This window comes from Pezoporus occidentalis, unplaced genomic scaffold, assembly GCF_034315485.1.
Source record: "Pezoporus occidentalis ecotype Australia unplaced genomic scaffold, CSIRO_AGI_Poc_V1 ctg4, whole genome shotgun sequence".
NCBI classification, from domain to species: Eukaryota; Metazoa; Chordata; class Aves; order Psittaciformes; family Psittacidae; genus Pezoporus; species Pezoporus occidentalis.
In genome coordinates this window covers 26,811,380-27,388,095 of record NW_026915724.1, presented here as the reverse complement: position 1 = coordinate 27,388,095, position 576,716 = coordinate 26,811,380, and the positions used below count along the sequence as shown (strand labels likewise).

General features: G+C 37.4%; 4 protein-coding genes and 2 long non-coding RNA genes across 9 annotated transcripts; 2 read left to right on the top strand and 4 right to left on the bottom strand.

Annotated features, from left to right (window-relative positions):
• Window positions 1–42,939: 42,939 nt before the first annotated feature.
• LOC134171168 (uncharacterized) lies at window positions 42,940–62,276 on the bottom strand. Its single transcript, XR_009967528.1, has 3 exons — window positions 61,493–62,276; window positions 43,764–44,065; window positions 42,940–43,013 (listed from the first exon to the last, which is right to left on the bottom strand). It is a non-coding gene; the product is annotated as an uncharacterized LOC134171168 (long non-coding RNA).
• Window positions 62,277–65,104: 2,828 nt separating this feature from the next.
• Window positions 65,105–70,202, bottom strand: LOC134171095 (uncharacterized). The gene is made up of 3 exons (XR_009967476.1): window positions 68,847–70,202; window positions 67,888–68,246; window positions 65,105–65,222 (listed from the first exon to the last, which is right to left on the bottom strand). It is a non-coding gene; the product is annotated as an uncharacterized LOC134171095 (long non-coding RNA).
• A 38,657-nt stretch (window positions 70,203–108,859) lies between these two features.
• SOCS6 (suppressor of cytokine signaling 6) lies at window positions 108,860–138,518 on the bottom strand. 2 transcript variants are annotated; one of them, XM_062633079.1, is made up of 2 exons: window positions 138,307–138,518; window positions 108,860–114,849 (listed from the first exon to the last, which is right to left on the bottom strand). In XM_062633079.1, the coding sequence occupies exon 2, from the start codon at window positions 114,723–114,725 to the stop codon at window positions 113,121–113,123; it is 1,605 nt and encodes a 534-aa protein (XP_062489063.1). In that variant the 5' UTR covers window positions 114,726–114,849; window positions 138,307–138,518; the 3' UTR covers window positions 108,860–113,120. The 2 variants fall into 2 exon arrangements, with proteins under 2 accessions (XP_062489063.1, XP_062489065.1); XM_062633081.1 differs by lacking the exon at window positions 138,307–138,518 and adding an exon at window positions 129,022–129,387.
• Window positions 138,519–177,790: 39,272 nt separating this feature from the next.
• On the top strand, window positions 177,791–265,351 carry RTTN (rotatin). 3 transcript variants are annotated; one of them, XM_062633077.1, is made up of 49 exons: window positions 177,791–177,936; window positions 178,726–178,913; window positions 180,297–180,489; window positions 182,265–182,354; window positions 183,461–183,539; window positions 184,768–184,882; window positions 187,103–187,253; window positions 188,195–188,360; window positions 192,539–192,720; window positions 196,834–196,949; window positions 198,498–198,581; window positions 199,731–199,943; window positions 201,185–201,297; window positions 202,694–202,820; window positions 204,688–204,813; window positions 206,887–207,003; window positions 209,396–209,535; window positions 209,780–209,951; window positions 211,004–211,103; window positions 212,144–212,232; window positions 214,120–214,237; window positions 214,507–214,603; window positions 215,400–215,468; window positions 215,858–216,046; window positions 217,097–217,336; window positions 219,819–219,963; window positions 221,552–221,706; window positions 222,866–223,085; window positions 224,946–225,074; window positions 226,153–226,260; window positions 226,896–227,054; window positions 228,323–228,394; window positions 230,983–231,175; window positions 233,387–233,469; window positions 239,756–239,867; window positions 240,639–240,837; window positions 241,719–241,809; window positions 242,806–242,959; window positions 243,141–243,278; window positions 244,240–244,451; window positions 249,437–249,542; window positions 252,895–252,989; window positions 256,407–256,484; window positions 258,003–258,129; window positions 259,229–259,431; window positions 261,295–261,562; window positions 262,750–262,853; window positions 263,194–263,263; window positions 264,913–265,351. In XM_062633077.1, exons 1-49 carry the CDS (start codon window positions 177,906–177,908, stop codon window positions 264,993–264,995), a joined length of 6,609 nt encoding a protein of 2,202 aa, XP_062489061.1. In that variant the 5' UTR covers window positions 177,791–177,905; the 3' UTR covers window positions 264,996–265,351. The 3 variants fall into 3 exon arrangements, with proteins under 3 accessions (XP_062489061.1, XP_062489060.1, XP_062489062.1); XM_062633076.1 differs by having other exon boundaries at window positions 198,498–198,668; XM_062633078.1 differs by lacking the exons at window positions 177,791–177,936; window positions 178,726–178,913; window positions 180,297–180,489; ... (11 more) ...; window positions 204,688–204,813; window positions 206,887–207,003 and adding exons at window positions 208,556–208,674; window positions 209,249–209,283.
• A 17,906-nt stretch (window positions 265,352–283,257) lies between these two features.
• Window positions 283,258–309,856, top strand: CD226 (CD226 molecule). The gene is given in 7 exon segments (XM_062633146.1): window positions 283,258–284,185; window positions 285,422–285,495; window positions 299,680–299,992; window positions 303,836–303,994; window positions 307,405–307,513; window positions 307,758–307,833; window positions 309,692–309,856. Coding segments are annotated over 7 exon segments (1,242 nt in total). The 5' UTR covers window positions 283,258–283,839.
• A 10,489-nt stretch (window positions 309,857–320,345) lies between these two features.
• Window positions 320,346–565,060, bottom strand: DOK6 (docking protein 6). Its single transcript, XM_062633085.1, has 8 exons — window positions 564,871–565,060; window positions 471,991–472,098; window positions 452,989–453,103; window positions 421,081–421,200; window positions 411,133–411,322; window positions 384,930–385,068; window positions 364,068–364,185; window positions 320,346–320,683 (listed from the first exon to the last, which is right to left on the bottom strand). Exons 1-8 carry the CDS (start codon window positions 564,934–564,936, stop codon window positions 320,544–320,546), a joined length of 996 nt encoding a protein of 331 aa, XP_062489069.1. The 5' UTR covers window positions 564,937–565,060; the 3' UTR covers window positions 320,346–320,543.
• Window positions 565,061–576,716: the final 11,656 nt, after the last annotated feature.

Below are 576,716 nucleotides of genomic sequence, written 5' to 3'. Positions count from 1 at the left end.
TAGGTTAACCCAAATAGAAGATCAAAAGCCAAACAGATCATTTGCATATTATATTACTGACATTTATAGATGACCATTTGGTATTTCTATGGGAAATATCATAACACAGTCTGATTGTTTTTATATTCACTAGTGTTGCAAAGAAAGCAACATTGCTCACCTCTAATATTCTAGTGGCACAGTTTATTTATAATTTTCTATGAATGCAAATTATAACTGCCTAAGAAAAAAAATAAGCCTTAGGATGATATGCGAAAGAAAATATATTAATTGATGAAGAAACAATATTCTACCTCACCTAAAAATTTAGGTTAAAATACCTGCATTGCATAAATCTCCAGGGATTAAGCAATGTGCCCTAGGTGGGTCAAAGGCAATAAAAAGAGGCAATTCATTTTAAGAACACAAGGTCATAAAAACACAGGGCCAGAGGGAGCTCAGGAAGCTCCCTTTAATTATACAATAGTTACAGATTGTAGAACCAAACCACACATGCAATCATTGTATAACAAAGTATACAAACATTGTATTGGTTATGCAATCATTGTATAACCAAATGCTAAAATGCAGATTATAAACTTTTTACATACATTATTATAACATTGGACCTAATTTTACAGTCGTGGGACCAGAAGATTGAGAAACTCAGTTCTCTTCATATTCCTTTCCTCTGTAAGAGAACAAGCTGTAGTAAATTCTGCCTTACCATACTTCCATACCACTTGTTTATTAGTTCAGTGAGCTTCCCACTGTGTGGAAAAGAGAAGGAAACAAAATATCTTTTTTTCTGTGTCGTGGTTTAAACCCAGTCAGGTAATTCGTTCGCTCACTTCCCCCCCTTTTCTTGCCCTCCCCCTGCTCTCGGAGGGACGGAGAGGAAAATCGAAAAGAATGCAACTCCCACAGGTCGAGATAAGAACAGTTTAGTAACTAAGGTATAACACAAATCACTGCTGCTACCACCAATGATAATAATGATACAGGAAATAACAAGGGAAGAGAATACATCATCTCACCACCAGCCGACCGATAACTCGCCCCCCCAGCCCGACCAAGCTCTGACCGATACCTCCTCCAACCCTGCAGTCTCCCAGCCCTTCCGGCTCACTCCCAGTTACCTCCTGGGCATGACGTGCTGTGGTATGGAATACCTCTTTGGTCGGTTTGGGTCAGGTGTCCTGTCTCTGCTTCCTCCCGGCTTCCCCTCCTCCCTGGCAGAGCATGAGGCTCACAAAGTCCTTGGCCAAACCAAAACATCCTTGTTATCAGCTCTGTTCCCGAGCTGAAAGTCAAAACACTGCACTACACCAGCTACCAAGGAGGAGAAAAATGACTGCTACTGCTGAACCCAGGACATTCTGCTCTATTCCTTTCTTTCTCTAAAGATGGTGTGAACTGGTCACAGGCGTCTCATTTCCTTGAAAATACTCCTTTAGCTGTAATCAGTGTTGTTATAGATAAATTAAAAGGAATGTATGGGTTTTCTCTCAGGGTAAAGTCAACATTCAGTCTTGGACTAACTTCAGGATGATTCTGAATGCAAATTTAATATTCATCTCTTGTATATTACACTACATTATTCCATACAGAATTACTCAACTGTATGCAAGCTAAAACTAAGTGTTACATGTAAAGGGTTTTTAACATAGTAAGACAGTCATGTTGCCAGCCCACCACCAGGTCTGGCTATCTCTGTCCAGTCCTCCTAGGGCCTCCCAAGCCTCATAAATTTATATGTATGCCTATGCATATGTTTGGCATGTTCCCTCTATAACCATGAAATGTAACTGCATCTGGAAGCTTAGCAGTGAATGGAACTGAGTTATTTTTTCTCATTATGGATATTGCAAAACGTATTATAGATTTTTTTATCAAAGGAAGGTTAATTGCAAACATTGTCATTACTACATTCTTTAAGTGCATTGTATTTGCCACTAAACTACACCATGCCTCAGAAAATCACCTGCATATTCATAGATATAAATTCTATGCTTATTAAACTGTGCTGAATTCAACTGCAGTCTGTAACACAGTATGCTTGGGCATCAATTCTAACATGTTATTGTGCTCCTCATCTATGCTTCCTTCCTACAGGAAAATGATAGGAAATAAGGAGCAGGTATCTCTCTGTTTCCTGCCTAGGACAGCACCTTATATTATTCTTTTATGCCTTTTCTTTTTTTTTTTTTTTTTGCTTAGATCTTTGCTGAGATTTTTCACTGCAAGTACATGAATAAAACAAGGTATATATAATTTCTCATTATATAATGAGAAAGTGCAGTTGGATATAAACTAGACACACCCAAAAAAGAAGATATAAACTAATGATCCAAGCAGCAGATTAACTAGATGATCTTAAGGTCCTTTCCAACCCTAGCCATTCTATGATTCTATGATTCTATGGTTAATGTGTTGAATAAGTAGATCCCAGATTCCTGTGTTGAATTAACTGTTGTACTAATGGTTAATTGTTGCACATTCAGTACATGCCATGCATTGTGCTGCCTGTTCCCAGATGCTGATACACTAAGGATGAGTAAGCAAAACCCTGCTTTCCTTGTTCTTCCACTGTTTAATATATAGTCCTTAAGCTTTGCAGAAATTGTCATGGAAAACACAAGTACATAAATACAAAGAAGTCTGACTAAATCACAGAGGACATGATCTCTTACACTTACTGTTTGTATAATTTTGAACTGATTACATGGCAGCTGAACTTGTCCTTTGTAAAGTGATACACTGTTTGATAGCTATACTTATACCAATCTATTGGTTTCTAATTTTCTAATTAGCTGTCTTCATACATTTAAAAATAAATGCTTACTGGAGAAATTTATACTTAGGTTACTTCAAATCTAAGAACTTGTTCTCACTCATATTGATATTTTAGTGATTATAGATGCATTTTTTAGATGTCAGTTTAAGACCTGGACCCAAGAGGTTAAGTTAGCAAAGTGGATTAGTAAAAAAGGGATTTACATATTTCACTTTCTATACAGTCTGACTTTATTTCCAATTAAGTTCTGCCTTTGCTGTATGTCTTAAGCTACAGGGATCTCTAATAATGGTGTCTGAATGTTGAACATTGACATACTCAAATGTGGATTATCATTGAAACTGCCATCCTTGTCTCAGTATCAAGAATTTTATAGTTGAACCCTGCTTCCAAACAGGTGTCCCCTGCGAAGTACAGCCTAATATAGTATGTGCAAGGCTATGTTTCTGATACGCAATTAGTAACCATGGTATAGAATTTAGCATTGCCTATCATATTGCTGTCAAAAGAAGAAGATAAGGAAAACACTGTGAAAACTACTGAGAATTTCATTATGATTTCAAAATTGAGGCCCTACACTGTGTTTATAAAATGCAGCTGCTTAGATAATTGCCATTTGTTATTTTTTACTCTGCTGTCATACACAAGGGACATCTGCAGTACATAATAGTATATTTATGCATCTTTGGATGCTACATCAACTGAAGTTTTGAAAACATGGTCATATAAACAAATTATCCTCCTGAAGGATGAGTTAGTATAATTTATATCAACATGCACCAAAGTACATATACTGTTTTCCTGTGCAAGTGGAGTAAGTGAATGATTTTCTTGTATTTGTCATGTCTGTGCTCTGCTTTACAGCAGTATAACTCATCCCAGTCAAAACTGAACCAGTAAAAGTTTGTTCCACTACCAGTATAAATAAAATTTTATTTTACTAATCCTTACAAAATAAACACCATTTATCTAGTACCTTCACTTGGCAAGATATTTAGAAAAAAAAAGAATCAAAACGAAAACAAAACCAACTCAAAACCTTGCCACGCAAGCCTAATATACTTTTCTGTCACAGTTCAGATCATTTATAGTTCCATACTTCTGCAATGAAAGTTGGAATTTGGTGGAAAGCTAGGCAGGGGAAGAAAATGTTGATACTGCATAAGGGGACAGGGGAGAATAAAAATTCCATTAACGTAGATTCTGCTGTTTAATAGTGAAAAAGTCTGCATCTACAAATTACCTTCTCATGGCATTAGTGTTTCAGTAGGTTTTATTTAAAATGTATTTTTTTTTGCTCTGAGCATATAATTTAATTTTGTGTTCATAACTCTAACTCTGTGTGTAAAACTTTTATCTAAATAAAAATGATACATAAAGTATAATACGTAAAGGTCCAGTATGGCATAAAAGAGAAATCTTTAGCTGGGAAGCTGTAGACACAAACATTTCACTGCTGCAGTTCCCTCATTAATACACCAGAAAAAGTTGCCTAGATCAAATGAATGTACCCCACAAAATATATATGTCAGATGTGTCAGTATTTTTTTACAGTCTCCTTCTACCCAAAGTAAGGTGCAACCCTTCAGTACCTTTCAGTGTTTGTGATTTCACTTCATCAAAATCAAAGCTGTGCTTTCCAAATTTGCTAGTTGCACTGAAAAATCTTTTAACCCCACGTTTAATGTGGCTCATGAAACAGTATATTGTCATGTGGATAACTTTCATAAAAGTCCATATATATGTTAGATATATATATATTTAATTACATTGTATTTTCAGTTTTACAGAGCACTCTTAAGATAATTCCAGTCTTTATCTCTAAGACTGCATACATATCTCAGGAGCCCAGAATGCCCACAGGTAAGTGACTGTACACACCTTCACCACTAACTTCTCAAGACCGTGAAAGGTAGACTTTAGTAGTGACCAAATCACCTCCTGTTGAATTCTAAAACTATATAATATGTTATATGGTTGTTTTCTGAAATAACCTTCTGTGTCATAACTGTTTTATACACACTATAGCCCCACTACAGCACATTATTACTAGTACCCACCAAAATCTGGCCATTACATCTTAGGGAAATGATCCTTGTATTCCACTTTGAGCTACCAGTCTTCTCTAATAAATTTATTTCCTTTTCTTTGTAGGTCTCAAGGACAGCCGTTGTAGACCAATTTCTCCTGTTTAATAAATTGATTAATGAAAGAAAACATTTTCTTTTTTTTCTCATCTCATTTTTTTCCTTACCCTTCTCACAATAGATATTGAACTGAATTCTGTCATTCCGATCAGGAACCTACTGTATAGGCATTATTCAGACAAGTCTTTTGAAGTCCACCTATGTGATGACTTTCTTATCAGAACATTGCTGAACCTCACATATTCTCTCCTTCTCTGTATTTCCACATTCATTTCCATAATGACTAATTTCCAGTGCAAAGCCAAAATATTTTTAATAATTCTACTCTTTATTGGTAGCTTCATTTTACAACTGGAAAATGTAGTTGTTTACAGTCAGGAAAGCAGAGGATGAAGAAAAAATATATCGTCCCTTTTTGATGAGTTGACAGAAAAGAATATTTTTTTTCAAGTGGCAGGAATATATTCACAGATATCATAGAATTGAATCATATAATCATAGAATTGAATCATATAATCATAGAATAGTTAGGGTTGGAAAGGACTTTAAGATCATCTAGTTCCAACACCCCTGCCATGGGCAGGGACACCTCACAATAAAACCATCTCACCCAAGGCTTCGTCCAACCTGGTCTTGAACACTGCCAGGGACAGAGCATTCACAGCCTCCCTTGGCAACCCATTCCAGTGCCTCACCACCCTAACAGGAAAGAATTTCCTCCTTATATCCAATCTAAACTTCCCCTGTTTAAGTTTTAACCTGTTACCCCTTGTCCTATCACTACAGTCTCTAATGAAGAGTCCCTCCCCAGCACCCCTATAGGCCCCCTTCAGATACTGGAAGGCACCTATGAGGTCTCCACGCAGCCTTCTCTTCTCCAGGCTAAACAGCCCCAACTTCCTCAGCCTGTCTTCATACAGGAGGTGCTCCAGCCCCCTGATCATCCTCGTGGCACTTCTCCGGACTTGTTCCAACAGTTCCATGTCCTTTTTATGTTGAGGACACCAGAACTGCACACAATACTGCAGGTGAGGTCTCACGAGAGCAAAGGGGCAGGATCACCTCCTTCGACCTGCTGGTCACGCTCCTTTTGATGCAGCCCAGGATGCGCTTGGCTTTCTGGGCTTCAAGTGCACGCTGCCGGCTCATGTTCATTTTCTCATCAACCAACACCCCCAAGTCCTTCTCCACAGGGCTGCTCTGAATCTCTTCTCTGCCCAACCAGTAGCTGTGCCTGGGATTGCTCTGACCCAGGTGTAGGACCTTGCACTTCTCATGGTTAAACTTCATGAGGCTGGCATCAGCCCACCTCACAAGCATGTCAAGGTCCCTCTGGATGGCATTCCTTCCCTCCAGGTATCAACCGAACCACACAGCTTGGTGTCATCGGCAAACTTGTCGAGGGCGCACTCAATCCCACTGTCCATGTCACCAATGAAGATGTTAAACAAGACCAGTCTCACCACTGATAAGCTACTGTATAGCTACACATGTTTTACAACCATTGGTATGTACTAAAAGACAGAGAAGAATGAGAAACTTGGGTAAGAGTAGCATAGTGATTCTGGATTTCTGGAGAGTCCTGGTTTCAGGAAACTACATTCATTTCTTCCTTCCTGCTACAAACTAAACAACCTCAATTTATTAGATTTCTCTTTGTACATCGCATTTTTTAGTGCTCTGGCTATTCTCACTGGCTGAACAGGACAAAGCACTCAAGCTCAGGCATTGCCAATGCTTCCTAGAGCATAGGATTTTGCGTTTCAGGGAGGGGTTTTTCCTTCTCTGCAACAGTGTGTCCTGGGTTCAGCAGTAGCAGTTATTTTTCTCCTTCGTGGTAGCTGGTGCAGCACTGTGTTTTGACTTCCAGCCTGGGAACAGTGCTGGTGATACCGATGTTTTTGGTTGTTGCTAAGTGATGTTTACCCTGACCAAGGACTTTGTGAGGCTCATGCTCTGCCAGGGAGGAGGGGAAGCTGGGAGGAAGCAGAGACTGGGCGCCTGACCCAGGCTAGCCAAGGAGGCATTCCATACCACAGCACGTCATGCCCGGGGTGAGGGGTAACTGGGGGCTACCCGGAAGGACACGGGCTTCTGGGTCAGACTCGTTTCTTGGCCGGTGGTCTTGTATTCTCTTCCCTTGTTATTTTCTCTTATCATTGCTGTCGTTGGTGGTAGCGGTGGTGATTTGTGTTGTACATTGCTTGCTGGACTGTTCTTGTCTCAACAGTAGGAGCTGCACTCTTTCTATCCTCCTCCCCGTTCCTCCGGGAGCGGGGAAGGGGAGAGCCCCGGGAGGGAGGGGCCCCTCGATTGCTGTCATCCCGGCACCACTCACTGAACAAGTTGCCTGACTGGGTTTAAACCATGACACGGTGTCATGAGTCAAGTTTTAGATTGCCATCCAGTATAGCCTCCCTACTGTTTTCTGAAGAACAGATTCTTAACATGCTGCTGCCTTTTTCACTTAATTCAGGGATGGCATAAGTCTTCAGTAGCTATCTAGGGAACCTAGGACAGGGGACGCCAATGCTACAATGGTAACATGACTTTTCAGGATAAAAATTCAGGTTGTTAATCTCACCTGATTAGGTGCATTCACCTTGGGAAAATTCTTTTCCACTACCAGGGCATGACAAATATCCATTATGGTTGAGGTCTAGAGAGTATTCATGTTTGTTTACTTATTTTCAACTCAACATGTAAAGCTATCCTTACTCAAAGCAAGAGTCAATGACAATTAAATTCTTGACTAGGCCACCAATAGCACCTGTAATAACTATGACATTTTGAAACCTTTGTGACTGTAATAAAATCCTTAGGTCATATTCACTGCTCTCTTCACAAAGAGAAATAGAACTGAAATAAGAAATAAGTGGAAATATTAAAGAGGATTTGGGAAAAACATGAAGAAGTCATGAAAACTGAATAGCTTTGGTAATTAGCAACTGGTTGTAAAATTAGGGAAAAAAGTTCTCAACATATTTCTTCTAAGGACTGCTTAAATACTAAGTATCTTTACTCAAAATACAATGCTTTCAGTCACCCCGTAAAAATTCCAATATGATATAATACAATTTATGCTAATCATAAGAGTAAAAACAGAATCATTTTTGCAATACCCAGAATGACACAGCAAACAGCAGTATTTCTGTAAATTTTAAATAGAGACAAAATAATTTTGGAAGAAAACATAAAGGTACAAGGCAGGAGCAAACTGCAATTTAAGATATTTTTTTTCTGTCGAATTGGTGTAACCACAAAACTCATCATTAGAAATTGTCAGTAGCAGGTCTTTCAATTTCAAAATTAATTTCTCATTCATTGCTGCAAGTGAATGTATCTGACCATACACTGCAGGTTTATAATCACTGGCAAAGCAAATGTCTGTCAAGCTCTATTACCAGAAAACCTACCTTTTCAGTGAGCAACTAATTGTCTGCAAACATTGTACTTTAGTCACCCCAAGGCAAATTTCTCAGGAAACCCTTCTTTTAGCCTCAGGGGATCCTGGTGACACCAGTCACTTCTGTCAATCAGCTCTGCAAACAGAAATTGCTTGGTGCATGAAGTCTTTCCAATCCTGTATCTGGACACTAGCCATTATGGCCCATGAACTCTAAAGATGGCTATGATGCCTAGTCGGGGGGGGGGATATAAAATAAAAAGGGGACAGGGGTATTGCAGAAAAAGGAAAAATATGCCATAAGATTCTTGAAAATCTGGACTCACAATATGTGATTAGCTTTTGAATGCAGAAACTAGCCTTCATTTCTAGATCATGAAAGTCTTATAAGTGTCTGGAGGGAAGGATTTCCTGCTAAGTGAGGCTTAGAAGGAACTCAGAAATAGTACTATGCAGAAGTAACAAACCACAGCTAGAATCACTGTTTATTCACTGTCCACATACAGAAAGAACAGTTCACTTGTTGAATCAATAAATACCCTGGTTATTTTCAGACTCAAAAGCATTGTTTGAGCTCAAATGACATTGCATAGAAATTCACACAATGGATTAGCTAATGAATAAACCAGCACTAAGATAAAACACTAAGATAAAAATGACAGACAAAATGACATTTCTAACTCCATGGAAATAAGAGTTCAAGTTACTCTAAATCTTTAAAGTACAGACTTGTCAAGTGGATAAGAATAAATGTCAAATGGGGCAAGGTGATATTCTGAAGAAAAAAAAATCTAAAAATATTCATAATTTTTCTTTCCCTATATTAACAAATTTCTCACATTAATATATCTCCAAAATTTCAATAGGAATTTTTGATACTTATTTATGAACATGTAATTATTTAAGTATGTATATCATTATGACAAAAAGGCAGAAAGACTGGAGATGATCAGTAATATCCACAGATGTCCAGACACAAAAGAAACAGCATGCTCCCTTTGTAGCAGTGGCAGGTAGCTGGAAGAGACCCTGAATAGATAATTTCAGCAGAAGAATTAGAACTGTTCTATGTGAAGTTACTGTTCATCATTTAAAGATGTCAAAATAACCTTTTCACATATAAAAATTGGAAGAAATTAATGAATTATTTTCATATAAGCTACAAAGATGACATAAAATTAACATAAAATGAAAAACATGACAGAGTAAAACAAGGACATAAATATGAATTAAGGTTAAATTAAACTACAAAAATTCAAAAGTACAATCACTGTTATAATTTGAAGTTGTAAGGTTATTGTGTCTTCAGTATTGTCTTTCTTTTTGTAATATTTTAAAATTTATATTAAAGCATTTATCCTTTTTACTCTTACTTCATCTGAACATCTCTATCCTTGGATTGTAAGTGTTGCAAACATTTTGTCTAAAAACAGCTCCAGCTTGTTGCACTAGGATCACCTCAGTACATTTTGGTTTGATAGGTGCTTCTGATATAGTCATTATCTTTGAGAACATAGTCATTATATTTGAGAACAAAAATGATTTGATACTGTTTAATCTTCCTTATATGTAATTATAGCAACCTAAATATGTTACAGAATGACTGGTTATTTTACTTTGAGTGAAATGCTATGGAACAAATCCTATCTTTAGACAAGTAGTCAGGGCTTTTCACATCACAAGAAGACACATATTCATATCCAAGGTAGAATCTTCCTATTCTTTTTGCAATAATGTCAAGGTTTTTTACAAGTCCTCCAGAAAATAATTTTACATGAATACAGCCATATTTTCAATATTAAATTAAAATTCCTATAAAGATCTTTCTTTTTCATGTGTAAGATTTAAAATACGAAATGGCTGTCACACATGAAACTTCAAGCAACTTATGATGTCATTCAATTTCCAGACTATAGCTTGTGTATTTTCTTAAAATAGCTAGAATCTATGTGCATGAGGCCTGAAAACAAATGCTAACAAATTTTTAATACAACTGCACCAGGAAAACCAGAAAGGTTAGAATGGCATTTTTCACTTTTTCTTCTGTTTTTCTTTTTTGGTTTTTTTTTTTTTTTGGGGGGAGGGGTGTGTGTTTTGTTTTAGTTTTTTTTCTATAATGGTAACAGCAAAGCTGAAAACATGCCTGTATTCTCTAAGGAAATATTTCTGTAGGTGGAAAAGTAACGGTTGATTGCTCTCTTAACTTCCTTTTTCTTTGGGGAAGGGAGGATTTCAGTGTATATTTCCAGACTCCTAAGTGTTTCTCCTTTCTGAAATACAAACAGATGATATAACTTACACCAGTCAAAATTTACTAGAATAATTTTTAAATTTATTTTGCATTCCTACCTCTCTTCTTGAAATCTCTACTATTTGAGATCATCTTATTTAACTTTTTCTACTCATTTTTACTCCAAAAATATCAGGATGTCATGTTAGCTTTTAACTAGCTTATACAAAGGACTTTAGCTAAGACTCAGTAGAATGAATCATTTAGTCTCCTACTTCCTTTAAAAGAGAAATAAAAACTTCTAACTCAGAATTTTTCTCTAAGAGTTATCTCAGTAAGTGCTATTGGTGGAAAATAAGTAAAACGTTTACCAGTAATTCAAATTTCAGATGTCCTTTTCCAAAGGATGATTTGGAAGAAAGTAACAGTACAGGTGCTCTTTCTTCTGCTTTGAGGTTTGGGTTTGGGATTTTTTTCAGATTTAGTGTATGTTTTTTAAGAAAAGGGAAACAACTAGCATATAACTTTCAAGATGAAGCCTTACTGAGTATTTATACTCAGACAGGCTTTCTGCTTTGCTACCTATTGCTTTCTGAATCTCTAACTTGTTTTTACTTTTATAGCCATTCTTTAGCCAGTGGTTATATGATGATGATGGCTTGGCTTCACGAGAGAAGATTTGGGAAGGGCTTTAACCACGCTTACTACAAGCACAGTGACCAAGGGCATGTGGGATATGCAAATCTGGTTGGAAAAGGGTGCTTAGGCAATCAGGGAGTGTCTGACCGGGACTGTCACCTCCTGAATGATCTCGAGCTACCCAGTGCTGGTCCACCCTCATGCAAGGTTGGATCTGCAGCTTCCCATGCACCTTGTCACATACCATTTAGACCCTCGCCCGTCCATACAGACAAGGGAGAGTAAGCCCTTCCAGCCTGCATAGTGGATTTTTAGGTGAGGCGCAGCTTGCGCAGAACTGGTCCCCCCCTTTACACCTGAGGTTTAACTGCCACGGCCTCACGAGCTAAGATGGTGACAGCAAAGTCTGCAGGTCGTAGGTTTTGTAAGAGTGTCCTTCTCTTAGATGGAAGACCACACAAGGCCAGACGAGCTCCATCAGCCCAGGTTTGAAGATAGGAGTTTTCCTTCTCCTATGAGGAAGGCCTGTCTTTGCCAACAAGGGTTCAGGAAGGGCTTTAACCCACACATTCTGAGCAAGACTGTCACTTCTTGCGTCAATCTTGAGCGACCTCTATCGCAAGCCCACTGAGGCCCTGGCAGCACTGCAGGATTGCTATGTCTAGGTGGGATTCTGACTTAGAGGCGTTCAGTCATTGTCCTGGGTGTGGTGCAGCTGCTGTGCTTGGAGCTGGGAAGCCGTGCTGTCTGTTGCAGTCAAAGTTTGAGCAGCTGCTGTACTTGCCACTGGGGTAGCTGCACTGGTCATTGCAGCCAAAGTTTGAGTAGCGACTGTACTTGTCGCGGGGTGGTGAAGCTGCTGTGCCTGGAGCTGGAGTAGCTGCGCTGACTGTTGCTTTCCCCTCAGATACACCAACACTGTTTTACTTTTGAAGGTGCTTGATAGTGCTGAACAAGGCCCTGTAAGCATAGGCCAAGCCCCAGCACGTTGCCATGATTTGTCCATCTCTGGTATGGCCAGAATGACCACACACCTCATTTAAGTGTTTTACTAATTCTTCTGGATTTTGCAGTTGTTCGGTGGTGAAATTCCAAAGTACTGGAGGGGCTCCCTGACCTAGATACTTGCCCATACTATCCCACACACCCTGCCACTCATGGCTGTCCAGCCTCAGGGAAAATCTCTCGGTCCTCCTACATCGTCGTTTGACCCCAGACAAGACCCAAACCTGACTCTGCTTAACTTCTGAAATCAGTCATGGGCAAAACACACTCTGTATGCGTGCCAGCGTGGTGATTCCCATCACCATCAGCAAACAAGTCTCAACAGCATTAAAAGGCCATTCAAAAACTTCAAAACTCTCAAACGTAAATGGTCTGGGGGGAGGACTGGGAGGGTAAAAGAATGTCTCCTTCACAGGTTGAGCACCTGAGAAGGAGAAAAAAGATGTGCAATTGCTAAGCACTTCTATTATATACCTCACAAAGTATAAAGGTGGTGATCACACTGGGAACATAAGCCAGATCAGTTTCATGATCAATGATTCTATTGTATTACAAGTCGTTACCATAAAGTACAATGAGACAAAAACCTTAACCCTAGCCCCACACTTGAAAAGCACTGATACAGCAAATACCGGATGGAAGTAAGATACGATATACTGAAGCTGTGAGATCAAGAAGAACAACCTTGAGAGCCAATAAATCAGCATTGTGACAAGTGACTATTAATCCAGTCAGATCTGTCGTTATCTCAACCCCTCATGCCCCACGTTGGATGCCAAAAAGAACTGTCGTGGTTTAAACCCTAGCCAGACAGCTTGTTCACTCACTCCCAGTGAGTGATGCCGGCTTGACAGCAATCGAGGCCCCTCCCCCCCGGGGCTCTCCCCTTCCCCGCTCCCGGAGGAACGGGGAGGAGGATCAAAAGAGTGCAACTCCCACGGGTTGACACAAGAACAGTCCAGCAACCAATGTACAACACAAATCACCACCGCTACCACCAACGACAACAGTGATAAGAGAAAATAACAAGGGAGGAGAATACAATACCACCTGCCGAGAAACAAGTCTGACCCAGAAGCCTGTGTCCTTCCGGGTAACTCCCAGTTACCCCCCACCCCGGGCATGACGTGCTGTGGTATGGAATGCCTCCTTGGCTAGCCCGGGTCAGGCGCCCCATCTCTGCTTCCTCCCGGCTTTCCCTCCTCCCTGGCAGAGCATGAGCCTCACAAAGTCCTTGGTCAGGGTAAACATCACTTAGCAACAACCAAAAACATCGGTATCACCAACATGTTCCCAGGCTGGAAGTCAAAACACAGCGCTGCATCAGCTACCAAGAAGGAGAAAAATTGACTGCTACTGCTAAACCCAGGACAGTCATAAGCCCGCAGATGGTAGCCTCGCGCCAGTGGCTCCTCAGCCAAGCACAAGCACCAGGGGTCTGGACCTGCGGTTCCTCTCGTACTTAGCAGGATTACTATTGCAAAAACACGCCATCAGTAGGGTAAAACCAACCTGCCTCATGACAGTCTAAACCCAGCTCACATTCCCTATTAGTGGGTGAACAATCCAGTGCTTGGTGAATTCTGCTTCACAATGATAGGAAGAGCTGACATTGAAGGATCAGAAAGCAAAGTTGCTGTGAACACTTGGCCGCTACAGGCCAGTTATCCCTGTGGTAACTTTTCTGACACCTCCTGCTTAAAACCCAGAAAGCCAGAAGGATAGTGCGGCCCCGCTTTTACAGTCTGTATTCGTACTGAAAATCAAGATCAAGTGAGCTTTTGACCTTCTGCTCCACAGGAGGATAACACCAGGATCACCATTGCATTCATAAAGGTAGAACTGGAGGTGGGGGGAGGTTTCCCCTACCTGTATTATTTTACCATTTTGTATGTTGACTTTTAAATTCCATACTACCACCCAGTCATTTAGTTGTAGAATACTTCTGTAATCTGTCACAGCCAGTTTTACTGAATATGAATATGAATGCTATACTGAATAGCTTGGTATCATCAATAAATTGTGTCATACATCTGTTTGGAGGGGGGGGTGTTCAGCTTATTTATGAATATGTACATTATTTTGTAAATATAAGTTGATAGTGTGTAGCTCAGGAAATGTTTGCTAAGCTTTGTCACACAGCCAGAAAAAAAAGTGGGGTTTCATCCATTATATTTGTCATGATGAAGGTAACCTGTAACTTCATACTAAATGTTTTTTGTGGTATGTATGATCATAGATATTTTTGGAAAAACAGTCTATGAAGAATCAATATATATCATCTGCATTATTTAAAATGTTTTTGGCTTTAATAGTGTCTGAAGTTCTGCAAGACTACTTAGAAAATAAATATCTTGATTTGTAAATAATAATATAAAACATGACTTTTTGTGTTTGAAACATTGCTCTAGAACACAGAAGTCAGCAGAAAAGGAATGAAAAAAAAAAAGTCTAGATTCATTAGATTTCTAGGTGATATTATGAAATGAGAGAGTAGAAAAATCTTTCTACTAGAAAAGATAGAAAGTAGGAAAGCCTTTCTCTGCTTTATGTATGTCTACAGAAATCTGATTTAAAACAATGATTTCTTGCTGATGGATTCTTTTTTTCTTTAATCTCAGCAATTTCCCTTCCCCCGGTTGTTTGTTTCTTTTTTTAATAATGGTCATCACAGAGCAGTTGAACATAGGAGAGTGAATAATACACTCAGCTCTTCTCTTTTTGAAGGCTGAACATCTCAAGTAAAGAAATCATCAATATTTCAAGTCTTCAACAGTCAACATGGGCTTGATAGTTTGTTTCTCCCATTTTTCCTGCTTATAAATGAAAGTCAATTGCAACTCATGGAATAAATGAATGATCTATAAACACTACTTTTTCCTGGTTGACAGGAGGACTTTTCAAAAAATGAGTGACAGTAAGAGTAGGTATTTAGATCTCTGGATGGGTAAGCAATGGGCCATTTCAGTGCAGGTGTGACTGATGGAGTTCATCAACACTGTAACTTTACACCACTTTATTGTTTTACTGAAAATTGAATTCAGCTCCTGGCATAAAATTAATGCTTCTCTCAGGTAAAGTGATTGAATCTATTTCTGCTAACCACAGTTCAATCCAATTTGGTTTGAAGGCCTGAAAGCTCAACTGTTTAGTTAATATCTCATTAGCCACTTAGTCAAAATAAACCAGTTGGACAAAAACATATTGTTTAAACTGATAACACATATTGTTAAGCATGCTGTTTAACTCATAAACAAATTCATTGTGGCTGAAATGAACTAGAGAACAGCTCAACTGGTAGACTACACTGCATGGATATCTCCAGCAAGAAGATCATTAAGAGAAGTGCATTGAAATTTCTTCAGCTTTGAAAGCCCCTCCGCCCTTGAAGAGGGATTGTGAACACATCCTTACAGACTGCGTAGACTGTGATAGATCAGCGTATAGAAATATTCCTCCAGAAAATCTACATGTACATCTTTTTCCTGTCACTTTTGTAAGAAACTTTTCACTATTTCTTTGCTACTTCTTGACTACTGCTCCCCAGAATTTCATTTGAAATAGGTTAAGGCATTTTCTATAGAAAAGTCAGCAGGACTTCCTACAATTACTATGCCAGTTTAACTTTGGACAAAGAGAACAAACAGGTGGTCTAGTGATGTAATTCATTGTTAGAAGCAGTAAAAATTATTTACTGTAAAAGTTTTACCATCAGAAAAAAATATTTTTTAGATTCATTTTCCCATTGAAAACAGATTTTCAATAATATTATGATTTTCAATAATATTATGATTTTCCAAAAATTATGTTTTGAAACTGATGTGTAAGTGAATTGATCACTTCCCTACTTCCCAAAACATTGCTTATGTCAGCATAGGAAAGATTGTTGATAACTTACTTAATTGAATTAGTCAACAGATATTTTCGAAGTCTCATAGGATTGCTCCCTGCAGCTAAGAGTAACATTTACCCATCTTTCAAATTACACAGAAGTATGTAGCACCACTTTCTGAAGTTCCTGTCCTATAAGAGGATCTTGACTGTGGCAGAAGGAAGCAACAGGATGCTGTGGATGGAGAACAATGGGAACAATGGATGACCATTGCAAGGGAGCTCCCTCAACTAGCTCTCAGGTCTACCTCCTTCAGTCCCTAGCTGTGACAGTACTACAACTGTGAGGCCTGACATCTATCCAAAGCCAACACTGAAGAGTCCAAACGATTCCTGGAAGATGAGACAAGCTTCAGTGTGTAGAAAGTGCAGGTGGACTGACGTACTTATGCAGGCCAAGCAAGCCAAATTCAACTTGCAGCTTTTAAGAGCAACAGCTTGTTGAACAGAGTTATTTCTTTTCCAATGGCTTTACCAGATATACATACTCCTTGAAACTGAAAAGGCTGGCTGTCTTTTCTTACATCATTTCTATGGTTAACCTTGTGAAAGAACATTGTGGATATTGGGTGATTTCTTTTGTTTCAAAGGTTCATAGGTGTTAGGAAATTATGATGCTCTGAGATAGTACCAGGAATATCTGCCTGGGAAGATGAACTGTGATTTTCTTACATTCTTGTGCTTTTATTATTTGCAAATTCCATGCCAATGATTAATATTATTGAACTGAACATTCTTAATGAAACAGAATTTTTGTTTCCCAAGTGCTGAAAGATGACTTAAAAGAAAAAGCCTCATCTTAAGAGACATCTTTAAAACCCAGTATTTAATTTGGAAGCACCCATATTAAAAATTATCATAAACTAAGTCTTCAGACTTCTCAACACTCATAAGCAAAAAAGTTCAGCAAGTCTGATGGGCTTTCAGACACTATTAGTAACATTCACAGACTGAAAAGAAGTCTCTTTTCAACAAAGCCGTGAGCACCCTATTTTGGTACATGAATCCTCTGTAGTGTCTTTGTTTCTCCCTACTCCTGTGAGAAACTGCAGGAAAAAACTGCTAGGATTCACCATAGAATCAATAGTCAGTACATTAAAACCTAAGCATACCTCAATGTAGATGCTGAAGTTCTAATTTCTGTCACTAGCCCAGTGTGTTTCTTGAGTACGTAGAAGAGATTTCAATAAGTATTTTATGGATCTCTTCAAAGGCTTATCTATTTCACTATTGCCATCTTGTGTTTTATGACCCCCTCCTTTTAGCAAAGGGTACAATAGTAACATGGATGAAGACTATCATATTTTTAAGGATATTTTTTTGAGGTTCTGTAGCTCGACACTACCTCCTTAATAAAGTTCCTTTTATTATTATTTTTCCTGAAAATAAGTATTCAGATATTTTCAACTGAAACTCTCTGGTTTTAGGGTTTATTTTTCCTTGCCCTTAATTACCAGTAACACCTCTTTGAACTATCCCTCTAGTAGTTTTAATATTGAAGACTCTTTTTTAAGCTGCAGTTGTGATTGTGGTGGGAATTAACATACCACTGTAAGAATTATTCTGTTAAATTCCTCATTAAATTCTTGTTTTATTTGAACAACTCTAGGAGAAACTCAATAACCTGAATTTGTCTAGAGTTTCTATCAAGGTTTTCACTTTATATTTCACGACAATTCCCTTCCCACACTTTGCTCTGAGACAGACGAAACAAATAAAAGAATTAGTTCTTCCCTCACCACCACCTTCATAAACTTAGAAATAATTTGCCTCACAAAACCCAAAGTTCCCTGAGTACTAATGAGCAAATGTTTAAGACTTTATTGCTGCAGTGCACAGATTTTGCCTTTTTATTTTGAACAACTTACACTGCAGTTAATAAACTTGCATCTGAAGAAAACGTGGGCAAGCTTAGTGAAGTGGGGTTTGGTGTCATTTTGGAAACTTGAAATTTATTTTAGTTCCTATCATTCATTTCTTGGTTGTTAATAAAAATTGCCTGTTTGTGTTGTAAGTGTTACATTTTTAAAGAAGGCAAGGCAAAAGAAGCACATGCAAACACAATTACTTAAGCACCGAACATCCAATTAGAGACCTGGATAGTGTATTACTGCAATGAGTGAGGCAAATTTTAATGTTGATTTTTTTTTTCCTGCTCCTGCTTTACTTTTCCTCAGCTTTATTTGCAGAGCAGACACAAACTCTGCCTCATCCCCTTCATCCAAGCTCTCCTGATCCAATAGTTTACCTAATTAGGTCCTGGATTTTGATTAAGTTTCTGTATATTTTCCTATCACTTGTGTCTCTTTCTGTTTGGTTTTTTTTTGTTATCCTCTTCCCCAACCCCCCCTTTTTTTTACCCCAAGGTGAGTTTGCTTGTATCTACAGGTCCTCAATATCCTGGAGTAAAATATGGAATAAAATATGGGGGGGGGGGGGGGGGGAAGGGAGTAAAATATAGAATAAAATAGAATATATGGAGTAAAATAAAAGTCACAATAAACAGCTCCATCCAGTGGTTCTCCTTGTCACCATGTTTCCCATCTCACTGTTCATTTTGAGCAAATAGTTGAGATTAATTTTTTGGAAAACGTGTGCAAAGAATATGAACATCAATAAGAAATAGAGAGTCATGCTCAGAATTTTCATTTTTCTCCCATAGATGTATTATTTTCTTTTTTTTTTTTTTTTTTTTTTTGTCTTCTGCAACACCACTTTTCCTTTCATAATTAGGAGAAGCAACTGCAAACTGCTTGAATCCTAACGTTAACAGGTTATTTTATTTTAAAGTGCATGGTATGTCAGATACTGCTCACAGTGATAGAAAAGGCACTTCACAAATACAGATTTTCTGCTTTTAACTTGAAAAGTTAACAGCAAAAGTATTTTAGCTTTTCTTTGTTCCTTTGTGAGTCTAAAGGATTTATTTATTTATTTGCTTATTTATTAATCTAAAGGAAAGCAATAGCTACTGTGTTAGAAAAGAGTAGGCAATATTTTTATTGCCATAGTCAATTGCATGAGCCTGTGTAACCTTTTCCAGCTATTATATCCTTCATATCTTTCTGTAGTAATGTTACCAGTACAGAAAAAAATTCAGAACATCATGGAAGAGTTAGAAAGGGAGGCAGCTGGCATTACTTAGAGTCTAATCTGAAATGACCAGACTTCTAATTTATAAAACTGGGACAGCACGTGCCAGAGAAACATCAGCAGGGGCTTTGGGAAGATACAACTCTAGCCACACCCTTTTGTCAGATGCATCTTTGTTTACTGAAAAATTCAAAGGACTGCTTGAGGAGAGGACCTGTGAAACAGCTAATTGAAAATGAAAGGGTAATACCAGCTTTTTGAAAACTTACCAATACCTTTGAAAGCTTTGTATATATCAATTCTGTTATGCTAAATATTTTCTTTTGGAAAGGATACATAACTTCAAGGAATTAAATGTATGCAAACAGATATGCACATTATTGTGAGGCTGCTAGCCCATCTTCTTTTCAGGTTAAATATGTTTAAACATTCTTTTCTGTAAGTTTGAATTCCAAGCTAGGAACAAATTAATGATACCTTAGCTTTAACAATTATTTTGTGAAATAATCTTCCAAGTAATGTCTTCATTCTTGAAGAACTGGATTTTGACTGCTGAAATACTCCTCAAAGATGTGAGCTTATGCATCTTCACAAACTCTCTAATTGCTCTTAGGCTGCAGTTTATACTGTTTATCTGTCCTCAAGTTTTATACCTGCTGCTATGTACTCACATGCATTTATTTCTTTTCTTAACAAAAAGGACTTGAATATCAAGCTTTTCTGATAGTCACTCTTGGACACATTATTATTCTTTAATAATAAACTGGGCATAAGTATTCATTATGCATAGAGTTAAATACAATATTTATAAAAATAAACATGATAATAATAATCTACTTTTCACAAAATTTTTCTCTGCAGTATAACAAGTAAAATTAGAGAAGCAAATACAAAACTGTATCTTTATAAATATCTTCCTCTGATCAACCAGGGAAATTCCCTTATTAAAAAAAAAAAAAAGAAAAGAAAAAAGCAAGAAGTAATAAGTTGTTTCATCTTATTTCCACATTTTTCATGTACTGTTACCATTGAAAAGAGTACTGAATCACTCAGTATAAGATACCAAAGTCAGTTGCATTGAAATACCTGAAAGGAGATTGTAGTGAGGTGGGTGTTGGGGATTGGTCTCTTCTCCCAGGTAACAAGTAATAAGACAAGAGGTAATGGTCTCAAGCTAGACCAGGAAAGGTTTAGACTGGATATTAGAATCATAGAATCATAGAATAGTTAGGGTTGGAAAGGACCTTAAGATCGTCTAGTTCCAACCCTCCTGCCATGGGCAGTGACACCTCACACTAAACCATGCCACCCAAGGCTTTGTCCAACGTGGCCTTGAACACTGCCAGGGATGGAGCATTCACAACCTCCCTGGGCAACCCATTCCAGTGCCTCACCACCCTAACAGGAAAGAATTTCTTCCTTGTATCCAATCTAAACTTTCCTTGTATAAGTTTTAATCCATTATCCCTTGTCCTGTCACTACAGTCCCTACTAGTCCATCCCCTGCACCCCTATAGCCCCCCTTCAGGAAAGGTTTCTTCACTGAAATGGTGAGCAGGCATTGTAACAGGCTGTCCAGGGATGGGATGGAATTACCGTTCCTGGAAGCATTCAAAAAACATGTAGATGGGGCCCTTAGTGACATGGCTTAGTGGTGGACTTGACAGTCCCGGGGTGACAGTTGGGCTTGACGATCCTTCTTAAAGGTCATTTCCAACCTAGTTGATTCTCTGAAATAGAATTTAAAGTGTAAGAGTAGTGTAATATTGGAACTGACAATGACAGCACACACTGTTATTCCAACACAAAGATTGGGCTGAAATACAAGAAAAATATGAAAAAACATGTATGTAGTCCAGCCTACCTGTTATTATATGAGTAATACATTCTCCAAACAGTGCAGTACACCACTGAAGATGGATGAGGTAGTCTGGGATCTGATATTTAATATTTAACTTTTTCTGTTGTTGTTGTCATTATTTGAGAAGTTCCTCTGCCATAATTTGTTTCCATTTCTGAACAGCATGTATATAGTGCTAAAACAACTGTTGTGCATCTAAATCATGAAGCTAATGAAATAAAATATAACTCAACTTAGAATGAGAAGGCAGCAGTACTTTCCAACAGAGGAGCAATGTAAATCCATGACAAAGCAATAAGTCAAAAGACAGCAGCTGGTAGATTTAATTACATCTTACACAAGCAAGGGAGCTTCCCTTGTTTTAGATCAGAATTTTCATAATTCAGGAGTAACACATATAAAGTCATATATACCTGTACAGAGTTACTCAACAAGAGGTAATAAGAATTTTGTCATCAAAAGAGCAAAAATCTGCGAGGTATTCATAATACATATACCATTAAATAAAAGTTAATAAGTTTAACATTTCATAGCTTTATTTAAAGATGAAAAAAAGTCCCACAGACTTCTGACTTTGTACTTCCACTTGTAGTATCTAAGAATTTTTTATGGCTGGACCTGTTCACATCTGAAAGATTCATCTTTTAGAAAGCAGACAATATAGCTATAGTCAGTTATGTGAGTGTATGTAAGTTTTTCGTCTTACTGGGATAGAATCAGTAGGCCAAATACTGATTCTCAGTTTTACATGAATGCAAATCAGACTAAATAGCAGTGTCAAAACAATGTTTGAGAGAGAGAAGCCTGACATGGCTACATGCCATCATACCCATCATAACAGCCAGGTTATGCCCCTTTGGAGGATTTAAGAAACCAAACTTTCACCACAGTGCTATTTAGAAAATAAGTGCTGATAGCATACTGTAAAGAAATACAGTTTCTTGCCAGAGAGGTTTTTGATGAGGGATTTGACTTTTGCTTCAGAATATGCATATCAGCTGAAGTACTCAAAGTACTGCTTATAGCTACTAAATATCAAGGATTATATTGAACTTTGTATTCGTATTTGAATTCCACAATTTCCTCACATTTTATTTGGGTGACATTCTTATTTAAAAATAGAAAGTGATTTTAGCTTTGAGTCCTTGAAACAGGAAAAAAAAACAACAAAAAAAAACAACAAAAAAATCCCCAGAAAATAAGGAATCCCATTGCTTGGTCACAGACTTTTAGCAGTTCAAAAAATGGACAAACAACGATTATATTGAAGATACATTACTTTCCATGATGAATGCCAACCTGGGAATTGTCAGCTGAACCATAATATGCAATTTCCCAGAGCTGTCCCTTCAGGAAAAAGCCACACCTCAGTATAGAAAAAAATGCAAACAAACTGCAGGAAATGAATGTATTACATACGCAATTTTTATTTGCAGACTTTGGAATGGTGCAGGGGAAAAGGAGAACTACAAAGGAGCTCACCTATTTTTTGATGCATATTAAAGTACATTGAAATGTAAGGAAATGTTCTTACTACTCTACCAAGAAGAAAAACTGTACCTGGTAAGATGAGCTTTAAAGAGTTAGAAGTATTACTTTTGACTTCTTCAGCTCCTGCTTCTTTCAGACACAGACTCCGTTAGAGATGTGATTAAGATGTTTATCCCAAAGACAAAGCATCTTTTTTCTGCCCGCTATGGTCTAGTGTAATGCAGAGAATGCTCCTGATTCACTTCCAGGGAGTGTTAATGTAGAATGACCACATTATAAGTGTGTTACCTAGACCTCCTAATGAATTAACAGAGCTTCTCTTTTGCTTTCACAGCCACAGACTATTGATTTAGTGAAATATATGAAGAAGTTAGTCTTTGCTATAAATGGACTTGGTTTACTGGATTAAATTTTGTTCAATTGGCATCAGTTTTACAAATGAAGGATGTAAATTCTGTATAACCCCCCTATTCCTGTATTTTATTTGCTTTATATCTTGTTGCAACAGATCAGGGGTGGAAATTATCAGACAATTTTTCACAGTTTTTACAAAAATAAAATATGGGTCACAGAAATTCTTTAAAAGTAACTTTCAAAGCTTAGTTTTTCATATCTTAGAGCATAAGTCAAAGAGCTGCTGAAGAGTTCTGTTACTCAGAGAAAGTGGGGTTTTTATAGGTGTCCTGGGTTTCTAATTTTGGTAATGCTTGTGTGGAAAATATTTTATAGTGCCTCTGGTTATCCTAAAATCCAGACAACTTTCCTGAAAGTCTACTATATTCCCAATTTTGCAGTTGTCTTCTTCAACTCTTTTTGCTTTGCAGCTAGATGACCAGCTCATCCTCTCTAGGAACTTTTCTCAAACACTGCAAATAAAACAATTAGAAAATAAAATTATCAGGATTTTATAATGTTTCAGAGAGGTGAAGATAATGGGATACACTTTATGATGCACAACATATCTTATCTTCTAAACCAACATTAGAAAACATTGTGCTTCAGCTCAAGACTGCAATGTCTTTCAAGCCTGCATTTGCAGTTGCCAGGCAGTGCATTAGACACTCACAGCCAAACCACACAGACTGCATCTTGGGTCATTTCAGGTATTTTTTCAATAGCTCAGCTACCAGTGGTTTGACTAAAAATAGTACAGTTATGGGTAAAATATTTCAATTATGCTAATGGATAGGGAGGAGCATGCCTCCTCACCAGACTTGTGACATGGATGATGGCTTTCTCTTTGTCCTTGCACAGGTTTTATCTAGTGCCACTCCAATGCTTTTACACTTTTAGTAAAAGGAGTGATTGCTCCATTTCCCAGATGGAGACTGCCAAATTTGTTCAAAGTTATTGATAGAGCTGTAGAAAAAATCTAAAACATATGACACATAGAAACAATTTCATAAGACAAAACTCAGCTCATTGAGAATCGAGAGAGCCATTCTGTCCATCTCAAATATTCTAAGTCTTCTAAAAACTTACATAGCTGGAAACTTTTACGCCTAAAAAGTCTGTTCAAAATTATTTCTTTTACATGATGCTATTTTTATTGATTATGTTTTAATCATTGTGTTTTTAACAGTAGTTCATGTTTCTCTTCATTAAACTTTATAATTATTAACTTCAGGAAACAAAAGCATTTTCCTGTGCCTTAGGTGACCAACTGTACAATTAGAAGCTTGTTTAGGAAACTGTGTTCCACATTCTGAGAATGCATACTTGTAGGGTATAACATTGTCCAGTGGAAAATTTTTGTATGAAGTAAGTGATGAAGCAGACATATTGGTGTCAAAGTAAAACTGGATTCTGTAGAATGTAAGAGAACATAACAGTATTTTGCATTCTTTACATATAAAATCAATATTCTATGTAAGAGAAACAGAAGAGAAATAGGGTGCCTTAAATGCATATTATATTACCATTTGAAGACCTTTTCCATAAAAGAAAGCAGGACTGAAGCAGACAAAATTCATATTACTCACTGAAAATAATCTGACTAGTTCTGTCTCATGCTTGCCCCAGGTACTCCATAAGGCAAATAAGTGTCAAAGTGAATAAACTATTCAAAGCTAAAACTTCACAGCCTGAGGTGACATAAACACAGTAGAGAGGAAGCTGCAGAGACTTGTACAGCCATTACCTGCATAGAACTGGACTCCATTCACCTGTATTATCGATACAGTATGTCTCCTTTAACACTGCATTTAAAAATGAGTATTGCCTTTCTTCCTCCACTTCATGATTTGGAATAATAATAGTAATGTTCTAACAGAAATATAATTTTTCTTCCAATCTTTTCTTATTTCACATTACTTAATGTTTTTTCAATATCGAGGTTTATTACAAATATTAGCTTATTTTTGAAAAATAAAAGTGACTTATGCCCTCCTAGCTATTCTGATAGTTCTACCCAGAAGCTTACTTAAAATTGAGTCCCCAGTTTTATACAGAAAGTAAACTGATCAAACACATGGCCACTGACTACATAAACAGCACTTCCTCTTTGAAATTATAATCATAAATGGAATAAATTGATAAATCTCAGAAAAAAACCTTTTGAAAATAATAGAAACAAAACTATCTTACATAGTGACTTAGAAACACAAATAAACTAGAAAACTATGTATCAAGGGAAAAAGTACACTTTTTGTAATGAATTAGTACCTGGATATTGTTCCTCACATACAATGTGTAAGCTTATGCAGTTTAGACAGAGGCAGAATCAGTAGAAAGCAGTCTGCAGCCAGCAATTAATTCATTAAAACATGTAATAGCGATGTTAATATTAAAAGGAGAGGAGAGAGAAGAAATATAATGCCTCAACAAACAATGTGAAGTCCTAGCATCAAATCATAAAATATTTGACTCATAGAAAATGAAAGGAAAGAAGAGACTAACGCATCCTGAAAGGATAGAAATCCTCTAGGCATCTGCACTGTGTGACTCTGGACAGCTGGAGGTGAAAAGACATACTCTTGTCTAATGTTTGCTACTACACAGGGTGTGGAGGCTTGATACTGTACCTTGTAAGCTGAAAGTTTAATGTAGGCAAGGAAAATCCTTGTACTTGAGTATAACTTATACTGGCTTTTTAATATTTTTTTGTATCTTTGCTCCATTATTGCAAAGCATGCACTTTCATATAAATTTATTCTTCTGCACTCGTGGTAGAACTAACTCTATAAAAGGAAACAATATGCAACCCTTAAAACTAAGACTCTGGTAATCTGCACCCTATTTAACAAAATGTATCAGAGTACCTCTGACCTGTATTTTGAAATGATCTAGAAATCAATTTAGAAACACGCAAGTCTGTGCAGACTAGGTGAGCTCCAGTGACCAGCATTTACACAGAAAACTGCAACGTTCAGTAAATAGTCGGATAAGCGTTCAATTTGGAAATTAGTTTACTGGCAGTCAGTAAACACCAATAATTATATAAACAGTCATCATAGAATCATAGAATGGTTTGGGTTGGAAAAAACCTTAAAGACCATCTAGTTCCAAGCCCCTGCCACAGCCAGGGACACCTTCTACTAGATCAGGTTAATCAAACAATTATTAGAAATCAAGATGTTGTCAATATTAACTGTTGAAATTAATAGAATAGCTTAATGTTGAAAATAATGCCTTTTTATATTATCATCTTTTCTAAGTATCTGCCATAATAAACACAACTTTGCCTACAAGGGATTTGCAATGTCTTGGTTGAAACAGAATATTGTTTTTACTTTTGTATTATATTTCAGTAAGGATTCAATGTTTCTAAACACAGCTTCAGAAAATAATTTTCTTCTACAAAAGAGTTTTTTAACCATTCTTTCAGCTAATTTAAAATAAGAATCTTAAAAATGCATAGTTTCTGGTCCGTGGGAATTTCTCTAATGTCTGTTCAACACTTGCTTGCTCTATGATTTTTCAGAAGTAAACCCTATGTTCAAGATGGCTTTGTGATACCAGTTTCCCTGCAGTCACTCCAAAATAGCTTAACAAAAAGGTTTTACAATATTTTGACACAAATAGCTGAATTTTTTTTCTTTAAAATTAGGAATCTGATCTGGCTGCTGCAGAAGAAAGTCTAATGAGGTTTGGACAAAAGAAATATGTTTAAGAACATTAATTTATCAGATTTAGGAATAAAATAATAAACACCTTTAAACTGAAGTAGTCAAATAGGGGGCAAAATCATGCCATGCTGACCTGGTTTCTTAAACTACAGCCAAACCCTAAGTTAGATCTTGACTATCAACCCCTCAGTTCATCCTCCTTCTCACATTCCTTTTGAAAGTGCTTTCCATCACCCCTTTCAGTCCCCAGCTAAGTGAAATGAATATTTATCTGTTCATGTCAGTGTGGCAATGATGGCCATGCAGTCTTTCTGGTTTAAGTATTAAAAACTTCAAATGGTCTTTCAGCAAGCAAGAAGGAATATTTTGCTGCTCTTTTTATTACATAAAAAATATGGACAAATCTGTCAATTGTAGAGTTAAAAAAACCTGCAACCTCCAGATTCTGAAATAGCACTTCATTTTTCAGACACTAAAACTGTTTCTCTCTGAAGAGCCTTTTGTGACACAAACACGCAGAAAGCCTCCTGGCTGTTTTATTATCTTACAGAGCTGTGTGTTCTTTTGCAGAGGCACCATGCCTGCTGCAGCAGCAGCACCATAAATAAACAGCACACTGCCGTGCTGGAAAGGATGAGTCCTCTCAACCGACCTCCACAGAGAAATGCGTCTCGGGGCTGCTGTTGCTTGTGAAAGAAGACTGTGATGAGAAGCAGGAGTGGGGCAGGCATGGACAGCTCCTTAGGTGAACGCTGGCTGGAAAATGTCTTTAATTTATCCAGTTCCCCAGGCAATTGTCCTGAAGATATCAGACTTCTGCAAGTCGATGGCCTTTTCCTCCAGCCCTTCCCCTCTTCATCTGCCTCCTCCTCTCAGAGGCACACATGCATCACTGAGAAAGAGCTTGAAAACTACATGGAGCCAAACCTGGATAGCCCGCAATCTACAGAAAATCACAAGTGAAGGCTAGCATCAGGGGTGGCAACGTGCCCTTTTGGAAGGCTTACAAAGGTATAATGTACGCTCTTTGTGTAAGGATGTCTATCTTTTCATTGCTAAACACTGAGCATCTTCTGCTTGCTTGAACAACAGATGTATTTTTGTTTGGTCTGGTGGCAAGACTCTTGGCTATTTAGACCAAAAAAGCTCTGAACTGCTGTCCTACTAAGCAGCTGTATCTCCACACTGTCAATGAGAGAGGGCTTTATGAAGTGCCTACACCTGCAGAAGTGGCATTTGCATCCTTCAGCATGTCTCAGGAGCAGCTGAGGTCATCTGCCTGCTCCACTGCTTAGTCAATACCAAAAGGTATTTGGACATGCTGGTACTTCACTCAAAGGGAGCCAGCCTGGGCTCTGAAAGGTACCATGTCAGCTGACACAGGAAACACTGAGCTTCTGTAATGCTGAATAAGTTCTGGTCATCTTCAGCAGTGAATCTGTCTCAAGAAGATTTTCATTAGCCCCACAAATACAGTCATTCGTGAGCACATTACAGGGTCCCTGAGTAGCCTGGTGACATGAATTCTATGTAGGGCACAGCTGGTATCCCTGAAGCTGTACACAGCAGCTCCTGCAGCTTCTGCCTTTCATAAAAGTGTCTTACTGGTCTGATGTAGTGAATCCTTTTACTAAAATAATTTAGCAATTTTCTATACATATTTAGGACGTAAACTAAATATTTGCTTGATATTCTGTATGGATGTCTAAGAATATTCCCTTGCCAGAGAGTTGATACTCTTTGCAGACCTTAAGAACTGAAGAAACTAATATTTGACACAGCCTTTCTGAGAGGGCCGGCTGTCTTCCCTCCAGGGTACCAGTCTTACCTTCAACCTTATTTCTCTGAGACAAAGAGTATGGTTGCAGTGATACTGTATATGGTGAAAGCTGTACAAGAGATCGATTTTAAAAATCAAAAATAGATCCACCTCAGCAAGTAAGCTATCACTGAGTAGAGCTAAAAAAGAGATATGCTTCCCAGGCAAGTAATCAATGAATGGCTTTTGCAGTATTACTGGTCATCTTTTCAGAACTCACTAGCAATTACTATTCAGCTAGAAACTTTTCAGAGCTACAATTTACTACAGAAAAAACAGGCCTTCTATGTGTTCCTTTTTTTTCTTTCAAAACAGTAAAAATATTTATGCATTCAAAACACAGCAGCCCTCCTAATTTTCTTGGGAAAAAAAAGTGTGTGTTCAGATAGCCAACCAAAAATGAAGACAGCAGAAAACCTGTACTGTGTGATAACTAATAGAGCAATTACAGCAGCTGAAAGGAAATTCGAAGAACAAATAGCCAAATCACTACTTCACTCAGCAACTGAAAATTGGAAGAGAAATAAGGGAACCATTAAGAAGTAAACATACTTTACATATAAACTAAATAGTGTCTTACCATCAGTTAAGTCAGTAGAGTCCATAGTTTAGTAACAACTATATATTGAAAAGGTGATGCTAAAAAGTAAAATAAAATAGGAGGCTGTTTGACAATTTCAAAATATATTTATGCTTGCTAGATCTACTTTGCTCAAATTTTATCTTGCAACTAATGAGGACAATGTACTCTGAGGGAAAGGAAAAAAGATAACTAAAACTAAAACAGACTACAGTAAAGGAGAAAAAGCACACTTTTTGTTTTCTTAGAATGGAGATCAAATTCTAAGACTTACAGATTTGTAAAAAGAATCATAGAGCTAGCTGGATGGGTCTTCTGACAGAACTGAGTCTAAAATACCTAAAATCTTTGGTTTGTGATACCTTCAAAATTGGTCTGCTGTCTGTTGTTCCCTCAGAGGTGTAAAACATGACAAGTCCCTGTTAAAATGTTATTCTTTTTATTATAGTTAACGACTAAAGTTTTAATGAATTTCCTTGCCTGTTAAACATCTTTCCATTACACTGTGAATTGTTCTTGAAGATCTGAATAAGGAAAAATGTTTCTTCAACCTCCTACAGGTTTTGCTGAGAAAAAAGAGTTGAGTTGGATTTCTAAGGTCCTCTTTAAACTTGATTTCACTGCTGAAGAAAGGTTACAGTTAAATTAGGAGCTTCAACAAGTTTCTAAAGCTTATATAAAATCCTGCCTTACGGACTTATCTCTCTGTGAAGTTTTAGTTTTCAAATGGCATAGTATGTGTTATTTAAAACTGTTCTTACTTTATCTTTCAAAGTTTATTATGGAGTAATATAGCTATGGCAGCAAATCCAAGTATTTTTCATACCCGCTATTCCAGAAAAAAATCACCAAATACTACAGTACTTTTGTGGTTTGATAATGAATAAAGTATTGTGAATGCTTCTGTTATTGCTCCAGATAAAATAGGTACTATTTAGTTATTTGCTAATGCTTTAGTCATTTGAGATTAGAATTTGTGTAACCTCTAATTTCTCTGGTGAATAAATTCTTCCTCTTCTCCTGTACATGAGAATAATCAGTAACTGATGATGTCTATGCAATTAATGACTTGATGAACATTCCAAACTCTATTTCTAGGCACAGCTGTCATTTTTGGAATGCCACCAGGCTGAACTAATCCAAACAAAGAGGAGAAAGTAGAATTTTGGAACAGGTGGGATCTACCTTCTACTCTAGAAACAGGACTGATGTCTGTTTGTCCGAGCTTCAGTTGATTTTCTGACTTTCCTTGTAGCAGGAGTTATTTTGATTTATTATCTCATAATTTTCAACAGCTCTCAAATTGTTGCTATCAAGGGAATCATTTCCAAAACACATTTCAGCAGTGGTTCTTATGTAAGTACTTCCTATTCATCAGGAAGCAGCCTGCAACTGAAAAATCTAACATCTTTGTTGCCTGTATCCTCTGAGGGAAGATCCAAAAGACTTGAATACTGAGCAGTTCTTATGTTCCTAACAGCCGATTCCTAGGAAACCTGTGTTATATATGACAAATAATATCTGGGACTCAATCCCAAGCTTACAGCAACCCTACCAGCTACTGCTGTTTTCAGATTTGTATCTTGCAGCTGGTTATCTTCTTAAATAATGAAATTTTCTTTTTTAATTTTCAAAAGCTTCTGAAACTTCTGAAAAACTTTAAAAACCCTCTAAAAACTCTAAAATATTTTTCCAATCTTTTTCTCATCTTAAATTCTGGGCAAGATGGTGATAAATATACAGGCTTAGATTTGTAATTCTCACTTTTTTTTTCACCTTCCAGTTTAAATCAGTCAGTGATGTTGTCCTACTGAATAAAGCTTCTTGCCAGTGTCACTACACAGGTTGATAAAGGATTCTCTGGAGTAGATTACAGGCAAGGCATGATATATAGCAGTGTCTGGTGCAAACTGTTTGTGGGTTTTATTTAACCTCTTTGTGCTTTTGCCTCTGGATGAAGACAGGCAAGAAAGAAGCAACAGAACCCCAGGAGGGAGGGAGTGATAAAAGTTGAGATTGGAGAAGAGATCAGGGGATGGCACCTGGTGGGAGAAAGGGCAGAGAAGATATGTCAGTATCAAGCTTTATTCCAGAGAGGTTCAGAAACAATGGCTCAGAGATGCATCACAAATCCTGAGAAAATAAGGTGTTTCAACAAAGACCACTAACATCTGTTCAGAATTTTGCACATGGAAATATTACAATATAAATATTGATAAAATAATCCCTACTTTCAGGAGAAATTAGAATTACAGATTATTTTATGGCCTGGGGCATAAGATTGTGTGCCTACTACTCAGGTTTTTTATATTACTCTTTTTTTATGGTTATAATTGTCTATGATAAAGTCCACTTGCAATGTAAGAGATTTGTTTGTCTTTAGCATCTGTTCTACATACTTAGTAAGGAATACTGAAGTGAAAATTTATTTTCTCCCTTTTCATTGGCTCTGCTCTCTATGAATAAATAATGCTGGCCATTTATTAAATATTTGTTGTCTCACAATTTCTTGTACCTCACATAATTAAAAAATGTCTATACTAAAGTACTAATCTCATGACAACCTTAGCATCAGTCTTCACCTTTGATTCTCTGTTCCACTGCTTAGTCTCAACAGTCTCCTTCTTATCTGATGTTTAAAACTTTTCTAAGCTTCATTTTGACCATAGATTATTCATGGTTTTCCCTTGATGCAGTAATATTGGTCTTTTTAATTCTTCTCTCTCTATTTTCAAGTACCATTTTCAATCTCTGAAGCATGGCCACTTTCTTTCTTGTGTGTGTTTTTTTTACTTCTTACCACTGCCTCTGTCACCTCTTGTGTAGGTTAACAGTTCTTTTTTTGATATTTACTATTTTTGTTTTCCCTTTTATGTGACCGCCTCCAACTTTAACATCATATTTCAGCATAGTTTGGTCTCCCAGACCTGTCACTGGTTTATTTCCTATTTCAGCATTACTGAGGCTGATTTTTGTGTTAATCAATGTTAAACTAAGAGCTGCTCATTTCTGTAGATTTCAATATTTCTAGTAACATAGTTTTGCATTTTATTATATTTACTACATTCACAAGAAAAATCTGAACCAGTCTTTCCACTTAAGAGATCACAGTTTATGCCTAACAATTTTATCTCACTATAACAATCCTGCTACAATAGAAAGCTATTGATCTGAAGGCAGCTGTATGGTATCGTGTAACTTTTCTACATGTGTCATGAACTCATACCTTCTCAAATCCAAGCTAAGAACTAATAAGGTAAGACAGGGGAGGAGTAACAGTGGTCTTTTCTTCAGCCACCTAAAGAATCAGGACAGCATCAAGGATCAACCTACTTTCTTAAGCTGCACTGTGTCATACGCCAAGGATCAACATAACAGCTACAGATGTAGCCTGCCCCCCTGGAAGACCCTCCTCCTCTGGGTGCAGGATGGCTCTCACAGAATGCCACAGCATTACCCTCCAGTTTCATTACCTAATCCTGAGAGAGCTGGAGGCACCTCTGACATAGGGAGTACAGTTTGACAGCCCTAAAGTATCTCACATGAAACGGCCACACGCAACACCCAAAAGCTGGTCTGTAATTTTGCACAACTTGCTTTGGCACCAAAGTCACCCTTTCTCACTTCAGATGAGCTGAAATTCCAAGTTAGATTATAACAACATTTTTGAAAGACGTCCTCTGCATAATCTTTTAATTGTGGAACCATTGCAGTGACAAGAAACTTGACAAACCATAAACAAATCTGCATGCACTAATTGAGCTGAAATCCATGGAAGACACAACTAGCTGACTCTTTTGCAAAGTCAAGGCACTTATAAAGCTTGTGAGGTCTTTTCAGAAGGTTTTGATATATTTATTCCCTAACTGACTTTGGGAAGAGAAAGGAGGAGAGAACTTTCACCTCACAGGAAAAAATTACATCACTAAAAGGGTGAATTATCAGGTATTTGGGAATAAAATGCTTTCCAAATATTTTTTAAGTGGATGTGATTTTCTAGGTTTCATAGTTATATTATTAAAGGGGTAACAAATTGACCCCACAGATACTATTCTCCCACACATGTTCCAGAGGTTACCTGTGCTCATGTTTATAGCTTCCACTTTTAAACTATAATACTTCCTTTACATTCCCATTAATTCTTCCAAGGTTTCATGCCACTATTTACAATTTCTTATTTAATGGATTTGAGGTTTAAGACCTAGCAGCCTCCAGGCAACAGCAGTGCTGAGCAGGCAGCATAACAATGAAGTTTAACTGCTCTTGAATAAAAATAAATCATCACAATTAGGGGGAAGATCTATGTGGGAAAGCATCATGCAGTTCAGTAGAAGGGGCCTGTCAGGTACTGCAGGTGTTCTGTTTCAAAATTCCTAATTAGTTTGTTTTCTCCCATAGAATATTTGTTTGGGTTGTACCCACCCTGATCAGAATACAAAGTTTTCCCTTTCAACTCATTTCTTCAGGGAATTTCTAGGTCATTTCACTAGCTATCTTCTGACCTACAAGGGAAAGGGGCTGAACATAAGCCTTTTGTCTTTTTAGAAAAACTTCAGTGGGATTCTAGCCACTGCTTGCTGAAATGGTATTTGTAAATCTCTGTTACAGGCCCAGCTGGAACATTTGCAGTTATGCTAATTTCAGTGTACGGCTCTGCTGGTGTGACAAGCGAGGCTGTAGAATTCAAGTATTGGCAAAGGTCTAAAATGTGAATATTTATGTCAAGTTTTTCAATTGTCAAGCAATAGGTACTGTATATTTGCAAGTCTTTGAAAGGTGATTATGTGATTGAGAAGATAACTTTCAGGAAGCTTCATCTCTACATATACATTCAGGCTCCCAATTAACTTCTGCAAGAATGGAGCAGTCTAAACAACCCATTTATGTACACACATAAAGATCCACAAACCCTTATTGCTATGATACTGTATTTGGTTTCAATTTGTTAAGACTTACCACTGCTATGATTAGTGAAAATCTGATACACCAAAAAAACAAGGGGCAAGAAAGAATAAATTTTATTCTTATGGGGATGAGGCAACTGATTCCATACAAACAGTAAAGACAGATTTCATTTTTTATATATTTCTACATACATAAACACACACATATGTAAGCAATGAAAACATCTAGGAAGATTTCTCCCCAACTGGCTTTTCTCCCTGTCTCAGTTATGAGCCAATTTGAAATGCCACTAAAGTTGACAGAGGGGCTCCTGCTATCTTCAGTGAATACTTAGTCAAACCCAGAATTACCTGCACAAACATCATTAGCTTAAACAGCACACAGAATGGCAGCACTGAAATCTTCCCAAGCCTCAGGCTGCTCTAATTCATTTGCTCAATCAGTATCTACTCCTCTTTGACTTTATCAGCTGAACATATAACAGATATTTCTTTGAGACCTGTGCTAAATGTGAAACATTGACATACCTGGAGGCTCATAAAAGCTCAGTCTAACAACCTGGGATTTTTATTATTTCACTCCCCACTCCCCAAGGCAGAACATTGCAAATCATTCAGCATTATACCTTTGCAGAACAGCATAGTGACACATCACTTAAAAGAGAAATCTGAAAGTTCCATTGCAGTCTTTGTATTGGTACATAAAATGTATTAAATGAGAAGAGGCCAAGTAAAACAAAACCAACAAAATCTGACTACTGTTTCACACTCCAGTGAGATTGTAAATGATGGCTATGTGCAATGCAGAAGTATATGTACTCTCTGACCTCTGCTCTTAGGGCCATAAACCCTTTCTACTTATAATGACAAATGCCCCAAATACTATTCTATTTGAGACAAACACTATCTGCAAGATGTTTTGAGTCATCTTTTATTTATGCCTCTTACTGATTTTCTTCAGAATAGAATGGCATGACTAGAAAGCTCTCCTACCAGCAACAGGCAAGCAAACAGGTTGACAAAAATAAAAGCAGCTTAAGAATAGCCACTTAACAACTGTGCGCTGATTGAATATGGCAAAGACCAGTGTCATCTAAACTTTTTCACGGAGAAAGAATTTCAATACACCCTATGTGTTTAAAATAACAGCATTATATCATCAGCTTTGCAGAAATCAATTTTTTTTTCTGTTACATAGTCTGCATTAAAATCTATTTGACTAGCTCTCAGTAAAGCAAGTATCAAGTGAAGTCAATGGAGTGTAACCTTGCAAGAGTAGATAGAGCTCCATATTTCAAGGTTTCAATTTATAATTCTTGCAGCAACAAAATCACACTCGCTCTGAAATTTGCCTATTCTCTTCTTAAACACAAAGGCATGCTTGCCATGTGTCCCTGCAGAGGAGAAAACCACTTTAGCTCAGATAACTCACCTGAACCTGCATGCTCTTTTCCTCACAGTAGCCCATGTTTTTTACTGATTGTAACATAATTGGACCTGACTGGACTAGTTATTCTTGCTACAGTATTATTTCTATTATACCAGCAGTGTAAATTAAAATAAAATAAAATAAATAAAATTTAAAAAAGAAAGCAATTTGCTTACATTTATTGCATTGTGGTATTTGAGGTTATGTTATACTTATTTTCAGTTTCCCAAAAGACATGTATGGGCTGCCTAACCGTGCTAACAAATCTCAGCTTACATTATGCTTTGTAACGATTCACTGTATTCCATCATAATTCCAGCATGCAATATTTCATCAGCAAATGAAAGTTGAATTGGAATCTCTTTTCAGTTTTAATTTCTTTCAAGTGCTTAAGATTTGACAATAAACAAATAACAAAACAGTAAAAAATTTAGCTTTTTTATGTAAATTGTATTTCAGTTATCATATTATATCTGTATAGCATGCAATATACCATAACTGCTTTACTGTGGGTAGCACAGGTAAGTTTTACACTTGTAAAGATATTCTGAAACAAGCTGAGGCTTATGTAAAATAATGATTAATTAAGAAAGCTATTAATTTCAAAAAACACACTTTCTATTCCAAGAACTTCAACTGTGGTCCTGGCTGTGTTTGCTATTAATCAATCCCTAGGTGGTCTCACTGTAATGAACCTTCTGAGAAGTCTGGACAGGGAACCCCTGGTAAGCAATCACAGGTATTACCTCCAGAGCTAAACCAGCTGAAGTTTATTACCCCTTCTGGAACTGTGAGCTCCTCTATGTTTTCTAGAGAAGGATATGACAACTGAGAGTTGTATTACTTTAATGGATTCTGAGTTGTATCTTGATCATTCAGAAAGATTCTTCCTATTAATCACTCAGGCTGTTACTTTTTTTTTTTCATTTTCTTCTCCTGTTGAATACTTTTTATTAGCGCTGTTTTTCCCACAAAAAGATATGAGGGAATTCCTGCATCTGTCTTTTATAAGGTGTCCCCATGCCCTAGCATCTTCACGAAGTGTGACATTAACAAACTAAACCAGGCTATGACTTAGGAAAGTTCAGAGATAATTCAGGCAGTGAAATCACAGTGATGGAGTGTCTTATGTTTTCTTCTGCACTATAAAGGAAAACATTCTCTTTGAACTCAGCAAGGACATTGTAGGACAGGAGGACTATTTGAACCAATTTTCAGCATACTCTTCTCAAACTGTTCTGTGTGTTGGAGGAACCCTGCAGATCTCTTGGATGTAAATTGCAAATTGTTTCCCCTAGTCAAATAAAGGACACACACAAGGTTCTCCTTGTATTTATGTGTCTAGTGGTACTTGAGTCTGTGGCAAACACTTAGTCAATAAGAGCAAACATCAATAGCAATAAAAAAGGCTTGTCTTTCCTTTTCCTGCAAAGTCAATGGAATCTGTCTCATGTGATTTACTTGCTCACTTTTGCAGGTAAAATGGTCCCAGGGCTGGAACAATTCTGTTTGATAGGCACATTTTACAACTGTTTAAATGGCTGCCAATATCATCATCCATCTTCTGCTATCAGAAGTGTTGTCTTACTAATGTTTTCTTGTTTATCACACCTGAATTACCTACATGTAATGCATAGAAGGGCTTTGTAGATACCACCTTATTTTCTGTACTTCAGAAATTGAATAGCAATTTAGATGTCGTTAAAACCAGCCTAGCATATTTCTAAGATCAACCAGTAAGGATAAACAATCTTCAAGAATATGATTGCCGTTTATTCAATACAGAACTGGTTTCTGTAACTTAAGTTTATTCACTTTAAAAGGATGACTGTCTGGTAACATTAAATGATTAACGAAAACATAGAATCGCAGAATACCAGGTTGGAAAGGACCTCAAGGGTCACCTGGCCCAAACTTTCTTGGTAAAAGCACAGTCTAGAAAAGATAGCCCAGCACCCTGTCCAGCTGAATCTTAAAAGTGTCCATCACTGGGGAATCCACCACTTCTCTGGGGAGATTATTCCAGTGGCTGATTGATTGTTCTCATTGTGAAAAATTTTACTCTTGTGTTCAATCAGAATCTCACTGGAAGTAATCTGCACCCATTACTCCTCATGTTTTCCACATGACTCCTTGTAAAAAAAATTTCATCTTTGTAAACACCCTTCAAATACTGGAACATTGTGATAAGGTCTCCCTTAAGCCTTCTTTTCTTAAGGCTGAACAAACCCATTTCTCTCAGCTTTTCCTCATAGAACTTCCCTATGCTTTGAGCATCTCTTTGTGGTCCCTCTCTGGACTCTCTCCAACCTATCCATGTATTTTTTGTGTAGAGAGCAGAACTGAACACAGTATTCCAGGTCTGGCCTGAAAAGCACTAAGTGGAGCTGTATCAGATGTCATTTCTTCAAATTGGATGAGACTTTGAGCAACCTGACGTAGTGGAAGGTGTCCCTGCCCATGGCAGAGGGTTGGAACTGGGTGATCTTTAAGATCCCTTCTAACTCAAACCGTTCTACAATTCTATGAAATAGAAGAGAACAAAGGGCAGTTAGATCAATTTCTGTTTGATTTTTCAAAAAATATAAAGGCTATTATCCTGTGCTACCTTAGACTGAACCTTGTTCCTAATGACCACTATACCTTCACACAACTGGATGTCTCAAAAAGAATTCCTTAAAGGAAATTTGTTAAATAGAGCTTTGAAGAACTAAATGAACTTTGGTAGCAGTTGTGTGCATATCCTAAGCATTAGCAATTGTTTACTCTGGATTTTGAGTAGTTCTCTGTGCTAAATTTAAGAACTCAAAAATAGCTTTAAAAGAGAAGACTCATTTAGTAATATGATGACTCACAAACTAAGAATGTGATTGATATCTATTACATTAATTGTATTGAATTTTGGATGTGTGTGGAAGTACAGACACAATTTTGTAGGTGCATATAGCAATAACACCCACACAAAATTTTGTTCCAAACTACTTCTTAAAAATTGATCTTATTACATTGTACTAGGGTGATCAGGTATTGGAACAGGCGTCCCAGGGAAGTGGTGGAGTCACCATCCCTGAAAGCGTTCAAAAACCATGTAGATGAGGCCTTTAGTTATATGGTTTAGTGCTGGACTTCACTGTCCTGGGCTAAAGGTTGGACTTGATGATCTTTAAGTTCTTTGCCAACTTAGTTGATTGTATGATTCTAAATACATTAACATTAAATGTTACGCCTTTTTAAGTAAGGAGCTGAAGGTAAAACTCTCAGTGACTACGTTCATCTACTTTTCCTGTTTCATAACAAACACATCCCATTTGTCACATGCAGTCTGACCTCAGTGAAAGTTTTTCACTTCCATCATCTTTACTAATACAACTGTTCAAGACTATTCGAAGGGCTGCCTTCCCCTTCTGGAATGCGTGTCAGTATGATTTTTTTAACCTATTATACGCACCATTATACACAGGAATCTCAACAAGTCAGGAATTTTCTTCAACCTGTGCAACTGCAAAGCTTGATTTCCTGCAATGTATCTCAGATATTGTCTCCAGTTTGTCCATAGAACTGGAAATAAATTCTGATGTATTTTAAAGGACATGAGAATAAAGCCAAAAAGTATGGCTTATGATTTCTTAGCCTGTCTCAACTACAAAGTAAAATGACAGTAAGCTACTGTGACAGTGACTGTTCTGTATCCTGTCCAGGGCATAAGATAGGATTTTACGCTTGCTTTACAGTGGGAGAAATAGAGACAATGAAATTACTAAGATACATGGAGAATATTGAGGTATTCTTACATTGCAGTAAAGCTTAAAATCAATTAAAAATCAGTCTTTTAGAAAAAAAAAAAAAAATTGTGGGCTTATTGCCAGATACTATAAACTCCCTATAAGTGTGAATTTAATTGATGCTTCTTTCCAACATCAACAGATGCTGTGAAAGTTCAACAGCATGCCAAAAAGAACTCTGAAGAATCTCTGAGAGTACAGCTAAGCCTTGAAATTTAGAGAATAACACATTAGAGCAAGAAGCTCAACCCTAGTAAGCAGGTTTACAACATTTTATTGGTTAAAGATTATTTTTCACAAAGAAAATGATAAGGGCTTCTTATTTAAAACAAAAGCTGGCATTGTGCTTTATAGTTATATATCCCCAAGGAGAGGGGAACATCTGCACATCCCAAATAAGCTGAGTGTGTTGATGTGGACTGCACCTGCACTCATATATTATGAAAAAACAGGACATTAGTACCTGCCTACAGAGGGAAAAAAGGTCCTGGCTTATTAATGTGCTTAGTTAAGTCAATGCCTCTTCACTTAAAGATGTATAACTACACAAAAATCAGTAGCAATAATGGACCCACACTTCAATAGCTTATGAAATTTGTGTCTATCATCTAACCAGACAATTTTTACATATTTTAATTATGAGAATTTTATTTTTTCTAATTGTAAGTTTTGTTACATTAGCTTCATGTCTGACAGAATTGAATAAAGCAGAGTAATGACTTACAGTAATAATGATGTTTGCTTCTCAAAAATAGAATGCAGAATGTATAGAGTATATACATATATGCATATATATTCTTGTCCAGCAAAAAAATTATTAGAACCAATATGATGTTTAGTATCAATGATAATCCTAAAAAGCAATTTGGTTTGGAAAAACTGTGTATTTCTGTGCAGTCCTCCCAGTCTCAGTTTTATGTCCTGCAGAAAACAGTGTCTAGATAACACAATGCCAGCCAATGTAATAATGATGCTCAAAACAGCAGTGCATTTCCTTTAAAACATGTCTGGATGCACAGTAGGACGCAGAAACACACTATGCAATTACAATTGTAATTACAATTTTACTGACAGTAAGCTGTAACCTTTAAGAGTCATAGGATCTTATTTGCTGATTTATCTGAAACAGCTGCAATGTGTCAGCAGTTACAACTTTCACCATCAAAATTCCAGCTTTACATGTCAGATCTCAAAAGCGGTCAGTTCCAGTTCTTAGCTTATTGTTGCATAAGAACCGTTCTTTAAATTTTACTCACTGTGTGCTAAAAACATACAGGCTGGCAGACATTTGCAAAATATATACACAAAGGATTCGAGTGGAGACTCCATTCTGACACAGTTCAGTGTGTTTTCTTCTACTTTTTGTCTGAACTAGTTCATAGTCTAATATAAATTGAAATGTCAATACCTTGTATGACATTTACCTTGGCCTAGCAGGGGATCAAGAATAAAATAACAAATGGATTTTTTCCCAGTTCAGCCAGATTCTGCAATCAAGCTCTTAAGAATAGGTCTGATGTACTGGAGTGACCTGACCAATATGCAGAAATACCTAAGGGAGGGTGTAAAGAAGACAGAGCAAGGCTTTTCTCAGTGGTGCCCACTGACAGGACTGAAACAGAGAGCGTTGCCTTTGAACATCAGAAAATGCTTTATCACTGTAAGGGTGACCGAGAAATGGCACAGTTGCCCAGGAAAGTTGTGGAGTCTTCCACTTTGGAGATATTCAAAAGTCATCTGGACATGGTCTTGAAAAACCAGCTCTAAGTGACCCTGCTCAAGCACAGAGGGGCTGGATCAGATGACCTTGGGCACCTCTCTGATGCAATGAGGAGGCAAGGAAGGCCGGCTCCCCCTGGTGACAGCAGAGGCATTGCCTCTCACCTCTGTGAGGCAGCCAGCATCCCGGACAGCATGGCTGTACCGAGGGATTCTGAGCCCTTTCTATAGCCCTGAAGGACAGGAGGAGGTATTTGGTTAAAAGAAACCCCTTCTGAAGGAAACAAGAAGTAAGGGCTGCTGCAGGCAGCTGGTGCTCTGCTTGGGGACCAGACACAGCAGTGGGCTTGGCAGTGTTAGGTTTACAGTTGGATTCAACTATCTTAAAGGTCTTTCCAGATTGAATGATTCTATAACCTCCAGAAGTCGCTTCTCACCTCAACACTTCGATGATTCCATGATTCTTTGAAATCTGTCAAGACGGGCATCCAAAACAAGCACAACAAGACATCCAAACCAGAACAACAAACTCAAGGTGCTTTATAGAGCCTTTACCTGTAGACCTAAACATCCTTGCCTGTGTGTGTGAAAGAAAAGAAGATGAGAAAAAAAAGAGGAAAAAAATAAACTCACTGTTTTCTTAAGTTACAGTGGAAAAAAAATATTGTACTGAAACAACCAGTAACTTCAGTAATTAGAATAATACAATATTTTACAATATTATAAAAATATTTTTCAGGTCAGATATTTTTCCTGTAATAAACAGACATCAGCTGATACTAGGAATGAGATTCTATGACTTTCAAGGATAAAATAGAGTTGCACTTACAGAGGAATGAATAGCAATAAGAAAAAGTGCAAGCACTAAGACTGTCTGCAGTTTTGTGTTTAATGTTCTGGATGTCTTCATTAGAACTACATTTAAATTTTCATGTCTCAAAAATACTTTTTCCTTTTTTTTTTTTTATTACCTAGATGATAATTCATTATTATAACATCCTACTAATGATGGAGGATATGTCCTCTGTTTATCCATATCCCTTTGTTAACAATTCCTATGAAATGCTGCATTTCATCATTTTCATTATATTCAAAACCTACTTACATAAATTGAAGCTATGTAAGGCCCCAGAAGAGCAACCCTGCCTAACTGAAAGCTTGCAGTTGCAGCCACAGATGACACTATGCACACGACTCAATTACACTGAACAGCACCTCTTCCTCCTCAGTACACTGCTGGAAAACTTATTCTACAGGTTAGGGCAAACAAAGCATGTAAGGATGGTTTCAGAGGGTGTCCTGTGTGCCAGAGTTGATAAACAGTGAATTACTTTACCTGATAATATTTCATTCCTGATCTGTATTGTCTGTAATCCTCTCCTGGTAAATGTGAAGCTTTTCGACTCTCTAGACAATCTGTCTGCTGCTAAGACCTGCGAACTCACATTTTTCTTGACAATAGGCAAGCAAATCTCTGTGAGTAAAAGCATATATTCCCCCATCTTTCAGGTAGGGCTACAAACACTTTAGAAGGTCCACAGAACTTTCCAAGGCATTTTATTTTTAAAACCATTTAGGAGGTCTGGACTGGGGAGGGGGAGAGAGGGAGGGAGGGAAGAAGGGAGTAGAAGCAGTGGAACAACCAAGCAGAAAATAATAGCTTTTTGATGCGTATCAGCATTACAGAAGTATACAGATGCAAGATTATGGTGTGTATTAGGCTAAATTATGAATAAAAATGCTATCTTAAAGATATATTTGCTATAGAGCATTCTACTAAATAATTTTAAATTTTGCTAATATCTATAGTCACTACTATCATAGAGTGTATTTTTTCTTATTACTCAGTGGTTGAATTTTTTTTACTCATTCTCCTATTCTAAAATATATATCTTGCTATAGATAAGGCAAACAGAGCTAATAGATTCCAGTCTCAGAGCAGATTTTCAAATGATCTGTACGCGCAGCTTTGAAAATTGGGAAGCGAAATTACTGTCAGTACGCAGTGCCCTCTAGTGCTCAGCTCAGGGAAATGGTGGAAATAGTACACTGCTTTTTCAGACTAGATGTGTCTTGATGCTTAACGAAAGACGGAAAGAGAAGAAAAAATGATGGTGGCAACGACGACTTGCAAGAGTCTTCAATTCTACTTTTAGACACCACATCATTCCATTCTGAAACATATGCAAAAAAAGCAGCAGAAAAACACAGGCAATTAGGTCAGACTGTGTACCAGAAAACCATAATGGCAAAACACACCTGGTAACATGAGCCACCAGCCTGTAATGTCAAACCTCGTTTTTTCCTGTCCTTTAAGAAGCATTAATACAGAAGGAAGCACTGAAAACACAGAACCTAATGCTTTTTAGTACCAGTTTTCAGTTTTATTTAATTATGTATTTGTGAAAAATACAGATTTTTCTACAGCTATCCAAAATCTATTAAGATATTGCCTTATTATGTTCTAATAATCATTATTCTTGATAAATCTGATTAATCGATAGGTGACAGACACATTCTCACGCTCATGTTTATTATAACACAAAAAGGATTTTTTACCATGAAATAATAAATGGGACATGATAGTCTAAGGGAAAGTTAGCAGAAAAAAGCTTCAGGCACTGATCTGCATCAGCAGGGCAAGGCTACCTTCAGGGATGGGATAGGCAAGGCAAGGGCAAAGAGCCTGGTGGCTGAAACCAGGCATCTGGTAAAAGCATTGCTTGGGTTTTGTGGCTTATCAGAAGCTCTTCTTTAACCTCAGTTTGTTGTGAAACAGAGAAAACGGTTCAGGCACAGCTCTGGATCATTACTCAAATTAATGAGACAGACCCATAACTTAAAAATGCATAAATACACAAAAAGGCCATTTATTTCAAACTAATAAATCCATTCAAATTAAATCCTGGTAAGACTCTACTTACATGTCAGCTGCAAACTCCCTGACTGGGAAGGAAAAGGTGTTCTCAGGAACACATCACATCCTCATCTGTGCAGGGACCTCTTGAAATCAGCCTCATTTAGGGACTTCTTTAAACAAGATAAAGCAGAAGAGACAAGACCACTCCAGTTTTCAAAAAGTCTCACACAAACCATGCTCTTCCTTCTCCTCTGGTGAGAGAAGCTTATTTCTGGTTCAGCTGTATTTAGATCTACTTTGTTCAGCGACATCAGTGGTGAACTCTGAAGGGATTCAGCTCCAATAACCACACTTTCTGCCTTCATGCTGACGTGAGCAAAACAGCAAACAAATGGAAAATATACTCAGCTTTTCAAAGGGAGTTGAATCTTTCTGTCACAGGAAGGGAAAAAAAAAGTGAAAAAAAAACAAACAAACTAACCCAAATTAATTCATCCTGCACTGGGTGTGCAGAATTAAAAGGAAAAACTGAACAGCCTGCCTGAAAAGCTCTACCGAGTCCCTTTCTGCATGTTTTGCTGGTTCACACTGTTTCTCCTGTTATCTCTGCTTTAACTGCATATATTGCCCTGAATTGCTAACAAAAAGCAGTACCGAACTGTAAACTAGGCACTCATTTCATGAGAGAGAAGGGCTATAGAGCTATATAGGACATCCCAGAGTTATGCATGGCCTGTTTTGAAAAGCCCTGCTCTCAGTTACCACAGGCAGAATTTGTCACCATCATGCATTGGTAAGATCCATTACTGCCAGCAGAATTCAGGCACCTGCACATCTCCATTTAGACAAGCAGCTTTGGTATTCAAGTAAGGAGAAACCCAGGAGTCTTCCCATTGCTACACCCACAGCAGTCACCAGCACTTTGCAAACTGGGATTGATCTGAAGACTGCTGCTTCATGCAGAGAACAAGGTACTCTAGCCACAATCTTCCTAGAGGCCGTGTGAAATACCAGTAGCACAAAATCAGACACAACTCATAGTTGTTTTAGATAGTAAAGTTTTATTGAACAGATTAAATGCCTGTTTGAAAAAGTAAATTTCGCCATCATTCCTCACTTTGTTGTCACATTTATTACACATATGAACCAGTGTAGTGTCCTCAAAAAATGCAAATTCTACAGTGTCGTGTTGTATCAACCACTGAATAATTTAGAGTAAGAGTATGCATGAGGACTTATAATAAGGACAAGTTTATGAAACTTAATATTTATATTGCTGTTACAGGACAAAAAGGAAATGTCACAGTTATGATTGCTTAACTGCAATAGAAATTTCATTCAAGCAATATGTCTGGATGTGTTGATCTTTTTAAAATATTTATGCCAGATCCTACAAATATTTTACAATACTTTTTACAGTGACATATATTTTTAAAGATAAAAGTAATACTTTATATGAGTTAACGAACTTATAAAGTCTGGTATATCATAAGCCTCAAAACTGAAAAAGCATCCTGAAAGCACTTTATATACTTCACTTTCCTGAACGTATTTTTAGGTTTATTTAAATTTAAAGATGAGAAGTCTAGGTTTTCAAATATAGCTCATATGTTTGGTACATTGCATCATTCTTGCACATCCATGCATCTTTTCCCATCATCTTACAATTTTCATCATTAATTTGAGTGAAAATACAAGTCCACTCCTGTTACATTTATTATGAATAACTACTCTGTTGTGTAATTTTCCCTTATGCTACTTCTCTCTTTAGGAAGATGCTTAAAGAGGACGTTCCTCTTAGAGTTTAGTCTGGAGACTTCAGCAGCTGGATATGGTGAGTTTACCCAGCAAATTACCAAAAAAGCTGTAATACATTGCACAGTATGACAAAGATACTAAACTCTGAAAGACCATTCAGCTTATAATTAAAACTATAAAGTTTTAACTTATAAAGCTTTAACTTTTAAGTGCCAGTGTTAATTGATACAACTATTAATGAGGTATGGATGTCAATTTCTCCTGCAAAGACTTGAAGATGTTGGATGTATTAACAAATATTTGTTATCTTCTGAGGTGGATTTCATCAGCTACACAAATTTGCTAACTATGGATGCTGGCTTCCTTAAGAACTGAGCATTCTCAAAAAGGCATTGACAGCAACCCAGGAAATCATCAAGAGATCAGATGCAATCCCTATAATTCACAAGAAGTTAGGGAAAACTATCAAAGGCATCTCTGTATTCCCCTAACCATTAGAAATGTTGTCTGTACAATCTGTTTTTTCAATATGTGTTCACAATGAACGTAAAGAAACACAGACTTACAGACTCACAGAAAACACATTCATTTCACTGTCCTTTTCAAAACTCATATTCACTCCAGAGAGACAAAAGAAGACCACTGTAAAAGCACATTTTTTCACCCCTAACAGATCCTGCTAAGTAAGACAATCAAGCATGGGCCTTACAGATAACTTCTGTCTGAGGAAAATAAGACACACCTGATGATATTTCCTGACAAAACCCGACCGCATTTCTTTATTACAGTTAATGGACTGCCAGAAAAAGAGATGCCTATATTAATTGCAACTTTCACATTGGGAATGTATCTAAGTGACTGAGACTATGTAGAAGATACCAACAGATTCTTGCTAATACAATTTATTGAGTTACAGTCCCTGATTTTTACATCTGCTTCCCCATGAAAACTCCAGTCTTGTGCTGTGGAGTCGACTGAAGCAAATGATTTCTTGCATGCCCTAGCATGGGCCCAATTTGCATTTAAACTTAACACAGTGATAAGGTGATGATGTTTGTTTATTTCTGCTTTGTATTATAACAAAACAGAGTAGAACATTTTGGAAATTATTTTCGATCTGAAGCCAAACAAATTCAAAATCTGACAGGCAATTATTTTTAGGGAAAAGAGTAAACAAAGAAACAGGAATGTGTCATACTTTGTTACACATCTTTAAGGACAATAATTTGCAGTATAATATGTTACTTAAAATCTTTCTTTGACTAAACCATTTTTTGTTCCCACTACTAGCTTAACTCCTGCTGAACTGGCTACTTTGCACAGGCTACTTTTTATGTATGAACAGAAATTCAGTCAGATACAAAAAGTCTTCTGGAAGATGTGTTCAATAACCCAGCAATATTTCACGGAGTTCCAAATCAGAGCCGATTATATTCTGTATCAGCACAGTTGCGCAGGCATACAGTGGATTCCAGAGGGCTAGTACATGAGATGGAATCTTGACACTGTTCTAGATACTGACGTCTTCAAGCAGATACACTATATTTTTTATTTCACCCGTCACAGGAAAGAGTTAAGGTACATAAAAATGGAGATAAATCTTTCTTTCTTTCACATCAATGTATTAGAAGATAGTATAAGAATAAATACATTATTTATGTGACTGGCATTTCTCTGGGCTGAAATATACAACTTACTTTACGCTTTGAGTGAGGTTCATAAAACCAGATATTTCTATCATTTGTAAAACTAAGACTCTCTAAGCCCAAAAGTATAAACAGACTGGCCCGGGGTACCCTAAAAATGAGAGAGAATGATCATTATAATAGTGTTGAGCATGTCTGGTGTAGTCAGATTTTCACAAAAACCTCTGCCATGCCACTAAGCAGTCAGAAGCAAAATGTGCCATCTGCTGCTACCACTTTTTTCTCATTGTTTCCAAAAGCTAAGAGAAATCTAGCCAAAACGATGAATTGTCCAAACTTAAAAGAGTTTAAAAGTAACAAAAACCAGGCAGCCTGAGGCTGCAGAGTGTGTGTGCAGAAGAAGGGTCAGATAAGAAATACATATTCAGGCTTGGGTGGCTTCCCATCAATAAACCAAACCTGTTGCCACTTTGCCATGGGTGTGTCAAGAGTACAGCATCTTCAGACATCTTTAGCCTATGTAAACAGAAGAAATAATGTAAAGCAAACTTAAGAGATTATGCCTTATTAGGTACACTGATCTCAGCAAGATTACATTTCAGTGTGCATTTTGGTGAAATGGTTACCATACGGGCAGGGCTTAAGCGCTTTCTTCTCCAAATCTTGAAATTTGGAATGCCACCTTACAAAGCTTTGCTCAGAGGGATTTATTTTTTTTTAATATATGGATATATATATTTTTTAGCTAGGAAAAAAAAAACAAAACAGTTAAAAGAGAAATGTGGTATGAGAGAGGAAAAGAGTTATGACCAATTCAAAATCAGCCATCTTTAGACAACTGGATATTTTCTTTAAAGATACTCTTTTTCTTACCATAGAAAAAATTTTGATCAGGGGAATTCTTTAAGAGTTATAATTCTGGACTATTGCAGTTGGTGCTTGGTGTCAATATAGCTGTACTGGATAAAATCTCAGGGCTCTGTCTTTCCAAATAGAAATACAGACAATAATACAATTTGCTTTCTGCTTCCTTTTTCCTCAGCTGTGAAAACTACTTTTCCTTCAAACGTTATTGGTCAAATTCTGAAGTCAGCATGATTTCTAAGGTAGTGATAAACATAATTCAGTCCAGCGGGTTCCCACATAGGCAGCTCAGGCGGGTACTGTACGATAATTTTAGAAATTACTAAAAATGTGTGGGAAAAAAAGGTAAAATTAATGAGACTAGATCATTTGACACAAGATTAGTTCCATGTAGCAAAGATTTATGGGACTACCTGCTGTTACATTTCAAAGGGGCATCACTCAGGAGTTGCAGAAATGCTACTGCTGGTAGACAATCACCTGTGCTTTTGGCATATCACAGCATACTTCTTAACTGACTGCATTATAGCCCATGTACACATTCACATGAAGAAAGACTTGATTTCTGACAAGTGTTTTGATAAAGATTTTCACATGATAATGGTGAAAAAGTGTTTCCATCATTCCAGTTAACGGAAGCATCTTGGTTTAGACACTGGATCAGATAGCAGTTTGATTCATTCAAATGTCATTTTATCAATGATCTATCATTAACAATCTCCAAATCAATTTCAAGTCAATGCAGTGATTAAATGCACTCATTACATATTCTCTTTTTCCAGACAGAAATGTTATATCTTACTGCTAGAAATGTAGCTCCTTTCAGCATCTTCAGAAGCAACCTGGGGAGAAAATAATACAAGGCATCTTTTTCCTTCACAGTTTGCTTAGGTATTTTAGGTGTGATGCTCAAGTGTTACTTATGACTGAGAATTTTTTCTATGTGTAGTGTTACGTACCACCACTGTCTGAACCCAGGACAGAGGTATAATTTAAATAACAATGGACCCAGAAGAAGAACAACACACCCAGTCAGTTGCCAGCACCTATAATAAATGCTCGGAGCAATGCAGAGATATTCCAGCCACTCCAGCCAATGAGCTGGCTTCATTTGGAGCTCAGCCCAGATGCCTCTGTACAAACACCGGTAGCATGGGGAACAAACAAGAGAAATTCGAGATGTTTGCATGTCTATGGGGATATGATATAATAGGCATTGCAGAAATATGGTGAGATGGCTCCTATGACGGGAGTGTTGCAATGGAAGGTTACAGGCTCTTTAGAAAAGACAGACCCGGCAGGCAGGGAGGGGGAGTTGCCCTTTATGTTAGGGATAGGCTGGAGAGTATGGAACTCTGTACTGCAGGACAAGGGGTAACGGGTGAAAACTTAAACAGGGGAAGTTTAGATTGGATATAAGGAGGAAATTCTTTCCTGTTAGGGTGGTGAGGCACTGGAATGGGTTGCCAAGGGAGGTTGTGAATGCTCCGTCCCTGGCAGTGTTCAAGACCAGGTTGGATGAAGCCTTGGGCGAGATGGTTTAGTCTGAGGTGTCCCTGCCCATTGCAGGGGGTTTGGAACTTGATGATCTTAAGGACCTTTCCAAACCTAACTGTTCTATGATTCTATGATCTTTGTTGGTGACATGGACAGTGGGATTGGGTGCGCCCTCAGCAAGTTTGCAGATGACACCAAGCTGTGTGGTTCGGTTGATACACTGGAGGGAAGGAATGCCATCCAGAGGGACCTTGACACGCTTGTGAGGTGGGCTGATGCCAACCTCATGAAGTTTAACCATGCCAAGTGCAAGGTCCTACACCTGGGCCAGAGCAATCCCAGGCACAGCTACAAGCTGGGCAGAGAAGAGATTCAGAGCAGCCCTGCGGAGAAGGACTTGGGGGTGTTGGTTGATGAGAAAATGAACATGAGCAGGCAGTGTGCACTTGAAGCCCAGAAAGCCAACCGTATCCTGGGCTGCATCAAAAGGAGCATGACCAGCAGGTCCAAGGAGGTGATCCTGCCCCTTTACTCTGCTCTTGTGAGACCTCACTTGCAGTATAGTGTACAGTTTGGTGTCCTCAACATAAAAAGGACATGGAAGTGTTGGAACAAGTCCAGAGAAGGGCAACGAGGATGATCAGGGGGCTGGAGAACCTCCTATATGAAGATAGGCTGAGAAAGCTGGGGCTGTTGAGCCTGGAGAAAAGAAGGCTGCATGGAGACCTCATAGCAGCCTTCCAGTATCTGAAGGGGGCCTATAGGGATGCTGGGGAGGACTCTTCATTAGAGACTGCAGTGATAGGACAAGGGGTAACAGGTTAAAACTTAAACAGGGGAAGTTTAGATTGGATATAAGGAAGAAATTCTTTCCTGTTAGGGTGGTGAGGCACTGGAATGGGTTGCCAAGGGAGGTTGTGAATGCTCCATCCCTGGCAGTGTTCAAGGCCAGGTTGGACGAAGCCTTGGGTGGCATGATTTAGTGTGAGTATCCCTGCCCATGGCAGGGGGTTTGGAACTAGATGATCTTAAGGTCCTTTCTAACCCTAACTATTCTATGATTCTATGATTCTAAGGATGATTTCAAACTGGGCCCTGAGCAGCAACAAGCTCTTAAACAAATTAAAAGAGAGATAGTTCCTGCAGTAACACTTGTACCAGTCCAAACTGGGCCAGATGTAAAAAATGTGCTCTACACCACAGCTGGGGAGAACAGTCCTACCTGGAGCCACTGGCAGAAAGCTCCAGGGGAGACTTGAGGTTGACCCCTCGGCTTTTGGAGTCGGGGATGCAAAGGATCTGTGGCCAGCTATACCCCAACTGAGAAAGAGATACTGGCAGCCTATGAAGGGGTTCGAGCTGCTTCGGAAGTGATTGGCACTGAAGCACAGCTCCTCCTGGCACCCCGGTTGTCTGTGCTGGGCTGGATGTTCAAAGGGAGGGTCTCCTCTACACATCATGCAACTGATGCTGCATGGAGTAAATGGGCTGCACTAATTACACAACAAGCTCAAACAGGAAATCCCAATTGTCCAGGCATTCTGGAAGTCAGCATGGACTGGCCAGAGGGCTAAGATTTTGGAATGTCACCAGAGGAGGAGGTGATGCGTGCTGAAGAGGCCCCACCATATAATAAACTGTCAGAAAGTGAAAAGCAGTATGCCTTGTTTACTGATGGCTCTTGCCGTATTGTGGGAAAGCATTGGAGATGGAAGGCAGCTGTATGGAGTCCTGGACAACAAGTTGCAGAAACTGCTGAAGGAGAAGGTGAATCAAGTCAGTTTGCCAAGGTGAAAGCCATCCAGCTGGCCCTGGACATTGCTGAACGAGAAAAGTGGCCAGTACTTTATCTCTATACTGACTCATGGATGGTGGCAAATGCCCTGTGGGGGTGGTTGAAGCAATGGAAGCAGAGCAACTAGCAACACAGAGGTAAACCCATCTGGGCTGCTGCACTGTGGAAAGATATCACTGCCCGGGTGCAGAGCCTGGTGGTGAAGGTACGTCATGTAGATGCCCATGTACCCAACAGTCGGGCCACTGAGGAACACCAGAACAACCAACAAGTGGATAAAGCGGCTAAGATTGAAGTGGCTCAGACGGACTTAGATTGGCAACATAAAGGTGAATTATTTTTGGCCCGGTGGGCCCATGACACTTCAGGCCATCAGGGCAGAGATGCAACATACAGATGGGCCCATGATCGAGGGGTGGACTTAACAATGGACACTATTGCCCAGGTTATTCATGAGTGTGAAACATGTGCTGCAATTAAACAAGCCAAGCGGTTAAAGCCTCTTTGGTATGGAGGACGATGGTTGAAGTATAAATATGGGGAGGCCTGGCAGATTGACTATATCACACTGCCACCAACCCACCAAGGCAAGCACCTTGTGCTTACCATGGTGGAAGCAACCACAGGATGGCTGGAAACACATGCTGTGCCCCATGCCACTGCCCGGAACACTATCCTGGGCCTTGAGAAACAGATTTTGTGGTGACACGGCACCCCAGAGAGAATTGAGTCAGACAATGGGACTCATTTCCGGAATAACCTTACAGACACTTGGGCCAAAGAGCATGGCATTGAGTGGGTGTATCGCATCCCCTACCATGCACCAGCCTCTGGGAAAATCGAACGGTACAATGGGCTGTTAAAAACTACACTGAGAGCAATGGGTGGGGGAACTTTCAAGCATTGGGATACACACTTACCAAAGGCCACCTGGTTGGTCAACACCAGAGGATCTGCCAACAGTTGGCCCAGCCCAGTCAGAACTTTTACATATTGTAGAATGGGACAAAGTTCCTGTGGTGCACATAATTTGCTGGGGAAGACAGTCTGGGTTATTCCTGCTTCAGGTAAAGGCAAACCCACTCGTGGGATTGCTTTTGCTCAGGGACCCAGGTATACTTGGTGGGTAATGTGGGAAGATGGGGAAGTCTGATATGTACCTCAAGGGGATTTGATTTTAGGGGAAAACAGCCAGTGAACTCAATTGTATGCTGTTGCCTGCTATGTAGCACTCCTATAGCCCATCAACTAGATGCCTTCAGGTCACCAGTGATTGGTCCTGACTTCTTTCCGACCATCATCCCAACAGAGAATGAACTTTGACAAAACCAGACGAGCTCAGGAGTGACCAGAGGAGTTCCACAGTGTCATCAGCAGGCAACAATCCAGCACTGCACGCAGCCTCTCCTGCTCTGAAAGACTGTTACTAGAGATAGAACCCGACATCATGGACCGGATGAACTCATCACCTTTATAGGGACTGGTCCATGCACTAAGGAATGATATCTCTCTCTTTGTGGGTGGGTGGATGTGTATATACATATATATATATATATGAGACAAGAGTGATGGTATATTGAAAAATATGGGTTCTGAGCATGACGTGAATGGTATGGAATAAGGGGTGGATACTGTCCTGGGTTCAGCAGTAGCAGTCATTTTTCTCCTTCTTAGTAGCTGGTGCAGTGCTGTGGTTTTGACTTTTGGCCTGGGAACAGTGCTGATAACACCAATGGTTTTAGTTGCTGCTCAGTAATGTTTACTCTGACCAAGGACTTTCTGAGTCTCATGCTCTGCCAGGGAGGAGGGGAAGCCGGGAGGAAGCAGAGACAGGACACGTGACCCAAACTAACCAAAGAGGTATTCCATACCACAGCACATCATGCCCGGTATAGAAACTGGGGGCAGTTACCCAGAAGGGCTAGGTCGCTGCTCAGGTCGGGTTGGGTATTGGTCAGCGGGTGGTGAGTGGTTCTATTCTCTCCCCTTGTTATTTCCCTTATCATTATTATTATCAGTGGTAGCAGTAGTGATTTGTGTTATACCTTAGTTACTGGACTGTTCTTATCTCAACCCATGGGAGTTACATTCTTTCAATTCTCCCCATCCCTCCAGGAGCAGGGCAAGGAAGGGGGGGAGTGAGTGAGCGGCTGCTTGGTTCTGAGTTACTGGCTGACCTCAAACCATGACAACCTTATTTGCTGACAATTTGAACATTCACAGTGATGATTCAGACATTCATCTGAGCTTCCTTCAGGAGGCAGAAAATCACAGGCGAGCACAGTTGCACAGAAGAGGGTTGCAAAAGCATCAGCCTGCAAAGGTGAGTCTCTGCCTGTCACACTTGTAGCAGCATATAATGGCACAGAGGTAATGGTGCTTAAAGTCATTTTGAGCTCTACAGCTAATGGGATTTGTCATAATACATTTCATCAGAAATTTCAGAATGTGATGCTGTTGTATTGACTGCATTTTAACCACTAAGGCCAAACAAAGTAATGACTACAATACCACTGGTGAACCAGTTTCAACCAGCTGATCACAGGAAGCAAATTTCAGCATTTATTGGACATAATCCCGCTAGTTATTTTTAGCCATTCATTCCACACTCACTATGCTACAAAGTCTGAAGTGTGCATTTCTTATTTTCAACAGACTGAAGATGTATGTTTGTGTATTTGGTTTGTGTGGCAAGGTATTGGTAGTGGCAGGGGGTGTGCTACAAGAGTGGCTCCTCTGTGAAGCTGCCAGCAGCTTCCCCCACGTTCGATATAGCCAACGCCATTTGATTCCACTAGCAAAGGCTGAACCCATCAGCGATGGTGGTAGTGTCTCTGGGATAACAGATTTAAGAAGGGGCAGAAAAGCACTACTATGAAACAGAACCCAGGAGAGGGTGAGTATATGTGAGAAAAAGGGCACTGCAGACACCAAGGTCAGCGCAGAAAGAGGGCAAGAGGTGCTCCAAGTACCAGAGCAGAGATTTCCCTGCAGCCTGTGGTGGCAGGCTCCTGTGGCCCTGTGCAAGGGAAGCCTATGCTGGAGCAGGTTTGCTGGCAGGACTTTGTGACCCAGTGGGGACCCACACTGTAACAGTCTGTTGCTGAAGGGCTGCACCCTATGGAAGGGACCCGCACTTGCACAGTTCATGAAGAGCTGCAGCCCGTGGGAAGGAGTCATGTTGGAGAAGTTCACATTGGAGAAGTTCATGGATGACTGTCTCCTGTGGCAGGGACTCCACGCTAGAGCAGGGGAAGGGTGTGAGAAGTCTTCCCCCTTAGGAAGAAGGAATAGCAGAGACAACATGTGATGAATTGACCAGAACCACCATTCCCTGTCCTGCTGCACCACTGAGAGGGGAGGAGGTAGAGAAAATTAAGAGACAAGCCCAGGAAGAAGGGAGGCATGGTGTTTTTAATTTTGCTTTATTTCTTATTATCCTTCTCTGATTTGATTGGTAATAAATTAAACTAATTTCTCCCAGCCACGCCTGTTTTGCCATGGTTGTAACTGGTGAATAACCTCTCCCTGTGCTTATCTAAACCCACAAGCCTTTCGTTATATTTTCTCTTCCCTGTTCAATTGCGTAGGAGAAGTGATAGAGCAGCTTTGGTGGGCACCTAGTGTCCAGCCAGGATCAACTCACCACAGTAAGTCAAATATTCACTGAGGTACTAATTCACTATGGTTTTTAAACCACTGGATTTCTTCATGACTCACCCATTTTATTTCCTGTTAATTTTGATTATTCAATTCATATTATATTATTTTTAATACACTGGAAGAATACCAGAGGTTTTTTATGAATTGCCTGTTTTCTCAGGCATTGTAGCACTTCTGTGAGGAAAAACTGTGATGAGCAAATAAAAATACTCATACCACTAAGCCTGAAGTTTTATACCTCTCACAGAGTTCCAAAATCATTTTCGGTGTACAGTGAGAAGCATTTACAATGAAATGAGAGAATTTAAAAACACAGTCTATAAAATAGGTCTCCTTCATTAAACAACATAAAGGACCTAAAATACAAAACAATTTTGAGAGCTCAGACTCCTGTTATGAAAGAGGCATGACAGCATGAGGAAAGAGAGACTGCCTGAAACACAGAAACATGTAACCTGTCCTATAGAACAGGTGAAGGGACATTGATTTTCACTTCCATGTGACCTAACTTATATGCAGTCCGAGACTGGCACCACTACTTAAGCACTACCAAAACATAACAGTAGTTTTATCATAAAATCATATCTGTCTGGCTGCAGGCTACACTATTAAAGGAAATAAGAGGTGGTAGAAAAATAGATACTTCTCAATCATATATCCATTTTTACTTCTTAAAAACAACAGTTCTTTTCCAACAATTTGGAAAGATTTTTTGTTTCATTTTCAGATTGCTTTAACTGAGTGTCACTTCGTTTTGTAAAAAAAAACATTGAAGGACAAATGCCAGTTTCCATCTTGCTCCCATCACATGCATTAGTACAAGCAAAATTCAATTCCTTTATAGCTCAGAATATGTGGATCACTGAAAAATACTTAAAATGTCTGCATCACCAAACTGTATAACTGGAAGTTAACAATCCAGTGAGCAAGGGATTTTCCACTAACAGCTTTTACCTGCAATGTCTGATTAACATTTTTGAGAAATCTATGCAATAAAGTTAGCTATTCTAAACAACTGAAATTGTTATGTGCCTGATATCCGAGACGTATCTAAACTTTTTTAGTGTACAATGAGCAGTTACCTCTATTTTTTTTTCAATTACAGCGCTTCCTTTAATCTATTTTCTCTAGCACTAAGATATGCTGTCTGTTCTGTAATTGCTTCAAATCAATTAATTTGGCAAATCCTTGTTTTCATATGACTATCTAAAATTCTGATAGGAAATACTGTATTTTGGCACCATAAAAATCATGTGTTCCTAAGATTAAGCAAATGTTACGAGATAGCTTTAGTGCAACCATAGCTTTAATGCTCACCGCCCCACTTGAGCAGAAGCAAAAGGACTGTTATGTCTAAGTTCTCTTCTAAGATATACAGTTTTTCATTTAAGAAAACTTATTTCTTCTATCCCAAGTTTAAAAAGATGTGTGTTGGTTAGATACCAGAATTTTATGAACATGAAGTAGAAGAAAAAAAAAAGTATAAGAAGAAAGAATGTGGTAAGGTAGAAGAGATACTTTAGATGAAGGAATAGACAGATGTCGAACAGTACCCTTGGTTTTTTAATTATGCAACGATACAGATGAGGGCATATTCAAGATAAGGCTGGACAGAGCTCTGAGCAACCTCACCTAGTTGAGGGTGTCCCTGCTTATTGCCTGAGGATTAGCCTAGATGATTTTTAATGGTCCATTCCAACCCAAACCGTTTTATAATTCTATGATTCTATATAAAATTGTATGATTGATAAACAATAATGTGGACCAACCCCATTGCAAATCTGATAAAGAAGGAGGGTATTACCTTACCTAGGTCAGAAATGAAAGTCAGTATTTTAGGTTAGTCAATGTTTTAGGTTACCCAAAGAAGTGGCTAATGCTCCACCCCTGGCAGCGTTCAAAGACAGGTTAGGTGGAGCCCTGGGTGACATTTTCTAGGATGAAGTGTCCCTGCCCATGGCAGAGGGGTTGGAACTAGGTGATCTTAAGGTCCTTTCGAACCCTAACTGTTCTGTGATTCTGTGATTTTCTCCTCTTTGATGCTTTCTACTCTGTTGTATTCGTGGCCTTTTCTTTTGTAATTCATATTTCTAACAGACCAGAGTTCAAGCAATTAAAACTATTAAAATAAGTCTTGTGGGTCAGGTTCCCTGTAAATGTTTAATGTTTTTCCCAAACCTCTTTTTTCCTGTGATGCTCTAGGCCATTCGTAGACCCATCATTAGTGAACTTCCTGAGTGATAACCATAAAGTATTCTTCTCCATTTTGAGACTTTATTAATATCTTGAGAGAAGAATAGAGCCTTTAGTTAATCGGTTGTGTTTTGGTTTTGGGAGAGAGGAACTAATGAAAAAATGCTAAGGTCTGGTGCAAGATTTTTTGTAGAAACCAAACAGCAGAGGAGCAAAGGGCAGGAGGGGTTGTCATCTGTAGCACTGACACATGACAGATTGACATTACACATATACTTGATACTTCAGGCCTGATTGATAGGCTTCTTTGCTTACTGCTATATGTTCAAAGGGGACACAGATGGGTTTCAGCTGGGATATGTGACAATCACTAAGTGGTCTCAACTCTCAGTTATTAAAGTGTCCCAAATAATACTGGTGTCATCTCACTGCTGTTTATAATCAGTCTTTTTCAGCATTAAACCAACCAGATTAATTTTTTAATAAGACAACCAACCTGGAAAAGAGATTGGCTAATGTAAATAACTTTATAATGCTATTCAGGTCAGAACCACCTCAAATTGAAGGCAATAGATACTCACCCTTTCCTTTCTCTTTTATTGCACCAGTGGGAGAATTTCAGTTATACCAAGAAACCAATCCTTTATTTCAGAAAAGAAATGCTGATAACAGTGGAAGCATAGCCTCCTGCTGCTAGCACTATGGGGAAATCAAGGATTTGCTGGAGGAAAGGAAGCATGCTTTAAAAATGCAGAGTTCAGGAGACTGAAGTTTCCAGTTTATTTCCTTGTGAAACTACAGAAAAACTGAAGTTGTAAGAGATCACTTCAACAAAAACACCCTACAAAGCAGAAGAGGCCACCTCCTGGAAGTGTCATTTCTTTTCTCATGTCTATACAGCACAAGAACCATGTGTATTTTAGCATTATCCTAGCATTGCTTCTTGAAAACAGCTTCTTTTCTCCTTGGACCCACATAGATCTGCATAAGTTCCTGAACTTAAGTCTGCACAGAATTAGGTATTTGTTAACCCCCATTACTGCTGCTGGCACTATTAATGGCATATTTCCATTAGTGACTGTTGTGCTTCCTTCCATGAGCTTACATTCACAATTAAACTGGAAATATCCATTAATTTTTCACAAGGAACTAAAAATGATAATTGGATTTTATTAAAATAAATCAGTGACAGCTTTTAATGCAAATGCATGGGTAACATCAAAGACACTGAAGAGCTGCTGAAAGAAATAATAATAAAACAGTGGATCAGTCTCACAAGATTCAGCTGGCAACTTTTCCCCAGCCAGAGGGCCTGTTCTATTAAAACACGGCAAGTACTTAGCAGAAAAAGAATAAAGAGAATTTTCAAGAAGTGATTGCCAGATCAATACCACAAGAAGTTACTGAGTTTGATAAAGAAATGAGACATCAAGTGTGGAGGGATTACACAGTTCACTGTCCTCTGTAATTATCAGAGAGGACAAAACATGCTACAGGGGGATACAAACCAGGGTAGCTTGCAGGCAGAGGAGTGCTGCGGTTGCAGTTTAACGTTCAGATCCTCACGTTATACCCAGAGTAAGATATCCTAATATCCCACATGATGAACAGAAAAGTCTACAAAATAATGAAAGGAAGGATAAAGGAGATAAAATATCAGAAAGCTGCAGGTAAAGACCAAGCCCCCAGAGAGATGTTAAACATTTCTGATGATGAGCTTATCATACAAGACTCACGAGTATAAGCCAATGCCAGCTGACATTTACTGGTATTTACATGCTTTACTGAGCTTTCTGATCTCAGACTCCAAAATCTAATTCTTTGCACACTTTGTGTCTTTCATCTTTTCTTATTTTTCTATTTCTCTTTTCTAGTGATTCCCATTCTACCCAGTAACTAATCCATTTTATAAACCTGCATAAAGTATAGATAGGTACTTAAAGAAGAATAAAAGAGAAAACAAAATAAAAAAGACGTGGATATTGTGCACTTTGATTTCAGAAAGGCTTTTGACATTACCTCTCATAAGATTCCTGTAAAGAAGTTGATGGTGCATGCTCAGGACCACCAAAGGCTGCCACTTTTAGAAAGCCAGATGAATGGTCAGGTTCAGAGAGAAGGTGTTTGGTAATCAGTGGCACAAATTCTAGTTGGAGCGAAGTAACCAGCAGTGTGCCCCATGAGTCAGTACTGGGTCCAGTCCTATTCAATTAATGATATAAAGGGTGGGGGAGAGTTTATCCTCAGCAAAAACACAAGGGATAAAAACATCAGGACTAGCAAGCTTTACAAGTTCAGATTAGGGACAGTGAGGAGGACTGAAAACTAGCTGAATTGTTTGTCTTAAAGGGTTGGGATCACAAGCACAAAATCTACCTGGAGGCCAGTTACTAGTGGTGTACCCTGGGGATCAATACTGAGCCAATAACTGATTCACAAATTACCTGAATGATGGGGCAGAATGTACCCTCAGCAACTGCGCAGATGACACAAAACTAGGAGGAGTGGCTGATGTACCCATAAGTAATGTTGCCATTCAGAGGGACCTCAACATGGTGATGAAATGGGGTGACAGGAAACTCATGAAGTCCAACAAAGGGAAACATCGAGTCCTGCACCTGGTTAGGAGTAACCTCATACACCAGGACAGGTTGGGTGCTGACCAGCAGCAGTGGGTCCTTCCTGATCATGCGCTGACCACCAGTCAGTGTTGCACACTTTCAACAAAGAAGGCAAGAAATGTCCTTAGCTCCAGTAGGAATAATATTCCCAGCAGATCAAGGGAGGTAACCTTCCTCTCTACTCAGCTCTGACAAGACAGCATCGGGAGTGCTGAATCCAGTTCTAGGCTCCCCAGTCCAAGACAGACATGGACATATTGGAGAGAGTCTAGTGAAGTGCCACAAAAATTATTAAGAGAAGGCCCCAGTGTTCTTACCTGTATGTGTATATATAAATGTGTGCACATATATATATAAAAAGTGTGTGTGTGTGTATATATATATGTGATGGGAGGGAATGAAGAAGAGGAATTCAGACTCTTCTTGGGTGTGCCCAGTGACAGGACAATGGCCATAAATACATACAGAAAATTCCTTTTAGACATAACAAAAAGCTTTTTCACCATGAGGGTTTTGGAGCATTGGCACACCTTAGTCAGAAAGGTTGTGAAGTCTTCATCCTTGGAGATATTCAAAACCCAAAACCCAGGCAAAGCCCTTAGTAAATACCTTTAGTTAATCCTGCTTTGAGCAAAAACGTTGGACTAGACCATACCCAAAGTCTCTTCCAACCTCAGTGATTCTGTGACTCAAAAGATAAACACTGCACACTGATTTTCAGAACTAGGAAATTTTCATGTGATGTAAAGCACAAAGAGATGAAGGTGACTTCCACATTGCTCTTACTTACATAATACTCATAAACATTTGCTTTGATAAACTATTTTAAAACTCAGGATTACCTATTTATACTGTGTTGCAACTACTCTTGTTTTAGCCCATCAATACTGTTTTTCAATTTTCAGTTTGTTTGGAACTTCAAAAGCAGAGAACATTCTGCTTATTTCAGACCTGCTCAGATAAGTATATATCACTATTACCAGGGAACTCTATGAAAATAAAGAAATAGTCCTGTGGCTAAAAAGAGATTGTATGTTTTTTCCAACAAACACCCTTATAAGCTTGCCCTGCAGTTAAACTGCTATAGCAAACAGTAATAGTCTATTCACATCTATTATAAAAGGAGTATCACCTGCGGTTTTATTGACTGTCAGAAAACAGGTCTTATTTTGTGAAACAATAAAAATCAAATATAGTGTAAAATCTCCCAAGGTTGTAGCCTGTAACCTTGTAACATCAGAAATGACAGTAGTCAGCTTTTCTTTTTTTTTTTTTTGCCTTTTTTATTTCATACTCCAAAAAAAATAGGGATTATATTCCAGAGCAGGGAGTGTTGCACCCGTCAACATACTATCATCCAGAGATACAGCAAAGGTATCAGAAAATGCCTTCAATTTGTGTCTTTTCTGGATAAAAAGTCATGAGATACTTTTCAGAGGTAAAGGATCTGTTAGGAGGGCAGTGACTTTCAGCTGTGCCTCACAGCATGTCTGCTGCAGGAAATACAAGAATAAACTCTGTGGTCTTAGAAAAGAGGCAGCTTCTTCCAGCCAGGTCCTTTTCCTCAGCACTTGGAAAAGGAGTTGTCCATGGACTATGTGGGATAATGCATATATTAGGTACCTATATCCAGTTTCAGCGACTGCATCATTCTTCAGTTTTTGGGCAGAGGCAAAACTCACACTGAGATCATGCTCTTCAGGAACGTTTTCCACCAATGTCTTCATTAAGACAACTTTAAAAATGTGCTACCCACCTTTGCCTTCAAACTCCAGTTTTCACTGAAGGGAAATTCATGTGGATAGGCTGCATAGAGATGGGCCTTTCTATCAGTCTTTCTAGGTATCCTTACTCAGTTGCCTGATGTGAATATCTGAAAGTCTTTTTCAATGTTTAAAGAGAAGAAATCATAGAATAAATCTTAGGCTGCGCCAATACACAAGCATGTGAACCAGAATATATTTGTCAGCTTTTTTTGTTGAAGATATTTTCACCTGAGAAACAAAGGATGCTGAAAGATTTTCAAAAATAGCCTGTACTCAGACATCTAAGTGGCCTAATATTTCACACTAAGTACTTGGTAGCTCCATTCATTTCAACTCTCAACTTTACATGCATGCTGAAGTTACATAAAAGCTCCCTAAAATTCTGAAGTAAACAACACGCAGTAAGGCACATTAGTAGATCATTTTCTGGTATCATACGTAGCCATGCTTCAAGGACCTTTTGAAAATAGGAAATTGCATGCATCATGTAAGAAAGAAAGTTACATTAGAAAAAAATGGGTTGTATTTACTTTGCTGATCTACTGCTTTGTGTTTTTAAAGAGACTGAGAATCTTATCAGTAAAGGAAGGATTACTTAAAAAAGGAATGCCAACTCAGAATCAAATATTTAACAAATAGCTAACTTGATTTGTTAACAAATAATGTACCTGAAGTTAGACTAACACTGACATTTGGAATAGGCTTCACAGACTTCACACTGCTGATTGGAAGATAAGAATTTGTACATGAAAACATACACACAAAACATTCCTAGGCTTCACCAAACACAGGTGAAGGAACAACAGGGGAATAAAAATTCAGACTCTCCATATGCTTTCCTTCAGTGTCCATTCTGGAACAGGAATAAGCCTACTTTTCCCTCATTCAATACAGTGTTGGACTCAGAACATTTTAAGATGCAGTAGAAGTTTGACTCTGAATTAGTTTAAATATGGGTTGATGATTTAAACACGTAGTCAAGGTCACTTAGCTAGTCCAAAAATGCCCATCAGGAGCTCTTGTGTGCTTTTCAGAACAGGCATGTTCCACTGCAGGCCTCCTGTCAAGCCCCAGTAAGAGCTGCAAGGGACCTTGGCCAGGAAACCAAATGAACATAACTTGAAGACACATTCACTTGATTCAAGCTGTGGGTAAAGAAGGCTATTCAGTTTCAGGTCTGTCCAATTATCAGTTTGGGTATTCTTTTTCAGCCCAGTATGAGTTCAGATTTGAGTCTCAGTCAAGTAAATAGCTGCCTCAAAGAGCAGCAGAACAAGGTATCTTCATTAAAACTTAGCTAGATAGTTTGAGTGCTTGGCAAGAAAAAAAATGAAAGCAGGGAAAGTAAATGAGGAGCTCAGTCTAAGAGCTCACTTTCATCTAGCCAATGTAATGTAAATCTTTTCTATTGTGCACTTTAAGATGTAAATTGGATTCAAGTTGATGTCCACCTGTCTTGAACCAGCAGGGATATCTTCCTGCCTCTATCAAAGCATCTTTCTGCCAATTATTGCTTGCTGTGACAGTTGGAGATTTTTCATGTATGTGCAGACAAACTCATTAATATTAGCTCTTTCACCTTCTGATTCCAAGAAAAAATGTAATTTTGGAAACTATCAGGACTCAAGTGATCTGTATCATCTAATTGCAACCTAAAAGATCTAGATGATTATGAGAAAGAAGGCTTATTTTCTTGGTATTTTCTATTTTTAAAAATGTGCTATTTTTAACAGGAGAAACAATTATGTTAATACAGAAAGATACTTTTATTGTTTACTCACTGGAAACAGACAGATAGCTCACTATTCATTAAAGCAGATTTTATTTAATAGCAGCAAGCTGAGACTTCCTGATTCATTTAAGTAAGTTCTCTGCCACTCCACAGAAAAATAGACATTCATTAGAAAAACTTTACAGAGCTCACATACTAGAATTCATTGCATCATTAAAAAAAGTTCAGATCAAGTTGCTGCAATCTCTGAGTTGTTTAAAAACCCAAACTTTCATTTCAGTGATCACAAAACAAATGATAAAACTACCATTTGTTTAACAGTGAGAAGGAAAAAAAGGAAACCTTTTTCTTTTTTTCTTTTGTCTTTTTCTTGTGGGCCTAAGGAATTTTGCAGCAGTTCAGCTTTAAAAGTTGCACTTATTTTTCATTTCTCCACAGGTTAAATTATTCTTTTGAAAAATCTTGGTATGAGCAACATTCATGCCAATTTTTGGCTAATGTTCTGTGTCTAACTCAATCACTAGGGATGGGCACAAGACACAACTTTGGCTACCAAGGTCTCAGAAACAGTTTTCCAATGTGTTTACGTAGACACATTGGGTGCATGTGCAATACGTGTATGACATAATAGTTATATTTATGATGAATTTCAGCTGTTACCTTAATTTTTTTCCCTCAGTAGCAATGAACACATTGCCTGATATATTGATTTGCTATAGATTATGCGTAAATTTTTTAAGTGCTCACCACCTCTGAAAAAATTCCAGAGAGACCACAAGTAAAAGCCACCCTTTTGAACTCTTTCAGGAGAAAATATATGTCTGAAAACTGTTGACAGGCCGGAAAAGGTGCAAGTATTAAGGAAAACCTGAGGGAGTTGTTGGTACTTGTAAGCATGAAAGTTGAAGAGGAACGGTTTTCAGGGTCTAGAATGCCTCTCTCTGGGTTTACACCATGATGAGTGGTACATACATGTTTATTTAAGGAGAGAAGTGATTTAGAAAACCTCCTCAGAAAGTACAGCACTTCCTCCTTATTTAATTTGGCCTTGCAATTCAAATAGTGCAATATGATGCCCCCAAAATATTTGGAAACAGCAGACAACACGCAAAACATACTTGTCAGAAAAACATGTAGAGTGATCTTTCTACCCTCTTTATATTTGAGTTGCTTGCACCCATGGTTTTTTTACATTGTTTATGTTTGGGGTGTTGGGGGTTTGGTTTCAGGACATGTTTTTCTCTCTCAAAACATAAAAAATGGCTACCAGATCACTAGAAATTACTATTGTAGATAAATTTTTGTGAAGATGAAAAGTTGCCAATAATGACGTTGACAAGCATATCAGGCACATTTCAAGTTCCCGGCACATCTTGGCACCCACCACGTGCCCCCTTGTCATAGCACCTCGACCTTGCTCCTTAGAGTATTTCTGTAGTTTCTTTCTCACCATGGACTTCCACTGGATCATGAAATAAAAGGTTCTCTGCAAAACATTAAGAATGATGGAAGGAAGCCTTGGTGGCTCAGGAAGAGTCACCATGAGATGTGCCTCTCCACAGAGAAGCAGTACCACCCACAGGCTGGCATACCTGGAGCTGGGAGCCAGGCTCAGAAGAATCAAAAGCACTGGCAGACCACTGTAGGGGAGCAAGCAAACAGAAAACAAAACAGGCGTGATCCAGGAACCACCACTTTTCCATCTCTAAGGATCTGGACAGCCTAGTTTCTTGGACCGTATTATCAACTACATCATCAACTGCATCATGCTCATGTGGAGGCCATACCCAGGGCAGGACTATTCTGTAAATGAACTCATTCACTGTGTGACAGGGACTTACTAGGAGCCATCATAACATGGACAGATACACAGTATCTTATACAGTAGAAGTTAGATAATTTGAAAGTTGTTAAGATGTGAAACAGGCATTTTTCCTTATGTATCATATTTGTTCTCGGATTCATGACCTTACCTTGAAAAATATGTGCTAAATAAAGAAAATGAAATTAAATCTAACTGAACTAAGCCTTTCCTTCTACACTAACAAAACAGTTACACAGCTCATCTGCAGTTATATACTGTACTATCTGCATTAGACTCCCCCCAATGACCATATGATATTATTTTTAGTTATATAAACTCTGGTACTTACGTCTTCTTTCACTCAGACAGAATGGAAAAGTAAATCCTAATCCTCTATAAAAGGGAGATCAAATTAAAAGGGTTAATTTGAAGACAGGGTAGAGACACTCAAGATTAAAGAACAATCACAAACACCTTCAATATAGAAGTCATTTGAAACCATCCTCCAGAAAGGCTGAGTGGGAAGCTCTAGGGCAGAAGATTAGAGATCAAAGAAAATTCTCCTGAGTACCATCGCACAGTGCTCCAGATCCAGCAAAGCACTGAAGCATATATTAGATACAGTAGAGGAACTGTAAATTTTAACCAAGGACCAAGCTTTTATAAAGCAAGGAGAAATCATTAAAAGCTTTTGTTTGTAAGACAGGTATTGGCATAGAAAAATTAAATTATTTTTCCCATCTGAAACATTCCCAACATTCTTACAAAACAGATTATAATTCTGTTTCTCTCTCCATACTTTGTCTTTCAGAGGCCATCTACTCTAAGCTTTGCAACATGGCAGTATACAGTTATTTTCAAAGCAGAGCAAAGCTAGATCTCTACAGCAGAACAAAAATGAGACAAAAATGTGTTAATCGTTAAAGTCTTTAAATATATATCCATATACGTATGTCTTTAGTGTATATGTATGCATATGTATATATAAATGTACATACATACAAAGGTATAGTTATATCCAGTTATGATATGGCTGTATAGATATGTGTCTATAAAATGATAAAAAATTATAAAACAAAGAGAACAATTAAATATTTTACCAGTATATTCTGCACCTCACAGAAACAGAAACTGCAAAACATCTTCATGTACGAATGCTACACACTGACAAAACAAGCTTGAGAGAGGGGGCTCAGCTAGGACAAGAGCCCAACATACATAAGTGCTCCTCACGGCAACAAGTTACATTCATGCTGCTGCTACCAGAGCAACCTGATCATCTGGATGTCACAGACATTAGGAAGGGTTTGTTGGGTTTTTTTTTAATTAAATCCTACAAAGGGATAAAGAATGCAGCCATAGAATCTTTCACAGTAACACAGCTGAGATGCTCTGCCTCTTCCTGTGCTTTTTCTGCTAGTGTGCAGAGAATACAGGGTAAAATCTTCTTGCCAGAAACAGCCAGACCATTTTAAAACACCAGTCTATTTATTCTTGTTTCTTACAGTTTTCATATTTTCTTCTTTCACAGCAAGTAGTCCTAAGGGATTTGGTAGAATATGCACATCCTCCTAAAAGATGATAATGCTGCTGTGAGGCAACTACGTGACTGTTTTATATCCTACAGTATAGACAGTCTTATTCTGTGGACATTTTTAGCTTACTTTTCACAATGAGGGTGTTAGATTTGCTCTTTGCTGCTGCAAACTTGAGATTTTTGACCCAGTAGTAGTTTGGAGCATGTAAAGCTTTTGCCGAGAACAAACAGAGGATCATGGAGGGTGCAAGGATTACAGTCCATAAATGCCATAAGTGTTCTGAGTGCAGTTTACTGATGGTTAGACAGGACTTCCCCCTTGTAAACTGCACTAGGGCTACTGAGCAACCTAATTGCCACTAAGAATAAAACAATATTCCTTGCCAGTACCCACTGCTTTTGCGAGCACAAAGTAAACTTGAAATGAAGGTCAAGTCATTAATAATGTTTCCAAGTCAAATTTGTGCAATGGCTGCAAAGCAGCTTGAGCCAAGACATTTTAGGAATGTCTGAAGATCACTACTGGAGCAAGCAGAATTTCGTTTTTCACTCTTCTTTTTAATCCCAGGGATCCCAGGGACCCCAAGGATCCCAAGCAAAAGTCCTCAAAAAGCCCTTCATTAGCTGTTCTGCTGGCATGCAGAATAAGTTTGGATTTTGATTGGTTCTCAAGGTTCTTTATTTTAATCCTTTCTGATATTTTGCCTGATAAATGATTGATAAGAAAAATGATCCTTTTAAGGCCAGTCACTGTTGCTTCTTACCTTTCTTCAAAAACTTCCAGTAATATGCTATCATTTTTTTTATTTATCCCACTTACTCAAGCATGCTACCAAACTTATCTATGTAAAGGGGTGTGGGGGGGTCTATATGTTTTGAGAAGCATATACTGTTGGACCAGTGCTGACACTTAACTACAAAATGCATACAGAAAGCCATGTAGTAGTAGGATGTAGTGAAAAAGTGGTGTAGTGTCCAAATGGTTAAAGCATTGGGTTTTTAAGGTGACAGCTGAAAAATACATACACAGAAAACTGCAGGATACTTTTCCCAAAAAGTGAAGGGCTGAGTCAGTCATGAAAGGATCTGAGGATCTGGCATTAGGGACCCTCAGGTCTTTGAAACCATAAGATTAGACCACTGTGTCGCTCTTTGGAGCAGAAAAGAGACTAAATAGTGAAGCAACCATTCCAAGCACCAGCACATCTTTGCCTAGAAAAGGAAAACATATCAACCCACTGAGTAAAATTTCTCTGAATAAAAATGAAGAAATATTTTAAAAGTAAAAAAGGCAGTCGTAGAGTAGACTTACATAATTTGGAGTGGAAGAATCCTCCTGAGGTTTCCTGGTCCTTCCCTCAGCCAAAACAGGTCCAAACTCAGAGAGAAACTGAGATGCTCAGGGTCTTGGTCATAAGCAGCCTTGTTCAATTACAACAGATTGCAGTAGTGTAAAGAAGATTACTGTGAAAGATCATATTTTCCTACGCAATGTAACTGAAGGAATTTCTCGTGCTGAAATCATTTCTGATTGAGAACAATTTGGGAGTACATTGGCTGCATGGCAGAACTACAGAAAACAGGCAACAGGAGGATTGCTATCAGTCATATTGCTGTAGCACCTTTTGATATATTTCATGGGACATCCCAAGCACAATCATAGTATAAAAACTTAATTCCTGTCTGTCGTGGTTTAAACCCAGTCAGGTAGCTTGTTCACTCACTCCCAGTGAGTGGTGCCGAGCTGACAACAATTCCGTGTCTGCCTCCCCGCACCGGGGCTCTCCCCTTCCCCGCTCCCGGAGGAACGGGGAGGAGGATCGAGAGAGTGCAACTCCTACGGGTTGAGACAAAAACAGTCCAGCAACAAATCACCACCGCTACTATCAGCTACAACAATGATAAGGGAAAATAACAAGGGAAGAGAATACGATACCACCGGCCAAGAGAAACGAGCTCCACCCGGAAGCCCGACCAAGCTCTGACCGATACCTCCTCCAACCCTGCAGACTCCCAGCCCTTCCAGCTAACTCCCAGTTACATCCTGGGCATGACGTGCTGTGGTATGGAATACCTCTTTGACTAAGTTGGGTCAGGTGTCCTGTCTCTGCTTCCCCCTGGCTCCCCCTCCTCCCTGGCAGAGCATGAGGCTCACAAAGTCCTTGGCCAAACCAAAACATCCTTCTTATCAGCTCTGTTCCCGAGCTGAAAGTCAAAACACTGCACTACACCAGCTACCAAGAAGGGGAAAAATGACTGCTACTGCTGAACCCAGGACACTGTCCCACAGAGCCTAACATCTGCACATTAGATGAGATACAGCAGATAAGGATGGACAGATTAGGGAAATAACAGTGAGACAGAGTATTGGCATCATGACAGGCAAGAATCACAGCAAACTGGGAGTTTGTCCTGTTGTTGATCTTTTTTTTTTTTTGGTAGATATCAGTGCATCTTCAACTTTTTACAAGAGATTTGAGCAAGGACAGTGATTTGCACAGGTTTATAAAGTTCCCTTCTTACCGGCATCCCAGCAAGGTTTTTCTTTCAAGGACTCTAGAAATATTTGAAGGATATAATCTCTTTCTTACGGAACAAAATTTTCCATTATTAAAAAAAAAATAAAAAATCAAGACCAGTATTGCTGTACAGCTTATTCTAGAATCTGAGTTCTTTATGTAAGAAAATGCTTAAAGCCTCCCCTGTCCAGAACATGAAAATTACATCTCTGATGGACCTTTCTTATTTCTATGCATATTTGCTCATACTATCACAAAAAGAGCTTCCCTCTGTCAGCTGGTCTGTAGTCAAGACTGGCTCAGGAGGGAAGTAGGTAAGTGATAGATGGAGTGGTCACAAATTCATTAGTTTTGAGGCAGCTTCTCATTTTATAAATCATGAAATCAGCTGTCAATACCTCAATTTCATCAGAATCAAATTGGCTAACTGGAAAAGAGAAAAATGAAATCAGTTTTTAGTTTTTCTCTAGCAATGACTTTTAGTCATGCTTTGAGATTTTAGAGGAGCTTTCAATAGGAGTTTATGCTGCAGCTTCTAAAAGGACCACTAAAGAGACCTGTGGTTAATGATCCTTGTACTGGATCCTCACCATGTACCTTGATTTTTAGAGTGCTGAAACAGTAAAATCAGAAGACTCTCTGGGCAGTGCACTCTTCTGAAAATTGAACTACCTGAGTGAGAGTCCTGTAAGAACAAGGAATTTGTTGCAGAACCTACATCACTGCAGCTGAGGGACTCTCTCAGCATTCCTGGTTGCTGTATGTTACCAGGTTCAAATGTGGCATAAAAGCTACATACACAAACCAGATGAGAGCTGTAGCAAACTACAGAAGAGGCTACATCCAGAAAATTCCAGAGTAACAACTCTTTTTCTCAAGCAGTATATCTAAATATAACGAAGAGAATGCTCTTAAAAGATAAAAACAAAAACTAAAAAAGATAAATTCTTATAAGACACAGGAAGCAAAATGTTGGCTTTATTAATAAATAAAAAAAACGCTTCCAAGGTAATGTGTTCAGTTTAAGTACCATACTACAATAAAAACATAAACCAATTGGCAGGACTCCAATAGCAATGTCTGGAAAACATTTTTTATTAAAAAACAAACAAAAGCTAAATTGAAATTCTTCAAGTTTGTAGAGTGAAACACAAAGCAAGTTTACAACAGCCTTTCATTCTTAACAAAGTAACTGCAAAGGAAGGGAAAGACTTTATCTCCATATCTGGGAAAAAACACATCAAGAACAAGTACATTTATTCTGCAAGTACAAAAAAGAAAAGAGCTTTTTTAAGTTCAGAATAATAATATTTGGAACATAGCTAGCAATGGAAAACTGAATTTTCAGTCACTGAAGGTCCAAGAACAGTTTAGACATATCAGTAATGGGTTATGTATAGCTGATCCTGTCTAACAGGATGTGTTACAAGACTTTTTAAGGTCACCTCAAACCTTTGAATCCTGTGATTTTGATCACTATTTTGAGTTTGTTTCAGGCATAAACTTTTGGTTACCAAAAGTTACTTTCCCAACTTCCAGTTAAAATTGATCTTTGAGTAGTCCAAAGATACTTTCCACTGTCAATCATACAGCTCAGCATGACCACAATTTTACCTTTAAGAAACATCATATCATGCTGAATTCTACATTAGTTACTGTCCTACTTTCAAAGTTACTCTAATGCTTGTTCTTTACAGTTTTCTATTTCTGCAGGTTAAGGTTACATTGATTTTAATTCACATTTGAGGTTGGAGCTCTTTCCTTACAGAACTAAAACCGCTTGGTTTACCAGCTTGATTGCCAAGTGGAGTTCTCAATTTGTATTTTCCTGCAGTAACAGCATTATTTTAAAATACAGGACAAGGATTTTAAGAAACTGCAACCATTAGTTGCTAAAAGACACTTTGCATATGACTTTGTCCACCACATTACTAGACAAGATCTTCTATTGAAAGAACTACCACTACTGATACAAACAATGCTCTTGATTGCTTTTTTACTTTATGATAAAAATGGCTTTAGAAAGTTTGATGGAGTTGAGAACCTGGATTTGAAGAAACTGAGAGCTTTTTTAGACTAAAAGTTTAACTCCCCTGCAATATCCTCCATAGGCCCTATTTACCATTAGTCACTATCTCCCTGGTACCTTCTGACAGACTTAGGCCTTTTTAAACTGCATCATATTACAGGAAAAGAGAAGAAAGTTGAGTCTTTAGAGCATTCTGTAGTTGAAAGTTGCAACTAAATGTTTCAAGTCCTGCAGTTTTTATCTCTGAGTACAAGTAACATGATGTTTCTGGAGCAAGCAAGTTAGTTAGTTCTGGTGCAGAGGACTAGTTTGTTCTGGTATCACCCAGAAGGTTGTTTTAAAAGTTCTTTGTGGCTGGACCTATGACTTGCACATGTTTTATTGGGGTTCAAGGGAAGAAAATAAGCTTGCTAACAAATTAAGCTGTAGCTACTTCAGAGTTATGTGGCAATTCAACAAATAGTTTTGTTGAATAAATTTTGTAGGGTTCCATTTAAAATTTATGAAATTCATCTTTCTGACTGAAAGGTACAGCCCCTAAATCATTCCTTACACATGGGATGCCCAGATGAAAGCTCATCGCTGCTGCAGAGTTAAACTATGTTAGAGGGAAACACAGAGTTTTCCATGTTATAATAATAATAAAATGTTCTCACTTCCTGTTGTTGACCTTCTCTCACTGTATTCACACAAATGGGATTTTTAAATTTGCAGGAAATTAGACTTGAGAGGTCCACTTAATTAGAAGGGGTAAAAGTGACTGAATTATACTATCATTTTGTTGTTAGGAGGAAGTTTTATTTAACTGAGAAATGGGGAAGAAATATAATAACACATTTGACATCGATGTATAGACCTAGAACTGTTTTAAAATGAGATCTTTTTTGTAAGCCAACAGGTTCAGTTGCAATAAAATAATAATCTGTTACTGCTAATGTAGAACTGACATAATTTAAAATAATAATTAATTATATAAAAATTTAAATAACAATAAATAATAATTTAAATAATTTATATAAGGAATCAAACTTGATATGCTAATGTAGTAAATATTTTAGAATTCATTTCAGAAATTCAGGGGGCATTAATATGCAAGTAAAATAAGAGACAAAGGTGGGTACTGGTGCCTCTTTGGAAATTTTTTCCAGGGACAAGCTTTAGAACTTTCTCTGCTATTTGCCAGCCATGTAATACTCTATATTCTTATAGCTCTGTATGGTGTCTGGGATTATGATGATGTAAACCCATACGTACAACAAGAAGAGAGCAAAATGAAATTCTTAGATTTGTATGGAATATTTTGTATTAAATAAATAAAAGGGTTATTTCAACAAAATAAAGTAATTCTAAAAACAATTCAAAGCAATCTGCAGTAACCTAGTATTTGGGCTTTTTTTTTGCTTTATTTCCTGTTTGACAACCAGGTGGAAAAATGTGTTATTTGCACAGGCCCACCTGGTGACAGTAATTCTCCGTAGTCACAGGAAAAGAAAATTAAAAATTAAAATTCCAGTTCCGTTCTAGTGTGCCCACAATTCCTCTTTGCACAACAATGCAAGAAGTAGTCCAGCTAAGCAGTACAGCATGGGAAAATGAAGGTTTTCATAGTAAGGAACAATGCAGACTTTTTCTTTTACACAATTTTCTGTGACTTATCAGCTAAGATGTCTAGCTGATGCTTGGCTATGGCAGAGACTGAAACACCAGATAACATCAGCAAGTCAGATACACTTCTTTGCCATACCACTAACAAAATTTCTGACAACTTCCATTTTCCTAAATACAGATGTTTTGGAAAAAGAATAAAGAAACAATTATTTTTTTTCTTTAGACTCACATTTTATATCTTCTGCCCTGCCTTTGATAGGTTTTTTTATTCTTCTGAGTATCTGATGCTTAATCCTGATATAAACACCATTCAGTGAGAAGCAACAATTTCCAATTTAGTTCTTACCTCTTCCGAATCTACGCCGCTAGACAAAATTTAGTCTTTTAGATAATTTCAATTCAAAAGAGAAATTGGTCTTGGATATTGAATGCAACAGCATTTGTACTTCCCCCTTCCCACACCTCAGAAAATTACAATAGCCTACCTTCTTAAACATAGCAGACATAGGTCTAGAAGAGATTGTTTTCTTGCTCACAGCTATGAGCTTGTTTTAGCCAGCATCAATCAAATTAATGAAGAGTGATAAATGACATATTTTGAGATGCCCTTCTGTCTTAGTGTTTTCATGTGCTGCTTTTCCCAACTTGGCCCACTCTTTTCAAGGAACACCTGTAAAAGCCACATTGTCAGGAGTTCTCTATTCCTGAGCAACTTGATAGTTCCCTATCATTTTTAGTAAAATGAGAAGGAAGTACTTGATGGACTATTACAGCTATATTAAATGAAGACTGGTACTTAAAACTCCAAGCTCTGCACCATTAAAAAGTAAACTATCTGTGGGAAATTGTCTCTCTGCAGTAACAGTTCCCATATTTATCGCACAGTTTGGATACATCATTCCAGCACATCTGATTCCATCTCTGAAAAGAAAGAGATTGTTGTCGCCTATGGAGGAGTTTAAGCAGCACCTTAAATAGTGGGGACAGTTTAACTGCTTACAAGAAATCTGAAGAGGGACTTTTTACAAGGGCACATAGGGGTAGGACAAGGGGGAATGACTTTAAGCTGAAAGAAGGGAGATTTAGCTTAGATGTTAGGAAAAAAAATCTTCACTATGAGGTTGCACAGGTCGCCCATAGAAGTTGTGGCTGCCCCATCCCTGGCAGTGTTCAATGCCAGGTTGAATGGGGCTTTGAGCAACCTGGTCTAGTGAAAGGTATCCCTGCCCATGGCAGGAGGGTTGGAACTGGATGGTCTTTAAGGTTCCCTCACACCCAAGCCATTCTATGATTACATTGGTGCCCTACTTGTCGATACCATGATGGGTACCCAGAGAAGGGTAAAAACAGCCATAGCACCACCAGCCCTACATGAAGCATCCGGATTGCACTGATTTCCCAGTTAATTCTTCCAGGAAGAAAAGTACACCCAGCACTATTAGAATAAACCATAATTTTTTCAAGGAAGGAGAACTATGAACCAAACCCCTGACCAAAACACAGCCACCAAAGTACCGCCTTACAATGAACTCTCATATAATGACCAGAAGTACAGGCTCTTCACTGATAGTTTCTGTAGACTCCAACAACAGAGACAGAGGAGAACAGGAAAACACAGGGCCAGTCAGTGTGCCAAGGGAAACAGTTGCAGTCCCAGCTGCAACTAGAGGCTTAGATTGGGAGCATAACAGAGAACTTGGTTTAGTTCATCTGTGTATGATGTGTAGTGCCAACATGCTGATCATCTGCAAGCTGATGGAAAATGATCATGGGAAGAACTTGAATTTCCTGTGCAAGCTTTAAGATTTCCCTAATCATAGCCTTCCCTGCTAGATTATCTGCCACCCTTTTATCCACTTACAAAGTTTGTCAAGACTTTTTGGCATCCCTGGCCAATGACTTGGTTTTTAACCACCTGGAAGAGTGGAACTAGCTGCAGGCTTGCAGATTTCACAGTGCAGTGGTTTCTTTAGATCACTGAAGCTGAATGAAGCTTTAACCGTCATCGGTCTCTAGGGGACATGACTGCTGACTTGATCTTGAAAAGTGTTCATTAAGCCTTGTTTGGATTCATATTTTTTAAGCTGCAAAAGTATTCTTTTTTTCCTCTAGTCCTGTGGCAACTTTTTATTTTAATAGTAAAAGGCTGATAAAAAATGCATATGAATTATGTCTGCTGGATTTCTTTTATTAGCATGCCTATTGATGCACTCAAAGAATATTCACTGTGCCATTTTAAGAACTTCTGGCATGCCCACATTGGGACTGCTAAGCTGAGTTCTGGTCTCTGCATCTGGGGAAGGACATAGGAGCTGGAGAAGGTGCAGAGAAGGGCAACTAGATGATCAAGGGGCTAGAGAGAAAGGTTGGAACTCTTCAGTATGGGGCTGAAGAAGCCTTAGGGAATCATGAAGGCAATGGAAAAGCTGAACACAGAACTGTTGTTCACTAAATCTTGCTATCATCTGAGAATGAAGTAGCACTTGTTGAAACACTAGTAGTGAACTGACTGAAATCATACTTTTTCACCCAGTGGGTACTAAATTTATGAAAGACGGGAGATAGGGGAAGAAAATGGTATCATCTCACACAAAAAATGGTAGACAGATTCATGGACCACAAGACCATATGAAGAGTGAGGTCATGGATATACCTTAAAACATTCCTAATTATTGGGGATGCTGGGACAGTAAAAGGGGAGTGAATGCTAAAAGTGACAAACAGAGTCTCCTTTGTGCTGTGCAAATTAAAAGAAATATGAAATATAGCCAATCTTTTAGGGACTTAAAAGTTGACAGCATGGTATTAATCAGATATAACACTTGTCAAAAGTAATACAAATTCCTACTTCCCTTTTCTTCTTCAACTCTCTAGTGGCATCTATCTCCATTTTGACACTGGTTACCCTGAAATGCCTTCTTGACTGCTTTAAGGCAATAAAAACGGAAATAAAAAACTCTTCAAAAGATATTCAAATAAATGACAATAGCACACAATAAGGCTGTCAATCCATCTTAACTCAAAAGAGTAAAATATATGTCAGTAGAATGGGTTGGCATTTACTCAACATCAAATTGTCAGGAAGCATTTAAGTGTGCCACACCATACTAAAGTTGACAGAATCTGAAGATTTCATCCCCAGAGAAGTCAGCAATGAGGAAAGAAACAGGAACTATTCAAAGTCTCCAACACAATCAGAAACACAGACTTTACCAACTCAATCTCTCCTACCCTAGCCTAGAAACAGTTATATCCAACAGCGCTGTTTCACCTCTGCCCATCACTTTAGTAATGTTTAAAATAGGATGCTATAGAAAGCATGTGGAAGGAAGTGAGAAACACTGAAGTGTGAGATTATAAGGGTACATCTTTGCTGATACCAGACTGCTGTTTGAGCTTTACTATATGCCAGGCGCAGAGACTTCACTGGACACTGCAATGGGTAGTCCTTCCCATACAGATCTCTTGCTCTCTATGTTATGTCTACAAAACAGTCACGTATGTGAAAATCAGATGCGTCAAGGCCTTTTGGTCAGATGAAGGGAAGAGAGATTTGTACTACCTTGCTTTGATTTTGAACTGTATAAATTTTGTTGCAGGTTTAAGCATGAACTGTCTGTTTTCAACACACAACTCCATTTTGATTAAAAAATAACTAGGTTCAACAAAGGAGCCCGAATATCAGTAAAAAATAGTGGAATTTAGGCTCCTGAGTCACTCAGGTCTTTTTTAAAAGCGCTTTTATATGCTGTCTAACAAATTAAGATTGAATTATCGGTTGGTTTTAGACATCACTGTCTAAAATTAATTATGCTAAAATTTAATTAAGTAAAATTTAAAAACACAGCAGCACAATGTCAATATACCTCTGAAAAAGCTCATATTTGATACAGATTTTCATGCAGCTCATTTTCTGCTGCAATGTCATGAAAACAAATAATAATTGTAAGGGATACATGTCTGAGAACAAAAAATGAGGCTGCTTTAAAATTACTACCTTTACATTTTAGTTTCCCTACCAACATTCACATAAGTCAAATCATGCTTCATACATGAATACAAAATACATGGTGTACGAATAAAGTTACTACATGAATAAGGAAAGGGAGGGGTATTAATTTCCCCATTTTTTTTCACCTTGGAAATTGTTTTGAAAATTTAACAGGCAAATATATTTTTTTCCCCACAAACTGTATCTCTGTAAAAGCATCACCAGTTTCTTGGTCTTCTATTCCATGTAAGCAAATATATAAAATTACTTCTTCGGTGTAAATGCTAAGAAAATAATAAGTATCACCGCTAGGGGATGCTGATAGTAAACCAACAGAACTTTTTTGCTGATAGCGGTGCCTTCATCTTACTATTTTCTGTTAAAAACTTCAGTTTAAGATTAGAACGTTATCCCAAAATACAACAGGCCAGAGGTATTTGGTCAAATTTGGTCAGTGAAGCCCTGAAGAAAAAATATTTAAATATTCTATACATTTGCATTTAGGAGAACAGAGATGGTATATATATAGCAGCCCAGAAGTTTCTTAAGTGCTGGTATAACATAATGCATTTAGCAGTGTTTCTCACAAATTCAGATTTACATTTATGTAGTTATCTGGGAAAAAAAAAAAAAGTCTTTTATTAGTTCTAGGATCTTGGTGAGTGGAATGTACAGAGGAGGAACAAAAATGCAGAAATTGGGGGGAAAAAATGAAAAATCGAGCTTTATTTCTCCTGGCCATTTTAGTTTTGGATGCTCTTTAATACTAAGATTAGGTCAAAACCTAAATAATCAATGTAGCTGAAGGAGATAAAGTAAAGATATTGGTTTACTGTTAACACAAAAACTCATCCACAAGAAGCAAGATGTAAAATGAGTTTCAAGAAAAAGCATAATTTCTGTTTAATCTCCAATGTATTTTTATACCTTGCATATCCATTTTGAGTTCAGGAAAGGACTTTCAAAAGGCTGTTCCTTGGTTAAAGAGACTAAGAGCTTTTTCTGTTTTTTTTCCTCTGGTTTTACTATTAAAGATATTTTCCTTGACATTTGGAAAAAAAAAAAAAAACAACTAATTTATCTTAAAGTATTACAGTCATTTATCTTTGCTGCTGCATTGCTGTTTTCACTTGGAGTTTAAAGTCTTTGGAGCCCAAAGTCCTTGGAGCCAGGTCCTGAGAAGTGCTGAGCTGATATTGGAACTAGCAAGTCCTCACAATTTGACCATCTTACATGTTTCCATAGCTGCTTAAAAAGAGAAAAGAACTTTAAAGAACTTTCACCTTGCAAACTTGAAAACTATCCATTTAAATTGAAGGAGCATCATATAGTCCAGTGAAAGCAGAGCTCACAGCTGACCTTTGTTTCACTTGCTACACCATCTGCTGAAATGCGAGTAATGCTTTCTTAGGGGAATGAGAAGTAAGGCAGGTAGAATTTATTAATAACTGACATGAGGGTCATACGAATATATATGATCTGAATTATTTGGCTGTGTGAAAACAGACTAGTTTGGCCTCTCAGACCACTTTTATTATGATTTTATAGCAGTGGATGGAAATCACTAAGAAGTATTTTTAAAAGATTAATTTCTCTTCCTTGCTGCAATGCAGTTTGTATGTGATGTTTCTGGCCTATAAGTCAGATCCTGAAGGGTGCAGTCACACACTTGCAACCACCTCATATCTCGCCACTTCACTCTATGTAGAGAGTCCAGTTCCAGAAGTCTTGTGAAGCTGAAGTCCCTGCTGGGAGTCCCTTGACTGTTGCTTTTAAGGATGAAAGGCATGTAACTATATTGGATGAACTGATGCTTGTATCATATTCTTATATATGTCATATACACATAGAATTGCATCAGTGTGGTTCTCCTGACTAATATCAATTGCACTGAGAGATCAGCAGTGGTTGATCGCAATTTGGTCATCATTTCAGGCTGCTCAAAACAAAGTTACAAAACTTTCATGTCAGCTATCAGGATAGGAAATAGCAATGAATCTGATATTCTTATATGCAGAAGGATACAGAATATACATATACAAATACTTGTACTTTTATACATCAAAGCTAAACATACAGCCTGTAATTAAGAAGTCATATTGATGAACAACAACACCTGTATTTCTCATAATATTGATAACAGAACAGTATAATGATACTTTTCATAGCTGACTTGGTCTTCTGAAGCATGCTGGGCAGAACCAAAAGCATACAGGGTTTTGCAATGTCGTATGGAGTTGTACTAATAATGTCAACATTAATAACGCTGGCATCTTTTCATTATAATCTGCATTGGGAAACTACATACTGAACATCAATACAATACTGTAGTTGTATATATCCATACATGAAGAAATTCAGAAATCCAAATCACTCCTTTTTCTCATTCAAATACATTTCCATATATAAAATTTATAGAATTATAGAATCATAGAATAATTAGGGTTGAAAAGGACCTTAAGATCATCTAGTTCCAACCCCCCTGCCGTGGGCAGGGACACCTTATGCTAAATCATATCACCCAAGGCCTCGTCCAACCTGGCCTTGAACACTGCCAGGGATGGAGCATTCACAACCTCCCTGGGAAACCTATTCTAGTGCCTCACCACCCTAACAGGAAAGAATTTCCTTCTTATATCCAACCTAAACTTCCCCTGTTTAAGTTTTAACCCATTACCCCTTGTCCTATCACTACAGTCTCTAATGAAGAGTCCCTCCCTGCATCCCTATAGGCCCCTTTCAGATACTGGAAGGCTGCTATGAGGTCTCCACACAGCCTTCTCTTCTCCAGGCTGAACAGCCTCAACTTTCTCAGCCTGTCTTCATACAGGAGGTGCTCCAGTCCCCTGATCATCCTCATGGCCCTCCTCTGGACTTGTTCCAACAGTTCCATGTTCTGTTTATGTTGAGGACACCAGAACTGCGCACAGGTGAGTTCTCACAAGAGCAGAGTAGAGGGGCAGGATCACCTCCTTGGACCTGCTGGTCACGCTCCTTTTGATGCAGCCCAGGATACAGTTGGCTTTCTGGGCTGCAAGCGCACACTGAAGCTGGCTCATGTTCATTTTCTCATCAACCAACACCCCCAAGTCCTTCTCCACAGGGCTGCTCTGAATCTCTTCTCTGCCCAGCGTGTAGCTGTGCCTGGGATTGCTCTGATCCAGGTGTAGGACCTTGCACTTCTCATGGTTAAACTTCATAAGGTGGGCATCAGCCCACGTTACAAGCGTGTCAAGTTCCCTCTGGATGGCATTCCTTCCCTCCAGTATGACAACTGAACCACACAGCTTGGTGTCATTGGCAAACTTGCTGAGGGCGCACTGAATCCCACTGTCCATGTCACCAACAAAGATGTTGAACAACCACTGATCCCTGAGGGACACCACTCATACTGGTCTCCAGCTGGACATTGAGCCATTGACCACAACTCTTTGCATGCAGCAAATTTCTTTCTAAGAAATGCTTTTGAAGTTAATGGAGAATTTTTCCCATCAGCCATGGACTGGAAATATCATCCAAAATCTTTTCATGGCCCTTATTCTTGCTAGGTCTTGTCACTCTAGAGAGTGACAAGAAAACATAGAAGTATTTCCAATAATGAATTTAACTTCCTTTTGTTAATACAGTTTCTGTAAGCAGTTAATACCCTTGAACATATTCATTTAATTAAATGTATTTATTACTTTCATTTACTCAACAGAAGCTGGCAAGAATTATTTCATTTAATCTCTAGGCTGCACGCCCACACATACTTTGCTGCAAAAATTTTATATTCAATGTCTGAAACCTGAGATCTTTTTATTTGCAAAGGGTCATGAATACTGTTTCTCCCCTTTGACTGGCTCCCATCATCAAAGAAGTGTTGAGGGAAGCAGCTGGGACTGGTATTCTCTCAGGGAAAGAAAAGCAGTACTAGGGAATTGTAGCAAATTTACATTTCTGGGTGGTTTAGGGGTAATAAAGACCTTCCCAGGAAGCTGAATCCACTTTAATTTTGCATACATATGTTCCTGCATCCAGAATTTGATTTTTGAAATAGATCTTTTCATGTCACTGTCATGAAAAACTTTGCCTTCCATTTAAAGACTCTGGCAAAATGAATGTTTCTCTATTCCAATCATTTCTTACACAGATACTGTAAAGTCTGTCATTCACTAAAACATGAATTTTCTTTGTGTTCCTGAATATCATCTTTAGTCACTGAAAGACTGAATCAGTGCTGTTCTACTTTGCAGCTTGCATATACATTTTGAGACTTTTTTTAACATTGTTTATTCGAATTTACTACAAGTGTTTATGTTCATGAATTAGTTTGACTCTGCCCATACCATGGCATTTTAACATTCTATTCTGCAAAGCTGTGATGTTTCATTATTGCCTGATATTTCTACCAGTTGTAAAAAACACATGAATCCTCAGATAATTTTTAAATACAGTTGCTAAAATCCTCATTTTAGAGGACTGATTTGCAGCTGACAATAAGACAGGGCAGGTACCTGCAAATATCTTATAAACATCCTTATGACTCCCAGGGAAAGATTCTTTATCAATGAAGCCTAAGAAGGAATGCCCAAAGGGCACTGACAAGTAACCTGGGGTGGATTTCATCAGACTGCACTCTGGTTACTGTGTGAGCAGAGCTGCTTCTGGGAGGCTGTGGAGTAACCTTGACAGAGAAGTTAAAACCTAAGCAGCAATTTTTCTTTTCCTGGGGGAAATCATAATGGCTTATCAGACCACAGTGCCTAAAGAGAGTCTACTGTTTCTTACGTGTGGAACATAGGCAATGAAGGGGTTACCATGTCATATTTTTTCCCAATTGCTACAAATGTGGCTGGCTAAGAATTCAGGAAACGTTCACTATAGTCATATGCCAGCACCTGATTGTGAAAGTCTGATTAGATTGAATTACTGAATGTATTGTCTGGTCTGCATAATAGAATAAAGAATGGACACACCCTTCTCCTAATCCTATACACAGTTGTGGGGCAGTGCTTTTCCACACTGAACACATTTTCGATTTTCCTACTTTCATTTTCTACCCTTATTAGGTGTAAATATAGGTTGCACTGAATAAAGTGTGTCACCACTCCTGCTTTAGTGTTATTTCCTTATAGCCAATCCTAGGGTTATCTACCCCCAAGCTAGCATGTTTTTACACACCAATTCACAATTTTCCTCTACATGATATTTGTTAACTTGTATTAACAAATAGTGTAAAACATCTTTCTCCCAGCCTAGACAAGCCCACAGCAATAGTCCAAGAACACCTAAGTCTCAGCTTTTATTCTACTGTGATACTAAATATCACAATAGGAGATTTGAATTTTGCCAAGTATGGGGAAGTCAGAAATAAACTGTGAAACATTCAAAAGACTGTGTTTTCCCACTGGTTGCTTTTAGTTTCTCAATCTCTCTTGCGTGAGCACAGCCAGAACATGTTTTCATAGATTTTTTTTTTTTTGGATTCAGGTACCTGTGAATATACTGTGCCAGTTATTACAGAAACATCTCATGCCCTGGGGAGTTGGGCTACGGGTTAGAAGTGGTACGCTTTGTGACATAAACCATTGAGTTATTTGATGAATATTCTGAACCTGTTAGGCCATCTTGTAGTTCTGCTGCTAAGTGCAGTGCTACCTCAGTGGAGCTGCTACTTCTGTCCCTCTCATTTGTTTAATGTTTCTTGCTTCCTGTCTTGTAAAGGCAGGTCTGTATCTGCTGTGATAACACAGATCAAGCATTTTTGAAACAGTGAAGAAACCTAAATGTGTAATGAGTTATTTTCAATATATGTGATTCATAATCAGAGAATTAGGAATTGGCAGGTACAAGTGTTAAACTGTAAGATTTGAAGCAAACTCCACTTTATGTATGTTGAATGCAAATGACAAATGAAGCTGGAAAGCTGCAGCATCCTGGAGTTAGTACCCCAGAGACAGCCATTTATAGAAGACAGTAGCATGAATGGGTGGAGACAGGAAGAAAGTCCACTGATGTGAACAGAAGAATGATGTGCTTGGGGGCACTGAGGTCATTTTATCAGTTCAACAGGATAGAATCAAACCAGCATGAGAAACCTTGCAGGAAAGTTGTCATAACTGTAAAAATAGGAGCTCCTGTAATGAAGACTGATATAGTCCAAATTACATCAGGGATGGAGGAAAGCAAATGGGATTGATGTTCTCTGCCATCAGCCAGGTCTACAATATAATCCATAATCTGGGGGTAGGGGAGGTGAGCGTGGTGGTGTTGTATTTGTGCGGGGGTTTGTTTATGTTTTGTTTTTTGTAGGCTGCAATTTAAAACAACCACAGAGGGGATGACAACCTTAGAGATAATATAGCTGTACTCGATGGTCATGACTGCTCAGTTACCATACAATACTAATTTTAAGGTCCAATCCAATAACATTCAGGATAAGCAGCTTCTAATATCTTGTTGCAAGCTTGTAAGGGTACAGTAGTGTATATGAGATCAGATTACACAAACCTAGGAGGAAACACAGAATCATTAAGATTGAAAGGTCCCTCTGTCATGTAGTTCAACTCCCTCCTCAAAATAGGGCCACTTAAAGCAGATGGCTCATGCTCTTATCTAGCTGAGTTTTCAGTCTCTGAAAAAATGGATATTCTACAGATGCTTCGGGCAACTTGTTCCAGCATTTGACCACCCTCATGATTAAAAATAAATTTCTTACATCTAGAAGAAATTTCTCATGTACCATCAACCTCTCATAACCATTCATCTTCAAGAGGAGTCTCACTTTGTCTTCTGGAGAAGAGAAAGCTCAGGGGAGACTTTATAACAGTTTTCCAATATCTAAAGGGGGCCTCCAAGCAGTCTAGAGAGGGACTTTTTACAAGGGCATGCAATGATGGGACAAGGGAGAATGGTTTTAGACTGAAAGAGGGTGAATTTACATTAGACATTAGGAGGAAATTCTTTAGGATGAGGGCAGTGAGATACTGGAGCAGATTCCGAGAGAAGTTCTGGATGCCCTATACCTGGCAGAGTTCAAGGCCAGGTTGGATGGGGCTTTGAGCAACCTGGTCTAGTGAGAGGTGTCCCTGCCTATAGTGGGAAGGGGAACTAAATGATCTTTAAGGTCCCTTCCAACCCAAACCATTCTATGACTCATTACAGTCTCTCACTAGGTAGCTCTAGACAGCAATAAGAGCTCCCTCTCAGCATTTTCTTCTCAAAGCTTTCAGCTCAAAGCTGGATTTGTTTAAGCCCAATCCTCTGAGCTTTTCCTCATACATCTTGTGCTCTAGCTCCTTGAGTATCTCACTGGTGAGCTCAAAATGGGATGCAGTACTACGGAATTTATTGCACAAGTGCTTGACAAGAGGGAAGAGCCACATTATTTGATTTGCTGGCTACAGTCATGCTAACACAGCAGACGGTTTGTCCATGTACAGCAGCAGGTTGTCCCAGGGCAGGAGCTGCTGGACAGTCCTAAGTCCCCAGCTGTGAAAGAGATGAATCAGCCAAGAATGATGAGAACCACACTGGTCATTCATATGATGCCACACCATTAATTCAACAAACTAGCCACAGCTGAAGCAGTGAAGCTTTCTGCAAGCCATTATCACCTCCCAGCTGAGACCCACTTCTGAAGTATATTGCATAATGCAGCCCTGGTAGTAGAAAGCATGGTGGCCTCAGACCAGAAAAGCATCACTGTCATATCAGTGGGATTCTGGGCGAGCACTAACACAGCAACACTGACCACAGGAAAAGGGATACATCAGTAACTGAGATACAGTGCCATGAATACACACATTCTAGGGCTATACACAGTGAAAACAACCATGTTTTATACAAAAAAAAAGACTTAAAATACCCTGGACAGAGGCCACCTAAGGAGGAGTTAGACACTGCCTAGGTGTAACCTTTCCTTGTCTATGGCAAAGTGTGGCACTTCTGTCTCAAAAATAATGAAGCGCTGGATGGGGTCTTGGGCTAAAGCATTAAATCTAAGAAGAGAGGATTGTTTCGCTATAACAGACTCACAAAAGAGGGAATCTGGGTTCTGTTCCCAGTTTTGCTGCAGAATTCCTATGTAACATTAGCCAAGACTCTTGAGCAACATACTCTTAATACTTATCGAAAAAGGATATCATTACTTTACTGGGAATTTCAGAAGTGAATTCGTGAAAGAAAATAGGATTACTTCTTTGACTGCATGTTCCACGTTTATTAAATACTATTTATTCTTATTAATGAACAATTGCAATTTAATGGCATTTGCAAGGGTTGTGAGATACTTGGCAGAAAATGAAGTGTTACCATTGTTTCGTAGTCAAGTACCGTGTTGCTTCTTTCATAGGGTAATTAGAGCAAGGCATTGACAAATCTCCAAACCAACTTCCTCCACAACCCATCTCCTCCCATGATGGTGCAGGGTTTACAGTGCTCCCATCAACTAGGCGGATCCTCTCAGCAACAGTACAAGTGAAGCCACCCAACATTTCACTCTGAAAAAGGAAATGCATTTTCCTGAATACATGCCCGATTCTACTCCACCCCTAACTCTCTGCACTGCTTAGTTACTCATAGTTTAATGGTATGAAAGCTGCAGAATTAGTGCTCCATTACTAGTCTTATCACTGCATTTTCAGTGACAACGACTTTATTGCATTAGGTCAATTGCATTGGGTTACTTGAGGTGAGTAGCTTGAGAGAGGATGCCTTCACCACCGGGGGGGGGGGGGGGGGGGGGGGGTGGAGGCGTAGATCAGTGTCCCGGAGCCTCAACTCAGAGCGACGAGAGCCACCGAGGGAGCCTCAAGTCCTCGACAGGACCTGCTCAGGAGCCGGCAGCTCAGCTGACGAGAGCGAGCAGCTGACTCACACGGGGCGGAGCCTGGAGCAGCGGCACCAGCCCTGAGTGGGTAAAAACCTGCCCCAGGGAGCGCGAGCGATCAGAGCGGGTCGAGGCAGTTTGCGCGGGCAGGCGAGCGGTATGGTGAGCACCCGTCGTATGATGAGGGCCCGGTCCGGGAGCTCTGCTCTGGCTGCCCCGGCGGTGGCCAGCGTAGGCACCCAGACAGAGCCGACGAGAGGGGAGGCTGCAGCGCAGAGCTCGGGGTGTAGAGAGTGCCTGCCCTGGTCTGGTGAGGGGAGGGTGCACAATGGGCAGGGCTGCACTCGGTGCTCCCTGGTGGAGGTCCTCCTGCAGCGTGGGGCTGAGCTGCGGGATGCTGTTAATAGACTGTGGGATGTCAGGGAAGCTGGGAGGAAGCAGGAATGCTTGCTCCAGGCCCAAACTGTGCAGGGGCCTCGAGCTTCCCCTCTACCTCATGAAGGAAAGAAGGAGGCCGTTAACCTGGGAACCTGGGAATTAGTGACAAAAAAACAAAAAAAAAACAAAAAAAAAAAACCACAACAAGAAAAGGAGGAAGAGGACAATTAAAAGCAAGAGGCTTCCTCCTAAATCCCCTGTCCCCACACAGAACCGCTTTGCTGTCCTGCAGGGGGCTAATGAGGAAACGTACTCACGCCAGAAACAAACAGCTGGTGCATTCCTAAAGAAGATCTCTACTGGTGCTGCCAGGAAAAAGTGTTGGGTCATAGTAGTAGGGGGCTCTGAAACGGACAGAAGCACTCATCTGCCGGTCAGACGCCGTCTTAAGGGAGGTGTGTTTCCTACCAGGGGCACGGATCAGGGATGTGCCAGAGAGGCTGCCTGCTCTAGTAAGTCCCACTGACTATTACCCACTCCTAGTGATCCATGTGGGTGCTAGGGATATAGATAGTAGTAGCCTGGGGAACATAAAGAAGGACTACAAAGCCCTGGAGGAGGTGGTTAGGGGCTCTGGAGCTCAGGTGGTCTTTTCATCAATTCTCCAGGGTACAGGGGAGGACCTAAAAAAAGCTAGGAGGATTAGCCAGGTTAATAACTGGTTAAAAGGGTGGTGTCATAGTCAGGGGTTTGGGTGTCTTGAACACAGGACCCAAGCTTGTAGGCCAGGTCTAGTGGGGGCTGGTGGAGCTGGTCTAATAAGGGGAAGCACAGTTTTGGTAGGAGGCTTGCCAGACTGGTCAAGGAGGCTTTAAACTAGATGAGTTGGGGGAGGGGGGCATCATTCCATCCCAAAACACCCAGTCAGTTGCCAGAACCTATAATAAATGCTTGGAGCAATGTAGATATATTCCAGCCGCTCCAGCCAATGAGCTGGCTTCATCTGGATCTCAGCTCAGATGCCTCTATACAGACGCCTGTAGCATGGGGAACAAACAAGAGGAATTAGAGATGTGTGCACATCTACGGGGGTATGATATAATGGGCATCACAGAAACATGGTGGGATGGCTCCTGTGACTGGAGTGTTGGAATGGAAGTTTACAGGCTCTTTAGAAAAGACAGGCCCGGCAGGCAGGGAGGGGGAGTTGCCCTTTATGTTAGGGATAGGCCGGAGAGTATGGAACTCTGTTTGGGGACAGGTGAGCAGTTGACAAAGAGTTTGTGGGTCAGGGTTAAAGGGAGAACAGCTATGGGAGACATTACTGTGGGGATCTGTTACAGACCACCTGATCAAGAAGAACCTGCGGATGAAGCGCTCTACAGACAGATAGGAAAAGCCTCACGCTCACAGGCCCTTGTTCTCATGGGTGACTTCAACCACCCTGACATCTGTTGGAAGGACAGTACGGCCCGGCACAAGCAATCCGGGAGGTTACTCAATTGTGTGGAAGACAACTTCCTTCTGCAAGTAATAGAGGAGCCAACAAGGAGAGGTGCCGTGCTTGACCTTGTGCTCACCAACAGGGAAGGGCTTGTTGGAAATGTGACTCTCCAGGGCAGCCTTGGATGCAGCGATCAAGAGATGGTCGAATTCGAGATCCTCAGGACAGTGAGAAGAGTGTGCAGCAAGCTCACTGCCCTGGACTTCAAGAGAGCAGACTTTGGCCTCTTCAGAAACCTGCTTAGTAAGGTTCCATGGGATATAGCCCTAGAAGGCGGGGGGGGCCAAGACTGTTGGGTGATATTCAAGGATCACCTGCTAGAAGCTCAGGAGTGTTGCATCCCAACTAGAAGAAAGTGCAGCAGGAGGGCCAGGAAACCTCGTTGGATGGATAAGGAGCTGCTGAGGAAAATTAGAAGGAAAAAAGAGCCTTATAAAAGGTGGAAGCAAGGACAGCTGGCCTGGGCAGAATACAGGGATGTTGTCTGGGAAGCTAGGGACCAGGTTAGGAAAGCTAAGGCCCAGTTAGAATTAAACTTGGCTAAGGATGTTAAGGATAACAGGAAGGGATTCTATAGGTATGTAGCAAATAAAAAACAGACTAGGGACAACGTAGGCCCCCTCTGGAATCTATCAGGAGAACTGGCTACACAAGATTTGGAGAAGGCTGAGGTTCTGCATGACTTCTTTGCCTCGGTCTTCACTGGCAAAGGCTCTGACCACACCACCCAAGTCTTGGAAGGCAGATGCAGGGACTGTGAGAATGAAGACCTTGGGCCCACTGTAGGAGAGGATCTGGTTTGAGACCATCTTAAAAACCTGAACGTGCACAAGTCCATGGGTCCTGATGAGATCCATCTGTGGGTCCTGAAGGAGCTGGCAAATGGAGTTGCTAAGCCACTGTACATCATATTTGAAAAATCATGGCAGTCAGGTGAAGTTCCTGATGACTGGAAAAAGGGAAATATAACCCCATTTTCAAGAGGGGGAAAATGGATGACCCAGGGAATTAAAGACCAGTCAGTCTCGCCTCTGTGCCTGGCAAAATCCTGGAGCAGATTCTTCTCGAAGGCATGCTAAGGCACATGAAAATCAACAAGGTGCTTGGTGACAGTTGGCATGGCTTCACTAAGGGGAAATCCTGCCTGACCAATTTGGTGGCCTTCTGTGATGGGGCTATGGAACCAATGGACAGGAGTAGAGCAGCTAATGTTATCTACCTGGACTTGTGCAAAGCATTCAACACTGTCCCACACGACATCCTTGTCCCTAAATTGGAGAGACATCAATTTGATGGATGGACCACTCGGTGGATAAAGAACTGGCTGGATGGCCGCACACGCAGAGTTGTGGTCAATGGCTCAATGTCCAGCTGGAGACCAGTATGAGTGGTGTCCCTCAGGGATCGGTGTTGGGACCCGTCTTGTTCAACATCTTTGTCACTGACATGGACAGTGGGATTGAGTGCGCACTCAGCAAGTTTGCCAATGACACCAAGCTGTGTGGTTCAGTTGTCATACTGGAGGGAAGGAATGCTATTCAGAGGGACCTCAACACGCTTGTGAGGTGGGCTGATGCCAACCTTATGAAGTTTAACCATGAGAAGTGCAAGGTCCTACACCTGGGTCGGAGCAATCCCAGGCACAGCTACATGCTGGGCAGAGAAGAGATTCAGAGCAGCCCTGCGGAGAAGGACTTGAGGGTGCTGGTTGATAAGAAAATGAACATGAGCCGGCTTCAGTGTGCGCTCGCAGCCCAGAAAGCCAACCGTATCCTGGGCTGCATCAAAAGGAGCATGATTAGAAATGAAAGTCTGAAAAAGGGTGCAAAAGTGAACATGAAGTGAGAAGTGAGCCCATGAATCTTAGGAGATTCTAAAACTTACTCTTGTACCCAAGAAATTGAAAACCTATGGCTCAAATGAGATAGACTGTGCTCTAAATATGAAGTATTTAAAATCATAGAATCATAGAATATTTAGGGTTGGAAAGGACTTTAAGATCATGTATTTCCAACCCCCCTGCTATGGGCAGGGACACCTCACACTAAACCATGTCACCCAAGGCTCTCTTCCACCTGGCCTTGAACACTGCCAGGGATGGAGCAATCACAACTTTTCTGGGCAACCCATTCCAGTGCCTCAGCACCCTTACAGGAAAGAACTTTTTCCTTATATCCAATCTAAACTTCCCCTGCTTAAGTTTTAACCCGTTACCCCTTGTCCTGTCACTACAGTCCCTGATGAATAGTCCATCCTCAGCATCCTTATAGGCCGCTTTCAGATACTGGAAGGCTGCTATGAGGTCTCCACGCAGCCTTCTCTTCTCCAGGCCTAACAGCCCCAACTTTCTCATCTTATCTGAATATCTAAAATGTGCACAAGAACATCAGAAAACTTAGAATATATAGATGTATATTAAAAGAGAGGTAAACTATGTATGACAACAGCTTTGTAAGCTCTACAACACTAAATTAGTTGATATAACAAGATTAAGACCATTACAGCCAAGGTAGTCCCTGTAAATGGCATATGGGAGTGAAATACTTATAAGTTATCTATGATAACACGCAGTAAATATGAGTGATATAGCTACATCAGTTATAATTCCTTTATGTTAGCCTTCAAACCAAGACTCCCAAGAATAAATCTGGAGGAATCATCTGGAGAAATTGGAAGAATGGGTCGTAAAGGAAGATGGCATCCTTTCTGAATTGTCTTCTTGTTAACCTAATATCCAAAAGTTTTCTGAAAATACTAATTACTTATACAATGAGAGTAACCATCAATAATGAATATTACTGATGACTACATTTCATTTCACATCAACCCAAAGTGCCTATCCATCCTAATTATTTCAGGATGAATGAAAAAAGAATACTTCCCTAAACATTTCATCAAATGTGCTATTCACCTTATTTTCAAAATAGTACCAAACCAAGTTTCAAAATGAGATGGTGAAAATTTTCATTTGGAGAGGAATGACATAAAATATTTTTAGATTCTGAATTTCTTACCCTCTGCCACAGTGCTTTTCAGATAGAACTGCATGCCAGATTCAGAATTCCTGAAAATACAGCCAGAACTCTTGTACCATCTGGTTTTTGCCCCTCTGCTGAGTTATCATCCTTTATGAAAATTTATATCAGCAAAGATGGTGTTAGGACAAATGCTGAAAAACATAACAGCTAGTATTTCAGAGACACTAATCCTTAAAAGCTCTAGTAATGTGAGTAAAAGTTAAGTTAAAAGAGGTATGTTGGATGTGAGTTCTCCATATAAATATAAAAGTGCTAATATGGCAATATTCATTAGGACACTACTGTGAATTCCCACTAACTTGGTAATTTAGGCATATCATGTTTTTACTGTATATTTCCTCATATAAGTGGGGACGAAAATAACAAAGTTGATAGAATAACATTTTTAGTAAAATAACCTTTAACTAAATTCACATCAAAATGTTAGCAGTGTTTGTATCTTAGATATACTTCAAATTATTAAAATAAATTCCAGGGTTTCCTACCAATTGTTCATGATTTCAGGAAACTTTCTATTGACTGAAAACTAGCATCTGTAGGGATTATCACCAGATGCCTAAGCATCTCTTAGGGTTACATGATTTCAGCAAGAACTGTGTGTAATATGTTTCACAGAAGCAATTAGTAAGTGATTAATTTTGTAATTCAAGACTTAAGCTCAGTAATCCATAGCACAATAGGATCTAAAGTAAGGTACTTGAAAATGAATTCTTTGCTTAGAGGGCACCTGAAATTATCACACTGTTGAGCACCAGTTTTTGTTAAAGACTAAGAGGTTTCATTTGAATTTTGCTGAGCACTTAGTTGTTAATTTTCACACACAAAGTGCTCATAACTTTAAAAGTGTCCTAAACAATGGGACTGGAGTTTTCAAGTAGTTTAACTTTCTTTAAGCATCTACACAAGACCCTGCTTTTAATTATGTGGGCATGGATACATGGAAAATTCATGGATTATACAATACTTGGGCAGAAACAACAGGCACAGAAAGAGATGCTGCTTAGTAGTGTTTCTGCGAGAATAGCACTGCAGCAGGTAATAAAAAGATGATGTTCTGTGTATAATCGTTGAAACCTTGGCTATTGGGAGGCCTCAGAAGAACATTGTTCACTGAAATCGTATGTATGAAACTTTGGGTTTAGATAGTAGTGGCTATTTCCCTGCCCATGGCAGGGGGGCTGGAACTAGATGATCTTAAGGTCCTTTCCAACCATAACCATTCTGTGATTATCTTTCATTTGAAAGACACCAAGATACTGCTACTACCTATTTTGGTTTGTTCAGATGTGTCCTCTTCTTCTGTCCATATGGAATTTGAGGACTCCAGACAGTCTTCCAGGATTTGTTTTGGTATCCAGTAATGCCATCATGTCACATGTTTGAAAAATTTTTGTCTCTTAGAATGTCTCCCTGCTAAAGTGAATATCTGCCCATGTTTATATCTTAAGAAGTAGTTATTCTCAATGTTTCAGGTTACAGTTAACACAAATCAGCTCGGGACTGAAAGCAGTAAAATTTTAGGTACATGGCAGTGGGTTGCATGGGCTTTGCACAGACCCTGTATTTTCTAAATTTCATTTACATAGGTTTGTATTGTCTGTGCTTTTCTCTTGGGTACCATAACTTTCCATTACCCAGAAAACTGAGAGTTAATTACAGAGTTACAGTTGATTCCCAAAGGAGATTTGATTTTCAAGGTCACATGCAGCACACTGTTTTCATCTCGCAGAGCCTTCAACTTCTTTGACCCTCACATCCCAGGGATCCTAACTAAGCATCAACTTTTTAATCCCAAAGATATATATTAATCTGATCTTAGTAAAATTTATAAATTTGATCTCAGTACTGCAAATTCTTGTGCATTTAGATTATTTCACATCTCTTATTATGTTTAAGGAATCATAGAATCACAGCTGCAATACCACATCTCCCTAGTGTCATAGACAAGGACTGAGGGATCTCAAGAGCCAGTTACCACAGCTATGGTGGCAACTGTGAACATAACTGAAAGCAGTAAGTCACTTTGTAGAGTCCTGAATGCCACAGCAGTTACTGATACAAAGACAAAGCACATGGTTTGCTATAACTGCAGGACTTGTGCTACAGAAAAAATTGCTGTTCTTCTTATGTCACCAATACAGGAGAAATGTATATGACAGCATTTACCATTCTGGTAAAGGCGACAGGGAAGAAAGAGGAGACATACCTCCCCAAAAATGTAGCTATGGAAGCAACACTTGAAAAAGTTAGAACTAGAACACTCTTTCTCAGAATTTATCATTTTTTCTTAAAAAATGAATAGTAGCAGCAAACAAAACTGAAATCACTCAGACAACTACTTTCCTTCTAGTTTTGCAGTTTTCTTACCCTTCCCTATTCCTTGTGAATAAAAGCTATATAAAACCCCAAAGAAACACTAACCAATCTTTGATGGATGCAGATGTGAATTATAATGAATAATTCTGAAGCATAATTTGAAGGTTTTATGCACACAATCACAGCAGAATAACAACAAGGTCATTATTAAGGTCCTATTTCGTTTGCTGTTTTCATTAAGGACTTCAGAGGGAGAGAGCAACCCATACACATTTAGGGTTAGCTAAAAGCCCACTTACTAAACATTCTGGGAAAAGTGATCTAAACAGTAAAAATTACATTTCTTCCAAAGAAGGAGTGAGAATTGATTCTTCTGAGAAAATATGAGAGTTACCAAAACCTTCTGTGTTCCTTTCCTGATTTGAACTTCATCAAGTCAAACAGCTGCTGTCCTACCTTCATACCCCTCCTTGTCCCAAGGCTGCCTGTGCAACTGCTACAGTTCTCAAACCAGCTTTCATTATTTCATATGGTAAGTACATAACTTTCTCAGGTATCCTCTTTACATGGGATATATTCACTCTTGGAAACACTGTCAGTATAAAACAAACATTGAGAATCTCAGCAAAACTAGTCTTTTCTGAAATGTAAACACTGACAAATTGTATTGTTTCAGCAAAATTAAATTGTTAAACCCAGAGATGCCTCATTGTAAAAGACTTTATGTTTTCTCTATGTATTATTTTAATTTCACTAATAGTTTAGATATGAGATAACACTTTCTCTAGGGTTTAGTGATTCGATAGTGGCCTAATATATGACACAGGTATACACGTCCCAGTGATTAAAAATTATCAAAAATGAAAAAATCAGTATCTTAGATACCAAGAGTGGAAAATCGTTTGCATGTAGTCTTAAAGGCATTAAGTAGATTTTAAATGTGTTTGAATGACATGGGAGTGAACACCTGAGAAGCCCCCAAATTGTCACAAAACTGCATTTTCACTTGTTTGCTCTTTAACTGAGATGTAAGACAAAGCTGATCATTTTTGTGGCTGCATCATATAAGGCATGACTGGAAAATTAAAATTCAAGTATTCACCTACAATAAGGGCAGAACAGCTCTTATTTGCCTACACAGGTAAATGAGTATATACAATTCACTTGGGTTTCACCACCAGTTAGCAACAAATGCCCCAGCTACTGGCTAGTAGATACCACAACGTTGCTTTCATTGTGGATCTAGTCAGACTACTATTAACAATATTTGTACTTGTCTAAATTACAGTCCATTTTGTAATCTTCTCATCTTAGTGCCATGAAATTGCTACTGAAATGCATAATTTTTATGTACTTCATTAAGCCATAATATTATTTTCTCATAAAGAATAAAGAAGGTCAAGGTACCTTCTTTTTCTTTATTTCTTCCAGATTTTTGGTGCTTGCATATAGTCACGTTAGGAACACATGTCACATTTTCCCCTAAAATTTCTGGGACAATTTTAGAAGAAGAAGAAGTTTCTGCTGCAACTTTGCCAAATCTTTTCCATAGGATATCAATAAATAGTCAGAGTATTAGTCCCATACTTTTCTCTGCCAGCATCAAGAGAAGTTAATAATTAAGGGAAAGAATATAAAGGAAGCAGAGTTAATCTTTTTGATATAAAGAAGGTTTTATTCTGACTTTTCATTGTACTTAGCAAGCAGCACACTGTATTGCTTAGCCCCTTAATAGTAGGACTTGTCCCAGTTACCCTGAACAAAGCTGTAGGTGTGTCTCCTAAGCCTGTTGTTCTAATTCTGTGCACAGTATATGAAGAACTTACATATTTCATTAAAAAATTAACAAATCCCTCTTAGCTGTCACTTTAGCTGACTTCTTGCCTGGTGAGACTCCTCTTCCTTCCACAGCCCATGATGGTGCTATACCTCAAATGGGTTTTTTTAAGATATGCTTGTGATCTTCCAAACAAAACAAAACAAAGAAAAAGATAAATTTTTCCCCAGAAAGCACTGGTTGTGCTATTGGGGCATCAGCAAGTACTTGCTTCCCATGATCATGAAAGCAGGAGCAGCAGCCACAGGCAAAGTAGCTCCCAAAAATCAGTGAACAATCAAGTAAATGTTTAGGATCTGGTTTGGCTGGTTTTAAACTGAGAGCACAGAGCCAAGTTGAGATTTAAATCAGAATTAGTAATAAAAAAATGTGGAAGATCAAAAGGGGATGGGAATAGACTTACATATCTGGGGACCACTATAATAGCTTTCATTCTAGTGTGTATTGAAAAGTATGAGGTCAGCTGATAACAAGAAAATATATTCTAATCTTATTATTGTTGCTGAATATAGAAGTGGGAGTAAACTAGGTACATCTGTCTCAACCTTCCCATTTTGTGTCATCTTAATATGTCAAAGACAGAAGAATTAAAGGCTTGTCCTTGAATAAATTACCTCTTCTACACATAGAGAAATGCTGTATAAGTTACTGCCTCTCTCATTTTCTCTTCCAGCCATTCTTCACCACAATCACACATCTATGGCTAATTGTCAGATGGCAGCTTCCATGAATAATTAAGTTTAACTATCAGGGAAGCTAACATTCCCAAGAATAAAATGTTTAATGGATGTTTCCCTCTATCTCATTCAAATAGCCTTTTTTAAATTGATGATACCATAGCTGACTTTTCCTACAAATGCCACAGCCTTTCCTATGTAATAGCATGTGAATTCTAAGTAGAAAGACATTATCCTTTATGAACTGTTTCATGGCAACACCATAAATCACTCTTCTAAATGATTTCTCCGTGTTACATGCGCAAAATGCTGAACCTATCAATCCCTCTTGCTTTACGAGTCTCAGGACAGCACAAAGGCAAGAAAGCTGAAAGAGTATATATTAAACCTTCCGAAAATCCATAACTCAGCTAATGTAAAGAAGCAAGTATGCCTGACATTGCTATTTGTTATGTTTACTTGTGAAAATGTGACAGCAATACCTTCCCCATTTGACTTACTCACTTTGTGGCTTTCAAATGAGCAATCTACTGAATGTACATCAGCAAAATCTGATAATGCTAGTAAACATATCTATCCTGGAGCCCTCAGCATGAGAAAGACATGGACCTATTGGAGTGGGTCCAGAGGAGGGCCACAGAAATGATCAAAGAGCTGCAGCACTTCTCCTATGAGGAAAGGCTGAGAGAGTTGGATTTGTTCAGCCTAGAGAAGAGAAAGCTCCTGAGAGACCCTTTTAGTACTTAAAGGGGGCCTAAAAGAAAGGTGGGGACAAACTTTTTAGCGGGGCCTGTAGCTGTAGGACAATGGGTAATGTTTTTTTTTAAAAAAAGAGGGTAGATTTAGACTAGGTATTAGGAAGGAACTTTTCACCATGAGGGTGGTGAGGTGCTAGCACAGGTCGCCCAGAGAGGGGGTAGATGCCCCTTCCCTGGAAACATTCAAGGTCAGGCTGCAGGGGGCTATGAGCAACCTGATACTCTTAAATGGATAATCTTGTATTGTACGCTGTTGTTAGGCTCTACAGTATTTGCATAAGATTGTTAAATCAAGATTTTTCAAATGGCAAATTTATAGAAGTATTAATAAAATTGAAGTGATTATCCTATAAATTCCTTACTATAGTAAAATGATGATGACACAAATATTCGTTTGCCTGTAACTTTTATAGTGACTAGCATTGGGTCAAAAGATGGTTTTGGAGGTGAAAGAAGGAGATGAATATCCCACAACAGCTGCTTTACCTCACTCAAGAATCCTGCCTGAACCTCTTGGGGTTTTAGGGATACCCCTGGGATATTAGTTACACCAAAACCAAACATAGCAGAAACCAGACTTCTTAACTGGCAATTGTTAATGGTTAGCATACTTTTAAAAATTAAGTATGTCCCTACCTTAGTCCACAGAGCACTCAAGTTTGGGTGAAAGGTTTTGCTTTTAAAAGATACTATCTTTAATGTCCTAAGGTGTGGAATCAGCATTTGGCTGAATGCCAGCCAGCTTCACAAAGCAGTCCCACTGGCATATACATCAGTGTTAGACAAATAATGTTTTCATACTTCTAAGATTGAAAGAATAGTGATCCTGGCATCACTTATCTTAAAGAAATAGAACAACAAGCTGACATTTTTTGTTTGTGCTTCATTATATTTAAATAAAGAAAGTAATGCCTTATCACTGAACAGAGATTTCTCTTGGCACGTACAAAGACTGAATAGAGCACTCCACAGCCACATAAATGACTGACAGCCTTTGGAGGACAGCAACTTTGTATGAATAGTTTAATTCCAAATTGGAAGAGCGATTCCATATATCTACTGATCAGTGGCGATCTGACAATCTGTTAAAGTACCTGCCCATATGGCACTGTCTCCTTTACTACCAGAGCTATTCCAGCTGCTATGTTATGTAATAAAAATAAAATAGACTCTATTTTTAAATTTTAAAAAGTACTCAGTGGTATTCTAATGCCTCTGAAGGCAACATGCCTTTGATTTCAGTGCAAGCAGAAGGTGAATGCTTTCCATATTGGTTTCTAAGAATGCACAAAACTTACAACATGGTGAAGTGATCAACTGAGCTACAAAATAATGTTTATCAAACAATTTCTAAACCATAGTTTCAGCCACTGTCCGTGCTGACATACATTGAAATATTTTGTAAAGGACAAGACTGTCTCGGACTTTTTTGGTTTTAGGCTACTTCTTTTTTCTTTAACAACCAAGTAAAACCTAAAATGATAGACATAACTTTCATACTTTAAAATACACAAATGATTGTGTTGTTTGTTGCTTTTCTTTTTACATCCAAACACTACAACAATTATCAAGCTACTTAGAGGCATCAGAGCTTACAGATCCAAAGAAACAAGTAAGCCTAGCAATATAAAAAGAAAAAAAAAAAAAGTGTAATTTGACATTTAAAAATACCCCTCACAATACAGACCCAAGTAGTTTCTTATACCCTCTGACAAATTAGCACTTCTGTTTGCTTGGCGAGAAAACATTTGCCTTTATTAATTTCCTAGAAATATCTCCATTACATTTTGATGTTCATGGCTAAACTAATTTTTCCCTTGAGCAGAATATAGAGATGAGCTACGATAAACATCCACAGAAGTGTAATTTCCCCCCAGAATGTTGACTAACAACAGCCCCTGAACTCTGCAGTGCCTCGTCAACGTTTGGCAGCTTATATTGGCTGGCTAAATCAATGGTGTAGTTTTTAGCAAGAATGGTTGACATGCCATGAATTGTTCCTGATTTTCCAGCCAAAAAAGGTCAAGTGGAACTGGTTGTCTATATTTATGGTTCAAATTAATTTAAATGGTATTTATGTAATGCAAAGAATAAGAATTTGATTTGGTAATAGATCTTGAATTCACTAATGCATTTATTTTTCTTAAAGCTAGAATATGAAACTAGATAGGTAGGTAGGTAGGTAGATACCAGAAGATACTATTGGCTAATCTACTTTACAAGGAAAACCAGAAAAAGTTTCACTCCTTTTCAGTTTTCTGGGAATCATTTTTTAAGTAATGTGCATTTCTCATCATTTAGCCAAAACTTTCATTTCCAAATGCAGCTTTTTGCATTAGAGCTTAGAACAAAACAAAAATAAGTCATTCCATTTAATACCAAGTAACTCTCCATTAATACATGCAATACAGAAAATGCATTCTATTTTACTGCTCCATATTGTGCTTTTAAGCTATTTATTGATATACATATGTGATTCCAGAAATTTCCATGCAAAGTAAACTTTTGTCTATGTGTTACCATGTTGCTTGTGAAGGCATGAGGGTAATTCACAAGTGCATTCACAAGGCCTTAAATGCTCCTTTGAACTGTATGAAGTTCTTCAGTGTCCTCTCTCATTCAGTCACATGTATGTGCACAACCACACATGCACAGAAAGGGACAAATGAATAACTCCATGGGATTATTTTCAGATTAATAACTCCATGGGATTATTCCTTCGAGTAGGTTAATTACCTGAGCAGGTTAGCTGATCTCTTTGGAGTCTGTAGCCAGTCTATTGCTTGCTTCATCCTCTCCCCTCAAATTACTCACCTCAGTGTATAGCGCTTTGTGTAAAATTCATTTTCCTTTCCCGTCTATTTTATCCAGTGATCTTCTGTTCTTGACCAGTTGTTCTGCCAAGTTTACTGAAACTCAGAGAAATTAAACTTTTGAGTTTATTGAGTCTCAGAGTAATTAAACAGCTAGTGCAAGGTTGCATATGTCTCAGCTCAGCCAAAATTAACCAGAGTTAAAAAGCAGATCTCTAAGTGCATACAGAAGAGGGAGAAGAAGGTGAAACTTCATCACTTTGTTTTTCAAAGTGATAAAGAGGGAGAAGAAGGTGAAATTTCATCACTTTTTTGGTCGTTGGGGTTTTTCTTCTACAGAGAAGTTTAGGTAAATTTTGGTCCTGTCAAGAAGAGGATCTCTTTCCTCCTAGTAGATCCTTGATTATGCCATAAAATTATATTTTCATGTAGAAAGAGCAAGGCTTATCACCATTTTTCTCCTCTTTTACCACCTCTGAGGGACAGGATGTAGAAATGGGCAAGGCTGTGTCCAATTTTTGAAAAGGGAAAGGCATAAGTAGCTGCTGGTAGCTACATTAAACCCTCTCTAGACAAGAGACCCACTGTTTGTTGTTAGATTTCTTAGAAGCTGAGAGAAAAAGAGGATGTTAGACCTTTAAAGTTAAGAAAATCAGCTCCTTTTCCTGTCGTGAGTTTTAAACTTTCATGCTTTATGCCTACAAATAACTGCATTGAAGAGAATTGTGTGATACATAACAACAAGTCAAAGGATTTTATGAGTTAATAAAATATTGTATGTATTAATATTACTGTGTGCCTAAGAAAAGAATTAACAGATTTGGAAAAAACACAAGTAGGACTAGTGTGTGAGGCATGGAAAAGCTTCAGACTGGTTCAAAAGGTGTTAAGGTATACTTCCAAAATAAAGCATGCATTACTACTAAGAATAAATAAGTATATAATAATACACTCTCTTACTCCTAAGGATAGATGAGATTTAAGCAATATATAACCTCTATATATTATATTAAGGTTGTTAGTTCTTGTCATCCTCCCAAGCTGCGTGCCAACTCCATCATGATTATTTAAATTATGTATGTTTTTAAATATAAGATTTGAAACTTGTTAAAGGTCAGCAGAGGAGAAAAAATTCATGTTCATCTTATTTACTTTTCTGTATTTCCCCAGACCCCCAAAATAATTTGTGTTTAAAATGAAACACTGACTATCACCTCCTAGCAAAAGAATAAGCATCTGTTCCCAACAGGTCCTTAGAGAAAGGCAAGAATTTCAGTTGATTGCCACATTTTCACAATATCCACCCTCTCAAACTAGAATTTGACATAGATTTAAAAAAAAAATAAAAGAAAACAATCTTCTTTTACTACATAAAGATACCTGACTTTTCTTTCTCTAATAGTACCAGCAGGCTCAGTTCCAAAGATGGAACATTTTCAATTCCAACCTTGAAAGAGAACAGGTGATGCTGAAGTATTTATGGTTCTACATGCATGAGGCTCCAGATTTTCAGATTTTCTTATAGCTCCCTTTATTTCACATCCTTCTAATATCCTTTTAGAGTTAGGAAACAACTCATTATGCTTTAATTCCTTCCCACCATTTTTTAAAAAATCTTTGGTCAAAATCCTTGGTGGTTTTCAGTTTCTCTTCTAGAGAAAAAAAAACCCTTACAGTATTTGACATGCCCTTCAGCATTAGCACTTTTGGAATAAAATACATCTTTCCTTTGTTCGTTACCAAAATCTATTTATGTATTTCCACAGGGAAATATCTGAGGCTCATAAAGCAATGAGAAAAAGCACTAATCCATTCATTAGCGAAGTATTTGATCTTTTCCAAGACTATCCAGGCAGAAAAATTAGACTTTGCTATTTATTCCTACACCAATGTAATCTTTAAAAGAAAAATGTGAGAAATGTGAGGAAAAAAACAAAAAAACAAAAACAAAAACAAACCCTGGTTTTCTAATGGGTGTTTGAAAACATAATCCTCGAAAAACTTCCAGAAGCAATGCTACAAAAATAGATAAACAGGCATCAAATTGTGAAGCTTAGACATTATTTACGTAGCTAGTATGAACAAACTCTCTCTCTCTCACACACACACACACACACAAGATAAAAAAGGCAAAATCCATGTAATGTAGTGTTGATAGTCTTCTTGATAGACTTAAGATGTCTCCAGCCCTTCTAGGGGTATTAGTTCTCTTTTTTTACTTTAATATGAAGCCAGAAGGATGAATTAGTTTTCCCTCATTTCCCATTTTTTTATTTGTTTACTCCTAGCTAGTTCCTCACCTCTGCAACTTAAACCAAACAAACCAACCTAAATTATAATAATTACAATATGATAAGAAATAAGTATGCCAGTACACTTCCAATAAATTATAAGGATAAGCAGGTCAGAATTTGTTCTGATACAAACTATTACACAGAGATTTCTATCATTTTGTGTTCAGCTAAATATGCTCATAGAAGCAGTGCTTTGGCAAATATAGGAGAAAGAATATAATTTCAGATTTGCTCTTGTTCTTCTCATGTGCTGAAATATTTATACTACACAGATTTTATGTTGGTTCAAATACAAACGTCTCTCTCGGATGTGATTTTTTCAAAGCTTTCAGTGCTAGAATGAATCTGAAGCAGATCTTGAATTAATTTTAACACTGGCTTTGCACTAAAAAAAGTACAGAACAGCTTCATGAAAAATCTGTTAGATGCTCCAGCTGGGAGCAATTCTTTGCCTTGTAAATGCCAAATTACTTACTGTTCTGTTTAATGTTTCTGTATAAAAAAGAAAAAGTAGCACTTTCCATAATGATCAAGAATGTACTCATCCTTAAAATTCCTACTGACCCCAAAACACAGAAACAGGAACTGTTAGACAGGATTTAAAGATTTCTAACCCAAGGTAAAAATGTAAGAACAAATACAGAGCCAGACCAAAGACCCTCACAGCTCAATATCATGTTTGCTCAGTTAAAACCCAATTCTGTAAAAGACAACCAGAATAGAAAAAGCAAAACCAGCATGCCCTTCAGATGCCCTCCTATCTAGCCTTCGCTATCTTTGCGTTTAGAACTGTAAGTATTTTTAACACATGACCTTACCATGCTCTTACCCACACACACTCTTAGCACCTTAAACATCCCGTGAAAAGGAGTTTCACACCTCAAGAGCGGCTATATGAAGCACCTCCTCCTCTTTCTTCCTTCTGAACCTGTCCCTCTTACTTTTCACTTTCCCCCCTTAGATACAATCATAGAATCATAGAATAGTTAGGGTTGGAAAGGACCTTAAGATCACCTAGTTCCAACTCCCTGCCACGGGTCTTGTTTTGGGAAAGATAATGAATCCTTGATCCCAGTTTACACCCAGTACCTCAGCCACCTGAAATAATCTCATTGCCCCTGGCCAGTAACCTGCATGTTACTTCAACCGTGGGCTGGCTGTGGTGACGCCAAGTGTTTGCAGGTCATACTTGGGACAGGCCAAACCTCATTAGCAGCACTGGCTATAAATGGAAGCTCATTTCTCTGCCATATTATTCTTATTCTTGTTATGACAACTCTTGGGAACTCTTTGTTTTAAACCATGAAAGGCCTCAAACACCAATGTGTGTGTGGAAGATTTCTACAGAGACTTCTAGAAACAAATACTTCCTCTGCTCTCTCTAAATTAAGAATAACTTCCTTTGAGCTGTCAAGCAACAACCATTACCACATTGCTGAGATCAGACAAAGATTTCACTCAGAGGCCTTGAACTGAGCCCCTTCACAGGACTGTATGAATCCTGATGCAGCTGACAGCACTTACAACACCAGCCAACTGAATGATGATCATGTTATTTCTTCCTTCTCTCTGATATGAATGGATACAGTTTGAAGTCACATTTCAGGTTTTACTATGAATATCCCATACAGCAAGCATGTTGGTGATGCTGCAAGGGCAGCTGGGGAAAATGACACCAGAAGGAGCGATTCAATCTTCAGGAGCTCTAAAGAATCAGGTTGGGTAAAGCACATGGGGGAAGAAATGTCAGCACTGTAAGGCACAATTACTGGGTTTTTAAAAGAAAATGATTTTTAAAACATTGCTATTCTTCAAGAAGATTTTGTTACATTTTAAAACTGTATGATAGAAACAAAAACACCTAACAACACAATCTCCTTTTTTAAAGCAAATTACAGACCCATTTCTTCAAGTTTTTCTTCTGGGAACTCAGGGCTATTATTCTTGTAACTATTTTATTCCCTTGCATTGTACATCACATATTCCATACTGCAAAATATTGACAGTTTTACAAGTACAATATCATTCCAGTGACTGAGCACACTACCTAAAATTTTAGAAAAGCAAACCTCTACAAAACTAAGCATCAATTTCCCAACTCAGCCTGTGCAAAATGTAACTTTCATATTTCTGGAGCAGCAGATATGACAATATTGAAAAAAAAAACGATCCTCCTTCAAAAAAAATAAAACCTCTTAGACACCACCTCAAGTTTAATTCTGATATAATTAAATTTATATAAAGTAACCAAATAACTTGGGTATTAACTAGGAACCATAACTTATCTAAAAATCAGTCTTTGTTGAATAAAATTGTAACTGGTCCTCGGAAAGATAACTAATTCACTGATGTTACTTGAAACAATTTTTTATGTGTTTCATGCCTTTCTCAAATTCCTTAAAATTTTTTTTTATATTTTCATAATTACCACTTTTATATAACAGCATCATTTGTTTGCATATTAAACAGCTACATCCCAGAACAATCTTTTACCTCGAGCACAGATTTATTTGTACTTAATTATGCCACTGAACTACATTAGTTATATTTGAATGAATCTTTAGTGCCGATTATTTTGTTGAAGTTCTTTCACAAAGATTTTCCATTCACAGTTGCGCATGGTGATCATGTTAACAGGAAGGTTTTGGGATTCTGGGGTGGCTACAGACAGCTATTACTTCATTTTCTTAAGACATATATTTTTTGTCACTGAACTATGATGTTAGCCACAATATTGGGAAGTTTCCACCTCATGTGTCAGCAGTTCAGTAGGACAATGTACTAAAATATATTATTGGCTTTTTAGAGACAGAAATTAGCCTTTAATGATTATGACAGCAATTAATGCTTCTGAAACAAAAGTTTCAGTCTAACATGGCTTCTTAACCATCTGTAGGAAACTGTATGTTCTACAATTCCATCTAAAATTAATTACACTTGATAATTCATTGAGGTCAATGTTCATTTGAGGATTTGATAGTGCCAAAAAAAAAAAAAATATGTATATGTAAGAAAATGCTTTCCAAAATTAACAGGTTGAAGTAAAATAGAGCTCAAATTGTTTTTCCTCAAATACCATTATTATTTGGGAAAAATTTGGGTAACATTCTAATTATGAGAAAGTATGAGTTTGATTCTAAGTATTAAATTATCACCATCAGAAATGTGGATATATAGCAAATTAAGTACCAAAAGATGATCACAGAATCATAGAATAGCTAGGGTTGGAAAGGACCTTAAGATCATCTAGTTCCAATCCCCCTCCCATGGGAAGGGACACTCACACTAAACCGTGTCACCCAAGGCCTTGTCCAACCTGGCCTTGAACACCACCAGGGATGGAGCATTCACAACTTCCCTGGGCAACCTATTCCAATGCCTCACAGCCCTAACAGAAAAGAACTTCCTCCTTATATCCAATCTAAACTTCCCCTGTTTAAGTTTTAATCCGTTACCCCTTGTCCTGTCACTACAGTCCCTAATGAAGAGTCCCTCTCCAGCATCCCTATAGGCCCCCTTCAGATACTGGAAGGCTGCTATGAGGTCTCCATGCAACCTTCTCTTCTCCAGGCTGAACAGCCCCAACTTTCTAAGCCTGTCTTCATACGGGAGGTGCTCCAGTACCCTGATCATCCCCATGTCCCTTATCTGGAGGGGCGGAATCACCTCATTCAACCTGCTGCTCATGCTCCTTTTGATGCAGCCCAGGATACGGTTGGCTTTCTGGGCTGCAAGCGCACACTCATGTTCATTTTCTCATAAACCAACACCCCCAAGTCCTTGTCCGCAGGGCTGCTCTGAATCTCTTCTCTGCCCAACCTGTAGCTGTGCCTGGGATTGCTCCGACCCAGGTGTAGGACCTTGCACTTGGCATGGTTAAACTTCATGAGGTTGGCATCAGTCCACCTCACAAGCGTGTCGAGGTCCCTCTGAATGGCATTCCTTCCCTCCAGTATGACAACTGAACCACACAGCTTGGTGTCATCGGCAGACTTGCTGAGTGTGCACTCAATCCCACTGTCCATGTCAGTGACAAAGATGTTGAACAAGACCGGTCCCAACACCGATTCCCGAGGGACTCCTCAGGGTGATGATTGTGAAGTTGGCCTCACTTTCAGCATTATATTAACCCACACAAGTAATGATTTTTTGATTAACACATCCTAATGTCTAACTAGATGTTAACAATGTCAATATTAAATTTCATGTAACGGTCTGTAATCAGACCACAAACCATCCCACAGAAAGTACAGTAACGATTTCCATCCTCCTATCATTTGGATTCACCCACTGAAACTTAAAAGATATGTGAAGAGAAAGAAAACATAAGAGGAAGTTAGGAAACTTGAAATTGGTTATTGATTGCCACAGATGAGTGACAGAAAGTCTACCAAGGACCTGCACTTTGGTACCTTTTCCTTTCAACAGAACCTGGAAAGACAGGAGTTTCTCAGAATGTCGCCAGCCAGCAGCATACTATCATTAGGGGCAAGATCTGAAAAAGATGTCAGAAGCTAAAAAGGAACTCACATATGAGAGGTCGTATCTTCCGTGGACTCTCCCACTGCAGGCAGAAAATACACCAAGAGGGATGCCCACCCTGCCACCTACCGAGCACACCAACCCCTCTTTTGTTTTCAGGAATGACATGAGTTACATCCTTCTGACTGGGATTTGGGAATTTCCAGAACACCTACATTCAGCAGAGATAAGCAGTTTTCACTGTGACAAGGTTTCAGACCCTTATCACAGCAATGGTTTTCATTTTGCTGGTGTTCCCACCCGTTGGTGATCTTATCCAGGAGTTAAAAAAATGGACAAAGATAATCGGATGAATTTCAAAGACTTCTGACTTTTCAATCTAAACATTTTCCAAACTTTAGATCCGTAAGAGCTATAGAGTATCTTAGAAGTCATTGTGCAATAAAGTCTTGAAGCTGAGACTTTTAGAGGTTTCAGCATTGTAAGACTGTGAAAACACTACTCGCTCAGAACAAACAGCTCAGGTAACTTTTCCATGAGTTGAAATGGGTCTATTTAAACCAGAAGCAGTTTTGCTTCAGACAAGCTCAGGCTTGAGGATGGTTAGAAACTTCAGTTTATTTTCCTCTTGGAGTGATACAAGGCAGACAACCAGGGAAGAAAGGTGCTCTGAAAGAAAATACAAAGCATGCTTTTCAGTGGAAATCCAAGTTTGTAGCAGTGGACACAGAAAAAAGTTTGGCAATGGAAATAAATTTCAACCAGAAACTGAACAAGACAGCTGCTGTCTCCTGATGGAAGTAGGTGGCTGAGGCAGAGGAAAAGGTGGGGGGGTGATATTCTGTGCAAAAGCAACACTGCCAAAAATGTTTTCAGCGTGCTACCTCCTTGGCTGACGTGATGTGGTCAAGCCAGTTTTCTGGTGACAACCTGAGAAATTCAAGTGGTGTTTTTATTCTTTTCTTCGTTTAAAGGTGTGTAACTGAAAAGACAATGTGTCATAAAGAAATAGATCTGATGTTGATCACATAACAGATACCCTCACTACTTCATTAAGAACCGTGGAAAACACATTTCAATTATTTCCTACATCTACTTAAGTAGTATTTCCTATTAAATAACTGGAACCAACAGGGGTTGCTTCCAAAAAGCTGCCCTTCTTACTGCAGCAGGCTGACGAGACGAATGCGATGCCTTATGACAAAACTATGAAAACTGTAACTGCAGCCAAAGAGTTTTGTGAATTAAAATTACAGCAATTTTGAAGAACAGATAAAAACACAATACGCATTTAACATCAGGCACAGTTACTCTAAAGTTTCACCAAACTTGTATTACCTTTGCTACAGCTCCTCTTCCTTTCAGTGTATGTTGACTCTTCCCTCAACACACAATTGCTCAAGTGGCACTTGAGCTGTCCGTTACCAGGAGCGGTCCAGATTCCGCTACGCATCCTTCCTCTGTGTGCATTCAAACTTACTCATTCTCACCCACTGAAAATGAAACATGTCTCGTTTATCCTTCCTTCCTCATTCTATGCAAGGAAACACTCCTTTCTTTTTTTAAGCTCCTTTCATGAGGGCCTGGCTTACCCCAACCCCCTGCAGTACCACCTTCAAAGTTCACACTTAATCAGATTCAGTAAACACGTTAGTAGTTTACTGACAGTATGCAGCAAGTTAGCCTGAGAAAATGACAGCCTCCTGTCTCAGGAGAAACAACACGTCCTATCTCTGAGTCATTCCTCAAAAACCAAACAAATAACTACTGTCTCCACTCCCTACAATATCCTATTCCTACCTCACATGGCTTTGACAGGAAAAAAGTAGGTATTACCTTACCAGAAATGTCAAAGATGCGCATACTACCATTACAAAAGATACTAAAATGCTTGGTTGAACATTACCCTTTGAAAGAAAAAGCGAAAAGCACAGATTGCAAGCAATTTCTATATAAATACAGAAGTGATCAAACATTGTTTCTTGAATATTAAGGGTTTCTAGTAGATCTTACACCTTTGTAATCTTTGAGGTCTTGTTTTAATTGTGGAGGATGACTTAATTCAATCCCCCAACTGCCAAGCCCTGACTTGTTACAAGGGTTACGTTATCAGACACACAGCAAGCTTTCTGCATCTGGCAGTGTCTTCATGTTTCTCTTCTACTCTCACAGCTATGAAGCTGATTGGATGTGAGGCAGAAATAATTAGGATTATAGGCATCTTGATTATAAACATTTCAGCCCAGCCTGGATCATGGTAACTTTACATGCAGCTGTAAAATTAACTCTTAGCTTTTTCCATTTGACAAGGAAACATCTGAGGGCAAGTTTAATTTTTGTCATATTTTCTGGAGTGAACAGAACAAATGTAAAGACCATCATTCATATTTAGTAACAAAACCCCAGCAAGATTCCCCACGTACTGGCGGAAAAACCTCACACATACTGAGCATGAAATGCTAGTCCCAGCAGTAGGAAATAGGAGAAAGAGGTTTTCTCTTGAATGGCAAACGCTATGAATTATTTCTGGTTACTGGTTTAGGACTTAAGTTAGAGAATATAGTAGAAAAGTACTTATCAGCTGTGGACAATACAAACAACAATTACTTGCTACCAAGGCTGGGGGTTTTGTTTATTAAAAGCAAACAAACAAACCAGTTATAATTAAGACCTAAGGAGCTGTTGGTATTTTCTTGACCTTGTAAGTCCTGTAAGTCCCAACTAGATGAAAATGTGAACAGTTGTACATATCTTCTGTAAGACAGAAATAGTTTATCCTTGATCTTCTGGTTTATTTGTGTGATCTCCCAGGGTTGTCTTTTTAAAATGAATCCAGGAGAGCATCACAGGAATATATGAAGAACACCACCATATATATATTATATATATATAATTATTATTTTAAACTACATAAGTGCTATTCGCTTGCGTGGAAGACAACAGATGGTATACTACATTTAACATACATCTGGATGAAACTGAGACTTTACGCTAGTAATAGTCTAATTATTTCCTGGTCTTTTTTTTTTTTTTCTTGCTTTGAAAAGTAGAAATTAATACAATTGGTATAACAGAAATACTGAACAGTCAGCTAGCAAGGGCTAAAAATATGTAACAATTTAAATTGTAACCATTAAAATGTAAATGTTTGTCAGATGCCCAGACTTTACAATGTCACTTTATATTTTTTGGTTTAGAATGTCATTAAGGTATATAACACTCCACAAATGTTTTTGTGAATGAAATTTTTATTTACACACTGTATCCAGAAGCAGATACATAAATCCTTATACAATTATTTTTCAAAAATGTGCAAGAAATTACTATAATTTTGTTTACAAACCAAAACACATTAAAATCAATGGACTTTGGATAATTCACTCTGTGGTGTGCTTAGTACAAATAGTGCACACCAGGTCTGAAGCAGAGAAAAGTGTAAACTACAGCAATCTGGATTGCAAGTATTAACTTCGTGGCACTCCATCATCACTATAAAAATTCTTTAACACAACAGGTAATCATATAAAATTCTTTAAGAATTTTTCATTATCTGTGTAGAATTTAGAACACTTTCCAGATACAACAATGCCATATTTTCCATATTATGAACTACCATCTAGCCCATTTTTTGTTTATAAAGAACGCTTGTAAATTATGTTCTCTGCAGTCATAAAAAGATTTTAAGAAATTGAGTTGGCAATCATTAATTTAGCCATAGCTTAGCTCACAATTTGAAAGTTGAGTAACAGAAAAATACTTCTTATCAGAATCATAGCCCATATATTGCTGGTATGCTGTTTTAAATTTATAATTCCAGTACTCACATAGATGAAATGCATCAAAACAAAACCTGCACAGCTTTCACTTAGCTCAGCAGTCAATAGTCACAGAAAGAATTTGGCTTTACCAAAATGCAAAGTCAGCTCATCTGAGAACAAAGAGTTTAATTAATAATTGCATTTCTGGTCCGTCTGACAGAAAAACGTTTTGATAAAAAGATGGCATTCACTACATCAACAGCAGGATAAGTGCTATATCCTTCAAATAGATCAAAGAATACAAATCACTTTCAGGTGTTTGTAACACTGGCTTACAAAAAAAAAAACAAAACAAAAACCAAACCCACACATGAGTTGTGCAAATTTATTTTTCTATTTCCAAATATAAAGTGTTGTTTTATTCTAACTGGTAAAACAATGTTATTAATAACATCAATCCAGATACGCAAAAGAAGGAGCTTTATTCCAAAGTTTCATTTTCAAAACATTTTTCCACAATTCAATTGCGTTTGAACCCTTAAACTGTTGTGCTGCATAAATAGCCATTTTTCTCCTCTGTAAGGATCATAGTCAGTTAGCTTTTATTCCTAGTGTATCTGCTTCCAAAGGTCCCCAAAATATCCTCAATCACTTTCTTTTTATTTATCAAGGACACTTTGTTCCCCTAATTTTCATGAAGGAGAAGTCAACACAATTTTTATGGTTACTCTGAGAACTTCTAAATTGTCTCATAACTAAATTAGTTACTTTTATATTAATGTCTCTTATAAGAAATTGTAAGTATCTTTAATGTTTTCAACATAATTTTTCTGGGTTCCTTCTCCTGGCTGGCCAGTTAACCTCAGTATGAAAAAACAACCCAAACAACCTGCAAGGTCCTGATTAAAGAAACCTGTAAAAATAAGTATTTGTGTCTACTTACTACTGATTTAAAGTAGTTTGAGCTTAGTAGAAATATCACCCCCAATTTTTATTTAGAAGCAATGTGCTACATGGTTCTCACATTCTAGGTCTAAACCACTTTACACTGTTCCTTTTGTGGAAGCTTGGGGGGGGGGGGGATGACAAAGTTAAACTTGACCTGAAGAAGTTCACAGATGAAGAACACAGCAAGGAAAGCAATTATAGAACTGGACAGCTGAACCAAAGTGTGTTGTTTTTGTTTTCTGTTTTGTTTGTTTATTAAAAAAGGCATCAACTTGTATGAGTGAAAAAAAAAGAAATTTATAAAGGCATGGGCAAAAATTTAGCATGTGTGTTCTTGCACGTTTTTCAATTCAGCAATAAGACAAGGATATTACAGCTTCAAATATTTAAGTTTTAATGCAGTGACTGCTAAATTAATGTATGTGGCATAATATAAACAGGTTCAATGTATTCAATAGTGGTATTAAATGGCAAAGAAAATATTTAATATACTATAATCTTTCAAAGATTCTGTAGAATGCATAGGCCCTCTAGCTTGTATGGGGAAAGAATTTTTAAAGTGAAGAAAATGCCAGAGTTTTTCTTCAAAAGTATGTGTCTGAAATCCATAAAAATTATTTTCTTTTTCCTCCTCACAGCCAGAATCAGAACACTGTACCATACAATAGGTTATTGTGCCTTTCTGAATAAAGTTTGTGATCCTGATTCAGTGACGGGGTTAAGGGCAAATCAGTAGAGGAAAAAAAAGAAAACACAATTCACACTTTCATACATACATCTCAATGGCAGAGCCAACAAATCACACATATAGACTGCTCTAGATTTTTTTCTTTTTAAGTTTAAAACTTTATCAGACTAAAGAAGAAATCCTTATTCTCCCTCCCTTAAAAGCAAAGGCATCCTTTCTCTACCTCTGATTTTCTTTTTTTTTTTTTTTAGTTTTTAGTTAAACATTATGGTCAAAAAATAAATTAAAAAAATATAAATTTAGTCTATCAATTCAGGCAACCCAAGATGTAGTGCTACTGCACCACCTTGCAGCAATACTGTATTCATTACTAAAGACTTATTTCAGGGGACAAAAGGCCAGGCAAAACAAAGAAAAGAAATGACCTAAACAAGAAAGCGCTATCAAAGATGAACAGCCTCTTCTAAACTGATGTTTAATGACTAGACACTCCTACCAAGGATGGGGAAGATGACATTCTAAAATAAAAAATGGGGCAGGCGCAGGCAAAGCAAGCCTCCCTCCCAGGTTATGACCCCTTTAACAAATAACAAGTAAAACTGATAGACTCATTGGCAGGGAAGGGGATGAGGAAGAAACCTGAAGCAAAACAGAAAAATGCCATGGATTAACCTTGCATGACAAAAATATTACAGTGTAGAACATGTAATCCCCACTGAACGTCTTTCCCTACAGAAGGTCACAATAACTGTGAGCTTTCCAATGCCAGAATTTTTGACAAATATCATAAACATTTACTTAACTGATTCAATATTTCATATGTCAAAACATATTTTATGACAATAGACTCAGACATTTTCTGTGGTCAGGGTTAGTGTTCATATGTTTTATAATCTGAAAGGCTATGAGAATAGAGATTGAGAGATGCATTTTAAGCATCTTCCATCTAAAATGTCATGTCCTGGTCCTTCCTCCCCAAAGGATATATAAGAGAAAAAAAAAAAAAAAAGGAGAAAATTATCCAAAGGATATTAGTGTATTACTGCATTTCCAAAATGAAAAAAACGCAGAAAATGATAAAATTTCAAATAGCTTGAATATATATTGTAGAAATAATCCTATTAGAAGTTTTCCCCCATTCCATGCAATGGCTTATCAATTTATATTCCCATGATAACAATTCCTAGAATCTTTCAAAAAAATTGAGACACCCCCCCCCCCTCAACAGGAGGTAGGAGGGAAAAGGACAGAAAGATGGGGACCTGGTAGATGTTCATTTATTTAACTTAGGGCATGATTTTAAAGGTAATATTTGACAAGACCAAAATACTGCCATTTCCTTATAGGTACTACACGTTGACTTTTTTAAAAGGCCATTTTTAGAAGGACAGAACACCGAGACAAAAACGCAGCTGAACTAACCTTCTCAAACACAAAAGTAGAGACAATACAAGGCTGAGGAGAAAGGTGGGTTTTTTTTCCCAAAGATATGCTGCATAACTATGTTCTTATCACACAGCTTTCACTGTAAGTTCTATATTAGGGCATATCTTATAGAAATTCATAATTAGGATACTGGAAAATTGTTTTTAACATAGATGTAAATTCTGTAATTTAGAATACCAGTATGTTTTTTTATCCATGATCTTTTTTTTCAAACAGGCTATCGTAAAGCGGGGGGGAAATCCATTGAATAAGTTTCATTTGAGTTTTACTTATTGTTGAATACACATGAAATGTGCTTTCAATGCATAAAAATCACAGTGGATAGCAGCAAAGGACTTGGGGGAAATTAAGGAGAATCTGATCATTCACATTGTGATTAATCTGCACATTGATGAAAGATAGCTATTTCACACTTCTAAAAATAAACTTGAGATCATTCTTGAAAAAAAAAAAAAGCCCCCCAAAATAATACACAACCCCCCCAAAACAAACATAAATCCAAATGCATTACTTCTCTTTTACACACAAAAATGAAATATTTTTATGGCAGCAAAAGATTTTGATAGCAATGAAAGTCTGTAAACTGTAATGCAATCTCTTTTTGTTGTTGTCGTTCCAAAAGTGCAAGATGCATGATTCCCGTAAGCTTTCAGTAGTGCTTTTCCTGTAAATAATCCTTCATTTTGTTTGGCAAAGGCAGTTTCTGAATCAGGTCTATTCTTGTGTACTGACGTATTACAAAACGACACAGGTATTGTAAAGAACGCACCTGCATAAACCGAGATACTGGATTTGTCAGTCTCACTGGGTAAGTTGCAGATCCAGGCAGGCGAGATCTCGAATAGCAGAAAGCTCCATTTTCAGAGTCCCTGATTGAATGTTCAATTAAGTCAACTATAGATGTATGTCCCTCCACATCTGGCTGTTCATAAAAGCTAAACCTACCATTTGAGTGTTCAATTCTAGTGTGAAGAGTTTTTCCATGGGAACGAAAACTCAAACTTAAAAGGTAACGATCATCAGAACTATCTCGAACGAGAAACGAGCCATCAGGCACATTAGCTAATTTTCCCTCTGCCTCCCAACGTGTAATGGGGCCCCAGTACCATCCTTGTTTTGCAAGTTTTTTCAGTTCTTCTGTGAGACTTGTCACAACCATAGGACCACTGTTCTGTACAGAATCATAAACTCTTCCAACTCCTGGGGCAGTGTTAGGATCGAAATTCAAATGGCAGCGCATACTTTCAGCCACATGGGCATCTGTGCCATTCAATCCATTGAAGTTCCTTTGGATTTGATTATTCTGCATTGGAGGTAGCAAAGGTGAGAGTGGAGGGACATCACTGTGATTAACTCTTGGACTTTGTAACATGACTCCTGTGGTACCAATCAACAAACCATTCACCGTCTGGTCCACAAAGATATCCGGTGCAACGACTACATCCTGATCCACTTGGCTCTCTTCTTCATGGAAAGCATTTCCCCCCACTTGAGAAGACACAGTTGAAACTTCCATGGGTGAGGAACTATCCAGACAGTAACTACGTGATCCTTCCAAAGGATACATTCCCTCATCTAAAGGCACAGTATACTGAATGTAGTCCTGAGGCATTAATCCAATAACTACAGGCACATGTTCATCAATATGAAGATGCAAGTCCCCATTCTGAGATTCTGTATTTTTTAACACACTGTTTTGTTCCTGGAACACGTTGTCTGACTGCAAGTCGTGAAAGTCCTTTCGAACACCATTCAGTGCTGGGCTTGGATTAGAGGAATGGACCAAGGCCTTGACTTTGACTTCCATTTTGATGCAAGTCTCTTCTGAATTTGTAGGTCGAAGGGGCCACGGAGTTGGACTGTAATGGTGATTACGGAGAGAAGTGGATCTCAGAGGTCTTTGAGCTCGCACATCTTTGAAAGTTATTGGAGCAGATGAGGAAGAAAAGGTGTCATCATCTGCAGAGCTTACAGATGGTGTGCTGCCTTTGCCTTTCTGTTTTTGTTTTGCTGAAAGCCTCCTTTTTAACGTACCCATTAAACTTTCACTTTTTGATCTATTTTTGCCTCCTTTTTCATCTTCGCTATTGACTTCACAGCTAGCCAAATCTTTACCATAGCAGCTGCCAAACAAGGAGTCATCTTTTCCAAATTCACTTAATGATGGCTGCTGAACCACTACAAAGTCGCTTTCATCTTTACTTTTATTTAAGTTAAAGGACTTGCGAATTGTTTTGAGACTAATTTTCTTCATTATGACAAGTTACCAAGTCTGGCTGATCAGCAGTGCTTGTGGTGATATAGCCCTAACACATGCAGAGCAACTTCTGCTTCATTTATGTGTTTATCCAGCCTCATTTAACTTCAAGAGCCATTTCCTGAAAACAAATAAAAAACAATTAACTTCACAAAAGAAATATTTTTTAAATTATCCATAAGGGTTTCTGCCCTCCAAACAAAACAGAAATTCCTGCACTTTAAGTAGTGGGCATCCAACAGAAGTAAATATAGAGAGCTGACTTGGAAACCAATGAGGCTCAAGGAATTAATCTGATATATCTGCCCTGGAGATTTCCCCCTTTCATTTATTTTTTTATTCTTTCAGCATGCTATTTATAAAATATACACAGAATGACTGACGATGGAATGGACCACCAGGGGTCATCTAGTCCAACCTTCCTGCTCAAGCACAGTCACCTAGAGCACATTGCGTCCAGATGGCTCTTGCTATCTCCAGGAAAGGAGGCTCCCCAAGCTCTCTGGACAATCTGTTCCAATGCTCAGTCACCCTCACAGCAAAGAAGTTCTTCCTCATGTTCAGCTGGAGCTCCCTGTGTTTTTACTTCTGCCCAATGCCCCTTGTCCTATCACCTGGTAGCACCAAGAAGAGTCTGGATCTATCCTCCTGACATCTTCCCTTCAGATACACATTTATCAAATCCCCTGAGTCTTCTCTTTCCTAGGCTGAACAGGCCCAGCTCCCTCAGCCTTTCCTCCTGTAAGATGCTCCAGATCCTTAATCATTCTGGAAGCCCTTTACTGGACTTGCTCTCTTGTAGTGGGGAGCCTAGAACTAGACACACTACCCAGGTGAGGCCTCAAAAGAGCTGAGCAGAGAAGGAGGATTACCTCCCTCACACGTTATGTCACACTCATAGGCACATATATTTAATGCATGTATACAGAATTTTGCATATGTATATATGTGCTTGTACATAAAATTTTCAAGCACAGAAACATCCCTCTCTTTCAGAAGGCTCCTAAAAATCCCCACTATAGATGATAAAACTATAAAAGATACTCTATATATTCTATCCAAGAGGATTAAACTCTAATTATTCCTAAAACATGGTCTAACAAGGTCACACTTTCTTTACAAAGGAAAGTTGAGCAATATTCAAAGAGCTACATAATTCTAGGAAAACTAACTCTAGTGAAAAGAGACACACATTAACAGCAAAGTAACATCTGGTTAGAGCAAGTCATAGAAGTCTCCTCCTGAACTTTCATACAAGAAAAGTTAATTTCCAAACACTGTTTTAAGTACAGAGGAGGTCAAATCACGGGCTCTCCTTGCTTTGTACTAATAGAGCTTTCTTCCCGCAGTACTTCTGCCAAGAGTAAGTGGACACATCTGCTCCAAGCCCAGGCAACCGCTCCCACCTGGCTTCTTCCAGAGTCATGTACCCACCCCCTCCACAAATTAGACTTTTCAGCTCCGGTTGTTTTTTTTTGTGTGTGTGTTTGGTTGGTTGGCTGGTTGGTGGGTTTATTTTTGTTATTGTTTTTGTTTTTTGTTTGAAGCTTGGCTGCAGTGGTTTTGGGGGTGGGAGGGTGGTTTTATGGGGTTTGGTGGGGGCTTATGTGTTTTTAATATTAGTTAGACCTTCCAAAGCAAGCAGCTCTGTAGAGAGGGGAAACAGAAGCTGCTGCTGCCACAGAAGTAGGTTCTACCATTAGTAATAGCCATTATTCCACATACCTCCAAACATGTGTGATATGAACAGCACAAACTGCAGCAGTGAGCCTGGTGCCAGGCTAATAAACATGGCAAGTGAAGGAGTCTAATTTTTTCAAGAAACCCTCCAGAATTTGGGGGACTGAGGGGAAAGCAAAACTGCCCTTTTCCACATTTTTCACCCATGGTATCACAGTACAAGCAACTGAGAAAATAATGGCATGAACAGAAATAAATTTGATCAAGTCAACAACATGATTTTCTTAAATAACAACTCAAAAATTGCATAAAATCTTGTAAGGAGAATTATTACTATAATCAAACAGCAATCCATTGACTATTACTATTATCCAGACCAACTTTTGTGGTGCTCAAGTACACAAAGACTAAAGGATCATATCCAAAGCAAACTAAAACACATCTAAGGATTCTGAACTTCAAAATACCTTGACAAAAATTGAGTAAAGCCCTGCTGCTGGGCAGTTGAACACTGCTCTCAAACAGCAAAAGCACTAATGCTTGCTTTACTCAGAAATGTACCCTAGTCCTGTCTTCAAATCCCCTACACTATGCATTGCCCCACCACAAAGACCCGTTCTGTCTTTGCCATAACCTCTGACATTTTCCAGGTCCATCTTTAGAGTATCTTAGGCGATTTCAATTTCCTTTTCCTAATTACCAAATTAAAGAGCACCTTCCTTTCTCTCAATGGGGAGAAACTAAAAAATTTCTTCCCATAAACTGATTTACTTGCCATCAGCAAAGAAAACATGCTTTTAGGAAAGAACCTGTTTCCTAAACAAAAGACTAAGAACTAACTCTTGCTATAAATAAATATTAAAATGTTAAAACCCAGTATTTTATTAGAAGTTTACTGCTAATCTCCCACTTTTAACATGATTCCTGTGGTACCAGGAGTTCTGACACCTGAAAAAACATGAAGATGATACTGGGATATGTGTACATATTTTCAGAAGTTAAGACACTACTTTTATTTTCCTTTTCTTATGACAGATACATGCAAAGCCATAAAATTTAATGTCTTAAATTACTGATGTTTAATATGAGCTCCATATGTTTCGAATAATTGGCAAATACAGAAGTACTGAAAATCAAACATGAGCAGAACACATTTAGTGAGTTTTATACGCCTGAAATTTGGCATACTGGAATAACTGACAAAGTACAGTAATTAAGAAAAAGCTATAGATACAGATAAAGGGACAGTTACATATCAATGAAGAGTAACTTGAAATGCTTTGTTGACCTTCTATTCCTAAACCATTTGGATTTTGCCATCTTACCAATCTGCAGTTTAATTTCATCATACATAACTGAAATAACCTAACAAAATGAGTGAAAAATTTAACTTCAGGATTCTATGCTGCTTCTAAACTGACAAAGTCAGAGTGCTTGTTCATTTGATAAATTTAACTGTGCCTTTGTGTAAGTACTACCAGAAGCCTGGGAATCCTCACATTAGCCTCACTTGTGAAATTCATGATCTTCTCCAACTGTTTCTGACATCCACAAGCTGATACTATTTCCACTTCATCAGGTATGTACCCCCATCCTTGTGGGAAGTACATCATAATGTTTGCAATTCCTAGCCCTGAAAAAGCAAGCATGAAACAAAGTAAAATCTGCCTTCTACCCTAGGGAGAAAATAAAATAACACTACCAGGCTGTTGACTGGGGAGAGATGTAAGAGACCCAAACCATCTGATTCATGACCTATTTTTTATTGGTGTGCTTCAAAATAAGTAGTTCCTTAGGATCTGGCTGAAGGAACAACATTTCTTCAGTTTCTCCGTAACTAAAAGACTTAACAGCTCACTTGAAAGAACAGTTGTTTTTTTTTTTATCACATACCAGTCTTTCGGTATAAAAATGTATTGCTTTACAAATGAAAAAGCAGTATCTGAAAATAATCTCAACAGATAAATCTCTATGGCAGCACAGAGAATTAAAAAATTTTCTACTTTGAATGTGCCTGAGCCTGCTTGAGCTAGTGGTTTACATCTGTCAATCTACCTTAGCAGCCAATGTCTTCATCAAGCAAAACATGACTGTCCTAATGCACAACTCATTACTTGTATCATTGTAACATTTCATATAAAGAAATAATATAGGTTTGAATACAAACAAATACAAATTACATGAACAACATGCATATATCTAAAAGTCCAGCTCATTCATCCAGGAAAAGATGATAAAAATCTAGTCAATGACAGGCTGCAGCCAAAGCTCTGCAAAATAAACTGAACACACCTACAAATGAGAGCACAACTCTAAACAAGTTTTCCGCATGAGAACCACTCTACTTTATGATATCTCATACACATATTTATCCAAGACAGCAGAAAGCAAATACACCATGAAATAAAATACTAATTGATCCATATACTCTTCTTTATTTGCACATACTTAAAAACGTAACAGTAATTCTGCATTGTGGATTAATGTGTTTAAAAGTACTGTATAACCAGTCCTCAACATGACACACTTATACACTTGCAAGTGTAGAATTTTCTACTGGCTACATCTAGAAGAGCTGAAGCAGAAGAGCCGAGCATGCACCCCTTCCAGGAATACATTAAAACAAGCTATTCAACTTCTTCACAACCCTCAGCACTGCAACAGCTTTGCTAGTGTTCTGTATGAATTATAGCATCACTGAAATCTCCCACTGATGTGCTCTTCCAGTGCCATCTGCTGTACAGTGAATTTAGACAGACAGCGTAACTAGAGACACCTCCAGAAATTCTTCTTGCAGGTATATTTGGCTAAAAACAGAGTCTGAACTATGCCAATGTACTGCCAAAGCCTGGTAGCTATGTACACAGTAATACCTGGAACACACATATTGAAAATGGGAGATTAATCAGACCCAAAAAGAGAATCTGATGTTAACACACAGATTAATGAGGCAAAATGAAATTCTGCCTTATGAACTTTCATCACAAATTCTGCATCTTGGAATTTTAAAATTATGCAGGTTGACAAAACACAGGCCTCTAGACAAAAACTACCATATTGCCAGACTGCCAGATTACTACCCAGCAAACAACATGGGCCCCTCTGTGCTTATAAAAATAATCATAACTAAATTCGCATGCCTTATTTTGAAGAATAACAATATGTATTAATTACATATAAATGTGAAATTATTAGTGAAAAGAATTAAAGCAAAATCTTTATAGGCTGCTTCTCTGAAATCTGAAGAGCAGCAATGTCATGGTTTTAAGCAGATTTATGAAAAAATGCAGAAGTTTAAAAAATGTAAATCCATTTGTGCCTTTGAATAGTCAACAGTTTAGTCAGTTTGATGCTACAAAACATTTTCAGCACATAGTTATCTCAATGCAGTATTCACAAAAGTACACCAACAAAAAGTTTGATTATTTGTATTTATATGACCTTTATTTATTTCTTATCTTTTTCACACCTTCAGGTTAGGTGCACTCATTTCCTGAGAAAAATACTAAACAATACTGCAAGAATACACTGCTATAGAAATAAAACATTAACTTTTAGGAGTCAGGACAGAAAACATCATACTGCAAGAATACACTGCTATAGAAATAAAACATTAACTTTTAGGAGTCAGGACAGAAAACATCATACTGGAAACACACAGCAAAATACAACTCGTGGTTGAACGAAGAATCACCTTTTACAAGTTTAATAAAAATACCATCATAAAATGGCTTGGAACTATTAATCAATGCTGTTTCAGATAACTTAAAGACTTTCCTATATAAATTACATTGTTAAATAAATGTTAATCTGCTCATTTATTTCCATAAATTGATACAGTGGAGCACTGAACTTGATTTTCAACTGCAGTATTCCTGAGAAGTCTGGCTGTTCACTAGAAATACATAATCTTCATTCTTATACTGAATCGTAATAAGACCTACATAATTTACAACTTCAACTTACTGCATTTTTAACATAATTATTTATATTAAAGAAAATAACTAAAGATACCTTGAAAGATAAAAAAGTTTCTGCATTCCTGGGGCATGACAAGCAACAGGTTTTCACTACAGTCAGATAATGAAGCCTAGTCTAATTATCTGCAGAAGTATGAGATGTTGTTCCCCTGCTGCCTCCAAACTCTTGCTGAAATATATTCATGCATTACTCAGAAGGGTGTTTCAAAAACAGCATCTCAAGGTGTCCTGGGTTCGGCACACAAGGTAACACCAATTTCAAGTGCTATATTTCAGAAATTCCTAAGAGTCTATATTTACTCCAGAGTTCCTAAATCTATGTATGTAAAATTATTAAGAAGTTGTTCTCCATACCCGATTTTACTTCAATAAGTAAAAAAATCAAGTCTGGATCACTAGAAGTTATTTCTTCAAACCAGTAACAGAAAATACTAGCTCAAGATACTTCCTGCCATGTACTTAATTACCAGTTTCAGTCTATAAGTACAGAAACTACACATAAAATACTCATTAAGAAAGATTAAATATCTGTTCCAAATACCATCAGTTTCTGAAAGAACATATAAACTACATTCAGCTTTCTCGCTATAGGAGCTGTCAACATTCTTAGGATGGTGAGGTTCTTTTCCTTTCCCAGAGCTTCAAGTAAATTCCTTCACTATATTACTCTAACATGAAGAGTCTTTAAATGAAGTAATCTGAACCCCATTGAATAATCTTATACCTTGAAAACAACAAAAAAGATGGATGATTTTAGTAGTGGCTTGAGAATGAACATTAATGTAAGATTGCAAATTTCACAAAATCTCATCCTCTCCTGCATACCTGCTTTTCTAGAACGTGGAGAAGCTCAGATGTACACCTTCATATAAAACTGGAATAAGGTAAAAGACAGATGAGAAAATCATCTGACAGTACTTTATACTCATAACAATTCAAGAGTTCTCAAAGATGCCTATTTTTAAGCTAACTAATCAAAGACCTGAACACTGACTAGATGTCATTCACCACAAATTTAAACTTCTACTCTCTAAGATATGAACAGCTAGGGAAAGTACTGTCAGCTTCTCTAGAGGCCAGTATAATTTAATAGGCATTACACAATTACAATTCAAAATAAACAAACAAAAACAACAACAGTAAGTCATGTCATTGCTTTTTTTCTTGGGTTTGTTGTTGGTGTTTTTTTTTCTTCTTCTTTTCCCTCCTTTTACAAAGCTTAAAGGGAAAACATTATATGGGCAATAATGTTCTAACAACATACAGAGTAACCCTAATCACAGTTAGCAACCTATAGCAGAGAATAAGCAAGGTATGCCTTTGGTAGTAAGTAGAAAAGTAGGATAAGATAATAATAAAGGGATTTTTCTTCACCATTAATAGAATTAACTGTATGCAAAGCCAAAGAAGTCTGTATACCTTGACTAACTGCTTCTGGCCTGCTGTTGAAAAAGGATGCTCCTTAATGTATGGATTTCCCTGACTTTTTTGTGGGTTTTTTGTTGTGTGTTTTTTTGTTTGTTTGTTTTGCTTTTTTTTTGTAAGCACTACTTAATCCATGGCCGCTTGCAGGAAGTCCTGTTCTTCTTTCCCGTATTTGGTTGCAGGAAGAATATTTCTATCTGATTGGTAGTTTTTCTCTGGGGAGTAAGTGAAGGGTGTTAAATGGCATCTCCGTATTACAGTTCATCTGCGCATATACAGTCTCGTAACTACAATAATCTCATCACTATAATAGCAAAAAAACAGCTACTAACACTAACAGTCCTCTCCCAAGGTTGCATCTCACTTACATAAGGATGGCTGATTGGGGTGCACATCTGCTCCACAGCTACTACAGGCACACTAACTCGGTACTTTAAACTGAAATCAGCACCAGCTTCTATCAGCTGGTGTCAGCTCAAGAACACTGACAGCATCATACCACCACTGTTGCTTTTGGAGTAGGAAACTCTGGGGGAGTTGGGTGGATGACAGCCAGAACAGTAACTGCTTCGACCACTCTTACTACATCTCTCAACAACTGGGAACCAACAGGGAACAAAGCAGATTGTATTTTTTTGATACATTTACTAAAAGACTGGCACAAGTACCACCTTTCATCACTTTCTTTTGAACAGACATCTGATAACAACGTATACGGCTTACGAATTTTTCAAGCATGCTGAAAATATACGGGAAAAGAAAGCTACAACTTGGCTCTAAAGACCCTGGTGAATTAGCAGTGAGGGGTAAAAGAGCAAACGAAAATGACCCAGAAGATTTACATATGCCAAGCTACTGAAAAACAGAATAGTGGAATATTTTTGCTGAACCAAATGAGAGAAGTCACTTAAAAAATCCGCTATGTGTTTCACTGCAGGAAGGCACATCTGTTGAGTGCAAATAAACCTTGTTTTTTCTTTTTCACAGCTGTGAAAAAGGAGATGAAGAAGAATAAAGCTCAGTCAGACTCAGTTTTCATTTCTTGCTATTTTACAAGACTGCAGCAGCCAGCCTTGCAGCAGGCTGTCTGTCAGCAAAAATTAAGTTTAGCTTCGTAAGCAAAGGTTAGATTTCCTGGGAGATGATGTATGAGAATTCATTTCTGTGTACGGGTCCAGCCTACCTCTCTGTCCTGACAGAAGGTGGATACACAGAAATGTTTCTCCTGTTACAAGGTATGGTAGCACCCACAGCATGATAGCAGGGAGGACTTACTGCTTATCAAACATATTTATGCAGTCCTCATACAGTTATTAATTATTAATTCAGTTATGTTAGGAGTCTGAAAACTTCTAAGACTACAATGCTCTATAAAGGAGTTTCTCATTTAGCAAGAAGCACCAACACAATGTTCTGTAAAAAGGAATAATTTTTTAAAGAACTTTGCTGTAAGATTTTTGTAAAGTTACTTGCAGAAACCAGTATACAATTTACAGTAAGAAACTGCCTTCAGCAAAGAACAGATTCTGTGCCTACTTATTTGAGAACAACACAAATTTGAAATTAATACAGTGAAAATGAAAGGAAGAATGGGAAAGACATTCCACAAGAACAAAAATTTCCACTTCTGCCTAATGCTTAAACCCTGGAACATGTGTTGAAGGGAACATTACCTATCTAACTGTACAGATGCAGACACTAAAACCCAATTCTGAATGCAACTTGTTTTCTGAATCCCAGTGTATTTCAAAATGCAGTTTTAGAAATGTTGTCCACCCATTTAAAGGATACGCCAGAAAGGCAGAAATAATAAAGCAGACTATTCTCTCAAAGTGATTTTTGTGGCTAGCAATTATCTGGTATTCTTTTAATATTAGTGACTAAATAACATAATTGTGAGAAACAGTTTTCCAGCCCTTCCCAAAAAAGGGAAGAAAACACTTAGCAGACAGGCAACAGCTGAATATTACCACTTCATGTTGACTTGTACTGATGTTCGTTTCGCTTTCGAAGTTTATGTTGGGCCACTTTAGGCTAACATTTCTACAGCAAGCAGAGAAACACCGCCACTGTGGCCAACTTCCAAAACACAGATATTTTGATGAAGAGACATAAAACAGGTACCATGAATTATCTTTCTTACAGTGTTGTCAGGACATTCAGCTTCTCAAGCCAATCTTCTACCATGGATACACCCTGCAGTTACAGGGCATGTACCAAATGGGCAATACAAAAATACACCTCCAAGTTAACACATGTACATGCATGTCTGTGTGCAGGAGAAAAATGCTAGAAAAGAAAGGAAGACACTGTGAGAGAAAGGAGGAAAAGACAGGAAAAGTAACAGAAGGAAAAGCCTTGTACCATATTTCTGCTGAAAACAGGTTTACACAGTATCACCATATACTTCACTATACTACTTGGAATAAAAATTGAGTATTTTTATCTTTTTTTTTGATATTGCCATTCTCCCTAAATTATGAGTTGTTAATTTGTTATAATCATGTTTGCTCCTGTCTAATTCATCTGATGTGAAAACAAAAATAGAGGAAGTAGCTTTTACATACTATAGCACCAAGCAAGTATGACTGATAATTATGCATTCCTTAAGGTGCAACATGGGATACTCTCTTTTTGAGCAGCAGAAATCAAAACCTAAGCAACACATCAAGAGAGATAGAGAGTTACATTCACAGAAAAAAAAAAAACAATACTTTTATTTTAAACATTTTCCTAGCCACGTTATCATGCCAACAGGTGGCTTCACAGCATATATTTGTGAAACTGGTATCTTGACCAGCAAGTAACTGCTCACCTTCCCTATTCAATTTATGCTTACTTGACAGACAATCAGGAACATCTAATTGACCTTTTTTTTCTACAAATAACATTCACCTGGCATCAAAGGTATGCAAAACCAGAAAAAAGATTTTGTACAAATTAAAATTATTATTTTCAAAATATCCAGCAGAAAAAAAAAACACAAAACACCTTTGTAAAAATACCCCCAAACTTAATTAAGAACATGCTTTTCTTCAAGCAGTAATCCAAATTTAGTTATCTAATCTATTTCACTATTAACAAAAGAAATATTGTTAAAACTGTAAAAGCTAAATTTATTAACACAAAGCTGTCTAACACATACACAAGATGGAACAAAAGCTGAAACAAGTTTTTGAAATAAGAGTCCAGTTTGCAAATTCACTATACAGAGGATTCCACTTCACCATATGAAGCACAGTCATGTTCTACAATTGGAGGACCTATGCTCAAACTAAGAGTCATTTTCCTGTTCAGCTTCTCTGAAGGCCTGACCAAACTACAGTACACTGCAGTCTTATACTGCTTTTGTACCTACCATTCTGCCTTGGATCTCATGACCGATGATGGCCACACCCGTGTCTTCAAATTAACCTCAGCTGGGTTTGTTTCTGACTGGGGCTGAATTAACCTTTAAATTTGCATGACCAGGTCAGATCTGAGTTCTTTACAGCTATCACCCTACCACTTTTACCATGCTTTTTTCAATAACAATAAAAGCTTTCTTTCATTAGAAAGTAACACTCTACCCTCTCAATTTAAGCTAAAATGCAGCAATCCTTTATAACTCAGTTAACCCTTTACATAAATGGAAGGACTAAGCTGACCCATTTATGGTCTGAGAGGAAAGAGAGCATAGCACCTTGATTAAAGAGAAATAAAGCAGAAAGATAGCTCTTCCCCACAGCATCTGTACAGCATTCACACATACATGCCAAGGAGTAAGAAGCAGTTAATAAGGACATTCCTCAGAATCACAGAGAGGAAGAGACTGACCTCTAGTTTTGGACTTTCTTCACTAAATTATCAAAGAAAAAAAAAAAATGCAATGTATTTGCTACACAGATGCCACAAAGATCCACCATTCTCCCCTAGACCATATGAAAAGGTTTAATGTCAATACTACATAATACTTGCCTCATATCAAGGCATTTGGCTGCCATACAGCTCAAAGATTTAATAAGTTTCAAAACCACAGAGACCCCTATTCCATCACTTTGCTTTTTTATACATATTTTATACACATAAATCTGCTGGTATATTTAATTTCTAATAATGGAAAATTCTGTCAGAAACCCAACACCTGGTATTATCCTCATTTTCCAGGAATGTAATGTGAAAGAAATCTCATTTGTGTGAAATTCACATAAATTTTGTTCATTCTTTTTTATTAAAAATAGTGATTTTTTCAAAATTAATAACCAATTGTTTTATTACAAATGCACACCATTAACACAAACATAACTTGCGTATAATATGAAAGTATATGCACCATTCTGTATAACACACTGAAAGAGAAACTGACACTCAGTGAAACATGAACTACCTGGGATGAAAAAGGATTAGTTACATTTAAGTAACAATTTTTAGTTGAAGACCTTTCCATCCTTTAAATAACAACTAGATAAAATACTGTAATATAGTATCTCATCTAAAGTACAAGCTGCTACCCAAGAACCAAAGTTCCCTTCTGAACAGTTCAGAGTTAAACTCACATTCAAAGACTAGAGCTTGTTTTAGCATTATTTCATATAGAAACAAACTCAACCAAGCAAGGCTCCTCCTGCCTGTATGCCCTGAAGCCTCTTCAGAACTGCCCAATACAGTTTTATCAAATAAGCAGAACAAGTAGTGTCTCAGCTGAGGGAGAAGCCATAGCAAAAAAATCATATATTATTTATATATATATATAAATCTGTGTGGACATTTCTAAATACAGGAAAAGCTTTCTCTGGAACTCAAAACATTTCTAAAAACAAGGAGGAAAGTGGCATGAGACAATTTTATTCCTCAGAGACACCTTTCACATAACTGTTCCATTGTAACAGAAAAACTGCTTATCTCCAACTGCCAGTATCTCAACTACGTTCTTTAGAAGCAAAAGTGGTTTGTTACTATGATTTGGTTTTAATTTCCCATTAGCAGTTAAAACCAATACTTTTTATATCACTGTGACAAGAAATCACTATCAAAAAATACCAAAAATTAAAAACATTTTCTATGTATTACGTCAGTTCAAAATTTGAGATTATTCTTGAAGTGACCAGTAAGTTCCAGAATCAATTTTACTTTCTTGAAAATTCACTAAAATAATCACACACAACTTCTATCACAAAGGAGTAAAATCCTTTGTGTTTTCCCTCTTGAACAATAGCATACTGAGAAAAAAAAATCATTTTGTATCCTTTATCTGAACTATTTATAGAGGAAACACACTAAACAATTTCATTAAAGTTCAAAGTTCAATAACTCAAAAGTTGAGAAAAGCCAGAAAGGTTGCCTAAGCAATTCTCTTCTCCATCCTGCCACCTCACATACAGGACTATAATGTTTACACTAATTCTACCTTTCACCACCCTTTAAAATGTATGGTCCTATCACCTACAGTATACTAATTAACATCCAAATTCCAGAACTCACAATATAATTATTGGCTTTATTAAGGAAATTTTTGCTGTCTCTATATCTGACACTTACATGATAATGCTCAGACATTCAGTGCTCTATTCAACACTTTAGGAGCCAGGACAGAGAGCTCAATTTTATATCTTTATACTTTTCAAAATGGATTCATAAGCCGAATAATAGGCCAACTTAGGGTCACATAATTCAAAACATGAATTCTGATTTTTTTTATGATGCAGAGTGATGGCGGGGGGAGGGGGGTGTGGTTTGACCTGCTGGGGTTTTGAGTAAATGGGTATCTGCTTAAATCTGAAATCTCCCCCATCTCTCCAGGTAAAAGTACAAGATGACAACAGAACCAAATGAGTTTAACTCCAGCAGCTGACTGCAACAGTAAACTGCCACCCACTGAAGGAAATCGGTAAAAGCTGCGGTCCCTTTCAGGGGTTTGCTGTCAATGGAGGAGTAAGGTAAACCCAAGTCCTTGGAGGTTCATCATCCTGTGGGCACATACCTAACTTTTCAAGGTACCTTCTATCACAGTCCTCTATTGAGTCATGATTCAACTTCCTGACTTTCTTTAAAGGTTACAATTTGCCAGATATTTTACAGAGTCTTTTCAGCCCAACTGTTTCATAAATAGCAAAGCAGTAAGTGAATGAATCACATCCTATAGTAAAAAACATATCAGGTAGTCAGATAACAAGCAGAAGATCCATCAGTGGTATATATCTCAAGGAGTTAGAAAGATGAGGGGGGAGGGGAAATACCAGTTATGGAGGAAGGTAATTAAAAAAAAAAAAAATAAAAATCCATACAGACACCCATAGAAACCCCAGAACCAAAACAAGAGTAGTTCCAGATCACTGGTGAAAGAGAACCTTCAAGACTAGTTCTAAACCACTGGTGAAAGCACAACCTGCAAAGAATGTAAATTCAGACTAACAATTAGGCCTACAATATTTCTGCCCAGAGTTTAAACCATTAATGACACAAACTCTGAGTCTGCTAAACTGGTGACTGCAGTGGGGCACAGAGTAATCTCACAACTGTACCACATTCTGCTTTTGACAATAAAGATCAGAGGCTGATGGCCTGCTTTCCAAAAATACAAATCAAAGCAAAGTACATTGTGACAAACTGCAAAGGTCAGAACTACAACCAGTCTTATATAAATGGAGATAAACCATCTGATTTTTGTCCATGTTAAGATCAGGGAGGGGCAGGGGTTCAGTACCTATGAATAAGCAACTCCTCTAAAAAAACAACAGCATTTAGGGCACACTGGAAGAGTCAGGCTACACAGACATGAGAATCTTTTACTCAAAATATTGCTCATCAAAACCCTTCTCCTCTTCACATACACAGAGTTGCTTAATCTATAAAGTACCAAAGTTCAGAGAGATATTATTATTACTATCATTATCAAAACCTCTTCAGTAGCCCTTAGCCTTATTTTTTGCATTTAAAAGCAGGAGTACAGAACAGCGTCAATGCCTACCTCTGGCTATGCATTCACCTACCTCCTTAGGCATGTTGCAAGACTGCCCATCATCACCCCACAGAATCATGCTGCATAAAATACAATGGCAACCATTTTTCAGGGACATCATGAGAAGCGGAAAAATGATCATAGTATCCCTCAGGATCACATAAGTAAACTGCACCAATGGAAATCAAACTACAAATTTTACCAACTTGGATAGTGGTCCTAGCAATTGTGGAAGGGAAATTCTTACTCATTCTTGATTAAGATACCTTACTTTGTAACAAGTTTCAGACGCAGGATGAACTGCGTCAGAAATTCAGTCCAAGGTTTTCCCTCTCCAAGGCAGTTGCTTAATTCACTGAGATGAGAAAACAGACTATCTCTAGCCCTTTCTTTTCCAGTTCAGTTAATCTTCTGCAGAAGAGCTTTAAAAGAAGGAATAATTTTTCACACTACAGAGCAGCCAAAAGGCTGGTGTTCAGGGAAACCCTCATACAGAAAGGACAGAAGTGGAGAATCAACTTGGTTGTCTTACATTTTGAACGAGGGCTCTAGATACCATGCTGTTACATCCTGTATTTTACATCACTGGGAAATGCAGCCTGTACTGCTTGCAATCTGTGAAACTTGTACATGTAAATGACAAGAGAATTTTTTTGCTATATACTTTTGTGTTTTATTTCATTGCAGATAAACTTTGTCCATTTTATTTTTTCATGAAATAAAAATTAAAGCTTTAAGTAACTTAGTACCTCATACTGATAAGGAAAGCATACTATTTCCCACTACTACTACATAAAACAATTTCATTTTTAAAAAGACAAAGTTAACAAACACTGAAAGAGTTTTTCAAACAGTTGCAGTCAAAATTTTGTACAACACAGAAGCAACTTAATCTGGGAAGTTGAAAAAAATAATTTTAATCAAATTTTCTGAAAAATAGTACATGCAAATTTAGTAGGCTGGATTTGTTTGGTATATTCTGAAGTGAGAAAAAAACACTTTTGAGGGATACAAGACATAATTTAAACTGACTTTCAACAATCTGAAAATAAATACTAGTATCCATTTTGTTTTAAAAGTCTATTTCCCCACTATTTGTATTTAAATAAATGCTTATCATAAAACTACTGGCTTTGATAATACTTGATAAGTACACAAGCTCCCTATGGCCTGCATCTTCATTTTTGAGTACTACAATTATTATTTTAAGCTTCTCTAAATTTGGAGGGGCTGGAGCAGGGAGGCAGGCACAGGCAGAAGCTTCACTCACTTTTCAACACTAAACAGAGATTTTAACAGAGCTACTCACATGTTCACCCTGATGAACCAATACAGAAGTAAAACAATAATACAATATTTAACACTTCACTACTGATTCTGAAATCAGTTTTGGAATCTTCAGAATCAGAAAATGTTCTTCATACAATACTGCCACAGAAGGGTCACGTATCATCAGATTTCTTAGGAGCACAGAACACAAAAACAAGACAAGAAGGCTCATAATTCCGTCCTCTTTTCCACTATTACAACTCCAAATTATTTTTATTGCAATCCTTATTTCAATATATTCTATTTCCAGTACCCCCAGCATTTTATTTCCTCCTTTGGACTTTACATGATTCATAAGCTAGCCTGCCAATTGCTAAATAAACTTAAAGACAGTTTGAAAGCTTTCTAATTCTCAAGAATGAGACATTTGAAAACAATCCTTCTAAACTGTTGTGTTCTTTTAAATGAATATTCCTCACTTAAAAAAAGGTGGTACCTGTATCAAACCACATAAAGAAGATTAGGTTAGGACCATTTGTCAACCTCAAATCTAACTGATTTTATACATGGAATGCCAAACAGTACTGGCTATTGAAGAACAATCTCTCATGGTCAGTGAAACAGAAAGCAGGGTTTAGTATACAGACAAGCCAGCACAACAAAACAAAATAGGGCAGGGGGGCAGAGAAAGAGGACTTCCTTCTTTCTGTTTAAAGACTGGGGGTCTTCAGTCAGGTGGATTTCCTAAGAGGAAATCTTCTTCCTCACAGAGTACCTCTCGTAATTAAGCAGATGCTGCTGGAACACTCTCCAGCAGTAGAACCTGGATCAGTTGAACAGAAGTTGCACCCAGCATGTGCCCGCTGGCTCCTGGTGCATTCATCCTGGCTGTCCCTCCAAGGTCTTAGGACCTGTTGCAGAGAGTAACCCAAGCTGGGCATTTGGGAAAGCAAGACTATAAAATACTACTTATTTAAAATATTTCCCTTCCCATTTTCACTGGCTGGAGGCCCAATAAGAACAAATGGTAAACTCATTATCTTCTTTATGTTTTTGAGCCCATGCATAACATATACGGGAAACAGGAGACATGGCTGTGCTCGAGGAACTGTCAAAGACACGGGGTAAACCCACCTGTACAGAGAGTATTATCTCCATCTAATCTCAGAGAATTAATACTTTGTTTCCCTTAAAACAGAAGGTGTAACATTAAACAGGTTTTCTAAATTGACTGATCCTTAAAAGGGGTGTTAAGAAGGCACATAAATTAACACCGCACAACTAGCACACTTACCAGAAGGAGAACAGAATTTTTACTGCATAGGTGAAGCTGCTTAGCCATCTTTTTTATGAAGTCCTAATTTCTTAGATTTACAAGAATATACCAGTTCTGAAAAAGCTTACTCTACATGCAAATTTTCTAATTTTGGGTCAAAACTAGAGAGACTCTTAATTATTCATTATTAAAATCAGGAAGTTCTTTTTTTCCTCCTACACCTACACTCTAATCACCTGCAGACGGAAACATCTCACTACCACGCCAAAGAAACTGATGGAGAGCATTTTAGTGAAAGTTTTTAGACATGATCTTGCCCTAATGCACACTGGATGACTTTGGGTGGGTTGTTCCAGGGGTTTTTTTTGGGTGGTGGTGGTGGGTTTTGAGTGTTTTTAATAATTTTCCACAGAAGCGGAAAATAATCTTCCACACAGCCCTAAACAATCTGATTTTGCTAATATTGAATCCCAACCCAGCAAAGATTAATTAACTTTGAGGAGACATTTAAATCAATAGGAGTGTTTATTATACATTATGTTTAGCTTGCACATGAAGAGCTGGGGCCTTACACTGAGCAATTTCACATTGGTGTATAAATTCTCACATGCAGAATCTAAGATAAAATGCTCACTGTCTATATGAAGTAATATGCTCTGTGAGATTTACACAAACTCAAAGCCCTTAAGAAAGCTATCTCCAGAGCAAGGTCAAATTTCTGCAGAGGCAGGAGTATAGAAGCCTGGCTGCAAAAGCTAGCTAAGCTTGAAATTTCAAGCATGAAAAAGTAAGAGTAACATACACGCATGCAGACTGTTTTTAATCCTGTTCTCTCTGCCATACATTTAAACTTATACACGCTATAAATAAAATGAAAAAAATATATTAGCCCAATTAAAAAAAATAGGATACATACTTTTCAATGCTGATACATAGAATTTCTGTTACTCTTTTCCACATCAAACAACATTTTAAACACTGCTGCTTCCAAAAAGCACTTATTTCAGTAATATACAGGACATCTGAGTCAGAACTGATGTAACAACTTCCCTTCACTGTCTTTTGACCACCAGTGGATTAGACTGCAAATAGGACCAGAGCATTAGTCAGTATAGACTCTTTTTTATCCCTTTATTAAGGAACTGCGGAATATCTGTATTTACACACAAGTATTTTGCCAAGTAACTAGATTTTTTTTGCACAAAGTATGCCAAAGGCCTATGCTAATCCTTTATTACTTCCCAACATTATTTACTATTAACCAAAAGCTCTCTTTCTTTCAAAAACCAAGAAAAGGAGAAAAAAAATCAATGTTTCATAGAGCACTGCATCAGCATTGGTTTTGCCCCATTTCCACTAAAGAGAGAACTCTGAGGTGAAGGAAAAAAGGAAAGCCACCAGGTACCTACCTTACACAGACCCAGACTTAAGATCTTACACATAAGCTAGCAACTCATACCTCTTAATACACAAACCAAGTATTCTGGAGCACTCTCATTGGGCTGACCAAAATTCCAGCCTCGAAAACTTCCCCAGCACAGGTTTCACCCAAACCAGTATGCCTGCACAAACAGCTTCTGTTCAGTGAATCCTGTGAGAATTCCTTACTCGCCTAGTTCCCACCAGCTCCTGAATGGAGTCGACCAGAAAAGCTGTCTACCCAGTTTCTAGAGTACAGCTTCCACAAATCTTATCCTAGAAGGCACACCTTCTGTAATCAAACACCTCTGCCCTGATGCCACCAGTCTCTATTTCTCTGTTTTAATAAATCTTCTAATCCTATGCCCAATTACCAACTGAAAGGTAATCCAAGGGTATTAAAACCCATTTCTGATGCCAAAACCGAAGTCAGCATTACAGCTTGTAACTGCCCAGTCTTGTAGCACTTACTGAGGCAAAGTCAGAGGAGACAGAATTCCCTAACTCAGAAGGAACAAAAAGGAAACCAAACTTGACCACTGCATTGGAGACATCTTGGGATCAAACAAACATTCTTTGGAAATGTTTGGAGTAGCCTACTAATTTGTTCTCAACCTATCCGAGGAATGCAGACTGCATTATAGAATGAAAAACAATCACCTACACAAGACTCCTACAAACTGCTGTTTTAGCACATTTACCAGAGAATGTCAAGATTAATTAAGAATAAAACTACTCAAGAAAAACAGAGATCATCCACTGTAAAACTAAGCCTGAATGGATCCTCACTTCCAGCAATTCTGTCATCAAGAGTGGCACCCTATGTATTAAATAATATGTAATATCCTTGAGAAACAATACCAAAGGTATTAAGTTTGCAATCTCAAATCCTAAAATTAATCAATTTAGCTGCTAGCTGAGAGCACCAAAACCTTACACAAGTCGTCTTACAGATTATTACCATATACTATTCAAGTTAAATAATACAAATACAGTTGCTGATTATACACTGCTCTGGGAAGCACAGAAAAATACCACATATCCCTATGATTTACTTAACACCACACATAAGTTCATTTTCATTGTTTTTTGTTGTTTTTTTTTTTACTACAGATCACCTCACGCTGAAGAAAAGACTACCATCTACTATTTATACCTTCCCTGCAAGAGAAAATATCTTCCATCCAAAACTGTTTTTACAGCGGTTTACAGTAAAATTACTTGGCGTTTGTAACAAAAAACCCACATGCTTTACAAACCTGAGATTTTTTTTTAAACTGCCAACCTATTGCACTTGGCAGGTTCAAAAAGTAAAGGCTGTTTCACACAGGCTAGGAACCATCTCATGACCTATGTGTCCTATAAATACACAATAGGAAACAGTATTTGGAGAGCTGGACATAAATGCCTATATACAGCATGCCTACGTTGGGGTTACCTGCAAGCAAGGAGACGTTTTTTCATTTTCCTTAAATGGAATTTTTAAGTCAGAGGCAGAACAAGTTAGCCAATACATAGGCACCTGTGCTAAACAAATAAAGACTCATATTTAACTTGCATAGTTTTATTGATGATGTAGCAATCAAGGAATAATTTTTTTAGGTAACATGTGGCTTACATTCTTGTCATAAACAAAGCCAACTGAGTTCCTCAGAGACCAAAATATTACGTGAATGGTTAAGGACACAGAAAAGGGCCAATAATTTTCAGAGTATGTTATCTTAATACTTTCCAGAAGAAAATTTCCTGACATATAATCACTGTTTTTTTTTTAACTAAAAATATCTAAAGATGGGTCCTTAAATCTACATTACAGACTCTAATGAATAGCAGTCAGATTTGCAAAGCCAAAATTTTTTGAAATTATCTGGAGTTGCAGATGCTTATTGTCTGCATGCCTGTACATGACAAAAGCAGGCGTCAGAACACTGAAAAGTGGCAGAAGAAAAAAACAGGTACAACTTTTAAGTGACCTTAAGAAAGAAATTACAAACATAATTTATGTTCAAAATTACTTTGGATCTGAGAGTTTTAGTTCTTACAATAAGTAGACTAAATCAGATTCTGCATTATGTTGCTGGTTCAAATTCAGTCTATAGTATAGAGTCCAGCAAAGACTGTGTAACCTTCTTTATATGCTTGATGTATTAGACAACACTTCACATGCAGACAGCTTTCCATTTTCACCCAAGGCAATAATTCAAGGCCAGCTTGTTTTGATTTTAACCACCAGGAGAGGCTGAAGTAGGTGATAGGTTTTTGTTTCAATAAGATCATTCAGCTACAGTGGGAAAAAAAAAAAAAACCTACTGTAACAAAAAAAAAAAACAAACAAAAAAAAAAAAAAAAAAAAACAAAAAAAAAAAACACAAAAGGTACAAGTTTGCAAATGTTTCAAAACTAGTGTAACTTTTTAACACAGAAATATATCCATATAACTTATGTAATATAGAGCTTAAATTCAGAAATTAATTCTTTACAGAGGAAGAAGCAAAAATAACAAGAAAGAAAGAACCTACTGTGTGCCATTAATCTTTAACCTCTGCTGTATCAGAAGCATACTTTATTGGTATGAAGCTGCTTTTTAAACATGGACAATAAATACTCCATTACAAACACAATCTTCATGTTTTCTAAAATAACATACTGTTGTATATCATTTGCCACCCAAAACTGTCAAGGAAAATTTTCATGACCTTTTTTTTTTTTTAAAAAAAAAGGATACTTCCTTTTCTGATTTTACTAAAAATCTTATTGGGAGGCAGTGGGAAAGAGGATGCAAGAATTTGGGGCTTTGCATCAAGTATACCTATTTTCTTCTGAAGACTGATATGTATTTACCAAAAAATAAGTGTACGCTAAAATGTAATGAAATCAGATTTTGGCACGAACATGACAGACATTACCAGATACCGTTATTTCTCTTTAGAAGTAAATAAATCAATCAATAAATGAGGAAACTCAAAGTTCTGTTTCGTTTCAGTTTAATACTTCATCACAGGATAGTTGCATAAGAAAACTTTATTCTACATTTCAATCCCAATCCTATCTAATTTGTACTCACTACATTTTATAGCATTTGCATCCTTAATTGGATTACATTTACTTTTATACTACTTGTGTCTTTATTTTTCCCCCATGGAACATCACAACTGCTTGAGCTACCTCCTCTACTTTGTTGGTAACAAGCATTAAAACACTATCAACAAAAACCTGAGACACATACCAGCAGAGTATCCTTCCTACCTACTTTGTGTTATCACTCACCTCCCTACAACTCCCTATACATTGCTACTATCCAAACACTACCAAAATAGTGTAGGCCCAGGAGGGCAGTAAAGCAATAGCAAATAAAGTATTTGAGTAAGGGATTACCCTGGACTGTGGCCTCGGTTCTGCCAGCAATAGTGCAAGTATGTACTGAACTCAAGGCATCTACATGATAAAAGTCTTTCTAATGTTTATGTTTGAGTTATTGTATGACTATAGAAGACTTCATAAGAAAGAACAGAAAGAAGTAACTTGATTTCTAAGATGATCTGTTAATTAAGGGCTCATTCACTTCATCATTTTACTGTGTTAAGGAGAGTTTAGAGGTGCAATCAATCTACTTGCAGAACAATGTGGAGCCGTTATTTCTTCAAAACATCCCCCTCCAAGAGTAACCCAAGGTGTCTGGCTGACCGACTTCACAATCCAGGACCAAAGAAGTTAACAGCATAGTCTAAATTAACATACATCTTTTTCAGACTTCAGTATGTCAAGTTCTCAGGAAGTTTAAGGATTATCCATTATGTCTTCTGAACCCACATGAACACTCTGATGCTGCACATACACAGTGTGATGAAGTGACACAAAAGCTTTGCAAACAATACGGTGGGTGCTCCTTCCTTACTCCTTCCCAGGGAGTTAGCAAATGCAGGTATGTCTATAACAATACACTATGACCATTCATACTTTGAAGCATTAAAGCTTAATCTTAATTTTAATTTAATTTTAAATTTAAAATTTTAATTTAAAACTGTACTTAAATCTCAAAACTCAGGATACAGGGAATACACATTTGACTAAGCCTACAACAGGTAAACCTGCTTTAAGTACAAGTTCAGTTCTGAACACAGTGCAAAGCCACAAATACAAGAAATATGTAATAGGAAGTGAAGACTCCATTCAAGTACTGCTTAACACTTCATGAAAAGCATTTTGAAAAAGCTGAAATTTGCCTTTCATAAGTTACACATAAAACTGCATGCTACAATTACCACCTTACTGCAGAAGACTCCAAAAATATCTACACATGCTCTAGTAATTTAAAGTCTCCCAGTCAAGCCAAGTAATTTATTTTGTAACTATACTGAAGCTTCCATATTTTTTACAATCCAAGGATGCGTTTATTAACAAGAAACAAAAATAGTGCTATTTTTTCCACCCAGAGCAGAAATGCAGCTGCACTACTCAAGCACTTGTGCAGAGAGCAGCTCTCTAACACAGAAGGCCTGCAGCAGGCATTTTTAAACTATAGGTGTATTAAGAGGCTGGACAGGGTATAAACATTCCTGGCAGGTAGGAAAGAGGGGCTGGCACTTAATAGTAAAAGGGCACAAGAATTTACTAAGTGGAAGAGCAGCTTTCCCTGGCTGAAGTGTATTATTCTGCAACCAACGCTTTAACAGAAAGTAATGTACTCCACAAAAGTGTTCCAAACTAAGATGATTTTTAAAATATAGTAAGGCCAAAGAGTAAAGGAGACAAGAAGACACAGCTAAAGCACCTCACACCACAGAAGCATCAACCTCTACATCTCTTAGAACCTCAATGGTTTCTTCAGCAAGCGGGTAAGCATGGGCCAGGAGCTCTTTACCGAGAGAAGCAGCACCATTAAGGGAAGGAGAACAGAAGAAGCAGCTTGAGGAACAATAAGCCAGTAAAGTTTGGGGGTTTGGTGTTGGGATTTAAAGTCAAGTTTTCAAGTGCTGTCTGTTCCAGAAACCAGCCTTTCCTTCCCTCGGCCCTCCGGGAGCCCGCGGCGCACCCTCATCTCAACGGCGCGACACCGGCGCCCCGAGCTCCTCCGCCGCACCAGCCCCCACCCGGCTGCAGACGGGGACCCCGCAGGCCCGTAACTGCAGACGGGTTACAGGGAGGGTGGGGACGAGTCAGTCTAATTCAGCTGCCTCGATAATGTGGTCGGTAGAAGCGGGGCGTGTTTATTCAGCGGCCCAGGGTAGACCGGCGGCTGGTGGGGGTGAGAGGCCGGCCCCGGCCCGCTCCTGTCCCAGCGGGGGGCTGGGCAGAGCCTCGGCGGCCCGGGCCCGGCTCTCCACGGGCCCGGCTCCCCACCCGCCCGCCTTGCAGGCCGCGCCGTGGCCCCGGTGCCTCTGCAGGGCCTGGCACCGCCGCAGGCTCGGGGATCTGAGCGAACAAAGGGAGAGGAGGCCGGGGCCGCCGCTCAGGCGACGGGCGGCGGGCAAAGCGCGAACCGCACTGTCCCCATCCCCTGGCCCTCCCTCCTCCCCGCCAGCCCTCTACTGCCGCCGGGGGAAGGGGGTGGAAGACCCGCCGCGGCGCGCCCATTGCCGCGGGGACGCTCACCCAGCGGAGGCCGCGGTGTCCCGCTCCCGGCGCGGAGCTCTCCCTGGGCACCTCGGCAGCGCGGCCCGGCCTGCGCCGGCATCCGGGCTCGGCGGCGAGCAGCCTCCGGAGGCGGCGGCGCGGGACTCACCGAGAAGGAGGAGCTGGCGCTGCTGTTGCTTTTGCGGGGCCCGGCCCGGCTCCGGCTCCCTCCCTCCCTCCTTCGCCGTGCCGCCGCCGCTTCCTCCGCCTCCTCTGCCCCCACCCCTCCGTCCTTGGAGGGGCGCACAGGGGTGGCGAGCCCGCGATGGCCGCCGGAGCCGTGCCTGCGGCAGGCGGCGACCACGTACAGCCCGGCAGTGTTAGCGGGGCCTGGGATGCCCCGCTCCGCGCCTCCGCCTTCCTCGCTGCCCCGGCGGCAGGCAACAGCCCTCCGCGGCCCGCCTACCCCCAGCGCCCGACTGGGGGACCGGGCCTTTTGCCTTCCCGGCTCTGGGCTCCTTCCTCCGGGCTCGACGGCCGCCGGAGACCCGCGGGGGCAGCAGGGAACCGCTCTAGGAGGGGGCAATCATGCTTTGTTAGCCCCCGTCCTTTTCCTCCCTCCCATCCCGCTCCGGTATCTGGCTGCCCCCCTCGCTTATACAAGCTCACAAGTTCACAAGGAGCTACTCTCCTCTACTTGTCTGGCGAGACGTATTGCCTTGCTGGTAGCGCACTGCTGAGGGGGTTCCCGAGCAGCGGTGATGGGCCAGGCCCGCTGCCGCCCCCCCGGGAGGCGACGGAGATGGGCGTTCGGTGCAGGCCCCGCTGTGCTGGAGAGGGAGGTGGTCTAACCGTCGCTCTCCTCCGTTTCATCTTGCTTCACACCTCCCATGCCGTGAAGACGCGAATAGGCATTATTTTAGGGTTTAACTTCGCTTCACAGATCGCTGCTAAACTTCAGCCCCATCAGCTGTGCTACTGCGACTCCAGCCAAGCAAGCTGCGTGCCGGCTTGCTTGTTTGCCTCCCCTTTTTTTTTAAATAAAATGCTAAATCAAGAGCAACAAAACAATTCTTAATATAGGGTGTGTGAGACTGACAGAAGTGACTCGCAGGGAGCGCAAAATTAAAATCTGTGGACAATATGGGTCTTAAAAGTTTCAAGTCATATTTGTTGACTGATGTGGAGCTAGTAAAATACTACCTTTTATTTCCTGCTTGTGGTATATAACTGATGCAAATCAAGAACCTGGTTTGTAAAGATACGCATAATTTGCTTACCTATGTAATCACTTAAGAGCCAATGTAATTTGTATCACTCGTTATGCTAGTACTCACTGATTTCAAGGTTTAAAAGAAATGGTTGAAACTCACAAGATAGTGAGAATGTTCATGCACATTCTGCCTGGATTCTTCTACTGAGATCAAAGGTATTTGTGGGTTGAGGTCTGTGACTTCTTTAACTGCCAGAGTTATTTGCGATCAGAATGTGTCCTGATTTTGCTTACATTTTTGTATCTCAGGCACTTACTGAGAATTAAAAGGGTTCTCCTGAGTCTCATCGAGCAGTCGTATGCTTCTTTATGTGTCTGATTGACCTCAGTTGCTGGCAGGCCAGGACCATTTCAGGAGATTAATAGAGTTGCACAAAGAAATTATTTTTTTTCCAAACAAAGTTTGGCTTTTCCTGATCTATATAGAAAGATTTATGGTTTTAAGTGGCTTGTATTAAAACCATTTTACAGTTATGATTACATGTTATCAGTGGTGTAACAAAGCTAAGAATAGCTCCAAGTGGATAATTTCTGAAGCCTCATGAGTTTTGTAACTTGTTTGTAAAACCCATATTGTTGGTGTTGAAAATATGAGCAACTTTCTATGTTGGCAGTGGTGCTTAAAAAAGGAAAGAAAATGAAATAACAAAAGGCTTTGTTTTTCAACATAGTAGGTTCCTCCTTTCCTGGAGAAACTGTTAGCAATCTAATCCAAAAGGGGAATAAGAGAGAGACACGTAAACAAGGAAGGTCTTCACTGTGAAAGTTTTGGTTTAATTATTGTGCAGTTCTGTCAGTTCCTCAGACAAGTTTGGGGGGGTTTGTGTGTGTGTTCTTGCCTTCTTCTAGGCCTCCTTTTCCTTTGGATACAAATACTGAACAACTATTTTTTTTCAGGATCCAGCTGGTACTCTTGCTCAAGACATGTATGCGATACTAACTTCAGCAGTGTCTTCAGCATCAGCTGTGAGAAGAGACAGCAACTGTATATATGAAGAAGTCAAAAGACTAAAAAATGTTTTTCTACCTTCAGCTGGTTGTTACCATAGACAATTTCTGTAGTATTGCACATGAGACAGAAACTTTTTTTTAAACAAAAAGGTCTTAGAAGCCTTTTTCTGCAGCCACCCACACTTTATTATAGAGTTGGTTCTGGATGATGTTTTCCAGCTCATGTGTTAAACAAGGGTTTTGATGTGTCTGAAACTGCCTCCTTGTCACTTTTATGAATCAAAAGGTTTAGCTTTTTGCAGAAATGGCACTGACAGAGAACTTCAGAGAGTTGAAAGAAAGTAATCCTCAAAACTTGGTAGATTTAGCCCCCAGTCTGTCTTCCATACTTTAACTTTCTTCTCAGCAGGGATAATGCTAAATATGGCTTAAATTAGTATTGTTACTCGACATGATTCCTCATTCTTTCTCTGTGTCTCCTTCCCTCCTTCTGCTCATACACACCTTTCCCTTTTTTTCATAGTGGCTGCAGTCCTTGTTGGACCTCTTTAAGCCAGCTCAGGTAGCTAAGTCTGTTGAGGTTTATTTACCTAAGAATAAATCACAACATAAAGTAGACTGGGTGCCTTATTTTTCACTCACATAATTTAGAAACTGTAATCTGGTGCTGTAAGAGTTCACAAGAACAACATTTTCAGATTGTTAGCATTGCGCAGTTTATAAGAAGTCAGGAACATTAAAGGAAGACACTGAGTAAGCAAAACCAAACAATAGTTTCCAGCTGGATTGGTTGCTGATGTAGTTCAACTTGTTACCAGGTGAATATCACAGCCTACACAAAAGAGGTACTTTGTGCATTTGGAGTGATGATAAAAAGGGGGAGAAGGATTGGGAATTGCAATCTTCTCTATAGGCTACCAGTGTGCTGTTAACTTGTCTTCGCCTTAGTATACAACTTTATGTTCAGGATAGACTTTTTCCCATCCAAGCATGTCAGCAAATAGCTGTATCCCAGTACAAGCAACAGTTTATCACTATGGGTGGACTCACCTAAGTGTGTTACTCGCAGTGCAACTTGGATGGCATATGAGGAGGATGTTAACAGGATTGCTCAGATGAATTTGTTCTTGGCTTAAAAAATGTGTGTTGGTCTAAATTGGGCAGTTCATATATTCAGACATCTTGTTTTAATGCTCTCTAGGCCCATATCACTTATTAGACTTGCTTCACAGTTGCTAGCTTTGTCCAAAATGATGAGGACTAAGAATTGGGGCTTAGTAATACAAAATTCAAATCTTTCATATCCAATGTCCGTATATAAATAAGCTTCTAAAATCAGGGGCTCCAGATCCAGTTCTAATTACTTGGACTGAGGCCTGCATGTCGATGAGTTCCTTGCTTTGATGCGCTTATGGAGTTGGTTTTTTTTTCCTTTTTTATACTCAAAATTGTGATTACTAATTGTTTCATAACTTTCAAATCAAATATGTGCATATACAAATCTTTAGTTCAGAGAGGCAGATCATTGACAACAAAGCTGATGTTATATCCACCATACCCACTTTTTGTCCTATTGCTGCCTACCTGGGGATAAGTTACCATCATATCGTAACAACTACTCTCCTCCTTGCTCTTTGGCCTGAATTGCAGTGGGAGGTTAATGATTTTGTTTTCTTATTGCTCCTTGAAGGCATGTAACTGTATGTGACTGTATTTTAAGGACACAAATGCCTCCTTTTCTATTTCTGTTAAGTATAATTTGGAAAGGGCATTTGCAATTTTATTAGAATTTTCAAATTATTGTAATGCTTTACAGGAACTGGATCTTTTAGATGGTAAATATTCAAATGGCCTTGGAAAACCATAGGCTTTTAAGGAAAGCAGTATATACAAAATCACTGTAGATTGCTGGTCATTTTTGTAACTGTGACCTAATTTTCTGGGGTTTTCAATTTCCATAGTCCTTTTTTATTATATCTATTTTATTTATTCCTGTATTTTTATTTTAGATAATATTGTATATTTATAGTCTTATATTTTAATAAGTATTAGAAATCTTTATATATCATATCACATGTAATGTTTGGATACTGTACGTTGATTGTTCCACTTTGTTTTCTCAGATTCTTGCACATTTTGGTTAGTAAATTCCATTTCCATTATAGCTGTTAGTTCATGTAAATATTTTCAACACTGGGGTTTGGTTTTGGGTTGATTTTTCTTTTGACCAAATTCCCTCCACCCAGTTTAATAGTAGTGTTAGAAAGCAGAACCGAAAAAAGGCGAAGTATGCAGGAAGTTCTTCCACCCCCTGATTTGTCTCAGATTGGGCTTAAATTTGCATTGTTTACCATCGCTGCTGAAATCAGTTTAAGGTATAAGTGGTGTTAAGACCTCATTATAGCTACTAAAAATAAACTATCCATATCACATACATATAAATCATTTGTCACATTTTAATGAGAGTAGTGCTATTGCTTCTATTTCACACTGTGGTTATCTTGTGATACTCTGTATCTTTATCTGTTATGCTTATACCTAAAAAATGCACTTACTTAATATTTTTCTAATTTACGCCTGTGCTTGAGTGCCACTTCCACCTGTTTCAATTCAATTCCAGAGAAATCATACTTAAAAATGACTGACAAGCACTTCTGAAATTAAGATTTTTAAATCCATTACAAAGATTCTGTTGACAATAGGAGTGTCAATTTTTTATCAAGAGCACAGCTCAATATTTTCTTAGATCAAAGTTCTCTATCCATTATATTACGGTAGAAAACAACAGAGTATGGCAAAATGACATTTCTAATAACAAACAGCACATGAAGGCTAACTTCTGAATAACGGGGAAAGGGAGTAGTCATTTTAATTGTTTATGGACCAAAAGCTGAATAAATTCAGGGTAAATTGGGCCTCACAAATAGATTTCTGTTAAAGTCAGGGAAATAATATATCACTTTTCTTGTAATTGAAGACACACAATAAATCATGACAGTAGTTGCTGTGAGCAGCTTTACACAGTTAAATTAGCCTATGCATCTTACTCATTAAGAATCATATTGCCTGTATGTTTGCTTGTAAACTAGCTCAGGTCTGCAGTGAGTCCTGTAAATTTGGAGATGCAGAAAGACAGGCAAGGTTTCTGAGCAACCTGGTCTAGTGGAAGGTGTCCCTGTCCATGGATATAGCTAACAAAGACAATATATATGAAGTGTGTACTCTCAAAGCCAATACCTTGGAATACATACAGGCTCAATTTCATCTGTTTCCCCATACTAGTTCATCAAAATAGTGCAAACAGAAGGTCATATATTTTTTCTGTAACAAAAGAGCAGAAACTTCACTTCCTTCTTCAGCTTGTAAAATTTCTTCTGTTAAAAGGTAAAAGTAAGAATTTTTATGGGTACTAGTGTCAGACCCCTAATGAAAAACCCAAGAACATATGTTTTAACTTGGAATATTGTATTCTTCCCTATAGCCAAATTAATTCTGTTTAAAATCTTAACTGTTCTTTACAATGCATCTCATAGGCTTGGATTTGTAGCCCTTACTTCAGTATTCACAACTGGCCCAAGGAGTAGAGGTCACCAAGAGCAATCATTTTGGCGATCAAGTGCTAATGACAAAAAACAACTCCAGATGTCACTTTACAATGCCTAAACATCTGGAACTTTTCGTTATGGTTTCGCCATAGATCTGGAGGATCAAAGGAGATGTGTGTGAATTGAGAGAGACTGTGGCAAGGGCATGTGTTGCTCAGCACCTCTGTTTCCTGGTATCCCTGTCTGGTGGGTGAAACTGGTCTAGAAAATGTTGCATTAAAACTTTTCTTTCAGGGTAGAGTTAATGACAAAAGTGTGCCCCACACTTTTCAAATACGAACTCGGTCATTTAGAAATAATCAATTATATTTCTCAGGAGTTTATTGTTCTGAAGCAGGGCTTTTTTAAAAGGAAAAAAAGCAGTGTTTTTTTTTCCTCATCTTTAAGGGGGAATAGAGGATGGAATAAAAAAGTGAAAAGGAGTTAGAAAATGACTTTTTACTTTTTCACAGGGAAAAATATTTTTGAAAACTCAAGAGGTAATATTACTTCTGTATTTGTCTGCAGCCAGCTTCTGTTAGTGTTACGTGATGACTGAGCACACAGCTGTAGCTAGAATTTTATTAAAAAACCTAAATCTTGGTTAGACATCAAGAATCATCCCTAGTTCATTAGACCACATAAAAGAAAGCAAAGTAAAGTGTAGATATCAGGTCAGAATGTTCGCCACAGAGGATTATATTAAATTTTAAAATGTCTAAAACCAGTAGTAGCAGGTGTGCCTAGAAATTGATGTTGTTCTACTTCCTGTGTAATGACTAACTGTTCCTCTCAGCTTTAAGTGTTGCAGCCATTTCCTTAGTTATGAAAAAGAAGGGTTATTTTCAGTCTTGTTCTTAAGAATATGCTTTTAAAAACATGCATAAAAGCATAAAAAATGCTCAATTCATAGGCAGAAGCATGTTAAAAACAAACAACCCCCCAAAACCTGCCTGCTAAAATGGATGTATGGCTGCAGAAAGCTAGCAGATTTCACAATGCCAGCTGAGCAGTTCTTGTCCAGCCCTGATCGTCCTTTTCTTCCAGTTCACAGAAAAGATTCATGGTTGCTTTAGCACTGTAAGGCCATTCTGTAATGCCATGAGCAATTTCTTTTGATTTCTGAACTCCCACAGACTTTAGCTGGATCCAGGGCTGCTCCAGTATTCTCGTATCTCGGGGCTTATCGTTACACAGCGTACTTTCAGCTAGATCAAGAGTTGCCCCAATACTCTTGTTTCTCAAGAGCTTGTTAGAGGGTGTACCTGCCACTGCTAGTTTTGATTGATTGAACAGTTTGTAAGTAACTTTTACCATATTGTTATACTTACAGAGCTCAAATTAAAAAATCAAAACAAGCAAAAAGCAAAAACAAAAAAAAAAAGAACCCCCTTGAAACACCTTGAGGCTATGTCAGTCAAGCAGTACAGTTCACAGCCTTCTGGAATAAAATTTCTTATTGCTGAAGAAATGGTATTTAAATCTAGATGGCTGACAGAGGTACATATGGAACTTCTCACATTTAGGTCACAAGTTCAAACATGGTCTTCATTACCTGAAAATTAAAACTCTCAATAACTGACATCTGTTACATAGCCAATATAAAATGAGCTGCTTTCTAAACTGGATAGCACAGAAGACATTATTAGTGAACTGGTTTCTAAGTGTACTCTAAACATGCACATTCAAAAATGTTTCTTCTCAAAAATGAAGTCTGGCTCTCAAAAAGAAGACAACAGTACCAACTTCTACAATTTTGCAAAGCACTGTTTTATTACTCTTGTCCGAACAAGCAAAAAAAAAATACAGACATTAAAATCTCTGTTGTACCTGAAACGTGCTTTCTCTTTGAAGCTGGAGCTTTCAATTACCGTTCCTTACATATGTGCTGATCTCTCAGGAAAGGTGAAGCTGACCAGCAAGGGAGAGTGGAAAAGCCCTTGATTCCCACACTATGTGTTTTCAATAAACCTCAGTCACACACTAAAATATAGTCTACATTTGAATATGAGGAGGGTTTACCATCAGTTCATTAAATTTGGGTTGTTCTTCAGAAATAATTTGGTCAAACTCATCACAAAACTTAACTTGAATATTTAAAAAAATATAAAATGACAAGATGATGTTTCACGTCTTCAGAAGCAAAAAAGGTGAAAAATCTTCAGATTATGATTGGCTTTGTAGGTTGTTTTCAGTATGCAAAACAGCCAGGAAATATTCTGTCAGCTTCTCTGTTTTCTACTCAATGACCAAAGACAAAGTTGCAGTAGTGAGTGATCTTTTTATGAGCCTTCTTCCACAAAAGCTTTGCAGATCCCTTAAGTATTTCTGCTTTTTATTTACGAAGCAGTACATTTTGTCACTGTGATTATAGCATAGCAAAACTCTTTAATCATTCTACTGTGCTCTGGATAGAAGTGACTGAAGGCATCTTTTGGAAGAAAAATAAAAGACTCAGTGACTACAACCTGAACATGCTGAAGATCATATCACAGTTCTCATTCATTTCATCCAGGAACTTTATCAAAGAAAAAAGCAGTGCCGAATATGTAACATGTTGTTCCAAAGCTGGAAATTATTACTGATGTAAAATAAAATTGCAGCATTTTCTTCCCAGTGCAAATGCAATGGACTCGAATGTGCTTCTCAATACACCACTAAAATCTACGTTTTGTAAAGATAACACTAGGAATGCTATTATCTTAAACCCCAGGACTGCGTGCTTTCAGCTGAAACTGATAAATAAGGGTACTCCTTTTAGAAAAAGGAGGTTGATATATCTGCAAAATGTGTTCACACAGTGAATACACAACCACAGTCTCTTTTGCGGGTAAAAATCAGTCTTTAGCCGGATAAAAAAAAATTGTTCCACTAATGAAAATGCTTCTTTTGAGGGAAGCAGTGTCATTTTATTAAGTAGCATGCATTCAGGGCAGATTTTCAAAGACATGAAGGGCACATGGATACATCAGTTAGGTGCCTTTTGGATATCCATGCCTTTGAAAAAATATCTTCCCTTGCTCTGTTAGGATTTTCTTCACACAGAATTTCTTTTCCTTTATGACTCATCTCTATCATGTCTTTTCTGTAAATAAAACATTCTCTTGGTTTTATAAATATGCTGACAGGCAGCATGGAAAACATTAATTACTGTAAAGCTGAAGGATACTTTACTAAAAGTTAGTAAAAGCATGAATTGAGGAATGTTGATTTAAATAGTATTCAACAGTTACAAAAAATGCCATTCAACCTCACTATGATCCCACCAGAAAAGCTATTTTATCATACACAAAAAAGAATAAAATCTCTATTTGTCTAATCTGAAAGAAAATAGAATGAAATGTTATTAAAACCATATTAACACTAATATTAAGTAGTTATACAAGACATCAACAAATGTAGAATACTGCTTTTTTTCATAATGATAGCCATGTTTGATAAAAAGAAGAAAATACTTTAAAAGCTTGTCATATGTAAGTATATAGCTAATGGGAATAACTTTTATCTGTGTATAACTGAAGGTCAATGCTTAAGTATCAATCAGCATTTAATTTTTGGAGTTTGAAACAAAGTCTTTATTCCATCTAAATCCTTCGCAAAATTGCTGTTCACTCCAGGAGGACTGTGGTTTCCTCCTCTTGCTTAAATACTAACTGAAATGGTGCTATTATGTATGCTACTGAATAGTAAATCCTTCCTGTAATAATCTAGAGACAAAATTAATATGATTGCATTTTTAAAATCTTCCTGCTTCAGAGAATGTGAAACTACTTTTTATTAAAACTATCAGATTTAGCTAAATAGAACCATCAAATGCAAATTAATATAAATCAAAGTGGCTACTTTTTGTTGTGTTTGAAGAGGCAACTGCTCTCACAAAAAAGGTCCATTTAACTAATGCTAATTTATTTATTTTTTTATAAATTTCTTACTATTATTTATCATTACATCAAGTTACTGTCAGTCGTTCATTCTTAGTTGACTTGGTGTCAATTGGATTGTTATACAGTTCAACTCTTTTGTCCACAACATTCAGATTCAACATTGCAAGTGAAAAACTGTCCTTAAATATATAATTTCAATGAGACTTAATCTACTCATTATCATAACATCTTCCTTTACATGTATTAAATCTTAATCATTGGCTTATTTCATAGTAAGATAAGTGCCAGACTATTACATTAACACTATTTCACTTGGCAGACAAACTTTAGTCTCAGAAAAAGTTTGGTTAGCTTGACAAGGCACATCTTTCAGAAACTTATGATGTTTGACAATTAATTATATTTCTCTTTTTTAAGTCTCCATTATCACAAACCAAACTAGGCTTTTTTTTTCCAGTCTTACTGAACACCAAGACAAACTTTGAAGCTGAATATACTAAACAGGGGTGAGGAGGGGAGGAGATGCTTTTTGGACCTTAGTGATGAAAGCAGCATTTTAAGATTATCTTTTTAAGTAAAACCAAACATTTTTTTATATTTGTCAAAGAGACTACTGTAATTGTGCTTGTATGGCCCCTGTGATTGATTCTACAGCTTCTCTTAGCCAGGGCATGTCAGGCTGGGAAGAGGGTACCCTTCAGGAGGTGTGGTAAACTAAACTTCCTGCCCAGTCTGCACTCTGTGTGTTTCCAAACCAACCCCCATAAGCAGGACTGTGATTTTGAAACCAGTCACAATGCTGTGTTTGATTTGATGTATCATATTACATTTAAACTGGTCTAATCTGCAAACACCTCTTCATTTCCTACTCCCAACAAAGTACCCCTGATGCTTCCCTTGAACTGAACCTGGAGCTTGTGCTGCTACAGGGGACAATTGATTCAAGCAGGGTCTGCCAGGTTAATTTTCTGACAGATCAACAAGCTGATCCAACTCACAGTGATGATTGCTAGATCTAGTACAAGTTCAGGCAGGAAAAGGGAAAAGCAGGATCACGCTTTTATCAGCAGCCCACAGTCATACCAGATGAGCTGTGAGCTGAAACCTCATCCTTAGGCTGAAGTTTCTTGGTCAGCAACTGCGCTACTTGCCCTGCTGAGCAGCCTTCTCCTGGGGCTGCTTCCTGCCAGCCCTGCACAACCTTATGACTTTTCTACGGCAGTAGTTTATGCACCTGCACAGGGAGCAGGTTGAGGAAATAATCTAGGTGACAAAACAAAAATAAAATTAAGAAATGTTTTATTTTTTCCAGAAGTCCTGTCCCCAGGAGATCACTTTGTCAGCCTAGTCCCCAGTGCAGCAGTCCTGCTCGCACTGTAGGAGACAACATGGGGTGAACATGACAGAAAAGGTAGTTGCTCCTTAAAGCAAAGTCTTTTGTCTATTATAGGTACTCCCACCTCTACAACAGAAAGAACTGGGGTTTTAGGACTTCCCAGCTGGCTAGCCACTTCCTCTTTACACTTGCACTCTCACTTTGCAGCAGTCGAAAGACCCATTTCTAATTACTTTGCTTTCCAGTAACTCCAGGGGGCCTACAAGAAAGCTGGAAAGAGACTATTTGCAAAGGTATGTAGGAATAGGACAAGGGGTAATGGCTTTAAATTGAAAGCGGATAGATTTAGATTATATATCAGGAAGAAGTTCTTTACTGTGAGGGTGGTGAGGCACAGGTTGCCCACAGAAGCTGTGGCTGCCCCATCCCTGGCAGTGTTCAAGGCCAGGTTGGATGGGGCTTGGAGCAACCTGGTCTAGTGGATTTTTTTTTTATTTTTTTTAATAATTCTTTACTTTTAAATATTTGTTGCAAAAGAATAAATAAATGTTGGCACTTTTCAATAATTTTTCAAATCACTTAATAAATCAATTAAGTATCACATTACACATTGGGAAAAACCCTGCAGTTGTTCCACAAGTCTATGAAATGGGATTTTCTCTGCAAGAAGCATGCTCATAAACATAAATGGGAAAATATACTTTTGATGAAGCACACTGGTGGAAACTGAACAACTTTTTTTTTTTTTTTTTTTTTTGTATTTTCCACAAAGCAGAGTGCTGTTTTTTACCACTCTGGAAATTCTTCTAGAATTTTTTTGAGAATTAAATTGTTATGGTATGGGCAGAATAAATGTGATACACACATTTTGCACCTGTGTGTGGTGACTCAAACTACTGACTCCATCAGTTCTGAGCACTTTGGTTCCCGTACATAGGCTCTTTTGTTCCTGGCATGGAGTTCACTCCCAGAAACACTGACATTAAGATCTCACTCTCTTGGACCTTGAGTGCACGAAATCCCTGATTTACAGATATGACAATGTGAAAAGGTAAGAAAACCAAAGAATAAGTGGAAAGTGTTGCACTTTGACCAAAGTTAAACAGCACTTCAGCAGCAGCAGCAGATACCTTTTCAGAGTATTTCTTCAGCTCAGTACTGCTGGTTTTGGTTCCTGAACTTATCTTCCCTATCAGGGAAACACTCTAAAGCATTTATAGGAAAAATCCTGTAACAGATTCTAGAAAGAACCTCATTCATAAACATCAAAATAACTTTAACTGCTCACTTTATGTCATGGGAGGACTCTTCTGTGAATGCTCGGTGATTTCAGATTTTCCAGTCTGCTTGTGGAAGTATGCTAAGTGGCTGATCTTTGATGAATAGCAATTAATTCCAGTAAAATTACACTAATTGATAGGAGCGGACAGTCTGTTTCTAGCCAATCATTTACTAATTGGTCACTGGTGCAACAGAAAGTGAATGTGAGCCTTGCCATGAAAACTTTCACGTTACTGGCACATAAGATGATCACTATACTGACTTTATTACTCTGTAATAATTTATGCTGTTTTAACTATCACTGCCCTGTAAGTTGCTAGATTCTTCCATACCATATTGTGACTATTTATATGCAGGTAGTTCTCAGCAGATCTCTAAGGACCCTCTTCATATCAAAGTTTAATTTGTATATGATAATTTACTGTTAAAGTTTCTTAGCAAGATTACCCTAAGCAATTAGGCAATGCATCTGAAAAGGGTCATTTTTCTTTAAGAATGAAATTTAACAGAGCATTATTCATATTTTATCATTCATCTAAAAATCAAAACATATTTTATTTTTGTTAATTTTAGATATCATTAATTCACAGGAGAAACTTAGATGTTTTTCCAGTCCACGACTCTCTTACACAGATTCAAAAGACAAGAGTTGTATTGTCTGCTTCTAAGGAAAAACTGCTGGAGGCATTTATTTTGTTTTTCTAATGAACACCATATGAAAACAGACATAGAGCAACTATTTAATTACATTCAGTGGTCTGCTGTGGTGTCATACATGGGCTACTTCCTTCACTATGACACTGAACACACTACACTGATCAGTCTATTTACAAGACTTTTTTTTTTTTCCAACACAATAATTTCTATATTACTTTGACCTGAATTTTTAATAGAATCATAGAATAGTTAGGGTTAGAAAGGACCTTAAGATCATCTAGTTCCAACCCCTCTGCCATGGGCAGGGATGCCTCACACTACACCATGTCACTCAAGGCTCTGTCCAACTCGGCTTTGAAGACTGCCAGGGATGGAGCATTCACAACTTCCCTGGGCAACCCATTCCAGTGCCTCACCACCCTCACAGTAAAGAACTTCTTCCTTATACCTAATCTAAATTTTCCCTGTTTAAACCCATTACCCCTTGTCCTTTTGCTACAGTCTCTGATAAGGAGTCCTTTCTCCTGCATCCTTGTAGGTCCCCTTCAGATACTGGAAGGCTGCTATGAGGTCTCCACACAGCTTTCTCTTCTCAAAGCAGAACAGCACAACTTTTTCAGCCTGTCTTCATATGGGAGGTGCTCCAGTCCCCTGATCATCCTCTTGGCCCTCCTCTGGACTTGTTCCAACAGTTCCATGTCCTTTTTATGTTGAGGACACCAGAACTGCACACAATACTCCAGGTGAGGTCTTACAAGATCAGAGTAGAGGGGCAGGATCACCTCCTTCGACCTGCTGGTCACGCTCCTTTTGATGCAGCCCAGGATACGGTTGGCTTTCTGGGCTGCAAGCGCACACTGAAGTTGGCTCATGTTCGTTTTCTCATTGACCAACACCCCCATGTCCTTCTCCACAGGGCTGCTCTCAAGCTGGCTTCTGCCCAGCCTGTATTTGTTCTTGGAATTGCCCCAACCCTGGTTCAGGACCTTGCACTTGGACTTGTTGAACTTCATGAGGCTGGCATCAGCCCACCTCACAAGTGTGTCAAGGTCCCTCTGGATGACATTCCTTTCCTCCAGTGTATCAACCGAACCACACAGCTTGGTGTCATCAGCAAACTTGCTGAGGGCGCACTCAATCCCACTGTCCATACTGCTGACAATTTTTAATGATTGTGCTCTGTGTAAGGGTGAATGATACTGTTATATATAATTTACCAGACTTAAACACACCAAAGAGCAATAATATTTTATAGTTTTACATGTTACAAAGTCAGTCTTGCTTATTTCCTTATTTCAAAGTTCAGATTTACTGTTCAATAATACCACAGTTTTTATTGTTCCTGTGCTAGAAGCTTCTCATTTGCCTGGTTAAAGATGGTTAAAGATGATTTTGAGAGCATGTTGGAAGAGGAATTGATATTTTTATAGGCTTCCCTGTATTAAACATCTGTGGTTGGATGTGGGTTTGGTGATCAGATACAATGATTTACAGTCTTGCTTTCCAGCCTAGCATTTTTCGCTGCATCAGATCCATAGCAGGCAGTATATATATTTCCCGGAGTTCACTGGCATAACAGCACATAACAACACATGTCATGATGTGTCAGACCTTGGCCTCTACCATTCTGCTGTAAAATGGAGGGAAATAGTAGCTGTATAGTAGGATACTGCTAAATGGGGTTTTTATCCCTTTACGTATCTGTGCAGGTGCAATCAATTGAAGAATTATTATATTAATATATATTAATTATTCAACTGTTTTCCTATAGAAGAAAATTTGTTCTAGTTGTTTTAGTCAGTGTAGCTTTGTTTTATAATTAAGAATAACTTCTAGAAAACTTTCAGCAGGTAAAATAGTTCTGTGTTAAAGCTTATTTTAGAAATAAAAATACACAGACCAGGAGAGACAGGCAGCGCAAAAGCAAAACTACTGAAAATTACTTGGACTTCTCCACTTTCTCCCTAGAAGTTTCAGAACAACTAACAACCATCAGCTTGACATTACCAAGCTTGCTACTAAAGATATATAACTTCCATTCAGTGAAATATGACCTGTAGAAAACTTGCATCAAAAGCCAATGAAGTGAAGCAATGATTTATTTATGTGCATCCCAGTATAAGAAAGTGACTTTCAAAGGTAAGAGAGGTGTTCCAAAAAAGTATTGTCCCTGCTTGAAAAATTCCTACTCTTTCTGTTGAATGCAATATATTAAAGTGAAATGTATAACAAATATATCTGAAAGGGATTGCGCATATGTTCAGTTCAAAGAAATCACAGGTCACTGGTAGGATCTGACGTGGTCAAAGGCTTCTTTCCTATGAAAAGCTCAGTAATTGAAACCACAGTTTGTACAGGATTAATAGCTACAGTTTTTTACACTTAACTCTAAATTAAATACTTAATTTCTATTAAATAAACATATTGAGATCCACCTAGCACTATGGAATAAGAAACAGTGCGTACATTGTTAGAAGAGCATTGGCAGGAAAAGCATTACATGAAGAGTTATTTTAAGTCTTCATTCTCCCTACTTACACCTATTCTGTCTAAGACTGTAACTAATGGTGTGACATCTGGCAACCACAGTACCTCAGGCTGTGACCTTGTCAATTCTTGTAAAAGTGTGGGAAAAGTTTAACAGTGTAAGCATCAGGTTTAGATTTTTTTTTAACTGTCTAAAAGCACAGAATCAAATATAGATAGAAGCTGCTCAGCTCTTTCATTTCTAAACAGCAAAATCTGCTTTCCTTACAACAGATTCTTTCTGAAGAGTTGCAGATACAGGTTTTATGCAAAGAAAATAAGTGGTCAGGGGCTTTTTGTGGGGAGCAGTTATTAAAGCTTAGAGGAAATCCACTTTGTGTTCCAAATTAATTGGAATCATTCATCTTGAAGAAGTCTATAGCAAGATTCTGTAAAATTGTGAAGTACATTATTGCAAAATTTTGTAGCCAGCAAACTTTTTGCAAAATTGTGCACTTTTGCTATCCATTTGAAAAGGATGCTTATTTAATTACCAAAGGGTCAATATTAAGAATTGTGTTGCTATCTGGCCAGGTTCAAGATCGTATTTGTAGTTCTAATGATAAATAGCCTCTCTTTCACCTGCTGTCAAGGTAGTAACGGAAAGAAGAGAAACCAAGATCCTCAGTCTGCTTTTCTGGCAGAGGTCACTTTCTATTACATGACACTGTGCTACACTTGCTTTGTTCAGTCTCTAGGGAGTCTGTCACAGTGTTTTCTCATTGCATGGCAATGATCACCACAGAGCAGTTTTTCATTTCAGAGATGATCATTTTGCATTAAGCACTGTGAGGAGTGGTACCTGGAGAAAGCACATCAGTGTAAAGAGGAAAGTCAGGGTAACATTAGCAATAGCAATAGGTATGAGTATGAATATGAAATCATCAGTATCACAGAATGGGAAAGAAGCCTTGGCCGAGTCAATAATCTCCAGTTGCCCAGAGATCATCTACATTCTCTTCTTATCAGCAGGCTACTTCATAGTTTGTTTTTTTTTTTTCCTTGATATTCAAACTCCATTTTTTATAACCAGTAGAATACCAGTAGGTACTCCTACCTTGCCATCAGAATAATAGCCTGCATAATGTTGTTTAGGAGTCTGTAATTGTATTAACTAATTTAAAAATATTTTTTTTTTTAAAACACCTATTTCAAGATACATTAAAGACAATGTAACAAACCAAGCAAGTTTTTACATACATCACAAAATCTATAACTTCAACATACCTTGCTAACAAGTTCATAAATATCTGGAACTCTAAATCTTTATTAGATTTGTCCTGAATTTTAAATTACTCTCAGTCAAGCTTGGTGTTAACTAGCTTAAAGTTAGCATTGCAAAACTTCTTCAATTTGTCTTTTCCTTAGTTTTGATACAGTTTGGTAATCACAGTTATTCACTGACCATGATGTCCTCTATGTCCAAATCCACAATTCTATGAACTGTAAGTAGTTGGCTATGATTTGAGTTTCAGGGTTCTAGTTAATAACAATTCAAAGTAAAAAATACTTTCACAAGCCTGTCTGTAGAAACTGGACAATCCTATGAAGCTGTAATGTAAATGCATTTGTTATTTCTTTCAAAGGCCAATCTTACCTTTACTCCAATAATGAAATTATACCAATAAAGGTATACTCATCTAGTGAAATGGTACTTAATAATATTCCTTGAAGAAAACAAAACATTAACACCTTATTAATATCTTTTATCTTGGATAAAATACATCTTGCAGTCTTGACTACTTTTAGCTTCTGACAAAGTAACTGTAATTTCCTACAACAATTTTGGGGGTTTTGGGTTTGTTTTTTTTTTTTTTTTGTTTGTTGTTGGTTTTTTTTGGGGGGGGAGGGTGGTTTTTATTTTTTTGATCTCAGCTGAGACAGAGCTTTCAAGTTAGAGCAGATATTGGTTGCAGTTTGCACCAATGTAACCAAGTTTTGAGAAAATGGCTTACAGAATAAACAAAGAAATAAAGAATCAAGTGTTCTCCATGTAACAGTGGTTTAACAATAGTTTCACTTTATGTGTAGAGCTTTTGTTTCTGGATCTGGGAACAGCATATGGGCAATTCCTTTTACCCTCAAAGGTCAGATTCCATTATATCTGACCTCCACATTACAAATTGGCAAACAAAGCCATTTGTGAGCCTTCACTGCTTGTCATTGTTATTCATGCAAATCTGCTGCAATGTACCATTGAGGACAATCATTATTGTAACCCAGCTACATGACAATGTATGCAAATAATCAAGACTGAGATAACAAAGAAAGAAACAAGAAATTAGCATTGATTTTCCCCAGTTGTCTGCATCTGCTGGCATTAGTAACAGGAATATCTAAAAATAAATGAACCAGTCCTCAGTGGAAGAATAACGGTCTTGAACACAAGAAAGAAGCCTGAGGAGAAAAAGGAAGAAAAGTTGTGAATCCAGATCATCAGCAAGTTCAGATCTGTTAAAAACCCTTGGGGGGGGGAAGGAAGTTTGCGTTGAGAAGCAGGTTTATTTCAATCTGTAAGTGTTCTTAGATGTTTATTCATGCTTTATTTTCTCAGAAGGAATATTTAAAGGGCATTAAATAGGACTACATTAACTATATTGACTGATTTCAGTGTAGCATACCCTATATAGACAAACAGTTGCTGTCAAATGTCAGGATCCTCAGACAGGGTATATGTTATCCCCTGAAGATGCCCCTTTAAGCGACATAAAATTGGGGGAAGCAGGCAGAAGGACACTAATCCCTTTGGAGTTGACCTAAAATAGCAAAATATTTAGGTATGACAGTTAGATCCACTTAAATGCAAAATCTGTAGTAGGAAGAATTCAAGCTACATTAATTGCTTTTTTTTGATGGTAACAAAGTGGACTGTACTGGAGAGTGAGAAAAGCAATTCTGGAACAGCCAATAGATGGGTTCTTTGATCTTATAAATTTGTTCTGTACATAATTTTTTGTGAATCAGCAGTTGTTTATAAAATAGTTTTACATTGAGCCAAACGTTTTTGTAGCATTTGTCCACTAGAGTTTAACTTTCAATTACAGACATTTCCATGTAAAAGAAAAATTATCTATTTTATGCTGTTATGTTTCTATAAAGGAAAACTTCCAAAATGGATGTGGGACATGCAATATTTCGGCAAAAAAAGTTACACAATCTGTAAGGTAACAAATGAAGATAACTTTCTCTGTATTCCTGTCTCTTTCTGTTCTCATGTTTTACTGTCTTTTCACTATATGTGTATGGGAATTATTACATGTAATACATAGTTGAGGACAGCTGTAATAAGTCTCCAATGAAAGGCATATAACCAGTTTTCTTACTACCAGTGTTTCTCTGTCCCGTTTTCTTTGGCTTAAAGAGTTTAATTTGAAAATCACCAGAAACATTTTCCTGTGTCAGTTATATAAATGTAGTTAAATACAGTCATTAGGATTTTCTATTTAGGACCTTTCCATATGTTTAGGGTTTCCAATGAAGATTTTACAAGCCATGAAATCACATGCAATGCCATAGAGTATTAACATCTATCAAAAAAATAATTTGAGAAAGTGTATAATTCTAAGTATGATTAACCATATATTTATCTCATTTTCCTGTTTTTAGTTTTAAAGACCTATCCAGGTCAGCCTTTCCAGTGTTTCAAGTCAGAGTCCCATTGATTTCAGTGGTGCATAGGGATAAACCTCTCCAAGTAATTATAAACCTACCTCCGTGCTTTGGGAAAATACAAATATATAAAAGGAATGTTTTTTTTTTTGCCTCAATTGAATGTACCTACTCCAGCCAAGAGTCTAAAAATTCAACCTGCTCCTCTATATGCAAATAAAAGCAATTTAAGTGTAGACATCTTCTATCTATTTTAATGATGATTAGATAACTCATAATTCCTTAAGAGGGTATTTTATTTTTGCTTTGTCATAATGTTCTAGCCAAACTAAAAGTTATAGTCCATAAAGATCATATATCTGGCAATCCAGAGTACCTTATTGTATTTTTCCACATTTTGCAAGAATTGTTTCCACGGTATTTGCTAGGAGTGAGCACTAAAGTGCACTTTAGCATCCTGAAATGGTGCACTGTTCTGATACACTGCTGAGCTGATATCTTTAATATCAATACCTTTTATTTCCAAAACTAGTCATATCCGGGCACTTAAGAATGTTTACTTCAGTTGAGCCAGTGTCTCTTTTTGAAGTTATGAACAATTTTCTCAAATAAGGAAGTTCTATTAATATAAATTTACAGGCAAGAAGCCCATGTCTACATTCTTCTCTGACTCATTTGTTATCAAAAGAATGAGTGTCGTCTTTAGAAAACTCTATTTTACAACTGGAGCCTGAAACTTCAAAACTGTTTAGAATCTTTCAAAGTAAAAAATTTGCAATGTTAACATCTCAGGTTAAACAAAGAGTAACAGAGAGAGAAAAACACTAGCTTTATTTGTGTCATGCAAGGATACAAAGACAGGATTTATCATACCTGATCAACATCTGAGCTAACATCCTATCTAAGCCTGGTAATCTATTTAAAGTTTTGCCCAGTGTGGGATGCTTCATCTGAAGAGGAAGTCTCACTACTCCCTCAAATACCAGGATAATTGTGTAATGCTGTTGAGAGCTTAGGAGAAGCACTACTTCCTAAATTGTCCACATACTAAACTGAGCCCCTAGGCCTCCTTAATATACAAGACTGAGACCATAGCCAGCATGTGGTGACTGGTTCTCTGGCATCCCCTCCTGTACTTTCTCTCCATCAAATACATGTCTCAGCCAACAACTGTATTTGACTCTCCTCAACTAACTTTAAGCAATGGGAACTATGAAAACAATTCCTTAAAAAAAATGAAAACTGGAGACAGGAGGTTTAATGAAAAGTCAGACTTAACACTGAAAGAGTAGCAGAGGGCTGCTACTAAAAAAGTGCCTGTGACTGGATGTGCGTGTGCACCCTCATGCCTGCATGCTCTACTGAAGTATCCTTCACACTTCAAGGCAGGGTTTCTTTTAAGAAAGGACATTTTAGTGCTACTGGATGAGGTAGCTCACTGTGCTAACTCTGAAAACTGTCACATCAATAACAAATAACTTATGATGAAATATTTAAGTAACAGGATCTTCTTGGATTTCTTTTTGGCATTCTTTCACAAAGCACTCACACCTTCACAGTTTATGAAGTCAGTGGAATTTCTTCAGTGAATTACTGCTCATTTGCTCAGGTTGTAAATGTAAATGTATATTTATAGTAATGTATCATTTTATCTTAGAAGCACCAGAACAGCTGGGGTTATCTCAGTGTCACCCTATTAAGCTTTTCTTTCTGAAGCTGGTAAGTGTCACATAATTTCAACATGAACATTTGTCATATAAGGCCTCAGATCTGGAATACATTCTAAAAATTACTTGTAAAATATTGCTTAAATAATCTCTGACTTGACTGGAATAAAATATAAAACAGAAACATTTTGGCACTGAGTAGTGTTGAGGGTTGTTAAGGGACATATTTCTCCCTCTGAGTCCTAGTGTTTTGATATTAGGATTTGACAGTTAACTTTTTTTTTTTTCTGAATGGCCAGCAAAATGTTTTAACAGGAAACCTGAATTCTTTAAAATAAATAACTAGGCTCGTTTTACAAAATAAACAATTGTATGTACACCTTGGACTGGTAATTTGTCAATAATTTAAAATAACAATTTTTCTTGACTATATTTTAAGTCAGTAAAAATTACCTATGACTTTTTAACTGGACCAAAATTTCGATTTTTGTGTGCAATTTGTAATGGTGTCAGCGGGCTTGCATTTTTATGTACTACAGCTTGTAAATCACATTTATTTATCCTGAATTTCCTTAGAGAAGGAAAAGCTTGTAGAAACTGATGAAAACAAATAAAAATGAATATGTATAGAAATTGCATGGGGGAAGAAGGTTGGAGACAAACAACATGCTAACCACTGATAAATATATAAAGGGTGTTAGAATCAGAGGGGTATAAATAGTCCATTGTCTGTCAGGAATGAAAACTTAAGTGTGCAAAATGGAATGCAGAAAAACAAGCTCAGTCTTTAGTCAAAAATATATAAAGTACAAAAAAAGGAGTACAGAATAATTATACAAGTCAAAAGTAAGAAATCTTTACAAACAGTCAGAATAGCCTCAGGAAAGCCCTCCTAAGTAGTAGACAGGTCACTCTTCCCTTCAATACAAAAATGAGCTCAAGACCTAGAATTCTTTCATTTGTAATTTCTAGATATGGATGTTGCAAAACTGCCTAACGACACTGACTGCCCACTTTCCTTATTGGTAACAGGAATGGAATATCTAGTTTTCTTAGCTGCTTATGAAAACTAAGCCCCAACCCATCATTTCATGGTTAAAAATGTACTTTGTCAAAAATCTACAGCCTTTGAGTAACTAAAGGATGGTTCTATCCTCTCTTTTGATAGTGTTACAGGTCATCCATTACTTTCTTTGATATTTTGTCTTAAGATAGTTACTACACCAGTGAAATCATTTACTTCATTACATTTTCCCATAATATTCCTCAAGGGGGCATGCAGGTAAACAGTTGGCCTTATGACTGCCTGCAGAGAGTGAGTAAATTCTACTCCACTCCTTACCAGGTGTTGCAGGCTTTGCTACTTGCACCAGTGATGGCTGGGTATAGAAAGAAAAGCAGGAATCCAGCAAGCTCCAGAGTATTCATCAGGCTTAAGAGATAAGATCTGGAAAATGTCTTTAAGGGATAATTTCTTTTTGGTTTTTTTTTGGGTGTTTGCTTTTATTTTTTTTGGTTGTTGTTTGTTTGTTTTTCTGTTTTTTTTTTCTTCCCTCTGAAGGCACTCAGTTGTGATAATATACCTAATATACCTAGTGGCCAAATAGAAGCTGATGAAGATTCCCCTGCTTCTGAGTATCTTCTGGTGTCAGCTGCTAAATCGTGCTTCTATCTATAGCATATCTTATATAGTTTCTCATCTTCCCAGGTTGTGCTTCCGCTGCACTTCAGTCCTCAGGGCAAAGAAAAGCAGTCTCGTCTTTCTCACCAGTCCTATGTATGGTGGCTCAGGTTGCCATCTCTCCATTTTTAGAACATTTTCTCTAAAAAGAGAGCCAACAACAACAAATATTTAATTAAACCCTTTTTCGTTAGTTTTCATGCACTGTAAACAGCATGTCAAGTAGTGGCTGTCTATAAACACAGCAGTGAGGCTGCAGCTGGTCTTTAGACAGAAATACGCTGCAGCTGAAGCAGAGCAGGATGATATAATTTTAGAATACACAACCTATTGAGCAGTAATTTGGGGCTAGATTGCAGTTTTGACCTCATCCTAGCAGTGAGGAAGATGAGCTGTACACTAATAACGATTCCCAGTGATGCTCCCTGTCATACTGGGAGTGCACAAACAGCAGCTGCTGGTGCCCTTACCAAGAACTGTGCACACCCTCTCCTACATTAGGCCAGCTCTGCTGGCATCTGTGTGCAAACAGCATCATTGCTTGAACAATGTCAAGGCTACCGCCTGCCACTTACCAGGTTTCTGTTATCACTTTTGACAGGTCCTGATAAAATATATGAGGCTCTGAACAGACTAAAATAAGGAAACAGAAAAATATGCTATTCTTTATCATAATTCCTATGCATACACTTATAGAGAAATGCCAGCCAACAGCCTGTCATTTCACTGAGAGATGTCTACATAGTGATACAGGTTTGAGACAGCTAAATGGGTGGCTTGAAGCTAAAAGAAAACCTGGGGAGGCACAATCTGGGACCAAACCTCTCATTTCGAAGCATCATCAGCTAAATGCTGTTTAATCCATACATAGTGTGGTGATATGAACCCACAGTCATCTTTCTACTAAAGTGTGAGCCAATAATAGACCCGTGACTTGAGAGAGTGGCTCATACTGGAGAAACAGTTATCTAACACTAGCAATAGAGAATCTACATGCTGCTTTCCAAAAGGGTCACACAGCTCAAATGGATTCTTAATGAAATTAGTTATTTTCTAATCGTAGAGCTAATTAAATTTTAAAGAGAGATCTGCTGGCACTGGAAACAGTATCCACATTCTTCAGCTACAGCCTTCTTATTGAAAGAGCTGTTGAACTACTTTAGGCTGGCTGGACCTCTGCTATAGCTGTCTAATCCATGTTTCTTTTAGTATCTGTCAAGAATATTTGCTTAGTGGAAACAGAGATAATTTCAAGGAATACTTTTATAATAAACGTCTTTCTTAGAAATAAGTATACATCTTCTTCTTTCAGGCAGTGAACAAAGCAATAGGTAGATACTGGGTTACTCCTTCCTCTGCGCCTGACATTGGCAATTGGAAGGTATATATGGGTGGGGCACCCTTTTGCTATGGCCTACATTCAATACATAGAATTTAACTCACTAAAGAACAAATGAACAAACAAAGACAAAACTTCAAAAATAACATTATGTTAAGAAATGCAGATTTCTGCCCTATAAACTGAAGAATAAAGACACTGTCCAACAAAACATTGGTAGCTCTCCTAATGGTCACCATTATATTACTTGTTAAAAAGCTGTGTATTTTTCTTCACTAAATATAGGGACTTGGAATGTTTAGCTACTGCTTGTAAACAGAATGACTTTCCTATGAAGAAAATAAAATTATAATTTTGTTACTGTTACATCCAAATATGCATATTTTGTATGAAATTTGCTACTAGTTAGATTAAGATGAATGTGCAAACCAAGATGGTAAAGGATTCAGCACTGCATAAAAATATTTTTAGTGCAGCATGTTTCATATATCTTGTATCTCTAGGATGCTATTATTAAAGTTTTCCTATACGAAACCAGAAAAAGGCATAGCCAGGGACTGCAAAAATATACATGATTTTTGTCATTTACCCTTTGAAAACCCGTTAAAACTGACTCACTGATAATAGCAGAAAGCCTTCCATGTTTTCATGTTTATGAATACTTCAGATTATTAACATCCCTTAAAAGTGATAAAATAAATCCTCAGATATGCATGCCACCAGATAACTCACTCCTTTACGCAGCCCTGGTGAAATGGGAGGTAAAAGAAGATGGAAACCAGAGATAGGTGAAGAGAGGCCCCCAACATAAGGACATGGACCTGCTCAAGCAAGTCCAGAGGAGGGCCACAAAGATGATCTGAGGTTCAGGAACACCTCTCTTACGGAGACAGGCTGAGAATGCTGGGCTTGTTCAGCCTGGAGAGAAGACTCCAGGGAGACATTAGAGCAGCTCCCAGTACCTACAGGAGGCCTACAAGAATCTGGAGAGGAACGTTTTACATGGGCATGTAATGATAGGGCAAGGGGGAATGGCTTTAAACTGACAGAGGGTAGATTTAGATTAGCTATTAGGAAGAAATTCTTTACTGTGAGGGTGGTGAGACACCAGACCAGTTGTCCAGAGAAGTTGTAGCTGCCTCATCCCTCAAAGTGCTGGATGGGACTTTGAGCAACCTGGTCTAGTGGGGAGTGTCCCTACCCATGGCAGCGGGGCTGGAACCATATGATCTTTAAGGCCCCTTCCAAGCCAAACTATTCTATGATTCTATGATATGTATATATATAAATGATAAATATATAAGTATATATATGATACTTATATATAAATATGTATATAAACTTGTAGTGCTGATGAAACATAGCTGTTGGGTTTATTTTGCCTTTTTAAGTAGCGCTGACATCTAAGCTTCAGTGTTTTGACATATGACTTCTTCTTCCCTAAGTGCAACTGAAGCTTCTGTGGTTTATATTTAGCATGTTGACCAACTGAAATTCCAATCACAAAAACCTGAAAAAATGACAAGGTGGCAGCTCTGCTGCGTGTCTCTCTGTCAATGTCTCATTCATTCTCTCAGGCTACACATGCCAATATGTGAACAGAGTGCGTCCAGCTACCTGCAAATGAACCATGTCCCCTCTCCTCTATCATTCACTGCCTACCACCACTGAAGAGACTCAATCTTGCTAATAATCAGTGCTGTGGTTAATTCAGGTGCAGAATATGGTCCATTCAGCTGACTGCTTGGCAGCTATTCTTACTTAGCAGGGTGTATTAGCTAAAACTTACTCTTGTCAGTTCACTAAGAAAATAGGACTAGGTGAAGGCATACATATGGTTACATTTTCAAGCGGAGTTCTGAAAAATGTTCCCAGGATATGTAAAAAACGCCCTTTTTTTTAAAGATAGAACTGAAGATTTGTACAGAAAATAGGTTCCCTGCATACACTCTATCTCTTAGAAGCGCTACAGGTGAATTTGAGTATGATGCTTTCAAAAAGTTCTTATGAGATAAAAAAAATATCTAAGAGCTGCCATTCAAAACATGCCAACTGACAGCCATCAATTTTGAGCAAGTCATAAGGAGATACGAGACTGACTAGGAAAATACAATAAGGAATACAACTGAATGACAATTATATAAAATAGGTTAGAGCAATTTATAGATTATCAGAAGAAATATATTTAAGATCTGTAATCATAAAAATATGCATGCTATACCAAGACTTTAAATGTCTTAACAAGCTCTGAAAACTTGCCAAAAATTGAGAATCTCACATTGTTCAGGTTACTGTCCAAGCACCTTCAGGCAATTACAGCTCTTGCAGATGTCATAATGTCAGATTTGTGGGCAGTGACAAGCTGTGTGACTTTCTGCTGCCTTCACAAAGAGCAACAGAGAAATATGCAGTATGAAAGTCTCTAAAAGTTACTGTTCCTATATAAAAGCATGCAGTAAAAATTGAAACAGAAATAGCAATATTTAGAGAACACGGAACAGTATTGCAGCATACCTGGAGCCTAAGATCCAGTTTCAAAGTCTAGGAAAGTCACATGAGAAATCAAGAAACCAGATCTGGTTTAGGGACAGTCTATACAAAAAATGAAGTTTAAATCTGAAATGCACACTTATACCACTTCAAAACTGTGTTAAAGATACAACTATAAATATTTTTTGTAATTTTGAGGATCTTGACAACAGAAAATTTTCCCAATATATTTCTTCCACTTGAACATGAAATAAAGAACATCTAACTCCATTGTCAAATATTTCAGTGTATGACTATTGTATTCACATTTCTCCAAAAGCTAGAGAAGTTGAGAAACAAAAAATATACAACTACATCTCAAGTCAAATAACAGCTGTACAAGTATCTTTTTCTTCTCAGACATTGTGCCCTACTCAAGCCAAGCCGCAATTTAAAGTACAACAGTTGCCTCAGTAATTTTCTTCCCCTTGTCCTTTTTGTCCAATGTGAATCTACAGTGTTTAGAGGATGCAAGCCCTGTGTGTGAACAGCAAGGCAACTCTTATTTGTGTGATGAGGACCATAATTTTCAGGAACTTCATAGATTCTTGGTAAGACAGAATGGAAATAGAATCTCATTCCATATTTCTTTGGCACCTTTTTTTTTGTTTTGTTTTGTTCTTTATCAATTATAAGGGAAGGGCAACATTGGAGAAAAGTATTAAATGGGAGGCTTCTCAATACTGGCTTCTCTTTTTTCTGTAACTCAGAGACTCTGAAGTAAGTGCAGTGGTTAATGGCCAGACTTGTGACTATGGCTATGTGGCTGAGGTGCATAGTGGTAATGACATGAGTTTGTGTCGTGGTTTAAACCCAGTCAGGTAATTCGTTCGCTCACTTCCCCCCCCTTCTTGCCCTCCCCCTGCTCTCGAAGGGATGGAGAGGAGAATCGAAAAGAATGCAACTCCCACGGGTTGAGATAAGAACAGTTTAGTAACTAAGGTATAACACAAATCACTACTGCTACCACCAGTGATAATAACGATAAAGGAAATAACAAGGGAAGAGAATACAACACCTCAGCACCAGCCGACCGATAACTTGCCCCCCCTCAGCCCGACCAAGCACCGACCGATACCTCCTCCAACCCTGCAGTCTCCCAGCCCTTCTGGCTAACTCCCAGTTACCTCCTGGGCATGACGTGCTGTGGTATGGAATACCTCTTTGGTCAGTTTAGGTCAGGTGTCCTGTCTCTGCTTCCTTCTGGCTTCCCCTCCTCCCTGGCAGAGCATGAGGCTCACAAAGTCCTTGGCCAAACCAAAACATCGCTATCAGTTCTGTTCCCAGGCCGAAAGTCAAAACACTGCACTGCACCAGCTACCAAGAAAGAGAAAAATGACTGCTACTGCTGAACCCAGGACATTATCCACCCCTTATTCCATACCATTCACGTCATGCTCAGATCCCCCATTTTCAATATACTCTTATCTTAGTGCATAGACCAGTCCCTATAAAGCTGCTGAGTCCATCTGGTCCATGATGTCAGTCTCCATCTCTTGTAACAGTCTTTCAGAGCAGGAGAGACTGTGTGCAGTGTTCACACTCGTGAATAACCTGGGCAATAGTGTCCATTGCTAAGTTCACCCCTTGATCATGAGTCCATCTCTATGTTGCATCTCTGCTCTGATGGCCTGAAGTGCCATGGGCCCACCAGGCTCAAAATAATTCACTGTCCCCTTAAGCAGTTTCTGCAGCTTGTTGCTGGGGACTCCGTACAGCTGCCTTCCATCTCCGATGCTTCCAAAGCACTGGAGGGGCCCAGTGGACTAGATACTTGCCCATACTGTCCCACACACCCTGCCACTCATGACTGTCCAGCCTTGGGGAAAACCTCTTGGTCCCCCTATATCCTCGTCTAACCCCAGACAAGACCCAAACCTGACTCTGCTTAACTTTTGAGATCAGACAAAATGGTTGTGGGTAGAACACAGCCTGTGTGTGTGCCAACATGCTGATCCCCATCACAATCATCAGGCAGGTCCCAAGGATACCCAAAGGCTATTCAAAACCTTCAGAACTCTCAGTTGATGCTGCTGTACTTGTCACTGGGGCTGGTGTAGCTGCTGTGCTTGACGGCTCTGCCACCGCCAGCTTCTCTTTTCCTGAGTCCAGCTCTTCCTCCTCTGCCTTGCTAGGAAATGCTGCGTGGTCTCCTGCGTCCTCCCGGGGCTCGGCGGGCGGCTTCCGGTGGATGCTCTCGGCCGTCGCGGGGCTGGGCTCGGCCGCGGGGCTCGGCTCTTCCGCGGGGCTCGGCTCCTCCACCGCCTTATCCCGCTGCTCGGCAGCCGCTTCCTTCTGCTCCTCGACCGCCCCGACCTCCTCCACCGGCAGCCGTCCCCTCGCGGCCTCCGGCCCTGCTCCCGCCGCCGCTTGGTCCCCGGGGCCGCTCTCCCGGGCCGCTTCGGCTGCCGCCGGCTCCCGGGGCCGCTCCCCCTCGGCTCCCCGCAGCCTCACGAAGATGGAGAGTAGGGTGAGGGCCAGGACGGTGAAGAGCAGCCGGACGGCCAGGTACAAGTCCACGGCCACGTCCGTCCCGCCCTGCTGCTGGAGCCCGCCCGTATTACAAGCCATTGCCATAAAGCACAGTGAGACAAGAACCTTAGCCCAGGCCCCACACTTCACAGTATCACAGTATGCTAGAGATTGGAAGGGACCTCAAAAGATCATCTAGTCCAATCCCCCTGCCAGAGCAGGAACACCTAGATAATGTTACACAGGAATGTGTCCAGGCGGGTTTTGAATGTCTCCAGGGAAGGAGACTCCACAACCTCCCTGGGCAGCCTGTTCCAGTGTTCCGTCACCCTCACTGAGAAGAAGTTTCTTCTCAAGTTTAAGTGGAACCTCTTGTGTTCCAGTTTGCACCCATTACCCCTTGTCCTATGATTGTTTGCCACTGAGTAGAGCCTGGCTCCATCCTCGTGACAGTCCCCCTTTATATATTTATAGACACTAATAAGGTCACCCCTCAGTCTCCTCTTCTCCAAACTATAGAGACCCAGCTCCCTCAGTCTTTCCTCATAAGGGAGATGCTCCACTCCCTTAATCATCTTTGTTGCCCTGCGCTGGACTCTCTCCAGCAGCTCCCTGTCCTTCTTGAACTGAGGGGCCCAGAACTGGACACAATATTCCAGATGGGGTCTCACCAGGGCAGAGTAGAGGGGAAGGAGGACCTCTCTCGACCTACTAACCACCGCCCTTCTAATACACCCCAGGATGCCATTGGCCTTCTTAGCCACAAGGGCACAGTGTTGGCTCATGGTCATCCTGTCGTCCACTAGGACCCCCAGGTCCCTCTCCCCTACACTGCTCTCTAGCAGGTCGTTCCCCAACCTATACTGGAACCTGGGGTTGTTCCTGCCCAGATGCAGGACTCTACACTTCCCCTTGTTATATTTCATCCCGTTATTCCCTGCCCAACTCTCCAGCCTGTCCAGGTCTTGATAAACACTAACACAGCAAATACCGGCTCTACGTAAGTTACAACATTCTGAAGCTGTGAGATCAAGAGAAACAACTCTGAGAGCCAATAAATCGTCATTGTGATGAGTGACTATTCATCTGGTCAGATCTGTTGTTATCTCAACCCTTCGTGCCCCACGATGGGCGCCAAAAAGAACTGTCGTGGTTTAAACCCAGTCAGGTAATTCGTTCGCTCACTTCCCCCCCTTTCTTGCCCTCCCCCTGCTCTCGGAGGGATGGAGAGGAGAATCGAAAAGAATGCAACTCCCACGGGTTGAGATAAGAACAGTTTAGTAACTAAGGTATAACACAAATCACTACTGCTACCACCAGTGATAATAATGATAAAGGAAATAACAAGGGAAGAGAATACAACACCTCAGCACCAGCCGACCGATAACTTGCCCCCCCTCAGCCCGACCAAGCACCGACTGATACCTCCTCCAACCCTGCCATCCCAGCCCTTCCGGGTAACTCCCAGTTACCTCCTGGGCATGATGTGCTGTGGTATGGAATACCTCTTTGGTCAGTTTGGGTCAGGTGTCCTGTCTCTGCTTCCTCCTGGCTTCCCCTCCTCCCTGGCAGAGCATGAGGCTCACAAAGTCCTTGGTCAAACCAAAACATCGCTATCAGTTCTGTTCCCAGGCCGAAAGTCAAAACACTGCACTGCACCAGCTACCAAGAAAGAGAAAAATGACTGCTACTGCTGAACCCAGGACAGTTTGGAAAGCTCACTTTCTGAGGCAAATACAGATTTTTACATAGCTTGCAGATAATATTATTACTAATTAACAGTAATAGTATTTAAAATTTACTGAGCTCTATTAATGTCACCCAAAGGTTTTACAAAGCCATAAATTAATATGATACAAAATAATTCCTCTGCAGAATTTTAAGAATTATTTCCTGTTTTGACCTAGACTTGGTAATTTAATTACACTTACATCAGAATAAAAACAAAAATGTCGTAATGTTGGCTAAAATGGAAGTATCTTCCAAATCCAAGAACCAATTACTTAAATGTTTTTGTCTGTTGCAATGATGTACAGCATTAGCATTAGCAGAAAAGAGTAACCTCCACAATTTAACAGTTCCAAGAATATATAGTTTTCTAGAACCGTAGACTATCTTGAAATGCTTAATATTATCCAAGCAATAAACTACAGAAAATCCCTTTAGAATAAGCTGTCCTTAGGAAGCAAGTGCACTAAACAATGTGTTAAATTATTTAAAAACAGTAAAGAAGTGCCTTGATACAAACTAAAACGCTAGATGTTTTAATAACATCAACATTTTTGTCAGAGTGGTTTATAAATTTTAAATTATATAGCTAGAATTTGTTTATAAAAGGGAAAACATATGTGGTAATTATGCACCATGAGCCAGAAATCATGGGTAATGCACCATGCCCTCAAATAAAGCAAACTCGTTATGTCCATTAGGCATTGTCTTGTCAGCTTTCTGTGGATGCAGAAGCAATTCATGGCAGTTACATGCCAACATCTGACGCTGTCCCACAAGACATCCTTATCTCTAAACTGCAGAGGCATAGATCTGACAAAGGGACCACTCAGTGGTTAAGGAATTGCCTGTATGGTCACACTCAAAGAGTTGTGGTGAATGGCTCAGTGTCTAAGTGGAGACCAGTGGCAAATGGTGGCAGATGGTGCTCCTCACGAGTCGGTGCTGGTACCAATTCCATTCAACAACTTTGTTGGTGACACATACAGTGAGATAGAGTGCACCCTCAGCAAGTTTGCTGACAACACTAAGCTGTGTGGTGCGGTCAACACGTTGGAGGGAAGGATGCCATCGAGAGGGACCTTGATAGGCTTGAGAGGTGGGCCCATGCAAACCTCATGAAATTCAAGAAGGCCAAGTGCAAGGTCCTGAACGACAGTCAGGGCAATCCCAAGCAGTAATATAAGCTGGGCAGAGACTGGCTTGAGAGCAGACCTGAGGAGAGGGACTTGAGGGTTTTGGTTGATAAGAAGCTCAATATGAGCTGGCAATGTGTGCTTGCAGCCCAGAAAGCCAAGTATATGATGGTTCACATGAAAAGGAGTGTGACCAGCAGCTGGAGAGGTGATTCTCTCCCTCCACTCAGGTCTTGTAAGACCCCACCTGAAACACTGTGTTCAGCTCTGGGGCCCCCAGTACAAGAGGGACACGGACCTGCTCGAGTGAGTCTAGAGAAGGGTCATGAAGATGATCTGAGGGCTGGACCATCCCATGAAGACAGGCTGAGAGAGATGGGTTTCTTCATCCTGGTAAAGAGAAGGTTCTGGGGAGATCTTACAGCAGCCTTCCAGGGGCCTGCAAGAGAGCTGGAGAGGGGCTTTTTACAAGGGCATGTAGTGAAAGGACAGGCTTAATGGCTTTAAGCCGAAAGAGGGTAGATACAGATTCGATACTAAGATGAAAATCCTCACTATGAGAGTGGTAGGATACTGGAACAGTCTGCCTAGGGACGTTGTGGCTGCACCATACCTGGAAGTGTTCAAGGCCAGGTTGGATGGGGCTTTGAGCAACCTGGTCTAGTGGAAGGTGTCCTTGCCTGTGGCAGGTGTTTGGAACTAGGGGTTAGATGATCTTTAAGTTCCCTTCCAACCCAAACCATTCTATGATTCTTTGATTCTAACATTCAGTTTAATTTGGCTTTATATGTCTGAGGGAAAAAGATACTTACTACCTGTGAAAAGGTCACTAAAAACCTGTGGGCTGCATCTCCTTTGACGGGTTTGGAATCTGACGCATCCTAAAAGCAGGAGGCTCTTTTCAGAGTTGCAAAAGCTAATAATCCTATCAATCTGCATTCCCAAAGCCGTATTCCCTTTATCATAGAATCATAGAATAGTTAGGGTCGGAAAGGACCTTAAGATCATCTAGTTCCAACCCCCCTGCCATGGGCAGGGACACCTTACGCTAAACCATGTCGCCCAAGGCTCTGTCCAGCCTGGCCTTGAACACTGCCAGGGATGGAGCATTCACAGCTTCCCTGGGCAAGCAATTCCAGTGCCTCATCACCCTAACAGTAAAGAATTTCCTCCTTATATCCAATCTAAACTTCCCCTGTTTAAGTTTGACCCTGTTACCCCTTGTCCTATCACTACAGTCCTTAACGAAAAGTCCCTCCCCAGCATCCCTATAGGCCCACTTCAGATACTGGAAGGCTGCTATGAGGTCTCCACAAAGCCTTCTCTTCTCCAGGCTCAACAGCCCCAACTTCCTCAGCCTGTCTTCATACGGGAGGTGCTCCAGTCCCCTGATCATCCTCGTGGCCCTCCTCTGGACTTGTTCCAACACTTCCATGTCCTTTTTATGTTGAGGACACCAGAACTGCACACAATACTCCAGGTGAGGTCTCACGAGAGCAGAGTAGAGGGGCAGGATCACCTCCTTCGACCTGCTGGTCACGCTCCTTTTGATGAAGCCCAGGATACGGTTGGCTTTCTGGGCTGCAAGCGCACACTGCCGGCCCATGCTCATTTTCTCATCAACCAACACCCCCAAGTCCTTCTCCGCAGGGCTGCTCTGAATCTCTTCTCTGCCCAACCTGTAGCTGTGCCTGGGATTGCTCCGACCCAGGTGTAGGACCTTGCACTTGCCATAGTCAAACTTCATAAGGCTGGCATCAGCCCACGTTACAAACGTGTCGAGGTCCCTCTGGATGGCATTCCTTCCCTCCTGCGTATCAACCGAACCACACAGCTTGGTGTCATCGGCAAACTTGCTGAGGGCGCACTCAATCCCACTGTCCATGTCACTGACAAAGATGTTGAACAAGACCGGTCCCAGCACCGATCCCTGAGGGACACCACTCGTTACTGGTCTCCAGCTGGACTTTGAGCCATTGACCACAACTGTTTGCACGAGGCCAGCCAGCCAGTTCTTTATCCATCGAGTGGTCCATCCATCAAATTGATGTCTCTCCAATTTAGAGACAAGGATGTGGTGTGGGACAGTGTTGAATGCTTTGCACAAGTTCAGGTAGATGACATCAACTGCTCTACCCCTGTCTATCAGTTCCGTAGCCCCATCATAGAAGGCCACCAAATTGGTCAGGCAAGATTTCCCCTTAGTGAAGCCATGCCAACTGTCACCAAGCACCTTGTTGTTTTTCATGTGCCTTAGCATGCCTTCGAGGAGAATCTGCTCCAAGATTTTGCCAGGCACTGAGGTGAGACTGACTGGTCTGTAATTCCCTGGGTCATCCATTTTCCCCTTCTTGAAAATAGGGGTTATAGTTCCCTTTTTCCAGTCGTCAGGATCTTATCCTGACTGACATGATTTTTCAAATATGATGGCCAGTGGCTTAGCAACTCCATTCGCCAGCTCCTTCAGGACCCACAGATAGATTTCATCAGGTCCCATGGACTTGCGTATGTTCAGGGTTTTAAGATGGTCTTGAACCAGATCCTCTCTTACAGTGGGCCTAGGGTCTTTACGGGCCTGGTATGTTTCCTTTGATGGGATCCAAATTCAAGTATCAGATGAGAGTAAGAAATGTCTTAGCAGAGGAGACTGATTTAACTGTCCTCAAGTGATGTCTGGAGACACTGCTGCAGGATAGCTGCTTTCCCTGGCACATCTGCCCTTTTCTGCCTACAGACCACAACCGCTGCCTTGGAAGGTCAGTGGGTACATCCCTGCCTATTCCTCTAGCATCTAGGGGCTGTTCTCTGTTAGCTTGGATCTTTTTTCTAGCTTACTGGTACTACCTGTATTTACAACTTCCTCTGCCAACAGATTCCCCAAGTTCATTACCCATGATGTAAAAATGTGCTTTTATGTGTTTTAAATGAACATCATGGAAGAAAGATTTTCTCACTTAGGTTTTTTAAAGCCCTTTTGATTTGCAGTTCATGGTAGACATTTATATTGACTGACTCACCGAATACAATAATCTGTATGACACTAAATTGTGTAGCAATTATTTATATGCAAGTATTTTTTCTGCACCACTCTGTAAGTCAATTGCATATCTGCATATGCAATTTAGCATAGAAGATATATCCAGTTAAAGGGAAAATAAAAAAGGAAAACCGAGAAATTAGAAAACTCTCACTACGGAAGAAAATATAAACAATAAATTAGTAGTATCATAAGTGAGCTTCCAAATTTGCATCTGCACTGCTGCAAACACAAACATTTGTAGTATGTCATCAGGCATTGGAACAGGCTTCCCAGAAAAGTGGTGGAATCACCATCCCTGGAAGTGTTAAAAAACTGTGCAGATGAGGCACTGAGTGACATGGTTTAGTGGTGGTCTTGGCAATCCTGGGGTAATGGTTGGACTTGATGATCTTACAGGTCTTTTCCAACCTAGTTGATTCTATTCTATGTACTTTGGTTGGGTATTAGGGTACCTGATTTGGAAGCAGTAAACCACAGGAACTTGCATTAAAGCACCAGTTGAGATCTTGTCACAAGCTTTAAGATAATGAGGTAATAAAACGCTGTTCCTGGCTGCCGAAAGCACAACGGAAAGGGTTTTTATACATGCAGCTCCACTGATGCTTTTTACAGAAAGCCTTTACAAGTCTGCTATCATCCTACTGATTTTGAATAGTAATTTCAGGAACCTGGTAGTCAGCTAAAGCAATGAACACACAGCTGCTGCGCATGCCCAGGTTGTCTTTACCATGCATGTGCAGTAGCTCCAGTATGGACTGAACATACAGTTGACCAAAAGGATTGTTTTTCCTCATTTTACATAGTGGTGTACTTTTCTACCAGTAGCAGCCAGTGAACAGAAAAGGATAAGAAACCTGGGTGTGACAACAAGCAAGGAAGGTCTTCAGGGCAGGAAAGGGTACTTTCAAGTGGACTCTGAAATGAATCAAGAGACAGACTGAGAAGATAGTACATAGAGATAATTTTCTCAGCTGGGGAATTACTCATCTAAACTCTCTTGTCCATTTCTGCCTTCTTCCATTCCCAATATTCCCATTCTCTTTGCTTTCTCTACTCACATTTTGCAACCTTTTTTCAGCTGGCAAGTTGTAAAGTTCATTTTAACTATATCAGTCAGTCAGGCTTCGCAAATAGGCATCACAGTTGCTATTTGGAGTTCCCTACAGAAAGGCACCTGAAATTCAAGTTTTTTGCATATGACATGCCCTGATGTTTCTTCATAAGGTTGCTACTCTTTGAGTTATGTGAAGAGCTAGAAAGCAGGCTATTCACAGAGAATTAGAAGCTGCACAACAGCTAAGCTCAGAAGTACAGTAAGGATATTATCAAAAATGATATGAAGACCCTGTCAGATAGTCTTTGATGTGTGGATCTTCAGAGAACTTCTGGAACGTAAAAGGACAGAACTCAAAAGCAGTAAGGAAAGGAAAAAAAAATTGTGAATAGACAACATTGACAAAAGAATGAAAAAATAATAAGAGTTTATCCCGCAATTAACGAATCACAGAAATGATAAAAATAAAATGAGACTGAAAGCTCTTAAAAAAAATTCACTCAAGTTTTTTCAAGCACATCTCTCTCTGTGACATTAAACTGAAGGGAAATGTAAAAGTTACAGAGCATCCCATATTAAAAGTGCTAAAAGACAGCTTTTGCCAAAAATTTTTCACTGTACCTTCAGTTACATGCAAAAACTTTATGACAATATACACACAACAGTGTCCACTGCTTCTCCACCTATCATCAATTTATTGGGATAGAAACCAACTAATACAGAAGAGATTTTAAGTTATTGGAATTACTGAAACCAAGCTTATGAGGAGACAAGAGTAGGCAGCTCTTTAAAGTTCATCTTATAGAGTTCAGTAAGGAAGCAACAAGGGACAATGTAAATGAAATTCAGTGACTAATTTCCCCACTGGTGTAACGCCTACACATTTTGACTGCAGATCAGTAAGAATATACATGGTAGAAGAGGTAGCCATGTTAAATAATGCCAGTGGAAGTGAAAAAGTCAAATTGGCTTAAGAAGCAGCAGCAGGAATCTGCAGAGTAATGGGAACAAGCAGGTAAGAGGGAAAGCGGAGGCAGTCGCTAGTGGGAATCAAAACAGCAGATGCAGACACAGAGGGGATGAGCACTCCCAGTACTGAGATTGGTTGTCTCCTATTTAGGTTGTCTCACAATGGCAACAATAATTATTGAACCAATCCACCATTTTTCTTTTTAATATACAGTAGAAGGTTTTTTCTTGAGAAACACACTTTGCCCTTAACATATCACCCTCTATTTTTAACAATAAAAATCTGGGTTCTGGTGATCATCTTGAATACCAGTCTTGAGCCATGTTAGAATAAAATATATTGCACCAGCTGGTACAGGGTGTTCCCAAATCACTGTTTTAGGTATACAACCACACTTTTCTGGTCTAACACAAGAGGAGCAAAACTGAAGCTGCTCCTCAAAGTTAGGAATATTTTTTAAGTTGAACTTAATTAGGTCTCAGGTTAAGAAAATCTGAATGAAATGCCCATGCTTACAGTGCAGGAGCATATTAGCAATGGAGAGTGCATGTGTCACCTCCGCATTAGTAACAACTTTTTTTGTAAGAATCCTTTGAGTAGGTACTAATTCAGACACTGAAGACAGCATAAGAAAATATTTGTTTTTTTTTTTTAATTTAAACAGGTGAAAAGGACATGCATTAAACATTCTTATAAATGTGAATAATGCATCTCTTCTGAAGCACTATTTTAATATAGTCTTTTGTGGGAAATGAACGCTTCAGCAATTCCCTCTCCTTGCTGGACAAATGAGATACAAATCCATTCTATTACTACTGTGAGTCTCCTATGGGGTCTCATAAAGTTCCCACCAGTTCTAGTTAGGGAAATGTGAGCGGTCCTGTGCACATCTGATTAGATATCTTCATATTTCATTGCATGATCATATCACGCATAGCTAAAAGGAATTTTTAGAGAATACTACTTCTTTGGAATTGCTCTTGAAAAGCACTGATAGATATGAGTTCAGTCTCTTGTGGAAACAAAAACTCTCACTGCAGCAGTCATCGTACATTTATAATTAGCTTAATGAAGCCCTTTTTTTTTATTGCTCCACTGACAGAAATACTGTCTTGCAAAATGACAGACAGTTCTGAGTTGGAATTAAGAATTTAGTACAACCTTGATACAGCAGATGGAGGACATTAATGTAAGTTTACTGTGAAAGAGTAGCCCAGTGATGGAAACCAAGTTAGAAAATGAATTATATAGGGCAGTCATATACATCATTTTTGAAATCATTTGCATCTACCATACCGCACATTAGCAGATACTCTGTTATTACTGTGAACATAAATAATTCCTTGGCATCCCAATCAGGACCATGTGGATACTAAAGGATGAGGAAACACACCCCTTCCATTTTAATTTCATGTCTGGACTCAGCCAACAATAAAAAAAGCCCCTGATCTTTGCAGAAGTTGCAAATACATGTTGAAGAGCGGTAGCAGAATGTGAGATACGAGAAGCCATCATCCTCCAGGTATGTACAGAGCCCACATTCAAGCAGGAAGGAGAACACTTTGGTCACAGCTCCTGCCGGGGCAAAGCACAGCAGTTACTGCTTTGATTGCGGCTAGCCGGGCACCCACTTGCCTTCATAGAATAATAGGATCAGCTAGGTTGGAAAAAACCTTTAAGATCATTAAATCCAACCATCACCCCAGGACTGCCAAGACCACCACTGAACCATGTCACTGAGGGCCTCATCTACACAATTTTTGATCACTTCCAGGGATGGCGATTCCACCACTTTTCTGGGAAGCCTGTTACAATGCCTGACAACCACCTCTGTGAAGAAATTTTTCCTAATATTCAACCTAAAGCTCCCCCAGCACAGCCTGAGGCTGCTACCTCTTGTCCTATCACTTGCTACTGGGGAGAAGAGACCGAACCCCACCTCACTACAATCTCCTTCCAGGTATTTGTAGAGAGTGGTAAGGTCCCCCCTGAGCCTTCTCTTCTCCAGACTAAACAAGCGCAGTTCCCTCAGCCATTCCTCATAAGAATTGAACTCCAGGCCCCTCATCAGCTTCACTGCCCTTCTATGGAACCGCTCCAGCATCTGTGTCTTTCTTGTAGTGAGGGGCACAGAACTGAGCACAGTGCTCTAGGTGTGGCCTCACCAGTGCTGACTACAGTGGGACGATCACTGCCCTGGCCCTGCTGGCCACACTATTTCTGATACAGGCCAGGATGCCTATGGGCTTCTTGGCTGCCTGGGCACAAACTTCTCACGCTCAGCTCCATTGATCAACACTCCCAGGTCCTTTACCTCCAAGCAGCTTTCCAGCCACTCTTCCCCAGGCCTGCAGCACTGCATGGGGTTGTTGTGACCCAAGTGCAGGACTCAGCACTGTGCCTTGTTGAAACGCATACCCCTGGCCACAGCCCATCGATCCAGCCTTCAGCACACCAGTCCCCGGTACCATCACCCCATTACCCGCGTACGGCGCTTCGAGCCATCATGCCGGGAATACGGCCAGGTTTTAAGACGCACAGTTGCCTTATCATTGTCCCCCCGGGCCGCGCCCTGCGCCAAGCGAGCTCCACCTGCACCCCTCTCAGCCCCGACTGCACGCTCCCCGTCAACCCCAGGCCGCCCCTCCGGTTCCCGCAGGGAGCTGGCGGGCTCGGCCCGGGGCTGTTGTTGCTTATGGGAGTTGTAGTTGCTTATGCTGCCCCCGGCGCGCCCCGCGGTTCCGCAGCGGGGAGGGAAGCTCCCAGCGTGCTCCGCGAGAGGCAGCGGCGGGGTGGGGACGCGGCGGGCCGCAGGGTGAGGACTACATTTCCCAAAGTGCACCGTGGCCGCCGTTGGCCAGGCGGGGCGCACTGGCGGCGGAACCGGCGCGGCGGTTGAATGTGGCGGGGAGACGAGCGCGATGGAGTTATCGTCGCTCGTCAGGAAGCTGGGTAACGGCTCCCGTCGCTCTCCCGGGGCGTCGCGGCTGTCCTGGCGCCTCCGCGGGGCTGTGTGCAGGGGTACGGCGGGGCCCCTGCCCCCCGTCCTCGTACGGCGTGGCGGGGGTTTCACCTGCGAAACGGGGCCGTCGGTCCTGTGTGGAGCTCGGCTGCTGGCGGGGAGGTGAAGGGGGGGGAGCTGACGGCTCCTTTCTTGGTACTCGAGGAGCAGGGTTGTCCCTGCCCAGCCTCCGCTTCCGCCCCACTCCCGATCGGTATCTCCTTTGAGTCCCTTGTCACTTTTCTGCCTTTTGCTTTTCCATTCGATTCGCCGCTGCAGACGTGGAGGGGACTGTGGCACAGGGTGACACATTCCTAGGGAACGCCGCAGGCTTTCGTCTTCAGAGACAGACTTTTCCTCCAATGGTCTTGGGTAGACTTTTGTCCGACTTGTTGGTGTGATGCATTTTTCGGGATCCACAATACAGTTTGGTAGAGGTGTTTGGATTTTAGTTGTGTGCTTTAAGAAAAAGGCTATTCTCTTATAATTTGGCATCAGATTATATCAGTATATTTTACAGTATTTCACCTCTTTACACCATGCAAACATACCTGAATAGCTTACTGCTGCTGGGAACAGTCATATTTGTCTTCCTGGTAAGCATAATCTGACAGTGTAAAAGCTAGCTTTTTTTCACTGATCTTTGGCAGTATTCTGTTTGTCCAAATAAGAAGTAACTTATGACATATAATTTTTTGAGTTTTTGAATCCTGTTTTGTTGGTTTGTGTTTTTTTGACAGGTCATGAACTGGCAGAGATAAGAGAACGATCTCTGAAGACTATTCTGTTTAAATTAGATCATAACTTGATATCATATGCAGATCTAGTCCATGAGAAAGTGCTTTTCCTTAATCTTTTGGAGTGGTTCAATTTTCCAGTTGTACCAATAAAAGAGGAAGTACTAAGTTTTGTGAACAGTTTGATCAAGGTATGACATACTATTTATTTATAATTAAACCATATGTCTTTATCAGTGAGACATTGATGGGCTGGAAAATTGGGCGGAGAGAAACCATATGAGGTTCAGTAAAGGGAAGAGTAAGGGTACTGTACCTGGGGAGGAAGAGCTCTGAGTACCAGTACAGGTTGAGTGCTGACCTATTAAATAGCAGTTCAGCTGAGAAGGACCTGGGAGTACTGGTAGATGATAAGTTCACTATGAGCCAGCAGTATGCCCTTGAAGCCAGGAGGGCCAATAGTATCCTGTGATGCATCAGGAGTAGGCCAGCAGGTCAAGGGAGGTGATCCTCCCCCTCTACTCGCCTGTGATGAGACCACGTCTCAAGTACTGTGTCCAGCACTGGGTTCCTCAGTATAAGAAAGACAAGAAAGTTCTGCAGAAGGTCCAGCAAAGGATCATAAGGATGATCAGGGGTCTGGAGCATCTCTCTCACAAAGAGAGATGGCAGGAGCTGGGCCTGTTAAGAGAAGACTGAGAAGAGGTCGCATTAATGCATACAAATATCTCAAAGGCAGGTGTCAGGATGATGGTGCCAGATTCTTTTCAGTGGTGCCCAGGAACAGGGTGAGGAGCAGTGGCCATAAACAGAAACATGAGAAGTTTCACCTCAGTATGAGGAAGAACTTCTTTATGTTGAGAGTGGCAGAGCACTGAAACAGGCTGTCCAGGGGGGTTGTGGAGTCTCCCTCTCTGGAGGCATTCAAAGCCACCTAGGCTCATTCCTGTGTAACCTGCTATAGGTGGCCCTGCCTTGGCAGGGGATTGGACTAGATGATCTCCAGAGGAGCCTTCCAACTGTAACAATTCTATGATTCTGTCTTTAGAATCCTGGAGTTAAATAAAATTGGTTTTTGGTTTTGTAGCTCCATGTAATTAGTTATAAAGACAGGAATAATAAAGCCACTGTGTGTAGACAAAAAATTAAAACAATTTGAATGACTAGAGAGTTGGGGAAAAAATAATTAATTTCTGGGTTTCTACTTTAATTTTTCTGCTCCTTCAGTTTCTCGTTTGGTATTTAATTTCTTCCTTGGGGCATGTCTTGCAGCTAAGCATTTGCACTGTTCCTGGAAACTGAAGATTTAAACAATGGTGCAACTTTTTTGAAAGATTTGATGAAATGTTTCAGACATTTCAGAGATCTCAGATTCTTACGTTTTTGTGTTTTAATCACTAAAGAGCAGCTATGCAGAGGAAAAAAAATTCTGTCCTTGATGAATGGCCTAAATGGATAAAGGCAAAATATAACTTTTGATTACATCTTTCCTCCCTATGCTGCCACCCTCCACACTTCCTGGGAGACATTGAAACTTTTCAGGCTAACTTTGCCAGTTATTTGTCCTAATGTAGCATCCACCTGCTGCTCAGAGAATGGTTGAAATTGGTGCAGTGGAATTCTTCTCTCAGCTTCGCCCCAATGTGGATCCAAACTTGCAGGCCATAATTGATGGGATTGTGGATGGACTGTTCTTCCTTCCTTGTGGACTTCCTTCTAGTTCTTTATGTTATGAAACTCAGTCTCAGACTTCAGTAGATCAACCAGGTAAATTACATATTTTGAGATATGATTTATTTAAAGTAAAAATAAAGTAGAGGAGAAGTTCCTAGGCTGATATTTTCGGGCAAAGCTGGCAGATTATTCCTGAGAGATCAGTGAAGTATATGGAAAGCAGATTCTGCTAGAGAAGGAGTGATCTTAGCTAAATCAGATAGTGCCATTCCTGTAATGGCATTCTCTGCATAAGAACAATCCTGTTATTTGTAGTCAGATCTTCTCTATTTTTTTCAGTGTGTAATATCTGTTTGCTATAATGTAAAAAGGGCACGACGTAGGAGTAACTTTCAAAGACAGCTTTATGGCAGCAATTTTAGCAATTCTGAACAAATCTACAATTAAGCGTGTATGCTTTGCTTTTTTTCTTTGTATAGTAGACTCTAACTTTGAAAGCAATTCAAATAAAAAAAAGGCAGTAAGTGGTTCTAAGAAAGCTACATTTATTGTGTTCAATCTGCTTAGTTATGGATAAATATCTGCTATGTATAAATATGTCAGCTGTTTAAAATGACGTGTGAAGTGCTTCATATATCTGTGAGGTGCTTCTGTTATCTAGCTTGTTATTGATCTGTTATAACGATTTACAGTGCTTCTTAGATGTAGTCAAGAAGTAAACCGATATGGTTCTCTTCTGCCTTACAAAATTTAGCAAGAAGTGTAGAGGATAAAATTACATACCATGGCTGTCCTTACTTCATTCTCCTGGTTCTTGTGGGAAAGACTGCTGGCATACTGGATGGTGTAGTAATGGCCACACCTCTGTCACTCATACTGTGCAATCTCAGAGATAAAAGTAATTTCCTGCAGCCTGTCTAATGCTTGGAGTTTTAGTTTGCTAGAACTGTGTAGTGGCTGGTGATTGATTTCCCCCACCCTCTTCCCTCTTTTCTTTCTTGCACTTCCTTTTTTTTTTTTTTTTTTACATTGCCTTTTTATCTCTCCCCCCTTCCCTTTTTTTTCCACCATGTGCTCACATAGGGGCATAATACAATAAACTTTTACATATGCATTCTTCATCTATATCTTTTCAAAACTACCCCTTTGAAGTATTGTACATAATTTCTCTTTATGCTGTGAATTGTGTACGTGTGTGTATGAAATATTCTTAATAGTTGCTAGCAGGATTGTTGTATTCTTTCTATATCAATTTCAGTAACTGGGAAGAATTGTAAAGTAATAATCTGGGCATTATCTGATTTGATCCTTTGAACCAAATATTATAATGTGGAGAGATTGATTGCTTTTAGTATTACATACCTTGTGTATACAGCTTGTATTTAATTACCTGTATTTAATAATTTGCATATTTTATACCAGGTGGACAGCTTTTTAGCTGACCTGAAAAGACAGCAGTTACAGTAGAAAAAGGTTTTAAGTAGTTGATTTAAAAAGTTAATTTTATTACTAAGTAGGTAGATTAGAGGAAAGTTTTTGGTTTTTTGGCTGCCAGTTCTCCATTGGGCAATACATTTTGTGTAATTATTTTTTACTATTGCTTGTATGGAATGGAAGGTAGTATAGGAAAATGGAAAAAAAAAGTTACGGTTCCAGAATATGATTGGAAAAAATAAGCATTGACACATTCTTTTTACTCCACTTTACTGATCATCTGAAACTATTTTAAATCTGTTTCCTTAACAGGTTAAAACTCAAGGGCATAAGGGAGGCAGTTCACGAAAAGCATTGTGATAAATTGAGTTTTGCTTTTGGTTGGGTATTTTCTGTTAGTGTACTTTTTTAAACTTCCTCTTTATGTGTTTTAGTTCTGCCTCAAGAGGAATTATTCGCTGGATATTTTTGTCAAGGTAGAAGTCATCTGCCACAGTTAGTAATACCTCCCAAAAGAACAGTTGGTATGTACAGCTATAGAATAAGAATATGTTAATTACAGAAAGTGGCTAGAATTGTAATTTAGATTGAATGCCATTATGAATATTATTATTGGCTATTTTCCTGTTGTTCTGTGAAATCTGTTATCACAGAAACTACAATTATAATGCTTATGAAAATGACATCTTAATAGATGTCTTCTCTAGGAAATAGTGTAACTTTGAAATATGGTAAAATATGCTGTAATTAAAAAAATATTTAAATTGGTAATGCTTTTTAGAAGATTTGTGTTCTGTAATCAAAAGTAGCTTTTTGATTACTGTTTTATTTCAACAAAACTTAGTCTGAAGTACCTTTCTGCTTTTCAGAAAACTAGATTAGGTGCTTTAGAAATCTTTATGTTGCATCTAAATGAAAACCAATGTTATGCTTTTATTTTTTTGGTCAGTAAAATGATATAAAATGTTTCACAGACACAGACCAGCATTTTGGCAAGTCTTTAGGTGTACCAGTATACTAGTAGCAGTTCATAGGAGAGTGTCATATTTAACATAGAATACAATACAGTGCTAAGAGTTAGATTTTAAAATATGACTTTGCAGTTATTGTACGTAAATCACCAGATTACTTTTTGAGTAGTGTGTCAAATTGCACAATAATTATTACAAACTTTAACTTAAAAATAGCTTTAAAGTTATGTTAGTTAAAAAGTTATTATGTGTCATAATTTAGTAACAACTACAATTTCTTCTGCTGTAAGAATAAAAGCATGAGGTCAAAATTTATTTTTTTTTTTTGAGATTGTGTTAATAAATATTCTTTAGTAGCAGAACAAAATTATAATCTAAAAGCATGATGTGGGGGATTGTGTACTCTGCTACTAATGCTGTTACTTCTTCTATTTGCTAAAACTTTCTTCAATAAACATTCCATCTTGATTTGAGATGACCTTAGTGTTTTTTTGGTATTGCTGAAAACTCATTAGAAGCACTTTAGTATAAGTCTGCATTTACTAAAAAGTCTTTCTATTTCAGATAGTATATAGTTCATAGGTTCTTGACATTGCCACGGAAATACACAGTATAACATTTCTATAAAATATACTGCAAAATACTCTCTTTTTTTGCAGTGAAATGCTTGAAATTTTCCACGTTTCCTTGGCTAACTCTGACTTCAACAGATAGGCATGTTCTTTCATCACATGAAAGGTATGGTAATAAAGACATGATGGCTTGCTGGTATTTTTTTTTTTTCTTGGGTAAGAGTGGTTCTAAATTTGTGTCCTTTTGCATCATTACTCTGTCCTGTAAATGACCTAATGGGTTAATTTTTTTTTCCATATTTTTGTTCATGGCACTTTAGTCTGTCTTCTGAATATCTCAAGTGGATCAAAGATTTCATTCAGTTAGTTTTGGAACAGGCTGGAATAAAATCATTATTTAATGTACTCCCACAGCCACTTGGTAGAGAAATCCATGCTTTCTGAGGTAGCTTAACTAGGTTTAGGCTGGTAAGTTTAGGTACAATGCCTTATCCAGGCATTGCATTATTCATATCATCATTCTGCAGTGCTTAATTTTATTTTTCTATTTTAATTTAGAAAATCAGTGTTTGAGGTGGCCCAAGGAAAAGTACTGTAGTTGCAATTCCTTATGAGTTCACACAGAGCTGTGATAGATTTCTAGCATAGCCTGCAATGCAGTTTCATGCACAGGAGTATTTAATAAGTCTACTCTAACCATATATTACAAGCTTTCTTGTAATATATATATATTTCCTTTTGAAAGATCTCTGAAGCTGGCAAGCATCTTCAATATTTAATTTCCTTTATGCCTGAGTTGAGAAAAAGAGCATAGATCCTTAAAAGTGGACATATTTGATTTTTTTATTTTTTTTTCCTTTTCCCCAGTGGTTTTGGAAACAATAAAAATATAAAAAACTGCAGTAGAATACCCAAAAGGTTCTTGTTATTTACTAATATACATACTAGAGGATAGCTAATAAATCTCTTCCTTTATGTAACTTCCCACATGTAATTACAACACTTTTAAGTCATATATGAACCTTAATAATGAAAAAACTTCCTTATTGGTAAGAGATTACTTGCTGTGTACCACTGAGATAATCACTAGCTTCACAGGGATTTTCCAGTTGTTTTAATTCCAAATTCAGAATCAATAAAGATTTTTCTGGAAACTTAATTTGACATGGTTTGATAATAGCTGGAATTGAGTTTTTTCTTTGTTGTATACAAAATGAGCATAGATAAGGAATAATTCAAGTTTAAATATGGTATGACAATAGAACTATAGCATTTTCTTTCTTCAGATTCTTTAGTGTTATGATTATAACTTTATTGTAAAGACTTGTTCAAGCTAATTATTTCTTTTTATTTGTTTGTTTTAATACATATTTAAATATGAACTTCATTTTTAGCTCTTTGAGAAGTAACAACCAAAGTTTAATTTGGAGTACGTGTGAGCTTCTTCAGGATGTAATTATGCAAGATTTTCCTGCTGAGATCTTCCTTCAAAGGCCAAAGATTGTACAGGCAAGAATTCATATAAAATTTAAGGGTTTTATTGTGCTATGAGTTGTGTCAAGTAAAAATTGATGTAAATAATACAGTTTGTTTCCAAACAAAATAGCTAAACAAAAGTTCCTTTATGTAAATTCTAGGTGCATGGAAGAGGGTTCATTAGCTATGTATTGTGTTTAGAAAGTTACTTAGTTGTAATAGTATATATTACTGTATAGTTCCTGGGAGCAATCCCAGGCACAGCTACAGGTTGGGCAGGGAAGAGATTCAGAGCAGCCCTTTGGAGAAGGACTTAGGAGTGTTGGTCAATGAGAAAATGAACATGAGCTGGCAGTGTGAGCTCGCAGCCCAGAAAGCCAGCCGTATCCTGGGCTGCACCAAAAGAAGCAGGTCGAAGGGGGTGATCCTGTCCCTCTACTCTGCTCTCGTGAGACCTTACTTGGAGTACTGTGTACAGTTCTGGTGTCCTCAACATAAAAGGGACATGGAACTGTTGGAACAAGTCCAGAGAAGGGCCATGAGGATGATCAGGGGACTGGAGCACCTCCTGTATGAAGACAGGCTGAGAAAGTTGAGGCTGTTCAGCCTGGAGAAGAGAAGGCTGTGTGGAGACCTCATAGCAGCCTTCCAGTATCTGAAAGGGGCCTATAGGGATGCTGGGGAGGGACTCTTCATTAGAGACTGTAGTGATAGGACAAGGGGTAACAGGTTAAAACTTAAACAGAGGAAGTTTGGATTGGATATAAGGAGGAAATTCTTTACTGTGATGGTGGTGAGGCACTGGAATAGGTTGCCTGAGGAAATTGTGAATCCTCCATTCCTGGCAGTGTTCAAGGCCAGTTTGGACAGAGCCTTGGGTGACATGGTCTAGTGTGAGTTGCCCCTGCCCATTGGAGGGGTGTTGGAACTAGATGATCTTAAGGTCGTTTCCAACCCTAACTATTCTATGATTCTACCAATCAGTAATGAAGTATGTTGAACTAATACTTTGTTTCATCTGAGTAAGGTGAAACTGTGTCACTGTCAGATGCACACCCTCTAATGGGCTCCCATATAATGAGCCTTTAGAGCATAGTGACTTTATTGAAAATATAGTGTGGAACTCATACAATTTACAGTCTTGCATTCAGTAAGAAAACACTAGCTAAGCCTATTTATTATTTGCTGTGAGTTTTAAATATTTAGAAACGTTTATGACCTGTATTTAGTGAAAGACTTGCTGGCAAGAGTGTTCATGGAGGTTCATTAATGTTCAGCTACCAATGTTGATGATTTTCATTCGATGATAGAGAAGGTTGGAAGCAACCTTAAAAATTTTCTATTTCCAATGCCCCTACCATGGGCAGGGACGCCTTCCACTAGACCAAGTTACTCAAAACCCCATCCAAACTGGCCTTGACCACTTCCAGGGATGGGGCATCCACAGCTTCTCAGGGCAACCTATGCCAGTGTCTCACCAGCCTCATAGTGAAGAATTTTTTCCTAATATCTAATCTAACTCTCCACTGTGTCAGCCTTAACCATTCCTCCTTATCTTGCTACTACCAGCTACCAGCCCGTGTAAAAAGTCTGTCTCCAGTTTTCTTGTAGGCCCCTTTTCAGGACTGGAAAGCTGCCATAAGCTTTCCTGGAGCCTTCTCTTCTCCAGGCTGAACAGCTCCAACTCTCTCAGCCTGTTTTCATAGGAGAAGCGCTCCAGCCCTCTGATCATCTTTGTGGTGCTTCTCTGGACACATTCTAACAGGTCCATGTCTTTCTTGGGTTGGAGGTCCCAGAGCTGAACACTGCTCCAGATGGGGGTGTCGCAAAAGAGGGGGAGAACCACCTCCCTCAACCTGCTGGTTACACTTCATTTGATGAAGCCCTGGATATCATTGGCTTTCTGGACTGCAAGCGCACACTGCCAGCTCATGTTGAGCTTTCTGTTAGCTAACACCCACAAGTCTTTCTCCTCAGGGCTGCTCTCAAGCCAGTCTCTGCCCAGCCTGTATTTGTGCTTGGTATTGCACCGACTCAGGTGCAGTGCTTTGCACATGGCCTTGTTGAACTTTGTAAGGTTTGCATGGACCCATCCTTCGAACCTGTCAAGGTCCGTCTGGATGGCATCTCTACCCTCCAGTGTGTTGAGTGCAACCACACAGCTTGGTGTTGTCAACAAACTTGCTGAGGGTGCACTCAATCCCACTGTCCATGTCGCTGACTATTCTTTTAAAGTGTGTTTTACATTTGCAGAGCCTTTTGTCTCTGCTAAACCTGGCTTTTGGAGGAGATGGAAGATGTCAGTTAGCTTTACAGGCTGTGTCGTGCCTTCAACAGTTGTGTGTCTTCTTGAGAAGCAGACTTAACTTTCACAGAGATCCAAGTTTTTCTTCCACAGAGCAAGGTAGGTATTTTTAGATATTTTAAATGCTGTTGTGTTTTTCATACAGGTAAGATTAAAATGATTTTTAAAAAATGACAGTCCACAACATTATAGCAAATGTATTCTTGTGAAACTGTTTTGCTAAATAATCGTGTTCAGTACTATTCATGTTAGTAATTATTTTTGGAGTACTTGTATTATTTTAAAATACTTATTAGTTTTTACAATTTCCTGTGATTCTTCATTCGTCAACTTTTCCCAGTATCCAGCTTGTTTGTATGTCACCAGAAGAGGGACTTTTTTAAGTAAACCTAAATTAAATCTGTAAAATAAAAGTGGGCAGAGTTTCAGAGAATTTTTCAAGTCCCTGTGGTTAACAATTCAGTTACTAATTTCACGAGCTATGTTAATGTTCTTTATTATTTTTTCTTTATGCTGATGGCCTAGAAAAGTTTAATCATTATTTTGGGTTTTACGGTCATTAGGGCTATTTCGCAATGTTCTCACTGTTTAAACTTGGTAGATTTAATAGGCTAGATTAATTATAATGGTCTTCCTATTTCCATTTTGTTAGCTGAATTTAATCAACTTTGTTTCTCTACATTGGTAGTCTGGTTGCCTTCATAAGATTGCCCCTATATTTGGTGTCTTAATCAATGACGTTGGCTGTTTCTTTGCTAATTCAGTTACAACATCAACAAATCCATGGCCTTAGTCAGATGGTATGTTTGTAGTTTTAAAACTCAAGATTTATGATTCAGCTCTAATTTTCAGTGGTTTTGCCTTGGAATTGAGTTTCCAAACTCTGCTACTTGCCAGTGATAGATTGTCCTAGTTCACCAATATTTACCTGGTGTTTTCCATATCCTACCTTAGTTACTTTTACCATTACATCGCTATGTAGAATCTTTCATAATAATGGATTCCATTAATGGAAAACATATGATTTGTATTACATAAAGGCACGGCTTCCCAAAATTCATCTATATCTTACTGTCAAGAAGCAAGAGGTCCTCCTCGTTCTCAGAATCCATCACCTGGAAGTAGTAGCCCCCGGCCATCTGTGATTGGACGTACAGTTCAGCGTCCTAGAGGAGATGGTCAAGATTGGGATGCAGCATCTTCCAGGTGAATAAAATAGGAAATAAGTATTAATAGAGGAATATATCATAAGCTCCTTGTCAGTGTGTGGGATTATATGAAAGTTTTGTTAACCTGTGAAAATTCAAGCCATATTTATGAATTGTGCAGTTGTTTAAGTAGTGGTCAGAATACCCAAGGTCAGTTTTACCTGCCACATTCTGTCCCAACCAACACTTTTAACAAAATCTCTTAGTATCAAGGATCACCTGCTACAAGCTCAGGCGTGTTGCATCCCAACCAGAAGGAAGTGCAGCACGAGGGCCAGGAGACCTCCTTAGATGGATAAAGAGCTCCTGAGGAAAATTCAAATGAAAAAAGAGGCTTACAGTAAGTGGAAGCAAGGACAGGCAGCCTGGGCAGAATACAGGGATGTTGTCCAGGAAGCTAGGGACCAGGTTAGGAAAGCTAAGGCTCACTTAGAATTAAACTTAGCTAGAGGTATTAAAGATAACAGGAAGGATTCTACAGGTACATAGCAAATAAAAAACAGACTAGGGAGAACGTAGGCCCCCTCAGGAAGCTATAGGGAGAACTGGCTACCCTGGATTTGGAGAAGGCTGAGGTTCTGCATGACTTCTTTGCCTCGGTCTTCACTGGCAAAGGCTCTGACCACACCACCCAAGTCGTGGAAGGCAGATGCAGGGACTGTGAGAATGAAGACCTTGCGCCCACTGTAGGAGAGGATCTGGTTCGAGACCATCTTAAAAATCTGAACGTGCACAAGTCCATGGGTCCTGATGAGATCCATCTGCGGGTCCTGAAGGAGCTGGCAAATGAAGTTGGGAAGCCGCTGGCCATCATATTTGAGAAATCATGCAGTGAGGTGAAGCTCCCGATGACTGGAAAAAGGGAAATATAACCCCCATGTTCAAGAAGGGGAAAATGGATGACCTGGAGAATTACAGACCTGTCAGTCTCACCTCTGTGCCTGGCAGAAACTTGGAGCACATTCTGGAAGGCATGCTGAGGCACATGAAAATCAACAAGGTGCTTGGTGACAGCATGGCTTCACTAAGGGGAAATCCTGCCTGACCAATTTGGTGGCCTTCTATGATGGGGCTACAGAACTGATGGACAGGGGTAGAGCAGTTGATGTCATCTACCTGGACTTGTGTAAAGCGTTCAACACTGTCCCACACGACATCCTTGTCTCTAAATTGGAGAGACATCAATTTGATGGATGGATCACTTGGTGGATAAAGAACTGGCTGAATGGCCGCACACAAAGAGTTGTGGTCAATGGCTCAAAGTCCAGCTGGAGACCAGTAACGAGTGGCGTCCCTCAGGGATTGGTGTTGGGACCGGTCTTGTTTAACATCTTTGTTGCTGACATGGACAGTGGGATTGAGTGCGCCCTCAGCAAGTTTGCCGATGACACCAAGCTGTGTGGTTCGGTTGATACGCAGGAGGGAAGGAATGCCATTCAGAGGGACCTCGACACGTTTGTAACATGGGCTGATGCCAACCTTATGAAGTTTGACTATGGCAAGTGCAAGGTCCTACACCTGGGTCGGAGCAATCCCAGTCACAGCTACAGGTTGGGCAGAGAAGAGATTCAGAGCAGCCCTGTGGGGAATGACTTGGGGGTGTTGGTTGATGAGAAAATGAACATGAGCCGGCAGTGTGCGCTTGCAGCCCAGAAAGCCAACCGTACTGTGGGCTGCATCAAAAGGAGGGTGACCAGCAGGTCGAAGCAGGTGATCCTGCCCCTCTACTCTGCTCTCGTGAGACCTCACCTGGAGTATTGTGTGCAGTTCTGGTGTCCTCAGCATAAAAAGGACATGGAAGTGTTGGAACAAGTCCAGAGAAGGCCCACGAGGATGATCAGGGGACTGGAGCACCTCCTATATGAAGACAGGCTGAGGAAGTTGGGGCTGTTCAGCCTGGAGGAAGGCTGCCTCGTAGCAGCCTTCCAGTATCTGAAGGGGGCCTATAGGGATGCTGGGGAGGGACTCTTCATTAGAGACTATAGTGATAGGACAAGGGGTAACAGGTTAAAACTGAAACAGAGGAAGTTTAGATTGGATATAAGGAGGAATTTCTTTCCTGTAAGGGTGGTGAGGCACTGGAATAGGTTGCCCAGGGAAGTTGTGAATGCTCCATCCCCTGGCAGTGTTCAGGACCACGCTGGACGAAGCCTTGGCTGATATGATTTAGCGTAAGGTGTCCCTGCCCATGGCTGTGGTGTTGGAACTAGATGATCTTAAGGTCCTTTCCAACCCTAACTATTCTATTATTCTATGATTCTATCAATTGTTATTGCTTGTGCATGTGTTTGTAAGATGCAGAAAAGCATTTATTCAGTCTATTACTGTAAAGTCAGGGATTTCTCTTTTTCTCCAGCAGATAACCCCATAACTTCTTTTAAGTTGCATGGCCATCCTGTAGGTAACAGTGTACAGTCTGGTCAAACATGCTTTAAATGTTTTCAAACTCTATTGTGAAATCTGACAACAAATTTGGGTTGTATAACATCTAAAAAATTGACTTCAATATGAAATGATGAGTTATCTGCATACCCTCAAAGTGTTCATCTTTTTCTTTCTGGGTGGTTTTGTCACTCATCTTGACACAGACTTAAAGCTGCTGTTCAAGAACCACTGTTATTTCGTATGTGGAAATTCGTAAGTTCTTGTGAATCCTTACTGTGTGCTTATTGGTAGTTCTGAGTCTCTGTAGTGTATTGACTTAGTGATTGGATAACTCCTAGGTATTCAAATAGACTGTGATATTATAGATGGGAATACCTTATGTAGTTAACTATAAGCACATCTCAAGAGTCATTATATTAAAAGGTTATTTTTGCTCATCTTAAGTCTAATATATTAGATTTTTGTTATGTAGCTAATACAGCACTGTAAATGACCTCCAGGCTTTATGAATTCTAGGACCTGACCATTTTCCCAAGTTGAACAGTTAGCAGTTTAATAATAGCTGGTGTATATTTTGCAAGAGAGAGGTTTGGCCTGGCTATCAGTGTAGTAAGGAAATCTACATAAGAGTAAACACTAGTTAAGGTGGTGATGAGACATCTACAAACCAGAGTGTGGTAATTTCTTAAAAGTATAAGGTCATATTATGAACTGTTCATGACTGTACACTGTCATCTTGCATTGTGTGTGCTGCAGTAGAGCTGCTTGCTGCCCATGAATCCTCATTTCTTACGAAGGTATAATTTAACCCAGAGACGGCATAAAGAAAAATATGATGAATAATGATTATTATAATATATATGACATTTAAATTCTTAATTGATATTCTTTAGACGTCTTTTACATTTAGTTAGAGAATATAATGTAACATAGTCACACCACTGTTCAGTTTGTTCAGCTTGCTTAATAATAAAGCAACCAAACAAAAATAAAACAATCTATAAAATTTCTACATTTTTTTAAAGCAATTCCAGGTTTCTAAATGTTCTTTAGGATAAGAAAAAAAAATTAAAAAACATTTTTTTCTGAGTTGTATTGATTATAATGCTGCAAATAGAATAAGATTCTTTTTAAAGCACTTGAAAAATAATAAAATTATAAACTATATATAAAGCTCATAATTTGAAATAATTGCATATATATTAACCGTATGTATGTTTTGTAATATATGCATGGTTGCACTTAAAGCTTTCTTGGGCAAGGGAATATTTTTTGTTTTATAGTCGACAAAGAAGTCCTACAAGTCTAAACATAGGGTGCATTTAATTTTCCTTCTAAGGATTCTTGTGGCTAGCCGCATAGAATGGTTTTAGCATAGTTCAGGCTGACATTTGATTTAGTAAGTGGCTTTGCTTCAATCAACTGATAGACATTATTCATCAAAAATAACATTTCAAATCAGCTGATTTTTCTTTTGCAACACTGTATTAATTGTATGTGTATTTCTTCCGTTACACATTGCTAAGTGCATTTGAAGATGACTGCCAAAACAATATGTGTTCACTTGTGATACTACCAGTTCTGACATTTAAAAAAAAAAAGAGCCAAGCAAAATCCCATTCTTACGCAACACTGTTGGATAGCAGAGAAAGACCGGGATAGAAGGAAGGATATGTGTTAAGGAAGGAGGACATTAAAACACTTGATGCTATTTTTAACATCTATACATATATGGGTTTACTCTTTGTGAGTTAACTGTCTCTTTTTTCTTTGTTTTGTTTGTTTATTAAGTGGAAACAGTACTCAAGCAAATGCAAACTCCGGAATCTCTCTGCGTTCCCCACTTGATGTAGCACATATTGACCTACCTGTTATTGAATATGAGGACACTTTGGAATTACAGATGAAGCAGCTTAGCCTTCCTCAGTTCTGTGTTTCCATCTTGGAAAATGCAATACCTCTTTTAAGAACAGGTAAGAAAGTTTTAAGTATTTCACCTATGTATCCTTCCCATCTTTACTACAAGCCTCTTAAGAAATTGCTATTATAAGGTGAGTACCTCAAATAAGGTACAGATAATTATTGGTATACTGTAGGTAGTTACAACAGTCCTTTTCTAGGAACTTTGTTCAGGGCATAAAGCTTGAATCTTCTGAGTGTTTTCCAGAATGGCTGCAGAAGTTTCAAGTGCTTTTTACTGATGGTGGGAAGTAGTGATAGGAAGAAGTGGGTGTCTGGTAGAAAAATTGTGTGGCTGGATAATATGTCATTCAAGAAGATGAAAAAATAACCACACTTAGCAAAACATGTTCTGATCTCTTTGAGCTTAGATTTTTCCTCCTGTTCAAGAAATAATAAACAACAAATCTGGAAAAAGGTTTATTTTTATTCTTGTGAATGCAGTAACAAACTGTAGCTGTGTTTAGGAAACTTTGATAACGATAATTGCAACAAATGAGTTTTTTAGGTTCTAAATTACGTCATCTTTTTGAAGGCCAGTCTTTTTGCTCTTAGTTTGTTGAAAATAGTATTTAATTGTAACCCAATGTATGTTAAAACAGATATTGGTAAATGTGGTAAGGTTTTCAAATGTAGGAGTAGGAAATGTGTATCTGTTTATGACTAGGTTACTAAAACTTGTTTTTTAATGTACTTGTCAACATTTACTGAGCTGGGTAGAGGCTTTAATTTATAACAGTGATATGAAATATATATGAAACTTCCATTTACTCTTGTTTTCATGATTGTTTATAACTTTTTGTGACTTTCTGTTCTGTCACAAAATGCCAATTTACTTGTATATTTCATAGTAACATCAACGTTAATCTGTGTCCACACGAAAATTATTCAGTCTTTTTCTGTAATAAACAAAACTGAAATGAAAACAAGTTAGATTTTTCCTTTTCAGAATAGTGACCTGTAAATAATAATTCTTCACAAGCACATTCATGACTTCTGGCATCTTCTCTTTTACTTATAATGTGAAACTGCAGAAAATATATTTTCAAATTTTTTCCATTTTTGGTGCATATCACTTCAAATCTGCAGAGTTGAAGTATAGTGAGTTTTTCCATCGTCCAAGATTATTTCTTTGCACCTTATTGTAGAACTAAAATAGTTTAATTATCAGGTGATGTTGTTCTTTTTTTTTTCTCTTCTCTCAGTTTTTTTTACACTTTTCAAACTCTAGTAGATGATACTTCTTTCTTCTACTGAACTGTAGCATGGCACAGATTGCAAGCAAAATTTTTTTTTTTTTTTGCCATTCACCTGAACTACTGTAATCTGAAGGCACGCTGTGATAGTGTGACACAGTGACGCATGGTAACACGCTGTTTCTCATATGGCTATATTTACACATTTATTTTCTTCAGTAAAATCAAAAGGCACTTTTACTAACATTGTTATCACCCTATATGTATAGTGTAGATTTTCTCTTTTTGGGTGAAAGAAAAACAGTAAGCTTACTGTAAAATCTGCTTGCTTGTATTTTGCAATATAATGTATATTTCAGTTAAGCTCAAATTCTGTTCCTTGTGGAAAGTTCATTGAAATTTGAGTTCCCTTGTGACCTGTCTTGTGAGTGAAGTCATTTCAGAAATCAACAGTGGTGTGTATTGTGGGTTTTTTGGTTTTGGGTCTGTGTGGATTTTTTAGTTGCGAGGTTTTTGTGATCAATTTTAAGCTGCCATGCTTGTCTGAAGTTCAGTGTTAATACTGCAAGTCTTAAAGACAATTATTTAAATCTGAACAGTAAAAGATTTGTTTTGCAATCATTGATTATGTCTTACTGTGCATTTAGTAATAATGAACTCTTAGCACATACTAATTGTAGGTTGGGAAATACTATTATTTTGCTGATACATTCATATAAGAGTATGGTGAAATGAATTTGCATGTCTGTAGATCATGACAGCTGCAGCAAGATGTTGCAGATATTTAGTTATTAATGTTTCTGAAATTATAACTCATATTAAAACCACCATTTCTTAAAACTTGCATTACAGTGGAGAAATTTATGAAGTCATCTTTCAAATGTTTTAAGTGCAGAAATTTGATTAAGAATTTGAAAATAACTGAAGAGAGAAAAAGTGCTTTTTGGAGGTTTTTGAACATATTCTCTTAAATTGGCAACATTTTGTCTAAAGTAAATGGAAAATACCACTTCTGTGAGATAGGAAAAAGCAAGCTTTCAAAAAGGCCCTGTGCCACTCTTTGCCATATGCTCACTCCACTTAGGCTGCAGATTACATGAGCTGTGGTCTTTTTAACTACATGTCTAGTCACAACACATATATATTTTTTCTCAGGTATATCAACAAGGCTTCTACTGTGTATAAACTCTACAAAATGTAAAAAATACAATAAATTAATGTTCAATCATAACAAACAGTATTTTGGTTTTATTTTTTTAAGAGTTTGAAGGTTGCAAAGTTTTTATGGTAGTTAAAAATATAAATCAGAAATTCAGTGGTCTTGTGTGATGGTTTTAAATAGAAACATGCCGTCAACAAGTAACTGAGCCAACACTTGCACTAAATCGAGTATTTGGGGGAAACTGTCACAGTATGGTTCCCTAGGATGCTAGACAGTTTTGGCATCCTCTGTTGTACGATGCTGAAAGCATTTGGCCTGGCTCCAGGTGTTCTGCCTTGTCCTTCATGAAACCTTTTAGCCTTTGACTGCTTATCCTCTATTGTCTTATCATCTGTGGACGTTAGGAGGAGGTTTATATTTGTAGTAAATGTAGGCTGTAAATTAAGCGGTGGTCCAGATTTCTTGGTTCAAGCATGAAACTGTAAAAAGTATAAAAGTCACAAATAGACCAGATTAGCCTTGTTACTAAGAGATAGTGAGTCAAAAGAAGCAATGAAAATCAATGAATATTGGCCTAAAGAAAGGGGGTGGGTAGGTGGGAGTGGAGCAAAAATTGTTATGAAGAAAAGTACACGTTTGAAGTGTGTATTCATTTTATCGCCTTTAAAAAGAAAATCTCAAACAAAACAATGTGGGATGAAAGCCACTACTGCTATATCAAAAATGAAGATTAAAAATGTTAGGTAAGATCATAGATCACAGAATGGTTTGGGTTAAAAGGGACCTTATAGTTCCAACCCTCCTGCCATGGGCAGAGACACCTTCCATTAGACCAGATAGCTCAAAGCCCCATCCAGCCTGGCCTTGAACACTTCCAGGATGGGGCAGCCATGACTTCTCTGGGCAACCTGTTCTGGTGTCTCACCATCCTCACAGTAAAAAATTTCTTCCTAATAGCTAACCTAAATCTCCCCTTTGTCAGTTTAAAGCCACTCCGTCCTTGTTCTATCACTACATGCCCTTGTAAAAAGTCCCTCTCCAGCTTTCTTGCAGGCCCTTTTTAGGTACTGGAAGGCTGCTCTAAGGTCTCCCCAGAGCCTTTCCAGGCTGAAGAAGCTCAAATCTCTCTGGTTGTCTTTATAGATCAGTGCTCCAGTTCTCTGGTCATCTTTGTGGCCCTCCTCTGGACTTGCTTGAGCAGCTCCATGTCCCTCTTGCGTTGGGAGCCCCAGAGCTGATTGCAGTGCTGCAGGTGGCATCTCACAAGAGTGAAGTAGAGGGGGAGAATCACTTCCCTCAACCTGATGGTGATGCTCCTTTTGATGCTGCCCTGAGTACATTTGGTTTTCTGGGCTGCAAGCACACACTGCCAGCTCATGTTGAGCTAGTGAATATGGAAGATCCATAGCCTAGCTCTCTGGGTGGGTTCAATAAGTGACTTTATTCTAAACTTTAAAGAAGTCCAAGTAACAGGATTTACGGCTGTAATAAATTTTATTTGCTGCTGCAGGATTTTGGGGAAATGCAGTCTTTTTTCAAATATGTGATTGCTTTAATCTCTTACATTGTGATTTTTGGCTGGTAGTTGTCATCTATGATTCAGAACTATTGGTGGTTGAGAGCAGTTAGAAGTAGTTAAGAAATGTGTAGGAAAAATTAAAATATTAGAATTCCAGATTTGGAATAATCCCTTGTTCAGAATGGTGTTTTCTGAATATTGTAATATGTTTTGCCTGTATTTGAATTTATCATCTCATTTGTATTCCTAGGCAGTAAGAGAGTGACGATGGAAGTACTCGAATTGCTTGTTGAAGACATGTTCCTTATTGGTGATGCTATTTCTGAAAATGTTTGGGAAGATGATAGCCTTTTTGCATTGGAGTTGGTAAGATTCTTTAGTCTTTGATCAGCTGTATTTACCAGTCTGCTTTTATAAGCCTCTGACATTTTCCACAGTGATTCATACACATATCTAATCTTCTGCTGAGCTACCCTTTTGAAAATCTTAAATAGTTTATTACTAGTTCTATCACTGGCTCATTATTTTTTTAAAAATGTAAGTTCTTTTTACCAGTGAAAGACTGTTAAGCAGCCGTTGAGAGAAACAAGTGTAGGGAAGGGGATCTGAGGGAGAACCACTCACTACAAATGAGGAGACCAATTTGATGTAAATGACACCTTTTACTTTTTTTACTCCTTATAAACTATAAAATTAAGGAGGTAACTTTGTAATCTAAGACTGGAATTGTGAGATATGTGGTATCCATTTTTGCAGAACATTTAATATAAGGAACTTAATATAATCTTTCATCTAGTTGTATAATTTGCATCAGTATATTCCATTGCAGATAAATCTAACAGCAGTAGAAACTGTGAGGATCATCACGTATATATCGTACTGATTATTGTTAGTAGGATAATGTTTGTTTCCAAGCCATTAACAAGCAAAACTCTGCAAATAAGCTAATAGGCTGAGTAATTGTATACAGTTGTATTGATTTTTCAAAAAGGTGAGGGGGAGAGGGGGGTTTATGCTGATGCAACTTTGTTCCATTGGTAGAAGTTTGAGATTTATTTTTTTTTTTTTTAGTAAAATACTTTTCAGACATAAAATTCACCTCCCATTGAAAGTTATGAATCTTCTTCAATTTGTGATGCAGAGCTAGACTGTGTGGTGTGATTGAATAAAGCTAATTTTGATAACGCAATTGCAAGGCAGGAGATAAAGCCCTCTTCTTTCTTAGTGTTTGATTAAGTAAAAATAACTGAATGACCAATTTTAAGAAACAACTGTTAAACATACCTTTGCAGTATTTAGTGCTATATCAAGTGAAATGTCTTTTATCTGACGTAGACTGTGTTTTTAGAGTTGTTATGCTTCAGTGCTTAGAAAACATGCTTCCTCGTGTTTTGTATTAGCTCCAAGGGAAAGGAGGTCATGTGTCTCCTTTCTAGGAAACTTGAAAGCATTTCTGGCATTGCTTTATGTTTCTTTGTTTATTGAATTTTAAATCTCTGCTCTGGAATATCTTTGTGAAGAATAGGTATTTTGTGAATTCCATTCAAAAATAGTTAAGTTTGTAGCTGTGTGTATTTTAGCTATGTTTTTAATACTTCCTTCATCCCAAGTTAAGTCTAGAAGTTCAAAAATGTAGGGAGAGAATTACCAGTGATACCAAAGTATTCAGCACTAGGGAGAGAGTAAACAGTGACACCAAAGAATTCAACACTACACTGAAGACAGTGAGGTCTAGAACTAATGCACAGTTCTGTTCAGACAACAAACAAAATCTGTGCATTTTGTACCATTTCTTCATTTTAAAATTATTTGGTAAATTGTGTTAATGATGCTCTGAGTGCTGTATAAATCCTGTAAAGATACAGGAATGTGTCAATTCTTTCTAATGATTTTATTTCTGATTTTTGTTTTCAGAAAGACAAATTACTTCTGGTCTTCGGTTTGCTTGGAGAAACTATATTATATCACAAAAGCAATATAAGTGCAGAGCAGCCTGAGGTGATGTTAGTACATCACAGAATGGCATTTATTAGCATTTCACTCTTCACTGTTAGATTGCTGCAAATACTTCTCCCTGTGGAAAAGGTATGCCATCACTAATTTCATGTGATTGTGATTCTCTTTTGGTTTTGCATTTAAAAGGTCAAAATGTGATACCTTCCTCAGTGTTTAGTACTGGGAAAATAGCCACTGGATAGAGAAATTAGTCCAATTTACATTGGCTGATGTATGATCACAGAAGGCAACTTTGTCCTTCAGTTATCAGTGCATTCTGCAGATTTAAAGTTTTAAAAACTCCACTTTTAATATAGTTTTTTGAGTTTCTGAAATTCAGTGTTCTTTTTTCCTCCTATAGTGTTTTTTCTAGTATGATGCATGGTTTGCAAAACTGTGCTGCCCCCTGCTCATTTATAGTATGCATGCAAGCAAAGCTAAGAAAGCCTAGAATTACATAATGTTTAAAAATCATCAGTCTTAATCTGATGGAACATAATAAGCAATTATGTTTCATACATCATAGTGATTTTAATTGCTATTTGCTTCTAGTGCTCTTTAAAAATGTTCTGTAGTAGCTCTTGAGTTTGTTTTGTGTTTGTTTCAGATGTTGGGGGTCTGATATTTGGAAGGTTTTGTAGGGGGGAAAGTGTTAGAAGGTGTTTAAAGCTGTATGGGTTTAGATTTTTTTTTTTATCAGTCTTTATTGCAGTGTAGCTCTTTTTTAGAATATTGTAACACTTGCAGTGAAAAAAACCCAAACCAGCAACAGAAATGCTAGTTCTTAGTATGTGATATTACTATGGAGTGACAACTTTTTGTTAAATACAGAAATAATTGTGGTCTGTGTATTGTCTGCCATCTAGTGTTTAGACAGTAAATTGACCCTGGCAGCGGTGTGTGTGGTTAGTGCTGTGGCTGGATCATGTGCAACTTCTGTGACTGGTTGCAGGACTGACATAAGCACTGACATTAAGGGACTCTCACTTTTTAATTAAACAAATAATAATTCTTCATATAGATCTTACTCTATGTTTTTCTTTCTTTAATTTTTAAGTTGCAGCATAGTGATTGTGCTTGTTGAATAATTGCAAATGTTGGATTTACTGTATTTTCAGGCTGTTATTCTGACAGTTATTTTGCTTTTCAAAGGCGAGTAAAGTTTTACAGAAGAGTTTGCTGAATGCTTTATTTATTCTGTCTCTGGATGTGTCCTTTTCCTTGGAGTACCCCAGCATTTATGAATCCATTGCAGCCTATCTGGAGCAGATGAGTACTGAGAACTACAGTATTTATAAACAAGTTTCAGAAGCTGCGTATTCAATTGAATGCACTTGTAGCTTTATGGCTGAAGTTCATAAGAAGGTGCGGAATTATTATTATATGAAATGTTTCCTGTAGTCATATTTCTTTCCTCCACTTCCGTTTCTGTGTAGTAAAAACATAGCCAAAGAAAATCTATGAATATTCCATAGTATGCAAGATGTAGTTAATTTATATTTGTTTTCACTAGTACAACTCATAATGATTGAAAAAATCTTATCCTACGTAAAACCAAAGAAATAAATACTTGGAGATTGGAAGTGAACACAAGACTTGATATGGGCAAAGAAGTAACAAAGAAACCAATACTCTATGTGTGTATGTGTGTATGTATGTTGTTTAGTATTTAAATAGTTCAGAAAATTTTAATTCCCAATTGGCAATTGTAGCTCTAATAAACAGCTACTTCCAGACTCTGTGAGATTTGTGTGTTTCACTTTATTGTGAAGACAGATAATATATTTTGCTTTCTTTGTTAAGAGATTCCTGCCTGGTACCCAAATATTCTTGTCCATTATCCGAATGGAAAAGTAATTGTGCAAAATACTGGTTCCACTGATACTAAAATAGATAAATAAAATGCAGTAATATAAATGTATGAATGTCTTAAAACTGAGTTAATCTATCCTTTATGTAGGCAGGTTCAGAACTTAATAGAAGCAATCCTTTGCTTGTAAAATGCTATTTACAATGATGTTAACTCCATCAAATTTAAATGGCTCAATTTAATGTATTTGGTAACCAAGAGTATGAAGGCATATGTACTTACGAAAAAAACCAAACCAAACAACAGGCTTAAATGTAATAATTCATTACTAATGAGTAATAGTTAAATATGAAATATTTACATATTCATTAATATTGACATATTCATTATACTCTTTCTCACATAAAATGTGTATTGATTTTAAAAGATAATAATTTGATTAAAAGGATAAAGTATGAAAGGATGAGTGTATTCGGTCATTTTAGAAAGTGTTGTGAATAGAGTTATAGTATTCATGCTCTGAAATATTAGACATGTTATTCCTATTGAGTTTAATAAAAGTTTATTTGAATTCAGCAGTTGAAGGGTTTTCAGCTCCCACGAGTAGGTTCTAAAATTTGTTTGAAATCTATTGAATTTGTTAATCAGGTTAATTATAAAACTCCTGTGAAAGGCTGAACCAAACCCTACTTAGTACATTATTAAATGATGATAGATTTGGAAAGATTATGATTAACATTGTGTACTTTAGTATTACTAATTCTGATAGTTTCTTTCTCTTAATTTTACTTCTCAGGGAGACAAGAATCTTTCTGAATTAGTAGAATTGGCAGATCAGGCCTTGAGTAGTCTACCCTACCATCAACACTTCCCCTTGCTTCAGGAATGCATTCATATATGTTCACATATGTGAGTACATTACTATTTAAAACTATTACATGAGTAAATACAATCTTTCTTTTATGGATAAAGTTTCTCGAGTAGAAACTTAATTTGCTAATTCCTTATATTTGAACAGTTGTTTTCTCTTAGCTATTGAAAGGTCTCTGAATAATATGTGTCATTCTGTAGTGGATTTCTTGAAAATTGAATTTCAGGTGCTAAAGAACTGTTTTATTTTTTTCTATGTATAAGTTTTTATGTAGATAAAGTTAATATGTGATTTACAAAGAAACAACTCTGATCTGTCTTTCAAACTTTTTAAATTTGTTCCAACTTTTATTTTACTTTCAGAAATCATAAAGAGCTTATTTATTGTAGATAATTTATATTAAAGTATGGCATCTCATTTATTAAACAGCATGTTTTTATTGCTTTTTAGATTTTCCATGTCTCTAGTTTGAGAATTTAAGTTACCCTGTGGTGCCTGGAAATGTTCTATATTGAACACTTAATTAGAAATACAAAAATCTTAATTTTATACTGGTTCAGAATTTTACTTTAGGGATTTTTTTCAATTGAAACTATATTTAAGAGCTCTCTAAGTATTTTTAAATTGTGAAACATAAAAGCACTTTTCTGTGTTCTAATCTTTTTTAGAATTCATTATTGTTTGGTTACTGCTTCAGGCAACAGGAAATTTACTTCAACTTTTTAACTAACATAAATTCACTTTGTGATCCAGAAGTAAAAAAATTCTGAAGGCATAGATTTTTTTTTAATAATTGTATACTGTATAATATCTAAGAGGCATATTGAAGTTCAATAGGATTTTATGTTTTCAGATGTACATAAATGTTTTTCTGGCTCCTGATTCTGAAGAGAGAATTTTGAAAAACTATGGTGTCTGATTACCTGTATGTATATGTATTAAAAAAATAAAAAATATATATATATACAAAAGTGAAGACAGATATTATGATTTTGGCAATTGTATTGTGATCTCTGAACTTCTGCCAAGTCAATTTTCAGGCTGTATACCTTTTCGGGATGTGTTTTTCACAGAATCACAGAATCCCAAGGGTTGGAAAGGACCTCAAAAGATCATCTAGTCCAACCCCCCTGCAAGAGCAGAGTAACCTAGAGTACCTCACACAGGAACTTGTCCAGCCGGGCCTTGAATATCTCCAATGTAGGAGACTCCACAACCCCCCTGGGCAACCTGTTCCAGTGCTCTGTCACTCTCACAGTAAAGAAATTTTTCCTGATGTTCACATGGAACCTCCTATGCTCCAGTTTGTACCCATTGCCAGAGTTTACACCCATTTTCAGAGATTATGCTGAAATTTAACAGGAAAATTTTTGTAGGCATCTTTGGGTACTGTAAAATAAGTAATAGTTAAATTAATCACTTTTTAATTTTTAGTTGGAAGTCTGCTGAGGCTAGCTCATTGCTCCAGGCTGAGGGTCAGAAGATACTTCTCCGTCTGTTGTCTCATCCTTCGCTGAATATAAAAGCTGAAGCCTATCACTGTTGTTTGGAAGTGGTGAAGGTTAGAACTAATGCTTGCTTAATACTGTTGGTGTTGTCCTGAAAAATGCCTATTTTTTGGTACTAAATCTACTTGGTTAGGTTATATACTTCAGGTACTGCACTTCAGCATGACAAGAACTCTATAGAGGGGAAAAACCAGTGACTGACAATTTTATTTTTTAAGAAGATCCTTAAACCTTTTTTTTTCTTTTCTGCTGTTACACATTTCTATTTAATTTTGCTTTTGAAAGAATTCTAGTGGTTGGTTTTCCTTGTCTGCTGAAATGAGGTTCATAAAACCTCACAGACTTGTTTGGGTAGGACCTTTAAGGATCATCTAGTCCAGCCCCCCCTTTCACTAGATCAGGTTGCTCAGAGCCCCATCCAACCTGACCTTGAATGTTTCCGGCGACAGGGCACCTACCACTTCTCTGGGCAACCTGTTGCCATGTTTCACCACCATTGCTATTAAAAAAAATTTCTTCCTTATACCTAGTCTGAATATGCTCTCTTTTAGTTTAAAACCTCTTGCCCTACTGCAAAAGAACCTGGTAAGAATTTGGCTTTCTTGTAGGCCCGCTGTAAGTATTGGAAGGCTGCAGTAAGGTCTCCATGGAGCTTTCTCTTTTCTAGGCTGAGCAACCCCAGCTTTGTCAGCCTATCTTCATAGGAGAGGTGTTCCATCCCTCTGATCATTTTTGTGGCCCTCCTCTGGAGCCCCTACAATAGGTCCATGTCTGAGGACACCCAACTGGTCTCTTAGAGCAGAGTAGAGGGGAAGAATCATGTCTCCCAACCTGCTGGTAACATTCCTTTTGGTGCAGTCCTGGATATGGCTGGCTTTCTGGGCTGTGGGTGCACATTCCTGGTTCATGTCCAGTTCTTCATCTAGTATCCCCAGGTACTTCTTGTCAGGGCTGCTCTTAATCCATTCATCATCCAGTCTGTATTGACAGCGGGGGATTGCTCCAGTCCAGGTGCCAGGTCTTGCACTTGGCCTTGTTGAACCTCATGAGATTCACATGGACTTACTTTATAAGGACAAATTGTATTCCCTTCCTAGCAATTTTTCACTTCCTTTAGTGTGGGTATTCTTTTTGTTTGGTTTTTCATTTTTTTTTCTTAATCCTTTTTTTTTTTTTTTTTTTTTGTACCTGGACAAAAATAATTTCGTGTTGACTGCTTTTCTGCTTTTTACAAGGACGTTTAGTGAAGGAGAAAAACCAATAATGTGGGATTGTTTTGTTTTTGCTTTGGTTTTATATGGATATTTTGTTATTACCTTAATTTTTTATAAAGAGCATAAACTTCCTGGAACTGGACTTTCTATACCCTGAAGCATGGCAATGTCATATTCATCAAGTCATATTCAGGTATTCAGTAATATTGGCTCACAAAATAAAAGCTTTTATATAATGCTTTAATAATAATTTTCTGTATGGACATCAGCTAAACTTACTGTGCTTATAGCACAACTCACTAATGTACAAAGATGCTGGGGCTAGTCTTTCACAAGAAAACTCTCTCTACTGAATGACATTTTGTCTTTCTGTGAGATTTTTACTTGCCTGTTTTAGGTTTTGCATAATTTAATGTAATACCAAAAACATATTAAGCTTGTCTAGTTTATTTTCACTATTCTCTAAAATAAAACCAAAATTATTTTGTATTTTTCTTAGTCCTGCGTAGCAAGGGAATTTGCAGTCAGTGATCTCTAAAGCTGTTTTTTCTTCTAGGGCTTTCAGAACTGTAGTCTTCTAAACTGCAGGGAGAAAGTCTGGCTGACAACTTCAGGCAGTCTATAAAAACAAGATGTAGTAGTGGAGAGTGTTTAAATTTTTTGTTTTATGAATTTTAAAACTAACCAACTCATTTTTGTACTGAAGGACTGTTTAGGTATTCATAATATTGCTAAGCCTGTGTCTTCAATCTGCCATGGAGTACATTTTCTTCTACATCCTAAAGTTTTATATGAAATCTGTGCATTTGGCCTTCAGGAAGATAAGAATGAGGTACTGTGTTTAATAGCTATATTTATAAGTTGACGTGCATAGAAACTAGGTGTTGATATTCTCCATGGTGGTCTGAAGTTTTCACTATGGTAGTTTCTTGTATATAGAAAAGCTGTGCAAACAGTAAAGTTACAGTAAATGCAAATATTTTTTTATGATGAATTCAGATGCAAAAGAATGTTATAGTCATAGGATGCTATTAAATTAAATAAAGACCAATGAAAAATGAGGAAACTGTTTTTTTTAATGTTTCAACCCTAATAAAATATGCATATGATGAAATAGTATGTATGATGCTTTCCATTTATGGAAAACATGAAGTCTCAAGTCTTTATAAAGGTGGGATAATGTCTGAAATGTGTGCATTGGTTAAGGAGCAAAAAGACATTTTTAAATATGCAGTGTCTTCGATATAAGAATGTATTTCATCACTACAGGCACATCAGCATTTAATTACCTTAGTAATATTGAAATGTTCTATAATATTATAAAATAGGGTTATATTTCCATTGGGTTCATTTATATGCATGAATGCTTAACATACATCTGCTATTTCCTAGTTTACATATGTAACTAATTAGGGAGTTCTGAGCGAGGTAAAAAATTATTTAAGTTATTTGTAACTACTTTATAGCTGATCTACAGCTGAGTAACTGTAAGGACCTAGAAAAAAAAAGTTTTGTTTTTTTTTTAGCTTGCCTCCTAAAATGATTTTTCTTTTTTTTTTTTTAACACAATATTATGCACAGTTCAATTTAAAGTCATTTTTTAGATTTTAGCATTTTAAAAGGAGAAGTAAAGTACCTTTGATAACATGCTGTGTATTTGTACTTCGTATGTAATTTATCTTTTTCAAGGAAAGCATTTATTTCTACTACTCCTTTGGGTGTCTTATTAAAAATACTGGCAGTTTTCTCTTTTAGTGATTCATTGAGCATAACATAGATTTCCATTGATACTGAATTTAAAAAGATTGTTGAGATGGAAAATGTATATTTACATAATTATCTCATTTTGTTCTCTTTACCTTATAATGCATTTTTTTATTAGTCTAACAAGATATATAATTAAGATCATATCCACACATATTTTTTTTTACTTAGATTTATACCTGCTGCTTAAGTTTTCATAAAGCATCAGTTTAATCTTTCAAGCATGTGACGATGAGAAGACATTGAGAAGAACCTTGTATTCCAAGACTGGGTATAAGATTTGCTATGTGATTTTGCAAATCCAGTCCCTTAAAGATAGGCTGGAGTGATATTATTAAAGGCTCTTCTTGTTGTCTGGGGTGAGGGGATTTTTAGCTCTGGCATAAAATGCACTTTTTTAGCTGCTGAAATTAGATGTTTTTATGCTATGCAAGGAAGAATGAATTCAGAGAAGTTGTTTTTTTCCCGTTCTCTTCCCATTGCAGTAATATTAGCTTTTAAATACTTTAATATTGCATATAGTATATATTATGTACTGTACACTAGATGCATTAATACATTGTAAGTGCTGTATCGTATAAGTTATATACCTTTTTATGATAGAGAGCTTCAGATGAATCCATGTACAGTTTGAAATATTTGTTAACCTTCTTAGTTTGACTGTTTGCCTCAAGTGAAATTGTCATGTTACAGGCTTCAAGCCTCTTTTCTTCCTGTATCTTCAGAAGCATATCAAAGCATACCATGAAGGCTGGGAATTAAATGTATGGTCAGGGAAGAAATGAAACATAATTTATTTTACCTGCAGGATAGAGGGTCCAGTAGGTGTATAAGTTGAAGTAGTGATTTGTTTTATTTCAGAACAGACAAACCAGAGTTCTAAGGGGAAAATACCTGAGTGCCATTTAGGCAGAACTATTTGTGTATCTTCTCTGAGAGGCTTTTCTATCAACTTAATGTTTAGCATGACTGACAATTTAAAAGTAGCATTCTGCAGTGACATTATTTTGTATAGAAACATCTCAAAGAGAAAAGATATTTTTATGTAAAGTTTCCAATCACAGAATTGACAAACTGACCTAGACATGTCAGCAGTTTCATTAGTTTCTTTTTTTTTTTTTTTTTTTGTGTTACTGGGCAGGTGAACTCTACAGCCAAGGCCATTCTGATGCATTTATTGCAGGGACAATTAATAATGGCAGGACTGACTTGGAACAAGTTCATTGAGGCCCTCTGTCCCATCATTCCTGTTTTACAGGTACTTCAAAACACTTTATCTGAATTTGTTGTGTGAAATCATGTAAACAGCAACACTATTACGTTAAACAATAAACAGAATATTCACTAAGTAGCAGATGAAAATAACAGTAATATGCCTACAGACTTATTTTGTTGGATGTCAAATGGAGAAATGTTTTCTACTGGTCCTAATGCCAGTCAGGGTTACTACTTTGAATTTGCAAACAAATTTGAGCCTTGTATTACTAGAACGTGAAACTTTGATACACTGTAGTAGAAATCAGCAAGTACTGACAGGGACTTAATGGCCTGAAGATATGGGTGGATAATCCAAGTGTAGACTAAAACATTGCATGCTTTTTAAAATTAGCTAATAATTATTAGAATGTCCCTCATATCTTAAGTCGTAACTCCTCTGCAATGATTATATAATTTTATAATCAAGTATGCACCCAACAAATGGCAGTAGGTGTAAGCTATATTTTCTGTATATTTTGATGTTTGTTTTTTGTTTCTTGCTTCCAATTTTATAGAAGTATCAACAGTCACTATTAAATTTACACCTTAGTCTTCATATCTGTAACTATGTGCAAATTTGCTTTTTGTTATCTTGGGTCTCTGCTTGATCTAATGGGAACTTGTGTTTTTCTCAGTCTGATTTTCAGCCTAATTGCTCCATCCATGTTATTTACCATTTTTTCTCTAGTGCTAGAAATTTCCCTTCTATTGTAGGCCTATAATCTTCCAGATTAGATATTTTGATGCACCTATCAGATGCCTGTTATTCCTCATGTCTGGTTTTTTGCTTTAATTCTGTCTCTTATTTGACTTGGCTAATGTATCCAAGTGTATTTTTTGCTTTGTTTTCTCAAAAAATATCATGCTTGATAGTTAATCCTTCTTATTTGCATATTCATTTGTTGCCTCCACCACATTTACCATGAGTTGAAAAAAACTGCTTATATTACTTAAGCCCTTACATAAACTACACAAAAATTGAGGCAAAAATGGGGAAATACTGCAAATAAGATAGGTCATGAAACAGAAGGCTCAGACAGAAAATTAATGAAGAGGAAGTATACAGAGAAGCTTAAAGTGGTGGGACAAAGGTTACTTCAGAGCTTTGTTGCCCAGTAATGTCAGCTCTTCTGTGTTACCCATCTGCATATCTTCTGTTAATATTCAAGATTGAATGGGGGGTAATAAAAGTTGTGGACTTAACATGCAAATGAGAACTTATCCTTGCTCTCATTTTTGTGAGTAGAATTTTCTTCCATTTAATAAGCTGTAGTGGCTATGTACAATAGATACTTGAGCACAACATACCAGAGGCCTATATTTACCCAATGCATATAAAATGTGGTGTGTTTTACTCTACGTTTTAAATGCTTGTGGTATTGCTTGGTGTAACTGATTCTGGTTTGTCTTGTTTGTATGTGAAAATGCTTTGATGAAATACCTGGAAGTAGTTAATATTTAATGTTGTGAAGCAATTTGCTTGTAGGGACATTTTTATTTATTTTATTTTATTTATTGAGATGGAAAATGGCCTTATCATTGTGTTAATAGATTGAAGGGTAAGGCTTCAGGTTAAAGTACCTCTGAGCCATGTAAAAATCTTTTATTTTGATTTGGATACAGGATCACTCATTAGTTTTTAAAATTGTTTTTATGGAGGAGTATTGTCATGGTTTAAGTCCAGTCATTAACTCAGAACCACGCAGTCACTCTCTCATTCCCCCGCCTTTCTTCGCCCCCGGTTCCTGGAGGGATGGGGAGGAGAATCGAAAGAATGTAACTCCCATGGGTTGAGATAAGAACAGTCCAGTAACTAAGGTATAACACAAATCACTACTGCTACCACCAGTAATAATAATGATAAGGGAAATAAAAAGGAAAGAGTATACAACCTCTCACCACCCGCCAACCAATACCCAGCCCAACTGAGCAGTGATCTAGCCCTTCCAGGTAACTGCTCCCAGTTCTACACCATAGGCATGACATGCTGTGGTATGGAATACCTCTTTGGGTAGTTTGGGTCAGGTGTCCTGTCTCTGCTTCCTCCCGCCTTCCCCTCCTCCCTGGCAGAACATGAGACTCACAAAATCCTTGGTCAGAGTAAACATTACTGAGCAGCAACTAAAACCATCGGTGTTATCAGCGTTTTTCCCAGGCCAAAAGTCAAAACCACAGCGCTGCACCAGCTACTAAGAAGGAGAAAAACAACTGCTACTGCTGAACCCAGGGCAAGTATTAATCTGCAGAAATTTTCTTAAGAGTTGTTAATTTTCTTTTTCAGGTATTGCTGCTTCCCCAACCTCTTTTAGCCTCTAAAAGGGGAACTACCTTGTCTATTTTACTAAATTAGTGCATGGATTTTAATTTTTGAAGTTTTTGTTTCTTTGTTTTAGGGTTATGCTGACTCAAAAGATACACTAGGTAACTGTATCCTTAATTTGAGTGAAACAACCTCTGAGAAAGGAGAGAGTATTCTCCCTAGAACTACTAGACTACGGGCCGCTCTGCGTCTTCTGTTCTCAAAAAAGCAGTTGTAAGTAATGCCCTGTAGCATTTTGGCATGTCTTCTAATGTTGATGACAAATATGTTTTCTCTAAAATTCCAGTTGATTATTGTGCAGTGGTTTGATTTGAAAGGTAAATTAATAATTATTGAATTTGTACGTACTCCCTCTGCCGCTGTACTAATTCTATAAACTAATTAACTTTTTACTATACAGCTAAAGTTTTCCAATATGAGGACTTTATGTATTTATTTCAATTGTTTACTCCTTTAGGGTTCGTTCTGTAGGACTCAAACATTTGTCATTCCATCTTTTGAATGAAGAGGGGGCAAACCTGAAACGCCCTCATCTGCATGGTAGCGTGCTTTCCAGCATTTCAAACTTATTTGTTATAGATAGAGCTATTGAGCTAAAATTAGACGATAAAACAGTGTCGGTGTTTAAGGTGAGTAAACTCTGTCTAAATATTATCCTTAATCAGCTTCTCTACCTGCCTAGTCACTGAAGTTACCACTTTCTGAGGGCCGCAATATTTCATACAGATTGGCTTGCTTCATAAAAAGAAATCCATTGATAAATTCTTTATGTATGAACTTAAGCAGTAATTTTTAAGTTTCCATATGCAACAATAAGAAAATTAATTCCTTCTCCTCTTCAACCTCCCCCCACTCTGATACGTTTAACAGCAAGACTTGAGTGCAGAGAGAGCAGGCCTGCTCTGTTTACAATAATTTCATTGTGCATGGTGAGAGTCTGATTTTTTTTTCTCACAGAATTTTTTTCCCCGTAAAATCAATTTTTACTTAAATAGACACAAATTTAGAATATGAAATTCGTTAAATTAGATTAGAAATATGTCTGTGTTTTTTAATGTTGATGCTTTTGCAAAGTGAAAAATGAATCACAGGTATTTGACCTGTCGGAAAACTTTTTTTTTTTCTTACCATCTCCCCTCCATGCTCCTTTCTTATTTACCCTTGACACTTTTAGGTTAACAACATGTTAAAAAAATGCTAAGATGTTGGCCATCTGAAAAAAAATTGACAGCTCATTATACACTTGAATTATACTCTTCCCCTACATCATTCAAGAATTTAGGACATAAATTTGTATGGATGTGTAGTATTACTTAAATTTCTTAACCCTATTATCATTATAAAGGTCAGTCCCCATCACAGACTCAGAAGCATATTCTAGTATTTCTTTGTAGTATTGCGCTTTCTGTTGTCCTACATAAATTAAGCATTATTTGTTAGAAATCTGCATTTATTGTGTACTAGAAACTGTTATCTTGTTATATTCCAGAGATATTAGAGATTTGTTGCAAAAAGATTATAACCTAATCCTTTCTTATTACATGCATGTGGAATCTAATAAAATATATTTTAATGAGGAATTTAGGTATTTTTATTTTTTGCTTTCTGTTGGGAAATTTGGCTGGTTACCTTGTTTTGTAATAGCATACTAGATGTAAATCTAATATAGTTTTACTTTTAGGTAGAAACTGTTGAAAAGCTGTATGATGTCTTAATCTCTGACGCTGTTGACCTTGTTTTACGAAAGTCTGCAGCTGAGCAGCTAGCAATCATTTTAGAAGGTAAACTTTTCCAGAAAATTTGTGTTCATGTGCTGATCATTGCATGAGCTTGCAGTTTTGCTGCGTTTTCTGCATGCTTGTGCTAGGGTACTCTTCGTAATTTTTAGGTATACTGTTGGACCAGAATTTTAACAGTGTTGTGGATGATCTATTAATCAAAAAAAAAAGTTATTCATTCTTGTATCCCTCAAGAATAAGAAATAGAAATAGTGTTAATTCTTAGATTACACAGGCTAGCTAATATTATTTTATACTTAGTGAAGAATTTCTTGTATTATTCTGAATTTCTTCCTGCATTTTCAGTTTGCCTAAGTACAGTTAAAATGTATTGAAATGCTGTTTGTGTGAATGAGAGTTCAGTAAGCACAAGCTAAGCTTCCATGGTTATACTGTATGTCAATATCAAAAGGCAGACTCACTGTGGCATTTCATCTAATATGTTCACAAGGAAAGTGTACCTCCTTTTACTTTTTATGATTTAAGTGACTAAAATCATAAATTTGCATCACAGGTGTTTTTTATAATTGTGTTGCTCACATGGGGAAAAATTATGAATTCTGGTAAAGAAGATTTGGTGGAATCAAGATGCAAGTAAGCAATCCTGCATAGAGCATTATTTGACTCGGTGCAGGATCATAACTATTGTTTCAAACCTGGATGTTTGTACTTTACTTACTCAAACTCTGATTCAAGTATGTTTTGTTCAAGCAACTCAAATCCTAGTGATGGAACGTACGTTTTTTACCATAGTAAGGTGAAGTTTTAGATAATATTGAAATGAACACTTGTCAGAAAAATAATCACAAGGAGGAGGAAATGCCTACTGTCTACTACTATCCTCATTTGACTGAAATCAAGTTGCCCAGGGGATCACTATAATTGTGGAACATGAAGTTCTTATGGGAGGTTCTGCAAGATGTTTAAGAGTCTAGTGTTCAAGACTTAGAGGAGGCTTGCATTGTTAGAGCTGGAGCTGTACTTGTTCTCTTGATTGTCAATTTTGGAAACTTGCTCTCAGCTATCTTTTGTTTTTCTTACAGATACCAAAATGCATGGCATTGTGAAAAAGTTGGGTATGATAGAAAGGATCTTGGCTTACCTTAATGACTGTGTACATGTAGATGGAAAGGTAAAAATACTGTGACAAGTTCTACAATCATTGTGCAGCACAACAGTAATAGAACTTGCCTTTTTCTGCATTTATAACGCTAATATTTGTGCATTAATACTGCACAGAATACAGATGTTCAGTAACAAATTTACCGCAAAAATGCAAAGCTTGGTCATCTACCTCAAATTTACGCTCAACTCCAAATGTGATCTTATGTCCTGATACCCTCCCTGGTGAGGCAATCTTATATGGGTCCGAAGATTACTTATACCTGAAACTCAGTCTGGCACGTAGATTCCCATTTATAATAACATCTGTTTTTTACTTATAATTTGCTTCAGGGTGTAAGTTTAGAGACTATGATATGATATGTAGCACTTTTTTTTTTTTTTTTTAAAGCCATGAGAATTTTGGTTTTCATCTCTGCTGAGAAAGCTTCAGGGAAGTTCTGACACATTTCAGAACTACACCAAACACGTTTAGTTTCCTAGCTAAGTATTCCCATAGTTTGGCAAATCAGTCTCCTTTCAGTAAGAGAATCTTAGCATTATCAAAACTATAATAAACATCCAGGAAGTGCACACGTAGCAACTCCTAAGGGTCTGTGACACCTTTTGTTTGCATATATCCTTGTGGAATTTAATATCCTTAATACTAAATAGGACGTTCAAACTTTACATGCTGGAAACTGCAGAGTATTTAGAAGGAGAAGTCTAAAAGTCCACGTTGAACAATTAATGGTTTAGATCAGTTCAGCAGGACAATAAAGCTGACAGCTGTATGCAAATTTCCACTTCAAGTCCTAGCATTCAGAAATTTGGCAGTGCTGTGTTGATAGTTTTGGATCCCAGATGCTTTGCTCTGTAAAATAACTAAAATATTTCGTCTGCAGATTAAGCAGTCTTACTTCTGTCTCTTGAGCACAGCTAGTAGAAGTCCCATCCTTAGCTTCCTCAAGCTCTGAGGAGCACTACTTACCCCTTGTTTTGATGTAGCTTAGTTTAAGCAAAAAGTAGTGAGAGTCCCATTAGGTCAAAGAAAGACCATGTATGTTTAATTAAGCCACCGGGACTGAGGGAATCTAGCCCAGATTGTGGTTTTCCCCTTAAATGATATATTTTTTTTTTTATTTCATCCTAAAATCAATAGAAAAGAAAAACAAAAAATCAAATGAAAAAAACCCTTGCCTCTTCTTAGAAAAGTGGGCACCAAGAAAAGGATAAGCGAAACAGAAAAAGCACAGTTAAAATAAGGCTTTATGTTTGGTTGTGTAAAAGACTCTTTCCATACTAAATAAGCACAGGTTTTGTTTATTCAGTATGAAACTAAACTGCATTTGGTTTAGAAAACAAATTTTAAAGGCAAAACTGCTTACAGGCAAAGTGGTACTGTGAAAGACATACTGTCTCCTCACTGTGAAGAGCAGTGACTTTGGTCATGTTTTTGGTCACTGATAATTTATCGGACTGCTTTTCCTTGTTAGATTTCCTTATCTAAAAGATTGGGACCGAGAAAATGAATGTGATACACTAAGCTATTTGCTTTTTTTTTTAAAAAAAAAATAAAATCAATAAACTTACATTTTTTGTAAATATTTGGGTTTTTTTTTAATCTTTCAGCTTGCACGCCACTTAAAAATACATATTTTGAAAGCAAATGTTATAATAATGTTACAATGATAAAGCCCAATAAAATGACCATCAATTGCTAATAAAATAAAACCAGAAGTGAATAAATATTTTCTAATGAATATGTGTTTATCATCTGGATAAAATGTGCTTGTCTAGGAAAATTCTGTTTTACTATAAATGATGGAATGTGTTGCTTCATAGCATGAGTTTGTATTAAGCATCTCAGGTTATCCTATTTGTTATCTGTATTTAATTACTTCCTCTGTTTCTGCAGCTTATGGAATCCATTGTTTTACCATGTCTAACACTCTTACGCAAACTTGTGTATGCTGATCCAGCTGTTCGTCTGTCCCTAGCACAGCAATCATCTTTACTACTTTCACTATTCAGAGGTAAAGATTCTATTTTGACTGTAATGCATGCATGAAAAGGAGATCTGTGAAATACAGTAAGATGTTTAACCAATAGCCTTTTTACGAGCCTTGGATCACTTCAGAGTCTCTAAAGTATAAATCACTGTGTGCAAGTATTATAAAATATAAATTACTGTGTCAAGTGTGGCATCTGTTTAAGATCTTGGCAGTTGTTTTTAACCAGTGTCATTGTATGTAGTTTTATGTATGTTTTCTAACACATTTTTAAATATCTTTATTTCATACAGCTTCGCTGATATTCCAAAATGATCCTGCTGTTTTAACTGAAACTACAGTATTGCTTTGTCTTCTGTTGTTTGATGAAGTAGCAAGAGCAGAAATGTGGTATGAGAAAATACTTATTGAATGGCATATTCTCTAGTAAATTTTCATGTTTTAATGAAGATAAGTTTATGTACGTATATACATATATATATCTCAAATTATGACCCAAATTTGTATATATCAAAATTGCGTATTTATGGGCCAGACAAGTAGTTTCAATACTTGAGTTGCATGCTGTGTAGGTCTACATGGCATTTTTTTCAGTATAAATGTTTTGTACCTCAGTATTAATTTGAAGTTTACTTTAATTTTCAGAAACCCCTGATTGGTCTGTAATCCATGTTTTCCATACGCAGAAACTACAGAAATGAAAGAGCTATCTGTAGGTGTGGGTTTTAAAACTTAATTAGAATTCATCTGTTTACATTGGCTTTTAAGTGTAGCGGTTGTCCTTAAACCAACAGACCTCAGCTTATGATATTATTTGAAATTTGCATATACATCAGAAAAAATATACTTTATGGAATTCATGCACGTGAAGTTTACTGAAAAGAATTATAATGCATATTTTTTCTCTAATAGAAAAAAGGAAACAAGAATGTGCTTTGGCATGTTACCTTTGATTTAATTTTTACCTGCAGTACATCTGCACAAATATGCTGTATGTGTGTGATCTAAGAACTATCTTAATGTTGCATAATCATGAAGAAATAATGTTTATTCATACAAATACTAAAGAGCTAGCTGGAGGAAAATATGCAGCCTTATCTGGATAATAAAGAAATGACAAGTGTAGCATCAATAGAAAATTAAAGCTTAATGTAAAGAATAATAACTATAACTCACTCTCTTGTAGGGCTGATGGCAAAACTGGTAATGATACTGGCCTCCCTGTCTTCAGTTTACCTGTTGCTGTTGTTAAAAGGTACGGGGGTGGGGGTGGGAGGGGTGGGTAGTTAGTTTTTTTTTTTATTGTTGTTTTGGTTCTGTTTGTGTTTTGGGGGTTTTCTTTTGGGGGGAGAGGGGGGTTATTTTTATTTCTTATTTTTCAAAGTTCTTTTCAAAGTTGACTCTGCTGCTTTCCATCTGCAGTCCTTCCGGAAGTATAGTGGTGGAAGAATGAAGGGAAATCTTTGATATTAAATCCAGAGTTGTTTGCATTTGTAAACATTTCCAAGCTTGCTCTAATAGATCACTTAATTAAAAAAAACAAAACAAAACCAAAACCAAACCAACCAGTAACAACAACAAATGAAAAATCCAAACAAGAAATATCAACCACTTAAAAAAAATTATGATTTTTCTTTTACTTAGGTATCATCTCCCAGTCAGGATCACTGGTCATCATGTAGTTAGCCCTAATACTGTTGTGGTGCCATTGTCTTCTGAGTACCTGACTATGAAACCTGTGTCAGATATGCTTAAAATGTCTTGGAATCTGTCTTGGTACCATGGCATTGAAAACCTATTGCAACTGATAAATTATGAGAAAGAAGCAGAAAGGTGAGCTATTTTATTTTGATTTTAAATACCAATGTATTTAAATTAAATTATTGTTCCACTGAGTTTAAATAGGTTTTCAACTTCAAACAGCAGTTCACGTTGTTACTCATTTGAGAATGCACTCCTTTTAAATGTAAAGGGTCACATCCCAAGAGGCTGTAGGTATATTGTCACAGCTAGCGTTTTACTTAAGTTGCATTTCTACATGAAGTCTATAGCTTGATCCAACTTTTCTTGATGGTCAGACTAATTTGAAATGATTTTAGATGGGTTCTGTGGATGGGTTTTCTTTGTAGTCATTATGGTTTTTAGGGACCTGCTTTCTTTTTTTTTCTTTGTAGTTGCATATGTTTTTCCCTGTGACTTTAAATTTCAAATAATTATTATTTTAATGGAAATACTAAAAATTATGGTAGACTATGAAGAAAATTCCCTTTGCATCCTTTGGTTAGCTCTTGATTATTCATAATTTTTCTCATTGAGAATACTTAGTGCACAGAGCTCAATATTTTGAATATTCTTGATTTAATAGGACTGAAATAGGTCAGTCTTGACCATTTTTTAGTTTTTGCTTTTTTCCTTTAAGGCATCCTAAAAGTTTTATTAGTAAATATTGTGGTTCTGAGATATGGGAAACTTAAGTTATTGATTTGATAAATCATTTTCATTGTAAGTTCCCTCAGGCAAAACCAAAGCCATCTCTTAAAAAAGAGAATAGGAAAATAATACAGTCCAAGTGGCCAACATTTACAATAGTGTGGAGGAAAACTTCATTACAAACAATGTGAACAGCACCTTTCAAGTAACTTTTTGAGGTACTATTTTCCCAAAAACCTCAAACAGGTTTTAAATGTGGCTGTGGTGTTTTTTGTTGTTAGTTTTTGTTGGGATTGGGTTGTTTTTTTTTGGCAGGGAGAGAGGGATGAGAAAGAGTTGATTAACAATTTATGTTTTGTCTTCTCATTTGAACTGAGAAATGAAGGAGTCAACTCGCTGAAATAGTTTGTAAAAGTAGTGGCTGTTGATAATTTTTCTCTTGTACCTTTTCAGATTTTTAGACTCGCTAAAACTATCCTCAGAAGACATTTTTATACTCAAAATAACTCATACAAACTATGGACTGCAGGATTGTCTTAATTCAATCATTCAGGCAATATCCCATAGGGATGTTAGAGCTGCTCTCACGAGACTCAGTTTTTATGTTGTGAATGACAGGCTCTCATTAAAATGCAATTCTGGGTCTTGTGGAGCCATTTTGAAGAGCTTTGTTTGGCAAAAAGCAATAAACAGGTAAGCATATTGACTGTGGAAATCCATTAAGAATTATGATGCTTAAGTTTTAAATTTTCTAGTTTTCATATTTTAAATTTATGGAATTGATTGTCCATGCATGTCTGGTTCTGGTATATCGTTCCCTGTATCTGCTGGAGGGACAACAGGGCAGGGCATAAGCAATCTAGGAGGTTTCTCAGGCACATCAGTAACAACTTCCTGATCCAGGTGACAGAGGAGCCAGTAAGGAGAGGGGCTTTGCTGGACCTCATGCTCAGAAAAAAGCAATGGTATGTGCAGGTCTAAAGCAGCTTTGGCTCTAGTGACCAGGAGGTGGTAGAGTTCAGATTCCTGAGAGGAGGGAGCAGGGCAAAAAGTAAGATCACAGGACTGGATTTTAGGAGAGCAGACTTTGGCCTCTTCAAAGATCTCATTGTTGGTCTCTGATGTGATCAGGTTCTGGAGGGAAGGGAGGCCAAGAAAGCTGGTTAATATTCAGTGATTGCCACCTGCAAACTCAAAGGTCCCTGGCACTGCGCAGGAATTCAGGCAAAAATACCAGGGGGCTTATGTGGATGAACAAGGAGCTCCTGACAAAAGCCCACAGAGGATGGAAGTAGGGGCAAGTAATTTAGGAGAGATAGAGAGATATTGCCTGACCCTGCAGAGGTGTGCAGTCAGCAAAACAGAAAACCCACCTTTAATTGAATCTGGCAAGGGATGTCGAAGACAAGAAGGGCTTCTGTAAGTACATAGGTGATGAAAGGAAGGTTAGGGAAGAAGTGAGCTTGCTGCTGAAAGAGGCAGGAGTCCCAATGACGCAGGACATGGAAGAGGCTGAGATAATGAATGTCTTCACCTCAGACTTTATCAGCAAGACTGGCTTTCAGGAATCTGAGGTCCCAGAGACCAGGGGGAAATTCTGAAGCAAGAAAGACATGTTGGTAGAAGAGTACATAATACAGTGTAGAGAATACGTAAGCACACTGGACATACATAAAGACGTGCCTGATGGGATACACCCATGAGTATATCCTGATTGAAGTAATTTGATGTCCGCTTTGATCAATCTAAATGACTGGGAGAGGTGCCTGAGAATGGGAAGAAAGCAGATATCACTCCTGTCTTCAAAAACGGCAGAAGTGAGAACCCATGAACTGCAGGCTAGTCAGCCTGACCTCGATCCCTGGGAAGGTGATGGAGCTGCTAATCCTGAAACCCATTTCCATGCACATGAATGGCAAAGTTAATGGAAATCAAGACTGGGTCCAATCCTGTTCAACATCTTCATTAACAATTAAGATTATGGAGCAGAATACACCCTCAGCAATTTTGCTTATGTTACAAAACTGGGAGGAGTGGCTGGTGTGCCAGTGTTGTGCTGTCGTCCAGAGGGACCTTGATAGGCTGAAGAAGTGAGTTGACACAAACTTTGTGAAGCTGAACAAGGACTGGTGCAGACTCCTGCACCTGGGTGGCAGCAGCCCCATGCAGCAGCATAAATTGTGGCCAACCAAGCTGGAAATCAACTTTTAAGGAAAGTACCTGGGGATCCTGCTGTACACCATGCTGAACAGGAGCAATGTGCCTTTTAGAAAAGAAGGGTAGTGGTACCCTGGACTGGATTAGGAGGACTCTTGCCAGCATGTTGAGGCAAGTGATCCTTACCTTCCACTCTGTACTGGTGAGGCCACACCTAGAGTGCTTGGTTCAGTTCCAGACTCCTCAGTACAAGAAGGATGTGGACATATAGATGAGGGTCCATTGAAGCCCCAGAAATACAACGAAAGACTGAGTCATCTTTTCTATGAGGAAAGACTGAGAGAGCTGATACTGGTAAGCCTGGAAAAGGTTCAGAGCAGGGATCTTATCAATGTATGCAAGTACCTGAAGGGAGGGTATAAAGAAGACTGAGCCAGGGTCTTTGCAGTGGTGGCCAATGATAGGACTAAAGGTAATGCACGCACACTGAAACACAGGAGGTTACCTCTGAACGTCAGGAAACATCCCTGCATGAGCAAGGTGGTTGGACCTCCAGAGGTCCTTTCCAACCTCAAAGTTTATGTGGTTTTGTAATTTACGTACACAAAACCAGCAATAAATAAGAATGCTGTGTTTGAAATAAAGGTTATTTAAAATACGTAGGTTGGCTTTGCTATTATTATTAATTGTAATTATTAATAGATAATTACCTTTTCTTTCTTGTGACATTCAGATTTTTCTACCTTTTACTGTATACATCCTATGTTTATTGTATGCAAATAGACTTTTAAATATGCATAACAATTTTATAATACACAAGAAATGCATAAAAGTATATAATAATATAGCCTACATATAATATAATTAATATAACTGTATTTGCTATATGTAAATATATGTAATGCAGATGTTGATCTGATTCCACATTTGCTGGTGACTTCAGCCGTATTAGGTTGAGATTTTAAACTTTTTTAATGTGCTGTAAGTATGAAAGTAAGCATTCTTGTTTGTATTGCAGGTTTCTGCAAGTGCTTCCAGCTTCTGTGGAGGATGAGAAGCTTTTAGTAGATGTCTTAAGATTTTTAAACAAGTTGCTTAGAGAGCAGAGATCAAGTTTGGAGTCAAACCATCTAAAGTGGATCTTGAAATCATTGCTTAAAAATGTAAGAATATATCTAAGAAGTTAGCTGTAGACTGTGAGAAATAATGTAACTGTGAACTGGTTGGCTGGTTTGTTTCTGGTGAGTTCCTCCACAAAAATGACTTTAGCAACAAAAGAAATAGCAGATACTGTGGTATTAATGTCTGCTACTTTGTGGTTGGTGCTACGGTTGTAGTGTTTGGGGAAGGTAACTTTGAACAAGAGTTAATTTTCTTCTCTCCTTTACTTGGTATATGAATTGTTTCTCTAAACTCAGATTTTATATTTGCTAGAAGTAAGCAACATCTACCAGTGTGTCTTTGTCTGGTGTATCCCTGCTAATACAGTTGAATAAAGCTGTATCACTATAGTCAGCTATGCATAGCTATATGCAGAACTCTATATGTGCATATAACTATATATATTTATATGGTATTGTTAACTATGTAACTATGTACATATGTGTGCATATGGATGTACACGTGCATACATGTGTGCTAAGCATAGACAGCTGTATAAGGTATGCTTAGCTACGTAACTGCATATGTGTTGTCTATGTAACTTAAAGGTTGATGTACAGGTGTTTTGGAATGTTCTGTTTGGCAAAAAGATAGAAATAAGACTTATCTGTCTCACATTAAGAACAAGAAATGTAAGTTAGGATAGATTTGCTTTCAGTGTGTATGTCACTTAAGTTTGTTTTTTTAATGGTTATGTCTATTTTTCAGTTTTTCTAGACTCCTGTGCTTTCTATTTGAGATTTGTTATATCCAGTACTGTTCAATTTAAGATGTGTAAAATTGGAAAATATAAAGACAAGTAGAAAATGAACATCGTAAAGCAATATAAACCAACTTTTATTATATTTGTCAAATAAAATATTTCAATCTTGCTTTATAAAAACAAAGGATAAAAGTGATGGCTGCAGTTTTAGGAGTTTGCAAAGTACTGTTCTTCACAGAGCAAGGGCAAACTGCCCACATACAAGATAATTCATGGTCTTAAAAAGGCTATCATAATAAGTACAGTCTCCATGCACTTGTATTTCCCCATTTTAAAATACAGTCTAAACATTTAGGAAAAAAAATGCTAGTAGACAATTTTAATTACGTATAGAACTCAGGTGCTTTAATTCATATGGCTAACTGGGAATCCTATAAAATTTTGTGAGTATGGTCCATTCAATATATTAATGTATCTTTGTATCAAATTATTTTAAGCCTTTCAGCGGAGACATACAAGATAGAACTTGATCTAATGTTTCTACTATGTGTTTTCTTTTTTTTGTGATCTACATTTTTATTGCAGGTTAACTGACTTTCACTCTTCAAAATACACTGCGTCATGGCTTAATGCCAGGAAATTTTAAAGGCTTTAACAGTAGATTCTTTTGTGCCATTTAGTAGAGTCAAGATTCAAGTAATTGATAATTATAGGAATTTTTTACTGTGCTTTTTACAGAAATACTTTTTAGTGAAATGATCATCAAATTTGTAATTTTTACTTTGTGTGATTTGCAAGCTCCTAACAGAAAAATGGCTTTTGTGTGGGTATTAAAATAGGATTTAAATAATGCATTTTCTGACTGTATTTTTATTCTTTTCTTCTAGAAGCCAAAATCCCTTTTGGGCCTCCTGGTGCGACCAGAATCCCAAGTGCGGGATGAAATAGATGAAATACAAACTGCTGTCAGGCAGCAACTGGATAAAGAACTCATTCGTCTTTTTAACACATTGTTATTTTCTTCCATGTCAGTGACTGACAGGTACAGTATAAATGAACCTGCCTGTGTAATTCTGACTGGGGATCATAATACTTAATGCTGGTGTATCTTGGGCAGAATTTAAATATAATTACATGATGACCTAATCATCTTTAATTGTAAAAATGGACTATACTGCTTTTGAAGATCAACATTAGGTAGGCCTTCTCACAGTAAAATCAACTAGGAAACTTGGAAGATGATGTATTAGTGGTCATCTGTTCAGCAAATAGATGGTTTGACTGCAGGGAGAATATGGGCCATTTCTTTCTCACTGCTGGAAATTTTCACAAGCAAATGATAACTGCATTGATTTTGAACCATTTATTTATGTCAAAGTAAAACATTGAAATATTCGAAGTATCAACAAAAGTTTATTACAGTTGAACTCCTTTTTTAGCCCAATACAGTATATCAGTACATATTAGTGATTATTTAGTACAGCTACTTCCAGCATGAAGTTCAAACCTTTTTGTCAGTTAAACACAGCATTTATATCATTTTTCTCTGAGTATCTGACATATTCCCACACTAAATCTCTCTGTCCATGTGTATTATAAGAGGTACTAGAATTGCAGCTTAAGATAATATTTGTTTATTTAAGTGCCACAATTTAATTGTTTTTAAAGATACTTTCAACACGTTATCTTTGCTCTTCCCACTCAGTTATTCATTTTCGAAAAGTCTTGGCAGCTGGAAAAGGGGGGATTATAGAAATTCCTGCTAGTTATATCTCACATACCGGTATATCTACCTGAATTCTAGATTGATGGTATTTTGCAGGAAATGTTTTTAAATTTGTCTTGTCAGCAAGAACAAACATAAGTGTAACTACTAAACATTGCAGCTCTTCTCATTGTTATTCATTATTCTCAGTCTGTTTATTTAACATGCTCCTTAATAATTAGTTATACCTAGCTTGTCAGATTTTAGTTAAGCAGCCCTGTTATAATCAGATGCAATATTATGTTCTCAGAACCTCGTTGAAGCTAGAACTGTCAAATTTAGTTCCATGCTACTCTGTACATAAGGCAACAGTAACTAATTGAGATGCTGAGACTTTCAGACTAAGAAGAATGAGGCATTGCCTTCTTGGAAGATTATTCCTTGTAATAGCTTCGTGTTCACAGTTAATGATTTTTGTTTTTTACAATTAAACCAGAGAGGGCTTGGAACTTGCTGGCTCTTTCAGAACTGAGCTGGCTCTGAAGCTGCTACACTGTTTAAGGCTAACAGATGCACTGCGTTTTTATGGACTTCCTTCACTGGAGAGAACATTAGGAGGAATGGTTCACGTTACTGCACTTCCAGGCTGGAGTACCTATTCTGCTGAAGTTGAACCTGTCACAATTTGTAAGAGATATTTAACGGGTCTTCTTGAGGTAAGTAGCTTACCTTATTACTTAGTTTTTAGTTTGAATGTTTGTAAAGAAATGTTTTTAACTAACGACACTATAATTTTAACAATGTACTTTTAGTGAGTATCATCACTAGGAATAGGTGAGGTAAAGATGCTTTTTTCTACTAAGTAAATAGCAAAAATATAGAGACTGAGTGATCTGTATCTATTGTTCTAAAGAGTGACTGTTTTGTGTGTTATTGTGTGCACCTTCATCCTCTGTTTAACAGGTGATAGGAAGAGTGACTATAGTTTAATCAAGATGAGAAGTAGATGTGGGTGGGTTTGGTTTTTTTTGTTTGGTTTGGTTTTGATTTTTTTTAGGGGAGGGTGCTGGCTTTTTTTTTAATTATTTTTTTATTTGTTTGTTTTATTGAAACACTAAGGTGAAAATCCAAGGTAGTCTCCCACAGGCAAAATCCATGTGTGAAAGGTGGTCTGGTGGAACAGTAATGCATGAGGCAGGTTTTTTACACAGAAAAAGCAGAAATGAAGTAATTCAAGATGATGCAGCTCTTGGGAAGCCAAAATTTCATTCTTGTTTTCAGTGTTGTTTGTTATGTCCATGACCATGATAGACAACTAGTTTTTGCTCCTAAAATTCCATCCTTTGAAAACGTCAGTTTTCTTAAAGCTGTAGAAAAAGCATAGATCTGGCTTTTTGATTGTTTTAGAGGTATTCAGTAGGGTAGGTACCTTTCAGAAGTTTTCTTTTTAGTTTCAAATACTAAAATCTGAGGCTTGAAAAAGTTTTAAAGTAGGTTTAATTCATTTGCAATTCTGAATGATATGGATATCAACCAGATAAGTGTCCGGAAAGTTTGTATACAGATGATAATCATGTTTATGATGGAAGAAAAAATTTTAGGGGTAAGTTTTCACTTGCCAAGATTTTCTTGAATAGAAATAAATGTTTTAGAACTGTTTGATTAGATGAGTTTTGAGATTTGAAGTCTAGACTAAAAGCGGCACCAAGGTTATAGATGTTGTTAGTGTAAAAGAAAGGTTATTACTAGACAAAGTCCTAATGAATATTATGGAATGAAATCAGCTAGTAATGCATAAGCTCTATGTGTGGAAAAATTATGCAGTTTTACTTGGCTTAAATATTAAAGTAATTGTAGGTCTTTTTGGGTAAGGGGAGAAAGTGGGACCGAAAGAATTTCTGTAGAGTTGGCCACTGAAAGAAAGAACAGCAGCAAAAATTGAGACTTAAATTGCCATGTTCTGGGGAAAAAAGTATACATCCAGAAGTATAAGTCTTAAGATTATGATTTTAATAAAATATTTTGGGGCATTTTTTGTTGAGAGCAGCATCCTTTTATTTTAACATATATGGGGATACTTGGTCACAGAGTTTATTTTATGTTATGATCCAGTGACCTTTAGGTCTGTTGATTAGGATTTTATATACCAAGCTGATTCATTTTTATTCCAGTTCAAATCAATAAAAGATGTAAGTGGCCCTTCTTCTTGAGCACAGAATTTTGAAATGAAGTTATATTTTTAATTCCAAACATAGCATAAAAACTTGTGTACAATAAATGGGCTGTTCACATTAAAAACAAACTTTCAGGTCTCTATTAATATTGTGGTTATTATTATGCTTGGCTGCAGTCTTCATTTGAGAAGCAAATAAAACCCACTGATCTTCAGAAGTGTAACCGTATAGGAAACCATCACATGACCAAATGACTAATAAAGAAATAAATTTTCAGCTAAAAGTCTGCCATCTTTTCATGAATTTAAATTATATTTTAGTAGACAGTTTATGTAAGAGTTTGTACTCTACCTGTATACTGCTTAGAGTAAATCTACCATGAAGCTGTACCCCTGCTTCTAGGTCATCTCATCGTTTTATGTTGAATGGGGAGGAAATGCTATGTCCTTCATGGGAAAAGGTGTTACGAAAAGCACAGTTCTTTGCTTGCTTCACTTATCTCATGAAATGACTGCTCAAGCCAAGGATATGGTGAGTGCCTTATGCTTGCCCTTATCTTGTCATTTGTGAGGGCTACACACAGATTTTCAAATGTGGTGGGGGAAAATGCCTTATGACATCTTATGGCAACAGATAGTAAAAATAAAAAAAATAAATCTGCTCAATCTCATTAGTTGTATGATGTTAGATAAATGAATAGGAAAGCTGAAGATTCGGTTCTAGCCCTACTGGAATTATTCTGCATGTAATTCTGTGGATTGAGAAAGGCCTTATTTGAGAATAAAGTATAATTTTCTTTTTATAAAAAAAAATCATAATTTTATGCAAGATGAATGAATTTAAGGATTTATGACATCATTATTTCTTCAGCCTTGTGCAGATAATGGGCTTTCTAACATGTTTATACATGTGTGTATTCTTTCATGTATGCGTATATACACACATACATGCATACATGAAACAATGATTGTCTCATTAAAGGGGTTATCATTACTTAATAGCAAAATTCATATCTGGAATACAAATCTGAAATACAAATACATAAAATTTTAGGTGTCATAATTCATTATGAATTTAATGTATCATTTTTTGTAGTGCCATGGTTAAAGAGAGCATTTGGCAGGTATGGAGGTTTTTTTTAACCTGAGCTAAAAAGTTAATTTGTAAAGCCAAGTATGATTTCATGGAATCTGCAGCTAATTAGTATGTGGTAGCCTGAGAAGCTTTATTTAATAATGTGGCAGATGCATGAAGAAAAAGAATAAATTGTGATCTAAGTAATAATTGCAGGTCCTTATTTAGTAGTTTTCTGCACGTGTAGAAGAAAGACAGATTTTAACAATAAGCAGAAATTAAAAATGTATGGAGTAAATTTTGAATAGAAATAATTATCCCAGTATATTTAATCTCCCTTTAGCACTGCTCTCCTAATTCTTTGAAGAAGGCACAGTCGACATGTTTATAGAGGCAGAATCAAAAACTTTCCTGGAATATCAGTGCTGTGTGCATTTAAAATGTTTTAGCATGTAATTGGTAGCTCAGGCTGTGGGTAGACTGTGTGGCATTGAAAGATTTATAAAATAATTTCTTTTTTTTTTTTTTTAATCAGGACTGGGTATCTCTTTGGTCTTTGCCTTATGATAACAGTGAAGAGCAAGTTCTTTCTCAGCTAGGTTTGGCATGGCTGGTTCCTTTATGGGTAGATAGAGACCCTGAGGTTAGTTAATAAAATGTGAAGTTGATATCTTATTTTGACCCTTATGTATTTGCAAAAATTCAGTTTCATCAATTTATTTAATATTGAAACTGCTGGTTTCTATTATTTAAAATGTTACTCACTATATACTAAATTACAGTATTAATAAAGTAGAGAGAATGCTTCCATATAAATATCTTCTGAGGAATCCTTCCCTACGTTTTCTGTCTTGTATGCTTTCATTAGTCACTTGTGATCATGATTCATAGGCAGTTCTCATTGATATTGCTGTTACTTAGTTGAAAAGCAGAAACATTTATATCAACTACAGATTCAGAGCTAAGTATATTTGATGCAAATCTGTTAAATTGCAAGTTTGCTAAATGGAATTATTTTTAAGTGGTAAAATGTTAAGAATTTTGAAGACTGTCTTTATATTTTTACATATTCAGAAGCTGATCTATTAATTCAGTCGTTTACTTACACATAGTTGTGATTATGAATATATGACCAGAGAAATGTAGGAAAAGAGGTTGTTACTTTTTAAGTTATTCCATTAAGCTCTGGGCTCAGTTGATACAACTTAATAATTTTTTAAAAACTTGTTGCCAATTACTGTAAGAAATATCACTTTGTGTTTCCTTTATATGTACTAGGTCAGATTTACAGCACTTGGAATAGGATCAGCTCTTACATCTCTTGAAGTAGGATGTATTGCGTTAGCAGAAAGTTGCCAGAATATTTCAGGAGGTCTGTGGGGAACAGTGATAAACATCCTTCTGGACCAATCTGAATGTAGCATGGTACGCAGGGAGGTATGTTTCTTGTGTCCTTCTGTTGTCATAGATTGTAAAGATTTTTTTCATTAAGGAGAAAAGATTTTTAAATATTTTTTCTATATATGTGCTCTACAGTGCTGCACAACACCTACTGTTTTGTAAGTTAAATGATACCTAGTTAAGTGTTTAGCTTCTTATTTAGAATTACTCAAGAAGCAACAAACACAGATGACTACTGTAAAAGCAGAAAAGATCTAAATAATATAAGGGAATGCATAAAAACTCCTAAGGCTTACTCAGGCAGATAAATAGGTTGCTAAAGCATAACAAATTAGCCCAGATTCTAATGAATGTTTTGTACGATTTATGTACACTTTGGTATGAACTCATCAGTTGATCTGTGATAAATACCTCCCCATTGCAAGCATGAAATAATCTGTCTAGGCACTGTACTCTAACAGAACACCACATAGAACTATATAGTACTATATTTAAGTTGTGTACACATTTTTCGCAGCTTTATCAACTCTAAGTGTAATGTTTTTCTTATTTTCCAAGGACTAAGAAAGAGAAATGGTGAAACATAGTGGGTTATTTATTTCTTTCCCAGCTTTATTGCTCAACTAGTAACATTTTCCAAATTAATATTTTGAATTTATTTGTGCAAAATACTTTTGAGAATGAGCAATAAAGCAACCTCATTGTTTTATTTAACTTACACATTTTTTCAGTAGTATCTTAAGAGTCCAATTATTGACAAAAGATTGACAAAATATAAAATAAGCAGTTTCAGTCCACTGACATATACATGCAAAATGTGTGTGATATAAATTAGCAAAACACACATGCCATGTTATCGAGAAAGGAAGATATTTGGAACCAATGTGTCTGTGTATCCCACTATGTCCCAGAATTGTCTCAATTAATACAAAACATAACAATAGTAAAGTGGAGGGTCATAAACAGTTAAGTTTTTCCCTTCTGGGATTTTTCTCCAGTACATCTTGTTATGCTAATTGGATAGGATTGACTGTACTGGAACAGTGATTAAACTGTTTGCCCTAATGGCATTTATTGTAGGTGAAGCTTGAGGGGTTTTGGGTTATATCCTTCTAATTTATTTTTTTTTTCCAACATGAACATGAAAATTCTTTGTGTTTCAGCATATGTCTGAAGCAATGGTGTAATACGTAGACTTGTGGACTGTGCGGTTCAATCTGATCTGCTTTTTTGTTTTTGTTTTGTTGGGGTTTTTTTTAGCTTTGATGGCTAGATATCAATAATGATGCTTTCATTTATTTCAGGCTGCTTTTATTCTACAAAATCTCCTTGTGATTCCACTTCCTACGGTAGACATGAAAGATTGCATTTGGCAAGTGAGTGACTATTACATTGAATGAGAAAGGTCATAGCATCACAGAGAGATGTTATTAGATAAAAAAACTTATGTCAGCATGCCTATAAAATATAAATTTAAAGAATTACATGTCTAAGATGACATTTGAGAAGGCAAAATATATGAATAGACAAACTTCTTTCAGACTTCTAGCAAGTTCAAGAACAGAAACAAAGTTTGTTTGTTTATGTGTGTCGTATTTCATGAATATAGTAATTTCAATTCCTAGGAAATTTGCTTACTTACATAGTATCATTAACATTTAGGATAGGTATTGATTATTTAACCTGCACTTAAAATGCAGCATGATTTGATAGGTATGAGGAAGATAAAATTCTGATAATGTGGTGCTTTATAAAATGTTTTGAAGAGGGTTAAAAAAAAAGTAAGTGATGAGAAACGACCCTTTCCAAAGAGAAATGAAGCAGCTGGTTGCTTATGTAAATTTGAATGCTTCTTAAAAACATAACTCGTTGCGAAGCAGGGTGAACTAGAGCGGGTTGCTTGGGTCTGTGTCCAGTTTGGTTTTGAGTATCTCCAAGGGTATAGTCTGTCTGGGAAACTTGTTCTAATGTTTGACTACCCTCATAGGGAAGAAGGTTTTTCTTGGTTTTTTTTTTTTTTTTTACTAATCCCGTTTAATCAGTATTCATGCTGAAAGTTGTTATCAAATAGCACTTTATGGTAACTGGTAAATTAAAACTGTTGAAAATACAAGCAACGCTTAAAATTGTAAGATACCGACAAGATAAAATTCTGTATTTCAGAGTTGCTTTTCTTTTTTTTTTTTTCCTTTGCAATGGGTAAGATGTTTCATCTGTTGCCATTACTGCATGTGAGTTCAGAGAAGAGCTATTATGTGGATCTAGGTGAATTAATAGGAGCCATGTACCAAAGTACCCAATGTAGAATGTCATCATCTTTATCCGTTAGACAAATACGAAAAGGAAAGACTGTAAATAGTTTGTAGTCTAGTGTCTCCACAGCAGTGTCTGTAGTGTTCCTGTTATCTAGTTGATAATTCATTTTGCTATATTAGTTTAAAGAATGGCATTGGAAATTTTTTGTCATGGGTAAAGTCACCTTTGCATAGCATTTACACAGCATTCTGCAACATACTGTGTTGTATGAAGATTGCTGAAGTAAGAGCACTTGTTATAAATGTAACTCTTCATGGGTTCCTGCTGTACAATGAAGTATCTGGCACAGTTTTTTAAACTGGCAAAGGCAGTTCTGGGTAACGAAATTTCCAGAGTATGCATTTGTCATAGTTGATACAGTCTAAGCATATTGCTGACAGTGTATGACTACATTTTTATAATTTATCATAAACATCTTACATTAAACGCTACATTCTTCTTCAGACAGTCATGTCTGATTCTCTATTAATTGGTATAAAATGCAAATCAAGAAAGTAGTTTCTGTATAACAGAAACCAAACAATAAGCAGCAGCTATCTAAAACTCTGGTTATAATTAGGATGTACCATAAATTAGTTTTAGTGCTTCTACTTGATCTGTTTTTTTTTTTTGTTTGTTTTCTAAGAAAGTAAGCTTGTGCTCATTGTAAATGGAGGAGCTGGGAGAGATTTAGAGCCTACTGGGGACAAATAGTGTTTTTCAAATTACTGATTTGCAGTTGATCTCTCTCTACTCTCTCCCAGCTGCCAAAGAAAGTGATGAATTTTCTTTCCACAGTTCTAACTAGTTTCTTCTTGAAGTACTGCAAGACGCCGCCTAAAATTACCTTGCAGTATGAAATTGGTTTGAATTTTTCTCAGTGTGGGTTCTTTTGGCAATTATTACTTATAATATTTATAGTCAATCAGAAAGAGGGTATCTTGTAGCTTAATAAAACTTCATGTTGTCTTCTGTTACCATAGGAATACTGTAACAAAACCAAAATAAGCTGTTTATTTGAAATAAAACTAAGAAGTTTCTTTTCATGTATAAATCCACTGCTCTAGAAAGTATTCCCTGAAGTCGGTATTTGAAAAGACGTGTCTGAAAACCATGCTTCAAAGAGAAGTTCTTTCTTTTCATGTCTTGTTTTCTAAATAAATCTTTTATCACAGTAGATTGACACAGGTAGTTGTAGTATAATGGCAGTATATTTTAGAACAGGATGACCTTTTCAGGACATTTACTCTTCTTTTAGTATCACTGTGCTCTTTTTCTAAGGAAAACTTTTGCATTAGTTGTTATCTGTAATTTGAATTAAATAAGAAATGAAAATTGTAAAGTCTCCCGATACATATAGTCTTAAAACCACCCATTTACAGCTTTCCATCACTTTCTATTTAGCTGTTAATAAATTTCCCAAATAGCTACCATTTCCTAAATAGCTACTTATATTTTGCTAAAATATTGCAGTTTTTGTAATATATTATGATTTAACTCAGCCTTAATAAAATCTGCATTTGATTTTTGGAATCTATTAGTTACAGCCTGTAAAGCAGCTATGTATATGCACTCATACACAGTAGTAGGTTTGATTTGAGCTTTTTTGGACAGTTTTATGTAAAACATTCCTTTGAAGAAATGATGTCTGTGAATTTCACATCTTCAGGGTCCATGTGTACGTGATGAAGAATCCGGCCTCTCTCAGACAGGAAAACCTGCACTTAAAGCCCTTTTGTATCACTGCCAGTTCTATGAGCAGGTGAAGCAGATGGTGAAACACTGTTACCTAGGATGTTACATGTTTGATCTGAATTCTTCCAAGGAAGACAACCTCATCATAGAAAAAGGTGGTATAACTGGTAAGTGATGTTAATACGATCTTCTAGAGTTTTAAACCTACATAAATAATTTCTAGTTTTGAGTAACTTACCTGAAAAAATTCTTACTAAAAATTGAACTGAAAATTAATATTCAAGCCGTGCACTTAAATACGTTAAGAAAAATATTGCTCTGAGGATTTCAGTGGTGGATAAGCCAGTAGTTTTAACATAGTGGAGAAAAAGCTCTGAGCTGTTATCTACATCTTCAGAAAGTTACAAATAGAAAAGATGCAGTTGGTTCTGCAGTATGATTTCTTGCAAAATATTGTTTGTAAAATACTTTTTACAGTTATGACTTTGACAGACCAATACAATGAAAGTTTAGGAAAAGAAATATATGGACTATTTCTAAGACTCCTCTTTCTTGATGTATTCAACTTTAAAGATGCATGAGTAGGAGTGGGCTCTTATATGCTGAAGTTAACTGCATTCTAAGACATCAGATGTAATTTAATTTGTAGACTGAAAATAAATTAATACTCAGAAATATTGTTCAGAAAACAATGAATCAATATGAAAATCAGATTTGAGATACTCCAGGCAGACAGGTTAAAAAAAAAATATTGATCTAGTTCTTTCTATGATGCATTGTCGGAACTGACATTCTTGTCCAAGTATACATTATGAACTTAAGTTTAGAAAGGTAGAAAATTCATCAGAGCTCCATTAGTAAAAACTGTTAAAGGGAGGGAAAATTAGTAAGTTCGTTCTTCTTGGTTTCTTTCTTTTATGTGTGCCTGATTTTTTGAATTTCCATCTTCTAAGGTGACAGATTTAAACAGTTGTTGTAGGCCTGCTTCTGTTAAACTTAGAGAAACACGAACAGAAGAGGAGTGTTATCTCCCCTAGCAAGTTGTGACTTTGACAGACCCAAGGAAAATAAGTATTATTGGTTAACTCTCTGATTTATCAGAGAATTAACTTAGCAGTAAAAAAATTCTCTGTGGCTATAAGTGTAATCTGTTTTCTTATTTAAGTGTAATTTTTTTCAATCCAACACTTTTCACTCCTTCCGTGCTCATCTTATTTGTGCCTCTTGGTAGTTCTGTTAGTTGATGCAGTAGTATATAAGAGCAACTCAAACTCCAGGATTGTAGAACTTTTCAGTGAGCAGTTGAAAGATGTTTTATCACATTATTGAAAAGCAAAACCAAAAAAAAACCATGTTTTTCCAGGAGCTTTGAAATGAAGGGGGAGAATAATCTATATTTCAGGAACAAGATACAGAACTTTTGTTTATTTTAAAAAAAGGGAGGGCATGGCAATATTTGCTCCATCTCTAAAACTGTAGTGCTTGAAAGGCTTACAAGTCCTCTATTCATATGTTCAGAATTGTGTTGTTTATCTATAATGACCTGTTTTTGTTTTTTGATAGGTCCCATATCTCTTAATAGAAGGTCTTGCTTTGGTTTATCTTCCTAAACCCATTTTTGTCATGTTATTCCCCAATGTATTTTTCTCACATTTTTCAGGAGTATATAAAAAAAACCTCATCCACAAAGTTAGGTTAAAATTAAAATTAGTTAGTTCAGTTTAGTAATTAGCTAAGATATATTTAGGACTTCTACTTTTGTGGATTTTGCATTCAGAATCTGTATAATCTTGTTCTCTATTCATAGCTTTTTTTCCTAAATGTATGAAAGCCGTCAAAACCTGCTATTGACAGTTTTGTGCTGTTTCTGGCATTTTTCATTCTGAAAGAGATCTACAAAGTAATTCTATCTTCATTGTATTTATGAATATGGGTTCTCTTGAAACTGCTTCTCTTAAAATGTGAAGGACAAGGACATCTGTTAATTATGTTTGTACTGTGACACCTCAGTATCTTAGATACTTTTGTATTATTACATTTTAAATAAAACTAAATCCGAACTATTTCAAATTATTAAAGTCTATGCAACTGCTTACGTGTAGATTTTTCCAGACTATTTTGTTGCACTGAAAATTGTGTTATATTTAAGTCCTGTTTATTAAAGGGATTTCCTGAATAAGAATTCGTAGTTACAATATATGAAAATTTGTAATTCTGAAGAGATCAGAATATAACTCTGGTTGGCTACTTTTCTGTTTCACAGAAACAATCCTTTGAAAATCTTGTAATGCTCTCTGCAGGTCTTTTAGGAATGAAAAAGAAAGCTTCTTTTTTGTTTGATTTTTTTTTTTTTTTTTAATTCCTTTTTTCTGCTGCAGATTTTGATGATTCTCTTAATCTTTGGAAGGCTTCATCCAGTCAAAGCCATTCTTCACATTCCCAGTCAACATCTGAAACTATGGTAACTTGCAGAGCAATCTATTAATTTTATATTCCAAGTTGTTTGTGAAATGCTTTGAATAAAATTAACACTTTTACAAATGCTATAGAAACCCAACAAAACATAAAACACCAGCTGAAATGAAACCGAAAATGTAAAAGCTGAAACTAAATTTAAATTTACTCTGAAGTAGATTTGATGTGTCGAAGAAAACTTTTATGGTTATTTACCTGAGCTGAAATAAATAAAATAGCTTACCTAGACTAGTGAAATGCATAAGCGCTGCTGAATTCTGTAGCTTCTCATGGCAATATGAGACATACTCTCTACAGATTACTTTGTAATTCACTTTATTGACAAAATGCAGTCATCTCCATCTATAGTTGTTACTTCTGCTGCTTTTATCCTTACTGTTCTTTCAGAGTGAACCCATATTTACACTACACAGCTACAAAACTGGATCAATCAAAACCACATAAGTATTTGGGTTAAAATTATATTCTGTGTCACAATAAACTCTGGATTCTGAAACTGCTTTTACGGAGTATAACAGTGGCACAAGTGTTTGCAAGACCCAAAATAGGCGTGAAAAATACAAGAAAGCAGGTGGCTGTTTGAAAAATTTGTTTCTGGCTAGGATGATTATTGCAATGAAAAGCTATAAACATATGCTGTCTTTCAAGATGGCTGATGCAAAGGAAGAGGCATTGAAATACATTCTTCTACTTCCAGAGTAGATTTGCAATATCAGATCAGGCTGTGGAGGAAGCTTTTATAACATTCATTAGTTACATGATAAAAATCATATATTTTCACAGGCTGCAGCATAACCAAGAAAACTCTGACATGTTGCACTGAAATCCATTTTAATAATTTTTTCTTCAAAAATTTTTGATTTATGAAAGACTATCTAGTGTAATATGAAAGCCATAATGTCATAGCTCAGAAGTTTTTATGTTAAACAGATGTGGTATATGACAAAGAATTATAAAGCACAGGATGCTATCTTATTTTGTTCACTAAAATTGTTATGTCCAGTTTTCCTGTGGATCATGACATTAAAACACAGAAAAGCCAGTAGTGGAGTTTTGTCTGAAAATATTTTGCAATTTTAATTTTTCCTTACTGTTCTCTTTTATGAATTTGTTGCTGTCTAGTGCTGTGACTGTTATCTGGCATGTTTTTGGTAATTGAGGAAAAGGTGTATCCTAGTGTCAAGCTAAAATTTCTCTTTTTCCGAAATTGTATTAATTATTTTGATTTTCATTTATCTAAAGAACCCAAACCCCCCCAATGACCCTTGGGGTGATTTTAAACACAAATATTCAAATTTGAACATTTGAAACTAAAATAAATGAAAGTGCATGTAACTCAGAAAGTAGATGCTAACAGGAATAGTGCTCTAAAAACAGGTACAAAAAAATCTCAGGTTGTTTGGAAGCAGTTGTTTCCAAATTGCTTTTTAATGAATAAATTAAATGCCACTTTCTGATAGGAATAAAAGTTGAACAAATTTGATCTTGTTTGGTTCATGTTACTTGAGTGAAAAGTATATTTCAGCAATTCATGAGGGTTGAGTCTCTAATCTCCTTAAACTTGTGCTTGAGTTCTCATGAAGAGTTCGTTACATGAAATCGCTTCAACAGAAAAAGGGAAAAAATAATTTCAATATACTATACCAAATTTGTATTTGTATGTGTAAAGTAGCATCATAGTTTAATGTAAAAGTATAGCACTAAAATTCTATTTAACGAATGGGCAACTAATTATTTAAAGTGGAAAACTCAAATGCTAAGATACACTTACTTGTGTCAGTCTTCCAGAGGTTGAGACTTTATATTTGCTAAGATTATGCTCTTACAGAGAATGTAAGAGAATTTTATTCAAGTGTTGGTTTTGTTTTGTTTTCCTTCTTCCCCTGATACATATGAAAGTTTCACAGAAAAACTTTGATTGTCACTTATAGAAGTTAATTACCATTTGTCATTCATGGACTGTTTTAGCAGCTCTAAATTCTTGTTTTTACTAAGTTTCTTATCTCTAATAAAGTACCATTGCTGACATGACAGATGGTAAGATGCAGAGGTCTGATGTTCAAATGCCAATAGTAGTTAGGAGAAGAAGGACAGAGGAAGGGAACTAAGGCTAACTACAAACTGTATTTCAGAGAGCAGTTAATGACTATTAACTGTGCTTCTAGTAAAGTTTGGAAAAACCTTTAAAATACCTTTAAAATCTCAAAATTGTCCTTAAGTCAGGGATTCACAGTTTATTCCTAGATAAATTTAAATTTTATATTCCTACAGTTTGGCCCAAAGATTTCCATTTTGATGTATGAAAAAATTAAGGAATACATGGTGAAGTCATTGCCAAAAGTTTGAAGTTTTATATATTGATGATAGTAAGATGTACTTATTCCAAGCCCGCTAGATGGCATGCTTTCCCTATCGCAGATGAAAGGGAGCCTGCTGTTCTTACTGAAGGGAAAAATGTTAGGTTTTTCATGGTCGACATACACAAATAATTGACAGCTACCAGCTGTCAAACCAAGCAGAATTGTTTCTATCAGAAGATCTTCTCTGATATTTGGGATTTTTTTTTGTTTTCCTAAATTTGTCCATATTTGTTCATTTGATGAATGTCAGTCTAGGAAGCTGAAACTGCTTTTATCTTCAGTAAGCCATATCCTGAATATATTTGGAGAAGCAAAAGTGATGTATTTTTACTAAATGATGTGAATTTTTTTCTGTGAAAAGATCCACTGTATTTTTTTTTTATGTTTGAAAACAGTTTGGGCAAAAAGAAAAAGACACTGTTAGTTTTCCTTTGTTTTCAGTTTTCATGTAATCAATACTTTACTTGAGCTATCTGCTATCAAAGGCTGCTTTTCTACAGTGTTCATGTGACCTTAAGTGAAAATAAAAATCTAAATTACTTTTTGCTCCATCATTTTTTTTCCCCATCCCCAAATTTGCAGAAAATAAAATTGAGAATGTTAAAAAGCAGGTACGTCAATAACAGGAAACTTTCTTTTTTGAATTTAGTGTATAAAATAGTCTGTCAGAGGTCTTGCAGAGGCTATAAGTACTCTCTTGCCCATTTTATAAAGAATAGCAATGTGAGGATGAAATCAATGTTTCAAGGTCATGTGAAAGCAGCAGCACTGTTTTGTTAGCTGTTATCTATGCACTGTATTTAGTGTCTTTTAAGTTCTCTGGATTAAAGATTTTTATCAAATTTATGTTTATTTTTCTGTAAGCTGGAATGTGGATACTTCAGAATGCCCAATTCTGAGATTAAAAATATATAGAATTCATAGTTTAAACATTAACTCAGGTTATCATTACAGAGGACAAATCTTCATTTCTGTTGTAACCAACATGTTTGGTTTATATTTAGTACGTATGACGGAGAACACCAATCAGCATAGATATTCTAACTTGCTTCACAATGTATAAATACACTAGGGCTGTTCTGTGCTCAGGACAGTTTAGCAAAATGAACAGTTATTAAAAAACTTGAGCTAAAAATGGTGCATGTTAAAGATCTACAGACATTTCCCAGGTAGTGTTAAGTCATGGCCATTTTTCCTATGAAATCTTCTTGCTATTTTACAAAAATGTGTGCTTTATTTTATGGAACCATGGTTACCAGACTGCTATACAGTTAAGTGATTTAAACCTTTGAAAATAGAACTGAATAGAATTAATCACTGCAAGCCTATTAAAGCAGTGCCAGTGGGATTTTTATACTAGAGGTTAAGAAACGACCTTTTATTCATATCTGGTAGATAAATGGCAAGCCCCTCACATTTCTCCTGTGTTTCCACTCAGACAGTTTTTGTATTAGTTCTAATCTGCAGTCCTCATCTTCTCCCCACACACAACCCTTTCTATTCCCCAATAATTCCCCTTCCAAAGTCTGTGGTTTCACTGTTAAGCCACAGAGTGCTGCATTGCTCCCAGAAAGATTGTAGTGGCAGTAGAAAATATCCTTTACTAGGTACAATGTCCCAGACTCCCAGTTCATCCTTATCAAAGAGATTTATAAAAATTGTAATATCTTTTCTCTCCTGGAGGGCAGAACATTGTGAAAACAACTTGATTGTGCTACTATGTCTCCTCTGTTAAGACAGCAGAAAATTTCTGGTCTTAACCCATGTTCCACTGTGAAACAATTACCAATAAATGTTCTATCAGTGCAGGAAGCTGGTATTATTCTAAGTAGATAAAGCATTTATTAATTTTTTTTTTAACTTGTCTAAGAACTTGTGTTTTATTTCTTTGCCCAAAGTGCTCAGACTGTTGTAGAATGTGAGAAAGAAGTGTGTAATGTAGGTGATAGTATTTACTAATATGTGAAAACTTATATAATACATAATAAAATAGTCAAAATTACTTTCAGCATAGTAATACTTTTAGTGCTTTTCTTATTGCAGAAGAACCGTATGGACTGCTAGAAGTTGCATTTTGGGTTTGTACTTTTTGAGAAAGTGTTTGTTTTTGTCACTTACTAGAATGCTTGGAATTGAAGCATGTTGCTGAATAAGTGCAGAATTTATCATGTGTCAAGGTGGATTGGTTTAATATAAATAATAGATTTTAATAATTATTTTAATCAGCAAGCGTGACGCTTTAAATAGTTTATTTCAATTGGTAAATATGATTTTTATTTGTATGATCTAACCAGAACTTGAGTTTAAGTTCGTTGGTACAATTTGGTACTGCATTTTACTAACAGGAAAACTATTTAGCCAAGCATGTCCTAGTGTTTCTGTGACCCAAGCTATATGCAAATCCTGGGATTCAGACATGCATCCCATGTCTTACTGTAGCTTGTTTTCTCTGTTACAGTAATCTTCTGCCTTTTTTAAGGAACAAATGAGCATGCGTGAGGAAAAAGATTAAGGACTGTAAGATGAGCAATAATGGGAGACAAGAAAAAAAATAGGGGGGAGAAGGGAGTTACAGCATGGAGATGGCAACCTTTAGGTCATGCAGGCAGTGTGGTTTCAAGTAAAGATGCACCAATAGATGCCTAACAACATTTGAAAGTGATAGGGAGTGGGAGGTGGGGTTAAACCTTCTAGGAGATGAGACTAAGCTGACTGTTCCTGTAGCTCAAAATGCTGCTGAGTAAATCAAAGCTAAACCTGGAAAACAGTGACCTAACTTCAAGGATACAATAGCTAGGAAGGGAGTAATCTGTGATTTCTTTCCTCCACAGTTTTTGTCAATTAAGTAACTTTTGACTTTCCTTTAGGTAAAAACAAGTATTCCAACTGATTTTCTAATAGAACTGGGAAAAAAAAAAAATCTTTGAAATATTTTGGTCTTCCTTAGGAAGTTTGCTGTGAGGGAAAGCCTAATGACATCCTCCTTCAAGCTCACTGGATTCCCCAGCATTCTGTATTCTTTACACTGTATAGTGAAATTCTTGAAGAAAACTTTTGTGATGTGAATGATCCAGCTAGAAAACAAAAAACAGAAATTAAAAATTGTCCTGACATGGGAGATATTTATCCTATACTCTTGAAATAGGTCACAGGTCTTGTTGTGTCGCAAAAGCGCCTTATTAAGCTGGAGACTCTAGGTCTCCTGCCTCAAGCTTGTGGTTTTAAACACAGTAGCAAGAGCATTAGGAACTTTTGAAAGCATGCAAAATTAATAATATGATAGATAATGTAAAACTGGAAGGAGGAGCATGGTAGTATGACAGTAGAATTTACTATCATGTAACTATATCTTCACTGTGACATGGATACACAGAGGCCTAAGATTAAGAGAAGAACCCATAGTCAGAAAGTCTCTGGAATGTCAGCTTTGGCTGATGACTAATGCACTTGTGATATTTTTATCTGAGCATGTCCTGTTACAAATGGACAAGTGCTGATGTTCTCAGTAGAGTAAATAATCCATGAAAAAATTGAGTTTAAATGCTTCAGTAATGCCTTTCTATCTTTATCAGAATGAAGATTGAGTCAATTATATAGATGAAAGAGGGATGAAGAGGAGGAATTTTCAGTGACACGACCATTGATCAGTTTTTAACGGAAATGTGAAATGCAAACAGCCAGAAACATCTTTCAGTAGTTTCAGTTATTGGATGTTTATAGAACATGTATATACATACACACAGATATAGGGAACAAAATGTAGTCAAACTGGTTATGAAGTGTAATTTTTGCATTGTGTTTTGGTTTTACTGGGTCCTGTCATGTTGTGGTTCCCCTTGCACCCCAAGCAAAATATAAATAGAAGTCTGATCCCTGCTGGGATCGACTAATTTCCTTTTTATGGCTTTCTAGATTCTGTCTATGTCACCAACACTGGGGACTGTTACAGAGCTTCAGGCAACAGTTCCAACAAATCCAATCAGTTTTATTCCTGAAACTGTAGTTGATCGGCTTATGGCACAAGGTAAGTCAAACTTTGGGTTTGGTACCTAATTATTAGTATGATGTATTAGCCTGCCCGTATTCCAGTATTTGTCCACGCATATGGAACTTGTGTATTGCTGGAACAATGACCATTGATGCTTCTAGTGGTTGTTTTAGAAGACAAACACGAAACACTGCCTTTAAAATTAAATAAGGGTGAAATATACTTGAGAAAAATAAGTAAAAATGGTTGATACTGTGTGAAATGTCACACAAGACTGAAGTTCTATTTCTGGCATCCATTCACCCTTTCAAAACAGTCAATTTTCGTAAAGCTGCCATGTACATATATGCACACACACAGCAATGTATATATAATTCTCTATGTATGTAGATAGATAAAAATGTATGTAATGTAAAAAAATACGTATAATATATGTAGAGACATCTGTGTACAAATATAAAATATTTTTCTGTGAAGGATAGAAGTAAAACTATATATTTTTCCAAATTCACCATTTATTTTTAACAATTATTAGTGTCTAGTAGAACAAACATATTATTTCAGGACTATTTCAAATAATGCTTTTCCAGTATCTGATTTCTTTTTTATTTCCTTTTGGTTTTATTTTGTTTATTTTCTTCCAAATATACCTTTTAAATGTAAAGTTAAATTGGATGTTTTATGAAAAATAAAAAGCAATTTGTTTTCTGTAACTGCTTTAATTAATATTTTGTGTTCTTTTTTTTTTTTTTCTGGTGGTTTTGTTTTGTTTTATTTTTGTTTTTGTTGTTATTAAATGCACTCTAGGTCAAAGTGAAACAACCACAACAGAATCTCCAAGTCAACATGATTCTCCCATGTCTGCTGCCCTTTCTAAACAGTGGGCTGTAGTAACACCTGCTCTTTTGTCAGCTGTTTGCAACCTTCTGCACAACCTGCTGGTTGTTACTCCAGAAGATACTGGAATTGCTCTTCAACAGGCACATTTGCTAACAGCTCTCAGCAGGTATGAGATCAATAAATAACTGCTGAATTACAAACAAGGTGTAGCAGTAGAGGCTAAAAGTTTGAAATGAGATCTACCAGTGTTTCTTATCAAAATTATTATATTGATCACTTCTTCCTTCTGAAGTGTTCAGAAATGCCTTAAAAAATACAATCAACAAAAAAAGAATCTCTATTACTTCTTTATGTCACAGAAAAGATAGTCATATTGGAGATTCCATTTCTGGATTCCACTTCTGTGTTCCTCTGGTAATGTTTTAGGGTTTTGTCTAGATAGTTATTTAGTCATCCTTTTTGGATAATGAGAACTTTTTTTTTTCTTTAGTAGAATAGTAAATTATATAGTAAGGTATTAAGAACTGCAATTCTTTCCAGTTCTTTTTATGATTTTCTTCTTTAAATTATGTGCAGCATTTTGAGGATGAGCCAGATCTGTCACTCTAAAAGAGACTAAAGAATGATCGCCATATTTGGGAAAGTATTTCATGTTTCCACTTGCATAGTAACAAATTCTTTCATCTGTACAAAGTGTTTGTAAGTCCTGAAGTGAAGCATGAAAATTGGTTCAGTTTTTCTTAAGGTTTTCAAGAACTTTTGTAGTTGCTCTTCATACTGCAATTACTGATAAAAACTCCAACAATTATACAAACATATACCTCCCCCCCCCAAGCAAACGGTACAGTAACAGCCATTGGATTTTGTTAGTCTATTTTGAAACAACTCACTGCTACTACAGTTGCCATTGAATAGACTTACTGCTAAACCCCACTACTTTAAGAAATTTTTTACTGTTGATTTAAAATGTTCTCCTCTATGTAATGTTAAATTAGTTGACTGCTTAATTACTTAAGTATATTTCTAACCAACTTTATTTTATTTTAGTCTTGTAAGTGCTAATCTTGTTGAGAGATGTATCTTGGAACTGAAAGCTCCGTTGGGTCATCCTTGCCATATAGAACATGTAAAAGCTCAGGTTAGAGAAGTGTTTGTTACTTTTTTTTTTTTTTCAAATTATAAAAATAATTATGTTTACATAATCTATATTCATTATCATAGTGCAGACACACTGGCTGCTGTAGGCTACATTTGTATGAATCTGTGCTTTTGACAAGGTTTAAGAAAAAATAAACTGTGTCTTAACAGAACAATTTCTGTGTTAGAACTATATATAGAACCATCAAACTGAAAACCAGTGTTTGAAAAATACAAACTGAATTTAGTGGTTACAGAAATCATGTAATAGAATTTCTTTTATCAATATTGAAATATGAGACAGTTACTGACATATTTCGTATTTATTTTCTGCAACAAAACAGGCATCTTTTCTTTGTCTCCAATCCTGCAGGCATGTAGTTCTCAACTAATTTTGATGTATTCAAAGCATATAGGGTTACTGCCAATGGAACTCCTTCTGTATCAAATTTAACTTTCTGTATATAACATATAGAACATATATATTCATGGGTCAGCACTATTTTAAGGCTTCTGCTGCTCTGGATTCAGATTTACTTTGAAGAAAGATACACAGGTTGTTAAGAAAATGTGTTTCTGCAGAAATCTGGGAGAATAAATAAATATATCAGGAATATTTTTTTTTTCCTGAAGCTTTAAATTGAGTTTGTTTTCAGAAACTACATGTATTTGTCAATATTAATGACCGTTTTTAAGCTTTTCCTTGTGAGCTTCCAGAGAATATGATGGTGTACATATAACAAGAGTTATGACTTTCTCACAAGGAACTTTATGACTAGAAAATTGATTTCACACATGTGTTTCCAGACTAAGAATTCTGTTTCATCTTCTACAATAAAAATGGGGGGAACAATTTTAATTAATATCCTATTATTTCTTATAAGTCACGTCTATTTATTCAAAACATTAAGAGTCAGTTGAGGTGATGTATTTAAATTAAAAAAAAATGTTGAAGATGCAAATATTAATTTCATATATTTTTAAAAATATTTAACAGGTGTTATTGCTACTTCAGTACTTGTCATCTGTGTCCAGGCTTCTGAAATCATGTTTACTGGTGGACTCTCAGCTTGTAAGCCAGGATGAAGTGTTGAAACCTCTCTTGGGAAATGCATTTATGATTCTCGCCAATCGCTCCAAAGATGGGCTAGGTAAAGAAGCACTTTGTTCCCATTGTAGCCAGGCAGAGTCAGGTCTTTATTTACATACCACCTTCATTTAAGTTGGTAGTTGTTGTCAGGCTTAGCTGTCCTGGTTTGTGCACACATGTGAATGGTTTGATTTCCATCCCCCCCCCCCCCCCCCCCCCCCCTCTCTCTCTTGTCTTTGCAGATACCGAGTTAACATCTGTGCTTCATGAAACATGGGTCGACTTTTTCAACCTTCTGGCTACGTTACTGTGGAAGAGTGGCCAAATATCTTTTCCGTCTGTGACAGAAGCCCTTGCAAATCATTGTACAGCAATAATTGGTAATGACTATTCCTGGATGGATTTTAACCTAGCAACTAATAAAATAAATAAACATGAAAGAGGGACATTCCTGTTTAGATGCTATTAAGTAATTAGCAGTGGCATATGCAGAATGAAAACCAGATGTGTCCAGAGCTTGACTAACTTTTTCCCTTAACTGGGTTTTTACAACTCTTTCTGATCTCAGCAGACTAACCTTTGAACTGTCAGATAAATTCACAAGTTCCGTTTGCATATATGGCTTAGTGATTCTAGTTGTAAATCTTAACCTAATATGGCACCTCTGAGTAAAGCCTGAAATAATCCATTAGGACTTCATTTTTTTCCCCTTATATGTTATGTTGGGGTTTTTATTTGTTTATTTGTTTTTTTTAAATGTTTATTATAAAGGGAGTTGTTGGGGGGGTTTGGATGTTTTTTGGTGGTTTTTTGTTTGTTTTCTTTTTTAAATTATTTCTTCATTAGTTATTTGCCTTGTTAGGGCTCTAGGTCCCCAAGATTCTCTGACATGTTTTGGTACTAAATTATGAGCATAATCCGTTCATGTAGTTGCATGTTAAGTGATCTAGGGAATCCAAATCCAAGTGCACACAAAGCAGCTGATGGGTACTGTTGGCATTATAATGTAAGCTGTTGAATAAAGTGAGAAGAGTTCAGAAAATTGTTGAACAAAAGACTGATATAGTAAATCAATTTTTTTGTTGTTGTTGTTCTTGTTTTCTAGTCAAAGCAATGCAGAGGAATTAGTTCATTCAGATGTTATAAACCCCAAATTTTTCTTTCTTAGATTTTTAAAGACTTGTCAAATGAATAGAATTTGTAAATTCCGTGTGCAGTGAACAGGTATAACTGCTTCTTGCTTGCATGCTTTCTTTTGATAAGAATTTCTGAGTTGCAAAGCACTTAAGCTTTATTTAGAATGAAATATAAAATTCTTTATTTTTCTGTTTAACCTTTCAGATAACATTTGTGATTGTATTCATCTGTCAAACACATATCCTGCATTATGTATGACTAGTTTACAGTTCCTCTCTGTCCTTTTGAATGAAGAAGGAAGAAGACAGATCCAAGATAAAGAGAATACATGTCAGAATCCATCTATTAGCTTTCTTCTGGATCACATTGAAGGATGCCAGGCATCGGTAACTCAACTTACTGCATTAATTATTCAGGTATTTAAAATTTCAAGATGTGATTGCAGGATATATTTTTGTATTTTTGTATTTTCTTAAAAAGGAATGTAGTTATCTAATAAAAAATCAGTTGTTTCCAGTTATGAACCAAGACGTCTTTAATTTGAGACATCTATTACACTCATTTTTGAAATTCAGGTAATAAGCTGGAACAAATGCAAAGCAGCAGCTTCTAGGAAGGGCCTTGCTAGGCAATTGTGCTGCAGCAGCATGGTAATATTATGTAGAAGAGATATAATACATAGAATATATTTGGCCAAATACATAGACTTTTATTTTCCTGCTTTTCCAAACATGTAATGAGATTTTTTTAAGGTTTGACACGTAGTTATCCTCACTGTAAATTACAACATTGTTTTTTATAACAGCTGCCTTCACAAAAATTGTGAACCAAAATGAATCATTAAGCCTTCTAGTTCATTCCCTAATAGTGTAATATCAGTGTTGTTGCATTTAAGGAGCACATATTAATGTATTTTCCAGGCTAGTTTTAAATTGGCCAGATAGTGTATTTTCACTACTTTTTTTGGAACTTTGTTGCCTGACGAAATATATATTTTGGTGACAAATGTTTTTTTTCTAGATACTTATTCTGAATGTTATGTCTTGCTTAGTGTAATCTCATCATAAATTCTTCTTTATACTTTTATATACTGTCCCAACTGATTATTTTTACCTGCTTTATATTTACATCCTTCACTTACATACAAACTTTTAAAATATCTTCCATTACTTAGTAAGAAAAAAAGTAAGATGTGAAATTCGTCTATTTTTCCCTTGCAAATTGGTTTCCTTATGTACTCACTGGCCTTCTTTAAATTATTTGCATTTTGTCACTGTAACAATCATAGTGACTCATGACTGTGTTTGTCTAAGAGATGCACATTTCATATAACATAGCTCTCTTTTTTTTTTTTATATAAATCATATTTAGTACTGTTTTGCTGTAAAACATTAGTTTTTTCAACATGTATTAGTGTGTATTGGATTGTGTGGCCAAAATAATGCTCATAGTGTCACTTAATCTCCTCTCTTCCTATGGTTGCCAAATCCTTGTAATCTTATTCCTACGAGGACTTCTCTTGATCTAGCTGATACCTGTCATCTCTGCTGCAGTCTTACACCACTGTGCTTCTGTAGCATTTATTGGAGCATAATTTCTATCCATTGAGACCCTGGTGTCTTTTAGGGAGGAGAAACTTCATGAGAAGATATTTCTTACTGTCTCTATATAGGCCACTAAAACTAGAATTCTTGGGCAACTAACTGCAGATAATTTGAGTGCTTAGAGATTCCCTGTAAGGACATGATTTTTCAGAGATTCACAGCAAAGCAGGGACACTTTATTGAAAGCCCATAATTTGCTAAATATCCTATTAGGGGTTTGTATTTAATGTTCTTGTATGTGCCTAAAACTGAATTCCTTGGCTCTGGCACAAGAAATGCTATTACATGGAAGTATGTCACATTCCCTTATTTTCATACAAGTATACATAGCTGATTACCAGTCTTTGCTATCAAAAAGTGATGATTCTTATGGTGACAGCAGAAAAAGTCTACACAATGAAGAAATAACTACAGCCAGGCCAAAAGTACATCAGACACTACGACATGGTATTGCAAGAGACAGCAGCTTTTTAACCTGCTCTTTAACTGTTCAGAGCAGTAGATAGACATTGCATTTTGTTCATAAAATAGCTCAAAAGATAACTTATGCTAGCTGGGGCTTTATAATGCGTTAAAGGGATATAGCTGCTATGATTTCCTCAAAAGAATAGCAGAATTAGGAAAAAAAGCAGCTTCAATTTTTAGAGCAAAGTACATATATTTATTTACTTTTTCCCTCTTTCCCCCACAAGTGGTCATTGAGAGGCAGTTGAAAGAGGAACCCATAGGATGTAAAGTTGGCTGTTAAAAAAAGCCAAACACGCACAAAACTTCACACAAAAAAGTACCAAACCACATAACGACTGAAAAATTTAAATATAACCTTCCTTCAAGAGAAGCACTTAAGCAAATAGCTGACTAACACAGAAAAGGCAGTGGGAGAGAGTTTTCAAACATTTCATCTCCATTAATCATCCTAACTACATAAAATCTGCAGAGTAGTTGATATGCAATGGCAAATGCTAACTTAGGACCTTGTCTGCACGTGTGAATATTAGCAGACCGGGTCCTAAATTAGTATGCATTCTTGCATATAAACACTTTAGTAAATGCACATGTTGACTTCAAAAGGTTTTGGTGCTTTTGTGGATGTCAGCTTTAGCCCTTGTATGTATATTTTCAAGATCAGAAGTCAAAGTAATAAGGAAACCATAATCTATAAGTCTCAAATTTAGGCTCTAGCTTTTATTTTCTACATATAAAATATATAATGTTTTAGAAAGTCTGTCATCTCCCCTTTAACTAACTTACAGAAGGTGCAGACTAACATAGCTATGTCTGCTGTGGATTTATGGGACATCTTAAATTTATTATACATCATAATTTCAAGAAAGTGTTAATAGTGTCCATTCACATTTTAATACTTTAATGCTAGTAGCTTAAAAGTATAAAATCTGCTTGCAGAAGAAATTACAGATTTACAGTAACTTTTTTCCATTCAACTAACTAGTAGTTGTCAATTATTAATACTTTAAATGTTCCCTATGATTGACTTTTTTTTCTTAATTAAAGCTACAATTCTTGATTGAAGAGTAAAGGAAAAAAAGCATAAAGAAGCATGCTTTAAGAAATAATGGAATTTTGATACTTTAATCTACATTTTGGGTTATGCAGGATTGAAGGAACTCATAATTTTGTTTTTTTTTCATAGACTCATACAATGGTTTTGGTTGGAAAGGACCTTAAGCATCATCTGATTCCAACCGTCTTGCCAGAGAGTAGGGACACCTACCACTAGACCAGGTTGCTTAAAGCCCCATCCAGCCTGGCCTTGAAACACTTCCCGGGATGGGGCAGCCACAGTTTCTCTGGGCAACCTGCTCCAGTGTCTCACCACCCTCATAGTGAAGAATTTTTCCCTAACATCTAATCTAAATATACTTTTTTTTTCTGCTTGAAGCTGTTCCCCTGTCTTTTCACTGCCTGCCCTTGTAAAAAGTCCCTTTCCAGATTTCTTGCAGGCCCCTTTAAGTACCGGAAGGCTGCTCTCAGGTCTCCCTAGAGTCTTCTCCAGACTAAACCCCAGCTTTCTCAGTCTGTGCTCCATAGCAGAGGTGCTCCAGCCCTCTGATCATCCTTGTGGCCCTCCTCTGGACATGCTTGAGAAGGTCCATGTCCCTCTTGTGTTGGTGGCCCCAGAGCTGGATGCAGTACTCTAGGTGGGGACTCACAAGAGCAAAGCAGAGGGGAGAGTCACCTCCCTTCACCTGCTGATCACCTCCTTTTGATGCAGCCCTGGATGTGATTGGTTTTCTGGGCTGCAGGCGCACACTTTCAGGTCATGTTTTTCTGGCTTGTGTAAATTAACATCAAGCTTAAAATTAGATTTTTGTATTTTTAACTACACAAACATCTAAATTATTTAATTTGAAGAGAAACCACCACTTATTAGTACAGAAAAATAGTTAATTTACTTAGAATATTCTTGCTGGTAGCTTTGGGATCTAATTAGGATCTGATTTTGGTATCTAATTGATAACTGGTTTTATTAGATCACGTGTAATCTAAGAAAACCAATTGTAGTCTAAATGTGTTTTTTTTATTTTTTTAATAGCTATAAATGCAGAACCCAGCCCATGCCTTGGTGCTTTATTTTTGTATCAGTTGTCCTTATCTATGAGTTTTGGCTGTTTTTTGTTTTCAAGCTGTTCGCGTAGTCTTCATCCCTCGACATTTTCAGTTCTGGTTACATTGAACACATAGAATTGCAGACTCATGGAATAGTTAGGGGTGGAAGGGACCTTCAAGATCATCTAGTTCCAATCCTCCTGCCATGAGCAGGGACACCTTACAACAGATCAGGTTGCTCAAAGCCGTATCCAGCCTGGCTTTGGTAACTCTAGAGCTTTGGTTGAAATTTTATTGCATATTACAATTTGAAAAATTTGTGGCAGTTATTAGCTAAAGGGCTAATGCCAATAAAAGGTGATATATGTGATGTATGTAGAAATTTAAAATCTATGAGTCCTATGGCTAAGGTACTCATGAGATTTCTGTCTGAAGTATTAAGTTTTTCTTAAGATGCTATATTTTTGGCTCTTTAAAATGTGTTTCGCTTTTTAGTATGATCCAGCAACAGTTCTTATTTTATTGTATTACACTGCTTAGCATTTTCTGTTGTACTGGATATCAGTATTGGAATGATAATTTAGGAAAAATTGCTAGGTAGACAAAATTCTCAAGTGGCTAATATATAAAGTGCAGACAGATCCTTGTCTTTCAACTATCTTGTTATATGACTCCAAATAAATATTTCTTTCAAAGCACAGAGGCTATATTTATGTTATTAGAGATACTGTGATGTTCACAAAAATAAGACAAATTACAATTTTTCTCTGGTTGGAAGAGTATCTAAAAACCCCACAGGTATCAGTGTGTCAATGATATTTTTATTCTAAAGAATTTCACTGATATTTAATGTCTTTTCTTCATCACTGTGTTGAAGGAAAGTGGAATTGCACTTAACGGCATTTCAGTGAGTCGTCTGCAATAGCAAGCCTGAATATTAGAAAAGGCTTGGAATGCTAGGGCTGGGAATCTAGGCTTTAGGAATGTAGAATGTTAAGAAAAGAGGAGTGAGCCTAAGAGGGGGCAAAAAAACATCTTAACATTGTAAATAGGAAAAATAATTAAAAACTTCAGTGCGGACAGACTGTAAAAATGAATATAGAGGAGAACTCTGGACAGGAATATAGTGATGAATCATTCAAATGAAAGTATAGATCATGATATTTATAGGTAAGAATACTACTTTTGGTCACTTTCTCATTTTGGTAATAAAATTCCATTATCTGTAGATCTGTGAAAGAAAGTCTTCAAAGGATGTGCTGAAAGAAGCTGCTGCGAATGCACTCCTGTCTCTTTTAGCTGTCAGTAAAAATGCCCAGAAATCTGCTTTGGAAGGTAAGCATTTCAAAATGTATGTTAAAAGATTTATGAATCAAATGCTTGCAGGTGTTTCATGTATTTTTTTAAATCATAATGGTTCTGTCAAAACAAAAGTCCTAGTTTTCAGTGGCATTTTTTTGCAGATTTTCACTGAAAACATTATTAATAATTAAAATTTTCAGCTGCAGAGAAAATATTACATTGTATCCAGTGTAAAAACTTGTGGTGAAATCACAGTTCTGTGTTGGAATGAGAAGAAACCTGTGAGCTTTTATTGCTAGTGGCATATTCACCCATTCAAGACCAGAGATTTTGTGCTGGTAGTATCTTCCATTTCTTGTTTCATGCTATGCCAGTGCAGGTTTGTAGGTAAAAATATGCCCTGTGTTCTCAGTTCTGACTAGAACCTTAATGACCTAGACATAAAGAGACCTTTTCTTAGCTTTATTCTTTGCTACCTCTGTTTCTTTCTTCCCATTTTACAGTTTAAGTAGGACCTTCTTCCCTTGCAATGAATCATCTTTCATGCTAAGGTTTTGATTTTACAGCAGTAAAACAAAATTTAAAAACCTCTAATCAAAGTCTTTTTGTCTCTAGTAGAACACAGTTAGACTGGTTAATTTGTGTTTTTCTCGTGTCATACACTAAATACCTGCTGATCAGCCCAAGTGCACTTTGTCTTGGGTGCTTTCTCATTACTTTCATCTCTCTGTTGGTTTGTTCAGTACTTTAAAACTACACTATGCTGAAATACATAGCCTAGATGTATCTGCTCAATCTCATAGCAATAGCAAAGAAAACTCTGAACTTCAAATCCTGTGCTATATACCTACTTTCTCCTCTTTCCCAGTGAGCTAGTGGTCTGCTCAGCCCTTGCTTTAATCAGGGCTATTCTGCTGATGACCCTCGAGATCATCTAAGACCTAACTTCCTGTGAAAGCACTATCAGTACATGAAGTGCATCACATTTTACAGTACAGAAGCCTTTGCTGTGATGCAACAGAAACCTTAGAGAAAAGGAAGAGAAGTTCCGAGGTTCAAATCAATGTCCTGAAGATATCTGTAGCTCTAACATCAGCTGTTCAACCATTAAGGACTAGGTTTTAAGATATCCTGCTCCTGGAAAGAAACACCCCCTTACAGCGGTACAAGCTGACTGGGGAGCTGAAAAGGACCTTGAGGTCTTAGTAGGCAACAAGCTGAATGTGGGAAAAATAGCAGCCTACTGGGCTGTATTAGCAGGGAACACAGCCAGTAGATTAGGGGAAAGGATTATCTTTCTTCTACTTAGCACTTGTCAAACCAAACCCAGAATAATGCATCCAGTTTTGGCCCAGTACAAGAAAGACATCAACAAACTGAAGCAAGTTCAGCAGAGAGCCACCAAGATGGTTGTTCCTACCTGTGCTTAAAGGAAAGACTGAGGAAACGGTCAGTGTTCAACCTGGAAAAAATAACATTTTGGGAGGACCTAATAGCAGCCTTCTCGTACCTTTGGGATTTTGGAGAAGACAGAGCCGGGTTTTTCACAGCAGTGCATGATGTAGGAGGGCAAGAGAGAATAGGCATAAATTGAAATGTGTCAAACTGGTTATTAAGAAATATTTTCCATTCAAAGGCAGTAAAACAGTAGCTAGACATACTTTGCAGTCTCTGTCTTTGTCAGTTTCAAGATCCAACTGAATAAGGCCACAAGTAAACCTTTCCTGATCCTACTTTGAGCAGGAGGTTGGACTAGATGGCAACTGATGGCAATCTCATCCAACTTGAATTATCCCATGAGCCTATGATCACAGAATCATACAATAATTTGGGTTGGAAGGGACCTTTAAAAGTCATTTAGGCTAACCCCTCTGCAATTAACAGGGACATTTTCAACTAGATCTGGTTCCTCAGAGACCCGTCCAAATTGACTTAAATATTTCTACAGATGGGCCACCGACTACCTCTCTGGGAAACACTGTTTCACCATACTCATTGTAAAAACTTTCTTCCTTATATCTAGTCTAAATCCCTGCTTTTTTACTCTAAAGCCATTACCCCTTGTCCTATTGCAACAGGTCCTTCTAAAAAGTTTGTCCCCATCTTTCTTACAATCCCCATTAACTATTGAAAGGCTGCAATAAGATCTTTCCAGAGCCTTCTCTTCTCCAGGATGAACATTCCCAACTCTCAGCCATTCTTCATAGTAGTGGTGTTCCGTCCCTCTGCTCATTTTTGTTGCCCTCTGGGCAGAGGATCCCAGGGCTGAGCACAGTACTCTAGGTTGGTTTTCAGCAGAGTGGGGTAGAGGGGGAGAATCGCCCCCCTCAACATGCTGGTCACGCTTCTTTTTATGCAGCCCAGGATACAGTTGGCCACCTGGGTCTGCAAGTGTACATTGTCAGCTGTTCATCCGCCAGTAACCCTATGTTCTTCTTGGCAGGGCTGGTCTCAATCCTTTCATCCCAGACTGCATTAATACCAGTGGCTGCCCTGGCCCAGGTGCAGGATCTTGCACTTGGCCTTGTTGAACTTCATGGGGTTCACATAGGCGCAATTCTCAAACTTGTCCAGGGCGCTCTAGGTGGCATCCCATCCCTCAAGATGTGTCAATACTGGTCCCACTATGGACCCCTGAGGGACACCATTTGTCACCGGTTTCTCTGGGTGTAACCGTCCAACCGTCCAACCAATTCCTTATCCACTGGACAGTCCACCCATCACATCTGTATCTCTCAGATTTTGAGAGAAGGATGTTGTGGGGGACTGTGTCAAAGGCCTCACAGAAATCTCATATGAAATCCCTCGTTCTTCCCTTGTCCACTGATATGTTCACTCCATGATCTTGTGGTGAATTGAAGACTCTAGATCCCAAGGAAAGAGCCTAATTCAAAATTCTGCACTTCTTGTCACCTCCACGTTTGCTTTCCTCCTGCCTCAGATGCAGCAAATCTGCTGCTGTTATGGAAAAGTTGGGTAAGATAAGATAAATGCATGCTATAACCTCTTGCCTCTTCTAGGCAAGATATCCTGAAGTGTTATGAGTTGCTATCATCTTCTTCCCAAATCCATCTTTCCCTTTCCATTTTAGTATTCCTTCCTTTTGGCATTCTTCTCACAGGACTCTGTTGCAAAAGGTTTCAAATGTATTCTTGCTTCTTAAGATCATTCAACTAGATGTATTCTATTTCAGAGACAGTTACTCCCTGATAATCAAGAAGATAACATATGGTATGAACTCACACAATTTGAACATCTAAATCCTTAAATTTCAGTTCAGAAGGGTAACAGTGATCAAGATCATTGCAAGAAAGATATTTTATGTTTCATAAAATACTTTTGATTATGAATGAACTTCTAAATGCTAATATTTTTTGTCTTTCAGTTGACTTGATAAACACCTGTATAGAGAACATGAAACATATTCATGTGCAGCTGAATCTGGATTCCTTAAAGGCTGGGAAAGCACAGAAAAAAAAGGTAATTGTAAAAATCAGAAGACTGGTATGTTAAGGCACTTCCAAGCTCTTGTTTCTTTGTTTGTTTTCTTAAGGCCAGTACTGTTATTACTTGTCACAGGTGAGATGGAGTAAATGACAGCTTGTATTGGATTTGTATACTAGGGTTTCTTAAAGTTTCAGTGATTTTAGAGCTTTTTCCAACTTGATTAACTTACACACTCACTCTCCCACCCAGAGTTGTGTTCATTAGGTCTCAATTTCCCTTTCCAGCATGTAAATGTCTGCTGGTTCAGGATAGTCAGGCAGAAAATCACATCAGATGGTGCTTTGCAGCTTCTCAGTTACCAGTCTTGGGTGTTACAGGCCAGAGACCCTGGACATGCACCGATGTTTCTCTCCATGTGTCTCTCTGGTCTCCTGGATCTTCTCTCACTTGCAGTGACCCTTTCTTTCAGAGACCGTTTCTTTTCAGAAATCCTTGTTGCCACCAACTTTTCTTTCCAGAACTCTTAAGCTCCTGTTTTCTTAATCTAAATATCCTATATGCTAAATACAATGCATGATAGGCCTCAGAATTAGTGGTTCTGTCTCATGTCTTTTCAGTAATTGGAGGATTCAGGACTTTGCATTTTTAGTCCAGGTTATTAGAATTAGGAACTAGCCCATTCTGGTTGAAGCCAGGAGCTAGCAGGCTTCTGGTTGACAGTTCTAAAGTTCAGTTTCAGACATTCACACACATACATGTTCATGCATTTGTCACCTGTTAGTGCTTGCAATTTATATGTATTTAGCTCACAGCAATATCTAAGAGTACTGTATTATTTTCAAACATACTTGGATTTTCAGCCTTGACTTCATGGTCCTACCCAATCCAGCCAATTTTTCCCATCTGGTTTCCACAATAGTATTTTTTCTGTTTCTCAGGTTTTCTCTCTGTCTTTCAACTAGTGCTAGCCACTTTGTTGTTGTTTGTCTCTGTACTGAGTCATTCTCCACACCCCAAAACCAATCCTGCTTGCACATGTAAGTCGCAGTTTTTTATTCTCTACATTGTTGTATTATCTGGCTTCCGATTCTAATTTGTTTTCCGTCCTCCTGCATATTTGGTCTGGATGTCACAGTCTCTTATCATCAGACTCAATTATCCCTGGCTATAACTTCTTGTCAGAGTTGGTTTTTTACCTCATGGTCCTTCCACCACTTGTACTCCCAGTTTCTTCTCTACATTCACAATTTCTTCAGCCTTTTTTTTTTTTTTTTAATAACTTCCCTTCCAGTTGTTCCAGACTCTCACGTCAGCCAGCTCTCGCTTAACACACCTAGACATAGATTATTTCTTACTATCAGACAAGCGTTTCATAAGATTTTTGTGCAATCTGTTGTTTTCTACCACTTTCATCTGAAAGAATTTTTAAAATACAAACAATAACCTCTGCTGTCAACTTTGATATCTTGTCCACTTCCACATAAAGCAGAAACTGCAGAAAGCATCTTCCTGCAGGATATTTCTGCATTGTTTGAGCCCAATAGTATTTTTCTCCAAGGCGTTGGCAGATCCAGACATTAGCCTTGATTTGCGAGTGTGGAACTGTGTTTTATAACAGTGAGCTCTTAAAAGAATTTGAGTTTGACCTTGACATTTGAAAGCTACCATATTTTTTCTTGAGATCTCCTAAGCACATTTGTTATCCTTTGTTCAAGGGGTGGAGGCTGGAAGGTGTCCTGCCCTGGATATGTCCAGCAGGGTTGATATTTCTTGTGTTGAGAAGGGAAAATCTGGGGACATTTGTTCTTTTCCTAAATGTAGAAGGAATTTAAAACCTGAAAGAAAAGAACCTCTGAGAAAGGTCAGAAACACTGTTTAGTTAAGAATTATTTGAAAGAGATTTACAAAAGGCTTTGTGGTAGATTTCTTTGCTGAGCTGGGACTGTAAGTTGCTATATCATATGTAGCTGTGCTGTTCATCATATATGGTACATAATGACAAGCAGTCTAGCTTCACATGAGGACAAGTAAGATTCAGCTGATGATTCACAAAACTGCCCCCCAGCCCACTCTGGGACAGAGTTCTCAAAGTGAAGTTATCGGAGCTTCTTTTCTTTTCTCTTTCTTTTCTTTTAACTGTTTTACCTGATATTCCTTTTTGTTCACCATAATTACTGTGATCTTAACTAAGGGCATGAAAACTACTTACAAATAGCTAAGCTTTCAAAAAAAAAAAAAAGAAAAAAAATGAGAAAGAGAACCAAAACACCTCAAAATAGGATCGTAGTAAAAATCAAGGTAACCTAAAACAAGTAAATACAGACAGTACCATCAACAGTCTGTAGCTTTTTCAACCTTATAGAAGTTTAACATAAATATAAGTTGTAGCTTGTAGCGTTTTATAGGATTTAGTGATATTTGTATTTGTTAAATAAATAAACAGTGTGGGAGTTCCTTGAAGGAGCATCTTAGAGTTACTACTCGTGTTTCTTTTTCATCTTACACCTGACTTTCATTAACTTTTTTGATGTAGGCTTTTACGTCTTCTCTAAATGTCATCAACTGTACAATATGATTTATAAGCAAGTATTGTTGCATCACCTTTCCTGTGATTAAGCAAGAATCCTATTTTATATTTTTGTTCCTTTATGTTTGATAGAACAGAAATAGTCTGCTGTGGTGAACAAGGTATTGTAATTTGATTGTCTTTCAGAAGTGGTTTAGTATGTCAACTTTATAAAAGTTAGGTCATCCATTAGCTTTTTAGTGTCACAGCACTGTCACAGAGATAGATTTTTTTTTTTTTGTCTACTTGCATATTTGAATCTCAGTATAGGACTTTACTATGCAAAGGTTTGTATTTATCTTTGTAATATTCTTATCAGGATGGAAACTATTCCTATTATTTTGGATAGGGAACCAATACACTGAGAATATAAGGATAGATCGGTCTGACCAAATGCAGAGATCTGTAGGACAGAGCTAATTTATCCTTGTTATCCAAGGAAGGAAAATAGGTGCTTCTAGGGATTGATTCATTTGACTTGTTTTAGATGTCTGCTTTAGGGTGGAACAAATACTCAGAAAGTGTTCCCACCCATTCTTCATTAGTTATAAGTGATATGGAGTTCTACATTACTGATCTCTGCATTTGGCCAGATCAGTGCCCCTAGAAATAGTATCTGTGGGTTATAAAGAGAGATGAGAATGACTCCAAGTAACTTAACATAAATGTCTTTAGTAGTAACTTGTTATAAATGTTTTTAGTATACTAGTGTTTAAAGCTAGCTGAGATGGATCCTACCTGAGATGAGAAGGAAACTGCTGCAGAGATGTGTCCGAAGTGTTGACGTCTTAAATTTGCATCTCTCCTTTGAAATTGCTTTTGTTCTTGTACAAAATGAATTCTGGTCTTTTGCTGATGATCTTCAAATATATTTCTCTGGATAGGAGGATAACCTTAACAAACAGTTGAGGTGTTCTATGCAGCTCCTCAGAAACTGCCTCTTTCAAAATGAAGAATGTAAAGTAAGTATTCTTACTCTCAAATAATGTGAGCACATTCAGTCAGTGAATGAAGATCTTGATTTATTTTTTTTCTACTTTGAAGTTATTTTCAAGCTGGCTTAATTAAAGACTGGTATTAATGGAAGGAATATTTTAAATTCCTGCCTCCTAAGAATATTTCATACATGCACAGGAAATCAATGTTCTTATTGAAACATTATCTACCAATGTTTTAGATGGCTGTTGTCCTTTATATGCACTTCTGTTTGCTGAAATTAATAATTGCAATTTTAAAAGCATATAATATAAAAAATGGATGTGAGGAAAGGTGTGGGGCCATAAGTCACATAAGAGAGATACTTCAGATCTTGGAAAGTTATGTTTCCTTTCCTTCTTTACTCTCTCTTTTCCTTTCCCTTTCTGAAAGACAGAAAACCCAAACAAACAAGCAAAAGAAAAATAAACCATGCCCCCCCCCAAAAACACACAAAAAAATCCCCACAAAATCCCAAACCCTAAATAATAATTTGGTATTTATTTTTCTTTGAGTTAAATTACACTAATCTTGCAAGGTACATTTTTAATTTCATTGTGTTTTTTTTTCATAATTTTCCTTGCTCAAAATCTTGTTTTGAATTTCTTCTTTTCATTTCACATTCTTTGTTGTTTTGTTGGTTTTTTTTTAGTTTGTGCTTTTCAATTTCTTTTCTACTTTGGTTCTTCTGCTTACCTGCTTTTAACATGGGGAAACTTCTACATTTCTTTCATTCTTTCCTGTGTTCTTCCGTTCTGATCACTACTCTGTCTTACTGCTGATACCTTTCACACATTTATTCCCATTTTCTCTTTCATGGTTAAATTTGTCTTGGCACTGTGGTACAACTTGTGCTACTTTTAGCAAATGCATTGGTGGAAACCCAAGATTTCCAGACCTTCCAGAAGTATCCCTATTGTGGGCATGTGTTAGCACCACTTTTGTATATAGAGTATCATGTAAACTATGGTCCTGAATAAGCCATCTCATTGTCCTTAAGGTCCCCATAATTTTATTGTGTCATAATATCAGATATAAGAGGTACTGTGGAATATTTTGTTTTGTTTCGGTCAGGGAGACCGAATTTCTTGGTTGGCAGAGACAATTTCTTGGAAAAGAGAAGGAAGTTGCAGTTGGTAACTGAAGTTTTCTATCATTTGCTCTGTAGAACTGCAGTCCTCTATTTCCATGCATTCTGAGTTCTAATAATTAGTTTAGTTGGAGTAGAACAAAACTTTAGAATAGGGAGCTCTTGAACAACCGCAGTTGGAATGAATAAAATTTTGTTTGCATGTCTCAGTAATTAAAATGAGTGCTGGTTTTGACTGGGATAGAATTGTTTTCATTAGTGTTGAAATTAGGGTGTCAGTTCTCTCCCTACAATCTTTTACAGCAAAATAATGGGATGCAATAAGATAAAAATACGTTTTTCTCATTCTGTTTATGCTTCATTTTCAAAGTATTTAATAGTATAGCAGTTTAAATTCTTCCTCATGTTCTTGTAGATGGCAGCACTCAAAGCTCATCTTGTTCCTGTTCTGCATTCACTATGGCCATGGTTTTTAATGGATGACTCCTCAATGCAAATAGCTCTGCATTTGCTTTGCGTCTACACTGCAAACTATCCTGCAGGTAGGAGAGTCACTTTATGATGTAATACATCAAAATATTTAACCAATAATTAAGACAAAAAAACTTTTAGAATGTTTATTAATACCATAACAGGGAAGTATAAAAGCCCTGGTCCATCAAAGTCTATCAAGAATTTTTATTTTAATACATGCAAGACTTTTTTTCAGATCCTGTTTCAGTCTGTTGGATTTAGCAAGAGTACAATTATATTAAAGGATTAAATAGCATTAAATTCAAACCATTATGTTTGAAGGTTAAAGTGAAAATCTTGCCAAACTGAATAGTATTCTATAAAAATACTACTCTAGGAATTCTCTCTCGAAGAACAATGTATCAGTACTTCATATAGTTTATACTTCAGCCCTTACTGAGGACATTCTGGTTTTGATATATACAATAATATAATTTAATTCTGTACTAAATTTCTTCCATTTATTTGTGCATTGGTCTCACTAGTTTATATTTGTGTATTTTTCATAAGGATTCTCTCTGTCATTTGAAAATCTTTTATTTCTATTTATAAGTAATAGTTTTTGGTGGTTTTTTTTTTCCACTGATATGAATTTGTCTCATTCCATATCCTGGTTATTGACTCAGGTAATGATATGCTAGTGGCTTGAAGAGACATATAACTATCTGTTAATTTCTCCCTGTCAAAATACCGTAAAAGAGTTAACATGGTTAAAATATACTAACTGAACAGTCTCTGAGCTTTTTAACCATGTTTTTTAATGTCCTCACACCTTAAATGAGCTAATAAGGACAAGTAGTTTTAGTTTCATCAGATTTTTAGTTTCTGTTCAAAACAGTTGATTTATGAGGTGACCCAAACTTACCTACTCTGAACTGGTTAACCACTTCCCCTTAGTGTAGTTAAAGAAAGAAATACATGTAGATGTTTTCAGCTGTTAAAAACTGCACATTTCTATTCAAAGCATGTCCCACTGACTTCACTGTGGTTCAAAGAAAAAAATAAACACACTCCTTTCAAAAGTCCCATCTCAATCTTTGAGCTGTTAGACTGCCCTTTCTATAGATTTTATTTTATTTTTTAAGTGTATGTGCATTTCTCATATGATAAACATTCAATTTTTTTAAGGTTGTACTTCACTTTGTTGGGCCAGTGGTGGACAATCATCATCACTTCCATCTGCGCGAAGTGCAGCTGGCAGTTCATTAATGCATAACGTCTTGAAATTGGCTTCCCAATTGTCAAATGATAACAGCCCAGTCCAGCAGGTGGTCTTTTGTCTTCTTTCTAACCTTGCTTTGTCTCATGACTGTAAAGGCATTATTCAGAAGGTAAGTACATAATATTCTTGATATTAGGAATGTGATGGATGCATTTTCCTTTTTAATAAACCCTCATATTTCAGTATCGAATGTTCTGTGATCTTATGGAGATGCTTCTGCAGAAATCAAAGCCATTGTCTCCTCAGTTGTGTTACTGTTCCCAAAGAGAATCATGTAATTCGGTCCTGTTCATAGTCTGAGCAGAAAAAGCATACGGAGCCAAATTTTACTAGAGCTTTTTATAACCTCTGAATTTCAGTGAAGTGTAAAAAATTTATTACCTATATATATTGATAGCAATCACTAGTGTATCATGCAAATGAGCATACAGTAGAACAAACTGCATGGGGGTAAACAAGAAATTACACATTGTATAAATCATTAGGCATAATGTATGAAACAATCTTTGTAAAAGTTATAGTTTAAGAGATGTCCTGCATGTCTATAATTGGCTGTTAGAAATCTATTGTTATTTTATAAATAAGAATATATAAGTACTATCTTTTCCATTTTTAATTTGCATATTGAATGATCCTCGCTCTATTTAATGAATTTTTTTTTGAGAAATCTGTTTTGTTAAAATTTATCATTGATCGTTTAAATAAATTCAACACCTTGAGCAGTCAAACCATGTAGAACCTCAGCTACAGTGGTGATATGATAAAACTAGCTAACACAATAGAACTTATAAAAAGTGTGTTTGTTTTAAGGATCTTTTATAGTAGTTCAATAATTTCAACAATTTATCTCAATTTACATTAACAGTGTTCTGTGCTTGTACCTAATTGCCTGTTAGAGAAGGCAGGGAGAAGTATGGTCTTTTTGTAGTGCTAATTCTGTAAAGTCTGGTCATACAGTTATAAAATTGCTGAAACTCAAACTTTGTGATAGAAACTAAGAGTTTGAGTTCTTTTCTATGGTAGTTGGTCTGTGAATTGGTTTGGCTTTTGCTGTGTTCAGAGTTCCTCTCTAGTGTGATAATACTTAGTCTTTGTTCTCTCTCCTGAGCTCTGCTTTCATAAGTGTAAGCAATGCTGAATTGTTAATTCCATCTGTTAAAATTAAATTGCCAATATTACATTCATGTGAATAAAACCACAATGAGGTTTTATGCTGGACTGTTAGCTTTTAACTAGATGCTTGTATGTGTTGTTGAAAGTCTGTGAGGTTGGGAATATTTAGTCAAGGATTTGTTTCATCATAGTCATAGGAGTGTTGTCTTAGAACTTTTCTCCCATGCAACAGGTTTTATTTTGCTCAGAGTCTCCTTACAGTGAAGGCAAACACTGAGATTAGGAAGGAGTAGTGTATGCCGCATCAACACACTGATCTCTTTCTTCACAGTTTACAAAACCAGACAACATTCCTATGGCTGTCAGTGAAGGGGGTGTGGGACTGTAGATCCTTTATTAAGTCCCTTCCAATTTGAGATATTCTGTGATCTCTTTAACATGTGCTAATAATGCAAGCAATAATAAGTAAGGAATCAAGAATGAATTAAGTAGTGCATTGATTCACTTAAATTTTTTCAAGCTTATTTTTTGGCATAAATGCTAAGTGCATAGTAAGGAGCTTATGTAGTGATGGGAATTAGCCTTTAAAGAAATATGGTCAACTTTTCTGTAACTACATTGCATAAATTATTACAGAAGAAAATGTATTTTACCATATTAACATTTTAACCAAGATGTGGATACTTTTTCACATGCAATTCTTTCAAAAATTCCTGACTATAATAATGGGTTCCCTGAAATATGTAAATGAAACATTAATACTAGGTTTTGGTCAAGTGTGAAGACTGGAAGGTCAGACAGCAATGCACAAAACATGGACTACTATAATTTCTAACATCTTTCTTCTTCCGTCTGACAGAGTAACTTCCTGCAGAACTTTCTGTCTCTTTCATTACCGAAAGGAAGTAATAAAAATCCTGGAAATGTGTCTACTCTTTGGCTAAAGCTGCTACTGAACATATCTTTTGGAGAAGAGGGACAGCAGATGATTATGAAGATAAATGGGTTTTTAGACCAGATTGTGGAAATGTGTAAATACAAACACAAAAGCAGCCAACATCTAGCACTTCTTATTCTACATAACATTTGTTTTAGTACAACTAATAAGCCAAAGATTTTAGCTAATGGTAAGTATCTTAAAGGTATTCAGGCTATTTTACTCTGAGAATATTGGGCCTTCCAGAATACCATGTTTTCGTTGCAATTTCAGTTACTGACCATAAACACAATATTGTTGTTTAGAAAAGCATTTTCATAAAAATTATTTTTGTAGAAGTAATTACAGAACATATATTTTGGCAGAAAATCAAATAATATATAACAGAAGCAAAAGCAAAAAGTTAAAAATATAAAAGATGAGACTGATAATATATAGTAACACATGATGAATTAAAGGATTTTTGCAGTTTTTTCAAGCAGCTCATTTTCAGGGAGGTTTTGAAGGGATCCTTTGTGTCAGTCAGTTTGAAATAAATGAAGATCCTGTCTTTCAGTCGGACAAAATGTATTAGCTCCCGCAAGTCACAAATGATGAGACAAACTATTTTGTGTTATGTCATGGCATGTATATTTAATGTAACAGCATTCACAGAACTTTTTTGTCTTTTTTTTTGGTAAAAGGCCTGTTTCCCCTATTTAACTGGAAAAAAGGAACCTGTCTTTCTCAGTAGGTTTTCTATAGTGTCCATGCTTTTCTTTTTTTCCTAAGGGGCTGATTTGCTGCTTAATTAAGCATACATTACTCAGTTCCATAATCTGTGATTTTTTTATCACAAAGTGGGTAAGCAAACTTGAGGAGTCTGGCTTCAGAGCAAAGCTAAGAAATTAAGGCACCTACCATGGGGTGGCAAATATTTCTCATTGGTTAGAAATCATCTACATAATAAGTACTAAGGAAAATAAAAACATCTTAATTTCCATCCTGATGTGGCTCTAATTGTGGATACTGGGAGTTGTAAAACAGTTTCATGGCTTACTCAGTCTCTGCATAGCTGATGGCTGTGCATGTTTTATTACTGATGGCCTAATGTTTACCTTGCTTAGTTTTGTTTTGCTGTATTCTTTTTAACACTTCTTTGAATGCATTCTGCCAATTTCATAAGCACATTTAAGTTTAATTGGATAATAAAGTTTGTGTAATTCCTCTGACATACAATACTTGTCATAAAAATAAGTGTGATCCAAAATACTGAGACATGTATATGTATTTGTGTGGGTTTGATTATATTTTCTAGTTGCAGTTTGTTTTTTTTTGTGGTTTCTTTTTTTCTTTTTTTTTTTTTTTCATTTTGCTGTGTTTTATTTTCTTCATTAGATAAAGCGATTGCAGTCCTGTCTGGCTGTTTGGAAAGTGACAGTTGTGATGTTCAGAGAATAGGAGCAGCTTCGTTTTGGGCTTTGCTTCACAACTATCAGAAGGTTAGCATTTTGAGAAATACTTGAAAAATTTGTAATGTAACTTTTATGCTGTAAACAATACAGCAACCTTTAAGTAAATAAAAGTGAAGTTTATAGTAGCAGTTCCATTTTATTTTTGTATTCGCATAGGTGCTCTGACTAGGAGGTTAAACAACATGGTAAGGAAGCAGCTTGTCCTCTGTGATTTGTGACTGCTTATATAAATGCAATCTGTATGATGATATAGTCATGTGATAATTCTAAGATTCTGCTGAATTACATTAATTTTCTAAGCTTCACTGTTAAAGTGTGAACATGTGGGGAAGAAAATCATGTCACTATTTGGTTTTGTGTGCTACAGGCAAAAGTGACTTTGAAGAATCCATCAATAAGGAGAATAATAGATGAGGCTTATTCTTTAGCGAAGAAAAGTAAGTCTTATTTGCACATAATACCAGTTCTGTGGTTTTTCGTCAATCAGATTGTGAATACATTTCAATTTATATAATCGCAGTAAGTTTTTGTTGTGCTACAGTTTTTTCAAAGGATACTTTTGTCTCTAAAATCATGAGTAATAATATGGTTTATGGTTAGGCATCTTAAAAATACAGATATAGAAAAATGCCTCTTGGTTAACATATCATAAATAATACCTCAGGTGATTGCTAAGATTGGTTTGTAACTGTAGTTCTGATTGTGCTTGCAGCAAAGTTTGCAATAAGTTGTTCATCTAGCAGTGACTTTGCTTAACAGTGCTCAGCATCACTGTGTTCAGCCATGAAGGGAAGGCATCAGAACTGATCATTGTGCCAGTCTTAAAATACTGTACCATGAGTTAGCTGACTTTCTGAAGACTTGAGTTTTTTGCTTAACTAACTGAATATAACTATCATTTGAATAGCTTTTATATGATAGGTTGCCATCTTCAGTTCTAGAGTATTTCTTGTGAAGAGTGTTCAAACACTGGTCTGTAGCTGGGGTTTATTGGAGCACTCTGATCTTGCAGAAATATGCAAATGTCTCATTTTAATTGCTTGATAGATGTCGTTAAATAGGTTTATCAGTCTGGGGGGCTTATGATACCAGGTTCCCATAGTACTTCACACAACTGAATTGCCACAGATTTTCTGCACATGTTAACCAATGTTTATTAGTATACTAATAAGGAGATGTATTCTTGATAGACTATCTCATGCTAATCCTTCTGTACTGTCACCTAAATCCATTGATTTTGTCAGCGTACTGTTTCAAGCTCATCCGTTACAAAGTCAATTATTAAATATAACAGATGCAACATTTCATATATTCATAGTGTGTTAATTTATAGGTAAGTTTTTGTTGTTCTTTGTAGCATAACTACCACTAATCAGGGAATTTTCAGAACAGTATGTTGAATCAGCAAGGTAGAAATATGTATCTTTTTCAGACCAGTGCCTCATAATATTAATCCCCATTTATTTAGGTACTGCTTTAGAACATGACGTTCTAGACTGAAATAGCAATTTTTAATTCAATAACCACTGAAGTATCAGAATACTGAGTATGATATGAAGTTATTGAGTATGAACTGTAATTGTTGCAGTTTACAGTCATGTGAAGTTGCAGTCTCTATTTTCCTGCATTAAGGTTCTCAACTAGCCTACCCTAGTAAGTACCCCTTGATCATGTTACAGTAATAATTGGGCTAAAATGGTAGATTGTTCTTCTGAGTGTAAAGGGGAATTTTTCAACATGGCTATTGTTATTTTATGTTTCTCACTTTGTTGAGCCCAAGAAAAAGTTTGAGGAAGATCAAAGCATGACTTGATTGTAACATAGCATAACCAAAAGGCAGTTGTCACTTTTTTGTCACAACCAAGTGGGGGCTTGGAAAGGTGCGAAAATCTAGCCTTTGAACAAAACAAAACGAAAAAACAGAATTTGCAGCATAAAGTATGAGTACTTGATTTGCTACTCATTAATATACAGGTTAAGAGCATAAATGAGTTCTAGCAAAGCATTTGATGCAATTTTTGAAAAGTAATTTTTTTATTAAGAATTAACTAGAAGTTCAAACCATGGGGTTTTTATTTCCTTTTAGCTATTCCACAGCCAGAAGAAAATGAGCTACATGCCTACTATTTAAAATGCTTGGAGAATATAGTGCAGCTTCTTGATTGTTAATCATCATCAGATAATGATTTATATTGAAAGTGGACAGCTTACTCAGTGATAAATTTGAAGAAAACACTTCTAATTCATGGATCTGTAGCAGCAGCATATATGCAATGGAGGAAGTTTATGAAGCCTTTGAGGAAGAAGTTCATCACTTTGAACCAAAGAAATCGCAGTAAACGCAGTAATGTAATCCCAGTGGGAAATCATAATGGTGCTATGTATAGTATGTACACAGAAGGAGGAATGTACAGATGAAAAGGATGTGAAAAATCAGTAATTTTCCTAAATTATGCATTGAAATTGTTACTGTAAAGTATTCAAATTGCTGTTTTGCATCTTAATAAAGAGGTTTTTAGTTGAAATCAGCATTTGTTGTCAGTGGATTGTCATTTGTAATGTTGTACATGTGCACAGTACACACTGTGGTTCAAGAAATGAAAATTTGGCAGTCGTATGTTATACCTATTAGGTATAGAACAGTAAGGTGTGTTTTATTTTCAACAGTTTTCAGTTCAAACTGTTGCTTTTTCTTTTTTATTTAAGGTGCTAACAGTTGAAAAAGATCTCTCAATTGCTGGTATTTACAGGTGACAGTTATGTTAATATAGCAGTTTATTTGGGATGGGAGGTATGTGTTATCAGTTCTAGTTATGTTACAACGGTGTAGAAAATACTTGAGACATAATCTGTTGGTTTGCAATTTATAAGCACTTCAAATATTTTCCCTAAGGAAAAAAACAGTCTGATATCCAGGCCTGTGTTATCTTTGAACTGCTACTATATAACTATTGTCATAAGCTTTCTAGTAATCTGTTCTGAATGAGTTTGAAAGAAAAACACATTGATGCCTGAACACATGACAGTTTTGCTGAACGTGCTTCTGAAACATTCTAGCAGGGTGTTTCCATTTCCTTCAACACCCAAAGTTTTTTATTTTCTGTCAGGGACAGCTTAAAGGGAGCAAATAGAAACCACAACTTTGATAACATCTCTAATAGGGTTGTAGCAAGGTCATGTCTACCTGCAATTAGTCTTTCTAACCAGTTACTGGAAGTATATTCTACTGATAGAGGGGATTTTGTTTATTTGATTTGTGATGCTTATAAATAACGTGTGACTTGAAATTATTCAGCTGACATAAGCATGACACTTAGAGTGGCTGGATTAAATCATTACTAGAAATGTAATTATCAGCTAACCTTCCGCTCCTCCACCTAACAAAAAGCAGCACCAGAGCCTGATTCATTCCCACTTGATACATTGCATAATTATTGTAACTTGCAAAGCGTTTGTTAAATGCTGTCATGCTCATCCCATAGTATTGCAGAGCTATAAGCTGCAGGGCAAGGGAACACTCAGCAGACAGGTCTGCAAGTCATTGTTTGCTGCCTGGGCTTTGGGTATGTGTGTGTCTCTTCCCCTTGGAATAGCAAGTGCCAAGTCTCTTCAGAGACTTATTTTCAGCATACTTGACTGACCCCAATGATTTCTCTCATAAATCAGGTTACTGGTCAAAACTCAGATTGTTTGCCAGTTTGCTTTCTTTTTTAGAGACACAAAGAATGAAAGTACTTAATGCCAAATTAAGTCTAATGGATGTAACCATTCAACACTCTTTCAAAGTGTAGAAGTACACATGAACCTAGTGAGGTGAAATAGGTCTGCATTAGTTGAATGGCCTCATTAAATATAAGTACAATAAAATAACAAAAGAACCGGATGCTTGCTGTATATAAAACATTTCAATTTTACTGAGCTGTACAAGTTCTTGAAGGAATTATTCATATTGAAAAATCCAGATAAATTATGAATACACTTGCTGTTACAATAAGCCTTAGTGCAAGTGCTCTGTTTATCCCAAAATGAGCATAGATGTAACCACTATTTTCTCAGTGTTTTACAACATTTTATAATTTTGGGAAGCACCTGCAGCAATGGCAGAAGTAAATACTTCTGATTTGATTTTCCTGAGCAGCAGCACCAAACAATTTTTAGCCTCAAAGGGCATGTACTATATTCACATTGTGCACATTCTTCACAGAATACTTAAAAATTTACTCCTTCAAGATTAAGGAAAAACAAATTCATTCATTTATTTATTTAAAAATCAGCATTCCCTTTGTTTTTTCCCTCAAAAATCAGGGATGTGCAGTGGCTGCATCCTGAATTCCTGCATGTTAATAAAATGGATTATAAAACATAAATGAGACTACAATTTCTGTTCACTGGCATTTAGACTAGCTCAGTTAGTCTCACAATAACTTTTTGTCTTCATAGCATTCATGAAAGAAAATATTGAGACCTCATTCACAGTTAAACTTAATTTTGGAGATGTATCTATTTCCAAGGATGTGATATTTATCATGTTTGGGTTTTCAAAGAAAATTAAATCCTAAAATACCTTCAAATTTTAAGAGCTGTAAAATAATTTCTTATCCTACAGGGGAAAGTGCAGTTGAAGCGGAGATGGATTCACTGAGTAGACTACAGAATTTAAAAAGTAATATTCAGCATGTATCTAATGTCTCTAAATAAAAGGAATGGCCATGCAAGCTAGAGTCTCTTGAGAATACTTATCCAAGAGAACACAATTACCGTTTGCACTAACTGCAGATACATCATGCTCTTACTGGGTTGCTTTGTCTTTTATGAGAAGTTTATAATCAAGAAAGAAGTTACTGTAAATTCAGAAGAGGCTTGTACATAAAATCCACTAGAAATGAGGCTTTCAGACTTTCAAGATTGATGTGTCATCTATTGCACGTTCAAAACTTTCAAAGAAATGATTTTCGCTCGAGTGGTAAAAAAAATGTGGATTAAACTCAAATCATTTAGTTTTGATTGTGTGTGTTTTCATCCAAATAGAGACATTAAGTAATGACTTGCTGATGAAGTTTTCAGAGCTTTGAGTAATAGGTTTTCAAGCCTACTTGAAAATTTTCAGAAGATTTTCTTTGAGTAAGGCACATTTTTTTGCTTTTCCAGCAATTTGGAACTATGGATTCTCCTCACTCAATCCTAGTAACTACACAGCCCCTGGTGGAATTTCTTATTGGTTCTTCTCCACATCAAACTTGGAATTACAGCACTTACAGGCTTCTAGCTTCAGTGGAATGATGGAGCAATATTGGCCAGACTGGGGAGGGAAAGTTTCCATACTGAGCACTTCAGGTTTCTTCTGGTTGGAAAAAAAAAAAAAAAAAAAGGAAAAAATGATCCCTTCAAACCTCAGTCCTTTATACCTCATCTTTTGGCTCCTGTGCTACACTGTAGAAGATGCAAGTTAATTCATTACCTTCTCTTTCTTTTTTCATGATTACCTAACCTCAGTCAGCAATTCTGTGTGGCCTCTGGGCATTCCCAAGAGCTGGTTAGTCTCCTTGTTGTGTAATCCACAAACGTTTGGCCCCATGGATGAGGTTGGTCTGTGTCCTCTGGCTCAGTGCCAGCTACTCATGAGCATGTCCTATTTTTATAGCTGTGTACAGCATTTAGGTGCTGTAGGGATTTTACAATTCAGTTTGCTATTCAGCTGCATATTCCCACTGCCAAGCCAATCTCAGCCACCACACATTTTAGAGAAAAATAAAACCAAACCCAAAGATGATGTGAAAGCTGTTCCCTTTTTCACTGGAAGAGATTCTCACAGCACTTGCTTTCCGAAATCCAAAAGGGAGCGTGTCAGTCTGCATTTGATTTACAGGAAATGTACATGCTTAGATTCTCATGTACTCATGCTTCATAAACGCCTGGACCGATGTTGAATGATCAATCCAGATGTTATGTCCTCATTCCAGCTTCCTGATCACTTGCCAATGGGATTATGAGGTTTTAAGCTTTTAGATCCTGATCCTTGGTGTTTAGCATGTATGGGCAAGTCTTTGCTGAACAGAAATGTAATTTTAATAGAAATCAAACCATGTGTGATTTCTGTATATGATTCTATAATTTTTATTCAAAATGGAAATGTTGGGAGACAGTTGGAATTAAATGTGTTTGTAATAAATATGTGATAGAGCTCTTTAGAACAAAAAATTAACTTGTTTCCACAAAATTTTTGCATTTCCTTTCCACTTCAGCTGAAAATACAAATAATCTACTTTATAAAGGAATCTCAGTAGTCTCATAAAGATTTTAAATTAATATATATATTCATAGTTATTATTTTTTATATATGTCTAAAATGTATTTTTTCAGAGAATTCTAATAAAGTTTTATTAACTTCAGTGCTATTGTTTTTCTGCTTTTATTGTCTCTCTTTTCCTTTGTTGTGGATTACTGACATGCCCTTATCTACCTTTTAGGTGCAGTAACGTAAAATCTTCTGGCCAGTGATTCTATCAAATACACAAATCTTGAATTCATTTGGCATTTCTAATTCTTCTTAATATGAACAATTATGCCACCTATATGTTCAGCCATTGTTATCAAACTAGTCTGAAATAGAATATTTTGTAAAATTAAACCAATACTCAAACACATTTCAATAATCCTTGCTGTTCTATTGAAAAGTACATGCATTATTTCAGGTTTTTATTGCTCTTTATTTTTTCTAAGAAGCATCTGTTGTTTCTTCTCCTTTTCCCAACTTAAGACCAACATTCATGTGATTTTACTGAAATCCCAGAGGGTAACAGTAATTCCTGCTACCAAATGCAACTGATGATTTTCAAAGCACAAGCAATGCATACAAGCCTGTTGGTATTTCTAACCTGTCAGAAAGATGCCCTCCAACTTAAGAGAATGTGCTTTTCACTGTAAAAAGCTGAAAGCTTTGGTAACCTTGCTTCCTTCACTTGCAAATCCAGTAAGTAATTATCAAAATAAATAGTTATGACAGTTATTAGAAGCAAAAAATAGTTTCTTAATGCTAAATTATGCATATTAAAAATGGTGTGATGTTCTAAGTACTTTACCCAAATGTATCACACACGCAGTGCTTTAAACCTGCAAGCAAGATCTATTTGTATTAGAATACTTGTTTAATAAGCATTTTGTAGCAAACAAAAGATTTCCAAATGTGGAATCTGATGTAGCTGGTTAGAAATACTCTTCTATTATCTCATGTCTGGTATTTTGTTTACTTGGATGTTGTGTGGCTTTACAGGATATTCTGGGAAAAAAAAAAAAAACAACAAAGCAAACTACGTTCAGGACTAAGATAAGCAATATCCTTAAAACTCCATAACTGTTTCACAGTAAAGTTATGCTAGGAGAGAACCAGCCTAAGCCATGTATGGCTGAGATCACAAGCCATGAGGACATAGCATTGAACATGACTTCCAAGACAGGACTGACTGCTTTCACCTGCGTCTCTTGAAAAGACACACTGGTCAAAGGCTACCGATTCACTCTATTTAGAGCAGGAGAGCTCTGACTGAATGCAGGTTCTGACTTCAATGATGAGAAAGAAAAACTGCAACCAAGTTCCAAATTGTTGCGTCTCTCTGAAAATCAGGGAAAAACTGGTTTAGGGGTGCCTTAAATATTCTTGGTCCATTGCTGATAAGGCTAGGTAGAAGCTGATTGTTATTCCCTTTGATTTGTCAACCATTTTAGTGCAATACTGGTGCAGTTGGACAGAATTTTTGGAGAAGATGGAAACAGGTCAAGAAATTCTGCTGAGCTTCTTTTCACAATTAATGCTGGCCAAGTCGCGTCTGCTTTCAGAAGAATCGCTCCATACAGATTCTCGCTGTTAGTATCGAAGCGGATACTCTGTCTTGAGAAGCCTGAAGTTAACAACCCCGAATCATGCATATTATATGACTGCTTTCTGTTGAGTAATGTCTAGCTTACAGTTACAGTTTAAATGACATTTCAGAAGAAACACTGCTAGTAGATTGAAAGTCTGAAGCATTTAAAGCCATTAGAAAACAGGCTGTCAATCCCCTGTGCTTCATGTAGGTAATACAAGATTTTGTTTACTAGAATAAGTAACTTGCAGTTTTTCACTGGTGTTGCCTATCTTTCTTTAGAAAGCTTCCTATTTAAGAATATTTTCAGAAGGCTGATCTGAGGCTGAAAAACATATGATCAATTGCCTTTTAATCCAAATATTTTCAATTCTCACTCCTTCAATAACCCTAAGTAACAGTGCAGTGCCTCATGGCACGCAGCAGAAGAGGAGAGTGTTTGACCTCACTACCTGTGAGCCGGTACCTTACACATACTGGGAGTTAAAAGATCACCTGTGTCCTTGGTTTAGATCTTGCAAAAACTGTTCTGAGAGAATACAGGTGTCAATGTCTAGGTAGGCAGAGAAAGACGCATTCTCAACTGAAGCAACAGCAACCAGCATACTAGCATCAGAATAGCAGTATTCATCACATAATTCAAATTTAGAGTGTTGTAGAAATGCTCAAAGTGCTTCTGCTTCAAAAGCGGATTTCACCAAATCAAGAAGGGGAAAATTGTCCTTCCTCTTGGTTTTCATTGCAGTACTCCCTGTAATTGACGATTTGCAGAGGGCCATTTTCCCATCACTATGGCAGCTGGAGTGTGACTCAGTCTTCAGCCAGAGTTCTTCATGCCAGCAGGAGACTTTTTCAGAAAGGTGTCTTCCAGAGTTGAATAACAGCACCTGAATAAAAACTTTTAAGTTGCTTCTAATTAAAGCTACTTTATCTGAATTTCAGAGCCTTCCTGAACCTGGAATTTGGTGAATCCCGAGACTATGTGTCTTTGCGAATTGATACTGTGCACCTTGAAAGTTTTTTATAAATGGCAAATAACCCTGAAGCATAAAGGGCTCTCACAAGCTTCTGCTGCAGGTAGAAGCAATGTCATTGGAATTCACAGTTTTTCTGAAACTTTTGGTGTGATTTTTAATCTCTTTGTGTAAATTAAAACATCAGCTGCTCTTTAATCCACAGTTCAGGAAACTGTTCCTTAGACTGTTCCTTTGGTGTAGTTGCTTCATGCCTGCAAGATGCATGGCTTCCAGCATTAAAAATAAGTTTTAAAAGAAATATTAAATTCACCTGCATGCTGGTTTCTGACCTAATAAAGATGCTACACTTGAGTGAAAAATCTTGCATTGCCTGAAATTGCTCTGCAATAATTTAAGGTTTGCAAAGCATCCCTCATAAATGTGTATTAATACACAAGAAGGAGTGGAGCCATTTGACAGGAGGTTGCCAGAAACCCTCCCTGTGCAGCACCCACGCAGCAGCCAAACCAACAAGAAGTACTTGAAAGTGAGTGGTGATGCTTAGTGTTAAACTAATGAGGCTTCTGAAAGTCTTTCCTTACTATTTTCTGCATTTAACATATATAGGAGAAAAACTCTGCTCACATCGGGTGTTGACAGTAATATACCATTGCATTATTTATATTTATTGCACTTATCATGCACCAACAGGGCAACCTCCCCTCCAATCTGAATAAAGCAACTATTTTTTTTTTACAGTTTTAAATGGTAATATGACTGAGGCTAGAGTCGCAAAAATGAATATTGTTAATAAAGCTGGCTTTCTTAGTGACAGGAAGTTTGCGTCCTGTAAGAATAAAATATTGTAGCACAGCAATGGATTGTAAAGATTTATATTCATCTATTTGAATTATTCAGAGTCTCTATATGGTTAAACATACAGTTTAGTATTGTGGTTTTTTTCCAGTATGCTTTTAAAAACATTTTATGACAGAAAAATTATCATGTGGAAAAAAAAAATTGTTATAGATCTAACAATAATTGATTTTAAGAAGCAAAAGACCATAAAAATCAATAGAGAAATCTAATTTTAGGTGATGTTGGATTAGTTTCCAGAAGGGGAAACGTTATTGCACAGACAAATTCACTAGAGAATATAGCAAGAATTGAGGTCAAAATGTAATCACCCAGAGTGTAGCTCTTCAGGGTGGATTATTTTACTCTCCCTCTGAACTGGAACATCTCTTAATGTTAATAAATCTCCTTTATGCTGGGAGTGCATTTGCAATATTGTATCAGAATAAAGATCCTTAACAGCCTACACACTTTTTTCATATGACTTTAAAATATTCTGTGCTTTCTCCCCAACATGCTGTCATAGCTTTATTTTCAGTTATAGACAAAATGGCCAACTGGAAATAGTGGTAGATGGCAAATGCTAAAACCAAAGGTTCTTAAAAAAGTGAAAGAGACAAAAAATTTAGCTTAATATGTAAAATAGCCTGATCTTGTAGTAAACAAGTTTAAAAGACCACAGCTATAATAAACACTTGTGAAAACAGCAGCTGTCTGTGCCATCATAGTTTCAATTCCATTTGTTTGATCTTTATTTTCCTCTTTTTCTCTTTTTTTTTCTTTTCCGTTTGTGCTTAGAAATGACCTATTTTAGATGTTGGAACTTGTTGATCTGAAGGTCCTTTCCAACCCTGACTATCTTATGATTCTATGACTCTATGCTTTCAATTACTGCGGTTCAAGAAACTTTTGTTGAACCTTTCTGTATGAATTGCAGTTAAAGCACTTAACAATAAGTCAACAGATTTTGTGCAACAGCTTCAATGTTGGATGTTTTTATGCCAACATAGTTACAGTACTTTAATGTGCTTTTTTTTTTAATACTGGTGCAACAATATTATTAGTGACTTTAGTGACTCTTTTGCAAATACCGTACATAAAGTTGACTTCCATGTGTGCATTCACCTTCTTATGCGTGAATGAATCAGTAGGTGATGAATAAATAGAATTTTTTGTTGGTACAAATGCACCTATCCAAGGATGATGACATTACTCGAACCGTTGGCAGCGTAAAGGTACAAGCTGCTTGAACAGCAAAGTCCTTGGGCTTTTCCATTGAATATAGAGTATACCACAAACTACTTTGCCTGTTCTATATTTCTTCCCCTTAAAATGTTCCCATTCTGCCATTTTCCTATTCTGTGATTGTAATTGTTTTCAGTTTCAGTTAGAACTGAAAATCATTTGTTATGATTTCACAGGGACTAGCACAGATTGTTTTAGAGTTACAGATAGTCTGATGCTGACCAGCAGAGAGTGAAATGGTGCCCAAGCTCACTATCAGCTTCTGTCATGGCCAAGAAGTCCCCCCACAACAGACATAAAACCTATGTTTTGATGAAGTCACTGGAAATGCTTGACTTGGTCACTAACAATGCTAAACACAAGTTTTGTTTTGTTTCATTTTGTTTCATTTAATTTCCTGAGGTTTTCGTTGTATATATGAGTATAGCAAACATGACAGCCTTTTTCAAAAGCAGCAGAAGGTCATGTAAGTGTCAGAAATTTCTGTTAGCAGAAGTAATTAACAGTGTCAAAATCTTTTCAGCAAAGAAAACTGAGAACTGTTTAAGATGCTTTTGATGTTACTCATCCTACACGAAGAATGGCTAATGTCAGAATGACAGGAAATCTGTACCTTTGTTCTCAGAAGAACTTATTGACCATTTGATAAATTAAGTCAGCTGCCACATTCTGTATACTATTATATACAGAATATAAATTATATAGTTTGTTAAGCAATAGGTTTTTACATCATTCTTAAATGAAAGGAGGATGCATATGTGCTCGTTGCAGGCTTGCTTAGTAGAAAATACAGTTGATTCATTTGTGGAAAAACAAAGCCCATTGAGACTGGAACATAATATCCAGGAAATATCATTTACTGTCATCTACAAGAGAAGCAACAAAAAACAGCACACAACTCTCTCAATCCCAGGAATCCAGGGACAAAACACAGCTGTAAGAATACGGGGGATCTTTCATTTTATGCTTTTCAAAGGAATCAAACAGTACTAATGCTATATAGTCATGTTTCCCATTGCAAAATACCTGTAGTTTGCAGTGAATACAAATGCTACTGCAAGAAATCCGGTAGATGCAATTTTGACCTTGGAGCTCTTGGTCCGGGCTATTAGCTTGAATAACCCAAACCCTGAAGTTTTATGTTTGACAGTCTAACCTGTGCATGATGATCATTCTCCCATTAGATCATTAAGAATGAACTGCCTGCAAAACAAACATCTCTGATTATTTCTGATCAGCCTAAATAGGTCAGACAGCTGTTTGAAACTATCCTAGCAAGGTTTACCTGGGATTATCTATTTAAATTCCTGTCTATCTAATGCACTAAATTATTCTGGTAAACCTTTGAACACTTGCACGTCATAAACTCGGATTGCTACAATTTAAAAAAAAAAAATCTCTTTCATATTAAGAAAAACAAACAAAGAAGTCCATTAAAAATAGAAAGATATAATTGTAAGAAAAAAATACCTGCAGTTCTTAACTTTGTATATTTCAAAATGAGTTATACTTCAAACTGGCAGGGACTTTACACATGATTTCAACTAAAAGAAATTGAACCCAACCATAAAATTAGAAGCATAATACTTTTAATTGATAACAGTATCAATCTGTTAGGATAGTTATATTAGGATAGCTGATAAGCCTCTTTTGAGGAGATATGTTACTTTTAATTTCATGATTCCTATAGAGCACAGACATAATTTAAAAAAAAATAAAATCTGTCAGAGATCAGTGCCTCTTTTTATGAGTGCATTAATGAAACAGAAGATCTATGCCAGCACAATAACTCAATTAAAAAAAAATAAATCCTTATAAAATAACTTGTGATGATTCTGCAGTGAAAGTTCAGAAGCCCTATACATGTAATTAAACTTTCAGGTTCTTAGAAAGCTGTGAACATGGTTACAGGCTAAATTTTGGTAAAATAACAAAAAATCTCTGATATTCGTTCTTGAACTGAAGAGTCTAACTGAGAGTATGACTCACTGCTGTTTTATGTCTGTATAAATATCATTGATTTCTTTGGAACTACATTACCATAAACCAATGTAGAATGTTGCAGTGTATCTGGCAGGAGTTTAGGGTACAGTTATGCTATTTCTACTAAAACAAATGGTTGTAGCAGATATTCCTTGGTTCCATTACTTGACAGTTGACTATGATACCTTTCTTGAAAAAGCTCTACTGTTTTGTTGGGCTTTGCCTAAGCAAATGAACTGCAAAATAACAACATGCTCAAGAAGCATCTGTTCTAGATTTTACTAGGAAAGGGATTTTTACTTGAGGAATTGCTATGTATCAGTATATGGGGGTGTAAATGTAAAAAAATACCCAAATTAACGCCAAACCCAACAGATTATCTGAATTCATTAAAATAAAATAGAATTCTAATTTTTCTTTAGACTTTGTTGATTCTTTAATTCCATGTGTAAGGATTTTGTATGAGGTAGTTGTTCTTACATGGTTTCTCTGTCCTCCCTAATCCCCTCTTGAAAGCAATTTCCCCTCTAGAGTGAAGAGAGTTTAGTTAATTATTCATTCAAAAGTATACTAGAAAATATTGGGGAGTTTATTTGTTTCTGTTTTTAATATATTTATTAAGTAAGTAGGGGAAGTACTTGTAGGGGAAGATGATGTTTGTTTCTTCTGAAGTATGCTTCTTTTGAGGGGCAGTTTGAGTAGGGTTGGTACCTCTTCCAACATTTTAAACCAGTCAAAGGACAAAAAGAGGAAAAGACATAAATTTTGTTGCATTTGTGCCATGTGCATCTGGAAATCTGACTGCAACCCTTTCTATGTAAAGGCCCACTAAGCCAGCACATAGGAATTACTGCTGCTTTCCCTGAAGCTACTGTACCAATGTAAAACCTTGGTGTACTTGGCTGAGTTTCTTCAGAGCACAATGCCCGAGAACAAGACAACTCTTTAAAAAGTCAGATCTCCAGACTAAATAAAAGAGTTTGAAAATACATTTTCCCCAGAAGCCTGTGTCCTCATAGGAACAGGTGTGTCCCCCACTTCTGCTGTGAAGCCTCTGCACTGTGCCTGGTTGAGTAGCCCAGTCCAAGCCTATAAGGCAGCCTGACACTGAGTCCATGGGTCTTGTCTGCTCTGGGATCCCATCTCACCTGTTCCTGACTCCTCCAGTCAGTACCCACATGGCGAGCACATGGCATCCTCCCCTATCTTCATCTTGATGCCTGTTGGGATCTGTACCCAGCTCATCTCAGCACCAGGGCAGGGGAGAGGCTGGCAGCCCAGCACCACCAGCAGTTTTCATCTCCGTTGCACAATGGCACACACCTCCTTTTTTATAACAGAAAAAACAATATTCAGAGCTCATAAAACTAGAAATAGCTATCAAAGCAAACAGTTACCTGGTTTTCTGCTTTATTAATCACCACTATTAACTCCAGAATATTTGGGTTTGATGTTTGAGGTAGTGTCCTTTGGTTTTGGCTTTCTCTCTTTTGTGTTTAGGGAGAGATTTTAGATAGCCTTGTCTCATTGAGCTGATCTTATAGGAAAGAGAAATGCATTATCAGAAAATGATTAACTGTCACTTTGCTGTTACCAAGCTTTTTCCCCATAAAGGGGTACAAAAAGGGCTTAAGAAAAAGAAGATGCACAAGATAACTTTGTTTGCTAGAAAGGTAGGTTGTGTCAGGTCCTGAATGCATCAACAAAAAAGGTTAAAAGATGCCAATGTGAATTGTTTTCTCTCCTTGTGTTTCTCCTTGGATGTTGAAGGCTATTTTGAAAGTCATAAGCTTCTTTGCCATATGAAAGTTGCAGATTTTTCTTGGAGACATACCTGCGCTTGCAACATTCTATAATTAAGGATAGCCTCAAGCTTAAATGAACCACCTCTGCAGGAACCTTTCACATCCAGGCTCTATTTGAAGGTATTGTTTAGGAAACAGTTCTATATGCCTCTGCCAGCAAAAGAAGAAATTCAGCAGCATTCATTTCCTTAAACTGACTTCTAGTAGGGTTGAACCAGGAAAAGGATAATTCAGGAAAAATAATAGGTGTATGAGAATGGCTGTGCTCTGAAACAGAAAGGTCCATTTCCTGTCTCAGTAATGGATTTGTGTGGGAACCTTGAAGCATTTCGGCTTTCATTTTTCTTCTATCAAAATGAAACTTTGAGGTTTCTGCAAATAATATCACTTTTTGGAACCTAATAAAATCAGAGACAGGAAGCCAGGAACTAAACTGATAGAAACATACACATTATTAGTACATTACATTCTGAGACACACAAATGTAATTTACTACTGTCATTTGAAAATTAATTTTTTTCATGTTTTCTAATGCTGTCTTCCATGTTATTACTGGATGAAAATGAATAGATTAATTATCAACAAAATCTGAATAGAAATCCAGTACTACCTTCTTGCTGTAAAGGTAAAACAATTTATAAAATATTTTTAAGGACATTTTTTATACCTTTTTAACGTAATAAGTGGCAGACATTTACAGCCAAGATCACTGAACAAAAAATATTTAAATAGAAGAAAAAACTGTTTTGTTCCATTTTCTATAATATATATTTTTTTTGTTAACTTTTTTGTTCTATTTTCCACTTTTGTTTTATTCAGATGGACAGAGGAGTACTTTGAATGGCTACTTTAAGGATTTCCCCCTCACAGGCAGACATGCAAACTTCACTGAAGTTCAACAAGTCTTCACAGGTGGACTCTTCTGCTATGAACACGTCAAAAGAACATTACTTAAACAGTGAACTTAAAAAAAAACACAAACCTTGTTATCTCCTGCCAAACACATTTCACTTGACAGGTGGCAGCAGTACTGCTTGTGGCATTCCAAATTTCTTCAGCAGTGGTGTTTCTTCCACTGCCTAAATCAGACCTTTATACCGCTAGTACATCTCACCACTGGCTTACTCTGTCACTAAACATAGCTTTCTATATTCCAATGGCATCCATTACTCATGAATAATCTCCCTGAAAAAAACTGAAAATACCCTTCCTGAATCTCAGCATTTAGTCTTATCTTGCCTTCGTATTACAACTGTGTTTTTTTATCACTAGCAGTCTTTAACTTCCTGACCCACTTAGGTGTTATGTTAGGATGAATATCCAGTTAGTAATCCAGTGCCAAAAATGTAAATAATTTTCCAGTTCCAGAAATGTAGAACCATAGTCCTTTATCTAAAGATTTCTGAATACATATCCTCTTGCAATGATTGATTTTTTTGGGTTGAAGCATTTTATTATAGAACTATAATTTATATAACATAGACTCTTGGAGGCCAGTGTGTTTAACAATAAAAAATTATTGAGAAACTTGAGTATGTAGATTAGATTTTCTTTTCTTTTCTAGATTTGGGAAAGCCTCTTAGATTTATTTTTTTCCTCTCTGAATCATCTTTACCAATATATGCCTAAAGTGCAATTGTATTGAATTCACAACTTTTTTCTTTCTCTTTGAAGGAGGGAAAGAATGTGTTAGAGAGAAAAGATGGTGTTAACATCTTGGAGGTTAATGAATGCATACTGAAGAATGCTACCCATTATGTTACTGAATCAAGCATGAATCTAATTTTGGGGACTTTACTGCTTCTGTTACCTTAGGTGCAGAATGCAAAAAAACAATATTACTTGTTACTGAACTGTTTGGTTAACCTGGCTTCTACATGGTTAATGTTCAGAGATGCTCATACCAAGTGCAAAAGAGCTAAAACCTCCTTCCTCCCAGCCCATTTATCTTCACTGAAAGTAAAGGGTTTTTTTTTTGTCCTAATCATTTTCCAGTTAGTCACGTTTGTATATGAAGAAGTGGTACCTGGAGTGGTCTCCTTTTTAGCTGTTCCTGCTTCACTGCACTGCCACAGTCAAGGCCTTTTTTTTCTTGTGGTAACAGCAATCTGGAAGTATATTTTCTACTCTTTCTGCAGTATTGCTACATGCCTATCTATTAAATCTTAAATACTAATGAATCATCAAAAAAGGTATTAATGTATTGTGCTGGCCCTGTATGTAAGTCTTTTTCTTCATACTTTTATAGCAATTTCCATTAAAAAAACTCATTACAGAGATTATTGTGACATGCTTTGAAACAGTGGCACTCATTACATATTATCTATGTACTGGAGTTTGGGAAATTAATGCACCAGGAAATGAAATGACTCACCCAGGGTCACCAAAGATGCATGTTCAAGTCATGATTAAAATCCAAGCTGTAGACCTCCATTGTGTTTGCTGCACAATCTTTCTAGCTTTTTATTTGTTTATTTATTTATTTATTTTAACCACATCCTACAATTGTACATTCAGCCGGAAAAATCCCACCATGCTGCATTTGGTCTCAAACTCTAATTGGCATTTAGCCAACAATTAGTTAAATGCAGCTTGGTTTTCAGCCTTCCCTTTGTTTGCATTGGAATTCAAAGGATGGAGGGAAAGTGGAGTTACTGGGAAAGAAGAGCCAGACTGAGAAAGGTAGGGAAAGGCTGGGAAAGGTAGGCAGAGATCTAGACATGCAGAGCCCAAGGAGCTGCTCAGGTGATGGAGTGACCATGAGATGTGCAGCTGCTGTTGTTTCTTATCCACAGATGATCAGAGATATGCAGATTTTCTAGCCTCTCAGTACCAGAGAGGAGAGGGAGGAGGGAGAAACAGAGGTTAAAGGTAAGGGAGGTACAAGGAGCATCTGGAAAGGAGGGAGCTGCATGGTGGACCTTTCCTTACACTACCTGCTCTTACATGTCCACAGCCCAGGACGGTAGATTGGAGATGGTGTGTATTTTTCTTTTTACGGGTTGTGTCTTCTGTGAAAATACAACATTTTAAGTGTGCGCCTTTTTCCAAATGACACCAGTAGAGTCAATGTCTGCAGTGCCTACAGCTTTCTAATTTATGACTTGCAGGTGTGTTGCCTGGGTGTCTAAAGGAAACCTGCATTGCAGTCTTTAGAGGGATATGCAGGAACACTCCAGTTACAGGCTGCTTTTTTTTTAGCAGGTATGACAAGGAACCCTGTTCTTGGGGTTAGGTGACCAAGAATCCCTGACATCTGTAGTAACTGTGCCTGCTGTGCAGCACATAAAACTCTTTAGACATTAACGTATTAACATTGATACTTAGTCATCATGTAGGGTTGGGCATTAATTTCTTAACTTCTGTTTTTCTTTTAATGCCAGATGGAGAGAAACAAGCATGAAATTCAGAGTAGCAAAATTGTAATTTATATATATTAATGGGTGAAATATAATTTTAAGGAAATTTGTCTTCATTTCTGAGACTTCCTGGGTAGTTCATCTTAGGTTTAATTAAAGAAAACAGATGTGTAAAAGGTTTCATTTTTAATGTTAATAGTAAAAATACCCCATATATGTTTATCTTTTTCAGTCCACTTTAGATTTTGTGCAACACCACTCATCTGTAAACTACTATATACATATGCAGTATGACATAAAGAATAATATTTCAAGCTAGAGAGATAGATTGTCTTTTTGATTCTTTTGCAAATGCAGTTTGAGAATAGCCAGCTACTGAGGCTGCAGATTTAAACCATAAATCTGGAACCAATTGAAATCATTTCTGAAAGTGTTCTGTAGTGGGTTTAAAGACTGTGATGCCACACACCATCCAGGAACTGGACCCCTTTGACTCACAAGATCTTTTATCTTCCAATACAAAATCTGCAGTTCAGTTAATAAAGCTTCCCATTTCCTGCTTTTCTTATCAATAATACTTCTGTTTCTTTAGGCAGGCTAAATGTAGGGTAATCTTTTGATCTGCTTGAGAAGATAACTTTGTAATGCAAATAAAACAAGCCTCATTCTCCAACTCAATTCTCTCCTGTTTCAATTTTTACACTCAGCATCAGATAGGTTACTGACTGTCTAGGTATATGTACTTTGTAAATCCAGATTTTAGTTTTGCTGGGATAATATCAATTGGTCAATTGAAATCTAAGTAATTCCCAATTTTAGAAAATGAGAAGTTGCTTGAAAGCAGCTTGTTGTGTTGTAGGACTTCATTAGTCCTCAAAACTTGTGCTGCTGTGAAGTTCTAGTACTTGCAGAAATTCTCGTAATATTGAAATAAAAACAATACATAGATGAAGAGACAAGGTCACTAGAAATTTTCATGAGGAGTCATTTTTATTAAATATTATTTAGAAGGCTAAGCTCAGCTTTCTAGGAAAAGATTTTGCATATATATATATTTTTTTTTTTAAGAAGTTCTGATCTATGAGTAACATACCTGGTGAATTCAAAGAATAAAACTTATTCATAAAACAAACAAAAAAATCTGGTTGAGGGGGAATACATTACCTACAATGAATGCAATTACCTACAGCTGAGACCATGATTTCTCATACAAGAAAAATTAGGAAGTAAAAATGGAAAATCATGAAGGATAAAAAAGTTATTGCCTCTTCACATTGAACCTCAGATCTCCTCCCTTCCAAGGAGAGGCCATCCAGAAGAATAAAACTAATAAAATACTTGAATTGTTAGTGAAAATCGTTCTAGATAACAGGAATACAAGGATCATGTCAGCTTAAAAGATTGTGGAAAGTAGCCTTTACTTTTTTTTTCCCTAAATTTTAACAAAAGACACATTATTATTAATGTATTTATATATTTCTGAGAGTACATCAGGCTCTCATTCATGTAGTACATCCTCTTGAGTTAAAAACTGATATAGAGTCCAGTTTTTTATTACTTCACTGTTTGGTGGATTCTGTGTTTATTGATAAGGTAGAGTAGAAATATGCGCAACCACAACAATGGAGAATTACAGATCTAACTAGGAAGCGTCAATATGAAATTATTGCAAACAGTAAAAATATTATATTATCCTAAAACATGCATAGATTAATACTGATAAATACACTCAGATTTTGTTTTCCAGACAGGTTGTTGCATTGTCGAAGATGTTTTAAACAGATCTAATGCTAAGTCCTGCACAAGTTTGTGCAGGTTATTACTCACCTCAAATATTCATTTCTGTTGTCAGCTTTAGTGCAAATTGCATTTCTTTTTTATTTTAAAATGTAACCAGTTCATTCAAGCTTAGTTTTGCCTTCAAATCAGTCATGTTCCAATTTTAAGCAGCTCCATAAGACTTAGGTTAGGTTTCTTTCCTAAGAAAAATACACAAAAAATGTAACAGTGTGGCTTGTTTTGACAAATTTCAACATGAGTCACAAATACTCAGGATTCTTACACCTTTGAAAAAGAATTTTCAAGCTGCATAATTTTGATCCCAAAATACTATCTCATGACAAGTTATCAAAAATAAATTCTCAGTCCTGAAGACACTACTTTTTATAACTAGTCACAGAATGATGACCTCTTATGTATAGGAAGTGTCTTATCTTCTCTTTAGATTGTATACTCCCTTAATAATAGACAAATATTTAACTGCAGTGTCAGAAAAATTGAGAAATTCTGTTGGTTTTGGATACATGGCATTGAAGAATTCTGTTTGCTTCTGTTGATGAAACCTGAAGATCTGGGCTTCATCAGTTGTCATAGTACTCATGCATAATGCTAAAAAATCTTTAGTAATGAAAACTTTACTCTGAGACGGATTTTGATAGGAATCTAGACTCTGATGCAACTGCACTGAGACCTCGAACCTGGTGTTTCTTAGAATGTGAAAGTAAAAGGCATATGATGTTTTGTTTATTCCAAAAGAAAACTATCCATTTTACATGAAGGGCACATGGTGCACAGAGATATGCATAAAACTATGTCACACTGTAATCACTGATTCCAGTAATTTTTGAGATGGACCATGCAGCTATCATTACTGCTGGTCTCCAGCTCTGTGGAAGTAAGGCTGCTTTCTTATTTCTAGTTAACAACTTTCCTTTTTTTATGGCATCATGACAGATATAATTGCAACTCACAAATGTGTTACTGTGTAGTTCAAGCAAATTTTAACTATTCAATGATATTCAGAAGTTAGAAGTAATAATGATTTCTAGGGTTTGCTTTTTTTTTTTAGAGAAAATATTCTGCAGAATTTGTCTTGTAGTGCTGCCAAAGTTGTTTCTGAGTTATTCTATAATTTCAATTTTCAATTATGTTAATTCTGAAATGGAATTTCTATGTGTGCTTTAACCAGCGTGAAAGGAAAATTTGCAGATTCAAATGTAAAACTTACTGTGAAGGTGAAACTGCAATGCATATACCCCAAAAAAGCCACGAAAAGCCAGACATCCTGGATGAAACTTAATGTAACTCATAAAGAAAATATAGCTGTCTTTCACCCAATCAATGGTATACATATTGAAGACAAATACAACTGCAGAATTCCCTTTGAAAATGCTTCCAGTGAAGACAAGTCCTTGTCCTTCATCAAGAGCACTTTGAAGAATGTTGGTATACACTTTTGCTCCATCGTAACTTACCCAGATGGTATTTGGGAAAAAGTAATACAAACTGTTCTGCCAGGTAAGTAAATCTCTCATTTTTTTAAAAAATTCTGATATATGCAAAGCAGAAAGCCATGCCAATTTAGGAAGTGTCTCGTATTGTAATTTTTCTTTTTAATTATATAGCATGCAGAAATGGAATAATCCATGGAAAAGAACAAGAACAACAGAAAAGAATTATATTACTTTGACAAAATGTAATTTTAAGAGAAGCGGAAAATTAAGAAGGGGAAATTACGTTGACAAGAAGTTACAGCAGCAATGAATTACATGACAGACTTTAGATACTAATGGTCAATGTAACGGTGATATTTCCATTGGGCCAAGTTTCTCATAGCAGTTCAACAGCTATAGGATCTCTTCAGAGGATGAAATTGCAACTACCCATGAAATTACAGGGATGAATTTTGTAACCCATGAACCATATTTTAATCTTTGTGTTGTATGGTGAGGGAATTCCTGGTCTGAAACTAGGGCTGCTTTTTTTCTTGAAGCTCTTCTGTATGTGCTTGTTCAGGAACAAAATTACTATTTAGGAATGGTGTGGCATCAAAAGGGAGAGAAGTAGGGAAGTTTAAGAAAAAAAAGGAGACTTTTTTAAAAATGGAAAAGGGAAGAGGGAAACAAAAAGATTCGACTACGTCAATGTAAATTCTGTGTAGCTGTCCATGTCCAAAGGCTTTGTAATTACCTGATCACTCATCCAACTTGATCTCTTTTCCAGCTCTATGAGTAAGAGGAGAAAGAACCCTTTTTTAGTATTTTCCCATGTGTGTCTATCAGCATTGGTCAACTGGCAACTCTAATGCAAATAATGAAGCTTCTCTGACAGCAGACAAGTCCTTAGAAGATCGTTATGTACACGTGATAGAATAGTTTTCAAAAGATAACTAGTTCTGTGTATTGGTTTATTGATTTGGTGTTGTGAGTGTAGAAAGAATTTGTTCCTCTTTTCCATTCTCCAAAGTGAAAATAAACCTCATTCAATATTTTATTGTATTTCCCAGATAGGGAAGAATGAGTTGAAATACAGATTAACTTCCTATCATTTCAAAGTCCAGAAGATAAAAGTAACAGCCCTTTCCTAGCCTGATCCTTCTGAGACTTCATCTCAAACCTGTTTTAACTACAATTCTATCATTTCAATGTTACAATGAAACAGCGAACCTGACTCTTGTAGGACATACCTGAACTTCAAAAATCCAACATAGATTGTTTCTGCCTGCACCACTAAATTTTTGAAATTTGATTTTAGCCAGTGCATTTGTTGATGGCACAGATGAAATAGGAATCCCACTCTATCTTCCTGTCTCTGCTAGCATTTTATTAGTAAACTACTGCTCATCAAATCAGAAATTGAGCCCTGATTTTGAAAAAAATCATTCTGTCTCCCTGGATTGTTTAGTTAGGTAAGATAGCTTGGAATTTTAAAGATTTCCCTCTGTGGGGCACATCAGCATAGCCATACAATTCGCAGTCATTCACACGTAAAAGGGAATGTCCTGCTAGTGAAAGAGCTGATCAAGGTCCTTCAGAGTAGGACACTGCAGCCCAGGTCAGAGTGTCTCAACTGTGACCCTTTAGCGGCATCTCTGCATGCTTGCTTCACTCTGGTGTCTTTTTTATTATATAAGGACTAATGTTACTGAAGTAGTGTCTCCTTAGTTTCTTTTCCTCTGTCAGTCCATTTATGCGCTGTATTGTTGCAAGTGTAGGTATTAGAAACATACATTTTGGTTGCATTCAGATAAGCTAAGATATGAAAATTCAGGTTGCTGATTACAAAAAGGAGCAAGCAAAGGCAAAACAAATCCCTTATTTGATTCAGTCCATCCTGAGTTCTGGAAGTGCTGAGCCCTTAGTTACAGAGGGTTCACTTTCTGTAAAATCCTAAAAGTTAAGTGCAGTAGAGATCTGCAAGTTTATTAAGTCCTTTTCCTGGCCAAGGCAGTACTGATCTCAGCTATTTGTTCTTGAATTTACAGGCTAGGGTTAATCTGAAACAATGCAAGAAACAAGGCAGTCACTTTCCTGTGGGATGTATTATATACACCTGTATTAGACAACCCACTTACAGATTTCAGCACAGTGTATACCATGCAAAGAGAGATCAGTTACCAAAAGTATGGTTTTTAAAACAATACTGTGGGATTCAGTATTCTCAGTAGATGGGATTTCTGTCTTGGTTTGAGCACACTTAAAACAGAAACATAAACCAACATCAGGCACACCCTCCACCCCCCATTTTTTCAAGTATATCAATTTAATCCTGCTACAGAGGGAGATAATAATGCTGAAGGAAATTTAATCCTTTTCCATTAAATGAATCACAGTTTTTGAGAACAATCCTATTAAGATCTCAATAGATGCCTATAAACATGTTTTTTATAAACACTGATCCAAAAAGAATGAAGTGTACCATCAGCAAAGATAAAATATTACAACTTCAATCTACATTGCAAATTAAATATGCAACAGTAGTACAGTAGTGTCACTAGATCCAGCAACTCAAGTGTTAACAAGCCTGAAACTATATGATCAATCAATTAAAAAAATTTGGGGTCATAGGAAGAGAAGAAAGAAGAAATTTGAGTATTTGAAAGAAAGAAGTCAGGTATTTGAGAAGCAGTAAGCACTTATTATTAATATTTCAACAACATTCTTATTTATTTCCCTTTATAGTAAAGATGTCTTTATAAAGAAAAAGTCCATTCTGGTTACAGTCGTTCATATATGATTAAAGATGCTATCAAGTGATTTGCGGTGTATGAGGTGGTAAAATAATACTGGAGAGACTCTATTTAGGACTCTGCTCCTGGCTTAGTCGTCTGGCTGGTGATCAAAAGCTCAGCCCCCACCATGGTCTGGGTGGGGTGAAGATGATTCTTTTTCTAGCAGGGACAAAAGTAAAAAAAAAAACAAACCATACTTAATCTTGGAAAGACAATGGTTGAGCTGTCAAGAGAATCTGAGATCCCAAGAGAAAGAGAAGGTTATAGAGGTCTTTTCTTGATGTACTATCCTAGCACCACTGGAAGATGGAAGACCTTGGAACTGGTGATAAATCACAGCTTATATAAAATTTTTGATGGAATTATTGTGGTGATTTTGTTGTTGTTGTTTTAACTAGTTGTGGGCTCTGTATCAGAATACATAATAAAAATGGTTTTTGTTATTTTTGCTTTAAATTTTAGATAAAGATTTCCTACAACATCTATGAAATAGGTGAGAAAGAACTCCTTCAGACAGCACACCATTATCCATGCTTCCTTTATTGGCAGTTACTGAAACATACTGACAGAAAAGCAATAATACTCAGGATATCATATTGGAAACTTCACATGCAACTTCAGGATAGTCTTACAAGTGGATGCAGTGCTGAAATTGTGTGCCATAATTGCAAAGAACTCGAGAGTATGTTCTGGCACTGTTATACATGAGCATATTGGCAAGGAATAGTCTAGCTATCCCACAGGAAGGTACTTGCCAGCTGGGTGAATCTGTTGCTTCTTTTTCTTCCTGTAATGTGAGCATACACCCAACAGTGTTCAGAACAGAATTCAGGGGGAATTTTGAGTCACAAATACTCCTGCACTAAGCAAACAAAACTCATACTTTCAGAGAAAACTTGTACATTTTTTATAAGACATGAAGATGTAGGAATAGCTTTATTTCACCTTTATTTCTCATTCATAAACAGCTTAAGTATGATCTGTAGTTTCTTATATAGAGTGCTTAGAAATTATATCTGAAGACTGATTTTGCATGCAGTATGAAAGCGAGGAGAAGAGACAGAAGTCACTACTAATAGAGGAAACATTAGGTTTGGAGACGTCATGCAGAAATTGATCATCAAAAAGATGTTATTTTATACACTTGCTGCCTCGAAGAGAAGGCATTTGAAGCTGCAGGTGTTGTAATTTTACTTTCAAATGAAAGAGCATTGAGAGAGCAGTGTACTCCATCAGTCCATTGGGCAGGAGTGCATAGAGGTGCATGTTTAATTGTCACCCCAGGTGGCCACTCAAAACAGAGTACTCAGCTGTGTCATTTTGCCATTTGCTATCCATGTACCTAACAACAGCAAAGCAGCAGCAGGAACTCTGCTACTTTCTTTTGTTTTGAATTATAAACTTTTACAAAGAAATGTATACAGAGAAAGGATACGTTTCCAGTCTCTAGCACTTTAGAATGGCTATTGGAATCACCATTATTTACAAAGGAATTGGCAAAATTCCTTTTTCTTCACACTATATCCTCTGTCTTTTTCTAGTTTGCCCAGATCTTTGTTTACCTATAGCCAATTGAGTCATAGGTCCATTTGTTTATTTTGATCATTTTCCAGACCTGTCTTCAGTTTTGTATTCTTTGCCTGTAATGGTAATCTTGCCCTTTTCTGTCTTGACCTTATGAAAGTATGAGGCATTTCTTTGTTGGCTGCAGTTCAGTGAAATACTTTGCACGTTACCAGACCACTGTCTTAATGCCTCCCACATACCTGCAAGTTATAATCTGAGTCATTCTGATTTAAGAAGTCCTGGTACGTACATCTGGCTTTGTGGGCTTCACACATCCTCCCAGATTACTTGGCCTTATTAATAGTTAGTTCTCTAGCTTGCATTGCATTAAAATGTAGCAATCCCTGGATTAGGAGGCGTTGCTTCCATTGAAATGTATAATTAAAACATTATTTTATATTTAACAGAATCAGTGATGATTGAGTGTAGGCAAAAACTGTCTTAGAAGCAAAGTAAATTAGCTTTGTGATGCAGAACTCAATCAGTTGAAGTTAGATCAGCAATCCTAAAATACATGATAGGCAAATTTACATTGTAAATTTCACTTAAAATATAGAATGTAATAAACATCATTAGAGAGATCGCAAAACGATATTGTTCTACTCCTATAGACTATGTCTTTGTTAAACGTCTAGATGGAAAGTCAAAAGTCTTCAGCCATGAAAAATTATGTGATATATATAACCTGTTTATTTGAAAGCTGGCCTTTATGGCAGAGCACTGCTGTGTGCTTATTTACATAAAGAATAGATATAGTTAAAATTACCTGAAATATTTTTGTCCTGCATTTGTTTATTTGTCTTTCAAAACTATTGAATTCTAACATGAATTTCTGTATATTTTGAAACTTACGTTTATTTTTTTCAGGCATTTTATTTCCGTTAAGTGTTAAAATTAATACTAGTTTGATTTAAAAATTCCCTTGCTATGCTTGGAATAGAATGAGAAATATACTTTTGATCCTTATACACCTTTTACACCCATTATATGAATTATGGAGAGTTGCATAATTGGCTGTGGGGGTGTAGCTGTTATATGATTGGAAATTTTCTTTCTTTCTTTTTCTTTTTTTAATTCATGAGTAAATTTGTGTTTCTGTCAATCAGTGACAATGGACCATTTGCTCAGGGGATATATTTTGCTAGCAACTCTGAACAAGAATGAAAGTTCATTAATAGAGTATTTAAATGCCAGATGTACCATGAAGTACTCCAGTATTTTAAATAGAGTGATCAACCTCTTCTGTGATAGCAGAGACAGAGCTTTTCTATTCTTAGCTAGTGTGATGATATCCATGCCACTCAGCACTTACTTCTATATTAATATTCTTCTGCCTGCCAAAAGCAGCACGTTGCCTAGAGTTTTTTCAAGTCCCTATTCACCTGAAATAGCTTGCTTTCTATTTATCTCTCTCAATTTAGAATGTGATTCATAGGTCTAACAGTGAAAAATTATCAACCCTTTAAAGCACATGGAAACAAGAACTAACCCTAAGGGATCTTCATTCTTTGGCTCTTAGACACTGAACTCCCCAGAGCAAGTATACTCTCTGTATTTTATACAGTATCAACCACATTGTCAGCACCTAATTAGAAAGGAAGAAGATATAGGCAAGTGAAAATGCCTTCTTCACAACTCTGCTGTGATTATTGACCTGTTAAATGCTGCTTTTCTTACTTTTTATCTTCTGTGATGAACTAAGGATTACATGCCCCTTTGGTATAACAGACCAGGGGAAAAAAAAAAGCCAAACCCAAACCAGCTGTGTTGGGAGTAGAGTACGTATCTCCTTTTCCTTTCTGAAGGAAAAGCTTAGATCAAAAGGAATTATAGAATTGTGGAAAACTCGGGCTGGAAGAGACATTCCAAATTAATATCACCATCTCTGCATTCTGAGGCAGGATAAGCATATTTGTATCATCCCTGAGTGATTCCCATGTTGGAAACGCATAAAACTCTTGTGTAGTCATTCTAGTGTTTAACCAGCCTTACAAGGAGCATTTTTTCCCCCATTGTATCTAACCCACATATCTCTTGTTTAAAAATGATTGTTTAATTCACCGTAGTCCTTCCTTTGGAAAAAAGGGGAAAGCTGTCATGTTGCCAGTCTTCAGTCATCCCTTTTGAGACAAGCGGGACACAAAATTACAAAATGAAATATGTAAACCTTTAGAATCAGTTTTAAGTAATGTTAAGTTTGATGGCTTTGTAACAGTAACAATGGACAATTACTGAGGTACATGATTCACAGAAAAAAATATAGAGTACAGCTAGAGAGCATACTGAGAATTCTTGTATAAGATAAACTGTTGTAGTTGATGTAGTTTTAGGTCCTTATGACCTTAGTACAAAATGAGTGTAAGAAAAACAGTATAGAAAAACAGGACGTAGGGATAAAAAGTATCTGGGAATATCTGGGAATAGCAGGTGTCCAGGATGGCCTGCCCTTAAACTAACTGATAAGAAGAAGGACAGAATGATTGCTGTGTCTGTAGTGTTAACAAACCGATTAAGCTGGTATAAACACCTACTGCGTGTGCTTCAAAGGCTGCCGGAAGTGATGGAGATTGTTGGAAGAAGTAAACGACCCTCAGAGACCACCACATTTTTGAAGGCATGTGGGAAACTTTCTGGAAAATAATGTAATCTATATGTAGCCTCAAGAATGTATGCCCAGGGACTATATAAGGACGGCTTGTGTAGCAATACGGGGACAGACATTAGAAGGAGCTATCCCCCACGTCTCCCGGTGTCGCAATACAGCATACCTGCTTGTCAGCTTGAAAACTTTGTTGCTGAGCTTGTTCCTGGAGTTTCCTCTGAATCACTTTGTACTAAACAAACACAACTCTTTAACTTTTCTTCTTAATTCATGATTCTAAATTTTGTCGTGCTTATTCTCATAGGAGTTTTCTTCAGTTTGTATATAACCTTATTAAGATAAGATACATTGAATGAAACGCTGTGTTCCATCATTGCTAAATGATGCAGACTAGTGTATCCTTTGACTTGTATATGACTGTTGTCACCTGAGAAGATTTGCCTTTTAGAAACAGATAATGTAATAACATTTTTGATTCTATTTGGCTGGCAATCAGAGCATCCAGATCCTTTTATTCAGCCCTGGTTTTTTTTTTTGTTGTTGTTTTTTTTTTCTCCTCTTTTCTTCTTTTTACTCCTTACCATTTTGAATGTCCAGTTAGTTACTAATGATGCTTTTATGTACTTGTCCTGGTTTGGTTATGGCATGTGGCTAAAAAACATGATGAAGTTTGGCGTGTTGATTAGAAGTTCAGAGCACTAAGCCTGACAAAGAATTGGGTTGTCATGTTCCTGACAGTCCATTAGGAGGCCACAAGAAAAAAAATGCACTCGCTGTGAAGATCGGGGCAAGCTTCACTGTGAAGTACAGTTCATAATTCCAAAAGGGGTATAAAAGAAAGTGGGATCACAACCCTGGACATCAGAAGAGCAGACTTTGACCCATTCAGGGATCTTCTCGGAAGAATCCCAAGGGTAACGGAGAAAAGATTTACAACGGAAATGTCTTCCAATTGTCCATCCAGACAAGCAGAAAATCAAGCAAATATACTGTAATGCAAGCATGTATGAACAAGAATTTCCTAACTAAACCCAAGCATAAAACAGGAAGCATAGACGGGATGGAAGCAGGGGCAGTTGACCTGGGGGGAATCTTGACATACTATCTAAGCACAAATGGGTGCAGTTAGGGAAGTCAAAACTGATCTGTAGTTGAATCTAGTGGGTTAAACTTTTTTTTGGGGGGGCAAGTATCTCCCAACCTCTATAAGCCAAAAATACTTCATCTTCTCAGCTACTCTTCTATGCCACTGCAGCTATCGATGTGACGTAGTGATTTACTGGAGTATGGTATTTCCTCTAGTATCAACCATAGCTACTGTAATACCCAGTAGTTAAACCAATACAAGAGTTTTATAACTTTGAGTTTTGCTTCTCAGTGTAAAAGTGATGCATGAAATTTTGAGATAATGGAATTTGGAAATCATTACAGGATGCAGTTGCAGGGGGAAATGGAAAGCATACAGTGACAGCTTTAAAATGTTCCAAATTTAGGAAATATTATTAATTTTTATAAGACAGACTGAATAATATTTTATTTGGGGAAATATATGATAGGTTATGGAATGAACAGAGATAGGTGAAAAGCAGAAGGTAAAAGGAATTACAGATTCAGATAGTTCAACTTCCAAATACTCTAAAGGAAATAACTAAGAGGTGATTAATATTTTAATTTCTGAAATGTTATTATCTGCAGAACTTATTTCTGCTGCTTGTATTTCTAATGATGAATGCTTCTTTCAGCTGGCTTGTCAGACCAGGAATATAATTTATAACTTAAAAGGACAAAAGTAAATGGAAAAGAAACATTTGATTTCTTCAATTTTCTTACCTGTTACAAAGCTGCCTAATAAATTTATGAAATAATAAAATGTATCTTTCCTTCTTGTCCAATATATTTTAAATCCATAAAAAAAATACATTAAAAGTAACAACTAGGATCTGAGATGCAGGGCAGAAATTTCCCACAGTGCATCCTCATGCTTCACTCCTGAGCTTTAGTTACAACGCTTCTGGGGCTGGGAAACTTACTTGTGTGTCCTGTCCATTGCTTTGGCACCCATGGCTTTCCCTCCTGAGAAATGTTAGTTCAAATAGTTGTCCTTAGGATCCAGTTTGATTCTTTACACCTTTTCCCTCCCTACCTTTTTTCTTCTGTATGGCTTAAAACATGATATACTCTGCCCTGGTTAAAGTCCAGCCCTCCGGAGCCTCATGGAAGATATGAGCAGGTAGGCACATAACGCACACACATTCACATGCTGACGTGCGGTTTCTCAGTATAACATTTCATCCACCATGAGACAATATGGGTTATTTACACAAAGTGAAGGTTGAGACAGGCTGTGTCACTCCTGTCTGCACATTGAACTCCTATTGCTGGTAAATTCTCTTCATCCTGAATTGATGAAATTCCTAGAGAGAATGAAAATCTGATATTCTGACCTCTCATATCTTCAAGACTGTCCTGCAGGTGAATCTTGACATAATGCATTTTATGCTTTCATCACATGACTTCTTCCCCAACAACCAAATTCTCTTTGCTGGAAGTTCATGAATGTTTATACTGTAGAAAGCATGCGTTTTCTCACTTTTATTAGCACTGTACTCACTCTCCCTCTTTGGTTTTTCCCTTTCCCTGCACTCTAGGTAACTAAAGTTCACCTTACAAGAGTAAAATAAAAACAAAGAGCAATGGAATATATCTAAACAAAGTTCAATTGGCAGGTGAATTACAATTACATATTAAGTGTTTATAACACCATGCAGAATTCATAATTGGTACAGAAAGATTCAACAAACTGTTGCACTATAATTTAATATATATTTAAAGGGATGTTTTAAGGGTATAGGAACATAAATACTTTTATTTTAGCTTTTATGATCCAAACAGTTGCTGGTTTTTGAGTCCAACTGTAGAACAAGTGCCAGTGGCTCATCAGAAATTAAGGTCTTTACTGTTCTAACTTATTCAATAGCTATGCATCCTTGTTTCTGGGTCTCACTCAACAAAGGGAAAACCTTTTTTTTTTTAGAAACTCAACAAAACTGTGTGGTATGTCCTAATGGAGTTGGAAGACATTAGTTTAGGAGCTAGTTATGATTCTATATTTAGTATATTAAGAAGGGTAAAGGGGTCATTCTTGAAGTATTTCCTTACCTGAAAGTTTATTTTCTTGGTGCAAAGAAGAGCTCCAGAGAAAGTTCATCTCCATAAATTTTAAGCCTCCTTTTCATCTGCAATTTGATTTCTCACTTCTTATTATAAGCAGAAGAAGAACATTGTGCTGGTGTAACACTCTTTGTATAAATCCAACTCTGACAGTACTTAACCTCTGCTAAGCTTTAAACCTCAACAGAGGTGCAGAAACATGTTAAGCCAGAGAGTGTTTCTGTACATTTTATTTTACTGTGTTGAATTTTGCCTTTCTGAAACTGCAGAAATAGATTTTGAAGTATGACTTTTGGTTTCGTCATAAACAGTTTTAAATCAAGAGGAATGTATGAGATTTATATGTTGTCCAGAGTGAAATTCTTGAACCTTGTATAAAATTATAAACCTGGGACCAGTTAAACTTGCAGTGCACAGCACTTTAAATGTCATAGATACCTGACTTTAAAAAAGAATAAACAAGCTGAAGAGAAGTGCAAAAAAAATTGAAGTGGATAGGACTGGAACCAAGAAGTAGAAAATCTGAAAACCTGCACCCAAAAGAATGGGGATCAAATTTTTACATGGCATTCATTTTGACTTTTAATTATTAGCAGCAAGGGCAGGAAAGGGAAAGGAAACAAAAAAAAGAATAAAATGACTACATCAGTATTATTTTTTCGCCAAAAAGTATTTCTTAATTCCAGCAATTTCTGTACTGCAAAATTTGAGTTTAGTTGCTTGATCCTTTAAATACTGGGAAGCTGGTTTATACTCTTTTGTAGCTCTATATTTTCAAGATCTGTTTTCCAAGAAAAATATTGAAAGATCGTGTATTTAAAGAAAATGAAAACTCACTTTTTTTTTTTTTCTCATTTAAATGTCTAATGGCAGATAGAAACATGAATAACTGCAAAATTTACCATCCTACCAAAAGAGTTGTGGGAGGATATCAAACACAGAGCACTTCTTCACTAAGCAGAGGCAAATGCCCCTAGAGTGAATACTGCCACCTCTCCTATTTTCTGTCCAAGAGGCAAGATGACGTGGCCATGGCAAGGGCAGAGGAGGCAGCAGTGGCAGTGGCTGGAATGAGCAGTGGGCAGGGGACATCTATTTTTTATCAGATGCAATGGTAGATTATTTTTTGCATTTCTGAGATATTCACCCATCATGTGCCACCTTGAGCTGTGCGTGTGTGGGGGTGAAGGTGTGTGAGTCTGCTTTTTTCCCATAGAATTATTTCTCAGAGTGGGATGTTCTCATCCTACGTGTACCAGGCTGAAAGCAAAGGAACTGTGTTCAGGAAGATGCTAAATAAAGAAAGTGGTTGAACAGAGAGGGAGGATGAAAGAACTATGCTGATGCTAGTGTCAAAATAAAATGGGACAACCGCTTAAAACAAAAGCCTGGAACACTTTAGTGTACTTGGAAGATTTAATTAGAACTACGTAGGTCTCCCCTCCTTGTGCTCTACATAATAATTTCAGTTGTGCAAGGTACCATGCTGTAAAAAGGGAAGGGATTTACATCTTTTATTGAGAGTGGAAATACCTGAACGTTGCTGCACACAGACAAGTACAAATGGAAAAAAAAAAAAAAAATAAAAAAAATTGGGGTACCCGTGTTTAAAAATGGTTGTCATAGAATGTATGGGAGCCAAGAATCTCAAACCTGTTTCTATTTTAACGTGGCTGTTTGTACACAGCTCTCATTATTAACATATTATTTATTTTTTGTATACTAGAAGACTGTACAAATATATCAAGATTTGTATCTGCAAATTCTTCACTGAAGTTGCAAGGCAACCTTAGCTATGTAATGTGCCTATGACAGTATGCTACACTATGTTGTATTTTATATTATTGGGAAACCAGGTTATATTGTTTGGCAAATATAGAATCATAGAATAGTTAGGGTTAGAAAGGACCTTAAGATCATCTAGTTGCAACCCCCCTGCCATGGGCAGGGACACCTCACACTAAACCATCTCACCCAAGGCTCTGTCCAACCTGGCCTTGAACACTGCCAGGGACAGAGCATTCACAACCTCCCTGGGCAACCCATTCCAGTGTCTCACCACACTTACAGGAAAGAATTTCCTCCTTATATCCAGTCTAAACTTCCTCTGTTTAAGTTTGAACCCGTTACCCCTTGTCCTGTCACTACAGTCTCTAATGAAGAGTCCCTCCCCAGCATCCCTATAGGCCCCTTTCAGATACTGGAAGGCTGCTATGAGGTCTCCATGCAGCCTTCTCTTCTCCAAGCTCAACAGCCCCAACTTCCTCAGCCTATTTTTATACGGGAGGTGCTCCAGTCCCCTGATCATCCTCGTGGCCCTCCTCTGGACTTGTTCCAACATTTCCATGCCTTTTTTATGTTGAGGAAACCAGAACTGCACACAATACTCCAGGTGAGGTCTCACAAGAGCAGAGTAGAGGGGCAGGATCACCTCCTTCGATCTGCTGGTCACGTTCCTTTTGATGCAGCCCAGGATACGCTTGGCTTTCTAGGCTGCGAGTGCACCCTGGAGCCGGCTCATGTTCATTTTCTCATCAACCAACACCCCCAAGTCCTTCTCTGCAGGGCTGCTCTGAATCTCTTCTCTGCCCAACCTGTAGCTGTGCCTGGGATTGCTCTGACCCAGTGTAGGACCTTGCACTTATCATGGTTAAACTTCATAAGGCTGGCATCAGCCCCCCTCACAAGTGTGTTGAGGTCCCTCTGAATGGCATTCCTTCCCTCCAGAGTATCAACTGAACCACGCAGCTTGGTGTCATCGGCAAACTTACTGAGGGTGCACTCAATCCCACTGTCCATGCCCATATAACACACAAAGTTAATTAATAAATTGTAAGGCAGAAGGGATTTTCTTTGTTTTGGAAGGAAATATTTTATCTGTTTGTTTGCAGCTGACCATATGTTTAATGTACATTTTTCTAGCAAACGTATAACAGAGTGTCAGGGAAGTAGCCTGGTTGTTATATAGTCCTGGATAGCTGCACTTTGGGTCAGATGGGAATCATCTGGAAGGTGGGAGGTAGCATCATACACATAAGTTCCCTGAAAAACATGTTTAAGTAAGAGAAATACCTGGAGTTCAAGGTGGCTTTGGCATGAAATAATTAGAACAGCAAAGACGGACCCAGGAGAGGATGGAGAGACCTCAAGGTTCCTATGGCAAATGTGGGTAGCAGTAGGGCTTGCTCATAGGAGAGAACAGGAAAGACTGCCCACTTAAGAGGAAGACACTTCTCAGAGAAGAAATGGGTTTTACCATAATGCACATAGTTGCTAGAATTTAGTGGTCTGAAAAGTGGAACAGGCAGAAAGGATCTGACCTCTAAGAATGTGATATGAAAGAGAGAAAATTGATTTCAATCACCTTTTCATTTACTCCTCTTCAGTGGCAGATCTGAATCTCAATCTGCAGATGTGACTCTTTTAGATATAAAAAATATTACCTGTTCTAATATACTGACTTTTAAGTGACTGCACTTCAAGGAGCTTATTTTGCAAGTGTATGGTCCCATCATAGTAGTCATTTAGTGCAATTTGAATAATCCTTAGGCTTCCATGAGTAAATTCTTGCTCGAACTAGCATGATATCTTAAATGATTATCCAGCCTTGGCAGTCATCTTCTGTAATAGAAATTTATCTGCCTTTGGCAAGCTGTCCAAGGACTTAATTAGCTCCACTGTGTTGTACCTTCTGCTTAGCTTAGTGAATTTACCTCTCTTCTGTTACTGTCTGTCATTAACTTTCTGTCTCCTCGATTGCAGTCTAAATGGATCTTCAAGTTCATTTTTTTTTTTTTAAGGTAAACTCATTAGACACGGTTCCTTTTTTCTTCCAGCATTTCAATGTTTTAACCATAATTTTGGTCTCCAAAGGAAGGAGGAATGTAAGTTTTCTCTGCTGTGTTCCGTTAACAAAAACTGCAGGCTAGACTTTTTCATTCATCATTTCACAAAGACTGCAGAAGTCTCAGAAGTCAGAGATTTCCACAATGAATTCTCTGTCCTGTCAACATGGAGGATTATTCCTACATTTCCAGTAGTATACTTTCTCACATGAAATCCTACTTCTCTTTGCACCTAGCTTAGGAGGTGAGTTAGGCCCCCCTGTAATGATGATATCTTTAGTACCTATGACATAGACAACCCTGGCACTACCAGCATCCAAAGCAATACAATTTATCAGCATTTGCTCCCTTGGTTTTCAATTAAAAAAAAATATATCAAGGAGAATCTAAATCTAGCTCAGTTCTAAAGTGTATTCAGTTCCACCCAAAGTCCTTCTGTAGCCATCCCCATGAATCTGGTTACATGTTCATTTTAAAACTTCTTTTATAAACACATTTTGATGCCTTTAATGACTGTCATTTTTCCTAAGCAATTTCAATTTTCTCTCTCTGCTTCCAGTTGTTGCCATAGGTAGTGGCAAACACATTAAAAATGCACAGTAGTGACCTTTTTTTACTTAAAGATATCTAATAAAAAAGAAACTAATTGAGGAGCTTGAAAGATCAGTCTTTTTACAGTGTAGGAAAAGCATTCTGATCATTTCAACGTTAGTCTTCAAAATGATGAAACTCTTAACTTAGGAGATACAGGCATTACATAGCTGACTTTAGAAACCAAGTGACTATTGAAGGCTCTGGATATCAGAAACATTGAAAGTGTTTCCACTGAAAAGCTTTTAAATTTATTTTTAATTTTGTCTATTTATTTATTTATTAAATTTGTAAGCAGTGAATTCTATTACCAAAAACAATAACTCATTACTAAAAACAATAACTCAAAAACAATGCGCACAGGGATTTAAGTAAAAAATATGTTAAGATACACCTATGGTTTATATGTGGTAGAAGGCTTGAATTTGTCTGGAAGTCCCCTTTCATGCCATAGCCTATCATGTAGGTTTTTCCCAAGTAGAGTATATGAACAGATAAGATTTTTTTTTATTTAAGTGGTGAGGTTTGTGAATGGGAGAATTGTAGTTCATAGGCTGGAATATCTTTTAACATAATTTACTAATGGATGTCCTGAGGGTCACATCAAACCATTTTCTTATTCTAATTGGTGTGAAAGCAGAACAAGACTATTGCAAATTTCATTAGGCTGGTCCCATAATTTATGCAGTTAAATATTTGCTGAAACTGTCAATGAAACACTTGTACTCAAAATTTATAGAAGTAGTCTTCTTGCAATGTCATCACGGACTCATGGTTCCATAAAGATTGTTTTGTCTAAATGTGCACAAAAAAAATAGTCATGATATTTTACAATATCAATATATTTTTCAGTATTTCAAATGATCTGAATATCTTTCTGCTGTAAGTCAATTCATCAATATTTGCCATACAGGAATTATTGATACTAAACTTCCCTTGAACGAATTATAAGCATTTTTTGTTGTTTTTTGTGTTTTTTCCAACAAATGTTTTTGGTGAATCTCAGAAACAAAACAATCTTGTGTTTAACAAGCCAGGAGAAAGTGTTGCTTTTACTTGCCCTTATAACATTGCAGATTCAGTGCTGCAAGTGATGTGGGAAAGGATTAAAGCAGATTGAGTAGATATCGTTGTTCTGTGCAGCTCATTAGGAAAGCAAAGCTTTGGTTCACATTTCAAAGAGCGTACACTGATGGGTTGCTCTGATCAGGCAAAATCCAATATTGTTATCCCAAACATTACAGTCTCTGACTTTGCAAATTACCACTGTGTAGCTACTGAGAGAAACAAAACCCATGTAATGATTTTTACTGCGGCTGGTAAGTAAAGGAGGAAGTGGTAAATGTTTTCATAATAGGACCTTCTGAGGCATCAACATTTTCACCCATATAAAATAACTCTTTGGTAACAAGTGAGGGTTAATTTAAATAATACCGTACTCCAATTAGCAGCATGTAAAATATGGCAAAGTTAACAATTAATCATATTTCCACAGAAAGAGGCTTGTTTTAAGCTTGTCTGATCTCATTATTGAACTTAACCTATTTGTGAAAAACTGTTTTGATGCTGGGAAGAAGATAGACTGCATGAGTTTGCAGGGAGAGGAGGGCATTCTTCCAGAAAAGATATGAGGGGAATTCCCTATTAGCACAGAGCCACAGGGGCCCAGGGCAAGACTTACCCTCCAATGAAGACAAAGAGCACACTCAGCTGAAAATGTAAATATATACTGGCCTCAACCTTACTCTTGTAAGGAGTTTCTCTGGGGGAACTGAGAAGCTCAGTGTTTTTTACTGTGACTACTGTCACAAATTGATTGTAATGGGAGCTTAGGTCCACACGTAGTTTTAGTTCTTTTGTGGAGAATGTATTTTGAAGATACAGTTCTTGTTTGTCCTGGGTTCAGCAGTAGCAGTCATTTTTCTCCTTCTTAGTAGCTGGTGCAGTGCTGTGGTTTTGACTTTCAGCCTGGGAATAACGTTGATAACACCGATGGTTTTAGTTGCTGCTCAGTAATGTTTACTCTGACCAAGGACTTTCTGAGTCTCATGCTCTGCCAGGGAGGAGGGGAAGTCGGGAGGAAGCAGAGACAGGACACCTGACCCAAACTAACCAAAGAGGTATTGCATACCACAGCACATCATGCCCAGGATGTAAAACTGGGGGCAGTTACCCGGAAGGGCTAGTTTACTGATCAGGTCAGGCTGGGTATCTATTGGCAGGTGGTGAGTGGTTGTAATCTCTTCCCTTGTTATTTCCTTTATCATTATCATTATTGGTGGTAGCAGTAGTGATTTGTGTTATACCTTTGTTCCTGCACTGTTCTTAACTCATGGGAGTTACATTCTTTCGGTTCTCCTCCCCATCCCTCTGGAAGCAGGGGTAGGAAGGAGGGGGGGAGTAAGCGAACAGTTGCGTGGTTTCTGGGTTGCTGGCTGAGCTTAAACCACAACATTGTTCTACATGGGTCCTTCTTCTGTTGCAGTATTCAGTCCAGCTTCTGGTGTACTGCCTTGCGCCTGGTAATACATGAGTGTTGGTAGACATATTTAAGAGCTGTAGCATGGAGTATAAAACTTCAGAATATGCTTAATCTGCAATATGGTTAATTGAGAAGTGGAAAATATGCTTGGGAAAAAAATGCTGATCTGCTTTACTGTTGATACTTGACCATGAAAGTCCATGAAATTGAGCAGAATGCCATAAAGAAAGAGGTATAAGGACAAAAATTCCTCTCACCTTTAGGAATTTTAAACATTCAAATTTCAAAATATTTACGATATTGGTATAATCAAGCATATCCAAATTGCAGAGTAATAGAAATATTTTCTGTTTGCTCCAAGTGCTTCTCATACCAAAATGAATGCATATGTGTTGCAAGCAACACAGTAATTTTCAGAATTACCAGAACTACCTACACAATTTTTTTCAAGAAGAGTTTGGTTTCCATGTTTCTTTTGCTCTTGAAATTGATCCTATATATAATTTTTTGTTCTAACAATGCCAGCATAATTATGCCTGTTTACTGGAGGAAAAAAAATGTATAAAACCATTGCAGAAGCTGAAGTACAGTCTGATTCAGAAATCACTCCCTTGTCTCCCTTTTAAGCCCTCACTTGATATGAGGTGGGTTTTGTTGAATTTTCACTAACTTCAAAAGAAGTGAAGTCTCAAGGATTTCCAATTATTTCTCTTTTAATGTTTGAAATGTTTCATAACACAATATTTGCAGTGAGATATGGAGAAACACTAAGGGGAGAGAAGCAACAGGCCAGGCGCCAGCTTCCCCCCGCAATGTGTAGCATAGCCAGTGAAGTCTCTCACAAATTCATGAGTGCCTTTGCTTGATGCAACAAGCCACGGTTTGAATAAAGCAAGTGCTGACAGAAAACTGCTACGCTAGTTCTTTGTGTATGTTCTGTCAATCCAGTCACATTTTTTTCTTTGGCTTAGCATTACAGTTAAGCCACACAAGAGCTTGGATTTCCTACCAAACTCCTCCTTTGTTGTCTGTCAGTGGGATTCTGCATGCGTACTGCGAATCTTCTCGCTTTGCCCAGTTCCAGAGATGTTTTGAAATACTGAGTCTAGGAGTTGGGACAATAGCTGCACTGTAAGCAGTAATACAGAAAACTCTGATTAGGTAGAGAGAAAGTAAAAGAAAAGAAATTATTTTATTATTAATATTTTTTGAGAGACCCCAAGAATGTCTGAAGAGGAGGAATCTTGGGTGAAAGGAAGTAGAAATAAGAGTGCAGGATTATTTGCAGAGCTGATAATAGTTCTAAACCTTCAGATTCTGAGAGGTGGTACTGTAGAAAGAAGTAGATTGCTTCTTGTCTATAGGTGAATGTATTTTTGCAAGGAAAATCAGCATGGTATTGCTATGAAGAAAAAAGGAAGAGAGGAGGGAAAAGGTATTCAAATGTCAGGAAAGCCTGAACTATTCTTGCAGTTTTATCAGTAGAAGTCAGCATGCTGCATTTAAGGTTTTTCAACATGAGTGAAGGTAAAACCGTAAGGTGCTTTCATTATCATTAAGTTCGTCCAGTCTATCCCGCTAAATATTGTGATTGTTGTTTTTAGTAACAGGAATTTCCATCTGAAAGGAGCCTTCTGCAAATCTTTTTGACCTCGAAACCTGGCACACATAAAGCAGCATGTGTATGCAAAGGAGTGTAGCTTTTGTTGGACAGCACCTACTGAAACAGAAGGCTGAATATTTCATAATAATATAATGTATTCAAGAGACTTTGGATAAATTTCTGGTGTGTTCTTCATCATATTTCTCCTTCTAAAAATTCTAATGATATGGAGATTGGTCATGTCACCAGATTCCACATTTGAACCTGTTTCTGATTTTTACTTACCTTGCCTTTTCCTTTGATTAGATTTTTTTTTTTTTGAGCATGTTTTTGAATGAAGGAAACCGACTTACAATCCATGTATTGTTTTGATAGATGACTGGGAAAGAAGGTGAGATACCACATGAAAGAACTGAAAAGTTAGCAGAGTTAAAAAAGGAATGCTTATTCCATCCTGAAGACCCAGCCATTTTTAGAAAGATGTAATAAGGTTTTTCTTGCTTCATTAGCAAGTGGGATAGCAAGCTCTCTTAGACAAAGTAAAATAGAAACATCTTGTGCTGCTATGTGTTTCCACTAGATCTGAAAAACTGGGTGGTGCTTGTATTTAAATATATATTTACAGTCAGAATTACATTATGGCTTGTACTAGCCTTCTCAGCAGCTTTGTTGCCCTCCTCTTGACACCTTAGTCAAATACCTTAATATCCTCAAATTGTGGGGCCCAGAACTGTACGTAGTGCTCAAGGTGAGGCTGCAACAATGCTGAATACAAAGAGATCATCACATCTTCTGACAGGCTGCCTGTGTTGTTTGCCTTTTTGGCTGCTGACTTCTGTTGAGCCTGCTGCTGACAAGTACCCCCAGATCCCTTTCTGTAGGCCTGCTCTCCAGCCACTCCCCTTCCCGTTTATACTTATGCCTGCTGTTACTCTGTCTTGGATGTAGAATCCTGCATTTGTCCCCTTCATCCATTTGGCTGGTTACCTTACCTTAATAGAAGGTTATCACATTAGCTGGACAGGACTTTCCCTTTGTGAACCCATGTTGACTGTGCCTTTAGATTATTTTCAACAGCACCCAGTATGATCTTCACAGCAGCAGATGAAAAGCAGGCTACAACTTGTCCAGTCATTGAGGGTTATCTATGTCCTTCTGAGCTAAAAGAAGAAAGTAGCACTTCTGTGCCACAGAAAACAGAATATAAGGCTACAGCTGGTGGTGAGGACAATCAGGGTAGGAGTGAAATTAACTTCCTTCTTTCCTCATAAATTCATACAGTGTGAACACAAGATATCAGACCATGCTGTGGGTCTCTACTCAACAAATCACCTTTCTCTGAGCATGAATGCATTCATGCTGGATTTCTGCCTTTGAGATTTGGGCAAAACTATTTCAGATGTCTAGTTAGCATACCATATGTGCCAGTCCAGCAAGGCATGTGACAAACTACATGCAGATCTTTACAGTGAGTTCAAATCTCTTGTTAAAACAAATTGCTGTCTGGCCTATCAGACGGCATATATATATATGCCGTCTGATAGATAAGCATATATATATATATATATGCTGTCTGTATATATAAGTTTTATATACATATATATATATAAAGTGCCAAGGCTAGAAAGATGGCAGAGAGAGAGACACATTGTCTAATACTTAACAGAAATTGAACTGCAGCTGAAAATACACTTAATAGCCTGCCATCAGCATGCCACCTTTGATGAGAACACAAGAACTAAAGAGACACATGACAAGCCTCTGACATGTTTCTGCAAACTTTTGAATGTTATATTAAAGTCAGTAATTACAAAAGGTTTTATTTAGTTAAAGAAAACAAATGCTCCAGGAAGGCTTTGCTCACTTCAAATGAGAAAAGGCAAAAGGGCTTTGAGGTGTTGTCAGTTCTAAAAAAAAAAATAAAATCTAACGATTTTTTTTTTTAATCCAGATTTAACTGACAGCTGATAATCCCATCTCTCAAACTCATTAACTCCTAGATGATTATCTTAACCTGATAAAGCGAGGGTGAATTCAGAAAAATTAGATCTGGAGTGAAGGATGGGGATGATGCTGAAGTATGGAACTCTATTCAGATTCAACCATCCTTGATGATAAAATATAAGATTTTAAATTTTTCTCCCCATGAATACAGGATGTTTTCTCCTTAAGTACTCATGGCAGAGAAAATGATGTTCTGTGGCAGGTAGCTGAATACCTGAAAAAAGACATAATCTTTCTGAATTTGATCATAATTATATGCACTATCCTGTCATTTTAAGTACACAGCAGATGAAAACATGCTGGTAGTAGAGTGATTTCATATGTGGTTATAATACAGAAGGCATCACTTTTTGCTATCAGGCAGCCTTTTCTGTTGTGTCACATACCTTCATCAGTGTAAACTTCTGGGAGAATTTTGTTTCTTTTTTCTTTCCAGTAAAATAACATTGGAATGCAAAGATAAGACTTTTCTGTAATCAGTATTATTTTTTTTTTATCTTGGAAAATGATCACATTAATACTAAAGATGTGTACCTGAGCATGTCTCAGCTGCTACTCAGGATAGCCAGATAAGAAGCTGTGAACCTTTTTGATCCTGGTGAGAAAAGACATGGTGATGGCTCAGCAGCTGGTTAGCTGGGACTACAGTCCTGTCTTGAGTTAAGCAGTAGCAGTCATTTTCCTCCTTCTTAGTAGCTGGTGCAGTGCTGTGGTTTTGACTTTCAGCCTGGGAACAACGCTGATAACACCAATGGTTTTAGTTGCTGCTCAGTAATGTTTACTCTGACCAAGGACTTTCTGAGTCTCATGCTCTGCCAGGGAGGAGGGGAAGCTGGGAGGAAGAAGAGACAGGCACCTGACCCAAACTAACCAAAGAGGTATTCCATACCACAGCACGTCATGCCCAGGATGTAAAACTGGGGGCAGTTATCCGGAAGGGCTAGATCACTGCTCGAGTCAGGTGGGGTATCGGTCGATGGCTGGTGAGTGGTTGTATTCTCTTCCCTTGTTATTTCCCTTATCATTATTATTATTGGTGGTAGCAGTAGTGATTTGTGTTATGCCTTCGTTACTGGACTGTTCTTATCTCAGCCCATGGGAGTTACATTCTTTGGATTCTCCTGCCCATCCCTCCAGGAGCAGGGGAGAGGGGCGGGGTGAAAGAGAGATTGCGTGGCTCTGATTTACGGCTGGGCTTAAACCACAACAAGTCCTTAGTGATACTGACTGTTTTCTTTTGCCTAAGAACTGAGCATGTCACCTTCTTGTCTACCCAGAATGAAAGGTCTTCAGGGAAGCTGTGGTTTCATCTTTGAATGCTATCTTTCCCCGTACAGTGGACAGAACATCAAAGAGTGACTAATTTAACGACAGTTTTTTCGTCTCTGTTCACCAATGAATTGCTAGTGTTTATCTGAAATACATGAAACAACTTGTGGCCATGAAATATGACCACCATCTCTTGTGCTAAGTAACACAAGAGGTATTACTCCTTTTCCATCCCAGGACATCCTCACTTTTTTTGTACCTTTTTTTGTTTTACTCCTACATGTTGAGAAATTGAAGGAAGTGCAGAGGTGCAACACAGGAGCAGGAAGCAGGGCCCTGTGGTGTGCTGCAAAAAGCTGGCTTGAAGTTATGTGGTTTAACACTTTTTTTTTCCTAAGAGTTTTAAATGCATGATAACTGTACTGAGGTCTTGTGTGATGGCTTCCTGTGTGACTTTATTACCTCTGTTTTTTGCCCCAGCTTTTTTCACCTCAAAAATGAGAATAATATGCCATTACCACTCCACAAACTTAGGCACTGCAAGAATATATTGACTTATAACTAGAGGCCAGTGTCTTGCCTGTCTCTACCCTTTAGTTATCACATCTTTTCCTACCTAGTTGCTCCTTAGCTTCATTTGAAGATGTGACTCCATACTGAAGAAGTCTGCATTTTAAGCAAAGTTACTGTAAATGTAACTTCTCCTGCATTGGTTGTAATTCGCAAAGAAATTATTTTTGCTTAGGTTAGAACAAATAGGGTGGACTTCCATCATCAGAGCACGTAAAATAATATGTTATTAAAAAAAAGTGATGAAACAGAAGACATTTCTGTGGAAATATTTTTGTTAAAAAATGAAGAGATTTCTTTTTGAATTAGAGCAGAAAATAATTGGCACGCTGTGTGTAGTACTGAATAGAAATCCTCTTGAGGACTGAGGTGGTCTTTCTGGTACTCTGAAAAGTATCTTGTTGCTTATGGACATATTGCAAGATTGTTGGTTATCTAACTTTTACAATGCCAACAGCATTTACTTAAGTAGTCAGAGTGCTTTTATTATCCATATATCAGGTCACTTATGTATGCAATGCTTTCTTACCTGGGAAGGGAAGGGAATAGGAAAGGATTATACAAGGCAGCAGGATTTTTTCATACAACTGTGCTCACTCACCTTTCACAATTTCATAATAACTAGCTTAGCAAAACAAAGGTGTTTTAGAAATGAGGAAATGGTTGTGAGGTCTGAATATTGATCATGAGCTGTCATCAAATAATGTCTCTACATGATCATTGATTTTCAACTTATTTTGTCGTAAAAAGTTCATGCTGGTTTATGCAAAATACTAACGATATTTATTACTATTGTATTTCAGCAACTTGGTATCACAAACGGTTTATTGTCAGCATAGCTAGAGAGATTTCTGCTGCTGTCTTACTGTTAGTTTTTCTATCGATCTTCATCACCACTGCTTATCACAAACAGTGAGTAACAAAACAATTTGCTTAATATACAGAAGCAGGTAAATGTGAAGGTGTTAACAGCTCATGCTACTATCCTCCTCAGTATCAGTTAAAAAAAAAATGTAGATGTGAAAATTGAATTTTCTCGCCAACATTTTAAACCTGAAAAAACCTGATCCATTCTACAGCCTATGAAAGAAATGACAGTTTATGTCCGTGTTGGAGGTGTGTCTCGCCCCCTCCCCCCTCTTATTTTTCACATTAGAAAAACAAATGGCTTACTGAAGTTCCTTAGTCAGCTAAATGCTCACAGTGGTATTAGCTGGAATTTCACACCACAGGTAATCTGTCAGGAATAACATAAACCTAGGCATAGACTTTTCCTATTTTGTGCATAGAGGGCAGGTGACATCTTGGGGTGTTCTACATCTTCTAGCATTTTTCTGTCATATGATTTAAAGTTCCAAATTTTTTCACAGCTGGATCCAAACTAATTGTTAAACCATTATCTAAGTTGGCTGTATTCCTTGCCAAGTATATGCTATTGGTGTGATCCAGAATCTCTGTTTCCAATGAAAAGAAAAAGTGAGCAGAAAAAAAAATTCTTCCCCTGCCACAATATCTGGAACTTGTTGGCAACAGCTTCCCACATTTGCTCCTGAATCAAAGGGCCTCTTTTTCTTTGTCCAGGCTTTTATGAAACACTGCTAATCTATCTCATACATGTTATAGTTTACAAGTCAGAGGAAAGATTATTTGGATTTTTTATTGTAATTACTGGTTTCAGTGGGCAAGACCAGAATTATTTCTTGTATGCTGGAATTAGATATTTTGAAGTATACTACCATTCATGATGCAGATCCCTCCACTGTTTTTCTGACTGAATGTGTGTCCTCAGCAAGAGGAGGAAGGGGATCACAGAGACTTTCTCAAATGATTTGTGTCCTACTCAGATGCAGGTGGAATTAACTCACATCTTGTATATTTCTTGACACCTTTCTCTTCTGTATCTGATCTTTATATCCCCTAAATCTTATGGTCTAATCTTAAACTATATAGACAGGAAAAATGTAATATTTTAAAGTGTGATTATTGCTATTTATTTTTTTTAATGAATGTTTTTTAATATTTTACAGATACATTTAGAGTTGTAACTGCATTCCATGTTATTAACAAATTAGCGCTTTTGGTTCACTAGCATTCTTATTATTTATTTTCTTCAAGTCACTATTGTAAAACTGAAGCAAACAATTGTATCTTGTGATAACCTTTGTCTTGATCTATTTTTTCTAGTTGCGCTTCACTGTAATTTGTTGGGACAGATGCTTCAGTGCTTCTTTCTTTTTTTGTACTGTCATAATCAATGTTTTGCAGCTCTCTCTCCCCCAACTCCCTCCCCTCTCATCCTCCCCCCCCCCCCCCCAATAATCCTATTCAAGGCCTTCAGAAGTGGAAAACAGACAATTTCACTGCTTCTGCCTTGTCTCTTCATATTTTAGGTTGGGGTATGAAGCTATGCTGTACTTAAGGAAATGATTCCATTTTCACAGTGGATATGAGACTGGCTTTCCACTTATATCCTCTCAGATGATCCTCTGTATGATCCAATGGTGAGCTCCACTGTCAATATATCCTTATAAAGCCATTTGACCTCATGTTATTTCCATTAGTCTCATTTTGACTGTTGGGTCACTGTACCAGACTGAAGCTCTTACCAGTGACCATAGGCTACGGGCTAGTCATTTACTTCAGAAAACACCTTTCCTCCCATGCCAGTTAATCAGGGCATGGTCACATTAAGCTGTCTTAAATACATGACTAATTCTTAGCATGGTCAATAACTTCAGAATAATTCAGAATGTTTTAAGATTGACATAGGAGAGACTACTTTATTATCTGTGGCGTGTATGGGAGGGGAAGGGGGCATTCCACTGGTGCTTTACCAGGCACCTGATGCAGGACAGCTGGGAAACATTCAAAGTGAAACTTTTTTCATATGTATTAACCTAAAACGTATCTGTAGCATACATGAAGACAAAAAAAAAATAATAATCAATTGATGGTTGAATATTTCCCAAAAATAAATCAGCATATGAGGAAAATGTGGCATTTTTCTCCTTTTTCAAAGTTGCAGCTGTTTTGAAGAAAATTCCTTAAAAGTTTCTTTCTCTTTTCTTATTTTTTTTAATGTTCTTCTAGCCTGGTAACAGTTATGGAAGTTCTAATTTTCATGGCACATGGAACACAGGAAGAAGAGAAGAAGAACCATCCCTTGAGCAGACAGAGGAGATTTATGGCAACTGCGATGATGTCTCATTTAAACCTAAGAAAAGACCATTTGATTCCTTTTTAGGAATGAAATAACCAGAGTGAGGGCTTATATTTCCAGCTTAGACTTCATTTTCTTTGCATCATTGTGAAAGGTTAAAGTGGTTGTGCTGAGCACTGCCTGGGCTGCTTTGGCTGGACACCTAGCCTGGGCTAGCTTACACCAGATATAACTGTGCTGTATGGGAGTCTGCAGCATTAGCATATTTTTTTTTTATTCATATGTAAAGATTATTTGTACTTCTGAAATGTAAACGGTTTTACCCAGTAGGTGTACTCTTAAAAATTTTAGATTAACTCTGACATACAGAATGGAGCATTTACAAAAAGTTAATTTGGTCTGAGGTATCGATGCTTCTGAAAAGCCTATATGAGAGGGCTGAGCAAGAAAATGTGTTTGATGTTGTCTATATCCATGACTATTGCATCTCAAATGGAGTGCTTTATAGAATAATAAATATCCATTATTTTCCACAAAGGAGGTGTTAGTTTGTGGCTGGGCAAAGAGTACTATTCAGCTCACAAAAGCAAATATATCAGGGATCCCTGAACATAGATTTAAAAGTATGAACAGCAGCTTGCTGTCTAACAGATGTGTGGTTTTACAGGTTTCTTGCTGCTCATCACAGTTATTTCAGTGCTTTCTATTTGTGGATGAAATAGAAGTGTAGCCCCTGCTCTCCTCCCTCCCTCCTTCCATCCCACCTCTCCCCCCATGTCCAGGAAAGAAAAAACAACCATGAAGACTGCAGCTGTCAGGTTATATTTAATAATAATTTATTATAAGGTTTAGTAGCGCAAAAAATAAAAGAGAACATGGAAGATATATGAATAAATGATGCAAAGCAGAAAAAGACGTGATTGAGAACATTTACAAAACAATACACATACATATGTAGTTGTATGTGTGCATATATTCAGCTGAAACCTACAAAAGAAACCACACAGAAATTGGACAAAAAAATGAAAAAAACAAAAAAAAACCAACCAACCAACCAAAAAAAGAAAATCCTTAAAGAAACAGAACTAGAAGGCAGACCTGAGAATTAGGTTCTACACATCTTTTGGCCTTTTACTGAGGACAAAATCCCAGTAGATGAAGGTGTTACCATGATGGCTGATAATCATATACTACAAGCTGTGTGCCTGGCCCACCTGTGTTTGTCTCCCCTTTTCATTTGAAGCATTAGTAAAAGTTGTTTTTGTTTTTGTTTTTGTTTTTTTTTTTGAGGGGGAAGTTTTGTGAGTCTGCCTATGGTTCAGTTACCTGTTCCACTGGGCTCACTAGGAAGGTGCATCAACAGCCTGACAGTGAAAAGCACATTTTCCATAGCCTTCTGCGACGGAAAGCTTTCTTCACGTACACAGAAAAATAGGAGTCTAGGTTCTTCTGAGGATAAAGTGGTCACGGGGCTTCTCTGAACTATTTGAGCTATAATAGTGCTGTGTGGTTAGCCTACACCTCAGCTAAAAATGTAAAATCCTAAACCAAAACGTCCTTCAACTTATCGCTGAATACTTGTGTACAATGTCATGTAACATTAGAAAACATCTCATTTTTGTTTTGTGTACCCCTGAACAAGGACACATACAAATTGTAAGGGCTATTTCTGTCTCTTTCACTTTGAGGGCTTTCAAGATATATAAATGCTTGCATGCGAAGTTGATGAGGATACACAGAACTGTACTATTAATATGTTGGTTTATTTCCTGAGTTATCAAATGTTATAGCAGATAATTCTAAGTTGTGCACAGCATTACAAATAAAACCCTGTAGTACTGGGTTTCTTTGATGATCCCATTTATTTTAAAAAGCTAAAATGATAATGTAATGAATTTGATTCTACTGAAGTTCTCAGATGGAAGCCTGATACAGAAATATCCATAAGCTGAGAAGCTGGTAATGTTTCACTGCTTGTGGAGACAGTCAAAATACATCCCTACTTTACTAAGGGTAAAAGCGGGAGAGGTTGAGGTTGAGTAGCTGGAATACCGGATAGCTTTGTTTATTTCTGGTAAAACCCTTATTTCTTGCCTCCACTGGTACTTTTAGCTTTTCTTTTCAAAATAATCACTTATTTTTGAGATTTGAGGAAGAAAAAAAATCTGTAGTGCACATCTTTGCAGGTATTTTATCTATTTTAATTCAAATTTCATAGACATATTACTTCTACCAGGATAGTCCACAGGGAAAACCACATCACACATAGCATAATAAGAACAATATATTATTTCTTTTTCTAAAAACAAATGTAAAACAACAGCTTCATTTTTCTACCATGGTAATATCAGTGAACAGCAGCTGAACATGAGACTGATACAAATGAAAACCCAAGAGAAAACAACCCCAAATTTATCAATATTATAATTTTCTTAAAAACTACACACAAGCTACACATAAGAGAAACTTCCAAAAGTGTAATTTGAAATGTAATATGAAAACTTTGGATATATTATGAGCCTGGCAAGACAGGAGTCAGTAAAAGTCTGTTTACTGTGAAAGAGTTTGAATTATGTAAATAGACTTTCCAATGTAAAATAGTACAAAATATTGCTGCTTATTGCTATTTATTTTCAATACTTTCCATAGATTTCCCCTTTTCTTTGGGAAAATTTTAGTCCCTTTTGAGTAAACTTTATGAATTGCAATTTGGAAATTTTATGTTGAACAATCAGTGTGCTATTACATGCTGTATTGCTTGCCCAACTAATTAAGAGCAAGGGAAAAAAAATCAAGAAAGTAACATGACACAACTATAGACAGAACCAGCTCAGCACACTAGCTAAACTCCAAGATAATTCTCTCTTTTTTTTGTGTGTGTGTGTTAATGCCTTGGAAACTTTGCTGCAAGGAAATAAACATAATAAAGCACGGTACCATTTAAAAACAGAGTCTTGAATTACTGGGTAACTACCTTCTGTGTAACTGGAAAATGAATCTACGAGCTTTTAAGAAAACAAAAATCAGTTTTCTTTTCCATAATAATAAAATTCATCTTTTATGCAGGATGAAAAAAAGGTGGATGGTTAAGTCCCATGTTCAAAAGAAAATTCCATGATAAACAGTTCTACTAACTTTTTAAAGGGTGTAAACTCACTTTTTTTTTTTGTGTTTTTTAAAGGAAATCAGAGAAAGAAACATTTGTAATCAGTCTTTGCTGGGATCTTTGAATGTAGGAGAGGCAGTCACCAGAGTATGGCTCAACAGGGCAAATATGAAACTCAGTCTGTGAAAGAACGTGAAAGAACGGTAACATATATTATCTCCTATTATTTTCTTTATCTCAATTATGTTCCTTTACTTTGAAGAGCTTCTTTGGCTCTTTAATATATATTATTCTGCCTGTCTTCTGCTCCCCCTTGGCTACGCATCTGGGGGTAAAACGTTTCTGTGAGGAAACAGCCTGCTTTAAGGGCTGGACGCACCAAGGAACACAAGAAGCTGGATTCCTCCAAATCCCCTTCTTTCTGACCTCCACCTGCCCTAAATTCCCAGGTACCTTTTCTGTTTGGCAAATAATTGTTTTCATTTATCAGCAGCTTGATCTAACTGTGCTGTGCAACTTAACCAACTGCTTCCCATCCAAATCTTATCCCAGGATTAGGGCACAGGACCAAGGCAACATAGCAGGCAGAATAGTTAATGTAGAAGTGCTACCTGTTTGATCACAGGTGGATGCCAGCCTGCTCCTGAGAGATCCAAATAAAAAAAAAGATTACTTTGGAAAAAGAAAAGATTTCAGAGGACTAACCTCATTGTCAGGTAAGGGTAGTAAGGATTTCTTTGTAATCATAAAGACATATGGGAGGGAACCAGGGCTCTGAGTTTTTTTAAATGTGTTTTTAAATCTTACCTGCATCACGCCCCTCTAAATATTCTATGCTACTGAGCTATGCAAAAGTTCAAATCAATGGTGATTATTTATAGAAGTTGAAATTGTGCCCCTGTGTGTACTCCCCAGTGCAAGTGAAAGACTTATTTCCTTTAAAAAGCCTAGGTGACCAGGAGGACTTGATGCCCTAAGTGGCTTAGCAAGTCTGACACTAAGGGCTAGTTTCAAAACCAGACTTGTCTGTCTACAGGATAAGTGCTAAAATGCTCTTTTATGCTGTGGACTCCAGGAATAGAAACTATATGTCAGGTTCTTAGCCTATTATTTAAGGTCTTAGTAAGGTGTACTTAGATAAAATAACTAATATGAATTACTAGCAGTGGTTGGCATAGTTCTAAACTTATGTTTATTTAAAAAGAGAATTTTGTGGTCTTAGGCAAAAAGTGTCTAGGTTATTCTAAAGGATATTTAACAACTTCCTTAAAAGGTTATGTAATTAGGTTGTTCCACTAAATATTTCATTTCTAGTATTAACCCATAAATTTTATAACATGATTTAAGTGATCAATAACTTATCATACTAAGATACAGCCAAAAAAATCCACAGTATCTTTCCTTTATTCTCTTTCCCCCCCCAATACTTCTCTCTGTTTGTGCTGATGTCTATATGTGTTCTTGAAGACAGAAATGAATGTTAAGAATAACTCTCTGTTAATACCATTTTTTCCTCTGAAATAAAACTGTCTGAAGCAGACACAAAATACCATTCCCATCCCCTGATAAAGCCAGAAGTTGAATGTTCTGGGAAACTGTTTTGCACTCAACATGACCCACTGCTGTGTGCTTAAATATCTGCTGAATTCTCCTAATCTTTTTTTTCCTTCATTGTCTGTTTTTCCTTGTAACTATCTTAAATCAGTGCAACTTACAAATAGCAGTTCTGGATATTTCCTGTCACAGCCTGTCATCTATAGAAATTCAGGAAATGCAATAATTAACATCAACTAGGATAACTTTATTTTACATCATCTATTCTGTTTTAGCTATAGGAGCAGTGATGAGAATAAATGTTTAACTGAAACCTCTATTTTTGTTACTGGTATGGTATTGCCAAGACAGCTGATGAATTTTCTTCAATTTCTATTATGTCCATTTCAGTCTTGTTATCATACAATAAAAAAAAAATCGAAACCAATATGTAGCCTATATTAAAAATGAAGGTTAACTTTGTTCATGTCAAATATTGTCATGGGAAAATAATCTACTGTGCAATCTATCCATTCACTTGACAATTCCAGGATTGTAAGCGAATGCAGTAAAACTACTCAACTCCATGAGGATTTCAGTACCGAAGGAAAAAGAAACCAATGAATTCCATACTTTGGGACTTTCAGTGTGATTTAAAAAGACTGACAACTTAGAGAGAGTGTTAGATTCTGAGCTTGCATTTAGTGAAAAAGAAAATATTTTCTCCATTACGACTTGCAATATTCATAACAATATGGACGTTTTAAAATGCTTTAATTATATTTAGCCATACTTAAACCTCAGTTACTTTCATATTTGTTTCAATCATATCTCCAAAAATCTGTCAAGCTGCATACACACGCAAAGATGCTTTTTGCATCTTTGCTAATTGAAACTTCTGTTTTCCTCAATAGAACCAGTTCACCTGTGGATTTTAATATTTAGGTTTCTAAGCATAATACCATTGAAATAACTGCTGAATACACAACACCTTCACCTACCACCTTTTACTGTCTTGTAAGGGCCTGGGCAGAAAGACTAACTTCTTTTTACAACAGGTTAGTCAATATTCTTCGACGTATCTTTCATTTCACCATATGTCTGTACTTGCTTCCAATGTACCACACCTTTTTATCTAAAATTAAAAGTGAAGAACACTTATTTACAATATAAAGAACAAACACAGCACCATTTATGGAGTGCAAGACTTTATATCTGCAGAATTAATATATCCAACATTATACCCTTTGATTTTAAAATTATGCCACTACAATGGTGTTGCACAGTCATTATTTTCTACTTACAAAATATAGGCAGGCACCCTGACCAGTTGTCTGTGGTGTAAAAATAAAAGATGCTGATACATACAATAATAAGTTTGTTTGGAAAAAGAGTTGCAAGTATTTGAACAGTGTATGGAAAAATGAAACACTGGTGCTGCTGGATCTGCTCCTGAAATGAAACAGCAGCTTTTCACAGTTTCTCTGCAATCCGCTCTATTCTGTTTGTGGGTAGAAGCTGCATTTATTCCTTTGCAGCAGCTACAAAAAGAAGCTAAAATACACTGATATTTAACACTAAGAAAGATATTAATTGGAACATCTTTGTCCTTTCTTTTTAGGAAGAAACAGTTGCAAATAATTCCAGTTTTTATGCTAAAAAGTACAGCCATTCAAGAGACATATTTTCTCATGGAAAACCATGCTGCAGTTTCGAGGTTACTACATGAAAACTAGAAATGTAGCTGGTGAGCTAAGTCTGAGTTGAGGTTCATATGCTTCAGGCTGATGGTCTTAGTTCCTATAGATCAAATATCTCAAAAGTCACTACTCCTCACAGTATTGCCTGTTAGGCTGGAGAGCTGGACAAGAATGAAGTTCACTCATTTTCTGATAAATGCAATGCAGACATTTGATTAATGCTCTTTTTTCTCTTGGCCATGAACAGGTAAGGGTCTTCTCAGACTGCCTGTACTTCACAGCTCCTAAATGACTGGGTGCCTGAAGGCTATATGTTGTACTTACATTATTGCTATAGAGAGCACTTTAAAAGACTTTTGAACTCAGATATTTAATTTTAACCCCTTCTCCAGCAAAGTCTTAGTAGCTTAGAATGAGACATGATTAGAAATGTTTGCTGCTTTCCAACATGATTTCTATTCATATCTTGTGAAAGGAATTATTTTCCCCAAATGTAATGGTAGACTTTGTCAAAATGAAAGAGAGCGGCTATTGTTGCTAACAAGCTTCTTAGGTTTGTCAATATATTTCCAAGCTTTAATTGCTAGATTTCAGGTGGTGGGAGGAACCAACTGAAAAAAACCAACCAAGAACAGAACTTTAAGCAGACCAGGTACATGTGAAGAGCTGAAATCAGAGCCTACCCCAGAAAGTAAAGCCCAAACATTTCCTCAGTAAATCAGCAAATTCCATGTTACAGGATGCTCATCTCTCTTTTTCCTTTACATATGCAGACAAAATAGTTTCAGAGGAGTATAATCAAAGATGATTTATAATATCAATAATAACATGTAGCTGTTTAAAAAATGGGGCAGCTCAAGTACCTTAGTACCATCTGATGATTTATTATGAGTCTCCTTCAATTTCTCCTTTTCTGCACCAAGGGACTTACTTAAAAATCAAAAGTACCAGCATGCATCAATCTATAATATTCACAGTTAAGATCTACCGTCAGTAACTATATTTAGCAATGCTGTGAGTTATTTGTTCATAGGGGTGAATATACCAAGGGTTATTAAAAAAAAAAACAAAAATCATGGTTACAGGAATATATTTCTAATGCATCCTCAAAACCAAAAGAAAGCAACAGCCTTGTATTATTTCTTCTGTTTATAATGTACTAGTGCTAAGTTTCATTTGTACCAGTAGCATTTAGTTACCCCTGAAGACACTTTGTTGCCCTCCATCTCTTCACAGCTCATTAGCTGAAGCGGGAGAGCTCTTCTTGGGTCAGGAGTCAATGTGTGTGCCGAGACTTGAACAGGGTCCCATGGGGTCCCTGAGCCTATTCAAAGACTCTTCTAGTCTCTAGGCAGGCAGCTCTATCACGTGTGCCAAAAGAGAGTTTTACTTCTGGCAGAAGCACTAGGAGCTGTACAACGTAGTCTCAGTGGGGAATCACTTAGATTATCGACAGGCATATGCCAGGAATATTAAAGCAATTCCATGAAAACAGGATTTTCTGGCAAACTGTTGGTGCAGTGCCTGTCTGCTCATGGAGCTTTTCTGAGGAATATTTCTGGAAACTATACAGATACACAAATGTTACAGTGAAATCATCTGACATTCTGGAGTGGCACTAATGGCAACATCTATTGGCTGCTGAATACTTTTGTGTCAGGTGCACAGATTTCTTAGATTGTGTTACAGTACACTGTGAAGCTACATCCTTATTTTCAACTTCCATTGTGGTTGTGTTTACTCTCTGCAAGAAATAGGTTCCCAACAGGTCAGGTTTGCCTGCTGTTGGTTGCATTCTCCAGCTTTGTCCTGGAGTTTTTTGCATATTGCTACAAGATGGGACTTTACAGATATTTATAAATGCATGAGTTGAGAAGGTAGTTGTATTACGCACCGAAAGCAAATATATTTTATTTAGTAAAGCTTCTATACATGACAAATCTTTCCTCCCTCCCCTTTTTTTTTTTTTTGGTGTGTTTTCTTTGGAAATAGCATCTACATTACCATTAACTAGACAATATCCGTGCCCTGCAGGGGAAGACAAAGCCATCTGTGACAGACAGCAAACATTCCCCAGGAAATGGAAAGAGCACACTATATAGATCTTATGCTTTTTACAGCTACAGCACTAGCTATAGGATTTAGATAGTTTGTTAAAGTATGCGGGCACTGGAACTACAAAGCAGTTCTTGATACTCTCTTGTTTTGCCTTTTCCTCACCTTTGGACTATGTAGACTATGTAAGTATTAAATGACTTGTATTCAAGTCACAGAGGAAAATAGTTGCGTGGACACAGCATAGAAATCTACAGAACATATGGGAAACTTAATCTAAGGAATTTTAAAGAAAATATATAATTTTAGGGCACATGAAAGAACTGCAGTTGCATAGGAACACAAATAATTGGCCAGTTTCTCAAAAGGTGTATATCTAGGAAAGCTGCCTGAATAATGGAATTACACCAGCAAAGCATTTATCCTTTTGTATCACATTTTGCATGTAACATTTGCAAACTGGAAATTTTCCCAAAGCAAAATGTCAACCACATTTTTTTCTTAAATAAAAGTGTGAATGAAGCTTCCTTGATGGGTAAAGCTCAGAAAGCACGAAAGGTACAGATCCCTGACAGTGTGGAAGAGCAGTTTTTCATTTAGCTCATCAAAATACACTCTCTAGGGTGCTGTTCTATTCCTGAGTATGGCAGCACTGTGAAAAGGAGAAAAGGTAGTGAATGAGACAGGGAAAAAGAGGAAAAATAAATAAAGCTGATTGTGGTGGGGTAGAAGTGTTTCATTCAAGTGGATCACAAAGCTATTTTATTCAGCAGCTGTTCACTGAGGTGTAGAAAGCTGTAAGTCTGCAAGGTCTCTTAGCCTGGAAAATGGTTGGAGAAAAGATGGACATACTGTTTAAACAAAAGCAGAAGTTTCTTCTGTACTTTTTAATACATATATATGTGCATATATAAAACAGCCCAACAGAACTTTTTCAGTTAACTTATGGTACAGAAAACTGATTATTTCATTGGCAAAGAGTCTATGTGTCTCCTCCTTGATATGCTGCCTGAACCTGTCCTGAGAAACAACTAATGAGATGAATCCTTCGGGTAATCATGGCAATCATTTCTTACTGGGAACAGAACACAAGGCTGCTTGAATCACAGCAAGAGGGCAGATTTCTCTCCTCACAATTTGAAACATTTCAGCGCATTGTGAGGAGCACATAAATATTCGATACCACTTACAAAAGTCTAAATGATCAGAATAGATAAAACTTGTTCCCTACATACAGGTATGCCTTCCAACTTATTCCGTCATTTTACTGATTACAAACACACCTACCACAGTTCATGTTTTAAAGATGTCTTCGAAAGACAGAAAATTTCCACTGAGAGGTACTCAACCTCCTTGTCAAAGTAAATCAAGGCTTGACACATGATCATACAAGATACAATGTGCATCTAAAACAGAAATCTGAGAAGGAAACAGAGGAAATCAAAGTAACGCTGATAAGAAAGACAAGACCAGAGCTCTACCATATCTGGCCCAGCCATGGCACAAGCAGTCACGAGCTGGGGGTGTGTCCCACTTATAGTTGTCTGAAGAACAGTTTTCCCACTTTTTAAAGTTAGGCTTGCAGGCATGGTTACCTAAATAGTTTGAAAATAAGACGACTTTGCAGCAATTCTGAGGGTGAGACTCTGCTGCTGATAGGGACATTCACAGCTGTCAGGGGGGCTGTGAGAATTATGCGTGTATTAGTAAGGGATGAATTTGTGCCCTGGGAATTTAAGATTAGAGCTGTATCAGGCAATAACCTTACCTTAATATGTCAAACTCTATTCCGACAAACCATGTTAGCCTGCTACTCCAGTACCTGTCGGTGTCTGGCTCAAAAACCACCCAACCATCCTCTAGGGTACTGAGCAAACTCGCTTGGATCTGAAGGTGACCCCTGCAGCACAGATGCTGTCTCTCCAGTAGGTGACACTTCAATGACTGCAGTGGGAATCAGTGGGACCTAAAGATATTACAGCTTAAGACGGGACAGCCTGATGGTGGAGGCAGGAAGGAAGGCTCTGGTGTCAAATGCACCATCGCAATGGAGCCCTAGAACAGCCCTTCTCCAGTCATGCAGAAACCTTCACATCAACACAGTTTCATTTGTTTCCACCAATTTCTCACAACACGAAAGCATCCCCTCCCGCCCCTCCCCCACAGCCCCCCTCCTTTCTTGACAAAAGGCAAAATAAATAAATAAAGACTTAGCCTCTGCTTCGGGGAAGCGGCCTCTCCGGGTTTCCGCATTGGCGGTGACCCGGCTGGAGCTCGTAGGCATCAGTTTTCACGGCAAAGAGTGGGAGTGGAGAGGGCCAGCGGCTCCCCAGCTCTGGCCGCAGGCTCCAGGCTTGACTGTTTCTCTCCGGCGGCTGCTCCCAGCTGTCATTGTACCAGGCCTGAGCCATAGCCGAAGGCGTAGCTGCTGGCCAGTGAGAGGGACTGCTGGTGCTCCTCACCCTGCTCCTCCTGGTAGCTGGGAAATGTCTGCGCCCGGGACACCTTCGCTGAGCTGAGGTTGTGACCTGTGGTAAAGGGGACATGGACACAAAAGATGTAACTCGTCTTTCATTTAATTTGCTTTCACCATTTACACGGACTTCGATAGGCTGGCTTCATACTGCCCCATGGTGCCAGGGTACCTGGAGAGGAGACGTGCCATATTGGCCATTTTTGTTGTTTTTTTTTTTTTTTTTTTTTAAATTGCATAATATCAATAATATCTCTTATATTTGCTACTCTAAATCTCAGTTATGTTTCTCAGTTAGAGCTGATAAATGCACACTAATGCACATCTTTTTTATCTGAAGCACTGCTTAAGTAGTGGAAGTAATGCCAGCAGTTTCAAAGGGATTTGTCACACAAATGCCGTTAAATATACTTACTGTCTTTGAATAGGATGCCAGCTTGTCAGGCAAACACAGCATCATCGTAATTTCAAAATGAACTGGAGGTGGGATATAGCCCATGTGGCAGAATACTAGCTGGGAAGAGTATGTGTGAAGTGTTTTCTTAGATGGGCTTATGAATCTCATATAACCACGGCTTGTTCAGTCGCAGCCAGCAAGATGGGAAACCATGAAAAGCCAATGACCAAACTCAGAAGATGACTCCTATGACCCAGTTCTGTAACCTGATCATTTTCCTACCTCTAAATTCCCTTTTGAAATTGGCATTTAATTAGTATCACAAAGTTCATTTCCAAAGTTCATATCTTCATGCAACATATATTCTCCATTTTTTGGCAATGCATATTGAAGCCTTATTTAAAATGGTATTGGATATATGCTTTTAAACATGTCTTTAATAGATGTATTATATGTAGGAATGCAAAACCATATTTCTCCTTCAACCACAGATATATTAAGGGATAGAATATATGCTCAAACACTGAAGCACTAGGCTCACGGTGAAATGTTCCAAAACAGCTGGCAGCTTTCTAGACTACTCGAGTAGTGCTGGAACTAAGAATGATGTTCACCAGATTTGGCAAAACTGTCCCAGCATGCATTTGGAAAAGTTTGGCTATAAAATGTTACTGACAGCTTCATGAAAATAAATAATCATTATTCCCCTGAAGAAGAGAGAGCAATACTGGCACCAAGAGAGAAAAAAAACCCAATGAATTAATTTAATCCCATTTAGGATAAAAAGGAAATTATATTCAAGTCTTCTGTTTCCTGTATGCATGCCTCAGCTGCTACCACGTCCTTACTGTTCTAATGACTATTTCTAGCTGCTAAATCTTACAACAGGGCTGATATTAGCTATTCTCTAACCAAAAGGATTAATGAAAATAAGTGGATTTTTCCCTGACTGCTACATTATATAATAATTAGATCCAATAAGACATGCTCAACAGACCCTAAAGTTCAAAGACACCTTGGCTCAAGCCAAACTGTGACATCCATCTATGGAAATAATCAGAAAATGAGTAGAGGACATCAGTTCAAATGAAATGACAAAGCTATGGGTAACAGAGAATTTGCAAGTTTAGGAAAGAATGGCTCTTTCAATATGTTTACTTTCAACTTATATTGTTTTTAAAAGAATGAACTATATTAATGTATTTAAATAAAATTAATAAAAAAACAACGGTGGTAAAATAATTAAATAGTCCAATGGTTCTGAGTTGGCCTAAGACTTCTAAGTAGTAAATGTCCAAAATTTAGAGGTTTGTTCAGCTTTTTTTTTTATTTTATTTGGTATATATATCCCATACTGGAAACTCTAAATTATAATAAATTCTTTTATTTGAATACTAAATATTATTTTAATACTCATACTGATCTGCCTTATAGAGTCTTGGGTACTGCAGTGTTTCCATAATTACACTTTATGTCAGCAGTAAGAATTTTGAAATTCAAGTTTCAACAGGAGAAGATTTTAGAGTAGAATTTGAGTTCCACTGTTTTCTAAGCTTCCTCCTTCAATAGTATTTTCTGTGCCCCATTTGGGTCTTAAAAGGTTAAGAGAAAAGAAGAATGCTGTTCATGGATCTTGCAGCACTTTGGTACCACAGTTGCTTTCAAGAATACAAGACCAACTCTTCTCTACAGTTCTTCTGATGTTGGCATAAGATGAATTTGATTAACACACACTTCATGACCTGAAGACACCAACAGGACCGGGAGAGTCTTTTTTCCTGTGGCTTGCACAGGAAATGCCTTTCCTTATTTAAATTTACTCTCTGGATCATAGAATGCGATGAAGCTGTAGTCCAAAGCAATTAGGTATGAATGATCCAGCAAGATAATTTAATGCAAACTGGCAAATTACACCAAAATTAGATTTTTCCTGATCTTAATTATGTTGGAAGCAGAGGCATTATACACAAGGATCTTATTTCATGGCATGGTGCTTATTTTTAACAATTCTTTAGAGGAAAAAAACCCAATGGTTTCCTAGTAACAGCAGTGATGGATGAACGTACAAGTAAATCGATCACAATTTCTATGAGAAAACTTGCAGTACTCAGCTAAATGAAAGGAAAAAAAAAAAAAAAAGAAAAAAAAGAAGAGATCCAGGAATAAGCTTTAAAAGCTCCCTGACTGCTGCTCACTGGGAAGCATTTTTTTCTGGTTTTCATTCAAAATTAAAATTCTTAACCAGAAGACAGGTGTCAAACCTTTTTCTTTTGCAAATGAAAAAGAAGGTCATGCTTTTCATTTCCAACGCAAGAATTCAAGACACTCATCTGCTGTTCTTTGGTTAGAACACTCATCTCTGATGTACAGGGCCTGTGTTAAAATTCCTCTCTGCCTGTGGGTACAGTTCAACATTACACTTTCTGTAACAGAAAAAAAATCAGCTGAAAATGTTCCCTTTCTTCTCTCTACCAACACTACTGTTCACTGTCCCTCAGTTGTGCCATTGCAGCTGAAAGGTTGACGCACTTTGGTCATCTGGTTTGCAAAAGCCCTACAAGCAGTTGAACTGGCACAGATAAGGAGCAGCCAAGTGTAAGAGATGGCAGGGTTTTTGTCAGACTGGCTTTGGTAGAGAACGTTTGTTTGGGGAATGATGACCTGTGAGCAATATGCAACCAAATGCAGGTGAATGCTATTGCCAGCAGAATACTCACTTCTCTGATGCAGGATCACTTTTGAAAATCTGTGACGAAGCATTTTCTAATGCAAGATCTAATATAAGTGCATAGGTTTTGCAGTTCAGTAATTAAAAATTAATAGAACCAGAGACTCCTGTGTTTCAGCTTCAGTTGCAGATCTTGAAAATACCTCATATTACATAGTCACTAGGTAAAATAACCGGACTTTTGCAGCTGCACAGCAAGCTTTCATCTGGGATTTCTTAACCTCTGAACAGATGACTTCGCAAGAAAACCCAACATTATGGGCTTCCAATACAGTTTTACTTTTTTTAGGTAATAATAATAAATTTATTTTTGAAAATATGATTTTGCATTTACATTCCTAAGATTCTGAGCAGAAATCAAAGCCATTAAATTAAAGCCAAATTGATATCTTTATTAGTATTATGTTTTGTACTTGGGAGTGCTCTCAGATTTCATGAGGACAAGAGCACTGTGATTGCAATAGATGTTTCTATAAATGTTATAGAAAACCACAGTTGTTCAAAAGAAAATTTCTATGAATCAATCAGTACAAGCGAAAACCAAATAAAGTGAATCACTGGTTCTATTGTAAAGCAATCTTTTCTTTTTGGAAATATTCATTGGAAAGTTCTGTTGTTCAAAATAAACAGAACAGTCTGAAAATCAGTGAAACAGAGACGATAGGATTTTATCTACAAAGGATGGTGCAAGGAGGTGGAAAAAACCCAATTAGCTAACAGATGTTTCAGGAATGAAATGCTAGTAAGAAGGGGTTAGTTGTACGCTGTTTCCTCATGCAATTCTCACCGGAGAATAAATGCATCCTTTCAGCCAGAAAAGTTCACAAAAATAGTACTAGCCTTTAATCTAGATTTATGTTCTCCAAGGACTTTCCTAGCATCAGTGAAAGTGCCTGTTTATACTAAAGGAGGCCAAAAAGATTACACTGAGGGTATGGTTTTGACGGGAAAGAATGTCTTAAAGTGCTTCAACCTCTAACAATCTTTGCAGCATTTTTGTTAAGGCACAGGACAAAATGGGAAATATACTGAAGCTATGCACCTAAAGCCCACTAGGGAAAATTTAAAACTAACTGCAATAAACTAAATTACTATGACTGCTTATTTCAGATGGAAGCTTTTATCTTCTAAGGGCTTTTGTTGCAAAGAAAGAGAGTCCACATTTTACTCTGGGTAAAGAAAATGTTCCTCAAAAAAAAACAAACCCTTACTACAATCTCAAATCAGTTAAGTGTCTATTATTTCATCCAGAAAAGATATTTTCATTTAAGGCAGAAAATAAATGATTGCTGTTATCCTATTTTTGAATTGATACTGGTTAAAATTCTGCCAGCTCTCCATATTGAATATACAGTGTCTTCTATTAAGCTGTTGATGACAAAGCAGCTTTTCCTTTTCTGCTGTTAGATGATTGGAATAACTAAAGCAAAGTTTCATAGCAGGACAAACTGCTATAAAGCAAAACATTTATTTTGCAGTAATGATGCAGTTGGATTGGAAGGGCATTAATTGCTACAGCAATTATGCTGTCACTCAAAAAAGATGCAATGGAAGGAAACAGATGGAAACTGAAAAATAGTATAAACTACATTACAGCATATTGATTTCTATGTACTTATTGCACATGGAACTGTGGGTCTCTTTCAGTTTTAAATAAAGAAATACAAGCTTTCCCTTCAATTTGGCTACAGTTGGAATTAAAACTCCAGGGAGCATGGGTGGGCTCCAAATTTTATACTTTCTAAAATAATTTTGGATTCCGTTTAATTAAATATTTATCTTTCTGAAGGGAAAATGAATATCAGGAAACATTTTTTTAAAAGATTGTTTAGTTTATTAATTAGAAATAACGTTGAATAAAAAAATAAACTGATGATAAAATATATAGGAAATATATTGAGAGTGACTGCAAAAAAAAAACAAAACAAATCAAAACCCAAAGCTGCTAGCATTTTAAAATATTTAATTTTATTCTCAGTTAAAAGCACCTTAATTTTCTTTAGAATTTGAAATTAAAATAATAATTTTGAGGGTTTTTTTTGGCCAGCATCAAGATTAGTAAGTATCTAAGGGGAATATACTTGTTTCAGAAGCCTATCACTTTTCAGAATTGAAATGCTATTATTTAACTTGAAAGTTTTGGGCATTGTCATAAAGTTCTCCTCTAGAAAATAAGAAATTTTATATGTGCATAAGATTGCAGGATTGTCAATTTTAAACCAGTAAATTTACAACATGTCAAATTTTTGAGTCTTACGGAAAAAAGTTCTCAACATTACAATTTTGGCACAAGAATGCTGGAGTCTTATGAAGAGTACGTTTACATGTTAATATTTTTAAGTAAAGAAAAAGTATGTTCTTACACCACTCCAATAGTGAGAGTTGTTTGTGTACTTATGAACAATGTGAATTTCTTGTAAATATTATGTACAAAGAAAAACAAACCCAACAAAAAAAAAAAGGGCATTATTTCATCTGTACCCCTGTGTAAAACAACAAGTGTTTTAAGAGCAGTATCTTGGATCACATAACTAAAACTAATGTACTGACTCAAGGTCAGGTTGGTTTCATTGCAGCTGGGTGCTTCCAGATAGTGTTTTTAAATACTTTCTCTCCTATTGCATTTAATGTTTGTATTACCTATTTAAGCTATCAGAAGTTGATGTAGCTCCTGTGGTAGAAATATCAGAACATCAACCACATCTTTCTCAATGATGAGTATATTTAACTTGCCCTCTACTTTTAACTGAGTATTTATTGGGGAGTTTTTCTAGTAATGCATCTTTTTATTCATAGTACCATCTTCCTATGCCTCTGTGTGCTTATAAAGAAAGGAGACATATATAAACACTTGCTACCTAACATCTCCACCAAGGAAATGAAAAAGGAAGCTACTTGCACAATCTAATACTACCCAATAGTCTTTCCCCTTTCTGTGTGCATTTCTGCACCCAAAATATGACACTCGTGGGAAAAATAATCTATTCTACATATTAGATTTCTTTGACTTGTGCTCTTCCATTTGTAACATAATTGCATACCTGCATGCCTGAAGTACAGAGAGACTAAATAAAAGAAAGCATCTAACTAGAGTAGTGATTTTTTTCTTTTTTTTAGTTCTGTACTCTGAGCCAACATGCAGATAAAGACAATAAGATTTTAGCTAGCTTTCGTATGTTGTCTTCAATATACAGGCTGCAGTGGTCCTTACAGAGATTAACTGATTTGAACTTTACAGCAGTTTACACTTGTGCTAATGTTGCAGTATGAAACCAGCATCCTTTCTGCCTCTGTTCTGAGTTCATCTCCTCAACTATGCCAACACAACTGAGGGAGGTGTAATCATGTTCTCACTTAACATAAAATTAGGCAAAGGTCCAACTTTGCTTCAAAACAAAGAGATTTTTTTTCAGATGAAAACTCCAGAAAGAAGAGTTTCTGAATGCGGTTTTACAGATCCTACAGAAGTGATTTTCTTCTTTTATTTTTTTTTTTAATGATACTTTCAATTTTTAGCTTATTGATATTTAAAGTCTTTATCAGGAAACCTTGATCTGTGCTAGCCCTGCAGTAAGCAAGCAGGAGGGATGAATCAATTCCAAACCCATACTCTAACCCAAACTTTTCTGTGATACGGTGCGATACCGTATTTTCAGCCAGTTTGCTTTGTGAAAGAAAAAAAAATTACTTTGTTTTAAATCAGTTAAAGAAAACATTCAGCTGTTCTTCCTGACTGGCACACAGTATTTGGAGAGTCACGGTTTTCTGTGAATCATTAAACAGGTGATACAATTTGTCTATGTTAGAGAAATGACTGCAGTCAAGGATTTTGTTTTATAATGAAAGATACAGGCATTATAGAATAGTTAGGGTTGGAAAGGACATTAAGATCATCTAGTTCCAACCCCCCTGCTATGACCCTGAAGAAAAGCTTTTGAGATAAAATGTGTGCAGTTTAATACAGAAACATATCAAAATATCACCAACTGAATTAAGACTTTAAATAAAATCTTTAATGAGTGCTGTAACAAAGCTACCTGAAAAGGCTTAGTACCTTGTACAAAGTGGTTAGCAGTTCCGGCCTAATTTATCCTTTCAACCACAGACTCGGTCAACCAGAAACTAATATAAAACACGTCCACATAATTTGCAAAATTAAGACTTATTACAAAACTAATAACTCTGTTCTTGAACTTCACTTATCCAAAGTAAAGTAAAATTATTTCATTTACCAAAGATGTAAACAGAGACTAAGCATTTTTATACAAAATGTAAATAATTTCATTTTCCTATTCAAGCTTGAGGTAATGAACTTTTTAAACATAAACTTCAGGAAATTGAGACATTCTGTGTTGGTAATATTAAGGAAAGAAAAAGAAAATGGAAATTCCTGCAAGTGACGATCTCTTTCTCTTCAAGGAATATTAGAATTGGATGAGAATGTTGACAAATTATGATAGGAAAATGCAAGAAATAAGCAGAAATGAATGCTCTGATCCTAAGTGCATATGGGAAAGGCTAAAGTAGGGGGAAGAGATAACAGCTAAGGAAAACTCTAGTAACAAAATTATTTTAGTCTTTATAGTGCTTTGCATCATGGGGATATAATAAAGCAACAAAAGGAAAAATAATAAAATTACCCTGCTCCTGGAATAACTGAAAAGTAGAAAAAAATACAAAGCTAGTAAAAAAAAAAAGAAACAAACATGCAAGATAGATGAAATTGCTTGGATTCAGTCAATTTGTCTCAAATAATGATATCTGCTGTCATTTAAGTAGGTAGAGCCACACACTTTGCTGTCTTTGATTCCTGTGTAGAGTAGCAAGTCATTATGAGAGTCAACTGATTGTTGATCTCTGTGCATAGTTTGAGAGCATAATTTACTTTTTCTTTTACATCCTTGAAAAATTACGGCTACCAGAGTAGAAATAGGTAGCTATGTATGCAGTGTTATCATCTTGATTTACCAATTTGGTAGCTCATGGTTCACTTTTCCCTTCCTCAGAATGTTTTTGTTGCATTTTTATTACAGCCAAAATAAATGCCTGGTCAAAACACAGATTTTATCAGACAACTTGTTAAAAAAAATCAACCCCTAAATCTGTTACTGATTTAGCATAAAGCATCTTACTAAAAAATGCAATTCAAAAATGTAAATTTATACATTGCATATCACTTTGATGATATGGAATATCTCACTGTTAAATATTTATTGCATTTCAAATCATGTTGACATTTCCCCTTGGATATGTATTCCACAAAACACTATACAGGCTTCATGCAATTTTACTGATAATACAGAGATGAAATGAAATAATGAATTTCTATTATCAAATTAGACTATCTAAAGTGAAATGAAGGAAAAAAATACATTGACAATGTGTCTATAATGTAGAGATAGCACACTCCACTTTGAAATGTATTCTACTGGAGGCTGAGTGATTAGCATTTTCAATCTTCTTGTTGTCTTAATTCTGCTGATCTTTGGTATGGCCAATATTTCCTGACCCACTAGTATTTTCATTGTAAATCACAAAGATTTATAACTAGCCCATAAAAAATTGCCATAAAATGTAACTCAGCACATGAGGTCTGAAGCCAGAGAGCAAATTTGGTCTGAGGCAATGGAGGGGATATGTTTTTCAGCACATTTTTATGTAAGTAAAATACAGCTTTGATTGGAAAAAAAATAAAAAGAAAAATTTGGCAGGCAGTATAGTTTATATTGCTTGACACAGGAAAAGATGGGGACAAAGGATTTATGAGACCACAAAGGGATACCTATTCTACAAACACTAATTTTAAAAGACAATTTTATCATGTAAATATAACATGAGAACTAAACACGTATAAAATATAAAGTCTAAGATAGGCAGGAGATACAGCTGAGCCCTACCTTTGGCTGTCCCAGGCAGTTTCTTTGCTTACCTGAAGAGCCAAAGAAATAGGGAGATACATGGTAACAAAGCTATCCCTTATAAAAAACAACCAAAAGAGCAAAACCAAATCCAAAACATGTTTTATGCCTGTTTGGCTTTTGCTGTGGAGTCAGATGTGCACCACTTCTGGCCTGTTCAAAGAAAAGGAATGCCTGGGATTTGAAACTTGTTATGAGGGGTAATTGCACCACTCGTTTTAGCATCAGCTGTGTCTTAGATTACCTCAGCAAATTGTTGCACTTCAATCTCAGTCCTGTTTGAACTCTGCTAGCACTCCTTATTGCATGGAAGCAGGAAAAATCATCGGTGTTTACCATATTCTTGTACCTCTGCTACAAAACTCATATTCATTTAATTACTGCACTTCCCAGGTATTTAAGAACAAAATGCTATCCAAACTGAAGGCAATGTCTTCCAAAGGCATTGGTAAAGTCTTGGTAAAATGTCTTTCATTCAAGGAACTTTGAACCTGGGCAATCGGTCTTGCTTATATATATTTTGCTGGGAAGGGGAGGAGAAGGGTGGTTTATCAGAGGTAAAAACATAGTTCCCAGTTTAATAAAATAAGTTATATAAACTGACTAAAGATTTTCCATTATTTTCTTTTCTGTCACCAGTGAATGAATTTCAGAAAAGATAACAGATTTCACATTTATATATGCAGGGATGAAACACAACTTTTAGAACTTACGCCTATCAAAATGTGTTCTATTTTTTAGCCATACAATGAAAGCATTTATTAAGCCATTTGTTACTTACACTTTCTATGAAAGAGCTTTCTATGAAATTGTCCTTAGAAATATTCTTTAGAAGCCCTTAATGTTATTTCAAGCCACAACCAGATAGTAATAATAGATGCTATATAAAAGTGGATATATTGTCTTAGCTAATAATTAGCTCTCTGGCAATGATTAAGAAGTTTCCTCAAATGCTTGAAGACATGAAGACACACCTCTGCAGCAGTTTTAAAGTAGAAAGGACAACAGATTTTTACTTTTTGTTTGTGTTTACAATTTGAAATTGTAGGCTTGCCTTAAACTTACTTAATGAGACTGCAGGTATTTTATCTAAAATGTGAGCTTGCTTTACTTTAAAATTGGACTTCACCTTTCACTGCACCTGCTTAGAACAACTTAAAAGAATAGGCTGAATTAGTGAATTACTGAAAAACCGTAACTACAGATTCAGGAATGCATTGATACATTCCCACTAAAATAACAAAGATGATCTGCCAAATGGCATGCAGTCATTATATATATTTGTAACTTAAAAATGTTACTTAGGCTACATACATCAGTAGTACTAACCCAATGAAAGCGTGGTGATAGCTAATTTTAATGTTAGAAAAGTATAATCTTTCCAGGGAAAACTCATTTTACATACTTCTGGAAGTAGGAAACCAGCAGAGTTTTGAAAAGGAGCACTGAACCAAATAAGCTTATACACACAAGAGGGAATCTTCTCGCTGAAATGATAGTATCATTATGAGTTTAATATCGGTTTGCAAGATGAAGTTGTAAAGCTCTACCAGAAAAAGTAATTGTTTTTTAGTAAGGAATTTTGCAGGCTACCATTATATTATTGCGATTTATGATTTTGAGCATATTTTATATTTTAGAGAGAAAACTGAAGCTGAAATTGAAAAGACTGACTAGAAGAAACTAGTTTGGTTTTTTTTTGTTTTAAATATTTTTCAATTATTATTCCATCTGCCTCAAGCAGACTCTTAAGTATTTTCTGAAGGATGACAACTTAACGCCTTCTTTATTTTTACAGGATTTAGTTCAGATTTCTCACATTTAGTGGTTTATTCAGGATAACCCAAGCATGATTCTTTAAAAAGGAATTAAAACCTTTGCTTATTTAAAATATTTCGGGCTCAAACACAAGGACAAGTTCATAGTATAACAATTTGTCATTAATAGGAGAATTTGAGATCCATGTGGTAAAACTTGAACAAGATTGAAATAAGTAATACTGGATCCCATCCTGAGCTAGCCCAACAGAACTGATGCTAATTGCTGACATGATAACAGAGACCATTTCCAGTCAGTGGTATTTAATTGAGGATCTTTCCATCTCCATATTCTGTTCAGTATCCAGACTGATTTTTTTTTCTCTATGAATAAAAATATTGCATTGTACTTTCTAAAGTTAGTTTACCTGTGACCATTAAACAATCCACTTATCTTAGCTAAATATTGTCTTGAAATAAATTGACATGGACTGATCTGAATTGGAAATCAAATTCTACTATTTTCAGATGAGAAATTGTATACTGTACACAAAAAAAACAGAAATGGATTTTATGACAAATACTTGAGGTATAGTTTGAAAAATTCTCTAACTAATAGGAAATTGCATAAACCTACTTCTGAGGACAGATATATCAAATCTCCTGCATGCTTCCATGCTGTCTTCTGAGTCATTTTTTATTAGGCAATGCAAGTGGTTGAACAGTTTATTAGCTTTAATCTGGCAGGGAAGCTACTAAGTTCTTTCCCAAAGCTTCTGTGCAGCCAATTGAAGGCACTGGGAATACAGGAAATGTTACTGTCTGTATTGAATGTAATAACACTTTGTGCTCTTTTGTTCCTTGCACAGATTATCTATATAAAACGTGAAAATAAGGCAGTTTACAGAGGCTAAACAATTATTTTGCTCTATAATTTATTCTGCAAAATAAAGAAGCTCATTGATTTTAGGTTATATAAGTTTAATTGGAATAAAGTAGATGCCTAAAACATCAATGAAGCACTCAGGAAAGTTAATCCATTTTTCATGATACTATAAATAATTTTTTCTAGCTGTGAAAACCTTCAATTACCCACCAGGAAATAGAAAACAATGGCTATAATTCACTGAGGGATGCAAGTGATGTTCTTTCTCATTTTTAACCCGAAAGAGAAATTCACTGTGATTAAGTGTGAACAAGCTGTGTCATTTTCCTCAGACTTGTGAAAAGCTAGAGGAAATGAGTGAAGGTAAATCTTGTGAAGGTATGTCAAACTGCTTGATCTGCTTGGGTCTGGAGATGGGAGCCTCCCCTTTTCGTTACTCTCTCGGATGACTTTAAAAACAGCTTAAGCCAAAGCACTTATTTCTCCCCCTGCTCCTAGCAAATAAAAAAATAAATAGACTAGAAAACCCAATGGTAAAAGTAAGACACACTGAAATTATCAACTACATGTCTTCTCTCTGTAAAATTTGTTATTAAATCTGTAAATATTCTGTCCTGTTCTGCCTTTTCTGTTCTGCAGCTCTCTGAGGCTGTTTTTTTGTTGGTATTCTTTTTGTGGCCTCTCAAATCACAGAAGCTGTGAGAACAGCACAGCAGCAGTCCCTTCAACAACTTTCCTTAATCCCAGCTGCTGGGAAGGGATCTTGACAACCCCAGTGCATTCTGGCAAATCAATTGACTGACCTGCTGGAGCAGGAAGGGTTAGAGAACTATCATATCTTAAGAGACGTTCATTCTGTCCTCTCCCATTGCTTATTAGTTAAATGCTACTAAAGCAGGCTAGGAAATGAAAAAAAAAAAAAAAAGTGCCTTTAGCACAAAACAATAACCAGCAATCCTATGGAGAACAGGACATGTACAAAGTAATTATACTTCACACAGAGATTTGGAGAAAAGTGTTTTACATTAAAGCAAGGCATTTTCCTTATGGCAATTTTGCTACTGGCTTGGACTGGAAAGAACTCTAATGCAGAAGTTAAATTCGTTATGAGTGTCTGCAGTTGTACTATACAGATGATGAGGTGAACAAAGGTGAATCTCACAGGGTGACTGAATGTTAAAGATACTGGTACTGGGTAGCAGTTTAGCTAAGAGTGTGAAGAATGGATGGAGCCATCAGCAGTATAAGGGAAAGGGAGTAACAAAAAGGACCCACTTCATAATTTCTGAATGAAGTCTGAGGAATTTCTTGTGTATGTCTAGACCATCCAGTGCTCCAGTCATTTTCAGCTATTGGAAGCCACACAGCAGCAGATGAAATCCAGAGCAGCCTTTCATGTAATGCTGCTCAGAGTATATTAGGATACAAAAGAGACTAAAACCAGCTTTGCCTTCCTCCACCATGGCTTGCTTTTTGTGCTGTTTCTGCTCTCACTGCCCATTCTGCCAGAGCAACATCTAATGTAGAAGCATACCATATGCAGTGGTATTCTTGAGTTATGTTGCTACTTATTCATGAACACTGCAAAAATTATTAACTCACATGTAAATTTTTTAGCTTTATCAGTTAAGCTCTAAAAGGTGAGAAGTGAATAATGGAATATAAGCAGCTTTCCAAAAGGACAAAAATGGGAATTTTGAGAGCAGAAAATCAGCTGTGATTTAAAATGAAGTTAAAGTATAACTTCATCAGAAACTGATGAAACGTGATGACATACTTTTATGTTAAGGCAAAATGGCAGCCTGCAAAAATGTGCTGTATAAGGCACTGTCTCCAGGTTGCAAAAGTAAAGCTATCTAAAATTAAACATATATATTCTCTCCTTTAAGACCATATTGACGACAATTTTAAGGGTAAAAAAAAACAACAAACAAACCAAAAATGCCTAGCGAAGCAATTTCATAAAATAAAGAAGAAAGCAGATTACTTTTCCCAATTATTTCTGATATATCTCTTTATAGCCTCCTCCTCCCTGGAGAAATAATAATTAAAAATCAGTAATTGTGAGATCTTTTATTCATCTCTTGTTCAAGAAAATAAAGCACTACTGAGGAGTCCTTAGCTGAGTCCTCAAGCTGAGATGTGAGATAACTTTTGTAGGACAGGTACGCTATTATCAACAAAATATAAGTGATTTATGTCAGAAGAAGAATGAGAGTTACACTCCTTTATGTTATATCTCACACCAGTGATGACTGTATCATGCTGATTACTCAGGACAGTGATTCTGCATCATAAAATCACCATATTTACAGTCCATAGCTAGAACTTGTAGTTAAAATAATTTTCTTTATATAGTTTTGCAGCTGCAGACATAAGCATTACTAAGGCACAGAGGAAAGAGTATTATATCTTTCTTGGAGAGCTTTGTCTCTCACAAGATGAGAACTTTGCATTCTTTTATGATGTTACAGTTTTCTTCATCAGTGGGAGAATGGGATCCACATAACAGTTAGTTACTTCCACCTTTCTTTACAATGGATATTTAATGAAATACAGGAATAGGTATAAAAGCCTTTAAAGTAGCTCAGAAACCGATGTACTAACTCAAAATGTCTGCCAGTCACTGCTCAGTACAACAATCCCTGGCTTCATAAATTCACTTTGACAAGAAAACCAAAACAGATATTTCTGCTTTTTTAAAGAGCTTCATGAGACCAACCATATGCTAGAAAAGGCATTTTTCTGGGGTATAGGTTCTGCCTGTCCATTTACTTTAGAGGATAATCAGGAATTGAATTTAAAAGACAACTAGGGAGCTATGCAAATTTTAGAAGACATTCAGGCCTGCTGCTGAAGGCTGTGAGACCATATGCTTTGCTCCTGTAAAAGTGTTTTTCAGAAGATACCTGGGGATTTCAGCGGAGGCAATGAGGAAGGGGAGATCCAATTTTTACATCTTTGGTAGAATGGCTAAGTAGCAATGATTCAGGCAACTATACTGCCATAATGCACTACAAAACAGTCTTATCACTAGTAAAGTGTTGCTTTAAGAGCAAAATTAAGGAAGCAGTAGCAGCAAGAAGCACACTGAAAAACACAATGTTATTGTTTCTACCAGCTAGCTATTACTCTTCTTCATTTAAAAAAATTATTGCCTTGAAAAAGCATCAAAGATATGTCACAATATCATGAATTTCCCTTTCCCCAAAAGCAAAGAATTCTAGTTTGAAAAGAAAGAGAAGAAAAACCTCCACAGCACATGATTTCTTTCTTTCTTTTTTTTTTTCTTTTTCTGAACTTCGGCCATGCAAAAGAAAAAAAATGTGAAGTAGGGTGAAGTAGTGTGAAGTAGTGTGAAGTAGTATCTATTGTGTTTGGGTGATAGCGCCTTTGCAAGAACTTGGGTAGAGGAAAAGGAAGTATTACCTTAGTATTTTAACTCTGAACCAAATAAAGGAGGCAAATAACATTCTTCACTGTTTAAGAATAGAGGCACCATCTGACACAGAGCATTTACTCCTCAAAGTAGGATGCGTTTTTTCTTCACCCTTTGATCAGGGACTTTACATCTATTGTAGTCACTTCTGTGATGTCACACAAAACAGTTCGTTTAATGTCCCATTTTTGCCTAACAAGAACCTAGTATATATATGTGTATATTTAACTTACCAACTAGAAGCTATGTGAGAATAATTTCAAATTATGGGCAATACCAAACCACTAGGAGGATCTGTGTGTTGCTCAACCCACTCGTGCTATAGTAGGAATAAGGCTGGAAGGTCTAAGACACTCTTTTGTACACCAGTCACTCTGCTACCTGCATTACTCCTTGATGATCAAAGTTAGGTACAGGGATACAGTACAGTCCTTTTTAGTGAGATGGAGAGCACCTTTTCAAACAGAGCCTTTTCTTATTTTTCTCCCATTAGTATTATTTGCACTGCATCTAGCTCCTGCCTCACTGGAAATTATTATAAAGCAGAGCTATTCTATTAAGACTTGTCTCTAAATTAAACTATAGTAAATGTGTATATGCAAAACATCGGGGGCCTTGGCAGATGTAAAGTATGCATTTGAATATTGCTCCCTGTGTCTCTCTCAAGTCTGCTATTTAACTTATTTCTCCCACTGTATACACCATTTAATATTATTTATTATGTTAGGAAGTTTTTTTTTTTAAGAAAAAAAGTAAACCCAAATATTTCCAGATGCTAGTCTTTTTACAAATAATTTGAATTTGCATTACTGTTAATTTTATATGACAAAATATTTATTCAGCAGTTCCATCAAATGGATTAACTTTACCCCTTTTGACATGCACACATATTTCTTTGCTTATTTTTGAGAAATCTTTTAAATTCTTAGACTTCAACAGAATTCCAACTATACTTTTTCCCTGATGAGAGCCAACTGGAATTAAGCCACTTGCCTTTGTTCACCTTAATTGAATAAGAATTGAAAGAGTGGTTGACAATAAATGACAAAAAAGATACATATTTGACTTTTTAAAATTTGGAGAAATAATAATTTTAATACTAAACTATTTTTTCCCCCTCCAAATATTCCTAAATAATTCAAATATTGTCAAGGAATAGACGATGGAAAATTTTCTGATGAGATGATCACATATAACTGATTTTTTCTAAGAATTCATACAACCCCTATTTCTGTATTTCCATCTCTTTTTAACTTCATCAGCAATATCATGCATAAACATTTTCCATCAAGCATTACAGAGTGAGCTGCAGAAAATATGCAATTTATTACCAAGAATCTTAAAAATATTCTAGTAGCTTTTAAATAGTTTTGATTTTTTAGTATTTTACTACTTTTTGTCATAGGATTTATTTCTATTTCAGATATATACAGTGCCGAGAACTTGTTAGCATGAACAAGAACGAGGATCAGAATGTGCTCAGCTGTAACCATAGACCTGCTCCCAATTCTCAGGTCTGCTAGGTTTACTTTTTGTCCGTTAAACAGCACAAAGGGGATGTAGAGCAGGCAGAGGTTGCTGCTACAGAATTCCCCCAACTAGGCTGCAGTTCTCTTGTCCTAAATCTTGGGGGTGTAAATTCAGTGTTGACTCTCTGCAGCTTTTCTGTACATTAGAAATAGCCTTGAAGAATCAAAAAGCTACAGCCAGCCAGGCTGGATGGGTCTTTGAGTAACTTGGTCTAGTGGAAGGTGTCCCTAATCCCATGGCAGGGGGTTGGAACTATATGATCTTTAGGGTTCCTTCCAACCCAAACTATTCTATGATTCTTTTTCATAAACACAGATCACGTCTCAGGTAGAAACTCCTCTTTGTCTATTAGGTTTTCTCAAGTGCCCACATATTTAGAGGAGGGCTTGTTAAAACAGGATGCTTTATAGAGCATATACTAAATATTATTGAGGGAAATGAAGAGAAATATATGAAGTATAGTAAGCTGAGACACACCGTTAACCATTTTATCACCCGTCATATGTCTTGCTGGACTCCTTTGGCTGTTTACCTGTCCTAGAAACAATAAATTCTTTTTTTTCAAACTGATGCTTTATCAGCTGGAACACCATTGCTGCTTACAAGATTTTAATATCATTCATCAGAGCTGCTGTTATTTCACAGAACTTGGCAGAACATCCCACTGTCATATGAGAAGTCAGCACACCTGCTGAAAACTGTGAATATTAATTAAATCTATAACAATGAAATAAAGAAAAGTGTATCACTTGGATATAAAGCATCCAGATGAGAATGACCTGGTCTCACCTTAAAAGTAAAAAAAAATTTCCCCAAAAGGTTTAATTTCCTGATAAAAAAATAGCATATTATATTTCACATTCTGTTTTACTTTGCAGTTGACTAAGTTAGTTGAGAAATAACTACTCCAATCCCTGTGCTGGTTTAAACATTCCTGATGATCTGGATTATTTTTAATTCTACCAACAAAACAAAACTGAAGCAGAGCACAGCTTTTAGTGCACCCAGGCATCACTCCAGTCTCCATCACTGTTTCAGACATCAGCTGCAGCTGTGCAATTCCATCTCCTTCAGGAGAATTGTTCCCAAATGCCATCACAATGACTTCTGGGTTTTTAAATCAAAGGCTGATTTAGGCCCTACTCCCCTCCATGCTCCCCTTAAAGGCTCACAACCTCATCTTGCTGCAGTCACACATGATTATCACCCGCATGCAGGTGTCTGTGGCATGCAGCGTGACGACCAAGTGTGTCACCAAGAGCATAAGAAACCCTCTCAATCTAATTCAGTAACTTGGGCTCAGTCTGCAGCTTCACAAAGCAGCCAGTTTTCCCTATACTGTCCACTGCTTGGATAATTAGTGTGACATTTAATTTCTCTTTTCACTAGGACAAGACACTTGGGTGGAAAGATTTCTCTTCCAGCATGTGCCTCTGGCCCCAAGTAAAAGGGAGATTACATTTCATGGTTCAGGAACTGACACCTTTTCCAGGGTGGTCAAGAGCAACCTTCCCCTGCTCCATAACTCCACTGAAAGTGAGATATGATGGAAAAAAGGCAAACATGCGTCCTGTAAATTTATGTTGTCAGGTAGTTATATACAGATAAAACCTGCCAGTCACACTATTAGGTATGATGCCTATGTCATTTCTCCTCCCCAAATTTGACGCCTAAGCAGAATTGCTTGCCAAATATGTGGCACAAGGTTTAACTGTTTCAGATAAACCAGAGGTGTCTATGGATTAACACTGACCTTCTAGGTCAAAAGCTGTAGCTCTATTTACCACTTCTCCCTATGTCACCTCTGCTCTTTGTTAGTCCTTCAGGAATAAGACAGCTTATGCCAGTGCAGCTCAGTTTCAAATATTGGTTTGTATCTTGAGTTTCTGAGAGTTGTCCTCTATTTCACTGCAGAAGAAATCTGTCTTGAAATACTACTGCAGGGGACTACAGAAATTCTGTAAACAGAGTTAAAATATTGACCACAGCATTAGCAAAGATATTGTAATCTTATAAATTAGATGTCAGTTATAAGATTTGTTGGATATGAAACTGCAAGAGTACTCTTTTTGCTGCACTTACTAGCTGCTATAGACAAAAGACTACAACACTGGCAGAACAACGGATTCAACCCCCGCAAGAAAATTACCTTTTTTATTTTTTCTTTATTCAGTGTTAATATTATATAGAATGCACCAATTAAAGAGTACGATTTAAATACATGAGTTTAGGAATATTGTTCCAACTGAGCATTTTTACAGTCAAGATATCATAAGAGCAATGGGATGCAATTAAATGAATAAACAACAGTTAAAGATTACCAGCTTTGTGGCTGAGCCGCTGCAGTATTTTCTTTGAGTAAATCACACACAACTTTCCTCAAATGAGCAAACAAGCTAGTAAGGGAATGGTTTCACCCTGTAAGCTATTATAAAATGTGCAATTAGAGACAAGCTACATTCACCAGACAGAAACCCCACCCAGCCCAGCACGACAAAAGGCTCTGTTTTATAAATATTCAGATATAGGTAAGCCAGCTATAGTCAGATACTCCAAAGCTCATAAACAGAACAGCAACAAACATGGCAGCTAAGTCATTTCCACGTGAAATAAATACAGCTTCTCAGAATAATTCCTTCAAGGTTCAAAACAGCATAGCAGCATTTAAATCCTTTATTTTCTTTATTGTTGCACATATCTGTAATAACAGATGGTTTCAAAAAGATGTGTTTCCATTTAGGCATCTGCTGCACTGTATTTATGAGGGGGTACAGTCACAAGACACAGGCCACCTGGCATTGAGCTGCAATACATTCAGCTGCAGAACTGGATTAGGTGAAAATCTTCCGCAACATTAGAGAACTTGCTGGAATTTTGTAGGCATAAAAATCATGCACTTGTAAAAACTCTACCCTGTTTGTGTAAGAATAACTATACCTGATACTCTGTTTAGAAAAAAGAGTAAGGAAGAAGAAAGAGTAAATGATTCTTTTAGATCCAGGAGGTAGCCTGTTATTCGGCTGTCACTGACAAAGACCGAGGAAGAAACCTCTCAATTTATATGGGAAGAAATGAGTGAGAAGAAATAAGTTCATGAAACCTAGTCCTAAAGTCTCATTTTCAACTGCAGAGCTAAGGAATGATCCATAAAAGTTACTTATTCCTTTCTGCAAAAATATACATGGCTGGGTACATGCACAGTTGTTTACGTATACAGGAGAGCTGTAAGTGCATTTTAAAGACATGGTGTCTTTTACCCTTTCAGCCACAGTTTTTGAATAATGTTTTGTGAAACCTATACATTCTGTTGGAGTCCTTCTGGAAAAGAGTAGAAGGTGACAGAGAATTAATCAAAGAGTTCTGGTATCAATCCATTCAGGGGCTGAATACACATTTTCTAGGGCTGAAGCACAGACACCGACATGTGGTAGCTGCAAAATTTGTTCTGGATGGATATAACCATACTACTGACAGAAAGAAGCAAGGAGAAATGAAAGCAACTCATCCTTTGAGTCTGATGCAACATAAGCTGCCAACAAGCTTCTCTCTCCTGCTCAGCGTTCCTCACTGTGAATACTGTGGTCACAGCCAAACTATGGTTTTGGAAATACGTAATGTAGGAAAGAAAAAATTCGATGACCCATTTAGGCTAACACAGAAGTTCACCTCTGTCTATGGCATGTACCTACTGCTGTGGTCTCCAGATTCAAAGAAAGTAAACTACTGGGGAAAACAAAGCAAGCCAGAAAGCTTAAACTGAATGAAAAGTATCATTTACTTATCAGAGAGTGAGGAGACATTGTCATCCTTCCACATGAAACAGCTAGAAATTCAAAGAACTTTTTTTTTTTTTTAATCTGTGGTTGATATAATCTAGTTTATTTCCTGTCTTGCAAAAGATTTCTGCCTAATATGACTCTGAATCTCAACAAATCACAGTCTGAAAAGGGGAAGATATTCATGTTTCTGATCATTGATCATTGTTAAATGTTCTTAAACAAATTCTGAAATGAAGAATGTTTTCACTTTGGAAATATTCGAATATGTTCTTTTTTAAAAGCTTAGTTTGCCAGAAAAGTGTCAACACTCTTTTTTAGACTCTGAAAAGGTATTTATAGCCATTCTAAAAAAGGGAAAAGGAGTTTGTTTCTATTTTAATACCAGATAAGCATAGACAACCGACAGAGAGTTTAGTAGATGAGCTACTGACAAGGTGATTTGCTTTGACTGAGCAGCCATAGAGGCAGGTCTTGCCAGCCTTGGGCAGGCTTGGTCATCCTTTGCTTCTTTGCTCCCCCCATCCTGAATCACCACTTTTGGTGGCATTAATTTTACCAAACTTAACTCGCATAAACTGAAATTGCATTGGAGTATGGTTTCTTGTTGTAGGATTATTTTTAAAGGCAGCAGATCCTTTGCCCCAACTCCTACTTAGGTTAAGGGCACTTTCAGGTCCTCCAGTTTTGTAATGTACTGAACACTGGATCTTAATTCGCTGGCTCTGAAGCCACACCATGTTTAGTTAGGACCTTAAAAAGACAAATGGCCCTAGAAAATGTCCTTTTTCCTTTTTTTTTTTTTTTTCTTTTTTGTCACATGGCACAGTATTCACTTTGAAGCGTGTTTACTTCTTGGTTGCATTCTCTCACCCAGACATATGCAGATTCATCCATCACGTATATGTTCAGAAAGAAGTTAGAAAGTCTGAGAATGTATTTAATAAAGAGGACATTTAAAATGGCCATTTATTAATATTAATGATGGGTGATAATTTGGCTGTATGATATCAGATATTGCATAAAAGTACAGCCTGACAGAATTATAATATCTATTTTTTACTCTGTCATTAAACAGGCAAGAAGAACAATTAAAATGAGTTGTGTAACGGAAAGTAATGAATAATAGCATACATGTTTTCCCACCTACATACTTTGCCTAACACTGAACCAAGAGCATTGTGTGGCCACAAATAGAGAAAAAATGCTAAAAATTAGCAGTGTGGGAATGAAACAAAGCACCTGCTCAACAACTTCTGTGACAATTTCACAACAATTAAAAGAGGAATATCATGCTCAGAAATTAAAATCATTATGCTTATACTCTATTTTTCTGAATTTAAACCAAAACATGCACTGGTATTTGGATTCAGATTTGCAACCTGTAGTAGAATATTTTAAACTTCTAAGAGTTACACCAGAAAATTGATGTCTTCATCCTGCTGTTATGCTACAATTATGGAAAAAGAACCCAGGACTTCAGGTTTTATACCGCTAAGGAAATAGCAGTTCTTCCACTCTCAGGACTACATGCAGAACTACGATAAGCTTGCTTTAAGAAATGCCTACTTTCATGTAAAAATGCATAGAAAATGATTTCTGCAGGAAAAAGTAATAGATCACCTTAGTGTCAGAAGAAGGAAAACATAAAGATTCACATATGAAAGTTCTTAAAATAGTAAAAATATATACAGACATGAAATACAGCCCATCTCAACAGATACTCTTGTTTCAGTTAGCTGAACAGTCTGGATGGAATTTTGATGGATGGAATTTAGAGCAGTAAAGCTAACAACTCTGCTCCTCTGTCACAACACTTTAGTGAGTACAACTCAACTTCTCTTATCAAATACATGACCCTTGTGCTAAAGCATTCCTTTGAAGTTGTCACTTTTGATGAGGAAGGGGTTCAGCACTTCAGCAGACAGATAAAATGATTTCTATGCAGTCATCAGCAATTTTTTTTTTCTCTCAACATCCTAGATAGATCAATTCAATCGAGTTTATGAATGAGTGATTAATAATGGTTAATACTGAATCAAAGTAGAAGTTCCTTCAAGTGTTTCTATTGCTCTGTGCCTTGGGTTCAGCAGTAGCAGTCATGTTTCTCCGTCTTGGTAGCTGGTGCAGTGCTGTGTTTTGACTTTCGGCCTGGGAACAGAGCTGATAAGAATGATGTTTTGGTTTGGCCAAGGACTTTGTGAGCCTCATGCTCTGCCAGGGAGGAAGGGAAGCCAGGAGGAAGCAGAGACAGGACACCTGACCCAAACTGACCAAAGAGGTATTCCATACCACAGCACGTCATGCCCAGGATGTAACTGGGAGTTAGCCGGAAGGGCTGGGAGATGGCAGGGTTGGAGGAGGTATCGGTCGGAGCTTGGTTGTGGTCGGCTGGTGCTGAGGTGTTCTATTCTCTTCCCTTGTTATTTCCTTTATCATTATTATCATTGGTGGTAGCAGTAGTGATTTGTGTTATACCTTAGTTACTAAACTGTTCTTATCTTAACCCGTGGGAGTTGCATTCTTTTCGATTCTCCTCTCTGTCCCTTCGGGAGTAGGGGGAGGGGGGAGGGCAAGAAAGGGGGGGAAGTGAGTGAACGAGTTACCTGACTGGGTTTAAACCACGACACTCTGCAATAGATTTAATTTGTGGCATGCAAAATGTGTTTGTGTACGCTACACAAAAAAAAATCTGAAAAAACCCACCTGGTTTTGCCTATTCCATTTTCTTTCACAGACCTAATGTCTAGTGGTATGAAGCTCTTTCTGGAGGAGCATTTATGTCACCTTTTTCTTTAGCTGTGATATGGTTGCACTTAAGCAGTCACTTCTGATCGCAAAATGGCATTTGTTCTATGATTCAATGAGTTCTGCGAAGTTTGCAAATTAACAGAGGGACCACATCTGTAGTCTTTAGAAACTGAGTGTTTCATACATTGTTTTGATGACTTAGATTCTAAACATTAGTTAGATTTTAGAACCCTCCCTTACTCATTGACAGTTAAAGGACTGGGAGCAAAGGGAACAGCTAACATTCATTTAATAAAGTCATCTTTAATGAGAAGCTCTAGCAGTGGACTAAAATCAGCTAAATAAGTGAGAAGGAAAATAAACTCTCTGAGAAAAAAATATAACTTTTTCAAATATGATAATAAATAATCCATCCCATAGCTAGCAAAAGTAACATGATAAATTATAGACTAAGAAGTTATCCTGATCCTGCATAATCAAATGCTCCTCTGGTTTCATTTTGTCCTCCACCGATTAATTCTAACATCTGAAATTTGTAGAAAATTCCATTCTCCCTCTTTGGGTAAAATCTAGGTGCCTCTATTGCAAGCAGTTGTTTCAGGCAGTTCAGTAATATACTGAACTGTGTCATTATGCCACTGTTCTCATATTTACCCTTTATTTTTGTCCAAAACCACAGAGATGCTGATGATAGATTATGATTTTAGGATATATATGGGCATATTATATCATCTCACTGTAAACTTATTACATTCAGATTGACAGAAAGGTAAAGTAAAACCCCTGTTTCTTGTATAGATACTCAATGTGAACAACAAAAAAGTATACTTAGTATTAAAAGGCTAAATGTTAAGATAAAATTCACACAGAAATGAGTATCACTATTCTCACACTCATTCACCCTTTCATGTGAGTCTTTCATGACAGTATTTCTATTTCTCGTATAAAGAGCTGAATGTGCTGTGAGAGGGTTTGGTTTTGTTGTGTTTTTTTTTTTTTCTTTTTCTTTGGCTTAGTTTTATAGCAAAAAGCAATGGTCTTTGCTAACACAGCAAACAGAATTATAATTCTATCATCTATTACATTTATACTTCCAGGAAATTACAATCAAATCAGTGGATCACATGTCTCAAATGATAGTGAGAACACATGGTGGAAATCAGTATGACTTTTTCTCCTCTTTGGTGTGAAATTTCAATTGGAAAATAAAATAATGAAATTGTTTAAGACAAAGCTGATTAATGATCCGGATGTTCACTGAAATCTATGTGTGTGAGCTAGTCCTTTAAGAATGATTATTGATAAGGTAATTTGTTCACATAGTTAGTTCTTCCAGTCTGATTACAGAGCTTAAACTCCTTGGCATGTTAAATACAACCCTGAAAATAACAAAGCAGTTATCACATAAAAATATACTAACAATATATTGAATATATTCATCTGTATAGAGGTCCAAAACTGGTTTTGTTTGTTGTTGCTAGAAGAAATACAAGACAAACAGCATGAATGCAACTGCAGTGTGCAAAGATCAAGTAAAAGCCCACTTCTAAGTATCTCTAATTTCAACAAATAAGAAAATGAAGTGATACAAATATAAATCTAGCCAAATACAAATGTAGAATTGAGTTAGTTTATGCATGCACTGTGAGAAAATAAGGTTGTAAGCAGATATATATCATCAAAATTCAAGAAGTTTTCAAAGTTAAAACCTAGTTTTGAGTAAGCTTTCTTTAATTTATTACATTAATTTTATTTTAAAAATGAATAAATGTAAATTTGAGTAAACCAAATGATTATTGATAGAATACACTCTTTGCTAATTTTTTTTTTTCTCTAAAATGAAGTATTTTAGAAATGGATTTCAATTTCTAGCTGTTAATAGTCTGTTATTTGTTAATGATTGCACTTCTCAAAATATTTGTAAATGTGGTATTATTTATGGCCACTTTCTCATAACTCAAAGTCAAAAAAGTAAGTTCTGCCAAGAAATTTGGAAAATTTATATTAAAACTTCTAGCTTACTATAAGAAATCTAGTAATAACTTTTAATATGCAAAACTTTCTGTCAAAATTGAGCTATTTGATTGTCTCGTAAAAAAACTAATTTCTTCTTTGGATATCATCTGTGTTATTTACACAGCTAAAAAAACCTACTTAATATTTAGGTAATGTTTATAAAATGAACATCTCTAATGTTCTTCTTTTTCCTAGATATACAATTCAGAACATATTTTTTATTTTCACTGTGACTTTGGTTTGTAGAATTGTTCCTTTAAGTTTCACGTATTTTAGTACACATATACTATGTTTCTAGAAGCACTACATACACACATAGAGTTGACAGATAAATGCCTTACCATTGCTCTTGCCAGAAGGCAGAACATACGTTTCTGTTCCTTCCATCCTGGAAAAGGCTATGTGTTATTGTTACTACAGTGCTTTTTTTAACATTCCAGGGCAGAGAACAAAATGTTTCATTTTTCTGAGTCACTATAAAATATAGCTTTACCTTCTTCTTCCCTATTTTCAATAGGATTACAAAAGTCTTAAACACACTATATTAAACACACTCCTTCCTCTAGGTCAAATAAATGATAGACTACATAGTCCTGTTCCTGTTCGACCAGAACATAAAGGCACTCATTGTAGCTATGAGTGTAGATACAATGCACTGTTTCTAAGCAATTAATAATCAAAGGAATAGTTTAATGCATTTCTGATTTTTCCAAAGATGCTCAAGCTCAAATCCAAACTGAAACTCTCCAGACATGAAAATACAGCAGTTATTAAAAATAACCTTAAATCCTGGTACACACCTTCTTTTGTGGGAGGGACCCAATATAATATCAATTATTTACTTTTCAAAAAGTTCTCTTTCCAGAAAAAAAATTCTCAGAAAACATGCTACCATTCTCACCCCCCCTTCCCTCCCATTCTGAGGTATCTCATCTACTTTCTGTGTATGTCTGGCTTCTTGAAGTGAGTTAGATTTTTCAAGTAAAATGATGAAACTGAAATTTCACATTAGCGAAACAAGTATTCAAAATAAAAATGAAACTGTAAAGCAAATAAACCCAAATATTTCTTAAGGAATCATGTTAAGACATTAAAGTATAATTATTTGTTTGATTTCAGAATCATATATTAGTAGCGTTTAATGATTAACAGCCTTTATCTTAATCATGTACATGAAACTACAGTGGTGATTACGTATACTGTTTCTCCAAATCATCCTGTTGCTCAGAGGGAAAAACCTCCTAATTTCACAGATTAGACATGCTATTCCCAATAATTTCTATGGCATGTATCTACCACTCTCTTCCAGAAGGAAGAAACTGTTGTACAGTCTGTGCCAGATCCTGCTTCATAGCATAAGCTATGAGAACTGAGAAAATGATTTATTAATTGACAAAAGAAAAATATTATCACAGAAATGTGTCATTGAAAAATAAATACCAACCCCAAAAAACAAAACCCGAACCAAGAAAACCCCAGAAAATTACAAAATAGTCAAGATGTTCAGATTTTCATGAACATGGTCTGTAAAATACCATGGACACAGGTATCTGGAAATACTCATATTGTTTTATGCAGCCTTTGCCAGGACACATGGTCTTGAGAAGGACTGAAAGCTCCTTTGCAGTACTTCAGGTACTTCCTGTACTAACACTACTCATAGCTAGTGAGAATTCAGAGCACTTGTCGGCTTGCCCACGAGTCACACCTTCAGCTTGCATGAACTGTTATAATCATATCAGTTGAAGTGCTGACTTCAATTTAAGAATTTATACCTTCCAAAGGTCTAAGGAAACATATACCCCTGAGGTACTGAGGAAGCAGTAATTTCTACCTGAAAGGCAGACCAACTGATTTAGGGCAATTTACATGTTAGAGTGGTTCAGAGCAGGACAATTATGTTTTGTCGCAAATGTTTGTGTCATCTCTCACATCCCTGTTGAATGCTGACCTGAGCCCCATAGCTGCAGCAGGGAGGAGAAAAGTTTGAAACGGAGATTTGAGTCAAGTTGCCTAATATCTTTGAGGCACAGACACATCATTCGATCACACAGACTGAATGTAGATCAGGACTTGTAACATGAGCTCATTTATGCTGAATAAATGAGAACAAACAGCAGAGTTTTCATGCTAGCCATATGCCTTTAAATTGGTGTTATGCTAGCAAGTAGACAACAGACAATACAGACAATTTGATATAAAGTTCAAGGGGTATCTAATTTGGCATAAAGTTTGACTTCACAAAGCTATCTATCAAAACATTTTGAACAAATTTGAACTGTTTTAATAAGTTCGTGCCAGTTCAGCACACTGAATCAAATAGCCATGGCATTTCTTATCAAGCAGTAGGCACTTTCAAAGTGGATTTATTGTTTCATCAAATCACAGTCCTATTCTATGCATTTGGAGGATCATAAGGAAGCAAGGGAATATTTTAATCAAGACACTGCTATCACCTATAATTTGTACGTGTAAATTGTGCATTAAAATCCATGCAGGTATTCTCCCATTAAAAATGAGAAAGCAAAAAAACCCCAACTATGAACATCTTTCATTAAGTTAGCAGTTGATGACATGAAGTCTTTCAATTTAACAATTCTTATTAATACTACAGTACGTTAACTGCTAGGTAGACTTTCTTCTTGCTCCATCACTTCATTTTTCAGTGTACTGATGGTCATAGTGAATATGAAAGACTCAAATTGCTGTTACCTTATAGGAAACTCTTGCTAAAGGCATCTGCATTTCAGTCTAATGGTGCAATATTGTGATACCATAATTCTTTCATAGTGACCATCCAGATCAGAAAGCTTCCTTTTTGTCTTTGTGCCTGAAGTGCAGTTTTCTCAGGAAAAAGGCTTCCAGCTGTCATGTGGCAGTAAATGTGCCTATTACATTCTCCACAGACACTATATTTAGTGCAGCAAATACTTACCAGCGATACCATTTTGCACATAGCCATAATGCCAACATAAAGACTTTTAAGTCATAGTTTGGTATAGAAAACTGTCCTGGGTTCAGCAGTAGCAGTCATTTTTCCCCTTCTTGGTAGCTGGTGCAGTACAGTGTTTTGACTTTCGGCCTGGGAACAGAGCTGATAGTAATGTTTTGGTTTGGCCAAGGACTTTGTGAGCCTTATGCTCTGCCAGGGAGGAGGGGAAGCTGGGAGGAAGCAGAGACAGGACACCTGACCCAAACTGACCAAAGAGGTATTCCATACCACAGCACGTCATGCCCAGGATGTAACTGGGAGTTAGCCAGAAGGGCTGGGATGGCAGGGTCGGAGGAGGTATCTGTCGGTGCTTGGTCGGGCTGAGGGGGGCAAGTTATCGGTCGGCTGGTGCTGAGGTGTTGTATTCTCTTCCCTTGTTATTTCCTTTATCATTATTATCATTGGTGGTAGCAGTAGTGATTTGTGTTATACCTTAGTTACTAAACTGTTCTTATCTCAACCCGTGGGAGTTGCATTCTTTTCGATTCTCCTCTCTGTCCCTCCGGGAGCAGGGGGAAGGCAAGAAAGGGGGGGTGTGTGTGTGTGTGTGAGTGAACGAGTTACCTGACTGGGTTTAAACCACGACAGTTCTTTTTGGCACCCAATGTGGGGCACGAAGGGTTGAGATAACAACAGATCTGACCGGATTAATAGTCACTCGTCACAATGCTGATTTATTGGCTCTCAGAGTTGTTCTTGTTGATCTCACAGCTTCAGAATGTTGTAACTTACGTAGAGCCGGTATTTGCTGTGTTAGTGTTTATCAAGTATGGGGCTTGGGCTAAGGTTCTTGTCTCGCTGTGCTTTATGGCAATGACTTGTAATACGGGCGGGCTCCAGCAGCAGGGCGGGACGGACGTGGCCGTGGACTTGTACCTGGCCTCCGGCTGCTCTTCACCGTCCTGGCCCTCACCCTACTCTCCATCTTCGTGAGGCTGCGGGGAGCCGAGGGGGAGCGGCCTCGGGAGCCGGCGGCAGCCGAAGCGGCCCGGGAGAGCGGCCCCGGGGACCAAGCGGCGGCGGGAGCGGGGCCGGAGGCCGCGAGGGGACGGCTGCCGGTGGAGGAGGTCGGGGCGGTCGAGGAGAGGAAGGAAGCGGCTGCCGAGCAGCGGGATAAGGCGGCGTAGGAGCCGAGCCCCGCGGAAGAGCCGAGCCCCGCGGCCGAGCCCAGCCCCGCGGCCGAGCAGAGCCCCGCGACGGCCGAGAGCATTCCCCGGCAGCCGCCCGCCGAGCCCCAGGAGGATGCAGGAGACCACGCAGCATTTCCCAGCAAGGCAGAGGAGGAAGAGCTGGACTCAGGAAAAGGGAAGCTGGCGGTGGGAGAGCCGGCAAGCACAGCAGCTGCACCAGCCCCAGTGACAAGTACAGCAGCATCGTTTGAGCGTTCTGAAGGTTTCGAATGGCCTTTGGGTATCCTTGGGACCTGCTTGCTGATTGTGATGGGGATCAGCATGTTGGCACACACACAGACTGTGTTCTACCCACAACCATTTTGTCTGATCTCAAAAGTTAAGCAGAGTCAGGTTTGGGTCTTGTCTGGGGTTAGACGACGATGTAGGGGGACCAAGAGGTTTTCCCCAAGGCTGGACAGTCATGAGTGGCAGGGTGTGTGGGACAGTATGGGCAAGTATCTAGTCCACTGGGCCCCTCCAGTGCTTTGGAAGCATCGGAGATGGAAGGCAGCTGTATGGAGTCCCCAGCAACAAGCTGCAGAAACTGCTTAAGGGGACAGTGAATTATTTTAAGCCTGGTGGGCCCATGGCACTTCAGGCCATCAGAGCAGAGATGCAACACAGAGATGGATTCATGATCGAGGGGTGGACTTAACAATGGACACTATTGCCCAGGTTATTCACGAGTGTGAACACTGCACACAGTCTCTCCTGCTCTGGAAGACTGTTACAAGAGATGGAGCCTGACATCATGGACCAGATGGACGCAGCAGCTTTATAGCTACTGGTCCATGCACTTAGATAAGAGTGATGGTATATTGAAAATGTGGGATCTGAGCATGACGTGAATGGTACGGAATAAGGGGTGGATAATGTCCTGGGTTCAGCAATAGCAGTCATTTTTCCCCTTCTTGGTAGCTGGTGCAGTGCAGTGTTTTGACTTTCGGCCTGGGAACAGAGCTGATAGTAATGTTTTGGTTTGGCCAAGGACTTTGTGAGCCTCATGCTCTGCCAGGGAGGAGGGGAAGCCAGGAGGAAGCAGAGACAGGACACCTGACCCAAACTGACCAAAGAGGTATTCCATACCAGAGCAAGTCATGCCCAGGATGTAACTGGGAGTTAGCCAGAAGGGCTGGGAGACTGCAGGGTTGGAGGAGGTATCGGTCAGTGCTTGGTCGGGCTGAGGGGGGCAAGTTATCGGTCGGCTGGTGCTGAGGTGTTGTATTCTCTTCCCTTGTTATTTCCTTTATCATTATTATCATTGGTGGTAGCAGTAGTGATTTGTGTTATACCTTAGTTACTAAACTGTTCTTATCTCAACCCGTGGGAGTTGCATTCTTTTCGATTCTCCTCTCTGTCCCTCCGGGAGCAGGGGGAAGGCAAGAAGGGGGGGGAAGTGAGCGAACGAATTACCTGACTGGGTTTAAACCACCACAAAAACAAAACATAAATCCATATTCTGAGCAAAGGAAATTTTAGGATGACAAGAAAAAGTTTCAAATGAAAAATATCTGTAGGACATTAAAATGGTAACTATTAATCATTGCATTTATGATAACAGTTCAAGTACAGAATAATAACATATACTGGACACCTAACTGTGGTGAGATAAAAATTTCTGATATTATCTAGGGTAAGAATACAAATGTGAATCTTTTTAGCAAGCACACTTGGAGGTCTTTAACAGAGCTATCCTGATCCATAACAAATTGGGATCTGCTACTCATTTTGTTATGTCACCGAATCTGGAATACTGGATGCAATTGTCACCAACTATTTGGATATCATAGACATTTGAGTAATAAGTAATAAATTCACTTATGATTCATGAGAAATGAAAACATGAGAAGGCAGAAAAGATTTTAACAAGAAAATAATGTACATTGGGCAACTCAGACAAACATCTGACACAGAAGGTGTAAGGAGATTTATAATATGCTTTACCTGGCTATGTATTTTATGTCTGTGAAGTCTGATAAACATGTAAAAAATATGATCGATAACATGGCCTTTTGTTTAACCACAATTTTAACTAAATGATATTTTTTATCTAACACACAATTCTGTGAGGAAAAAACTCTTGGATAGCTTTCAGCTATTTAAAATTGATTATATAATATATATAATTTACAAGACTTACAAGTTACATATTCAGGATCATATCTTGATGTATTTTAGCTATGCAGTTTAGAAGAGATTTCACATTGAAATAACATTTGTGCTACAACAATGCATCCAAAAGTAAAGCATGATAATATACAGAATCACAGAATCATAGAATCTCAGGTTAGAAGGGACTTCTAGGATCATTTGGCTCAGCCTTTCTTGGCAAAAGCATGGTCTAGACAAGATAGCCCGGCACCCTGTCCAGCTGATTCTTAAATGTATCCAACCCTGGGGAATCCACCACTTCCCTAGGAGATTATCCCAATGGCTGATTGTTCTCATGGCAAAAAATTCTCCTCTAGTGTCCAACTGGAACCTCCTCAGGACTAACTTGAGACCAACTAGCCCTGCCTTTTCCACGTGACTCCTTGTAAAAATGGAGTCTCGGTCTTCTTTGTAGCCACCCTTTATGTGAAACTCTTCTTGCTGAAATATCATTTTATAACATGGTTTGTCTTACCACATCTTATATACAATCATATAACTTATTTTGATCTGCATAATACTTTTTTGTTTGCTTATTCACTATGTAGATTTAGAAATCCTGTTACTATTTATGTATGAGATATTTGGGGTACGATTGATATATCTGTGGGTTTTGTATTCAGTGCCTGTTAGCAAAACTCCAGGCAAAAACACCCACCTGTATCTGCCTGGAAAAACGTTATGCTTATAAGCACATTTGCGCAATCAAAATACCTATAACTATTTCTGTTCCAAATAAAATGCCATGAACTAATTCTGACTAATTTTTCTCCTAGGAAAAATTCTCTTGATGTGTTAATGGCTTCATTGGCCATTTCAAGAAACAACAAATTTGTACTAAAATTGTACGCATACTCCACTATCATGGTTAAAGAACAGTGCTTGTCTGTCAGATGAGAGATGCTACAATAGCTGTTGGATTTCAGTGTTTCTTCCCCAGCCAGGTGAAAACTGTAAATGCTTTGCAAAACACCTAGACAGTGAATCATACTGCCTCTAAGAGTAAAGTAATTTACTCCTCCAAGGTCAGCAAAACCAGGGTTCAAAGATAATTCTGTCTATCACCTCTGGATAAAAAATACTTTGAAGCAGCAACTCAGAGAGTTTGGCTTCAGAGCTCCTACTGACTAAGGGCTGTTTTCAGGGAGATAAGGGCATCATCATTCCCCTACTGTTGAGGCTGAATATTGCTTTACTGACAGGGTAACAGTATGGACCTATTCTCTAGGTATTAACCTACACTGCAACAGTATATGTGTTGGGAAAATTTCATGCTATGTGATGGCAGTAAGAAGGTTTTATAAAACCATTTCCACAGTTACAATGATATTCTCAGTTTATTTTTGTTTTGTCTAACACACCAGTGTGAAAAATAAGAAAAAGAATTTACTTTCATGTAGATGACTTTTAAGTCCAATGCAAATGTGCAGATATTTTATCATATAAAATGCAACTACATTATAATGTAAAAATCTAACAGAAATCCATGACTATCAGAATAAAGATTAACTTCCACTAAAATGACTGTACATAATTACATGGGCCACTGAAGAAATGCTCAGAAGTGGGAGACCCGTTTACGCTACAGTGATCTGTAGACATGAGTTATAGGGAAAGATTTTCATCTTGTCTAGGTCAGCAGAATTGTTTCTTTTTTTTTTTTTCATGAGCAAGGATGACTTACAACAGCTGAAACCCAGTGCCTTAACAACAAATTAACTTCTCTTTCTTGTCTATTTATGAAGGTTTTCTTTTACATAGTGTATAGTTTTGAACACTTAATCAAAATGAATAAGCATATTATATTCACAGCAATGACACCATTCAAATTTTCTGTACATTCTCCCTTTCTATAGTAGTTATACACTAGCATTAATAACATTCATGTCCCTGGCAACATCCTCATTTACTTCAGCATAAGCAAAAAAACAACCAGTCACACCTTTAAGATAACAGCGTAAATTGTCCCCCTCTCTAGTATTTTGTTACACAATAAACACCAGTGCAAAATTTATGGCTCATTCCTACGGCTCAATACAAGGTTTTAAGTACAACTAAGGTAATAAGAGCATGTGAAGAGGCATCTTGAGCCTTTTATATTTCTTCAGTCTCAAGATACCTTGGTGCTAGTCCAAAGATTGAGCATAAGATGGAGTAATTAAATCCTGGTAGCAAATCCGGAAAGAGTACAAAATGATGAAGAGGCTTGAGGAAAAAAAATCCCCTTTTTCTCATTCTTACACTAGATGAACAGATCATCTGTGGTCTAGAAGTTATAAGAATTTTGCAGCCACAGGCATTGAGAAGAGACCTACTCACTAGAGAGTCAAAAGACATTACTTTTGCATACAAACCAGTATATATTAGGATTGAAAAACCACTCATCAGTACAGGTAATATTCAGTATTTGCTGGCTCTGGCCCTGTTCCCCCAACCCCCGCACCCCATTCGTTTGTTAAGAATGGGTTGTCTTAGTTAATACATAGTGACAGTTAGGAGCAAAACAAGACTCTTCAGAAACAGATGGACACTTAAAACAAAATGCACATATTTGATCAGAGGAAAGTGTTTTTAGGAGGCATGAAAGGGATGAAAAACTGCCAAGCTATTTCTCAGAATTAAATACCTGCTCTGGTGAATGGCAAATAATGAGACAGTTGACAAGACTGAATGAAATACATTTCCATTTCCGCTCCCAGAACAGGTTATGCTATCTATCATAAAATGCTTGTGACATCAAATGTTTGGTGATGATGGGAATGTCATCTCACAAACAGAAGCCCTGAAAACATGCTGAGACATCCTGGAACAGTGTAACAACAACAGTGGATAAAGAAAAAAGTAGCCAAAGCCAATTTCCTTTTGTATGTAGTAGAATGAACCTTGCTATCGAATTCTGTTGAATCACACTTATATAAATGCCTATTAAAATATTTTTTGCTAACATCTCTGATGGTGATTCTGTGAGTGATGCCAACCACTCATTTTTCGTGACAATGGAAATGTGGCAAAATGAGTTAAAAACGAAAACTTGCCTCATGCAGTTTTCACTAATTTCCATGAAGAAGAACCATACCCAGCAATGACAATTTTATGTAGGTATAGTGTGAAAAGAATAAAGGCAACAGCATTTAAATGCTGAATTAATGAAATGTGAAAACAATAAGCGATGTTCAAAGCCAGGGGAAGAGTAGTATTTTTCTTGGAAGCTGAAACCGAACAACTGATCAAAATTATCTTTTATTTCATTCAGAAAAGATAAAAAAGTGGTATAGATATAACTAACTAGCCTTCTGTAGGTTGAAAACACTTATGCACAATTAGGTAATTCTCAGCTAAGTATTCATTAATAAAGTAGATGCTTTGCTTTAAGTGTAGATGATAGTGACTGCAAGTTGCACCTAGTTCAGCTCAAATCAAGCAGCTCTGGGAACAGCCTGAGGTGACTATACAGAGCTCAACAGAGTTTGCAGAATAGAAAGGAGACTCATTACTGGCAGTAGAAGTCCCCACCAAGGATGATACCCAGTGACAGAGGTAGGTTGGACAAGACCCTGCCTTCTACCCTAAGTGAGGATGAAAGCACAAGTGGGACAAGAGGCAGAGACAAAATGCATCCTTAGTTTCTCAGTCAATACACGCTGGGCAGAACTGCCCCACCAGCACAAGGTGATAAGTTGTGCCTCCTCATGCAGGCTGCTGGTTTTCCATCACTTCCTTGGGCTGGGATAAGGGATGGCATTATTGCACATGGGAGGAGGCAGGATGCTGTTGGGAATGCAACCACCCATGCCACATTATGTCACATGCAGTACCAGGTCAGAGAAAATAACTATACTATAGTCCATCTGCATGTAAACTTGGCCTAGTTACAATAACTTAAATATTAGAGTCATTAAAGGAAGTAATAAGGATCCTTTAATTTTATCCTCACTGTCCAATTGAGGCTGTTCAGTGAAAAGCCTCATCCCACTTAGGACCTCAGTTCTCTCTGCAGTTAGGATAGGTATGGCTTTCCAGTAGTACACTGCTTTGCTACTCTGCACTGAATCCTCATGTAGACATCTTTTGTTAGAGGTAGGGAAGTACAGAACCTTTGATATTTATGATGTAAATTCCACAGTGTACAACTCCAGTTTCTACCAAGTCCTTTCTCACTTATCACTCTCTCAGTCTGGTACTGCATTTTCCTTTCTTCTATGCAGCTTTATAACAGAGTATTTAATTTGCTCTTAAGACAATGAACCTTTGATTAAAATCCTTTCCAAAAAGGCATCTTCAAAGAATTCTGAAGGATAAACAAGTATCCAGCAGCTAAAAAGCAAACTCACTTCTAATATTCAAACATGGAACTGCAAGGAGTTTGCAGACTTTAGTTTTGGAAAAGATGAAAAACCTTCACTTTGTTGAAATCTTGCTAACTCTACATTGGGAGGAAATTCCCACTGTTATTCACAGTTGTTACTTCTGTGAAATTTATCTTAGTTTCCTACAATGTATCATTTTGAGCAAGTAAAAAGTTGGCAGGATATAAGAATTCACCACAATAAAAAGGCTTTTTTGAACATATAGAGAATGGAAGCTATTCTAAGATGTTTTTTTTTTAGCTTTTTTTTTAGTCTCTGCTGAATAATACTATAATTTCTTCATCAGTTCTGCACAGCTGAAATTCAGTATGAAGTTATAAAATATATTCTCATGGCTTGATTAAACTGAGCATACTGAGTAGAGTGTCCATTGTGATTAAATTGGCCTTACCATAAAAATACATAGGTCTGTATCAACAACTGACTGTATGGCCTGTGCCACAAATATTGTCACCATAATATCGATGCATATTAGTAAAGTGAAATACACATAAAAGACAACCTTACAGAAATTTAAGATTAATGTATTCCAGATCTTACAATATTCTTTCCATAACAAATGTATTTTAAACTTCATAACAATCAACAGGCAGGTTGGTTAATATTAAGTCATTTCAGACGAGCAGTTAAATATATATTTATATGATCCCATTTTATGTCATAAACATTAGAATGTGTTTGGGGTTGGATCTTTTTTCCACTTAAAGTAGAACACCATCAATTACTTGAAATCCTTGTGCTTGGCTTCTTCCCCCATTACGGCTGGCAAAGCTGGTACATTAAAATTCCCTCACTCTTCCCATTACATAGATTATTTTGAAAACTTACATTGTTTGTAGATTATTAAAAAAATAGTGAACATATTCTATAGAAGTGTCAATTTCAATAAGTTTCACTTTCTTTAAAAATAATCATTGAAAGAAAAAAGGAGTACAAACATTTTCTGCAAAATAGATACTAAAGAAAATACATCAGTCTTACCTAGGTATTCATGGGGTTCCAAGCAACCTGATATAGCCGAAAATGTCTCTGCTTATCATAGGGGGGGTGGTTTAGATGACCTTTGAAGGGCCCTTGCAGTCTAAACTATTCTATGATTGTATTACTTATTTCTTTCTTTCACAAATATGTAGGCTTCCCCTGCCCCAAATTGTTTTAAAGGGGGTTTAATCATCCATGACATTAAGTAATAAGTTGATTAGAAAATTTGGTTAGTCACATAGAAATATTTCATTTAAAAATACAAAACTGAATTGAGAGTCATTCCTGATTCTAACACAAAATAAGATAGTCATAATGGTGAAATGATTTAATAGAAAAAACCCAACATTTTTCACAAAAATTGACTTTTGACAAGTATTTCCATTTTCTTTTTGATATAACATAACAAGCCTTTCTTGTTCAGACAATCCCATACCAGCTGACAGTTAGCATCCATGGAGCTGGTTACTCCTGTTCTCCCACTACACTGCAATTAACTACCGCTGTCATGATACAATGCAGGACCTTGAATTTTATGATACAGAAGGGAAATCAAATGACTGTAGCATAACTATAATTAGTCTTAAGTTAACTGAGGGTAAAAATTCCTGGTTTCAGTTCAGTTAAGGGCAAAGGCTGATTTGCTTCTCACACTAACAGTTAGCGAGAAGTTAGTGTCATCACATATTCGTGAAGTCATTAAGACATAAAAAGATATTTGTGTAGTTTGCATCGAAGAACTTATATTTGCTGTTTTTTGGAGGGGAGAGGAGGCAATCAGCCAATATTTAACTGCTGTTCTTACACTGTTTGGGCTTTCAGTTGTAAATTGAGCTACAGAGACTTCCACGCTTTCTGGTCTAGCAAAGAATAACCTCATTGACAAGTGATCTCACCAGAGGATCATCTTTTGAGAAAAAGGGCATCACACTATAGGGCTTAAATGAAATCAGAACTTCTGAATTTGACAGCAGAATATGCTTTATCAATCTTTCTGGCTCCCCTCCCCCTATTTTTCCTGGCTCATAACTGTAAGAACATCTTACCTCAGCAATCATTTATCAGAATGAAAGGGAATCTGTCAAGATACTCTTCAGAGTTTGTCAGTAATGCTCTTAATTAGCTATAGCAATCACTGTTGAACAAAATGAAGTTCTTCTTTACCAGTTTCTGAGTAAGATGCTTCTCATTTCCAATATGCCATTTAAAAATCAGTCTAGTGATGCACTATTTTGCACAGAATTTCAAAGCTTAAAAGAATCGAATCTACTCTATAAGACTTGAGAAGCCATGTAATACAGCCATTTTATATAATGTAGTTTCTACTCAGTAAGTATCGTGTTTCAGGTGTCCTTTATTCATACTTCAAATTTTATAGGCTCCATTTACTGATGTGAAAGTCCTGATGAGATTCAGCAAAGGAAATGGGAAGGTGGCAGGCTATAAAGCATTTCAGCTTTAGCTGCTGGTAGACGCTTAGTGAAACATTACTGAGTGATCAGGTTTATGTAACAGATATATTCTAACATTTTATGCCATTCACATTATTCTGGCATCAAGATTAGATTGGGAAATGGATTCTGTACTCTATTGCTGAGGATATGAACAAACAATGGAAATGCCAAAATGACAAACATCCTCCAATTCATTTTACATATTTAATTTGCAGAGAAATGCAGAAGCCCACACTGGAAATTCCTGCAGGATTAGCTTAGGGGGGGTTGAACAGGATGATTCAGACCCTTCAAAATATTTAGCAACTCAAATATTCTCTCATTATTTTTAATGATATATCAGAACTTCTACTTTAAAAAGGCTGGAAACTAACGTAACTTGGAGAAATCATACATGTACAACTGTCTCCCTTGTACATGCAAAACCTTTCAGCTGGACAGGTTAACACATGTTATTCTACTTAAAATATATTAAAAAAGGAAGGAATGATGAGCTCCCACCTAACAAGGCCAAAAGACAAAGGGCAATGCAGGCTTGCTCACTGAGGACAAAGATGAGCCAGAATTTCCCTCTGTTTTGATTTGCAAAAGCAGATTTATGTTTCTTGCATTTTTAGTGTGAAATACAAATTATAATTGTATATCAACAGCAAAATTCCTACAGACCTCATCAAGGCCAGTTTTTATTTCAATTTAGTTTGGGTTTTGATCATGTACTTACAACAAACATGTAAGATGCTAGTCATGAATTCTGATACAAACACATCCCTTCATGTGAATACTCAAACGAAAATGAATGGGCTTGCTTATGTGGGTAGGTGTTCATCACTTTAAGTATGGATCCCAAAACCAAAGTCTAAATAAGGAATACAAACCAGACTCAAATACAACTGGGGTGATTGAAAGCAATTCTTAATTTTGAATTTCTTGGAGAAAGGCCAGACTGTAATTAGATTTTTTTTTGAACATAATTTCCTCAGGGATTACAATAACTGCAATACAAAAAGCTAATGCAGGTTTCCACACCAAAATTTTATTTGGCCTTATTTGCTTATTACACAAATTGACTGTGTGTAAAAATTGTACTATCCAAATTCCCTAGAGCAAAGACTACAACACTAAATTTCAGCTAGCTGAAAATTCAGTTTGTAATCCTTTTTTTGTCCAAAGCAAATATAAACTCTCAAAAGGAGATTTAAGGAAATGTCACATATTAACGCTACCCGTTACCTTGGGCTATTTAAAAAGACATGTGCTTTGTTTGTCAATATTTAGTATCTTGTGAAACAGTGCTAAATCTTATGCCAGGAAGCAACTACAGACAATGAGTTGAAGATACGTACAGTTTATTTTTCTTTTTTTTCCATGCTTACATGGCTGTTTTATTTTTCTCCTTCTGAGCAATGATTTCAGTTCACAAGGTTACTTTTGACTTGCAATTTTTGTGTTTTTGTAAATCCTGATGTATAAAAGAGTATAACATAGCAATGAATGTTATTTTATGTTGGGCTTGAATACTTTACAGAGCTGTCTATTATTAATGAAAATATACAACACATTTAAGTCTTACTCATGCATGCACAAAATGCTGTGTATATATATTTTATGAATAATAAATTTTAAAAAATATTTTATAAGAATAAATTATGTATCATTTTCTCTGTTACTTAAACTATAATTAAAAATCTGCAAGGATTTTTTTTTTCATTTCTTAACTGCAATAAAAGGCAAGATATGGATTATCGATTTGCACACTTTAGAAATAGGCACTGATTTTTAAAGCCATGGGTATCAGCTGGGATTTTAAGTGAAATCACTTCAACACAGAAGTTTAGACTGCAATTTAACCTGATGCCTTAAAAACTTTTTCCCATTTTCTGACATGGCAGTGATTCTCCTTTTTCTTATGCAGTTCTGGGGCTTGCCACATGCCTGATGTCCCATTGGACAGAGAGAAGAGGCAATGCACAGCTCTGAGAGGTCACTGTGTCAGCTAATGAGGCCCCACACCACAACCTCTATAGTGGCTGCAGATCATAGATGGAAACTGTCAGACCTGCAGCACTATCTGCAAAATCTGAAGTGAATACTTGTAGTGATGTGCTCCCACCCACCAAGTTATTCCTATTGACAATATCAATTAGACAATTAGACTAATATTTTTATCTTGGCGGAGCGACCAAGAACTGAAAGAGTGCAAGGAAGACACAAATGGAAGAAAAGTTGTATAAAAAGAGAAGCCAGCCCACCTCATTTTAGGATATTTTGTGCAACCTGTGTTTCTTTACCACTATTGTTCTGTGTTTTAATCTTTTCAGGTCTGTACAAATAAGTGTTTTCATGGGCAAATGGAGGATGATAAACCCAATAGTCATTTATTGAATTGTCATTTCCTATGTGAAATGTAGTCTTTAAAAAAAGAAAAAAGCAAACCACAAAAGCCCCTACTTTCTTATTCTACAGCATATTCATTATCAGATCAACTCACACTACTAATTAAGTTAAATTCGATTGCTAAATAACTCCCAAAGAGCCAATTTATCTAAGGTAGCATGAGCACATATTCATTTCTCCTTACCCATCACCAGCTGTTATTAATTCAATTCTAGACACTTCAGACTGCAAGTTTGAAATAATTGCCACTATGGAAACACTTCTACAGTATACTTAAAAGGGAGTTAGGGTGTTACTTTACTGATATTGATAGTAATCTTAATATAGGTAGGTAGAGACCACTCTAGTTATTTCATTTTAGAGTTTGTGAGATATTCAAAAGAATGTGTGGAATTTTCAAGTTTGTTTCTTGAATATGAAAAGCCTTGTCATAAATACACATGAAGTGCAGACATGAGTTTGACAAATAATCTGAAAGTGGGTATACTTACATTAGATAACATGAAGAAGTTCTTTACTGTGAAGGTGGCGAAGCACTGGAACTGACTGCCCAGAGAAAGTTGTAGCTGCCCCTACCCCAAGGCCAAGTTAGATGGGGCTTTGAGCAACCTGGTCTATTGGAAGGTGTCCCTGCCCATGGCAGGGGGGGTGGAATTAGATGATCTTTAAGGTCCCTTCCCAACCCAAACTATTTTATGATTCTATGATTCTGTGATTATTCCCTAAAGAAAACATATCCTTTCTGAAGGTATAATTCACCTTTTCAAGCTCACAGTGGTAGTAAATGATTTTTCCATCTGCAACAGCTCCTCTCATCTGGCTGCTGTACTAATATGAGGGTTGAAGGTTGCTTAAAACCTGCTCCCTCACTACCTACCTTCCACCCACATCTTGAAGCATCCTGTGAACTGATGCTTTGACAACTGGTAGATATCTCACATGTAGACTATCTCTATGAACAGGTATTAGGAGGAAAAGGTGTACTTTGCTCTCCTTTCAGATTCTGTACAAATACACTGCATTTAATTAGTCATTGCAGCAGCAAGGTTCAAAGAGATCTTCATTACATATAATGAATACTCTTGCTTGTAAAAGGTTTGCAACCACAGGGAGACAAAATTGTCCTTTGGATGCATTTCTTAGACCACTGATAAAACTAAAATAGTCTCTCCTGAAGTCAACAACTTTTCTCAAGTTTCTGTCATCATAGTACATGTAAGAGAAATAAAAATCTTATGTTCTGAAATATTTATTTGTCCCATGAATAAAATCTGCATACTTCCAAAAAGTAAAATTCTTGCATTTTTAATAATACACTTCCAATATGTTGCACCCTGCAAAGCTAGTTGGTGTACATAATAAACTATTACTTGATATAGAAGTTTTGCTTTCCTTTGTGGCAAAGGCCATTTATATGAAACAAAAGACTGTGAAAATGAACAACATTCCATATATTTATCTTCATGTATATCATAAAACATTTACTACTTTTCTGCCAAAGGCAAGACCTATCAAGGTCATAAGGAGAGGAACCCTAACATCTTTGCAAATAACCTTTTTTTTTCTTTTATTGTGATCATGAAGAAATACCAGTCATATGATGAAAATTTTTAAAGTGATCTGAAGGACAACATTTTTCAACAACAACTACTGGAAGGTTATTTTCTTTTTTCCATTATTGGTATTTAACTGTAAGAATATAATCATGATTAGAAATCAACTTTATTGTATGGGGAATGATGGGAAACACCTTGTTTTACCCTTTAATGAGTCACCCATTGAATTCACAGCTCCCCTGCTGATTTTAATTTACGTGATAATTTACAAAACAAAACATTTTATGTCTTTCATTTTGATACTGCATTTCGCTTATTTTAATGAAAATATGTACTGTGTTTTCTTGCATTGCGTATTCTTATTTGTGAGCAGTTTCCAACTTCCTATCTAAATGTAAATTGTTTATGCAAACATTATTAAGAGTGAAGTGAAATGAAATCCTTAAACCCCTTTCAAGTAATACAAAACAACATGTTTATGATAGGTTGTTATTTTTAAAAGTAAACAGAATAGAATTAACTGAGATCTACATCTTAAATGTAGCAATGATTTCAGTTTTCTAAAAGGTTCAAATCACTTTCACCTTAAGCCCAGTGAATCATCACCATCATCATCAAATTATATTAACTATAGCATTTAAAGTCTTCAGCAAATATCTTAGAATCTAAACATGTGAAAAAGAATTGGAATTATAAAAGGATGGTATGTATACAGAACTGCAAGTTAGTCAAATCAACAATTCTTATATATTAATCCCAAGCAAATTCACCAAGAGTAGCTCTTATTCCTAGAATTATTTTGTTTAATCTCGCAAGTCATAGCCACTTTATGTAGATTTAATTGAGCATCCTGAGATTGCTCAAATACATACACAAACTTATTGGAAGAAAATACTAAAACAACCTGACATTCATTAGCTACTGAGAAGCTACATTGAGCCAAATTGTCTACCCAGCTTTAAGTGGTCATTCTGGGAATTATTTTCACCATTACTTTACAAAATGACTAAAAGAAACCAGTTTTATGTAAATTTGGGAATCCTGCTGAGGTTCCTGACAATTGATAAACTGAAATGGAGACAAAACAACCAGTGCAAATAAAAAGCAATTTGCATGAATTCTGGTCAAATGGAAAGAAGCTAATGGGCATTGCATTTGCGTATAAAGAACTTGCCTTGTAAACTGTAGATTTCTCCAACGCTGTTCTGCCGGGTGATATGATGCCAATACGCACTACGAGGAAGTGAGATCGACTTGGATAATGTCATTGGTTCAGACAGACTGGTCTGGAGCTAAAAAACAAAGCAAATATTAATGGAAGATCACACATAACCATACTTGACAGAAATTCTCAAAACTGTAAATTGAACGGATGTTGTTATGAAGATAGTATTTCCTGAATTTCCATTGGTGTTATACTGTTATTTAAGCTGTGTTATAAGCATCAGCACTGTGAATGCTCAGGAAAAGGCTGCAAAAATGTATTTGTGTATATAGGCTTATTAGCACAGGTTAATATTAAGGGATAGAAATATATTCCTATTTATCTGCAGCTATTCTTGTTGCTTTCAGGATTTTGTTATTTTCTTTATGATAATGACAGATTAACATATGCCTGAAATCTTAAATCCCTCTACAATCACATTTCTTTTTGGCCATTTAACCCGCATATTGGACTGAATACCCAGAAAGATTCTAAGAGAGAGTGTGAGACAACCACCAGAGAATTAACAATGAAGAGTCATTAATCCTCTAATCCTCCACTAAAGTGGAGGCATCTCATCACCAGGATCAGGATATAGCCTCAAGAGCAAATTTTCCCAGTCCAGGGGACTTTGTGTAACTGAAACTGTGAATTGCATGCTAAGTGTCCATTTGTGCAAGAGCTATGGCACAGAAACCTGACAGAAGGAATGTAAATTTATTAGAGAGCTCTGTCTCCAATGGACTATGGATGAGAGTGAAAGACTAGGCTAAGCTATAAAAAAAAAAGAAGGATGGAGAACTATGCATCCTGACAGCCTCTTTGGATGTACCTGGATAACTTATTTTTTTTTCTGTCTACAAGGAACGAATGCAAATTTTTTGTATCAATGGCATTACAGAAGATAAAATACATAAAAATAGTGGTATCTAACAAATTGCAATGATTCTGTGGGGCATCATTTCTTCAGGAGATGTTTGGAAGAATGAACAATGAAGGATTAGTTATGTCTGCAGATTTAGAGTGGAAAACCTCTTAAAATCAGGAAAGGCACCAGGATGATGAGGGTGATACTCTGAAATGGTGTGCCTAAAAACCCCACATTTTCAGAGCTCAGCTATAGAGTAGAAGGTATTTAAGGTCTGGATACCTCAGACTAATGATTGAGTCCTAGGGATTCCTCATTAAGGATCATGATGACATATTAAAAAAAGCCATTGTTATGAGTACAAAGTCATGTTGTTTTGTAATAAAAATCTCCCAACTTTTAGAGACAGTATCCACCCAAAGAGCTATATTTCGTTTTTGAGTTCTAACACCCACTGACGTGTGGCAGATATTTTGCTTCAGATCAATCTGCCGTAATACTTGCATTGTTTTCTTAAGAACTGTAATCAAAATTACTTCCTGTATACAGTTAATGTCTCTTCTTCTCATTTAATTTGTCAGTGATGCAGGTCATTACTGGAAGCTGTTCCATATGAAGTGAAGAGCTTGCAGAAACGTTTCCTTCATTAAAAAAGTTCCAAATTCTAATCACAGGAATTCTATTTTTAGGGAGACTTGAGAATTTAAAGTTTATTGAAGCAGAGAATTTCCTTTATTGTGGAGATTAGGGTAATAAAAAACCTTCCTTCTAAGTTATCTTACCATGTTAGTATACTAAAGGAAACAAGGGTAACTTTGTTGAGTAATAAAAATAAAATCATGTAACTTCAATACACAGATGACTTATTAATAATTTATTCACCAAAAAGGTAAATTACAGTTTTGAGTCAATAGGCAGTATTTTCTATTGGAATGCATTCTGGAAAAAAAAAGAAAAATATCTAGCAAAGGGAACCACTGTGACTGTGGTTAATTATATCAAAGCTAAATCCATGGACTGATCTGGTGGTTAAAGTTATATAATTATTCCTGGTCTGAGATGATTAGTTTCTGCCTGGTTTGATCTGGGAATGAATTTCAGGCAATTCTCCCCCTCTGCTCTGCTCCGGTGAGACCCCCACCTGGGATACTGCATCCAGCTCTGGAGTCCTCTGTACAGGAAGGACATGGACCTGTTGGAATGTTTCCAGAGGAAGGTCACAAAGATGATCAGAGGCCCAGAACACCTCTCTATGAAGACAGGCTGAGGGAGTTGGGGTTGTTTAACCTGGAGAAGAGAAGGCTCCGGGAAGATATTCTTGCAGCTTTCCAGTACCTAAAGGGGGCTTATAAGAAATCTGGGGGCAAGCCTTTAGCAGGGCCTGTAGCAATAGGATGAGGGGCAATGATTTTCGGTAAAGCTACATTCAGACTAGGTATAACAAAGAAATTTATTACAATGACTGACAAAACAGTAGAAGAGGTTGTTCAGAGAAGTTGTAAATGCCCCATCCCTGAAAACATTCAAGGTCAGGATGGATGGGGCAACCTGTCCCTGCCTGTGGTGGGGGGCTGGACTAGGCAACCTTTAAGGGTCCCTTCTAATCCAAACCATTCTATGATTTCACTGAGGGTTTTTTTGCAGTCTTGCATCTATGAACTGACCTTATTGCTAGGTATAGAAATATAGAGAAAAGTAAAAGCACTATACCCGACTAAATATATATAATACGTTAGCATATATAATATATTAACATTAAATAAAACATACACCTAGAATGATTTTGCTACCAATATTTCTCAAATCTGATTAGACGTTAGGAAATGCAAAAACATAATCCATATTTTTTTCCCCAGTTAAGAGGGAGAAGATTGATAATGTAATTAGAACTTGGGTAAAAAGACAAGCAGAAATGCATATAGCAAAATCACATCAACTCAAGGATTTTTTTTTTTTTTGTGTGAACAAAAAGTCCATAACTGAAACATTTTTGTTATCTAACATGATATACCTAGTAGTTAGGTTTCCTCCAGTTTCCTCCAGTGTTTCTTTGATAACTTTCACACAGTGAACATTATATTTGTTTCCTGTATCCAAATCCAAAATAACAAAAATATTAACTCATATGAAGCCTTTGCATTGTTAGTAAAAACTTTATAATTCTTAAGGACTTGTTGATTAAAATAGAAATAAAAATATAAATCTATTAATATGTTCTACTGTAAGTAGTTCCCCATATTTTTCATTATAGTTCTTTTGTGAGACAAGGCTTAGGGCTAAATTTCCTTTTAATTTCCATAGGCTATCTCCATTGACTTAAACAGATTTGTCACTCTGATATCAATAATGAATACAATTCCAAGAATGGAGCCTGTTAAATGTATTAGGGTTCTGAGCTTTGATTTGTTTAGCATATTATTCTCTCATTTTCCTTTTGCATTAAAAAAGTCAAAATGCTGAAGGTGACAGAAAATACATTTGCCCTGGGAGAAGAACTGAACAATATACAGTTCATTCCATTTTTTAGCCTGCAACAAAGACAGTTTTTTTACAGATATGTTGTGAAAATAGTTTAGTTTATTATGGATAAAACCCCAAAACCACAAACCCCAGCCAATTTCACATTCTTCTGAAACACAACAAAAGAACTAGGTCACATAAGACTAATAAGAATTGTAGTACGGAAACATGAATTAAATATCACTATTCAGATTTTTAATTTCTTTATAATTCAAAATAAGGTTGCTTTGTGTGTTATGCCTTGAAAAGGAAGAGGGGTCAAAAAATATGTTTAATTTCTCAAGTGTCCATTAGCTGACAGTGGAATAGCACAGACTCTTTTCACTGGTGTATCCGCAGTGAAAAATTACTAAAGAATCACAAAATCTAAGAGGGTAGCATCAGCTGAAGCACCAGCTCAGCTACCAATCAGCTCAGTTAGAGAACAAGCAGGATGAAAGAAGTTTGTGTGCTTGTTTTAATAAATTTTCAGTAATGACCAGGAAAAAAGTGTTATGTGTGCCTTTTTTATAAAAACAGATGCTGTTGTCCCATGTTTGACTTTTGTGCTATGACACATAGACCTCTTCTTCAAAAAGCTGCTCCCATCCAATACTATGAAGCTGATTATTTCTTCTTTAGCACAGTGTTTTGCCCAGGTTTTTGTCGAATTTGATTCTGCCATTACAAACATTTTTTTCCAACTTGTCATTTTGAATTCTGTCTCTTCATTGACCCACTTTCATATTTTCTTGTAACTGTAAGTTCTTGACATCTAATAATTAGATTGTTCCTTGATTCAGAACTTCTTTGAAGATACTGAAAACTGGATCCAGGATATATTCCTATGCAAATCCAATGAGACTGTTCTTCATTTTGGTGATGTGTTACTAATAATTACTTTCTGGTTATAATTTCCCCATAACCTTTGTTCATAATGAACCTTTGTTCATAAACTAGATGTGTTGGGGGAGGGGGGCATCATTCCATTCCAACACACCCAGTCAGTTGCCAGCACCTATAATAAATGTTTGGAGCAATGTAGAGATATCCCAGCTGCTATAGCCAATGAGCTGGCTTCAGTTGGAGCTCGGCTCAGATGCCTCTATACAAATGCCCGTAGCGTGGGGAACAAACAAGAGGAATTAGAGATGTGGGCACATCTACAGGGGTATGATATAATGGGCATCACAGAAACATGGTGGGATGGCTCCTATGACTGGTGTGTTGGAATGGAAGGTTACAGGCTCTTTAGGAAAGACAGGCCCGGCAGGCAGGGAGGGGGAGTTGCCCTTTATGTTAGGGATAGGCTGGAGAGTATGGAACTCTATCTGGGGACAGGTGAGCAGTCCACAGAGAGTTTGTGGGTCAGGGTTAAAGGGAATATAGCTATGGGAGACATTACTGTGGGGATCTGTTACAGACCGCCTGATCAAGGAGAACCTGTGGATGAAGCACTCCATAGACAGATAGGAAAAGCCTCATGCTTGCAGTCCCTTGTTCTCATGGGTGACTTCAACCACCCTGACATCTGTTGGAAGGACGGTACAGCCCGGCAAGCAATCCAGGAGGTTCCTTGACTGTGTGGAAGACAATCTCCTTCTGCAAGTAGTAGAGGAGCTGACAAGGAGGGATGCTGTGCTTGACGTCGTGCACACCAACAGGGAAGGGCTCGTTGGAAATGTGACGCTCCAGGGCAGCCTTGGTGGCAGCGACAACAAGATGGTAGAATTTAAGATCCTCAGGACAGTGTGAAGAGCGTGCAGCAAGCTCACTGTCCTGGACTTCAAGAGAGAGCAGACTTTGGCCTCTTCAGGAACCTGCTTAGTAAGGTTCCATGGGATATAGCCCTAGAAGGTGTGTGTTGAGGGGGGGGGGGGGGCAAGACTGTTGGGTGATATTCAAGGATCACCTGCTACAAGCTCAGGAATGCTGTGTCCCAACTAGAAGGAAGTACAGCAGGAGAGCCAGGAGACCTTGTTGGACGGATAAGGAGCTGCTGAGGAGAATTCAAAGGAAAAAAGAGGCTTATAATAAGTGGAGGCAAGGACAGGCAACCTGGGAAGAATACAGGGATATTGTCTGGGAAGCTAGGGACCAGATTACGAAAGCTAAGGCTCACTTAGAATTAAACTTGGCTAGGGATGTTAAGGATAACAGGAAGGGATTCTATAGGTATAGAGTGAATAAAAAACAGACTAGGGACAACGTAGGCCCCCTCAGGAAGCTATCAGAACTGCCTACCTGGATTTGGAGAAGGCTGGGTTCTTAATACTTCTTTGCCTCGGTCTTCACTGGCAAAGGCTCTGACCACACCACCCAAGTCTTGGAAGGCAGATGCAGGGACTGTGAGAATGAAGACCTTGGGCTCACTGTAGGAGAGGATCTGGTTCGAGACCATCTTAAAAATCTGAACATACACAAGTCCGTGGGTCCTGATGAGATCCATCCACGGGTCACGAAGGAGCTGGCAAATGGAGTTGCTAAGCCACTGTCCATCATATTTGAAAAATCATGGCAGTCAGGTGAAGTTCCCGACGTCTGGAAAAAGGGAAATATAACCCCCATTTTCAAGAAGGGGAAAATAGATGTCCCAGGGAATTAAAGACCAATCAGTCTCACCTCTGTGCCTGGCAAAATCTTGGAGCAGATTCTCCTGGAAGGCATGCTAAGGCACATGAAAATCAACAAGGTGCTTGGTGACAGCCAGCATGGCTTCACTAAGGGGAAATCCTGCCTGACCAATTTGGTGGCCTTCTATGATGGGGCTATGGAACCAATGGACAGGGGTAGAGCAGTTGATGTCATCTATCTGGACTTGTGCAAAGCATTCGATACTGTCCCACATGACATCCTTGTCTCTAAATTGGAGAGACATCAATTTGATAGATGGACCACTCGGAGGATAAAGAACTGGCTGGACGGCTGCATGCAGAGTTGTGGTCAATGGCTCAATGTCCAGTAGGAGACCAGTAATGAGTGGTGTCCCTCAGAGATTGGTGTTGGGACTGGTCTTGTTCAACATCTTTGATGGGTGATGAGAAACTTAACATGAGTCGGCTTCAGGGTGCGCTCGCAGCCCAGAAAGCCAACCGTATCCTGGGCTGCGTCAAAAGGAGCATGACCAGCAGGTTGAAGGAGGTGATCCTGCCCCTTTACTCTGCTCTTGTGAGACCTCACCTGGAGTATTGTGTGCAGTTCTGGTGTCCTCAACATAAAAAGGTCATGGAACTGTTGGAACAAGTCCAGAGAAGGGCCACGAGGATGATCAGGGGACTGGAGCACCTCCCCTATGAAGACAGGCTGAGCAAGTTGGGGCTGTTCAGCCTGGAGAAGAAAAGGCTGCATGGAGACCTCATAGCAGCCTTCCAGTATCTGAAGGGGGCCTATAAGGATGCTGGGGAGGGACTCTTCATTAGGGACTGTAGTGATAGAACAAGGGGTAACGGGTTCAAACTTAAACAGGGGAAGTTTAGATTAGATATAAGGATGAAATTCTTTCCTGTTAGGGTGGTGAGGTACTGGAATAGGTTGCCCAGGGCGGTTGTGAATGCTCCATCCCTGGAGGTGTTCAAGACCAGGTTGGACGAGGCCTTGGGTGATATGGTTTAGTGTGAGGTGTCCCTGCCCATGGCAGGGGGGTTGGAACTTGATGAACTTCAGGTCCTTTCCAACTCTAACTATTCTATGATTCTATGATTCTATAATCATTTAGCTAGCTTAGAAAATAGTCATGTGTTATTTGGACTGTGTTCATTACTTTAAAGGGCCTACTGTTAATAGAAACTTATACAGGCATCAGCATACTATTTATTTGCTAAGCATTTTGTATGTTGATTTTTACAATTTTATCCAGCTTGCTGTTCCTGATAGAACAGTCTTGGCAAAAATCCAACCAATATATGACCTCACAAGTCTTCTGAAAAGACTTATAAGAAAGCTAGCTGTGAAAGTCAGTTCCATGATTTAAACCTTTGTATTTCTAGCATTCAGGTTTTCAGTATATATTCTAAGCTTCTTATGACCTTTTAGAGAGGTTTTTAGTCAATTATGGAGGAAAAAATCTCAAAAGAATAACACCACTCTTCAGTGCCAAGGTGGATGATGATTATTTTTTTTTTGGTGGTATATCACTATTTATGAATAATAAAGCAATAGCGAAATAAAAGCGTTCTGAAGGGAGATTCAATAGGACTAATTTTTGGTTGTTTTTTTTTTTTCTTCTTTTTTTTCGTAATCTCCTTGGCCACACTCTAAAGAGAGAGGATTGTGACATTTTTCTCCTTTCCTTTTCTGGCAGAAATGTACTTGGTTTCTTTTCCTCTTTTTTTTTTTTTTCTGTTTTTCTTTCCTCTAAAAGAAGCTCATAATAGATCATTTTGTTGTTTGACAGAATGGATTAATGTTGGAGAAAATCAGCTGAATTTTACAGTGCATTGGGATTATGTTTGTTGAATGTTAGTAAAATACGTGTTTTCACTCGTATTTTGTCACAGAATTGTGGTTCTGTTTAATTCAAGAAAGAAGTTTCCTGTATGGAATCTATACCAATTACTGTGAGGGGAGAAAGTCAGGTTCTTAGATCGTTACAAGTTTTGAGACATTGTAATATACATAGGCAATATATGAAACACTTTATCTAGTTTTCACTGCATAGAAGTGTTCATTAATATCATAGGAGATGACGCCAACATAAACAGATGTGAGACTTTCAAATCTGACTATACACTAGGTCTTAGTGGATACAAACACAACTAAATAGTAGGAGTTTCTAAGACACAGGAGAAATTGCAAGGAAGTTGAGCTAATTTCTTCAATAAATATATATATGTGTGTATATATATGATAAAGAATTCAGTATTGCACAGACATTATTTGCAGATATTGATTGTCCTTTTTGGTACTATGAAATGGGAGCTTTTATGAAAGAGAGGTGCTAGATGAGATGAAGGAAAAGATTTTGCATATATTGCTGATCTGAAAATAAACAGCATTTGAAGACTGTGTAGAACTATAAAATTTCTCTCAGCTGTATCACCCAGGGAAAAGTCTTCAGGATTTAAAAGTAAAAGTACAGGATTTTTGAAGGTGCATAATATTGATAAAATTGCAAAAAGGTATAGAAATTTCCAGGTGGGAAATGGGGAGGATCAGAGCAAAAACCACCTAAAACTGAAAAAATCCAAAGTAACACTACATCCCTACACATTTTAACAAAGTAAATAATGGAAATGAATCAGTTGTAGAACAATTCACAGCGTTGACTCATGAATGCTTAAACTGAAGGCAGATGGTATAGAATGCACTGACAGAGATCAGCTTAAACTCTAGGGTATTAGCTTAACCTTCAAAGATATGTTCTAGGGGTCATTTGGCTCTAGCAGTTCATTACTGAAATGTTCACTTACAGCTTTGCCTCATTTCAAAACCAAGCAGTGATTTATGTGCATCATTATAAGTGTCTGCTAATAGGCGATATAAAATATAAGTCAATGATGTGAGGGCTAAGAGGAGTTCAATGAATTAAGGAGTTAACAGTAGCCAGTAAAGTACAGGAGATATTATTTGGTTTGCCAAAACAGCACTGTGACTGGAAGAGGCCCTAAAGATAGGAGGAAAGCCAGTGACACCATTATCTTCAAGAAGGGTAAGAAGGAAAACCTGGGGAGCTACAGGCTGGTCAGCCTCACCTCAATCCTTAGGACGATGATGTGGTAAAAAGAAGATATGCTTGATCAGTCTGATACTCTTCAATGATGACTGGCTTGGTATATAAAGGCAGAGCAGTGAATATTGTCTACTACGACTTCAGGAAGGCTTTTGACACTATTTCCCCTGTGATCTTCAGGAGTGTTTCCTGGGGAGTTCAACATGAGATTTATGGTATTCCAGAAAGTTCTCTTTCATGAGGTTTGTCAAGCCACAGTTAAAAATAGTGAGGCTTGCCATCAGTGCCGACTTACAGTCTTGTCCTCCTTCCTGTTTTATTCTCTCCTTGCTCTGCTAGGTATTCCTCTTTTTGAAAAAGCTGCTTGTGTCTGACCTCAACCTGATATGTTTTTGAGAAGATTTCAAAGTATGCCAGTTTTTTCACAGTGTTGCTTGCCAAAAGAAAAAGGTATTTGAGACACTTGAAGTCCTCAGTATTTTACCTGACAGTACTGGAAGGACAGCCTTTCTGACTTCATAGAAGCTGCTTTGGCCAGTTTTAGAGCTGGTATGGTAAAATTCATGGCATGAAAAATTGTCTCTCAGAAGAGAACAGACTTGAAAACCTCCTTCTACCATGTGGCAAGAAAGGTGAAATAAGGATGAACTCAGAATGATCCCAGATGGGAAACCTTACCTGAGTAAGTTTGGAGCTGCAAAACTGGAATTCTAAGGGTTACCTAAGTATTTTGGCACTTACAGAATCTGTATTAAGCATGTTCACTGTATAGTTATTTGAATTGCACTATTTCTGATGAACCAAATGTCTTGGACCTCACAGGCTTTCTTATGAAGTTTTTCTTTTATTGTCTAAAACAGATCAGTAGTTTCCAATTACACACATTTGTGGAAATCACATTTCTTTTAGCTATTTCATTTCAGTACATAGAAATTGTTGGTACCAATGAACTTTAATAAAATGACAAGAAGACAATTTTCTGAATACTTGCTGAAACAATAATCATCAATAAACTTTCATGAATATTCCTTATTAAGCTTATCAGTGCGTGACTCTCATATTCAGTAAAACATATAGTCTTGTTGACCTCTACTTTCTGACATTTTCAGAAGTTAGTTTTATATATCATACAAAGACATTTCAATTAAAAAGAAAAAAAATAGCAAACCCAGAATACATAAAAATGACTATCACATAATAAAGTCCTCTTAGGTGACCCTTCAATACCTTCTAAAGATAACATATTTTGTTCCTCTTAACTATTTATTTTTAAACATTACAAATGCATCTTGAATCATACATCGTTATATATGTGCAAAGCACATGAATGTACATGAATATAAAATATTAAGTTTTAGCTTTGAAATATACTACACTTTTGTAGGTAGGGCTAAAAAAATAGGCCTGTGCAAACAGACACACAGGTAGACATTAGTTTAAAGTAATTTATTCATATTTCATTTAATATTAACTTTAGTAGCTCCATTATATTTGTGGGCTTTTCACAGACTGAAAACTGACTGAGAAGCTGGTATATAAAAATAAAGGGCTATTTTTTCCACTGTGTATGCTCACACACATGGTGATCACATCATGATCATGTATATAGATAGATACAGCCAGAGAATTCTTGACATTGCTCAGTTTTAAAATTGCAATAAGCAATCATTCAAAGGCAGTGCATACAATTCTATATAAATACACATAATGTATATTTGGATTTTTTTTTTTGGTCCAGAAACAACTTAAAATGAGCGACAAGACTCACAAATCACAGCCCAAATTTGTGCATAGAAATGAAGCTAGTGAATTTTTGCTTCCTTACTGATGCTAGTTTACTAATGTAGCAAAAATAGAAGCAAATCAGGAACCCAGACTGGAAAGGGAAAAACACAGAAGTGTTTGTAAATTGCTGTATCTTGCATCAGCCTAATACATCCTACATCTGGCAACCTTTCTCTTTTAATTTCATTTTCAGACAGTAACTCAGGTGGGTATTGGGGTGGTTTTTTTTTCACTGGCAAAAGTTTGGTGTAGTAGAGGTTGTAGATGCATGACCAAATGCTGTATAACTCAAGGCTTTTGAAATCCATGGTTGCCATTTAACAGAACAATGCTTTGCCTCTGTTGTGGCAAGTTTCACCTTCCCAAAACAAACAAAACAGCATCATACCTGTTGCCATGGAAATCTGCAACTCCATCACTTTTTTTTCTTCATGTATTACAAAATGTATATAAGGGTGATCACTGAACAATATGTGGGAAACATTACAGAAATGCCAACATTTTACAAATGATTTTACAAAATCTCTCATCTGGTAGCAATTTCAACTTTTCCCACTGTACCATACAAGCAAATGATTAAGAATAATGAGATCACAATTTATTTCATTTTTATAAACAAGAACTTATGCTGATTTGTCAATGGGTTTTGAATCAGGCACATGCATACATATATAGAGATACACATTCAACAGCCAGCCATATAATCCCATATGAATCTTGTCTGGCTGCTACTTTTATGGAAATGGATTCTGACAGACAGAATATGTGATGAGACTAGCAGCTTTTACCCTGAGACAGTCATAAGTAACAGTGATGTATGCTTCCATGATAGCACAGAAAATCGTCATTCAGAGCGTGCTGCTGAATACTGCAGAAATTTTAAAAATCTATTCCCGCAGTGTACAGAGGTCAGCACTCCAGTAATTTTAACATTTTCATCATCAACATGGGCAATGGGACCAAACCCACTCTTAGCAAATTTGGGGATGACATCAAACTAGGAGAGCAGTCAAACACCCAGATGGGCAGGCTTCCATTCAGAGGGACCTCAGCAAAGCAGAAGAAAGGGCTGACAGGAATCTAATGTTTACTCAGCTTTAGAAAGAGAAGGCTAAGAGAAATCTAACTCTGTTTTTTTTCTCTCTCTTCTTAAAGATATGTTGGAGAGAAGACTTACCAGAGGTGCACAGTGAAAGGACAAGAGACAGTAGTCACAGGCTATGGCATGGGAAATTCAAGACAGACTTAAGGAAAAATTCTTCACAATGAGTTGCCCAGCACTGGAATCAGTAGACATAATCTACATTCTTGGGGGTATTCAGAACTTGACTGGATAAGACCCTGGGTAACTCGATCTAGTTTTGATGCTACCCCTGCTTTCAACAGAAGATTAGATAGATGAGCTGACCATGAGCAGTCATTTCAAATGTCTTTTTTTCTCATCCTATATTCAATGGATTTGAAAATCTGAGAGCTAATGACTTGTGCTATGCCAGTGCATTGACCTGACATTATTTTGCTTACGGTAGTAGCTGCACATCTTTACATAATATAGCTACTGTAGCAAGTGAAATAATGTCAAACCAACAGTACAGTGTCTGTACTTTCTGTATCACTGTTTTACATTTCTCCTGAACCAGATTCCTACACAGCTGATAAACAAAAACTGTTAGCATGGGTGGCATCATATGAGATATCAGTAACATGAGAACAATGACACACAGCTGGGAGGAAAAAGAACATAAACAGCCCCTATCTGGACAGGCTTTGATTAATACATATTCAAAGACAGGTTATACTTGGAAAAGTGCCTTTATTTCAGATATGGCCTTTTTAGATACTCAATATCTGTTGTCTTCAGTCTAAACATAATCAGAGAGATTATTATAAATAATTTTCATGTTAAAAAGTCTGTTGTCTTTAGAAAAAGGAATGAAAGCAGAGAAAAAAAAAAAAAAGCAAAATTAAGACAGAGTGTGAACTTCACCTAATTTTTGTCCTACCACCAGGTACCTGATGAGCCAAACCACAAAATGCACAGGAGGGATTTACAGAGTAACTTTAGGACTATTCTGAGAATTTCTGATCCCCTCACATATTATTACTTTTTATAATTTTCCTAGTCTCTGAAAAGCACTGTGCCCCTCTGTAAATCAGTGATAAAGAAGTTTCTTATTAATCAGAGACAATGCCTTAACTATTCCCTTGGTGATACAAAGAACTCATGAACAGAGCTGCTGAAACGAAGGAAGGCCTTGCTTAACAGCAGACACAGAATAGTACTTTAGTTCAAGAAGGCTGATGAAAACCATGTGAAAAATGACTTTTTCAGCAGTTATTTTTCTGTGAATAAGTAATTGACTATGATTCAAGATTTGTTGTGGTGTTGTTCTGTTGCTGTGCTATTCCTAGCATACAGCTGATTACTCTATGACCTTAGGCAATTCATACCCAGCTGAATTTGGTCCTATTTTTCTGTGCCTCATTTTACTCATTAGTATAATTATTAGAATAATACCTGTCTCCTGAGAGTATCAGGTGCCTCATCAGCTATTATTTTTGCTAATAGTAATAGGAGCTCTATAGGCTAGCTTAGTTCATTTTACAAGAAACATTATTCTTAAAATAGCAGATACGAGATTAACAGTAATTAAGCCCATGGGAGCCTGAGAATTATTTTTCTACTAATACTTAAGTCAACACAGCCTGCTTCTCTGTTAAGGGAGCTTGATGACATAAACCCACCAGCACAAGCAAGTTGTTTTAAATATACACAATACAAAAGAAAACTTCCCTTCCACATTAAATGCTTCTCAAAGTTTAGTTAAGGGGAGGGCTGGGAATAGCCAAACAGGGTTAAGTCAGGCATGCAGCAACTACCATATAATTATATCTGCCTTTCCTCATTTATCACTTATATCACCCACAGCTTTTAGCAAATAAGAGAAATTTTGTTCAAGGGAAATTTTGTTCTTTGGCTCTTCACTTTCTGCATTTTCTAGAAACAAATATGAATTTCAACATGACGGTGCCTCTCCAACTACTTTCATAGCTCGTAAACATGCAGCATTTTGCAAAATATGAGAAAGGCAAAAAAAAGAGAAAAGTTAAAATAAATAATACCTGACTTCCAAGAAATATGCTCTTTAAAAATTTCCTAGAAATGTAGATAGGTGGCTCCTTAGACTTTTAAAGCTTCTATGTGCTAAATTTTCAGGAGGAGCTGCATGTTCAGATACCTTACCATGTAAAATCTTTGCCCTGTTGCATTTAAACAAACTAACCAGACACTAGCTGCTTAAATCAGAATGCTCACAGTACAGCACAGTTGCATACAAACATATAAATGAGGTGAACAAAATGGGGAAAACAGTATTCATAGGATTCATGTATGCACAGCTTTAGGATGGATTCATAGGATGGGGCAGGTTCCTTGCAAATAAGAAACTGTATTGTCTCAGTTATGAGACACCTCTGTGAAGATTTTATTACAAATTTTGGTTCAGCTCCTACTTTATAATAGGGGGATTAAAATCTGAGTCTAAGGTAGCCCAATACAGAAAAATCTGAAAGAAGACTAACATATAAAATAGACAAGAAATTTTTTAGGAGGAAAAAATTAGATTAATTTCTAGGTTAGGATGCATGTCCATATGGTGAGGTTCTTGGGTTCTAGTCTCTAAAAGAGATTTAGAGCATAATTTTGCATTCAAGGTCATCCAGCCCAATGGCCACAGATAAATTATGTTAGGCAAGGGAAGAATTAAATTTTCCCCACCATATTCTGACTGAAAGCCCTCACCTGTTTTACCACTTCAAGAACATTCAAAACTCCAGGGCAATCTTTAGTTTTTAAATGGCAAAACAGCATTTAAATTATATCACCAACTACTAAAATATCTGATACACTCATATGCAAGGACTTGCCAGCTCTGCTTTTGCACCTACCCACACCACCTACCTACACACTTCATAAACCTTTATGCTGCCTGTAGTGCTTCTGACATGACAAATACCTCTTGTTACCCACCCTGGCTTTATCACTTCATATGAGCAGCTTCACTGACACTCTGTTACCATAGTAAAGACTTGCCCTACACTGTGGGTTCATTCAAACGCACAGCACAACCATCCAGCAACAACAACCACATGCAGCATCCCCTGCAGAAGCTGGGCTTTACACCTTATCCTCCCACTTCCTGCAAGGTGCTGTATAGGGGCACAACAGGCAGAGGAAAAGGTGGTAAAAGAGCTGTTGACCCGTCAGGAAAGGAACAGGAGAGGGACTCTAATGGCTGTGGAAGTCTGAATCTCATGGTGAGATGAAGCTTTTTCTTTAGGAAGTGAATGACACCTGCTGCACAGCTTTTGAATGCGTACTATTGAATATTAGCAGTAGTCCCTGCAAAAATGCCAATGAAATAAATCTACATTCAACAAAATATTTTCTTTCAAATAAGATTAATAAATAAAACAGCTCCAGTTGAAGGAATCATTAATTGCTGCCCACAAATCCCTTACTTTCTTCTGAAGTGGAGAATGCCAGAAATAGAATTGTGATGAAACGTTAGGATTCACTTCATCCTTGCCCACACAGTTTTCTGAGCCCAAGGACTAACAAAGAGCCTGATAAAATTCTTAAAAGTTCTCACAGAAAAATCTGAGTCAGGAAAATGTCATTATGTGCTTAATGAAACAAGAACCCTATGGGAAATTACTGATACTTATGGGAGCTAACTTTATATAACTCAAACCTGAAAGTATACAGATTCTGACTTAGAAGGAAGAAAAAACAAAACAAACAAAGAAACCAAACCCAAACCCAAGAATTCAGCATTCTTGGGCTTGTTGTTAATCTTGGCAATATTTACAGATGGTTGTGATTTGACACATACTTCAGTGGAACACTCCCAATTTTCCATTATAGGTTTCCACCACAGAGAAGGGTGAGCTTTAATGCTCTAGAAGTCCTCTCCTGCCCAAAATGCAGCAAGGCTTTTTCAGTTTTAACTTGTAACTTTCAAAGATACTGTCCCTCACAGCACCCTTATGGACAAGTTGTCCAGTTGCGGGATGCATGAAGAAGTGGCTGAAAGGCAGAACTCAGAGGACTGAAGTGAATGGGGCTATATCTGGCTGGCAACTGCTCACCAGCAGTGTTCTCCAGGGTTCAATTCTAGGGTCATTTCTGTTCAATACATTTATCAATGTTCTGGATGCAGGAGCTGTAAGCACCATTAACAAGTTTGCTGATGATACCAAACTGGGAGGTGCTGTTGACTCCCTTGAGGGACAGAAGGCCTTGCAAAAAGATCTAGATAGATTGGAGCATCAGGCAATGATTAATGGGATGAAATTTAACAAGTCCAAATGCTGGATCCTGCACTCAGGATGGAGTAACAGCAGGCATAAGTATAAACTGGGAGAAGAGTGGCTGGAGAGCAGCCTTACAGAAAGAGATGTGGGGGTCCTCGTCAGCAGCAGACTCAACAGGAGTCAGCAGTGTGCCCTGGCAGCCAAATGGGCAAACCACAACCTGGGGTGAATAAAACATAGCACAAACAGATGGTCAGAAGAAGTGATTATCCCTCTGTATTCAACATAGGTGCAAGCTCATGTTGAGCACTGTGTGAAGTTCTGGGCCCCACAATTTTGGAAGGAGGTGAAGATTCTTGACTGTATCCAGACAAGAGTAACAACTGGTGACAGGGCTAGAATGCATGTCCTGTGAGGAGTGGCTGAGGACTTTGGGCTTGTCAAGTTTAGAGAAAAGGAGGCTGAGGGGCAACCTCATTGCTATCGACAGCTTTCTGAGAAGGTGGAGAGGCGCTGAGCTCTTCTCCTTGGAATCCAGTGATAGGACACGTAGGAATGGCACAAAGCTGAGCTAGGGGAGGTTTAGTTTGGATATTAGGAAGCATTTATTGCCAAGAGGGTGATCAAACACTGGAACAGCCCTCCTAGCAAGGTGTTCAATGCCCAAGCATGCCAGTGTTAAGAGGCATTTGGACAATGCCCTTTACACCGTGTTTAACTTCTGGTCAGCCTGGAAATGGTCAGGCAGTTGGACTAGAAGATTGCTGTAGGTCCTTTCCAACAGAAATATTCCAGTCCAGTCCAGTCCAGTCTATTCTATTCTGTTCTGTTCTGGTTCTAGTTCTATTCTACTGCTGTTCTGTTCTGTTTTCTGTTCTGTTTCGTTCTGCTCTGGAAATAAGCTTCACAACACCCATGGGAACCAAGTAAACAATTCACTATGTATTGCAGTAAAGCATCCATCTTTTTACAGGGTTACAAAGTTTCTAAACAAACATTATACTGAAAAATCACAGATGGGAAATAAAGAACAAAAGTGAACTAAATATCAGAATGAATAATTGGCCTATACTTTAGGCTATACTTTAACTTGCAGAAAGTGCAGGAGTTCATGAATGATCCTAAAAATTCAGAACCTCAGTGGCTGAGTTTATATCAACATTTGGAAAGAGAAGAAAACATGCTAAAAGACCAATGTGTTGTGACATGGGATCATCTATGGTGGATTCCACTAATTTTCTTCTCCAGTTTCCCATCCAGGTATTGACACAACACAGATGCACTCAGGCAGAATTAGAACATAAAAGAGCTTTGTCATAGTAAGTAAATTGTAGTACTGAAATGGAGCCCAAAAGATGTATATTTTAACTAAATATATTTTATATTCATTGGGTTGGCAGCATCCACTAGTGTCTTTCTGTTTTTTCCATACTTTACAACTTGAAAATAGTAAGTGATAGGTATACCATTGCACAAAGACATAAATAGCCATAAACCAGACGAAGTTCTGGAGATGCACTGGCAATGGTGGGATACTTCAATTTGAAACCATAATTTTAAATTGAAAATTTAAAATGCTTGACATATTTCTTGATGATGTTTGATCCTGTAATGTTTCGATGAGTATATGTTTGTGTTGTGATCAGGTTAAAAATAGATGAAGAAATACATATTACAGACTTACACGACAAAGCTAAATTAAAAGTTCATTATGACACTAATGCTGTTACTGTATCCAGACTCAGATTATTTTTGTTTCTTTTCTGATTCTGAGATAATTTATAGTAATATTCTTCATTCTATTTACATGCCTATTAATTCTGTGTCTGACACCCTGTAATTTATATTTATCCTCAGACCCATCCTATGAAACATTCTTACCCTCCTCAATCTGTTCCGGATTAAAAGAAAGATTAAATGACTCCCAGGCTTATTTCTCAGCCACCTTCCTCTTAAACCTCACCTTAAGCCCAGTTGCATTGCCTGATATGTGTCTTATTTGGCACACTTATTACTTCCCCCCCAATAACATTTTTTTTTTTTAAACATATAAACTGATTGATAATATCTGTTTTAAATGTCAGAAAACTATCATGATGACTCCTTCACTTACATTAAGTTGAATATTAGAGACAAGACTTGTAAATAATGATGATGGGAAAAAAATATTATGCAATGTCCATAAAGGTGTTTATCTTCTTGCAAATGTTTAAAGGATCACAGTCTAAATAGCATTATTTTTACAGCTCTGTTGTCTAAAGCAAAACAAGTGCCATGGAAAATTTCCTACAACAATAAGTTATGAAACTTGTGCCGTTATATTTGCTTCATGCATTTATACTTCAGTTTTACTGACATTTGATTAACTTCAGTTGCTTAACATCAACTTTAGTGCTATATTATTTAGAATTATTGTTTTACACATTATAAGTTTTTATATATTTCAGATTACATTATAGGTTTTTACTGGCAGCTCTTGAAAGAAGTACTTTATAAGGTTAGAAAGGTATGACTATTTCCTTAGCCTCCCTCATACGCATAGTCATAACATGAGAAATCTACAGCCCTTAACTCCCCATGTTATGCACTTGAACAACAGTGGGTGAAGAAGTTACATCAGGAGTGTTTCCAGTGGAGGCTGACTGGCAGAAGATCAAAGCTGGCATTAGGGATGAAAATGTTTTGGTAATCATTGCATCCTGGTGTAGAGGCTAGTGCTCCTGAAACCAACTGTACTCATATGCTGGCTTGTGAAAAGTACCTTTTAAACTTTTTTATCTGAAAGAGTTTAAAAAAAGATCACCAAAACCAACATCATCTACTGATTCCAAGGAGGGTACTCAGCATTTACTGAGGGTGAATGACTCTTTTTCATTCTCTCCTCAGGACAAGACAACTGAGAAGATATAACAGTTTACTGCCGCCTTTGTAACCCAATTTATCTCAGTAACCCTGCAGTATCCTATTCCTTTTAAGTAGGGTTTTGTTTTGGTTTTCCAGATTAGAAAGCTGAATTGACTCACTGAGTCAGATAAGCACCTAAGCTAACAGAAAGGTAGTGGAAAAATCTTGCAGCCCAGACTGGGGACTGGAGAGTGGTGATAGAACTGGCTGTTAGAGACTCAGATGTGCACCTTCTATGCTTAACACCTGGCTACAGTTAGTGGGGATACATGCTGGTTTTGAGGCTAACACTTTTTTATTCAGTAATTCCAAGACTAACAATATGATCAGATTTCTAAATTATATTAACACCCCCCAACAACAACAAAAAAAACCAACACAAAAAAGCCCACCCAAACCCAAACAAAAAACCCCAGGGGCACATGGAAGGGGCAAGAGAAGAGGTTTGTAAGAAGGCATATTATTCAGATGATAAAACCAGAACTGCTGACATTTGCATACAGATAACACAACAGTACAAAATATGATATTGTAAATAGAAAGCCGGTCAATGTTTTCTTAATTAATTTGTTATACTGAAACAGTACAATCATAGAATTATAGAATCATAGAATAATTAGGGTTGGAAAGGACCTTAAGATCACCTAGTTCCAACCCCCCTGCCATGGGCAGGGACACCTTATGCTAAATCATATCACCCAAGGCCTTGTCCAACCTGGTCTTGAACACTCCAATTGCCCCCTCCTCTGCAAAACAGCTGCAAAACAAAATTGCCATCTGTATTACACTGATCCATCAAAAAAAAAGAAAGATAGCAAAAGAAGTGAATATACAGATAACACTTTCCCTGAAAAGAATCTCAACTGAAGTACTAGCATTGGCACAAATTAATTCTTTTCCCAAACACATAAGATCATTGTCCACTTTGTTGTAGTAATTGAATAAAATCTAGTCTGCTTTAATGTCGATAAAACCAATAACTAACTCAAACCCACACCTACGCCAGTCACTAATGATACCATACTTCAGGTCTTTTTCCCAGTGTTATAATTTGAAGGGGAAATGGGCAGAAGATAAAAGTGCGTACATGACTGCCTACTTAAACTAACTGAGCTTCTGCTCACGATGACAATGGAGCAGACTTGGTAGTATATTATCATAGAATCATAGAATAGTTAGGGTTGGAAAGGACCTTAAGATCATCAAGTTCCAGCCCCCTGCCATGGGCAGGGACACCTCACACTAAAATTATCTGCCGCATAACATTTTTGCTTCCAGTCCGTGCCCTTTCAAAGGTAAACGGAAAGGCTTAGTTTCTTCTCATGCCTCTCTCTAACATTTTACTTGGCTTCAGCAACAGATTTCTTAGCATAAAAATGAATGTATCATCACTTGATATTCTGAAACAGAATTTTTGTGTCCAGAGACCTCCATAAATGAAGTAAATTTCAAAACCAAACACCATTAGCTTACTAGTTGAAGTATAAAATCAACAGATTTTTCAGCTTCTCTTACACCACCCACAGCTTCTGCATAGCTTATGGCACTCACCGGACCAAAAACACATCAACAACAATCATTATATAGTGCTTACTGAAAATCCCTGACCATGAAATAGCATGAATTCAAAAATATCTGTTGTCTTTGTACACAGCTAATACTGTCATTACAGATGAATCCATGGAATGCCATTACTCCACACTTCTTTTGTTCATTACCAGTTTTTAATGAAGTTTAAAAAAAGTTTAAACTTTTTTAATAAGTTTAAAGATATCAGTGAAAAGGGCCTTACCCTTGCTTTCTGCTCCATCTCCATCATTAATCTTTCATGTTGCTCTGCTATTGCCAGTGTTGCGGAATGGACTTTCTGATATATCATTTCTCCTTCTCGTGTCTGAAAGGTGAACAGCCCTTCTCCTGTGTCACACATCCTGTAGTGAGATTTAAACAGAATGGAAAGTAAAAAAATGAGCATTATGTAATTTTTATCTAACTATTACAAAAAGTGCACACCTTGCAGTAGGAAATTCCAGCTTTTGTAGTTAAACTCTGGAATTCTGAGCATCTGCAGTTATTTTTACAATTGAAGAGAGGCATATTACAGCAGATGTGCTGAACTTCATGAACATAACCTTTAAATTCAGTTTTAATCATCATTTGGGTAGTGAGAAAGAAGTTTTAGCATAGAATAAAAACTTGAATACAGTCAGCTATTTCCAGCATTGTTTAAAATGTCTGCACATGTAAGAGGGAGCAAAATTTTATTCTCTAAACCAATTCCAGCCAGAAGTGTAAAGCACATCAGGACTTAGAAAAGCTGATATTTGAAGAGAACAGTGACCAAATAAAAATGTTATGGTTAATTGCTACAAAGAAGTGATTATGAAAGACATTTCAAGTAATGAAAGACAGCATTAAGAGGGTTAAATTATAACTGTCTCTGTTAGTGCAGTTATGTGAGGCAGTGTCTAAAGCTACCTTGATACTTACAAAAGCCATTCAGTCTATTTGACAATAGGAAGAGTATTTCTATAGTAAAAGAAGATTAAATAGTGAAAAAAAAATCCCAGAAAAAAAAATTTAATTTCTTCTTTTGAAAGAACAACTGCTGTTACCCTTATCTGTGATATCAATGTAGCATTATTCTGTGGAAGAAAAGTGGTACATGGTAATGCAATGACAAAGAGGGCTGGGAAATACAGCAAATGGGAAGAGACAACAATGTTAGGTTATTGAATGACCTTCACACAGAAATCAGGAGGCAAATTGCTGAGCATTTTAGAAAAATGTGTCCTGAGTAGTCTAACATTGTAGCAGGTTTTTAAATAACAATATCTTTACAGTTTACACCCCAGATTCTGTATGATTATTCATACATTGAATTTTAAAAATGTTTTCCCATCAAATGAACATATAGATCTATGATATTTTAATTAAATAATCATTTGAATATGTCTCTGGCTATGTTACATGCACACACTATCATATTACAGCTTCTTGAAAATAGAATAATGCTTTTCATGAGACATCTCTTTGTCAAATTAGAATACAGCTTCCCACAAAATTTTATTTCAAAACTCGGTTGAACAGGACTATTGTGCTACAGAAGAGAGTACTGAGAGCTCAGCAGTTGCTTTTGATTTCAAGGCTGACCACTGAAAATAAAACCTTATTAGCACTTACAAAATCTTTGTCCGTCATTGGAGGAGACATGCTTTTGTGAGACTCCTATAAAGAACTTATGCATAGCTACGTGTGAGAAGAACAGAAAGTACTGAAGGCGGAAACAGATAAAAGGTGCTTCTGGAAACTACCTGGTGAAAATACTTAGTAATGAGGTGTGGAAAAGAAAGTCATAGTCTTAAGAATAGATGATTCATAATATTATCCATATGGAGATTATCCATAATTCTGGAATGAAAATAGTCTTCTCCATCCCAAGATGTAAAGAAAATACAATGTATTTTGGATACAGGAATTATTTGATCAGTATTAATGTGATGTACTGATTAATAGATTAAAAAAAACCCCAACTTTTTTATTAAATTCCAACAGAGATCAATATCCCTGCTGTGAATATTTAAGATACTTTATATCCTTTGCCACAGTCCTCCAAAGAGCTTCTGGTAGAAATAAAATGTCTCCAGAGTTTTGCAACATTACGGCAACAGCTTTTCAGAGCCCTCAGGGCATCATATAGCTGGTACTCTCCTTTTGTGTAAAGAGATCTTAATAAAATTCAAACAGCGTGAAATGGAAAGTCTGGAAAAAATTAGAAGGCTCAGAAACTGAAGCAAAATATGATCTCTTTGTTGGTTCCAGAGGATGAAAAATCCTACAGGGATAAAAACAAGGAAACAGGAAATGGGGCATGATTAAGATTCAGGAGATGAGCTGCGTGTTTTGACAGAGCAAAACCTAATTGCCACCACTGCTGACCAGACTAGGGTCTGTACCACCTTCACGAGCCATGGGTGGAGCCATCAGTGCAGGCTGTGGAGGTGCCCCAGCACCTCACCCACTGCACTGGACAGCACTGCAGGGGCCTGCTTCCCCACAGCAATGGGTGACTGTGGTGGACATGTCACAGAAATGCTGGAAAGTCATAGATGACAGCCTCCCTGTGTCTGCACTGTGGGCTTCCCTGGCTAATGATGGATGACATACATGCAGCCAATCCCTCTCCTTCTCTTTCTCCTTCTTTTTCTTTTTCCCTCTCACTTTGCCTCCTCTCCTTCCCTTTTTCCTTTCCTCTTTTCCTTTTCCCTTTTCCCCTTCCCCTTTCTCCTTCCCCCTTCCTTTGCCTTGTCTTCCCTTCTTTTCCCTTTCCTCTCCTATTCCCTCTCCCTCTCTCTCCTTCTCCTCCCTTTCCCTTCTTTCTCTTTTCCTTTCCCTTTTGTTTTTTCACCTTTCCCTTTCCTTCTCCTTTCTGTTCTAGTCTGTTCTTTTTTCTGTTCTGTTCTTTTTTTTTCTGTTCTATTATTTTCTATTTTCTGTTCAGTTCTATTCTAGTTACGACATGAAGATCAGCTGCATGTTTTAGGGTTAGCTTCAGTCTTTCTTTCTAGGGCAAGGAAACAAACTAAAATAGAAGCACTCTAAAGCATGATGGAGATGGGGCCAGGCAAAGGGGTAAGTGTGCTCTTGTAAGCTTAAGGGTTTTGCCAAAAAAAACAAAGGCCTTTTACTTATCTGGGTACAGGAATGGACAAGCCCATAAGTTGAAGCACAATTCTTGGCTTGTTCTATTTACAGTCAAAATATAGCCAGAAAAACAAAGAAACTCTTTTCTTTACAGCCTTCTCTGCTGCCAGGTAACTGTCCATTTAAAGCTACAGTTTCAGGTTTAGCCTTGATAATGCATTGCTTTATTATGAGTAAAAATGAAATAATTGAAGGTAAATAATTTTTTTTCTATGTTCAGTGCAGATATGATTGTTCAGCTGCTAATTTATTAACATCTTCATAACTTTTGTACAACCTATAATCACTTCAGAGAAAAGACACGACAAAGATGTGGGCCTCTTCTTTCCCTGATGCTGCTGCAGTTATGCACCGCAGGTCTACCAACTCAGTATGACCTTCACTGTCAAGAAATTTCACTGATTTTGTATACTTAAATTTTTGTATGAGAGACTTAACTGTCTGTGGACGCTTGAAAAGTGCTGATATTAGGTTGTCTATTTCTGTGTTTTCCAACTTTAAAACAGGAATGTTATTAACCTATGCTTTAGGATATTTAAGGATTCAATACATTAAAATGTATCAAGTGCTTTGACAGAAATAGGAAAGTGCATTTTTTTCTATGTTATTAAAGATTGATATAACTGGGCAGATAACAAAACTAGCAGGTAAACCAATAATAAGTTTTACTTCTTAAAATACTTGCATAGCTTTTCACAATCATCATTAGCAGATCTGGCTCAAGAGCCAGAGTAAGGAATAGGAAGAACATGAGAGCTAAACTTGTGGCCCAGAAACTGGTGAAAGAGATCAACAGTGAAAGTTCTTGCTTTTACTCAAAGGTAGAGCTTCTGTTCAGGCCAAAGAGATTTTCCCATCAGTACTGCCAGATTTTTTTCAGCATTTCCCAACTTCCTGTGAGGTTTCCCACTGCTCAGTACAGTAACTTCATCTTTTAGAGCAGGATCAAGGCTATATATTAATTATATATTTACCTCGTAGAATTCCCTTCAAAAAGGAAACTGTTGACTATCATTTATGAGCGGCACCTTTTGCCAATTAGAGGTTCATGCTCTCCTGTCATAGTTGAAATATTTTGAAAGTTTAATGGTGCAATATTCAGCAACTGCATAAGAGGACAGGAATTTGACATCTCAGCTTCATTTCACTACTTCAGTTAAGGGTAAAATTCATTTTCACAATAATGAAGGTTGTCTGAAAACTAAGATGCATAGAAACATTATTTTCTATAAGGCATTGTTTTAAAATAAAGGATAAATGATCATTGTAACCAGAAAAAAAAATAGTTCTTCATATATCTAAATCTAAATTTTAATGTATTTGAACGGCTTCTTTTTACCCACAAGTAGTTTAGCTGTCGTATACTCAAAAGTATGTAAAATTACATGCAAATGATTCATTAAAAAGGTAAAGATCCTTAAGTAGGCCCTAAAAAAAACAACCTAAAATGTTTATTATTAGTAATTATGGCTATTAATAGCTAATACATGATAACTAGCTGGTACCCTAGTTTAACATTTACAGTTCTTTGAATAAAAAGGAACTTTATTTTTTTAAAATGAGAACATATCATGAATAGGTATTGTCCAGTAATCAGAGTGCTAAAATTTAACAGTACCAAACTGGATGTAACTGCTGTTCCATAGTCTGCACCTGATGAGTGGAAAATTATTTCCTTTAAACAGTGAAGCTGATTACTCAGATACTTCAAGGCTCAGAAATGAAGACATGTAGTGCTTATTTGCTGATGAAGGTGGTCAGATGGCACGTGTGGGACCAGACTTCATACTGTCACAAGGCAAATGGTATATAAAAGACCCTTTCTTTAAAGTCCTGAAGCTGTGGAAAAAAATTAATTGGTATGCAATTTTTAACTCTGAACTGAGACACTTATTTCTTGTGTTGCTACAGTTTAGATTTTCTAAAATATGGTGGAAACTAGCAATTTTGATTCCAATTTAATTGGATTATCAGTGGAGATACACAAACAATATCTCTCTTGTGGATGCCTAACTTTTATTTTTTCCTTGTTTGTTGTTATCTCAACTTGAGCTAAGTTATTTTGACAGAAGTACCGTTTGTGTGCAAGGATATTACACACAGCATACATTAAAGACAAGATAGGTAACCAGTAGACCTCACTATAAAATGAATGCAAATCTCCCCTGAGGGTCCAGATTCTTTACTCATTCCAGTCTTAAACACATGCTAGCTTGCTTCCTCCCAGACTTGTTCTTTTCTGAGAAAATGAAAAAAGCAAGGAAAGCAAACAAGCTCTTTGTGGCAAGGGCATGTTTACATGAAAAGCTCCTTTTACATCTAGGAATACTCATCAAAACAACTGAAAAATAAACTAAGTATATTTTTATAAATAAACATACTTCTATGTTGAAAGGGCAGAAAAACACAGGAAGAAATAAGGAAATATTGATAAGAATCCTAACTTACAATAAAGCAGACAAAAAAGGGATAAAATTGGTGGGGTAATCAATAGGAAAAATGGTAACTACATAAATAGGATATGTATGGGACCTAGGAAAGGTCTATGGGTGAAGCATAGAGAAGACAAAGAAAGGAAAATGTGCACTAAAGTGTAATATTCAGGTAGCAAACTTTGACAGCAGATGTTAGAAAGACCTAAAGTTGGGTCAAGGTCAGTGAAAGTGGGGAAAATGTCCTCTGAAAAATCTGTGACAGGGAAATGAAGATCATAAACATGAAGCACAGCATAAAGGGCAACATCCAGAACAAGCAGACAGACCGAGTGTGGCCTGTTACTCAACCCCTATGTAAATAACGAGTTAGATTGCCATGTTTTGCTATCAGCATTTCAGTTTTATCTGGAATGTCAAATAGCTGTCCTGGCAATTTTATGATCTGAGAAGCAAATAATGAAAATTATCTCATATATATGGCATCTGCCTGCCCCCCTTAATGATGCCATTTACTGTCAAGAATATACAACATGAAAAAGTAATTACGCATGATATCTACTAATTGCTGGTGACAGACATTTCTCCATAACTTTTATTGCCATGTTATTGCTCTTCAGATGAGGTAGGTTAGCTTTTCACTGTTCTTGCACATGGTCATGAGATACAGATAGCAGTGTTGAATCTTAAATTAGCTTTCTTACATGTGGAATCTCTTTGAATTTAGGCTGAGCTGATATAGGAAACATATTACCATACCTCTGATACAGCTCAGTAACTTGGTCATGGAGCTTAGCCCTGAAGATTTGTTCAAGGTCAGATCTTGTATTTCTTGAGTCATCCTCAGCATTTTCAACTAAAAGAACTAAAGGATCCCTCATGCCACCAAAGCAGCTTTTCTGCTGCACTTATGATAACATTTTGCAGTTCTCAGATGGAAATGAGTGATGACAATTTGCTATCAGGTAGCTAGGATTTTATTACTCAGAGGAACCCAGGAGTCCTCCTCCAGTATTTTCTAGAGGAGTTTATTACTTTCCAAGTCAATTTGTGTGGTTGGTGACAGCCAGCATGGCTTCACTAAGGGGAAATCCTGCCTGACCAATTTGGTGGCCTTCTATGATGGGGCTACAGAACTGATGGACAGGGGTAGAGAAGTTGATGTCATCTATCCGGACTTGTGCAAAGTGTTTGACACTGTCCTGCATGACATCCTTGTCTCTAAATCGGAGAGACATCAATTTGATGGATGGACCACTCGGTGGATAAAGAACTGGCTGGATGGCCGCATGCAAAGAGTTGTGGTAAATAGCTCAATGTCCATCTGGAGACCAGTAACGAGTGGTGCCCCTCAGGGATCAGTGTTGGGACCAGTCTTGTTCAACATCTTTGTCACTGACATGGGCAGTGGGATTGAGTGTGCCCTCAGCAAGTTTGCTGATGACACCAAGCTGTGTGGTTCGGTTGATACGCTGGAGGGAAGGAATGCCATCCAGAGGGACCTTGACACACTTGTGAGGTGGGCTGATGCCAACCTCATGAAGTTTAACCATGACAAATGCAAGGTCCTACACCTGGGTCAGAGCAATCCCAGGCACAGCTACAGGTTGGGCAGAGAAGAGATTCAGAGCAGCCCTGTGGAGAAGGACTTGGGGCTGTTGGTCAATGAGCAAATGAACATGAGACGGCTTCAGGGTGCACTCACAGCCCAGAAAGCCAAGTGAATCCTGGGCTGCATCAAAAGGAGTGTGACCAGCAGGTCAAAGGAGGTGATCCTGCCCCTCTACTCTGCTCTCGTGAGACCTCACCTGGAGTATTGTGTGCAGTTCTGGTGTCCTCAACATAAAAAGGACATGGAACTGTTGGAGCAAATCCAGAGGAGGGCCACGAGGATGATCAGGGGACTGGAGCACCTCCCGTATGAAGATAGGCTGAGGAAGTTGGGGCTGTTCAGCCTGGAGAAGAGAAAGCTGCGTGAAGACCTCATAGCAGCCTTCCAGTATCTGAAGGGGGCCTATAGGGATGCTGGGGAGGGACTCTTCATTAGGGACTATAGTGACAGGACAAGGGGTAACAAATTAAAACTTAAACAAGGGAAGTTTAGATTGGATATAAGGAAGAAGTCCTTTACTGTAAGGGTGGTGAGGCACTGGAATAGGTTGCCCCAGGAAGTAGTGAATGCTCCATCCCTGGCAGTGTCCATGGGAAGGCTGGACAGAGCCTTGGTTGGCATGGTTTAGTGTGAGACGTCCCTGCCCATGGCAGGGGGGGTTGGAACTAGATGATCTTAAGGTCTTTTCCAACCCTAACTATTCTATGATTCTATGATTCTAAGTTGCGCATCTTTTTAAAATATTATTTGCAGTCACAGTAACAAAACTCTTGGTGACAGTCTGATGACTAGTATTTTCTAGTCTTCGTGAACAGAAAAGCATCTCCTCTAAAAGGGACATGTTTTGTGTGAACAATGGTTTTACATGATAAGATTATTTCTTTTTCTGCCTAAACCAAATGACCATTTAAGTAGTATAATATAAACAAAAAATTTCTCATGAAAACATGCTTTTATTTGTTTTGTCAGATAGGAGACATTTCTGTACAGTACTAGTGATAATTATTCTTCTTGTGATATTTTTTTTACTCATTGCCTGTGCTGCCTCTGCAATCACTGTCTCTGTGCTGCACTCTGTGATAGCAAATTTAGACTAGTGGGGCATATCAGGGCCACTAACTGATTCCTGCATGTCAGAGGCTTTCCATTTTTTGCTTAATGGAAGTGAAGAAATCAAGCTATGTCTTTCTCTGGATTATATCAATGATTGTCCACTGTAACTGTAATTCTCTAATTCATTGCCATGGAGTTAATCCCCTTCCATCATAAGACACAGTGGAAAAATGCTATTTCTTTTTTTTTTTTTTTCCTGAGGTTCAGTTTTGATTAAAAGGAGTATTCTGTCAGGGACTTATTTCAGACCACTTTTATTTGGTTGCTACAAAACTTTCCATCTCTTCTCATTAAAATGTCTTTATTTATATGAATTACTTTGATATATCAGAATAAATGTAACTACTGCTGCAGACTTAAAGGCAGTAAATTATTCTCAATGCTCATTACAGTATAAAAAAGCAGAAGTTATGCATACAACGTAGAATGTAGAGATTAACATTATGAAATATAGCCATACGTAACAGCAAACATGCTGTGGAGAGGTTCAGTTTTTCTACATCCTAGACGTTAAAAACTAAACTAGAGACAATAAGCAAAGCATTATTCTGGAGTCTAAGAAGTTGAATTCCAAATACCTTAATATGACTATAACTACGTTTTTCACCCCTTCCTGCTTACAGACCAGCTTCATAAAACATGACTTAAGACATTTTGATGAGGAAGATCGAACTGTGTTGTTTGTGCTTTATCACCTATAAGAAGGATTCTAGGTTGCACATGTAAATTACCCTCTTGTGTCAGTATTCAGGTCATATTATTTAATAAATCAGTGTAGGTAATAAACGCATATGTATATGTAAAACCCAATTTATGAAGATTTTTGCCCCCTTAACATTTTCTTGAAAAAAGAATAAATCAATTATTAAAGAGAGGGTAATAAACCCAATTGTTGACATGGTCTTAAATACACAAGACATTTGCATTTCCGAGTTTAAGTAATAGAACAAACACAAAAATGTTGTTTGATAATTAGGTCTGTTAGTTTGTAAAATTCAGGTCTTGCTGATAATGATGAAATACTATTTAACAGTGTCTTGGACAAGTATCTATTCTTACCAGCTCTGTGAAAGATACATCAAGAACTCCTATATTAACATTTCAGCACAGAAGCAGCAGTTACAATTGGCTGTACAACAAACAGACCATGAAAAAGCTTAGTCTCAGAAAAGTAAAGAAACTGCAAAGACTACAAGCCACTAAATTTTTCTTTAATTAAACCTTTACACTTATCATGGATTGGCTATTAATTTTCAGCTTATTTTGAATGGGAGAGATATATGTTCCAAATCCTGGAAGCTAGGAACATATTCAAATACAGACATTTGCTAACGGAGATCTGGCACCCTGTTGAAAGCTATTATTCCCCAGTGAAGACAAAAACATTCTATGAAAATATTATTCAGTTCATATTTAGCAGAACACATGTGAAGCACCATTAATCTACATGTATACCATTGACTTTGACAAACACAAAAATGTTAGATATAAAACCCAAATAAAACCATTCTTAATTAAAATAAAAGGTTGTGTAATAATACAAAAACCTTGTGGCACCACATCACTGCTTGCTACAACAAGCTCCCTTTTGGAGCCCTAAAGTCATTGTTATATTCAGGACTACTTTTTGCTCAAGGTGGTATGGATGGAAATCCTCTCAGATGATACTTGCTACTCTGAATTAATTCTGAACACCATGTGACATAACTCTGAACTTGAGGTGTGGGAGAAGGCATCTGCCAGTTAACAGATGTTAGCACGGTAACAGCCAATGAACAAATTTGCATAAATTTATCTGTTCATTTTACTTCACCTTTGAGGAACTTGGGGTGCTTAGAAGCTATGGCACTGGACAGTGTTATAAAGGTGCCAATATTTGGAGTAATTGATCATGCTCAACCTAAAAGTAAAAGTAAAAGGAGGCTTTGCATCTGCACATACCAACAAATATGATACTAAGAATTTAACATGGGACCACACTTGAAATGACCTACAAGTGTATTTTTCCTATAAGGACTCATTAATCTGTCATCTATGTATTAAATGCTATTGGAAACACGTTGCACTTAACACGATGCAGACAGATGCTGTGTTTGTGCAATTGCTCTCCTTTTTATTTTGACAGCAAGCATAAGAAAAAGATATTTCCTGCATTTTAATAATTTCGATCAAAATATACCCAAATAAAGTGGGAAAATTTCTGGAGGGCTGAACAGGAATGAACTAATATAACTAACATTTTTGATGGATGAATACTGTCAAGACAATAGAAGTAAAAAGTATTAAGGAACTAATACAGAGCCATGTTTAAAACCATATAACCAGGAAAAAAAAGTGAATTAGACAATTATAACATATATTCAAAACATCAGTTTTCCTAGTTTATGTAAAACAAATACTATATTCTCTCATTTTAAAAGCGGGACACACAAAGTGCAAAGAAATAAAAAAGGGAACACCCTGAGTACTCTATGTTTAGTTTCATATACTTCAAAATAAGGCATTTCAAACGTTCACCCCCTTTTCCCTCCCTGTCCCATGCTCCCAATTCCCCTTCCCTTTTAAATGCACCATCAATAATGGTTTTGACCATTTAAAACATTTATGGTCAGCGCCTCTCCTCTGAAACTTCCAGTAAGGTACGATTTTATTGTGATGGGGATCTAAACACTGCTGTTTCCTTTCAATGTCACTTTCTCCATCTTCAAGGTATTAGAGCTAGTACTCTGACCACTTTGTGGCCACAAAGGAACTTTTAGAAAGTCATATGCAAATATTATGGGCACACAGGGTTGTCCAGACACACACCAGGCATGATATGTACATACACTAATGAGTAATTAACATATGCTAATGATATCCAAGGACTCATCAACAGTAATCTCAAAACTGGCAGGTTGTCAGCTCCAGTTTGGGAGCAGCCTGCCACAGCAGCAATCCCTGGCATAGGCAAAAGCACCAGGGATGAGAAAAGACAGGGACTTGTATTAAAATAAATAAATAAAAAAGAGCTGTATTTTTCAGCTGCTGACAGTAAGAACTGAAGATCTTAACTGAAGTCCACATTCCTGGTCTAAACTTTAACTAGCATGTATACAGACAAGCGATCAAATAATATCTTCAGTGGTAATCTGGATGTGCAATAGTAATGTAAAATCAAAAATAATTGCAGAAAATATACAGACCGCACTACAAGTATAAAACATTCATTTAACTTCCACCAGTTTTCCACATGTGCTGTGTAATTTACAGAGGAAACATGACTTCCACTCACTTTAACTTTTCCTCTTTGACATAAGCCAGGCAAAAGTGAAGTAGACAGATTTTCCCTGTTCTCCCAATATACAAACAGCACCAGTTCTGTTATGGATCAAACAACTTGCACTGCATTCACCTGACATCTCTGACTCCAACTTTGATTGTGTATACGATATCCTTGTGTTAAGTACTTCCAGCAGTAGGAAAACTCTCTGTAAGAGTTCCTCATTAGCCTGATAGCTAAAATCAGTTGTAGTTGGTGTTCAGGTAAGTAGCAGCTTGATAATGTCTTGCTTGAGGACTCTCAAAATATTTTTTGCAGAATTTTGTTACATAAAAAAAGGCAGTCCTTTCAATTACGAAAGTAAGTGGGTTGGAAAAGGTACAAGTGGATAAAAGTGGATAAAAACAAAGACAAGAGAGTGCTACAAAACAAAATCATCACAAAGAATCACACATATCAAATAATAAAGGACAGGAAAAGCATACAAAAGAATGGAAAATCAGCAGAAAGTATTTAGAGATTATAATTACATACTTGGGCTTCCCACACATTTTCTTACAATATCTTACATCTCACATAATATTTTTTTCTCTAAAACTTCACAGGATGCAATGGCCAGCCATTTTCTGATGTTTTGAAACGTGTATTTTTCACCTCTGATGAAAAGCAATCACTTATGCTGATTAGGTTCTTTTAGTCGAATACCTGTTACCAATCTTGTGTGAAACTAACAATGCTGTACTAGATAAAGACACAGGCTATGCTATCTTTAATGAGGATTTTGCTTTTAAAAAAAAAAGATTTAAGTAAGAATGGCAGCAATCATGGTTATTGTGTCTATGTGCCACTACCTATTTTGGGCAAATCTTCCCTTAGAATAGCTCTCTGTATAGCACAAGATGCTACTAATTGACAAGAAATGCACAAGTCAAGCAGAAGGAGAAGCAAAGACTGCAAAATAAATTTGAGAGAGTAGAATCTGACAGTATTAAATGCATCTTCTCTAATGCGTAAAATCTTAAAGCACACGCCTGCTCTCTTCCCAGGGAACTTGGGGTATTGTTAGCAAGCAAAATCAAAAAAGCTATCGTCTTTTGCTGTGAAAAAAAACTAACAAGGTATTCTTACACTGGAGCTTACTCATCCAGCTCAGTATTTTAGAGTTGAGGCCTCCACACTTCTACACTGCCTTGGTAATATTTTTGTGAGAAATTTATAGCAGCCATGGAACTGCTCTGAATACTGGAACGTGTCAATGCTTTCTGGCCATGATCATGTATGCCGGGTTTAAAAAAATCCGTGAACTATAGATCTAGTACCTGTTGGCTTCATCAAACATTTACATATGGCTATCCAACAAAGAAGCACTATAGGTGGCAGAAGAGAAAGGGTACAAAACCCTTATGAGCAAAATGATATCTAATAGATGTTTATGGTTCTTATGCAGCAAAAGTTGATCATGCTTTCCCTGGACATTTATACATAATAGCTTGGGTATGTGTGTGGCTATTTCACATATGCCATTAAAACCATTTTGAGCAACATTTAAGAAGCCTTTTGAGGTATTTCTCCAGTCTGTCATTCTGAACCATTCATATTATACGTATCCTTCATGTCACAGTCTGAATATTAGTCTTAAATGCTAACATACATTTCTACTTCTGTGAATTACTATTTCTGCTCTAATTTCGATGGTCTTTTTTACCAGCTATTTGACACTACTTCTGTATGCACTGACCACTTTTTTCTTTGTTGCCGTCTATTTCATCTGTGCTTCTAAGACAAAGAGCTAATCACACTGCTTTTTTTTTTTTGATAAATTGGTTCAAAAAAGCTGAAAGAAGTCTCCCATAAAAAAGGCAAAGTACCTGTGAAATTAATACTTGAGATGGAGTTGTCAACACCTGCCAATAACAAGCACTTATCCTGCCCAACATTTTCCTGCTACTTTTTGTACAAATCTTCAACACTTTCTGGTAAGATGCTGTTTCTAAAATGTTATATGTATTCTAAAAGCTGCTACAGTCTTCCATCAGGAATCCAGCTACCTTTTGCTTCTGTCTTACCAGCCCATGTATTTCACCACCACATTTCTATCTCTTCCTACTGCATGTGCTTAGCCCAACTATGCTGACTTCTATGTTCATCTGTCCATTGAGATTCCTTTCGTCTCAGCAAGCTAGCCCACATGCTGTCCAATATGTGTGTGCAAAACAGCTTTAGCACACACATGCTCAGTTCCTCTACAGACCACTGTTGGTTTGCATCGCTGCTGTCACTCTCTGTTCTCTGGTGGTAGTGACAGTACTCATACAGAAGTAAGTCACCAGAAATATAGATGATCCAACCTGCTCTTTCATTAAATAAAACTCAGGCACCCTCTCAAAGAACTTCAGGGTTTTCCACTGAATCATCACTTAAAGTTTTCTGCCTTTCATAGAATAATAGAATCATAGAATAGTTAGGGTTGGAAAGGACCATAAGACCATGTAGTTCCAACCCCCCCTGCAATGGGTAGGGACACCTCACACTAAACCATGCCATCCACAGCTCTGTTCAACCTAGCCTTGAGCACCACCAGGGATGCTGCATTCACAACTTCCCTGGGCAACCTATTCCAGTGCCTCACCACCCTAACGGGAAAGAACTTCTTTATATCCTGTTTAAGTTTTAACTTTTTACCCCTTGTCCTGTCACTACAATCCCTAATGAAGAGTCCCTCCCCAGCATCCCTATAGGCCCCTTTCAGATACTGGAAGGCTGCTATGAGGTCTCCACACAGCTTTCTCTTCTCCAGGCTCAACAGCCCCAACTTTCTTAGCCTGTCTTCATATGGGAGGTGCTCCAGTCCCCTGATCATCCTCGTGGCCCTCCTCTGGACTTGTTCCAACAGTTCCATGTCCTTTTTATGTTGAGGACACCAGAACTGCACACAATACTCCAAGTGAGTTCTCACGAGAGCAGAGTAAAGGGGCAGGATCACCTCCTTGAACCTGCTGGTCACGCTCCTTTTGACGCAGCCCAGGATACGGTTGGCTTTCTGGGATGCGAGCGCACACTGAAGCCAGCTCATGTGAAGTTTCTCATCAACCAACACCACCAAGTCCTTCTCTGCAGGGCTGCTTTGAATCTCTTCTCTGCCCAACCTGTAGCTGTACCTGGGATTGCTCTGACCCAGGTGTAGGACCTTGCAGCTGGCATGGTTAAACCTCATGAGGTTGGCATCAGCCCACCTCACAAGTGTGTCAAGGTCCCTCTGGATGGCATTCCTTCCCTCCAGCGTTATCAACCAAACCACACAGCTTGGTGTCATCGGCAAACTTGCTGAGGGTGCACTCAATCCCACGTAAAAAAAAAAAAAAAAAAAAAAAAGAATGGCAGACTGCCATGTGCAGCGCCTCACTTGGATGTGTCTCCAGTCTTGGAAGCTTGACTACCCTACGTTCTCCTACAACTGGACCTTGATCTTGTTTGGAGGTTGTAGCAGTGGAGCACAGCTACCGTATACCCGTGACTGATGAACGGTACCGCCTGTATCAAGGAAGGTCGTCCTCTTCAACTGAGTGTGCAGCTTTGGGAGGGACGCACGTGGAGTGGTGAGGGAGGAAGCGGACACACGCCTAGCCAGCCAGATCAGCCAAATCAACCCTGGCGATCAATGGGGTGACAGATGTCGCAGCCAGAGTGCCCTCACACACAATTCCTAACACTCGCATCCAATTCCTTCACTCCCATTCCTAACAGTAAATGATACGTATGGTCAGAGTTTTTTAGAGTCCGAATGCTGCATACTAATAAATGCAGTTTTACAGTAAGTGATGACAATTTTTATTTAGTTTGATAATCCATTTGATGATATTTCAGCCATAATAGCACAGATTTCAGGAAAATAAAATCTCTTCTGTCATTCACTCCAAAATATTGTTTTCAGAAAGCGTACTGGGGATCATCCAAAATATCATTTTAAAGGATGAATATTTTCCAAGTTGGACAGAGATTTAAAAAAAAAAAAAAGAAAAAAGAAAAAGTGCAACAATGTGAAAATCTGTGTGCAAAATCTGATTCAAGCAAGCCATGCAAGTACATATATTTGACTTTTTGGCCACTGACAGGATAATCAAGTAGATGAAGCACCTCAGTGAATTATAGAACAGTACTGAGTTTTATTCCAAAAAGTCAGAAAGATCAAATGATGCTTGGAGTCACTGAGATTGAGGGATTCCATTAGATGCTGCCCCTCCCTCCCCTCTTTCTAATAAGATGGAAGCTTTTTAGAAAATGTGTGACAAATGACTACTCACAGAAGAAATAAATCACACATCACAGAGTACAGCATTATTAATAGCGCAATAATAGTAATAACTTACTGTGATGGCAAAAAAGTTCTATTAGGAGGGACACAGCAGCTAATAGCATTTCCTCTAACAGGGGCTAAGGGACAAACTTTCCTTTGCTACCTTATAAATAAGGGGAAGCTTAAAGGAGTGTGTGTGACCAGTCAAATACACCTCTAAAATAGCCTGACTCTTCCAGAATGCTGCTGAGTAGGCACTGCCTATAAAGTGCTCTCCATCTCCCCAATGTGACAAGAGCTTTTTAGATATAAAATATCCCAGGTATTCCCTGGTTTGTCATTTTAACACAAAAAGCAAGTGAATGCAAGCTCCTCATTAATTTGCCTTCAATGCCATTGTCTTGATTTTGTTTATCTATAGCTTTCTACAGAAGAGTAGATTTTTTCTAACTAATGTCAAAATTAATGAAATTAATTAAGTTAATGGATGAAAATAATCATTACCTTCATGATTATTGAGTTTTGCAAACAAAATTTATAAAACACTAAAGCAAAAGAAAAAGATATTAAAAAGTAAGTAACAGTTACTCACATCTTCCAAAACAGTCATGTGTGCACGGAGACCAATATGTAAATTTGGAATATATATATATGTTTGAAAATATGTATCTAAAATACACACATATATATATCTATAAAGCTCTGTTGGTAATGGTATTCAACTTGCTAATGAAAAGCCAGAATACAGCTACTGAAAAAAAAGAATCACCTTGGAAATTTCCACACTAGGTTTTGTTCTTACACTATTACCATAGCCAGAATACAGAAGTATTTGTGGAACTTCTATATATCAGTGAATGACAGTAAAGGCCAAACTGACTTCACTGACCTCTTTTTGAAGCAAAGAAGTTACTGGGTAACCTTATCCTCCAGAAAAGCTACATTTTAAGTAAAGATAAACAAAAAGATGTCAATGGGCATTTTATAAGTGAGTTTATTAATTGTTAGAACAGTGAATTAATGTTATCTGAAAGAACAGAAGGAATTAGGCAGATATTAGGTAGCTATTAGGCTGCGTCCAAACCAGCGTGATCAGCATGTCAAGAGAAGTGATTCTCCCCCTCTACTCTGCTCTCATGGGACCCCACCTGCATTCAGCTCGGGGGCCCCCAACACAAGAGCGACATGGAACTGCTTGAGTGAGTCCAGAGGAGGGCCAAGAAGATGATCAGAGGACTGAAGCACCTCTCCTATGAAGACAGGCTGAGACAGGTGGGCTTGTTCAGTTTGGAGAAGAGAACGCTCAGAGAGACCTTAGAGTAGCCTTCCAACACCTAAAGGGGACCTGCAAGAAATATGAGTGACTTTTTATAAGGGCATCTAGTGTCAGGACAAGGGGGAATGGCTTTAAATTGACAGAGGGAAGATTTAGATTAAATAGTAGGAAAAAATTATTCACTACAAGGATGGTGAGACACATGAAAAGATTGCCCAGAGAAGCTGCAGTTTTCCCATCCCTGCCAGTGTTCAAAGCCAGGTTGGATGGCGCCTTGAGCAACCTGTTTTAGTGGAAGGTGTCCCTGCCTATAGCAAGGGGGTTGGAACTAGATGATCTTTAAGGTCCTTTCTAACCCTGCTGTTCTATGACTTTATAATTCTATGAATCCTTCCAAGACAATCTTGCTAAAGCAGCATTCTCAGCTCACAAGCTGTGACTGGCAGTCACGCTATACTCAACTTGATTCCAGTATAACCATCCCAAGACTGAGGGAAAAATCAAACTTCCACTGCAATTTCTCACATGTGACAAACAAGAGAGAACCATTCACACACTAAAATAACATTTAGAATAAACCTATTTGCCACCTGAAGTGGAGGAAAAAGTGTTATTGACAACAAATAAAGCCTACAAAGATTTAAAACCGTGCCCCTTTATGCTTCTGCATAATACTCCACGTGTATGTGTGTAAACAGGGGTTTGCACAGGTTCCTACATATTAATGAGTAAGGCTCTTTTGTTGTGCAAATTCCAGCTTTTGCATTTTGCTTACCTGCTTCTGTATCTGTACAGTATATAGGCTGAGCACAGAGGATATTCCAAACCTCCTCCTCAATCGATGATACTACATTTATAAGCTTTGAAGAAAAGAAGGATTTATTTGTGCTTAGCATGCCGGCTGGCTAGGTGGTCCTCTGTGCAAAACGTGGCCTTCTGGATTGCCCTTGTGAAGTGTTTAACACTCTTCTACTGTCTGTACAGATAATTAGGTGCCCAGTTTCAGCATTTTTAATTAGCTCATGCAAATAGGCTTGGTGAGGGAGATATGCAACAGTATTTACATGCTAAAATAGACACTCTGGCTCTTACTGTAAATTGTATTAAATAAAAATAAAGGATATTAAAAATTACATATTTTGTATATATGTGTTTTTGAGTTTTGCTGTTGTTTAAATGGGGCCTTTTAAAGCATTTTTTTACCTTTCAAATCTGACATATTTCAATCTTCCTGTATTTTGAGGGAGAAGCTTAAATGTTATTCTGTTATTATGACTCTTGGAGAGAAACAAACCTGCTGTTGGGGCAGGTTATTCAGAACTGCCATATGAGATTAATTATTGCTATTACTCAGTGCGGAATTCAAAGGTTAAAATGTAGAGTTGAAACAATAAGCGAGTCCTAATGCGATTTAGAATGTATGAATTATTTCATCTGCTTCTTCTCTGCTCATACATTACACAGCAATAATCTTATTAATTACATTTGGCATCAGGAATATTAGTCCAACAATTCATGCTTACAGGAGAGCACATGTATGGAAAAGAACAATTAGAATATGGTTAGTTAATAACAAATTTTCTGGGCTCAAGCATGGGTGCAAAGCCATCTGAAAGCAAAATGGCAGCTGGTCTAAAAATAATAAAACAAGTCTTATTTTGATTATGACATACAACTGTCCTATGAAGGGAGAAGGCAAATTGTGCACTTCAACTGAAAGGCACAGTTCATGTTATCTCAGGATCATGAGACAGAGCATAACATGCTCTCTGCTGATACATTAGACAAAAACAATACAATTCTTGGCAATTTCATTAAAAACCTTTGTAACATTTGAATTAGGCCAATGATACTGGATATCTAGGGATCAGCTGAAAACTCACGCTGCACCCTCTGTGTTGTAAAAAGTGCACATAGGAACCACTTCTATAGATACCACAGAGATTATGGCTTCACTTCTGAGTTGCTTGTCTTCTGTGTTAACTGGACAAACTTAAAGTAACTTTTTTCCTAACTGCATACGTTTAATTCAGTACAAATTCACCAGGCAATTTACTGTTTATGCAATGGTGAATTAATGAATTAGTGATGTGCTCATTCCTATCAATATGTTCATGACAATGTTATAAAAATTCAGCTGTGGGGTTTGCTGCCCTGTCCTAGGAGTCACTGACTTGATCTATTTCTGATTAATTCAAGCTCAATAAATGTAACTTTATTATTTCAATATGTTGTCTTTTTTTTGAGATGCCTTTATTTTTCTCATTGTCGTGGTTTAAACCCAGTCAGGTAGCTTGTTCACTCACTCCCAGTGAGTGGTGCCGAGCTGACAACAATCGAGGTCCGTGTCCGTCTCCCCCCCCCCCGCCTCCCCGCACCGGGGCTCTCCCCTTCCCCGCTCCCGGAGGAACGGGGAGGAGGATCGAGAGAGTGCAACTCCTACGGGTTGAGACAAAAACAGTCCAGCAACAAATCACCACCGCTACTATCAGCTAAAACAATGATAAGGGAAAATAACAAGGGAAGAGAATACGATACCACCGGCCAAGAAAACGAGTTCCACCCGGAAGCCCCTGTCCTTCCGGGTAACTCCCAGTTACCCCTCACCCCAGGCATGATGTGCTGTGGTATGGAATACCTCCCCGGCTAGCCTGGGTCAGGCGCCCCGTCTCTGCTTCCTCCTGGCTTCCCTTCCTCCCTGGCAGAGCATGAGCCTCACAAAGTCCTTGGCCAAACCAAAATATCCTTGTTATCAGCTCTGTTCCCGAGCTGAAAGTCAAAACACTGCACTGCACCAGTTAACACAAAGGAAAAACATGACTGCTACTGCGGAACCCAGGACACTCATCAAAATTATAGCTTTCACAGCAAAGTGTAATGGTTCAGGCATTCTTTGACAGTTTAAGAAAATCTTTTGTAGGTGGGTATATCATGGCTGAATTTTCAAAACAGGGATGAAAAATGCAGAAGTTAAAATAGAAATTTAGGATAAAGAAGGTTATATATAAACCCTTCTGTCTGTTTGCCATGTTCAGATATACTGTGGAGAATTTCACTGTTATGTGAGTTTTGGTGGAACTCACTCTGATTTACCAGTTCTAGAGCAGTCTGATAGGAGCCTTGGCAGAGAGAAAAATGAAATGGGTACTTTGTAAATCACTTAGAATGAGCTCTATTAGCTTTTGCTTGTAAAAGAGCTTTTAGATTAGGCACCATGATCTAAAACAGATTAAGAGTCCTGTAGATGAGTTAAACATGCAACTCATTTTTATAAATAACTATTTATTTCAGATATATATGCATCTGCACATGGGTGTTCATACTGCTGCTCAACCCAAAGCGACTTACAAATTCTACTACAAGCTTATGATTTATAATGTTACTTAGAATAATTTATAACATATAATTTATAATTCCATAATAAACCCTTGATAATCTTAATCCGCAATTTAGATAATCCACCAGCAATCAGGAGTTGAAGGCTTCTCTTCAGGCAGGTATAGACCTGAGTTCATACCTACACAGTGTATGAAGTCCCAGAACAATGGTCTCATGAGGCACATACAATAAGGGAACTCTCGCCACATAAAGGAAAAAAGAGGCTGTTTTCTGTAGCTTAACTTTAAGGGTTAATTGACTAATAAATTTCATATTAATACCAAAAATTGCCACAGAAGACTGTCAGACAAATGAAAGATTTCAGTCAGATGTAGTGCCTGAAGCAAACACTGAACTTTCTGCATGTAGTGTAGCATCTGTGTATCTACCACTGAGAAAATAGGTATGGCAGTCTTGGGTCTCATAAAGGGGAAATAAAAGTCCTGAGAAATTCTCATGTCACCACTCTGCAGTGATTGAGATTAATATTTTACTACACCAAATAAAGATTCCAGATCTTAGAAATGACAGAGAATACCACATTTCATTAGATTTTCTCTGATGAATCAAAAAAACAAAATCAAAGGCAAATAAAGAAGGAATAGTCCAGTATGGTTAAATGGGTTAAATGCATATCATGAATAAACTTGGCAATACTTGAAACCATTGAAAATTCAATGTCTTGTTTACAACACATAAGAAAATATACTTTGGCAAAGAGATTGTGTCATACATTTGAGGCTCCTGTTCTTGAAACTCCAAGTACAAACCTACTGCCTTCAAGTTCTCCTCAGCTGGAAAAGTACAGTACTTGACAAGGTTTGGCTGGGGTTTCCACAGCTCATCCCCTAATTGTGTTTAACTAGATTTCAACTTGACTTTGGCTTTTTTTTAATATACTTATGACCAGTGCTTAAGGAGTTGACTAGACAGCTTCCATACATAGAAAATACTGTTTAACGTAAATGGCAGAATTGCTGTAGAGCAAAAGAATGAACATTTCAAATTGAACAAAAAGTCCATCTGTGTTTATTTTTCTCAATGCCTCAATTCTGAATTCTTAGGCATCAATTCTTATGCCTCCGTCAGATTGTTTTGATAAAAGGAAAGCTTGGAAAACTGCCTTTTGCAGTTCCAGCCAGTGAATTTTAAACATTGCTTATGGTCTTTGTTATGGATTGTTTGGTTTACAACATCAGCAAAATGAATCCTGTAACTTCAGCAAGAGTCTGAAAACACTGTCTTCACACCTGATCTTGACTATGAGATATGTCATCTGTACCTGTTTTACTACTTCTGTGCTATGTTTCTTGTACTGCATGCAATTAATGCAATGCAGTGCAAATTTACAGTACCTTCATCTGGACAGTTAGGTGGGTGGTTCCATAAGGAGCACACTTCCCATTTCAGGGGTTTATAATCAGTCAGTCAGGGAAAAAAATACCTGCGTACGTAGAGCAGCAGTTCCAAAAGTCTGAAGAGAAGAACGTGCATTTGTGCAGATCAATTGCATTCTTAGGCGCAGTATGTCCAACATATTCTATACCCTAAATAATGAGAATGAGGTGTCTGAACACTATCCATGTCCATAAATTAAGGAAATCCTGTTGACTCATAGATGATTCAACACTAAAACTGTTGCCATGGTTTAACCCCAGCTGGCAACTAAGGATCACGCAACAGCTCACTCCCTCCCACTCAGTGGGATGGGGGAGAGAATCAGAAGGGTAAAAGTGAGAAAACTCGTGGGTTGGGATAAAGACAGTTTAATAGGCAAAGCAAAAGCTGTGACTGCAAGCAAAGCACAACAAGGAATTCATTCACCACTTCCCATGGGCAGGCAGGTATTCAGCCATCCCCTGGAAAGCCGGGATCCATCACTTGGTTACTTGGGAAGACAAATGCCATCACTCTGAACTTCCCCCTCTTCCTTCTTTCCCCAGATTCACTGCTGAACATGATGCCATATGGTATGGGATCCCCCTTTGGTCAGTTAGAGCCAACTGTCCCAGCTCTGTCCCCTTCCAAGCCTACTCGCTGGTGGGGTGGGGCAAAAATCAGAAATGGCTTTAACTCTGTTAGCACTGCTCAGCAGTAACAAAAACATCCCTGTGTTATCAATGTTGTTTCCAGCACTAATCCAAAACATAGCCCCATACTAGTTACTATGAAGTTAATTATCTCAGCAGAAGCCAGCAGGCCAGTCCAAAGCTGCTTAGGTAGAAAGCCTAGCTCTTGGAAAAGTAAATGATAGGCTCCTACCTCAGATGCTCAGAAATACTGTGGAATTCACTGTGTTAGGTGCATGTTATTAATCAGTACAAAGTTACTGTAGTGCTAATGGAGTTGTGAATTACTATTTTCTGATTGATGGATACAACCCATAGGATTAGCTCTAATCAGGTACTTCAAATAATGAGAATCTCTCTACCTAGTATTGAAGTAAGCCACACAAAACTGTGCTTCCACAAATCTTGGCAGAGTTTGGATAGGGAAGAATACAAATTAAGTAAATCAACGTGAAAGAAATATATGCTTTTATTGGTCCACTAAATAATGAAAAATAAGGATATATCTAACTTCATAGGTCGTGCAAATGTACATATTTACAAATTCCAATTTAGTGCAAAACTAAACAAAAAAATCTGGGAGTTTAAAAAATGTGTTCCTTCCTCCCACAGAGGAGAAATTACATCCTCCAAATCATGTAGTTTTTATATTTCATTAGACAAGCAAACAGTTTAGTTTTATATATTTGAGTACATATTCCCTTTAAATGCAAAGTCATATATTTCTTAAAAGATAGATTTAATTGTCAGGAAGCTCAATTTTCATCATTATATTTATCATATAATCTCTTTGCAAATATGTACATGGATAGAATATTTCAATTTATTTTAATGGGAGGGATTTATTTTCTTAAAATGATGTAATTCCAAAAGTGAGGATGGATAATAAATATATAAAAGTGAACTCTTAATGTTCATGCAAACTTCATATACACATAGTGCATAGCAGCTAAAACTCTGTAAAAAATAAGAACCTACTAAAAATATTTCCTTTAAAGCAATTGCCTACATTTAATATTTAAGCCTCAGGGAAAAATTAAAGCAACTACACTTTTACTGCATAACATTCTCCTAAAACACTGATAAGTGCTTCACTTCTGATAAGACAGCATACATCAGGAATAAACTGTATTAAGGTACTAGCAGATGAGGGGACAAAGAAAATCATGCTCAGAAATATGAGAAAGATGCTGAATAAAAAATAAAAATATAACCCCAAACAAATCACAAGATTTCAAAATAAGGGTTAGTGTTGCTCTATACAGTCTTCAGATGTTATTGAAGATACTGACTTTTCTCTAGTTGTATTCTTTACCTCTACATTTTTCTGTCAGTCTAAATCTAGTCTTTATGCATTTCCAAATCAGACGGATAAAGCACTCCCAAGCAAGCAATAGGGAGGAATCATATCAAAGACAATAAAGCATGACAGATAAAGGCAGTGCTAGCTCATAATAATAAAATACAGGAAAACAATCCAATTTTCACCAGGTTGCATGGTCCATGGATTGTAGCGGAAGAGGATATTCAGATACTAGTATGGAATTAAAATACTGTAAGGGGCTTGAAAAGGCAGAGATAAGTCACATTTTTACTTGAATGTATACAATCATTACATATAGTTCGTTAGTACTGATGTGACATAAATAAAAATAGAGCAGTACAGAAAGCAACTATCTTGCAAAAAAAGAATTTCACTATAATATCGTATGACTTTTTTCGTAATTAAAACACTGTAGAGAATGACACACACTTTGAGGCATGTATACAAAGTCACCCTTAAGTGACTAATATGAATTAGCTTTACCAGTTTAATTTTAGTTAATGATGATTTGCATTTCTGAAGATAGTTTCCTTCAGAATCAATTAAAAGAAATGGGTCTATTCACAGATAGATATACTACTCTGAATAAGAAACATTAGTAAGTCTTCAAGCATTACATTTTTATTAAAAAATAAACTCTTCCCCTTTAATAAAATGCATACTTGTAAATATAAATTTAGCCAAAGAATCAAATGAATGGTTTATTCATAAAGAATAGGATTAAGTTAATCTTAGGGGTTTTGCTTCTTTGCTTGCTTGCGTGCTTTGTTTTCCCCAGAATAATATGGTGGGCTTCAGGCAGTGATTTTGGCATTTTACTCGCTTTATAGCACTGTGTAGGTGTGCCACTTGAACTAGTTTCACATGAGGTAGTTTGAGAATTAGGGGAAGGAATGATTTAGCAAAGCATTCTTGTTAAAAGTGTACATTTGAATGAGTCCCACAGTATAATTTCATTGAAAGTAAACTGAAACAGGGGTCAGCCATTGCTATTTTTTAGGAAAAAAAATATTAAATAATAAAAAGTAGTGATGTTTATATGTGTCGTGGTTTAAGTCCAGCCGGTAACTCATAACTACGCAGCAACTCGCTCACTCCCCACCCTTCCTCCTTGCTCCACTCCTGGAGTGATGGGGAGGAGAATCGAAAGAATGTAATTTCCATGGATTGAGATAAGAACAGTCCAGTAACTAAGGTATAACACAAACCACTGCTGCTACCACCAATAATAATAATGATAAGGAAAATAACAAGGGGAAAGAATACGATTGGTCACCACCCGCCAACCGATAGCTAGCCTGACCCAATCAGTGATCTGGGCTTTCCCTTCTGATTTATGGTCAGAGTACACATTACTCAGCAACAACTAAAAACATCGGTGCTATCAGCATTGTTCCTAGGCTGAAAGTCAAAAACACAGCACTGCGCCAGCTACTAAGAAAGAGAAAAATGACTGCTACAGCTGAACCCAGGACAATATGGATTGTAGTGGTGAAATCATCACAGAAAAGTAACAGAGCACTAAAATGCTCAGGTGACATCAGTCTGAATATACAGTTACAAGCTAAGTGGTAACTCCATCTATAAGAGACTGAAGAGGAATGTTGGTCATTACCTCCTTGGGCTGTAAGATTGAACTGACCCATGCTTTTGTTTGAGATCACGAACTGTACTTTTGGGAATATTTGCTAATTGAATTAGCACACAGCCAAATGCATATAAAGATTGCGTGGCTAACCCAAGAGTGAAGAGACACTTGTGATTTCAGATTGCTTCAGAAAATTCAGGCTCCACATAAGGGAGTATGACAAACTTTATGAGGTAGAGTCTAGAACCATGAAATACAAGATAGAACATCACCAAACACAGAGATAAACAGAGTAATTTCTGCACAGACATGCAGTGTTTCATATGTAAGGCAGTGGATCTAATGGCAAGATATGAAATGCATTAAAAAGATATGAAAGGGAGGCAAAACAGAGATCCATGGACATTTAAAACTGATCTGAGGATGGAAATGGCAAAGAGGATTAAAACAGGCAGAAAAAAGAGCTAGCCTTTTTATGAGTTCACAGTGTTCTCTGTACTCCTGCTTGCAATTATACTCCAGGGTGGTAATCGCTCATCAAGAACATCAAAAAAGAGTAATAACTATTGTAATGGAAATTATTCCATTCACACTGTGTGATGAGCCTTTTTCATGATCCAGAATTAATTTATTCTACATCAAAAATACTCAAATTATACTACACCAGTGTTTAAGCACAGTGAGACTCATAAACCTTTAGAATGACAATTCAACTGCAGTTAAATGAAAGTCAAAGGAAGCTTAAGCTCATTTTAAACATAAGATATACTAACATTTATTTCAAACACTGGATTGAATATATTGCAAGGTAATCAACAAACTAAAGTCTATGGAAAGGCCATATATTTCATCTTTCTTTATAATGAAAGGCTAATCTAACTTATCAGACTGATTTCCCAAAACCACTGCTTATTTCTTCTTGCTGTTTCTCATTAATTCTTACCTTCCAGACTCAAATGTGAACCAAGTTGAGTCACGTCCATATCTCCTCAAAGAGCTCAGAGGCCACATGACCAACTTGACCTTGGCATTGTGGATGTCCCAGAGATAGATGTTTTCATGTGTGATCTGCATTGTACATTCCCCATAGATATCTAAATTTGGTGTAGGCATAAGATATACATTGAATCGTTCTGCAAGAAACAAACACAGAATAAGATATGGCCAGTTAAAGCAAGATTTTATACTGAGAAAAAAAAAAAAAATCAATATGTCTTTAGGTGCTGCTGGTTCAGAAATCAAGGTCCAGTTTCTAGCTTTGAACAGAGGAGAGGATCCACTGATATTAAAGAAGCCTTGATAGTGTACATTGGTGGAGTAAGACTGAAACATCTTTCACAGATGATCTGCGATGTCCCTCTGACATATGTCCCTCTGACATATCCCCCTGACATATGTCCCCAGCAAGTTAAGTGAAGTCTTTTTTCCTCACATTAAGGTCAACAACTCTTTGCAAATCAAAATTCACAATGACTTGACCTCTGATAGACACTCCTCTCTCAAAGAATAGAACTATAGGTATCTTGACAAACCATTGTCCCTTAAAAAGCCTGTACTTAAAATAGCAAACCCAGGTTTACTTATCAAAGCTTGTTAATAATTATGTTCCTTGTGTTCAATTTCTATTTATTTGCCAAGTCATTATCATCTGTCAAATTAATAACATTTTAAATAATCTGTTGCTTTCTTGAGAAATCTGATTCAACATGATATATTATTATGGTCATGACATCAACTGCTATCAGCTGCTCTTTCACTGCAAAGTGCACTCATTGCAGTAAGAGGGAAAGGGCATTAACAATTTTCTGAAGTGCCTGAATTGCATTTGATCTAACAAGCGATGCAAAAAGTATCCTTAAAAAAAAGGGAGAAAAAGAAAACAACACAAGATGATATAAAACACCATTAACTCACATGGAAGGAATTACACCACAGCAACAGCAGCAGAATTTTAAATCAAAATTCAATTTTCTTTGAAGAATAACTAATGTTTGTATAGGTTGCTTCTATGAAGAATGAAAATGTCAGTTAAATTTCAAGTTGTAGAGTTGAAAGTGCTAGCCTATATTTTAACTCTAAAGGCACTGAAATCTTAGGGGCTTAATAGCATAATATGGGAGATTGCAGCTGATTCACAACTTCCTCTCACAATTTTCTTTTAGTTTTGACGTAGGATAGAAATACAAAATGTTAATAGTACTGCACTGAGGGGTGTTGATAAAAAAGTTAAGAACAATTTAAAGTATGAGTAAATGCAATGCTCACTCAACAATCAGTACTGGGAAAATGTACTTTAAAGCGATACCTGATCAGAAACTTGTCTCTAACTACTTGATAAACGAATTACAGCTTGGTGTGGTACATTTTTATGCCACCATTTGAACTGAATTTTCTCATAAAAATTAGGAAGGAATTTAAAATAATCAGAAGAGGAATAAAGTGAGAGAAATTTATCAAAATAGTCAAAATTAGACCCAGCTTCCCATTGTTTGACATTCAATATCACAAATACTATGGCTCTATTTTTAAAACATTTGATATGTATATATATATATACACACTTTTATGAAAAGTCAGTGAAAATATTACAAATAAGTGAGTTAATATAAAATATGTTAGAAATGGGAATATGAGGGAGAGAGAGATAATATAGTAGCAAAAGTTTGGGTGAGGAATTAATGGAAGCAGGGAACTGCTCATGAGCAGCTAGAAGTACACTTCTCATCCCCAATGCTATTCTGTTTCAGGCAATTTAATTTTGTCCTATTAATGACTCCCCAATTTATTCATTCGTCTCATAGCCATTCAAACTCTTCTCCCAGGCTCTAATTCTCATTAATCACACTAATGACTGTTTGCCCTAAAAGTTTAATTTTATGACTAACGTCCAAAGTGTGAAACTCCTAAGGTTTTGTAAAAGCCATCTGACACAAAGCACAAATAGATTAGCATGTGCTCCTGAGATCACTGCAAAGAATTTCCCCTAACCCTCAGTGGAATGCATTGGGCACAACTCTAACCAAATGTCTACTAAAGTAAATGCAAGGACTTACACATGGGAGTATGAGTCAATGAGTACACTGGGAAGGGAATGGTAGAGAACATGCTAGGTTATACTTTGCAATGATATTCTAGATAGATAGATAGATAGATATAGATAGATGCCCTTTTTCAGTATCTGTGTGTCATGCAAAAATGCCTAGGAGCTCTGCAGGTACGTTTCTATCATAAAAAAGAAGTTTATGTTCCAGTTTTGCATTGTCATGCTGTTACTCATTGTTACCTTCTCTATTTGAAACGAAGATGCAGATGATTGACATATCAGTTAGTTCTCTTTTACATCACATGATATCACACAGTATGCCTATGGGGGAACAGTGCTACCATGTGAGAACAGAAATCTTTCTTTCCCTGTCTTCAATGACAGAGTGCCTCAGACAGCAGAGAAAATGGAAAGGTACAACTGTTTTCTGAAGTAAACATTAAACTGTTGTTCTGAAGGTAGAAATTACCAGGATAATCATGAAACGCTCAACTTCTCTGAAGTGTTTGAGGATATTATTGCATGAAGGGTATTCAGGACATATGGTATCCTCAAACTGTCAGGAGACATTTGCTGACTTTGGAAGGTCAGTGTCTGAGGTGAAGTGCCACAGAGTAAAGAAAGTATGTCTGATTAAACTGAACATCAGCTGCAGGGCAAAATGTAGTACAGTTGGAACTTACTCAAATTAGGAAGAAAAGCAAGCATATAAATGTATGTGTTGGAGAAGATTGAGGATATATATATTTGTTTTTGAATTAAAAACTAATGCTTTTGCGTAGTGGGAAATTTAGGACATGGAAAGGTGCAGATACTATTAAATGATTTTAGGAATGCAAGGTCCAATTTTTCCATTTCAGAAAATATTTAAAAGAGGTATCTAGATAACTATAATACAATCATTAAATTTTTAGTGGCAAGTTTTGCCCTTAAAGTTATCCAGGTAAGAATAAACATTCATAGGCTAGATTTGGAAATCCCTGCTGAATTCTTTCATCAGATCTTCTGAATCACATTGAAAAGGATATTCTGCTTTTCTGTGGATCAGACACTATGTGCGTATGAGTATGATAACAACAGTTCACCTTACCAACCCTAACTATCCTATGATTCTATGATTCACTGGGTAGTAAGATTATGTAAATAGATAAAATCTAATGAGGGATCCAGAAAAAAGGGAGATTGAAGATACCAAACAAGGAGACGCTATCCTGTTGAACAAGACAAGGCTGAGACTGAGCAGGTGCAGTTCCTCAGCATCCAGCATCACTATCCTCCTCCCTCCTCTAAAATCTCTGAGAGCAAAGTTCAGGGAATGGGGGAACCAGGATGAGAAAAAAAAATGCTGACATATCGACACTTATTATTCCACTCTTTTCAATGTAACTCCTCTTTCCCATCTCCTTGAATAAGCAGAGCAATACTTCATCATACACTTTCTGCATGTAAAGGTGTTTAGCATTTAGGCTTTGGCAGGAATATGACCTTTAATAACGTTTTCCAGATCACAGGAGCACAAGAGTCTTCGTTAAAACAAGCATATTGACTGAAACAGAGACTTGGCAGGAAGTCTGAAAAAACCCTAAGCCTTTCAGCTCCAAGTCCAGCTGTACCGGGGAAGAAAAAAATGACTGTGAGGCCCAAAGATAATGGTTCTAGCATTTTATGACCAGATTCCTTTGCCTAAGTCATCCCACTTAGAAAACTGACCAGATGACATTGAAATATTGCAGTCAAGATGCTTTGTTTCATTTGAGCTTTAATAGGAGGAAAAAATACTTATAGAAGGAGGCAGGCAGGTTGATGGGGTCTGTATGAGAAAAGGGTTTAAAAGCAAACATTCAATCTCTATCTGGGAAAAAAAAAATCTTCCGTCTTTGAGACTTCTGCTGCCACCCATCTGTGGCTAACTTTCACATGGTGTCCTGGGTTAAGAGCTTTAAGTCTTAAAGTCAGGGCATTTTGTGTTCATTCGTATGTCGGGTTTATGAGGATGATTCCGTCCTGCTTTACACAGTGAAGAACCAGGACTCCAGAATTAATTTTATTCCTTTGCTTGCAATTTTTCTGCTTTGAATCCATTAAAAATGGAAACATTTATTAACATCTCAATGAAAATATAAAACATACCATACATAAATTATTTTAAATTGTTTCACTGATAAATAGTAGAGAAGAATATGAACTCTCACTGGATGAACCAGCATTAAAACTGTAAACACCTTTCTTCTCTGAATAAAGCTTGCTATATTTGGTTTATGAAAAAGACACCAAACCCAAAACCACAAAAAAACCACCCCAACAAAACAACAAAACAACAAAAAACCCAGCCAAATCCCAAAATATAATAATGCATTAAGGATAACAGAAGATGAATAAACAACAAGCAAAATGCATTTATGCAATAAATCAATCACTAACAGAGATTCTACAGAGTCTAGAAAATAACCAAACCCAAGTCATCCTTGTGAAAGTAATTACAAAGACTCTATGTTTTGGCTGTAGCTTGTAATCTCAAGATGTAGCATAAAGAAATAATTCATAATCCCCTTCTGAGAATTCAAGGAAGTTATTCACTATGAAAGGCTACATTTTTGCTAACAGAAATTAATGATGGTCTTTCATTAAAACCCAGAAAGCAAGACTGCTGCACTATGGATTTTTTTTTTTTTTTTGAAAAAAAGCGAGTAAAACAAATGTTATGAAAAAGAGGAAAAACTTTACAAAGGAAGTAATTTTATAAGATAAAATTTAAATATTAGGCAGGAAGTAAAAGTAAGAAATCAATTATCTTCCAAACTTTACCAGAATTCTAAAATAAAATTTAGTTTCATAATGCATTAAAATAAATAAAACAAATAGGCCAAAGAACCAGTAATTCATAATACAAAAGCATCATATTGACATCACAGGCATGACACCTACAATAACGGAGCTACAGCACCAAAGATGGATCAGGCGTTTTCTTCAGTTTAAAAAATTGCCTTACATTTGCCTACTTTCTTCAGTGTTTATATCAGGTTTACAAGAAAAGTTTAATGGAATATGATTTAGTGCAAGTAGTAGTGTTATCATTTAGCATTCAAAAGAGCTAGGAACGGAGTTCACCAAAAGGAAGCACCTGTTCTTAAAGAGTGAACTTATTTGCACTGTGCACATATAATGCTTTTTTAACCAATATTGTATTAAATATTCTGGTTTCTTTTCTCAGTAAACATAGTCTGTAATGTCTATTTGGATGACTTCTTCCGAATTACCTCCTTTTATAAAGAAAGAAAATAGTGCCATGTTGGAAATAGTGATATTTAAAAACCAACCAACCAACCAAACACAAGCATGAACAAATTCTAGATATGATAAAAGGCGGGCAGGTAAATAGATTTAAAAAAAAATAGACTTGTTTTTGTTGTTATATTTTGAAGTGTATTACAAAAGCTTCTAAATGCATTAAGAGCTGGAAAGGAAGTTTCCAATTTTCCCAGATGAAGACAGCACTCTACATTTAAGATTTCTTTTCCTAGCAGCAGCTTAAGAAACCTAAGGGATATGAAATGTGTGTGTCAGTATCACAGGATATTGCTTAGAAAACAACTCGTCAACAGTGTTATCAGATCCAGCATTACTGAGTCCAGGTTTTCTTTTCTGAAGTTATAACTGCGCATTATTATTTGTCTTAGCATTGTATATACAGCTCCGCTGCCATTATGCTAAATTAGTTACCTGAACAGGATCATTTAGCCTTTACTGATTTTGATTCAATACTATATTTTTATTCTTTATCAAATAATCTAAATGGGCATTCATAAACAGTAAGAGATTCTGGTGTGAAAATAAATTAAAACAGAAACAGGGTTGCTGCTATAGGGCTGAGGAACACAAACAAATCACTTGGATTTGCAGGAGAGAGAAGGTAAAATGGTTGGAGAGTAACAGAAGCTCCATTCCAAATCTCACTTTTATTGGAATCTGCGTATCAATGCAAACTAAGCAGCTATTAGTTGTGAGCCTTAAATGTAAAAATAAAACCACCTAAGGGTCATTTTCTACAGGAGAGTTTACACAACAAGACTTGCAGTAATACTTCTTGAAAGTAATAACAGAGATGAAACCCAGTAAGAAGCTTTCTGTTACTGATGTGCTTTGCACAAGAATTGCTTAGATGTCTTCTCTACCTGCAAGACACAATAGCTAGAGGTCTCTGCTATAACCAGTGCAGATCTATAGTTTGGTTCTTTTAGCTATCACCACTGCAGAGTTGCTTGGTTCTGGAGGGTCACACAACAGTACAACTACAATAAAATAGATCTCACTAGCACCTACTGAACAACTTAGAATTGTAAAAAAAAGCCCATCTCTTTCAGATTGCTGCACTGCCGTAAGTTTTTAATCTCATATGACAGAAATGCCTTATGAATGTATGGTCTTTTAGCCACAACCTTTGCACACTAAGCAGCAATTTTGCCAGCCTTTGGAACAGTTTTTAAAACCATATTATTGCATTTGTGTCACAAAGAATCAGGTGTCTTTCCTTCTGAAATCAAAAGCTCATTTCAGAACCACAAGAGTGAGAGCAGGAAGACGAACAGGCTCATATATAACAAAAAGAGGTATTAGACAAATCCAATAAAGCAAATATATTTTCCTTGCCAAGTATTTTCTGAAATGTGAATTCTTGGGTATAAAAAATATAAGTAGCAATTTTTATGGTCCTTACAAATGTTGCAAACTGAAAGCACTGGCTACAGTGGTCACATACAGCTGCTAAACCACACATCAATACAACAGAAACCACAGGTTTTTTTCCTGTGATAGCAAGTTTACCTGATCCCCCCAATGAATACCCTTACAAATACATAACGTACATCATGAAAATGTCCTTAAGGACAGGAATAGGCTAGTAGTTAGACAGATGAAGAACACAGCATAGTAAAAATATTATTGCCCATAGGTTTGTTCTTTTATGATCAAGGAAGTATATAAAATTTTAAACGTTTGAGAAAATCTTTAGGGCAAAATAATGATTCAAAAAAAGACAGTGGAATTAATGGTGGGAAAGACAGTGGAATTAAAAGAGGTGGGATTAATGGTTAATACACCTGTTCTTTTGGGATTGATGTTATTAACACCCTGCCATATCAGAGAGATATCAACAGCAAAACACCATTATTCAAATGCTTTTAGCTCTTAAAATGTAAAAAAATATAACATTTTTAAAACTGAAAAACCACTAGCACTGTAGTCTTTATGACAATGCAGTCTGTGGTCTTGCTCAGATACTAAGAGACATTTCTTGCTCAGTGCCCTGAAAGAAAGCCTTTGTATGGTTCAGGCAACAGAACATGCATGAAATTAGATGCTGAGGCTTTATGATTCTATCACAGGTTATACAAACAGTATTCCCACATCTCTGTTTCAAGTAAATATGAACACACTGAGTAACTCAAGAGGAATTATATGAAGTTGACATACTTGAAAAACGTTTTGAAATAATGAGTACTATAGGTACTATACTGGTGTACAGTTTTTACTTAACACACACACACACACACACACACACACACACAAAAGACCCCGAGAGTGACACGTCTGCCATTTTCACAAAGAGCAAGGTTTAGACGTTTCATACATATAGTCACTTTTCATGAACTTCAAATTGGAAAATTAACTTTGACCTTTCAGTTTCAGGTCAGCAAAAAGTCAGCAAAAGCTCAGTATACTTCTGAAAGGTTTTTAGGTATCCTTGGAATTACAGTTTTCCGGTTTTGCCTTTAAAAGCTACAATATGGGGAAAATGTACAAGAATTTTTTTTGTTTCTCAATCATGACTCACAAATTGATTCCACCCTCCAATTAGTCACCTTTTCCATAACACTGTCATGTGGGGAATGACACTGCCATGCTTGCAGAACAAGATAACTAATACGAACTGAAGTCACGGCTCCACTCAACTATTTTACTGAAGGAATCTGCTAAAGAAATTTGAGTTCAACTGCAGGTTCTTACAGCACAGCAAAATGAACAAAATTCTAGATTTCATATGAATAGTCTCTGTACACTTCCCCCCTTCCAAGTTGATTAAAAACCTCCCTACACAGAATTTGCTTTGCTTCAAAAAACTTTGACTTTTACAAATGCTTATTAAAATGCAGAATTGTGCATAAAAAAGATGGGGGAAGAAAGTGCATAGGTACCAGAATTACTTGTCTGAGATACTGTAACTAATGATTTAACAGAGGATGCTCATCAAATATTTGAATTATACATATTCAGCCACTTGGTTTAAAAGAGTATACCTAATAATACCCATCATGCATTCTTATTCATTTGATTTGTACAACAAATACATGCTTTGCTTCTTTGTTTCTTTTCATTTATTTACTTAAAACAATAAAGATGCTAATTATGTTCATATACATTGGTTGATAGCACTGGAATTAATTTCTAGTCCAAGGCAATTGCATCAAGATTAGTTCACACAACAAAACTAATCTATGCCTTCTGGAGGTCATGTGTGTGTAACTGAATCTCTTTCCAGAACAAGATGAAAGGTAGTATTTGCCATCCATGTCTGAAAGCTGCTGGACAGTATATGAATTCACTGCAGAAAGCTTGAAGAATTTCAAGCTATTTTTCTGCTCACATCACATGCTTTTGATGATTTGTTCCGTTTTGCATTTGTGAAGGAGTTCCATCTGCTCACATACTTTTCTCTTCAACAGCATGCATGAGTTTTATACCTATAGCCTATGAGCATATAGCTGATAGGATGCTTTGAGTAGTGTCTGCTCATTAGCACTCTCCTACATAAGTAGCTCTCCCTTTGTTAAGTATTTTGAGACTACAGATTAAGTTCTGTGTCTCATAGCTGGCAAACAACTTCACAAACATTTTGAACTTCTTTTAAATCGCACTTGAACACGTCTGATGTTTGAAAAAGAATTCTTAAAGATTTCTGTATATTTTATGTCATTAGGTTCAGAGATGTCTGGACTCTTCTACAAAATTAATACAATATAATTAATACAGTGCTATTTATTCAATAATTTAATTACTTATTTTTGTTTATAATGATAGTTGGCTTGATATTTTATGACCATTGAGGCAGTTTTTTTTATTACTCTGTTAAAAGCTGTTGGATCTTGTAAAAGCTTCAAGACAGTAATAATCATTAAAAGCTGTAATAGAGAGAGGAATAAATGAGCACATTTTGTGTTGCCATCATGTTCATTAATAGGAATTAAATGAAAGGACAATCGCAGATTTTCTTTTGTTATTGCAAGTACCATGCACTAGCATCCTTCCTGTACACATCTAATCCAAAGTTTTGTTCCAACTAGTCTTCATATGAAGACTTGCAAGCTCATGCTTAATGCTGACTAGCATCTGTCACTGCCCTTTTCACCTGTATTTGACAACATTTAGATGACCTTGAATTAATTACTTAAGACAGGTATGAGTTTAAAGCAAGTATGTGTTTTGCAGACCTAGAGTAGTGTTGATATGTTCATGATGTCTTTTAAAGGCTGTGGAACAACAACTGCTGTTTTATTCTTCTGCACAGAAGCCATTGTTTCCAGAACCAGGAGGGTTATAGTCATAATTTCCTATGACAGCAAAAAGCGAATGCAAAGAAGACATGAAGTCACTCTATGTGAGCTATCTGGCATGGAACTTAATCATCTTTATTTGTAGGAATAATAGGATTAAGCCTCAAAACCACACTCAAACATTTAGCTATTAATGATATTATGTTTTAGCCAATAGTAAAAATCCTTCCCACAAGCACAAGAAAGATAACATAGGACATCGCCTAAGAGCTGATCTAGGAGCAGCTAAAGAGTTACTTACCATTTTGTTCTCTCTGGACTCCAGCAGCAAGCAAATCTGGTTCCCCAAGACTTATATCATTGAGTCTGGTTCCTAGACACTCCATGCAGAGATGTTTGCACCATTCCTCTGCCTCTAGCTCTGGGAAAAAGAAAAAAAAAAATAAAAAAAAAAATCGTTCATATTAACATTTTACTCAAAAAAGTGTGAAGCTATATCAATACCTTCTTAGAGACCAGCTTTATGACAATGTGCTTGTTTTGAAATGTAAGTTATTACCATAAAGTTGCACATGAATTACTTTGCCTCAATTTATGAACTTCTAAAAAGGTTTACTCCATTAGGACTGCATCTTCCATTTTTAAGTTTGGGCATAGATGGAGCTAACAAAAAAGAGAAATGAGCACTAAGTTTTCAAGGCCGTATATTTCTAGTAGCCCTTCTTGAAAGAAAAATGCAATTTAGAAAAATGTTACATATAATATCTGAAATATTCTTTTCTGCTTTTTAGGTGAATCTGAACCGTTAAAGCACTTTCTCTTTCTAGAGAATGGTCTAGAAATGTTTTAGACCATTTTTCCAGGAGGAAAGATAAAAAACAGTAATAAAAGAGATCTTCAAACACAAAACATTCTTCTCTGCTGTACTGGATGGCTATGCCTGTCAGATTAGTCTGAATAATTAATTTCTTCAGTTCTGTTCACCTTCTTCTAGTCTCAGAGAAATTTGGGCACTAGTTGGAACATTATTATGAAAGTTTAAAACCACCTAGTACTTTCTGAGTTCTCCATTGCATCCCATTGACATACATCTGAAAGCTCCCTATCTGCCAGTTTACCAAGACCTAAAGCCCCCAAGGCATAACCCTCTGAGACACTACAACAGTCCTCACTAAGACACCCAGCCTCATCCTATCCACTTCTCAAACTTAACATCACAATATCTCTGGCACTGATCAAACAAAAAATCACAGAGTGTGAAACCACAGCTAATAAAAGTCATGCAACTAGGTTGGCTGTCTTTTATTACAGGATAGGCTTCACCTAAGGGAAACTTTATGGAGCAGCTTGGCACCAGGCACACACTGAGCATCCATTGTCATAGTCAGTCTATATCTGATCATCTTTAGGAGTGTGTGACTCCAGTCATCTAGAAATGTCTCTATTAAATTGCCACAGTTCTTTCATTCCTATTTTTGGGGACATCTGGAAAATACTTTTGTGACAATCTCTCCAACATAATGTTGAAATTTGGAGAGAGAGAAAAATACTGCATTAAAGCCTTGAAGCATCTAGTGATGATGACTCATTGTAATTAGTGAAAATTTATATCCAAGAAAAATCTTTCCATGCCTAATTGGTACAGTCCTAAAATCCTTGCCTGTTTAGGCATAGGTCTCAAGTGACAGAAACATTTGCTAGACAAGAAGGGGAGACAGGCATGCAATTCCAGGTTTCCAAAAACATGTGGATACCCTCCTTCGCTCGGGACCCTGAATACTCCAGGAACAGATTGCTCTTGGGTTATTCTGCTTATCACCTGACCAAGTTCCCAGACAGACAGTTCAAATGATAGAGCCTGTTTTGGGACTTTTGAGAGCCACATGTGGTTGCTGTCCCAGGGACACAAACAATTTGGGGGACTTCAGAGTGCTGTAAGAATAGCGGTTTCCCTTAACCCTTCCTAATTTTTTGTGGTCTTTGTCCCAGGACACAGATCCCCAAAGTTAGTCTTCTCATAACATGCTCAGCTTCTGGTGGCAAAAGACAGAACATTCTGTCAGTAACATGGAGATGACATTTAACTTTGTGAGAAGAAAATACTGAGTTAACAGCATACTGGTCCTTAACACTTCTACATTCTACAGGTACAGCCTCCTTGATGGAAGTAAGGAGAGAATAGGCATGTTTCTGGACATCAACAAAAACTTAGGGCTTTTAAAAGTAGTAAGATGAATTTGTTCAAAAGCCTACTTCCAAAATCCATCCTCTGCTCATGCATGAATAAATTTCCCTCTTTTTTCCCTTCCTCTCCTTCAGCCTTTGTAATTTCCTTGGATATTTGTGAGGTCTGTTGAACCACAGCCATACCTTATAAATCAGACCAACCCATGGAGAGGGCTTCATGCCAGGGAGATCGCAAAAGTGGACCACAAGGTGTACTGCCACATTCTGGGCACTAAGGGTCAGTGCACCAGCACATGGGTAAGTTAAGTCCCCCTCCCAGGAGGTTTTCCACTGAGTCACCCAATATCTGCTTCCAGCAACAGATAAACTTGGGGGAATTAGTGCAGAAAGGCTGGTAGCTCAAAGGTGGCAGTGCAAAAATAGTCCAGCGCTCCCATGTTTCCTTCCCTTATCTCTAGCAATATTTTTTCTGACTAAACAGGAGCAATATATATGTTGACAGAATGCATAGCTCTGTATAAAGCCTGCAGTTTTTCATGGAGTGTGGTCAGCATTTAACATTTTACATATTTTACAAAATCTGCATTTTCATTATGCCTGCACACAGATCAAAAGGGTACATTTTTGAAATGCAGAATGAGATTGATAGCAAACAAACACTAAATTAACCTTTCTAATTCTACCAGCATCTAAGGATAAAGGAAAACATATTGGCATTTCCATAAATCCAGCTTAACATCGATATACATTCAAAACAGGGCTCATGTAAAAGCAGCATGTTCTATTTATGTGTACTCTCACACCACATTTCCAGTAGGGATTTTTTTTTTCTGGAAACAAGCAAAAAACCCCATTGTTCTAGAAAGCTGTTTCTTGTAAGAGTCTTTGTTTTCATCTTCTCAGTCCACTTGCCTCTCTCTATTACAGGAACATCTAGATGCTGAAAGCTGGGATCCAGAAACTGCCTTTCAGGGTGTTTGGCAGTTTAATTTAAGTGGCTTCTTCTTAACTGCCAGACATTGATAATTAGACGCAGATTAGACTGTTCTCCAACTGCCGCAGAGAAGAAACTTATCTTACTTATCTTACGCTGAGCATTATAATGGCTATATTTTGCACAGTGTGGGCTATAACATACATTGTATTGCCACAAAACTCAAAATCTGTATCTTACAAAAATGACTGACTTTTAATACTACAGAAAATACAGTTCCAATGCAGAACTGAAATATCTTTCCACAGAACTGTGAGGATTTGTGTCTGCTGTCAGAAGCATCAACATTACCTGCAAATGTATGTGGAAGGTTGAGGGTATCAGGGTACTGTGTGAGTTAGTTTTACCTAATGCATCCTGATAGTTCTTGCCTACTTGCAAGGGATTCCCTTCAACCTTTTCCTTGACAGACGTGGAATATTCTTTAGAAGCATCTGAATTACCTTTCAAAGCCAAAGCGATATTTCTGCTTTCATCATGTGTATCTAAGAAGTTTAACATTCTTTTGCAAAAGGTCTATAGAATGCTTTGTGTTTCTGGGTAACAAATTAAATATTAAATATTATTTTTAAAAATTGCTGTAACGTATAGTACACAAAGGCATCATTCATAGTAGCAATCTTTAAGAATGACAGCTACCATGTCACAAAACAGACATACTACTGTTACTTATTTTGATTATATGCGTATATTGAAAGAGATGAAATATTATAGTGGCACCAAGTCATAAAACACCGTCAGCAAAATTCTTCTCTTTAATGCATGTGAATTAGATTTATTGGTGGCAAATGCTGAGTTTTTAGTCCTAAGTGCTACTTGTCATTGAAAATTTTAGTTTCCTTTTAAGATAACTGAACTCTTGGACTGAATGATTAATGGTAAAGCATGCTTTCACAGCTATAAATAAAATCCAAATACTTGCATTTTCATCTTTACTGTTATTCAATTACAAAATGCTGCTGTACAGATGTCATGAGGTGAACTAAAGTACAGAGATGGGAGACCTTAATTAGGCATTGTTTATTGCATAGGAAATATTACTGGGAACAAATCTGTAAACTTGCTATCTGAAAACAGACACCTTGTTACTGACAGTATATTCCTGCAGTTTAACTGATCTTCGAGTCATGCTGAGGTCATTTCCACTTCATTTCCCAGGTGATTAAAATGGTGCTGTGCCTACTCCAACCTCTGAAGTAGTGTAATGCAAGTATGTAATACCACAGGATGATCAATGGGTTTGTTAATATAATAATGATGATGAAATAATATTAGCAAATGGTGCTAGAAATCTAAATTTGTAACAGTGAAAGAGCTCTTCTGCTACTTACAGTTTAAAATAATTCATGTTACACAACATATTCTGCAGGGAGGGGGCGGTGTGGCAGAGATACAGGTACACAGATGCATTTCACTTCACTGTCCTTAGAGATCCTCCAGATCTTTAAGGCTAGGAGCAGAACTGTTTTCAGACTCTTAACTGAGGGAGCACTTTGTGTGTGGACTAAACCAAATACCTTCTAAATTCTGAAAACTTCACCTTCTTTCACATTTACCTCATGTGTTCACATTGCACAATCCTGTCATCTTCCACCCCAAGAAGTTGAGAGCATAGCCTGAGATAATGCCCCAAAGAGGTGACCACTCCTGCTCAGTTCAGCTTTTGTCTTAGTCAATAACGTGATTTCCTGCTCTGGAAGCCAGTGCCCTCCATTCCAAGAGATCCCTTCCGCCACTTGCAGCAGCAAATTATAGCATTCATAAAAAAAAAACTAACAAGACTCAATTCATGCACAACTCCTAAAGTTTAAAAACAAAGATGAGGAAGTTTGTCTCTTCGCCTTCTCACGCAACACACATAAAGCGATGTGACCAAGGATTTAAGTTGGAAATAACACACATGCAATGTTACAGAGGGACAGCAAACATTGTCCTTGTGGAAATCAAAAACCTCACTTACTTTATGAGCTTTCCCTAATGTCAAACTGTATAAACCTAAAATGTTTGACTCTCCTTCCCTTTAAACTTCTCTAAGGGGTCCAAATCCAACTGAATATTCTTAGTCTGAATGAAATTGGAGAATTTTTCCTGCTTGGATTAGTCCGGACAGGATTTAGACCTCATAATCTCCACTAAGAAAGATGGTGCAGAAAAGGGCCGATTTATCTCTTCTAAAAATCACTCAGCCTTAATTAGAAGTTAATAGGAAAAAAATACAATAAAATTTTCACAGGACTGATGTGCTATCACACTGTGCCACATACAATATATGCAGCAACTTAATATCTTTCTTTTTTTTTTTAACTAGCAAACACTATTGCCTGTAGGCACATAATTTCTTATAAAAATCAGTAATACCTTAAAACCCTTCATCAGAATCATCCTTTGATGATTCAAACATTATGCTATCTATCTTAGAAGTATTTAAAATGTTATCTAATGTTGCCTTCATTACTTAGGACACATCACACACTCAAACACAGATACAAATGCAATGCAGTCTTTGCTCAGTGGAATATATGGAACATTACTTTGTGCAATAACGTTTATTACTGATTAACACTGGATATGCATGAATTCAGCAAATTTTTGTTAAATGACAGCTAGGAAGCAATGAAGGGGATATGAATTCTATTTATTGTATAAGAACAGAAAATTAGTCTCTATGTAGACTGAAACTTGCTTTCAAATTAGACAGTGGGCTGCAATTCTGAAAGCAATTTTGTTATTTAAACTATTTTTATGGACCAATTATATTTTAAGATATTGTACAAGATATGGTACTCATATGGAGTTTTTGTTTTCTTTGCATTTTGACTGATATTGTCTCCAAGAAAATTTTTTGTATTTTTTACAACTGTGTCGTGGTTTAAACCCTAGCCAGACAGCTTGTTCACTCACTCCCAGTGAGTGGTGACAGGCTGAAAGCAATCAAGGCCCCGCTCCCCAGGGCTCTCCCATTCTCCGCTCCTGGAGGCATGGGGAGGAGGATCGAAAGAGTGCAACTCCACAGGTTGAGACAAGAACAGTCCAGCAAACAATGTACAACACAAATCACCACTACCACCAACGACAACAATGATAAGAGAAAATAACAAGGGAAGAGAATACAATACCACCCGCCGAGAAAAAATGAGTCCCACCCAGAAGCCCCTGTCCTTCTGGGTAACTCCCAGTTACCCCCCACCCCGGGCATGACGTGCTGTGGTATGGAATACCTCTTTGGCTAGCCTGGGTCAGGCGTCCTGTCTCTGCTTCCTCCCGGCTTCCCCTCCTCCCAGGCAGAGCATGAGCCTCACAAAGTCCTTGGTCAGGGTAAACATCACTTAGCAACAACCAAAACCATTGGTATCACCAGCACTGTTCCCAGGCTGGAAGTCAAAACACAGCACTGCACCAGCTACCATGAAGGAGAAAAATGACTGCTACTCCTAAACCCAGGACATTATCCACCCTTTATTCCATGCCATTCATGTCATGCTCAGATCCCACATTTTCAAGATACCATTGCTCTCCCACATATATACACCCATATACACACAGACCAAGAGAAAAAGATCATTTTCTTAGTGCATGGACCAATCCCTATAATGCTGCCGAGTCCATTCAGTCCATGATGTCAGGTTCCATCTCTTGTAACAATCTTTCAGGACAGGAAAGGCTGTGCGCAGTATTGGATCTTTGCCTGCTGCTGCTGATCGTTCCTTTACTGCAGAACTCATCCGGCTCTATCAAAGTTCATTCTCTGTTGGGATGATGGTTGGAGGGAAGTCAGGGCTAGACGCTGGTGACCTGGAGACATCTAGTTGATGGGCTATAGAAGTGCTACATAGCAGGCAACAGCATACAATTAAGTTCATTGGCTGTTTCCCCCTAAAATCAAATCCCCTTGAGGTATACATCGGACTTCCCCATCTCACCGCATTATCCACCAAGTATATTCAGGTCCCTGAGCAAAAGCAATCCCACGAGTGGGTTTGCCTTTACCTGAAGCAGGAATTACCCAGACTGTCTTCCCCAGCAAATTCTTCATATGCACCACGGGACCTTTGTCCCCCTCTACAATATGTAAAAGTTCTGACTGGGCTGGGCCAGCCCTGTTGGCAGATCCTCTGGTGTTGACCAACCAGGTGGCCTTTGATAAGTGTGTATCCCAATGCTTGAAAGTTCCCCCACCCATTGCTCTCAGTGTAGTTTTTAACAGCCCATTGTACCGTTCGATTTTCCCAGAGGCTGGTGCGTGGTAGGGGATGTGATATACCCACTCAATGCCATGCTCTTTGGCCCAAATATCTATAAGGTTATTCTGGAAATGAGTCCCATTGTCTGACTCAGTTCTCTCTGGGGTGCCGTGTCACCACAAAACCTGTTTCTCAAGGCCCCAGATAGTGTTCCGGGCAGTGGCATGGGGCACAGCGTATGTCTCCAGCCAGCCGGTGGCTGCTTCCACCATGGTAAGCACATGGCGCGTGCCTTGGCGGGTTGGTGGCAGTGTGATATAGTCAATCTGCCAGGCCTCCCCATATTTATACTTCAACCATCGTCCTCCATACCAAAGAGGCTTTAACCGCTTGGCTTGTTTAATTGCAGCACATGTTTCACACTCATGAATAACCTGGGCAATAGTGTCCATTGTTAAGTCCACCCCTCGATCATGGGCCCATCTCTATGTTGCATCTCTGCCCTGATGGCCTGAAGTGTCATGGGCCCACCAGGCCAAAAATAATTCACCCTTATGTTGCCAATCTAAGTCCATCTGAGCCACTTCAATCTTAGCCGCTTTATCCACTTGTTGGTTGTTCTGGTGTTCCTCAGTGGCCCGACTCTTGGGTACATGGGCATCTACATGACGTACCTTCACTACCAGGGTCTGCACCTGGGCAGTGATATCTTTCCACAGTGCAGCAGCCCAGATGGGTTTACCTCTGCGTTGCCAGTTGCTCTGCTTCCATTGCTTCAACCGCCCCCACAGGGCATTTGTCACCATCCATGAGTCAATATAGAGATAAAGTACTGGCCACTTTTCTCGTTCAGCAATGTCCAGGGCCAGCTGGATGGCTTTCACCTCGGCAAATTGACTTGATTCACCCTCTCCTTCAGCAGTTTCTGCAACTTGTTGTCCAGGACTCCACACAGCTGCCTTCCATCTCCAATGCTTTCCCACAATATGGCAAGAGCCATCAGTAAACAAGGCATACTGCTTTTCACTTTCTGACAGTTTATTACATGGTGGGGCCTCTTCAGCGCGCACCACCTCCTCCTTTGGTGACATTCCAAAATCTTTGCCCTCTGGCCAGTCCATGATGACTTCTGGAATGCCTGGACAACTGGGATTTCCTGTTTGAGCTTGTTGTGTAATTAGTGCAGCCCATTTACTCCATGTAGCATCGGTTGCATGATGTGTAGAGGAGACCCTGCCTTTGAACATCCAGCCCAGAACGGGCAACCGGGGTGCCAGGGGGAGCTGTGCTTCAGTGCCAATCACTTCCGAAGCAGCTCAAACCCCTTCATAGGCTGCCAGTATCTCTTTCTCAGTTGGGGTATAGCTGGCCTCACATCCTTTGTATCCCTGACTCCAAAAGCCGAGGGGTCGACCTCAAGTCTCCCCTGGAGCTTTCTGCCAGAGGCTCCAGGTAGGACCATTCTCCCCAGCTGCAGTGTACAGCACATTTTTTACATCTGGCCCGGTCCGGACTGGTCCAAGGGCTACTGCATGAACTATCTCACGTTTAATTTGCTCAAAGGCTTGTTGTTGCTCAAGGCCCCATTTAAAATCATTTTTCTTCCGGGTCACATGATAGAGAGGGCTTACAATCGAACTGTAATTTGGGATGTGCATTCTCCAGAACCCCACTGCACCCAAGAAAGCTTGTGTTTCTTTCTTATTAGTTGGTGGAGACATTGCTGTTATCTTGTTGATCACATCTGTGGGGATCTGTCTACGTCCATCTTGCCATTTTATTCCCAAAAATTGAATGTCCTGTGCAGGTCCCTTGACCTTACTCCGTTTTACGGCAAAACCAGCTTTCAGCAGGATTTGGATTATTTTCCTCCCTTTCTCAAAGACTTCTTCTGCTGTATCGCCCCACACAATAATGTCATCAATGTATTGCAGGTGTTCTGGAGCTTGCCCTGTTCCAGTTCAGTCTGGATCAGTCCATGGCAAATGGTAGGGCTGTGTTTCCACCCCTGGGGCAGTCGGTTCCAAGTGAACTGGACACCCCTCCAAGTAAAAGCAAACTGTGGCCTGCACTCTGCTGCCAAAGGAATGGAGAAAAATGCATTGGCAATATCAGTCATGGCATACCACTTGGCTGCCTTTGACTCTAGTTCATACTGAAGTTCTAGCATGTCCGGTATGGCAGCACTCAATGGTGGTGTGACTTCATTCAGGCCACGATAGTCTACTGTTAATCTTCACTTTCCATTAGACTTTCACACTGGCCGTATGGGGCTATTAGAGGGTGAGTGGGTCCTGCTGATCACCCCCTAACTCTCCAGTCTACGGATCAGCTGATGGATGGGAATCAGGGAGTCCCGGTTGGTGCGATATTGCCGCCTGTGCACTATTGGCACTTGTTGTTCTTCAACTTTCAGCAGCCCCACAACAGAAGGATCCTCTGAGAGACCAGGCAAGGTGGACAGCTGCTCAATTTCCTCTGTCTCCAAAGCAGCAATACCAAAAGCCTACCGGTACCCTTTTGGGTCTTTGAAGTACCCTCTCTTGAGGTAGTCCATGCCAAGGATGCATGGAGCCTCTGGACCAGTCACAATGGGGTGCTTTTGCCATTCCCCCCCAGTCAGGCTGATTTCAGCCTCCAGCACAGTCAACTCTTGGGATCCTCTTGTCACTCCAGAAATATAAATGGGTTCCACCCCTTGACAGCTTGATGGCATCAGGGTACACTGTGCACCGGTATCTACTAGAGCCTTATACTTCTGTGGGACTGATGTGCCAGGCCATCTGATCCACACAGTCCAGCAAACCCGATTTTCCCGCTCCTCTACATGGCTGGAGGCAGGGCCCCTCTAATAGTCATCACTGCGTTGGACACTTAAGTCGTGGTAAAAGGGATTATTCTTCCTTATCACAGGAGCTGGAGTAAAATCAGCTCTTCCACTCCATCTGGGAAACTGCTCACCAGAGACTGAAGCCGTAGCTCCCATGGGATGATCAGTCTTGGCCCTGGCTCCCCTCTTAAATTCACTCACCCGGTCCTCCAAAGCTGAAGTAGGTTTTCCATCCCACTTTGTCATGTCTTCTCCGTGATCCCACAGGTAAAACCATAGGGTACCCCGTGGCATATACCTCCTGTATCTCCTCTCTCGAACAATAGGATGCCTTTTGTTAATATCTGAGACGTGTGTTGGTACACGTGAGGAGCTGGATAAATCAGATAGATCGTCCCTCAATTGTTGCCAACACTAATGCCAATGTAACTATAGGACATTTGTTTTATTCTTTAATCACTTTACTTAGTGGTTAGTCTTACACATGTTATTTATTGGATAAATTAGTCCTTGAAGGTAGATTTATAGGTATCCTCACAGCTCGTGTATTCCACTTCACGGTGCAGACTAGTGAGTCATTATACCATAAATGCTTATGAAGGATTAGTATGTCCAACAGTTCAACAGTGAGCTGGCACAGCATCGTTACTCAAAAATAGCCCTAGCAAACTTGCTCTCAAGTCAAACTTTCTTTCAAGTGCAAAAGAATAATTGTGAAAATCTGCCTGAACATAGAAGAAACATTTACATTTTTTCTGACGCTAATGGGCCAGTTACAAGAATCTGGCATGGGAATTAGGCAGTTCCCCAGGATTGTCAATCCATACCTGTTTCAACAGTTATTAAATGACAATGGCATCAAAGTAAAATAACCTCAGGCAGCCCGCCTTTAGTGGGAACAGACATCACCCAAGTGTCCAAAAAGGGTCTGTCACCAGTAACGTAACACACAGAGGATGCTACAGCATCAAATTATGCTGCTATCCCATGACTGGCAGTCAGCAATAGCATTTTTCTGGCTTAAAACTTTGTAGTTTTTCAGAAACAATAGTTTCTTTCTTGGAAAAGCTCTAGGGCCTTTTTTATTTTTTTTATGCATGGGAAATTTAATACCTTCCGTGTAAATATTAGTGTGCCTCTTTCCCATTTTCAAGTATTTAATTTACAGTCTAGCAAGAGAATCTATACCCAAACAAACCAGTACAAATCCTAAGGTTCATTTTCATCTAAATTCTTTTCCCTTTTTTCTTGTAAAAAATATTCAGTCTCATCTTTGAAACACTGACAAACAACTACTGTTAGATAAGGTAAATAATTCAGAAAGCATTCTTTTCCTATACAAAAATCGACGTGATAAGCACAGTTTCAATACATGGAAATAAAAAATATGTACCATTGCCACTACACACTTCATTGCTTTTATGCCTTTGACCATGTGACTTTCATTCCAGCCATCTGAATAGCTTCTGCATTAAATGAGTAGGAGCAGAAAATGAGTAACAGACTAGGAAGTCTTTGCAACCTCTCTTTCTTCCTTTCTTTGGCTAAACATGTATGACTAGAGCAAGACTTCCATCTGTGAATATTTAGATTTATTAAACAGTGTCCCATTTGGGCTGTGTATGAAAGGCAGTGCTAGTGTTGCCCCTTTCTAATGCTGCAGAAGTGCTAGAAACTTTCCTGGATGGGGCTATATGCCACTTTCAAAATAAGAAACCTCTTGAAAGAATAATTTTTCTTTAGTTTTTATTGCTCAAAAAATACAGCATTTTCCCCAAACCCTAAATAATCCTAGTGTTGTAAAGATATGAATCCTTGCTATTATTAGAGCTAACAAACATGATTTTATGACATTGGAAGTGCAAAGAAACTCATTCAAAGCAATTACAGACAATTTCTGACTGAAATGATCTGTAAGATCGTAACAGCGTGATATGTGCTTCACTTGCTTTTCAGCTGCATAAAAACTTACTCTCAGGCAGAAGAAAGTATTAGCCAGAGATGACTCAGCTATATTCTTAGTGGATTTTAATGTGATACTACTGAAAGGAAGGAAAAAAAAATCTTAAAGTTTCATAGTCTAGTGTTAATATCTAAGGAAATATAATGAGACATATCTTTCTCAAATTTTAATCTACAGAATTTAAACTCAAATGGGATTGTTTTTAAATTATGAATTTTTTGCATTCTTACTCTCATTTTACACTTGTATCTTTTATTTTCGGCATTGAATGGATCCCTGCATTTGATGCATGTAACTATTATTTTAATCAGAAAACTCTTTATGAAAATAGACATTCTTTGAATGTCTATGAAAATAGATGCTTCCCATTCAGGCAAAACCTCCTGCAAATTTTAGTCTCCTAAAATAAAACTGTATCTAAGTTATGTCATTTTAGGTTCCTGGCTTTTGATATACACCATCAATATCTCTACCAACATGATCTTAAAGAAGAGACATATGGCTGCCTGAGATGAGGCAGTCTTCTTAAAGCTGAAACTCAGAATTCTAACTTCCATTAAGTTAATAGGATTTTTTTTTCTATCTGTTTCTTTTTCAATTCAGTGGGACACTTCTAAGATTCAGCACAGCAAAACTATGTCCTTTGCTGAACCAGGAAAACAGCAGATAGATCCAACTCCAATTATGTGTCATTTTCCTCCAAAGGAAATCAGAATAAGTCTTGATGAACGCAATCTTATGGAACATACTGAGATTAAATCATTTGAAACTTCAAGAACTCTGCTGAATGATGGCTTAAGGCCATGTTAACTGGAGACTCACTGATGAAAGATTGTTTTATTTCAAATCTTTCATCTTTATTTAAGGGTAAACAACTCATCATGAAAGTACAGAGAATGTTTAAATTTAATATTTTGAACTATACAAAGCAAGAACTGCACAGAAAGGTTGGGATTTACTTTTGTAAATCAGTGGTGCTGATTACAGTGAAAAACAGTATCTGAAGAAGCAGCTGTAATTTATGCATACTGGTGATCAATTGCCCACTTACAGCTTACTTGTGAACTGATTTGTAAACATACAAAATACTAGAGGGTAGGGATAGATGTCCTTTGCTTTATGGATTCACACACTAGCAAAGGCCAGTTTCCTTCTGTGTTCCTTCCTTGGACTGCAGGCAAAAGTCCTCTCTGGGATCTCTCATGACTTAAGCTAAATTCAAATCCAGCTTCTCTGTGGCTAATATTATAAATAGAGAAAAAAAGCTAGAAAACCAACTATAAACAAAAATGGATTATTAACAGTAGGGATGAGAAAATTGATAGCTGTCACTTAAAAACTAGTTACTTTGCACCATAACTGCACTCAACAAATGAACAAAAGTGCAATATATATGCTGTCATATATTTTTACTTATTTTCTGCATTGATGGTTTTAAATGAGGAAATGGATGACTTGAATGTTGCTTAGAAAATGAACAAGAAAATCCCCAAACCTTGATTTTGTGATATGTGAGAGTAACCAGAGGTTTATTGACCTACTACTCACAAATTAATTTGACAGCAGTTTTTTTTCTTGTTACAGTGTTATGATGAGGTCTTAACAGCAGCCAAATGACAAAATGCAACCAAATGTATAATTATGTCTTTTTTTTCTGACTCAGTAAGGATAGGTAGACACTTACTATCCTTTACATTTTCATAATAAGTCCTAAGATAAGACTTCACATAGAATCGCTCTAACTTTTCAAATTAATGAATCCATCTCCATGCCCCAAACTAGAATATAGTACATTGAAGCACAAATGAAAGAAACTTGTTATAAAAATGATAGTGAAATTTTGGAGTAGCGCTTTACTCAGCTATAAAGAGAGAAGCCTTTTTTGTTTATATTAGAAAAATTGGCATCTTCTTTTACTCACGTGATTAGATCGCTCATTAAGACCATGTATAATGCTTGTAAGTACAAAAAGTAAAATCTGAATGAAAGTTTTTACATATGCACTACTACTAGAGTGATAAATTTGTGGTTTTTCCTCAATACCTCCTTTAAAGACATTACTTATTTTTTCTGAATGCATAATAACCTTCGTCAGCATACATACAAATTTTTTTACATGCTGTCATCTACTTGATTCGCAAGGGAGACAAAAAATATACATGTGAAACCTTACAAAATTAAAATGATTTAAACCCTCATAATTCATGGGTTACCACTATTTTCTCAATTTAGCATGCATGCAGATCCAAGCTGCCCATAAAGTAGTTTGACATAATCACATGCAGAAACATACAATTCTTTTTCCAGCTTTTTCCTGCTTATATTTTCTAGTATTATATGATCATAGATTTTAAAAATAAACCTTTAGAAATTAAGATATTAAGTCCTTTTGCTTAGATTGCTGTTTTACACTATTAATTATTCTCATAACTACATTTTAACTAAAATGGCAATTTTTTAACAGGATATGAATCCAAGGAAATCTCCAGGTATCAATAAATGCGTAGCAGGGCATTGAATTTGAAGGACTATCTTATGATGCATGGAATTTTTAGGATTTTTCTCCAGTTGGTCCTTAACCACAATAAACTTATTTTCATCTAAGTCATATTTCTACAGATAATTAATAAACACTTCTCAGCAAAACGTATAACTGTCAATATTAAATGCCATATGGAAAGAAAACTAGTTATAGTTAGCACACACTCAGGACACACAGGAATTACTGTTCGATTAACACAATACATATAAGTTACGTATCTGAAAAATGCTGATTTGTATTTTGCTGCGGATAAGTAACAGCAGCAAGGACAGCATTTATTAATGGGGGACTGCTGCTATATCTAGTGACATATGCTGGGAGAACTGCTCCCTGAACCACATCTGTCATTGACATTGTACTACACTTGGAAAACATTCACACTGCCACTGGGCAAAAACATTTTGAAATTATATTGGCTTTCTGAGTTTCCTGCTGTAATTAATTTCCCATCACTAGAGAGAATAGAGGAGATAAATGTCAGACGCCCAATTTAATTCACTTCTCGATTTTTAAGTGAAGTGATTGTAAGCTATAGCAAAGTTTAGACTAACCTCCTTGCACATGCAAGCAAACTTTCCATGGTAAGATGGTTGATGTCTAGAATATAAAGCACAAGTTATTCAGAAGACATTCTGTCATTCTTACTGGATTAATGTTTATAGGAACATACCTAACACAGACCTAACTTTCCCAGATAGGCTAGCCTCATTATCTAGAGACTTGTCCATTAGCACATTCAAATGTTCCTTCATTTTACATTTATTAGACGTATTCATTTTATATGCCTGCAGCAAATTCTCTAATTTGATTATTTCGATTTCTAGGTCCAGTCAAAATTATCTGCAACACAACCTAGGCAGAAAAAAATAGCCGTAATACTGACTTCATGTTTTATTTATGGAATACAAAACTCAGTTACAGGATTGATCTACTTTTTTTCCCCTTGAAATTGAAATGAAATACTAAGCTACTGAGAGAGCTTTGGACAATGAAGAACTTCTAAAGAAATAGGCAAATTCATACTGTCACTGAGCAAATGCCATTTTAAAATGGAATTGATTGTTTTCAAACAGCACTCCAAAGAACTCTTTGGGGGACACGTTATAAAGTACTTCCCATTTGCTAAAACAGAGATAATACATATTAGTGAGCCACTGTTCTTATTTGGAAGATAATTAAATGATCACCTTGCTGACAGACTTGGTTCCCTTTTCCACTTCACTAACTCTAAGTTTGCTTAATTTTTATGTTAGTCAACAGGCCTACTTTTTTTCTTAAATTTGGAATTATTTTAAACTATGTCAACTTTAGAAACAAATGATGCTTCATAATAGACCAGCTTATATGATATAATTAATAGCAAAATAAAAGTATTATGTCTGTATTTCAACTTTAGAACAAAGGAAAAGCTTGGTTTCAAAAACAAACGCAGAACTTGAGATTAGTTTTCAACTTTACATTACATGTTCAGAAAAATGATGGCTAATCACTTCTTAATGCTACCCAATAAAGTGATAGTCTCATAAGAGTTGCTAATAACTTTATGCTGCTGCAATTTTCAAAAAATGCATTGGATAATTAAGTCTGGATACAGACACAAACATGAAAAAACTAAGAAATGTCCTACATTTTCAAAATGTACAGCTTTCCAGAAAGTAAATGGATCTAGATTTCTGTCATTTAGAAACAGACCAAGGCTCCTCATAATTCTAATTAATATGCAGGTTTCACTTCAAAGTAAAGCTCAAATCATCAGAAGATATCAGTAGACTAGTACATCATACATATTTACTAAATATGAGGCCTATGCCCCTAACACATTCCAGGACACTATATGAATGCATTGTTACCAGAAAAGCATTAATAAAGTTTGGAAGTATTCACATTACTTTTGTGAACAGAATTGTTGATTCTGTCTTCACCATGGCATGCAGAAGAACTGAAATGCGTGATTGGTCAAACTCAGATTGGTCAATATGAATTAAGGAAAAAAAATGTATCCAATATGAAGCAATTCAAACCTTGTTTGAAAGAATGTCATGAACTGTCACCCTAGGCTGTCATCAAGATCTGTCAAACAGCACTACAAGTTTTATCCACCAAACACCTGCAAAATTTAAACCTAATATGGTGTTTATTCTGCTTTCTGGAACATTTACAAATTTTTAAAAACTGGATCTAAAGCAAAAATGAAAAAAAGTTCCCAAATAAAAATATAAATTTTCTGTATTTGACTGGCTTGAGAGCAGTCCTAAGGAGGTTTTCGGGGTGTTGGTTGACAAAAAGCAAAACATGAGCCGGCAGCGTGCGCTCTCAGCCCAGAAAGCCAACCGTATCCTGGGCTGCATCAGAAGAAGCATGACCAGCAGGTCGAGGGAGGTGATTCTCCTCCTCTACTCTGCTCTTGTGAGACCACACCTGGAGTATTGTGTTCAGCTCTGGGGTCCCCAACACAAGTGGGACATGGAACTGTTGGAGTCAGTCCAGAGAAGGGCCATAAAGATGATCCAAGGGCTGGAGCACCTCTGCTATGGAGAGAGGCTATGAGTGGCTTTGTTCAGCCTGGAGAAGAGAAGGCTCCAGGAAGACCTTATAACAAGTCTTCCAATACCAAAAGGGGACATACAAGAAATTTAGAGACAGACTTTTTTACAAGGGCCTGTAATGAAAGGACAAGAGGGAATGGCTTTAAACTGACAGAGGGAAGATTTAGACTAGATATCAGGAAGTTCTTTACTGTGAGGGTGGTGGGGCACTGGCACAGGTTGCCTCGAGAAGCTGTGGCTGCCCCATTCCTGGTAGTGTTCAAGGCCAGTTTGGATGGGGTTTGAGCAACCTGGTCTAGTGGATCGTGTCTGCCCATGGCAGGGGTTGGAACTAGATGATCTTTAAGAACCCTTCCAAACCAAACTATTTTATGATTCTATGATATTTTTATATACAATTTTTATACCAATGGTAGATGTTTCAGCAGAAGAGAGAAAAGTAATATATTTGTCATCATTAAAATCTTACTTGCCTTTAATATTTAAAAAAATAATAATAATTTGCACATTAATACACTATTTTATAAGTTTCAAAATCAATTAAAATTGAAAAATAGATTTAAGTATATGACATGTAAAACCAAAAATGCAACTTTCAGTGAAAAGCTGCTCTTTATCATTTTTTCGCATTTATTAACTTCATTTTTTAATCTCAGATTACCCTGTAAAACAGATTTAGGAGCTTAGTTTAAAAGCAGTTGGAATTTCTTAAACCAAAACTTTAAAAGCAGCATGCTTTAGGGGAGAAACGGGAAAAGGAAAGCTTTTTTTTTGAACTAAAAGGTTCATCTCGCTGTACAGGTTATGAAGACATTGTATGAATATACCTGAGCTGCAGTGACAGAAAACATGCTCACATTTTCCTGTTTCAGTGCAATCTTCATATAGAAAAGACTGAATTGCAATCCATGTCATACTGATTTGAAGAAGAGAAGCATAGTTTGGGCCATTTTTTAAAACCACACTACTTTTAAAACTACATTAAGAAGAGCACTGACTGTGACTGATAAAGCTTTTTTTTTTTTTTTTTTTTTAATTAAGCTTCTTTGGATGTTGGAAGCACAGTTCACTTCTTGGTCTTAGACTGAATTTCCTTATTTGAAATAAACAGTAAAAAGAAAGACTTAGTGTAAGATCTCCAGAGAATTTACGGCTGAACATCCCAAACTGACAGAGGAACTACTCATACAGTAAAATTAATTCAGGAAAACATTATTCTTCATTTACCAGAGAAAAGGTCAAGTCTTATCTTTGAGAGATTTAATGCTGCCTTGCTTAGAACTTCATTCCAGCATCAACAATTACTGTAAAAAGGGGAATCTCACCTGTCTGGGAATACACTATTTAAAACAGAAATCTCTGAGGTAATTGGTTTACTTGTGATTCATTTGCATGTCTACCTGAAAACTGGGACTTATATAAAAGAAGCTGTTGCATGTTTGTAACTGGAACCCTGGTTTTGGAGATTAATGAACTATTTTAGTTAAATCTCAAAAAACAGAGATCAGTCTCAATAATGCTAGACTACTCTCAGAAAATACGGTGCTGCTAAGGCCTACTGCATTACTACCATTAAAAAAAGTTGCTATTTCAAAACACAAATGTGGTACTGTATAAAATTCAGGAAAGGACTGGATACTTCTTCAGGGAAGAGACTGTTTTGAGCTCTGCTCTCAGGGGTTATGAGGCCATAATTACTTCCTGGAAAGCTTCTTGTACTTTTCTGAAGAGAGCACATTTTCTACTTTTACCTGGAGGACATAAATTATACATGTGGTAGTCTTTTCAGATACACAGGAAAAGTGAACAATCTGAATTACTGGCATTTAAAGTGATTTCTACCTAAAATTTATTTACTTACTTTCTAAAAGTTAAACCATAGTTCAGTAAGTTTTCCCATGAAATATTGCCAAAAAGATTATAAAACCCCAATGGGCTGTGACAATGCATTAAGTAACTTTAAAGATACAGAAACTGCGATGACTAAAAAATCTTCCAAAAGCATGTGGTCAGAAGTCATAGAAGATAGTCTTTGCCTATCCTATATGCCTGCAGTAGTCCCACACTCCTCAGTCTTAAAATTGCTTTAGTTCTGACTGTTAGCTAGCAATGAGGTGCTAATGTATAAGCTTTACCAACCACCCTGACTGCTGCTGCCATTCTGATTGTTCAAAAGCCCACTGGCTGGGTTAATGCTGATAGGAACATTCATATTGGCAGCTGATTTCTACCAATCTCCCAAAACATAAGGAAGATGGATAATGAATACCAAATGTTTATCTTTGGGGGTTTTGTTTGTTTGTTTGTGTCTTCTAATGTGCACGTTTTCATGCCTAGACTGCACACGAAGTAGAATATCACATGCTGAATACATACTTAAGCACACATTTGTAGCACAGAAAAGCTTTCTGTGCTCATTTACGCATGCTAGTTATTTTTCTCAGCTTGTCTTCATTCAGTGAGAAAGATGTTTTAAATGGCTTGAAACAGTTAACCTGCTAAGAGATCCATATGCCTTATATACTCTAAGTAGCCAAATGTAATGCACGCTGAACAGTGACAGAGAATGAAAAATAAACTAGGTGTTTCAGGTTTGGAGCACTAACTTATCATGTTATTCACTGAACTCTCTCTAGGCTCAACCAGCCATACATCATCTGTCAATATTCCAAATTCAATATATAAATTAATGTCACGATTTTTGTGCTGTCACTAAATGTATGCCATTCTCAGGAGAGGTCACGAACTGACAAAGTAATGTAATTTTGTAGGGTGATACATAATCACAAATCCCAGGAGATCTGACCTACATTTCAGACGAATTTCAGCAGAAGCCACTCTAATGTTAGCAAACTTGTGGAGAGCAGATGGGGTATTACATTGGTTGCAAAGGTAAAGGAAGTAGAAATATGCCCAAACACAATAGGTATGAGTTAAGTAATTGTATCTTCTATTAGTTTTACAGAAAGTTTTTAAGTGGGAAAAAACAATGAAGAAAAGGAAACAACCTAGAAGTTCATCAGCTATGTAGCTCTCTATTGGCATATCAATACTGAGTCAGTAACACCCTGGTAGTTTCCAGAAGAGCAGACTGAAAGGATTAGGGTTTTGAATAAGTGATAATCAAAATAAATAGATGTGCTTAAAACCCAAGAGCCTTAATACTAGTAGTCCCAATAATAAAAAAGAAAAAAAATAAAGACACAAAAATAAGTGATAAACAGTTGTATTGGATTATCTTAAACTTGCTTATTTGCTAACATTTCTTTGATGCATCAATATTTCTTTATTTATGTATTTGGTTTACATAGAAAGGTTTAAGTAGTGAAGGGATGCTGCAGAGGTGGTTTCTGTGAGAAAACGCCAGAAGCTGCACCATTATTGAACAGAGCCAATTTCAGCCAGCTCCAGGACAGACCTGCTGCTGGTCAAAGCTGAGCCCATCAACAATGCTGAAAGCACTTTTGTGAATAAAAATCTAAGGTATAATGCTACACACCACTGTGTGATACAGAGGAGAGAGGAAAATATGTGAAAGCAACAGTCCTGCAGACATCAAGGTCAGTGAAGAAAAGGGGCAGAAGGGTGGTGCTTCAGGCACCAGAGCAAAGATTCCCCTGCAGCCCATGGTGCAGCCCATGGCGTGGCAGGCTATATCCCTGCAGCCCATGGAGGTCCACAGTGGAGCAGATACCCACCTGCAGCCCAAGGAGGACACCACTACCCAGCAGGTGGACATGCCCTGAAGGTGCCTGCAGCATATGAAGAGCCAATGTAGGAGCAGGCTTCTGGCAGCAGCTGCAGCACTTGGAGTGGAGCACATGCTGGAGCAGTTTGCTGGCAGGACTTGTGACCCTGCAGGTTTCTCACACTGGAGCAGTCTATTCCTGAAGGACTCCAACCCATGGAAAGGGCCCACAGTGGAGCAGCTCTTGAGCAGCTCAGGAGAAGGATCCACATTGGAGAAGTTCATGAAGGACTGTATACAGTGAGAGAGACCCTACACTGAAGCATGAGGAAGAAGGAGCAGCAGAGGGAAAATGTTACAAACTGTCCACAACCCTCATTTCCCATTCCCCATCCCTCTGCACTGCTCAGGGGAAGAGGTAGGAATGAAGTTGAGCCTGGAAAGAAAAAAGGGGTAGATGGAAAGTGTTTTCAGTTTTGTTTTTATTTTTCACTATCTTAGTTATCCAAAGTAAGGTCTGTTTTGCCTGTTTCAGTAATATATGAGCAGTCGCCCTGTCTTTATCTTGACCCATGAGCTTTTCATCCTATCTTCTCCCCCTGTCCTGCTGAGGAGGGGGAGTAAGAGCGCAGCTTGGTGGGCACCTGGCAGCCAAGGTCAACCCACTACAACTACATGATCTGTGTCCTAGATATGAATGTTGGAAATAGAGGAAGTGCAGATTTCTTTTACCTAACAAAACAGTCTGAATATTGTCATTGAACATGGCCTGCCTCCCCACAGGTCTACATCATGCTTACTGGTAAAAACAGGTGATCACATTTCTATTTTGACTCTACTGAAAACCAGATGAGACACATGAGAAATTTGCAGAGACATGATGCCTTCCTAACATGAAGCTGAGCCATTTACAGAGTAGAGCTGGCTCACAGCCAAGACTGGCTGCATCTAGGTATGAAAACATAACAACAACAAAGACAACAACAAAAATCATTGAATTTCCCCTTCATGAAGCAATAAAAACCACAACCCTCTGCAGGTCAAACAGCTTAATATGGTGCTAACATTTTGGCACAGTTTTAAGGGATTTTTTGTTCCCAAGTGTGTTATTCCTAGAACTGGGTGGAGCTTTTCTGACTAAATGAAGATCCATCAAGACCTAAATGCACAGTCAGAAATTTACCATCTCTCTGCCTGTCTGCCTAGCAGGCTGCTGAAGAATCCAAGACTTCAGCATCAAGTGCGGTTGATGTTGATGGTGATGTTGATGACATTGATGTTGATGGGGGTCAGAAGCCTAAAAGCCTGGGGAAGAATAGCTACACTACAATAATCAGGATCTGGAGTGCTGCCTGAATTTCCAAGGAAAACATCTTGTTTACATTTCCTTCTTACAAGAAGATTTTTTTAAATCTATTTTTAAATTGCAACATTCAGAGCACAGGAAGTAGTAAATTTGAAACCATACAAATGTACATTATTATGTTTTGTAATACTAGGTGCTAGAAAGTATAAACCTAGGAAAGAAATTGAATCAATTGCTCCTTGGATTACAAGAAAACTAATAATAAACAATATGTCTCATTCTCTTCCAAACTATACACCAATGCACAGGTGAATATAAAAAAATTACTACACTGAAGACTACCACATGAATAATTAGCATGGGACAGATTAACCAAGATGGAAGACAGGCTTTTGTTCTAGTTTCAGCTATGAACTGCTGTACGATTCTCTTTTCAACCACAGTCCTCCCAGTATATTTTTGTTTCTTTTAATTATGTCAAAAAAACCCTAAACAGACCAGACATAACCTACCAGGAATCATATACATATATACAATAATATGCATATACACCTAAAGATAGGCATAGCTTATACTTCCTTAGGACAGAGAGGCTTCCTGAGATTACTTCCAGACTTATCTTCTGCCACAAATACATATTGACCGTGATTACAGAATCATAGAATCATAGAATCATAGAATAGTTAGGGTTGGAAAGGACCTTAAGATCATCTAGTTCCAACCACCCTGCCATGGACAGGGACACCTCACACTAAACCATATCACCCAAGGCCTCCCCCAACCTGGTCTTGAACACTGCCAGGGATGGAGCATTCACAGCCTCCCTGGGCAACCTATTCCAGTGCCTCACCACCCTAACAGGAAAGAATTTCCTCCTTACATCCAATCTAAACATCCCCTGTTTAAGTTTAAGCGGAACAGCCCCAACTTTCTCAGCCTGTCTTCATACGGGAGGTACTCCAGTCCCCTGATCATCCTCGTGGCCCTTCTCTGGACTTGTTCCAACAGTTCCATGTCTCTTTTACATAACGTAAAGGGGCAGGATCACCTCCTTTGACCTGCTGGCCACACTCCTTTTGATGCAGCCCAGGATACGGTTGGCTTTCTGGGCTGCAAGCGCACACTGTGCACACATTATTTTCTTCACTCTTTTCTCTTCCTCCTAAGAGGCTAAGCCTTACTCTACATTTTTTCTTTTTGATAATGAAATTTGATTGGTTACATTGGCTAAAATGCCAATGAGACCATCATTTCAAATGCAGCGGTTATTAAGAATTCATTACAATCACCATAATAAAATGAAGGCGATATACTGTCCTGGGTTCAGCAATAGCAGTCGTTTTTCTCATTCTTAGTAGCCGGTGCAGTGCTGTGGTTTTGACTTTCAGCCTGGGAACAGCAGTGATAACACCGATGGTTTTAGTTGCTGCTCAGTAATGTTTACTCTGACCAAGGACTTTCTGAGCCTCATGCTCTGCCAGGGAGGAGAGGAAGGCGGGAGGAAGCAGAGACAGGACACCTGACCCAAACTAACCAAAGAGGTATTCCATACCACAGCACGTCATGCCCACTATATAAGCAGGGGGCAGTTACCCAGAAGGGGTAGGTTGCTGCTCAAGTTGGGCTGGGTATCAGTTGCCAGGTGGTGAGCGGTTGTATTCTCTTCCCTTGTTATTCCCCTTATCATTATTATCATTGGTGGTAGCAGTAGTGATTTGTGTTATACCTTAGTTACTAAACTGTTCTTATCTAAACCCATGGGAGTTGCATTCTTTTGATTCTTCTCCCCATCCCTCTGGGAGTAGGGGAGAGCGGGGAGAAGGCGGAGGGGGGGGGAGGGTGAGCAAGCAGCTGCATGGCTGATTTGCCAACTGGGCTTATACCACAACAGTTCTTTTTGCCACCCAACATGGGGCACGAAGGGTTGAGATAACGATAGATCTGACCAGAGTGTGTTTTACCCACAACCATTTCCTCTGATCTCGAGAGCCTAAGAACCTGAACAGCATGTGGAAAAAACAACCTTAATTCTACTGACAATGTTACAAAAAGTCTTTAAAAAAATCCCAAAGCCTTTTATATTGTTGAAAGCAAGTAAGAACTTACTTTGCTTAGTACACTGTCGTGGTTTAAACCCAGTCAGGTAACTCGTTCACTCACTTCCCCCCCTTCTTTCCCTCCCCCTACTACCAGAGGGATGGAGAGGAGAGTCGAAAAGAATGCAACTCCCACGGGTTGAGATAAGAACAGTTTAGTAACTAAGGTATAACACAAATCACTACTGCTACCACCAATGATAATAATGATAAAGGAAATAACAAGGGAAGAGAATACAACACCTCACCACCAGCCAACCGATAACTCACCCCCCAGGCCCGACCAAGCACTGACCGATACCTCCTCCAACCCTGCAGTCTCCCAGCCCTTCCGGCTAACTCCCAGTTACATCCTGGGCATGACGTGCTGTGGTATGGAATACCTCTTTGGTCAGTTTGGGTCAGGTGTCCTGTCTCTGCTTCCTCCCGGCTTCCCCTCCTCCCTGGCAGAGCATGAGGCTCACAAAGTCATTGGCCAAACCAAAACATCATTGTTATCAGCTCTGTTCCCAAGCTGAAAGTCAAAACACAGCACTGCACCAGCTACCAAGGAGGAGAAAAATGACTGCTACTGCTGAACCCAGGAGATACACAATGAACAATACTTAGAATGACCCATTCTGCAAACACCAGAGTGCTTATTAACATAGGTTTTTAAAAGGTACTTTTAAAATTAGAACATTAAATTTGCTTGCAAACTTCACCATTTTAAACCCCATGTATTGCTACATAACATAATTCCTGCATATAAGAATGCATTAAGAAAAAAATCCTGGAGAGATTTTAGATTGTACATTATATAAAATACGCAGCAACTTGAACGAGCAGGTTTTTTCAGGAAGAAGAAGGTGTGGATTTACTCCTGATTCATAATACAGATCATCTATTCTTGCGATGTATGGAAAACCAACTGTACAATTTCTCTGATGAATGCCAAGGTCTGGCCACAGAATACAAGCATCTAGCTAGATCAGAAATCAGAAAAAAATTCAGCTCCCAAATGTTTTAACCTTCAAAGACTTAAATTTAGGGTTTCCCATATTGCAGTTACTGCACAATTTTACCTTTTCCAATTTTCTCACTGAGAAATCTTACAGCTTTCCTACTCATTTTGACATAGCACCTGTACATGATTCTGCTAGGCTGGAAGCTAACCTTGTTTCCTTGCTGTCTCCCATTTGCCAAAACCATGCAGGTCCCTACAAACTGGAATGCTCCTACATTGTCGATTTGTAGGAACCTGCATGGAAGAAATGTTGAAGGAATGATAACTATTTTGTGTGTCTGCCACTTTCAATTTAGCAGCCAGCAATTCTACTAAAAACCCATATGAGCTTATCTTCCCAAAAGATTTCCTTTTAAATGCTAATTAATTTTAGAACTAAGTTTGCATTCAATTAACAACCTAAAAGTGGCTAAAAAGAATAGTAAGCAATAGTGTAGTACCTGTTTCATCAATGGCTAAGTCCTGAAATGGGGAAATTTTTTCTGCATTCCTTCCATTTACTAGTTATACATATTACCGATGTGTGTCAGAAAATTGTAACAATGTAGTTCAGACATCACCACAGAAAAACGAGGACCAATAGAAAGGCAACCATAACAAGAAATGAGAGCAAAAATACAAATATTTCTAGATTCTAAATATTAGTCAGGATAAAGATGCATATTTTAGGGTAACATGACAAAACTAGGAAATAAAAGTCATTATTAATAAAAAGGGAATTATTTGTCCAGAACAAAAGAATATATATTCTAAATATTAATCTCAGAATATGACATTTATAGCCATGACTCAGGCTGAACTTTGCCCTTAAAGTGGATATTGTTTTCAAATATTACGATCAAAAAGGGAGAATGTAAGAATCCATTTAGAGAGAAGGCCCCTTCAGTGTATAATCACGAAGAGAAAGTAGAAAAGGCAGATTCAAAATTTTCATGTAACAATCCCTGCACTTTAACAGAGAAATATATCACCTTTCAGAATAATTTTCAACTGTATAGGATTATTTTTCTGCATGCAAAAGGTGAACTTTGTACTCCTTTTTCCAGTACCAAAAGCGTATGTGGGAAGCTGTTATTCACTTCCACCACCATGATCCTGGAAGCTTTAAACTCACAAAATTAATAGTGAAAATGGGAACTTTAATCTGGTTGGTTTTAAAGCTTATGTAGCCATTTGTATTGTTAGTAATAACAGCCGGTGTGATCACTGATGCTTCATCTCAAAGCCTTACTGTTTCACTGCAATTTTAATCCAAAACCTCCAGGCTGCTTAGCTGTCATAGTGATAGGAATTGCATTATTACACTGACATCTGTCAAACTTTTCAAGCATAGAATATTTTAGCCTGTGAAAACTATCAAGGAGAAAAAGCTCAGCTCATAACCAGTAGTAATTTGGCAATAGCCCAAAAGCTTTTTCAGTATAAAAATGAAATGAATTTGTGCCTTTTCAAATGATAGCAGCAAAGACTTTTTTTTAAAAGAAAGCAACATCAACAAATGGTGAAAACAGTTTTAAAAGGAAAAACATGCCCAACACTTAAAAACTCCATGTTGCTGAACACATTGCCACCTGAAAACTTGTTCTTGTAGAGGTATTACAAGATTTACTCATTACAGATTGACTGCACTCAGAAAAAGTTGAAAGCATATGATGTAGAAGGAAAAGACTTGTTATGTTATAGATGTGTAAAAGAGTTTTATCAAGATAACCATTGCAGTAACAAGACGTTAAAGAAAACGAAATGGTGGATTGAGCCAAAACAACCACAATAACATTAATTTCAGTTAAACTATATCAATATAGTGTAATTCTAAAAAGAAGCTTCAAATAAGGTAAGTGATTGACTTTTTGCAATAATCCAATTCTATTTTCCCCAGGACTTGAATAGTGGAAGTTTTAAGGGAACGCCAAAGTACAACCTCTTAAAAACAATTTATTTCTTGTTTGCAGTGGCTCTAGAACTTTAGTTCATTCATGACTGGAAAGAAACAAACTCCTTCAATCCATTTACTTCTACACAGAATGGGGCATTCTACCTAAGAGAAGCCAAATATCAATATCTTGGAGGACATCTGCAATTGTTTCACAGCTATAGTTTTAAGATTTCTTTGTGATTTTGCCCCTTTTTCTCATATTACATCTCATTCTATACTCAAATCACTGAAATCACATTTCAATCCTAATTTCTATTGTCTCTGAATCCATGGTATTTGCAACTGTATCTTTCATTTATTACTAGTTTTATAAGATCATCAATTTTCCTCACCTTCTGTCATTTAAAAATCAAAATAAAGTTTACACAAATGTGAGCAGGTGGGTTCACTGAGCCTAAAAGAGCGAGGGAATTGTATCACTTAGTATTTTGCTGCTATCGCTAAAGGAAAAATAATGCTCCCGTATGGTCTGTCACTGACCTAGTGCAATCCAGAAACTTCATTCCTTCAAAGCTAGCTATTATTCAGGCACAATCCTTATCATGCCAGTAACTTCTGTAATAGCGCCATAACCTTCTAGCTTTAACCAGTATTCATGTCCACGAGTTTCATTTTCTTGCTGGTCCTGCACAGCCATAATTTCTCACTGCATCACATCTACAACTTCAGAGAGAGTTTACAGGACATTTCAGAATCTCTGTCTCAGTCCAGACACTTGGGTTACTGCCATGTTACAGACATGAGGTTTGCAGAGAAGAGCTTCTCTGTAGATACAAGTGTCTGAGCATAACAGGATAGTTACCTGATCAGCTCCCCTCCCCCCCCCAAAAAAAAAACAAAACAACAACAAACAAACAAAATGCATCCCAACAACTTTTTTTTTGTAAAAGCTGTTAGGGAAAGACACCTCAAACCAGTAGTTAGCATCCAGAGTTAAAAGAATTTCTCCTTTTGCTTGATAATATGCTGTAGAGTGCAGAAGAAAAACCCACATGGGAAGGATTTCTGTGAGACTGTGTTGGGCCTCACTGCTTTAACCCCTAGAAATTTTCCTCTAATTTATAAGTCTATGTTGCTCCTCCTATTTGAGTGGCCATAGCATCACAGACTGATACTGCGCATATGTTCTGCATTTGTTCCTTAAAAACTTACTTTGTTTTTCTTTTTTCTTCTCGATACATTCAAAAGACAACACAATTATCTTTTTAACCTTTATTATGCTAGAGTAAATATGCTCAATTTCCTCAAACTGGTTAATTTTTCTCCACAGCATTCTGTCCTTCCACTTGACCGGCTTATACATTTGGCAACATTGAAGTTTGTCTCAAGTGTCAGCATGTTAACAACCCAAGAGTTCTGCATTTCCCTGTTTCTAAAGCAACTGAGATTTTGATGATTATTGACTAAACAAAAAATAAATGTTAAATTCCCTTAATGGCAGTAACTTTCACATGATTTTCAGGTTTCAGGAAACTGCGACCTTAGCATGTTTCTTGCTAAGGTGGCAGCAATTTCCCATCATCTGGAGGAGAATTCCCACTCTTTAGAGTCTGTCTTTAGTTCACTGATTTACAGGCTACTTTTCATGTTATTTAGTCAGTCATGACTTCTCATTAGCTTACTTCCATTGAAACAATTCTGATAGTAACTGAGACAATTTAAAACAGTTGCTTGCTAATCACAAAAGTCACAAGTCTCTGCCCACTAGAAAAGGTGTCAGAAAGAGATGCAGAGACAGCAAGCAGCTTCCTTCTCTCCCTCAAGAGGGATGTTTCTTCTTAAAGACTTGTTATCCCATGCTTTCATTCAGGGAACCGTAATATCTGAGACTGGCTTGCTCTTCAAACTATTTCTGCAGAGCTTCAGAACTGAACACTCTTCAAATGCCAGGAGCACTGGTAGTAGTGCTGGGAACAGCCAGATGATAACAAAAGCATATGGAGGATTTTTGTTTGGTTTTCTTTCTTATTTTCTACAGAATGTTTTCATTAGCAAATGATGACAACAGAAAATGAGATGCTCCTCAGATGACTAACTTTCTGAAACCCTAACAGTAATATGAGGGCTACAGCCCATCCAGAGCACAGACTTGTCAGTATTTGCCTTGAAGAAAGTAAGTAAACTGACGGCCTAGAAGCTGCAAGAGCTTAGGAAAAAAACAGGCTCCCAGCCAGCACACCCAGTGGGCTCGTATCACAGCTCTCAGGCTTTCTGGGGAGGACCAAAGCATTCTATATCTTTAGAGACCTATTTTAAAACAGGATAGCACTTTTCTCTGCTTAATTCCATAATTAAGAAAGCTAAGTACCAGAAAAATGTGCTACTTTTCATCATATGGACTTTTAGACTGCACAGTGAAAAAAATATCAGCTCATACTACCAAACCCAACATGATATGTTTGTTTTAAAATATTTCCCATTCCTTTTTATGCCAAAAACCCCTACCTTGCATTGTTCAGTCCCCGTATAAAACCAATTCAGCTTTGAGCATTACTTCCTTCGTTTCAAGAAGTTATTGATTATACTCAAAAGACCTTTTGCAATGGGTTCAGTGTTACTGTCCTTCCATCTGCTTCTGGTAGGTCAAGATGACAGAAAACAAACTATCTGCTCCTGTATATTTAGTGACTCCATGGTGGAAAAATATTCATCTTATGAAACTTTGGGCTCCTAAATATTTCAAGAATGTCAAGCAGCTATGATTCTGGAAGAAGATTTTTGATTGAGTCAAAACGACTTGAGCGTTGGGTTGTTTTTGTTTTTTTTCCACTGAAGCCATATGGAAGAAAGGGTATTAAATGACTAAAGGTATTACTGTGTTATTCAAAGAAGTGGCCTGATTTGCCAAAATAAGCCTCATTGTGTGTACACCATAAGGCTGTTAAAATCTAGGCATTGTCCAATAGAAAACAATGCCACTAAGATTTTTGTTTTTCTTTTTTGAGATCTGAGAAGAAACTATTTTTAAGCAACAAGCAGCTCTCTAAATATTCCTTAAACTTATTAAAGTTTCAAATAGGAAAGCAAAGTACTTGGCACATTTCAGCGGCAGTAAAAATGGTGATAGTTCCATGTGGGAAGACGGAACTCAGTTGTGGAAATGAGCTGCAAATGAAGTTGGTTTTTTTTTAGACGGTATCTTCAGAACACAAAAAAGATTTGGAGTTCAAGAGAGTCTGATCTTAATGAAACAAAGCAGTGTATCTATCTCATCTGGTGAAGATGACACGGTTTATACTGTTTAGATAGACAGAAGGCCTGAAGAAAGGCAAACTGATTGAAACTTCACTATACCCACAGCTAAGATACGTTGTCTTTCAGAAAGACCAAGATATCTCACACTTTTATAGCTCCATCTTCTCTGTATCCTCAGATCAGGTAGTTGTAAGGAGCAATAAGATCTTCTGAAGTTGTTTCTTCTCCAGCCTGAAAAAGCACACGAGCTTTCCACTGGCTCATCACTTTACCCAAGGCTCCATTGACTCAAAACACACCTTTGCACAGAACACAGCCTTAAGGCAGGGCATCTCATATTGTCATCTTGTTAGCACCTTAAGGTCTTGTGTACACAACTGGGCTCAGGGTTAAGGAGTTGCATCACATTTGTTACAGTAAGAAAGGATGAGTGGGCCAGACATGCTGAGCTTTCTTAGGCTTGCCCCTTTGGTGAAAGAATCCTGAAGTTATGATTTGCTGTCACTCTTTTCAAATATGCCTGCACTATAGTAATTCCAGGGAAGGAATAATATCTTTTCATTAAAGATCAAGGGGAATGCATACATGGGCAAATGGAAAAGTTTCCATAGAACCGATTTCAGTGCTGTTGAAATATTATTTAAATGGTTTTACTTGATTATTAACCATATTATTGAGTCATTATTAATTCTACTAGTTAGAAATTAAAATCTTTAATGTGAACTATTTATCTAATAAGCTATTAAACTGATTCTAGAAAGGTAGACATTTCTACGTGTTTTGAAATTAATAAACAAACGAATCTTTGCAAATCTGTACTTTCATGTACATATGAAAATTTGCAATTCTTGATACAAAACTCACATAATGTATCATCTTACTCACTTTCAACTTACCTCCTCCACATTTCTTGAATTTTGTTTCACTGTATTTGACTTAGATTGCACACTGTGCAATGTTTATATGATAATATTATTGTATCATTTAAAAATGCACAGTTTCAAATATGTCACTAAACAAACAGAAACTTTATCATTAAAAAAAAATTCTCATTCTTTAAAAAAAAAAAAACAACTGATAAAAAATACCCTAGGACACATACATGTACAACTGCAATTTCAATAAGAAAACAGTGTAATTTAATAGTGCAGTGTCCAATGACTCACATGTAACTACCTGTCATTACATATCATGATGACCAAGCCTTGTTCTCAACTTCACTCATTATACCCTGTAGCTGTTCAAACCACAGACTGCTTGACATTCCACTTTACGATATCCTGAGGTTTTAGCTGGTATTTACCTCTTATTTGCAAAGGCATGGTAATTATTAGCTTAGTAAGTGCCTATAGCAAAACTTTGTAAAAAACAAAACAAAACAAAAAAGAATGTTTCACAGATTGACTTAATAACATCTCATAGGTATTTTTTACTCAGTTTTACAAGTTCAGCTGAAAATCTCCAGTCTTTAGACCATCTGCATGCAGTCAAAGATAACTAATGGAAGAAAGAGCTCTGTAACACTCCCAACACCTCCCAAAGTATACTAAAAAAAACAAAACAAGAAACCAACCCTCCCAAGCCCCCCAAAACTAAACCTCAAACTCTGAAGTTCTTGTTTACAACAGATTCTCTTAAGGTAAATATTTCTATCTGGTGTTTTAAGTTAATTCATCCGAGGAAAACTTTGATCTGCAACTTTATTTCTTCAAGCTAGAAATGTGGTACTAATTGCTTACCTGACTCACACGCAAATGTCTTTGACGTCTCATCATGAAAGATAATTGCCACTGCATGCTTCTTTGTCTCTCGAGGCAGTCTAGTTATGTTTTTGATATTGTGCAGCTCGGTTACCTTAAAATGAAGAAAAGCATTTAAGGCCAATGCATAAATAGTACAAATAAAAACATTAACACAACTACTCAATTTTTACTATAATCTCCCTCCCCCCAGGTAACATGCCTTTTAATTTATAAAAAAAACATAAACAGGCAGAGTCTGAAGCTGCAGAACCTTCTATCAAATGTAACATATTAAAAAGTGAAAGATCTACTTCTCTAATAAAGTTCTACTTGGAGACATAGTTATTACAATGACATTTAGACAGGTTTGTGATTATTCTGTAATATATTTTTCAATTACTTATTTGTACAACTTTGATCAGTTTCAGAATCTGCATCAAATAAGTTACCTAATATAGGAACATTGGTGTTTTATTGGTTAAGGGAAGTAACTTAATTATGCCAATTAGTATCACTACATTTGTAAGGTTGCGTCTGATTCTGTCACTATGCACCACCGAAAAGAGCCTGTCTCTGTCTTTTCTAAACTGTTCAGATATAGAGAATATACTCAATAATGAGTATACAGTGAATAAACCTTCTCATCTGCAGGCTTAACAGTCTCAGCACTCAACTTTTCCTCACAGGAAAGATCCTCCAGTCACCTCATCATCTTTGTGACCCTTCACTGCACTCTTTCCAGTATGTCCATCTGCTTCTTGTACTGGGGAGCCCAGTGCTGAACCCAGCACTGCAAGGTGTGGCCTCACGAGTGCTGACTAGAGAAGGATCACCTCCCTTGACCTGCTGGCAACACTTCTCCTAATGCAGCCCAGGATACCACTAGCTTCCTTTGTGGGAAGAGCATATTGCTGGCCCATGTACATCAAACCCTTTCCAAGCTGAAGAAGTTTTAGTTTTACCTGTTGGGCAAGTCAACAGGTTGACAGAAAAAAAAAAATCCCACCAGTTAACATCTCAGAAATATTAGTTGACAGTAAAAATGAGAGGGACCAACTAACAAATAAGCCCCTCAGTATTTCTACTGTTTATCTAATTTTTAATATCAAATAGAGATATGAATATTTTCTTTCATGTTTCTCTTTTGAAACTGTACAGTATGTTTCCCTTCAGAATCAGACCAGAAAGAGGCAACAGTAATGATACCATGAAAGTCTATCTTCCCACTGATATAGTGAACTGAAGTTAATCAAATTCCAAAATCTGGGTTTGATGCTGATGAAGCATGAGTCATTTCTCTACTTGCTGAACATTTGCAATTAATGAATAAACACCTGAGAGTTTATATTATTTTGTATGAAGGAAAAACGAACTTTGCCTTGGCAACCAGACTGTTTTTTCTCAGTGATTTTTAAAAGTGTGGTTTAATTTGTTATTGTTGTTTTTAATAAATAAATAATCCTTTTTAAAGGGGAAAAAAAGTGTCAAAGCTACTGAAAAGACAAAAAAAAAACCCAAAACCTACAAAAGTTGTAACTCCTTCGACACAATTTTGCCCATCTCTTTGCAAACCTCAAGAAGGTTTTAAACACCAATCAAATTTAAAATGTATCAAAAAAGAAGCCCCTTTTTTATGAGTAGTGCATTAGACAAAACTACTTTTTTAAGCAATGAATCTTATACCAAAATTTGCTCCCTGTGCTATCATAACAGACTTGTTGACAAAATAGTGTAGTTAGTGAAAATATTGCTGTTCTTCACAACAGCATAAAGTCTGGAACTATCTAGAGAATTTGCAACTGGGAAAATGTAATTTAATACATGCAAGAGTCTTACCTAGACTTCCTACAAAAAAAGAAGGAAATATTCCCATCGTGGAATTATACTTTGTCTAAAACTTTGGTACTATTAAAACCAACCCAACCCAACAAAAACTTTGAAAATCGGTTTTCTTATTTCCCTGTATTTGTATCCTTCTAGAACAAAATTAATTTCACAACAAATAAAATACCTGCTCAGTGAGTAATCTTGCAAACAGATTTCTTGCCTACCCTTATCCTTTATGATTTCTTCCAGTAGGGTAAATAGATCACAGAATCTCAGAATTGTTAGGGTTAGAGGGGACCTCTGGAGACCATCTCATCTAACCCCAAGGCAATCCAACCCCAAGGTGGCCAAGGCAGGGCCACCTAGAGTAGCTTACACAGGAACTCATTCAGGTGGATTTTGAATGTCTCCAGAGAGGGAAACTCAACAATCTCCCTGGGCAGCCTGTTCCAGTGCTCTGCTACTCTCAATGTAAAGTTCTTTCACATGTTGAAACTTTGTGTATTTAAGTTTATGGCCACTACTCCTTGTCCTGTCTCTGGACAGTACTAAGTAGAGTCTGGCACCATCCTCCTGACACCCACCTTTGAGATCCTTTTGTGTTAAACTAATATTATGCAGTTTAAAAATTTTCACTAAAACACTAGAATGTTAACTTAGATATTTATTTTTTTTATCTACTAGATATTGGTGCTACCATTTAGTGCAGTAGTCCATATGGTGCTTAGCATGGTACACGTTAGGGACTTTTAGTGCCTGGTCCGTTTCTCAGTTCTCCTACTCCTCATCAATAATTCCTGCCTCATATGTCCATCACTCAGCAGCCCACATACATGTTTCCTTGCTTTTTTTTTTTTCTTCTACTTGGTTTCTTGATTTTTCTTTTTCTGTATCAGTCCCCAACATAATTTTAATTGTTTATAGAATAACAAATAGTGGAACACTAATTGAAGAATATACGTGGAATAACTACTTATATGTAACAAACTTTCCTTTGCCAAGCTTCATTGATTCCACCTTTTTCCACATCTAACAGCTTCCTTCTTTCTTGGGGAGGTTGGGGGTTACATAGCTATATTAGAAACATCCAACGCCTTCACTTCTGGTTAATATTTGATGAAAGGACATGACTCTGAAGGGCTACAAGGTAGAACTGGTAAAGGCAGCATCTCATTCCTGCAAAATTAAACTAGAGTAGGCACCTGAGTCTCAAGGCTACCCATCAGTGATGGTTTCTGGAACTTGGTTCCTCTCACAGGTAGGAATTTGGATCCCCACAAAGGTTTCACATCAGCACAGCTGAAAAGAAATGCACTTGATCTGCACACAGTTTTTGGGGGTGAGTCTCAGATTGTTCACCAAAATCCAAAACTTCTTTACAAAGGCATATCAAACAATGACTAAAATAGAAAAGACCCTATAGTTAGTTTTCTGATGCTGCTGCTTCAGAGCACTTAAGAACCATCCAAACAGCACTTCAAGTAATGCAATGTCTTCCTCTCATCCTCATTGTTTTTCCTAATCTTGGTCTGCAGATAAGCATAAAACTCTAATTTGTTTTGTGTTGGTATAACATCTCATCTAAAAGGAGCATCACTTTAGGAGTGTCTACTTGTTTTAAGTTAATTTTATACAGAAATAATAAAACAAATAATCATCAACATCTTCTAAGTTCTGTCTAGACATATTTGAGTGGATCAACCATTTATAAAAAAGAAAAAGAAAGAAAAGAAAAGCTGTCTGCTTCTCTATGACTATTTTTAAAAAGTTTCAACATTTCTGTCAAAAGAAAACAAATAAATACAACATAGAGCTATGCATCAACCTTAAGAGCAAGAGAAAAAGCTGGAAAGGACTCTTCTGAAGGAATGAACAGTTAACAGAGCTCTAGTGCAAAAAAATTACTAACATAGGTAGTCTGCGGTGGCCGGTAGCAAATACACTAAATCCAAGCAAGATGCACAGGGATAGGCTGATGATCAAAGAATTTATTCAGGATTGTTATAAGGAAAATAAAACCTCCAAACTGTAAACCCAGCCTTTGAACTGGATAGTCACCTCTGGCTAGCCAGAAGATATCAGATGATAGATTGCTAGTAACAAACTTCCGGTCTCTCCAAAAATGCTGTAGCCCTTGACATTTCAGAACTCTCCCACACTGCCTATAACAAATCCTCCATGTTAAGAACTTATTTTCACATAGGAAAAACACCCACATTTTTTTGTCTGGGAGTCTCTAACACATATTACAGCAATCTATAGCCTTCTTATTCAAAGTTCACTTGGTACATTGGTAAACTTCAGGAAATAATTGCAGGACAACATTTTCATTATGGTAGCAAAATATTTTATATGACAAAATAGTCACTGTCAACACAATTTAAGATACTTACCCTTTAAAATGTTTGGGAATTTTTGTTGGTTTTTGCTTTTCTTTTGGGCATCTTAATTATTACAACAACAAGGTGGTTGGTGACAGCCAGCATGGCTTCGTTAAGGGGAAATCCTGCCTGACCAATTTCGTGGTCTTCTATGATGGGGCTACGGAACTGATAGACAGGGGAAGAGAAGTTGAAGTCATCCACCTGGACTTGTGCAGGACACTGGACACTGTCCCACACAGCATCCTTGTCTCTAAATCGGAGAGACATCAAATTGATAGATGGACCACCTGGTGGATAAAGAACTGGCTGGATGGCCGCACACCGTTGTGGTCAATGGTTCAATGTCCAGCTGGAGACCAGTAACGAATGGTGTCCCTCAGGGATGTGTGTTGGGACCAGTCTTGTTCAACATCTTTGACGCTGACATGGACAGTGGGTTTGAGTGTGCCCTCAGCAAGTTTGCTGATGACACCAAGCTGTGTGGTTCGATTGATACCCTGGAGGGAAGGAATGCCATCCAGAGGGACCTTGACATGCTTGTGAGGTGTGCTGATGCCAACCTCATGAAGTTTAACCATGAGAAGTGCAAGGTCCTACACCTGGGTCGGAGCAATCCCAGGCACAGCTACAGGATGGGCAGAGAAGAGATTCAAAGCAGCCCTGCGGAGAAGGACTTGGGGGTGTTGCTTGATGAGAAAATGAACGTGAGTCAGCAGTGTGCACTCACAGCCCAGAAAGCCAACTGTATCCTGGGTTGCATCAAAAGGAGGGTGACCAGCAGGTTCAAGGAGGTGATCCTGCCCCTCTACTCTGCTCTTGTGAGACCTTACCTGGAGTATTGTGTGCAGTTCTGGTGTCCTCAACATAAAAAGGACACGGAACTGTTGGAACAAGTCCAGAGGAGGGTCATGAGGATGATCGGGGGACTGGAGCACCTCCTGTATGAAGATAGGCTGAAAAAGTTTGGGCTGTTGAGCCTGGAGAAGAGAAGGCTGTGTGGAGACCTCACAGCAGCCTTCCAGTATCTGAAGGGGGCTATAGGGATGCTGAGGAGGGACTCTTCACTAGGTACTATAGTGATAGGACAAGGGGTAACAAGTTAAAACTTAAACAGGGGAAGTTTAGACTGGATATAAGGAAGAAGTTCTTTCCTGTAAGGGTGGTGAGGCACTGGAATGGGTTGCCCAAGGAAGCTGTGAATGCTCCATCCGTGGTGGTGTTCAAGGCCAGGCTGGACAGAGCCTGGGGTGACATGGTTTGGTGTGATGTGTCCCTGCCCATGGCTGGGGGGTTGCAACTAGATGACCTTAATGTCCTTTCCAACCCTAACTATTCTGTGATTCTGTGATTACATTCTCAGATGTGAAAGGCTATGAAATTATAAAGCACACTTAACTTACATAAAGGCTCAGATTGACTGGGATCTTGCTTCTTAACAGTCAATGTAATTAGTCATTTTTCTAATTACTTTGGAACTACATTTAGTATTTTTAGTAGTTTAAGAATTTTAGGGACAATTCAGTATGCATTTTCTCTTGTATACATCATGCTTCATCACTGACATACACCAGACATTTATTTGCTTACTGTACTATAAATCTGTTCTAGTCAGGGAGCTGAACATCTAGGATCTGCACTGGCTACTTCCGGGTAACATGGGCATGTAAATACTATATGTATATAACACATCTAGGGCGCCGGTGCTCAAACTGTAAGTTTAAAATGATTGGATAACTCTTCCACAGTTATAAGAAAAAAATCTTCTAAATCACATATTATGTCTGTTATCACTACAAAAATATAACTCCACAGTACACAGGAAAGGAGGTCCAAAAAAGATAAAACCCCACAGAAACTATACATAAAATCTCAAGTGCTCCATTCTGAGTTCTATCCTGCCTGAATTGTTCCAAACGCATGCCTCCCATATGAAATTGTGAGGCAAATGATTCTGTGGTTCCATCTACTGAAGTTATCTCAACTGTGCAGAGTCCTGGAAATTGCTTGGGCAGAGGAAAAGGTCTGAATTTGCATAAATGGATTTCTGTTTTGCATTGAGCACTATCTTCCTGTCATTTAATTTCTATCTAGCAAAAATAAAAAGGAGAAGAGTGCTACAAAATGTAATTGCTCATCATCTTATTACTTAATAATGGCCCACATACTACCATCTGTTGTGTAATACCACGCAAGCAGTAATGTAACAGCAAAAGCCAACACAGTGGCGAGGAGCAGGAACTCTAGTGAGTGATGCCCAGACAGCAGAGAACTACCTCAAACCAGAAACATCATGGATGTTTCTGATAAGAGAAGAGAGGGATATAAGAAGCAAGAGCTATGCTAACTATCATAGCAAGAAAAGGGCAAAGGAGGCACCAATATGCTGGCTGAATGCTGCTGGAAAAGGAGAAAATGAGATGCTGGTACATTGCAGATGAAAGGAGTACAGAGAGGAGGACCTCGAAGAAACAAAACCTCTCCCTTCAGCTCAGTTTTCAGCCGTGGTATCTGCAGTTAACGGCAGCTCTTTTTATATGGCTAAATCCAATTACCACAGAGTACAAGCTTTGGTACAGCTTCAATCAGAGCTGAATGGGATTTTGGCTCCTAAAAAAAAGGCAGCATGCTGCCTGAAAAACATAGACCTTTGGTACTGGGGAAATGGCTACATCAACAGAAGCACTGATGGTAAATCATGGGAAGTGGGTTTTCTTCTTTGTTCAGCACTCACTAGATCATACCTACAATACTACGTCCAGTTTTGGGACCCCAGCACAACCAATAAACCAGAGCAAATTCAGCAGAGGGCCCCAGGACTGCCAAAGCTGGACCACCTACCCTGTGGGGAGAGGTTGAGGGACGGTGGCTGCTCCAGCCTGCAGCAGGGAGTACTTTGAGGGCACCTAGCAGCGGCCCTTGCCCTCCCCTTGCCTGCAGGGAGGTTATCAAGGAGAGAGACAGGCTCTTCACAGCTGTGCCTGGTGAAAGGAAGAGTGACAACAGGCATAAACTGAGATACGAGATGTTCAGGTTGCATAGGAGAAGCAAGCCCAGCAGTGGGACAGGCCACCCAGAGACATGCTGCAGTCTCTGTCCCTGGAGGTTTCAGAGACCGAACTCTTGGGATAAAGTTGCGCAACCATGTCTGACCTCAGAGCTGGCTCTACTGTGAGCAGGAGTTGGACAAGATACTTCTTGAGGTCAATTAACATATGAATTAACCTGTGAATCTAGGAAAGTGATGCTAACAGATCTGTAAGGCTATTAGAATCTTTATGGTTTGGGAAAAACGATATGAGATGAGGCATTCAGACTTTAAATTGAAATATGTTTTCCTGACTTCAGCATATTCTGCGTAACAACACACATGGCAATCAACAAGAGGGAGGAGCTGGAGAGGGACTCTTCATCAGGGACTATAGTGATAGGAAAAGGGGTAATGGGTTTAAACTTAAAAAGGGGAAGTTCAGGTCAGATATAAGGAAGAAGTTCTTTATTATGAGGGTAGTGAAGCACTGGAACAGGTTGCCCAAAGAAGTGGTAAATGCTCGATCCCTGACTGTGTTCAAGGCCAGGTTGGACAGAGCGTTGGGAGATGGTCTAGAGTGAAGTGTCCTTGTCCATGGCAGGGGTTTGGAACTTCATGATCTTAAGATCCTTTCCAACCCTAACCGTTCTTTTATTCATTCTGTGACTAGGGATGCAAATGACAGAAAAACAAGACAAGGTGAAAATGTTCTGAGAGGCAGAAGAAAAAAAACATACTTATTTCATGAAAGAATAGCAAAATTTAAAACACAATATTACAAGAAGAACATAATAAGGAAGAAGAGAAATCTCAAGATCAGAAAAGTGAAAGAACATATAAAAGCAAAACCAATTCACAAAGAAAACAGAAGAGTTTTTCCCATCTCTGCATGCAGATTTATCCTTGGAAGATGAGTTGTTATGGTAACAACACTCTCCAGGAATTTTGCCAAGAAGTGGCATATCAACTTCCACATTATGCCTCTGGGGCAGTTCTCCAGCTGCTATTTCAGAAGAATAAGTGTTTAAGAAACTGCTACCAAGTAAATGCTCATTCCTGTAAGCACTAAATGAAAACTACACCTATAACAGCACAAATAATTTTACCTGTCCTAAAACAGGTGACAGAATGAATTTATGTATTAAAAGTCATTCGGACTACATATAAAGCAGTGATGTCAGGGCAAGAAAGTGAAGTCTGATATGAAAAAATACCCATAGGTCTGATAGTAGAGGGATACTGAACAGTCTCTTCTTTCCCCCCAGATAAAACTGAGATTAAAAAAAAAAAAAAAAAGGTAAACATGAAAATGTTTCAATTTTTCAGCATTTTTGGAGAATACAGATTTAAACTGAACATAAAATAAAATAACATCTTTTAATTTCTACTTTTTAATGAGCACTTACCACACAAGCAGTTACAAACTCTTTACTTTGTCTCAATGAAATCTAAAAAAATCAAGGATGGAAACCAAATTTACTTCACTATCTTTTGTTATGCTTTTTTAAATGCTATATTGTTTCACAGTGTTTGTAAATTAAAATTACCAGGGCAGAACAAGCATATTAAGTAATACCAGCTACCTTTAATAGGCAAAGAAGTAGGAGTTTTGCCAAGCCAAGTTACTTTACTTCCTCTCAGACTGTGATGCTGTGATACTGCCAGGATTGAACTGCTGCCTAATCCATAATATCAAATAGCCTACTGGGATCATTCTGGTTTTGGCTGTTAGCCTGGTGTTTTAAAGGAATAGTTCGAATCTGATCTGTTCATGTGTATATGGATCTCTTCCCTTTTCAAACATTTTAATTAGGATTTTCAAATACATACTGAGAAAGAAATGCCTTTATACTTCAAAGGGTATTTTTATAGAGTAATTCATAATACAAAAATCACAGTCCTCCCCCAGTCTCATTTCCTTACTGTCCTAAAGAATCTTTGAAATATATTTTCCAATCTGACCTTTCATTTTGATGTGCAAGCTGAATACCAGACTACTGTGTTAGTATAACATTAAAATACAGGGGGGAAAAAACCACCTTCTGTAAAAGTGAGTGTTGACAAAAAATTTAAATAACTAATGCCTTAACGTTAAAAGAACGCTCTAATTTGAAACTCAGGTTCACACTTGAAAAATAACACCACGCTAGAGAGAAGGCAGAGAGGGAAGATGATTCACAACTGAAATAAAGTAAGTTTCCCAATTATGTTTCCAAGTTTCAGCTAGAATTAAAAAAAGATACTTTCAATATCAAACTTCCTGATAGAGTTACTAGGTATGCAAACAGTAACACTGTGAAACAAAATGGGGCATTTCATTACTGTAGTTTAATTATCCAAGTACAGCAATAAGACAATGCTTCAGAATGAACCTGTAAATGAATCAGATCATTAGATGAGTTTTAATAGCCTTATGAGGCTACTAAAATATATTGGACAGTTAGAAACTGTTTTCATTTTTAAAAGTTTTCACTTGTAACATTCTCAAAGTACATGACTATTTCCAGATCTTTCATAGTTTCTGCTCAAAGGTATTGTTTAATTAAAAGGAATATGTTATCGGTCTTTGAATGAAAAAGAAAAGGAGAAATGTACTTTTCAAAAAATGCCTTTAAATTTTCCTCTTGGTTTACTTAAATTGGCTAACTTGCAATAATTCCCAAAGTTATCTTGTTGGATAAGGTCAGTCAAAAAAAAAAAGTGTTTATTAACACAGACTACATTTCAAAACAAATTACAAGCGAAGTCATGCTTACAAAATATAACTTTGCTAAGTGCAGTAGGAGATAGGCATGTAATTCTTCCCATTAAACTGCTAGGTATAACCCTAGCTAAGCAATCCCTCACTGCATTGACAAACGGTCAGGAGTGCTAAAGGATACAAGTAACCATAGGCTTTCAATGCACATAAATTATTTTGGCTGTATGTATACTGTACATTATGCCAGTGGCTGAACCCTAGGTTTAACTTCCCTTCTTATCCCTTTCAAACTGTGAAAGCTTTCAGCTCAGGCTGTAGCATCCTTCAGCCCAACCTTGATACCTCCGGGGAAGCTTTGGGTCAAATTTAGGTGGGAAAGGCTGGCTTAACTTCCCTTTTACCAATCATGGGAGAAAAAAACTCATGGTTGAGAGGCATCTCATGATCCAGGTTTTAAGGACCTCTCTGATGCTGGGCATTTCTGAACGCTATTCAGAGAAATTACTTTAGCCAGGAAAGGAGAAGGGACATCATTATCATCATTTTTGCCCTCACTGTTTCTGGCTCTTGCTTGCTGCCAAATGTGAGGAAACTACACACAAGCAGAGGACTCAGTTGAGTGCTCTGCCCCATAGCTGCCTGCGGACAACAGCAAGGGGTACAAGCCCATGACTGTACATATAAAAGCACAACCACTGACATATCCACTAGCTTAATTTTGTTTTGTTTTTAGAAAGGATTAAAATGATAAATATAAACCCACCACAAAAAAACTTCACCCCCATTGATTTTTACAGAGTGTAAATATGCCTCAGTGTCTTTAAAAAATAATCCCCATCTCAATTCAACAATGCCAAAACTCGTATTTTGATGCTATTCTGAAATATAAACATATATGTTAGAGGCATTTTAGAAATTCTGAAGGAAGTATTAAGAGCACCAGATTGCCTATGAAGTTCTTGATGCTCCTTAAAAAAAGATGCACCAACTAGATGCAAAAATACCAGATGTAGAAAGAAAATTTATTTAAATTAAACTAAACTCAGCACATGCCTGTACATGTGTGGGTATTTACACATACTCAAAGTGGTCCAGAGGTCTTCAGGAGAAAAAAGTGAAAAAGAGAAAACTCCAATAGGGAGAAATGAAGAAAAATTAATAAAAAAATAAAATAAAATAAAATAAAATAAAATAAAATAAAATAGCAGGAAATTGAAAAAGATGAAAATGAAAGATTCTGAACAGAAATGCAACAGTTTTTAGGATTTTTTTTTTTAAAGAAGTAGTTCTAAATTTTTTACAAACTTTATGAAATGTTTTAATTTTATTTGCTACTAAAATTAACTGAAATTTGTTAGATGATAATTTGAAAATTCTTTTAGCTTAATTGCCACTGGGGAAAAATTATTTTTGAATATCTATTATGACAATTACATGCAGCTACATTTTCAACTCTAATGCATTTTTAATAACCTTCATCAGCCAGTGATTTGAATTTCAAATTTTTTTCTATGAAGTAAAAATTAGATAGCTTTCTGCCAATTTTCATAATAAATTGCTCTTTATTTATGTTGCAAAGCCTCCTTTACTATAAGCAAATCAAAACCTTACAAGAAATTTAGCCCTCCTAAGACTTATTATATTTCATCTCCCTTTATTAAAAGAAAGTAAATTACAGTGCCAAAACTGTCTGCCCTCCCTCATATACCATAACCTGCTGTTTGTACCTGCTTCCTTTTACAGCTATTGCATAAGGAGCCATGCCTCTTGCCATTTCCACATCAAAATGTAAACATTTCCCAACAACACAGACATGTAATTCATAGAGCTTCAAGGGAAAATGTTGTTATTAAGAAAAAAAAAAATCTTCACATAACATTTCTTTCTTAGTGTTATACACAGCAGTCAAATAATTAGGTCTTTAACTTTCATCAAGAACTTTTATTATTTATGTAGTATATCTACCTTCTACACTTGAGTAGTGAAAGTGGACACACAGTATTGCAAAAGAATAATAAATGCAGAGTCAAGTGCTGAAGGCTAGGAAAGGAAGTCTTAAATATTACTTTGACTCCTAGTTCTGTAAGTTTACTCCACCATTTTCCTGTTGTTTGTGTGGCAGTGGGCCCCTGTTTTTTATCGATGGCATTCCTACTCCATGTTAAGACAAATAAATACCTTTACGTTTCTTGGCACCTCTTCTAAACATATTATGATATACATTGCCTTAATTATATGATCATATTTGATTTTTCATAATGGTTTTTAACCTCAGTCAGAATAAATGTTAAATACAATTCTGTTGAATAGAGGCTTTATAAATTATGTTTTATTCTCATAACTTCATTGTTTTTCTGACTTAATGGTACACTGATTATACTTTGGTTTCTCTCATGGTTCTTCCATAATGGCCATCACACAAGTATATTTCATACAGGTATTTTCACAAATGCCAATTTCCTTTTACACCTTCCTCACTTCTAAAAGGTGTGGATTATTTTGACAAGAAAGGACCAAACAAATTGTATGACAAAAACAAATGAAAACAAAAAATGTCATTTAAACTTTTGATCTTAATTTGAGATATTCAGGATTCAGCTTTTCAACAACACTTGCATTAAGAAGAGCAGCTTAGTGCAAATCTCCATTGCAGAATCCAGCTGTTTTATAACCTAGCTTAATTGTTATTCTGATCTTCCGCCAAGGACCAGTGGATATATCCTGCAGAGACCTTATTTCCAGTCTCTCTTCTTGTACCTATCCGGCAGCTTCATCTGGGTACCTGGTACTGAAACCCTTGCTTCCAAACACAGGGTCTTCTCTCAGAACTTGCCACTCCTGGGAAACGTCCGAGAAGTGCATATCTCTCAGCTGCCCACAAAAATAATGTTGTGCTATTAGAGAGCAATTTGCTTTGGTGTAAAAAGCTGAACAACCCCTCTTGCTTTTTCTTAATGTGAATCTGTGCTGCTGCACTGATTCTCTTTGCAACAAATATAACTGAGCTGAAGAGACAAACCATACCCATACTTTTTGCTTCCTGGTCCACCTCCTTTTCATTGGCAGATTCTTATTTCTGCACCAGTCTCCAAGATTTCGTGCAAAGTCAATTAAAATAGATTTATTTACCCTTAGTAATATACATTTTCTTTACCATTTTCCCGTGCCATTCTTCCCTTTAGCATTCCTCATATCAATTCTTTGAACAGCCAGCTTTGAACTGCATGAAGCTCTTGGTGTTTCTCTCAGATATCTAATTGATAAGGTGCTCTTATAGGTTGCCAGAGCATTTATTCCTTTACTTAGCTTCCACATTCTAACATTCAGTCTACTTCTTCTCTAAGCTTTAATTCAGCGATTTTCCTTTCCATGTTACCTACACATCAAAGTATATACATACAGAGAATGGCTCCATGATCTCATCTCAAACACCTGACCCCAAACTGGTCTTCAGAAATGACAAGCAGCTATTAGAGTGAATGTCAGGCTTTAGCCTTGAAAGAAATTGAGGGAACATATTCATTACTCAAGAGAGAAAATTATCTGAATGTTCATCATATATGAAGCTTTACAGATGACATGAGACATTTTAGATGCCAAAGTCAGAAGTGCTTCTAACAAATATGCACAAAACATGGGAGTGCAAAGGTTTTAAACTTTGCCAAAAGGTGGACAAATTTTCATGGCAAAACCAGAATATACATAACTTGACATAGAGACCATTGTGTTCTCTACTATAAAGCAGTAACACCAGAACTTTTCAAAGAAATAGCTCTCTTCAGACTGTTTTAAGAGACATTAGGAAGATTAAGTATATTTTTTTTTATCACTAGAAATAACTGAAATACACTCAAGAGAGGGCAAAAGCAGTTTGACAAAATAGGCGCAACACAGGGGTATATCAAGAGCTTATAGAAACTTCAGTGACAGATACTTCATAGTTCATAGAAAGGCCTAGGTTGGAAGGGACCCCTGGAGATCATCTGTTCCAACCCTGACAGCAGAGCCTTTGATTAGGTTACACAGGACCCTGCCAAGCCAGATCTTCAGGTCTTCAAGATTTCCTCAAGCTAGGAAATACTGACATCTCTGGTCAGCCTGCTCTGATGTTTAGTTCTTTCCATTGTGCTTTTTTTGTTTTCTTTCTTATATCCAGCTAATTTCTTTTGAAGCAACTTCTGCCCATTGCCTCTTGTCCTTCCCCTGAGCACCCTTTAGAAGAGAGCATATCCATTTCTCACTTCAGCCACCATCATCAAAACTAGAAAGCTGTAAATAGATACCCACAGGCCTTCTCTCTTCACTAGTGCAAACCCAGATCCTTCAGCCTTTCCTCATGTCAGCTTCTACAGCCTCCAGTTTCCTCACTTGCCCTCTGCTGGACCATCTACATTTTCTTTTTATGGCTATCCTGAATAGAGCAGCTAGGGGACCAGAACTGGACATGATATTCCAGGTATGGCTTAAAATGCACTCAGTGGAGAGTATGCTGCCCATACTCCTGTTGAGGCAAGCCTTCATTGCTGCCAAGGCACAGGCTCAGATCACTGCCCAGTGGGATTCTCGAGGCTTTTTCAGCAGAGCTGCCCTCTAGCCACTGAGTCCCCAGACTCAGTTTGAGTTTTAGATCATAATTTTTATTCCCCCCCCCCCCGCTAAATTTTTTAAACAACTCTTCACTGTCCAAATATTTTTTTTAAAGTAACATGTTCTATCTACCTCCTTGTTTTAACACTTCACATGATGGGAATACAGGCTCCTATTTAAACAGATGATTTTGAAGAGTAGTGTCACTTTTGCTGCAAAACTATGCACACACTCGAGAACTACTACAAATTTACCTCAATAAAGGTACACAGATCTTCATATAAGAAGCACTAACATGTCTTAGAGTTGCATTGTGTTACCAGTAGAGACTTAGAGATGATCTTTACTTCTCCCACTGTTTATTCCCTTGATACTTAGATTCAGCCACTGATGGCACTGATGAGGAATTCAAGGCCACCTACTGACATAAATTCTTTATATACCCTGTGAACTGACACTTCTAATTAATATTAGAAGTGTCTTGAAGGTTTTGAAAGATTAGTAGAGTCCTACACAGGAAGAGACTCATTTAAGCATTTTAGGTTTGAGCTTGCGGGAACTCAAAGTTCTATCAGCATGCTCAACTTGTAGATTTCTTCACTACACTGTTAAGGAAAGAAGATGTTATTGCCTTAATACAATCTCTGTTGAAAGACATTTTCTTTTATTAGTTTGCATGCTGCCCTTTGATGTGTTCAGACTCTATTAACAGTTTTATTACCAGCAGAGCCTCAATTATTCCTGCAGTTTGCTTTTGGTGCATAGAACGCTTGCTTTGAATGATTACATTGTTCAAATACTTTTATATTTTAAGAGGGATCTGATAATTACTTCAAACCTTACTGTTTGGTGTGCAGAACTGAGTAGTTTTACTAACAGTTATTCATTTAAATAGAGTTCATTTTAGTCTCATCAGCCGAGAAATAGCTGCCCATGAAAGCAATGCACTTTGTAGCCTTCCCATACCAATCAGATGATTTTTCTAGAAGACAAGATATTACACAAAAGTGCTGTAAACAAATATTTGAAGGGAATTACATCACAAAATGGGGACAAAAGGGGGATATAGTTTCAGGAAAATTTAGTTACCTATGCTTTGGAAGGCTCAGCAAAATAAGGGTGTGAAAACCAGACAAGGTACACCTCTTTCAAAGAGCTAAGAAAAATGATTGTTAACTGCTCGATTCTTTGCAGGTAAAAATTGACATAATATTATTCAAAACTAACAGGAACACATGCCTACACACATTCACTGGACTCCTAAGAAATTACTACATTGGCATCACTATTCTGAAACTTTCTGGAAAGAGTTCTAGGCAATAAAACTTTTAAAGAACAGGGATAAGTGAAGAAGAGGAAAAGTACAAAATAGTCTAAATCTGGAATTGTTCTCAAAGTAAAAAATCTGGTATTGGTGAATGCGACCAGATCTTCATGAGGTATTCATATTTAGCTTTTGTCTAATATGAATTTTTGAGTGAATTTAATCAGATGAGAAAATAAAGACTTCATGAGGAAATTTAGATCAACTAACAGTTCAAGCAGAATGGTCAACACAGCAAAACCAGACAGATTTGAAAACCAGAAAGCATAAATGTTACACAAAAAAAATGAGGAAGTGAGGAAGGGGAATTCAAATAATATTCAAATTTGGATGCAAATCAAGTGTTATATCTTACCACAAAAGCACAAGAACTCAAGCCTAATAATCATAGATGTTTATCCAACTCCCTTTTGAGAATGTCTTTGCATCTGAGAAGCAATACAACAATCATGAATAATAGCAGTAGCATTCTAGATTAGAGGTCCATAAGGATACTTGCATAACTTCGTATTTGTAGTGACCAGGAGCAACGTAAGAGGCTGAAATGCTCCACAACAAAGCAAGAGTCTTGGACTAAACTAGAATAAACAGTAGCCTAGTTCACATTTCTTAAGCAAAAAGAATCTTTATTTAGGCAACCTGGTGGTGGCCAGAGAACCCTGAAAAAGTAAAAAAAACCAACCAACCAACCCAAAAGTAACTGGGGAAACTGAAACAATCAGTTCTTATAAGGATTATGATAATGCTACCATATGTAAATATATTTGGTTTTCATTATAGACTTGTAATTACATTTAAGAATAGCATGGGCTATCACACAGATGACTGTGTTGAAATTTGGTGTATCTCAATGTTATCAGGAATTCACTTACCTTGAAATTTTTTTAAGTTAATAACCACCTCATGGTTTAAGGCCATTTCAATTACAGACTAGCAACTGTGCTGTAGAAGAATCTTGTTCCTGCATACTGAGTTTTTAAACACAAGAAGAACCTGTCCCCTCCCATCTCTTACACAACAGGACTGCTAATGCACCACAGAAACTCTTGGTGCATGCTTCTGTGTGCATGTGCACAGGAGACCTTATTGCTGAGATCCGGTCAAGAAACTGCTGCAGCTGGTATAAGAACTTGTCATAAATCACTGGGACTGAAATACATAAATCACCATTTTCTGAAACCAGTATTTCGCATTCCACAAGTTTCTCCAGGACAATCAAGCAGTGAAAGAAAAAATGTAATGCGGTTCCCCTTGTGTGGCCACAAATTTGATTTAGCAGATCACAGCTAGTAGGCTACTGCTAATCTCTTTCTTGATTATTATTTATTTTTGTGGACACATATTATATAACATGTGCTTCAGACCATCTGCTCCATAGATATTTTTGGCTATCAGAAGTTATTGCTAAAACGTTGTGCAATTTATTTTATTTTGCTTTTGCAGGTTTATATAAAGCACATCAGAATCGAACATAGTAACAGCGGAAAAACCCAAACAAAACCCAACAAAAAAATCTAAAATCTAAAAATCTGATCCTACTTTGATCTTGCTAACTTGAAATTCAAAACCTTAGAAATAGCTGTTGTTGACATAATCTTGAAGTAACAATCTTTCATACTGGGGGGATTAAATCAGTAAGTTTTGAACTCAATGCCAGACCACCTATTTATTTATTTGAAGGGTAAGCACACCAGCATTGACAAATTCAAGCTGCTCTTGCTCCAGGACAGCTGTATCTTGTCAGGGACAGACCTAACTCACACCACTTTCACATTGTGTGAAGGTTATTTACCTTATTAGTGAAAGAGAAGCATGCATTAATAGGACCGGAGATTTTACAAGTAATGGAAGAATTCACTTCTGCTGGTTCTGATTTTGGAGTTTACAGACTACTGTTATTAATTCAGATATGTAATCCTCTAAATTCCCTTTAGGCTCTTGAGTGAATATGTTCTCCATACTTTGCAAGTGATCATTCTGTGTAGCTGGGGTTAAAGTATCTATGATCAAGTTTATGATACAGAGAAATCTCCGCAGAATCCTCCCATGCATACCTACACCAGAGCACGCCAGTTTCCTCTTCAGTAAACTCCAATGCAAATGTGCTAATTTCTACTCTCTTTCTTGCACTCTTCCTTTATACTCTGGGGTCTTTGGCAGGTGTATGCCTTTGTCTCTTTGTCTTTTATTGACTGCAACAGAAGATGCCTGTTGGCCGCAGCTAGCCAACCAGGTGGAGGGGAAGATGAGCTTTGGTTAGGTTGTTTTTCTTAGAAAACATTCACAGGATAATTGCATGCTCATGATTATATACCCATTTTTCATTTAAATATATAAAGAGGCTACTAGAACTTAAAGGCTCCTTTGTAGTTTTTTTACAAAAAAGCATTAGACCTGCCTTCAAGAGATCTAGACTTAAATCCACCCTCTTCCAGTGCTTGCAGTATGACCTTGGTTAAGTCAACTTTGTATTTAGACTTGCCAGTTTTAATGTCACATCTAATGCTGGTAAGACATAAAGCTAAAGGTGACTGCATAGAAGACAATAATACAAGCACAGAGCCCTGCCCTATTTTAAGATTAGCTAATTTGCAATCTACTGACTGACTTGGGGAGCTGATAACAGTTACTTATAAGACAGAAAGAAAAACCTGTGCTCAAGTATCTTATTTTACATCACATAAGTGACAGTGACAGAGAAAGCAGGGAGAATCTCATGCAGAATCCTGATTTTTTAGCCTTAAAAATCCTTGCTGTTAACAGAGCTTGAAAATCTTCAAGAGTTCTGGGAAAAATGTTACGCATTCAACCAGTGTTGCCATTACAGAGGCATTTGGCATTTTCAGGTAATAACTAATAGTTAAACATTTGATTAAAGCAGCTATTTTTTCACATTTCCAAAATACTAATATTTAAAGAAAACTTCACACACTTTGGGAGGTTTGCGCTCATCTGGAAAAAAACAGCACGATATCTCACTTGTATCACTGAGATTTACACACGTTTAAGTGTGCCTTTAGTGCCACAATTTTTTTTTCAACCTGATCCTTACTATATTCTTTGCAAACTAGCCATATCAAGATCACACTCTTCCCAGGAACAGCGATAAAGAGGCGATAATTCAGTTCATGAGAAAGGCATGACTTACTTTGTGGAAGTTCCTGAAATATGCTGCTTTCTCATCTGGAAATTTTTCTAGTCTCCTGGGTCCTTTACTGGAAGCCTTCTTGAAAACCAACCAACAACGCCTGAAAATCTGCAAATGAAATCAGTGGATTATATTAGCGTTTCTTTAAAGGTGGACAGCGACCCACATGCATTTAGTTACATAGTTGACTTGGAAAGAAATTTTAAAATTACAGTATTTTATTTTAGAAGTCTTTAAAACTTTGAGAACATCAGTTATTTCTACACAAGTAATCAAAATTCATCAATTTATACATATTGTCAGTCCTTTGTAGACTTTCTTCCTTTGCTTTCTTTCATGCATGCCAAATTTAATAATTCCTGAACTCAAGTAATTCTATGAACTTTGGATACATAAAGAATTATAAGGCTGCATTAGAGAAATTTCAGAAATCATTCCACGCATTTCTAGCTTTCGTGTTTATAATCTATTTTAGTGAGAGTATTCATACCACTGGGATACTTTGCTTCTAACAGAATACAGTAATCAGCAGGCAGTCAGTATAAACTTGTATGCACAGAAAAGAAAATACAAGGCTGAAATAAACACCAATGTGACCAATACTGGACAACAACATCTAGTTCTCTCACTTCATTAAATGATAAACTTTCTAAGGAAAAACTACAAAGATTATTAACGTTTGTGAGCAAGTTTTGAAAAATAAAATCCTTCAGAAAGCACAAACCAAAACAATATTATCCTCTCATTTTTAAGAGAAACACACTAGATTTTGTTGAAAATGTACTTTTCAGCAACAAGGGTACTTTAAGCATTCTGATAGTATTGCCATAACAAGAAGTTATAAATCAGGACTGAATTATCAAATAAGATTACACTCGCAGTTTAAAGGGAAGCTGATTAAGGATAATCCTCTGGACTACATTATGCAAGTATTGGATAGGATATTAACCTAGTTTTATAATCTATGAAAACAGTTTCCTTCATTCTCCTTTTCAGTACTTGCACAGTTTATAAACAATAGCATATGGATTTTTATGTAGTTATTTCAAGGACACATATATTGTCATTATAAAAAATAAGCTTAATTAACTACATTCTGATAGAATAATGCTGACTACTACTCTGTTGCCATTATCTGAAGTGAGTGTTACCACACAAAGTAAATGTTTTCTTTCAAAAAACCTACCATTGAACTACAGTATCAATATGTTTAATTATGAAGACTTTTGGAAGAAAAGATAGCATTTAATGAAAGTCCCTGCAAGTATACTTCTTAGAAAGCATTCAAGTTTTAGTCTTTTTCTACTAAGGTTGCAAAGTGGCAACTGTACAACTATACTTCCTATCTCAGAAATTACTTCATCTGACCTGGGGGAGAGCAAAGACAATATCATATTTTTTGGGGGGAAAAAAAAAAAAAAGACATTACACTGTGGGACATCATAAACCATCTTTATTAGATAGTACTTTCTTTAAACAACATCGTGGCAGTGTTGCAACTTACTTTATCAAAGCAACAGCACTGCTCCCACAGTTATTTTCTGATTAACCCATATTAACGCTTCATAACATTATGGTGTGAAAAGCTTTACCCATAGGTAGAGGATATCCACATTACTTTGACCTTACTAAAAGCAATAGCCCCAAATGTTCAAATGGGACATATTTATTCATTTAATAAAAGTATCACTTTTAATAGTACTCATGGCTCTTCTGGGATCTGGGTTGTTTTGGCTTTTGTCTGTTTTTTAATCCATCTCTATTTTCAGTTCATCTCTCTTCCTCTGTGGAAAGTCTTTTCCTAAGAAATATTTTCATAAGGGTAAACCCATTGTTTTAATCTCAAATCTTTGACTGATTTCCTTATTTTCATTATCCTCCCTTTAATAGTCCTCAAAGACTTCCCTTTAGAAAAACCACATCAAGCTACAGGCTCCATCATCAGTGGAGGGTTTCAGGAGTGAGTTTCAGGAGTCACAGAATCCACATTTTACAGGTGACCTGAATTTTTGACAGCTGGTTATCAGGTTACAGAAGTTTTGTCTTAGTTGACCAAGAAGCTTTTTGAAGAGTAAAAGGTCACCTAATGCATACACCAAAGCAATCCCTTCAGTGACAAATAAGCAGGGTTTCCTGAATGCCAACTTCAGCCTTTTTCTACTGGATATCAATCTAGGACAGCGTGGAAGCAAGTTTGAAGCTTTGCAGCTGAAGTAACAAAATTCAAGAGGGAGGCCTTGACCCTTTTACTAGTGGGCAATGTGCTACTGATCTTTAAGGATCACCTTTGTTAGGCCTTTTCCCGGATTTCAGCACTGGTATGAATTCAAAGGCTTCAGCGCATAGACTGTGGGAATGAAGAGGCCTACCTTTTCAAGGAGAACCCTGAATAGCAAGAAGAACCGTTAAGTTTTACCTTTAGACTGTTACTCCTTCAATTTAATGACACTTTTTTTTCCCAGACCTTTAGGGAGAAGAGAGATCTGAAGAATGGAATGGATTGAAGAGGATTCCTGATGTAGTGTGTACATACACAAAGGTACACCCTTGCATTTGAATTTTGCTTTTTTTTAACACACTTTAAAAGCTGGTATAAACGTATACAGCTCCACTTCATTTCAGCAGCATTTTCCCTTATTACACCAACAGACAGTTTGTATCTCAGTGTTTGAAAAAGCATTAGCATATGAATTTACCTATAAATATAGATAAATAGGTGCAGATGTGAGCACACAGCAAACAAACATTTGTGTTTCATAAGGCACTTCATTGTTATACAGAAGCTTACTCAATTATTCACGAACTGTGAGATATCTTTTATCCCTGGCCTACTTTAGGATGCCATTGGCTGTAATCAAAACTTCTGAAAAAATTCTAAAGTCCTCAGATAATTGGGGTAGTCACTGTGAAAGAAAGCCACATCAGGCCTTTAATAACAGAGAGAATAAGAACCACTCAAAGTGTTGTCTCCATAATATTTAGTATTTCCTGTGAGATTTAAGTGATCATTTAGAGAAGAGATTCAGAGCAGCCCTGTGGAGAAGGACTTGGGGGTGTTGGTTGATGAGAAAATGAACGTGAGTCAGCAGTGTGCACTCACAGCCCAGAAAGCCAACTGCATCCTGGGTTGCATCAAAAGGAGCGTGACCAGCAGGTTCAAGGAGGTGATCCTGCCCCTCTACTCTGCTCTCGTGAGAACTCACCTGGAGTATTGTGTGCAGTTCTGGTGTCCTCAACATAAAAAGGACATGGAACTGTTGGAACAAGTCCAGAGAAGGGCCACGAGGATGATCAGGGGACTGAAGCACCTCCCATATGAAGACAGGCTGAGGAAGTTTGGGCTGTTCAGCCTGTAGCAGAGAAGGCTGCGTGGAGACCTCATAGCAGCCTTCCAGTATCTGAAGGGGGCTTACAAGGATGCTGAAGAGGGACTCTTCACCAGCGACTGTAGTGCTAGGACAAGGGGTAATGGGTTAAAACTTAAACAGGGGAAGTTTAGATTGTATATAAGGAAGAAGTTCTTTACTGTTAGGGTGGTGAGGCACTGGAATGGGCTGCTCAGGGAATCTGTGAATGCTCCATCCCTGGCAGTGTTCAAGGCGAGGCTGAACAGAGCCTTGTGTCACATTTTTTAGTGTAAGGTGTCCCTGCCTGTGGGCAGCGGGTTGGAACTAGGTGATCTTAAGGTTCTTTCCAAACCTAACTATTCTATGATTCTATGATTTAATCAGTTTAACAGCAATCTTGAATGAGCACTCACTGCTCAATGAATATGATTTAAAAATTTTGCATTAAGGGCAATGCCATTGTTTTTTTCTTGAGTAATTCAGAAATATAGTATTATATACATGCTATATTTAGGTTACCTTTTATTAAAGTATCAATTAGAATGACAAAATTTGTTCAGTATAAACCTGAGAAGGATTCTATTGAAATTACCTGCTGAGTCCATGGCATAGCAGAACCTCTTTAAAGAACACCCTTCCTCTTTGTTTCACAAAATCCCACTACCTGTGAAGCTGTGTATCTGTAACTGATGGCAGTAACTCTGCATACTTATGGTCTCGTGATGACTGATTCAGCTGTCCCTTGCAATATTGTACAAGAATGATTTTCACTTCGATGTACAAGCTTGCAGGGGACCATACTCTCTGTTTCTAAGGCTGGACTCTGAGTAGCCTCATCTCATTAGCGACAGAAAATGATTCCAGATCTGGAATAATATAAACTTATCACCACCAAATGATTTCTGGAATCTTTCAACTCAGAAATTGAACTTCCAGTGCTGCACCATTTCTAGTATCTTTAGAGATCCTTTTTTTATATTTTAATTGAAACACTGCAATAGATCAATTACTAATGAAAATCTCTGCATAATCTTCTTTTCTTCCTTTTCCTTCTACTTAATTCACCTCTCAGCTCTCCTTTCCAGCATGTTCAGATTTTTTAACATTCTTGACTAAATACAGGCAAAAGTCTGGCCTCTGAATGGGTCATTATGCCCATGGCAGGGGGGTTGGAACTAGATGATCTCAAGGTCCTTTCCAACCCTAACTATTCTATGAGTCTATGATTATTCTGCATGCTCATATCATACAGTTTTGTTATATTGTTGTCATGGTTGTTAATAATAAATCCATTAACAGACATATTACAGGAAATTCATTGGTTAAATTAGGTTTTTAGAAAGAAGAACTTTTTCATTTTTCTAAAATAATTTAAAATAATTGGTTTACAGTGGGAGTATTATGTATGACTTTTAATTTTCCAGAGATTTGTAAAGACTTGTCCTAGTCATTTAAAATAGATGCTTTTGAGAGTAACATTTCTATGTATCCATTGAAATAGCGAATAAAGCTTTGCCAGTCATCACTAATATTTAGAGAGGGGATTTTGATTGACAAGTCTCTACACATTATTCCAGAAATTCCACGTCACACTCAACAAAACCCCAAAACAAACAAGAAACACCCCCCCTTTTTTAATTTTATTTTAATAATGCCAAAAAAAGGAAGTTACAACACTATAAGCTTTGTTTTTCAAGCCACTTAATATGCTGAAATTTCCCTGTCCCTATCCAAAACACAGTATAAATGGCAATCTCTTTCTTGGGTATATTAGAAAATCATTTGATTTTCTGCCAGAAGCTGTAGAAACATCTGTCTCTTGAGAGAAGTAGTAGTGAGTCAGCTTCTAGTCACTAGCAGAAATCCAGCACTGACCAGGATGGGCACCAAAGCATCACTCCTGTGTTGTTGTTTGTTTTTTTTTGCTAGCCTAACCCATTGAATGGTTTTCCCAGAAGACATTTACATAATAAATAACATTTAGTCCCGCATTTACATCTTATTAACTGTAGGGAAAGCTAGTTGTTGTCTCTTCCCTGCCTTTCCATGCAGAGTGCTCTCCTGTTAAACAAGACAGTATTTTCAGTGTATGCATTAAAACCACTAAAAAATGAATTTCCTCAAATTTACTTCACTAGTTACCTCCATTAAAAATGGGGATTGTTTTTTTACGGGGTATGTGAGAGAAATGCAGCGTACTGTGAGCTACAAAAAAAAAAAAAAAAAGTCTTAATTCACTAATTAAAAAATGTAACATTCATAATAAGAAACATAAAAACAGTAGTCAGAGTAGCCATATTTAACCATTGTTTTGACACCCACCACTTTCTGATTTTTCTGTGCATATTTTGGCAAAGGGAGAAAAGATGAGGGGTGACACCTTACCACTTCAGTGGAACTACACTTGTCAAGCATTCAAGTAAAATTTCAGAGATTTTAGAAGTGGCTATTATTTGTAAAAAAGACCAAGAGGAAAAATGGAATGACAAAATAATTCGCGCCTCAGGTAAAGAGGATGTTACAGGATATGAGCTATTGCTGGGCAAAGTCAATACAAACTAAAAAAAAAAACAAAACGTCTCATCCACGCAATCCACCTGCCTGAGTTACCAGCACTTTGCATTAAAAAGATGGAAACAAGTACTGCTGTAAGAAGGCATACCTCTCCTCCTGCACTTAGGTTTCTGAGCGTCTTTGAAATTAAGGTGCCCTACAAACAGTATTTTCCCTGTCTGGAACAGCACTGATTTCTCTGTCCCATTTTTTTGAAAAACAGTTTCCACTGCACTAAGTGCATTTTGGGTGGCAAGTTTGGATCCATATGAAGAAGCAAAAGAGATGGAGCACTACCACACAGCACTGAGCTCCTGAATTAGTGCAGTGGGTGCAGAGTAGCAGGGAATGGAAGTCAGTTTCTGCTCCTTTACCACACCATATATCTCCCAGCAACAGAGCAGAAATCCTCCGTAGTCATCTGACACCCATCCCCAAATAGGAGGAGCAGCAAAAATAACCTGTAGCCCTGCTCAGAAGCATGAGATTACTTGTTTCTGTCAGAAGCTCTGGGATGCGAGGCCAAGACTTTACCACAAGATACAATAAACCTTGGGAAGTTTTCCTTTATTGATTCTAACTTTCCACCTGCTCTTGGCTATTTCAACGTATTTTCTCACCAAATGTTACTAAAATATCTACCACAAAGCAATTGCAATAAAAGCAAAGCAATATATCCCCAAAAGATCACTAGTAATGTCTTTAATAAAAAATGCTGTCAGAAGGCATGTTACGAAGGCTATCCAACCCAGAAAAATTCCTCATATACGATAACCTTGCGTATACCCTTGAGCTTTATTTTTATCATCCTAATTAGGAAGCAAGGTCAAACCTCTAGTTTATAAACCTGCATCATTATAGTGTAGTGTGTGTAGTGTGACCTGCAACATTATAAAAGACAAACAGGCCTAAATTTTTTGATAGCATTTTTTATTCTTATTATTTTCCAGATTGCCAATCTGCTGGCATTTAAAGTTAGGAATAAAAGAAATATAGAAACATCTGCTACAAACTGTTTAATCTCAGATTAGATCATTCCTTGTGGGCTTGATTGCAGTCAGTAAGAATTAGGTTGGTTAGAGAGAGATGATTAGGGACAATTCACTCAGTTATAGTATACATACGTCATCTTTCTGCTGCCGTAACATACCATTATAAATTCATATAGATGTTTATAAAATACTGTAATTTATGGTGTTATAGTCACAAGCTATACATGTAATCCATACAAAGATGTATTTTATTATTAGAGATTTCTGTATAATCAAAGCACACCATAGTAATTTTCCAACTATTCGTATACTAACTAAACTACTGTGTGCATAAACACTTCAGCTACAGAGTCTGAAGTCTTCTCTTTTTTCTGTGTTTAAAAGGAGCAGGGAGTACATGTCTGAAAAGATTTGCACGTTGTATTCCTGTGAAAAAAGTTATACAATTTCACCAACCCTTAAGGAGCCTCTGCTTAAAAACTCGTCACCATTATTTTGCTCTGAACTGTCAGGAGGGCAATTCAAGGACAGAAGGACAGCCTACACAAATAATGCATTCGGTATTCATACCAGTCTGCAGATCAGCAGAATTTACCACTTATATTTGAATTGATCTTACTGTTATTTAAAAAAAAAATAGGTCCAGCAGCCATTTTTTAGCCTTCTGCATTTCAGACTCAGTTTTGGTGAGACTAACTTCAGTGATTCTTTTGGAGGAAAACTAATACTGCTTGCTTCACGTCTGGCCTCAAAGGAGGTGAAAAAAAATAAACCCTCAAACCAAACCACAATAAAAACTTGGTTGTAACTGTTTTAGCTGGCATGCAGCAGGAAAATCTCAGAATTTGCAACATTTTTAAAGAAATTATTACGCCCAAGAAATCTCAAGCATTTTACTGAGCTAAAACTGGATGTGTAGCACCTAATTATGAACAATATGTAGCCAGAATTTGTACCCAAGTTCGTATCTCCTCCCACAGGTACTTTTCTAAATGTGATCAGAAAAGAATACCAACAGAGAAAGTTATGGTTTCGTTATACTTTAATATGAATTTTGAGTTACCTCTCAAACTGAACTGGAGAAACTAACTTAACTCGTGACTTTTCTTGGTGGAAATACCAGCTTCCCCTTCCCCCCCCCTTTTAAAATGTTTTACTCTAATTAGTTACAAATAGACACACCACAGATGAATATGACAAACCACAAACAATGGTTTGATATTATGAAATAGAAAGCAATATTTATAGATGAAAAGATATAACCACTTTCATTAGTTTTTAATCATATGGCTATGTATTGAAATAATGGAAATACCACTGCAGTAAACCTTCTTAATTTTTTTTACTTTTCCATAGATGAGCTTTTTAAGATGAAATGCAGTATCTTTTACATATATTTAGTAGGCTGTCATTACTTTGTTCTTGAGAAAGTTAAAGGCATTTAGCACACCTGCAAGGGAACTTAATGCTGAGAAACAGAACAGTTTGAGTTATTAAGATAGTCTTCTTATTTACGTCTTTATAAAAGTAAATTTAGACCTTTGCATGCAATCTGCAATAACACATATTGAAAGATTGTATCTATCTGCTCAGATCCTGTTTTATTTTAGGAAGGTGGGGATTTGTGAAGTTGTTATACAATCAAAACCGTGCAACAGAATACCTTAAAATGAAGCAGAGCCTCCAAACAGGAGAGCAATCGCAAACATTTGTTCCACACTACTGAGGGGCAAAATATTAAATAATTTTTACAGCTCACATTTAGAGGGTTACAAGCTGAAATTCAGCTTCAGAATCCAAAATTACCCCTTAGCTTTGTATCAGTTAGTATTCTACTACACCTATTCCTACTTTTCTCTATGTTACCACACAGAGCCCAACTTAGCAGAGGTATCGCAGGTATTAGTCCTCAAGATGCTCTTGTTTTAACTGATAAGTGGAAAGTGTGTTCTGTATAGGATTTAATATAGCTGAGCACAGCACCAAGTCTAAAGCTCTTTCCACAAAGAACAAAAAATGTGAGCTGAATATAAGTGCCACAGTATATTTATGTAGGTGTATAATTCCTAACAGCAGTTGATCCTCAAAGCAGAATAAGAAAGTTAGTCTTTTATTCTTGCACATATTTTGTCATTTCAGCATATATGTAGAAAAATCTTGCAAATCCAGACACACCGATACATATGCTAACTGTAATCTATAGGTGCCGTTATTAAATGCCCAGTCACAGTCCCAGGCATGCATGCAATGTGTTTAAATACAGTGGGACTAAACAGCATACAAATGACACTGTGGAAAAACAGCCCTTCAAACATACTCTGATACATGGTACTACAGAACAGACTCTAAAAATGGCATTTATCCATGACATATCATTCAATAAACCTCTGAAGTGTAAGGTTGTATGAATCAATCACTTTGGTTTCCTACAAATCAAATGTATCCTTCTTTATGAAGTTACATATCCTGCTTTGACTCTCTCTTAAGTATTATGACATGTCTGCTAGATTTTACGGAGAAATTAATCTTATATAGAAAAGAAGATGTTCTGCAGTAGGATTCAATCAGGACCCTACAAAAAGTAATGATAAAGAGGATTCCTAATATCAGTGCTGTGTTTTTAACATTTGATCAACTGCATTACTATAACCTCTAGGTTAAATCTCCTCCTGCCAAAAGATCATAGTTTAACAGATGCCAGCACGCCCCAAAGACCTTCATTACATCTTACTTTTAATCTAATTGAAGGGGAGGAATATGAATTAACAGCTCATGGTAAGTGGAAATAGTTAAAAACTTAAGAGTTAGCGAGAATCCTCTGCAGCAGGAATAAAATGGATAATAAAATTGAGCACTGCAGTGAAATTTTCAGCAGTATTCATACACAGAAGTACCTGGAATTTTTAAGTAATAAATAAATGAATAAAAAAGTCATTTGCTGTGGGTCTTCAGAGTTCAAGAGGAACATAAAGATACATGTTTCAAATACTTCATTTATGCCTATTAATGATTTACTTTCTGCCTCTCTTATGCTACTTATTTTACAATATTCCCTGAAAATCTTAGCTTAAAGATGTTACCAGTCTTGCTACTACAATGCACCAACGTTGCACTGAATCACCACATAATCCAAAGCAAGAAAAGGATGAGAAAACAAACATTTTTACACACAACTAAGAGGATTTGGAAGAAAAAGTTATAGCCCTTAGCTCTTGTAACTACCAACACCAGTTCTGTTCAGCTTTTGTTGCAAAAGCAAATTTTTAACAGATAAAAACAGCTTTTACTCAAAGAAAACTAGCATGAAAGAGTTTCCCTAATAACTCAAATGCAGCTGGTGCGTTTCAGTTCTAGCCAGGATGTTCTGTGGGGAAATGTGCTATTACACGGGATTAGAAATTATGTTGTTAAAACCCCAGGGAAATAATGCAGAGGGAAAGCAGATGATTTCCAAACCCAGCCTTCGTAAGTCCAAAAACCCACTCTGAATTCCCTGCTCTGTACCTGTGATAGGTCTCAAAAAAGTCTGCTCTAGAAGTGGTTTAGAGATTTCTGAAAAGTTTATCCAGGTATACCCACAGAAGACATACATGCCAGTGCTTTAAGTATGCTTTAGCTCAGATCAAACCAGCAACACTCAAGGCATCACTAAGCAAACACAAATTTCTTCATTAAGTGAAAAATGGTCATTCCACCAAATTGTTAATATTAGAGGGGAAAAAAAATAAAAAATAAACAAAATCCAACAAAACAACAGCATCCCCACCCCCATCACTTCCACTGATTATCACCAGCTTTCCAGAGCTTGTAAGAGATAAGACTTTCCTTTTACAACCTTTTCCCATGGGCATAAGAAAATTATTAGTCTGCCCAACTGATGCTATTTATTTTGATATTCTCATCAGCTGCATATAAATAGAAAACATCTTGATTTTCTACACTCTGTGGACTACCTAAAGGCAGGAGTGGGTAGAGGAAGAGAAAAAAAAGAAATAATATTGTAGCATTTCTGTTCAAATCAGACAGTCTGTGATCCCCTATACAGTGTACAAACACCTAGCATATTGGTTCAATATTAGCTAACACAAGTCCTTTTCTCACTTGCAGTATTAAAAGTGCAGATAGGTCAACAGCAGAAAATTGTGTTGCTCACTTCCCATGACTGCTGAGATGGTCTCAGCTACAAGATCTTAAGTTGCAATATGTAGTCTAACATAAAAGGGAAAGAGGAAAAGAGGGTGAAAAATTTTTGTGCTCTTTAGTGTTAACTCTACCAGAACCAAAATTTGGCTTTGCAGTGTTAACTAACTAATCCTCAAATTTTACTTGTGAAGCTTGAGTGAAATTTTTAGCGCAAGACTTAAAATGAAGGAGAGTTGCTACAGATACAGCTTTATTATATAGTGAGAGCAATGAGTAAACTCACAAAACCACAGCAAGTCTGCTTTGTTAAGCAAGTCAGATTAAGCAGCCTTTCCATGAAAAAGTCAGTAGAAAACTATATTTAGAAAATAAAATATGTAGATTTTATGGAAAAAACCCCAAACCCAACAAAACCAACAAACAACCCAGCAGGTTTAATAGAATGATTACTTATTAATAGTTACTCTGAATAAGAACGTACTATGAATCATGAACTAAAAAAATATTGCTGAATACTGTATGATAAAAGAGACTGTCAGAGAACAGACTAATAATTTTATTATAGTTTTTGTATTATGATAGTAAATAAATAAGCAAAGCATTATGACCAGTTCTTAACCTCTTCAGGATAAGATTTATGCATATGGTGCCAACTGACTGGCTCACCACAGATACTGTCTTACACATCAAGTCCACAGAAGGTGCAGACTCTTGATGTTTTGTAACAAAGTCGTGGAAAATGTCCCATTTTCAATACCTTAGAATTCAAGTTTCTGATCTGGGGGTTTGTTGGGGAGGAGAGACAAGGAAGGAAAAGAGATTTCAGTTAGAATTACAAAAATGAACGTGCATAATCCCAGGCACCCCCACTGAATAATTCAGAGTTTGAGAGGTGTTTTTTTGTATTTACCTAAGCTCTATATATCAGAGAATATGTACTGACAGCAGAAGCTAACCTTCCGTTTCCTGATGTTCATCAATATATTTTCTGGTCATTCACCAATAGATGTATTGATATATTTATATTATGGATAGGATTCTAAATTCACAGTTACATTGCTAGGATTTCAGAACTTAAACGAAGCAACTCTTTTTACGTGGCTGTTATGCTCTTGCCAGTATACAGGCAGGTCTACGCCCGGCATTGCAGAGCAGCGATAGCTACATGTACTGCCTTTTTGTTTTGAAGTCTGCACTTAAAATGACCCTGCTTCCATATCAACTGAAATAGAGTTACGTAACAGTTGGGTATAGATGAATGGGAGGAAATGTGCAAGTCACTGAGCCCTGCCTCCTTCAGTTGCAGAATGCCATGCAATAGGTGCTTGCTACTTTTTTTATTTCCTTCTCTACTTGTCACAATATTTATAACCAAGGAGACATTTGAAGTCTGACAGTTTTTCTTATTGTCCTCATGGTATCGGTTTACTATGATAGAAATAATTTATTTCCTTAGGAGTAGCAGGGAGTAAAACTATCGGACATTTCACATTCATAATTCTTTTTTCATACATGCTCATTGGCTAATATGCAACCATGGTGCCTTGAAGAGCTAGCTTTTATTGTGATTTAATTTATGAGCCTTGTCCCAGTGGAAATTTTAATTCTTGCAGCTAACATCTGCATGAACAGATTTTTGCCTTTGATTCCAAATCACTTGTTTTAGTACATTCCTCTATTGGCTTTTGTATTTTTAACGTATATTATAATGAATCTATCAGCAGGAAGAGCTGTTCCAGTGCAGACATGGCAGATCAATGCAGCGTTCACCTGTGAACTCACAGCATTAGGTCACAGCAAGGCAGCTACTGTGACACACTCAACAGCTGAGGATGCTGTACCACCTTACCTTATGATGGCAGAGCCTTTTGTTCTGTTTTTCTTTATAAGGATCCAACTCTATTCTTTTCAGACAGCACATAATGTGTAATTTCTCCTTTGACTCCACTACCTTTCAAATTAACAAACCCCTGCTTCTTACTGTTTTCCCTCAGGTTTTCTTAAGTCTGCTCTGCTGGACTTTAAGTATCTTTCAGTACCCACCTTAAATGAGTTCAGTCTTGGTTCATAATGGATTTAAGCTCTAAAACTTATAATGGAAAATCAGCCATATTTACAGTGAAAGTTTTTTACTTTATCATAGAAGTCTACATTTCTCAACTACTACTTCCATTACTACTGCTATTTCTATTGTTGCATATGTCAGGAATTTCTTTCTACTATGAACAGTCTCCATTCTTTTATTATTAGCAGCACAACAGTAGAAGAATATTATTAACATTAGTAATTGTCTCACAGGATATGTTCCTGTGCAAAGCCATGGAGGAGTTCATTTATTTCTATCCTACATACACAGCTTAAGTCTCCTATTATTAAACATTAGCAAACTTCATTCTACAAAAATACTTACTTAAATGTGAAGTTTACATGTAAAATATGTATATGCAAAAGATATTTTGCATATCTTTGTTTCCAAAGTCTGCAGAAAAATCATTCAAATGCAGTTTTTAATGGTACAGGCATTGAAGACAGGGGTTTATGGGGGTTTTATTTTTTTCTAAACTTGTTGTTTGCAGAAAGTAATAGTATATTTGTTCAATACTTTCTGTGCCTTATTTATATAAAACTCTTCCAGTCATCTTTTACAGAGGAAAGCCTTGATTAAAAGTGACTGAAAGTAATATTCCTACTGATCACCAGCAGAAATGAGAAGAAAGCAACTTTGTTTCAGAAAATAGCCAAGTTTGACTTCAAAATGTGAACAGGCCTACATGAATATTTTCCCAGTTTCCCTTCATAATTTTCTTTCTTGCTCATTGCTAACAAAAATTCACAACCAAACATAGTAAAAAATCAGGAAACTAATACTTTTACAAGATATACCAATGCAGATCAGTACTAGAGCTGATCTTTTGGACAAACTTTTTAGAAGCACGGTACCATTAATTTTTATTTTTATTTTTTTTTAAATCCTCTATCTTCCTAGCAAAAAATCATTAGAATTGTCTTGACAGAATTTGCACAAAATAGTCCACACACATTCAGCTTGTCTTTCAGTCCTCTTCAGCATCCAGAAATTTCTTTATCTTAGTCTTTGGTTCCATAAGTCTTCAACCAACCTCCAACTGAAACACTATAAAACCCTTGCACCCACACAATTTTACCTAGGACTACTAACAAAAATATTTTCAGTTCCTTTGGATCATCAGTTTTTGTTCAGGGACCAGATCATATTTTGGTCTTAGTTAGAGTCTTAGTGCTTATTTAAAATGGGATTATTTTAAAAGAGAAGTTAAAAGTTCTCTCTCCTTCCCTCATGTCTATAAATAGAAAATAACAGTTTAATTTATGAAAGACAATAAGGAGCCTTTGATGTTTTTTCAGGCAAAAAAAGGCAAACCATTAAAAAAAAAAAAAAGAAAAAAGAAGAAAACCTCAGTGACTGTAAGCTAATTCAGTAACACAATACAACGCACACTTAATTGCTTTAGGGTCGTGCATGTTATGTCATTCTACATGTCACTGTTAGTTTTAACAACATGGCACCGTTTCTCCAGAGATGCAAGTCACTTTTCTAAGTGGGTGTTTGTTCTAAAAATATATCCACAACTAAATGTCTGAATGTGTTTGTGTGGTGTGTGTATACCTTTACTCAGAAGCTTTACGGGGGGTATGTATACCCTCAAAATGAAGACACAGGTGGTGTCAAAATTTAACCAATTTATAAGCACCTCAAATGGAAAATTATAAGCACTTACACATTGCTGACTGAAGTTCTTCATTTTTAGGGCAGCACTTTCTCCAGTGTTACCACTGATGATTAATATTTCTTAGAACTATCATAGAGATGGTGTGTGTCTTGTCAGAGAGTGCTTACATTAAGAAATCTATTTTAGTATCCCTCTCATTACTGCTGCAGAGGATTCCTGCAAACTGTGATCAGCAAGAGTTTGATATGATGGCTGAAATTATTTTAAAATCACATGCTAGTAGTCGGCAGTCCTACTCAGGGGTGTTGGACTAGCTAATCTCCACCCAGCTAACATGCTAAGAATATGTGTCTTAATGACGAAATGCAAGCTTAAATGCTTATATTTTGTGTTAGAGTCATGTTTAGCTATATTTTTTCTCTCTGCAAATAATTCCTGAGGAAAAACAACTTGGAGAGCTCTTTCTCTGAAGATACAGCCTTTTTTATTCATCTCAGTTTTGCCCATTATTCCCTTTAGAAATGGACTTAAGTGGAGCAAAATTGGTTCATAGAGCCTACAAGAGGTTTTGCAACTTGTAGACTCTAGAAGCAGGGCAGGGCTCCCAAGCAAGCCAAAATGGTTGAAAGGCATCAAAGCAGTCTTCTACCAAGGTCTACTTCTGAAACCAGAAAACACTAACACAGTATTTGCTTTTCCCAAGCCAACCTTAGTTGGCTTAGTTCTCTTTCCATTCTCCCTCCCACATTCTTTTATTGCTACCTTCTTAACAACAAAACTTCAGGGGAGAAGTAACAGGATGGTGGCTCTTTCCCCTTTTAAGATTGTGAAAAGATCTGAAATTCAACTTTCTCCCTTTTAAATAAAAGAAGGTGTTCAAGTATCATCAAGATACTGGTATCACGACATCTCTGGGAAAGTGCAAAACTCGTATCTTTTACTCTCAGTTGAGGACAACACGTATCCTGCGCACATTAAATATGACCATTTTGTTAAATTTCAGATAAAAAGTGTATATGGCCAATATACAGGCTTTTAAATTAAGATTTTTTTTATTTTATTTTATCTTTTCTGTAATGGCACTTTTCTCCCCTTGTCAATGTCATGTTTTAAGAACCCTGAACAAATCACAGTGTTTACAGCCCTGCCACTATTGTAACAGTGGTTTTGATGACGACATCACGAAGGTTACACCACAACCTAGGCTAGAGAGGCCAAAGGCTCAAATCAACTCCTTCCTGTTGATTTCAGAAAGGTACTTAATGCCTTGCACTCTAGAAGTTGAGATTTCATTGATCTTAGAACGTTCTTCTAACATTTGCATTACCAATCCAAGAGTCCTAAGTGTCTATGACCTCTGTGGCTCCACAGATGTAAATTATTGCTTGAACAGAAAAGGATTTGCTTATAAGCATTCCAGAAAACTTATTTCCTACATGTCAGCTGCAACTGATGGCGCTGAATGAATAAGGCAAAAAACTTATGTGTGAAGACACCCAGGGTAAATAGCTGGATTTTGATTAATTTTTCATCTAAACAACTATAAGTACTGCTGAAGGCAAGCATAGCAAGTTGTTTTGAGCTATTCACCTGAAGTGACAAAAGGTTTAAAAAAATGTCCCATTTTCAATTCCTCATAGTAGGTTCTTTTAAGAAAATATGAGGGTAGTAAATATATAAATAGAGGTTGGCTATCCTTTTTTCTTACTCACATGTATTTCCCACAGCCAAGGGAAGCAACTTTTCACAACTAAATGCAAACTGAACTAATTCAATTCCTGAAAATTAGAAGAAAATGAGAACTAGATTTTTATCTTGTCCCACTCAAAAATCATTTTTCAGATAGAATGAAATAATTAACATCTACTGCCCACAAAAGACTCCCAGATGGTTCAAGTCTGAGAATTTTGACAGTGTAAATGGCACTTATACCTCCGTGATCTGAAAGCTGGCACTTCACTTGTTTATGAGCAAGAATTTATTCTCTGGGCCTGAAACTTTGCATCCATTCAAGCAGCAATGACTAAAACATGGAAGAGAAAGAGGTCCAAGCAACTACACTTACTATCTTGTGATACCAACTCTACTTGGAAGCAATTGCATCTGGCCTCATGGCTGAAGGCCAGGATGGCTGTCCACAAAAAAATTAGCTACCCCAGGAATAATGAACAGATCATCATCATTTGGGAAAACTCAGAGGAGAGTTATGGCTCAGACACACATTTTGTATTAGAAGTAGCTCTTGTGACTATAGTGGACAACCCGTAAAAATCATCCATCTCATTCATGATTGCTCCTGTTCAGACCCACAGGACAGATATTGTCTGCATTGCAGCAAAACAAGCAGAGTGTAACAGTCTCAGAAATTACCATTTCTCTTCTATTGTTTTATGATACAGCCCTCCCCCCCAACAATTTCTTTACTTAATCCTTCTAAACCAAGGGAAAAAAAAAATGTGCAACAGAACACCTTCTCTTGCATGCACACATACAGATATCTAATCAGAAACTTCAAAGTACATGATCATGGGTAGTTCCATCCTCCATGGCTTTGACAGTTCCAGGAATTTAATGAGAATTTGTGCATACAGCTTACTGGAGAACTATCATCCTGTTTCATGGGAACTGAAAAGGTAGGTGTTTTGGGAGAATATTACTATTATTACTACTACTAAAAGAATTAGAATATACAAAACAAGTGATGCACAATGCAACTGCTCACCACCTGCCAACCAATGCCTAGTCAGTTCCCAAACTGTGGCCCCTGCTTTCCCCCTAGTTTATTTGCTGAGCACAACATCATATGGTATTGGATATCCTTTTGGCCAGTGGGGGTCAGCTGTCCCAGCTGTGTCCCCTCCCAGTTTTTTGTGTACCCCCAGCCTCCTCACTGGTGGGGTGGTGCGAGAAGTAGAAAAGTCCCTGACTTAGTGTAAACACTGCTTGCCAACAACTAAAACGTCAGTGTGTTATCAACATTATTCTCATTCCAAATCCAAAACACAGCACTAAGAAGAAAACAGCTATTAAGAAGAAAATTAACTCTATCCCATCCAAAACCAGGGCAGTAGGGCAACATGGTATTTATGTAAACTCTGCTGTAATCTGACATCTCCATTGAGCACCCTAATTCCTGGGTTGAAATATTTTTTTTTTTCTTGCACCACTTTGAAACAGGCACAGAAACTGAACCTCCCAAAATTCAGGATATTAACTAATCAGCTATAGAAAAAGAAAATAATCTGAATGTTCTGAGATAGAACATTAATGTCAAGGTTTGGTGTATTTTTATTTTTTCCTTTTACTGCTAGATGTCATAGAGTAGAGGCTTCTCCATCATTTATCATTTTGCATTGGAGCTGACAATGAAGCGTAAATGCTGAACTGGTGGCATCACAGCCATTTCCATAGCAACACACCAATTTCCCAAGCACTGTCATGTCTCTACAGTCACTGAAAGCTGAAAGAAAAGCAAAGCTGAGAGAATGTTTGTCAGCCATTCAAACACAGGACTATTTTCAAGTACCCTCTTAAAATAGGCCAAACTCTGTATTTTCAGTTAGAATACTGGCATAAATACCTAAAGAAAAACAAATACCCCCCCCCCCCAAAAAAAACAACAACAAAACAACAACACAAAACCAACAAACACAACCAAACAAAAAAAAAAACAAGTGTTTGGGTTTGGTGGTTGTTGTTAACATTGAAGATTTTTAGATAGTTCCAGTAAACCTGCAAATGGATGACTACTTCAAAATAGATTCTTGATTTTATTGTTCATTTCCATTTCTTATATCATTTGTATCACAACATAGGTTATCTAAATAAGGGATGAGCTCTTTAATGCTTTACTGCAGTAGCACTTAATATAGCTCTTAGAGGATACAATGTATACTAGGTTTTAAACATGAAGTTGATTTAAAATCTCCTTGCCTATTGCTGACATTCATTATTTACTAAACAACACTAATAGCAAATTGATATTCACAACAGCATAACTATTGGTTAACAAATAAAAAAGCCCTGAAAGCAAGCAATCACATTAATAACAAGATCATAATTTCTGAACATACCAGTAAAATTTAAACAAACAACCCCCCCACTTAATACCACCTTTTTTAGTAAGAAGTCTGAACGCCAATTAAATTTAAAAATTGCATGCTCTTTCTAAGAATGTCCCATAGCGTGTATTTCTCAGAAGAAACCTTAAGGCTAATAAAAAAAATCATTTGACTACAAATTGGTTTGCCTTCAATACAGCCAGGCCAATTAATCACTGTGCTCCTATCAGAGTATTCAAATATATTATATATTGACAAGTTGCCTACACAACAGCAGCCTTGTAATAGAAAGTAAAAAGCAAAATGAGGAAAAATTAATAACATATTGAACACATGCTTTCTCTTCCAGAGTCTCCTCTGTTTTACAGAACTGCTCTGAATCAAGCCTCCATACATTCCTTCTTCCCAACTCACATCTTTATAATTTTAGCCCACCCACACATACCTACCCAAGAGCCAGCATGGGTTGGTTGGTTTGGTTTTATTTTCCTCAAATCCTGTAACCCTTTAAGGGGTTCACAGCAAAAAAAAAAAAAAAAAGGTTGGCTTGGTAGACTTTTACAAGAACCAAATACTTCCAGTCAGCTCATCTTAAACAGCCATTCATCCCACACCTAAAGGATTTTATACCCCTTGTGTGACTAAAGGAAAGCCCTGCATTAAAAGATGGGTCTATAACCAAATTAAGATATTTCTATCAGTCAGGAGAGGGGTAAGGAACAACATAGATCATCTCCCAGTATTATGCATTACATGAGACACGAGATTCACAGTGCTTGGTACCTTAAAAGAGAAATGGCTAGCTGCATGGAGAAAAGGAGAACCAGTGTGATGTCTGAAAATGTTCTGTGATGCAGCAAGGTTATGATTCACAACACATGTTTTATCTGATAGCGATGTAACCAAAACAAAAAATGTAAGTGAACTTAAAATTTATTCTTTGTGTATGAGGAACATGTTTGGAAGAGATCTGAGCTGTGGTATGAATCTTCTCTGTTTACTGCACCCTTTCCATTTCCTTATCTGCTGAGCCCTACTTCCTCACACCCCATCCTCTCACCCTCTTATCTTCTCCAGTTTCAGCTGAGCTCTATGAACTCATTCAACCCCATTACTTTCATTTTCATTGCCCTCAGTCCCACATTTCAGGCATGCATTCAAGGTCCAAACTTTACCAGCTCGCCTCCATTCATTCCAGTACATTTCCAGCCCACCGCAGGAAATACCTCTTGATCTAGGAAAGCCATGAACACATCTCTCCACTTTCTTGCTTGAAATTCCTAGAGTTCAGAACCTCCCTCCTACCAACCTGTCAAACTCACTAAATCACCTTTTATTCATGTACATGATGCAGTGAAACATCTAAAAAGTGCAAGCATTTACCCAAGAGATAACAGCAATAATGCATTACTATCAGAGGACTAATGTTTCCAACTATTTGGCTGCAAACCCATACTCTGCATCCTTTTCCTGTTCTGTATCACTTTTATAACACAGTACCAGTTATGCTACTGGTTTTCTAGTTAGAAAAGTATCTTTCACAGGAGGGGACCTAGCAAGGATTGTTCATGCAGTGTAACAGGAGAATTAGAGAAGAGAATAATAGTTCATCTCCTGCTCAGTTAGGTCTCAGTACAGAGGATTGATTCAGATAACCTCACTAATGTGAGATTTCTCTTTTGTTGCCTATCAACAATTTTAGTAATTTCTACACCAGCTGAAAGACTCAGAGTTTTGGAAGTGTACCTAGCTTCCTTAACGTACTTCGAGAAAAACATTGAAAAAACTGCTGAACCAGATAACCTTCTTAGAAAAGAGTCTACATAGCAGCTGAGAAAAATAGGTGTGAAAATTACCTGTGGTACTAAGTCCACAGCTGCTGCCATTTCCCCCATCTCTGCAATGCATGCATGCAAACAAGCGGGTAAAAAAGATTGAAGATGTACCTGCCACAATTTGCATCGGCTGTTTTGTGACTGTTCATTTTTCTCATGAGACCGTAAACCAGCTCTTTTCAAAAGAGGTATGTCACGTAACTTCTGGCCTTTTTTTTTTGCCTTTACTCTAAGGAGTGGAATTGCATTTGCCCTGCGTTCTATTCTATCTTCCCTGTTTAATACACATGAAAAGTCATGCTTGCATTTACTGTTTCACAGATTAGTTGTTGCTATAGCACTTGATTTAATTTTCTATTTTAGACTGTGAACTATAAACATATGCAACCCTGGGAACTATAAATATAAGAAGCAGCAGTGAATTCTTCACACAGTTTTAGTTTTGCCTCAAAACTATAAAAAGACTCACATATTGTAATTAAGAAAAGATATTTCAGGTACTACAGATGTAATTGTAAATATTTATTCATCGTCATCTTTTTTTTTATTTTAGTCTAAGACAGGGTCCTGATTCCACAACTGTGATGACCTGACAGCCTGAGATGGAAATCAGTATTATGCCATGAGAGCAAGATAATAACTTTATGCAAAATGACTCTCACTGTTCATTTTCTAAAGAGCAAAATCATTAAAAGTACAGCATAATGCTCTGTAATTATAATCTAAGTCATTTCCCCTGTTAAAAATACATTCTAATTGCTTTAAGTGAAAACACATCATTATAACATCCCTTGAAAGGGGAACTAATAAATAGATTAGTAAAATCCTACAGTTAGTACATTAAATCAAGTTTATTCATTCAGCTGAGACTGGAACATGTAAAGTACATCTTATGGAAAGACACAATTAAGGAGAATGGCTGGTTCATGGGATTAGCCAAGGGATATTGAGTCTTCCACATTCAGCTCTGTGGTGTGAATCCTGCCCGGCCTGGTGTTGACTGAAGCTTATTACCATCTGCTGCCTGTTCACTGCCCTACATAAAATGAATCAGTTGCCTTTCCCCAATTCCAAGCTTACAGGTGTTCAATATTAGAGCAGCTGACAGTAATTATCACACCTTTAAGCAATGTCAGCAAGGATGCAGAAGATTTCAAAAGTATAACAAAGATGATTAGGTAATTTGGTAAGAGCAGTCTACTAAAGCCATGCTTTGGGAAGAGACAGGGTGGTGGAATGGGTATTATCTCCAGTCTACTGTGCTGCTGCCAAATCCTGAATATAGATGAGTACATTCTTGCATAAAACTTAAATGTCTAATTTCACTAGATTTAAAAATCACAAGGAAGAAAAATGGCTGTACCGCATTTTAACTTTGAAAGTTTACATTTTTTTTTTTCCATCTTAAAGAAGGATTTTAAGTTAAAATAGAGTTACTATAATTAGTGTGGCTGTACTCAGAGTCTTGGAGAAGCATTTTGGTGCATACAATGAGTTATTACAGTTTCTATGACCCCTAGAACAGCTGTGCATTTAATAACTGTAAGCGGAAAGAGAGCAAGAAAGAGATACGGATTAAATTATCCACATCTCTTATTATTAAACTTTAGGTGAACATGTCTGCTTCCTTTGGTAATCTCAGCAATCTCAGATACAGTTTTGTTTCGTGAAATAAGCAATAGCTCATACAAACACCAAACTAACAAAATGACAGAATAATTACCTTGTAAAAGTACTGTGTTGACACTGTATCTGAATTATAGTAACATAAAGTATGAAATTAAAAGTGTAATGAGTATTTGCCATGTACTTCATGCTCTAGCAATGAGTCCCTGGTTAAGCTACTTATTACTAGTAATCACAGTCAACAAGCTAGGTGCTGCAAATCTTCTCGGGAAATCTGGACTGCTGAACCCTCCCTGTATTTTAATGTCAGTTTTAGAACTTACGAAAACAGGAATTTTTTAAAGTTACATAACAAAAGTTCTGAAGTAAACTACTGGAAAACTCTCACTTTCCAAACATACTGATCTAGAATTAATTCCCAGTAGTGACAGACTGCTTCTGTCTCATTTAAGTTACATTTCAGGCTGCTACCATTTTTTTTACAAGCCAGAATCTTACATTGACCATTATGTGACTCCCATAGGAGTATATGTACTCCATATATGTACTCCAATGTACTTATAGGTCAAACTAATCTTTGTATCATGGGGAAGAATTTTGGTAAGGAAGACCAGGAAGGAAAACTTATCAATTATATATTTCATGTCTTACATGCAAAATACAATATTTAATTTTTTAAATTCAAATTGGAAATTTGAAACTTCAATTTAAATTTTATTTTTACAACTATTCTCTAATTTCTTATTTAAAAAAATTCTTACAGGAATTGTATTTATTTAAAAAAAGTATTAGAAGAAACTTCCCAGCTAGTCTCTAATTGTTGTATTTGTCAGCTCTGTAAACATTTCTCATTGTAGTCACTTAATCCCACTGGTCTTCCATAAAGGAAACAACCCAACAAAACCAGCCAGATTTGAAACTTCATTTTTTTTCAAATACTAAATTTGAAGCTTTTCTTGAGTTTTCATACAGTTTTTTTTTTTTAAATTCAAACTGTTCAGTAATTTTCTTTTGGTCACTTGCATAAGGATGTCCTTTTCAGTATGATCTATACTCAAATAAATGCAAAACTTCCCATTTATTCCAGAAGAACACGAACAAGACCTTATTGTTTACAGGCAGAGATATACTGAAACCCTCCAAGAAAGGTTGACCCTCTAAAAGTTTTAGTCCACAGAGCTTGGAGTTTCCTTTCTTCAAAAGAAAATACAGTCATTTAGTGGAAGCGTTAATGGGAATCATCCTGTTCTTCAGATCCATGTCCCTGTTTGGATAATGAATGACAGGTATTAGGACTCTGCTTTCTCATGACACAAAACACAAATCTCTTAATTGAAGCCTGACATGACAACAAGTCACTGTGCCTGTGTGAAGTGTGAGTCTAGTCGACAAACTGCCACCAAGTTGCATATGTATTTTGTACATAACATTAAAAAAAAAGAAAAAACAACACATAATAAAACCAATTATGTATATATGGACAGTAAAATACAGCAAAACAGCTGATGATTCCCTGAAATGAGTTATTCTCTCTTGTGAAGCTTAGTCTCAGATGAAACAAAAATATTGAGTACCTACTCACAATAGGCAAACTTTATGGAAGAGTACATAGAATTTATAATTCACTAAGCATCTTTTTTAAAGCAAAACAAACCCAAGATAAAGAAAAGCAAAGGAAAAACAGCTGTGTAAATTTTAGCGGCTTTCAGTTAGGTATCTAATTAGTCAAAATGAAAAGTAGAGATGGCAAGCTGCTTACTTCAGCAATTTGATTTACTCGGATCTGGAGTAGCTTCTGCATATTTTACATGTCACCTTTACAGCAGAAAGGTTATCTCACCAACAGCACTTTGTATTCACATCTTTCTCCTGCTATAACTGAATATGCCGCTTTCTCTGTATTTTTCTGCTTCCCTTCAACACGTGATCAAGGTTAGTAATATATTAAAGATTAAGTTAATAATACTGAACAGTTTCAATAGCTGAAAATGTATCTGTATTTCCTATACTGCTTCAGAAAATTGAACTTCAGTGGCTATAAAGAAGGTTCCCATCGATATCAGTTCATCTAGCTACCTCATCCTTCTCATATACATATATTTGCATATAGAATCTCTCAATAGATATAGGCAGGCTCCATTTAACTTTGGTGAGACTGACTGCAAGAAGCAGGTATATCTTTATAAGTACCTGCTGATTCAAAATTTTACCTTAAATGCAAAAAAAAATTCATGACTGAAATAATTCACACTTTAACTTGCTGTAATTGTAGGGCAGAATACAGTATCACACACAGTATCACAGTATGCTAGAGATTGGAAGGGAACTCAAAAGATCATCTAGTCCAATCCCCCTGCCGAAGCAGGAACACCTAGATAATGTTACACAGGAATGTGTCCAGGCGGGTTTTGAATGTCTCCAGGGAAGGAGACTCCACAACCTCCCTGGGCAGCCTGTTCCAGTGTTCCGTCACCCTCACTGAGAAGAAGTTTCTTCTCAAGTTTAAGTGGAACCTCTTGTGTTCCAGTTTGTACCCATTACCCCTTGTCCTATCATTGTTGCCACTGAGTAGAGCCTGGCTCCATCCTCGTGACACTCCCCCTTTATATATTTATAGACACTTATAAGGTCACCCCTCAGTCTCCTCTTCTCCAAACTATAGAGACCCAGCTCCCCCAGTCTTTCCTCATAAGGGAGATGCTCCACTCCCTTAATCATCTTCGTTGCCCTGCACTGGACTCTCTCCAGCAGGTCCCTGTCGAACTGAGGGGCCCAGAACTGGACACAATATTCCAGATGGGGTCTCACCAGGGCAGAGTAGAGGTGAAGGAGGACCTCTCTCGACCTACTAACCACCCCCCTTCTAATACACCCCAGGATGCCATTGGCCTTCTTAGCCACAAGGGCACAGTGTTGGCTCATGGTCATCCTGTCGTCCACTAGGACCCCCAGGTCCCTCTCCCCTACACTGCTCTCTAACAGGTCGTTTCCCAACCTATACTGGAACCTGGGGTTGTTCCTGCCCAGATGCAGGACTCTACACTTTCCCTTGTTAAAGCTCTGTGCAGGAAGCTGACACTCGGTTCAGTCTGTTAAACAAGACTTTTCTGTCTCACTTTGACAAACTATTTGGGATGTAAGTCTTTGCACAGATTTTCATTGCAGTTCTTCTCTTGATCTGAAGAACCATATACATTTGTACAAAATTATTTACACTTAACATGCTTTGTAATCTTTGTAGTTCACTATTTACATATTTCTTAAAAAAAAGGCAAAAAAGAACAAAATGTACAAAAGATATTTATTCATACTAGTAAGAAAATTGTGCATAAATGAGAAATGTTCTACTTGCTGAGTATTATAAATTGAATTGCATCAGGAAAGGTTTAATTACATATTTTCTTAAAGTTTAATCATACTGTTAAAATGGAACTGCAGTGTTAATCATAGAATCATAGAATAGTTAGGGTTGGAAAGGACCTTAAGATCATCTAGTTCCAACCCCTGCCATGGGCAGGGACACCTCACACTAAACCATATCACCCAAGGCTTCGTCCAACCTGGCCTTGAACAATGCCAGAGATGGAGCATAAATATAATATATATATATATATATAAATAAAAATACATAATCTATAATATATATAATTAATATAATACATAATTATAGATATAATTATATATGATTTATAAATAATTAAAATAAAGCACTTTCATGATTAAGAAAAAAAAATAAGTATTTGGCACATTTATATATTGCTATTAATATGGTATTTTTACATGAAGTTTGAAACGAAAAGAGCTGGTCTATGATATGACAACATCACACTTTGACTAACATAGACTTAATTCTTGAAGTGCAGATAAGTTTGTGAGAAATAAAAAACTAAATATTTTTGATAAAAAAGTTCTGATTTGCATTCAATTCTGACATGCTTTTACCTGAATTTTGGCCTGTATTTTATAAAAATACAGAAGTCTAGAAAAATTACAAATAATTCACAGCAGCTGCACCAGGGATACAGGTATTTCTTAATGCCAGTTACGACAAAAAGAAACAGAGGAAGCAAGAGAGAAAAATTAAGAACTTTCATAGACTCACAGAATCAACTACTTTGGAAAAGACCTTTAAAATCATCAAGTCCAACCATTACCCCAGCACTGCCAAGTCCACAAGTAAACCATGTCACTAAGGGCCTCATCTACATTTTTTTTGAACACTTCCAGGGATGGTGATTCCACCACTTCCCTGGGAAGCCTGAGTTAATTTCTAATAAAGTCTAATAGTCAAAGCTAATTTGCTTTTCATAAATAAACTTAGTGATGTTATGTTAATATTTTGACAGCTTTGAATATCAGCCAGCCATATCCATCCTAGAGTTGTAAGGAAAATGTGTGCGAGTCAGCGAAAGTAGGTTGGAATAAGTGTCTTCAGCTTTCTCTTAAAGCAATTGATTTTGGCTTCTGCAAAACAGGTTTCAAATAGAAAAATTACATTCTACATTCTAAGAGGCCACTGGCTTGCCACTTGCTTTGTGATTAAACAGCACGGGCACCACTATAATGAGGGAGTCTATCAAAGTCTTCTACCTGGTTGTTTACACTCCATGAGACTGTATGAATGAAGGTTTTTAAAGTTTTCATTAAATCCTTGGCTGCTATGCATGCACAAACACAAAGCCAATTATTTTAAAGGTACAAAGGTTTTTACTCTTTTTATCTTTATTGAAAGCATGACTACTGCTGCTTATGCTTCACTGAACAACACAAATAGGGACTAAATTCCTGTCTTTCCAGCAGTTACAATTATCCTACTTATATATAAAATGTGTTTAATAAGTAGGTATCAAAAACTTAAGTTGAATTTTCAGTTGCAATTATAAACTGGGGGGGGGGGGGGGGGGGGGCAGGAGGGCAAGGAAGATTTAATGAAATTACCTAGATACTTTAAATAAAAATATTTAGCTGGCTGAATATGTACATTCCTGATACTATAAATCAGTTCAGGGGGGAAAAACCTTTTATATTTGAAGAAAAGACTGCACAATAGACCAATATATAAACATCTATTCAGCTACACTGCCATCCTCTTGGTGTCATATTCTACTATAGTTTTTTCTATCAGTAGAATGGTTTTCTATTTCAGACCCTGATCACATAAACACTTCCACAAAGACAAACTCATTTTTTGAGGACTTGATTAAGAAAACTATTGCAACATTTGCTGAACTAATTTCTGAGCTGACAAGGAAGTAATTTCCTGAATTCCATGAGTAGCAAACCAAGTGACTCATACCTCCTATTTTCTCCAGGTGAGGTTATCTATCCTGAATCTCAAGTCCTCTACAATGTCCCCCTTTATTCAGTAGTGACATTGATGATTTTTTGGTTTTTTACGCTGTTTCAGCACTGAAGTGTTTAGTATAGTCACACTTCCTTTTCCCAGAAAAGATAACTTACAACCTAAGAGCACCATTTTTCTTAACATAATCAGAAACACTTTTACACATATAAAGCAAAATAAAATAGGCTTTTCATTATGTATTTCAGGGGATTTATCTTAAAGAACTTCTGACCAAACAGGCACTTCATTAGTAAATTTGAATTCTTCAAAAGCTGGGAGGCTAAGTTCAAACAGTCTCAGTTTTGGATGAACAGCTTAATGACAGTAACTTAATAAATCATCAGAAACTACATACCTATATAAACACTGAAATTTATAAAATCATTTTTAGCAATATTGCTATTGTTCAACAGAAATAACCTCTCGCCCAATCACTAACACGTTGCTTTGAAAATTAATTCATCATATCCTCATATAGAGAAAATAATATCTGAGCCATAGATTTATTGTTTCTATCTTTACCTGAGACTTTGAATTTGTATTTCCCATGCAACTGAGTAAGTAATTTCTTTTAGGAAGGCACAAAATTTATCCTTAACCCATATTTAATTCATTGATCTCAGAGGATGAAAGTAGCAACCAATTTTCCTGAAAAAGAATAGAAAGATTTATCTGACATGTAAAGTCTTCTGTAATATTTTTTTCAGTTTAATTTTAGCTAAGAATTTTGAACTTTCATATACATATATAGCTAGTATCATTAAAGTCCGTCAGAAAACAAGTCACCAACCAACAAAGTTGGTGCATGACTAAAGAGCGTATACTGGTACCACAGTGTAACACAGGGAGAAAACAACATATACGCTAAAATATAAAGGCAATTCATGTAAGTATAATTTTCTATATTAAAATTAATTTTGAATACATATTTGGATTTCCAAAAGACTTTTGATGCTGGCTATTAAGCAAACAAGGCAACCCTAATGTAAGAAGGAGTATCGTGGAATGGGTCAATGGTTGAGTAAAAGGTGGGAGCACATGTTCAGTCCTGAAAATGGAGGAGGGTCAGCAGTGAAACTCTGAAGAGCCTTCGTTGTGCCCAGTGCTCTCACCATATCCCTGGGGGCCTCGGAAGAGGGCAAGCAGTGAGGCAATTGGTGATGACACGCTGGCGCTGGAGAAAACTGGGATGAGGGCAGGCTGTGAAGATGAACACCAAGCACTTCTGAGCAACCAGGAAATAATACTGGCAATGCTGCAATGCCAATAGTATGCCAAAATTCAGCATGGAATATATAATAAGTTCCCTAAAAACATCATCTCAGTGTGCTCAGTAGTTGTCAGAAAAGCAAATCAAGTGCTAGGAATTATTAGGAAATCAGCAGAGGAAAATGGAGAGCATTTTTATGCCACTAAGACCATGGTTCACCCACATCTGAGCTCCTCCCATCTTTCATTTTTTTTTCCCAAGAGAATAGGAAGGGTCAGAGCGGGAAAGGAGAGCTATCACAAAGATATGAAACATCTTCTGTCATAGGAGCAACAAGGCCCTTCAAGCCTGGAGAAGGGATGTCATGGCCAAGAGAGTAGGTGGCAAAAGTACAGATCACTAACTTCAAATCAGACATGGTGTGGAAGAACTGGGAGTAAACTATTCACTAGCTCTTCCAATAGGGGAACTGAGGGTAGGAGATGAAGACGGCAAGATCCAGATTCAAATTAGTCACAGGAGGTCGTTTGGTAGTGGATAGGAAGCCACAGAAGTATTTTTGGCAAAGAGTATTGTGGATGAAAAAAAGTCAGCAGCAGATTCAAGGCAAGGCTGAAAAGGTGTTAGAGTAGGGGTTTGTTAAGAATTACCAAGCAGAAAAAACATGAAAGACTTAGCTCATGAGTGAGAAACCACTAGAGGTTGGGACACCAGTTTTGAAAAATATTATATATACTTCTTTTGCTTTTACCATTCACTGGATGTCAGCTTATGGGCACTGATCGAGAAAAATGACTGAGCTAGATGCTTTTCATTCTTATGAATCATAACCTATCTTATATTTATGAACTGGGTCAATACCCAAGCAGTCACATCTCTGCCCTTGCTGAAAATCTTGAAGGGACATTAAAACAAAATGAGAACTTCAGACTTTGTGTTTACTCAAGATTTGCAGCAACAGCTCCTGACAAAACCAGAGGCAGAGTTTTCTGTCAATGACAATACAAAAGTAACAACATCCCGTTTTCTGCAGTCATTTATCTTTTCTTCAAATGCCATCTTGTGCTAAATATTACCTTTTGCAAAGTTTGACAAGAATACAGGCAACAACGTTGAAAAGATAGAATGTAAACATGCAGAATTATATCTCTGCCCTGACAAGCCTGACTTGTTAAAGCTGCAGAAGAGCACCATCGTGCATCCTGTGGATTCTCAACTGACAGTAAGTGATAAAGCTATAGCACTTTCGTGTAGTTAAATAACTTCATTTATAAACTCTTCAGACATCAAAAATTAAAATATCATTTCTGACACTGACTCATCTTTACAAGTTTTCTCATATACCTTTCAAAACCAAGCTGCAGTAGCATATAAAAAGTAACATCACACCACAACAACAACAAAAAAAAAAAAGCAACAAAAAAAAAACAAAAAAAAAACAAAAAAAAAAAAAACAAAAAAAAAGAGAAGAAGTACATATGGCCTTAAAAGAAACCCAACTTGTATTATTAAAAGCAGACTGAAGAACTTAGTTGCCAAAAGAAAAACTTGGAAGCAATGAATGCATAAATCCAGAATTGTGACCTAAAAAAAAATCCTGTAAGCCTCCCAGTCCTAAAATCCCAAACTTAACTTAAGATACTAAAATACAGTGACTAAAAGACTGGTTATAAACAAGTTAGAGAAACATCAGGGAATTATTTGGAATACTTGATTCTACTGAGTTATTGGACATGGGTAAGATGAACCATCAAGGCCTATTCCAGTTTCCATAATGCAACAAATCTACGGACAGAACTAAACCTTTTTTTTTTTTTTTTCTTATAATTAAGCAAGGGTAAAATAGGAACTATTTTTTCATCTTCTTATGCTTGATTGTTTAGATGATGGCACATCTATGATATGGGAGATCTACTCCGGTTCTTCAAACAAATATTTTCTTTAGAATATAAGAGAAAATAAAGAGAAAATGCTGATTTTTATTTTCTTTTATGATTTTATATGCTTTCTCCAACAAGAGGTTATTAAACTATATTTCTGAATAGCCATTTAATATATAGAGAAAGAATATCCTCATGCTACAATTTTCCACCCCAAGCCCTTATGAACACTCCTCCGTCAGCATACTTCGGAACCCAGTCTGAGCCACCTAGGCTCCTCAAGTGAAAGCCAACAAACTAAATTCTAAAATTTGTCATTTCATTTCAGAAGCCAGAGCTGAAATGCTACTTTTAAATTGTTTAGAATACTTCCTGACCTAGCATATAGATATGCTACATAAATAAGGTTTACCTTAACTTAGAAACTAAAATATATACATTGTGCTGCATTGCTATTATCTGATCTATTATATCTTAAATCAAAAGAAGAGTAATAGTGGTAAGTGCTTACTGGGAACACAAAAGAAATATCAGAGGAAAAATGACAAAATAAAAATGGATTAACAGGATATTTTTCTATAGGACAACAACTCAAACAATCTGATCCCCACTTTTGCTGTTAGTCAGCACACTATTTTGCTGTTAGTCAACACTCACTCATTACCATGACACATGAAAAATTGTACACCTGCCTGTGCTGCAGACTCTGCTTTGGCAGATTATATCACTTAACTTCAACCCACTCTGCCCTTCCCCAACACCCCCCCCCCCAAAAAAAAAAAAAAAAAAAAGAAATATTAAATCTCTGTACTTTCAATTTTTATTTCGGCTGGAAATACTGGTTGTAAAAAACCCCTTTGTTACACACATGGTAACCATTGTGAATGTGTAGAAAGCCTTTCTTAAACCAAAAACCCAGATATGTTTCATTTGCTGAGGAGACAAAAAATAGGTGTGCAGCAAAAAGTGAATATTAGCATATTTTTCTGTAACCATTACTACAGATTTCTCTTTCTTTGTTACAGAACAGTGTCATTAAAAGTGTGATCCAGAATGTAAGCTTCTATGGTGTTCCTGCATGCCAACTTCTGCGTGGAGAATACTGATGATTTCTTTTAGTTCAGTTTTGTGGTTTGTTAGCTCTGGTTTTGTTAACAGATGGCAAACAACTTATACGAGATAATTTTGTGCAAGAATTTCTATAAAATAAGGTGCCAAGAAAGTTGGCACAGTATTACTTCAATTGTGAAATTGAGAAGGTCAATTAGCTTAGGGCTTCACAAGCTTTAACACTGGCAGAAATTCATAGCAGTAAATCAGCATCAGCAAAACTGTGATTTGTAAATTGATTGAGAAAGTTTTCATTACTAATAACTAAAATTAAGGACAAGCATGAGTGACCTGTAATGAATTTCCATTAACAGTACGAACCTGAAAAATATCAGTAATTACACACAGAATAAAATAGATGTGAGCTGACAGCTCATTATGAAAATAGTACTTCATTACTGCTATTGTATTTAATGGAGAAAATTAGTATTTGTCCGTTAGTTATATGTACAAAATACTTTAACCTGAAAGAATCCTATGATGGTTTAAACCTCTTTCCGGTGACATGACTGATAGCCTTTCTTTATAATTTTAATAGGATCTCCAGCATAGATAAGGAAGTAATCTATGAATTTGCTTTTAAATACCTAAATATATATTTTGTAATACACTTAATATTTTTCAATATCTTGCATTTTAATAAAATTATACGATTCATACTAGTACAATATTTGCAGTGTTCTGATTTAAGACCATATGTTCTAAACCTTCAGGTTTTATCTATAACTTTTTTGGTTTATATATAACTTGGTTCTGAGCTCCCATGGAGGTGCAAGTAATCTTCTTTTCTTCGTTTTTTCTCAAGAAAAAGAACATTATCTTTATATAACTATTAATTAAAAGGGGTTTTTGTGCATTTACTTACAAAGTAAAACTCATCTGCAAACATATTTGCAACAGGAATCAAAATCCACCCACCAGATGCTGCTTTTTAAGTTCCTAGCTGTCAGTGTTGAAAATGAATGTATTTAGGGAGAATGCTGTATTTCAAGACAAATGTTAACCATGGTGCAGTATATAAGTTGTTTATGTTAATTGTACAATGCTTAAAAATTAATACCTCTTCAGCCAGACCTCCCCAGTGAAATAAACATAATTCCTCCCAATTTCCAGATGTTACTTATTTTCTTTAAAAAAGTGAAATCAGCATATTTGTAAAATATTAACAAAATCCCACAACATGAGATTACATAAACTATCAGAAACAATCTGAGGGCTTGTGCCAAGGATTTATGTTTGGACAGGAATTAGGAGAACCTGGTCCCGTACATAAACATTTACAGTTTAGCCAGGGTATGGATGCTCAACAATATCTCGTAGGTAAGAAAAAATAAATTCCCTGCTTTGACCATATATATCATAGATGTTAGGACTTTAACTGAAAGTGTTACAATGGAAAAAGTGACTTTTTCTAAGAAAATCAGATGTGTCACAAAGACTTCAATGCAGTAAAAAGACGTAAAAAAGTTCTGATGGAAAATTTAACTATTTGTAAACATAGTCCCTTACAAGCTATCCACAAATTACTTACACTTCCTTTAGAAACTACTCTTTGTTTCTCTCCAGTGCCACTCAGAAATTTTCTCACAGACGAGAAATCTGGATTCTGTTCTAAACCTTTAGGCTGTGTCTGTATCATGGAGTGAAGAGATACCATAGGGCCAGGTCTGTAGATGGTGCTGAGGACCCAGTGTCCACTAAATACACATTTCACTTGGGATTTTTGTCTTGTTCTATTGATGAAGTGCCCTTACAGATTGGAGGGCATTAGGTACATGCCCAGAAAATCTTTGGAAATACTTTCACTTAAAAGAAATCTAGTCAGAGTCCTCCAAGATGCCTCTGTAATACAAACCAAAGCCTTAGTAGGGACAAAACAAAACCTCCAAATGAAATGCTGTTTGTGATAAAAACAGATCAATAAAGGTGATAAAAACCAGATCAGAATACACTAAGATAAAATATTTCTCTCAAACAAAGGCCTTATGAATTTTCATAGATATGTCTGACTTCACTTTCAAAATGCAGAAATCCATATATTTTATATTACAACTGGTGTAGATTATTTAAACAGCATTAGCGCTGACACTTAATAGTTGTGACTAGAAATGTGACTACCCTAAATTACACTGGGAAAAATTACAAATAAAAAAAACAAAAAAAATTACTGCTCATCTTTAAAATACAAATTGCCAACAATTAAGTCTTAAAAAATATCTGCACTGAAAAAACCCTACCAGCATAAATCACACTTCCAAGCTTTTATAATGTATTTTTATTCACCTGTAAAGCACAATATCATGTTGATCCAGACAAATTGTTTGGTTTATATGCAATGTATGCATTATGAGAGAAGACTCAGGCAAGGAAGCTGACATTTTGCTATTTTGTTCTTCTGGGTTGAGAATGTTATCAGTGCGTTCATAAACAAAATAATAGTGACCACCTAAAGCAAAAGCGCCACTGAATTACAAAGAAAATTCTTAAAGATTTTCAACTAATAACAAGGTCAATAGAAATAACAAAACTATTCCTTGGAAAAAAAAAAAAAATTCCGTAACTTTTCCAAAATATAAGAGATGCTGTACATAATTAAAGTAATGAAGGAAAAATGTTACCTTTGGATGATTCACTGAAAGTAACCAGAAAAATCAATGAATACATGTTTCTATAACTCAGTTCGCTGTAATCAAGATTGGCATTAGAAAACAAGCCTAGGTACTCAACAGGTAACCTGTTACTGTCTACATAACAGGTTTTGTCCATTAACCAAATTTTGTAAGTTGTGGCTGTTTATAAGATAAAGAAATAGTTTAGCAACAATGGGGAACACTATTTGGCTAGTCTTGGATAATGAATTTGCTAATTTTCACAGGATATAAAAGAGGAAGATTAAAAGCCACACGTATGTCAGAGCTTCCTTTGGCCTTCTTTAAAGCAATTCAGAAACTAAGCATGTATTTGCATGCTTATTTAGTAGTAGATTACTTTATTAGAGTTTATGGAGGAGGACTTGAGGATGTCCGTTGATGAGAAACTGAACATGAGCCATCTTCAGTGTGTGCTCGCAGCCCAGAAAGCCAACTGTACTCTGGGCTGCATGAGGAGAAGCAGCGTGACTAGCAGGTCAAAGGAGGTGATCCTGCCCCTCTGCTCTCATGAGACCTCACTTGGAGTATTGTGTGCAGTTCTGGTGTCCTCAACATAAAAAAGGCATGGAACTGTTGGAACAAGTCCAGAGGAGGGCCACGAGAATGATCAGGGGACTGGAGCACCTCTCGTATGAAGACAGGCTGAGGAAGTTGGGGCTGTTCAGCCTGGAGAAGAGAAGGCTGCATGGAGACCTCATAGCAGTCTTCCAGTGTCTGAAGGGGGGCTGTAGGGATGCTGGAGAGGGGCTCTTCATCAGGGGCTGCAGTGATAGGAAAAGGGGTAAACAGGAAGTTTAGGTTAGATATAATGAAGAAGTTATTTACTGTAAGGGTGGTGAGGCTCTCTAATGGGTTGCCCAAGGAAGTTGTGAATGTTCCATCCCTGGCAGTGTTGAAGGCCAGGTTGGACAGAGCCTTGGGTGACATGGTTTAGTGTGAGGTGTCCCTGCCCATGGCAGGGGGGTTGGAACGAGGTGATCTTAAGGTCCTTGCCAACCCTAACTATTCTATGATTCTGCGATTTTTCAAAGATCTCTTGCTTTATCTGTGTCCACATATGAAGAAAAAAAAAAAAAATCATGCCTAGGAGTCATACCTTACTCCATATTATTCTCATATCTTCCTCAAAACTCCCGTTCACTGTACTTTCCGTTTAATGCTATTGAAATAACTGATTGGATGATATACAGAAATCAGAATAAAATCAGAAACTAGGCTTATTCCTCATCTTTTGATGTGTACAGGTCAGGATATTTACACGTATTCAATTTGCATTTCCTTTGAGCACAAATTTGCTTTTCTTTTAAGCACACATTAATGGTAATAAAAGTATAATTAGAAACACAGCTGTGGGATCTATGTCTCCAGTACAAAGCAGAAACAGATGGAAAAGCATAGTGAATCTGTCTGGATTTTAAGGAACTTTTAACTTGTCTTGTGAGCAAAGACTATTACAAATTATCTGGAAAAGACATGTTAGAGCAGTGATTTTTTTTATGAGTTTTTAAGTATCTCAGTGGAAAGGGAAAAAGATGCACATCATAGGGAACAATCTTTGTAAACATAATATCAACTTTTTTTTTTCTTTAATGAAACATACATTTTCAAACATGACACCTCTGAAGTGATAGGTATTAAGAAAAGACATCTAGTACAGACAGCAGGCAGGTGTCCAAATGTAACGGAAATCAAATAGTTAATTAAAATAAGGACGCTGACATGTTAGGCAACTTGGAAATTGTGTTAAAAAAAGATCATTAGTTGAATGCATTCTGGTATAGAAATATAAGAATCCATAGGAGGTGATACTACAGTGCTTTAAAGAAGAAACAGCAAAAATTAAGCTTAATAAATCAAAACATCCACTCAGTAACTTTCACTTCAAAGAGATGAACTACATTTAAGTATTTAAATTAGTAAAGTGAAATTAAATGAAACAGCTAAAAATCTTTTTAAGCAAGATTAGGATACCAAAACCACTAAGGTGGAACATAAAATGGAATATATATGACACATCTGAAAAGGACCCAAAGAAAGATGGCTTTTTAACAGTTAGCTATTAGCCGAAATTATTTTAAATAATGCAGTCTTTAAAAAGTCAAATGTGTGTCCAGCTGAAGAAAACGGAGATGAGCATAATTTTAACAAGTTAAATGCAAAATTGTAAGACAGGCCAAAGGATATTTTGAATCATAAAAACCTTAAAAAAAAAAAAGAACATCCAATCCCAGGGAGCCTGCAGGGCCAAAGGATTATCAGTGTGTGAAAGAAATGTTCAAACAACATAGGGCTACAAGAGGGAAAAAATAAAGGGGGGACGGATTAAATTAATTTTTTGTATCAATCTACCAAGGAGCAACATCCAAACCAATGTTTTGGTTGGGTTCTTCCTGGCATTAAATGAGTAGCTGTCTCACTGAAAGCATAAGTAAAAGATGCTCTGGAAAATAATCAATAAAATGAATAATAAAAGACTACTACAACACACCAGCACTTACACAAAAGCAGAACAACTCAAGTGTAAAAATTCCAAAAGATTAAGTGAATGAATTAGCCTTTAAACTGGCCCCATTACTAGTGTAGTAAATAGGAAATGTGACCAAAAATTTTCTTCCAAGAGACTGGATACAAACTGTGGAAATTCAAAACAATAAGCCTGGTTTCCACACCACACAAACCAGTCAGAAACATAACTATGAATAGCGTGCCTAGGAAAGGGGTAAGTATTGTTAAATTGTTAAATGTCAACGTGGCTTTTGGAACCAGGATTATTGCTTTCTCAGAACCGGAGAAGGGAAATAACAGTTACTAAAATTATATATCAGCTTCTGTAACGGGACAGACTGTGGAATGGAAATGCCCCAGTGTGGAAAAGGCTTGCCTGAGGAGAGCAATTGTGTGAGCACATAAAGTCATGATTGGTAAGGTGAAGACAGGGAATATGTGCTCACTGTTTCATAATGAAAAAGAACCAGAAGCATCAGATGAAACTATTTTTCAGTAAATAAAATAATAAAGAAAGTACTCTTCATATACCTAAAAATAATCTTGTGGAACTTACTGTTCTAGTTGTCCTGGATGCCAACATAGACAAATTCAGAGGAAAACGCTCTCTGGGGAGTAGCACTCATGGCACTGTTGATGAAATCCTTAGGTCAGAAGACATTGAATATCACTGAAAGAAGTATCACTCTGAATTTCCCCCAGTGCTTTATGGCTACTAATATAGCTTGTCTTCTATTAATTTAATTGGATACTGAGTTGGACAGTCAGTATGGCCATTACATAAAGCACATTTCAGAAGAAACAGTATCCATGTACTTTGCCATTCTGATCTTTATTTCACAATTTGTAATACATTAATGCATTATTTTAATTATATTTAAATTATATTAATTTTAAATGTCTTCATCCACTCTCTATGCATTGTGAATCCAAAAACCAACTGCTTTCATACAAAATTTTGAGCAGAAAACCTGAGTGAAAAGAAACCATAGAAATTCTATTAATCTCACATGCTCTAATGTCTATAACTAAATGACACAAACATTTTAGCATGAGCCACTCTTGGCTCATATGGATGAAAGAGGTCATGGCTGGCCTTCATTAGAGCCATGCTTAAAACCAGAGGTAATAATAAGGTCTCATGAATCTACGATTACGGTTAGGAAGGATGAATTCTGAATGAGAACTCAGTCTCTCAAACTGAATGAGAAAATTCAGTTTCATTTCAAATACTGAACATAATTCACCCGCTGTCCCTTTCAGAAGCCTTCACAAGGTGAAAGACAGCATAACAGCAGCATTTCTACAAAGCATGACCTAGCATTTAATTTGAAGCTCATTCCTTTCCTCATGAAATAAATAAATAAGTCATTATTTGATTGTTTTAACTGGTCAATAATGCTCTTTTTCCTGCAGCCCGAGTATAAATGTCTGTGGATTAAAATGGTTTCTCTGAGGAAAATTTATCAAATCCTTAAAGCATCTACAGTGGCAAGCAGTAAGTCTTCCATATGCAAACTAAGCCACATCCCTGCCAGCGTTCAAGACCAGGTTGGATGGGGCTTTGAGCAACCTGGTCTAGTGGAAGGTGTTACTGCCCATTGCAGGAGGGTTGGAACTAGATGATCTTTAGGTCACTTGAAAGCCAAACCAGTCTGTGATTCTGTGATTCCATGATTCCACAAAGCTATCTAAAAAAAAAAAAGTATGTTTTGGTACCTTTAAAGAGATTTCAGTCAGATTTGATAATATTGTGACTACTGCTAGACTATAATACCTAATAAAAGGTGAACAAAGATGTTGAATAAGACCAGTCCCAACACTGATCCCTGAGGGGCACCAATTGTTACTGGTCTCCAGCTGGATATTGAGCAATTGACCACAACTCTTTGTGTGCGACCATCCAGCCCGTTCTTTACCCACCAAGTGGTCCACCTATCAAATTGATGTCTCTCCAATTTAGAGACAAAATTTTTTTTATAGAAATTAATTTCTTTTAAGCAGTTATGTTTACTTGCTCTTTCTTCACAGTTCTTATATGACCAGTGGCCACCCTGGAATGGGTGAGAAGCACAAAAGTCTTAGGAAAAACAAAAAATTATTTGAGTCTTTGATATTTTAAATATTCTAAAGAAAAGCCCTAATGAATATCAAGACTGAGAAAAAATAACTTTGGAATTCAATCCTCCAATCTGTAAGAATTGTGATGAAATTATGTTTTCTTTCTCATTAGTGATGAATGTAGAGAAACATTGAGGATTTCATACATTATTCTATTTTTAAATTTACATTAACCAAACACAGGAAAAACCAGATCCAGCTGGAGCATAAATATTTCTGTTTGTATTATTATTCTAAGGCTGTATTTTCATGGTAAGATGCTCTTGGCAACAAAACTAATTTTAGGTGTTCCTGCCCCCAAATATGTATTTGTGCCCCCTTCCTCAGTGTGCTGCTGATGCTACAATACAAGAATATTTCCTCATGGAACTGGCTTTAAAGCATTATAATATATTATTTTAGCGGGGGGGGGGGGGGGGGGGGGGGGGGGAGATGAGAAGGGCTTTTATTATTTATGTATTTCTGAAACACAATCAGTTCCCTCATCCATACCACAGGTGGCACAACTAAGTAACTGCTTTGCTTCTTCCTTGAAAAGAAAATAGTAGAAAGGGAGAAAATCATGGAGACTTTCTGACCAAAGTTGGGAGGCCACTGACCAATCCCTTTTATCGAGCCACAGCCACACAATTCTGAACAGCCATTTAGTTATAAACCTTACCAGTTCCCTGCCAATCATCTCCCTTCCTTTCACATAGTAGTGTAGGCTATTTATAGTGGCAGAGAATACAGAGGTTTCTCATTAAAAATATGTCTGGTTTGCTGTATTAGGATTCAAAAAGATGTATGGTGATGACAAACAATACTTATAATTTCTGTATGGAACTGTAACTTCTTTTTTTTTCCTCAAGAAATGAGAAAATTGCTCACACTGTATTTGCATAATACTAAGCCAGAAAATCTCAAAAGCAAGACACTACAAAGAAAAGGTTCTCATAGAAATCTGTAGAAAATGCAGAAAGCACATGATTCAGATGTACAAACAGAAACTTTGTAAACTTTATAGATATCTGCTCAAATTTTTGCTCTTCCACTGTGATCAGTTTGGCCTCTGATTTTGTGAGCACAGTTTATGATTGAGAAAAAAAAGGATAGTGTCATGACATGTTGATTTTAATGACCACAGCAGTTGAAATACAACAGCCAGAAATTGAATTTCTGTGGGATATCCCAGATTATATATGATCTTTATGTATTCTTTTGCAATGTTTTTTCCTTGTACATTGTCCCTTACATGGACACCACGTAGGATGAGGAAAACAAAAAATAATTGTATTTTTCATTTCTCTTCCCTCAAGGTCTTTAAAGTCAACTATTAAGGACTATTAAGGTGATAATATCCCAGGCAGAGCTCCTTAAGAACCATATTGCTGCTGACATATATTAGTCATAATGCCACAGGGTTAGTGAGAAGGGGTGTTGCACATTTTCCATTCTCCTTGCAGAAAACAGGGAGAAAAACTAGCCTACTTTCTCTAAAACTATGAATCACAGTTTTCCTATTGAGAGTTCTGCAGTGAGAACAAGGAATTCTCCTTTCACACCACGGTTAGTAAACTTATGGTTAATTCTGCATTGTTAGAATAGCCAGATATAGGAAAATCATTCTTTATAAGTCAAGATAAGACAGATCTCTAATTCTTTTTGACATCCAGAGAGTTTTGTATGAATTAAGATTTCAAATAACTACCTAGCTAGTCACTGAACTAAGCATCACACCAAAAAAAACAGAAGTCAGATCCTCTGGCTTTTTCCTCAGGTTGCTTTCAACTACAATCTCAAATAACATAAGCCTTCTTTTTTCACGTGTTGCCCATAAAAAAATACTTGTTAAAAATTGTGATTTGGAGACGTCAAAAATAGTGCAAAATGGAAAGCAGAACATTTAAAGTCAGTCTGGACATGCTCACTAAATGCCAGTTTGACAAATCTCCCCATGTGGTTCCCTGAAATAATTCTACAAAAAAGTATCCCAAAGTATAACAAAAAAGTATCCCAAAGAGCAAAGCACAGAGAAACACAATCGAACTGTTCTGTCTTGCTGGTTTTGAGTGGGGATGGGTAGTATCAACCAAAGTTACTGGCTGAAAGCCAGTCACCTATTTTGAAAGATTCTTCTAAAACTGTTTCCAACAACTTAGGCTACAACCAAAAAACACCTATTCACAAACCAGTTTTCCCACAAGACAGTAACAAGGTGGGATGACAAGGTACACAGTAAAAAACACTTCCCAACAGTTTCCTGTTCTGATGAAGTTTCCTGCTATGACTCAGAGTAGCATGAGTAAGGCTCTTATTACTCACATCTCACTCCTGTGAAGAGCTAACAGCTGAGATAAACCCCAAATGTACTTGCGTATCTGTAAAGGTCCCAGCTATGCTGCTTTGTTCCACTATGCTGTCAGTAAAACCTTTCCATGCACACACTAGAAGAGAGCAAGCAAGGCTATTCAGAAGAAAGCATTCTTTTCTACATCTCAGCAGAGATGACCTGTTACAGAGGAATATTTTGCTGTAAGATGTGAATTCTTAGTTCAGACCAGGTACAGCTGTCATTTTAAATCAGGTAATTTAAGCAGAATCACTCCTATATGCCAGCTAAACAGGCAAATGATTGAGAGTGCTTCAGCACAGGACAGCACTCACCTATGAACTCTGGTAACCTGATATTCAGAGCAGTAGATGCTATACACAATGAAAGGTGGAAATATTTTAGTATTCTTTTGCAACTTGTGTTGCACGTGCTTTGAGCCTGGTGTTCAAAATCCTAAACTCCAAGGAAGATGAGTTTGCAGCTTACTGTACAGCACTGAAGTTTACCAAGGGATAACCAGTTGCTTCTTTTTAAATCCTGGATATGTGACTAAGCCTACTTATATCACGTAAAAACCAAACCAAACCAAAGAACAACCACCAGGGAGATACCCAGGATGATACTGTCACCCACGGCTGCTTTAGATATAGAGACCCCTGAAGAAAGCTATTCAGCAGGCACTGAAGAAAAGAACTAGTGCCTTCTTTATGAAGTGAGGGATATTTTAATGTGCATTAGACCTGGTGAGCCATAATCCAGTTTTATTAACTTCAGAGGGGAATTCCCCTGCTCATCTGCAGGTCAACATAACAGTATTTTTCACTCCATCCCTCAGTAAGTGAGGAATGTGCAGTAAGAACTGTACATTTTTTATTTCCTAAGCAATGTATGACTGAGAATATGATTTAGGTGGGATTTTCTTGAGAAATATGAAGTTCTCTCTTTAGCCTGCTACTATATTTTGGCAACATTTTGGCAACGTTAACATTTCCCTGATGATATTTAGGACCCTTTTCCAAATTGGGCTGTTACTTATGTCATCCAGCAAATTTATTTTTCAGCTTATCTGCTCAGGTGAGACAGTACCATACACTAATAGAATTTGATTCCTTTTCCATTTAGGTCTACCCAGAGGTAAATAATTTGTGGCTCTTGTCTTCAAAGAAAAGGGAGATAAATACTCCTGGTTTTCACATGTGATGTTTTCTTTTACAATCAAATTTATAATAAAGAAAAAAAAAAGCTTGTTATAGGCAAGACTGCTCTGCAGCTGGTGGCAAAGTTGACAGAGCCAGTCTAAGCATAGGTCAGGCATACATCTTAAAAGACGAGATGAAAGAAAGTTGGTAACCACAACAGCCATTCCATCTACAGAACCAATTTTTCATCCAAACAACTAAACCACTGCACATTTTAAAAGCAAATTAAACACTGTAAAACAGGTCTGTTGGAAGACAAAATAACACATTTTAATGTATCAGACCAATGAGTTTCCGTTGTTTTTTATTTTTATGGCCTTTATTTTGTCTCTGAACATTACAAGATAACAAAGACTGATTAGCTGGGCATCCATTAACTCCTTTAGAATTGATGCAATTTATAATAGCAGAAAAGCTGCCAGTTTTCTCTTCTGTCTCTTGGGTAATTAGAGAATAACTGTCTTCCAGATGTGCTGGCAGTATGCACTATATCCAGTCTGTCTGTCTTAAATTCTTTTCCTCAATTCAGTAATTTTTATGCTAAAAAGGAAGCATTATATTGTTTAGAAATTATTAAAATACAGTCTGAATTTGGATTATTTACTGGAAAGTAATTTATGTACACAGTTTTCTATGCTACAGAAAAGTTGGGATGTTGTTGTCTTGGTACTATGCATCAAATCTATGCAAATAAAACATTCTTGAAGCCAAAACAGTAGGCCAGATCAAAAGTGTTCTGGGACATTTCCAAGTTGGCTGGAGCAACTCAATATTCATCTAATACCACAGAGCCACCCTATTTCAGCCCTCTGGCTGCAATGTCTTCTGAGTTACCGATTACATCACCAAAACATAGAGAGAGGATGATAGGATCCACTTACTGAAAAATCCCCTGCTCTCTTTATTTTTAAATGCTTATCCAAGCTTTATATATTGCCATACAAATATAAACATTTTTGCTGAGAGTATGCATTCCTAGACGTGGTGACAAACAACTAAAGGCTCAATTAAATCAAGTCTCACCAGCCCCTTCAGAAAAAAACACTATCTGAGGAACTTCACTGTCTCCCTGGCACAAGGGCCATTTCATAATATCACAAATTCTAATTCTAGGTAGCTATTTAGCCATCATACCTCTGCTTAAATAGGGTTCAATTAAATCTCATAAAGATACACAGTTCCTCAATACATAATTTCCAAATTACATGAAGGTCTTCTGCACTGCCCTACTCCAAACTGCTGCTCTCAGCTGTGTTACAGTAATTTCAAAGTTTTACAATTTTTAAAATGTTTATACTACAAAATATGAGGAAAAAACTCCTACATATTTTGTAATAAAATTTCTACTTTAGTCTCAAAATCCCTAAAATATTATTTGAGTTGACAACAAAATTTAGTATTACTAAGTTTTTCAGTCTTCACTGTGGTTTAGCAAGCCAGGTCAGTGAATAGGTCCCCGTTCAAGTTCATGGTAGAATGCACATTTAAGCTCTTTTTATTGGATCTTTCACACTAGTTTAATAAGACTACCTTTCAAAGCTTTGTTACTAGCCAAAATTGTATTTGTTATTTTCAACTCTTTCAAAGCAAGTTTGCAGACTTGATTTCTTTGTATATGTCCCTATTATGGCTTTCCGTATTTGCTTAAGCTATCTCTACAAAAAGTATATCACATTCTAATAATACATTTATAGGCATTTACAGTAGTTCACAGTACATTTTTTTTAAATAGCGATCTAGTGCTCCCTGAACACTGTTTTAATAGTGCATGAATAGTTCCCTAAACTATTCACTATATTCAGCTGATTTTTCATCCATTCACACTTCAAATACTGTGCTCACTTTTGGGTGCCTCATTATGAAAAAAAAAGGACATTGATCTGCTGGAGTGTGTCCAAAGAAGGCCAAAAAAGTTGGTGAAGGGCCTAGAGGTCTTATGAGGAATGACTGAAGGAACTGGGGTTGTTTAACCTGGAAAAAAGGAAGCTTAGAATTGCACTAGAATTGTACTAACATGATAGTTTTACCTTTCTTGTTGAAGTCAGAATAGACGAATAGCACATACAAGCTTATTTTAATATGCCTATAATGGGGGAAACTCTTTATTCCCAAAGGCCACTATGTTATTTTATGCTATTTTATTTAAATTGTATTTAAAATAGCAGAAAACCATGTCAAAGATCAAAAATTTTTAATCAAGCTGATGGACAAAGTGGGCATCTGTATAACACCACACACTAGAACACAATTTTTGGTTTCCAGTTTGCACCTTCTATTTTTTCTTTCACTGAAGTTTTTCTTGCCTATCTAAATCTTTCATAAAGCCTTTGAAGCACAAACCAAGGCTCACTATCCAACAGTGCTAATCTCTCCTTTGGGAAAGTATCCTAGTTTCTTCCTTTATTCCCCAATGTCTTACTCTTTGTCATCTTTTTACTTTCCAAGACCCCTCTGCTCAAATTCTTCATCCTCCTCTTTGATTAGTCAGTTCATCTCCTTGTTCCAAGGTCTTCCTCAAATACCAGGTTACCTACCTATGATCTCACTGCACTTCTGTTAGAAATGGTATCTCCATCCAGTAGCAAATCCATACTTTAAAAAAATGAAGACAAAAGAGTTTCTCAAATAATTATCCTCAGACACATCTTAAACTCTATAATATATGACAGTTTGCCTGTTCAAACAGAGCTAAACAAGCTTTTCCAAATGGCTGAACTGAAACTGCTGGGAAAAGAATTCATAGTAAGGGCTAAATTCTAGACTGAACAATTTAGCACAAATATAAATAAATAAATATGAGCTATAAAAATTTAAAAATCAATTCTTATAAAGAGACACGTTAACACAAACAATTCTACAATTCTGTGTCAGGAAATTTAATAAGTGCTAATAAGCTAAGGTGAAACTTACACAAAAGTGTCTACACAAGAATGCACTGATATTTCTTTAGAGGTGCTAACTGCCCTCATTGATTCCCACACTTTCATGTATTTACTTTCTACTGTTCTCTTTCTAGCTTACTGAACCTAATAGAAGTGGTATATATTTTCTTTTCAACTTATTCTACCCATCATTGACTGAAAGGAAACCTTTCCTTGAGAAAAAAGACTGAGCAAGCACTTCAGGATCTGCCCCCAGTTTTTATTTTTGCTAAAGAGGCTGGGTAAATTACATTGCTTCAATCAACCAAAGGTAACGTAACAGCAGCTTTCCAGTTCATAATTCTATAATCATTGCTTGTTTACATACCCACATTTGTATGGATTTAGAAGATTTCTCTTTAAAGAAACTTCTTACACCAGGCCCAGCTTTTTAAAAACAAAATGGAATTAATATTTATAGCTGCCCATTAACAACACAGCTTTAATTCCGATCATATGCAATCTTTTCTGAATTTCTTGATAAGCCTTTGCTTAAATCAAACAATTTATGCTTATATCCCAATATAAAAGCAAGCATTCAAGAAATTATAATAAATATAAATACATAAACTATATATTGGGCTAAATTACTTCAGCAGTGGAGAAAACAGCTTTATGATATATTTTCAACAGATGGACTCTAAAATGCCAAATTGTTTTGCTGTGGCTAATGTTTCTTATGGCCTCATGGTCAAGACAGGCTCAACTGTTTGTTGAAAACATATTCACACAGCAGATGGTAGGTGGTCAGGTGTCAGTCTACATACACTCTCTTGACAAACTGGAGCAAAACTAGTTTAAGCCTGAAGCAAAAGCTTGGAAAAAATAATGAACCATGAAAGTTTACGAATGCAAATGCTACCTATTACAGAAGAGTAACCAAATCAAAGCTCCTGATCTTAAATTATAAAAAAAAGAAATTATATTTTTTAAGATATATTATAAAGATATTATTTAAAGCATTATTTAGAGATTATTAGAGATAAAATTATTAGATTAGAGATTATTTATAAGAGATTGAGATATTATTTAAAGCATTATTTAGAGATTAATTACTTGCCACAGTTTTGAAATCCTTTTGAATATAAAGTCAAACTATTTTAACAAGGATTTTTATCAATTTTTATCAATTCTTCCAATGAAGTTCATTTCCTTGCTACTTTTTTTTTCCCATAGTTTATTTTCAAGGCAGTTAACAGGAAAAATCCACCTACATAACCTTTCCTTTTGCAAGACCTTTTTCCACCACACATTTGAATTGTCTAACTCCTTTTCAAAAATATATCAAAGAAACAATTACCAGCATGTGCAATTAATAAGAACATCTCTCTACTCAACAATGTACTTGTTAGATTTCCTCCTTTTAATACTAATCCAAATTAAAACTTGATTTTGATCCAAAATTCCATTACTCTGGTTTTCTTGTGACAAGGAATAAATCTGTTTGCGTAAAGAAATATCCACAGAAACGAATTTCAGAAGCTGGTAAGCATTCAAGCCAATGTTAAAAAAAAATTAAAAGATAAAAAGAAAATGAAAAGTTTTGTAGTTTGTTGTTAAAAAAACAAAACAAAAACAAAAAAACAAAACAAAAAAACACAAAAAACTGTCAAAAGCAAATATGGAGACATCATGTAGATGCCTTCATTTTATGGATAGCTAGTTTACAATATTCTGCTGCTTTTAAGATGCTGGATTACTTTCTTAGGAAAAAGACAATTCAGTCTGTCACTAAAGAAAGCACACAGTTTCTAAATACTGAGTTGTTCCTAAAGAACAGGATTTCTATGGCAGAAGATGTCTTCACCATTTAAAAAAAAATGGCTAGGGACATTAAATAACTTCAGAAGCAATAGCGAACACTATCCAGCAGACATATTCACAACATCTTTTTTACTGCAGTGAAATGTTGTTTCATTTAGAACCACATGCATTCCTTTCAAAACAATGTTTTTAGAGATATTAGCTGTAACTTCCTACTTCTTGCCAAGTACAAAATAGGAAAACCAACAACAAAATATTAAAAAGCATGTTATGTTTTAAAGATGGGTAACTTTTCCATACTGGAGAAGGGTTGTATTCAAGTAATCTTGCCTTTTGTACAACTTGGAGACTCAAACGTAACAGACATGCCAATTTACGTGGTCTAAGTATGTGTGTAAATTATATTGACTCACATATTCTCTTTACTGTTTGTAATGTCTGTGGCACATCCAGTATCCATTCAATGAAGAATAATTTAACCTCTGTTATCAGAAGTGCTATATTATCAGAAGTTCTGTATGGAGTTAAAACTATCCTCTGTAGTCCCTGTATATTTATAAACATGATATTTGTGCACTAAGCCATCCTAAGAACTTAGCTTACTCATGTTAGGGGAATCAAATTCTTGTATTTTCAACTTTGATATATGAAATAGCCTGGGCATAATACATACTGCCTTAATACCTTCCAAGATTTAGCATATGCAGAAATACTGAGTGATAGAGAAGTTAATCCCTATTGTATCTACACAATTAATGTCTTTATTGGAATTTCATGTATTTTTCCCAGTCCAATCTCATCCTCCATTTCATCCTTTATTTCATAAGTCAAAATTTTCATCCTCTTGAGCATTCAGATGTCCAAGGATAATGTTTTGCAACAACCCAACAATATCATAGATGATTTTACAAAGACTATGAAAAAGCTCGATAAAGAGAAGAAGAAAAAAAAAATCCAATGTTATACTTCACAAACTTAAACATTTCCGTACCCTTTTTTAACCTTCACTGTTATATTCCTCTTAAGATAATTTTAGGGAACACCAATGCCCAGAAAGACTTCATAGTTTAACTTCTCTTAAAATCAGTCTAGAACAGAGATCACTAGCAGATGGACAGATGTTCACTGAACTTTACCGCAAAATACAAAAGTGCATGGACAAATCTGTTCTCTCCAAAGTAATAATATGAGAAAACTTCAGAGGGAAATTATTGCAAATATCTCCTTGTGAGTCTAGAGAAGGCAATTATTACATTTTTGTCATGTGAACTACTCTTAGTTGGATACGACATGTCACCATGATTCCAAAGGTTCATTGCAGAAATAATCAGTATTTTGCATAACTTTTGGAATAGTGAATTTTAAAACAAGATCTTGAAAACTCATTGTACTTGACTTCATACATTCATATAGTGTCAATTTGTGACGACCTAGAAAATGATGGAATTTAATCCTGAGATATTATTTAAAGCATTTTATAATAACAGAAGTTTAACAGCCTTATATCAGCATACAGGTTAATATTGTCACCACCTTTTTATAAATGAAAAGCCATCTATTCTAGTCTAATTCAATATATAGAATTGAAATCAATGAGAGTTCTATATAAAGACCAAGGGTAGAGAAAGATGCAAGATGTCAAGAGCTTCTATTTATAGGTACTGAAATTATAACCAAAAAAGGGGGGGGGGGGGGGGGGAAGAAAAAAGTCAAGTTTGAAAGGAACTAATTCTTTTGATGTAAAAATATTACCTTACTGTACAAACATTACCATGCAAAAGTATAAACCCTGTTCAACATTTTAGGCACTGTCCTTGAGACTCACTTTTTTGAATGCTTAGAATTCAAAAATTATCTCATTTCATTCAACCTTCCATAAAGCATAAACTTTAGGAATTCCATAATTTGACAGCATATTTTCCTTTTAGAAAGTAGCAGATATTTGTTTGAATCTGAAGCTTAATAACACATATTGTTATTTGTGCTTCTGGAGCACTATCAAATGTAAAGCATTCTTCTAATACGTTTCTTAAAGATTATTCTAGTAGATATGTTTCTACTTGGTAACAAAATATGCTGTCCATTCATGTTAGACTACTTTTATCTTTTCACTTGACTTTGGGTTACTGACTTAGCTAAAATTATACCTTTCTAATTGAATTCTAGCCTACTTTGCTCCATCACCACTTCGTCACTATTGGTTACGTGAATTAATTGGTGCTACAATATAATGACTTGAAAAGTAGAAAAGACCAGGCTGTTACTGAAAGTTGATTTTTGTATGACTAATAAACTACAAAACTTGCAACATAAATAATCATCGATAAAGTTTAAAGCTATCAGAAGGTACTAGAATTGTAGAAACATAAGTTTTACCTTTCTTGTTGAAGTCAGAAAAGGCAAATAGCACATACCAGCTTATTTTAATATGCTTGTAACAGAGGAAACTGTTTATCCCCAAGGGTCACTATGCTATTTTATGCTATCTTTTCAGGGTGTCTAAAAATCTGCTACATTTTCCTTGGATAGATAAAAATATGTCTTTTCAGAATTACTATTAAGGTACTACCATTTCATATTTACTGCTGGGGACACACTGCAAATTCTTCATAGACTTTCAAATTCTTTACAGGTATTGAGGGTCAGATTCTACACAACAAAAATAGCTTAACTTAATCAAAAATATTAAATTATTTCATCAACATTAATTATTTGATACACTTTGGCCAGCTGAGTCCCAGGAACCACACATTAACTCTTTCTTTGCTAGGCACTGTGAAGAATTAATACAAACAAATACATGACCTAAACCAAACATATTATGCTTCTCCCTCTTTCTCTTATCAGAAGATACCCTACACTTGCTCCATGACTTTGGCCGTTATCTCCTTATCTCCTTTTAGAAGAAAGGAGAGTAATCTGTGCGATTACTGTGATGGCAATTTGATTTACAGGAAAAATACCATCTGAGTCTTCCTTCCTGGCTTGTAAAAGAAGATTACTGTTCTGAAGAAAACACCTACTGATATACTCAGGAATTTTATTTTTTTTTTTTCTTTAAGGTCTTCAAAACATCCAGTTTCAAAACCTAGCTAAAAGCCAATTTTAGGCCTGTTTACAAAAGCCAAAGAACTTAGATAGAGCATAATCTGGATTCAGGGCAGTCTACAGAGGTGGATTACTTTCAGTGGTCCTCTGCTGTCACTGGTTGGTGAGAATCCATTAATTTTAATTGTCCTATACTGCTCTCTGATATTCATATTCCACCTGGTGACAGAGGCAGAATAATTAACTGAATGTATATAAATGGTTTCTGAACAAAAAGCCAAAAACATGCTGCTGGTGATCATCACCAAGGCTAAATAATCTTCATCTTCACAGCCCTAAAATAGCCATTCTTACCCTCATTCTATTCCATATTCAGAGGCAGGTGTGAAATGAGCTGTAATGTAACATTTGGAAAATCACACCTGCATGATGTGTCAGTTATACAGGCCAATAGAAAATATAATTAATCACTACCTATGACTTATCATCCTTTTTAACCCCACATACTGTCCTCCCTCATGCTAGCCAGCCTTTTTACTGTAAGCCCCTGGTTGCATACCAAGGATGCAAGGGCCAGCTGTGATATGACATAGCTGCCTAAATTTGGCTTCAATTACAGACAGAAATCAGATTATTGATCATTACCAGCTCAGGGACCCAAGAAGGTAAATACCAAAATAGCAAGGTATAAAACTCTAAAAAAAAAAAAAAAAGGAAGTGAGAGGCTTGCTGGTCTGGGTGGGAACTGCTGGGTCACCAGTGTCATTCCTATTGGTGCTGGTGATGGATGACAGACACAAAGCAGCTGTGAAAGGAGTTGCAGGTATCACAGTATCACAGTATGCTAGAGATTGGAAGGAACCTCGAAAGATCATCTAGTCCAATCCCCCTGCCGGAGCAGGAACACCTAGATAGTGTTACACAGGAATGTGTCCAGGCGGGTTTTGAATGTCTCCAGGGAAGGAGACTCCACAACCTCCCTGGGCAGCCTGTTCCAGTGTTCCGTCACCCTCACTGAGAAGTTTCTTCTCAAGTTTAAGTGGAACCTCTTGTGTTCCAGTTTGTACCCATTACCCCTTGTCCTATCATTGTTTGCCACTGAGTAGAGCCTGGCTCCATCCTCGTGACACTCCCCCTTTATATATTTATAGACACTTATAAGGTCACCCCTCAGTCTCCTCTTCTCCAAACTATAGAGACCCAGCTCCCCCAGTCTTTCCTCATAAGGGAGATGCTCCACTCCCCTAATCATTTTTATTGCCCTTCGCTGGACTCTCTCCAGCAGCTCCCTGTCCTTCTTGAACTGAGGGGCCCAGAACTGGACACAATATTCCAGATGGGGTCTCACCAGGGCAGAGTAGAGGGGAAGGAGGACCTCTCTCGACCTACTAACCACCCCCCTTCTAATACACCCCAGGATGCCATTGGCCTTCTTAGCCGCAAGGGCACAGTGTTGGCTCATGGTCATCCTGTCGTCCACTAGGACCCCCAGGTCCCTCTCCCCTACACTGCTCTCTAACAGGTCGTTTCCCAACCTGTACTGGAACCTGGGGTTGTTCCTGCCCAGATGCAGGACTCTACACTTTCCCTTGTTATATTTCATCAAGTTATTCCCTGCCCAACTCTCCAGCCTGTCCAGGTCTCGCTGGATGGCAGCACAGCCTTCTGGCGTGTCAGCCACTCCTCCCAGCTTAGTGTCATCAGCAAACTTGCTGATAGTACACTCAATTCCCTCATCTAAATCGTTGATGAATATATTAAATAATACCAGTCCCAGTACTGACCCTTGAGGCACTCCACTAGTTACAGGCCTCCAACTAGACTCAGCCCCATAGACTACAACTCTCTGGCTTCTCTCCTTCAGCCAGTTCACAGTCCACCTCACTACCTGATCATCCAGTCCACACTTCCTCAATTTAGCTGTGAGGATGCTGTGGGAGACTGTGTCAAATGCTTTGCTGAAGTCAAGGTAGACCACATCCACCGCTCTGCCATCATCCATCCACCGTGTTATTTCCTCATAAAAGGCTAAGAGATTGGTCAAACATGATTTCCCCCTGGTGAAGCCATGTTGACTGCCCCTCATAACCCTCTTATCCTTGATATGCCTTAAGATGGCACCAAGGATAAGGTGTTCCATCACTTTCCCAGGGATGGAGGTGAGGCTGACCGGTCTATAGTTACCCGGGTCCTCCTTCTTGCCCTTTTTGAAGACTGGAGTGACATTTGCTTTCCTCCAGTCCTCAGGCACCAATCCCGTTTCCCAAGACTTTGTAAAGATGATGGAGAGCGGTCTAGCAATGACTTCCGCCAGTTCCCTCAGCACCCGCAGGTGCATCCCATCTGGACCCATGGATTTATGGATGTCCAGATTGCTCAACTGATCTCTAACCCATTCCTCATCGACTAAGGCAAACCGCTCCGTTGACCTGACTTCATCTAAGGTCTCAGGGGTACAGGGCTCTTCAGGACTGCCTGCAGCAGAGTAGACAGAGACAAAGAAGGCATTCAGTAACTCTGCCATCTCTGTATCTTCTGTCACCAGGGCACCCATCCCGTTCATCAGTGGGCCTACATTGCCTCTGGTGTTAGTTTTGTCTGCCATGTATTTGAAAAAGCTCTTTTTGCTGTCCTTGACCCTTCTCGCCAGGTTTAATTCTAAGGAGGCCTTAGTCCTCCTAGCTGTCTTCCTACATCCTCTAGCAGCAGCCTTATATTCCTCCCAAGTGGCCAGCCCCTCCTTCCATGACCTGTAAACTCTCCTCTTCCACTTGAGCATACCCAGCAATTCCCTATTTAGCCACGCAGGTCTCTTGGCCCTCTTCCTTGACTTCCTACGTGTTGGGATGCTCCGATCTTGAGCTCGGAAAAAGCAGTCCTTGAATGTCAACCAACTATCTTGGGCCCCTTTACCTTCAAGCAGCCTTGCCCATGGGATTTCCCCTAGCAATTGCTTGAAAAGGCCAAAGTTTGCCCTGCTAAAGTCCAGGGCTGCAATTCTACTTGGTAATCTACTAGTCCTACCACACAAGATCCTGAACTCCACCATCTCGTGGTCGCTGCAACCAAGGCAGCCCTCAACCCTTACTGCTTCAACCAGATCCTCCTTGTTAGTGAGGATGAGATCCAGCAGCGCTCCTCTCCTGGTCGGCTCATCCACCATTTGCAGGAGGAAGTTATCATCCACACACTGGAGGAACCTCCTGGACTGCAGCTGGGTTGCCGAGTGGTCCTTCCAGCAAACATCAGGGAAGTTAAAATCCCCCACGACGACCACGGCCTGTGACTGTGAGGCCGCTCTCAGCTGCCTGTAGAAGGCCTCGTCAACTTCCTCACCCTGATCCGGTGGTCTGTAACAGACACCTACAACAGTATCCTCCCTGCCAGCCTGCCCCTTAATTCTCACCCACAGACTCTCAACTCGCTTGTCATCTATCCCTGGACAGAACTCGGTGCATTGTAGTTCCTCCCACACATAAAGAGCAACCCCACCACCCTTCCTGGCTGGCCTGTCTTTCCTGAAAAGGACATAGCCCTCCATGACTATATTCCAGTCATGCAAGCTGTCCCACCACGTCTCTGTAATTGCCACCAGATCACAGTCTCCTGACTTAACACAGGTTTCCAACTCCTCCTGTTTATTTCCCATGCTGCGCGCATTGGTGTACAGACATTTCAGGGAGCGAGCTGAGCACACCGATTTCACCCTAGGATTATAGGAGGCCTCCCAGTCTTCATTAATTCTGGAGCGCTGCCCCACTGGGGCAAGCCCAGCTACAACCCCATCCCCCTTCGAATCTAGTTTAAAGCTCTCCAAATGAGCCCTGCTAATTCATGCCCCAGCATCCTTTTGCCTCTGTGAGACAAACCTTTCTCACTTGACATTGTCCAGACTGGTGCCCTATAAAACCAGCCGTTATCAAAGAATCCAAAGCCCTGCCTGTAGCACCAGTCTCAAAGCCAATTGTTTATGAACTGAATCTTCCCATTCCTTCCCACATCATCAGTGGAAGATGGAAGGAGTGAGGAGAAGATCACTTGAGCCCCAGACTCTTTCACCATCCGCCCCAAGGCCCTGTAGTCTTTCTTCATCCCCCTCAGACTGCGGGAAGCAGCTTCCTCCCCACCTGTCTGGAAGACCAGCAGCGGGTAGTAGTCTGTCGGGTGCACCAGGTTGGGGAGCGCCCTGGTGATATCCCTGATCCGGGCTCCAGGCAGACTACACACTTCCCTATGATAAGGGTCAACTCTGCATATCGGGCCCTCTGTTCCTCTCAGAAGGGAATCCCCTACTACAATGACCCTTCTTTCTTTCTTAACAGAGGCAGTCTTGAGGTGCAAAGTCAACCCCCTTTTCCTATGTGGCCTTGTGGGCTGGCCTTGCCCCACATTCTCACTTACCTCTCCTTCAAGATCAAGGGCCTCGAACCTATTATGGAGGGACACCTGGGGAAGCAGGGCAGGAAGGGGGGAGGGTTTCCCACGACGCCGAACTGGAACTCGCTTCCAACCCTCGTCGTCTTTTTGGTCCCCTACCTCTGCGCTACAGCTACAGGGCAGGGGCTGTCTCGGGCCATCCCCCTCTGTGTGAGAAGGCAGGGGGTCCTTCCCCTTTTGGGGGGTATCTCCCTGGAACCGTTCCGACTGGCACGCCAGGGAGCTACTCCACCAGTCGATCTCCCTTTCACACTCCCTGATAGTCCTCAGCGTCTCGACCTCCTCCTTAAGTCTTGCCACCAGGCTAAGCAGATCTTCTACCTGCTCACACCTCACGCAGGTGGAATGCTGTCCTCCCTCCCCCGGCAGCAGCAGGCTCTGGCACTCCCTGCACCCAGAGACCTGAACAGCCACGGTTTGGGACGGGGTCTCTGTCTGAGTTGCTGCAGTCACCTTACTGCAAGCTCTCTTTCTGGAGACAACCATATTGGTCCACACTCTGGGACACCAGCAACACGACCTGCTTGTTCCTCCCTGCGCCCGGTGGGCAGCGACCACCCAAAGGCCTTTTCAAGGCAAGCAGCAGCGGAGTGGTCACCGTCACCGTGGGAACGCTCCCCGCCACGTCAGCCGCTCTCTCGCAAGGGCTGCTGGGGCTTCGGGGATCGGGAGATGTCGGGAATCGCGATGTCTCTGCGCTATCCCCTCTGATTTTCCTAATCTCCGTTGACCCTCCGTGGACTGTTCCTTTCCTAACTGCTGCCTGCCTGGCCAGCAAAGACTTTGCTGCCTCGTAGGAGTGGAGAACATGTTAAGAGTCATTAGGTCCTATTTAACTGTTGTATACCAGGCAAGAAATTGTTGCTTCACACTTTGAAGTTATATGCATAGCCTGTCTGCAGAACCACTCTGTACCTTGCTAAAGGAACACAAACAAACTGACCCATGATAACCTCCACTACTGTTAAAAGTTTTGGCTGGATGAGTAATACTTGGCTGCTACCGACCTGGGACAAAGTTCATATGCTTGAATTTGACAAAGCAAAATATATTGAAGGGCTTTATCTACAAAGTCATCTCCTTTTTTAAAAATTTGTGTCGGTAAAGTGGTTCACAGATTACAATGTAGGATTGCTCTTGAATGTAGGATGTGGAAATACAATAGTTACATTTTATGTAAAGAATGTTTTCTCCTATCTATATAGTTGGCTCAGACAGCGGCAGGTTACAGTCTGACCACATATAATATATGCTTTCCTGCTTCCTGGCTGCAGCAACACAACACACCTGGCATGAAGCCAACAACGCTCAGGAATATACCACACTTACACAAGACAGGAAGGGGCATACTCAGAAAGTGAAAACATGCCAAACCCAACACTGACTGCTTACAGAACACAGAGTCTTTACTCTCACCTACAAGATGATAAATGCCTCAGACACCAAGGGAATATATAAACCAGTGGGACTAAGGGCCAAGGTCTAGATTTCCATCTGTCTGGTATAATACATACTCTATGCAGGTATATAAATTGCTTACAGAAAATGCTAATCAGAACAAGTCTGATTAACAAAGTCTAGAATGAACTTAGGGATACAAGAAAGAATGGACTTGTCACCAATTTCTGTTCCAAATGTTGTCCACATTTTTTCACTCATGCTTCTACTGGAATCTAAAAACAACAGAAAAAAATATTAAAAAGTCTTAACCATTTTTCTTGGACTTTTGTCAGATCATTTTATGAATTACATAAGGATGCACAAGATCCAAAGAAATGGTCGTAAGAATATAAAAAATATGCTTTGGTGCTCATGGTGAGTTCTAGCTCTTTCAGGTTTCCAAGCTCACTTTATGAGCTGTTTATGAGCTAGACAGTGGAGCCTCTAGTTGCACTATTCTTGTACTTGGTTATCAACTTAAAGAATATTCCAGTACAACTGAAAACTCACTTTTTAAAGACTGGCCCAAAGAAAGAAAAGTTTTAAAAAAGAGTTGGTTTTGTGGGGTTTTTGTGGTGTTTTTTTTTTAATGAAGAAATCTGCACCTCCTATAAAACACTGAAACACCCTTTCTTATCTACACACAAGTTTAAGCTTGTCCATTTCAGTTACACTTTTTATTAATACAATGAAGAGTAAACCACTGATCTTAACAAGGTAAACTGTCAGTAAACCAAAAATTATTCTTTTTAATCCAGTGTTATTGATTAAAATGAACTTAATCTCTTCTCAAGTGTGTTTTGTGTCAATGAGCCTCTGACACACTCCACCTAACCTGCCAGCTTTAGTTCTTCCACATGCAAACTCATACCGCATGTTAAAACACACTATAACAAAGGAACCTGTTGTGGTCTATCAGAAGGAAAGCAAAATCATAAATACGCAGCAAAAATCAGCATGACACAAACACGTCAAATCATATTTTTCCATTTGTTGTGCTTCCTGGGAGCTTACACAGATCTGGTTTTTATTTAATTATCATATGAGATAATAAAATTAGAAGCATGCCGATGGGGAACAGGTCATTACTGAGAGTTAACTTCTTAATACAATCCACTGCTCTTTTAATCACTTAGCAAGTAAATTAGTTAGCTGTTAAAGGTTAGAAAATTCTTCCCCAAATCTAAGCACAGTACATAATTTCTTATATTCCAATATATAAAACATTGTATATTTTATACACAATATAAATACATCAATTTCAATTCATTTCAAAATATTAAAAAATACTCATTTCAATTACTATGTAAAGGATGAAGTACCAGGTGTATGCTAAACATCATTTTTTCCTTAAATCAGTCACCTTGTCAGTAGCTATGAATTCTCTCAAGTAAAGTCACACTTTAGAACATGAAATTTTCATTACAAATATCCAAGTGCTTCCAAGCCTTACTTGAAGAGTTTTGTCTTTTCGTATCAAAAGCAACCTATTCCAATGGCTACAAGCATCCTGGAGTTAACATGCAATACAGTACTCAAGATGATCTGAGTTGAAATAATGATTATGCATATAAATCGCCTTAAAATAAAAATGAATAAGCTGCCTCACATCTACAGCAGGGTAAGAGCACACAGACAGTGATTCAGATATAGCTTGTAGACATAGCTGAACCATAAGTTACGTGTCAAGGAGTAGTTGCACGGGATAAATTTCTGCATTAGATTTCTCATTCTTCCATTGTCACTTTTTCCCACCTCACTGTCATGCTTAACACCTACTTTTCCTTCCCTCTTCTAAACTCCTACACTCCTACACAAAAATGCCTTCACTGCTATCAAACATTTAGTCCATATGTTCAAGATATTTTCAAGGACAGTAGTTTTGAACAAAATTGTTTATTTATAAAACCGCACTTTCGTTTATGTGCCACTCAACTGCGTTTTTCTGTTTTTCTAATACTGAACTTTATATTATGCATTATTACCTGGTAAGAATGTATAAAGTGTAATACAGTGTACATTAATTCAGCAGCATTATAATATGGAATACATGAATATGTAACTGCATAAAAATCTAATAACTTGAATGAAACTAAGCCTTGTTGTGAAGTTAGACTTTAGGTTCTGATTCAAAACCTACATACATATGTTATTATACATATTTAACTATATGTACAACTTAGCAGTTGAGTTTAAGTCCACTAGATGTTCAAGTCTCGCAAGGAAGTCAACATTTTTACTTACATTAGTAAGTCCCTGGTGAAACTATCAATACAAGTAAAGTTAAGTTTTCCCTGAGCCACATCTCGTCTAGTGGACGACCGTATTAGGAAATACTAAGTTTCTCTTATTAAAACAGAGATAAATGTAGACTATTATTTGAAAAAGAAACCCCAAAAACTTTTCACATAAAAGTACAGACAATTTTATGAAGTCTCAAGTGAACTTTTGTAACCTTACTATTAAATCATTTTTAAATATTAATTCTGATCTGAATCTGAGATTTGTTTAAAAACATGTCTACCATTAGATTTTTATAGAATTACTTTTAGAGAACAGATGGACATTCGAATACCTTCTTAAAAATTAGTACTTATGTAAAACTTTAGCTAGGGGGATGGAATAGGCTGCATTTAGAGAAAATATCCAACAGGAAGGTTAAAAAAATTCCAAAAGGACTAGTGACATTTTTCAGAATACCTTTTAAGGATTATCTATAAAGTATCTATAACTGAAGATGCCACCAAATAAATACTTTAGTGAAGCTCATCTTTGCAAACATGCTGGAAGACATACACAGATCTGCAGTATGCTTTGCCAGTTCCTCGGGATTTAGTTTACCTTACTCCCCATCCAATTTTTTAGTCATGCTGAAGAGGCACAATGAATATTCTCACTTTTGAAATGTTCTCAGGCATTAATATTTATTGGAGTTCTCTTTTTTTACTGTGGTTAATTTTGGAATTCAGGTGCTACCATCTCAGTTTTTCATTTTTTATATTCTTGAACATTTCTGGATGTAATTAAAAAAAAAAAAGAATTTGTAATGACAGGCTTTTTCAGAACTGAATTATGCTTACGTACAAAATTATTATGGATTAAATACTGTCCCAGCAATGTGTTGGGGAAAAAGCAAAATTACTAGGACAAATCAGATTAGAATAAAATAAAATACAGAGCTCAAATCTTTAGAATAAAATGAATTTATTCTCTCTTTGTTGCACAATTATCTCATATTCGCTATGTGCTTTCTTTCCGTTCCCTTAACTTTGTATTTTTATCTGCCTTTTTAAGTTAAAGAATGAAAATTTCTAATACAATGAAAATTGAAGCATTTTCAAAGAGATTAAGCATGAACTAGAAAAGAAAGTACATATAAAGACAGTTACTTTCAGCCTTAACTCAATGCAGACTTAAAGCAAGATTCCACTGACTAACACATTGCATTGCGGAAGGTCAGCAAGATCTAGTGTCTAACTGTGCTAAGAAACAAATTAAACCATGCATTGTAAGCTGCCAGGAACAAAGGACAGGACATACATCAAAAGGAAATAACAGAAAACAGTGCAGCATGAGCAAAGATATCTTCAGAAATAAAGTAAGGTTGCAACTTTTTCATATACCTCTAACCACCATCACTTCCATGTAATGTACATCTCTGTTCATACCTAAACCATCATCCAAATCTATTACTCCCTGCTCCTCCTACAACTTTCTCTTGATGTCATGTATGCTTCTAAAATTGGTGCACAATATTCTATATATTATTTATGCTAACAAGGTGTACTTCATCTGGCTGCAATGAAGTTAATTTTTATCACTGCAGCCTGCATGGTGCAGTGGTTTGGTTTTGTGGCTGAACATGTTGATAGTATAGCAATGTTTTGTCTATTGCTGAGCAGTGCCTGTACAGCATCAAGGCTTTCTCTTTGTCTCACTTTGATCCTGCCTCCAGCAAGAGATGAAAAGAAGCCGGGAGGGAGAACAGCCAGGACAGCTGACCCAAGTTAGCCAAGGAGATATTTCCTACTATTTAACATAATGTTCAGCAACAAGAACTGGTGCAGAGGAAGAAGGAGGGGTTGAGGGGTTATCTGCCAATGTGGCTGATGCCTGGCAAATGGCTGGGCATCAGTCAGCTTGTGGGAGGTGATAAGTGATTTCTTTTCTATTGCATGTTTGGGAGTTTTCCCTCTTCATCTATTAAATTGCCTTTATCCCAACCAATGAATTTTCTCACTTTTGTTTTTCTTACTCTCTCCACCATCCTGCTAGGTGAGGGGAGTGAGTGAGCTGGTGTGTGGGTACTTGGCAGCTGGCTAGGGGTCAATCCAATACACCCACTATGTAAATGTAGCTTTAAATCTAAATAGTATTTATATCTTTAGTATAAAATCTCAGAACTCTTTAAAGACTATTTTATGCTACTCAAGAGAGTCCACAGTGACATGTTCTACTATATTACATTGCTGTTATTATATTCTGTTTGTGGAGCAGAGCTGAAAATCCAACAGAGTTGTGCAATACAAATTTCCATGTAAAGAAAAGGATTGTGCTTTTCATACCTGAGAAAAAATATTGGTAACTTGACTGCAGAATTGTTTCTTAAGAACTCTGTCACTCAAGAACATATCAGCCCTCCTTCCCTCAATAATGTAATGCATTCTATGGACAAGATAATGCCCACATCTTTAAAACATCAGTGAAACACAGCTGTTCAATAATTGTTAGGAATATGCAGTTTACAGTAACCAGATGAGTATCAGATGGGGTTTTTTGTGTTTTTTTTTTTTGTTGTGTGGCTTTTTTTTTCTGCTCTTAACATTTCATCTGATATTGTTGTACGTAAATTCAGAGAACACAAACAAAATTTCAAAATCATAAGCCACACAGATTTCATTCCCATATATTTGGAATATCTGTGTTATTTGGAAACAGGCAAGACATGGGAGGTCTGCAAGGGTGAACCTCCTACACCAGGTTACATTTTACTCCAAGGAACAAAATGGCCCTGAAGAAAAATACAATAAAACATAATTACATAGAATGAAACGCATTAAGAAGAATAACAACAGAAACTGGCTAAGGAAAATTCAAAAGAAAGTAGAAAATGCATTCATAATTTCCAATAAAAACAAAAGAGTCAAGCAAAATATAATTCCAGCTCTAGAAAACCAGTAAATAATACTTAAACTAAAACAAAGCCCTTCATGACATATATACAACACACGTCCCCTTACATTCATGTGTCATTAATAATTGATCATCTATCAGTAAGAATCTCTCTACACTTACCTTCTTATGTATTTCAAAATTTAAAGAAAAAAAAACCAAAGCAAACAAAACCAAACAAAAACCCACAACAAACAAAACACAAAAAACCCCAACCAACAAAGGTCCCTTTGAAGGGAATTGGGAGTGAGCATTGTAGATTTGAATTTAGTTTTCCAAAAGAGATTGAATTTCTTGTCTTGAAACTTAGTTCATCTTAAACAACAATTATAGACCACTGACTTTATTCTATGAATGTTTCACCATGCAAGTCAGACAAACTGTGTCATTTCTTTTATGAACAAAATAATTTTTACGGAAAAGTAACAGTTCCATTACTGTCCACCATTCTCCAAATGAAACTCCACCTATAAAAGGATACACTGGGAAAATACTTTTAAAACTGTAGTTGAAAAAAATCAGTTTCCCTGTAATTACTATATTTTTTCCCAGAGAACAGTAATAGTTGTCATACAGCAAATTTATTTAAAGCTGTAACTTAGATTATACATTTTTACCCTTGTTTCTATAACGAAATACAATGATATTAACTCCTTAACTGCTTTGACTATCGGTTTCATTATCCATTTTTCAGGCATTTGATCCCACAACAAAATAACAGCCCTTACTAAAGACCTATTTCTCTACAAAATTATGGAGAAGGTTACAATCTGTATAAATACGTATTCTGTATGACAGAAACATAAATCAAGTCATTATACAGTAAGCTACCTAATCATATTACCTGAAAAAAAGACACAGAAGAGCTCAGTTTTTCATCAAAACCACTCCTTCTACGCATTGGTTAACTTCCTGGGAAGGTTGATTTGCACTTAGGTCTGAACTGCACTAATTCATTTTCTGAAGTACTGCTTTGGGGCAGGATATATATAGTGCACTGGCTATGCTACAAAAAGAAATCGGCAACTCCTGCTTCAACCTAATAAAAGTGACCGGAGCAGGTATAATAAATCAAGTTTTTCCAAGATAAAAATGGAAGTGATTTTAATTTGTGAAACCTTAGGACTAAAGTTGCACTACACAACCAAGAGCAAGAGAATTCACACAAACAGCAGCTGTGAAAATGGGCAATGAGAATCACAGGTGGGAATGAGGAAGGGATCACAGGGATGAGGAAGCTAAGTCCTACAGGAAGTCTGCTTTGGGTACCTGAGACAATTTGTTTATGCGGCCCACAGACTAGCATAATGAACAGTGATTTTGTCTGACAAATGCTTGGTTACCTGACAAATGGCTGATGACCATAAACCCAGGGGAGCAGTGACCAGTGTAGGAACCTAGTAACCTAAGAAATTAAAATGGAGCACACTGAACTGGCTACACCAAAGGCCATCAAAGTAAAACAAGGAGATGTTTGTCCCTGGTGAAGACACCCACCAAGCTACGTAAACAAAGAAACTCCCCAGAAAGCCATGCATGTCGAATGGGGTCTTTGGGGTATAGGCCTTACTATGAGGGAAGAGGATTTGGGAATAAAGCAGAGAGAATGTTTGGTACTGTATGAGACCTATTATGAGATGTTTAGGGAAAGAACTGAAGACTTGGAAAAAGAGGGGTCAAGACAGACCTGGGAGGGATAAAAGTGGGAAAACAGAAAAGGACAAAAGACGCTAGTTGCATGTAAAGAGGTTGCTGGTCAGCACACTTGCCTGTCTGAGCCTTGCACTGCACCATGGTCCATCCTATTGCATTATTAAAGTCATTTTCCTGTGTGGGTACGTCCTCAGCTCTGAGTGTGCATGTGTGAGAGCCAGTGAACTTTCAGCTGGATAAGCCTGCAAGCACAGTATGAGGTCTGAGTGCAAGAAACTGCAGTGGGATAATGAATGTCAGGGGCTCATAGGTCTCAGTGCTGCAGGTGGGGTAGATGAGGAAGTAGGGTCTAGGATTCAGCTACTCACAGCCTGATTGTCTAAAACCAGGTACGGAGAAGACCTGTAACGTGCGTGTGTGCGTGCTGCTGGAACAGGGGAAATTAAGCCCTCTACAACTGGCTTTCCTAACAACATAAATGAAAATAGGGTAGAAGATCACCTATGCAGAAAGATAAGAAGCAAATGTTAACTGCAACCAAAACAGGGTGTCTGAATCATTTGTTGAGAAACACATCAGTATGTACATTCATGATGGTGAAATCATTCAGATGTTATACTGAGGTGCTATTCACTTAGGCTACTGAGAAAAATTACAAGCAAAGGCAGTTATCTTAGTGTCTTGCTAAAAATTAAATTTGGATAAATACGTATCTAATTGCATTTCTAGTTAATCAGATTCCTTCCTATTTGAAAAATACCCTGCTATATTCAATTACAGAAGTTAAGTCATTGCTTATATCTCTAGTGTCTTCAGAATTATCACCCTACTGCAAACTGGCTGATGGCTCTTGTCTAGAACTCCCTCTTTCATCAATGACTTTTGTAGAAAATGTGTATTTTACAAGCGATACGATTGTCAAGGGAAAATTTCAGTTTTCATAAACATTTGTAATTTTCTCTTAGAAAACCATTCCCGGTTACACTGAAACAACCCCCTGCAAGTCGAGCTGTACTGAAGCCAAAGCTTTCTAGCCCTTTTAGTATAGGACAAGGCTGGTGAGGAGATATAGATCCCACAAGTTTCAAATTCAACCGAGTGAGCACTACTTTCGGACATCTCAAAACCTATTCAGAAATGACCTAGAAATCCTGGGAAACCTAGGTGTCATGCCTACAATCTGACCAAGATGCTCTGTACACAAAAGTTCTAGGAGCTGGGATTTACAAATGTTTAGGATTTTCCAGGGGAAAGATAGAGGGTCTCTATCTACAAGCCTACCTAAAAGCTTGAAATGAAACATTTATTCTCTCAATAAAATTTTAGAATTTCTATTCTACAGAAAATACCAGAAAAATAAAGAATGCCATACAAATACAGAAAGTGCTCCTTCCACTACAGATTTTTTTCCCCTTAGTTTTTTTACTGAACAGCATTTTCCATTTCAAGTCTGGGGAAATACATCTGTTTCTGGAAAAGATGACCCTTTCTGACATATCCCTAAACATAAAATCAGACTGAAGATCTCCTGAAAGATTTTCCACAACTCTTAAAAAATTACAATTTAAAAATATAAGTGTATATTATGTATTTTCACATACACACTCCATGTAGATATTTTTGTCCAACATCGAGTGACTAATCCTCTTAAATGATATCATTCCACTACTTTGGCTACTACTAAAGTTGTTTTTTTTCCTCCTCCTCTCCTTCATCTGATGCAGATGTGTAGTCTTGTAACAAAAAAACTTAATTTCTGGGCATTTATGTCCAGTTATAGTAACGGTTGCAAATGCACAGGCAGAAGCAAGATTTGGTTTTCCCCAGTGACTAAAGTAGAAGAGTACTGTGTACACCTGTCACTGACATTAGATGTGACCTTTTTAGATACAGTTTCTTCATCTATAAAATGAAAATTATATTAACCTTCTGTACAGTAGAACATTAACTTAATTAATGTTTTGGGGAAAGAAAGCTTAGAAATAGTCAGATGAAAAGCACTTACAAGATAAAGCAATATTACTGCAATAAATCAGAAGACTTTTAGGTTTAAAATAAAAACAACTGTTTCTAATATCAGGGTTCATGTAGAAAAGAGATACAAGATTTCTCTTGATCATTCCAGCCCCTTGTTAAAACATCTGAAGTAGGTTACTTGCACTTCTGGCACTCATACTTTCATAATTATAATTATGAATAATCCTGAAGATTTATAGTATCTGTATGGTAAAATTTCAATACACTTATAAATTATAAAATAAGGAGAAGCAAAGACACCAAAGCCTCATTCAGAAACGGGCTTTACATTTTTGACTTTCTAATAATTTCCATAGCAACATGTTGCAGTATCATAAACACAGACATCATGAAAATATGACATCTTATGTCTGAATAAAAGCAGCAGTTAGAAAGTGGAAAAGTTAATAAAGAGTAATAGAAACATGAATCAAACCTGTTAAAATCATGAAATCCCATTTAAACCATCTGTAACCATTTTTGGACAAACTTTTAAAGATTACTTCCACTTGGAGAAATGCCACTCCAGTCTTACCAGTGCATGGTTTTCACATTCATTTAACCCCCATTACATAGATGCTAAAGGATGATCCTCAAGTCTCTGACAGATATTATTTCCACTATTAGAAATTATTGTTGTTGACATGTATTTCCCATGTGAAACAAAATCATATTTATTTTAAAATTTAAGTTATATTAAAAGCTAAAACTTATTATAAAAATGAGGAAAACTGCCTTGGATTTTGGCATACCTTTTCCACTGAATTGTACTCAACAGAGCATGACACAGTTTGAATCAGCCTTCCTAAGACAATTCCTATCTCAGGTATACAAAATCAAGCTGAGATGTCACTGGAAAGCTCTTTAGAAGAAATGAAGTTGAATTAATTTTGTACAATGCATAAAAATAATAGAAATAGTGACAGATTAATGTAATTTTAATACAATTATTATTTGCATCTTGCATCCAAAGAAGAGTATCTTGAACCTTTTGATTCTTAAATTCTTGCTTCTCTCGCTATAACCATCATTTTCCCTTTGTTATTGCCTCCTTTTATTTCCACTTTTTAAGTTTCACCGTAGCTTGCATGCTGAATTTCAAAGGGTAAGCCCTTCTCCCACTGGGTGTTTGCAGATATGAAGAGCAACAGTGTCACGAAGAACAACAATGTCCTGATCTTACGCTTCATAAAATGTAACAAATAATTATTAAGCACCTTGTTCTATTACTGCCTTGGAAAGTAGTTCAGATTTTTAACATACAAATATCTGCTAAGTTTTTCAGAAGAATGTTCACTGGATTCAGTCATTTGGACCATGTCATGATGAATGAGGAGGTGACGCGGACTTCTACAGAATGAATTTAAGAGCTGGATTCTGGAGAGATTTAGACCAATGAATAACCTGAAAGCATCTGGATATCTGTGCACAGTGCACACGCTACCCTAAGAGTTCTGTCCATTTTGTACAGCATTGTCGGCAAGTTTGAAATCTTCCCATATGAAATGCTTTTATATGATTTCAACAACACTGGAATACACAACTTTCAATATATTAACATCACCACTGTATCAATGGAGTTTTAGCTCTACTGACTTATAAGTCTAACTTTTCTTCTTAAACAGAGAAATCACTAAAGACATGCATACCCCAAAATTTAAAATTGGTATTTTCACAAAAAAAAAAAAAAATATAGGTAAGATTTGTCTTCTATTTTATAACTGAATTTGTTTTTTTTTTCTCAATATTGTAATAATACTGTTTATAACTGAGTCATGTACATTCCCCGATGTAGTACTTCCAAATTATTTTCCTCTGCATTTAATTTTAATAACATCTACCATGTTAATTACTATCTGAATCCAAAGGGGGAATGGTAGAGGAGAAGGGGGAGGGAAATGTAACAATATGAGTCAACAGCTTTTTGGAGAGTTTTAATAATCTGTTTAAAATTGACAATTCAAGAGGTAGCAAAGTTAATAAATAAGAAATGTTCTTGCACTACCACACAATATATTAATTAATTTGGGTATGCAGTAACTAAATCAAATTTCAAGAGATACCCTAAGGCAGGCAAAAAGTAATATCCAATATCCTTTGATCCATTTCAGGAAAGTTTAACTGTACTTTTTTAGCAGGATTTAAACTAGCGCTCTGATCCACAGGTAAAATCAGTAGACAATACACAGGACTCCCTGCACTTCTCCTTCCCCTCATCTCTTCCCCCAACTACACTTTAGTTAAAAATTCTGAAGTAGAAAACTTCCCATCAACACTGAGATAACTTCAGTTTCTCAGACAATGCCACCCTGTTGAACGATAGCTACACACAACTCTGAATGAGCAAGAATAAGAACAAAGTCTCAATTCATCGTACAGTTTCATTGATAATGCCACATTTCTTTGCTGTAAGTCATCATTCCTCTGATTTTAGATTCCTTACACCATTGCTTCTTCAGGAACTGGAACCAATTGCTTTTTTCTGCCCAATTAGTGAACTCCCTTCAATTCAAAACCAGTGAAAACCGAAACCTCACTCTCACAACTTCCTTTGGCTTTGACTGGATCTGGAAATACTCAGTACAGCATGAAAATTGTTCCTTCTCTCACAGAGCCAACTCCCCTCAAAAAAGGATGTGTTTGTTAAGTACATTCAAATAAGCAAAAGTAACCATATATTTTCATATATATTTATATGGATAAGGTATACTTCATACATTATCCATGTAAGGATAATGAGTGTAAATGACAATGAACTTCATACAGATTTACTGTAAAACTATGAACCACTGCTTGGCACAGGCATTTCTTCAGCTTATTACTTTGACCAATGCTGAGAATTTACATTTTATTGGAGTTATGCATCTGTTGACTGGTCTCAGTGTAAGGCTTATCACTACTCCTTTGCTAAAATACACACCCCTGTTTAGAAGAAAAAAACCTCAAAACCCTATTGGTCTTACATTAAGAAACATCAAATTGCTACCATTATTTACTTGTAATTGTGTACAAAACAACCGAGAGTGCAGCATGAATCACTATAATCATATAAAGAGGGTAATACTTGCAGCAGTAACGAGACACATGATAAGGAACAATAGCAATTGTGATTTTACTTGGGAAAAAAATCTAATAAAGTAGTCTCTCAGAATTAAATTACAGTCTATTACACAGCACAGAGCTTTTCAAAATTGGCAAACTGCTGTCTTTATTTTATTATTCACCCTGAAGTAGGAACTTTCCAAATTCAGTTGCTCCTACCCCAGCCCGATTTTCCCGTTCAGTTTGTATGAATCCAATCACAGCACTGAATGGTTCCCTTGTGAGAATGCAGGCTCTTAAGAGAAAAGGCTAGACGTAGTTAAAGTACTTAAGAAAGACATCATACTTCTCTTGAATAAATTAAATTGATAAACTAGAAAACTTTACCTTATATGGTCAAATTTTAGTGAATATTTCTATATTTGAGTGTTTAAAGTTGATAGACTTACTATTAATAGACTAGCAACAGTAAAAATAAAAAAATCAGTATTCTTTTTCAAAACTCCTATAGATTTCTTGTGTCCACAGAAAGATGCTAGACAAATTGTAATTAGCAACACAAAAACAGCTAAGCCACTGAGGGAGAATATGCATGAGTGTACAAGATGAAATGAACTGCCCCAAAGAAAATTCATAAGGAGACCATTCAATCACACAGCAAGAGAGATTGTGGTCTTCTGAGGCCTGCTGCACCTCAACACCCCACAGCAAAGCACTTCATCCTCAGGACTCTGACATATGTGGCCAAGAATGATTCAACTACCATTGCTGCTGGGTTTTCTTCTTACCCTGTGTTCACTAATCCAGTGCACTTGTAAAGCATGTCGAAGATGGCACTAAAATTTGCATGAAGCACTGCTGTCCCTTTGTGGAACAGGCAGCAGTCAAACTGAGAAAAAAAGTGTGATGCGGGAGCTAATCAAAGGTTCCCTTTCAAACCTGAGGCTTTAGAGTACCTGTGAATGCAAAGCAGCTGCATCCTGCTGGACTCAGAGACAGTTCTGCCCATGGGTCAGATCAGACTGCAGTTAAGGCAAAGAATGATGAATGAATCTTCAGAAATGGCTAACATGCCCAGCTTATTTATTTTTTCCTTTTCATACCATGCTGCTGTCTTGAAAAGCACAGTGAACATGGAGAGTAGTAACTAAAATAAGAAAAAACAAAAGACACCAGAGACATCAGAGACTTGACACTATCGTGACTGTACCAGCATTTTGGCTGGTATCTGATACAGGCTAAGAAGCTTTCACAGCTCAGTTCCAAAATTAAAACTAGCAGAAAAACAGGTACTGAATCTTCATATATTTACGTTACTTCTCTTCCTGACTTTGCCTTCTGAATTGGAATGGCCTTTCACTCAGCCATTGACAATACGTTCACTAAGAATTCATTTTCACTGAATTCACAGAACCATAGAATCATAGAATAGTTAGGGTTAGAAATGACCTTAAGATCATCTAGTCCCAACACCCCTGCCATGGGCAGGGACACCTCCCACTAAACCATGTCACCCAAGGCTCTGTTCAACCTGGCCTTGAACACTGCCAGGGATGGAGCATTCTCAACTTCCCTGGGCAGCCCATGCCAGTGCCTCACCACTCTTTCAATTCACCCTTACTTCACCCTTAATTCAACGCAACTGTTCAAGAGAAATGAGTCTTATTATATGCTGCTTTGTTTGTATGATATAAAAAATTACACTCCTTCCTGGAAACAGTTAATACCTGTAATGACAGTCCTAGATCTACTGATTTAAACCTCTCACACTGCTGTATCGTCATCCTCAGGATGTTGTATAAACAAAGCAGCACCACTGGACTTAATCCCTAAATTCTTTATACAATTACCACACACATAAATGGAGCTATGAAGAACCTAAATTCTCAAGAGGCATATAGCTTTTTTGAAAGCATATTTCAACTCCATTTAATAAATCTTCTGGAGTCTTGGAAAAATATGTAAGAACAGATCAAATGGGACAAGAAGAAAGAACTCCTGAAGTGATAATGTGGAAAATATAGTCAGTACATGTGTGCCAAAAGAATGTGAATAATGGCTTGAAAATAAGTTCCCATGTATTTTGTCTCCTAAGTGAGTACTTAATATTTCAGTATGTCATTTCTGCTGCTTTCTGCTACTGAAGTAAATATATTTTGGTGATCAATAAGCAGACATTGATATACTTAGGCTCAGGCATCACAACCAAGTGATGAAATGACAAAATTCTTTTATTATTATTATTATTGTTATATATATTATAATATATATAATATATATAATTATAATAATATATAATATTATTATTATATATAAAAATATATTTTATTTTTATTTTGAAATCTTACAGACAGAAGGACAGTTTCAATACTAATTTAAGTATAAAATTTAGTAAGAAATACGTATATCAACCCACTATTGAATTTACAATAGAAAGTCCTTTAGTTCTTTAATGCAAAAAATTGGTTTAGTCCCCTGAAAGCATCTCAGAGCTGTGACCCACATGTCTTTGTGATCTGGCATAAATTGTACTTTAGAGGCACCTGTCTCTTTTTTTTTGATTGCATATTTCCAAATTGGGTTGAGTTACTGACTTAGGTGATTTACCTACTGCAACTAAATGCAAGGAGCTCAGTGAGAATAACGAAAGATAGAATATTCAGATCTGTTCTGACTGCTTCTGGACAACTGTAAATTATTCTGTGTCTCTAGTGACAATAAATAGAATAACGATCTCACAGTTTACAAGAAAGACTGTCATGGCAACAAACAGCCAATGCTGTTAAACTGCCTTAAAAAAAAAGGAAAAAAAAATTGTTAGTATGTTAGAATGATTCCAAATATTTTTTGGTGATCATACATACCAATGACATATCATCTATGCTCTTCAAAATCAGTTTTTAAGGAGCTAGCTGGAAGGAAACAAATGATCAAGCAAACAAGAAACAGGCAATACTGTCAGGCAATGCCAGCAATGCTCTGGGTTCAGAGAACTTAAAGCACATGATGATTCTTAACGGTTTGGTTTCCTTGGAAAAAAATTAATTGTTCAAGTCCCCAGGAGATCCATGGTTACACCTGAACTATGAAGCAAAGAATGTTTTACTGAATAACATATTTATCATTTAGAACAAGTGCAGATTGAAAATGAGGAGCAATTACTAAACTTCACAATTTTAAATACAGAATTCTCCTTTAGTCTTATATCTAAAACAATCAATAATATTAAATTTTGAATTAATAAGACTCATAATACTATAAATCAACACTTCTATCACTACATATACAGATGGATTTGTACATACTTTGGAAAAGTCTAATTCAAGACCTGTATTTTGTAAAGAACCTAGACAATATTTTCTAAAGTGAAGAACACATTTATAATGTAGAAATACATAATTTCAATTCAGTACTCAGTGCATCTGAAATTGTACTGTCTGAATTGTGACTAGTATAAACCATTAAACAAAATTTAAATATACTTCTCTTCTCAGTGCTTTGCTGCCCACATTCTCAGATACATATACACTAAACTCAGCCCAGCTGTCCTTTCACTTTGCTGTGTCTTAGACCAATGTGTTGGTATGAAAAGGATAGTGAAATAGTACACAAAACTAGAATCCAACATAAAATTATCCTGAATAATTCACAAGTTTCAAAGAAAATACCCACAAAAACTTGCACATAGCAGACACAGATTTCAGGAGGACCTTAAGTCTTCTAAGAATTAAAAGCACTGATAATGTAAAAGCGTGAAAAGCATTACTGCAGAGATTGTTCAAAGGCCTTTCATAAACAAAACGGTGAAGCTGCCAGGAAATGCTTGAGGACTCAATAATCCTTAAGTAAAAGCAAGGAAACATTGAATCTGAGAGTACAAGTGCATCACACAAATTAACATACTTCAGTTAGTCTTAAACCCACATAATCTGACTTCTCCCAGTGTTGTTTAGTAAATCCTTTGGTCCAGTTTTCTGCGAGAAGATAACCACACATTTCCCATTTCTGATAGGAAAATTGAAGACTGAATGATACAAGGAAGGAAGATCCTATACAGCTATAGCACTTCACATACCAACCTGAACTAAATGAAAACGACCAATGTACTGCAATAACCATTCTAGATGCTACTTAAGATAGCAGTGGTTTAAATCCCTCAGATTGAAATCACAATCTTCTCTTTTTTTTATCAGGACCTGACTGTAAGCCACCAATATGTTCTGTCATTCCTGAGGTGATTTCTCTACGTAAGTCCTGAGAAAAACTGCAGAAATATGCATGGATGAAGCTTCTGTCATAGTCCATATTATAATGATTTGAAATCAGTATGACACCTTGTTACTGGAGTGTCTGAAAATTCAGAAATACTTTCGATAGGTGAAGACCTCACTATGAGGCTTATGCACTGCCTCCTCAGCGAACTTGCAGAGACACATCTTGGAGAATTTTTCACACCAGTTACATCACATTTGACAATTTGACTAAAGTAATTTTGGTGAAATTAAATATATCACTTTATTCCTGCTCCTCTCTCACCTCTCTAATCATCTAGATGCACAGCTACTATAGAAGTAACTTGACAGTTAAGGCAAAAATATTTTAGCTGAAACATCAGGCATGACTCTTCTAGTGTGAGTCCATTATTCACACAGATACTTTTGTTTACCTTTGCAACAAGGAATTATTATTTTTGTTTACCTCAATTACAACATTGAATTATCCTCACTGGCAAACATTGTCTTTTAATTACTATTTAAAATTTAGTTAGAAAATAAATTATATCAAACAATTGAAAGAAGTATACATTTAATAAACCAGCATTTTCTTTAAGTATGATAAAACCACAGGACGAGGCCATGGGCACACACAAGTATCAACAACAGGTTGTACAACTCAGATTCCATCCAACGAGGCAGTGGCTGGTACATACAAAGACTACGGTATCATTTGCAGACCTCATAAGAGAAAGCGCCCCGTGAAGTTCTTCTCCAACACCTACCTAGAAGCCCTTGGCATGCCAGCACAGCCCTATATTTCTGGGTAGACAGTTACATTGGCTTCCCACCACTCCTGCAAAGTGACTATAAGCAAGCATGTGAGTAAACCATGCGAGAAAATAAGTAAATTTGTTGTGTGAATTGTTACCTGTTATTATTAACCATGGTTTGATTTACTTAATAAAAGCTTAACGAATAAAAGGTGTCTTAAGCAATACTGGTTGTGATGTGTGTATCCCCCCAACTTACTCTACTATGGAAAAGGGAATTTAGTTCACTGACAAAGAGATAGTATCATGGCTGTTTGTGGAGATGAAACCAAAAGAAACCTGATCTTAATTGGCCACAGTTTTCTAGGTCTCCAGTAGAGAAGGTATTAGCCAAGAGCAAAGCTTGAGCAGTGCGCTGGCACTCACTGAGCTCCAAGGAAAACAGTCATGCTGCCAAATGTAACTTTCCCAGCTGCCAGTAAGGCTTGGTAAGTCTAGAGTCCTGTGACCTTGGACAGAAATTAAACCCTTGCAGACACAGGGGTAGATTTCCACCACAGAAAAGAGTGAAGAACAGAGGTAAAATAAAAGGAGATTATGTTGACAGAAGCTGCTCTTGTGGGGCAAACAAAAGCAGAAAAGTAATTTTTCAGAATTTTGATTACTTGAATCGAAATAAGCTGCTGACTCAACAGCACTGGCAGCAGATGCATAAGGCAGAAAAAGGTTCAGAGAGTTTAAGCAAGTAAAACACAAAATGTAGCTACTTATTTTCTATTATTCATCACAGATGTCTGTTGAATTGCCTTAGTGTAGGTAGTAAAGGGCCAACCAAAACCTGTAACTAAAACATGAACCTATCTTCCCTACTCTTTCCCTTTTATGTCTATCCTGGCCATAGATGATTAGCATTACTGAACTGGATTATCCAGACTTGCTTTATCTTCTTCAAAAACAAAAACTGACATCATACATTTAGCTATGTCTTCAAATGTGACCAGTCAAGTGCCTGAAATTTCACAGTTCAGTTTTTCCAGTCACACTGATAATACATTATTAACTACTGCAGCTGCAAGAAAGTAAACTTAAAAGGCAGATCTAGCAAAAAATGAAAATTTAAACCACTGTATTGCAACATTATGTGTGCAACTTAACTACTATCACATTTGTATGTGACATATTAATGTGGAATTAAATAGCCTCACAATAAAGAATCAGGTAAGTCCTTTTACCCTGCAGTGATATCCTTGCAACATAAGGCTAACAAGTATTGTGGGTTAAAACATTATAACAAGCATAGCAATGCTAGAAACTATAAGTTGTAATTTTGGCCACAGAAGTTATATTCCTTTATTTCTCATTTGGAAAATGTTTGTCATATATTGACTGTTTCTAAAGTTTCCTTCATTTACTTATCCTAACTGTTTACTTCTTTTTCACCATGTTTCTCTTCTGTTAGTCCAGCACTGTCTCAAATCTCTCTCCAGAGCAGCGACAATGTATTGTGAAAGAAAGTGAATCAAGTTAATAGCCACACTTGCTGCACTTACGATGCAAGAGTTGTAAGAGGAAAATGCAATTATGGAGATACACAGTGTTTCCTCATTTGAGATTGCCTTCTTTTTCTTTTTGGTTGTTTTTTTGTTTGTTTTGTTGTGGGTGGTTTTTTGGGTTTTGGTGGTTTGTTTGTTTGTTTGTTTTTGTGGATTTTTTTTGGTTTAATTTGTTTTGGTTTTTTTTTGGTTAAATGTTTGCTTCATGGATTGCATGCCTTTACCCACAGAAAATTTGAGGAAATTCTTTCTCTTGGGGTAGTAGGAATTCTACTTGTTTAACTTACATCAGATGTCTGCACTGTACTGCATGTGGTAGAAATTATTATAAGTTATCACTGATTCTGTTTGGCTATAACGAATGGCAGTAGCAAATAATAGAGAATACACTGGATGAGTACACAAAGGAAAAAACTTTATAAAGGAATTGAGGAATCAACTGGAATAGAGGCATGAAAATATAAATTGTTTCTTTCTTCCTAAATCTTTGTTTAGTTTGTTATATTCAGATTATACTGTGTAGCTTACTGCTTTTCACAGCAGGGCATTTTTTGGTCCAAGATATTTTGCTGTGAACATATTCAAAATGAGCACGAGCTGACCCAGAACATGACTTAGTCAGTCACACAAGTGCACCACTTAAGTGCAATTAGTACCTGAATATCTACATCAGATGCATTACTCATGTCCTTTCTTCCTAATTTATATGGAAAAAGAATAAAAACAAAAATAAAATCATAAGATCTGAAGAGCCTTCTTCATCTGCACACATCTTAACTACCTACTGAAATCACCTGAATGCCCTCAATCAAATGCAGCCACCATGACAGTGGCTTGGTAGAGCCATCTATTGATTAAAGAGAAGCAAATAATAGCAAATAATTTCTTTCATTTTTTTCTTTTTTTTTTTTAGATTAGGAAAAAACCAAATCTATAAGAAGCTTATCATTACTGAAAAGGGAAAATTTCAGTTTAAAATTTGTTAACACCTTTTAGACTGGATAAAAGTTCTGGACAGTTGACATGCAACAGACCAAAATGTGGACTAATACCTTGGTTCTTCTAAATCGCTGTTTATATACACAAAATGGGTCTTGCAGCCAAAAGACTTTTTTTCATGTTTTTAAGATTCACGAAGGTTATACTAACACAAGGCTTTAGGTAAAATAAGAGACAGCCTGACCTAGTGCATTTCAATCTGACTGTGCTTTGAGCTTTAATAAGAGTTTGCTGTCTCTTACAATATTTTAATTTTGACACAGTAGGGCAAATACCATGATGTGTATGCTAATATGCACAATGGGAAGATAAAAACAATATTTTGTGCTTCTAAAAACCTTACTGTCCACATTTTAATTCTGCAACACCACTTAAAATGTAAGGGGAAGAAAGTCTCAAAGAAAAGAAGAATAGGAAACTAAATCTAACCTCATATGACCGTTAGAAGTAAAACGGTCTACAGTAGAGTCACCATATATGTGATTTATTTCATAAAGTTCATGCAATAAGATGTGATTGTAAATTTACTGGTAGAAAATTAAACATAGAACTATGGCATAATATTGTGAGCATGCACCTACAGATTAAATGGTTAGGAAATGCAAGAGTTAATATTTCTACACCACCTAGGTCAAGAACATAGTAGTCTGCTTTCCAGTGTGTCTTATTAAAAACTTGTTTGTTTGGGGGGTTGTTTGGTTTTGTTTGTTTCTGTTTCTTTCTTTCAGTGAAGTGAAAGGAGGAAAGGCAGAGGCATGAATTCATGATTTTGCCATCACTGCTTATTGACGGAAGACCCTTGCCTATGTTAACAGAGAAGACAGATACATTTTGGTAACTGTTGGCAACAGGAAGGAAAGTATCTAACTATGGTTTTTTAACCCCACAATGAAGCATACAGATTCAGAGTTAGCATGAACCTGGGATACTACAAGTTATTCTGCCTTTTCCATAACTCTTCTTGGAAATTCCATGCTGTTCAAATTTTATTAAAATCAACAGTATTTATGTACATTTTGCTGCATCTGTGGGTAGCAGAACGATAGTAGATAAGAGATTCTGAGTGAGACTAAAGAAAAAAGTGCTATACCCATTCTGTGGATAACCACACAAGTTTGCCAAATAGTCTGCAGAGGTCGTTCTTGTGAGCTGGACTTGCAAACCTCCAAGATTTTTAAAAGGAGAGATAGATACAGCCATTCTTGACTTGGAATGCATCTCACATGTATATAATTAGACCTGTTTAACCATGAATTCACTGGCAGAAGTCTTGTTTCTTTCCATCAGCCTTTCAAGGCTAGAACTACCTAACATTATGTGTTACTACAGAGATTGCAGAGCCCTGAAGAAACTCAAAAATACTTGTATGTATTCAAAAAAGCTGTTCTGTTACATATCCAAAATACCATGTAAATCAACTTTTAATATTTTACAGTGTCATAGACCCACATGGAGTTATAATTTACTTAATTGACTACCGTTTGAATCAAAATTGGTCTGAGGGTAGACAAATTTACAATCAAAGCAGACTATAAATTGAAATTGTGAGTTTTTTTTTAATTAATATATGTTTGACAAAATTTCCATTTAAACTGCAGAGAAACAATACAGTACTGATTACTACTATTTTTCTTAGTACACTTGAACATGCCCTATTTCTCATCCTCTGTGCATTAATAAATACTGGATTAAAGCACTGTTCTAAGGTACAATTATCTGGTTTTTTACACACATTGTTATGCCAATTAATATGCACTTTATGAACCATGTGAGATGATATATTGCTTACAGAATATACCCAAGGTACAGTATGTCCAATAACAAAATTAAATAAATCTTAATCTTAATCCTTCTCTCCATCCCACCAGGAGTGTGGAGAGCAAGCAGCTGCATGATACTTAAGTTGTTGGCCGAGGTTAAAACAACAACAATATGCAAGGACTAAAATCTCTGAATAGAGTCATGTATTTTCAAACATGAAGGCAAAAACTCACTTGGTAGTACCTTACATTTTCCTCCAGTCTAAACTACCTATTTGGGAGATGAAAAACATGTTAAGACACAGAAAATTGGCATGTCAAGAGTGGTATGTATGAAACACATTTCCATTTATTTCTCCTTTTAGCTTTTGGCACATAAACATCCATATAATAACATTACTTGGTAGTTTTATTACTACTATATAAACTCTAACACAAATAATGAATTTAGCTTATACTTCAGAAATGAAACAGCAGGTTAGTAGCTTAAAAGAGTACTGTATTACACTAATAATACTGCATTAAAAATGAATGTTAAGATATCTCAGTTCATGGACCAAACTTTTTAACATTTAAATGCAATGGTTGTCCATTCATCTGGCAGACAGCGAAGCTTTTGTTATATTCAGCTGAATGAAACGGCACCTCAAGAAATAGGTTTTGATACCAAGACTAAATTTTAATATTAGGAAGATAAAATTACTTATGTAGATAATCTTAGGCTTGTGAGCATAACTGGAGTTTCTTCTTTCATATGCTCCATTGCATCTCAGATCTCCTGACGCAATGCAAATCCAATAGTTGCACCTGTCCTTCCCCAAGAAAAAAAGAGAAACTGATGTTCGTTATATCAATCAAAAAAGTGAACATCCAGTTATCACTTCAACTATAGGCTTATTTCAGTACTGCCTATGTAACATATAGCTCAAATATTTTTCCTGCTCTTCCATTAAAAGAAAAACATTTCATTAGCCTCAAAGGGGAAATCTAATGATGCCACGTCATGAAATACCTCATTGTCATTTGGTGCTTCAGAAAAGCCTGCTGTTTGTCCTCACACTCTTCAGGCAAGTGTGACTGTTTCTCTCTAGTTAACAAATTTGAGCTTGCATTAAACCTTATCAGTAAACACGGCAGTACTGCAAAATCAGCAATTAAGGCCTCAATAGCTTCCACCAATTAGAGCTGTTGTGTGCCAAGAGCTACAGCAGAGACAGATTGTACGCTGGGATTTATTAACTCATTATTTTTGCTATGGAACAGCTAAGTGCCTCTTTTCTGGCTACATTAAAGTAGATATAGTTGCTTTACAGTGACATATGCCTCTGTCTTAAAAATAAATAAATAAATAAATAACATAAATAAATAAATAAACAACAAGAAGCAAAAACCCCATCCTGAGAAGGCTGTGAATTCTTCATTTGCTATGCCTGTTGCTATACATACAGCACTTCTTTTATTTATTTCAGTTTTGAACCATGTAAACTTGGTTTCCTACCACTATTTGTACCCCCATGCCCTATCAGTGTTTTCTCTGATCCAAACAAAACTATTATACACATGCTGTCATGGGAACTTTATTCACATCAGTGACCATTTCTTCATCAGTTTTGGGGAAGAAGAGGACTGTTACAATCGAGCCTTAGAAATCCATTTGCATAGACACGATATGCATAAATGGATGATAAATTTAGATGGAGAAAATTCTTTCAGTGAAAAAAAAAAAAAACAACAAAATGAGACTTTGAAGGATAGCTTTAACATTTGAGATGTTAAAGTATAAGCTCTTCCAGGCAGAGATCACAATGCTGTTAGGCATTTCGATTCTCCCCCCCAACACAGTTCGACAATGATTAATTTGCACTGCAGCACTAGAAATCATGAACAATTATAAGCTGTGGTTTTCCAAAGTGCTGCATATCTTCAGCACCTTTTATTTAAATGCAGATAAGGAGTCAGGCCTACAAGAAACCATATTATGGAAGTCAGATTTCCTTCAGCAAGAGAATACAGTTAAGTCTAAACGTTAGAAAATGTCATTCACTGCATCTGTCAGGATAACTAGAATGCAATATTAACAGCTCTTCATACAACAGAGTGCATTTAATGCGATCATTAATATTTTAGACTGATTTTGAAACAGAGGAAAAAAGAAGGAACCAAGATGCATATGTAACAAAATTTATATTTCATGAACCTTAATTGCTGTAACTAGGGCATGGGGATTAAAGGCCTATGCCTAAGGCATCTGGTCCTGAGGACAACATATTACACAAGCATTTCAGTTTTTGGTTTCAGAAATTAAGCTTTTTAACCCTTCCAATTCCAAAGAAAAGCTGAAACACAAAATATGAACAAATCCCATTTACATGGGATGCATTCCTAAAATTACTTATCTACCTAGAAAATGAATTTTGAAAATGAGTAACTGCTCTATTCAGCTTAGTTTTTTAATAGCATTTTCTGGGATTGATAGAACTTTACTTTATGAAAATTGCTGTAACAAAGGAATGAATGAAACTTGACCAAAATATTCACTGCCACGGTGAGCCCTGTGGCTGGTGTGTAACACCTGCAAACACATACACTTTCAGAGACATTTGCAAATCAAGGGTAGATTTGGCCCTCTTTAGCAGAGGTGTTTTCTCTGTATTTTTACATAAACTCACTGCAAACCTAATTTACTGAAAAATCCCTACCAACAAGTAGAAATTAAAAGTGTATGTATTGCTACTTGAGCTTCTTCCATTTTCACTATTTCAGTCATAATCTTCCTAACTGCTATGCTTTGCTTTGTAGCTGTCTAAAGTTGACTTCAAAGGGTGGCAAGTAGCACTCCCTGTTTCAAATCACCTTGTTTAACTCCATTCATCTATTGTAAATTCAACTCAAACACAAGCATCAGTAAGAGCACAGCTGTGGCACTACTGTGGGTGAGCTCAGGTCAACAAAAATCAGAATCATTTACAACTTCTTACATTTTCCTAGATCGAAAAGCCTGACATACTCTGAAGGAGGCTGTATTTCTTCATATGCTTTTCTACTGACAAGTAGATATTTGGCACATTAGGTCAACCCTTTTAAATTAGCACAAGTAAATCAATTAAGTATACCAGGAAGTGTATCCATTTGTTTAAATGAGAACAGGTATCTACTCTTTCTGGTAATTTGCAGATTGCAGAATGGAAATATGTTAATTTTGCTACCAAAAGATCAATTATTTATCTACAGGTTGGTCTAGGATATGTTTCACGTATTACATAGGGAGCGGATTCTGACCTGAACAAGATGTTTTACCTCATCACAATTTCAAATTCAATTTTCTTCATATTGCAGCAGAAAAAATTCACCTTGAATATTTCTTTTTAGGAGAAATTACTCTAAGCCACAGAATAACAATATACAGAAACACAGCAGAAACTACTGGTTTGTTTTTTCAGAGGAAAAAAAAAAAAACAACACAAATCTAGGCAAAAATTATTTTGTGACATCAAGAGCTTTGGAAAATACACCTCCAAAAACATTTGGAAATGTATTTAACCCGAGTTCTCTTAGGAAACAAACTGCATTATAGCATGATTGTGTCAAAGTCATGCCAAAAGCATTCACAAATAACATTTACTTTTCTATTTTCTCCTTCAGTTTAAAAAAAAAAAAACCAAAGCAACACATCAAAATGCTACAGGTATATTATTGCGTAAAAGCTCCTACAATAATATTTATCCTCAAGTACGTCCGATATGAGGCCCACCAGTAGAAATTTTCCTCTCATTGCCCATAAATCTCACCTAACTCTGCCCCATGGCTTCTATACAGATGCCTCCTTATGTCTCATTGTGTGGTTTCAGTTTCTGAAGCACCTCAGATGCATAATTCCAATGTTTAGCTAATGCTCTCCACTGGCTGCTAAGCTGTTATCATTAGCTACAGCTCCCTTTCATGATTTGGAAGCATTAACTTCATTCCAAATGATTAGGAAATGCTTGAAAAGAGTCATCTCTAATGATCCTCTGCAGGCATTCAGACCTAATTCTTCAAGATAACCTGAATGCCTGAAATCATAGAATCACAGAATAGTCAGGGTTGGAAAGGACCTTAAGATCACCTAGTTCCAACCCTCCTTCCATGGGCAGGGACACCTTGCACTAAACCGTATCACCCAAGGCTTCGTCCAACCTGGCCTTGAACACCACCAGGAATGGCGCATTCACAACCTCCCAGGACAACACATTCCAGTGCCTCACCACCCTAACAGGAAAGAATTTCCTCCTTATATCCAATCTAAAATTCCCCTGCTTAAGTTTGAACCCGTTACCCCTTGTCCTATCACTACAGTCCCTAATGAATATTTTCTCCCCAGCATCCCTATAGGCCCCTTTCAGATACTGGAAGGCTGCTATGAGGTCTCCATGCAGCCTTCTCTTCTCCAGGCTGAACAGCTCCAACTTTCTCAGCCTATCTTCATACAGGAGGTGCTCCAGTCCCCTGATCATCCTCGTGGCCCTCCTCTGGACTTGTTCTAACAGTTCCATGTCTTTTTTATGGTGAGGACACCAGAACTGCACACAACACTCCAAGTGAGGTTTCAAAATGGTAGTACATAACCAATATCCTGTTTGGCCTCTAAGTCTTGGTCAAGTCTGTACTGTGCAATGGCTTATGGTCTAGAAATAGAGCCTTTGCACTAACATTTCTACTCTACCTTAAAAAAAAAATTGTTCCTACAACCTGCACAAAGGCCCACAGACCTTCCTCTACGGGACTATGAAGATACATGCTCCCTGTGCTGAGCTCTGAGATATTAATGGGTAAAAAGTGCAACTTACTTAAGGCTAGGTATTACTGTTACTTAGCTGAAACGTCACATAAGCCTAGAGAGTAAGGGTTTTTCAATTTATTTTTTTCCTGTGGAAGAATACGCCTTTTATAAAATTTGGAGATGAGAAAACTCTGATGCCTTCTCAAAATCTGACAGTGATACACTGCACTAGAAAAGAAAATAGATGTTGTAGTAATCTCTCTAAAACTTCTCCCTGCTTAAAACAAGGCTGTTGCATTTTGTGACATGCATTTGACAAATACAGCTAATTTCTGCATGTCTGGGTCAGAAATTTATATCCACACCTTCAGACCAGTAACCCTATTGTCCCGTGGACTGTAACCAGATTTCAGAATTCTTCTGACAGATAAGATGTGAATAATTGTACCTTTAACATCTTCAGTATCTCCTTTTATAAGCGAAACTATTCAAGACTTCAGATTTACTTTCTTTATCCACAACAAAAATAAAATAACGTGGATACATGAACAAATCCCGACTGTAAAAAAAGACATTTCACAGAAGAATTCAATTAAACGTATCTTCCAAACAAAAGTAACAGTCTTAATAAAATATTAAAATAGACAGTGACCTTGCCTGAGCAAGAGGATTGGATGAAATGGCCTCCAGAGGTCACTGCCAACCTCAGCCATTCCATGTGAAACAAAACTGTTAAAAATTCTGATTCATTCTCACGTATTTTATACAGTGCTAGCAACTAACAACAGCTTTGACCATGATCACCTACCTACATATCTAACTGGAGATTTTAACAAGAGTTTATAGTTGAAGCAGACAAAACAAAGAAGTAGTGGATGAAAGGAGATTATACTTATTTTACACACAGAAAAGTTAAGCTCAGGAAGCATGTTTCCTATTTCCACTAACAGCATTCACTACGTTGGCAGCATAAGGGGCCTTAATGCAGCTTCAAATTTAATTTATGTAGTGTACAGTGGGCTTAGTATAACTGAGAATAAGAACAGAATGAATCAAAGCGCTCAAGATTACAAATTACATCTCTGAAAAAGACTAAAATTTAACTCTACTCATATATAGTCCAACATGTAAGTACAAAGATTTCTGTCTTCTACAAAGTAGCCATTCGATTAACAGTGCAAAAAGCTCAAAAACCTTAACTGTAGTTTAAGATACAAGAAGGGCAGAAAATAAAAGGAAGTAAAGCGCAGTGTTCAAGGCCAGGCTGGACAGAACCTTCATGACATGGTTTAGCGTGAGGTGGCGAGGGGGTTGGAACTAGATGATCTTAAGGTCCTTTCCAACCCTAACTATTCTATGATTCTAAAATACTTCCTATTTTACTACCCTTCTTGTTACAACTGTGGAAAATTTACCTTCAAGCTTTGTTGTTAGAATGCTGCTTTTCTTTCATATACATACGTACGTATACACACACAAATGCTTTTCAAATGAAAGGCCAACAGCAGCATTGTATTTCTCCTCACTCTCAAAAATTTTTTGTGTATTTGTATCCCTCTAAGTCTCAATCTTGTTAGGATTATCAGTAACAGTATACATGGATGAAGTTCTAAAAACTAACTTTGAGAATAATAATACCAAGCATCAAATTCAGTACTACATACAGAGTTATAGCTTGATACATCTTCATTACCTCTCTGATACTCAGAAGTCAGTAAATATATTCTCAGATGAGAAACTTAAACCATCCCAGATGATAAACCTCAATCTCTCTTGGACAGTAGGTAAACACCTTGCAGTTTAAGAACAAGAATGGCTAATGTAAGAGTAAAAAATCTCACTAACATAGTATTTGGCCTAGCATAATTGACGAATGAATAAGAATTATGTTAATTAAGAATAATATGAGAAGCTGAAGACCTTCAGTGCCTGCTACACGTCAGATCTCAAGGTATTTAGCAACTGAAAGGAGGATGCACTTATCAAGTACAACTTGCTTTTTCTGTGCCAAGAAACCCCTGCTCTTTTTCTGTTCTTATAGGAAACTCCACATCCTGATGAGGTATTCATAGACAGAGTTTAAAAGTAAAGTTTAAAGAAAAAGAATAATTATCATTCAGAGAAAGTATTATTATTCTAACTGCATCAACAAAAAAATACTTTCATCAGCAGAACAATTTCATTTGAAAGTACCTTATTATCATCATACTAATCCAGTGATTAATAATTTAGTATATCATCAGTTAAAATGGAAGTTTTCTTCATTCTTAGTTAAGCCTCATTTTATTTTTTTAACATTCTCTCATCATACTTGGACTAGAAAATGCAGCTACTGTATCAAGGTAATTATCAAAGACTATATTCTCTAAAGGAAGTTTGATAAACAAGAACAAAAAATAAAAACAATGATAATTCAGATTATATTTATCACAGTAATGCCAAAAGGCCAACCACAAGCAGTCTCCTCTTTCTAGGCACTGTACACAAGCAATAATTACTCCTTCAGAAAACACTTTTGTATTATTATTTTGTAAGATTCCATGTATTCTTTCCTCTTTGAAGGAAAAAGAAGCTTGCCTAAGAGAATATACCAGTTCACTCTGAGGGCAGGGGACCTCAGAGTAAGTGTCTAACAAAATTATTCCAGGAACAAAGAACAGAAAGTATTAGAAGTACTACAAACTTTCTGCTAAAAAGCAGTCCTAACTTGATTCTACATAGTGAAAAACTTTTGATATCAAACTTTGCTATTAATTCTTTTTGCAATGAACCGGTACTGTCTACCTCCTCTGACACAATGTATACAACATTTCCAAAGTTCAGTGCAGATAAGCTGGAGAGGATGAGGACCAGTTTGGCTAATGAACAACAGAAAGATCTTTTAAGAGATGTACCACTTTCATTAATTACCTTCCTAATTTATGTGCGTCTAAAGTGAACAGTAATTCCTGTGAGGCTTCATTTGCATGGTCTTGTAACCTCTCAGTATGATGGTAATGACACATTTCACACATTACAATTGTTAAAAAGCTGCAAAATATGGAAGACTTACTTTCTAGTGGGGCTCACTGAAAAGAAGTACATTTCATTAATACCTTACCGACTGCATTACTTTTTAACTTAATTTCTAAGTAGACTTCAGTACGGACATCAATCTTCAAAACTCCTCTGTTTTAGTGTCAGCTTTTCAAGAAAGACTCTGCCTATGCTGGTCAATAAGACTACTCCTGGAGTCAGTAGATACAATTCTCACACCAGCTGAAAATCTACTGTTTGAAAATCTCTTGACTTCTACCAGTTATAGTGATTTACTACCTGCACTAAACAATCACACATATTGACTTCTACCAGTTAGAGTGATTTACTAGCTGCACTAAACAATCACACATATTTTCTTCTCAGACACGATGTGTGGGGATGCTTCCTGAACAGTAAAAAAATACTAATAGAAAGAGAGCACTTATGTGACACAAAAGTGTTAGGATACTGCAAACTCTACTTTTCCTCAACTTTTCTAAGTATGCAATTTTGACCTACCATATACAAACTTGCTTCACAAGATTAAAAGGTTTCCTTCTTTAGCTTTGTTGACTTTGCTAAAGGCATTTCATGGTATCTAGAATGTAATTATGTATTTTAGCTTGGGGAAAAAAAAATTTTAAAAAAATCAGCTAAATGATGATTAAATACAATACACTGATATCTTTTTGAATCTTAGAAATGCATTGCAAATTGAAGAGATTAAAGCAAAACACGCAGAACATATACAATTATTATCTTTAATATAACAGATGTGAAAGTCTACAATATAAACTACCCACATTTTGCTTCAATAACACATTATTAAAGACCAGTGAGGGACATAATTTAGCATCTACACATTAAAGTATTTTTACCTTCAACAAGAATATGTAATAGAACTCAGTATGACTGCATGAGTATATTAACTACATCATGACATTTGTGAAAAGCTGTTCAAATAGCACATCTTTTACAGAGCCAAAAATAAAAGACAAACTGTCCAATGTCATGTGGACCCAAAACCCTTTATTTGTACTTTTTTTTTTGAGAGGGGTTTATTAAAAAAATTCCTCTTTAGTTCCTATCTAAAATGTGTTATCTGTACATAGTCATGTATATATAAATGTACAACTAACAACTGATTCACATATGCTGTTGCCTGAATATGTTGTTGCCAGGCAACCGCTATAAAGCATTTTGCACTGCTTGCAAAAATCTGAATGAATGATTCGAAGAGAGATTATTTCTAAAAAACTAGAAAGAAAACTCCCTACTGGAATTACATGCATAATTCCTTGTGTATTTCAAGGATTCATAGAGAATGTTCCATCTATAATTAACGATTTGAGAAAGCACAACTCCTTTGAGTAGGATTTGAAGGGCATTTTACAACAAGGAGATTCATGTTCTATGCATGTGGCTAATGCTCTTGCCTGGACTCTGAACCAAAGCCATCCAAGTCAATGGGTACCTTTAAATTGACTTTGGTGTCTTTTCATAGTCTTTAATGTCCATCTTAGGACAAAAATTACAGACTCCTAAATGAAGAAAAAAAAAGCAAAAAACAAACCAGAAGGCCATCACCTTACAGGACACACAAATAAACTCTCAAAATTTTACCATCTCACAATACACAAGGGAAACAGATCAAGTTTACAAACACTTCTCTTTGTGTAATCTTCATACAGCTAAGGTGTAATCTCAGTTAACGCTAATGATATTACACACAAGAGTAAAAATAGAAGCATCTATAATCCACTGATAACATGGATGTGATATGCCATCTGCAAAAGATAAACTATTTGTCCATTTAAATATGCACCATCCATTACAAAAACTAATAGAACTTTGGCTATCAGACCTCTTGAAAGTCAAGAGATGGAAAAGCACATCAAGAAAAGCAACTGGGGAACACAGCAACTCCAAAGTGCTTACCACAAGCCTGAGTCACAAATTCCCTTAAATACAAATATTAGCATAAAAAAAAAAAAGAGTTGGACTTTTGTCCTTGTTTACAATGGCTGCCAGATATTTCTTTCCGTTTCCTGCCCAATATGCTTGACCAATATGAACTGGTCAAAAGCTCAGAATTACTGTTCTTTCCATAATGACCGAATTGGAAATCCATGTATTTTCCATTTAATTCCTCAAATCCATTCATGTAACTGTAGCTACAGAGAAGTATTGAAAGCAGTAGTTTTTGGTATTTTAAGTGATACTTTCTTTTGCTATTAAGTAGTAAATCTGACTAGCTGCTTAAATGGATTACAGTGAAATCCTTTTAATTCCATACCTCAGCGGGTCTTGAGCCAGCATAAAAAAGGAACTTCCTTACATAGAAAGAATTCTGTCAGTCTGGAACTTTACAAAAATTAAAATAAATTCATTATAGATAGGAATTTGGTTTCTACAGTTCCATTTGAATCATTTTCACGCACTGAGATGTAACTCATAGTTTAGGTTATCTGCCAGGATGCAATTATAAACCGCAATCTCAGTGCTTTCAAACAAGCTGAGCAGATTTCCCATAGGTAATAGTATAAAATAAACTATGGAAAAGATATCTATTCCAAGCTGCATTATTTTCTTGGGCTTTTTCATTTGTTTGTTTGTTTCTTAGAATATGCTACGGCAACTCAAAAGAAACAGATGAACCTTTACTCAGCCCTCTGATTTCATCGTGACCCACTTGCAAGGTGGCTGCCATCAACCACTTAACCTCAAACTCAGGACATTTTGCAGATCCCTTTGCTTTCTTCACCCTAAATATATACACAACATCAATTAAATGTTAGGATTTTATAATACACATACTGCACTACTCCAAAAGAAGCCAAGCTGCAATCAGAGGTTCATATTCATAGCTGATTGATTAAGACACAGTTGACAGCAGAAGAAGAAACACTATGTTCATTTCCAGAAAAGGTACCTGCAATGATCTAAAAGCGTAGTTAAGATAGGGGGGTAGTTATATGGTAAAACTTTTCATTTGGTGACTAAGAGCTACCTGTTACTTATTACTGAATCAAGACTGACTGACGGGTACAATTTTCTCTTCAGACAGCAGTATTAGAGTATAAGTCGAACCACTCGGGAAATAACTCTACTTAGTATGTGGAAACACAGAAAAATCAGTATTTATTCACCAACCTCGTGAAAACTTTTGATAGATAGGATTCTGTTCTGTGACCAAAGCATACAAAAATAATTAAATAAATAAATAAATATACCCACACAGACAAAAAGATTATTACTTCAAAGGTTGATATGGGTCAAACCAAGACTATAGAAATGGCACAAAGCTCATTTTTAATTAGACTTCCTAATGTGACATCAAATTGTTTTTCATCTAACGAACAGCACTTCAACAAGGCATGAAATCCTCACAGTTTATTTTATTAGGAGGCAACAAAGGGATTCCAATCTGTTACAAGAAAGTTTCAGCCTACGAGCACAGCCAGCACAGTATAAAATTGTGTCATATGAATTTTAATGTGACACAAGTATGAAAGATTCCAAAAGAACAAAGGGAGTACAGTCCTGTTCTATGCTACACAAATGACCTCTTCTGATCTGAACAGCACACCACATTACAATCAAATTTATTTCAAAGGAGGGTCACACAGGTCAAATGTAATGGCTGCAAGAATGAGGTATTTCCTTTATACAGTATTAGGGAAAAAGCAAAATATCAAACAGCACAGGAATGCCAAGAGTACTGAAAAGAAAGGCATATCTAAGCTGCAAGGAAACAGATTTTAAAAAGATTTTTAATTACAATTATCCTCACTGACTACAATTTCTAGGTTTCAACAATACTTGTGGTATCTCGATGAACATGTCATGTATACATGCAAGACTGATTACTATATGGGCTTTAATATGTATTTAAAATTACAAGGCACCATAGACATGTTTTAAGTACAGCTCATGCTGAACAAAAGTAAGGAAATAAGCTAAATGGTCTAACTGGGTGGAAGTCTCTTCCTAGCCTGATAGCTCCATGGTAGAAACCATAATAATCCCAATGGAGGCAGATGTCAGATAACAACAGAGAGGCTGATAAAGCTCCTCATTTCGGCAAGCTGACTATCTGACCCTACATCAAAAGAAGCTACTTTAACAACCTAAAGATATCAGAAAAATGAAGTCTACTTGAACATACTGGACTGTCTGAACACATACAGGAGTCCATTAAAATGCAAATCCAATGGTAGATTTGATGATTATGGTGAAAAGGCTGCAAAATTCTCAATGATCAGGTATCACCTAAAAAAAGTAAGAGCAAACTATCACAGTATCTCTTGCCCTGCAGTCCCATCAAGACTTAAGTCTCATCTTTGACTTCAAATAACCTTTCTGAATAGAATCACTTACTGATAGCAAAATAGCTCCAAGTCCTAACTGTAGCTCAGGCTGAACATCTGTCCATCCTCCATGACTGATGACAGCACTCATGCATACTATTAAAACAATTTGCAGCTATGTGGGAAGTAGGTAGCCAGGGTAACAAATATTTAAAGAAAGGTACAGCTGTAATAAAGCAGAGGTAAATATCTTATACCTTTGGGAGGGAAATCATAAAGAGTTTGCATTTTACAAAGTACAAAATCAATAAAAGGAGGTAATAAGAAGAAGACTTACAACTTGGGATTCTGAAAACAGAATTCTTGGAAAACTAAATTCTACCAGACCAAATCAAAGATCGTTACTGCTGGATTTTTTTTTTTTTTTAATAAAATTACATGCGCTATCTGATCTTGCTGTATGGTTTTATGTCACTCAGATTTACCTGAAACTTAATACATTGCATTATATTGAAGTATCTTCCATTTGATTCCCAGCCAGTGCTTCCTCAGTCACGAAACAAGACAGAGTAAAAGCTGCACTGGAAGAATTTTAGTAATGAGTTGGCTACCAGCCTAAAGGTTAGAATTACTTTTATTGCCCAAGTCTAGCACCAAAATTGGTATTAGTCACCTCAGCTCTCCAAGTTCTCATCAATCTACTTTTCAGGAGACATCGAAATATACAAAGAATGTAGACTACTATGACCAAAAAAAAAAAAAAAACCACAAAAAAAAAGCCAAACACTCCCCCCCCCCCCAAAACAGCAATTTCCAGTGTATTAGAATGAAACATAATCAGCAAGAGGTACAATTCTATTTACATATTTCAAGATTATCTTAGCCTTCATTTCCAGAACCCATAGCTCTCCTCCCTCCTTTCAATGTTTTTGGAGGTTAAAAATATTCATTTGTTAACAGACATTTCTATCCCTGAAAACTGCTATATTCACCCACATTATGACAGCTCTGGTGCAATTCATGAAGGTTTGGATTTGGAGACAAACACAAGGGAAAAAAAAACCACAAACCTTTAATGTTTCACTTAGTGACTAAAAACTGCATTAATTTAAAAATTCAGTCACGAGAATCCAATTATCTATGGATATATACACACATATTCATACCTTTCAACCATCACACTCATCTGAATTTTGATGCTATTTTCTATAAAACATAATCCATTTTACATTGTACTTAACAGATTAATTCAGATGTGCATCCCCGTATGTCATATTTAAGCGTATATCACCACCTGCCTGGGGCTGTATAGTCTGATTGTTGCCCACACACACCTCTTCAGTAGGAGAAAATTCTCCATTGATCCTGTCTGAATTGTTTCACTTCTGCTTAGTGTAGAAGTATGATAATCATTCTGACCATGAATAATATCCACTCAAAAAAATGGAGTGATATTTCCACCTCCTCAAAAAAATCAGATTGTCTCAAAATAAAATATCCAAGCTACTTAAGATATGCTGCAATGACATACCACTGTTTCCATAAATTCATTTTCACAACTCAGCAAGTATCATCCAACACTACTGTAATATGAACTCCCCATTTGTTGCATACACACTACACACACAGGTATATAAAAGTATTTGCATACAGAGAGATATGCATAGACATAATTTCACACTTAAATGACTCTGAGATACCTTCAAATACAGATTTGCAGATCAAATAGATTAACCCTGCTTTCAGCTACCAACATCAAGGTGATGTGACACCATCTCACTGCTTTGTGTTGGGCCCATCTAATAACACTGCTGAGCAAGCTGATGAGCAAAGATTAAGCAGAGGACTGCTTAACTAAGGACTGCTAAACTAAGGCTTAGAAATTGCTTCTTCAGATAGAGTAATGATTGACTGATGCATGCAAAACCATTAATAAGAGCATCCATTCTCTTTGAATTCACACCATCTCTCACACATTTGGAGCTGGCACTATTAAGGGTTGGGACCAAACTCTTCTGTGGTCTTTTGGAATTAACAGCCCTGCGGAGGCACTGAAGTGGTCCAAAGGTCAGTTTATGATTAGTCTCCCACCATCACGCACACTGTGTCTGCAAGCAAAGCACGGCATCTTGGGGGAAGGGAGAAGAGGGGAGGAGGAGATAAATACTAGCACTGTGATAAGCTCGCAGAGCACAACTTGGGAGGATGGGAGATTTCACATGGCCCCTGCTCTGTTAGGTTTTGAGGGAAGCAGGGAGAAGCAGTCCACCTTCCTGGAGGGGAGAGCACGCAGGGACCCAGTACTTTACCTGGAGAAAAAAACACGGGTGAACCCAAAGAACCACTCCAAGCCCCAGCCAAGTTCAGTTTCTAGCTCACAGTGACCCTGGTCTCTTGGGATTATTGGCAACATCAGCAGCCGCAAGGATTCCAGCTCCCCCTGAGTCTTCTCGTTCTCACACACACAAAGGGTAGGAGAAAGTCCGAACTGATGAGTGCTGGGACTCTCTGAAGTTTAGAAAACACTGGCTCCTGAAAGCTCTCTGCTCCGACTTCACTGCCTCTTCAAGGCTCGCTGCGCCCCAGCAAGGAAAGTGCCCGTGGTGAATCTGGTAACACGGTGTTATCTTCGGTCTCACTGAACATCCCAATGGGTGCAGAAGCCAGCCACCCTCAGCCAAGAGTCGGCCACTAGTTTTGATCACTGTCAGCCTCTTCATCTGCCTTTCAGTCCAAGCAGCTCACACCCCCTTCCCTCCATCCCGGCCGCCCGTCCCGCTACAGGCTTCCCTTCCCCAGGACCCATGCCCTAGGGCACCAGCCCCCTACTCCACTTTTCTTAGTTCCTAGTGGGCTGTTCTGGTACCAGCCTCCAATACTTTCAGACCTTGCCTTGATTGAAGACACCCCCTTCCCGAAACGAAAGGTGGATGGAGGGAGAATCTGTGCACAAAGTTTTTTACAGATCCTGCCTGCGCCTTCCTCACCCACCCAAGCCCCAGCAGGGCGAGGGGCAGGCGGGGGTAAAGTTGCCCAAGGATAGGGTGTCTGCCCTGGCCTGAGCTGCGGGACTCGGGAGGACGCAGGGATGGGGGGATGCTTTCCGCTGACAGTGACCCTGGAAAGCGCTCGCTAAGAAAGAAGGGAGGAGCGACGCTTTCCCGGAGACGGAGAAGGGCGAAGCCGGCTCTCTCCGATGTGCAATGGCAGCGAATCCCCACCGACCCACACAGAGACGGGAGCGAAGTCCGAACAGCAGGGGCGGCGGCAGCAGCAGCAGGTCGCCGCTCCCAGCGCTGGCGGCCCCAGGCCGGGGGACCACCGCCCCCAGGGCTGCCTCCCGAGCAGCCAGCGCCTCGCCCCCACCCCGGCCAGCCCGGCGAAGGGAGAGCTCACTTACCCCCAGCTTCCTGCTACGGATTTTCACGTAGCCCTGTTTGACTATATCGTTAAAGTTGGAGGCCATAGCCAGCGCTGCCTGCTTCCTCCGCTCCGCTCTCCTCGTCCTCCTTCGCCGCCGCCTCCTCCTCGTCCTCCTCTTCCCCCGGGCCCTCCTGGGTGCCGCCGACCGCCGGCTCCCGAGGCGCCTCTGGCATTCAGGCAGCGGCAGGCGCCGCGCTTCGCTACGCGCTCTTCCCGCGGCTGCTCCGCCCTGCTCCGCCCCGCTCCGCACCTGGGACTGATTGCGACCGCTCCGCTCTTCCTCCGCCCGCCTGCTCTCTCGCTCCCTTTTCCCGCACCGCCGCCCTGCCCGCCGGCCCAGCCCGGCCCCACTCTGCTCCACCCGGCGGCGGCTTCGCTGCTGCCCGCGCCTACGGCCGGGGAGGCGGGCGGGGCGGCGGGCGGAGCGGAGAGTGGACACCGCCCCCGGCGCCGCCACCGCGGCGCCCGCCTCCAGCGGCGGCTCTGGCCGCGGCCGGGTATCGGGGGCTCCCTGGTGAACCGGCGCCCGTGTCCCGATGGCGGTGGGGTGAGTCCCCGCCGCGCCCGGGCAGGACGCGGAGCTGGGGCGAGATGTTCTCCTCGGGCTCTGCGGTTTTACCCACTTGTCTCCACTCTGACACGGGTGCAGACCCCTTGGGAAACACGGCCCAGGAGGGCATCTTTCTGTGTGTGTATCCAGGAAGCCGAGCAGTAGACGCCCATCACCCAGTGTTCAAACATTGTGTCAACACAACTAGCTCAATGAAACAAATACCTAAACTACAAAAGCAAAAGAAAAAGAAAAAAGCGCACAAGTCTATCTGAACTTGAAAAATGAGGTGGCGCACATGGGCATTCTGCCCTCCGCAGTGATGACTGTGTCTTTAACTACTTAGGCTGCTTATTGAGGTAGATCTAACAAAAAAGAATGACTTCTGGAAAACACCAAAACAAAATAGGAAATGTTTAGAAGAGATTAGGAAGAACAAAAATAATTGGAATTGCTTTGTGTTTTCTCTAGTCATATGCAAAACAGGGATGGACAAGAATGAACCTAAATTGCTTGATAAAGAAAAACTACAAAAATTTAGGATGGACGAGTGAATTTTTCTTGTTCTATAAAATTGTACTTCATAAATGCTTTCAGTGATAAAAGTTTTATTTTTATTATAAGCTTAATAAAAGCTTCATAAGCTCTTTTCCTAGATGTCTGCTTTCTACTGCACTATTGCCCTAAAGTTTTTTGAATCAGAATTTGCAGCATACGGTGTGCTACAGACTAGGGCAATGAAACATATTTCTATAGCTGTAAATTTGTCAGATTCATTCCAGATTTTCAAAATCAATAGACAATATTCTTAGCAAATGGATTATGATGTTTCTTATAATTCAGTTGGTTTTGTGTATCCAAACTTCTGCAAATTAGAGTTTCTCCATAAAACTCTTCTGAACTTACATCTAGAGATTAATCTTGCAGCAAATAGAAAAGTTATAAACTAGAAAACTGGTTACAGTGTTTGGGTGATAGAATTGTGAGGAAAAGCTTTGTATCTTCACTCCATATAACTACCTGGACTACTGCTTCCAGGAACCCTCAGCATTGGAAAGACACAGACCTATTAAAGTGGGTCCAGAGGCTGGACACAAAAATGATCAGAGGATGGAGCACTTCTTCCATGGAGAAAGGCTGAGAAAATTGGGGTTATTCAGCTGGATAAAAGAAGGCTCTAGGGAGACCTTATTGTGGTATTTCAATACTTGAAAGGGACCTACAAGAAAGACGGGACAAACATTTAAGCAGGGCGTGTTGCAATAGGACAATGGGTAATGGTTTTAAATGAAAAGAGGGTACATCTAGACTAGGTATAAGGAAGAAATTTTTTACCATCATGGTGGTGAGACAGTGGAACAGGTTCCCCAGAGAGGTGGTAGGTATCCCACCCCTGGAAACAGTCAGGGTCAGACTGGATGGGACTCTGAGCAATCTCATCTAGTTGAAGATGACCTTTACTGCAGGGGGTTGAACTAGATAACCTTTGAAGGTCCCTTCCAACCCAAATCATTCTATGATTCTATATGGGGGAAATGGGAGATAAAAGAGGAAGCTTGCTGTTTCTGATTTCCAAAACACTTAACTGTGCTGAAAGTATTTTTGCTAGTCCACCATAAGCCAGCTATAACATCCTATTTAAAAACAAAACAAAACAAACAAAATCTCCAGAATCTTAATATTATCATCTGAAGTCTCTTGCATATTCATTGACTACTGTTGGCTTTGCATCCAAGTCTGATGGATATGAAATTATACCAGGTCAAGAAAAATCTCATTCCCCAGAATAATATTTTTTATTTTGTTTGTTCTGAATTTTTTGTCATGGTCAGTTACTAAATGAAGCAGATGAAAGCTTACCTGTCCTTTTATTTTCTCAGCTTAATTCCTGTTTATATGATTTTTGGAACATCTGCTTGGAGTAAGATTCCGTATTATTTTTATTCAAGCAAAAACTGCTATATAAGATATATAAGATATGATAATGAAAAGGAATAGAGAAAAATACTTATATCCAGTTGTGGCTTCCTAGGTATTTATACTATATATTTATAAATACCTAGGTATTTATACATTACTATATAAATGTTAAAAGGATATTTTAAGTTCTAACTTCTACTTTGGGCAGAATATTACTTCTTCCATAATTTCTGCTTTAACAACATGTCAAATCATAATATTCTGTAATTTTAGAGAGAAAACTGGGATATGCCTACAAGAAAATTCTTTCAAGGCACCTTACAACATGTTAAACATAAGCTTTGTTCAAAATGAAACTAGTGATTGTTTAAAGTACAGAAAGCTCTTGAAGGATCAAAAAGGAGAGGAACATTTCTTTTCAATTGCCAACCAAAAAAGTACATAATCCTATTCAATTAACTGACAAAAAGACATTTCCCTTACAGGTTAACCCTGAAAGATTTGCAGGTTTGTAGACCTGATTTTGCACACAGTCCCTCCCTCCTTTTCACCATCTCTCAGATACACAGAAATTGACTTGTGTGATCTGAGAAAAATTGTATGTGTTCTCAAATAGCAATAGAACTAATGGTATGATTTTTATTAATTTATTTATCTATTTATTTATTTTTCTATTTAATATTTCTAAGATTGTGCTGTACATTGTATGAAAGAGGCAGCAGTTTCAGAACATCTGACATTCCCAGGCATTTTTCAGTTCTTCAGTCTCTGCAGTTAAGAGGTAACGAACAATGCAACAGAACTTGTTCCACCTCCCTAATATGCATGTCTTGTTGTCAGAACTCTACTGTTTGGAGAAATTTGTGCCAGAGAAATTGAAGAAGATGACATATTTCCAAAGCTAATCAGCCATTTATTCTTGAGTATATTATTTTACGATATAACATGCATGGAAAATGATTTTGATAGTACAGTTAAGCATATCTCTATTAGTAAGTTTCAACGGCTTTATCTCTATTATTTATTATTGCTTTTGTATATGTCTTTTAAATACATGTATGAATTGAATTATTATTATTTATTACCATAAAAATGCAATCAGAGGTAGCAAAATATGTGTAAAATGCAAAGCATTTTCATTCTACATTCTACAGAGTGTAAACTAGCCAGCCTAAGCTTATAAGATGATCAGTCTGGCATTTATTTTCAGCTTCTTTAGATAGCAGCACTCAGAATGATCAAATATTCATTTGCTTATGGGTCCCATGGGCAGCTTGTGGTACAAATACATAGCAAGGCCACTCTGAATCACAGGAAGACAGCCAAACTGTCTTGTTACTTCCCCACAAAAATAGTTTTGTGTTCATAACACATTAATATACTGTATTTGCTGTGAAAAGTCATAATTTATGAAGAAAGATTCCCAAATGCTTTATCCTCTTTTTCTACCAACATCTGAGAAAGGTAAATGTTTTCAGAAATTCAACAGGTACCAACTCAACGGAGCCAGAAAGAAGAGGCAGGAAAGACAGTGTGTGAGTCCTTCTGAAGAATACACTGCCATGTAATAATGTCTTATATATTTTGTAAAAGATTATTTCTGATATGTCTGTTGATGTGAAATCATCATTTGGAAAAGGAAATGATTCAGCAGATAATCAAGTCACAAATTATTTCAAGCGGAGAAGTTAATTTCTAATCTACCTAACATAAGTGCAATCAAATCTAATACTATTTTGGACAGACAATATGTATTGCCATTTGCCTCTGTCAGAAAGTAATTTATTTAAATGAAATGGTCTTCATCTGTGCTTGCTTGACAAAATGAACAATTTTTGGCAGTATATGTTTTAAATCTGACTTTATATGTTCCCTGTTTACATTCATGAATGATTCTCCAGTGACAGTTATCAGTGTTTTAAGTTTCCAGCCAGTGTAGACTTTCACCACACTTGGAAAGAGGAGCACAGAGAGCTCCCTCTCAGTTTTTAGCAAAGCAAGCTGTTTCTTCCTTTTCTTTCCTGACCAAATACCTGCTGAGTCTAAAGGGAAAACTCTGGTTAAAAGTTCATCAGGGAACTGGCAGTCAGTATTTAATCAAGACATCTGATAAAAACATGTTCTCACATAAAGCTGTTTCCAATCTAAAATAAACAGTAATTTTTATTATGATAATAGAAATTTGCATAGACAATACCAAGAAAGAAACATTACCTAATGCATTATTAATGCCCTGGAAGCCTACCTTTAGCTAGGCTTCAGACAATTATTTTGCTCCAGTCCATACATCACAAAGTAGAGTCCTTTGTGAACTAGCATGAAACCTAAATCACTGAGATAGACAATATTAAAAAACTGTTGTTTTCCATGGGCATTGTAAAAAGCACAACCATTAGTTCCTGCATGAAACTGCATGCATATTTATTACTGGCTTACTATCCGGAACCATAGTGTGTATTTCATGAAGCAAATACAGAGTAGCGAGATAGGCTGATATCTTACCCTGTTGCTTCTTACCTGTGTCAGAAAGATAAAAAAAGAAAAAAAAAAGACCTCTTCTGGTTTTCTGGTTTACAGGGTGATATTTTGTGTCTGATTAATCTGGTTTTGGAGATCAGAAAATACTGTCACCTCTGCTTTTCTGTCAGACAGCTAGTGACAGTCAAACCTCTGGTCCTCTGAGACTCTGCTCATTGACACAAATCATAATTTATGCATTCTGTTCTTTGCACCAAAAGAAGAAATACTGTGGGCATGGTTGCGGCCTTGATAACTGTGTTGACAAACTGCTTCATCTTGAAAGATGTGCTGTCTCAGAGGTGGCCCAAGGCACTACTTTCCCCAGATGTCTGCCCTAGACTGGTTTTAGAAAGCAATGCACTGTAGCAAGGATAGTAGTAGTATATGAATACTGGCTTTATCACAAAGCGCTTAGGCTGATATATTTGACTACGAAGTACAATATCCAAGAGTAAGATACTTCGATTCAGCTTATGGGGAAACAATGTCTGAATTAAGGCAGCTACATATTAGAACACCTGTTCAGTTTTGTCTCATTGCAAAAAAAAAAAAAATACAGAAAAGCTATAAACACAATAATTTTCTGATTGGCTTCTGCCAATTTCTAAACATGAAACATGATGAATACCATGTAAGTGTTCTATTTAAAATACTATGTTTGGCATATTACCTATGATACTCCAATAATCTTCAGGAATAGCTGCAGGAAAATTTAGAGGGAATGAAATCACACTTTGTGTAGAAAGTATTATATTCCATTACAATTATCTTTAAGAACTCAAAGGCTGAAACTTAGCAAAGTACACTGAAGTTTTAGGACAAACTTGAATTCTGATTCTTCAACATTTTCTATCATGGAAAGTCCTGTATTAAAAAAAAAAAAAAAGAAAAGAAAAAAAAAATCCCACCTATTTTCTACCTTTCTTCATATTTTCCATGGCTATGAATTGTCAAAGTTACAGTTTGACATGTATTGCATTGTACTGTCCAGAGTACCTGGGAGTTGCCAGTGTCTGAAGGGAAGAAATAACAAGAGTTAGGTCGGACAGATTTGTATGTGCAAGAAGACACTGGAAAATAAGTAGGAAACATCCTTGAGAACATGCTAAGGATCCTTATGAAGCTTGGCACAGCCTAGTGGACAGCTCAGTCTGGTGAGAATAAAACAAATGGAAGGTGGGTAGTAGCTTAGAAACTCTGTGAAGACTGATGTCAGGTGAAGAACAAAGACTGCAGCTACTCCTGTCAGTAAGGGGAGGCAAGTAATGTTCATCTATCACGTATGCAGCATTGCTGTTATCTTCTGGCCAATCCCTATGATCACACTCTGGACTACATACAGTATACGCTTCTTATAGAACCATAGAGTAGTTTGGGTTGGAACGGACCATTAAAAGCCATCTGATCCAACCCCTCTGCAATCAGCAGGAACCTCTTCAACTAGATGAGGTTCCTCAGAAACACATCCAGCCTGGTCTTGAAGGTGTCCAGGTGTTGCAGAAGATGCAGGTGAGTTGTGGTTACTGAAGCTAGGACATCTAATAGAGGAGAAAAATCACAAACTCTTAGCAGTCTAGAGTTCATTGGTTTTGCTCACAGAACGGCTTGTTTAAAATCCAGCTGCACTGTCAGTGCACCAGCTCTTCACACTGCAGCAATCCTGGATACTGAGTGCTTAAGTTTTCTATGCACTCACAAACAATATTTATGCCTTCACTAGTTCAAATAGTGGCCATTATGGATGCCAGATAATTCATAATATAGAATAACTAACGGTAGTGGAGGATGTAACTGTCACAAACCCACTGCCTCATCATCATACCTTGCATTATTTACCTTAACACAAAACATACAGAAGCTTTACAGAACTGGCTAAAGCACCTCTTCCAGAAGCATGTACAATCCCACTATTTTATAACCCTTTGCTTGCCGGAGAACATCCTTGAAACACTGTACCCTAAACTGGTGCATGTTCTGCTGTTGTGTGGGTGTATCTGGATTGGTGCTAGGAAAGAGATGTCAAATCTACAGAGATATTCTGTGGTTGCTGTCAGTACCTGTAATTTTCACAGAAGTAGACTGGATTCATATAGTCCCAAACAAAAGTTCGAGCTTGTGGGGAGGTCTAACTTCCATAAATTTTTGGGTAGAGTCCAAGAGCTTGTGGATTATACTGCATCTTTATAAGCCTTGTGACTGTGCATTTGAATCTGGGGAGAAACCCAACACCAATCTATTCAAGTCTGCAGGAATCATGTTTGCAGTCTGCAGTTTGCCTGGGCTGACACTGACTTTTTCTACTTTATATGACCCCAGAGATTCCAGCCTAAGTTCTTTGTGTAGGCAGTTGGTGAGAGGCAGGAGGAAAAAGCTATTTCAGTCCTCAAAGCCATGTGTTTTCCACTGGAAGTGGAGCATGGCGTTATGTCACTGGTTTTAGCGTGTTACCAAGTCATCATTCCTCATCCTCCATTGGTGGTAATATCAGGAGTAGGCAGTAGGTCCACCTTCAGGGAATGTAGGGTATAAAACATAAATATTCCCCTACTTATCTCCAAACACATATGTATATGATTTCACAACTTAATCTTTTACCTGAATACCTTTGGAGAATGGTTCAATATTTACATCACCGACTTCCTGTAGATATTTAGAAGTAATAAAGGTATTATGTATGTAGGTAATTGCCAATCCTTAATCTTTTAAGGTTAATACTTCGTACTATTTTTGTAGTTAATGTTTTTTTCATTCTTGTATAGAACAGTTGAAACTACAGCTTGAGAAAATAGAAAATGAATGGACACTTGTTTGAAAAAAAATGAATATATGAACATTTTTCTAGGTGAAATAATTCAAAATAGGCTTTTCAGATGAGACAACTTTTTTCCCTGAAAAATTGCTCTTATTTGAAAACATTTGTGACATTTTAGGCTGAATGAGAAAATCTAATATTCATCTCTGAATGTACATGTAAGTACATGTTCATGCATAAATAAATGTAGGGTCCAAAGTGTATCTTAAAGTAGAGCTCTTATCTGTTTTCATGAACTGACAGTGCAATAAAGCTCTTGTATATGTCTATAAAATAGAGTTAAACATTTTTTGAGTGTTTAAAAATCACCCAGGAATCCATCAGCATCTGACTTACTTGACTGCTTTTTTTTTTATTTTTGTTTTTATAGCTTAAATTTAGTTATACAAATCTGGGCACCTAATTCATTCTTTTGTTCCCAAGACAGTAATATTAAAGGAGTACTTTTGATGAACCCAACCCTTTGGAGCTCTAAAGGTTTTTTCTGACAACAGTAATGATTTGATAGAAATTTCTGAGTTAATCATTTGTTACTATCAGATATGTTATTAGTTGACTATCATCTTTTATTAGAAAGTGATTTTAGTATTTGCTCTTGCTGCTTGTGGGTTTTTTTATTTATTTTTTTTTTCCACAGATGATCCAAGCTTTACCTTTTAAATACGCCTGACTATTTTAATCAGGAGCAAGCATTACTATTCATTTCAAAGATGAGATAATTACCACTGTTATTCAGTCTCCAGTAAGCATTTTATTTACTGAAAATTGAGATTTTTTTCTTTTTCATCTGAATCTGCAATTTGTACTTGCATTTTTTTTTAATTGCTCCTTTTCTGGAAGGCATATTTATGTGGGAAACATTTATTAATTAAAAATTTGATACATTTGTATACCAGCTTGTTAAGTTTAAAAAGAATGCATAAGTTAATTACAAATAAAATGTTTCTTTCATGCTCAATGAAGGCCATGCCTGTTTGAAACGACAACCAGCATGGTAATGAAGGTTAGGCATCTGCTCAGATTAAAAAGAAGAGGAACTGAAAACAGGGCTTTTGAACTACATCCCTCATGTTCTTTCCCCAGAACACAATAAATAGAAGCAATAGCTAATAATAATAATATACTAATAATGGTAGTAGCAATGATATTGTAGGTGATGTTTTCAGAGTCTGGTGAGCAGTAGAGCAACCCTACCTGCAGTTTGATTGCATTACATTGAAGAGATCCCAATTAATACTTCATAGTTTTACTGTTTCAATTTATTACTGATCACATTAAGATTATTAAGGAAAGACACAGCAGAATGACATCTAAGCAGAAATCAAGAGGCAAACTTAACATCCTTTTTCATTAAAATCAAACCAGTTGCTTGTTTACCTTCTCTAACGGAATCCAGGAAAAGTAGGGGTGGTTTGATCCCTAGAAATATCATTTGGGTGAAAGTTTTGAAGAAAAAACCTTCAGACTCCTTCAGTGTATCCTTTATAGCTTAATTTTTTTAAGTATTAATTTTCTAAGAATGCTATTTGGTACGTTAGGCTATCAGTTTTACTTGCTACACACAAAAAGTATTGTATATTAACTGTAGATCAGCTTGGATTGTAATACCTAACTTACTAGTGATACAGCTAAGTTCTTCATTTTTTTTCCAATGAAAAGCCAACAATAATTAAAAATATCTAACAATCAAAACTTTCTAACTTTGCTAAAATACTGTGGTTTGTTGGGTTTCGGTTTTGTTTTTGTTTTTGTTTTTTTCATTTTAAATGTAGCCAACCCATTCGTACTACTCACTACAAGGGAGTCTAGTACAATAGAATAGCTTAAATAGAAAAACAGACCTACAGCAAAATCTCTTCTAATAACCTCAGAGACATCTGAAACTAAATTTTCCCTCCTCTTCAAAATGAAAACTTCTAACTTTGGTTCACAGTAGATAATTACTAAATGCACATTTGGTACACTGTCTTCATCCTAACATCATCCTCATACTGCCACATAGTCCCAACCAATGAAAAAAAAATGGAAAAAAAATCTCTTTTTCACTTGCTCCCTGTTTAAAGGAATCTCAAGGAAGAAGTTTCATTTACTGCCTGCTGATAAAAGTGAAGGTTTTTTAAACTAAGAAGCATGCAAAAAAGTGTCTTGGATGAGACCAATAGAAGCAGCCAAAGATGAAGAAGACACAACACCATAGGGAGCTGGGTCACAGCAGAAGTGTGAGCTACACAGTCTGTTCTTCTGCATTCCCCTACTGCTATGAAAACAAAACCAATGAAGTTAGGTTTTGGTAATGAAAGCATGCATAATCACATGACATGGGGATGACAGCTGAAAACCACAAAAATATAAAACCTACTTATGTATCATCAAAAAGATGTATGGTTCCACATGAAGTTAAAAAAAAAAACCCAAAAACAAAGAAAGAAAAATGTCACCATTTTAAAATCTTGATGGAGAGATGTGTTTCTCTTTGAGGAGTGAATGACTATGTTTTAACTGCTGGCATTTTTCATTCTAGACCTTCTAAATCAGGCAATGTCTAAAATGTCATATTGTGGCTTTGGATCAAATCTCTAAAAAAGGCAACAGAGGATCTTCTTTGAGTGCTGCTAAAGATCATTTACAATCATGGATATGTGCCACTACCCAGGTATTCAGAAAACCTAAGTGGCAAGCCTCAGAGCAACAAGAAAATCAAAGCTTGTATGCATTCATAAACTGGTGTGGGGGGAAGTTTATTCATCCTTTTTCTGTAGAAAGCAGAAACAATTTAGGATTTGCAAAGAACTGAATAAGCAGGTCCAACATATGAGCCAATATTTTATTAGTTTTTCTCTGGACATGTATGAAGTCCATCTAATTTACGTATTGTGTAGGCTGTTTTTCTCTTGTTACTATTGCTTTTACGGTTCCTTCAGCTTTTTCCTTCTGTTTACCAGTTATATAATGCTTTTACTATAATTCTGCTGATTAATTTTTAATGATCTATGCATTTAAGTATGGATTTATACATATCTATATATTTGTGTGTATATATATTAATACCTTTAGAACAATCAGGTCTTATTAGAGCTCAGCCATACAGCAGCAGGTAAAATATCTCTCTGTTCCACAGTGGTTACAAACCCTGTACTGCACTACCATATCCCCTCCTAGTAAAGCTGGGCAGCTGGAGGCCTGTTCTACTCTCACCAGTGTGTGTGCATGCATTTAGTTTTTGAGTGGGTCTAATGTACAACTTAGAAAATTATAATTCCATTTACATGCCATAAAATGTGCAATGCCTTATCTATGTCATATGAGTAGGAAGCAAGTGAAGATTTTTTACCTCATAAAATTTCCCTTTAGGTTATGGGAGCATTTTCACTCACACATTTGCATAAGAAATAAATGTATTTTACAAAGATGCTTTCAAGAAATGGGACCAAACAGGACTTCTTTTAATCTATGGATAATGGAGGCACTTTTTTTCTCAGCTTTTCATTGTTTTCTAATTTGTTAGTTTATTTTTCATGGTGAATGTCACATTCTTTCTGGTGCCAAGACCTGAGATCAGAAAATCCTTTCCTAAATATTATAAAAGTAGCTTATTACACCTTATATATGTCCAAAATGTCTAATGCTTTCCAATTTGAAGAAGTTTTTCAAAACTTCCAAATTTCTGCTATTTGCCGCAGAATGCGGAGCCTGAAGGGAAGAAATCTGTGAAGATGACAAGACTGAGTTTTCTCTTTTCATTCAAATCTGACTGAAGGTGCATAAAAATGAAATGTCTTTTCTCTTAACTTCTGTTCCTCGGGAAATAAATCTTGGCTGTGTGCAAATTTCACCCTGGCACATTCTCAGACCAGGTTAATACTACCGCTATGCAATGTATTAAGCAGCCACATGAAACTGCCTGGAAGTACCGTATTACTGCAAGAGCAGAAGGAAGAGAATTGGAAGGTGGATTTGGAAATGTCAGAATTTAGATTGATTGCACAGTACTCAAGCTACCTCTTTTCCTAAGTGCTTGCTA

What these genes read in the sequence shown, in the direction of transcription:
- SOCS6 (XM_062633079.1), bottom strand. Translation starts at nt 114,725, where the DNA reads ATGAAGAAAATTAGTCTCAAAACAATTCGCAAGTCCTTTAACTTAAAT.
- RTTN (XM_062633076.1), top strand. Translation starts at nt 177,906, where the DNA reads ATGGAGTTATCGTCGCTCGTCAGGAAGCTGG. An exon ending in TTGTGAACAGTTTGATCAAG is followed by an intron (nt 178,914 to 180,296) that starts GTATGACATACT and finishes GTCCTAATGTAG; the next exon opens with CATCCACCTGCTGCTCAGAG. An exon ending in TTATTCTTTAGCGAAGAAAA is followed by an intron (nt 263,264 to 264,912) that starts GTAAGTCTTATT and finishes ATTTCCTTTTAG; the next exon opens with CTATTCCACAGCCAGAAGAA.
- DOK6 (XM_062633085.1), bottom strand. Translation starts at nt 564,936, where the DNA reads ATGGCCTCCAACTTTAACGATATAGTCAAACAGGGCTACGTGAAAATC. An exon ending in TCCGTAGCAGGAAGCTGGGG is followed by an intron (nt 472,099 to 564,870) that starts GTAAGTGAGCTC and finishes TTTCATTTGCAG; the next exon opens with ATTTTCAGGCGTTGTTGGTT. An exon ending in ATTTCAGGAACTTCCACAAA is followed by an intron (nt 453,104 to 471,990) that starts GTAAGTCATGCC and finishes CTTCATTTTAAG; the next exon opens with GTAACCGAGCTGCACAATAT.